General features: G+C 42.1%; 2 protein-coding genes, 1 long non-coding RNA gene, 1 other non-coding gene and 1 pseudogene across 8 annotated transcripts in view; 3 read left to right on the top strand and 2 right to left on the bottom strand.

Moving 5' to 3' along the window:
* ACER2 (alkaline ceramidase 2) overlaps positions 1-11,250 on the top strand; it is a 34,879-nt gene extending 23,629 nt beyond the window's left edge. The window contains exons 5-6 of the mRNA XM_058695242.1: positions 2,617-2,754; positions 6,500-11,250. Of these exons, the coding sequence (XP_058551225.1) occupies positions 2,617-2,754; positions 6,500-6,686 (325 nt within the window). The 3' untranslated portion in view covers positions 6,687-11,250. The remainder of the gene's footprint in view (positions 1-2,616; positions 2,755-6,499) is intronic.
* Positions 11,251-64,970: 53,720 nt separating this feature from the next.
* SLC24A2 (solute carrier family 24 member 2) lies at positions 64,971-309,012 on the bottom strand. Of its 5 annotated transcripts, none has more exons than XM_058695237.1 (11): positions 308,753-309,010; positions 305,839-306,922; positions 158,789-158,827; positions 156,099-156,207; positions 130,362-130,412; positions 111,210-111,308; positions 107,283-107,401; positions 87,775-87,912; positions 77,948-78,037; positions 71,137-71,303; positions 64,971-66,958 (listed from the first exon to the last, which is right to left on the bottom strand). In XM_058695237.1, exons 2-11 carry the CDS (start codon positions 306,766-306,768, stop codon positions 66,709-66,711), a joined length of 1,992 nt encoding a protein of 663 aa, XP_058551220.1. In that variant the 5' UTR covers positions 306,769-306,922; positions 308,753-309,010; the 3' UTR covers positions 64,971-66,708. The 5 variants fall into 5 exon arrangements, with proteins under 5 accessions (XP_058551220.1, XP_058551221.1, XP_058551222.1 ...); XM_058695238.1 differs by lacking the exon at positions 308,753-309,010 and adding an exon at positions 308,519-308,653; XM_058695239.1 differs by lacking the exon at positions 308,753-309,010 and adding an exon at positions 308,140-308,253.
* A 50,997-nt stretch (positions 309,013-360,009) lies between these two features.
* LOC131490876 (uncharacterized) lies at positions 360,010-363,859 on the top strand. The gene is made up of 2 exons (XR_009251243.1): positions 360,010-361,755; positions 363,454-363,859. It is a non-coding gene; the product is annotated as an uncharacterized LOC131490876 (long non-coding RNA).
* A 61,266-nt stretch (positions 363,860-425,125) lies between these two features.
* Positions 425,126-425,946, bottom strand: LOC131490875 (putative monooxygenase p33MONOX; annotated as a pseudogene).
* A 5,729-nt stretch (positions 425,947-431,675) lies between these two features.
* On the top strand, positions 431,676-431,810 carry LOC131492275 (small nucleolar RNA SNORA70). The gene has a single exon (XR_009251978.1). It is a non-coding gene; the product is annotated as a small nucleolar RNA SNORA70 (small nucleolar RNA).
* Positions 431,811-447,469: the final 15,659 nt, after the last annotated feature.

The following is a 447,469-nucleotide window of genomic DNA, read 5'->3' as shown; positions in this document are numbered from 1 at the left end:
GGGCACCTTCTCGGTTAGACCTTCCCTGACAGCCCCTCCCCCATTACACTGTCTGCATCCGGGGCACCCGCCAGTTTCCTTCCTGACACTCGTCACTAGCTGACGTTGTTTTTATTGGTGTAATTATTCGTCAAATGTTCACGTAGGCACTGCCTTTCCAGCATATTGTGATGTGTTCTGGTGTGCTCCTTAAAAAAACAAAAACCTACAAATTTTGGCTTAAGTTTATTTATTTTGAGAGAGAACACACATATGAGGGAGGGGCAGACAGAGAGAGAGAATCCCAAGCAGGCTCCACACCAGCAGCGTGGAGCCCTATGTGGGGTTCGAACTCATGAACCCTTGAGATTATGACCTGAGCCGAAACCAAGAGTCGGACGCTGAACCGACTGACCCGCCCAGCTGCCCCCAAAGTTTCTAGGTTTAATTGAGTGTACATGGGTCCTCTTGTACCAGATTGGCCATATTTGTTGACATTTGTTTTTGTCCATTATCATTTTAAAGTGGCAAGGCAAGGGTCCTGTTCATTTTGCCTTTCGTAGTGCCTGGCATGGCTTCAGAGAATTTGGTACACAGTCAACATGGTTACTTTTTTTTTTTTTTTTAATCCAGAAAAAAAAAAAAAAACGTATTCCTATGATCGCTAGGATCTCATTAACATTTTCCTTTACTACCTTGTTTTATCTATTCATCCAGCAAGCATTTATATCATGCCTATCCTGGGCTGGGCACTGCATACACTCGGGGGCAGGTGGCTCCTCTCTCACTGATCTTGCAGTCTGGTTGGATACTAGACATTTGACGAATAATTACACCAATAAAAACAACGTCAGCTAGTGACGAGTGTCAGGAAGGAAACTGGCGGGTGCCCCCGATGCGGACAGTGTAATGGGGGAGGGGCGGTCAGGGCAAGTCTATCCGAGAAGGTGCCCTTGAAGCCGAGACCTGAGGAGGCAGAGAAAGAGGAGCTGAGACAGAGGAGGAGCAGAGCCTCTGTGAGGGAGCAGCAGGTCTAAGAGTGCGCCGTTCAACAAAGCTAAGTCGGAATTGAGTCGCTCCGATCAGGGGCCTCTGTTGTCCCAAAACATGTTTTGAAAAATTTTCAAGGAATGCATTTAGCTCTACAAAAGGGTATTTCAGTTTGTTTTTTTCTGAGTAGGACTTTCTGAACGTACTGCCCATCCTGTTTTCACCGAGGCTTTTACTGATGCCTCTGCCAGGCAGCTGGGAAAGGTACCAGTAAGTGAGGCTTTGGACACCTTCCTTACTTGTTCAACAAATATGAACAAATAAACATGACCCCTTCTCGGGTACAGATGTCACATTGGACCCTGGGACCGGGAAAGAGAGCTTGATTGACTGAGGAGTGGCCCATGGGGGAGGGAGGGAGGGAGGGAGGGGGAAGGAGACTCTGAGGGAGGGTTTAGAAGGACCCTCAGCCACCAGCTGCCTCTGGACATTCCTCCCTAGGAACAGAAGTCACCCCCTTATGAGTGATTCGGGAACAACAAAAGGAAAATAGCAGTTGAAATTTCTTCGGGCTGTTAGCATTTGTTTCCGAAAAGCATTTTGTCCTAGCGTAGGTCAGAGTTCTTTCCTTCACTCAGCAAAGAGTGGGAGCCCTCTGTGTGCCCAGTGTTGTACCAGGGGAAGACCAGCTGTCAACAAATAGCTACGACATGAAGGATGCTAGAAGGCTTATAATCCCTACAGAGGACATGACAGGAGAGGAGGGGGTAATGGGGAATTGGGAGGAATCACTTAGGGGGTGGAGACAGGTGGTACAATGGTTAAAGACAGTGATCAGGAAAGGGTTTACTGAGTGATATTTGAGCAGAGACTTGGGAGACAGTGAGCCATGTGGTTTTGTGAGGAAGAACATTCCAGGTGGCAGCAGCAGCTGATGCTGAGGTCTGGGGAACACGCCCGGGATATCTGACGAGCACAAGGATCCCCGGATGGTGTGGTGGATAAGCAGAGGCAGTGAGGGGCAGAGTATGTAGGAGAGCAGGTGGAGGGCAGAGGAGAAGCCGGGACGTGTGGGGCCTTGCGGGCTTTCCCTCTGGTTGGAAAGGAAGACATGGGAGGCTTTGAACGGAGCGTGGAGAATGGACCGTGGGAATGAGGGTGGGAGGACACAGTTCCCATAACTCAGGCAGGAGAGGACGGTGGCCTGGACTCAGGCGGGGGTGGTAGGAGAGGCCAGATTTTGGGTATATATTGAAGGCAGAGCTGCTGTGGGGTGTGTGGAAAGAGAACAAGGACTCCAAGATTCTTGGCCTGAGCTTCCGAAAGCATGGAAGATTCTTTGGAGCGGGCAGGGGGAGATCAGGAGTGCATTTTGGACATGTTCAGTTTAGGTCCATAGCACACGTGGGTTGACACGTCAAGGCGGTCAGGTATGTGAGTGAGTCAGGGAGAGGCCTGGGTGAGACACATTGGGGGCCATCTGTGTATGCATGGTGTCTACATCCACAAGCTTGTGGGGTGACAGTATGTTGGGCTGGACCTCCAGTGCCAAGGGCCTAGGGGGATGTGAGGAGCCAGAGGAAAGTGGCCAGCGAGCTGGGTGGCAACTAAGCCTGATGGCGACCTGCTTTCTGGATCCCTGTGCAGGTGCGACAACGTGCGTGTATTTAAGCTGGGCCTCTTCTCCGGCCTCTGGTGGACCCTTGCGCTCTTCTGCTGGATCAGTGACCGAGCCTTCTGTGAGCTGTTGTCCTCCTTCCACTTCCCCTACCTGCACTGCGTGTGGTAAGCCCCAGCGACCCCACGGGGATCTGTGCTTGTTGTCAGGCATCATTCTCCCTGCAGGGTGCGCAGGTGTGTGAGGGGACAGCACAGGCTGAGCGCCTTTCTCCTCACAGAGACCGTCAGGAAAGTGTGCTCAAAGGCGGAAGGGGCTCCAGGGAGCAGGCTTAGCCAGAACTAAAAGACCTAATTGTGTGTGTTTCAAGTCTGCGGTCTCTTACCTTTAGCTCCATTACTAAAGCATAAAGGAGCTTGAAAACCGAATCTGTAACCTGAGCTGTAGCTTGATCTCTAGGGAGGGGGGTGGGGGTGGGGGGGTAAGGCTTGGGACAGATAGGATGTGGGGCCTGGGATGCCCAGGTGACAGCATCACAGGTCATCTAGGGACAGTCTCAGCCACTCCCTTTCCAGACAGAGACGGATGCCCAGAAGGGGAAGGCGAACTAATGCCTCACCTGGGCGTTCAGTCATAGGGAGTTGGAGCATCTATGCATTGGAATGCTCAGGTTACACGGTGAAGTTTGAAAATCAAAAGCAGCAAGCGGTTTACTGAGCAACACTCAACAGTTTCCACTCAGGAGGCTGAGGGAGGAAGTCAGAGCGGTTTCTTCCCAGGAACTGCTTTAGTGACGAACCCAGAGTCCCGTTTCCTTCCACCCGCCATGACTTCTGATTGCAAGAGATAACAAGGACCAAGAGACATCTGCTTTAGGATGGCCCTTGTCAATTGAGAGCACCCAGGGAGAATTCTAGTGGTGAGGAGTTGGAAAACTCAATCAGATCCAAGATTCAGAACAAGCTTGACTTCTGTCAGGAGATGCCTAGGACTCTGGTTTGGGAGAACTCGTATGAATTCCTTTGAACATGAGAATTTGTATGTATCTAGCAGGAGACACAATCTGCTCTCAGTGGAAGGCTTGGGGACTCCCAGGACTGTTCGCAGAAGACAAAGTAAAACAGCACAAACTGGAGATTCTAGTCTGAGGGTCCTTTGCCTGATATTTTTTAGGTTCAACCTCGACTTACAGTGTATAGATTCACAGTATGAATTTGTTGAGTTATAATGGAGATAATAAAATGCCGATTTTTTAAATGTTTATTTTTGAAAGAGATCAAGGAAGGGGGGAGGGGCAGAGAGAGACAGAGACAGAAACAGAGCTCAAGAGGGGTGGGGCCGAGAAAGAGAGACAGAGAGACAGAGTGAGAGCAGGGGAGGGGCAGAAAGAGAGGGAGGCACAGATACTGAAGCATGGTCCAGGCTACAAGCTGTCAGCACAGAGCCTGATGCGGGGCTCGAACTCACAAACTTTGAGATCATGACCTGAGCTGAAGTCGGATGCTTAACTGACTGAGCCACCCAGGCGCCCCTAAAATGTAGATTTTAAGTGTATAATTTGATGAGTTTTGATAAATGTGTACACGTGTGTAAAGACGACCTCATTCAAGATGTAGTACATTTTCATTAATCCAACAGTTTAAGCAAAATTTAAAAATTAGACTGTAATAACTTTGGCTCAAACTTAATTTGTTTCTAAGTGTTGTGTACTTCCTGCCTTGTTTTTCAAAGGTGAAAAACATCTTTTTGTACCAGTTGGGACGTTTTAAGAACAAATTTAAACCGAAGTATAGAGAGAGGCTCTCATAAGTCTGTCTGCCAACGAGTGATAACAATTGTTCTCAACCTGAGGTTTATTCTTCTGGATTTTCAGATTTGTTTATTTAAGTAATTTCTGCACAATGGGACTCTAAACTCACGACCCCGAGAATCAAGGGTCACACGTGCTACGGACTGAGCCAGCCAAATGCCCTTTCTTCCAGATTTTTGTCTGTTTCTCTAATTCTACCTTTACTTATTTAAAAAAAAATGTTTTAAGTTTATTTATTTTGAGGTGGGAGGTGGGAAGGCTCAGGGAGGGCAGATAGAGAGGGAGAGAGAGTCCCAAGCAGGCTCTGCATTGTCAGCACAGAGCCCAACGTAGGGCTAGAACCCGCGAACTGCGAGATCATGACCTGAGCCGTAATAGAGTCAGACACTTGACTGAGCCACTCAGGCTCCCCTCTAATTCTGCTTTTAAAGAACAATTCTATACATGATGCAAATGATCTTTTTTTTTTCCTTTTTTTTTTTTTAAGAGAATACTAGATATATTTACATCGATATATCTAGATATCTATGTATCTAGATATAGGTCCAAATCCAGGGAGATTATCTAGATCCAGGGAGATTATATCAATGAACACTTTTTAAAAGTCTATAAGATAATGCCTTTTACCCATACTGTCCTATGTACTAGATATTATTAACTCTTGAATCTTAACCTGATTAAAGATATTTTTATTTTCATGTCTTTGTAAGAAAAATGGCCTTATTATTGAACATCTTTTCCAACATAAGCTTACTCTTTGTATTTCTTCTCTTGAAAGGAGCCTTTTTGTTGGTCTTCTCTGAAGAGTATTTCTATTTTTAAAAATTTTTATCTAGCACCTAGTGCCTGGCACATAGTAGTAGGCAGTCGTTACTGTCCCATAACTAGGTGTGTGTGTCATGCAAATTTACATCATTTTCAAGAGTATGGAGGGTACTACATTGAGCCCTCTTGGGGGCAACATCCAGCATCAGTAATTATCTGCCTGAGGCCAATTTCGGCCTTGCTGTCTTCATCCACTGCCCACTCCCACACTGATGGTTTTAAAGGGCATCCTGTGAAATGATTACTTTTTGAGAGTTCTTTGGAATATAGGGATTTTAACTCTTTGGTCATGTGAGTAACAAGTCCCCCCTCCACCCCCCTTCCATTTGTCTTTGAGTATATAATGATATTTTGGGGCCATGTTGATTTTAAACATTCATGTTCCAACATCTGTCAGTCTTTTCCTGTAGGGTTTCTGGGCTTTGTGTCATTATCAGAAAGGCCTCAGCCACCGAAGTTTATAAAAACACTTTCTTTGATTATATTTAAGAAATAGATTTAAAAGCTTTCATTCATCTAGAATTAGATTTCAGTCTAAGAGAAGGAAGGATTACATGCTTCTAATTTTTTTTTTTTTTTTTTTTTTTTTTACATTTTTATTTTTGAGAGACAGAGACAGAGCACAAGCGGGGGAGGGACAGAGAGAGGAGACCCAGAATCCGAGGCAGACTCCAGGCTCTGAGCTGTCAGCACTGAGTCTGACACAGGGGTCGAACTCACAAACCGTGAGATCACGACCCGAGCCGAAGTCGGACGCTCAACTGACTGAGCCACCCAGGTGCCCCAGGATCACATGCTTTTAAATGGTCCCTTGCTTGATAAAGATTCATGTTAAAACTTTTTACAGACACAGTAAAAAAGTTTCCCTGCTAAACTGTATGCAAGCAGTTTAATCAGTATAAAATGATTCCTAATAAAGAGCATTAACTATGTGTAAGTGACCTTGGAGTAAGAAGATGGGATCCAGTCAGACGTGCTCAGTTCCCTCCATCTTCCTAGCACTGGTTTTAAATCTTTGGGTGTCAATTGAGTGTCAAAGGCATTTGCATGTTTGCTCCTATTAGAACTTTCTGAAACAGGCCCTGTTTGCTCCAGATTTATCACTCTCCTGCTATTCTGGAGATTATTGGTCACCTTCGCCCCTTCCTAATTGAAAAAGGCACTGGGCTGTCATTACAGCCAGGAATGGTGGGCTGGCCCAGCGGGAGGGGCAGGCTAGCGTGAAGGTGGCCATCTTTGCCTGTGTCAGGTGCTCACTCCCTGTGTCCTTCTCGCAGGCACATCCTCATCTGCCTCGCTGCCTACCTGGGCTGTGTATGCTTTGCCTACTTTGATGCAGCCTCCGAGATCCCTGAGCAGGGCCCCGTCATCAAGTTCTGGCCCAGCGAGAAGTGGGCCTTCATCGGCGTGCCTTACGTGTCCCTCCTGTGTGCCAGCAAGAAATCACCAGTCAAGATCACGTGATGGCATGGCCGTGGTGGCTTGGCTTCTCTGCTTATTTTCCCTGATGCACGGGCTCCCTTTGCCAGCAAAGACAGCCGGGGCCTTGCAGAGTCCGGGGGAGGGCCTGTCTTTTAAAAGTTCTGTTCCCGTGGGCTCAACTAACGTGTCTGTGGCCCGCCAGGACTCTACCACGCAGTAGAGGAAGGTCTTCCCCTTTCCCAAAGATGGAAAGTGGAGGGCTGAGGGGCACCAGGTGGAACTTCTCAGCCTCTTCCAGATGCGGTAGTTTGTTGGGCTGTATCCTTTCTGGCAATGGCAGAGCAGTCCCTCGGGGAGCCCATTTCCCAGTGGGAGATGGGTCCAGACTCGACCATTCCCATGTGCTCTCCGTGTCAACTCTCCTGCTGACCGACAGGCCCTGCGACAGACTCAGACCTCTGTGTGATGGAAGATCCCAGGGATTTTCATTTGAGGAAACTGTCCTAAAACAAGACCAAGCCAATGAAATCCACACAGGGCTAATGGCTAAGGAGGCATCCATGTAGAGCTCTCCATAACCAGGTTTTACATGCACTTGTGAATCTTTTCTCTACTACCTCTGCTGAGAGATGGGGATTTGACTTCAGAGGAGGGTGAAGCAGACGAGAAAAACCCTCTGTGCCAAAAGCTACACTCTGCTTTAAGCCATTCTTGAAGATGAGCGCAATTTTTAGATGTGGACGTTGTTGGTCCCCTCCCCAAACCAACGGTCACACACACACACACACACACACAGGATAGTTGTGGTGTGAGCAGTCTGCACACAGACCCCCCGCTCCTTAGTGCCGAGCTCCATAAGGTCAGGCCTCATGACAATCACGGTGGGAGTCCTGCCTGGTTCAACGTCTGGAGCAGACATGAAGTTCTGGAAACTTGTGCTGATTGGAAGCCTTCTGGATGCTCTTCCATTTGGAAGTTATCCCCCAAAATGTCACCTCTTCTTTCTGCAAGATTTCCTGCGGGAATCATACTCCATATTCTCCCAGTACAAGGTGCTTCCTGTGGTTTCTCCAAGGATTTGATAGCTGCTTTTCTCTAGAACTGTGGCTCTTTGGGTCGTTGGTGCAGCAGGCAATGCTGTTGGCCTTCTCAGTTTTTCCTCACCTGAAGGGACACTAGCCAAAACTAACCTCTTCATTGGGCCGAATGAAGACTCTAAAACGGTCATCAAGGTGTGAGGGGGAATGCATGACCTCAGGGATACTCACTTTAACTCACATCTCCCGCTTTGCAACATTCCATCATGAAAGAGGGCAGGACAGACATGTCCTTGTGTGGATGGGAGTCCTGTCGCTAAGGATCTAATAAGAATTGGGCAGGACCAGCATGTGGCAGGTCTAGGAACTTTGGCTCCAGTTAGAATTTGCACAGGATCGAAGGTGAAAAGTCCAATAAGGAACTGAATTGAGAGTTAAAAAATGAAGGACTTTATTCTGCTTCTGTGGTTTTCAAGTTATTTTTAGCAGAACCCTATCTGCAGTAAGAAATCATCAAGGAACCCAAATGTGTGATAGATGGTGCATTCTAGTAGCTTAAATTTAAGGCTAAACTTCTACATTTCCCTTAATATCATGCAGCGAAAAATGCAAGTTAAATTGGTGGTTTCCATGGTAAAAAATTTGGGATTGAATGAGTGTACCCTGTTTATTATAGCTTAAAAATATACTTTAAAAATGGTATTTAAGTATTTGTGGGGCTTCTAGTGCACTTCTGAGACCTAGGTGGTTCATGAACTACCTAGAATTTTGTTTTGTTTTTTAAATTTTTAATGTTCATTTTTGAGAGAAAGAGACAGAGCACAAATGGGGGAGGGGCAGAGAGAGAGGGAGACACAGAATCCGAAGGAAAATCTGAGCTGTCAGCACAGAGCCCAACGTGGGGCTTGAACCCACAAACTGTGAGATCATGACCTGAACTGGAGTCAGATGCTTAACCAACTGAGCCACCCAGGCGCCCTGGAACCACCTAGAGTTTTAAAACTGCTGTTCAGTCTTTTGGGTTTAAAGTCTAGAATTTTTTCAAAGGGAATTAGACTGTCCTCACTTCAGATGGACTTCCCAGGTTTGGATTCTGGTGTCATTCATTCTGGAGTATAAAAATGCTCCAAAGTAGGGGGAAGCTTTGATTTACTTTAAGTCCAGCTGTCTTATTGTGGAAGCATATATGAGGAGAAGGGGCCGTGGGAAGTGTTTGTGCTCTATGGGAGGTTTAATTTCCATCTCAAGGGCTCCTCAGTGATGAGAGCATTGTTCCAGCAGTTAAGGAGGGTGTGGGTCTCTCCATCAGGTAAAGGGGTAGGTCCCTGGGGAACACCACCTTCTAACTCCCAGCTCTTTGACCTTAACTCTTCTGGAAATTTCTTAGTGTCCATTGGAAATAGAGATAAGCTGGGACTGCTGGAAATGAGGAAATAAGTGCCCTGACAGGGCTGTTTCCATCTACCTTCTACAAGAAAAATGGCTTAGTTAAGATGTCAGAAGGAATGCTTTTGTTGTAAAAAACAAAAAACAAAAACAAAAACCAAAAAACAAACCAGAAGGACCTTCTAGAGATTGTTTGTTTTTTTTTTTTAACGTTTATTTATTTTTGAGACAGAGACAGAGCATGAATGGGGGAGGCTCAGAGAGAGGGAGAGAGGGCTTGAACTCACGGACCGTGAGATCATGACCTGAGCCGAAGTCGGCCGCTCAACCGACTGAGCCACCCAGGCGCCCCCTAGAGATTGGTTTTGATGAGCTAAGGGCTGATAACAGGTATGGAATGGGGTATATTGTAGGAGGACAAAAACATAGCTTCTACTTTTGAACAAAAATCGCTATGGCTTGTTAGTGTGAAGATGGTAAATGAAGAAAGTAGGAGTTTAAAGATTTTATTTGAAGTTAGGTTTATGGCATCATTCATGTTTATATTTACGATGCTTTTATAGCACTCCAGGCTCTTGAAGAGAATTAGAAAGCTGCAGGAACGTTGAAGAGAAAAAAGTAGTCTGCATTTCTATTGTCCAAGGACAATCATTGTTAATACTTTGGCATTTTGGTGTATTTCCTCATCTTTTTTTCTTTCCCAATAGAGTTGTAAATAGAGGTCTTTTAGCATGCACAGTTCATCTGGTAGCTCGAATGGAATATAAATGTCAGTTGTGTATTTTCTGCGAAGAGCAGCTTTTGGAATACACTTGAGTTAGCTCTACACTTGAGAGCTCATCACTGGATTCTTACTTACTGCTGAGTCTTTTTACATTGAGCCGGACATGAATAGGTCCTGAGAAATAATGAACCGAAGTCTACTTTTTGTTAGGCCTCTGCACTTGGGTTGACCAACTACAGAAAATAGCTATTTAACAGATGGCTCTGCAGGTTGTGAGGTTTTCAGATTTTCAAAAAGTGAATAGCTTATTATGTGCAATCAAGAATCTTTGTTTGTTTTTTTCCCCCTGATAACGCAGGGAAGTGGAAAGTTGACATTCGGGAATTAGGTCATGGCTGTTACTTACCGTGGCAGTCAGATCCTTGTTCTGCTTAGATAGAATTTGCCTGATGGAACTGGATCTAGGATATTAAACATTAGTATCCCAGTTATCAAGTAATCACTTAAGTCAGCGATTCTTATTTTATTAGTGTTTGGTTGAATGCAGACTTTTGAGAAAGCTTTTCTCCTTTTGATGATTAGGATTACACTATTAGCATGTCAGTGACTATAGTTAAGGTGTGTGGGAGAAGAGATACCTGAATCTGTTTGGTAACAGGCTACTTTTGGGGGGAAATCTGCCTGTCCCTCTGATTAGTGCCTACTACATTCATTATGGATCAGAGATGTTCTGTTGGGGGACCTAAGCTCAATGGTCATCAAGCACAGACTTTCTAAAAATACCGTAATTTGTCCTGTTTATTGGCTTTCTCAGGTGTGTAAAAACTACTCACCAGTTCCTCACGCTTCCGTGAGCCAGGGCCATGTTGGGGGCTCTGAGAGTGGGGTAGAGTCTTCCTTGGCTCTTTATCCCATGGGGCTGGCATGAGACCATCTCTGAGGGACAGGTGAGGGCTGAAGCTTGCCCAACCGGAGCCCCTCTCATAGCTCCTTTCCCCTAGATGAGCTTGGAACCTTTCATTGCCAGCTCTTGGCCTGGGTGCTCCCATTCCAGCTGGCCAAAGAGAATGCTCAGGCCAGGTTGGGATGCTTAATGGATTTTACATACTCCTACAGGCCAAAAAAAAAAAAAAAAAAAAAAAAAAAAGCCTCTAAAGGACTGATTGTTTGAATTGTTTCTTTCTGTGTATGTTAAACCAGGTTTAAGACTATTTTATAATCACAGTATGTAATCAGAGCATATATAGTATTTTTAGACCTATTCCTTGTTTTATACTTTAGATAGGTTGTGCCATCTTAGGGTGGTGTGCCCAGTGGCTGTGGGAGCAGTTAATGTCCATTGTTTGGGAGCGTTTTTAAGGCCTTTTGAAATGGAGCTTTTGCACTTTATACTATTTTTGGGAACTATGAGTTATATTTCAATATTAAAGCCATAAGTGGCATTTTCTGTGAATGAAAATATGTTTATGTTTGTGTTTGTTTCCAAAATGATTTCTGAAATATCTGAAAGGGAAAAATGCATCTAATGGATTGGAGAGCAAAGCACATTTTCCTGAATTAGTTTGAGTGAATTTGGGTAGCCTTGCTATTCAACATACTTAGGATTAGCATAGTTGTTTCTTCTCAGAGCTGTGAAATTAACACACCAAAGTATTTCCAGTACAAAGTGCCTAAAAATAGATTATTTTTATTAGAAGGTCTAGAATTAAGTCATGGATGTAAAAGCTCAAATATAGAAAACTACTCTATGCTGGATTTTCCCCATTGGAAGGAGGATCATATAACATTTCAAAATAGTAAATGACTTTATTTAGCAGGAAAGTTCCTATGTATTTTGATGTTTATATTTGAGAGAGACAGAGAGCATGAGTGGGGGGAGGGGCAGAGAGTGAGGGAGGCACAGAATTCGAAGGAGGCTCCAGGCTGTGAGCTGTCAGCACGGAGCCTGACACGGAGCTCGAACCCATGGAACTGTGAAATCAAGGCTTGAGCCCGAGTCGGACGCTCAACCGACTGGGCCACCCAAGTGCCCCCGGAAAGTTCTAGGTGTACCTATTTTGCTTAATTTTCTATGATTAAAAAAAAAAATTGTTTTTATTAAAGACTTCATAGGCCATGATATTGGAAAGAATAATGTGACCATCAAAACAAAGACATGATCATTACGGTGGCTTTTTTCAGACTTTTTTTCTGGCCTGGAAGAGATCAGGAGTGGCCACAGAGCCTTTTGACAATCTGATGGGAGTAGGGTCTTCTCCCCAGGAAAAGACCTATAGGTAGAGTTCTCTGGGAACTCAGGTTCCCTTGGAAGCCACCCAACTCCTGCAGGAACAGGGCACCAGGCCAGGATCCAAATCCCATTTCTGGTGCAGAAATTGGGATCTCCACTGCCTTGCTATGCCACTGCCCTCTAAGACCAGTGCTCCACCCCTCCTCTCCTTCTCCGTCAGGACTTTACCCTCTGAGGGGCTGGAGGGGGCAGCCCTGGGGTGCTGGGAATGTACAACTGAAGTGTCCTCAACAAAAGAGGAGCTTACACTTTCCTCCAGCCTCTTTCCTGGCTTATAGTTTCAGACACTCCGTAAGATTTTATCTGGGTCTGTCATATTCTGCCTTCTGTATTGTTGGATTTTTCCATAATAAAAAAATTAAGAGGTAGAGTATTTGGGGGTTATGTCCTTCATTCTCTCTGGGGTGGGGCTCAGCCACCTTCCTGCCCATCTCAGGGGGCCCTGGCCGCCTGTCTTTCCAGCTTAAGCGTTTGTCTTCAGTGGGCACTTCTGTTTCTGACCATCTGCAGGCCTGGGGACACCCCACTTAACCTGGGATGCCTCTCTGGGTGGTAATGCACACAAAGGGAAAGATCAACCTCACATGTTTTTTGGTTGGTTGATTTTATAGCATTAAAACATTTGCTTCAGCTGCTTTTACCACTGAGAAGAGAGACCACAACACTATCTTAAAAATTCCACAAGTAGCAGTAAAATGAGTAGCTTTTGTAGTAAGGCTAGTCACAAGAAAGTGGCTTAAGGTAAGGCCAGGAGCGTGACGAGACACAAAATGGATGGTGGCACTGGTGACATTTGCTAGGGAAGGAAGTCTGTGAACAAAGAAAGCCATAGCTAGAGTGGGAAGGACCAGGAGAGACTCCTGGAGTAATATCGCCATCTTGTGGCCTTTTCAGGTATTCCTTTCAGGGGCACTCGAAGCTCTTCCCCATTGCCAATCACCCCAGAGCTCAGTGTAATTATTTCAAGAACTCCAAATTACACGGCTTCTTTCTGTGTCCACATATGCTTTCCTGTTTTTGTTTTTTGTTTGTTTTTTTAAAACCCCAAGCATCTCTCTGCCTTTCCTCCTCCTTGCTTCCCCCAGCAACTCATTCTTCACCTTCTCAGTGTTTGAACTTAAAAAATCTGCCAAATGCCATAAAGCAAATATTTTCCTGCATGTAAAACTGAGTTAACGTAGTTGTGATCTAGAGGAAGGTTTTTAATCCACTGGAGTTAAGTATAAGTTTTGGGATTAATAGTTCCATTTACACAAGCTAAATGCCGGTACAATCCCCAAAATCTTGAACACAGAATCCGGTTTGAACCAACGCTTTGCAAATGCCTGCTTTGTATTACGTGTCATGCTATCTGCAGAGGGCTAGACGACGAGTAAGGCAGCATGCTGTGCAGAGAAGAGAAACCACTAACTGCCGAAATCCCTGCATACAAGAGGCATCAACAGCACTGGGGAGGCAGGCAGGAGAGAGTGGTAATATTTGACCAGTGAGGAGTTGGAGTTCAAGACTTCTAAGCTTTAACTAATGGGCCATGAGCTGTGTTTAATAAAATGTAACGTCCGTGCAATGAAAGAATGGGTGTATTGCCCTAGGAATATTGTTTTCTTAAAGCATGCCTTATTTGAAAGCCCAGCACAGAAGTTATCTTTCACACAAGATTGTCTTACTTACTCCTATTTTGTGAGGCCAACTCACAAAAGGAATAGGATTCCTGTTTTGGGTGGGATAAAACTGAGGCTCAGAAAGGTATTTTGATCACAGGCATTAAGTGGCAGAGTCAAGATTTGAACCCAAGATTTTCAACTCTTCCGTTTAGTTCCCTAACAACGGATTTAATTTTAACTTTCAAAATGGCAAAAGAGGTAAAGGTTTTCATATAGGTGGGGGCCGAGTTGGGGTTAGCAGATTCAAACTATCCCATTAATACAAATGGTTAGATAAAACAGAGTAGCAGTCGGCATCTAGTAGGCTCTTGGCAAAAGGCAGCTAGTAAGAATCTACCAGCAAACAGTCGCAGGGACAGTGCTATCTTGTGGCCACACTTCCCAGGGGTGACCATGTATGTACACATGGGAATCCTTCTACTTCTGGCTCCACAGTCCAAGCTGTCTTTTCCCACAGGGACAGATCTGCAAACCCAGTTCTTTTCCTGGCCATCCCTGGCTGTCCTACAGGCACTTCACATTTGCCTTCACTTTCGCTCTCAAACCAGCCCCTGTGCACCTGCTCAGAACACCAGGCCACTTTCCGTTCATTTGCCCGGGAAGCCCGCCCCACCGTGCCCCGCCCCCCCCCCCTTGCCCACCTCCCAATGTCGTCCCCATCCAACCTAATAGCGAACCCTCCTGATTCCACTTCCCCAATGTCTTAAAATCCGTCCATTTCTCTCCATCCTAGTGAAGGCACCGCTATTTCTTGCCGATCCATCCTTCCATGCTGCAGCCACAGCCATCTTTCTAAAGCGAAATCGGGCCGGGTCAATTCATGGCTCAGAGCCCACCAATTCTTCTCCATCACTTGTAGAGCAAAGCAGACATGATTTGAAGGACCTTAATGTGATTTAGAATCCCTGGTCCTTGCCTTCTTTTCCAGTCTTGTGAGCTTCTCTCCTCTTGTATGCTTCACTCACTTGAGTGTTGAAGAGCCTTGTATGATTCTACATGGTATTTCACATGGCCTTAGAACCCGTATTAGCCACCCATTGCCGTGTAACAAGTCACCCCAAAACTCAGTGGCTTAAAACAAAGATTTACTCTGTTAGGTGATACGTTGGGGAACAGATTAGCTAGGTGGCTGTCGCTCAGGTCCTGCATGAGTTTGTAGTCAAGCTTTCAGCTGGGGCTGCAGTCATCTGAAGGCTTGACTGGAGCGTAGGATTCACCTCCCAGGTAGCTCGCTCAGAGGGCTGTCGGCTGAAGGCCTCAGCGTTTTGCTGGGTTGATGGCTCCACATGGCTCCTCCATAACAGGATGGCTGACTTTTAGACTCAGTGACCCACCAGAGCAGATGGGAAGCTACAACGTCTTTTATGACCTTGCCTCCAAAACCACATTTGGTCATTTCTGTAATACCGTGTTTGTTATGTACGTCAGCTCTATTCAGCGTGGGGAAGGACAACACGGGTCGCATGAGTTGGGGATCATTGAGGGCCATCTTGGAGGCTGGTAAATGCACAACCTTTGCAGAAATGGTTCTCTCTTCAAGGATGCGCCACATCACAACCTTCCCACCTCCTGAGACTTTACTTCTTTCCAGAAAGCTTTTCCTATTACTCCCCTCCCTCAGCTCTTTTCCCCTTTTAGTGCAGTGTTTTTCACCCTGTATTGTAATAGGGCAAGGATTAGGCCTTTAAAAATATCCATTTCTTTCAAACTCTGGCACAAAGTAAAAACTCGTGGAATTTGATTCCAGGAATCAGGGACAAAAGCGGGGTGACGGTTGTGCGGTGAGGAGGGATTACGGCAGAACTGACGAAGGCAGGACCAGCCACTTTTCTGTTGAGTAGAAGCGGAGGGCGCAGGAGGAGGAGACCAAAATGACCCCAGTGTCCATTTCCTATTCCTGCAACAGCTTAGTGCCTCAGAACAATACACGCATCATCTGGCAGTTCCAGAGGTCAGAAGTCCCAGAGGAGTTCCACTGGGTTGAAATCAAGGTGTCATCAGGGCTGCACTGTGGGGATGCTAGAGGAGCCTGGGTTTCCTTTCCTTTTGCAGCTTTAAGAGGCTGCCTGCAGTTTCTGGTTCATGGCCCTCTTCCATCTGCACCCCCAGCAAACGCTGGGCCAAGTCCTTCTCATGCCGCCATCTTTCTGGTTCTTTTCTGTCCTCCTCTTCCCCTTCTAAGGACTCTGATTACACTGGGCCTATCCAGACAATCCAGGATAGTCTTCCACGTCAAGGTCAGTCTTTAGAAACGGCCATTCCACCTGCAACCTCAATTCCCTTTTTCTATGTAGCCTAACATACTCACCCTGTCCCCAGGTGTCAAGTGTCTGTGGTAGGAGAATAATGGTGCCAGGAGTCAAACCAGAGATGTCAGAAGGAGGAGATTATGAGATGACAGCTCACTTTTAGTGGATGCTTGTGTGTGTCCCCATACTTTACCTACACTGGTTCGTTTAGTCCCACAGCTTCGTCCTTATATACTAGTAATGGACAGGATAGTGCACCTCTGTCATCTGTCCCCACCAGTGGTAGCTCCAGGAGGGCAGGGACTGGTCCATTTTGCTCGTAGTTGTCTACCTAGCACTAGAACAGTACCCAAAGCACTGTAGGAGCTCAGTTGAATGAGGGGGACAATAAATTGTGTCTTAGCTCAGGCTGCCATAACAAAATACCATAGGAGGGCGGCTTAAACAATAGGTATTTATTTCTCCAACTTTGGAGGCTAGAAAGTCCAGGACCAAGGTGCTGGCACATCCGGGTCCTGGTGCGGCTGGAAGCCTGCTTGCAGAGGGTCAACTCTTCCCGTGATGGGGGGTGGAGAGAGCATGCTCTGTTTTGTTTTGTTTTGTTTTGCTTTTTAATGAGAAGGAATAAAGATTAGAGTCCTTATAAGTTTGTTTATTTTAAGAGAATGAACGGGAGAAGGACAGAGAGAGAGGGAGATGGGATCCAGTGCTCTGCACTGACAGCAGTGGGCCCGATGCAGGACTCAAACTCATGAACTGTGAGATCATGACCAGAGCCAAAGTCAAGAGTCAGATACTTAACCTACTGAGCCACCCAGGCGCCCCAGGACCCTACTCTTATCAAGAGGTCCTACCCTTGTGACCTCCTCTAAACCTGATCACCTCCCCAAGGCCCCAACTCCAAATACCATCCGATTAGGGGTTAGGGCTTCAGTGTACAAATTTTGGACAACAGAGTTCCTAGGAAACTGCATGAGAAGCTTTTGTTATCTTCATTTTCCAGATGAGGTCCTGAGGCCCAGGGGAGCCGAATATGGAGTCCAAGTCCACAGGGCTGGAAATCAGCTCAACTCTCCCTCGACTCCAAAACCTGGGCTCTTTCTTGTCTTTGTTCTGGCAGCAGACAAGGAGGGGCTGCGTCCACTGGGCTGGATGGGGAGAGTGAAGGATGAGAGGGGCGTGATTAGTATATACTGGGCACTTTCTATGTGTGCGGAGTTCTTACTGCATTCTAGGTTACTGATCATAAGACACTGGAAACGTATCCTGACATGGAAAGACTGAGGCTCAGAGGTACCTGCCTGAGGACGTAGCTGGTGAATGACAGACAGGATGTCTAATATCACAGCTTCGGCTGTCATGCCTGCGATACATATACACCTCTTTCATTTTTTTTTTCATTTAAAATATGGTCTATTTGTGATTTAACAGTAATTAGCATTACATCTAAGAGAACATTTATACATTTTCCATAGGACACAGAGGTTCATTAGCTCATTTTTAAAAAAGTTTTTCTAATGTTTATTCATTTTTTTGAGAGACAGAGCGTGAGCAGGGGGTGGGGGAGGAGAGAGAGGGAGACACAGAATCTGAAGCAGGCTCCAGGCTCTGAACTGACAGCACAGAGCCCGGTGCAGGGCTTGAATTCACAAAGCAGGAGATCATGACTTGAGCCAAAGTTGGACGCTTAACCCACTGAGCCACCCAGGCGCCCCGATCATTATTTCATTCTTTATGCCAAAGGAAATAGAGGCATTAGCAAAAGGTGTAAATAGTTCACAGTTGTGTGTAAAGAATATTTACCCACATTGCATTCATTTAAGATACATATCTATATTTTAAAAGTTATGGAAAAACATAGGTCACAGGTTACTGTTTCTACATATGTTGTAATACAACATAAATGATGTAGAACATAAAAAAAAAATCCTCAAGTACAGAATTAACTTTCAGTTGCTTAATTCTTTCCATTAAGAGATACAACACTGATTCCAATAGTTAGGGAGATTTAGAATGAAGTTCCCAGGCTCTGTTTCAATTTTGTCTCATTGTACACATACAGTCAAACAGAACCAGCCCCAGACCACACTGTAATGTGTAATGTGAGTTTTTACATGCCAACTCACCCTCCAGAAACACTTTGGATTATTTTCACCCACTGACTATTTCGGATCATTGATTTTCTATCGATTTGTGACATCACTTAGGTGAAGGGGGGGGAGCGATATCAAGTTTCTGTTTAAATGTGTATTTATGTTACAAAGAAAGTTAACTGAAACAAAAAGAAAATTTTGTAAAAATCAAGAAGTGGTAGGTTTGCTCATTGGGAGAATTAGACCCACTGATTTGCGCTACGGCGGCCTTCTAAAGACCTAGGACTTCAAAAGATTTGACCCTTTCAAAACTCAAATATCAGCCAAGCAGTACACTGATTTTGGCAGAAAAGCAGAATTCTAGGAATTTGGGACAGATTTCAAATCATTTTTGCTTCAAATCCTGACTACGCGTCTTTGCAAACTCGAATTCTTTGCAGGACACTGCTTTTACTCTCTTCACTTTTCACGCTCTTCCCTTTCATTTGTTTACCTTATGGTAACTTCTTCACTCATTAGCCATACTAAGAGACAAATACATTACAATTCAAATAGGAATTTAGTTATACCTTGAAATGCTCTAATCCTTTCGATACCAAGTCCCTGGATTCTTCAAGTATACTTAGTACCAAGAAGACTCTGATATGGCCCACCGTTACATGATTGGTTACCATGCTTGTGATGCTTTTCTACTGAATGGTATATAATCAACACGCAAGAATCCTCTTTGCCAGAGGGAAACCAAATAACCCATGTTATGTGCACAAAATCCCTCCTGTTGAAAAATAAGGGGCTTTTCTCAACTAATAGAGGACGTTTTCCAAAATGATAGGTTACCAAAATGAGGTTTTCTTGGCAAAGAAAGTTACTTCAGGTGAAGACATTTTATACTATGAATAAAGTTCCAAATGAATCTTTCCTTAAAAAAATGTTTAAAGAAATGATGTGCCGGTATACAGTAATGCTATAGATTCTTAGAAGCTTTTAAAACATTCTGTTAATGCCCACTGAAACAATGGGACCCAAAAGGTAGAGTCAAAAATCGTGGGAAAAAATTGTGATCCGATTTCCCAGTGAGGCAGGTGCTGAGAAATAAAAATTCTCTCACTTATGCGCTGGTAATTTGTTTCCAGCAGATAGTATGGAGAAAATCCTGAAGTAATTCAGTCAGCTATCGGTTTGTGGTGAATTATAGTAATACTTCATGAGGGCAGAGCTAATGAAAACTAGCGACTGTTTCAAAACTCAAAACCTTTTTGGACATATAAATTGAGACAGGAATTCGAAATTTTTTCTTAATATGTGTTCAGTAAAATCTCTTTCCAGTTCTTGAAGTCCAGTTTGCTACAGCTCCGTCGTCTCTACCACGGCGTATTAATTATCAACTTAAACGTGGTATTTTTGTGCAAGGTCATATTGTAAGAATTATAAAAAGACTTGAGTTAGGCTTCAACTTTGTCTCCCCCCCCCCCCCGGTTCTTTTTCAGAAAAGAAGGAGTATGGGCTTTCTTCTTTTTCTTGGATGGTGATTTTGAAGGTGAGCCTTCAGGTGACAGGACTTCGATTTTTTTCTGGAGACTTAATGGTAATCTCTGTGTTCTCTGTGGTCATGGTTGCAGCTAACCTTCTCACCCCCTTAGCAAACTCATCTTCAACATCATGCGTGTTATCCTTGCCCTTCACCACCATGACAGGCGTTTCCATGCAAATGATGCTCTTGAAAAATAGCTCATGGTTTTCTTCTAGTATCTCAGAGATGTCTTGCGGTGATGGAGTTGGAGGCTGAATTTTGCTCACGTCTTTCAGATTGGATTGGAGTCTCCCGTAGCTGCAGTAGCAAATTACCATAAACTCGATAGCTTAAAACAGTAGGAAGGGACCTCTTGGAGTTCAGGAGGTCACAGTCTGAAATCGAGGAGTTGGGCACTGTTGGTTCCTTCTGGAGGCTCTGAGGGAAAATTGGTTCTATGGCTCTCTCCCGGCTTCTAGTGGTTCCCAGCAATGCTCGTTCCTTGGCTTGTGGATGCATTCCTCTGTCCTCTGCCTCCACTGTCACGTGGCTTCTTCCCTGGGTCTCTGTCTGAATCTCTTTTCTAAAGACACCCGTCATTGGATTCAGGGCCATTGTAATCCAGCAAGACTTCATCCTAACTAATTATATCCCTATTTCCATATAGGATCACTGGGTGGACATGAAGTTTGGGGATGGGGGTGGGGAGGGGACATTATTCAACCTACTGCACTGTCCCACAAGCTGCTTCCTGCATCTGCCGATAGTGTGGGATCCCCTCCCCACACGCTTAGCCAAAGACACCGGAATCTGGGGTCTCCGAGCAGCTGGATTCCAGGGCTTCTTTTTTTCCTCTCCCCTGGTCCCTGTAGGACCTTTCGTGTTTCCCCATCTAAGCTGGGGAACGTGTGCCCCACTCACAACCAGTGGTGGAAAAAAATACCTTGAAAAAGGGAGTGAGTGGAGGCAGCGTTAGGAAGAAAGGCTTGTGGACAGAGGTGGGGAAGAATGGGTCTTAGCAAACTTGCTTACAGCAGGGCGCGTGGGTGGCTCAGTTGGGTAAGCGTGAAACTCTTGATTTTGGCTCAGTCACGATCTGGTGGTTGGTGAGATCAAGCCCCGCGTGGGGTTCCGTGCTGACAACCTGAGATTCTTTCTCCCTCTTTCTCTGCCCCTCTTCTCTTAAAATACATCTTAAAAAAAAGGAAGTTTGTCTGTAGCTTACTTGCAGAAAACCCCTTCCGTCCCAGACATTTATGGTGTCTGGCAGGGGAAAGCCAGCCAGCCTTGCACCACACCCACATGTCTTCATCTCTGCAGTGTGAAGAGGCAAGCCCAGGGCTGACCTGGCCACCCGTGTTTAGGAGATTGGTGAGTTGAGGTTTGGATTCAGTCCATCAAATCATAAAGGAAGAAAAGTTCAGGGTGTGGCGGGAAGGGACAGGGTGGGACAAGGAAGTCTTCCTGGGCAGCGTGCACACAATCTGCAGGCTTGAGGAGGACACCGCTGAGTAAAAGATCTCAGAGGCGTGGGACAGCGCTGAGCACAGAATGGAGCTTTGTCTACAGCACCTGTTCAGTCCGTCAGGAGTAGGAGTTATTGTGTGCCTGTGGGGGTAGGGGGATAGTGGGAGGGTGGAGAGTGTGGTGCAGGGAAAGCCTGGAGACAGATCAGCAGGGGCTACACCTGGGAGTTGAAAATACCAGAAAGAGGGACTGGACCTTGCAAGACCCATTGTGATCGTGCTTCTCTGCCACGTTGGAGAGGTGCCTCGTGCTGGTGGGGACTGGACTAAAGGCAGGGACGCACTTGTGTCCCTGTGCCGAGCTGGCGGGGTTGGGGAGTGGGCGCAGGAGCCGGCTGAGCGCTATCCCCGGCGCCTGGGCGTCCACCAGGGGGCAGTGCAGCCGGGCACGGAGCGCATCAAGACCAGAGTTCGGCGCTGCGCGCAGAGCTCAGGGCCCCGCAGGTACCATGGGGCCGGGGAACTTGCCTCCCTTGCAGGCAGGAGCGGTTCTCCCGTGCCCCCTGCTCCCATCCATTGGGAGGTTTTCAGTGGAGCTGCCCTGGCGGACTCTCCGCGGTAGGCACGCGCCGCAAGGAGCAAGGATTGCGTTCTCTGGAAGCTCGGATTTGAGGATTCCCCGCTGTGGATTCACCCCAAAGTTGATCCCACGCTTCAGGGCTCCTTGCTTGCAGGAGTCCACTCCGAAAGCATACAAAGTTTCAGTCCCCACAGATCCAGGCTCTGCCTCTGGGTGGTCCCTTCCTGGAGGGTCTCAGTCCCAACTCCAAAGACGCACCAGCCGGAGGAAACCGGTGCCAGTGTGCGCTCAGAGCGGAGCCAGAGACTGAGGTCTAGAGGCGAGAGAGACCTCTGAGCAGCGCAGGCTAACTCCTGATCTAGTTACACACTTCTCCCACTCAAGGGAGAAGTCCCCTTTGCTCAGTGACATTTTGGGGGAAAATATTTATGTCGTGAGCCTGCTTTCTTTGCCTTCTCGAATACCTTCACTTGGCGGTGTCCCATCCTCGGCCCTATTGATATTCCCAGTGGGTTAAGTCTTCTTGTGGGGGGATCGACCTGTAAGTTATAGGTATGCAGCAGCATCCCTGACCTCCACCCACCACGATGACCTGGATGGTCATCCCTCCTCCCTCGTTGTGACAACCCAACATGTCTCCAAAAATGGTCAAATGTCCCCCAGAAGGGGCAAAATTGCCCCTAGTTGACAATCACTGATTTGGAGATATTACTCTGGCCAGGAGGCTGAAATAATTTCAGCTTTGCTTTTCCAGTGTGTCTTATGGTTGAGCCTCAAGTCTTGGCCAGAGAGGCTGAATTGTGGTCCCTTTTAGGCCCGCTTCCTGGAAATTTCCTCTGACAGAGGTTGGAGGTTCCATGCCTTCCATTAGTTTAGTTAAAGCCCTGGTCCAAGGCATGGGGCAGTGGGCTCGGTAGACTGGACACAGGAGGTGGAGAGCCTGGTGAGGGCCCAGGGCTTCCCTTCCTCCAAGGGCCACAGGCTGCAGCCCCAAGAGCTGTGGAAAAGCAGCTGCTCGCCTGGTCTGGGGTGCTACCTTGGTTCCCATAGCCTCTGTCCTCCAGCAGTGAGAACAGTGATGCTAGAAGTGAGTAGAGGCCACGTAGCTCAACACCTGCCCCCTCCCCACCCTTTTATCTTGAGAGAGAGAGTGCCCATGTGTGCACAGGTAGAGGAGGGACAGAGAGGGAGGAGAGGGGTGGGGGGGGGGAAGAGGGGGAGAGAAGGAGGGGGAGGAGAGGGAGGGGGGAGAGGGAGAATCTTAAAACAGGTTCCATGTTCAGTTCAGAACCCGACAAGGGGCTTGGTCCCATGACCCTGGGATCATGACCTGAGCTGAAACCAAGAGTCAGACACTCAAATGACTGAGCAACCCACGTGCCCCTGCCCCCTCCCTTTAAAGAAATGCTTATAAGGAGAATTCTGAGGCCCAGGGCCTTTTCCAAGCCTCTTCTTGGGTGGCTTTTATGAAGTAGAAGCAGGACCAGATCTATGTCTTTGGACTTTGAGCCCAGGGCTTTTTCCCTGCTACATGGATGGCCTCTCCAAGAGTCCCCCCCCCCCCACTTTTAGATTTTATTTTTAAGTAATTTCTACACCCAACTTGGGGCTCAAACTTACAACCCCAAGATCAAGAGTTGCATGCTCTCTCTACTGGCTGAACCAGGTGCCCCCAAAGTATCTTCTATGAAATTGCAACCTTCTTGGAAGACACACACGTTAGCTTTATGAGTGATTGCATAACAAATCACCCCAAAACCAAGTGGCTTAAAGCAAGAGTAAACATTTACTATCCCTCCGTGTCTGAGGGTCAGGAATTCAGTGGCTTGGCTGGGCAGTTCTGACTGCTCAGATGTTGGCCGGGGACTTTGAACAGGACATCTTGTCAAGAATTCTAAGCCTTAGTTTCCTCATCTGTAAAATGGGGATAATAGAGGTTACTTCATAAGGTTGTTGTGAGCATTAAGGAAATAATCTTTGAGTGGCAGAGGCTGCTAATTGCTTACCCTGAGAACAGTTCCACTTCTTTCTTTGTAAAAGAAGTTCCAGTTATTAGCTGTGAGATGGCTGTCTGGAATAGAAGTCTACATTCCCCCTGCCCCAGTCACTTCTGCGTAAGTAGAAGTGGGGTATGGTAGCTCTCAGGAAACTTCCTGGGAGGGTTAATTTTGTGTGTCAACTTGACTGTATTAAGAATGACCAGGTAGCTGGTAAAACATTTCTGGGTATGTCTGTGAGGTGTTTCTGGGAGAGATTAGCATTTTTTTTTAATGCTTATTCATTTTTGAGACAGAGAGAGACAGAGCATGAACGGGAGAAGGTCAGAGAGAGAGGGAGACACAGAATCTGAAGCAGGCTCCAGGCTCTGAGCTGTCAGCCCAGAGCCCGACACGGGGCTCGAACTCACGGACCACGAGATCATGACCTGAGCTGAAGTCGGCCGCTCAACCAACAGCCACCCAGGCGCCCTGAAGAGATTAGCATTTGAGTCGGTAGAGTGAGTGAAGATCCTTCACCAGTGTGGGTCGACATCACCCTATCCAGTGAAGGCCAGTATAGAATGAAAAGGTGGATGAAGGAACATTCAGACATTGGTGTTCTCGGTTCTCTGGCTTTCAGACTTGGACTGGGACTTACACATGGTCCCCCCTGGTTCTCAGGCCTTCGGTCGTAGACTAGAATCACAGCGTTGGCGGTCCTTGGCCTCCATCTTGCAGATGGCAGACCACAGGACTCCTTAGTTTCCGTAATTACATGAGCCAGTCCCTCATAATAAGTCTCTATCCATCTACTTTGTTCCATGTCTCTCAAGAACCCTGACGAGTACACCTCCCTTAAAAGCAACTCCTACCTCTGTTCCTTCTGTTGTTCTTCATATATTTTTCCTACAATGTAGATGTGATGGCTGGAGCTCTGGTTGCCTTCTTGAACATGGGGATAAGTATCACACCCTTGGGAGAGGACAGAATAATAGATTGGAAGGAACCTGGGTTCCTAAAAGTTTTATGGAGCTGGCATACCAACCATGGACTGCGTTGTGATACAGAGGTCAACTTTTGTTTGGGCAACTGTTAGGTTTTCTGGCTCATGCAGCCCGATTGAATTACCTCATTACACCTTAGCAAACTCCTTAGCAAAGTCAGGAGGTGCTCAGCGCAGTGGTAAGGGATTGGATTTTTCGAAGTTGGGGCCAGAGCAGCCAACCAAATCCCACTACAAGGATGGTGGAGAAAGAGCACTGGGACCAGGAGACATGGGTCATATTTTCAGGTCTTCTTTCTTAGGCTCTGTGTAATTCTTTTAAAGAGGGGCTGGACCAGCACTAGATTTCTCCATCCCTTCTCAGCAGCAGGTGGAAGCCAACACACAAAACAGAGGTCATAGGAACTTGTAATCCATTCAGTGCTTTTGGTTCCATCCCCAAATTGCCTTGGGGGTTAGGAGGGACTCCCAAGGTTTCTAGGAGCTTTCTTTGACAAACACAGAACTAATGGATTCCCCAGGTTGTGTCCAGGAGCAGCAGTGTGTGTCCCTAAGATCCTGAGCTGGGATACTTGTTCAGGCTCTCTAGGATGAGCCATAATCTGGGGGTAAGGAGAATGTCAAGCTCCTCATTATCCAGGGTTCCCCAAGGACTCTAGCTCTAAGTGTGCTGATGATGGCACCTGCGGCCCCATGTCACAGTGGAGGGACTAACTAGATGACCTCAGGAAGTTTTTCCCATTTGCAGTTCTAGGCTACATATTACATGGCATTAGCCATGTCAAACGTTGGTAGACATCAAAAACTGGGAACATGTGAAATCTCATCTTGCTGGGGCTGCAGGATAGGGAAGGGCAGCCCTTTCCAAACACCTAAGCCACAGGTGAAGGAGCTACACCTAAATCCACAGGTGAGGGGGCCACGCCATAAATCCTGCATTTGAAAACTGTGCCTTCAGACTGTGCTTTCAAGTAACAGTGTTGCTGTTTAACACAAACCTCTACAGCCCGTTGCTGTGGTCACTGGTCACCACTGGAGCGAATCGTCATACACTTGGGTTCTGTGAAGATGGGAGGGGCTCTTCCACAAACATTCAATGAATAGAGGTCAGCGACCGTTTCTTCAATGGTCAGTGTGGGGCCTCCGTGTTTTCCTTATGGAGGAAGCTTTGGGCAAGGAAGGGAGCCCTTTGAATATAGTAGTTAACCACTATTTCTTAACACCCTGTTTGAAAGTTTTAGGTGGTCAAATCGGATCTCTTCCTTAAACATAGCAAATATCCATGGGCATGCACCAGGCATCCAGGCATGGCTGCCTTCTTAAGGACTCTTCTGGCCAGTTTATGGAGTTCTCATCACAATCTGAGGTACTACGTTGTGTCCATTTGATGATTAAGCCAGTGGTTCTGTGCCCACCCCACCTGGCACACCCGGGGGATGCCCTGTGCCCACTGACCACAGAGGCTCGTTTCCTTTAAGGTGGGAGGAGAGGCCTTTGGGCAAGATGGTTGGGGGGGCACAAAAGTTGAGTGATTGCCAAGTCAAGTATGAAAAAGCCTTGCAGGCAATTCTGGTAGGCCCAGCCAGATGTGCCATCCTGAGAATCACAGGTAGGTTCTGAAACCTTGCTAATAATCTGGAAGAACCATGGAGGAGAAATGTTCACCAGAGCAGTTTTTGATTGCAGACTTCCACTCCCTCTAGTTGGTTTTAAAGCCAGGCCCAGTAGAAACTCACTTGCTTTTAGTTTTCCCCCAGGATTATCAACCAGCCAACCGCTGGATTTGGCAGGTTGCCTACGGAATAGAGGCTGGAGGTTTGACCTGAACTTGGTGGTGGTGGTGGTGGTGGTGGTGGTGGTGGTGGTGTGTGTGTGGCGGGGGCATGGGAGGGGGCAGTCCTGGTCCAGCTACTTAACAGCCTTGGGATTTTGGGCAGGTGGAATTGCTTTGTAAACTATAGAGGTCTGTGTACAAAAGCACAGGGTGAATGCTCAGGGCACTCTTTACTGAGTGACATTGCAAGCTGGTGACAAGTGACCTTGCTAATGTGGATGCTGAGAAGTGTTTTTGGCTATCTTCCCATCTGTAACACAGGTTAGTGATTGCCTGATACGAAGTGAGCACTTCTGAGCAGGTCTATGAACTTCATCATTGCTTCTTCCAAATTGCACACCACCCACGCTGAGTACCCTCCCTCTAGGCTCTGCCTTTTTCTTTTTCTTTTTTTTTTGCTTTTAGAGAGCGAGTGAGGGAGAGGGGCAGAGGAAGAGAGAATTGTAAGCAGGCTCCACACTTAGCATGAAGCCTGACCCAGGGCTCGATCCCATGACCCTGGGATCATGACTGAGCCAAAAATCAAGAGTCGGAAGCTCAACTGACTGAGCCACCAAGGCACCTGTAGGCTCTGGCCAGGTTTCTACTCCCTTTGCCCAGTATAGCTTTCTCCCCTTTCCACATTTTCAACACCCCTACTTCTACTTATCCTTCAAGGATTCTGTTTACCTAACATCTCCAGGAAGCTTTCTCTGCTAACTCTCCTGCCACACCCTCCCAAGGTTGACTTATATGCTCTTCCCACGTTTCCACAGCAACCTGGTTTCCCACCATGGGGCACAGCACACCGTATCGAAGAGTCTTTACCACTGAGAAGAAATGAACAAGACAGACTATCCGGCAGCACTACAGGTGTTTCTCAGCATTCTAGAAACACTCCATGTTCGAACTGGAAAGGACCCTGAATGTTCCTTAGTATCAGATCTTCATTTTACTGAGGAATAACGGGGTGGGGAAAGATTTTGTGATTAGTCCAAAGCCTACAGCTAGTTGGGAACAGAAATGGTAACCCAGATCAGGTCTTCTGACAACAGATCCTTTTTTCCCCTCCATATGGATTTAGTGAGACCAGCAGTTGGATGCCCGTGTTTCCCTGTACCAGCGGTGTGGCTTTCAGCAACCAGCTTTACTTCTGAGTGTTGGCACATATGGAAGGCGAGAATAAGGATACTAAAGACATAGCTGTTGTGAGGATTAATTAATCTACAGTGAGCAGAGACCTCAGTGCTTGGTAAGGAATAGGGGCGGGGTTATGAATTTAAAACGAGGCAGTTGTTGCTATTAGCTTACATGGCTGAGCTGGGTCCATTATACTGATGTGGCGCCATTATTTATATTATGGGTCACTTCCCTCCATGTAAGCCCCATCAAGGAGGGTGTATGTTCAAACTCATGGCTGAGATAGCTTAGTCTGGCACATAGTAGGTGCTTAGTAAATGTGGGTGGAATGAGCAAATGAAGGAAGTCCCGAGGGACTCCATGGGATGGTTAGATGCCCATGGCCAGTCCAGTGGTCCCTGGTTCAGGATTTCTTTTTTTGCTTTGGAACCTGGCTAGCTCGTGTCTCAAAAGAACCTTCCCTCATCCCAAACCAGAAGACTCCAAACATTTTCACCAAGTATCCTTTGTCACGCATTTGAGGAAACTTCTTTTTCTTGAAAAGAAGGGGGAGAATGCGAGATCTGAACCTCCAGTGACGAATGGAGCCTGAAACACACACGCCTACATGGTTCCTGTTCTTGAGAGAAAGACACAGTATTGTGCAACCAGTTGAAGCCACATTTCTGTCAATTGCTTCTGTCAGCCTGTGCTTCCCTGAAGTGTAACAAGAGGACAGTTCTACCCAACTTGCAACCCTTCCTTCTTTCCAAAGGAAACTGATGAGAAAACAATTTTAGAAGCCACAATGGAAACAAGTTCCTAGCCCATAGACTGACATTTATCCATTATAACTTCCAGAGATGGAAATGTTCTATGAGCTGCACTGTTTGGTATGTTAGCACTGACCACATGTGGCTATTGGGCATGTGAAATGTGGCCAGTGCAACTGAAGAATGAGTTAGTTCTAATTAACTCAATTTAGCCACATATCATTAGTGACTATGAAGCACAGTGGACTGTCAACAATGCAGATCAATAAAGGAAGGATGAGAAGGGGTCAGACTCCCCAAGTCTTCATCTGTCCCTTTTCCAGGGACCAGAATCAAGAAAAGCCCAGCAGCTTTTCTGTGCTTTTTAACACAGGTGCCCCTTGGCCAGCTTAGATTAACAAATGAAGTCATGTTTCTTTTAATATTCAAACCACAGGACTCTGAGCCCTTACCCCACCTCTTTTCTTTCCTGCAGGGGTTCTCCCCACTGGGAAATCTTAGACTACTTCGGGGCCTCCTCTGTCCAAGGCTCAAGAGGGATGATGCTCATCTCCAGGAGGGAAAGCCAGGACTCCGGGCTCTTCTGCTGCTGCCTCCTCCTTGGCCACTAGATGTCACCAGTGGTCGCTCAGTGGGCCTCCAGAGAGGAGGTCTGGGGACAAATGTGGGGGCTGGAGGTGCAGGAAGTCAGCTTCCTGAATGGTGGAACACAATGATACCAGAGGCACCAGACCATGTATTGATGTACAGGGAATGTGTGCAGGAAGCAGGATGTGGCTGGGAGAGGTCAGCCACCTGACTTTCTTACATTCCTGGTCTGGTTGCCCTAAGGGAATACTTAATGCCTACATCCTGGTGGAAGAAGGGGTCATTGGAATACCCATTCTCCCTCCTCAGTGGACTCCAGCAGGCAATCCCCCCTCATAAAAGAAAATCATTTTATGTGCTCCTCTTGCTGTCAAAGTGTTCAGTCTTCTCCGTGGTTACCAAAGAAGGGAGAGGTGGACAGACAGACCTGGGTCGTGGTTCTAGGATCACCACTCACTTCTGGTGGGTCTCAGGGGAGCAGCTCAACCTCCCCCAACCCTCTACCAGAGAGAAAATAAGACTGGCCACATATTTTTACAGCTTTTTGATTTTGTCTCCAAGATTAGATTTTTAGTTTTCTACCTCCAACCAGCTTCTTGAATGAGTAATCCTTAATATCCTTAATCCTTAATAACACTTAATCCTTCTGAGCCACAGTTTTCTCATGAAAAACGAGGGCAATGTTTACCTTTCAGATGGTGTGAAGGTTAATTTTACATGTCAATTTGGCTGGGCTGTAGTAGGACCAGATGTTTGGTCAAACATCATTCTGGGCATTTCTGTGAGGGTCCTTGGAGAATATTAACACTTACATCAATAGACTAAGTAGATTGGATGAAGCCCAGACTTCTTATGGAGGGCAATCAGCTGGAAACTCAAATAGAACAAAGAGATCAGTCTCCCCAGAGCAAGAATTCTCCAGGAGAATTCTTTGAACTTCATCTACAGCATTGGCTCTTTCAGGTTCTCGGACAGATGGCTTTTGGAGTTGAACTGGAATACTGGCTCTCCTGGGTCCTTAGGCTGCCAGCCACCTGCAGATTTTGACTTGCCAGCCTCCATAATTGGGCGAGTCAATTCCTTACAATAAATCTCCATCCCTCCCCACAGAGGATTGGTTCTGTTTCTCTGAACCATATTAGGGAGAACCCTAATATGGATGGCCATCAGGATTACCTGAAATTACAGTGTAGCAGTATGTAGTATAGTACCCAATGCATTGAGGTGCTCAATCAATGCTGTTTTGTTAGCTAGCCTAATTTTCTGGATCAAGCATCAAATGGGCAAAGGAGAAAAATATTTAAAATCTGGGCCTAGAAATCCACTGGTCAGTTGTTAATGTGGCCCACTGGCAGTGGGCCACCTGCTTCTGTCAGATTATTCCTGTGATTCAGGCACCTCCCTTCTCTACCCAGCTCTAATCTCCCAAGCCTTAGACCAAGAAAGCAGGTAGCTTTCTTTGTTCCCTGTCACTAATTGCTTCTGGGTGGGTAAGAGTGGGAGGAAGAAGATAATTTCTTTCTCCTCCTCCTCAATAGTCTCTATTAAGCCACACGTATAGTTGGAACCTGAAGGGTGAGGGGGTGGGTTCATTATGCTTCTTCAGATGCAGAAGACCTCTTCTCAACCGAGTGCTTCTTACCAATTACAATTATTTTTTTTTTTCAACGTTTTTTTTTTTTTTTTTTTTTTTTTTTTTAATTTTTGGGACAGAGAGAGACAGAGCATGAACGGGGGAGGGGCAGAGAGAGAGGGAGACACAGAATCGGAAACAGGCTCCGGGCTCTGAGCCATCAGCTCAGAGCCTGACGCGGGGCTCGAACTCACGGACCGCGAGATCGTGACCTGGCTGAAGTCGGACGCTTAACCGACTGTGCCACCCAGGCGCCCCTACAATTATTTTTTAGCCTATTTGAAAACTTTTTCCCTATCGCACTTTGGAAATCTAAAGTGATTTGCTACTGTGAACTCCCCCCACGCCCCTATTTACAACTAACATTATAATAAGAAAGAAAACCCCACTTACCCTATTGCACATAGGTCATTTTATTAAAAATACTTCTCACTGCTTAGAGCTTGGCCTATGTATTAGTTTATTGCAGCTTAAAGTACCAGAAGCTTCATAGTTTAGAACATCACTTATTTCTTATAGCTCTGCAGGTCGGAAGTCCAGGCATCACGCAGCTGGCTTCTCTGTCCAGGGTCTCACAGGACTGAAATCGAGGGGTCAAGCCGAGCAGTTTTCTCACCTAGAGCTCTGCCAGGTTTACTCAGGTTGTTGGTAGAATTCAATTTCTTGTGGTTAAGGACTGAGGACCTGGTTTTCTTTCTGGCTGTTGGCACTCCTGGTTCCTAGAGGCCACCCTCAGATTCTTGCCACCAGCCAGGCCTCTCTGCAGGCCCTCACATTCTCACACTTGGAAGCACTTGGAACCACTGCCATTTAAGGGATCACTTGATTAGATCAGGCCCACCCAGGATAATTTCCCTTTTGATTAACTCAAGGCCAACTGATTAGGGACCTTAATCACATTTGTGAAAATCCCTCCTGCCATACAACATAGTGACAGGAGAGACATTGTTCATGCTCACAAGTCCCCCTCATGGATAGGGGGAGGGTGGATTATACCCAGTCTGGATCCTCAGGGGCAGGGATCTTAGGTGCTGTGTTCATTTCCCAGGGTTGTTCTAACAAGTACCACAAACTGGGTGGCTTAATGGAATTTATGAACTCACAATTCTGAAGGGTAGACGCTTGAGATCAAGGGGTCAGTAGGGTTGGTTACTTTGGAGGGCAGTGAGGAAGAAGTGCCTCTCCCTTAGTTTCTGGTGGTTTGTTGGCAATCTTTGCATTTGTCAGCAAGTAGAAGTGTCATTTCAATCTCTGCCTTCCTCTTTACATGTGGTTCTCCCTGTGTGTGTCCAAATTCCTCCCCCTCCCCCCTTTTTATTTTGAGAAAGAGAGAGAAAGAAAGGGAATGAACAGGGCAGAGACAGAGAGAGAGAGAGAGACAGAGAGAGAGAGAGAGAGAGAGAGAGAGAGAGAGAGGAAGAGAGAATCTCAAGCAGGTGCCTCGCTTTCAGCAGAGAGCCTAACACGGGGCTCAATCTCACTGTTCATGAGATCGTGACCTGAGCGGAAACTAAGAGTTGAACATTCAACCAACTAAGCCACACAGGTGCCTCTAAATTTCCCCCATTCTTAGGGACTCCAGTTGTATTGGATTAGGGGCCCACCCTAGTCCAGAATGGCCTCACTGAATTCTAAAGTACTGGGTTTTTACATGTCAAGCTATGAATTTAAGGAAACACAATTCAAGCCATTAACAGGTCCCATCTTAGGATTCTGCCTACCAAAGCCAGCAAAACATCATCATCATTAGCATCAGTGCTCAGTGGTCTCTTGTCCCCGTAGTAATACTCTAGATTTATAATATTTCATACATTGCATTTCCTTTGTCCTTTTCCCACCAGCTGGGGAAAGGATGAAGGGTGCAGGGCTGATTGCCCTGGTTGCAAAAGTTGTTTTGAGCCCCTAATTCTCAACCAGCAGAATGAGAACAAGGGACTTGAGGTCTCCTTCAATCCACCTTAGCCTTGGAAGGATCCAGTGGGACTAACCTTTCTCAGGCCACCACTGGTTTTCCTGCAGGTGCTTTTGGTGCTTTATGTTGTACTTGGTGACCTTAATCCCTGATAGGGTTCCCCTTTCAGAGAGGGTTGGGATAGCTCTTCTCATGGTCCCACACAGGCCCTTCCTCTCGCCTTGCTTGCTTACACTTCCTTTTCTCCCTGAAATGTGAATCAGGGGTTGGCAAACGAGGGCCTGAGGTCCAAATTGGCCCTCTGCCCATTGTTGTAGTGCCCAGGAACAAAGAATGGATTTTTACATTTTTAAGGGAGTTACAAAAAACAAGCGGGGTGTTTCATCACACCTGAAAATTATACCAAATTCACATTTCGCTTCCCGTAAATAGTTATTGGAATACAGCTACTCTCATTTGTTTACACCCAGTATATGCTGGCATTTGTGTCACAGTGCTTAGGTACACAAAGCCTAGAATTTTACTGCGTGGCCATGCATTAGGAAAAGTTTGCCAACCCCTGTTCTAAATGGTGGTGTTTGTTAAGGCATGTCTCTGGACCCTCATTTAAATTTTTCGTCTGCACGCTTGTTCTCAGTGATCCCATTTGGTCCTAGGACTTAATGTTCATCTGTTGAGGACTCTACTGAGCTACAGACTCCTATGTCCCAAGTCCATCTCTTCTTGGGTAATCCTTTCCCTGCTTTGCACCCCTTACTACCCACTAACCCATTAGTAGGCCTCGTTGGTTCTACTGCTAGAATAGCTCAAAACTACGTCTTGCTCTCCATCTGCATTGCCACCACCGTCAATAAGCTGCCATCCCCCTCTTCCCTGGACCACCACCACACCCTCTGGTCTCTTGGCTTTCCCCCTTGTCCAACCTATTCCCTGCCTAGCAGCGAAAGTGTGGTCTTAAAACTTAGTTCATATCATGCCATTCCTCGGCTTTAAACCTGATGTAGCTGCTTATTGCTTCTAGGGAAAAAACCAAACTCTGTACTGTAGCCTTGGGGATCCTATAGAATCTGGTCCCTGCTTACTTCTTCATTCTCATCGAGTGCCACTTGCCTCTCACTGGCCACAGTGGTTTTCTGTCACCTCCTCAAATCTGCCAACTCCTTCTCCAGGGGCTTTTTACCTCCACCTTCTGGAATGTTCTTCCACCTGCTCTAACAGTAATGACTCCCACTAATTTTTTTAGGTCCCAGATTACACTTGGTTTCTTTTATGGTCTTCCTTCACCAACCCAGCTATGGAGACTTCACTTTCGCCATTCAGCTCCACTTTCACACGCTGTTAATTTCCTTGTTGGAGCCCATCAACATTTGGGATTCTTTTGTCAGTCTACTTTTCATCTCTTTCAACTAGGATAGAGGTTTCAATGGGGAAGGGAATAGGGCTGCCTTCTGCAATTAATCTTCGGTGTCGGGCATAGTGCCTTTCACATAGGAAGTTTGCAATAAATATTTATAGGAATAATTAATGAACGGGAGGCAGAGTTGGCAGTGGTGGTGGGGAAGCATCCCGGAGGCCAGAAGCATTGGCAAGTTGCTGAAATGGAGATACTGTATTTAAGAGAAGTTACTTTAAAAACACTTTAGAAATTCTTTAAAAACACCTTGCAGTTGCCTTTTTATGGAAGCCATACATGTGAGACTGGATTATTCCACGGAAAACACCTGTGTAGCCACCACTAAGAAACAGACCTTCACCTCCGTCCTAGAAGCCTAAGTCCCCCTTTCAACCACCATTGCTGTCCTTTCTCTCCTGTTAACTAATCACTATCCCAGTTTTCTATATGTATTTTTTAATCCAAATGTGCATCCACAGACACTAGTTTTGGACATTAAAAAAAAAAAACCTTTGACAGGTCTCTTAAGTCTCTTTCAAATCTTTTGTAACCTAGAGGCTTCCCTGCCATCTCTTTATGTTCCTTTTAAAGTCTCAGGAGAAGAACCTGGTCTATTTGACCTGTGGTTCCCTCAGTCTGGATTTTGATGACTACGTATTCATGAGTCGTTTATGAAGTTCCTGTGAATTGGTAACTGGATCTTGAGACTGGCTTGGACTCCAGTTCAGTTCCTTTGTCAAAACTACAGGAAGCACACAACGTCTGGTTGTCTTTTTTTTTTATGAAGTGATATAAGCAGCCATTGATGTTTAATGCCTATTCCTAGTAATTTACTGGGGTTTACCAAATGGTGATATTCTATTGTTCCTTTTTCATTGAGTAGTTGGAGTACTTTTTTTTTTTTACTTTTTTTTTTTTTTAACGTTTATTTATTTTTGAGACAGAGAGAGACAGAGCATGAATGGGGGAGGGCCAGAGAGAGGGAGACACAGAATCTGAAACAGGCTCCAGGCTCCGAGCTGTCAGTACAGAGCCCGACGCGGGGCTCAAACTCACGGACCGCGAGATCGTGACCTGAGCTGAAGTCGGCCGCTCAACCAACTGAGCCACCCAGGCGCCCCTGGAGTACTTTTATGAAGCAGAAAATTCTCATCCACTATTTGGCTACCCAGTGACAAAAATTGTATAGAAAACATGGGACATCTCTTTGATTATATATGGATTTTCAAGATTAAAAAAATTGTTTCCCTATCATCCACCAAAAATGACCAAGCATATCTAATTATGAACTCATGGACTTAAATGTATCCGATGGATTTCAAGCCATTGCAATTATTTATACCCAAATTCTTCCATATGTAGCCACTGAGGCTCTCTGTTAGTTCTTGAATTTTTCTGACATGACCCTAGTAATTGGTAGTTTCCTTACTGATCAGTAAGACAGGGCAGTCCAGGGTCATCTTGTACATTTCCTGGACTCAACACACAGAGCTTCAAGTAATGGCTATTTTAGTGAGACACTACTTCCAGACCTAATCTAGGGACAACCACAGTTAATGTCCTGATCACAGTTTCTAACGCTTTTCAGTGGACAGAGCTAGCAGATGGATTTGAAAGTCATGAGAGAGGTTAAGAATTACTCTTTATAACTGGTCCAGAATACCCAAAGTCCTTTAGTCCTTGAGGACTTTAGAAGTTTCCCAGCACTGATCTCTACAGGAAAGGGGTCAGCTTTGCCATCTGAGCCAGACTCTGGTCTTAGTGACGGCGTTCCACTGACCTAAATTCTTCCATTGCAGCTTTAGTTAAAAATAGCACTACTTTGGGGCCCCTGGGTGGCTCAGTAGGTTAAGCATCCGGCTTCAGCTCAGATCATGGTCTCACAGTTTGTGAGTTCGAGCCCCGCGTCATGCTCTGTGCTGACAGCTCGGAGCCTGGAGCCTGCCTTGGATTCTGTCCCTCCCTTTCTCTCTGCCCCTTCCCCGCTTGTGCTTGCTCTCTTTCAAAAATAAACATTAAAAGTTTTTAATAAGAAAATAGCACTACCTCACTCCATTTTCAGCTGCCACATGGTTGCCACAACAGGGGCTCATGTGGAGGCTGTGTTCCCTCCCCAGAGGGGAGGTCATCCCTATAGAGATAGCTTGAGCGTCTCCAGAGTCTCTTTAGCACCTGATCCTAGGCTACACCAAGCATGACCTCCCACTGGCCCCCTGTACCCAGTTCATTCTTTCCTGCCATGGTCTTCCTACAGTGCCTTCCCCAATGCTGGTCTGTTCCCACACAGCAGGTCTCCGGGAGCCTTCCTGGGGTACTTAATCCTTCACATACCTCAGCTTTCAAACCTTCAAGATGCAGAGGATTGTACCCACTTAATCAGGTTGTGAAATTTAGCTGAGTTACCAGCTGGAAGAAGGCTTAGCACAGCACGTCTTCAATAAGTTTGAGCTTCTATGCCAATTCTAGCCAGAGAAGTCTCTCTCCCACTGCAGGTTACAAAACATCTGAGAAGGCTTTTAGAAGAAAGGAAGGATGCTTTGAAGCCTTGGAGGTTCTGACTTAATTGGTCAGGGCAACTGAAATGTTTCAAATTCTTGAGGTGATTCTGGAGCAAAGGTTGGCAAACTACACTGGCAAACTGTCATACCCATTGTTACTTGTTGGTCTTCAGAGGTGAGCTACTCCTGTGCCATTATAATACATTTTTACTGGTGCTACAAACTGGATTCTTCTTTATTTTTTTTTACATTTATTTATTTTTGAGAGACAGAGCACAACTTGGTCGGGGGGTGGGTAGCAGACAGGAGGAGACACAGAATCCAAAGAAGGCTCCAGGCTCTGAGCTGTCCACACAGAGCCCAGACACAGGGCTTGAACTCACAAACGAGGAGATCATGACCTGAGCCACAGTCGGACGCTTAAATGACTGAGCCACCCAGGTGCCCCATACTGGATTCTTTTTCTTAAAACCAGAAGAGGCCTGATGAATGCAGGTGTAATTTGTAAGAAGAATTATTGGATCAAGTTAGACCTTAGGTAACACTGGAACTGAAGGAGCTTCCCCACCCTCACCCCACTGTCCTATTACAAGTCGCCATAGCGGGAGCACTGTTTAATGCTGTCCCCATCTGTAGAGAGACCCAACTACCCGATTTCGTAATATACATGCTCTCCTTATCACAAATTTGAGGGAAAAGAAATCGTGAAAATTTTGTTTTTCTACTTTCCCTTCCCCCTCACTGCCTTTGAAGCCAGCCACTGCAGCTGCTAACAGAAGCTTCTCTACGTAGAATGTGTTTTGTCCTTCTGGAGAAGACAAAGAATTATTAAAAGAGCAGCCAGCTGCTTTTGCTGGCAGGAGAATGAGAAGAGCTTGTCAGCATTCACTCTCCTACCCTTCCTCAGCTAAGCGTCACTGTCTTCCCTTTTATCCCTCTTCTGGTCTCACTTTCTGGTCTGGGGATGTAGGGCTGGCACCCTACTCTTGTGCCTCTAATCCTGGGGAGACAGAACAGCCTAGTTCTTCCTCTGTTAAAACTGCATAAACCCCAATTCTAAGACTTTAAGCAAGTCGGACAGTCAATAAACGCCACCTTGACTCACAAACAGCTCTTTTCAAGCTCTTTCACCAACACACAGATTACCTGTGTTCCAATAGGGCTATTTGAACCACAGCGATGACGACAGTCTACTCCTGGAGTAGTTGCAATGATTGAGATACGGAAATGGGGTCTCCAACTTGGCTGAATATTCAAATTGCTGGAAGAGTTTCAAAAATCCCAGCGCCAGGCAGCACTCAGATACGAGGTCAGAATTTCTGCTTGTGGGAGCCATGCATCAAGATTTCAAAAATTCTCCCTAGGTATCTCCGCGTACAGCCAAAATTTGAGAGCCGGTGAGGTAGTTACTGGTTATAAGTACTCCATGAATGGCAGCTGCTTTTATTATAGTTAAACATTAAAGGAGAATTCCCCAAACTCAGTAGACTGCTAACATTGAAGGTTTAGTGGGACCCAGATTCTTCTCTTCTTTAACTCACCCAACAATGACTGAGCATTTACCATCTGCCAGGCTCTGTGCAAGTTCCTCCCCACCCCATTCGAAAGTAAAAAGATGTATCGCCTACAAGATGAAACTCGAGTTCTTTAAGGACAGTCCAGTCCCCCACCCCCACCCCATCCTCATCATGTCCTATTTGCTGGCGGCTCCATCACCCACATGCTGGGAAGCTCCAGCCACTCCAAACTCTTTGTAATACTTCCAGGGCCTCCTGGGTCTCTGTGCCCTTCTCCACACTCTCCCCTTTGCTTAGAATGCCCTTCCCACATCTTCCCTCTGCTTTTCCACCTGGCTCACCTTATAGGATGGAAATCCTGGTACAGAGCCCAGAGAACAGTTGGGTACCCAGCACTTCTTGGCAGTCCTGACCATCCCCGCTGCTGGCCAGGGTCCTGCCAGTTTTGGGATTCCTCGAGTGCCCCGCAGGGGGTGAGTGATTTGTTCTCAAGGTCTGCTCTCTGCAGAGGAGCTGGACAACTCTCTCTGATCTCCCTCAGGCCTCACTCTGGCAGAACACTGAGCAGGCCAGGCAGACTTCCTTTCCTTGACCTTGTTTAACTGTTGTTCAAGACCCCACGGATCTGCTCTCTAGGGCCCCTCTTGGGCAGAGAGCTCTTCCTCCTGAATCACCGAAGGGACTAGGGCAGCTCAGAGCCCACAGTCCAGAACGGTCCCAGGCCTGGAGGCTGTATCATCTGGGGCCAGTGCAGGAAACCCCATGAGCTTAGCAGGCTTGAAGAAGGCCTAGTACTTCATCAACATAGATAATCCCAGAGAACCGTTCTGTTACCTCCAAAAGGAGGGAGATCCTCTGGTGCCCTTGTTCTACAGGTATCGGACATAACGGGTGAGGGGCTGCACGCTGCCGTGGCTGCCAGAGCTGTGGCTAATTCCACTGAAGCAAGGACTCCTGTTAGGATCTTCCAATCCTTCCTTTGTGTGAGCAGACCTCCAGACTGGCTGCTCAGATAGGTCTTAGTACTGTCTTTACATTTCTGGGGCTTTCAGGAGGTGACCCATAGGGTATAGATTTGCATGTTCCTGGGCCCACAGAGCTCTTTATACAGGGGATTACCTTCAGGTATGTACACACACACACACACACACACACACACACACACGTGTGCGTGCTCCCTCAATTCTGCTTCTTTCAGTTCCAGGCCTGTGTCACTGGAAGTTAAACTTTCCAGCCAGGCACAGGGGGACACCTCCCTTCTGTTCCATATTTCAAGATTCATTCCATTACTGGGCATGGGGAAGGGAAAAGGAACTAATATTTCAGTGTATTTTATACATGTTGTCATTTAAACTTTTATAGAAATCTTCAGTTGGTGGGATTATTCCCATCATTCAAGAAAGAGAAAACATTCTTCCCAAGGTCACATGGTTGGAATACCAGTTAGCTTTTGCTGTTACAAGATTTTAGAGGCCTCAAACCACTACCTGTATTCAGCTCACCATTCTAGGGATTGCCTGGCTGTTGGCTGGTGTTGGGAGGAGGCAAACCAGTCACATGACCTCACTCAGCCTTTGGAGGCTAGTTGGAGTTCATTCACATGGTGGCTTGGCAGAATTCCAAGAGGAAGGGTGAATGGATGCCAGGCCTCTCAGACTTGGTACTGCTTTGCTTCTGCTGTGGTCTGTCAGTGAAAGCGGGTCATGAGTTCTGTCCAGAGTCCAGGAGTAGGAAGATGGACCCCAGTTTTTAATGGAAGGAGGTGCAAAGTCCTATCACAAAGGGATGTGCATAAGGGGAAGGGTCAAGAATTGTGTTCCCTTTTGCAATCTATTGCAGTTATTTGAGGTCAGGGTTAGGATTTTATTTTTAATTATGAAAATAGCATATGCACAGGAGAAAAATCAAAATGAGGAAGAGTCTGTTATTGCTGGGATAGGAACACATTCTAATCTAGTCCCACCTCCACATGTAAACAGCATTAGGAGTTTGCTCACCTTGATACAATTTTTTTCCTGCATATACACAGATGGGAATCCAATATACACATTATCCTGCACTTTATTTTCACCTAATAATGCAGCGCTAAGAGCTTCTTCCATAGCAGCACAACCAGAGAGGGGCCATTCCTTTTAATATCTACATAGCAGTCAACCAAATAAAGTACTGCGTTTTATTCAACTATATAACCTACTGGTGGGTACTTAGGTTGATTCCAGTTTTTGTTATAATGTGGTAGTGTACATCCTTTGTATACATGTAGACCAGATTCCTAGAAGTGGAATTTCTAGGTTCAATGTCTGGTTTGAGCCTTGATTTGCTCCCAGAGCACAGATATTTCCAAGATGGGTCTCTGGCTACCAAGTGTTCTTCCAGTCTTTTCTAGGACTAGAAGCTTAACCATGGACCCCGGGGACATAGGCACATATGTGACACACGTTTGTGACCTCTTCATACCCTTTCCTTCCTGGAAAGCCTCAAGAAGTCCTGAGCTATGTGTTAAGCTCTTCCAAAATCATCCAGATAAGTGGCCTCAAAAAAAGAAAATCATGGAGGAAAACAGAAAAGACATGTATTACTTTGTTATAGGTCAATGATACAATAACCCTAGTATCAAATGTGAAAATACTAATGGTGGGTTCCAGCCAAGTGAAGACCTAATGTATAAATGAAGATTTCACAATCAGTACACGTTACAGACACGTGGTCAAGTGACTCAGCTGAATCGTCACAAACTATACACTTGTCACATTGAATTCTATGACATAACTATGTTATATTAAATGTTGTATTACATTAACAGTTCATGAACATTTATTAGCAAATATGCCATGAAGATTTTTTTCCATTTTTTAATATCGTGTTGGGTTTCTTCATAGAATTTCCTCCCATTTTGAGAATTGACATCAGGCATAGGTTTAAGGCATACACCATGATGGTTTGACTTACATATATTGCGAAGTTACCATAGTAGATTCAGCTAATATTTTATAGATACAATAGAAAATATGGAAGGAAATTTTCCTTGTGATGAGAACTCTTAGGATTTACTCTAACTTTCCAATAGATTATACAGCAGTGTTAGCTATAGTCATGTAGTACGTTATATCCCTAGTACTTATAAGTTTGGGCCTTTTGACCACATTCCTCCAAGTCCCCCCTCCCCATGCTCCACCTCTCATAGCCACAATTCCGGTGTCTTTTTCCAGGACGTTTTTGTGATTCCACATATAAGAGATCACACAGTATTTGACTTATTTAACAAAATGCCGTCAAGATCCATGCATGTTGTTGTGAATGGTAGGATTTCCTGGGTTCCTTTATGGCTGAATAATATCCCATTGTACCTTGAGGCCCACATGTCACCTGTCTGCTTGCTAGCTGGAGCCCTGAATTTTCACCAAGTATATATGGGCTTACTTAAGAGTAGCAGGTTGGTGACCGTCAGAATCCGGAGGTGGCATGCAAGCATACTCGAATACCTCACTGTTTCTCACAGCCCCCGATTAGGTCCCCGAGTAGATGTAGCCAAGAACTCTGCAGAAGGGAACAAACAACAGGGGACTCATTTCTGTGATGTGGGGAGTCTGCCTTTCAGGGCTGTTCTGCAAGTAGGTTAAAGAAATGGACTTCCAGTGAATACAGTTTCAGGAAGTAATTACTTAATGGTTTGGGTTCTTTAGAGAATTATAGGCAATGTGCGTCAGACTTCGGAGCAGAAGGTACGAATCTCCCATCTGTTACTTAATGAGAGACGTTGCCGCTGTCAAAATGCAGAATTCTGAAAGGTTCCTATTTTTATAGCTCAAGAAGAATACTGCTTTACTCCACGGTGCACTGAACAGTGAAGAACTAAAGGCTGATCATCGCCTGTGGCCAGCTCGGGGGCTGATCTCAGTGGTTCTCTGCTGGCACGCCTCTAGCCTGGACTTACGCAGTGGCCAGGCGGATTCTAAGACCATGAACAGAGTCTTGCCAGGCCTCTTGAGGATTAGGTTCTGAACTGATTTAATGCCCCTTTAGCCATTCTGTTGGTTAAAGCAGGGCACAATGCCAGGTCAGAGTCCAGAGTGGGGCGAATGCCTCCTGATGGTCATTGCTAAGGGATTAGAATACAAGCAGGGGAATAGTGGTGGCTGTTTTTTGCAAATGGTCTAGCTCACTGCCCTTTAGTCTGGTCAGAGAGGGAATACTGTAACACGTGCTATTTAAAAGCCCTCTGCCCCCCACCTCCTTTGACATCTCGGTCTATCTCTAACATTTTAACATTTCATAGCACGGAAATCTGGGGACTCCAGTTAAAACACTGTAAGAAGTGTCTGGGGCAATGCTAATACTGTACATTTCTACTTTTTTCATCTATGAGGAAGTTGAAGTAATGCATAAATATCAGCCATCAAGCTGTTGGTCACGTGGCATAGTTGGCAATACATTTTAAAAGGGGGAGAAGTTGTCATGTAACGAACATTCAAGTTGTGCCTAGGTTTTATGGAACCACACCGTAGGTCAGTATACGTGTGTATATTTCTTCAACTGGACACAGAAAATCATCGTTAAAACGAATGATGTGAAGCCAATGAAAATAAGCCACAGCCAGAGCCGTGGGCATAAAGGAGGATTTAACTAGGGGCTTCTTTTTGACTGCAGAAAACCAACACCTGTGAAAGTAGGCGTGGGTGGGGCCGACACCAGATGCGACTCATTAGATCCATTGCAAATGCTCCTCTTGTGATGCGTGTCTCCCCAGCCCCCATCAAGGGGGGAGAAAACCTTAGGGGAGTCGTCTTCAAACTTCTGGGTGCATGAGAGTCACCTGGAAGGGTGGGGGACGCTTCTTAATACTCTACCCTCCACCCCTCGTATCTTGCTAATTCTTGCAGGTAGCTTTCACACAGGTGGTTAAGGATCACCCTTTGAAGCTCACTGGCTTGACCTTAGACAGGTTTTAGTTCCAGAAACGACGCTTTTAGAAATGAATTAGGACTGTCAAACTTTCTCTCTTTATCAGGCAGAAAGGATCAACCCTTTACAAACCTAGTTTTCTCATAGACTAAACTTTCGGAGAACCGGAGATCTAGAACGGCAGTAACTCACTAACCGAGGACCAAAATGCCTTTCAAAAAATGCAGTTTGTCACAAAGGGGAGAGACTGCAGCTGTCCTTTGTGGACGGGCACAGTGCTTTGGTTGGAAGGTCCTCTAGGACTGTAGATCTCTAAGATGTAGGAGTACAAAGAGAATTTGAGGCCACCTAGTTACACTCCATTCTGTGGACAAAGAAACTGAAGCAAAGGGACGTCTCTAAAGTAGAAAGAGATGGAACTAAAACCCAGGTCCGTCCGATTCTTTAAAAATGGTTAATGTTCTCAAAACGTCGAGTCTGCAGTGCTCAGTCTACTAAGTTCTGTGGGTGCCTGTTTGCTCATGAGGCAGCCAGCCTAGTGGGGGCGGGGAGGGGGGGGAAGACCCCCTCAAACACAATCTTAGGGCCCCTTTCTGGATTGGAGTCAGGAGACCTGGCCGGATTCCTTAGGCGGAGCCAGGCTGCAGCGCACTGGTGCCTCCATCAGAGGACCCTCTTGCTGGGCACGTGGAGGTGTGCTGTGCACTTACCTTGATGTGCCTGCCAGCCTCCCTCTATTCTGGGTTCTGAAAGGAGGCAAGACGGGCCTCCCTGCGAGATTCTTCGCACCTGCTTCGAGTGTGCCTTGTGCCGACTACGCTTCCACTTTCTTCCTCTTCCCCCCCCCCCCCCCCCCACCGTAGGTGTCACAAAGCCATCAGGACCGTTCTCCCAGCAGAGCCCAAGCCTGGTTTCAGAGTGCTTCTCAAGCTAGCTCTGTAGGCAGACCCTGCGGATCAGCCAGGCAGGAAGAGGAGACCTGTTTGCAATCCTGCTTCTGAGTGATTCTGTGTAAGAGTAATTCTGAAAGGGACATCCCAGAGAGTGGGGGCTTACAAGACACTGGGGAGGGAAAAAGCAGAGTCACGGTTACGGAAGAATGTGGCTGGTTGCCTGGAGCAGCCCAGGTACAAAACGCTGGCCTCCAGGGGGAGGGGCATTTGGGTCCCTTCCTGTTCTAGGTCCTCTGGTCCTGTGTAACACAGACCCAACACGACCAGCTGGACCAGTAGGTTCAGTTTGCAGCCACAGAACAGAGCACCCCCACCGATGGGGATCCAATGGATGTCCTTGACTTTCCTGGTGGGATTTTCCACCAACTGTGCTTGCTAGCTCGTGACCCACAGAGAAAATAAAGGCTGGTTACTCAAAGTGGAGTCCAAGGACCAGCACATTGGCCTCTCTGGGAACTTTTTAGAACTGTAGATCTCAGACCTCATTGCAGACCTACTGAAATACCAACTCTAACAGGATAACAAATCACAGAGAGGATTCACATGCACAGGAGAGGAGGATGCACCAGCTTAGAAAAAAAGTCACCATACAGCACAAGGAAACTTCAGACTGGTTGTTTTAATGGTCCACTGTGTGCCCAGAAAGGTGCACAGATGTCGATCAAGTATAGGACAGGTTTGGTCTTTTAAGGATAGCTCGGTGTGTGCAAAGGCACCAGGAAGAGCATAGACTGGCTTTGTGACCCATGTTGTTCTGGAAAGAAGACCTTATTCTTCTTTTGTTCAGCTTTTTATTTTTCTTCCTCCCTCTGCTATTAATTCTTTGGTCCATTTATATTGCTCTACACCGTATGGGTCCTAATAGTAAAACTTTCAGAGTTTCTTTCAACCCTCTTCGTTGCTTCATTACCTGCTTCCCCACCTTCCCACTGGCTCACAGTTTTGCCTGAGGCCCCGATTTTGCAGATTACAGCGATTTGGCTTTTCTCTACCTCCACAGTTGTCGATTTGCTTATTACATTCAAAAGGGCTCAATCTTAGGCAATTCAAAAGACAAATGAGGTTTGGAGTCGACTTGCATAGTGGGTACTATTTGCTGACAAGAGTAGGCAAAGATCTTGTTCAATTGGTACCTGAATTTGGAGTCCTTCGCCTTTTCTGGAATCTACTGAATAGCCTCCTTGGGCTGGGATTCTCATAGAAGCAGGCAATGAATGGTCAAGGGACAGGTGTTAACTATGTTAACCAGGTGACATGCCCTATGATCTTTTCTTGGCAGAAGGCTTTCTTCTCTAGACTTCCAACTTAAAAGACTGCTTTGCCCAGCACCAAATAATGGCTAGATCACCATGATCTCTACATTCGTGGCTATGAGTCAACCTGCATAGTGTAACCATTTGACCATGTCCTCTTAATATTTAGAAAAAGAAGGATTCTAAGAAACAAGCCAGGGCGGGGATCTCTAAAGTCGGTCAAGTGGCGAACAGATTAGCTGTTGAAAGGGTTCCCTATAGGCCTTCACGGTCCTCATTCAGGCCCTTAGTCGGCACAGGGCATCTCACCGCTGCCATCCCGGACTTCTGCTGACTGCCAACATTTGGAGAAGACAGACCTTCATATGAATAATTGAGTTTGGATTAATATTATTTCCTGAACTCGCTGTTAAGAATCACCATTTTCAGGGGCGCCTGGGTGGGTCAGTCGGTTGAGCGTCCGACTTCGGCTCGGGTCATGATCTCACAGTTTCTGAGTTTGAGCCCCATATCGGTCTCTGTGCTGATAGCTTGGAGCCTGGAACCTGCTTTGGATTCCGTGTTTCCCTCTCCCTCTGCTCCTCCTCCACTCACGCTCTCTCTCTCAAAAATAAATATTAAAAAAAGTTTTTTAAAAAAGAATCACCATTTCCATTAAGATTAATGAGCAATAGGATTAATTGCTAGTTATACCAATGTTCCTGTGTTTGTTTTTTCCTCTGGGTTACTTGGGTGAATACTTCCATTCTGATGGCGTTTTTATACAGGACTGTACGATCCTCCACTGGGCAATAGATTAGCCACAAACCACGTTTGGCCACTTAAATTTCAGTCAAACAAGAGATTGACTGCCTCATTGTACCATCCACATTTCAGGTGCTCAATAGCTTCAAGTGGCTAGAGGCTAGCAGCTACTGATCAAGGACATTTTCATCATCAGGGGACGTTCTTTTAGACAATGCTGACAATGGCCCAGTAAAATTCACAACATGTCTGTGTCTTCTGAAGCTCATTTCTCTTAAGGAGCTGAAGGACCTTGGGCAAGTCATTCGAATTCTCTAAGGGCTGTTTCTAGATCTGTTAGTACTACTTGGCGGGGGCACCCGGGTGACCCAGTTGGCTAAGCGTCCAGCTCTTGATTTCAGCTCAGGTCCTGATCTCACGGCTCAGGAGTTGGAGCCCCGCGTCGGGCTCCACCCTGACAGTGCAGAGCCTGCTGGGAATTCTCTGTCCCTCCCCTGCTCTTGCATGCTCTCTCAAAATAAATAAACTTAAAAGAAAGAGAAACTTAAAAAATACCGCCTGCCTGAAGGGGTAGTTGTGAAGATTAAAAGAGATGGTCCTTCTGAGACCGGCTGACCTAGGTGCTCAGTGTTCTCCTTCTGCCCCAACAACTGCTCTCCCTTTGCCCCTAAATCACCCGCATCACTGGGAGCCTGGTCTGAGCTTTGCGGTCTGGCCAGGAGCTGAGAGCGTTGCCCTTCCCTCGCGGGTAGACTAGGGGGATCTTGCGGGGGTCCTGAGGCTCTCCTGATTGGGATGCGTGCCCAGGCGGTCTGAGGGAGCATCCGGGGAAGGGAGGAGTCCGGTTTCTTCCACCTTCTCTGCCTTAGAGCTTGCTCCTCTCTGCATGGTCATTGCTTGCAACCTAGGTGGAGGGGGTGGGGGCACAATTGGGAACATTTGTTGCCGAAATAAGACACCTAAGTTTCAAATGAATGCTTCTATAGCCTAGTGGTTCCCACGTCTAATGAACATCAGAGTCACCTGGAGGACCTTTTCAGTTTGCTGGCCCCACCTGGGGGTTTTCCGGGAAGGTGCCCTTGAGTCCCCCTGTGCTGCCGATCTGCAGCTGCACTGGGGGGTGGAATCCAAGATGCTTTTATCAGCAGAGATCAAATCGTATCCTTGGGTTACACCGAGAAGGTACGCAGGCACACCCCTGAGCAGTCAAGTGTTCTTTGTAACGTCACAAGCACTGTGATTTTATTCTCAAGATTAGCCAACACCTATTGTAGATCACAGACAACCTTCTCAAAACCAACTACAGCATGCGATGTTAGGGCCTGCTTTGCATTTACAAAGACCTCACCAAACCATCTCTGGAACTGGCAATGTTCAACCTTGGGGGTAGGGTTTCCCTAACGGGGTTCTGTGGAGGCCTAGGATTCCAGGAATCCTCGCGTTTGAGGACCTGGTGGAGCTCCGGCAAAGACGAGGTCTTATCAGTGTTTTTCAGAGAGAGAGAGAGAGAGAGAGAGAGAGAGAGAGAGAGAGACACAGCTTGTGGCATTTTGAAGGGGATGATTTTTTTTTTCCTGCCCAGGACTTTCCCTCACTTTGCAGGACATTTAACATTACAGGGTCTTGCCTATTGAATGCCAGTTGTTGCTCCCAAACCACTTGCACACGTTTTCAAATCCCCTGCGGGGCTGGGGGGTAGAAGGTCAGTCTGATAGCTTTTAAGTGAGAGCCGTGGAGAACCCCCAAACCACCCGGTTTGCCTTAAGACAGCTCCCCCTCAGCCCTTTCTGGTGTCACTACTGGCTGCAGCTGGCATCTGGGGGCTCCTGGGGGAGGAGGCTTTTCTTTTTGGTTACTTCTAGGTCCCTGGTAGGACACGGGGAGCCCGCCTTGAGGACCGTTTCGGAGGGGGTTGCCTTGGTAATCTACCATTTTGGCTCTAGGCCGCAACAGTAGGCTTCCTGATTGCATTTTGTTTTTGCCTTTCTAAAAATTTAACATTTTTGAGAGCGAGAGAGGGGCAGAGAGAGAGAGGGAGACACAGAGTCTGAAGGAGGCTCCAGGCTCTGAGCTAACTGTTAGCAAAGATCCCAACGTGGGGCTCAAACTCATGGACCGTGAGACCATGACCTGAGCCAAAGTCAGATGCTTAACCAGCTGAGCCACCCAGGCTCCCCCTGGTTGCATTTTAAAATGTGCGAGGTGGTCGTCCGCCTAGGCTCTCTCCCTATTCCCTCCACCTCTCACCCACCTTACCCTTCTTTTTGGCAGTCGCCCTGAAGGAGAGATTTTCAGAGAGTCCCTGCTGCCCTAGCGGCCGCTGGCCGGGAAGGATGCCTGGGGAGCAGTGGTGGTGTTGGCTGGAGCCCCAGCTGCTCTTCTGGGGTCATGTGGACGAAGTACCCCTCTCCCCACAGCCTGGGTATCTGGCAACGCTCGCTCAGAGGCTGCAGGAGGCTGTGACTGCTACCCTCCTAGCAGGCTTTTATCCCACATTTTCCCTCTGGCTTTCCAGCCCCCACCCCCCGCCCCAGTGCTGCTTCCCAGAAAGAATCCCTGTCTCTTGTCATTAGGTTAGTTCCTGCTACACTATGTCAGACGTCAAAGCAGCAGACAGGAAGGTTGTAATTCCCTCTGCCCTCTCTCCAGCAAGCGAAAGGAGGAAACGTAGAAAGTGAAAAGGAGAGAAGGTCAGGCAAAGGTCTGAGGAGGTGAGAGGATGCTCTTTCAAGACCCAGTTCCCTGAATATGAAGGCGACACAAGAAGGCACCCCCCAGCTCCCTGTTAGAAATGTTCAGAATCTTCGGAACTAGTGTTGCTTTCAAGAAACACCCTAAAACTTGGCCTGCTTCTCTCTAAAAGCCAGTTTTTCCTAAGAGGATTTTCTCCGACACTTCCTCCCCCGTGTGTGCTCTCTCCTGCTCTGGCTCACGCCCACCGGCTTCCATTTATCTTTTTGCTGTGAAACAGGCAACACCTGTCCTATCATCAGTGGCTCCTGGAGCTCGCAGCGGCTGAACTTCCCTCGGAGCCTCCTGGAGGTCTCTCTGGGGTGCTCCCAGGAGTCCAGGCGGTCTGGGGCCCTGATACTCGAATTCTATGCCTATCTGAGCCCCAAGGTCCTGGAGTGAACTCCAGAACACAAGACCTGACCCATCTAAGATCCAAGATCTCAGACACAACAGCTCACTTCAGAAAAAACTCATCCTGGACTCTAAAATGGGCTCAGGGCAGTCCTGGAGTCACATGGCCCTCCCATGGTGGGGAAAGGTCGGCCAGCAGTGGCCCCAGGAAAAATATTAGCATCAAAACCAGGCACTTGCTGGGCCGCCTGGGCGGCTCATTCAGTTAAGTGTTCCACTTTCAGCTCAGGTCATGATCTCAGGACTCATGAGTTCGAGCCCCACGGTGGGCTCTGTGCTGGCAGCTTGGAGCCTGGAGCCTGCTTCGGATTCTGTGTCTCCCTTTTTCTCTGCCCCTGCCTCGCTCACACTCTGTCTGTCTCTCTCAAAAATAAACATTAAAAAAAAAATTACAGGGTGTTGTAGAAGTAGCCTGGTTTTGAGAGTGCAGATTGCCAAAATCTGTGTCCAGCACAAGTATCCAGGAGGCCCGGGGAAGCATGTGGAAGGGAAGGAGGCGGCCCCAACCTCCTGGTTGATTGCCTTCCCCCTTCTCCACTTTACTTTTATGGTTCCCTCCCACCTCAGGTGCCCCCTGCTGGCTTTTCATCCCCACCAAAACTTTCCACCCTTCACACTGAGGCACAAATGACTGGCAACAGCAGGGAATGATTGTGCCTAAGAGCTTTCTCCCAGCCACCCTCTCAAGATAATTGTTGATAGAGAAAACTTCAATCATATGAAAACAGAATATAATCAACCCTCCATGTACCCATCACCCAGCCTTAACAATAGCCAATGTAGTTTCTTCTATACCCCCAACCCCACCCACGGTCATTTTTTTAATACTTTTTAAAAAAATTTTTTTATTTTTGAGGGAGATCTCTCCAGAGTCATTTTGAAGCAAATCCAAGATATCATTTCTTTTCAGGATGTGCCAGGATTTCTTTTTTTTTTTTTTTTAATTTTTTAAAAAATGTTTTATTTATTTTTGAGACAGAGAGAGACAGAGCATGAACAGGGGAGGGTCAGCGAGAGGGAGACACAGAATCTGAAACAGGCTCCAGGCTCTGAGCTGTCAGCACAGAGCCTGACGCGGGGCTCGAACTCACGGACCACGAGATCATGACCTGAGCTGAAGTCGGCCGCCCAACCGACTGAGCCACCCAGGCGCCCCGTGCCGGGCTTTCTTAGACCTCAGTCTGACCATGTCACATGCTGGTGAAGAAACTTTGGTGGCATGAGAGAGGATCCAGCCTCCTTGGGTTCAGCAAGGCCCTCTGCAATCGGATAGAGTCCATCTTTCCAACATCTATCTCTCTACTACCTGGAAGACCTGACCTCGCCACACCAAACACCATTTCCCCAAAGGCCACATTGTTTTCATCGATCACGTGATACAAGTCGTTAGACTTATCACCTTACACCCCCAGCTGAGGGGCCATCTTTTCTCTGTAGCTTTCCCTGAATTCCTGGATGGAGTCGATCAGGCCCTCCTCTGGGCTCTGATGGCACGCAGACACCTGTTTACAGCATTTATTTCTAATACAGAGGGATGTTGCTTATTCTAAGATAGACACTGTTCTAGGGGTTTTCTGAAAAAAACACTGATTTAACTCACATGGAACAACTCTCATGAGGTTAGAGATGGGAACAGTGAGGCACAGAGAGGTTTAGGTCACCAAGTAAGTGGCAGAGCTGTGGTTTTAAACACAGGCGGTCCGGTTTCTTAACCACCGTCTAAGGCTGCTTATTCTGTATTCGTCACATCCTTATCACCCTCTGCAAGCCACGAAGTCTCTGAGAACAGCGTCTGGGGCTTACTCTCCTTGGGACCACGGTTCTGAAGCCTGTATCTGGCATATTGCAGGCCTGAGCACCTATTGTTGAATGCAAGAATAAGCATAAATGGGACGCCTGGGTGGCTCAGTTGGGTAAGCATCCGACTCTTGATTCTGGCTCAGGTCATGGTCTCGTGGTTTGTGAATTCGAGCCCCGTGTTGGGTTCCACGCTGACAGTGTGGAGCCTGCTTGTGATTCTCTCTCTCTTCTCTCTCTCCACCCCTCCCATGTGTGCATGTTCTCTCCCTTTCTTTCAAATACACTTAAAAAAGAAAAAGTGTAAGGCACTCCTCCTGGTCATTTGGAGAAACTCCAAGGCATAACTCCTCCTAGAGCTATAGTCATAATTTCCATAGGATCAGGGTCTTAGACTAAACAGGATTCCCAATGTTTTTCCCCCCGACACCACTGTGGGTTATGGTGCACTCCCCTCATGGAAGGCTCCGTATGGCTCTCACCGGAGAGAGTAGGCTTTGGTGAGGGTGGAGTGGCAGCTGGACGAGGGCAGGTTTTACGTGTGGAATTTGAAGGCGGCAGGTGTTTCGGATATGCCCTTAGGGCGCAGCATCTTGGCTGAGACTCCCTGAGCTAGAGAGATAAGGCACTATGACAAAATTCTAGGCAACAGTCCGGGATGGAGGGAGCATTTCAGGATCCTGGGAACAGGGTCTTTCTCCCATCTCCCAGGCTCTTCTTGTTTTCTTTTAAGTTTGTTTATTTATTTTTGAGAGAGAGAGAGAGAGTGTGCGAGCAGGGGAGGGGCTGAGAGACAAGGGGACAGAGGATCTGAAGCGGTCTCTGTGCTGACAGCAGAGATCATGACCTGAGCCCAAGTCGGAAGCGTAACTGACTGAGCCACCCAGGCGCCCCTCCCAGGCTCTTCTTAAAGCCATCCCTGAGTCAGGCCAAATGGAGAGTGACTAGCATTACTTTTCATGAGGAAAACATTTTTTTTTCTTTTTCCCTTAAGTCCAGTGGAACTATAACGGGGATTGATTGCACATTTGAGCGAATTCCTGCGGGGAGACAGGAAAGCGTGAATGTTTACAACCTCCTCTGACCTGATTCTATTTCAAGGACACGGGTCATTAGCTGCTGGCAACAGACTCAGCTGTATGCATACCTTCCAACAGTTTTGTTACCAAATTTGGGCCTAACTTTTTTTTTTTTTTTCTTGTCCTTGAGGGGATTGTTATTTACTGGAAATTCTATTATCAAATCCCAGCAGCAAAAACCTTTCTTTCCTTTCTACACAATTCTCACTAATTAGAAGCTGCCATTATTCACTGTCTGGCTATAACCTAACTAATGACCTAACTTAAACCTTTTCAACAAGAAGCGTCTTCTCACAGTCCTCTAGCAAAGACTATACACAGAACAAAAACCAGACCTTAAGATCCGGTTCTACTGGATCCTAGTGTGACCTCTGGAAAGTAGCACTGCCTCCTTAGCTCTCATTTTCCTCATTTATAGGTTGGGCTAGAACGTGGCAATTAGGTTTTTTCGTGCATGCCAATGGAACTGATTGGTAACGGCTGCCTGGAATGCTTGGCTGAAAAATGTCGTGGGAAATGGTGCTGTGATTGGTTGTTGATGTCTGCTGTGGGTGAGGGAGCATGAGTGGCATAATTCACCAAGTGTTTGCCAACTCTGGGTTTGCAATGTCCGAGGTCTGTCCCTGTAGAAATACACAGAATGTGTTTAATGTGTGAGCTGGCCCTATGGGCAAGATGGATCAAGTAGGAGTTTAGTGTTTCAGAGTATTATTTGTAGGTATCGGTCACCAAAACCTCCAAAAGATGTGGGAATCCTGGGGGCCTTGGTGTACCCCAGAATTTTTTATGTCCTGGATGATCCTGACACCTAGAAATAGAGTTCCTCTTGGTATGTTGTTACTAAGCGTTTGGATCCCCAGGCCCTGGGGAAAATTGCTGAGTGAGGGTAGATGGGGGACTGAGATCAGCTATATCCCAGGAAGAGACAAGCTTTTTGATGGGTGTAGTGTGAGAGTATTGAGACAAACAATTAGGATTCCTGTTATCTGTAAGATTAGGCAGTGTCCAGATATCCTGTAAAGGACCCAGTGAAGACATCTTCTTAGTCTTAGGTTGTGTAACATCCCATGGGATGGGGAGGAGGGAGCCAGCATACTAAAAGCCTTCCATGATCCAGGCACTTTATGCAGTAATAACTCATTCTTTTCAACAACCCACGATTGCGGGGATGGGGGAGAGTGGGTAGAAATATGGTAGCATTATTTCATAGACAGGGAACTGGTAATGCAGAGCCACTGGGGAACCTTCAAGAGGTTGATCAGAGTCAGTTTTTCTGACAGTTCTGGACTCTGGTCATTATATCGAAGACGCCTGTATGTTTGCTAATTGTCAATGTGTTTGGACCTTGGTATCTTGGTATTTGTGAAGAGGGAGTGTTTTTTTAAACACATTAATCATATGGGTGTTTGTAGGCCAATTGCTAATGTAAATAGTTGTGAAGGCATTTTTTTGTAATTTATTTTTTTTAAATATAATTCAATAAGGCTTAATAACAATTATGTGAAATATTTTCCTTTAACACATTAGTTAATCAAATGTGTACCACAATAGGTTTGTTGTTGTTGTTGTTTAAGTAGAGAGCTCTCATGATTTCAGTATTCTACAACTGTAAGCTGAGACTACAGTCAGGAACAAATTTAAAAAGTGGTATTACAAAAGCATAGGTTAGTAAAAAAACAAAACCAAACCAAAAACAGCAACAACCAAAAAACCTATTGCTGTGCTGTACAAAATCACACATTTTCACTGCCATAAATCTTACTGAGGCCAAACTTAGAAACTAATCCTCCTAAAAGATAAAGGCATTCTGGAAAAAAAAAAAAATAACAGCAATTCCAGGGCATACTATGGCTTTTTCTTTGGCAACATAACCTCCAAAGAGTACAATCTATTATGGAATTGTAAATTTAAAAAATTGATGGAAAACTGAAATGTTCTTGGTGAAATTTAAATCTATAAAATTGTGCCGATCGAAACTGGGTTCAGTCAAAATAATGGGGAAGATACTGTTAAAAAACAACATTCAATGGAGTAAGTTTGGCTTTATTAAACAATTCATGAATCAGGCAACATCCCATCTAGCAAGTAGAGGGAAGCTCCCGCTGAGCTGAACAAGAGAAAGGTTTTTAAAAGCAGAGGGATGGCATTTAAAAAAAAAAGGAATTTATCAGCAAGGAACACATTGTTTCAGCAAGGTGGCCCTCCTAAGGGTGGTGGAAGGGGTGTATTAGTAAATTCCCTAGTATTGGCCAGGAAATTTCATGGTGACTAGTTAAAGATTACATTCTTGAGGGGTTGAAACTGCAGTTAGGTTAAGGTATTAAGTCTTGGTCTAATGATTTAGGGCCATAACTTAAGTGGTGCTATTTTGGGTTTATGGTTTTCTTTTTAACAATTCCCAATAGCAACTAGAGTGGGTAGTAATTTTCATGTGGATTCAAAACTAAACTTTGCTGGTGAGTTGAGTTCCTATTTTAAAATTGATAACGAAAGCAATGTTTCTATGAAAATTTCAATAAAATACAGACAGAAACTGTTCTCTATAGACAAGTGATCAAGGATTTTAATCAACCTAATGAAAGCTGCCTGAAATCAGCCTTGCAGAAATTAGCATTAATGTCATTCTGATGAAAATATTTATATTCTCAAACGTAGATCAAAAATACCACCAGGGGCAGTAAACATCACTGCGTCGGACGCAGTGTTAAAATGTCTTGTGCCATTTTCCTAAATATAAAGCTGTTCCTAAATCCTCATCTCTGAGAAGTGGGATTCATTCTGGAAGGAAGATGAGAGGAAGAGTGGATTTCATGCTTTCCTTAGAGCTGAATGTTTGCCGTCAGCCCATCAGCCTCACTGACAGAGAAAAAGGCCTTTCACTCCTCCTTGGAGGAGAGACCCAACCATCAGGACAATGCAATGGACGTTTATTACAGAGGTCACCTCAGGGCATGATTTTGGGCATGTGCTATTCCGTGGTTGTGGCTTGCAGAAATTCCTCCAGAGAATGGCCAAGCTTTGCCCAGGGACCCAGAGACTCAAGAGAGGCAGACAACTTAGACCCAGACTGTATTTGGTAAACTGCCCATCCATGTGAAAATGGGCTGAAGGAGGAGTCCCAAAGTTTAGCGTTAGTCATCTCTGTTCACACAGAAACCATTTGAAAAATGATGCCAAATGGATGGTAGGGTGTGTGTGTGTGTGTGTGTGTGTGTGCGCGTGTGAGACAGACAGACAGACACAAAGAGAAAGAGAGGGAGAGAGATAGAGAGATTGAGCGCTGAAAACGCAATCATTGGCTGAAGTGAAGCCACCTTGAGGTAGTGGACGAAATTCTACATGACAGAACTGTAATGGTTCTCAATCAGGGGCGATTTTGCCCCATCCCCTCCCTACCCCCAGGGTACATTTGTCAATGTCTGGAGACATTTTTGTTGTTGTTCCTTGAAACTTGTACCTAATGGGTAAAAGCCAGGGATACTGCTAACACATCCTATCATCCACAGGACAGCACCCACCAACAAATAATTTTCCTTCCCATGGGTCCATGGTGCCGAGGTTGAGAAATCCCATGATGGAGATACCAAAGTCAGTCCGTAAATGCAGCTGGTGTGCATGTACTTTTTATGGAGATATTTAAGTTGAGGAATGCCACAAGAGGCCCAATACTTGATTGACATTGGTGTTTTCACCCTAATGACTTGTGTGGTCCGTAATTGTAAATCCTGGGATTTGGTGTAATGGTGTAGCTAATGTAAAAACATAAGAAGCAATGCTTGAGAGCACAAATTTGGGTAATAGAAGGATTCAGATTCATTTTAATATTCTGACACCCACTGTATGAACTTGGACATGTTATTAACTATTTTGGGCCTCATACTTCTATCTGTAAAATGGGAATAATAGTGGAACCCAACCCAATGAGTTGTTAGGAGGATTAAATGGAATGTTGTATACAAAGCATTTAGCATTAGTGCAGACACATCCATTGTTAACAAAATGTTTGGATTTGATGTCAGAATAGACAAGAAAGTTATGAACAGAATGCAGAATCCAATTAAGCAATAGAATAGTTGAATATAATCCAAGGTATAGAAATCCAATATAATCCAAAGGTATAGAAAAACTGGCTGTAACTCAGGTGGGGCTACAAAGGTCACTTATTAAAACGAGGATACAGAGATGCAGAGCCTGCTTGGGATTCTCTCTCTCTCTCCCTCTCTGTCTGCTGTTCCCTGACTCATGCTCTCTCTCTCTCCCTCCCCGAATAAATAAATAAATAAATAAATATCTTTAAAAAAATAAAAAAAAGTAATGGTAATGATGTTCTTTGGATTGCAAAGTTAAACTCCAGCCGAAAGTCTTGGGCTTGGTGAGGAACGGGCTCTCCATGGACATGAAACAGAATTTGACTCAAAGTCTGAGTGCTACATGATTACCACTGGCTCCAGAAGAACCATCTAGTATGTAGGGATCATGTATCATGTTCCGAGGTCCACTCTCTAAATGATAAATAATGCTATTGTGATCCAGGCTCAGTCACCTTATCTTGCCAGAGATGGTAGTTCTGCTTATTCGCTGGGTGACTTTTTAAAGCCTGGGAAGGTGACATTAAAATACAGAGACAATAAAGTAAATCAAATTGAGAGCAGTAATATTTTGGTGTGGTTTAGGAATGAGTTTTATAAGCATTGGTATTTATATAGATTTTTAAATTTTTTTAATGTTTATTTATTTTGAGAGAGAGAGAGTGAGAGAGTGAGCACATGTGCAAGCCAGGGAGGGGCAAAAAGAGAGGGAGAGAGAGAATCCCAAGCAGGCTCTCCACTGTCAGTGCAGAGCCAACTTGGGGCTCAATGTCATGAACCCCAAGATCGTGACCTGAGCCGAAATCAAGAGCTGGCTGCTTAACCAACTCAGACACCCAGGCGCCCCTAATCATTGGGATATTTTGTATGTATTTGTGTTTTAAGATGTTTTAAATAAACCTGGCATATCAGATAATCGGATTTATATCTAATTTATATTAGACTTATGATATTAAAGGTATAGATTTTTACTGTTTGTGAATAGTATTTAAATGTATAAGAAAACCTGGTTTATAATATTTCATTTGTTTGATATATTAGATTAATAACAGTTGCTGAAGTGCATAGTAAGGCTTTGTTTCTTAGGTTTGTAAGTCTGTCAGGCTTTTGGAGTATTTGAGAAAATTCGGTATGTTAAATGTATAACATTTTAAAAATGCCTGAGGGAATTTAATTCATAGGTGAGGTCAACTCTTTAACATTTACTCTTTTAAACTTATCAGTTAATGGAGTATAATCAAAACAGTGTGAATTCTTATTTTTATATAAAATATTAGATTTATAACATGCTTCCAAATTGAACTTAAAGACTTAGAGAACACTAGGCTTTTAAATTTACAATTTCAATATGTTGGATTAATAAAAATCCAATTGTTAGAATAGTCTTTTCAGTGTACAAGGTTCGGTCAGATATTTGAAAGCTCAAATGACACCTGTAAGCTTTCAGTAAGCGGTAGTTATAATGAACGGTAGGTTCCGCTTGCCTTTTGTTCCTTTGAACCCCTGCAATGAAACTTCTATGGCTATGTATCTGTTTCTTGAGACCCTAGGGTCCTGATTAGCCAAACGTAAGGATTATTCCAAAAACGACACTTTTGCTTGAGTCAATAATTTTATTACTATTATTTTTCCACACCGAGGAGACTTACTTACATAAAGTGATACCCTAGGAGTTGATCACCAGTAGTAGAAGCACGAAGATGTGGGAAGTGTAACATGAACACAGAGAAGAAACACCCTTTATCAAGTGAAGTTCATGTGACAGAAACACATTGCTCCAAACAGCCTATGTACAAATAAATATAGCTTTCCGTCTATGTACAGACATATCCACAGAGAATACACTGACGCAAAATCTCCATATATCTCGTCATCCAGCGAAAATTGCGCATAATAAACAAAACACACAGAAAGTGCCGAAAATAATTTGGAAGTACAACAGTGGGTTTCTTGTTGGGGATAAAAGACAGGGGATAAAACGCTTCTTTAAAACGGAGGCAAACAAAGGAAGCAGGAGATGACATCTATCCCTAAAAAGATCCTTTACAAAAATGGCATTCCGGTACTTTTAATGTAACCTGTCCAAAAAACAGTTTATGTGTTCTAGGGAAGATGTTGGGGTCAGCATCGACCACATTTCCTCTGTTTTACCACTGTGCAAAGAACAAAAGTATACTTGATCTTTCCTTCAGTGCAGGCAGCAACTTCACTAATCCAGAAAGGTAGCTTTTGCTACTCTTAATTTCTTCTCGTTCTTTGAGACTGCAGATTGCTAGGAGACAGAGGCTCTTGCTGCTGGAGTTTTTTCAAACCCGAGAAACCTGGGCTAGACGCAGGGCACAAATATGGACTTTGTGTGCAGGGTTCAACAAGGCTATATGTCAACAGAGCCTCTCTCTTCTGGTTGGAGTATCTGCCCTTTGAAGAAACTCTTCCGACCACAAAACAGTTCCTGACAAGAACATCATTGGCTCCAGGGCTAGATACTTGATCTTAGGGCAGATGGTCATTTAAGCATTAACTTGATGGGGTAGTTCAATTTAGTGGACACATTTACTCTATATTGACAACTTAGGTTACTCAGGGTGAGTTATTTCTTGGCCACTGAGTGCTTTTTAAGTCATTCTTTTAGCTTTCACTCAAATTACATGGAAAGTTGTGATCAAGTGAAATATTAGTTTTTAGTTGTGGGGACTTTTGGGTACATAGGTAAGTGGTCTACCATACTGCTCAAAACTTGTGTATTTTAGAGGAATGGGAATGCGTGGTGAAGTCTGTTATTTTATATGTCCTCCCAAGGAAGGTTGATAACTTAGGCATAATAAATTATTGACAAGTTGTGTATCTATATTAGCCATTTTTATAAGGGAACTTCTTAGGTCCATCCTATATTTATACAAAAACTCAAACAAACTTTAAATTTCCCAGGTATATATTTGCTAATTATCCATTTCACTCTTCATGTGGGTGAACCTTGCTTTACGTAACAAATGGATTCCTGAAAAATAATAAATCTATAATTTAAAAAGAGAAACACTTTCAATATAGTCTCAGAACTTGCTATTTAAAGAAACTGTAACAAGCTACTTCCAAGATGAAGAATGCTGTTGTGAAATGAATAATTTCTTTTGTTTGCAAAGTTTCGTTAAAGTACACACCTAAAATTTATCAGATTAGGATTGTCTAGAGCAATAACTGTATGCAATAAAAAATAGAACAGATAAACTCCAATTTACAACAAACGATACAAAACAGGAATGACTCATGACTGCTTATTGATTGACTATATTCAGAAGCCCTGAATATATGTATTATTGGTATTTTATGGCTTTAATTAAGACAGTTGTCTCTTATGAAGTACTATAAAGTGCAATATTAAAAAATTAAAAACCCAAAAGGCATCCATCGTCCTTCAGTTTTATCCTGATGAGAAGAGTTGGAGATTCGTTTATTTAAATGGCAAGGAATTATCTATCCTTAATTCATGCATGTCATTTTATCCTTAAAATTATTCAATTCAGGGATTCAGGCTTAACTCATTCCTGTGTATGTGCATGTGACATGATTTTAAAAATTAGTATTCCCTTTCGGTTAGTGTGTTGAGTGTTTTAGAGAACTGTCAGTCCCAAGGCCTTAGATACTTACGGATCCATTATAAAGGAAAACGCAACCCAACCCTGTGTGTGAGAATGGAGAAGCAACTGCCCATCTTTTGGTGAACTGTAGCCCTTTTCCTGGGCCGGGATCCAACCAACAACCACACAATTCTGATCCAACCTCGCACACAAGGAAGGAAATGCACTGCAGTACTGGGTGATCAGAGGAGGTCCAACCATTTCTCCTGTTTCCTATTTGAGTGAAAATGTGAATTCCTTTTGGTAAATCGATGCAGGTAGAGATTCTGAATGATCTCCAGTGGTGTCTCCCCCCACTCTGAGTTCTTTGTGAGTGTGGAATTATGACTTTAAAGGTGAGGCTCACGAGTGTGACCTCACCAGGCCTCATGATAATGCCGCACCCAGTGTTCACGCTTTTCTGGACACTGGACAAATGCCTGCTAGTGCCTGTGGTATCAAGGCCTACTGGTGCTCTTAAGGTATTTCTGTGACTCTACTCTCTTATGGCTGTGAATTCTGTTCACATTTTAGTAGCAATCAGGAGGGATTCCCCCCCACCCACCAAGCAGTCATCAATTACACAACACAAACTGTTTGGGGGCAGGGGTCCAGCATTTTTGGATATTCACATTTATGAGGAGATGGAGAAAACGGTCCTTAGAGTTGTGCCAAGCGCAAGCAAACTGGGGAGCTCGGTGGTAAGGGGAGGGAGTGCTGGGTCGAACCTGGACTTGAAAACCGGAAGTTGTGTTAGGAACAAACAGACATAGACTCAACCAGGCCAAGTGGAGAGCGGGTCGCAGTAGGAATGATGGCTATTCAAATGCATTGGGGCAGGCTGAGAAACGCACTGGCTTCATCTAAATGTCTTGGAGAAAAGATACAGAAGTGATAGGGAACATGAGATCAATGTGAATTAGCAATGAAATATGACTTTCTCAAAGTAAGAGTAACAGAGGGTCCACAAAAAGGGAGTGAAGCATTAGGTTTGAGGCTGTAATTCAGCCCTGTTCAGACCTACTTGTGTCATGATTAGTCATAGGTTCTATAATTTAGGAGCAAAATAAAGCATTTACAAAGGCTTCGTAGAGAAGAAGTGTAAGAGGGTTAGGAAATTAGGACTCTGACAGAAAACTCTAAAAATACTTTCGATGAAAACAGATCAAGGGTCACATAGTGGAGACTCCCAACTATGTCAGGGGTACACAGTGAAGAATGCCCAGATGCAGTTCCTTTCTGCCCCAAAGAAAAGACACAGGTTAACCCTAGCCTAACCAGTTGATGACTTAACCTGCTGGTTGTTAATGTTAACAGTTGATGAAACCTGTTTCCACCAGAAACTTTGATGCTAGGACCCCTCTCCTATGAAAGAACTGTCCTTTTAGCTAGGGTGATAGGTTGGACAAACTCTCTTAACAGAATTAAATCTTTGGCAAACTCAATGTGTATTCCACGGAACTCTTTCAGACTTAGGTATTTATGTGTTTTAAAAAAATTCTTTAAGGTTTTCCAGTCTGTCAACCAATCATTTCGTGAAAGTTCTTTGGCTTAATTTGGTGGTTCCGCACAGTCTCCCTTGTACACTAATTTGAACATCGTTGTCTCTAATTATAGGCTCATTTTTGTCTCTAAAAACCTGGCTGACTTGAGGGTTCACTTGTTTCTAGCTCTTTCTTTTCTTTCTTTTTTTTTCTAGAGAAAACCTTCACTCATCAGATGAAAGACCACTGTGGAGTTCAGGTGATTCTGAGCAAGGCTGATCCCCTCTAGGTGAGGAAGGCATGTAAAATGGCAGCACAGTGTTTGGAGGGCGGTGCCTGGGTGGAAAGATGTCTTACTTCCATACCAGGTATGAATGCACCTTTGATTTGTACAGATGCCTAAATTCTGCTTGTGATCACAGCCTATGCAGTTTCAAAGCCCTGTTGCAACAAACACTGTGGTGTTGTAATGATAAGTAATAGAGTTTAGCTGGTGGTGAGGGTGTCTTTATTGCTTTTCTTGTTTGCTACATAGTTCAAAGAATATGGAGCTGTGAAATTAAAAAAGAGACCCAAAGAGATAGAGGCAAGGAACTAAGCTTAAATAGACAGTGGAGCAGGGGCACATTACCAAAGCCTTCTTGAGAAGAGAAAATATTTTTATCTGGGACTCTATGCAGATTCTTGTAATTGGCTGGAAAAAGCCTGAAATTTATGATTTTATTTTTATTTAAAGTTTATTTTTACTTATTTTGAGAGAGAGCAAGTGGGGTAGAGGCAGACACAGAGGGAGAGAGAGAATCCCAGGCAGGCTGTGTGCCATTAGCACAGAGTCCGATATGGGATTCGAACTCACAAATGTGAGATCATGACCTGAGCCAAAGTTGGATGCTTAACTGACTGAGCCACCCAGGAACCCCTGTAATTATTTTAAATTACATTGGGACATATATCAATGTGACACTCTTCTCTTGGGAATCATAGTAAATTAATTTTTCCTTTCTTCCTTTTCCTTATGCTTCATTTTCACACTGATTCTCTTTTAATGGCAAGCTCTTTCTTACTAATTAAAGACAATATTGCTGAGGGAGGTTCAGGAATTGAGGACGTGTCTTTTAACAATATTAAGCCAGGTGGTTACGTTAGATCTGGCTTAGCAAGAATGAGCATTAGCTTCTGTATCCAGCCTTCAGGAGATAGCTGATTTCCCCCAGAAATCACCCTGAGGACAGTTACCCTTTATTTCTTCTGGAATAGAGCTGCCACTTATGGCCACTGAATTACTGGAGTAGCAACCTGCCCCGGTGCATCCTCATAATCTTGTGCGTGCATGTGCGTGCGCATGTGTGTGTGTTGGTAGGTGTAGGGAAGAAAGCATCCCGAAGTTTCCTGAAATGCTTGCATTCAGATGGGTCATCAGACTCGTTGCGTGTTCCAACCCAGGAATTTCAGCTGAGCATTTAACGCAAGTCCCATCTCTCCAACTGCCTCTCTGGCCAGCAGCTCTCTATCTGTTGTCATTTCCTTGGCCAGCTCTCGGTTAAGGTGGTGTGGGAGGGGGGGCTTCCCTTACAGCTCATCTCCCATCTCCCTGCTGCAGAGGAGTGAAAGAGCTGTGAGCTTTGGTGGGGAGTTTGCCAACCCTCTCCCTGCCCAGGAATGGATGTACATTAATGTTATCAAATGTCTCATCAGTGAGGCAGCTGTGTTTTGCTGAAAGGCCTCCAAACCACCTGATTCATGTCTTTCCTAGAAAATAAATTATAATGGCCCCTGTCAGGTGACACCTGTTAGAAGCCTTACAAAGCATTTTCCCTGAATATGAATCAGTCCCTGACTCTTTTTATAATCTTCTGGGCAAAGCTCTAGCATAGGCTGCTGCATCTGCTAAATTGATAAACAGCCCTACCCCTTAGACTGTGCACATGGACTGTGTCTTCCCGATCTGTCACCGCTGGGCTTAGCTTCGGTCCTGGAGCACTGCATAAACACCATCTAATCTCCAGCTTCAATTCTTCAGGAGTTAGTCACGATCAGAGGGCAGCTGGATTTAGCACGGGCATTTCCAGATGCACTTTAGAAGGTTCTATCTGGGCATTCTCAGTTTGAGCCAGGTTGCTCTCCTGTGCAGGTGCTGCCAACAGCGACAGGGGAGGTGACAGCAAACAATACCTGCTTGGTTTGCTGTGGCTAAATGGAACCATTTTGGTACAGCTTGTTTATTTGTTTTTAAATGTTTATTTTTGAGAGAGCGTGCATGCGAGTGCATGTGTGTGAGTGAGGGAGGGTTAGAGAGAGAGGGAGAAAGAGAGAATCCCAAGCAGGCTCTGGGCTGTCAGTGCTGAGCACAACATGGGGCTTGATCCCCAAAACCATGAGATCATGTCCTGAGCAGAAATCAAGAGTCAGATGCTTAACTGACTGAGCCCCCCAGGCCCCCCAGCTTGTATATTTTGGATTGAGAAGTAAGAAGTTGGCTTTGGAATTTTTGATATTACTTTATATACCTTGCTACAAGAAAGTAAAGAAAATCTAGGGTCTAAGTTTTTCTGTTGTGTATTCTTTGCCTCTACATCAGCATGAGGGGTATGTATGGCTGGCCATTTCCATAGGCTGTATGTAACTGTATACTCTTGAGGTGGGAAAATATATGGGAAGGGAGCGTATGTGTAGGTTCGCATGTACACGTGCACAGAACAAGTCTTACAAGATCAGGAAGAAATGTTCCCTTTGGGTGTTGGTGTGCGTGACTTTCCTTTTCCTTCACTATGACAAACTTGATGTGCCCTGCTTTTGAATCCCGAAGGTGACTGGGTCAGAGGCTGATGATGTAAATGACGACGTGACTGTGTATGTATAGACGTGGCATAAAGACGTATTTATATAAGTATATGCATAGACATGCAGGGGAAGTGTTGGAGGTGACCTGCTCAGGAAAGTTCTTTCTCATAATTATGTTAGTGGTTTGATTGTTTTTAAAGATTCACTGTTGCATTCTATACACTGCTCTCTGGATTTGTCCCGGCCCAACACATCACCCCACAGACACATGCTTGGGTCAGGCAGTGGCAGGGGAAGGGTGCCTGCACACCAGCCAGCCAGGGAACACTGCTTGTCGTACATTGTGCTCAGTGTATGTCACAGGGGTGGGAATGGGCTGGGAAGCATGGTCTTTTCAAGTGCAACTTCTCATCAATGACCACAACACCTCCCCTGGAATGGAGCCCCAAACAAGTAAAATGCTCTGTGGCTGCCTGGGAATGAATGGGAGGGAGTGAGGAGGCAGGGGACATTAGTAAGTGCCGGCCCAAGAACAGGGCCGCGGTGGGTCTCCCTTGTCCTTTTTGGTTTCACATAGTTTATGTGCAGTTGAGTTACAGTCCCCTACTCAAACCTTCTTTTGAATAACAGACCACCCAATAAAACGTAACTCACACAAGGACCCAGTTTGCTCCCCTTCAAGTAATGCACAGGGAAACCAACCACAGTTTTGAACAAGAAGTTCACTCACCCATTCTCTTTCACCCTAAGGAAATAGCACAAATTCCTGCCTCAATACAACATCCTGCCCTTGATGAAGGAGACGCAGGTTTTTCTGACACAACTGAACACCTGACTTGGCAAAGTTGGAGAGACTCGAAGTCTCGCCTCCTGCGTGGCAGCCATCTTGACTTCTTGTTTTTCCCACGTGAGCCTCCACTCAGAAGTGCTTTTCGCTGGGGGCGAAGAGCCATGAGGGACACTGCCTGTTACTGCCACGCTCTGTGGAGTGAGCTGGGGTTCTGTGGAAGGAATAGTGAGCCTGATCTGGGGCTGTTAGGTCTCCCTTCCTCTCTATTGGGTTGTGAGTTCTGTATCCTGTCTCCCTGTGTTAGGAGGTATGTGCTCAAGACAGGATCATAGCAGGCATCAGGGACACGTTAAACCCGAGACAACAACACATGTCGCGTGTAGTGTGTCCCAGCTGAGATGGAAGGTGGGTACAGAATAATGGGCCATCCTCTACTTCCTTTTTCAACTGATTATAAGGAAAGCATGATGTGGAGGCATGAAAATCTATATTTTCTCATCGATTTCACTTTGCCTTTTCTTCCCCCTGACGGTTTTATTTTCTATTGACACAGATCTGAGAAATCATACAAGGTATCAAACAGAATTTGGGTGCATGGAGTGAACGAAATGAAAATGTCGCGTGAATGCTGGCAAAATCAGGAGATCAAAACCTTGGAGTGACTGGCTTGAGGCCAGCGTGAAGACGTCTTCGGTGGACTCTCTAAGCCAGCAAGAGTCCCATGTAGGGTCTCGATGGAGGGAGAAACGCAGGTTTTGCCTGGGCTCTACCCACCCCCTCATCCTGGCACCACTAAACATAGGCCTCAGAAACCTTCCTTAGTGCACGGGGTGCACAGATGCCTTTCCAAACATCTCTAAGCTGCCTCGACCCAAGCACTATAGATCAGATTGTTTATTTCTATTGCAGGAATAATAATTTATTTAGACACTGAAGCCCTTTGTGAACCTCACTGGAAGATGCTTTAAAGAACCATGCCCTTATATTCCCATTAGGTGGCAAGTTCCATTGAGCCCCTCTACTGGATGATATTTCTTATCACCTGTCCCAGGCTCTCTTGGCAGGCATTTTGATGATATGTGAGCCCTTAGCATCAAAATACACCTAAATGACAATCACAGTTAAATCTGTCCCCCCCCCTTTTGATGATAATGGGACATGCATTAGAACAGTATAGGTTCAGTTTATATAGTCTTGTTGTCCTAGGAGAGCACTAATTTGGTTTGCAGTTACATTTTCTACTTGCATGCTGGGGCAATATATATAAAAAACTCCAAAAAACCCCAACCCTGGTAACCTCTCCCCTGCCTCCAAAGCAATATCCACCCAGTCTGGGTTTTACCTCTGTCTGTCCCAAGTGGCCCCATGGGTTTTGGTCAGCGTGCCCAGCAGGGGTGGGCAAATAGTTTTCACTGTTTGGCTGGTGGGAATGTTTTGGAGGTCTCAGCTCAGGGTCCCTACAGACCCTCTCCACCAAGCCCTCCCTCCTGCAACATATTCCTCTAAAACATCCACGTTGCCCGGCAGGATCCCAATAAGTCCAAGGTAGGCTGAAGGTCACAGCAATGATTCTATTAGTTTACCTCTTGTACTTAAGAGGTAAAGCTCAGACTGAAGGTTGATGCCCCTCTTCAAATAGGTGCTATAAATATACTAGAGCTATCCCTGAAAAGATGCATTTGTATTTATATATATATGTGATGATTTTATATATATATATATATATATATAATTTATATATATATATATATAAAATTTTTCTTTCTTTGTGTTTGTATACAGGTATGTATGACTCTATAGGTATGAAAGGAGAGGTATAATACAGGAGCAGGCGGGGGTATGTTCATATGCATCTATTTATAATTTGTATATTTTGTATGTGTATATAGAGAGAGCCTCTGTCATTGTTTGCATCATTACAATGAATGTACCTCCGACCAGCGAGGAGTACCTGTCAGTGGTGAATCGGAGAGAAGCCCCAAAATGGACGGTTCTTGTGTGGAGCTGTTTCAGTAGGCAAGGTTGGCAGCAGCTCGTGAAATGAGTGGGCCCAGCGTAAATCCATCCATCCTCAAATCCGCTAGTGAGGGACGCTCTGAAATGCCCACGGCTGTGTGCCAGCTGCCTCTTCTGGAGAGGTCAAGGAGCCTAGAACCCAGGGCAGGGAGGGGCCATCCACGCTGTTGGTTCAGGATATGGCTTTTCCTACTAGATGGAGACAGGGCACACAAGAATTCTGTCTTCTAGGAGGACGCTGACCACCAGGAACACAAAGTAGAGGCCGAACATGATGAAGCCCAGCACTTTGTTCATCCGCCATTTGCAGAGGGCAATGGAGAGGATGACGAAGAGCAGCATGATGAAGAGGAGGACAATGGCACAGAAGAGGCCATTGCTGCTGACAGCCACTGGTTGGAACCTGTGAATGATGGTATATAGGAGCCAGGGCAGTGGAAGCCTGTGAGGAAAGACGGGGGTAGCAGTCAGACACGTTGAAGAAGGCACAGGACACAGCATCAGCTTCCTGGAATCCATAATCTGAAAAGGGTGTCTTTTTGGGTTCACTATGCCTTGTGTGCGGTTGGCCCAGGAAATCACATAAGGAAGTCACGTGAACTTCAGAAACCTGTATCTACTTCCTGACTGAATTAGGGAGAAGAGGGAATTTGTTCTATAGCTGAGTAAGCTCGGAGCTGTGACCACTGCGGGTGATTTCTGGATGTGATCTGAAATAATTGGGTGTTTTTTCCTAGTTAGATTCAAATTGCTCTCAGCCCCGGAAAAGGTGGACTGGAAGATCTGTACAGGGCAGGAGAAGGAAAATACAAGTGGAGAAAAGGCATAGACATCAGTGGTGAAAATGGCAACATTATTTTTAGGAATGGAGACAGAGAATAGCACTGACTCAACTGACCTAACGCAAGTGAAAAATGATACATGATACAATATAGCTGTCTGAGGTTTATTCTGGAAAAGATGGGACAACCGTTTCACTAAGAAGTGGTCTTCCTGAAATATTTGAGGAAGACGGTTTCTTACATTTGTGATGTGATTTTTAAAAAGCTGTTTTCTCCCTTGGCATTTGACTTTTAAAAATCTGGTAACATCTTTTGTTTTCTATCCAGAGTGGCAACTCTGGAAGACATCAGAAAAGCTAATGGCCAGGTGCAACCCTGAGAGTGAGTTAGGACTCTGAGCAAGAGAAAAATGGCCGAAAACATGGGACTCATGTTGCCTGGGTCTCTCCAGGTGGCCGAGTGAGACGCAGTTTTATCCATGGAGCCTAATGATGGAACGTTGGCTGGGGAAACAAGGACCCAGCCACCCAGCTGGGTGAGGCTGCTGCAGAACCTTAGCCTTTAGCTAAGAGAGATTCAGTTTTGGCCTGACCTCAGGGATATGGAAGAAGAGGTGAAACACAACGTTCTCCAAAGGAAAAGAAGATATCTTGAGAGAAATAATGAGAAGAAAGGGGTAGTGAGTTTACACATCTGGTCTCCTCAGTTGGAGAGAGCATGTGAAGGCAGAGCCCACGAGTTGTGTAACTTTGAATACCCAGGGCCTGGCGCACGCAGGCCCCCATCTGGGTACATATGTTAACCTGGGCCAAGGTGAAGTGATCGATACAACCACCCCACAGTAGTCAGTACAGGTGGTTTGCCCACTACAGCCTGGTTTGGAGGTGCTCACTTTACGGAGATGTCAGAAGGGGAGGGGCTCCACAGGCCAGCTCAGGGAACATGGTGCAGTTCCAGCTTTCGGCAGGAGGGGGCAGCCCTGGCATCCTCCCGTCAGTGATGGAAAGTCAGGAAAAGTGGGAGTGGGGGTGTGTGTGTTGGGTGGAGTGCTCAAAAATGAAAACCCCCACTAGGGACTTGTCCTGGGGAGCGCTTCTTCCACCCCTGCATTCTCTTAGGAAGAAAAAGACCAAAGCCATCGTATTCTTATTAAGCGAGACATGCACACATATACACCCAGTTCCCGTGAAGTTGTGCTTGATGGCACTACAAATAGGTAGAAGCCCTTTGTAGTAAAAAATTACATTTTGTTCATGCCTTTTGACCTATAGATTCTATCGCCAGGGATCAAGCATAAGAAATATTTGAAAGGCAGATATAACTTCATGCAGAAGAATGATCATTTCAGTGTTGTTTTGAGGAGTGAAAAATTTAATCTCCAATAACAAAAAACTAGTTAAATAGCGAACTATTAAGCCAAGTTAATGTTATGTAGCCATTAAAAATCATACGCTTATAATGATGTAGGCAAATACTCATGATATGATTCTACGGTTAAAATGAAGGATGCACATAAAAATGGCAATGCATTTTCAGCAATGTAAACTATATATGGACTAAAGCAGGGTGGTGAATGATCATTGATTTTTATTTATGCTCTATATGTATTTACTCAGTCCTTTACCATGAGTGTATATTAATATTATAAGCATGGAGAAAATGCCAATAAGACTATGAAATACCTTTTATATTCAATATATTGCTAACAAGTTCATAAATTGGTATAAAGTCTTGAGAAAGGACTTTTTAAAAAATACACATCAACAGCCATTAAAATGCTCATAATCTTTAATTCATTAGTTTATCCTAATAAAAATAGCTGAAAGATATTTTCTGCATAAAGGTCTTCATGAAAACACCCATCATAGCAGAAAATTGGAAAAAACAAAAAAATAATGGCTAAACTGAAAACCAACAAGATGAAATATTGTGAAGTGATAAAATGTTATTTATGAGGGTTATAAAAGAACCTAGAAAAATAGCTGATTTACTAATTGAATAATAGATGCCTACTTTGTGCCAGGCATAAATGGCTTTGAAATAGAAAAACAAAAGCCCTCCAAAAGGACAAAACTGAATATTGACTTGGAAAACTTTGTGAAATACTTGGAAGAGAACATACAAAAATTAAATGTTGCTTCTGGGTAGTAGGGTTAGGTGGTATCTTGTAACCTTCATCTAACCTGTTACTATATATCCAATTTAAGAACAGTGAACAAAGACATCTTGCAATTCCCTAGACTACTTATTTTTCAAAAACATGACAAAAACGTCCTATAATTTTCCCCTACTTGTAAGATTTTCTCCCTTTGTACTTACTATAGCACATCTTATTTTCCTTCTTAGAAGAGACTGATCAAGAAAACTAGTCTAAATGTGTAAGCAGCGGAACTAAGAAACACTTTCTACTAGAGACGCCCTTCCTTTAAAACATACACCTTTTAAGGCATTCGTCACACATCCATTCATTCAGTCTGCAAACGTCTGTCAAGGCACCACCATGCATTAGGCATCGTATTAGGCTTTGGGGAGCTGTTGCTCTTGACCAGTTCACAGTCTAGTGGGCAGACTGATAAACGTGACCATGATAAGAGTACGATGTTCAGAGAGTACACAGGAGCAGGAGTCCCCTGGTCAGGCCCAAGGGAATGAGGAAAGCTGAGATTTGAGTTGACATTGGTAGGGTAAGTTGGAGTTTTCCAGGCAGACAAGCAGGGACGAATCTCATGTGAGAGGGGCCTGCAAAGGAAGGAAATAATGGCAGCAGAGGGCACCTTTGGAATTCAAAGGTGGTTAAGACAGGGGAAGCTCAGGGCAGGGTTTAATGCAGACAGTGTTGTGGCTGAGAGACACTCTGTCCAAACCCCAGCTGTCTCACTTACTAGCTTTGTGAACTCTGTGCTTTTCAGCTGCCTGGCCTGAAAAATGGGGGATCATCATACATATGTCACAGGATCATTGTCTGGCTTAGGTGGATAAAAATGTACTTACGGTGCACAAAGTAGACACTGAGTGAAAAACACAGGTAATGCAAAGGTACAAGAGAGAACGATATTCAAGACGTTCAATGAAACAGCAGATCCATTTTAGTGAGTTTCTAAATTCAAGTGTCAAGAGCCCAGTTCTGGGAACAGAAGGAAAACACCCCAATGTCTTACCTTCTCAGGGGTTCTCTCTCATTCAGGGTTATGCATCAGACTACTTTTACTTCTGACAAGTTAAATGACATGACAGAGATAAGAGCATCCCACCCCAATCTGATTCGCTTTAGAGATTATTCATATTGAGAACTACCATTTGCTTAACCGTAAGAACAGATCTCATCTTCTGACTTTCAAAAAACTTAGAATATCTTTATCAGCAGCATACATAAATGATAACGCCAAACCTGCCAGCATTTTCCAAAGAAGGAGATGGGATATTTTTGCTTGTTCCAATCTGTTTTATAATCCAAATCTCATCCGAGGCTGGTGGGGACTTTAATTAGAATTAGGATATGGGAAAAAATGTAGTAAAACTATCTCCATCATACCTGAATGCTGAATATTCATAACTTGTAGCCAACGCCGTTATATAAGCAAAATTCTTAAAGTATTTCTTACAACATCCACTTTGTACTTGGCGTGTGTTTCTGCCTATCTAGGGATAACTTATTCTTCATTAAGGTCTCTGAAAATTGAAAATGGAGTTAGCGAACTTGAATGGTACTCCCATTACTTTCTACTGGTATTGGTTAGTTTTGGGCTCAAAGATCCCGGTTTTATCTCCACAGCCTCTCAGAGGACAAAGACAGCAATTGAGCTGGTGTGTGCACCTTCATAAAACTATCTCTACTCACCCTACAGTGATGTCAAAAATGTTGCTTCCAACAGAGCTGGACACAGCCATGTCCCCAAGCCCCTTCCGGGCCACTATGACACTGGTGATAAGATCAGGGATGGAGGTTCCAGCAGCCAAGATGGTCAGGCCCATAATCTCTTCACTAATGCCAATTGTCTCTCCAACCTAAATGTAATGGCAGGGACACATGTGAGTGTCTGAAGTCACCAAACCATCAAACCCACATTTCAGTGCAACTCCCTTCTGATGAATTCCTATCCATGCTGTGCAGAGTGATGAGATGATAAAAAAGAGTAAGCCACAATCACTGCCATAGAGGAGTTCACACTTTAATCATATTTAGACCCAAGAGATCAGGAATTTTCACACCAGGGTTAAACAGATAATCTCAAGAAAGAGCTATAGAGGGCTTGAGTGCAGTCATTATATGGTATCTAATAATTCTGTGCAAGGGAGGCAGAAGAGAGTTATAAAAGCCAACTGGCCATTGGCTCCAGAGGCCAGGGGCTGACAATGGTACCAAATCCTGTAGCGATTTGCCTTTGGATTAACAACTGAAGGTTAAGGACTGACATCCAGGGTTCCCATTTTTCTTTGACATCTCCTAGTGTCTGTAACCCACTCTTGAACACTTTCAGACTATTACTTCCATGGGAAACTTGATTTGGGGTGTTTTGGGGCTTGGTAACACACAACTGTAAATCAGGAAGGCAACTGTGGAGAAACCATCAGTTACAGAATCAGAAGTCCAAGACCTGGCTCTGGCATTTGTTAAGAATTTAACCCATCATTAACTTAACCAATCGTATAATGTCTTCAATCCTTGCTTTCTTATGCTTAAAGCGGGGATGACAGTACCTACCTTACAAAGTGGTTGGGAGGACTAAGTGATCATTTGTGGAAAATCCCTTTGCAAATAGTACATCATTACTGAAAAACGATGGGGGATGGTTATTATGTTTTATTCTGGTCTTTGCCTTTTAACACTGATGAAGTCTATTTTGGACAGTTGGTCTAGTCCCAGATGGAGGCTCCTACATCCTCTTGAGCAAATTTTTTTGTCTTCCTGGGACTTTTAAAAGCTCTATGTATTTTCTGGAGTTGGTGAACTGCAGTTCTGAAAACTTTTAAGATAGTGCCTTCAGTTTGGTTTTCAATGGCCTACTCTATGACATTCATCATTTTTTGAAAAAAATGCAGAAGGCCAGAGTAGCATGAAAGAATAAGGGTTTTTAGGGAATAGAATAAATTCATTTATTTCTTTAAAATTTTTTTTTAATGTTTATTATTTATTTTTGAGACAGAGGAAAAGACAGAGCACGAGCAGGGGAGGGGCAGAGAGAGAGGGAGACACAGAATCTGAAGCAGGCTCCAGGCTGTCAGCACAGAGCGTGACGTGGGGCTGAAACCCATGAACTTTGAGATCATGACCTGAGCGGAAGTTGGATGTTTAACTGACTGAACCACCCAGGTGACCCTTTCTTTCTTTTTTAAAAGTTTTATTCAAATAATCTCTACATCCAACATGGGGCTTGAACTCATGACCCCGAGATCAAGGGTTGCATACTCTTTTGACTGAGCTAGCCAGGCGCCCCTAGGATATACTCATTTCAAAATACCTTTTGTGATTTGTAAGTAATAGCTTAGTTTCCATGAATTTAAAAGCATAGTTGGGAGCTATTTTTGTTTTGGTGGTCACGCCTGCTCTAGAGCCTGGCTAGCTGAACTAGTTTATCCTGACCTCACAGAGCAAAGATTCACTGCTCTCCATCAGAAAGGAGGTTCCATAGAAGCAGAATTCCTACTTTGATCACTACGGTCTCCTTAATCCACAGAACATAGCCTGTATTTAGTAGTCTCTCAATACCTGAGAGACTGAATTTTGCTGAATAAATAAATCCATCTACGTACTTAGGTGATTTCCCTAGCGTGTTTTCTGCTGATTCTCCTAGAAAAAAATTAAGTAAAAGTTCTACACAGGAGTGCCCTATTTGAGCAAAACTCTCCTTGCTGACCTATTTTTTGAGTTAGATCTTGAGTGAAACATTTTCAAAGACTGTGAAGATGCTGAGTCAATGGTTGTCACCCCCAATAAGCAGGGTGATTCTCTGAGGGAGTTCTAAAGCAGTGGCTATTTTAAAGCAACGTTTATATTTGGAGTTTGAATGACTCCACAGGCAGAAAAAATGCAGAAACTGCAGAGGGGTGGTATGGTAGTGTGGTTAAGAGTGATGGCTTGGATGGATAGAAGGACACATGGGTGCAAATCCTAGCCTGCCGCTCCTAGTACGTGGTAGCCAACTTTCCTGAGCCTCGGTTTTTCTCATGTGTAGAATGGGATTATAACATCCAACCCTCAGAGTCGTTGTGATGATTATATGTGATGACGCATACAGAGCAAATGGCATGGGTCAGGTATCAAGTAAATATTCAGTAACTATCAGCTATGATAACTCAGGCACTACTCCTCTCCCTCTCCAACTTATCAGCTTGCAGCCATTGGGCTCTGGCTCTGGGCTCTTCAGACAGAAGCTGGTTTAGTAGGCATCAGTCCATAATGTGAGAAATCATGAGAATAATGAAGACTTTTTATTGTACGTCACACTCTTGATGAATCTGCATGGCTGTAGAAACACTTTTGCTGTCTGACAACGCGTCTTCATAGGCACGTTTTAAGAACATTTCACTGACTTTGGTTTTCCATGAGCAAGAGGCAGGATGATAGGCGCGGTGTGTAGATGGGAAAGCACTGATCAAATTGGCATCATCAGAGGAGTTTAGAGCTAGAAAGGACATCAGCAGTCTCTTGGGAATTCCTTTGTTTTCCAATCGAAATAAACGACGGGGCCACTCAGAATCCATATCCAGTGCTGCTCTGAACATGGCATGATGTAGTTCCTTATCTTGGTTTCAGGAGCCAATATCACATTGGCTAAATGAGACACAGGGTCGTATTGACCCTTAGAATTAACTTCTCCTATTAGATGCAGGATGGATTTTAACCACGTTTTCATCACTCAGGACATTTACTAATTTCATGATACAAAAAGAATAAAAAGTAATGAAAACTAAGGGGAAATATGCATAAAGCATTTAATGTAAGGGGCATTTATTTTTGGCCAAACAGTAGCTAAATAAAGATATTAAATAGCATTTATTGTTGGTAAGGCTGTGGATAACAAAATAGTTGAGCACTAAATGGTGTATTTGTTATCTTTATGGCTTTTATAGCTCAAAAAATTCTGTACAAACAGCAGAATTAGAGCCAAACTTCTTAGAACAGAATGTGCTATTTTGATCGGATGTCTGGATGTCTTAAAAGAGAAAAGCATTTCTATAGGAGAAAAGACAGAGAAACTTCTCATTCATTACTAGAAAGTAAGGTTTCTCTTTATGCACTTTATATTTCTGGGCCCTTTTGGTAATACTATTCTAGGCATTGTGTTTGCATTTTTCTACAAGAATGAAAAGGAAGCAAGAGTATGGAATTAAGATAATCATTAAAAAGTTAGAAAAAGATGAAATATCCAGAAAATAAGAGAGAATAAAATCCACTCTTTTATCAGTACATTAAAGAATGAAAATAGTTACAGAATGAAAAGCCATTACATGTTATAAATGGCAAAGAGTCCCTCTAGCCTGGAAATCTGGAGGCTGAGGCTCATCTTCTACAAAGATTTCTATGCAGTTTTGGTGGCAAATGACTTTCAAAGAATGGGGAAAATCATGACTTTGGGCCACGTAGAACTTCTTTGAGGATCAACAATGTTTTGGAAATATCCTGGAAGAATAATCTGAAGTCAAACATCATAAAATAACCAGGGTAGGAATAATATAAAATATCTTGTAGGAATAATAGTGGGTATATTAGCTGATATTTCCAGCAGATTTTTTTCAATGATGTTGTATGTTCTTTTTTTTTTTTTTTAAATTAAGGTGTAATTTACATATAGTAAAGTCTAATTTTACATTCAGTAAAACTCACCCTTTAAGAATAGTTCTGTGAGTTTTTTTTAAGTTTATTTATTTATTTTGAGAGAGAGAGTGCAGATGCGAATGGGGGAGGGGTAGAGAGAGGGAGAGAATCCCAAGCAAGCTCTGTGCTGATAGCGGGAGTTGGAAGTCCTATTTCTCCACATCCTCATCAACATATGTCTGTGTTTTTAATTGTAGTCATCCTAATGATTGTGAAGTGGTATCTTGTGTTTATTTCTAGGTAACTCTATTGAGATATAATTCACATAACTTAAAACTCATCTACTTAAAGTGTGTATTCAATATCCTAGTATATTTATAGACTTGAATAGCTATCACCATAATTTAAAATTAGAACTTTTTCATCATCCCAGGAAGAAACCCCATGCCCATTAGCGTACCCATTTCCCTCTAACCTCCCCAACCCTAGGCAACCATTAACTACTTTCTGTCTCTATAGATTTGCCTATTTCATATAAATGGAATTATGCAACATATGATATTTTCATACATTTCATATAAATGGAATTATACAACATGTGCTCTTTTGTGACCATCGTTTTTCATTTAGCATAATATTTTAGAGGTTCATTCACATGTGGCACGTATTAATGCCTCATCCCTTTTTATTGTGGAATAGTGTTCTATTGTGTGGATAGGCCACATTTTTTGTATTCATTCATCAGTTGATGGACATTTGGGTCGTTTCCACTTTTTGGCAATTATGAATAATGCTGTTGTAAACGTGTATATAGATTTTTGTGTAGATGTTTTCATTTCTCTTGGGTACAGAGGGAGTGAAACCACTGGATCATATGATGACTCTATGTGTAACATTTTGTGGCCTGCCAAACTGTTTTCTAAAGTGGCTGCATTATTTTACATTCTTACCATCAATATATAAGGGTCCCAATTTCTATACATCATCTCCAATACTTGTTATTATCTGTCTCTTTGATTATGTCTACCCTAGGTGAGAGTGAAGTGGCATCTCCTTGTGGTGTTGATTTGCATTTCCCTAATGAATAATGATGTCGAGCATGTTTTCTTATGCTTACTATCCATTTGCATATCTTCTTTGATGAAATATCTTTCAAATGTTTTGACCATCTTAAACATGACGATGCGTGTAGATGCTTGCCTTTCTTTCTTTTCTTTCTTTTTTTTTAAGTAGGCTCCATGCCCAATGTGGGGCTTGAACTCATGACCCTGAGATCAAGAGTTGTATGCTCTGCCAATGAGCCAGCCAGGTGCCCCCTGCCTTTCTATTATGGAGCTTCAAGAGATTTTTATACATCCTGGATACAAGTGCTTTATCAGATGTATATAATTTGTAAATATCTTCTCTCTGTCTGGGGTTTGTCTTTTAATTACTTAAGTGGTATTTTCTGAAAAGCATAAATTTTACTTTTGATGAAGTCTAACTAAGTAGATTTTTCTTTTATGGATGTTTGGGCATTATATCACAGAACTCTTTGTCTAACCCATGGTCATGTAGATTTTCTGCTTTCTTCTAGACATTTGATAGTTTTGGCACTTGCACGTAGAATGATGATCCACTTTGAGTTAACTTTTGAGTATGGTGTGAGGTAAAGGTCTAAGCTCATTTATTCTGGCATATCAAAAACCAATTATTTTAGCACCATTTTTTTTTTAAATTTTTTAACGTTTATTTATTTTTCAGACAGAGAGAGACACAGCATGAACAGGGGAGGGGCAGAGAGAGAGGGAAACACAGACTCGGAAGCAGGCTCCAGGCTCTGAGCCATCAGCCCAGAGCCCAACGCGGGGCTCGAACCCGCGGACCGCGAGATCGTGACCTGAGCCGAAGTCGGACGCTTAACCGACTGAGCCACCCAGGCGCCCCAGCACCATTTTTGATATATCCATGTATGTTCTCACATTTCCTTATTTCAAATTGCTATATTTTATTTATGCTAACAAGTATAATAATTTTAAGACTATATTAAACAAAGAATACAAGTGGGAAGTTTGAAATTTGTGTAGTTTATAATAGAGATTAAAAGCATGAGTTCTGGAGTGTCAGAGCCCTGGGTTATAATCTCAGTTCTGCTATTTACTACCTATATGATCCCGAGCTGTTTTCTTATTAGCTCTAAGCGTAACTCCTTGATCTACAAATGTGGATAATAATAGCACCTCCTTGATAGGATTTGTGCCTATGTACAGGGTGACTGTCAAGTCACAAGGATGAAGGGATGTGAATTATCCAGCATCTGGTACACGTTCAATCAACGTTTACCACTGTCATCTCTGAGAATGTAAAAGTTTTGCATTTCATTCTTTCATATGTGTGTGACAACAAACAATTCCTGAGCGTTTATTCTTGTGATGGGCACTATAACTGGTACGGGGTTAAAAGTGGTAAAAGCAAAATGCATCCTCATTATAGTAAACAGAGGTTCAAGGAAGAGACCAATCTGTCTCCAGTTCTGTTCCTACAGCCAATCGGAAAGGCTGGTGAGAGCACGAGGTGAGTGGCTGCCCAAGAGGAAGTAAGCATCACGGAGTCAGGCAAAACCTGACATTCCTCCCAGACCTGGGTAGGCCTGGATTCAGGTTGCAGGGGGCAAGAAGAGATAGGCTGCCGTCTTCCACACGGCTCTCCAGGGTTCTGCTGATTTGACTCCATGCTACAGGAAAAGGTCAGGAGGGATGGGAAAGGTGAGTGGAGTAAAATTCTTTTAGTCCTGGAATATATACCTTGTCAGACACAGTACGATTCTGACACTTTCCAAAAGCAAACACACTGATTAACCACTTGGCAACCACGAGAAGAACCAGGCGGATGAGTGTTACGATTAAGGTCTTACCTGGTGTGCCCACCACACCATCAAGTAAGAGAATACAGCAATCCAGGTGATGGAGCCGAAGAACGTGATGGGAAAGAACTTCCTTGATGACTGAAAGAGAACCAGGAAGAGGCGAGAGTGTCAGTGCCATCCAGTGAGGTGGATCTGGCAGACTAAAGCTAAGACCACCAATGCCAGCTACTCCTCCCTCATTCCCTCCCATCTTCACAGGCTTCGTAATCAAAAGGCCCTCCCTCCCAGCGTTTAGGCCGGGACACGAAGATTCTCTCTTAGGAATGCTGTTTGGAGCCAAATCATCAGCAAGCTAGTGCCTGAGATGGACGTCTCTGGAAAAGAATGTCTGTTCCTGCTGCTGGCTGCTCAGATGCCCCCCGCCCCTGCCCTTTCCGTGGCCTGGTTTCTTAGTCTTGCCCTCAATCTCTTGACTACCCCATAGCCTTCCTTTCTTTCCTGCTCCCTCTTCTGTCTTCTGCTCAAGTTCATCAGAATCCATCAGTTGGTATTGCTTCACCCCATGTATCCTAGCAATCCATTTGCCAGAAAACCTACGTGACTAATTGCTGTTAACAAGAAGGATCCACAGATTCTAAAACAGGTTCCTCTTACAGTCCCATGAATTACTGGGAAAAGCCACAGAGAGGAAGCCATCATCATAGTTTCTATACATTCTTTTTTTTTTTTTTTAATTTTTTTTTCAACGTTTTTAATTTATTTTTGGGACAGAGAGAGACAGAGCATGAACGGGGGAGGGGCAGAGAGAGAGGGAGACACAGAATCGGAAACAGGCTCCAGGCTCCGAGCCATCAGCCCAGAGCCTGACGCGGGGCTCGAACTCACGGACCGTGAGATTGTGACCTGGCTGAAGTCGGACACTTAACCGACTGCGCCACCCAGGCGCCCCAGTTTCTATACATTCTTGATGACAGTCACCCTTCAGGATATTTGAACCACTCCTACAGACTGGAGTAACAGAGGCCCAGCACACTGCTGTCCACAGGGCTGGCAGAGCAGATGCTCCCGGGACGTTTACCCTCCTGTTTTCCACCCCTGACTGCACTATGTCCTTTTCTGCTTTGTTCACAGGCCTTTGTGCAATCTCAGGCTTAGAGTGTGAGCACTTTTTATTTTTATATTTTAAATTCGAGAGTAATTAACACACAGTATTATCTTAGTTTCAGGTGTATAATATAATGCAATATAGTGATTCACCAATTCTGTACATTACTCAGTGCTCAGAGTGAGCATTTTTAGTTTCCTTAAAATATTAACCAAAATCAGATACTCAAAATGCAGTTTTTTTTTTTGTTTTTTTTTTGTAACCTAATCCCACTACAGGGAGATCCAGGTTTACACTGGATTGTAGTGGAGTTTTGTTGATGGCTTTTTTCTTGCAAAACTGGGGCCCTTTAAAACATGCTCAGATAGCAGAATGCGCTCAGTCTCTCACCTATTACTGCCAAACGTGTTTTATTTCAAAGCTTTCCACTTTGAGAAACAATCTCATTTTTTTGCTTTGATAATGCCATCCAATTTTGTCCAGAGAAGTGAATCCTGGAGTTGACGTGGAGGAAAGCTATCTCAATTGTCTAAAGGGCTGACCTTGGGCAGTCACATAGAACACTTTCTGCCATGGCTTTTAAGAGCTTTATTAAAAGGAAAAGATAAACTTGTACATAGTAATCTCTTGACGATCTATAATAATAATGGACATAGTCTCTATTGCCCCAAAACAGGCTTATGTTCTCTTTACTAACTGCAAGTTTTCAATGTATGTTTTTATTATCATTCATACTGTTCTGTTAAATTTCATGACAACCATTTCTTTCTCTTAATGACTGCTGCCTTTTTGGGGCTATCTGCTAGTTTCAGTGTCTGGAAGACCAGTGGGCTTGATTAAATTGGGCTGTGGCCCCTCACCCTTTCCCTGTGTTAGAAGGAAAACATTTTGGCTAAGGACTCAGGCCCTTTCTGGGGACCTGAGCACTTTAATGGGTTATGGAAAGAAAAGTCATCAATTTTTCAAAATGGAGGTTGAGACATGCTCTTCTCTTCTGAGAGCAAGTTCCTTTAAAGCTGAGCATTCAGCTGGGTTTTGGAGGCCAGACCGCCGAGCCTTGGAATTGCCAGTGCTAAGAAATCAGTTTTCCCAACCACGGAGTTTAGCTGATTGGAGTTCCTGTTCTTTTCTTCTGGTCACAAGTCACTGTACTAGTATCCTGAGATGGTGGTTTCAGCTCCTAGGGTCAGGCTCTGTCACAGGGAAGGAAAGGGCTTTTCTTGTGGTGTTGGGCCACCCATGTGATTGGAGCAGAAGCCGGTCTGTGAGCTTGATTCTGAACATCCTATAAGGCAATGGAGTACAATCTCCATACTTAAAAAAAATGTTTATTTATTTTTGATAGAGACAGAGAGAGAGAGAGAGAGGGAGAGAGAGAGAGGCAGAGAAAGAGGGAGACAGAGGATCTGAGCAAGGCTCCACACTGAGAGTGAAGAGCCCGATGTGGGGCTTGATCTCACAAACCATGAGATCATGATCTAAGCCAAAGTTGGACACTTAACTGACTGAGCCAACCAGGCACCCCATCATCTCCATACTTTATGGTATATGTACAGGAGATCTTGGGAGAGTCCTCATTTCACAGATTGCTCACTTTTTACGCTATCTCATTTATTAAGTATGTAATTATTATTTTATTTATACCTTTGCATGTCTGTTCATTTGATGTAATGTCACAAGTTAGAATCAAATTATTTGAACATACTTCTCATCTGCGAAATATCATCCCTGAACCATAGAACATTCCTAGTCAAAAGGTAGCAACTAAGGAACCAGACTAAGGAGGTAAAGGAATTAAGTTCAAACCAACATACTAAAGAAAACCTCTCTCATTTAAAATTTGATGCTTATGGTCCTTGATCAAGAGGCCAATTTGTAATTAATGGACATCTATATGTACCTAGTGTTTTATTAGGGGCTCACTGAAAATAAATTAAAAATAGTTTTTTTTTTTTTTTTTTTTTAAATTTTTTTTTTTCAACGTTTTTTATTTATTTTTGGGACAGAGAGAGACAGAGCATGAACGGGGGAGGGGCAGAGAGAGAGGGAGACACAGAATCGGAAACAGGCTCCAGGCTCCGAGCCATCAGCCCAGAGCCTGACGCGGGGCTCGAACTCACGGACTGCGAGATCGTGACCTGGCTGAAGTCGGACGCTTAACCGACTGCGCCACCCAGGCGCCCCTAAAAATAGTTTTTATTTGTAAGTTTCCATGTCTTCATCATAAACTAGGGGTAGGTAAAGGCCAGGTACCTACTCTGTATGCAAATCTTGAAATAGACCTGAAGTTCAAGCCTAGTCTGTCTGACTATAGCATGCCTTCCCAATAAGTAGGTTATACAAACTTGTTCTTGAAGAAAAATAAGGCCAATGATGCTCAAAATATTCCCAGCTATAGACATGATGACGATCATCATAATACTAGCGTGTGCTCTGAATGTCAGAAAATATAAAGAGCTTCAGGGAGACATAGACTAGCATTCCAGCTGTATGGCCATCTGCCTCACCCAACCTCCCATATTGTCTCTGATTTGGAAGCTTCAACCCTTTCATGCACCAGCAGTTTGGTTAAGTGTTTCCCAACTGTCAAGCTACCTTATAATTTCCAATCTCACAGCCCAGGTAATTCCTTCTTCTTTCATTTTTTTCTGATCCACTCCCCTTATTTGGACTCAATGGTCTCGTTCCAGACATCACTGCCCGGTAGCACTTGTGCAATTATTTAGTTACCAGTCTCACTGCAAGAAAGAAAATAGCCCTTGAAGCCAAGGTCTGACATGTCAATTTTTGGTTAGTAATGGTGGGTCATCCTAACATCTGCTGGGATGAACCTCATACTAATTAGCAAAAAGCAAATTGTGTCCATGTGCCGGCCATTTTGTTCCCAATGTAATGGTTTATGTGTCTAATTGACAGCTAATGTTCTCATTAGAAGCTTTTAGTACATCAGTGTGATACTTTCTTGGCTTGAAAAACGTTTCTGGACATTAGCTGATTGCACAAATTGGCCATATCCTTACTGATTTAAATTCAACAAATACTCACTTAGCATCTATTCTGTGCAAGGTTTTGGGACATACATATCTAACAAAAGTCCCCCAGATAATCCTATTAAAGATTAAAAGTGTGTTCTCTAATTAATACGACCAGTATTCAAATTCTTGCTCACCTATTACCAGTGATGTGACCTGAGACAGATTATTTCATCTTCAAAGCCTCAGGGTTTTCATCTGTAAAATGGGAGGAATAAAACATATCTAGTTGTCCTCAGGTCTTCGTGCCCATAAAGTGTCTACAAAAGTGCCTGGCACATAATAAGTGCTCAGATAATCATGGCAGTTGTTATAGGATAATCTTATCCTCATTTTGGTTTTTAAGAGATGAGGAGACTGAAAGTCAGAGAGGTGAAAGTCACAGCCGAGACCTGGCCGGGAGTCTTGACTTTGCTTCTTACTTGCTGGATGTGCTTGGACAAGTTGCTAAACCTCTCTGGGTCTCAAACACTTCATTCTTGCTAGAACTGTGCATGGTGCACAGCAGACACAATAAATACTTGGTGAATGAATCAATGAATGACATAAATTGCAAAGATATAGCTGACTTCTTGGTACTTTCCCAGTTCTAATGAGTCATGTTTTGATACCTTATTTAGATCCATTCCTATTTTGTAAGAATGCCCGTCCTAGGTCATGAGAGAATATAACTTTTGGGGTCTTGATTTCCTTTGTTATTTTCAATTTTTATCAAAGACCTGTTCCTCATCAAGATTTATATTTTAGTTCTTTTACTTTTAAAACAAAGCCATTATTTTAAGAAGACTGTACCAGTGAATTAATCTGAGCTGGGAGTGTGTATAATCCAACAAACACTATCATATAATTTGCATATAAATGAGGTGGAAATAAAAACAAGTAAACAAGTGGGAGGACCGTTTACCCTGAAACTGGATGTATACTAAAAAATCATGTTTTCCTTGTAATTACTGTCAAGGTTTGGAATGTTCATCTCTATGGGTAATTCAAAAACTACTGAGGAGGGGCGCCTGGGTGGCTCAGTTGGTTAAGCGGCCGACTTCGGCTCAGGTCATGATCTCGTGGTTCGTGAGTTCAAGCCCCGTGTCAGGCTCTGTGCTGATGGCTCAGAGCCTGGAGCCTGTTTCGGATTCTGTGTCTCCCTCTCTCTGACCCTCCCCGTTCATGCTCTGTCTCTCTCTGTCTCAAAAGTAAATAAACGTTAAAAAAAATTAAAAAACAAAAACAAAAAAAACTGAGGAGACAGAGCCGACAGGGCCCTCCAGAGTAGCAAGTGTTTATTAACTAATCATTTTCTCCTCTCTTTTTCCTCTCCCTCGATATCTTGTCAAGAGGCCCTTGTGGCAGTGCATGAGGACTGTGGTAGACTGCATAAGTGGCCACGACACTTTACAACTCTTTTCAAGAGGTGAGGTCTCGGGGTGCCTGGGTGGCTCAGTTGGTTAAGCGTCCAACTCTTGATTTCGGCTCAGGTCATTATCTCATGGTTCGTGAGTTCGAGCCCCGCATCGGGTTCTGCACTGAAGGCGTGGAGTCTGCTTGGGATTCTTTCCCTCTCTGTCTCCCTCTCTTCTCTGCTCCTCCCCCACTCTCCCTCTCTCAAAATAAATAAACTAAAAAAAAAAAAAAAAAAAGAGGTGAGGTCTATCTTCCCATCCTCTGAATCTGGGCTGGCCTTGATTGTCTCTGACCAACAAAATGTGATAGAAATGACAGCATGCAGATACCAAACTAGATCTCAAGAGAACTTTGCAGCTTTCATTCTTGCTGCCCTTGGAACTTGGCCATCATGTGAATCAGCTCTGGTTAGCTTACTTAAAGATAAGATACCATGTAGTGCAGAGATGAGCTTTTGTAGCTGAGATACTCCTATACCAACAAGCCCTGAGTCATATAAGTGAGTAGGACTGTCCAGTTGAGCTCAGATCAAATGGTCAGTTCTCAGAATTCTGGACTAAAAAACTGCTTATTTTTTTAAGCCATTAAGTTTTGGGGTGGTGTGTTACACAGCAGATGCTAACTGATACAAGATCAAGATCAAACCTAATGAAACTCTTCTGTGCTAAGCATGATCAAGAAGCTACTTCCTGGCTTTTGTATCAACTGGCATGGTTTCTTTGATTTGGCATTTCGTATATGCAAAGGATGACCATATAATTCATCTTCTAAACCAGCAGGCTTGGGGATTAAAGGAACAATTCTGGGCAAACGGGGATGTATGGTCCCCTTAAATTTGCAATACTGGCGGTGCCTAAGGGGGCTCAATAAGTTAAGTGTCCGACTTTGGCTCAGGTCATGATCTCGCGGTTCACAAGTTCGAGCCCCACATCTCGTTCTGTACTGACAGCTCAGAGCTTGGAATCTGCTTCAGGTTCTGTGTGTCTCTCTCTCTGCTCATTCCCTGCTTGCACTCTGTCTCGCTCTCAAAAATAAACATTAAACAAAATTTATAATACTGTATTGATGGTTATATCTTTACGCTTTCCTTAATCACAGAATGTCATCGTTGGCAGAGATTCTAGAGATCTTCCACCCTTTTATTTCACAGAGGAGGAAAACTGAGGTCCAAAGTTGAGACGTGACTTCCCCAAGCTTGTGTATCTCATGAGGTATGTGGGGAAAAAAACCCCACTGTAGTCAGTATGGTAGAATGAGAACAATATTAAGTCAGGAGACTCCAGTTTGAATCTAGCTCCTGTCGCTGATAGAGCTGTGCATTTGTCCTCTGTAGTTATATGCCTTGTTTCTGCTACTTAGTTTAGAAGTCCTTAAACATAGGAATTGTGAATTCTGTGTCTTTTTATCTCTTAGGGCACAAGCTTGATGCTTGGCATACAATAGTAACTCAATCAATATTTGCTGAGGAAATTAAAAAACACCCAAATGCTTCACCTCAGAGTCACATTTTTGCTTGGGATAGCACACAGCATATGTAGAAAATGAGAAAAAAGTCCGGTCCATCCTGGGAATGGTGCTTGAGGTTGCAAGGAGCAAAAGCCCCATTGGCTATTGGGCCCCAGAGGCTGGCTCTCGAGGCGTGTGCGCGGTGAACGACCGGTCCGTGGTCGTACAAAGGAAAGCATCACGTACAGCTGCATCTTTCTGCTTTGCATCCAACAGGATTATAGCATCAGTCAAAGAAGTTGTCATCCAGGTAACTACTGCCATGGTGGGGTCCTGTGTGTTGTCCAGGAGTCGCTGGTTCAGAGCTCTGATCTTCTCTAACCGCTTCCTTGTCCTTTGAGCTCCGATCACAGAGAGGTTGGGAATTTTGCCAGCCCTTGCTCTAGGAGTCCCACCCAACCCGAGAGCCCAGGCCTTGGTGGCTGGCACCTTCCTCCCATGCCTGCACGCTTCCCTGACTGCTCCAGCGCTTGTGTGCTGACGCTCCCTTAGCAGCCAGCCAGCCCCCTCTGCTTGGGGTCACACCATACTAGACGTACAAAGGAGAGCATTTAGGAAACTGTGTCTGTCTCTCTAATTTTCCTCCCCGGGGCCATGCAAGAGCACTGGCCCAAACAATAGAGCAATGGAGAGAGAGAGAGAGAGAGAGAGAGAGAGAGAGAGAGAGAGAGAGAGAGAGAGAGTGCAAGAGAGCACATGGGAGCACACACATCTTGGAAATGTCAATGTGATGGGAGCCAAGAAGAAACTCCACACATTCCAGCTATTTGGCCATAGGTTTCCAGGATCCGGGCCTCTGCACAGAGCAGATGTTCTACACTCGCGTTGCAAATACAGAAACCTAAATATTGCTTTGTAAGCCACACCTATTACATGCATCCTTTACTGGGAAAGCCTCTAATGTTGGGAGTCCTTCCATGAGGGGGTCCTTTCCTGGTCTGTCCTTGATAAGACACTGGCTCTCTCCTGGGCTGGATTCTTTATAGGCCAGGCCAACGGGACAGGATTTTTGTTCTGTCTTTTTCAAGTGCGGAAAGTGGGATCACCGTGGGGCTCTTAAGACTTACGCTCCGCTGTGCTGTACGTTACCACACCATCCTATTGTAAGTGCTTTCAGAAATGATGTTCTCAGATTTCCACTTTCTGGTATCATGAAATATGAGGGGGACCCCAGGCTGTGTGGTCACACAGACCCGGGTCTGAATCTCAGCTCCATCTGCTAGGAAGTGTTTAGGCATGAGTTAGTTAACTTCTTAGTGCCCAAGATTCTTTCTACTTATGCCAGTAATATGTAATATTATATACAATAAATATAAATAAAATTAACAAATAAGTGTGTGTGTGTGTGTGTGTGTGTATACACACCTTCCTACACTAGCTGTTTCCTGGATTCCACAGTATAGCTTATTGGAAATACCTAGGGCAGTGTCTGATACATAGTAGGCACATACCTTTGTTGAATGAAGTGTGTACGGCCATAATAAAAAGTATAGCTACTTCTTGGGGTGCCCGGGTGGCTCAGTCAGCTGAGCATCTGACTCTTGATTTCAGCTCAGGTCATGATCCCAGGGTTGGGGGATTGAGGCCAGTGTCAGGCTCACACTGGGCATGGAGCCTGCTTAAGATTCTCTCTCTCTCTCTCTCTCTCTCTCTCTCTCTCTCTCTCTCTCTCTCTCTCTTTCCCCCAGCCCCTCTCCTCTGCTCGCTCTCTCTCTAGAAAAAAAAAAGCACAGCTACTTCTTATCATTTAGTTCCTTTACCCTTTGGGGCCCTGGCCCAAGAATCCAATTTAATAGTAGGAGAACTCTTTTTTTTGATTTGATCTACATTTAGATTGTATTTTGCTGATCATATGATGGTATTGTGTTCGATACACCTGGCACATAATAATGGTAGAAAATAATATTACAGTAATGATAACAATACAGGATGGAGAAGATCAGACACGTAGGCATTTATGCAACATGAATGCATTTGTTCAAATTATTTTTGAATTGAATGAATAATCCATGCACACACTCAACAAAAGGTGAGTTCCCCTCCTGCCTCAAACCTTCATTTCCTCCTCTCAGAGACAATCACTATGGTGGTTTTAAAACACGGCTGCAGATTCTCTGACACTCCTCCCACCAAGGGTGTCATACCCTATATGACAATGATATATTCTAAGTAAACATTTTGTCTCCTCCCCTTTAACCAACACAATCAATGACTGCTTTGACCCGTAGAATATAGTAGGAATGACTCTCTGTGACTTCTGAGGCTAGGTCATCAGAGACCACACAGCTTCTGCTTTCTGCTGTTGGGACAATCCTTCTTGGAGCCCTGATCTCTCATCTAACACATCTGACTATCCTGAGGTCACCATGGTGTGAAGAAGCCCAAGTCACGTGGAGAAGCCACATTTAGGTTCTCCCATAGACCACTGCAGCTGAGCCCAGCCCTTGAATCCTCTCTGCCCAGGGACCAGACACATCAGCGAAGAAACTTCCAGATGAGTCCATCCCACAGCCATTCAAGTCTTCCCATCTGAAGCCCCAAACGTGGAGCAGAGACATGCCATCTCCAGTGCACCCTATTTGAACTCCTGGTCTGCAGGATCCACAAGCAGAATAAACCACTAAGTTTTAGGGTGGTTTGTTACATAAATTCGATAACTTGAGCAATCACTCTTATTGTGCCTCTGTCTGGAGAAATTTTAGACATATATAAGCATACACGTGTATATATGTCACCCCTCCTTTCCCTTTTAAGGCAAATAGAAGCAGACTATCACACTGCTTTGTACTGTGCTTTTCACAAGGAATTGGTGAAACAAACGGTGCTTTACTCACAGGTTTGCGGACGTCAGGCAAGGTGATCCAGAGAGGAAACACTATGGGTAAAACAATTAGGAATGTGACTTGCTTGCGGGGGTTGGAAGGCCAGGCCAGGCTGAGAGGCTGGTCCTCCTCTTCACCCGTCTCCGTGGTCTGTTGTAGAAAAACAGAGATAAAAGAAGAAACAAATAAAAAAGACGACGACGTCCACAGGCCACAAGAGCCCAGGGACAAACAATACATTGCACAGCCATGGGAACTTAGGAACTTCCTTTTCTCTCCCTGAACGCTCCTCAGCTTCTCACTTAAGTGAACTGATCATTCAACTGCAGTGGGTGACATCTACGATCCATGAACTTTGTACGAGAAACCGTATCTGTAGAGCAAAAGACCCCCAATGCCCACCTTCTCCTCTTTCCCTTCTCCCTGAAGACAAAGCTATAGGTTTCATTATGGGAATCCTTGGGAAGGACTTTTTTTTAATTAAAAATTAAACAAAAATTACACATATATATCTTTTTTACTAACAAATAAATTTATGTATTTTTATTTTTATTTTTTATTTATTTTTATTTTATTTTTTTAAAAAAAAATTTTTTTTTTCAACATTTTTTATTTATTTTTGGGACAGAGAGAGACAGAGCATGAACGGGGGAGGGGCAGAGAGAGAGGGAAACACAGAATCGGAAACAGGCTCCAGGCTCCGAGCCATCAGCCCAGAGCCTGACGCGGGGCTCGAACTCACGGACCGCGATATCGTGACCTGGCTGAAGTCGGACGCTTAACCGACTGCGCCACCCAGGCGCCCTAAATTTATGTATTTTTAGAGCGGTGATTTTGAGCAGGCAAATGAAAGTAACCGTAGAAACAATTCAGTAACAATACTCAACTCCCTTCTCAGGCCCTGGAACAGTCAAGCTCATGGATTACTGTGTGGTGGTGAATTTTTAATCTGCACAATTATCTTGTTAAATTCTAAACCATTTTACTTCCAGCCAAAGGCTTATTATACAAACATATGTCCCATTCTCAGAGAAACAGACTATGGGAGTAGAGTAACACACTGAACCCGTGAGTGTCAGCTGCACAGGACCTCAGAGTCAGGGCTCAACTTCAGAGTTTCTGACTTGGCAGCAAGTGGCCAAGGTTTTATGTGCCACCTGCTGAAGTCAGCAGCTTCTGATGTCCCAGAGCTAGAAGAGACAGAAGGTGGCTCCGGGCCTGGCAGGCTGACCATCAGCCCGTCAGATGGGCCCTCCGAGCCTTCAAAACAGCACTGCAGACAGTATTAATCACTCCCTTCCCTGCTTGTTTAAAAATAAAAGTGCAGCAGGAGGATCAAGCATCAGATCTAAAAATATCAACAGGAACTTTTCCACGGATGCTTCCTTTTGAGACCATATAAATAACCCGCACAGGCTTCGTGAAGCTCCTGCCCCCCGTGGCTCTTGCTTCCAGCAGTGTGCACTATTTCCAGCAGCAGCACTGACCCCTCAGCACCCCTCTCCCTAGGAGCTGGCAGGCTCGGGCCAGTTGCATCGGGGAAAAGGACTCACCCAGACGCAGGGCTGGGCATGTGGCCCGACACATTGCGATGTTATGTTTATTTCTAATTTAAACCCTAGTACTGCCAAAAGGATTTGTAGTGGTGTGTATACAATCACCCACCTCTCTCTCCAAGAGTTAAAATTAAAAAAAAAATATATATATATTTTTACATAAAATATATATAAAAGGAATCTTAAGCCATACTGAAAAAAAGTTGGTAATAACAGGCTCTTTCTCTTTGGGCATATGTCCTTGGCAGTGGGTAAAAGAATTTATAAACAGCAAATATGAGGGAATAAAGAGGATTAGGTAAGAAGGAAGAATTGGGAAGTTGGCACATTTGTTTTGGTCATCTGGATCCTCATTAAATATACTTCTCACGCTCTCCATCCCTTTGCTATATGTAAGACGTTGGAAAAGAAGAAGGATAAAAACAACAATCTATGCTTCTACATTAGGGAACTAGAAAAAGGAGAGCAAGTTAAACCCAAAGTAAGCAGAAGAAAATAAATAATAAAAATGTTGGAGAAGAAGTCAATGAAATTGACAAGAAGGGAGTCAATAAAGTCAACAAGACCAAAAGCTGATTCCTTTGCTTTGCAATTCATGTGGGTCCATCCACTGCTTTCTTTTCTTCATCTTGATGGAATCTTGGGCATATGGTCTCTAATTCCTCTTCTGAGACAACTCTGTGTCCTCCCAGGAGATACAGCAGATGTAGAGAATATCATTCCCCATTGAGATCCCCAGCCTCCCAAGATGTCAGCTGGATACATGAATAAGCTCTCTGTGATGAGGCCAGTGAGGATTTAGGAGACAAGTGCATTTTAACTGTTCCGTCCCAGATATGATTTTTCTTGTTGAACCCAAATGAATGACTTTCCCCTCCCCACCCAGTAGATGTCTCAGAAATGGGGAGGGATCATGGGACAGTTGAAGCATTGCATCATTCCTAGTAAGTATCTCATCTCATACCAGATGGGTGGTTTTATTCCGGCAGAGGATTCCAGCACTTCCCAGAAGACCCATCGAGCTGATGTGATATGTTCATCAAGGCTCCTCCCCCTTCCAGGACTGACAGTCCCCACCCCCCAGTCCCATCTCACACTGCCATCTGCAATCTAGCAGCTTCTCTCTAAACTCTAAGCTAACCTTTTTCTGAGAAAAAAACAAAAGCAACTCTTTATGACTCATATCATTTTAATGACACCAACAGATGGTGACATTTCATCAATAACCCTTCTGCTTATAACCTACGGATTAGCTCCTTTCTCCATCTGCCAAAGTCACCAGGCAGGCAGTGCCACTAGCAAATAGCAGAAAATAATGGTCTGTTTAGATGCATAAGCTCTAAACACACTACCGTCCAATGCAAACAATTAGCTATATTGTACAGCTTCCAAAAGCTGCATTTGAGGTGGCGTTGCTAGGGCAGAAATGAACAAGGAGAAGAGCTTGGGTCTCAGGCCAAACAAACAGTGCTCTTCATGCAGAATCGATAGCCTCTTGGGGGAATGGGTCCTGCTACAGAGTATAGGAACCCAGGACCTTGGGGTGGACTTGAGAGGTGTCCCGGGAGCGAGGCTGTCAGTATATTTTGGGGGAAAATTCTCACTGTCTTCCTGCCAAGTGCAATCTCACTCTGGTTCAATGGGTGACAGCTTGCAAGCTGGTTAGAAAAGTGGAAAAAAAATACCATTCCAAGTCTGGGGCCAGTTTTGCCTTTGCCCAAGCTGGGGCTGCTGGCATGTTCATTAGTCTCAGTCCTGGGGAGAAGCCACTGAAGTCAGTGCACTAAGTTTTCAATTCCTCCTAGAGCTATGGCATCTTGGCTTTGACCTTGTAGCAACCCACCCTAACCTCATAAAGCTTCTGTGGAGTGTCCACAGAAAACAGAACAATGAAAAGTGATCCAGAAAAAATTCAAATGACTTTTGATATAAGGGCTTAAACTAGTTTGATATGTGCTGGGGTCTTTGCAGAAGCCCTAGAATTGTGTGAAAGCAGGGCCAGCGATCATTGCTTTGGGGCTTTATAATTTCTGATACGGAGAATCTGAGACTAAAACACCCGACTTTAAGCTCCCACGTAATATGGGCTGGTGGTCAGACCACGAAGGGACCAGTGCAGCCTGGGGGGAAGAGTAGGTTGTGGAGCCAGGAATCCTGGTGTCCAGTCTCTGCTCCTGCTGTGATTTCTTGGGCCGTGACTGCCATCCTCTGGAGGTATTCACTGAGTGCCTTTGGGTGTGAGCTAGTGCAGTAGGCTCTAACTCTCTGGGTTTATTTTTGTCTTGTTTAAAACAAATTTGTTTTAAATGTTTATTTTTGAGAGAGAAAGACAGAGCATGAGTGGGGTAGGGGCAGAGAGGGAGACCCAGAATCCGAAGCAGGCTCCAGGCTCTGAGCTGTCAGCACGGAGCCCGATGTGGGGCTTGCACTTATGAACCAGCTGACCCGGGCTTGAACTCATGAACCGCGAGATCATGACCTGAGCCGAAGTCAGACGCTTGACCGACTGAGCGACCCATGCGCTCTGCTAACTCTGTTTTAAGGACGCTTGGATTTTTGAGGAAACAGAACAAATGGCTCCAGAGAACTTAGTCTTTATCCTGCTACAAGGATGCCGGCAGAATACGTGGCAAGAGCCTGTTAATAGACTGAACTGTGCCCTCCCCCAAATTCATGTTTAAACTTACCTAACCCTCAATACCTCAGAATATGGCTGTTTGGAGAAAGGGCCCTTAAGTTAACATGAAGCCATTAGGATGGGTCCTTATAAGGTGTCCTTATAAGAGGAGATTAGGATACACAGAGATACATCAGAGGTTTGTGTGCACAGAGGAAGAGACCGTGTGAGAACACAGTGAAGACAGCCATCTGCAAGTCAAGGAGAGAGGCCTCAGAGGAAAACAACCCTGCCAGCACCTTGATCTTGGCCCTCCAGCATCCAAATTGTGAGGAATAAATTTCTGTTGTTTAAGCCATCCAGTCCATGGTTTGTTAGAGCAGCCCTAGCAAGCTAATATACTGCCCACCTGCATTAGTGATAGAAAGCCCACTTTCACGTAGACCTAGAACAAAGACTCTCTATATAGCCTCTGTTGCAATGAGGTGTGGCCATGTGATTAGGTTCTGGCCAATGGGAGGTGATGGAAAGAATTCTCTGCAACCTTGGGATGTATCTTTAAAGGCTGCAGATGCGTCCTTCATCACTCCTTTCTCCTTCCCACTGGCTGGAATGGGAACACTTTGGGCAGAGCTTTAAGAGTCATCTTGGATGATGAAATGGAGAAAAAATATAAAAGGATCTGAGTTCCTGATGTCCCTTGAGAGCTAGCTGTTCTAGCCCTGGGCTGCCTATATTGACTTGAGACAGACAGAAAATTCTATCTTACTCAAGCCACTGTTGTTTTGGGTTTGTGGTTGCTCACAGTGGAACCTTACCCTGACTAATCCAATGTCCTCTTTATGAGGAATCAAGGAAGAAAAATATCTTCCCCATCTCAGCACTAGAAAAAGTCATGCTTCTTTTGAGAATCTTTGAAGAATCTTAGAAATACTGTGAATCAGGTAAATTGCTATTTTTTCCCCCTTGCTTTTCACTGAGGAATTCAGAGCCAAATTTGTAACCTCCACCTACCAAACACACCTCTGGGGTCTGTCTCGCTTACTCCAATCCTATTCTTTCCTTTTTCCTTTACAGCCTGTGCTGAACTGTCTCAAAATTCATCATTTTATCCTTTTTCCTCAGAAGTATTTTTTGCAAGCAGCCTTGAATCTTTGCAAAACAAGGTAGGGCAGACTCAAAACTACAAGTCCTCGGTGGTTGGATGGAATTATTCGGATAACTTTGTGTGTGTGTGTGTGTGTGTGTGTGTGTGTGTGTGTGTGCGCGCGCGCATGAGGGAGGGAGAGAGAGTGTGTTATCCTAAGTGACAAGTGGACAATCACCTTGTGTGATTTATTTATCAATACTAAAGGTTGGATCTTGGGGGGGTCTGGCCATCAGAATATTTACAGGTAGAAGAGAGTACTTCCAGAGGTCAGTTAGTATCTACTGGGAGGTCTCTGGAGCAATGAGCTTATTTTTATTTTTATTTTTCGAATGGGTGGGAGAATAGCAAAAGCCTCTCCATTTGTGGCCCACTATCATGAGAACCTAGTTAGCTTCTTTGCATGTGTATCTTATGCTATTTCTACTTGTGCCTGGTAGGGATGGTTTGCCCCAGAAAAGGCATCAGGTCTCCAGTGGAGGGGTCTGAGCTGGATTCACCAGCCCAGAGGTTGCTTCCACAGCCAGAAAAATATTTCCTGGGAGCAACCCAATTTCTTATTCTTGCCTGTGAAGGGCACTGTGCAAGATTTCGGTGTGAAGGTGAGTCCGTTTTAATGCAATCTCTTCTATCAGAGAATTAAAATGAAAACCCAGGAGGCATCTGAATATAGGCCATCTTCAAGTTCAGTTTTATTGATTGCTAATAACATCTTATTTCCAGTTCACAAGGAGCAATCTCAGAGGATCGCCCGAATCTGCCTAGATCTCAGCTCATTTGGGGTTTGATTCAGGTTGGAAGTGAAGTTCTCCCTCTCCCCTGAGGACAATGCACTTCAGCACTTGGGAGTGCCATTTCTTTTCACTGGGGAGCCCCTTCAGTGTGGCATGATGCTGGATAGAATAAAAGGCCAGTACTCAAATAGCCATGAGGAATATAACTCATTTACTCTAAAGCATTGGGCCATGGTCAAGTTGGGTGAAAGTAAAGATTTTAAGTGATCTGTATTTCTACTTAAACAGACTGGTCCTTAATATAGTTGTTGTTGTTGCTGTTTCTATAATTTATAACTGTAGAAAAAAGAGTTTATATCTCCATGTTGGTCAGCCATAAGGATGCCCACATGAATGACCAAATGGGGCAAAGCTCACCAAAAGAATGTGATGCATGCTAGGAACTTTTTATAGGACCCAGAGGGGCTGAGAGTGGGAATAGAGATCCATAAAAACACTTGCTAAGCCTAAGAAGTGAGGTTGGGTGGGTGCATTAAGAATATTAAAAATATCACACTCAACAAAGCTTTAAAAAAGGTACTAACATAGGTGTAATGTCTAGACTACGTGGGAGGCATTCATCTATAGACTGTGGATAGGAACTCTCGGGCAACTGCAGGATGGATGCACAGTGTCTGGTAGAGACCTGGGGATTAATGCACATTAATCCTTTTGCCTTTGGCCATTAATCTCATCTCTGTGACTAACTAGCCATGTGACCTTAGGCAAATGAATGGAAATGCTGGAATAGCCAAAGAACATATACTACATGGGACCCATAAGTACATGGGTACCCAGTCCCGGTACACCTCACTGCATTTTAGGACCCAGCAGCCCTTAAAATCCATGTCGTACTGAGGCAGAACTTCTTTGTCTCCTGCAATGCTTTGCTGTGGGATCACTTTCTTGACCAAGAAGTTTTGTCATTCGGTTCATTATATGGACACTGATAGATCATGAAAGACGAACCACAACCACAGACCTCTGCAATCATCTAGAATAGGAGTTCTAGGCCCCAAGAGAAGGGGCCCCCAAGGTTCAGAGCTGAAGGGCCTTGGTACATGGAGACAGCCCCCCCCGCCCCCCCACCGCCTTTAAAGGATGAAGGCCCTAAGATGAAGTCAGGCCCAAGTGACCTTCCACTTCATTCCTAGCCAGAATTTCTTTCCCCATTTCACACTGCTTCCCTTCCTCACTCCTAAAAAATAGGTTTGCTAAATAAAAAATGAATGTGCTTTATGCCCAATGACACCAGCTTTACTTGTAATAAATTTGACCTATTAAGCCAAAAATGCTAGCTATAGCAAACACTAAGCATTTAATTGACATAGTTTTGCTTAATTTTCTTGAGCCTAGAACTAATTTCTGGTGGTTTGGATGGGCTGCGTTTCTTGGAAAAGGTGATCAGAAACACCTGTTCTCAGTTGCATTCTCTTCCTGTTCCCCGAGGCTGCTGTGGACTGAATGTTTGTGCACCTCTGAAATTCATGTTGAAGTCCTACCCTTCTTTGTGATGGTATTAGAGTGTGGGGCCTTAGGGAGGTAATGAGGATTAATGTTCTTAGAAAGGAACCCCTGGAGAGCTAGCTTGCCTCTTCCACCATGTGAGGACACAGTAAATAAAATGGCCATTTATGAACCAGGAAGTGGATTCCATCACCTGTCACTTGATCTTGGACTTCTCAGCCTCCAGAACTGGTCAGAAACACATTTCTGTTGTTTCTAAGCTTTCCATTCTCTGGCATTCTTGTTACAGCATCCAGGGCAACGTGAAGGGGAAATAAAGAGCAGATTTGGAAGTCTGTGGATAGGAGGGGTCACTGTGATGCCTTCCTCCCTCCTCTATCTCTGTGGGTGAGACCTCCAAGGTACCAGGTACAAATTTAAACATGGGGGCGCCTGGATGGCTAAGTTGGTTAAGCGTCAGAGTTCAGCTCAGGTCATGATCTTGCAGTTTGTGAGTTTGAGCCTTGCATCGGGCTCTGTGGTGACAGCTCAGAGCCTGGAGCCTGCTTTGGATTCTGTGTCTCCCTCTCTCTCTTGCCCCTCCCCCACTCTCAGTCTGTGTCTCTCTCTCTCAAAAATAAATAAACATTAAAATTTAAACAAACAAACAAACAAACAAACAAATAAATAAGAAATGTGAGGCTGACATCAATGGATGCCAGGACTTCAAATGCAGGTGCAGAAGAAAGACTTATGCTTCAGCATCTCTGCCTAAGGAGAAAGTACTGAAATTTCACCCAGGCTTCACATGGGAAGAAGTGACAAGCAAGCTCACGGATGGCCAAAATGAGGGCTTGAGATTTTATGTGCATTTCATCGCTCGATGTCACCCCCGATTCCCATAACTGTGGCTAATCTTGCGCTAGATACTTCTAAAATGAATATCTAGGGGACATTGTAGAAGACAGATGAAGCCCTTTACAACAATAAACTTTCCTGAGGCTAACTTTAGCAAGAACTGAAGTAGGAGGTGGGTTATTTCCAGACGCCAGCTTCCAGTGCTCAAAGGCCAGTAGAAGAATCTCAGGGGCAGAGCATGCACAACAAAAGGGCACTGGCTTTAAACGGGAACTGTGCTTTGCCTCCTGCTTCCATCCTCTTTCATTGTTGAAGCATTAAAAATACTCTCTTTGACAAAGATGGCATGTTTTACTTTTCCAATTAGGTTTCCTTGGGAACTGGTGACAAGGTGCGTGTGCCTGTCCAGTGCGTGTGGGGGAGGCTCCTAGGGAGAGAAGAATTTTGAAAGGGCCTTTACCTAATGAAGGAAATTGCTGGAGAAGGGATTAATAGGTAAAGAAGACCCACTTCTGCTCCAGAACATGCTTTTACAACATTATCGCTGTTCTAAAATTAACTGAGATCATTATGAAAGTTACCTAAAACAGTGGTTGGCATACAGTAAACACTCAATAAATGTTGGTTATTATTATTGCTTTTAATAGATGCTTAGGAAAATAATTTCTTCAAAGGCATCTAGGAGAAAGAAGTTTGACTAAGGGAGTTATGATACTTCCAGCAATAAAATTCTATAAATCGATTATTTGATGTGAAAGTCAAATAATTTTGTTCCTCCAGCTATGCATTCATCCAACATTTATTGAGTGTTCCTTGACTGTAGTGATGTCAACAATCGAATCTATTTTCCTGTTAGGTAAGATGAATGAATAGAAGGCCTTTATAAACAGGATGAAAGGGAAAATTCCACAGCTCTACAGAGAAAATGTGATTTTATTTTAGTAGGTAGGCTGTAAGGAGACTTTCTATCAGAAACAAAGCTTCCAAGCAGATGGCAAGACTCATAATATTGTGACACCTTGATTCTGTGTTTTGTGAAGAGCTAAAAACAATAGCAGAGTTGGAACTCTCAAAGGTAAAATTGCCAAAAATGCAGTCACATTTTAATACCGTGAAAGTCTTTGAAATCAACAACTATTGGGCAAGCAGAAGGTGCCTCCCAAGAAATGTTCTATAGAGTGTGCTCCATTTTGTAAGCTCAAATCATACCAGTGCTTTACAAAGGCAATCTATTAAAAAATGATATATTTAAAAAAGATAAATCCTCCCATATAGTTAGTGTATTAGTCTGCTTTGGCTGCCATAACAAAATGCCATAGCCTAGGTAGGCGAAATAGAAATAGAAATGTATTATAAACTCCCACCCATAAATGCCAGCTGGCTCAGGGACAGTAAGGGATTCTCATCTCCATTTTCCCCTAAATTCATTGGTCAATTAGTGTGGTCAGCATACCAGGGGCCTTCATTGTATCTATTACAGAAACAGAACATCATGCTTGAAATAGGCATATTAAAAAGATCGGCCTATAAAAATATTTACTACTGGGTTGTGGATCATTTTGGTTTCACAGACCCAAAAATCTGTACTCAAAATCTCTAGGCGACACAAGAAAAAATAAATTTGGGGGATACCAGAGCCATAGCTCAGGCTTTGCCAAGTAAGGTGTGTTGTGAGTCATCTTGAAAGCAAACTCAGAGTTCTGGGATGGGTCAGCTAAGGGCTCTATGGCTAAAGAAGACCTCACTTGCCATTTGCTAGATTTTCTCTTTGAAAAGGGAATGAAAACAGGAGAGTCTGGAAGAAAAAAACCCCGTTAGATCCCAGTAATGGAAAACCAGAGAGCTACATTTGGAAAAAACTTATTTACTCAACTCGAAGATGAGTCCTTACTGACTGTTAATAATGGACAGAATGTTTGTGTCCCTTCAAAATTCCTATGTTGAAGCCCTAACCCCCAGTGTTGCAGTATTTGGAGATAGGATCTTGAAGGAAATACTTAAGGCTACATGAGGTTGAAAGAGTGGGCCCCTGATCTAACAGAATTAATGTCCTTGTAGGAAGAGACATCAGAGGGTCCCCCGTCCCACCTAATGTGTACAAAGAAAGGCCATATGAGGACGTAGGGAGGAGGCAGCCAGGAAGAGAGCCCTTGCCAGAAAGTGAGCTGGCCAGAACCTTGATCTTAGACTGAGAGCCTCCAGAACTGTGAGAAAATAAATTTCTATGCTTTAAGCCACCCAGTCTATGATAGTTTGTTATGGTAGCCCAGGCAGACTTAAATACACTGACCGTATGAATATTTATCTTTTCAAAATATCTCATTTTTGAATAGGTTTTTTTTTTGGCTTTGAAATAAATCATTGTGCTACCTGCTATAATTTATTTTGAAATTACTTTTTTTCACTCATTCTTTGAGTCTTTAAAATAATTACTTTTGTTCTCTTAGTTTCTCAATGTCTTTGTTATATATATATATATATATATATATATATATATATATATATATATATATAATCTGTTTTTTATCTTCTATGTTTCTATCACTATTTTCTAAGAGATAAGTCAAAATGAGGTAAGTCCAAAGCAGCTCTTTTTGGAAGGATGCACCATCTGAGACATTTGTGTTGCCTTCTGTGTGGACACCCTGAACCAACAGAGCTAACATTTAAGTAGCAAACAAATTTTTAAAAAGTGATAAATCTCTGCCCACCCAGTGGTAGGAAATAATTCATTCCCCTTCTAATACCATCATATGGTTTGTTTTACATATAGATGGAAAAATTTAAAAAAACCAACAATCCAAGCATCAAAAATTTAGCATATTATAAACAAGATAAGGTTTTACCCAGCAATGGCAACCTGAAAAAAACGTAATCTACATGACTTTGACTTGAAATCAAGGATTCAAAGTCTCTTGCTGTGAGTGATGAAGCTGTCCAGACCTAAGTTTTCCGAAAGCAAGAGACCATTTTATTGCAATGTAAAATAGCATCTGAAGAGTCCGGCGAAATGCAATTGCTTTTCTTTGCTTTGCATTTTGCCCAAATAATTCTGAGGTGCAACTTACAGACAAGATGGATTTCTTTCTGTATTGCTGTTGTAAATCGTTTTTTTTTGTGTGTGTGTAGTTTGCATGGGCTTCGTAAATCTTGCCAATACAAATCATAAAAGATTTGTCAACATAAAAGCTACTAGAGAATCATAAAAAATAATTCAAAAATCCTTCTCATCATTTTATTATCAAATGGATTAGAAATACTCCTAGGAACAGTAATATTAATGTCAGTATTTTTTTCCAGGGAGGTAATAGAGTTTTTTCCTTTTTATTAATAGTCAGCCCTTAATGTGTTTTATGTGAATGATTAATAGACATTCTTCAAACTCCTTCAGAAAGCACAATGACAAATGGTTTTATTAACAGTAAGATTCTCAGTGAATATATAATTCTTTGTCAATATTCAAATTTAGTCAGAAACTAGAGTCTGATCTTTATTTCATTTTAAAATGTGTTTGAAAGGCCTTTGAGTGCATCTTAAGCTATCAGTAAATATTGCTCAGGTCATCAGATATACAAACTGGACCTCAACTTTTCCTTAGGAAAATATATGTATAGATGGAAAAAAAAATGTTATCATTTTCAGAAATGGTACGAGCTCCTGTGAGGCCTGTTAGCTAAGACACTATAATTTTTACTTTATTTTTAAATTATTTTATTTTATTGTTATTAAATTCTTTATTATGATTTATTTTATCTTTTAGAGAGAGAGCGAGTGTGAGTGGAGGAGAAGGGGCAGAGGCAGAGAGAGAGAGAATCTTAAGCAGGCACGTAGAGCCTGATGGGGGGCTCGATTCCATGACCCTGAGATCATGACTGGAGCCCAAATCAAGAGTTGGACGCTCAGCCCACTGAGCCCCCTGGGGGCCCCTAACTTTTACTTTTTCAAAAAATAGTTTGCATTAGGTTTTCTCTGATACTAATGAGTTTCTTTTCTAAGTCAATCATAGTTCTAACATGGTTTGGGCCTTGAAAAGTTCAGTTAGGTGGAGAAGCTTTGGATGTTCTTTTTCTCTCACTTTTGGGCCTTGGCATCTCCCCCTGGCACTGTCTCATGCTCTGGTGGCATCAGGCACAGAGACACATACCCACTTTCCACCAAAGCCTCCATTTATTATTTTGTTATTTTATTATTTTTTTAATGTTTATTTTTGAGAGAGAGAGAGAGAGAGAGAACACAAGCAGGGGAGGGGCAGAGAGGGAGGGACACAAAGAATCAGAAGCAGGCTCTAGGCTCTGAGCCCGACGCGGGGCTCGAATTTACAAACCACGAGATCATGACCTGAGTCGAAGTTGGACTCTTAACTGAGCCACGCAGGTGACCCAAAAGCCTCCATTTCTTGAGGGCCAGAATCCTCTTATTATGTTTCACCGTGTCCCAAGAGGTTGAATTATCTCATCAATATAGCGGGAAATTCTAGTCTAAAATTTTCAAAGTGGCGAACCTGCCGTTACACCTTAGTAACCGAGAAAAGATACTTGCTCTCTGAATAACGGGAAGGTTCGAGGTTCACAAACCCTCCGTTAAACCTCACTACTGCTGAGAACATAAACGTTTGCTAACCAAGGGTAATATTTTAGGAAGACATCATGGGGATTCTAGGTACCATCTGCTTGAATAATCTTGGAAATCCCTATCAGAGCTAACATTTTTTGACCAAAATTTATCATGAAGTCTCCCAAAGGAGCTCCAATACCATAGAACAACAAAAACAACATGTAACAAACTGCGCCTTCATAACGATGCCTGTGTTTTTTTGTTTTTTTTGTTTTTTTTTTGTTTTACCACCCTCAAAGATCCAAATTTAGCGGAGAGGAGATATTTTTATGCCATTTTCTCTTATTTTTTTAAGAGAAATCTAAAATCCCTGTCAGTCTCATCATCCTTCCCTCCTCATTCTTTACTTAGTCACATAATACAGAAACATTTTTATCAGCACTGTGAGGCTTTATGAAAGCAGACCTTGAAAACTCTCCTGAGTTTAGGTAAAGGCCAATGCTAGACTGGGGAGAAATAAATCAGGGCTGAGTTCCCGAAAGGAGAAAGGAAGAGCTGAACACAGTAAGGGGATATTTAAGTTTCCAGAAAGCAAATAAGAAGAAAAGCATGCATTTTCCACATTCTCTGTCTTTTTATCTGTCTACATCTTCTTTTTCCAAGAATGTGATTTTCCTCTATAAAACTGTTTGCCCACTGGTGCATCTTCTGCACAACTTTTCACGAAAGCAAGGACAGTTTTGACTTTCTTAAGGACAGAGAGAAATCTTAGAGGCAAAACGAAATGAGAGCTGCAACATGTAAAAAACCATCTCACGATACCTGAGCACGTCGGACCCAATAAAAAAAAGTTAGAGTTTTAGATTTCGGAATCTAAGAAGTTGGCAAGCCATCCCCCCATGTCCCCCTTCCCTGTGGGTGTACATTTAAAGGGTCTGCTGTGTCACACCTTGAGGAGCATGACGCAGCAAGGAGGGCAGTTTCAGGCAGCAAGCCTACCCTATGCCACGTCTAGGTTGGCAAAATTAAAATGTCAGAAAATGCCGGGTTCTGGGCGGGACAGACTGTCTCTTTGAATCGTCTTTCAAGCCTGGATACGTTCCCAACACCGAAAATTTGGAAGCTTGGTCAATTCCCCGTGGCAGCTCAAACCAGTTCTGTGTCAGCAGTCACTGGGAGAAGATAATTAGCGCTAAAAGCCGTTTAAAAGTCAAATGACTTCTGGGTTCCAGAGAACGTACGAACGAAGCAAAACACCTCCCGCAGAGGGGCTTCCTCTGTGAAAGAGACGGTTTTAAAATGTTCTTCATTGCCAGTGTAACGTCTGCACTGAAGACAGCGCTCAGAAGTGAGGTGTCAATGTAAAATTAGTTCACTTGTAAATAGGGATTTTTAAACAGCAGGTTAATTACACAAGACAGGCTAACCTCTCCGGAGAATACCAGCAATGAGCACATGATGCATGGGGCTCATAATTTCCATTAATAAAGTCAGGATGCACACCTCATTCTTCACGTAGCTTGGTAAAAATACAACTGGGAGAGAGGAAACTGACATAATAAAGGCACCGACTCGCTTCTGTGAAGCTGTGCTTTGGGGGGACCTGAGCCGTTTTCCCACGTTAATTCTGCTTCTGGAGTCGTGACCTTAATTTACCCCATTTACCCAGAGTTCCCAGGCTGGCAGTCTCAGGATCATCTACACCTTCCTCTCTTGTTCACTCTCTGTGACCAGTTCTTCTCAATTCCACGACAGACACGGCTCTCAAATCCAGCCCCTGCCATCCACGCCACAGCCAACACCTGGTCTAAGGCCTTGTCACCTGGGCTACGTAATACCAGATTTTGAGTTATACGGAGTACTGCTAACAATGGCAAACACCCAGGCAGTGTTTTCTATGGGCCAAGAACTGTTCTAAGAGCATTCTATTCTCACAACAATGCTATGAAATAGGATTATGATCCTTCTTTCACAGAGAAGGAAAATGGAGAACAGAGAGGTTAAGTAACTTGGCTAATGTCACAGAGCACGTAAGAGGCAGATCAGGGATTTGAATTCATGTGATGTCTCCATGGTCTCTCATCTCAAACCATTAAACTGATTCTGTTTTATTTTTTATTTTATTAAAAAAATTTTTTTTTTAACATTTATTTATTTTTGAGACAGAGAGAGACAGAGCATGAACGGGGGAGGGTCAGAGAGAGGGAGACACAGAATCTGAAACAGGCTCCAGGCTCTGAGCTGTCAGCACAGAGCCCGACGCGGGGCTTGAACTCACGGACCGCGAGATCATGACCTGAGCTGAAGTCGGCCGTTCAACCGACTGAGCCACCCAGGCGCCCCAAACTGATTCTGTTTTAATTTAACCCATTATTATTTTTATTATTGTTGCTTTTTTTTGGAATAGGGAATACAGTTAACTGATTCAAAATTTAAAAACTTCAGAAAGCTGCATACTGAAAAGACTCTGCCACCCTGGCTCCTCATCCGCCCTCCCACCGCCCCCCCCCCACCCCGCCCCGCTCCCAGGCCCTGGTTAAGAGGTAGTCAGCATGACCAGTTTTTTCAACAGTGTCCCGAGAAAAAACTTATGTTACTTCCGTCCTTTTGTTCTCCCCTCATACAAATATACTCTACTGGATACGATTTGGCATTATGCCTTTTTCATTGAAGATATATTGAAGATCATTCCGTATCAATACATGAAGAGCTTCCTCATTCTCTTTCTTTCTTTCTTTCTTTCTTTCTTTCTTTCTTTCTTTCTTTCTTTCTTTCTTTCTTTCTTTCTTTCTTTCTTTCTTTTTGAAAGACTGCAGATGGTCTGGGGGGGGGCGCAAACTTTTCCTAAAAAGGGCCAGATAGTAAATATTTTAGGCTCTGTGGTCCATATGGTCTCTGTCACATATGCTGCTAGTGCTTTTTCAAAAAAACCTTTAAAAATGCAAAAGCATTCTTATGTCATGGGTTGAATTAAAAAAGGCTGCAGGCCGGATTCGGCCACGGACCGTAGTCTGCTGATCCTTGAACCAATAGACGCTTACCTTGCTGCCCTATATTCAATCTCACTCTGGCCACTTCCCGACCACCCTGAGAGCACTGTCCTATCATACAAATCTGACACCGTCAGTGCTTCCTTTAAACCCTCTGTTGCTCCCCACTCCCGACAGGGTAAAGTCTAGAGTGCTTGGCGGTGCCTACGATACCCTTCACAATCCATGTATTTCTCCACACCTTCATGTCTACTGCACTGGTCCGTGCCGCCATCAGCTCTGAGCCTCAACTCCTGCAGCGACCCCTTTACTCCACTATTGACATATGACCCTCTTGCCCCAAATCTACTCTTCTCACAGCAGTGCAGCCCTAGGGATTTCTTAGAAGTGCAGATCGCATCTGGGAACCTCCAATGGTGTGTTGCTGCCCTAGAAGGAAGTCGACTTCCTTACCGTGGTCTACAAGGTGAGCCAGCTCTGCCTGGCTTTCCTGTCCAACCTCATCACCACCATCCTCTTTTGCTCCCTCTGCTTCCCACTCACCAGCCACACCAGCACCTATGGGTGCTGATTCCTTGGCTGCCTCCTTGGAGTTCAGCCTCAGTTCAAATGCCACTTCCTTAGTGAGGTCCTCCCTTGTCTCCCAACCTACAGGGAACCTCTACTAGTCCTCTGTCACGTCACCATGTTTTATTTTTTTCATGGCCCTTATGGTCATCTATAAGTATATCTTGGTTTGTATTTGTAAATTCTCTGGTGTGGGCATCCCCGGAACCCAGCACAGTGCCTGATACATATGAGGTGATACCTGAAAATTATCTGATTGAACAGCTGAAGAGTTTCTGCCCAATTTACCTCTCCTAGTGGACCTCTCCTCACTCCTCACCTTGTACTTCAGTTCCCGGGTCCACTGGCTTTCTCACCAATCACTAAACATGAGCTTCCCTCTTCAGATTTTACACCTTTGCACTTGTTATCATCTCCTTCTCTGAGCAACAAACTTCTATGCACCCATCAATACAGTCAAATGTTACCTCCTCCATGAAGCTTTTACACTTTCCCTTGTTAGTGTCACCTTCTTCCTCCGGCAGGTTCCCAGAGCCCTCAGTACAGAGCTCCGTGATCACCCTGGGCTATAATTACTTACCACAAATGTTCATTTATTTATTATATCCTAAATGCCCCCAAACATTATATATGTGTGTGTGTGTGTGTGTGTGTGTCTGTCTACATACGTTTATGTGTATGTGTGTGTTCATCTATATCCATCTATATCTATTTATATGTATTGCATTTTCATTTTACCTAAATGAGTTCCTTCAGGGAAGGAACACCTTGGATGGGATTTATGTGGTAAGTACGGGCACATAACAACGTAAATAGCAGCATTTAGCTCTGTACTAAGCGCTTTACATACATTATCTTATGTAACTCTCCTAATAACTCAAACGAGGCTGGCACCATTATTATCTGTAACTTGTGGATGAGGTAACACGCTCCTGGTAAATCCGCAACCTGCAGCCAGCTGGTGGGGTGGCCCTTTGGAGGTCTGCTTGCCCTTGAGGTGGTACACAAATCTGTCCTGTTTCCCTGCGTGACACCTGGGGGCACAGCTCTGCTCAGAGAGGGGTCAGGTGGGGCTCTCTCTCTCTCCCCTATAGCAAGGTGCTTCCTCGTGGGGGTCACAGATGTCCCTCTGCCAGCCAGATGGAGAGGCACGATGGCTATGCTGCCCTCGGCACACCTGTGACCGTGCCATCCCCAAGGGCAGCCAGATGTCCTTGGGGCCTGCCTCCCACTGCCACACGCTGCTTATCCATGTGGATGAAAGCTGCTCCGCTAGCTTACCCTTGAGCTAATGCGGAGGGACCACAGGGCTGTGGACAGAAGGGCGAGAGCCTAGAAGGCAGATGAGACAGGGCAGAAGGAGCTCCATTTCTTTATCATTTCTTTAGTTACTTCTTTTCCAGCTTTACTGAAGTGTAACCGACAGAAAAAAATGGTATCTATTTAAGGTGTATGACGTGGTCATTTGATATATGAATATCTTGTGAAAAGCGCAACAAAGGAAGTCATCGACAGAATGAAAGGCAATGTATGGAATGAGAGAAAATATTTGCAAGCCCTATATCTGATAAGGGGCTAATGATATATTTTGGATATTAGAACCCCTACAACTCAATAGCAAAAAAAAAAAAACCTGATTAAAAAATGGGCAAAGGACCTGAATTAGGTATTTTTCCAAAGAACACATACAAATGACCAATAGGTATATGAAACATCTTTACCCTTTCCATTAAGTGAAGAGGCTTTTCTTGCATATTCTTTCAGGGAATAAGGGCAACAGGCAAAATTAGCCCCCCCCCCCCCCCCCCCCCCCCCCGAACAGGCTCCATTACAGAGTGTATCCTGGTATAAAGGAGGAGAGAATGCTGAAATAGATTTGTTGTAGTCTGGCTTCTATTTGTGGGCACTGGGTAACTTTTCAGCTCATTGCGAAAATTCTATCTAGAGAAGTAGGTCACAAACTTTAGAGCAGTGCTATTCAAAGTGTGGCCCTTACACCAGCAGCAGCAGAATCACCAGGGGACTCGTTAGAATTGCAGACTCCGGGACCACTCCAGACCTGACAAATCACAAGCTGCATTTTAATATGATCCCCCAGGAGCTTTGTAAACACATCTGAGTTTGTGAACCGCTGATCTAGGGTGCCTGATTAAAATGGGAGTTGGGGCTCTCTGCCTTAGAAATTCTGATTCACTTGATGAGGATGAGAGCCAGAAATCTGGCAAGCATCATTTACTTCTGGGTGGTTCTGTTTACTTTTGTGAATCACTGGGGTCCAGAAGCAGTGCCGCGGGGAATTTGTGCAGATGCTGTATTTAGACGGTCCTGAGATTGAATCTCAGCTCAACTACCCACCTATTAGCTAGGTAACACTGATTAACCAGTTCATCTTGTCAAGCCTTAGCTTCCTCAAGTGTAAAATGAAGACCGTGAAGGCCTATACCTTCAGCTGTGACGCTGAAAGGCCGTATCATATGTAAAGTGCCTAGTACCAAATCTGTGGTGGAATGGGCCAGAGTATTGGTTAATTTCCATTGCAGAGACAGGGAAGGTCAAAGAGGGTTAACCGAGGCATGATGGCTGTAGTTTCCCTGTTACTGAACCTTGATCTTAAAGACACAGAGAAAGGATTAGACTGCAACAGCCATCAGACCTTATCATTTATTAAGAATCACCTGGGAAGTGAGTTAAAAATGCTGATACCTGGGTGCCGTTTCCCCAATTTCTGTTTCATCTGCATTTTTACCTCCAGGAGATTAAATGTATGAGGCCGCCACTCTCACTCTGAGAAACAGTGGCTTAGATAACATATGTGTTCATTCAATAAACCAAGAGCTTGACACAGGTGGGGCCCTTTGCTGGTACTGAGAAATACACACAAAGAGAAATGATTCTGTCCGATATCCGCCCTGTCAGGAGCTTGGGCCTCCAAGGAGAGCGTGGGGCCTGTGCGTCTACATTAAGGCAGCAGCAGGAGCAGTGGCCCAGAAGACCAATGGAAAAAAGCCATACCTGGGCTTCTGCGGCTTCCATGGTGTGGGAGAGATTTCCATTTTGCACAGGTTCTGAAGCATCACTGGTTGGTGTCATTTCAACCTCTGTGCTGGTGCTGTTTGGGAGCTCGATTTTTTCTGTGATATAATTCAGACACACACAAAGAAAGCAAATGGAGTCAATGGGGGGTAAGAGCCACATGGGAAAGGACATCCTAAAATGTCGGGCCAGAGGGGTGGTGAGGCCTGGGGTTAGGGTTGTGCCAAATGACAGAGGATTTTTCCCATTCTCCCCAACATCTTTTAGCAAATCAGTGTTCTTCCTCTCTTTAATAGCTCTCTGGCTCTCTTACTCTGGCCTGACATCTTGAGTGCCCTTTCAGTTCCCATGGTGTGCATTCTCTAGACGAGGCAAATTCACCAAGTAGCCATTCAAGAACATGAACACAGACATTTTTTTCACCAAAACCATGCTCAGTCTACATACTACTATTTATACCCAAGACCACACCCCTCCTATATATTTTTAACAACAGGCTCTTTTCTTTTGTATTACATTCTAGAAGGGGTATTTATTAGCTAGGGCCCCAGGAGACTTGGGTTCTAGGCTCTGTTCCACCACTATCGGGCTGCCATTTTAGGCAAGTCTCCCCCTTCCACCAGGTTTCAGGAACCTTATCTGTAAAACGAGGGAGTTCAGGGGCGCCTGGGTGGCTCAGCTGGTTAAGCGTCCGACTTCGGCTCAGGTCACGATCTCATGGTTTGTGGGTTCAAGCCCTGCATCGGGGTCTATGCTGACGGCTCAGAGCCTGGAGCCTGCTTCTGATTCTGTGTCTCCCTCTTTGTCTGCCCCTCTCCTGCTCATGCTCTGACTCTCTCTCTCAAAAATAAATAAACATTAAAAAAAATTAAAAAAATTTTTTTAAATAAAAAAAAAACCCGAGGGGGTTCCACCGGTTGACCTTAAGGCCCACTGCTTCTGGCTCTAATTCTCTAGGCTCTGGGAGCGCACAGCTCTGCTGAAGTCTAGGTGGTGGGGGTAGGGTCAAGAGCCTGGCCTTCTCAAAAAGCCAGCAGAATTCGACTCAGCACGTTCCCCACCTGGGCATCCTATCGCAAGCAAGGCAAGAGGAAGCTGAACAAGACACAGAGGCCAAAGTCGGTCATTCCTAAGCGAGAGGTAACGTCTCGCTAGCATGAAGCCACAGGTCACAAAGCACAGATTCCAGTTTTCCTCTGGGAGTTGAGAAGTGACTTCGGGGTCACTGGACTCTGGGACGCTGGACATCACAGGCCGGCCCAGGTTCGTACTCTGGCTCTGCTGCTCATGCTATGGGACCCTTAGCGAGTAATTTAACTTCTCTGTGATTTAGCTTCCTTGTCTGTGAAACCGGAGTGATGTACTAACACCGCGACTACTGACAACAATGCAATGAAAGGATATGCCTATAAAAATTGAATTAAAAAATGCATAAAAAGCACTTAGCACAGTGCTGGAACAGAGGCGGGTAAACCATCTGATCGTTATCACAGTAACTGCCTTGCGCTACAAGATTTATTTTTTCCGGGCTCAGAGGAGCACCTCAGGTGATCTGTCATCAGGCGCTACCAAGGTCTGCCAATGACTTCAGCGGGAGGGAAGTATAAAGGTGTTTAGGCCCCCTGGCTGCGCTGGGTAATTCTCGGATTTCAGGAGACAATGAGGCTGTGTGATTCAATGCCAGGGTCGCCAGGAATATCGTAATGCTCATCAGCATCAGATCCGAGCAGCACCAGACTGCTCACAGAGTGTCAGAATGTTTTTTTTTTCCCTGTAGTAACTTCCGCTGGAAGATATTTTCGTCATCACATAAAAACTATTGACTTTGAAGTGGCCAAATTTCGGAAATCACGGGGAAGTGTTTGTTTATTCACATACTCAGTTGCAGAACACAGAGGCATAAATCGTTTTTAATTAAGTTCATTTATTTACTTGTGGGGAGAGACAGAGAGAGCGAGCAGGGGACGGGGGGAGAGGGACAGGGAAAGAGAGAATTCCAAGCAGGCTCGGCACTGTCAGCATGGAGCCCAATGTGGGGCTTGAACTCACGAACCAGGAGATCGTGACCTGAGCCAGAACCAAGAGTCACACGCTTAACCACCTGAGCCACCCAGATGCCCCCAGAGGCACAAATATATTTAAACATGGAAAGCCACAGACACTCAAATTTATTTCAACTTTCCATGTTTTTAATAGTGACAGTGTTGTGTACGTGATGTTCTGCTGTGTGTGACCCTGCCGGTTAATCCCAATATGCTTGGTCCAGTTATTAAAAATACCAAATACTAAAACCTCAGGAAATACTGAAACTGGGCTTTGAGGTATCTATTGGTTGAAGTGAGACAACTTTAAGACCAGCCTGCAATGGCCAAACCTGACCGCGGCTAACATGGGATTATCAGGTCCCAAAGAGGAAGTAAGATGTCTGAGAACAGACATGAACAGGTAAGGAGAAAACCTCCTGCACATGACATTTAACAACTCAGCTTATTCCCTTCAAGTTTATCTTTTCTTTTTAATGTTTTTAAATTTATTTTTGAGAGAGAGAGAGAGAGAGAGAGAGAGCGAGCATGAACAGGGGAGGGACAGAGAGAGAGGGAGACACAGAATCTGAAGCAGGCTCCAGGGTCTGAGCTGTCAGCACGGAGCCTGATACAGGGTTTAAACCCACGGACCGTGAGATCGTGACCTGAGCCGAAGTCAGACACTTAACTGACTGAGCCACCCAGGCATCCCCAAGTTTATCTTTTCATACCCAACGGAATCTTAACTGTTTCTTGGCCAAAGATTTTCCCGGAGCTAGAAGTCAGGATAACAGGGGAAGCAGAAACTTTTCTAAGGAATGTTATATATTTTGAGTGCAACACTGCTGAATTTTGTCTGCAGATAACTGCAGTTTCTTGGGCAATAGCATCGTTTGTAGCATAGATACAGATTAGGTTAAATTTAGTTTGAATTTGGAATTAGTGAGTTATATTATAGCTGCAGACAGGAGAGGAGGAACATCATGTTCCAAGTTAAAATAAGATGTCTGAGTGTCACGATCTGGTCACACAGGTGCTCAGAAAAAAGTCAGCCAAAAAAGACCTGGGCTAGTATTGCCGAATTCTTAAGAAAGAAGAGGTGGGGCTGTCTCATAGGGACCCTGTCACTCAGTTTAGGGGTGACCAAGTGAACCATCTGGTAACTTAGTGGGTGTGGGGTAGGCAAGATCATAAGTATACAGTGTAAGTATCTGGTTACCAGGCAAGAATTTCAGAAAGGAGAATTTCACCTTTTGTTAAACATTAAATGACAGGTGTGTGTGTATGTGTGTGTGTGTCTGTGTGTATGTGTGTGTGTTTGTGTGTGCGTGTGTATCCTCTTTATGTGGAATTCCTGAAATGAAGTGATTTTCTTTTTTTTTTTTTCTTTTTTTTAAAATGTTTATTTTTGAGACAGAGAGAGACAGAGTGCAAGTGGGGGAGGGGCAGAGAGAGGGAGACACAGAATCTGAAACAGGCTCCAGGCTCTGAGCGGTCAGCACAGAGCCCGACGCGGGGCTCGAACCCACGGACTGTGAGATCATGACCTGAGCCGAAGTCGGATGCTCAACCGACTGAGCCACCCAGGTGCCCCAGTGATTTTCTACTCTTCAAGGGAAATGCCTGGATAGAAGCTGATTTTACTTTGGTTCCTCATAGAATCATTTACTCTTTTTGGAGTCCCCTAGTGCAGGTGACACAGTGCATCCATTCATGTCCTGTACCCCGCATGGGAAATGGGCTCTTCCTGACACCCAGGAATGGGCTGAGCTGCAGGGCTGCACATCTGCACTAAGTCAAGGGTGCCCATGCTGGGTCCTCCATCTCTGTTCCCCTCCATGCACTCCAGAAAAGGCATGGGATGAAGTTTCTCTGCACTCACCCACGTGATTGGCAGCCCCGTTCTGCCTCTCGTTCTCATCCACCTGGCATTTCTTCTTGGCGATCTTGTGGAGAATAGAAGCCTTTTCTCTGAACCTCCCTGAAGCAAGAGAAAGCAGTGGAAAGGAGACACAGTGAGGAGGAAGACAAAGAGAGGGGCTTGTGGAAAATGGCGAAGCATTGGTGTAACACGCATGTGGCTTCCTCAGTTATGCTGCACGATAGCAGCGACCACAACTTTCTGCTCAACCCAAATGCCCTATGCCCTACAGGAAGGGTACTTTCTTACCTTTGTGGATTCTTTAGCCCAAATCTGTGTGAGAATCTCAAGCTCCCAGACCATAGTCGGGAGGTTTGACTCGGACCTCTTTCCCTCCCTTCCAATTGCTTACAAAATAAATGAAGGCACCAATCATCACTAAAACTCCCCCTCCTGCTGAGATCCAAAACAACTCCAAAGACACAGAGATGCTCTGGAGACACAACCATTACTCTGGAATTAAATGTTCATCTCAGAATTGGCTTGTGACAATGGAAATCCAAGCCCAAGGGTCCTTTGAGTTGTTCAACCATCTATCTTAATTAACATTGAAGAGTCTAAATGAGTTGGGAGCATGCATCCCAGCTTTCTGAATGAGCTGAGTCAGCTGCGATTAAAGCATCAAGGAGGCAACAGATTCCATCTGGGGATTCAGGGCAAAGAATGATCAACTGAGCAGAGCAAGTAATGTCTGTCAGTGATGGGATGCTTAGGGAAAGGTGCTGGAAAAAACACTCAAAATTCTCAAAACAGTCATTTAAAACAGACTATACCACAAGAATAACACTTAATTTCTTCTCCATTATTGACATAGTTAATGGTTAAATGCATGCAACAAGCACAGGAAACAAAAAGCATGCAAAAATGTAGAAATTAGTGAAACATAGTACATTCTCTTTTAGTCCTTGATTCCCGCCCCCCCCCCCCCCCCCCCCCACCGAGAACATTCAAAGCACAAAGGAGCCTCATTTTAAACTGACTGGTTATTGCCTAGATTCAGATATGACGAGTCCTTCAATACACCACAACCTCTACAATTTTCTCTGTAGGCATTTGCGTTGGCTGGATTCTCTAGCAGTGTATTGCAGAAGATCTCATTTTACTTCTCTAGTCAGACCAAAAAGTGAACCAAACCCAAGCAAAACCCAAATGTTTCTCTTCGAGAGTCTCTTTTCCTAGGATGAGCCATGGCAGGTTGGCATCCACTTAGCCTCCCTTCCTCAAGGATGGAAATCATGGGGTGTCGCCAAAGTAGTGACTTGCGTCACTGGGGGGGGGGGTGGTGGTGACAGAAGCTGTAAACTAGAGTGGGATCAGCTGATGCCAATGGGGAAGGTGACACAGGATGGAGCCCTTTCTGCTTCCAAGTTCCATCAGTCATAGGCCTAGACACCTTGCTACTGCAAAGGCAGTCTCTAGGATAAGAGTGCCTCAGTGTAGGCAATGAATGTGCACCAGAGCGCACCCTCTCAAAGGAAATAGGAAAGGAACCATTACACAGAACAAAGTAGGTTAGGATGTGGCTTGGGCTTCAGAAAGAATGAGAAAAAAGGAGGAGGTGATAGGCATGACGTCCATCCTTGAGGGATGTTGAAGGTGAGCGTTAGGTTCACCATGCTGAAAGGTGTTTTGAATTTGGCTGTTTCTATTTAGTTTCTGAGAGAAATTCTGAGAAGAAAAGGGGGAAGAAAAGAAAGCCTGGGGACGAGAGGAAGGAGGAGGCAAAAGGGACTAAGAAAGGAATGAAAATGAGAAGAGGAAGGAGGGAGGAGGTAGGCAGGGGGCTGTGATTGCCTGGACGTTGCCGAGGCAGCGTTGATGCAAGCCACTGTCCTGGCTGCCAAACCTCGTCTCATCTGGAGATGAGACAAATAATGAAGCGTGGCTGTCCATACTCTGCAGCCTTAAGCCTGAAGAGTGGTACTTCTCGTGGAAGACAATTCCAAGATGTCCTCACATCATTTGCTAAAAAGTTCAGGAGATGGAAAAGGCAAGTTCTGAAACATTATAGGAGAGAATGCTCTTACTAATCAAACCGTTCAGTGGTTTCAGGGTCATTCTTTGAACTTAGAACCTCCTGGATCTCTGTGAGATGAAAAGGATCAAATACTGCTGTTTAAAAATTACTTAAAAAAATAGTAAGAAAGCAGGAAACATTCAGAAGAAGAGACAAATAAACCTGTGGGGACATAATCTGAAATAACCCGACCCCAGGAATGCCCCAAAGTCATGAATCATGGCAGAGAAACTATTTGATAGAAAACAGCTAATCACATCTTGTTTGTGGTTACAGGAGTATTTTTCAGAGCTTAGATGTATACCAGGGAGAAATGATAGTAAAAGGGACCCAAAAGCATGGAAGGGTTCGGCCACAGTGTTGGCCACAGCCACTCATGGGCTGGGTTTCCCAAATCCTCTAAAGGGAGGCTAGGAGCATAGGGTAGGAAATGACTCTAGACTTGGGATTTCATAGGGTCCTGAACGTTTTTACAGGTCAGAGAGGGCTTTCTAGAGAGTGTGTTTCTACTTTTCCCACTGCAGCAGCACTTGGGACTTTCTAAGCTTCTGAAAGGTGGGAGGGATTAGCTCTATTTGTTCTCTTGGGGCTTAGCCCTAGGGGCAACAGGACAAAGCTGCAGAGGCTGGCTGGGATCTCTCCTTCCCACTCACCTCTGCAACTTTTGAAATTCAACCTTCGTCCCAGTTAGCATGACCTGATTACCATTCTGCATTCCCAGTGCTGACAATGGCTGCTCAGTGGCCTAAAAGGATTTTCCCTCCAAGAGTCCTTTCGAGAAAAGCAGCAGTGAAATGCCACCTTCGGAATTCAACACACAGGTGTGCTCCTGGAGGGTGGTGGGGCAGAGCCTGACAAAGCCAGGCATGCCCATTTTAGCCCAATGGACATGCCAGGGATTGCCACAGGGCACCCCCTGAGAACAGATGTGAGGATGGCTAGCCAGACAAGAGAAAGCATGAGGTCTCTGGGGCAGAAGCCAGCGCAGAAGCAGTGATTCTCAAAGACCCTCTGGGCCTCAGGGTAGGAAGGCATGGCGCGTTCTGGACCTGTTTAGCCTGAAGCCACAAGCTGGGCAGAACACCCAGTAGGGTGTGTGTGTGTGTGTGTGTCTGTGTGTGTGTGGGACAGCACAGTATTGTGGTTCAATTTTGGACATGACTGGGTTCAAAGGTGGATCTGGGTTTAAGCCCTGCCTCTTTCACTGGCTCTGCTGGGTGAGTTAAACAGGGATTCCTACGGCACTGGCTCATGAGTCCGATGCAAAGCTTAAGTGAGAAAATGTGTGCAAGGGGCTTATCACGACGCGTGGCATCAGAAGAAATCTGTAAATAAGAGGAAAAAGAAAAAGTAACGAAAACCACAGGGTCAAGGTGACAGGGCCCTGAGCTGCCTTAGGAGAAGTGCTGGCATCTTCTCTATCAGTCCAGACATGTGAGTCTGGAGAATTAGCTACACCCTCCCTGACATCTAAGCCTACTTGGATTGGTGTTCGGGTTTCAGTGAGGCCTCCCGAGTCAGTTCCAAACCGATTAGGAAAAGGATCACTTTACATCTTCCTGAGATGGAGAAGGTCAAGGTGACAGAGCTGACATTGTGTGTCTTAAACACTGATATCCTTGCAATCTCAAAATGGAAAGATGATGATCAGTCTTCTCCCATCACCTGTGGGGACAGAGTGCAGGCAAGGAATTACGGCTGCACAATGGATCTGTGTGCTCCAAGACCTTTCCGGTGCACAAGGGTATTACCTCCTGTGTCTCAGGCTCAGAATTTTAAAACAGGGATAATAAGAACACCCTTCTCATACAGCTGTTGGAAGGCTCAATGCGTTAATATGCATCAGGTGTTTAGATGGGCTCTGATATACAGTAAAGGAATTGTCACTCCAAAATGGTTATTATTATGGAGAGGAATGATAGGACATCCTTCTGATGAAGTACTGAGAAGAAAAAGAGATATTCACAACAGAGTTCATGTTTAGCAGCCTCTGGTGCAGGAGACCTTGGCAGTAAGGGGCCACTTCCATAAACTATTTGAGGCATGGACTCCACGCTGGCGTTAGGGTTGACACAGAAGGACAGATGTCAGAAACAACTGCAGCCCTGTGCCTGGGGATGAAGAATGAAGACATTTTGGGGTACTTTTCAAAGTGAGGGCAGGAGTGATTTTTTACATGTTTTAAGGCAACCTTAAAAAATACACTCTGTTGTAGTGCAAAGCCTCGAAGTGTTGTATTTTTACACAGCGACAGATATTTGTATACTTAAAATCTCAGAAATAGCAAACTCTGTTCAAATCGTGAGGCACCTACGTCAAAACCTAGTACACAGTTTTAATATAGTTTAGCCTGTCCTGAAGTTTGCAAAAGAATACCAGCTGAATATCCGCAGGGGAGTGTGTGTTGAGGGGGTGGCAGGGAAGAGCAGAAGAAAAGATCAGAGTGTAAGGCCATAATGTGAATAAGAACAAGTTTGGAAAACCAATCAGGAATCAAAATCCTTGACCCTATCACCCAGACGTGAAAGAGAAACCCCAAGCTGCACAGCAATGGATTTCATTTCTGTTCAGCTGTTAATCAAAACAGTCCCAGGAAATTCCTTCACCTCTTTCTCACCAAGCCTGTAATAGGCGGTGTTACAAAAGAACCCTCGGGGTTGGTGATCAATTAGGTCCTGGCTCCTACGGAACATTCTGAGCATCAGCAACGCAGAAGAGATGGGACAAAAGAGATATATAGATGTAAATGGGAGCAGCCACACACACTTCAGTGAACAGACCTTGGTTTGGGAGAAGAAAAGAAAAAAATGAAACAGAAGGCAAAACTTGAACACAGTGTTTTGAAATCTATTTTTGTGTTTTCAGTTCTGCCTTTCCTATCTCTGTCTTTGAAGTTTACGACTTGGCAGGTAGCTTAAAAAGCAAAAGTGCAGCTGAATGTTCCTCCTGTTTATTTGTTGCCTTTTTTTCCCTCTGGAATCACAGACTCAAGTCAGAGAGGCCATCGTCACTCTGAGGAGGGATGCCATGAAACTGATGTGGCAATAAGCAAACACTGACCTTGGGGCTATCCTGAGCTTCTCTCTTTCTCTCGCAGCCCACATGCGATCTATCAGCAAATCTGGTATCTCTACTTCCAAAATATTTCAGAATCTGGCCACTTCTCCTTCCTCCCCTCCTGGTCTCAGCAATGACCTTGCTGGTCTACTAACCAGTCTCCCAGGCCGGTCTCATCCTGGTATCCTTCGTGATCAATCAGATCATGTCACTCCTCTGGACAAAATCCTGCAGTGGCTCTCCAGGTCAAGGTGAAGGTCAAGGTCGTTACAAGGACCTGTAAGGAGGTTTAGCCACCTAGGCTGCCCTGCCTCATCCTTTCCCTCTCTCCAGTCTCACTCTGCTCCAGCCATGCTGGCCTCCTTGGTGTCCCACCTCAGAGCCATGGCATTTGCTGGTCCCTCTACCTGGAATGTTCTTCCCCCAGAGATCCATTGAGTTCACTCTCTCAACTCCTTCAAGTATTTCTTCAAATCTCACCTTCTCAGAGGCTTCTCTGAGCAGCCTATTTAAAATTGCAGCCTCTCTCTCTCCAGCACTTCCTATCCCCAGCTTGTTTTCTCTAAAATATTTATCGCCATCTAATATACTATATCATCATTACTATTGATTATCTGTTGCTTTCCATTAGCAGCCAAGCTCCATGAGGGGAGGGCTTTCCATTGGTTTTGTTCCCTATGGCATCCCCAGAGCCCTGTAGGGCTTGATAAATCATTGTGTTTGGGTTTCCAGGCAAGCAGATGAGGCAACCACTCCTTAATATGTTTCTTGTTGGCTAATGACCCAAAGTAAATCCTTCCAGGTCTATGCAAACCCAAGGCCCCAGTGGGACTGAGTCTACATGTGGAATCCCAGGAACTTTCTGAAGGTAAATAGGAGAAAATGGGGTGGACTAGGTGTCCACAGTCCAGGGGCATGCCAGTCATCCTCTTTCTCCACATCACCAGGGCTGGCAAAGTAGGTGCTGAGAGGGGCCTGTGCGACACAGAGGAGGTACAGAGAGCACAGAAGAAGGCACAGAAGGTTGAAAAGGGGGCTTTGGCTCCTCCTTGTTCATTAAAATGCTTCTCATTTGTTAAGGCCTCACTGAAGGCCCAACCTGAAGGTATCTAATGATATTCACACCCCCCTTCCCAAGTGGAAATCCATCATTCCCATGGCACTTTGATTATACCTCATCGTAGTGCTTATTTCTTTCAGTTGGCTGCTCAACATGTCTGCTTTCCCATCAGATAGCAGGTTGCTCTGGGGAAGGGACCTTCTCTCACCATCTTTTATCCCTCAACAAGCATTTTAGAATGATGCTTGGCATAGTGTATGCACTCACTGAATTCCAGTGAAGTTCTCCCTACATCAGCCCTCTTAGGAATGTGAGCTTTGCTTTCAAGTGAGTACGGATCACAAACAATCATCCACTCTGTAAATATGAACCAGACCCGTGCTATGTACCAGGCAGTGTTTGGTGAATAAGATAAATCTAGCTGGTGCCCTTGTAGAGTCACAGCCTGGAGACAGAGAGACAAAAAACAAGGACTTAAGATTCGTGATGGTGGGGGCCTTCTCAGAAGGGTATGGAAACTCAGAGAATAGGGAAAGTTCCAAGATACAAGATACCACTCAGCAGCTTGAAGGAATAAACTCCTCTTCCATTCTACAAACTGTCCTCATGGAGCAGATTATTCACCTCACAGGATCTGGCCTGATTTTTATTCTTTTCTTTCTTTTCTTTTTTAAAGTAAGCTCTATGCCCAAAATGGGGCTTGAACTCATGATCTTGAGATCAAGAGTCACATGCTCTAATGACTGAGCCAGCCAGGGGCACCCTGATTTTTATTCTTAAAAGGAAAACACTACAAAATTTTTCATCTTAAGCAAAAATGCCAAGAACATAGAGTTTATTTATTCTTAAATTTATTTTTGAAGCACACCTCTAAATCATTTTTTCTAATTTTTGTGAAGCATCATGTAAAACTGGTTGTTATGACTACACTGATAATGGAAATTAAACTAGTATTGTAATAAAGTATTTTGTAAAATGTCTTTAGTAAATATTCTGTGAATGAACCATATAATAAGGTAATCAACATAATTTGGTTGTAGTTATTTTTATAGATCTAATCATAGGACTAGTTTCTGTAATTAATGAGAATATATACATAATTGTATCTCAACGGCTGGCCATCATACAATGAAATGAAGCAGCCAGATTTCCTTATTAAGGCTTTAAAAAATGATTTTCCAGAAGAATGACCTTTGGAATCAACTGTAAAGAATGGATCTGTCCGCATGTGAACTGATCCTATCAACTCCCCTAGCAGGGTCACCTTATCAGTGGAAATATGGAATGCTTTCATAAATATTTTGGAAGATTTCCAATGCTTTTCAAAAGTTGATATCTTCAAGATTGAGATTTTTGTCCTTTATTCCAGTTCCTTGACTCTGTAGTGCCTTTGCCTACTCACTCGCTATGACTCTTCAGTCCTTCCTTTTCCCCTCAGCATATAATCATGGCTAAGTCTCTCCACTGGGAACCTTTCTCTTGACTTGAGGTTTCCTGCTGGCACTGCCCTCACTTGCCTTCCCTTCACAGCCAAGCCTCTGGAGAGGTCAGCCTACGCTGGTACCTCTGGGTCCCTGGGGCTCCTTTGCTCACCTCTTCACCGTGCACCCGGCCTTTGTCAGCATTGCTCCACTGAATCCACCCTTGGCTACTTTTGCCTCCACATGACTGAGTCTCTCAGTGCATCTGATATTCTTCATCCCAGTCCAAACTGATTTTCCAGGACTCCTGAGAGTGACACTTAGGTGTCACACTATTCTTCAGGCTCCCTCCTCGCTCCCTGTCCCCCACCCCCACATTCTGCCAAAAAACCCAATGGACCTCCACCTGAATATCAGTGATTCACAAATTCAGATCTCTAGCTCTGATCCTCTTATCCAATGGACTTCTGAACACTTCACTTGCAAGTCCCCTTCACAGTAAAACTCAACATGCCCGCCACTCCCACCCATTGTCTTCCTCCTAGGAATGTGTCCATCTGCTTGCACTTTCTATTGGTGATTTCCTCACTCACAGTGTTTTCTAGCCATCTTAGAGGTCACCCTTGTACTCCACATTCAATTAGTTACCAACTCCTTCAGAGTCTACTTTTGAACACTTTAGATCCAACATTTCCAGCGTGGATGTTGGTTACAGTCTCTTGACTGATCTCCCAGTTTTTAAGTTACACTTCTTGTGGCTTGGAATGCTCCACACTTGTTATTTGCATGTCTCACTCCTTTTTAACACTCTGCTTCAAAGCATCTCATCTTTCAGGAAACTTTCCCTGAATTCCTTTCCTGGGCTGGCAAGTCACCCTGGTACGTTTCTCTATCACAGCACTGATATCCATCCTATCATACCAGTTATCATAGACCCTCAGAGGTATTCTACTGACCTCTCTCCAACCAGCTGGATAGGGCTACCATTTTTCATCTGCTCCCCAATGCCTATTTCCTAGGTTGGTCCTCAATAAGTATTTATGAATATACCAAAATTAACACAAACAACAAAGGGTGTGTGTGTGTGTGTGTGTGTGTGTGTATGTGTGTGTGTGTGTGTTGGTTAGAGCACTTGCTGTATAAAAATCTATTCATAGCTTATGTTCCTTCTGGGGGTAGAGAAACAAGGAAGGACCGGAAACCTGCAGAAACACTGCTGAAAACTCACCAGGCACTCTTCTTGGTTAATGCTGTGATTAAGCCTCTAAAGTCTAATAGTGTTTACAGTCAATATTTATCTATTTTGAGGCTTTTTAAAAAGCATATAATCTAATTAAACCCAGGCAAAATTGGGATTTCACAAACCAAAAAACTCACAGCGAGGATCAATGCCAGAATACAGTGTCTCAGGAAAAGAGCCAGCTTACTGACCTTAGCTGAGGCTGACACCGCTTGAGAGCTAATGTTCTTTATCATTTTAGGTCACCTGCTTTATTATTTTAGGAACTTAATTTTCCGAAAATTTCTGTCTCATATACACGGATACAAATGGCTCCCACACACGAAATTCTCAAAGGGGTTTCTCTGATCTCAGCTTTGGAGTTCTGAGCCAGGTAGCGGCTGACAGATGATGGAAGGTTTGACTGTCTTTCTCGTGTTCCCGTCCCTTGCCCGCTGTGGGTATCTGAGAGATAAATGAATAAACAATCACTTTATAGGGCAGGCCTCAGGTCTCAAGACTTGCCAACATCCAGCCCCACTACCACCGAATGGGTGCAAAAGATCTCTCCAGAGTCAGTTTTCAAAGCCCATATCTTGGGTGTGTCTCTGCAAGTGGGTTGTGACATTAACGTATTCATTTGGGCCAAGTTGTTATTTGTTCACAGCACCTGACACATTGTGGGTGCTGAATGCATATGTATCGAATGGTTACTCTTTTATATAAAAAACAGAACATAAAACAGTTCTTTCTTCTGATGAGCCTATATGTCACCCAATTATTTGTCTTGATGTGAAATGAAAGATCTTAGATTTGGCTGGCATTTATTCAGGAGCAGCCGCTGTTTCACGTACATACGTCATCTCCTGTCACCAGGATTTCATGTGTCTGTGAATCGTCAGTTGATTTGAGCTCCTATTTCCTAGTTTCTGGAATCCTCAATGTTACATCGTAAACCGGTGCCTGTAGATCTCATCTGAAGCATGGTTTTGCGACAGAAGTGCCGACACATGCTGAGTGTTCTTAACTAAATGCTACTGAGGGCTTAGTGGTCCATGACTAAAATGACATGGTTCAGTTCATTTCAGATGTAATCAAAAGAGAATCTTACCATGCATAATTGAACATGCCAGCCTCCTGGTATTACAGATTCCCACTTTTTCTTTTTTGTAAGAGAAAGCTTCATGGGGGTGGGAAATTATATCATTAACTTGTAATAATAGTATTCAAGTTTGACTAATGAAGGCAACTTAGCATTTTCAGCTCTGGGGATGTCAGAAATAGACAAAAAGCAGCATCCACAATTTGCCTTTTGCTGCAACTTAACACCTTCTACATGTGCAATGTGGCAAAATCTGCCTTTACTTGCCAGGTCCGATCTTTCTGCTTTTACTGCTGACAGTTTAGATCATGAAAATAAGATGCAATGAAGTCTGAAAAACTGGATGTATTCTAATTAGACTTCCTTGGTCCTGGTTTTCAGGAAGACCGTGGATTCACCCACGCAGCTGGTTTGGTCTTTCTGACAGATCTGACAGCAGTTACTAGCTGGTTAGTCTGATTATGCACCTACTAGGCTGCTGTCTTCCTAAGATCCAGCCCCAGGAGATACTTGTAAGAATACATCTCTAAAAAAGTAATGTGGTTAATAAATGGTGAGGCAGTACATGTTGGGGAGGGGTAAGGCTCAGCCTTACCGAGAGCATCTGTGGCTAGAAAAATCCTACGGTGATGGCAAGTTGGACTGAATGAGTTAAACCATGAACCTGGAATGAATGAAACGTAACATGGTATGGGAAATGGTGTCCGTGCACAACGGGGGCTCCCCACTTTTGGTAATTGGAAGGCAGAAAGTTAATTTGCAGTGTACCTTTCAGACATTCTGCAGGGATGACAACAGTCTTGTGTAAGGGGGACACATGATGTGGTGGAAATTGGATATTCGGTGTAGGAAGAATAGCCTTGTCATTTAATTTAGAGGAAAGACTTCCATCATAACTGAACCCTGGCTTTAACTCAACTTTGGTAAAAAAAAAAAAAAAATCTGGCTTCTGAAATCAGTAAATTAGAAGGCAGTTACAATGCAAAGGCTGATCTGCTTTGTACGGACTCTTCAAGGGACTTCATTAAGTTGGTTTGAGGAGCTCTCATTCACTGTTGGTGGGAACATCAGCTAGTGCAATTCCTTTGGAGGGCAATTTGGCAATAGCTTTCAGAATCTGAAACGTGTATATGCTTTGATCTCGCATTTCTATTTCTAGGGATTTATTTTATATGTATATGTCTTCCATTCAGTAGACTTGGCTATATGGGGAAAGATGCTCATGTGGTGTTCTAATAATTGGATAAATCAACAGAAATGGAAATATTGTAAATGGCCATTGACAGGGGACTGATGGGAAGGACCTATCATGGAAGAGGCAAGCAGTAGAATACGATGTAGCTAGTAAAGGATAAGGAAAGTGCTGATATGGAAATGTCTCCACTATATGCTAATAAATAAAAGCCAGGTATAGAGAACGGTGTATAGAAGAAAAGCGTGTATGTTAGAAAATAGATGACAGTGGTTGGTTAACTCTAAGGAATAAGTGGAATCTGGGGTAAAAGGGAGACTCATTTTTATTGCTTTCCCTTATGTCGTGTTTGCTTTTTACTTCTGTATGCATGTAATGCTTTTTTATAATTAAACGGAATAGTTAAAATTAACTTGCAGTTACAATTTTTACTGTGCTAAAAGTTTGTATTTGCAACTAAAAGAGAAGGTAGTTATTCTTTTAAAGGTCTATTTCACAGGAACTATCTTTTGTAATACCTGCTATATATAAAACCACATTAATAAACAATTTGTCTATGAACTGGATCAATAAATACACAAGCCTTCTGTTTCAGAAGCTGTGGCCCAGGAACCTACCTACCCACAGTCCTGGTGGCAGCTTACCCAAAATGTAAGATGAAGTTTTCAAAAGATTTAATCTCAAAAGTAGACTCTAAACCAGTGCCTGCCATCACATTTAATACAAGGAACTAGGAAAGAATCTTGGACATGGGACTCAAAGGGCTATCAAGGTGTCCATTATCTGAACACTCTTCTGACAGAGGCTACCTTGGCTTCTCCAGAGGAGGGGGACTCACTGGCTTTTGAGGCAGGCCATTGCATCTTTGGCCATGTCTGTAGGAAAGGTCTTCCTGTGCTGGGTTGAACCCACTCGCTCTCTGAATTGAGGAAGGCTCCTTCTTCAACCTTCCTCACCCCCAGCTGGACTTAAGGGGTTCCCCAGAGCTCCCCTATCCTGGAAAGAAGGACCCTACTTTATCAGTGCAAACTGCCTGGGGGGCCCCTACCAAGTAAGAACTTCTAACACATTGTTAGGTTGTTCCCATTCCATCCTGTATCCTTTTCCTTTCAGCAGAGCCTCTGGGTCATCCAACACCATCCAGACCTTCATCTCCATGTGGCTCTGAAAATGCCTGACCTGGCTCAATCCCACACCTCTGCCACCAGTAAATCTGTCTCTACGTCCTTAACCTCTGCTTTGAATATTCTCTTTGCCTTTCTGTTTCCTGAGGGCCTTTTTCTCTCGTGGCCCTTGAAAGGGGCAGGTGCTTGTCTCTCCAAATGGCCCACATTCTATCCCCCCTTTCTCACTACTTCCAAACCATTTCTTGTGCCTTTGAAGCATAAGCCACCTCTACCACCTCTATGGCAACTGACTTCCTCATCAACCTTCTGTCATTCCAGAACCCGCTACTCTTTTACATAGCTCCTGTTACCAGCTTCGGTAATAGGTAAGCCCCGCAACACTTGGCTCCTCACCACCCTAACCTGCTCATTTCCAGCTACCCTCTCCCCTAGCTCACCTTATTCACCCACTCCTGTGGTCAGATCTAGACTTCATCATTAGCAATAATGGTACCACTTCCAAACTCCTGACTTGAAGCATCTCACTTTGTGTTCATCACTCTCTTTGTATGACAGCAATTCTTTGATTTTACTGGTCAATTCATTGATGGTATCACCTTTTCATTGCCTTCTTGTGGAACAGTTCATTTGGCTTCTGGGATGCCCTTCTCTCCTGGTTCTCCGTCCACCCTAGTTTTCCTTGCTGGGTCTCCCCTTCTTCCCAGACTCTAACCTTTGGAGTCCACAGGGTCAACCTTGACCTCCTCTTCCCTACTGATTAGGTCAGTATTCTTCTCCAGTTCTGTAGCTTTAAATAACACCTATATTGCATGACTCCTAAATTTGTATCCATAGCCCTGGCCTTTCTCCCAAGATACACACTCCATTTCCACTGCTTCCTCCACATCTCCATTTGGATATCTCACAGGTATCTCAAATTTAACATGAATTCTCAACATCCCTCACACAGCTTGCTCTGTTCTCCATATTCCCTATCAACATATAATTATACAAAAGTGATATTTCTCTTTTGAGGAGAGATTGCATGTTGCCTATCCAGTATCTATTTCCTTTTCATTTCCTAGTGACATAATACGTAAAGCTGGGGGACAGCAAATCACCCAGTTTAATAAACTACATCTCCGAGCTTCCTTGAAATGAGGTGTAAACATGTAACTGGTTTTGGGCAGTTTTACTGGAAGGGTCTAAAGGGAAGCCTCCTCAAAAAGAAGACAAAATAGCTGGGGAAAATCATGTTGGCTCTTCCTCCTTCCTGGAATATAGACATGATGACTGGAGCTCTACCAGCAGCCATCTTGGACCACAAGGTGCCCTTGAGGTTGAAAGTCATATACTAGGATTATGAAGAAGATGGGATTGGTCTTGGATTAGTGAAGAGCTTCCATATCTGCCACATACTGCCTACCTTTGGACCTCTTTTACTTGAGAGAAAAATTAACTTCCATCTGACCAAAGCCACGGTTAATTCGGATTTTCTACTATATACAGCTGAACCTATCCTGCCTAATATATCAGTGTATGTAACACAGTCTTATCCATTCGGGCAAAGATTAAATTATAATGTGAAGGCCACAGGTAATACCAAAGACCTGTTTTGGGACTACGTTTTCAGAGGATACATCTTTGGTAATGGAAAATACTGTTAAATGGTATTCCAAAATTCAATTTCTCCTTGAAAAAGAACTGGACTATTTCACTGCAGTTAAGAACATCAAATGACTGGCTAGACTATGTGACCTTAAAGGCTTTTACTTCTTTAAGATAATGGGGTTTTTCAAAACTCAGCCACATGCTTAATTTAGGACCCCATCATTCAGGTTAAGACATTAGCTTTTCAGTTTGGTAAAGAAAGGGGCTATTGGTTGCCAGGAAGTAGTATCTTTAATCTCATTAAGGAAAAGATAATTGTAATTTTTGCCCTTGACATTACAACAACTTTTTATATCTTTTTTTCCTACACAAATGAACAAAGACTTTTTAAATGATAAAGAAATTATTTTTCCTGGAAATGGCTAGTGTTAAGGGGCAATGAGTTTAGGACAGTACACTGCAGGCAGCTTCCCCATACATTGCTTCTTTGCAAGATATTAGTCAGGATTTCTGTCTATCTACCTATCTATACGTCTCCATGAACGTTTATCTCCAAAGAGTAAAAGTTAGTTCCATCTAATATAATGGATAGCAAGGTCTCTTCTCCTTTTAATTCATGTGTTCAACCACACAAGGATGTTTTCTTTTGAGCTAGCTTTCTACATTTTCACCTAATTTTAGTAAGAAAGCAAAGTTCAACTTTTTGAGAGTTTTCCAGAATGAGAATGGTGTGTAACTTGGATATCTGCAGGTGAGAAATACACTATGGGTTATTAGCTCCAGGTAAAAATTGGAGATCGCTCTTTCAAGAATATGCAGTATTACTGCACAAGGAGATAAAAGGATGGCTGCCCATGTAGAGCGGTCTGAGGTCACCAAAAGGCCACTTCTAGAGTAATTTGTTCGCATCCCTGGAAGCATCTTATTATAGAAGGAAATTCAGTGCTTTGGAAGAGTAAGCCTTACTAACTATCAAGTCTGGCAAAATGTGTCATACAGAGCAGGTGCTCAGTTATTATTAAGTGAACACAGGATCAGGTGGCCAGTAGGTGTTGTCATCTTGGGATGCAGGAATGAGGCAATGCAGACATCACTTCTCTGAGAAGCCTGTCCTCATTTCTCAAGACTGAATATGATGCCTTCCACTGGACTCTCCCTGCACCTTGGGTCTGTCCATCATAGTACTCATCTCTTTGCCTGTGTCTCCCACTAGAGTGTGAATTCTTTAGAAGGACTGTCTTCAATCAGCCCTGGATCTGGTCCAATGCCTGGTACTTACTGAGTGTTGTTGAGTGGATGTATTAGAGAATGAACGAATGAATGAATGAATGAGTGAATGGATGAATGAAATTCTGATTAGCTTGGGGTGAGGAGGAGGCTGGGTGTGGCCTAGGGAGGTCTTCCAGTTTAGTTTCTAAGGCACCTGAAGATGAGGGAGGGAGAGAGAGGGCTCTGAGGGCAAGGTCACTTTTTGTCAAAATGTCATGATTTTGTCCAATGTCTGAGAGTGAGTATATTGTCTTATTAAAATAACCTTTTTATGGTGAAGTGTCCAAGTAGCGGTTCATGTTTTATTCAGGAGTGCATTGTTGTTCACTCTATGATGCCCTCATTCTAAGTCTGTAGTTTAAACCTTTCCCATGATTGGTCTCCATCAAGCATTTCTTTCCACTCCCTATTCTGACGCCAATTTGAATGGTCCATTTCTCCACACCCACCTTGTACATCAAACTGCAGCAGTACCAAGAGGGCAGAGCTTGGGTGTGCCACGGTCCTGACTTTGGGTCCCAATTCACCACTTAGTACCCCTGAGTCCCAGAGCAAAATACTTTACTTCTCTGAGTCTTAGTTTCCTCATCTAATAAAACACTTTGAACTTTGGCTTTCTCATCTTCGAAAAAATCCACCTTGTGTGGTCATTATAAGGATTAAATGACACCCACTGCACTTGGCAGGTGGCCGGTAAAGGTTGGTGTGTCCCTATCCTTTGATTCCATCCTCAGCCTGGTAGGTCAGAACTTACCACCCTTCCTTCCCCAGTTTATCCCATATTTACTGATCCTTGGAACCCAGTTCATTTTCTCCACAAAATCTTCCCCCTGGTTGAAAGCAATCCTTCCTCCTTCTGGAGTCTGCCATTTTCTTCCGAATACCTATGGTACTTACCACTTTCTTCCTGGTGGCTCAGTGGTTACTGTGTTTCATTTTTCTCCCTGTCTATAAATTCTGCGGGGGGCAAATTGCTCACCTTTTAATCTCGTATTTCCCCAAAGCACCTAGCAACATAATTTGCATATAGCAGGGCCTTAAAATAATGAGTTGAATATGTTCAAGACAATTCTCTATATTTAGGAAACCATCAGTCAATTCCCCTTAAGATATGGGGTAGCATATATAACCCATCTTTCCACTGCTCCACTTGAGGGGGGAAAAACGGGCCCTCATTTAAAGTAGCTGACCTCACATAACATCCAGAGGATTTCCTGGAAATAGTTACAAATGAGGACTAGTCATATGGGCAATTACAATAAAGCCCTGCTCAAGAGCTAGTCACATTTCTAAAAGTGTGAAAAGAAATGCTTCAAATGGAGAGGGGTATTTCCTGAAGGTTAGGTAGCCTACAGCGATTGCCCCAAACATCTACATCTTTATGACACTTGCTTCTGTCGTACAAATGGAAGCAGCACAAATCACAGTTACTATTTTCAGGGGGAGGGGGAGGCTCTCGAGTGTTTGAAGGAGTCACATGTAGCTGTTGCCTGGTCTGAGGTTACTGGGCTGGCTTTGAATCTTTCAGACAGAATCCCAGAATTAGCTTTAAGCCAGGCCTCGCTTGTCCTGGAGGTGAAGGGTGTGGCTTGATGTGGCTAGAGGAAGACCTGTTCCAAAGTATTCCAAAGTATTTCTGTGAGTACTTGAGAGGGATGGCTATGTGTCTGGAACACTTTTTAATCTTTCAGAGGCTCCTATTCCCAGTGAAGGATAGCACCTTGATCAGCATTTCTAAAACAGTCCCGCAAGAGGTTCTGTGGAAGAAAGAGGCCTCTCATCAAAGAAGTCTGGGCAAGAAACTGCATCCCTCTTTATGCTTTACTCGATGCTGCAATGCACAGGAGCACACGGAAATCTCTGACAGGTCACGTGGCAAAGAAAACTCAGGAGCTCTTCCACTTTATTAAACTAGGAAATCAATCTTACCTTCTTTTTTTCTGGGGTGTGGCAAAATTCCTACTGACATCATATGAAATGAGTTTATCACAGAACACACTTTAAAAATGCTGCCTGAGCCACTATTAGCTGTTACGGTAGTAGGGGTGAAAGTTCAGCTAAGAACTGGACACAAAGGGATACGCAAGAAGGGATGGGAAAGTGAAGAGAAGTCGTAAGAAATGTTAAAGGTGGCCCATGAGGGCCCCCAAACACAATTTCACAGCCCTGCTAAGGGCCGGCATGATTTTGACTTTATTTTCCTGCCTAGAAAGCCCGCGTGTTACTAGGTGGGTGGATCAGATTGGAAGTACTGTTTTTGGCATCTTGGTGTGGCCTTGAGTTGTCTGGTTTAGGGAGGCTGAGAAAGGACACCAGCTCTTGCTCTAATGGATGTGGAAAGAGGAAGGAAAGGAACAGAGTAGGTGAGAAATGGGGCAACTGAGGCAAGAGCAGGGCAGATGCTGCCCAAGAATGGGAATTGAAGGGTGGATGGCAGAGGACAGGAAAGAGGAAAGAGGAAAGAGGAAAGAGGAAAGAGGAAAGAGGAAAGAGAGAGAGTGGACGGTCGTGACAGGGCAGGGAGAAGCTAACAGACCCCCCCCTCCCCCCCACCAACCTTGCTGCTGGAGCCATGAAACCGAGGCTGGGGGCTGGGGAGATGCACGGAGGCGAGTCTCAAAGCTTTGGCTTCTCAAGCCAATTGCCAATAAAAACCCAAGTGATCTGAAGACATGGAATAAAAATAATAGCTGGCACAGGAGCCTTCCTTTAAGGTCTGGATTGCTCTTTCTATCCTCTTGGTGGTAGGACACTTATTCTCATAGGTAGCTTTCTGTCCCTGGCGGTCTCATTTCCCCAGGTTGTTGGGAGGATCCTGGGTCATAACAGGGCCCGGCACGAGACCCTAATAGGGGCCTTCTGCTTTAGAAAACGCCACAGTGGTTAACTGAAAGTGCAGGAATAGCCTGGGTGTTGTACAGAAGCCAGAGTTGTGTGCGGGGGCGGGGAGGCGGAGAAGGAGCTTCCTCTTACCAGGGGCTGTCAGATGTTCCGCTTCTTTGATGCAAAGCAACTAGGAGATCTTGGGCAAGCTAAGGCAACTTAGAAATACTAGAAGCTGCAAACAAGATATGCAACACATTGGGGAGTTTCGCTCATGTCCAAAGCCAAAATTAGCTGATTCCTCTTCTGGACTACCTTTTGATTGCTTGTCAGTATCAACGTAAAAATCATGTAAAAACCCAAACGTTTCATACCTTATAAATATTATTTATTACCCAAAAGATGGAGGCATATGTGGGGTGAAATGGGGGAAACAGGGTAACTCCCTTTACAAGAGTAAACCTTTCAAAGTGTTCTTCCATGGTGAACTTATTTCAGAGAAGGGATTCTCATTGGGTCAAGGTTGTGCTCCAGGAATGGTGCCTGGAGTTCATTAGTAAATTCATTTAAAAATAAATCTCTGCCAGCCTTCATTTACTCAGGGGAAATGGTTACAAGGCTATGCTCAGTCTCACAAAGCATGAACCCCAGTGAATTCAATTCCACCGGCTGGAACTGTGGCCTCGGCCTTTCCGAGCAACGCTCTTGGATGAGTGAGTGAGCAGGGACTGTGGGGACTGAGGACATGAGCTCACAGCTGTCTGCGCCAGAAACCGGTCTCTAGCTGGTTTTGGGTTGAGGAGTTGAGATCACTCTTTCCTTTGCACAAATCAGAACATCCACTCCCTCTGAAATTCAGGGCATATTAAGAGTGCTGATTGGATGCGTTTCTATGTGTTGTGAGCACGTGGGGGAAATAATGCTGACACAGTGGGTGTGTGCTTGGGCTTACGTCGCTGACACCATTTCTCTGTGTGTGTGGTACACAACTGACATGGTTTGGAGCATCTGAATGGAATAACATGATTGCCCATGGTATTGCACATCTCCAATCCCAAATAAACACGATGGCAAAAACTAGACAAAAATGTGGAAAGAATAATAAATCACACGATGTCACTGAAGTCATGCAAAGAGGGAAAATAAAAGATTAAAAAAAAATGGGCAAGCACCAGACACCATAAATGAAAAAAACAAAAAAAAAGCCAATGCATACAATTCTAAAATCATTCTTACCTTCTTCAGTCATTGTGTCATAATATTTTAGTTTTCCATATGATCCAAGTTCTACAACATCACAGTAAAAGACACAAAGATAAGGAACGAGCTGTAATGCAAGAACTTTGTTTTTACACATTCTTAATTAATCAGATTCAGAGTTATACTGTCAAATTCCGCAATCGTTAACTATATAGAGATGTGCAAACATGGGCCATGTGGCAGACAGCTTTCACGGCCCATTTTCAGAAATCACTTAAAATATATTATTCAACTGGGGGTAGGATGTGCCCTGCATTACAGAATAGGACACAGTTATTTTAACATCCCATGAAACAGAGTAGTTGGCAAGTTCACACCGGGTCTAGCCTAGCCCTATAGTTTGTATAGAGGTGACGCTCTAAGGGAAAGGGCCAAACGAGGACAATGTCCAGGCCCAGTGGGGCTTGAGGACTGGGAGTCCTTGCCATGGGACAGCAGGCCCAGAAATTCATTTCCTAGCTCCTCTCCAACAGAACCACTTCCTAGAGATTAAGGAGGCTACCTGGGAAAACCCAAAATGCAAAACCAGGTTCTGAACTCCGTGTTCACTTTTATCTCATAGATTAGATAGAAAACACTGAATACCATGAGTGCAGCCTGCTGACGAGAGCTGAAAAAGGTGCGGAGTGCTCTGGAAGAGGGAAGCCACCTGGCTCAGGCAGGTGACAGAGCAGCCCCATCTCCCAGCTTGAGGCATCGCCCGTGGCTCCTTAGACCGCAGTGGGGAGGGGCTATCAACAGCCCCTCCTGTGCGCAGATCACCAAAGGACTCACTGTCACCGACACCACTGGCAGAAAGCAATGCTGTGCTGAATCATCTGGGGATGCTGAATCAGCCTGGGTTGGGGAAGAGAGGAGGCCGGGACGTGCCATTTCTGTTTCCTTAGTTCCATTCTAAAATAGAAACTTTAATTCTTGTTCATCTGAAAATTCCAGAGTGTTTTAAGCAACATTGTGAGTAGGTTAAAAATATTTTTCCCGGTCATAACAACACTCTCCCAATAAACCTCAAGAAATTAATTAGACTCAAGAGATATTTCTGTGATTCTGCAGAAAGCCTCCATGGCTCATTAACTTAGGACGCCAATGAAAACCCACACATGAATCAACTAGTAATTGATGGGTTTTGTGTGCAAGATGAAGGATCCAGCTTAAAAGACAATAAGACATATCCTTCCATTTTACGTTTATATTATACATTATAGAATATATATAGTATGCATATATCTATATCTGTATCTTTACCTATATCTATATACATATTCTTTTTCCATGCGCCTAAAATTTTACTAAAGCTATTTTAACACACCGATACAAAATTATGCCTTGGGGAGAAAAATCACCTCATCCTTATGCTTCTGCAAAAACCTGCCTACTCTGGATTTTGTAGCTACATGACAAAAGGTGCAAGCACTTCAATAAGAAATTGAATTTTGTGTAAATAACAAGAAAGTCTTTTTAATGACTTCTGGGGATTGATTCTGCAGAATATAATTTTTTGGGGGGGTATTTTAAGAACAGTAGTCTACTATATATATGACATCGCACAAGCTTGGAATTCCGAAATGATCTAAATACCTTCATAAATATTAAACACACGTTCATGGTAGCTTTACACATAATACACGCACAAGCGCGTGTGTAAAATCTTAGAGTAAGTTGATGAATTATATCAGCCAACTAATTTTTTTGTAGCCTCTCCTCCTCTCCTGAGGTAAAGCAGTAGCATAAGCAGCTGGCATTCTCTGTTCTTTGCTCAGGAAACAGAACGTGGGCGGCTCTGTGTTTGCAAAGTTGGGTGTAGACCATATTCTACACAGGAAAGATACACCATTGCAATTTTATGGATCTGTCTTTTTAGATGCAAACCCTCCATATACGGATACACGTTTTCATGTATCACTTCCAAACTGTCAAACATCTGCTTGTGGCAGATGTGATTATTTTTTACCCCACCTCTTGTGGAATCAGGTATAAACAAATACAAACATAGTCTGTAATTATTTTATTTTTATATCGTGGAAATTGGAACTGTTCATGTCTGACAATGCTCACACGTTGTTGCTGCTGTGGCAATGTCTAGATGGTTTCTTAGCTGCTTCCTTGGATGAATGGGACAGAGGGATAAGAACTGAAAGGAACATACCAAAAATGAGGCTAAGGGTGGTGGAAGATAAGGAACAACAGTAGTGAAAAACCAAAATACAACAGGTGACACAGCAACTCGAAGCACAGTGAGGAAGCAGGGCAAGGTCAGAGTACCTGCCCAAGTGAAGGGAATTATGTTTGTTGCTTACTAAAGCAAAGGCAGAAAAGAAGGAGAAGGAAGCCAGTGTGCTAGAACAGTCTCGAATGCACACAGCAACAGGATGGTGAGATGGTGGGCTCAGTATTCTCATGCTTTCAAGTGGTTAGGACAGCATCCTGGGGTAGGTGGGGGTGCATCTCCAAGAGCTGGTGGCTCTCATTTAGGGGGGCACGAAGAGGGGTGTCACACGCATGTACACGTAAGCCAGAGCACATCGTGCACCGGATTGGTGTCCTACAGACAATGAATGCCTCATGGAGAGTGGTCTTAGCCACTGTGGCCTGAGAGGGCCTGAGAGGCATGAATGAAAATTCACCGGCAAGGGGAAATGGCCTCCAGTCAGCACACTTCCCACAGAAATTAACCAAGGTTCCTTTACACCATTGGATCAGGATTCTAACGGGGCCTCATCCAAGCTGAGTTTCTCTGGGATAGGAGGCAGTGAAGGAGTTCAAGAGAGGGCTGTTTAATCCCATCTAGCAACATCCATTCTGTCAACGGAGCAAGAGGTAGCCAGGATCGGAAGAGGGATGAATCACCAGTGAATATCATCCTGGGTACCACCTGGTGTCTCTTCACTGTAACATATCTCTAAGAAGCCCACACAGCCTAAGAAAAAATTCCAGAACCCAGCGGTTGGTGTTGGAGCTGAGCCTATAAGCCGATTGTGAATGCTGCCTGTCATGGCGACCCCCCTCCCCTCCTTGCTTTCATGCCATTTGGATCGTTGTGGCCACAGGCATCTTGCTCCAAGATCTGTAGGAGGGATGAAGTATTTCCACTTCCTTCCAGGTCCTGCCGGCAACATAACAACCTGCTTTAAGGTACCTCCTGATTCCCGTCCGTACTTCATGATTGGTAAGTCAAGGGAAGGGTCTTTTCTTCAGTCTCAAAGAATCTATGAATAAGAATTCGTGTTTTGGGTTCCTAATCTCCTTTCCTAAGAAGGGCATGGACACATATTTCTCCTTCCAACACTGACTTTCTCAGCTCCACTTTTGAGGGTTTTGGCATTCTCAATCCTTTTTTCAGCAAACCTCCCCAGATAGGTGGAGGAGAAAAATGACTTCTCACCTTTCAGGCCTCAAAATTCTGATCTATAAGACAGAAATTCAATAGAAGCATCTATGCTGAGTTCCTTTTATTGGAATGAAAAACAGAGGTAGAGAAATCAGTGAGAACAAGTATTTATCACTTAAGTGTTAGCTGGCAGGAAAAAAATGATTAATTTGTTTATTGTTTTTTAATCAAAGAGCTTTATTTTTGATACTGGTTTGGACTGCATGTGGAGACCTAAAAATTAAGGCTTTCTCAATACAAATGGGTGGTAGTCTCTCAGTAAAGTTGCCTAATACCTATCAAGAAGGTGTGTGCAGATACTGGATTATATCACAACAATGGAAGGATTATTTTCAGTAGCAAATGGAAGTTAAAGACATGGGCTTTGCAACCAGGGTGTAGGCTCGAATCCATGGTCTGGCACTTATTAGCTGTGTGACTTTGAGCAAACTGCTTGTCCTCCCCAAGCCTTGGTGTCCTCAGCTATATAGGGGCATAATTGTATCTATCCCATAATGCTGGGATAAAGAGTAGTAGATAGGACAACAACTCCCAATAAGCCACCAGGGATGGGCAGCTTTATTGCTGCAAGAACCCCAAGAAGCATGAGGAACCCATGGGACACGGAGCAGAGCATTTAGAGAATCTGGTATTTTACACAGGTTTGTTAAATTCAACACTACTTAAAGAGGTTTTACACAGAGATCTGCTGCTCAACAACAAAATATATTTTGCCACGTCGGGGCCAGCATACAAAAGAAATTTCTTCATCAGTCCTGCTCTTCGACTCTTGGATCTATGCAGAATGCCAACATTTGGACTGTAACCATTGCAATAGCATGTGACCATTCATCTGACCACGAGTGTACCAGCTTGGGACCTTGGCAACTTCCCTTCTGATATTTGCACACAAGCCTGTCTGTCCAACTAGGCTGTCCATATGTCGGAGGCAGAGACCCTCTTCCTCCTTGATCCCTTCCAACGGAACCTAGAACAGTGCTTTTCTCTTATCACATGCTCTCCTCACATTTCTTAAATACAGTATGTAAGTGCCCAGCTCCCAAATGACACTGAGGTTTAGGATGCTTTGTTTTGTTGAACTTCCCTAGAAGCTAAAGTCAGGAAGGCAGGCGCAAATGCCTGAAGCTTCTTGACTGCCGATACCATGATAGCATCATCAAGGTTAAGAGTGCTTCTGAGTGAGATAGACAAGATAGCTAATTCAGAGCAGTGGCTCTACTCCTTACGAGCTGGGTGATCCTCCCTGGGCCTCGATCTCCTCTTCAGTAAAATGGGGACAAGAACAATAAGTGCCTATGCTCAGAGGGGTTTTTGGAGAATCAGATGAGAACAAGCATAGAAAGCACTTTGCATTGGGGTGACACAGGCATCCTTAGCAATTAGTACCCCTTTTCATTGTCTGCCAAAGCTCCCACATGAACATCAACTCAGCCTAGCAGGATGTTGCTGAATCCCCTTCAACCTGATTATCTCCGTGGACGAGCACCAATGTCAATGTCTATACTTGCCATACAACAACCCCCCCCCCCCCCGCCCCCCAGACTTCTTCCCTTAAACTTGAGGGAAACTGTCAGAAGAAAAACTTTCAGTTTAGTGAAAGGCTTCCCTGGCTAACTTCCAGAACCGTATTTTGCAGTTTTAGCCCAAGGTGTTTTTTTTTTAATTTGTGAATTTATTTTCATTATTGAGATTTTGTGAACGGGTGGCTATGACAGTCGAGCCTTTGTAATTTTCCATCCCACTCCCCAACATAAATGTAGCATTTATATTTGTAGAGCTATTTAATTCTTAAGTTTCTTGGGGGCATATCTGGGTTTACCTTTTTCTTGTCTCCTCATGTGAAAAACTTGCATCACAATAAACCTGAGTTCTGAGTTAAAAGGTGTTTTCTCATGCAGCCCGATTTAAAGCTTTGTGTTTGATTTCACCTCAAAAAAAGGCTGCTTGAGCCACGAGAATTAATTGCTTCCCATTACAAGGCTTTCTTTGGTCATTATTCTTTTATATCAAATCCATGCCGATGCAAGTAGTTTTTTTTTTTTTTTTTAACTTAAAAATAACCTTTAAAGACTGAGGTTAAATGAGGAAACAACCATGAATCCTCACTTCTTACTCAAGTCAGAAGGAAAGGAATATTTTAACCTTCAAATTCTCACAAGAAGCTTTCAAAGTACTGACTCATCACAGAAGCTCTGCTCACCATTCCGTGGAGGGGAATGATGCTCATGTGTTAAGCTTCCCTAAGAGGCTCCTAATGTGTACACGCTTGCCCAGGGACAGCTGTACTTCACATGTGGCAACATACATATGTCACACACAAGGTGTCAACAGAGATGATCTTGCTCTATGGAGTTCTTTTCACGTCTGACTTTTCCCGATCTATGCTAGTGAGTACTTCTTTTTCTTCTATGAGACGAAAACCTCTCACTTAGGCTTTTGGACGCCAGGCAACAACGGAGCAAATGAAAATAAAGGGCAAAGTGGTGGGTGATCTTCCATCAGCTGCTGAGTTTCAACAGGATTTAGGAACACTCCTCTCAGAAATTCATCACCTGAGTCTCACGCCCTTGGGATCGAGCCCCTTCGTGAAACACTCTTCCTTTTAAGCTTCCTGCAAACCTAGACATGTTGGTTTGTTACGGCTCTTAGTTTTGTTTCCCACACTCGCCACATGTATTTCTGTTTGTGTCCTTCTGCTGACGTCATTCTGAGGCCCCAGCTCCCAGGAAATACTGATGTTACATCGGGAGTCAGAATGGTCCCCAGCATCTGGCCTGGTGTCTGGAGCACAGAAGACATTCTGACAAAGCATGAATGAACCACAGGGGCCAGGTACATTATGTAGGTGAGCAAAGTGGGCTGGGGACAATGACAGGGAATGGTGTGATGATGGACAACTGGACAGTGCATGTGTAAAAATGGGCAGTGGCCACGCACCTCCAGTTCCATGAAGAAATGCAGGCATAGCGTTGATCTGCTGGTTATTCCAGGGAAGCCAGATACCTGGATTTTAATGTGAAAACTCCTGAGTTTTAAATGTTGGCGACAAATTCCAAATTAAAAAAACACCACCTGGGTCATATTGGGCTCATCGATTTGCAATCTTTGGTTTAAAATTGGGCTGCTCTGTCTTTTAAATATTAGTTGGATGGATGAATGAATGAACAAATGAGACCAACTAGGCTCTTTGAACTGGGAGGGGTCCTTGCTTACATAACCCTTCTCCAGAGGGTCAAGGACTTGGGCTCACTTCCTTGTCTGTCTCAAAGCTTAACATTTGTGATGTAGGTACTATAATCTGCTCATCTGTGCCTTGGGAACAAATTGAACCTCATCACCTCAGGCTCCTCTGGGACCACCAAAGGTGGATCTCATGTCAGGTCCACGAAGCAGCTATGATCTGTGACTGTCCTTCTATATGCATGTTCTTGCCCAGCCGGCTCTGCCACACAAACAGTGGTTTTGTTTTGTTTTGTTTCAAATATTATTTTGGGAAGGAATGGAAGTTGCCCATTAGGTGTAACTGTTCCCAATTATCTTGCAGGGAACTATCTGGGTTAGAAAAATACAGTGGAAGGTTCTGAGAGGTAAGTTAGGACCACAGATGGAGGTGCCGTATAATTACATGGGAATTATCATCCTCGAACAGTGAGCAATAATGTGTGGTCATCACTGTGGGTCATCCAGATGGTTCATAATGAAATGCCCAAGTGAGTCCCCAGATACTCTGACTTCTTATAAATTTGTCACCTAATTTGCAGCCTTGCTCCTCTGTGGTGTTGCTTAGCAATATCAATGGTTACTGATTTCTGTCCTGTGAGAAGCTGACTTGGGCCATATTTCACTGTAATTTACATGCTCTGGATGATCAAACAAGAAAAATGGGACCTGGATGTGCTGATCTGTTGCTTTCCTTTTGAGGTCGGTTGGGGGAAGGGGAGAGCACAGGATAGAGCAAGCAGATTTCTGGAAAGTAATTTTAAAGAAAAGCAGTAAGCGACCTAGGCAGGAGAATCAACCCCAACGGTGTGGTTAAAAAAAGATTTCCCGAGCTTTTATGAGTATCCTTTTAATCACGTAATTAAAAACCTCAATGACAACCTTAACATAATTTTAAACACTGATACTTTGTCAGAATGTTTTTTTTCCCCAAAGGGATGGAGAAAAGCAAGTGATGATATAGCATAACAGCTATATCATTTATAGTTTGGAGCCCTACAGACTTAACAACCAGGTCTGCTATGTACTAGCCCTGACACCTTGGGCATGTTACCTAACCTCTCTGATAACTCAGTTCCTTCACTTACATAAAATGGGACCAATAACAATGGTCTTGTAGGGCTGGGGTGAGGATTACAGGTACTTAGCACATCACTGGCACATAATATTCATTAAACATATGGTAGGTATTATTATGGCTTTAAAATATCAGGGGCGCCTGGGCGGCTCAGTCAGTTAGGCAGCCGACTCTTGATCTCAGTTCAGGACTTGATCTCAGGGTTGTGAGTTCAAGCTCTGCATTGGGCTCCATGTTGGGTGTGGAGCCTACTTAAAAAAAAAAAAAGTATCTGTTGGTTTTTCCTTCAAAGAGATATCATTCTTCTGATCTTTACAAAATCAGAGAGAACCTGATATCAAGACACCTTCTCATCATCACGCAGAACATGGAGGTCTTGTAGCATAGTATAAGTTTTGGAGTCAACAGATGTGGGTTCTAATCCAGACTTTCTTTTTTTTTTTTTTTTTGAGAAAGAGAGAAAGAGTGTGAATGGGGGAGAGGGGCAGAGGTGGGGGGAGAGAGAATGCCAAGCAGGCTCCATGCTCAGCGTGGAGACCAGCATGAGGCTTCATCTCATGACCCTGGGATCATGACCTGAGCTGAAATTAAGAGTCAGGTGCTCAACTGACTGAGTCACCCAGGTGCCCCCAGACTTTAATTCTTATTAGATACATGACTTTGTAGTAAGATAGTCAGTCTTTCAGAGCCTTAGTTTCCCCATCAGAGTACTAATTCTAGAACTCCCTATTGTGTTGTTGTAAGATACTTTACTTGATGTCTGGAACATTGGAAGTGCTCCATAAATGGGAGCCATCATTCTTTAACTGTGCCAAAGCCCAGTGAGTGATGAGTATCCAGGCTAACATAAGTCACAAGAAATGACCACCTACCATTAGAAACTTGTTCTAACATCCTTTCACAAGCTCATATTGGAGAAGAAACAGATAAATGGAGAAGAACGACAAAAATAATGACCCATTATATCATGCCGAAGGAAGTCGATAAATGTTATATTCTTTTTTTTCCTTTTTCCTTTTTTTTTTTTTTTTTTTTTTTTTTAAAGAGAAGGCACACATGTGTGAATTGGGGAGGGGCTGCGGAAGAAGGAGAGAGAGAATCTTAAGTAGGCTCCGCACCCAGCATGGAGCCCAACGAGGGCCTCAATCTTATGACCATGAGATCATGACCTGAGCTGAAACCAAGAGTTGGAAGCTTAACAGACTGAGCCACCCAGGCGCCCCTGTCATATTCTTTTGTATAATCTGACATCAAGTACATGGACACAGTATTATTTAGAGAACGTACAGCTCAGGGAAAGAGATAATATAAAGATCTTTAAGTTTTGATTTTCAAAAGGAAGGCTCAAAAGGGACTTCAGCTGTTTGGGAAAGTGGTATTGTTGAGTGGTTAAGAGAGTGAATTCTGAGGGCCAACAAATCTGAATTTGAATATAGCTCCATCAATTACTTCTCTTGTGTCCTTAGGCAAATTATTTAATTACCCTAACTTTCAGTGTCCTTATCTATAAAATGTTATAATAGAAGTTCCTATCTCACAGGGTTGATGTGAACATTAAATGAGTTAATTTAATAAAATGCTTAGCACAGTGTCTGGAACATAGTAAATGTGCGATAAACGGTGGTTATTATAATCCCCCCTTTGAGCATCTATCCAGAGTTTTAGCTAAATCTTTGATACTTTCTCTGGTGTCTTCTTTTTCAGCTGGAGTTTCCAAAGACAAAATTATATTGTCATAGGTAATGAAAAACTATAGTTGGAATAGCAAAGAACACAGAATATCAGGTACCATCCATATAAAATTTGGAATTTATCTCTTATTTCAGAAAATCTGCCTGAGCCCTACTAATGGCAAGTTTCTAAAACATGTTTTCAATAAATTTTTGTGTGTGTGGGTAAAGGGTTAGGAAGCTAACAGTTTCACTAATGACATATTCTAACACCTTGGGCACATTTACGCATCTCTGGAAACTGAAAGGCTATGTTTACAATACCAAGCAAAATGTACTTTTTGACTGAGTCTTATCAAATTTGGGGTGCAGGACACTGACACATATCTCAGTCTTTAAAGTGGCCAAACACTCCAGTCTGTTTTCCTGCTCCTGCATTCTTTTTTTTTTTTTTTAAAAAAAAGGACTTATAAGGTGGTGTATATAGATAGGCCCACCATTTTCTTTCATAGACATAGGAGCTTGGTTCTATTACATATGACCAAGATCCACAGGGTGGGGCCCTAGATGTTACTGAAGCTTCCACATCATAAGCCACACTCACAACCCAACCGGTCAGGAAGCCCTATCAGTTCCACCCCTAAATATCCTCATTTCTGTCTTTTCTGCTCCATTCCCATTGCCCCCGCCTTAGTCCGAGGCTCTTGCCATACTCTTATTTGAACTTTCTTTTTTTTTTTTTTTTTTTTTTTTTTTTTTTTTTTTTTTTTTTAAATTTTTTTTCAATGTTTTTTATTTATTTTTGGGACAGAGAGAGACAGAGCATGAACGGGGAAGGGGCAGAGAGAGAGGGAGACACACAGAATTGGAAACAGGCTCCAGGCTCCGAGCCATCAGCCCAGAGCCTGACGCGGGGCTCGAACTCACAGACCGCGAGATCGTGACCTGGCTGAAGTCGGACGCTTAACCGACTGCGCCACCCAGGCGCCCCTTATTTGAACTTTCAATTCCTAATCTTTCACACCTCCGACTGTCTACTCTCACCTATGTTTCACACTTTCCAGGGGAATGTTTCAAAACACAAAACCAAAAAACAACAGCTCCAAATCCTACACTTTTTGTGTTGGACTTTTATTAGCTTTCCTAGTTTATTTAATCCTTTAGAACCCAGTTCTGAGGCTCCCTCCTGCAGGCAGCATCCCTGAACGCCCCCTGTCCCTAGTGGGAGTCACGCCCTCCTGTGTGTGTGTTCCAAGTACGTACTTTTGTTGTGTGCTCATCAAATGTACCTTAACCTATTTGCTTTCTGCCCTACAGGGCAAAGAATCATCTTACTCATTTTGTTAATTTTAGCACCCAGCAGAGTTCCTGGCACTCTGTAGGTGTTCAAATGCTGCTGAACTGAATTAGATCTCTATTCAATAGTGCACTGTTAATCTTCTTCAGCCTAGTTACCTTCAGTACTGACACCTATGGTTCCTTCCATTTTAGCATTCTAACCCTGCAGTTTCAACTATTCTGTTTTCAGTAACTCTGCAGGGAGGAAAATGTATGTGGCCTTAACTCTTGGAATCCTTTTCATTGCCTCTATAAAGTAAGAGGATTTACATCACGCACGAGTGCCATCAGTAGAGTCTTTAGCATACAGAAGACAAAATGGCGGGGATACCTTGGAAATGGAGATGGAAAAAAACACTGGTGCAGAGAATGGATACTGCATGCTGGCTAGAGAACAACTTGGATGTTCTCCTGGATCTCATCTTGCAGCCTGGCTGGATTCAGTGGTTTTCGCCAGACAGAGAGAATCGGTGCTAAATTATATCCAGCCATTGGGTCAGCACAGCTGAGTTTCTACCCTGTGATGTACCAAGCATCAAACAATATCAGAAAAGTATATAAGGAAAGCATCCTAGGGGAAGAAAGGAAAAACAATAAAATGAAAAAACAAAATAAAAGAGAAAACTCCAGCCATCTAAGGGGAGAAAAGGGCAAGAGGTAAGGGAGAAGCCTGAGAAGTTAAGAGAATTTGAGAAAAGAATGAAAAAGAGGGAAAAAAGACTGTGAGACAGACAGGAAATTAATGCCACCAATGTGGAAGTAAATTAAAAGTAAAAACTATTCTTTTTTAAAAATTAAAAACATTTTATTTTAGAGAGAGAGAGAGTGAGCATGAGTGGGGAAGAGGGGCAGAAGGAGAGAATCTTAGGTGCCACGTTCAGCGCGGAGCCCAATGCGGGGCTCGAGGTGGGGCTTGATCCCATGACCCTGGGATCATGACCTGAGTTGAAATCAAGAGTTGGTTGCTCAGCCAACTGAGCCACCCAGGTGCCCCCAAAGTAAAAACTATTCTCATAATTAACTATCCTATGCTTTAGTATTGTCCATGATGTCATTTTACTGATTACTTGGATCCTTACCACAATAGAAACAATCACCCCAAATTATGAAGAATTTAAATCATCAAATTTAAAGTGGGAAGAATATTCATGCAATCCTCTAAATTCCATTTAAGTGTAAATCCATTTACCATTACTCTTACTTAAATGCCATATTGTGTAAAGTGGGACTATACAAGTGAGTTTAAAGTCCAGATGTAAATATAGGGCAGAAGATTAAGATACGTTTCACAAATAGTTCATCCTCCTCCTTAGATTAAATAGCAAATGACTGCCAATGAAACACAGATCTGATGATGTCAGAGGAGGCAAGGACCTTCTTATCCCATGTCTATAAACAGTGGCCTAGTAATGTTTCTGTAGGATTAAAAAATTAGTACAGTAATTGCTTTTCCAGATTTGTATCAATACTTTAGAAAGAGGAATTTTATTTTTAGTCTGCTGACTGTCTGAAAGCCATGGACCCCAGGATGGAATCAGGACTTTTTGGAAGGAAATGAGTTAAGTACCATGTCACACGACTTCCTTCTTGTTGTACAAAGGACAGGAGAACTTGGTAAACACAGAGACTATGACTATACAGCTTCAGGATGACTTTGGCTCCACTAAAGGCCAGGCTACCAAAAAGACCAGTTCCCATGTTACGTTCTAGGTAGGTATCATGGGATCTAAACAATTGGCATGTTTAGTGGTAAAAAGGCATCTTTTCAAGGGAAGATATAGAAAAAATAATTCAGTAAGTTACTACTGAATTACTGAAAAATACCTGAAAATATGATGATTGCAAGAAAAAAAAAAGAAGAGCTGAAAGCAATTTGACAAATACCTGCACAGAACTGACGATGTGCCAGGCAATACTCTGCGTGCTCTTTGAATAGCACTGTAGTGAGTATACTTTCTAGCCCTAAGAGATATGATTATCTTCCCTGCTGTACAAAAGAGGAAGCCAAGTTAGAGAGAAGTTAAATAATGTGCCGAAGGTCATGCAGCAAGTTAGTGGCAGAGCTGGGATTTGAGCCAAGGTGGCTGGCTTCGCAATGGGTCTAACAACTACGCTCCTCTTCCCGTGGGTCTGATGGGAAGTAGCCACCATGAACGCCCCCAGCAGGGGAGAGAGCCCATCAAAACTGGCATATTGTATGATACTACCTTCAAGCATCAAGAGTCGCCTCCTCATTATCTCTCACTAGGGTACACTTCTGAGGTCTAGAAAAGAGTAAGTTTTTCTAGCAAGGAAACTCTGCATGGCATATTGTGTCATACATGGAAAGGAAGGTGATTAACTGGATGAAGTGTTTTTCAGAAATGGCAGAGGAGAATTTCCATCACAAATAATTTTATGGAATGAAACAGACTCACTATGACTTTTAACTCCTGGCAACGATGGTTGTTTTGGCCTAAAGGTCATAGCATTGAAGGAAAGCTACACTTGCTATTGGTTACTTGGGATTACGTGCTGCTGCCCTGGGAAGTCAAGGAGAGAAATGACTACCCCGGAAGGAGCCACGTAGGTTACCGCAACTACATTTCTGAGGCTCAGATTCAGCAACCTCATTTAAACTGGTTTTCAGGAAGTTGTCTGGGACAAACACTGGCTAATGTTCCCCTAGAGACTTATCAATAGTGAGGGCTTGTAAAAAAAAAAAAGTGTTTCCCAGTGGAGTAACCACTCACATCAGCTTGCAAGAGGAGTGTGTTTGTAAATGAATGAATGAATGAATGAATGAATATATGAATCCACACACAAAGAAGAAATCAACCTGATGTAGACCCAGAAGCTTTATGTAAACAACAATCTTGCTTGACTCTTGATGTGTGTGAATGTGTGTATGTGAGTGTGTGTGCGTGTGCATCATATAGTCTCATTCAAGCCCCTCGACAACCCAAAGAGGACAGTTTGGTGTGGGTGAGGAAATTCTTTTTAACGAGTGAGGTGAGGAGGACAGATTTGGGGGATCTGATATCATGGGATCAGAGGAAAACAGATCCTGACAGCAGCTTTAGGATTTGTGTTTACAACATGATCAATATCCAGAGGTGAGCGCCCCCACAGCACACAACCCAGACTCAAGAGTCAAAGTGGGAAGGGTCTTGGCTATGATCACAGCAAACTCTCTCCAAACCGAATGCAAATCATCCAGTTTGCTCTCCATTAAGCGAGGCCCTGCTGGTTATTAAACAAGCAGCAGTGTCTTTAGTGTTTCGTTGGCAAGAAAACACGTTTGAATGCTCTCTTATCACAGATGATATTTATATATCGGTACACATTTTGAATGGGCAGTCGGTAAAATCAAAGCACATTTTCAGTGGTTGCTCCCATCCTTTGGTGGCCACATCATCATGCCTGTGACAGCTGCTCACTATCTCTGGAGCTCTGAGTCCTTCCTCTGAAAGGAGTTCTAACTGCATCTTTTGAGCATGTGATAAGTTAAAGAGAACAAAGGTAAAGCTGTAAGATTATGGATGCTTCCATGTCTTTTTCCTTCTTCGTGCTACGTTTAAACTCAAGTGCTATCAAAATCAGATTTTTGGCCACATTCCTTTGTTGCCTTTACTTCAAAGCAAGCCTTCTTGAAAGACAGAGCATTAGAGAGAGAGACAGAAAGGGAGAAAACGCCTGTCCATACTCAAAATCCTTGATTTCAATAAGACCACTCACATGCCCTTCATGCCCCAAATGAAACTCATTTATGATGTGTACAGCCCAAAGAGAGATTCAGTTTCAATCATCTTTGCCATTCAAATCCAAGAGTAATGCTTTACTATTCTGCAAATACAGGAGCTATTTGACTTGTCCCTGTGTTTGCTCTGTGAGAGGCATTAATAGTCTGTCTTCCTCTACCCAGGCATTTAAACCACTACCATCTTAAAAACACGGCTGGGAGATTGGATTTTCTTCTTCTCCAGTGAAGATTTTTCACTCCGGTTGTCTACTCACTTACCAGCTGAGGCTGCATGCAAACATTTTTCTTGGCTAACGTAAAGTGATCTATGACTTGGGATGAAGAGAAAGGTTACGATACTGCCTTTCAGGGATAACTTCCCCACATTTTGAATGAAATAGGCATGAAGATGACTTTCTTCTGGGATCAAATGACAACTTATGAAAACTCATATTGAAGCTCTTTTTAAAAATAGAAGCTAGGGAAATAACAAGTTCTGCTGTTTGGTGAGAAAAAAAGAAAACCCAGCAAGCAAGTGAACGTTTTTAATCTTAGTGTCAGCTTCAAGTTAGCACTAAATGTATATGTTAAAGAATTGGAATGATTTTACAAAATAGATGTATGGCTATGTGTGCAGAAGATGTGTGGCTATAGATGGGAGTCCTGGGTACGTGGAAAACATTCAGGCTCTGACGGCAAACTCCGGAGCTAAGTGACTATGAGCAAGTAATGTCACTCTCTGTACTTCAGTTTCCTCAGAGATAAAACACACAAAAATTCCAAAGCCACTGTTCAGGGAATTACTGAGATTACTATCAGGTGGGGGGCACAGTGTGCCCAACTAATTCTACTCTCTCGTTTTCCCTCTTCACCATCTGGAAGACCCTTCCCGTCCTACACTTGAGTCACACACACGCACAGGTATGGTAGACACAGACACAGACGCACACACACCCCTAGTGCCCCTTGACACTAGGAGAGACTGCCAGAAAGTTAATTCAGGCGTCAAAGAGCCACATACGTGCCTGCTCATCCTAAAGGAGTCCCCATTCTGGTTGGGCCAACAATACTAGTTTTGGATCTCCAAGCGCACCGGTTCCAATGCCTTGAATTCCTGCCTTCTTCCCTGCCTTCCCCGGGCTCCTCGCCTCCTTTGAGAACCACAAGATTTCTTTCGGCACACTCTCCTGCTGCCTCTGCCTTCAGGTTCACGTCCTGAGATAACCTTCAGATCCGGCAAGCAGCGATCACCCACGTTGAGTGTTTACTCCAGCCACCACTGTGCTCAAGGCTCTACGTGCCCCGGCATGGTTGGCCGGTTTGGTTTATTCACCTGCACTTGTCACAGTGTGATGCTGCCTCCATAAATGTGTACTTCCACCGCTTCAGGGCTGAGGACCTTGTTCCTTCAAATAAATGATGCGAGTGCTCTAGGAAGTCCCTCTCCATCCCGCAGAGCGCTCCACCTAAGAGTGATGAAAAGATTCCTGAGGGCAGGGGTGCTCCCCTCTTACTCCCATTGGTAAGGGGCTCCTCTGGGGTGACCCCAGCTGCCTCCTCCTTCTGCCAAATACTTCAACCAGAACATCCAAAAGCTGCAGTCTGATCTCTGATGGGGGCGCATTTTCCCTTTCTGTTCTTTGCGAAAAGTGTCTTTGCTCTTCTTTATTCTACATGAATTTACAAATCGAGTTGATGAAGTCACATAAAATATCTTCTTGGGATTTCAATTAGGACTGAGTTGCATTGAGAGTTTAACTGAGGGAGAACTGATATCTTCATTAAATATCAACACTGAGATCGTCTGTGTTCTTCGGGTTTTTGCTATAAAGTTCTTAAACATTTCCTTTGGGTTAATTCTTGGTACTCGATGGCTTTGTCGCATTTGTAAGTGGTGTCTTTATTGCTTTTATGTTTATTATCACCAATCTAGAGGAAAGCTCTTGAATCGGGCACATTGCTAAAGGATTTGACATGAGTGAACTCTTAATAGTTCTACACTGTTATTTAAACATATTTTTACTCTTCCCTCTGGGAATTCTTTTGAACAAAGGGTTCTGCTCTTAATTTTTTTTTTTTTAAGTTCGAAAACCCATGGGAAAGATGGTGAAAAGACCAGATATTTGCTACTCATTTGTGAGGTTTTACATTGAGATGTCCCAGAATTCAGGTCACTGAAGCAGCTTATTCACCACCCACTGCCTGAGCCACACTGATAAAGCCTAAGACGGACACGGGATGTCACAGTAACTACTGGAGGGGAGTTGAGGGAGCAAAACTGTCCTTCAGGAAGCCAGCAGAAAGGCTCCCAGGACACTCCCCTAACCAGTCTGAATGAAGGTAACATGAATGGAAAGTCACGACAGCAGAGGCAGGCTCTGGTAATGTGAAGTGAATTTGCAAAGGGAAAAATTTCCCTGTCTTTCTAACAGCAAATAAGCTAGGTATGAGCACAGTGTCATTTTCAGACATCTCCTCATGGGATTCTGAAGATTTTGTTACAAAAAACAGCCTGAGGGGAATTGCATACAAGGCACGGGGCAGCTTTTCTAAACTGCCTCAAACCCTATAGTTAAATAATCCTTCAGTTCAATGATAGCTCATTAGGCAAGTATTTTTCTGACTTTGGTGTTTCTAATCAGGTGCACTTATCTGTTAGATTTTGCTGGTAATAATAAAATTGTTTTTACCATGAAAAAAATGTAACTCAAATTTTAAAATTCCACAAGGAAGGAGAAATTACTGGAATTGTAGAAGATAATCCCAGAATCCAGAGAGACTGAATGAGGAACTTCTTTTGTGATTTCCTTCTCAAATACAATTTAACACAAAAGGACGTGGTAGATGCTATTTTACAGGCATTTGGTTTTGTACAATGGATGGAAGGCTAAAACAATAAGCTTTTTAGAATTCTGTAGCGATGGTAATCACAATGGGTAATTAGGCCCATGAAATGCAACAAGTAAAGGAACCAAAGGTATAACAAAGGGAAGAAAAGGAAATGAAACGGAAGAACCAAGAGTTTGGAAAGAAAGGCATAAGTGGACAGGAAAACTCACCAAGAAGGCGAGAGGCAGAGAGCAAACATCTCCCGTCACAGCAATACCTCCAGAACCAGAGGCGGACTTAGTCACTCATCCAGCATATAAGGGCCATGCAAGAGGCTGGGGATACAATGGTGGCGAAAGCAGGAATGACTGCTATTCATTCTTGCAGAGACAGCCATCAACTGACTAGGACTTTGCTGGGCACAGTGAGAAAGAGCCCTTTGGCAGGGCACGGGCCAAGACAATTTACAAGGCCAGAGAGATAGAGCTCTCCAGCAGATCAATTATAAAGGCAAGCACTCATTTAAGGCATTCAACAAGTACTATCGGGGTCCATGTGTGCTGGACCCTGGAGATACAGCTGTCCATGGCCTGTCCTACCAGATGTATTAGCGAGACAGACAGCAAACAACAAGAAAATACATTCATGGTGACGACTGTCACAGAGAAATAATAGACCAGGTCAAGGAAGATCTAACGCTCTGCTTTATTATCATTGTTTTGATTTTGCTACTTTTCAAAGGCTAATCGAGTAAGGCCTCTCTGATCAGGTGGCATCTGAAGGCTGATTTGAAAAGGAAGGGAGGAGAGAAGCCATTTGGACATCTGGGGGAAGAAAGAATATGTACAAAAGCCTTGAGGCGGGAGTGTGCTTGGAGTTTGTGTGAAGAAGCTGGTGGGCAGCCAGAGAAGTGAGGAAGGAGAGGAGGGAAGGAGAGAAGGGGAGGAGGGGAGAGAAGGGCAGAGAAAGGCATAGAGGGAGGGAGGAGGGAAGACAGGCAGGGCTCAGGCGGCCTTTGGGCCACTGGAAGGACTAGGGCTTTTACCGTGGCTCAGACGGTTTTGAGCAGAGGTTGGGCATCTTTCTGTTATGCTTTAGGGGAACCAGGATTCTTAGATGACAAGTTTGGGGTGTGCCTTTTCTGGAGGAGGATCCAGGGGGCCACTGTTTAAAAGTTGGACTTGTGGGCCAACAGAGAGCCCTTTAAAACAGAGAAGGGAAACACATTTGACTTTCACAGGGATCTACATGGAGTCCCATGTTTGGGGAGGCAGGAGTGCCCCGTTCTGGTTCCTTTGTAAGTTGGGAGTGGCCGCCCAGCTCCATTCTGACCTGTGTGGTGTAAGTGGAAGTCTGCTTCTGAGAACACTAAGGTTTTTCTGATGAAAACAAGACAGCTGCACGGTCTTCTTCCCAGAATACTGGGATGATGGGGGTGGGGGACTGGAGGGAAGCAGCTGCCTTCCTATGAGGATAAAGATGGGAGAAACATGCTCTGGATGGAAGAATGAAACAACAGAAGGACACTGTGTTCCTCATGGCAGAGGGGAACTCTGTGGCCAGCCTTGGACTGCTTACTATTGGGCTTCCGGTTAAATAAGAGAAATAAAACCCTAAAAAACTATCAACGCCAATCTGAAAAGGCTAGTTCTACGGCATGATTCCATCCTTACGACATTCTAGAAAAGGCAAAACTATGGAGACAATAAAAAGATCAACGGTTGCCAGGTGTGTGTGTGTGTGTGTGTGTGTGTGTGTGTGTATGCATGTGCAGGCAAAACACAGAGGATTGTTAGGGCAAGAAAATACTCTGATAGTATAATGATGGATATATGTCATTACACATTCGCCTAAACCACAGAATGCACAATGCCAAGAGTGAACCCTAAGGTGAGGAGGCTCTTAATGTGTGCGGGTAAGCGGTATATAGGAACTCTCTGTACCTTCCTCTTAATTATGTTGTAAACCTAAAACTTCTCTAAAAAAATAAAGTCTTGAAGAAACCTCTTAAATGAAGCCACAGCAATTAGATTCTTACATTACACTGAACACAATTTTAACTGGAAAACCATTGCCACCAGCCAATGAGCACTAATTTAATGATTCTGGGGTATTACCGTATTGAATGCTCACCATAAAGCTTTGGTAGTGGAACTATCATTATTCCCTTTTACAGGTGAAGAAACCAAGGCCCTAAAAGGTAGAGTGATACCAATCATAAATGTATTCTGGTGGTGCTATCATTATCCCATTTTAAAAGTGGAGAAACTGAGGCCCAATGAGGTTGAGAAACTTGAGCAAGGTCTCAAAGCCAGAGGTTGAACCAAGATTTGAACTCAGGCAGTCTGATTCTTGAACCACATGCTGACTTTGTTGCTACATAGCCAAACTCTAATGGCATTCCACATGCCTTGTCCCCATGTCAGTGTCTCCAATCTATCACCTAGTCCCTGGGCTCTGCTGGAGTTGCAGAGTTAGCTATGGGATACCTTTTCCTGTGTAGAACAGTAGCCATGTCATCTGGACAGGCAGGTCAACAATAATTCAGCAGCTCAGGGATGAGAGCAAGTTGTGCTGAGGGCTCACAAGAGTGGCTGCAACTCAAGGCACAGGGGATGTGATGGGAGGGACCAAGGCTAAGACAGGCCTTGCTGCAAAGCCATCTGTATAGGAAATTCACATCTTCCAAACTGAATGTATGGTTGGTCCAGGGATAGGTCAGAGCTCCCACTGTTTATGCTGTTGTCTACACCAGGAGAACAGGGAACACTGAGTTGGATGTGAGATTACACAAGGCAGCAGAGAAACACAAGAAGTATAAACACAGACTTGGAGTCAGGCAGATACAGGTTCAAACTGTGGCTCTGCCATTTACTGCCTGTATCGTTTGGTGAGGCAAGACACTGCCTCTTTACACTACGGTGTCATTCTCTGAATGATGGAGTAGGGCTAGTGCAAGGGTTAAATGAGATGGTTTGTGTAGACCACTTAACATAGTGCCTGGCTCATAGTAAGCACTCTGCAAATATTAGTTAGTGGTATTATTATTTAGACAAATTGATAGCAGAAGCTATCCAATACGAAAGTGTGATCTCCAGCATCCTTATTTTATATAATGGCTTATTTAGAGAAAATGTTAAAATCAATATGAGACACTGAATTTATTAGAAAGATCAATTCAGACAGCCATACTGTGATCCCAAAGATGGCTAATACTAGCTCTCTAGGGCTTTCTCATAAAAGAAACTCATTCCTTATTCCAACTATTTACACACGCTATGAACAGATACCCTTCTTTCATAAGCAGTGTCCTGTTCATTTTGTCACCCTGGAAAGGCACTGCTCCGTTTTGTTTTGGACTAAACCTTCATCCAAGGTGGTCTGACTATGGCTTCATCCCTTTCACACAGTGTGGTCTGTCCAAAGCACACCAATGAACACAGGAACCAACTGATGTTATGTGTCTCTGAAACACTGGATTAGATTAAAGGTGGTTTCAAATTTTTGATGTCTTTCCATTGAGAAATAGAGTCTCCTTCTCCCCTAGAGTCTGGGCCGGCCTTTGTGACTGCTTGATTGGTAGAATGCAGGAGTGACATTTGGGGATCTCCCAGGTTAGTTCATCGGAATCCTTGCAGCTTGTGTCTGGGCCTCTTGGAAGATTTGCTCTTGGAACCCTTTGCCACTGTGTCCAACCATGTGGAAAGGCCCTGAGACAACATGGAGAGTCGGCGGGGTGGTGGTGGGGGGGTGTCCAGCTGGACTCAGCTGGACGTAGGCACTTTTAGACCCTCTAACCAGCCCATCTACTATAGAACACCAAGTGACCTCCACTGATACCACATGGAACTGAAGAATCATCCCTGCTGATCCCTGCCCAAATTCCTGATCCATGAAATCATGAGCAATAATAATATGGTGGTAGTATTTATTTATTTATGAGAGAGAGAGAGAGAGAGAGAGAGAGAGAGAGAGAGAGAACATGCATGATCAGAGGAGGGGCAGAGAGAGAGGGAGAGAGAATCTCAAGCAGGCTCCACTCTGTCAGCATGGAGCCTGAGGCAGGGCTCGAACTCACAGACTACAAGATCATGACCTGAGCTCAAATCAAGAGTCAGAGGCTTAATTGACTGAGCCACTCAGGTGCCTGGTGTTTCTTTAGTTTTTGGGGTTTTTTTAAGTTTATTTATTTTGAGAGAGAGAGAGAGAGAGAGAGAGAGAAAGAGAGAGGGAGAGAGGGTTAATTCCAAGCAGTCTCCACACTGTCAGCACAGAGCCTGATGCGGAGCTGTAACTCACAAACCGTAAGATCATGACCTGAGCCCAAATCAAGAGTCAGAGGCTTCATGGCCTGAGCCAACCAGGCACCCCAATATGGTGGTGCTTTGAAGCCACCTCCATCTTGGGTGCTTTGTTACATATCAATAGACAACTGAAACACAAACACTGCTGGATCTTTTGACTCGGGCTCAGAGGCTGAACCATCCACCAGTGAAGGCGTCTGGCAACAACTCCATCGCTGGATTGTGGAAGACGGAAACACTTGAGGGGCATGGACGAGACAGAGAAATGTCTGTCCATAAGCCACTGGTCCTAGATAAGGTTTCCAAAGGAAGTTGAACACTTCCTCTGTGAACACTGGCTGTACGTCTCGTGCTGCCAGCGCCCATGGAGGTGGACGCTGGGAGCAGCAATGAACTGACCTTCATCGTAAGGAAGCCACAGCAGCATTCGTGCCCAAAACCGGTGATGGAACCAGCATGCTCTACATTATTAAAAGGTGATGGTTTGGCAAGAGGACGTGTGAATTCGAGTGATTAGATGCAAACTAAAAGAGAGACGACTATTTCTGAGAGCAGTGGGTTAATTTTTTTGGCTGCTCTTGGAATGGAAAATGATCGTGAATTTTGGGGGAAAAATACCGGAGCAATCTGTTTTCTTGGCCGCGTGCTATGGAACAATTTTAAAGCATTGAAGTGCTTTCCATATTTTCTAATCACTCAAGTCCAGAACTGATTATATGGCTCTCAGCGTTCTCGCAGATTCATACCGCTAGAGCGCTCCCCGTCTTTCAGGGAGAGGTTTCACCTTGAAAGCAGGCGCTGGATTCAGAAGGCACATCTTGTTACAGCAGGAACAAATACTTTAATTGCACATAGCCCCACAAGGGCCAGGTGTTTCGGAAAATCACTGATGGCCCAACTCTGAGACAAACCCAGATTCACTCTGTCTTATCTCACCAAAACAAAGCATTACCTCCCCCACCAAACAGGAAGAACAACAGGCCCCACCAGAATGGAACTCTCCCGAACAAACACCAGAGAAATTTAGATTGTGGAGATCTCTGGGCAAGGACGGATGGACACATACACACACACACACACACACACACACACACACACACACACAGAGTTGTATACGCACAGAATGTCTCTGGAATGAGCCCTGAGAAATTGGTTGCCATGTAGTTTTCTCTGGAAAGAACTGAGGACTGGAGAAAACTGGGAGGTTGATGGAGGAGGAAGACTTCTTTTTTTAATCATAGCCTTTTGAATATTTTAAGTTAAAAAGAATCACGATGAATTATTTTTCAAAATAATGAAATAGAGTAATTCCAAACCTGTTTATGGTTCTCATGACCCGCCTTTACGTGTATTCACTCCTTTAGTCCTTACAACAACCTTATGAAGCAGACATCCTGATTTTACAAATGAGGAAACAGAGGTACAGAGGGGTTAAGTAACTTGTCCAAGGTCACACAGCTGGTAAATGCAGAGCTGGGATCTAGACCCACAGAGTTTGGCTCGGGAGTCTGTCCTCTTAATTACTACACAATACTGCCTTGCAAAAAATAAATACGCTCAGTTGCCTGCTCATAATCAAGTTGGGGCAGATAAAATGGTTTTCTGCTCTCATATGGCCCTTCAGGATGATGGGGTGGAAAAGATGGTGGCTCAAAATAACCAAGATACGATCTGAAACCCATGGGGCTTTAGAAGACTTTGAAATTTTGTGAATATCAGGTCAAAAGCCTGACCTTGGCCACCTTGCTCAATCTTGTGAGTTTTAGTAGCTACTATGTGCCAGTACTCCACTAGAGTTTGGGGGGGAAGCTAGTGAATTAAATAGAGTTCCTGTTCTCCAGAAATTTACTGCATCCTCGGGGAGAGAGGGAGTAAACAAACAGTCACACAAGTTATAATGTGAGCAATAAAGAAAAGTGAAAGGGTGTGTCAAGAGATGAGGAGGCCCTGCTGAAGAATGGGCAGGGAAAGTGGAAGAGAGTGGGAGAAGGAAAAGTATTCTGGGTGGGGGGAACAGCCTATGCGGAGACACCAAGGCAGGAAAGAAGCACCTGATTGGAGAGAGAAAGGCCCCTGTGGCTAAAGCAAAGGGAGTCAAACTGAGTTCGGAGAAAGAGGCATATCACACATACCACGATAAGCATTTCACAATTGTTCCAAGAGCCGTGGGAAGCCACTGCAGGTTATAAGCAGGAGTGACATAATTTGATTTACTTTGTAAGAGGATTATTGGGGGGGCGCTGTGTGAATAATACACAGAGGATGAGGCAATGAGGCAGTGGAAAGCCAGTTAGGAAGTCTCTGCAGGAATCCAGGTAAGTGACGAGGATAGTTTGGAATCAAGAGCTGGCAGAGAGAGTACATAAATTTGAGATCTACTTGGTGGTATGAAAGGTTATAAAATTAGAATAATAACGTTGGCCACGAAGTGTAATTATGAAGTGTAAATTCACTGGGGTGAAAATGCTCTGTCAACTGTAAGGTGCTAGACAGAAACAACTGCTACCATAGATGAAGAAACCAAGTACTAGAGAGACTCTAACTTGCCCAACGTCACACAACTGCTTAGTGGCTGGGAGGAAGTTGGCCGGCCATCCCTTCATTCCCTTGTCCGGGGTAGTGGGAAGGATCCAAGAGAAGGAAGAGAAGGCTAGTGACCACATGTAATTCCCTTGTCTAGTGGGCCTCTGGGTAAAGAGAGTAATGATACTTAGGATGCCCCTCGCTAAAGATTACCTCTAGCCAACAGGACTCAGGATCTATGAAGCAGGGCTCCTTACAGAATATCATATCAGCTATGCAACTCTCTGTGGGAATAAAATGGAGATGTTTCCTAATAAAGATGCTCTGTAGTAAGAGGTGACCCCATGATCCTCTCCTATTATTCTGGGTGAGACGTGTGTATTTAGTGAGGGAAGAAAGAGCCTAGGGATCCATTCTTGAGGTCCCCTGAATTTTTTCCTTCATCTGAATCTCTTATGACCTACACCCCTAAAATTATTCAGCAAAGCTTTATATTAAGAGATCTGATTTATGTGACATGATTTGACAATCTCATCCCATGTGTCCCAGACGCTATTCTTCCAATGATCCCCATGTAACATGTTAGCCCCCATGTAACATCAGGCCCAATTATAAGGTACGGAGGTGAAGGGAGAACAGACTAGCTTACGTTTGAATCCCTTGTTAGCAGCCTAACTCTGATTTATTTGACACTTAAGACAGCTACATACTGGAAAATTAATTTTTTTAGGATAGTTATGCAAGTTAAGAAACACAATGGATCTGCCTTCATTGTGAACGAGTAAAACTTGAAGAAAACAATACCGGATTCTTTGTGATGGTTCATATGATTACCCTAGGAGATGAACCAGGCCTTTTAGGTCCCCAGTGACTGGTCAAAGGGAGTCAAACTGGTGCTAAGCATTTACCTTCGAGAAGGCTCTTTGGATGGTCACCAACCACCCTCCAATTGCCAAAGAATCAGGACAATCCTAACGTTCTACAGTGAACCTCATTCCCCAAACTATTCACGACCCTACTAAGCATGGAGTTCTCTTCTCTCTCTCTCTCTATTTGTTATTTAAAAACAATTTGAAAGTTTATTTTTGAGAGAGAGAGAGAGAGTGAGCATGCAGAGGAGGGGCAGAGAGAGAGGGGGACAGATGTGTGAAGTGGGTTCTGTGCTGACAGCAAAGAGGCCGATGTGGGGCTCGAGTTCACGAACTTGAGCTGAAGTCGGACGCTTCACCAACTGAGCCACCCAGGCGTCCCCTTCTCTCTCTTTTTCAAAATGCACCATTAATCTTCATATACAACTTCATTTTGGAACTTAGGAGGGATGATGAAAGAGCACTGTCACTCTAGCTGGAAGGGAGAGAAGCCTTTTTGTCTTCTCTTCCTCATAACAAACTATTTATGCTGGAGCATCAAAAGAGAATCAGTACACAGACCCCGGATCCTACTCCTGGTACAAAACTCTCCAATTGTGAACGGAGCGTTGCAGATAAAGCATGCCAAGGGGCCAGGGCTTCCTCTGGCAGATGTTCCACAGGAGGACACTGGCAGGCTTATGTGATGGAAGCATAAACATGTTTCTGAAGAGAAGCCTTTTCACATCGCCTTTACCCCCCACCGAGCTCCCAGACTAAACGCCTGACATTTACCTTCAGCGAGTGGGTCAAGGGTGTGAATCATGAGCTGGAAGATGCTGTTCCTCATGAGGCTGTTATGGAGGGAGGCGGAACTTCCACCTCGCTGGAGACGTGGCTTAGCCTGAGCAGAGAAACCAGACAAAGACGCTGTTAGTTCTCAGCAACTACAGGCAAGTGTATTACAGGTCAGATCTCACTTGGTCTGGTGGGCACCCATTGATGTCACATGATCACACACCACTGGATGAGAGATTTTCAGAGTACATTTCAAATCTTGCTTTCTCACATCCTAAGGGAATCAACTGCTACATGTTTTGCGGGGTGGGGGAGGGGAGCTTAGTAAATGCCAGTCGGTGCCCTACGTGCTTCACATCCATCACTTTATCTCAATCTCCAAATGAGCCCCGTGAACTAGCTGCGGTCATTATTCCCTGTAGACAGATGAGGAAACTTCGTCTCAGAGAAGTGAAATGAGGTGCCCAAGTCACACAGACAAAAATCAGAGAATACAGAAATGGATCTCGGGTTTGCTTCTCTCAAAATTTATTTGACCCAGTGGATGATCCTTACAATGTTCGGACCGTGCACCCCATCCATAACATTTTTGAGTATGCTTATATGTATGCATCTCTGTCTCTATATCCACGCACACTAAAATATGAGTCTGTCTAGCATAAGACATTTGCAAAAGTAGAAATTATGAAGAATATAGAAAGTAAATGATAGAGCAGCTAATATTTTCTCCTTGCTCCCCAAAGGAACACTTTGCAGATCTCCTGGGATACCTCATCTCTACCCTGAGGTCCACAGCCTATGGTGTGTATTAAGTGAGATTTGAAGAGAAAGAACCTCTTATTGAGTCCACAGAAAAACTTTCTGACGTCCAAGGGAGGCTCCTTTTGCATAAACCACTAGTGTGAGTCTTTGGCTAATTAAATGAAACTGACAGGTAAGAGAGGAAGAAAGAACTTCTAGAGATGAGGTTACTTACAAACTCTTTTTACGGCATCTTCAAAAGTAAACAGTCTAAAAAAAGAAGCCCTAAACCGTCTGGATTTGATAGATTTTTTTATCCTGACTAGGAACCGCTTTCTCCTCCTTTGGTTGAGTCTGTGCTAGTTCTCATGGGGAAAGAGACTTAAGAAGTAGCTGAACTTTACAGGCAGCTGGATTTAAGAGGGAGGGAGGTAATGTGGTATGAGGGAATTAATTGCTTTTTGAAGTTCTGATGCAAAATCTCAACATAAAATTTTTCTGGGGCCAGGTAAAAATAAAATGCGATTTCCTACAGTCTCCCAACCATCTCTACATTACAGGGTTTTCCAATATATACCATCACACTCAAGACTCACAAGGGGGCTTTCCAAGAAGAGTCCCACAAGGGACTTCACAATCAAATACATTTGGCAAGTGCTGCCTCCTAGACCAAGCCACCATTAGCATTTTAAGATACACACTGGACCGCGAAATGTAACACTAAGGAAATCTGGTTCACTCCGTTGTCTTGGACAGCACCCATAGGTCTCTTATTTTGTAGAATACTTACTAACAATCATGGTCCACACACTGGGAGACAAACATGGAACCCACAGTAACTTGAAGTATGGGTAAAGTGCCAGGGTAAGATACATGGAGAAATCTGAATTTCTTAGTGTGATTTTATTGTCATTGATATTCTACGGAAATCGTATTCTGAACTCTGACTGAAGAAGAATCAGAGGGGATTACTGATGTCTCAATTGTGAACCAGATCACGAGCTCCTCAAAGGAAGAGATTGGGTCTATATCTCTAGCCCAGTACCAGATCTGGTATATCCTATGGGCTCTCAACGAATCTTGTAAGTCTTTGCTCTGAGCCCTACAGGAGAAAGGATGGGGTCATATGTATCTTTATTACTAGTCTTTTCAGTCTTAAAAATCTGTAACGTTTCTTAATGCATTATGTTATTTGATTCAGATGATTAAGGTTCAGAGAATTTGGGGGGCAAGGCTAAGAGGCTCGAACACAGTTGAAATGTAATCACTGACAGCTGGACACAAAACTCTGAAGGTCATTTCCTTGCCATGTTGCACATTACAGAATGTGATGTGTTAATTGGATAGGAACTGGTAAATGTGTTTGTTGCTAATAATTTATCATAACCACCGTTACTACGCTTGCTCTAGGAAACTAGAAGAACTTTGCTGTGGAGATCATTAGCGAAGGATTCTATCTACAGAAGAACGTAAAGCATTCTTTGGGGTATTATGTATATATTAAATACATAGGTCTCATGCAGCATTTCTTTTGATGGAACCAAAAGAAATTTCTAGCCAAAAATTAGGTGCATGCAGATACACAAAGAAAATAGATATCAAGCATTAGATCCCACACTGTCCCCAAATATCAGCTCAACATCCCCTGGGAGGCAATTTGGAAATATTTCACTCTTTCAACTCCTATAAAAGTTTACGCCAAATGAAAGAGAGAACTCTAACGCTTTGAAATCTAGTCCCAGAAATAATTTGAACATCAGTGAATATCAGAATACAGCTGACACGAATTATAGGACTGAGTATACATATAAACCAGCAGATTAAGCCGTTTAAGTATCCCAAGGGGGAGAATGGTTTGTTGAGCACATGAGCCCTCCTCCTCCCTTCCCTGCCCCACACTCTCCACAGGCACACAAACAGGTACAGACACAGCCCCTGCTTCCTACCGGTAGAGCCGGCTCATCCTTGTCCCTGGCTGTGGACGACTGCGTAAGAGAAAAAGGCAAAAACAAAAGACAAATAAATAAATGATGAATCACACAGAGGTTTTACATTTAATGACAAGCATCAGTATAAGGAAAGATTGGTTCTTTCTGCTTCTGGGAAGGAATGAACCAACACAGGGGGCCAACAGGTATAGATTACTAGCCAATATATAATGGTTTATTTAGGCACATGGCACATTCTCCTGAACACTCAAAGTTGAATGGCCAACCCAAGTGCCCAGCAACTGAGGGCAGTTCAATCAATTATGGCCCATCCATGCAGTGGAATTACCACGTGGTCATTAAAATAAATGAGGTAAGTACACTTGTATGGACATGCAAAAATATCTAAGATATACTGTTCAAGTGAAAACAATTAAAATCTTATTTTTCATCTCATGTTATGAAGGAAAATAAATTAACAATACTTTAGCATATGTAACGAAAAACATTTCTGTAAGAATCATACCAAACCTTTGCCAGTCGTTATTGTTGGGGGTTGGGATCACAAGGAAGAATGTTTTTCCAAGTATTTTGGAGGGCATCCACATTCAACTACCCCATATAGGGTAAATAAAATAAAGCCTGAAGAAGTTAGGCCACTGGATTAAAGACTAAGATCGTCACACGCAGAATTCAGATACTACACTTTCTCTGCCTCCCTCACTTCAAGTTTGGCATTCTAAAAATGGAAATATTGTCAAGTCAAGAAAAGTCGACCGAAACACAAGGGCACCTGAGGGCCTAGTCATCTGTTAGGAGAGAATGCAACTCCAACAAAGGGACATTAGAGTTCTAACATGACCCAACTGGATGGCTTTGCTTTGTCAATTTAATATGCACACTCCTTCAGCAGAACCAGGGTACTATCCTGTGATCTTTCTAATGATATACAGGTGCTCTGTGACCTTCTTCATGCTTGGACCCCCTCCTTTGCCCCTATACCTCAACTATGGGTGCACATAGCAGGAACAACCCAGAGCTCTACTCCTGGTCTAGTTTCTGGTCCTCCCCATCAGTGTCTTTGGTAATTTATGTCTTCATGAATAATCAATCACATGCAGAGAAGACTACACAATGCAGAGCTGTTCTGGAAACTTCACAAACCCTAGGCTCTCCTTTTTAGTCCTACCACACATGTCTGTATGTAAGGATGTTCAGATGCTCCCATTTCCCACCTAAAATATACATTTCCTTGTAAAAAACTGGAAAGGATTCTTATAATTTCATATTTCAAATTATTGGCTATGTGTAATTCATTTAATTATGATTGGCACGTTTGAAATCTTGGAACATGAGAAACTGAATCCATAATTTGTTTTCACATGTAATTTTAAGAAGACTAAATTTCGCACTTAATGAAGTTGATATTAAATATGTGCAGACATTCAATTAAACATTTAATATTCTTATAGAAAACTTTTTTTAGATTTTAGAGTCAATACCAACATATATGTTTTTCTTCTGGTTCCAAACATTTTTGTAGGCCCTTGAAGAGCTTGTATGCCTCAGGCCCAGACAGAACTGTTCTCCACTGGTGATAATTTTTGGGCACAGCCCTTGGGCATTCTAAATTTGCCATAACCCCCTGATTTGGGGCTCTCTCTCAGAGTCTTCTCTAAAAATACGAGTAAGAAACTATTGCTGATTCCCTAGTCCCCAGGAACATGCTTGGAGATTGATGTGGACCTGGAATTTGTCTTTGATTTCCCTTTTTGCTCTGAAGGCACTGTATGATCCCACTTCTCTCTGGCAGGTCCTTTCATTTTCTCTTCTTCTACATCAGACAGCTCAACAAATGGCCCCACATTCCACAGAACATTCCCCCAGGGAAGTTATCCAGTGCAGCAAGCTCAGCCTTTGGACATACACTGAGATGAACTGTCAGAGCACGCCTTTTCAGTTAGCAAATTTACACCTTGTGGCTAAATGGCAGACAAATAATTAGGAGCTGGAATGGATACCACAGCGACACTTCAGAACATGAAGGGACAGGATGAAATGCAGCAGAGAACAGGGTGGTCTTTATAAGAGCAAAACCATAACCAGCTAAGGGTGTGCCTTGAAAAATATATATATTTAAAGAAAATATTTGAGGAAGGAAAAAAGATCAAGCCTGTCTTTTGGTCTGAAAGGGAGAAAATATATCTGCCCCACTGACTTCCTTTTTCTCTCACAAGTAAGACGGGTCACAAGACACAATAAATGGAAAGAAAATGCCTAAGTACATAGATTCTACAAAGAAAAAACTGGTTGCAGAGAAAGGTCTGAAATCCTTTACAAAGTCTCCCACTGTTGAATGTCAGCCGAAGTTGACATCATTAGTTTTCTTTGAAGTGTAACTTGAGGACATGAATATACATCAGGTTACTGCATGTATATTTAGGAATATATATAAATGGCAACCGAAGCCATTAAGACACCCCTCCACTTTCCTTTTATGTAGCCCTGTTGCAAAAGAGATGGAAAATGAGTCGTGTGATGATAACTGCTCATTTTTAGGGGCTCACCTACATCAACTGGTAAACCCTCATGTTCACCTGACTTGGCCTCACTTTCACTGCATGGTGAAGCAGTGGTGCTGATTATGTTAGGAGTTCATTTTTAAATGGGTTTTAATTACACCAGAAGTAACTGGTGAAGACAACAAAGGAATGATCCAAACGTGTATAGCCGATGCTTATAGGCCTGCAGTGTTTCTTTTTTTTTTTTAATTTTTTTTTAACATTTATTTATTTTTGAGACAGAGAGAGACAGAGCATGAACGGAGGAGGGGCAGAGAGAGAGGGAGACACAGAATCGGAAGCAGGCTCCAGGCTCTGAGCCATCAGCCCAGAGCCTGACGCGGGGCTCGAACTCACGGACCGCGAGATCGTGACCTGAGCCGAAGTCGGACGCTCAACCGACTGAGCCACCCAGGCGCCCCAGGCCTGCAGTGTTTCTAACCACTGAATTATTTAGCTCACTATCTGGGCTTGAGGTTGACCGCGGTGTTGTGAATTTATTTTCAGGGCCACTGAACCCCAGACCACTTTATTTTAACCCATCATATATGATAGAAGACAGCTTCTTCAAATGAAGACTCATGGGACTTTGGGGATTAATCTTGGCCTTCTTCTTATGCATTTTTGCTTTTGCATGCCCTTGACTTTAAACACACCAACATATCACACATTTGGCCTGTACAATTTGAAAGCCCAATCCCTGGTGGTCAGCTGAAAGGCTGTGCTGGCCACGGGAAAAATTTGTTAAGTCTATTGGGAACATACACGGAAATTCTTGAGGAATATTTAAAAGAATTCATAAACCGCATCTCCCAGGGTCACAGGTTGGAGCTGTGGTGCACCAACACAGACCTGCTTCTTCATTCATGAAAGCAGGACATCCACCAGGCCAGGATATAAGGGATACATCTTTTACTTAAAAGAAAGTATTCATAATTCAACCCTTTATTTAATGTAAGCTGGCCTCCTCCTTAATCACTGCAAGTAATTGAGTAATTGAACAACTGGAATGATACCACTAATATCTGTTATTCTCTCCGGCAGAAACCCCAATTCTATATGGGAATTTTGCTATTTGATAGGTGCTTTGAAAGGGCCCCCCCCCCATTATAAAACCATTAGCCCACTCAGGATGTATTTTTAGCCCTATAACTCATTCATAAATCCTTAAGTTGTCTTTCTTCCTTTGATCCCCCGGAAACCACTGGTTGAGAGATGATTTCCTTGACTACAACGTGTTTGATTTGACTTTATACAGAGCTTCCCCCCAGATACAGGCCCCCACCTCCACCGAAGACACATCAACATCAGGCAAATATGACAGTTTAGCTGCGTCATAGCCACACAGCCTCTGCGTCACTCGCATGATCAAATGGGTCGCTGGGAAGATTTCACATGCCAAAAGACAACTGTGTAAAATAAGGGGTGACTTCTCTGGACAGTGGCATGCCATCAGATATAGAAAGATAAGCAATTATTCACAACAGTCAAGTAACATCCATAAACTTCTGCCACTATAATCTCTCACTAGATCCTGAGAAATGCACCAGAATTTATTGTGCCAAGGACCAAGAAGCACTGTAAAGTCCATAAAAAAAATTTTAAAGTACCATTATTTTGTCATAAACGTCACCTAAAACATAGATGCCTGTGATTAGAAATACTGATCCAATATTTAACTGACATTAGTTTGATGTCTTGGAATTTAGAAAGGTTGGGTGGAGGGGAAAGATGGATTTTCATTAAGAAATTAACAAGGAAGTGTGAAATACTGTCTCCTTCTTCTTTCAACATATTCAGCTGTAACAATAACTTTCTTTTCTTTTTTTTTAAATTAATGCTTATTTATTTTTGAGAGAGACAGAGAGACAGAGTGTGAGCACGGGAGGGCAGAGAGAGAGGGAGATACAGAATCCAGAGTAAGCTCCAGGCTCTGAGCTGTCAGCACAGAGCCTGACGTGGGGCTTGAACCCACGAATCACGAGATCATGACCTGAGCCGAATTTGGACGCTAAACCAAATGAGCCAACCAGGTGCCCCTCAAAACCTCTCTTCTGGAAAGAGATGAACCTCAAAGTCTATGGGAAGACTGGAAGGTACCCTTCAGAAGTCTCGAACCTGAAAATCTAAAAGGAAAGAAATCTTACCACTTAATCAGATGCACAATCATCACTGTCTCCTTCCCTTTTCAGTCTTGGCACACTACCTAAAACATTAAGGAGGGAGGGCTCAAATAAATCCCTAAAAAAAGAAATACTAAGAGATTTAAGTTCAAATAACTTCTACCATTGGTTTCTGGGTAATTATTCTACTATCTCTGCCCATTAGGGAAGTAAGAATCTCAAAGGTTAGTGAAATATTGGAGGTGGCAGCCCAGGACACAGAAATAACCCGCTTCACAACTCTGGTTTACAGAAACACATTGGGATGGAGAGAAAGGGTGGAAATTAAGTAAAAAGTGTGGCAACAGAAGCTCACATCTTGGAGCAAAGCCTTTTGATGGTTTGTTTAATTCCCATGATCATGAAATATTTGGGGTAGTAGGAAAAAATTTCAGAAGAATAGGTATGGCCCAAAATGGAGAGAGTGAAAATGAAATTGTTTAGTGACAGTTAAGGAACAGCATTTTGCCTTTTAAATAGTCGTCATAAGAGAAGAAAAAAATGCAGGATGAGTAGTAGCATCTTATAGTTGTTAAGAATATGGAATTCAGGACCACACTTCCCAGATTCATTTTCCTATTTTTGTCATTTATTAGCAGTGTGCCCTTGGACAAGTTACTTAATCTCTCTATGCTTTAGTTTCCTCCTCTGTAAAGTAGGGATACAAGGAGTAACTATTTCGGAATGTTGTAAGGGTTAAATGGATTAATACATGTAAAGTGATTAGACCAGTGCTTGGTACATAGTAAGCACTATGGATTAGCTCCATCATCATTACAATACATATTAGGAGTCAGAAGGGAGAATAATGGCAAATTAGAAGACAAAAGCATGCCCAAGGTTGTGAGCTGGATTAGAGAACCAAGTGGCTTCTGGGAAGGGTAAAATTCCACTTTTCAGGATGGAGGGAGGTGATTTGTGTAGGACACTGCAGGGTGGTTGGCTGGGCATATTCTGGGTTGGCAGCTGAGTGAGGAGGAGGTGACACGACAGATTATACTTCCTTGAGTTGGCTCCAGACCATGTCCCTGTCCCACGAATTGGCGTAGTCTGAAGGATATAGGATTGGCAAGGCTATGCCGGCATTTCATATCCCATATACCTTAGTGGTATAGTGGGCCTGGTTTTGACCAGGAAGCTCTGGAGGCTGGAAAATTCAGAGAAGGCAGAACCCAAGCCTGAACCAAAAGACCCCTCCACACCCCGGGAACTCGGCAAGTTTCTGTTCAACATTTGAAGTTGCCCGTGAGAAGGAAAAGGAAAATATCTGGATCAGAACCATAAATTCAATTTCTGCTGGAGTCCTTTCTCATTAGGCAACATTCTGGACTACAAGTTCACAAATCCAGGAAGCCAGGCAGTGCAGGAATGATCTGTGAACATGTCCAGTATGAGCACCTCTCACATCTGTTGAAAGTCATGGTTTGGATAAAGAATGAAACAAGGTCCCAGTCAAAGCTTGAAAAAACCTTATCCCATGAGAGGGCAGTTGCTCATAACAGGTGAGATGGGGCATTTGTTGTGATCTACTCTACAATTGTTAGAAAATACAGTTAAGGAATTTCCAGTAAGGCAAGGGGACAGGGGATCTTCATGATGCAGAATTGCATTATAACTGACCAGTTGAAATCTACACAATCGGATATTATCAGCGTTTCCAAACTTTACTGATCATATATACCATTACCAAAAAATTCTGAGCAGGTATCATATATGTAATGTGGATGTCTATCATCTATCTATCCATCCATCGTCTATTTCATTTATATACTACTGTCAAACATTATATAAACATAGACTGGTTTCTTATCTCTCTTTTTAAGAAAATAATCTTACTTATAAAGTTGGTACAAAGAAGACAGTAATCCTCACTTTATAAATGGAGAGAGCTCAGTGGGAAGTTCCTCCGCCTATTTCTGCACTCAGGTTACTAAGCACCTGTGTTAATTCACTTAATTTGGGAATTAACAACCCAGTGCCACTGACATCTCTCATTCCCCCCAACCCCAAATCCAGATGTTGTTGATATACTTTGCTGTATCGCTTGAGCAATTCTCACAACTGCTAACGAGTCATTTTGATATGCCAGTCGAACACAATCTGTTAGTGGTATTCTGCTTTAGTCACACAAATTTCCTTTGACTAGTAAACAACCCCCAATGCACCCCCATATTAAGTCTGGATTGCCTTACTTCTTTGAAGGAAGGAGTGTCTAAGATGATGTGAATTTTAAGGAGAAGTCCAACAAATCACAGACTGGTTTGCCACAAATCGAACAGATTGCAGTCATAATGGATAACATTTATTGAAAGTTCAATATGTGCCAAGTGCTTTATGTATAAATATCTCATTGAACCCCCAAATAAGTATTATAGCCATTCTGCAACCTTTAGTAAGTAAGGACCCTGAGGCTGATGGAAGTTGGATAATTTGTCCAAGGCCACAGACCTAGTAAGTGGCAGAGTTGGGATGTGAATTCAGACAGCTGGGCTCCAGAGCCTAAATGCTGGAGAAACAAGAAAGTGGAATTTTCCCTGCAGTGGCCTGCGGGAAGGAAACTGGAGGCACTAGACTCCAAGTACAATAAAAAGTTTATGTAAATTAAAAGCTATTTATGAGCTCTGACTTCCAACGGAGGCAAGAAAATAGTATTGCCAAGTGATTGATTTGAACACAAAATGACAGATTTTATTTGTGCTTGTTTGGTACAAAAAGTTGATGCCTGGGAATGCAGAAAGAATAGAGGTTATTTTCTTATCTTTGTCTCTCCCAGCATTATTATTTAGACTCACCTATTAATTGTCATGAATTTTCAACATTGGTTTTGTCTCTTGAAGGTCATGGAGGCACTTTTTATGACCTTCACAATAGCACAGGTTTGAGTAACTCTGCAAATTAGTTTATCCATATATCAGGTTGACTTTATAGCTCAGCAGTAGGTGGGAAAACTGGGGCCCTCTTGTGGTCCCATTTATCACTGTGGATGTATGATACTAGTCTATATTTAGTTTATTTGGAAGCACGGTGTCCCCAGTGTTCAATTTATTGCTGTCACTTGAAGGACCAGTGCTGTTTGTTTCAAGAAAAGAGCAATGAAAAAAAATTAATCATGATTCCAGTGCCTGAAGCATCAATGAGAGACTCTGAATAGCAAGTTTTGAATTAAAAAATTCTGTCATTTAACAGTACTTATTTGATAATATTTATTGGACACTTACTATATGCCAGGCATTCTTCCAGGTTCTAGGGACACCGAGGTGACAAAAAAAAATCTCTGTCCTCATGGAGCTAACATCCCAGAATACATTGTTATGAAATTAGACAGAAAGGACAGCAGTTAGATCACTTAAAATTAAGAGGTATATGTAAGGATGTACCTAAGTGGATTAACGGTGGTCTGGCCATAACTTTTACAATCAACTTTACGATTAATTTATTAATCATGCATTTAACCTGCATTCTGGTTTGAAGAGAAGCTAGCAAAAACTATGAAGAATATAAAGAACACGATTCTGTCTATAAAATTATAAACCCAACAGATGGAAAGGGCACTAGATATTTAAAGTGCATCTTGAAAGCAATAAAATTGGAAGTCTGATTAATTTTTGGCAATATTATTGGCAACGAAGTTTCTTAAAAAAAACTTTCACATTTTTAAGATAAAAAAAAAAGAAACTCTGAACTCTAAGGAGAACAGAAGACTATAATTTGAATGTAACTCTGTGATTTGGATATATGTAACTTTTCTCTTTTATGATCTCCTAGGTATTGTGTAACCTCATTAATACAACTTACTGATTCTCGACCGCATTTTAACTTGTGATCCTGGAAATTTCACTGGCACCATGCTAGCACCTGGTTCCTACAGGACTTGATATAATTTCCATATGTGCAGAAAACGAGAGATGCCAGATTTGCTGAACTTGGTTTTGGAATTCCCAGGAAGCAAATGTGTATCATGTAAATACAACTTAAATAGTTACTAATACAAATGAAAATGTAATTAAGCTGTGGGAAAACAACAAAGGGCACAAATACGAAGTATATAATATTCTCTGTCGAAAATGTACCGATATTGAGAATTGGTCCCATTTCTTGACCTGCTCTCCTGTTCCCAAGAGAGCCCAGGATGGACCTCAGATTGTTCATGTCATGGAGGTGGGACAGCAATGGCGGTCCCTTGGAACACTGCTTGGCTATATCCATATTCCATTCACCCTCTGTCTATCTCCCTATCTTCTCCCTAGTTCATCCTTTTATATTATTTGTCTCATTTCTCTCTTTCCTGTTACTGAACACCCTTCAGATGGCAGAGACCACTTTTTATTTCCATTTTATATGATTCTACAGTACCTAGCATAGTGGTGCTAGATTCTCAGTAAGTGCATGTTTAATAATAAATAGGTGAGATTAGATATATTTTTAAATTAGCATATATGCTCAAATATAAGAAAGTTGGAGGCAAATGGCTTCTTTTCAGCCCAACACTGAACTATGTCACTTTTCTCTTACTTGATACGGCTAATGACTCACTGTCTCCTGACTCCTCCTCCCAAGTATCTGAGACGTATGCTCTGACCAGACCTGTATTTCCTCCTTCTTGTGGAAATGTAACAATATAAAACCTCTGCTCTTTGAACTCCTGTTTTAGAAATGGCATTTCACAGTTATTCTGCATTGCCAGTGTTTGCCATTTTGTCTGCTTGGTTGAGATTGTAACCTTCTTGAACACAGGCGTCTTAACAACACTGGACATTGATGTCTTGATTGGCAGTTACAGAGAGGTGGGTCTAGAGCTTTGCAAGGGAGGTGGATGCTCAAAAAGGTGGGAAAGTCACTCCGAGACAGAAAAGAGTTGAGGAGCTTGGATCCAGTGTTGAGGCTTAGGCCATGGTCAGCAGAAACAATTTTGACTAGTACAGAGGGCCATCAATGAACAATTCTTTGGCTTAGTCCCTGGGACCATGTGCCTAGACACTACTGCATGGGTCCTTTAACCTGAGAGAGCCAGTCTTCCTTCTGGTAGCGTAACACAGGTGGACCTGTAATACCAGTGGCAGAGGACAAGGTGGTAGTGATCTCTTTTAGCTGGAAGTGCAAGTATTGATTGGAACAAGGCCATCGTGTAATAAGTGGACAAAATGGCATTAAAGAACAGTTCTATTGGGCATCGACCATGATACACCTGAGCACCCTGGAAAAGGAGAGTGCATGGTACGGACTAGGAGTCCCAACAACGGGTTTGACGTGAAGGTGCTTAAATTCTCAATCATCCCCCTAAGACCGATGCAATCTAGGGAAGTGAGAATCACACTGAGGTTCAAGTTTATCCTCAACATCTTCTCAGCTCACTTATCTTTCCTACCCAGAAGGCAGTCCTGGCAAATCACTATTTTAGCTATTTTATTTGCGTCCCAACCCTGGATATGACCAAGTTATTCCCTCTTGCTCCATTTGCCACATAGCTTCCTTCATCTTCAAAATCACTCTTTCGTTCCCTCTTCGACACATGCTTCATGAGCACCTTATTTATATGTGCTAAACTAGTCTAGGTATGGCGATACAACAGTGAACAGCACAGCCCAAATCCTTGCTCTCATGGAACTTATATTCTAGTTTAAATTTCTCTTCTCAGACCTAGTCTTCCAATCAAGTAGCAACAGCAGAGTTAATATATAAAATCCCTGCTGACTTTTGCTGAGCACTAACCACACTTGAGATACTGTGCTAAATGCTCACCATCATCACAATCCTAAGTGGTAGGAAGTAATAGGAAGCACTTAAAAAAACCTTTTCAATTTGAAATAATCACAGATTAACAGGTAGTTGCAAAAAAAAAAATGTGCAGGGAGGGCCTATGCACCCTTTAGCTGGGCTCCCCCCCGAGATAACATTTCACATTAACTACAGTACAGTCTCACATCCAAGAAGCTGACATTGGTAGAATCTATAGAGTTCATTCAGATTTCACCAGTTATATGTCCACTTACTTGTGACTGTGTACGGTGTGCGTGTCACCCTAGGCAATTTAATCACATGTATAGCTTCATGTGACCACCACCGCATTTAAGATAGTTAACTGTATCATTACCACAAGCTTCCCATATGCTACCCCTTTATATCTATACCCATCCCCTCTCCTCATCCCTAACCCCCATAACCAAGATCTGGTATTCATCTAAGTTATTTTATGACTGTTACATAAGTGGAGTCATGCAGTATGTTATCCTTTTGAGACTGGCTTTTTCCACTGAGTACAACTTCCTTGAGGCTCATCCAAGCTGTTGCATGTATCGATAGTTTAGTCCTTTTTCACTGTTGAGTGGTATTCTGTGGTATGGATGTACCACATCCACCCACTGAAGGACCTTTGGATGGTTTCCGGTGTGGGGCTATTGTGAATAAAGCTGCTAGGAACATTGATGTACAGATTTCTGCATAAAAATAAGTTTAATTTCTCTGGGATATATGCCCAAGAATACAACTGCTGGGTCACAAGACCATTTTTAGTTTTAGAAAGAACTATTTTCCAGAGCGGCTATACCATTTTATAGTCCCACAATATATGTATGAGTGCTTAAGCTCTTTTGCATTCTTGCCACCACTTGGTATTATCATCATTTATTTCAGCCATTCTAATAGGTACATTGGTATCTCATTGTGATTTTAATGGGCATTTCCCTAATGGCTTATGATGTTGAACACTTTTCATGTATTTAACTTGCTGGATTCAAGGCATCACTCGCTTTGCTTTCCCTAAGTAAGGATAAAACATCCTCTGAATTCACCTTCCATGAAGGATAGAAGGGAATTTATTCAGAAAATGGAAGCCATCTAATCTTCATTAAACTATTTAAGAAAATCTAGAGCTCTAATTATTAGCTTTTCTTTGAATAAGAAGTACATGATTTTAAAAGTAAACTGTATTTTTCCAGTGTCATGCATCCTTCTAATCATATAAAAACAAAGTATAAACAGAAAGATGAAACAGGTCTGACATTAAGTGAAGATAGTGCTCTATTTCTGCTGATGAAATTATAATGGACTGATGATGTTGGAAGGTTCAGGCCTTAAAATAAAATTTCTGGTTCCAGATAGTGACTGTGGTCTCCTAGGGCATATCTTATCTGTTATCTGTCAATAGCATCACGGAAATTGTGTACTTTTGGAAACAGATGCAGCCTTGCAGTAACAGAAATGGAAAAGATACGTTCTGGGAATCCGAACTGCATTACAGTCAAATAGGGCCAGGAGCTATAGATATTATGGTTAGCACCATCTTACTGGCCAAATATTCAGCACTATTTTCAGTACTGGAATTAAAAATCTGTTGCAGAATTAGGGGACAGTGACATGGGGAGTATCCTGTTGAAGAAGCTTTCTCTGTAACTCCTGCTGGCTCTGAAGCCTTGGTGTTAACCATTGGGAACTTCTCAAAATTGTTCTGTGTACTTCAGTTTGTATCAGGTCCTACTACCTGAGCGTATTGCCCAGACAGCATCTTAAATGCTAATAATAATAATATAATGTATAATGCATCATATGTCATTGCTGAAAGTTTATCATTTACTAAATTGTAGTACTGTCATTGGACATCTTTGGGCAGGATTCTAAATCACAGTGAAAAATATACTGGACCTAAGGGAAAATGATGCTCAACTGAATGAAGAAAATCCAGTCTGAAAGTAAAAGACTGTGCTTATGGTAACATTTTTCTCAAAATAATGTGTCTATTCTCTAAGTTTTTATACTAAAAACTTCAAACGAGTTTGAAGAATAATACAGTGAATAGCCATAGTCCCAACACTTAGATTCAATAATTTTTAACAGTTTCTGTATTTCCTTTATCTATATCTCTAATTTTCTGAGTCATTTTAAAGTAATGTGAAGACGTCATGCATTCTTCACCCTTACACATCTCACATGCTATCTTCTGACGATATGGGCATTCTTCTACATAATAATACCATGTGCTCGTGCATTTGTATGTATGTCATAGGTGACATTGCTTTAACAGGTTAACACCGTGTAATTGGTTTTTCGAGAACAAGATCAAATAGGTTTGTATTTACACTTTTGTCCCCAAAGTTAGTCATTAAGTATATGTGAAACAAAATATCTACGTTATGTCAATCAGCGAAAGACAAACACCATATGATTTCACTCATATGTGGAATTTAAGAAACAAAACAAGTGAGCAAAGGAAAAAGAGAGAGAGAGAGAGAGAGAGAGAGAGAAACAAACCAAGAAACAGACTCTTAACTATAGAGAACAAACTGATGGCTACCAGAGGAGAGGCGGGTGGAGGCATGGGTGAAATAGGTGACGGGGATTAAGGAGGGCACTCAGTGATGGGCACTGAGTGATGTACGGAAGTGCCGAATCACTACATTGGACACCTGAGACTAATATAGCACTGTATGTTAGCTATACCGGAATTGAAAGAAAAACCTAATTAAAAAACATCCATTTTATTTGCTAAGATTTCCTTCCCTTCCCTACTCAGGTCAACAATCATTTGGTTCATTAAACAAAAAAGTTGCTCCAGACACAGTGCTCCTTTCCTGCCTGCATTAGCTTACTGCTGAACAATACTAGCCATACAGACCTCCATAAATACAAACTAGTTAATGCGGGAATGTGGAGTCCACAGTCTAGATTGAGGAGGGGAGTTTGTGAAATGCCTGAAATGGTAAACTTTTGTGTATTTATCCATTTTCAGGGGTAGGGAGAAGAGCGTCCACTGTGGCCATCAGATTCTCAAAAGTGCAACCCTAAAAAAAGGTTAAGAACCATTGATTTAATGCTTTCAAAATGCTTACCCTTTGGAAGCTGGGAGATATTATTACCAAGGGCATAAATTATCAACTGCTAACTGACAGAAAGGAGGAATTTCAAAAAGACTCATCTATTCTATCCAATCGACAGCCTGGTGCCACTGAACTGGGTTCTGGCACAGAGCTAGAGCAGACGGCAGCACGAAGCATATTACACACACTGACAAGTTCCCAATTAGTTCAAAGTCTTCAGGAAAATGATCTGAATGTCACTGCAGATGGTCTAACTCTATTCGGTGGGCAGAGTCCAGGCAGAGTGCCAGAGGCCCACTCTGGAGATCAGGCCCCTACCTTGCCTGGACTGCGTCTGTTCCCAACGTAGCCCCTCTCCAGGCTTTGGTGGCCTTTAGGGAGGTTTCCGACTGTGACTGAGCTCACCTTGAAGAAACGCAGAAGGGGAAGCAGAAAAACCCAAAATAAACAAGTGAGAAAAAGGAAAAGCATCTCCAGATACATGGACGTTTTAAAAACGGGTGAACTTTCTTGCAAATGCCAAAGGGAACAAAACAAGGGTATGAAGAAGCACCAGGTGCTGTGCTGAGTATTCTTACATGGCTGTCTCACAGCATTAGCAGAAGTAGCAGGACCTCCTTAGCATCTCTGTTTCATAGCCGGAAACAAGTGAAGCTCAGAGAAGTGTAGCAATTGGATGGGGGTAAGGACAGCTAGTTACTCAGCCAGCTGGGGTGAGACCCCTGTCTGTTGAATGCACATTTTGTTGTTTTGTAAATATTCACTCGGGTGAGGGAGGATAGGTATGGAATGCACAATGAAAAAGAACAACAAACAAGTGACATCGGCTCACATGTGGGGTCATTTGCTTACTGCGCTTTATTTTGAGCTAGCTTCTGTTGAAAAATGCATGGTGAGAGACAAATCAATAGCACTTAGCATCTGAACCACTTGATTTAAATACATTATCTCATTTAATATTAGAGGTCCATAAGCATTACCAATCTCATTTTACTGCTGAGAAAGTAGCCTGGAGAGGCCGAGTGAAGAGCCCAAGGCTACAGATACAGTACTTGATAAAGTTGGGGCTCACACCCAAAACTGGCCCAGGAGCCAGTGTTCTCCTTCTCTGTAGGCTTGAGGCTATGGACCAGGTGGGATCAGGACACATGTTAACACCTGGGAGGGCACCAACTTTGAGGCCACCAGAGAACACTTAGTTGAATGAGAAAAGGTTACTTTCTTTGTCAAATGAACCCTTGGTTTATCCAATAAACACATTCTTGAGAAGTTTTATAGAAAACCGAGTTTTAGCAAATTGAATTGATCTTTACTGCCAATGGGTATCCATTAGGCAGATGATTCTAATATGTTCTGTTTACCCACACTGGACATCCACAAATCAGCATTTAAACTTCCTGGGATACGGGGTGGCTGGGTGGCTCAGTTGGTTAAATGTCTGACTTTGGCTCAGGTCATGATCTTGTGGTCTGTGAGTTACAGCCCCATGTCAGGCTCTGTGCTGACAGCTCAGAGCCTGGAGCCTGCTTTGGATGCTGTGTCTCCCTCTCTCTCTGTGCACCAGCTACCACGCCCCCCCCCCCCCCGCCCCCTGCTCACTCTCTCTCTCCCTCTCAAAAACAAATAAATATAAAAAAAATAAACATCCTGAGATACCTCAAGGAATCTCTATTTTTTTTATAATGGGATAATTATTTCCCAGTGAGTTAGATTTTGATATTTGCATTCTGACATTAACTATTAAGCACAAAAATAATTAAAAAAATAAGTAATGGGAAACCTCACTAAAATGGACTCAGGAGATAGGCAGGGGGAGCTCTCATAGTCAATTGCAGACCCAACAGGAACACATGAACTTGATGTTACATGGACTTGACCTTGCACGTGGATACTACTCTACTCTTCCAGCTGGAGGAAGAGACGCATTCCTTACCTCCCCCTGCTACCCTTGCTCCCCGCTCCCTGCCACCCACCAATAGCTCAGCCGATGAAAAGCCACCATACTTTGAACTCCCAGTTTACTCCAGTGGATTTTTAGTCTGTAACAAGCCTTCCCAAATCACCCCTTTTCTCCTCAAAAAAGTGTACCTCTCCTTTGTTCCTCAGATTTGCCTACTATTTTGCTGCAGGTTGTTTGTCCCAGATTGCAATTCTCTCATTCTTGAATAAACCCATCTTTTGTTGGCAAAATAACTGGCAGTTTTTATTTTTAAGGATAACACAGGGTATGGTTCAAGAGGATAAAGCAATGGAAAGACACTATAGAATAATGAAAGTGCTTTAAACAGCCCTGGCTTTGCCAATTACTAGTTGTGTGGCCTCCAGCCGGTTACTAAAGGGCTGTACGCCTCAATTCCTATACCGTAATATGTAGATGACAGCTATCTCAGAGGGTACTGTTTAATTATCAAATTAAGTAAGATGATACATGTAAAATTCCTGGATCCCTACTGGCACTTAAAAAACATACGTGAGAATAGGAAATAATAAGAATCTATAATTGAAACAATTCGATATCTAAACTCAGAAGATGTCAGTCTGGTTGGGATTCCTGCCTCGAACAAATACTGAATCTCTCAGAAACTTTGGGCAAGAGTTTCAACCTCCTATAACCATCGAGAACTGGGTAAGTCAGTCATTATCATCCCAGATAAGTGAGAATGTGATCTACTTCAATTTTTCCATTTTCTCATCAGACAGTCACCATTTTGCATTTGCAGGTGGTTTTAGCAACATAAAAATTCTCTCCCATGCCTCTCCCATGATAACGTTGTTAAAAAAATCACAAGGTGAAGCCGCTATACTATATAGGTAAATGAGTAGGCTTTCCAATTTTATTAATTGTGGTAGTTTGTTTGCAAAATGATTACAACTATCCTCCTCCCTGTATCCAGGTACCTCTGCAACAGTGACTTTGTAGTTTCCTCCCATCAGAAGGTGGAGTTTATTTCCCTTCCCCTTGATCTGAGCTAGTCTTACGACTTGGTTTGGCCAATAGAATGTATTAGAAGTGACAATGTGCCAGTTTCCAGCCTAGACCTTAAGGGATCGTGCATGCATCCAGATGTTCCCTTGGAATTCTGCACAGCCACCATGTGAACAAGTCCAGCCTCGCCTGCTAGCTGTCCCCTGTCATGCCAGCCATCACCCAGTCAGATGACAGAAATTTCAAGTGAGTGTGCGTGGTACACACTCAGGTGTTTTTCTCACCCATGGTCTTGTTTGGACATGTGGGTCACATTGACAATATCTGGATAACTAACTTCCAGTTGTAATGACGACAACATTTCTCATTAGTGGATTCCCAAATCTCAAATAGGGAAACTGAGATAGACACATTTCCTGTAATATTAGAGCTGCACTGAGAGTCAATAGCTTTTAGGCCCTGCTAAATCTACTTATCCACAGTTACTCACTGAGGAAGCAAATCAACCTTTAAAATATAAGGCATAGTAATGAAGGAAGCGGCGGGCGGGGGGGGGAGGCTAAGAGAAAGAAAATAGCTCTTGTTAACTTGGAAAACCTACAAATATTTATTCTATTAACCAAACCTCAAACCATATGCACTCTTAAAAATCTGTTTGGGAATGGATTTCTAAGATCCTTCATGCTTCAATATAATAACTGGATAAAAAACTTAGCTGAATGAAGAACTTTAAGCTGCCTGAAGAAATTAGTTACCGGTTGAGAACGTGGTAAATAAGAAAAATCTCTCTGTTGGAGAAGTCACAAAAAATTATGATCGTAACATATTTAAGCAGTCAAAAAGCATTATGTCTTATGCAACTTTAATCTGCCTGGAACCTTTCCATGAAAGCATCATCAGTTTTATCTAAAAATGGCTCTCCTGCTGTTATTAATCCATGGGACTTGCTGAGCACTCACTGCATAAGTAGGATCAGATCTATTTGGAAAATAAGGAGTTGAATATTCACCTTTTTAGGTGGTGAAGTTGGGTGCCTTTCTGTATTGTTGGGCGACACATCTTCAGATGTCTTGGGTTTATCTTAGGTCGCTTAAACATTTTTAAAAACTTAAACTAATACTTGGGGTTTTGACCACAAAAGCAATACACGTTCATTTGGACAGCGCGGGTCTTGACAGGGGGTTTGCAGAACCAGGACAAGGGTGAGGAAAATGGCTCATTTACCTCATGCACAAAAATTTTAGGAGGCACCAGAAAACTCAGTAATATAAAGGATATAAAGGCAATGTTTCAAAAATCCAAGTTAATGCCCAAATTCCATGACTAACAGAAGATCAAGATTTTAAGTAAAGACAGGCTTTGATCCTGTATCTGCCTGACCCTTTCTCGCTTACTTACCTGGATCCTGGCCTGGTTCCAATAAAACTCCATTTATAAAAACAAGCAGCTGAAATCATATGTATTTGTCTTCTCTGGCTTATTTTGCTTAGCACATAATACACTTTAGCTCCATCCGCTTTGTTGCAAATGGCAAGACTTCATTCTTTTTTATAGCTGAGTAATACTCATATGTGGAATTGAAGAAGCAAAACAAATGAACAAAGGGTAATTAAAAAAGGAGAGAGAGAGAGGGAGGAGAAGCAAACCATAAAACAGACTCAACAATAGAGAACAAACTGATGGTTGATGGAGGAAAGTGGGTGGGGGATGGGCTAGATGGGTGATGGGTATTAAGGAGGGCACTTGGTGAGATGAGCACCGTGTATTGTATATAAGTGATGAATCACAAATTCTACTTCTGAAACTAATAATAATAATGTGTTAACTAACTAGAATTTAAATAAAAACTCGAAACAAACAAACCAACAAACCACCAAGCAGCTGGCCCATGGACTGTGGTTTGCCAACCTGATTTTTAAAATACCACATTAAAATATTACTTATCTTGATTACTGAGATTTTGGGTGCCCCCTTCAATTTTGTGCCCCACTCACCTCACCCTGTTCCAGCCCTGGGAGTTTGGATTTTGTTCCAGGTTCACACGATAAGCCAACGAAGGTTTTCAAGCAAGTGACTGATGGAATTTAAGTTTTAAAACGATGGCTTTGGCTGCTGTAGAGATTGGAGGGAGATCAAATGCAGAGAGATGGGAGGTCAGGAGGCTGATGTACTAGTCTAGTGACGCTACTCTTGCCCAAGTCACCAAAGGCCACTCTGACGTGAAGACAGTGGCCACTTCCTGTCCTCACATGTCACTGGCTATGTCAGCAAGTGTCTAACTGTCATGTTGTCATTGAGACTCTCCTTCTATCTCATTGAGTGCCCTCTTCTGTTCTCAGTCTTTTGGCCTTACACACCATCAATGGACACCCGTAGTCCTGACTTTGTCCCCTCAGAACATGCACATCTCCCTGCCAGTTAGCCGTCTCCATTCATTGTCTAGTGGGCGTAACAGACTTCATTCACACAGTCAATTTCACTTTCATAGATATTAATGCCTTTCTCTCTGTACTGTTGAAATCAGTCCAATCATACACTTAGATGTTATAAAACATCTTCATATTTCTTTGGTTTATTTTAGGTTGCTTAAACATTTTTTTAACACCTAAAATAACATGTATGTGTTTGGACTATAAAAGCAACACATGCTTACTAAAAATTTTTATTTCCATTCCCCAACCTGTTAATCTTCTATCTACCTTTTAGTAGAGGAGGGCACTGCCATCTACCCAATTGCTCAAGCCAAAAAATTAGGAATCTTTCTTAATTTTTCCCTTCCCCTTTTTCCCTACATTCAGCCTGCTAGCAAATACCACAAAGCCTAGGGGCACCTGGGTGGCTCAGTTGGTTAGGCATCCGACTTTGGCTCAGGCCGTGATCTTGTGGTTCACAAGTTCAAGCCCCATATTGGGCTCAGTGCTGACAGTTTAGAGCAGGGAGCCTGCTTCGGATTCTGTGTCTCCCTCTCTCTCTGCCCCTCCCCCACTTGTGCGCGCGCGCTCTCTCTCTCTCTCTCTCTCTCAAAAGTAAATAAGCATTAAAAAAAATACCATGAAGTCTATTGCCAACATTTGCCCCCATTTGTATTTAAAAAAATCATCAACCTTAGTAGGTCTCGTAAGGACATAGTTCCCACATATGTAGGGTACTGTCTGCCCCAGATGGAGAAGGCTGGGGTGGCAAGGGGTAAGAGTGTGTGACTAGTATTGTTGAATTCCCAGGACAGGCGTAGAGAGGTAGACTGGATTGGCTTTTGGAGGGCAGAAGATGCAGTTTGGAGAGAAGTAGTTCTCCATGTGGCTGGGTCTCTTCAGGTAGAAAGGGTCTCAACTTTAGGTCTAGCACACATACTCTCTTACATCCTATGCTGGGTCCACACATCTAGATCTGGGACCAGAGAGTGAAATTCTCCAGCAGATGGTTGGTCTTGGAGGGGGTAGGGTGATTTTAGTGAAAATGTGTCTAGTCATCATCTGGGATGGTGCCCAAGCAGACAGGGCTGGTGACACTGTTCAGCCAGAGCTCAGCTTGAATGGCTCAGGATCTATGGCCTGGCGTGGGGGTGACACCAGGTGTCAATGTACCAAAACCACAGATTCAGCTTTCCAGCTAAGAGTATACTCCTCTGAGAGCCATTTTTGCCAATGTAGAGGCCACTTAACCGGTAGCTATGCCTCCAGGTTCTGCTCACATAGACCAAATGAAGTTTGTTTGCTTCTTTTGCTGTCGTTTGATTTGGCTCTGATGGTTGCTTGTATGGGGCTGTGACTTTCCATGTTTTATGATTGCAAGATCCTGTTCTGAGACATGGTATTAATTTTTCTGAGCAGATCTGAATGAGTTCATCAATCGTCTACCCACTTAAAAAATCAGTGGATTTGATTTAGTGATGACTGATTTTAAATGCTCTTTGCATATCAAATGTAAGCTGCCTGACCCTATTAAGAAGAAGAATTTTTATCTTAAGGTTAAATATTGAAAAATTATAAATACCTGCTCTACTTATACTGGCATCTTACCGAACTCAGTAGACTCTACACTATAAAAATATTAGATTTACTGTCTCTTTCCTGCTGAAATGTCTATTTGCCAAGATCAAAGGACCCATTATTCAGGCCAGATGTTACATTTTCCACCAATCTTATTTCTAGGAAATATTTCCAGCGCAGTTTTTGACATGCCTCTTGTGCTCCACATTCTGCCACTGCCATTAAATTTGAATAACTGGTGCAGATGACCCTATCATGGTAGCAAATTAAGCACAGACCCTTCGGGTCTATTTCTCTGTATGCGGAGCGTCTGCTACCAAAGGGCCATCAAGGACTCCAATGAGGATACGTTCCAGAGAAAGCATGAGAGGTCTTGTTCCCACAGACGCTAAGTACCAGGACAACTGCCCTACACACTCCTGTACCCTTTGGAAGGGGAAGAATGTCATGTCTGAGCCTTCTCTCTGTAACATATATTTACCAAAAATAACTATGAGTACCTGTGTGTGCCTTTCCAGGTTGCAAAGCACTTGAAATATGTGACTATTAATACGCTGTGTAGGACTGCAGTTCTCAACATTCAATTTCTTCTGCAACACTTGAGAATGACACGGACATGTGTGGCACCGACACAGCAATGGACTAGTGATGTGCTTAATCCACAGAGTGCAGGACTGCCCAGGTTTTATGTCTTTGCCTCATTCCTCCTTGTGCAAGCTTGCTGGACTCAACTGAGTGAGGCTGAGGTTACTGAGGTAACCCTGAAACCCCTCTAATTGGTGGAAGTAAATTTATGAACTTGGGTACTTTGGTCATTGGGGATAATAACTGCCTATGACACACCTCACACCTGAGGATACACTCATCCAATTCCATGCTGCACTTGTAAACTTAGAGCTTCACGAGGAATGGCGTCTCTCATCTAAAGATCAAAGATTTATTTAAGGGCGCCTGGGTGGCTCAGTAGGTTGAGTGTCTGACTTCAGCTCAGGTCATGATCTCATGGCTAATGAGTTCGAGCCTTGCATCGGGCTCTGTGCTGACAGCTCGGAGCCTGGAACCTGCTTTGGATTCTATGTCTCCCTCTCTCTGCCCCTCTCAAGCTCGTGCTCTCTTTCTCTCTCTCAAAAATAAATAAACGTTAAAAAAATTAGAAAAGTAAAAAAATCAAAGATTTCTGTAAAGTGAGAATAAGTGCAGTGTTAGACATAGCCATGGTGGAAATGATTCAGTGATTCAAATGGATGTAGGTGGGAGACTGGCTTTTGAAGGATAAGGACATTCACCCTAAATGGACATGGTTATATATTTTGTAGGTGACACTTATTATATGCTTAATATTCCAGGAAGGGTCTATGATTCACTCATTAAATCCTTGTAACAGCCTGTAAGGTAAGTTCTGTTTTCATCCTTAAGTTACAGAATGGGAAAACATAAAACAGAGGAAGGGGAAGATAAATCATTTGCCCCATGCAAACTACAGTGAGTGAAAGAGCTGAGCTGAGTCTATGCCCTTGGCCATTATGCTACTCTCTATCTCCATTTAAGCTCGTTTGATTTTAAATTACAGTCCTGTTTTCCTCACCTGACCTTAGCTTATGCATATCTTCTCTATATTTTCACGTAATCTGCTTGAAACATAAAGACTTGATATTCATGTTTTTAAAAAACTTATCATGACACTTTTCATGTTCTGCTTAGTGGATACTTGTAAATAACTGAAAATAGGATTCTTCATAAGGAATATTCAATATCATCATCAACGTTACTTGTTTGCATTAAAAATTCTGTAGGTGAAAGACTATATTAGTATTCTTACTCTGTGATCTCTAAGTAGAAAAGTACTAAATAGGGTCTTTTTCATGAGTTAACCATTAACTGGAACTTCCAAAACAAACTTTGAATGGGCATAAAACTAAAGGAGTAGAATAAACAATATACAGTACTTGAAGGTGAGATAAAACATCTTATTTTGTTACATTCTATTTTGTATAAGTTTAGAGGCTCCCCATCCCCATGGATGAAAATAATTTTAGCATTCAAGCTATATACTATAAAGATATAGACGGAGGGGACACATTATCAAGAACACAAAAATGTCTGAATATTATAAATACACCCAGCTCCGTAAGATTAAATTAGCTAATGTATTAATATAATTCCTATTCACATTCATTTGTAAAGACAAAGGTAACCAGAATTCCCACCATCTTAGGAATATCTTACACTGAAAAACTGACATTATTATTATCATTTTACTTAAAATTTCTTTGTTCCTTAGAGTGTGCTGCATTGTTACAACTGATCATTCACGACTATGATTTAGCCTAACTTCTTTTGTGAGCTTTCGGCTGTAAAAGAAAATCAGGACATATTTTGTACTTTGGAGTAAATTCCCCATATCTAACAAAATAAACATGACGTGTTTGTTAAACATGGTGGCAAAAATAATGTGTGTTTTCAAAACACAATGGCAAAGAAGGGTGTGGAAGAAATGGGACTCAGGATAGAACATGGAAAGGATGAACATTTTTTAGGTGAGTCCCAATGACAGTGGGTCTGTGGTCAAGATCAGCATGGGGTTGGGTGATGGGGGGGTGGTCCCCAGTAGCCCAAACTCCCAAAGGCTGGCCCACTCCACACCTCAAGTGTGGATTTCCTACATTAGTTCTGTAAGAAAGAAGACTGTATAATTTTTCACTATGAATCACAAATACAAATTTTTCAAGTGTGTAAGGAACTTCAAGGGAATTGTCCTTGTCCATTCCTCCCTTTTTAAAGAGGAAGAAACTGATCCCGCGACAAGAGACTGTGTTTGAAATGCAAAAGGCACTGGACCTGGGTCAGATGCCCACCTGAAGTCACGTTCCCCCATCTTCCCAGCTGTGTGATCTGGGGAATGCTGTCAGCCTTTGTGGTTCCAGCTTCCCTAGCTATAGGATTATGATAAGCCTTCCTAGGAATGCTGATTAGAAACAGTACATGGGATGATGTATACTAAATTACCTTGAAAACGATGCAAAGCAATACACTCATTGCTATCAAATAATCCATGTTAGGCACAATCCTGTAGTATCTGAGTCTTAGCCAAAATGCAAAGAATTCTAGCCATTTTGTACGAGAGCCAAACAAACAGGTATATTTCAGTGCATCATCTTATAGGTTTCCTTTCCTCACAAAGTGTGACATAAACCATTTGAGTTTCTTGCTTGTTCTCAGACTCCCCCGGAAGAAGATTGGAAGAGAAATTGCATTTTCACCAACAGATCATTTCTCTTCTCTGAAAGTGCCCTCGCCGCTGATTATAAAAAACAAACAAACAAAACAAAACCCCAAACCCTGTATCCTCTTTGGCAGCAAGCAGGGGGCTGTCCCTTTAGGGCTGACACACTTTCTTTATTGCAGAAAGAAATGCCTCTGAAGCTTTTGAATGCTGAATTCAAAACATCAGTGATGTCAGGCCAGGTCCACCTTTTAAAGAAAGGTCACTGCTGTGAGAAAGGACCTGTGTGCGGGGCCTCAGACTGGGTGGGATAAGACTGACAAGCAGACGGTTTTGATGGATAACAACAAGCTTTTCTCTTTCAAGGGTGAGCTAATCAGACAGGAACAAGACATAAGCACACCCTTTCCCAATCCACTCCTCTGCTATTATCTCGGGCATGGTTAGAGTGAAAATAAGTTTTGGTGGCTTTTATGGCCCTAAAAATATGGCCACAACCAACCTTCCTTGGCATGTATTTCCCACAATTCTTTCCCTCCTCCTCAAACACAAATGTAGACACACACACACACACACACACACACACACACACACACACACAGTGAGGGAAAGGAGTTCCAAGTTCTTTAGTTGTACCTCTTGCCTGGAATACTATCCTTGGCTATTCCCCTGGAGAAATTTGCTGGATTTTTCTCTATCCTCTAACGCTCACCTCTTCCATGAAGCCTTCCAAGGTTTTCCCAGATGAAATTAATTTCCTTTTCCTTCGTATCATGAGAATTCCTTGATTGTAGTAGTATTTACAGCCTGCCTTTAGTGGTTTATTTTACTTGTTTCCTCTCTATGTGTGGAACTCTTCCTTGACAAGGGGTATGCTAGTTATCTTTGTCTCTCCTGTAGTAACTAAGACTTTAGTAAAGGTATTTATAAGAACATTTACCTGTTAAAACTCTTGAAAGTTGTCCTTTTATCTCAGGGAACTTATAGATGGTCTGTGTTGGGGTTTCCTAAATCTCCTTTATTAGAAATTTTGGCCATATAGGACAAGACCACTAACAGGTCTCTACAATTAGAGAAGGAGCAGTAGGAAGGATGAGAAAGAGGTAATGCTCATGGCTCTGTTTTCATGTGACAGATGTCCCTGAGATGAGATGGGGCAGCATGCACTGCTCAGAATAGCACTACTGGCTGAAGAATATCATTAAGGGGTCAGGGAAATGGGGCACTAAAGGTAAATTAAGGGTAGGACAACATGAACAAATACAAAAGAACATTTCTGGATCAAAACAGAAGTGGGAAATAAACAAGATTTATTATCAGCAGGAAAGAATGTTTATGAAACTAATCAGTGGGTATCACTTGTGTTGCTATTGTTAAAAACCCAATCCTTTAAGTGAATGTAGGTTCTCACCTTTACAAGAATCATTAACTCCTCTCAGTAAATGGGAAAATGCTTGACTTCAAAAACAGCACAAAGGGAAGGCCTATGATGAACAAGGTTATAGGGTATCTTATTTGAGTTAGCCAACACATATTTTACAGTGGACATCTGCATGAGGGTTGTGAGCCCTGAGTTTGACCTTCCTTTCTTCTCCTCTTGGTGGTAGTGGTAGGAGGTATTTGTGGAAGGCAAGAAGGGAGGACAAAAGATAAAGAGATTTTAACTAGCCAAGGCAGCCCTATTAACTAGTTCTCAGAAATAAAAATGGTGCAAACATTAACTGAAGTGCCATAAACTGTTATTAGGCAGTGGGCAGACATTAGTTTAAATAATAGAGACAACATCCCTGTAAAGTACTTACATAATATCATCTTCATTCTTCAGATGGGCAGCAAAGTTAAACAACTTGTTCTAAGGCCATCCAATTAATAAGTGTTATTGCCACATGTCTAATAAAAAAGGAAAATCTGCCAAACAAGGGCAATGCATTTCAAAAATGTTAGGTTTCATGAATTCAGAGAAGTAGCAAGAGATTAGATGGGGACAATGAAGACCAAAAACCCAGAAACAAAGAAACCAAGCACCCAAAGGAATTGGATGGCACTGATGGAAAGAATTTCAATACACAAGAGAAAAAGTGAAAGTAAGATAAAGCATCAAATTGGCTAGAACTAGAACTTGCACCAACATAATAGAATGTTACAAAACAGAGAAACTGAACCAGATCATTTAAGGAGAAGTGAAGGAAATAAAATTCACCTGTAGGAAGAAAGCCCCAAATGGGAAACAGTTTGTATAAATTATTTGGAATAGGGAAAGCGTTTAATTCCACCGGCCAAGGGGGAGCCAGATACACACTGATTCACTAATTAGGGGAGACATCTAATCAAAGAGGACACTTTTAAGATTAAGGGGTTAGGGTTGGTTACTGAGTTTTGTGTTTATAAAACAATCCATAAAAAGGGTCAATTTGTATTCAGTTTCACAGACTCTGTACCACCCACGTCTGTTGGCAGACTGGGAAAGCTAGAACAGGGAAGGAAATGACTCAAAGTTATTTAATAAAACTGGTTTTGCTCAAATTGTCTGGGCCTAAAGTTATTCATTTCAAAATAAGAGGGTTTAGTGAATTTTACCATTATCAATTACAAATTACTCCCTCCCCCCCCCACTCAACAATTCTTTAAAAGATGTAGATGATGGGCAGTGTAGAAACCATCTAGCAAAGTTCAAGATCAGTCAGACCCATTTAAATACTAGAAAGGAATCAGTGCCAAATATTACCCAACTTGCAAACATTGTAAGTGCTTAGAGGTTTGGAGATACAGCTAAATAGCTTTTTTTCAAAATATACAAAACTTTTGTTTCTTGGGATGAGGCAGTAGGCATTTTGTATTTCCATTTATAATAAGCAATGAAAAGTATTAAAATTTTATTTTAAAAAAATGTTTTAAATGTTTATTTATTTATTTATTTTTTTTATAGATTTTTTTTTTTAAATATTTTTATTTTTGGGACAGAGAGAGACAAAGCATGAACGGGGGAGGGGCAGAGAGAGAGGGAGACACAGAATCGGAAACAGGCTCCAGGCTCCGAGTCGTCAGCCCAGAGCCTGACGCGGGGCTCGGACTCACGGACCGCGAGATCGTGACCTGGCTGAAGTCGGACGCTTAACCGACTGCGCCACCCAGGCGCCCCTAATGTTTATTTATTTTTGACAGAGAGAGAGAGAGAGAGAGAGAGAGCGAGCATGAGCAGAGGAGGGGCAGAGAGAGAGGGAGACACAGAATCTGAAACAGGCTCCAGAATCTGAGCTGTCAGCACAGACCCCAACGTGGGGCTCAAACTCACAAACCGTGGGATCATGACCTGAGCCCAAGTTGGACACTCAACCGACTGAGCCACCCAGGAGCCCCAGATTTTATTTTTTTTAAAGATAATATTTATTGACCTGAAGTTTGAATTATCTTGCACAGAAATATGTTGGGTATTTCATAATTGAGAGGAATATATGAAATACTAGTGAATTTGAAAAGAAAGCACTGATGTTATACTATTCTTAAGCCATATCTTCATGATAAGAACCATATCTTGATAAAAGTGGAGGGTTGGGGAGGAAAGTAAGAATACTATATTTGGGCTTTAATGTGGGATTTCTTTTCAGCATTTGAAAAATCACTTCCAAAAATATGGTCTAGTACACACTGACAATTGGAGAGAACCATCCGGATCAAAGGATCCCTCAAATGTAGGTTTCATTTGGTTACAAGCACTAGCATGTTCAAGCATCTCTGTTCAGTAAAGTATTTCTGAGGTCCAGGCAATAGTCCCCCAGTGGCATGTGATTTGACTAGGAAATATTGACAGTGCGCAGAAATAAGATTTAACTGCTGGCACAGAGTTTGTCCAACTGGCTCAGTTTGCCAGGGGGCCATCTTGGATCTAGCTCCAACTATGGTGACAAAATATAAGAGCATCCCTCACCTCCCCCCACCCCACTCCAAATTAGAAAGCAATTCAGAGCACTGTGAATCTGCAGTAATCACCCAGTTGCTAGTTATTCTGTCCAGAGTACACATTTGCAGGGAAGTGTCATAGCATGGTAGCTAAAGAGTGCAGGATATGGAGTAGATGCACGAGTCTGAATCCTAACTCTGTGTATAACTGGAAATGTAACTGTTCCACACCTCAGGCCTCACTGGAAAAAAAAAGGACTATTATGTTCTACCTCATAAGCTATTTTGAGAATTAAAGGGGGTAATTCATGTGGAAGGTCTTGGCATCTGGTAACTAAATGCTCAATAAATTTTAGTCCTTATTAGCAGATTCTTTGAAAATAGACTCAAGAGCTGAAAATTTAAGAAACAAAATATATAATACTTCCAGAAGACAAAAAATAATGGTACTAATTGGGTCCCAGGAGCCAACTCTGGCGGTAAAGAGGATGGATGCTGAAATATCCAGTCTACTGGTTAAAAGAAACAGAGCCTGAAACAGATTTCTGCAGGGACCCAACCCAGGGAAAATTAAGAAGTGGTATTCACATGAAGGCAAACAAGAACAACCTGATGAGTGATCATAGCTAACATTTCTGGAGACCTCTGGCTTATCATATGCTTGATCTGCAGTTGTGGATTGGTCCTGATAATCTTCTCCCTGTTCCCATCCTCACATCCCATGAGACAGCTTAGATGTGATGATTAGGGAGAAGCCTGTGGCTATGAAAGAAAGCAAAGAGAAAAGCTAACTGGCCAAAAGGGAGCTGAAACTATGACCTTGGTCTCATTAGAAAGAGTCAGCAATGTCCTTGAATAGACCAGTTTTTCACAGACAGCTAAGCCATCTGCAGAGAAAACAAAACATGGCATACACATATAAACACATATGCACACACAAATAAAAACACAAAAGCAAACAACAAATAAGATTTACAATCAAATATAAATTAATTCACAGGTATTTTTACAAATCAACTTCTATTTTTCTTTTGGTGTGAGCATCGGTAGATAGCCTTCTATGAAGTCAATTCTGTTGGCAAGGTTGAAATGCTTCTGAAATGGAAAACTATGCTATAAATTACATTTGAAAAGTCATAGCTAAGTTGTCAACTTGCATTGATAGGACACCCACCTACCTCAAAGATAAAAAGTGTGCTGCCTTCCAAAATTTGAAAACTGAAAAATGAGTACTTCAAAAACAAGCTCAGATGTAGACCTAACATTATCAGGCAGCACAGAATCAAAGCCCTGATGACCTCATTTGCTTTTACAGTATGACAAGAAATAAACATTCTAAGCAAAATTACAATACCTCTAGTAGGGGCTGTGTCAGCAATAATAGCACCTAATAGTAATGTAAGCACTTACAGTAGCACTTACTATTTTAAGCACCTGAGCATGTATTGGCTAGTTTAATTCTTGGAACAACCCAATGACAAAGGTGGTATTATTATTTCTATCTTATAGACAAAGAATATAAAGCAGAGAGAAATCAGGGAACCTGTCCAAGGTCATATGGTAAGTAGAGGCAGGATTCAGACCCAGGCAGTCTAACTTAGAAGCCATGATCTTAACATCACTCCCCATGGCAGCCAATGGGTGTTCCTGGGACAGATGAGAGATGACATCAGGCACTAAGGCACACACAGCTTGCCAGTGGGACATCCTCCCCCCTTATCTTCACACTTCTCTCTCCTTTTTTCCTATCCCCTTTCCCCCAGAGTGTTACTTTGAGTGTTAGCAAGCATACTGTCACTAATTTATAAAATTAGATTAAAAATAAACCCCAGAGTTGTCTTATCTAACCAGTGCCTTTACTCTGCAGATGAGGAGACTGAGAGATCAAACTAACGGGCCCTAAAAAATTACTGGGACCATCAAACTAATGCCAGTGTGTACTGTAATAGGACCCACTCCTTCCTAATCTTACAGGTTTCCCTATGAAGTACTGAAAGGGCTTCAGCCACTGTCTTAAAACTCAGTTTTCATCCCTGACCATAGTTACTTCTCTCAGAGAGAACCCAGTTTTTCTCCCCCTGCAGGTCTTGGTTCTTCCCTTCCATTTTGGCAGTCCTCTGTGAGCTGGTACCAGAAAATCCTTACTCAGGTAGACTGCCTGATTGCTGGAGACTCCCATACTAATCTGCTCCCTAAGATGATGCTAACTGTCCTTGTGCTTGGAGAGAAATTTCAAATCTTTTTGAATCTCTACTGCTAGGGACTTCTATTTAATCTGTATGTGATTAAAGGTTATTGACCAGTATCTTCTCACCTTTCTTTTGTTTATGCAGGAGGTAGGGTACTTCCTCTAATTCTTGGCTTTTTGCTCAGTGAAAGAAAGGACTTGGTATCTGATATTACCATGGCCAAATAATGGCCCCCAGGATGTCCACATCCTGTCTTAACCTCAGTGAATATGTTACTTTATATGGTAAAAGGGACTTTGCAGCTGTCCTTGTACAAGAGAGGCAATAGAGTGAGATTTAGAGAGAAAAAGACTAGAGAGCCAGGGGTAGGTATGAGGCACTGGAGATGGAGGAAGGAGCCACACACCAAAGAATGCAGTCTGGCCTCTAGAAGCTTGAAAAGGCAAAGAAATGTGTTCTCCTGTGATGCTTCCAGAATGAACGCAGCCCTGATAACACCTCAATCTTGGAATTCTGACCCCCAGGACTCTAACATTAATAAATACATACATGTCGTCTTAAGTCACAACATTTGTGGTACTTTGCCTTACGAATCTAAAACAATCACCCTGTTCCTATCTTCAGTCCTGCTCAAAACTACTGTCCTTGCTTTCAACCAGGTGGTAGTTTATTCCACCAGATTCAATGATTCATTCATCCCTTCACTGCACTTACCTAATATTTACTGAGCCCCTGCTATGCACCAGGAACTGGATAATGTGAGCAAAATGACATGCCCTGTCTTTTCCTTGCATGTACCCATGCCATTCTTTCCACCTCTATGCTCTGTCCATTATCTGCCAGGGAAAATCCAACTAGTACTACGTACCAACTCACGTGGCTTTGGTTCCCTCTCGCTGTTCCACTTTGGGACCTTGAAACTGACTAATGATAAACTCAGCCCTCCTCAGGCTGCCTACTGCCCACTAGTCAATCCTTGGACACATTCAGCTAAGTGAACCTGCTCCCTTTGAGGATGGAGGCCTTTCACTTTCAGGGCCCAGGTCCAGATAACAAAGGGTCAAGGGCAAACAATATTGGCCATTGGAATATTCCTCAACATGCTGGCAAGGAATGTCTTCTCTATTCTTCTAGTTTATAATTCTCTTGAGAATAAGGACTCAGTCACACGTGTGTCTTTTTCAGTGCCTGACACACGGCAGGTGCTCAAGAAACGGGCTGAGTGAACAAAACTACAAGCTAGCACTCATCGTGGATAAATATTCCTGCCAGTGGGGACTGAGATCCTCACTACTTATCAATATTGATTACTATTCTTCACTCTGAAAGCATTGTTTCTAGCAAAAAAGTTAACATCCTGAAGTCACCCAAATAGCCATGCTGACAAGCTTGATATAATTTGGGACCTTGAATATTCAGGCACTATATAGTCCAAATATCAGTAGAACACTGACCTCCAAGTTGAGTGTAGAGTTTTATTAACTTTGTGATTCCTCTATCAGCACAACCTAGCACAGTGCCTGGCACGTAATAGGTGTGCAATACATGTTTGTGGAATAAATATCCCAATCTAACATTGGTCTGGTCAGGTTACTCCTATGCTAGCATCTCCCTAATGCCTTGTGCCCAGTCCCATCTGCCGGTCCTTGGAGTTACTTCCTCATAGTCAAGGTGTTGTGTGAGTGATTCTATCTCTCTGCCAGACTATACACTCGGTTTTTGAAAAACAGCTTTACTGGGGCATAATGTACATACAGTTCACCCATGTGAAGTGAACAATTTGATGAGTTTTGACAAATGTTAATGTCATGAATCACTTCCACACTCATGATACAGGATGTTCCCATTTTCTTAAAAACTTTCTTCGTGGCCATTAGCAGTTAATCCCCTTCCGAATCCCTGGTCACAAGCAACTACTAATGTGCTTTCAGTAATTATAATTTTGCCTCTTCTAGACTCTCCTATAAATGAAATAATACAGAATACAGTCTTTAATATCTTGTTCTTTCCCATGTTTCTGAGATTCATCCATTCTGCTGCATGCACCCATACGTATGAGTTTATCTTCTATCTTGTCTGGGTGTTTTCCTGGAACTTGGTGTATTCCTGCATTTGGCCTGGCTGTCTTGTCCTCCAGCACTGTGTACTCCCAGGAAGCTGAGGGTTCCTAAACAGTGACCTTTTCTCCACCGTGTGACTGACTCCAATTTCCAACCAGTTGGAGAGCCTGCCCTTCTCCTCGCTTGGTTAATGGCCCCTTTTCTCTGCCCACTCATTGCCCCAGTAAGGAACTTGGAGGTTATGTTCCCTCTTCCCTCTTCCTTAGACATGGTATCTGTGAATTTCATTCCAGGCAAAGAAAGGGGGCATTGTGAAATATGGTATAAGATATTGTTCTAAAAATAGCTGTCTGGCAGGTCTGAGAATTGCACTATCCGTAATTCTCTGTAACTTGAAGGCAGAGGTTCTTTCTCATTCACCTATGAATATCCTTTGTACCTGCCCAAACCATCCTCAACTCAGTTTATAATCCCAGTTCCATGATTCCACCCATGTCCAGTACGGACTCTCTTATTCACCACTGCACTGCATGGATGAGTGGTCACTGTGGAGACAGTGAAAGGGATCTTGGACCAAGTGTGCCACACACATGAGGGATCATTCCCTCATTTTCTCAGGCCCAAGTTCAGAAAAGCCATTACCCTTATGAGAATATTCATGCCTTCTGCTCTGTAACTTAGTTATAGCCTTTGATTCATATTAGTTTGTTTAGACAAAACAAGTAAATGCAGACAAAACAAAATAATTCTCGGGTCATGTCCGAACAGTCCATTAATCCTGAAATTAAAATTTCAGGGCCTCACACCTCTGTAACACAGCCTCAAATTCAGAAATATGTAAAAGAAGTATCCATCACCACAGAGGGGAAAAATTCCTCATAAAGTCCATCCACCCTGCTTTGGTAATGTGTGGAAAATGGGTTAATGATTTAACATTCTTTGTTCCTCGGTGTTTTTGACAGACTCTCAGACTGTCTAAGTAGCCTCAGACAGAAAATTGGAAGGTGATGAGACCACCAGAAGCTGACTCAAACGGCATTCTAAAGACACAGAAGCTGACAGAGAGGCAGATGTCTTCTGACCCATCTCTAGAAGCACACAAAATATTTTAAAATATGTTCAAGGGGTGCCTGGATGGCTCAGTTGTTTGAGCGTTCGATTCTTGATTTCAGCTCAGGTCATGATTTCACAATTCATGAGACTGAGCCCTGTGTCGGGCTCTGTGCTGACAGCATGGAGCCTGCTTGGGATTCTCCTCTCCCTCTCTCTCTGCCCCTTTCCCATTCTCTCTCTGTTTCTCTGTCTCTCTCTCTCAAAATAAATAGACATTAAAAAAATTATATGTTCAAAAAATGAAAGGCTAAATTTAGAGAAGATTAAATGGGGGCACCTAAGTGGCTCAGTTCATTGGGTGTCTGACTTTGGCTCAGGTCATGATCTTGGGGTTTGTGGGTTTGAGCCCCGTGTCAGGCTCTGTGCTGACAGCTCAGAGCCTGGAGCCTGATTTGGATTCTGTGTCTTCCTCACCCTCTCTGCCCCTCCCCTGCTCTCTCTCTCTCAAAAATAAATAAACATTAACAAATTAAAAGAAAAAGAAGAGATTAAATGGCATCTAATAAACTCTGTTTCCCAAGCAAGGAAGAATGCAATGAGTGTCCTTAGGAAGGATTCCATCAGAAATGGCACATGATGTGAACAGGCTTCACTTCTCCGGAAGATGCATTTGTTCATAATTCTTATTCAGTGATGAGGCTGGATAAAAAGGTGTTACTGCATTAATTAGTGAAGGATTTTCTTCATAACAGATTTACAGAGTTCCCCAGTGAAACAAATTCCAGTTACATAAAGTTCTTTTAAGAAAGACTCTCCGAAGGCTGGTGGCAAATGGATCTCAACTCCCTTGCCAGTTACAAATGGTGGGTGGAGGTTGTCTGGAGAGCTGTACAGAGATCAATTTAAAGTTCATACCTGGCTGGGCTCACTGGAAGACGCTACTGGGATGGACTAGTGATGTCTTCCATGGGTACTGGAAGAGGCCATGGTGTCTTGAAACCCCATTCCAATCTGAAGGTGCCACAGTTGAGTGTGAAAAAAGATCACGGGAGACCCCACATTCCAACTACCCCTGCTGAGCCCGAATCACTTTCTCCTGGCTCAATTTATGAAGCCTGGTTTGCCTGCAATTATGACAAGTGAGTCCTTTCAGAATTGTTTGTGCAAGCCCTCAGATTGTCAGCTTCAATGCTGTGAACTAGATTGTGTTTCTCTCAAAAACCAGGGAATGGATCATTTCCATGGAGAGAGCTTCCATTTAAGTCAAATTGCTATGTAAGATACCACAATGAACAGAATGCAAAATCTTTGTGGTTGCTAAGACTACAGCCAATATAAAAAATGAAAATAGAAATACTAAAAACTTATACCTGGACAGTCAGGATTACTTTGTGGGGTTAATTCTGTCACACTTCCACTCATCTGATGTTCTCCCCTATTTGTGGCTAACTTAACCTGCTCTTTTGGTCTGCAGAACTCTAGGATGTTCTTCTCTCAGTTTTGACCAGTCTAAAATCTTCAGGGTCTCACTTTCCATCTCGAGCCTCTCTTTTTTATTCAACTCTTCACATTACTACTTAACTCCAGACACCCTTTCTGAAATCCTGTTTCTGCCATCCCTCCTCATGCACTGATTTGCCTTCTCTTCCCCAGATTCTCACTTTCCCTATTTGGAAGAGTCCCAATTTTCACTCCCACCTTCAGAGCCCACATAGCAGACTTACACTGCCCCCATGTTCCTCATTCTCATTTCTTGGCATCTTCTTTCCAGATCCTTTGCCTCTTTTGAAATGTGATGTGCAGCCAGGGTCTCTCTACACCTTCCACCCTCTTCTTCTCCTACTTTGTCACCACTTTGTGGTAGTTGAAATGCCTTGATTTTTCTTTTTCACTTGCTCCCTCCTCTGATTTCTTTGGGTCTATTCCCTGGGACCTCTTACCCTCCACGTGAAGCTGAATCCCTTCCCTGGTGTCCAGCATCCACCTCCTCAAGGATCTCACCTCCACTCTTACCCCCACAGGGGGCCTGTGTCTCAGACTTCTTCCACCAGGGCACCTCTCCCTCTGGCTCCCCTAAAACTCCTGGGTGCTACCTTCTGTGTGGTGAGTTTGTTGGCTTGTGGCACTGCACTTCGTACCTCTGCAGTGGCCAAACAACTGCCCACCTCTTGTTTCTAGAAGATGCCTACTTCAACACAACTCAATCTCAGAAGAACCTTACAACAGCCATATATATGGAAAGAGGGCCAGCCTGAGGAGGGAAGAGGAACCAGTTTGCTTTCAGAACATGACAGACATATTGCTATAATGCTGACAGTCACAATATCTGTCATGTATTGAGTGCTATGCTTTCAGTGGAAACTTGGCAGGCACTCTAGGTGCTTTACCATTATTATTATTTTTAGTCCCATTCTTCTATAATCCTATTTGTTGTCTTATACCTTACCTTCCACCCTCTCGGATCTATTCACATAGATAGGATCTATTCAGTTCCTGTATGATCTTTGTGCAGTCCTGCTTCCTTAACTTTGCTCGGGCTGTTGCTTTCCCTGACCCCAATCTTCATATGCCCCAATCCTACTTTTTTAAGGTCCAGCCTAAATACTATCCTTTCCACAAATCCTCTCATATTTCTCACTGCGGAACTATCGGTATTCTTATCAGTCTTAAACCCTCATTGATTTCTAGAGCAATCAGCATCCCCTCCAAACAGTGTACTTTGGGTACTGGATTGGTCCTGCCTCTATAACGGAAATTACCCAGTCCTTGCCCAAGTGGCCTTCTGGCCCGCATGGGTCCCAGGTGTTGAAGAACATTCACTTGGGCTTATGACTCAAAAACTCAGAAAACATTGCTGGGGAAAAAGGCCTATGTGCATATTTGTGTGCATTCACAAGCCTGACACTTATGCCTCTCACCTTCACAAGATTTGTACACTCGTAGCATAGAAGCTGAGTCATTTGAAGATGGCCAGAACTCACAATAAAACAATAGCTAAGGGGTGAATGGGTGGTTCAGTCTGTCAAACATCTCTTGATTTCACCTCAGGTCTTGAGCTCAGGGTCACGAATTCAGGCCTCACACTGGGCTCCATGCTGGGCATGAAGCCTACTTAAAAACAAACAAACAAACAAACAAACAAACAAACAAACAAACAAACGCTAACAACCCTATGAGGTAGGTATTATTATCATCCCTAATTTATGTACAGGTAAACTGAGACTTGGAGAAGTTAACAGGCAATACTAATTAGTCTCTATTTGTTCCTCCACGTCCCGTCTTCACCCACTTCATCCTACTCCAGGCTCCAGGAGGCCAACCTTTAGGAACTGTGTCAATGGGCTGCCCTTCTTGAGCTTTGGGTTGGATTCCATCAGTGGGATGTGCCAGCAGGAGATCCAGGAGATCAGAGGTTGGGAGGAGAAAGAGGTCAGGATGTTTATTTCTCCAGCTCCCTCCCTGCCTGGCTGTCCATTGTCAGGGGCTGCAATTCCCTCCCCAAGGCCACAGCTCCCGTTAGGCAACCTTTTCTACAGCCATGGGTATCAGAGGGCTCTAGGAACCCTCTGGCCCTTGCATTTTCGGGCAAGAGATAAACCAGGTGCTTCAGAGACACTTGGGGGATTCCCCGAACCCTACTGTTTTGGGTGGAATTGTACCCCCCAAAAAGAGATGTTGAAATTCGAATCCCCAGGACTTCAGAATGTGACCTTAGTTGGAAATAGCGTTATTGCTGATGTAATTAGTGTAAAAGTAGGAGGATCCTAAGCTAATCTGACTGGCGTCCTTGTAAGATAACAGCCACGTGAAGACAAGGGAGACAGAGAAGGAAGGCAGAGATCAGATTTAGGTAGCTGCAAGCCAAAAAGTACCACAGCCTGCTGGCCACTACCAGAAACTCGGGAGAGAAGAGGGAAGATTCCCCAGGTTTCGGGGGGAGCCTAACTCTGCCGATACCTTAATTTCCAACTTCTAGCCTCCAGAACCGTGGGATAATAGCTTTCTGTCATTTTGTGCCCCCCCCATTCGGTCTGTGATGCTTTGTTACAGGAGCCCTAAGAAACTACTGCAGCAGCCTCCACCTTTGGAAATAGTCCCTTCATTAAATTCTCTTCAATTACTTATTTTCAGTGTGCTATGCTTCTACTGGGTCCCTGACTTTCCCAGGGTGAAGAGCTAGGAACTCGATCCAGGGCTCTGATGGTAAAACTAAAGCACTCATCCTCTATAATTAATACTAATACCATTATAGATAAAACGTACACAGGGCTTGCATTAACCCCCTTAATACCATTTGGCCTGAGCATAGTGTTGCAGGTCGTACTTTCGTTGTCGATGATTTTTTTTGCTGTCGGACCAGCCGTGTCTGCGTTAACTGGCAGAGCTGGGATGAAGAATACGCTCTTGAGAAAGCTGATTTCCTGAAGAGGAGCAAATGCACCTGGAACGGGACAAGTGGAAGCCAGGGTCCCCGGGGGTCAGGATTTTCAAATATGCTCACGAACTCCTCATGAATACCATCTGGAGAAGAGCCAGGCAGGTAGCTCAGGTTCTGACCTCCATTACCATCAAAGCCTAAAACTACAGGGTAGTCCCTTCATTTTTAAGGCGAGCAGGCAGAGAATTGGAATCGTGAGGGGGCCAAGTCACTTTTAAATGCAAACAGGCTGGCTATGTGGCATGCTGCAATTCTTCCAGATGAAAAAGAAATAGAAAGCAAGTGGATAAAAGGTATAGATCTGAAAGTTTCCCTTTGTCGCACAGGATCCCTCTGATTGCTCTATCCCCGGGGACCATCTCGAAGCTTCTGTCTTTACATACCCCAGTTCCTGCCCCAAGGAAGCAGGTGGAGGAAGCCGCTGTCTGAGTAATTACTGCTCTACCATTTCTCCTTAAGGATGTCACTGTTTTTAGAGGTGACTCATTCATATAAGTAAGTGCTTTGGCGGGCGGGAGGCTCTTCACGACGACTTAACCCTTATGTCTTGGTGTATTTATATTTATCCAATTTTATCCCTCCTCTTGACTTGACTGTTTTGATTAAGGGCACCAATGGAAACACATAACCATCCCCCGCCCGAAATAACGTAACGTGTTCTCGACCCAGATACCTGAGAAATGAAAAAGTTCTCAAAAACTTCTGCAAGTAGGAGTGAGGGCACAAAGGGGGAAGTGGCTCCAAGCTTCCCGAGAAGGGGGACAGGTGAGGGACCAGCCAAGTAGAAAGAAAGATTGAAGAAATTCTACTTCAGAATGCCTCATAGTGTGCGACGGAGCAGCAGGGAAAACTCTTGTCAGGAACTGGGAGATTTAGAAGTCTTGGGGCAAAAACACTTCATATGAAAAAGGCAGCTTCCTGATTCTTCTTGTACAGGAAAGCTTATTCTAGGATCCCCAGCACGACCAACACCATTACTAAGCTTACCAACCCTGGGCAGGGCACTTTCACCTTGTCTCACGGATGCCTCACGACATAGAGAGTGTTATGACACAGACAGCGTTACTATTCCATATTACACATAAGGAAGCTGAGGCTCAGAAGGATTTTGTCATTTCCTAAAGGTAACATACTAATAAATGACAAAGCCAGGCTTGGAACTCAGGTCTGCCTAAGCAGAGACATGCAGTAATTCTGGCCCATTGGGGTGTCACACATACATAGGAGTCTTTCAGCTAGGGAGCCTGCTCAAGAGCTAGTCTGAACATCTTGGCAAAACTTCCCATGTGGGATGAATTGCCTTCTCCTGTCATAAGAAACTCCATCTATGTGATTCTGCAGGTTTGGTGGATAAGAGTAATGGTAAAATTCTTGCCATGATGAGCACTTTGGTTTAAATAACCTTTCTTGCAATTCCCCTTCATCCAATACAACAAAGTAATCTACCCATGATTTATATATTTTCCTATCCATATATTTTTGTGTATTTAACCGACACTATCCCTAACGACCAGTCCTTACTACACTACCTGTTGTAGAGTATGAATCCTTACTTACCGCGAACATTTCTGTATAAACCACTAAAGTACCCAACACAGTACCAAGGCAGGATCTTGCTTTATCATCCTTTAGATGATGAAGAAAAAGTCAGCAATTATTATAAAATCATCATGTCCAGGTTATCTTTCTTCTAAATACCTTTTTTTTAAACGTTTATTCACCTTTGAGAGACAGAGAGAAAGAGACAGAGCATGAGCGGGGAAGGGGTAGAGAGAGGAAGACACAGGAAGCCTGGAAGCCGAAGCAGGCTCCAGGCTCTGAGCTGTCAGCACAGAGCCCGACGCGGGGCCTTAACTCATGAACTGTGAGATCGTAAGCTGAGCTGAAGTCAGACGCTCAACCAACTGAGCCACCCAGGTGCCCCCTTCTAAATACTTTAAATACACGAATAAAATACCTTGTTGGATCAATTCAGCTCCCAATTTCTTGTGGCAGAGTGCCCATGTGGGGGCATATCTAGTAGCTGTCTCACAGGACATCATCATGAAAGATTAGAGCCATTTCTTAATTCCCCTTTAAAGATACTCATGCAAGGGTCTGTCACCCGTGCCTTCCTCCACATCTTCCTTGAACACATTTATATTTATAGCTTTAAGAAGTCATAGCATTGAGGAAGTTCAAGTAAAGGGCATGACAAGATTCATCAACACGTTCATTTTTTTCAGAACTTTAATCATGAGATAGCATTTTAATATTCTCTAGGGTAACCCCTGACTACCATCCAAAGTGAATAATTAGGGAGTCTCTTTTTGTAATTTTCCATTGTTACTGCCAGAGATGGACATTTCTTTGTTTCTCATTATCAACCTGTGTGCAAATGTTCAACATGCATCGTTTTATCAAAACACCACTGAGAGCTCTCCACCTATTCTATCTAGACAGTCTACTCACGATTCCCTAAATGGGTCTTGCACATTCTACCTTGGTGCTTACACACTTATTACTCTTCCCTCTTCCTTTATATGTACCTGAGCCTTACTGATTCTCTATAGGAATGTTCAAGCTCTAGGTCCTTCCCTGTCATTCCAGGCCAAGACTTTTCAATTTCAAGATGAGTGCTGTCCAATAGAAATATAATATGAGCCCCATATACACTTGTAAAGTTACTAGTAGCCACATTTAACAGGAACCACTGAAAAAGATCTCAAAGAGCCAAAGCAATCTTGAAAAAGAACAAAACTAGAAGTATACCAATCCCAGACTTCAAGACATACAACAAAGCTATAGTACTAAAAACAGTATGTACTGGCACAATAACAGACACACAGATCAACAGAACAAAATAGGGAACCCAGAAATAACCCCATGATGTATGGTCACTTAATTTCTGACAAAGGAGGCAAGAATATGCAATGGGAAAAGGACAGTCTCTTCAACAATGGTGCTGGGAAAATTGGAGAGCTACAGACAAAAGAATGAAACTGACCACTTTCTTACATCAGACACAAAAATAGACTCAAAATAGATTAAAGACCTGAGTGTGAGATGTGAAACCATAAAAATCCTAGAAAAGAACACAAGTCATTTCTCTGACATAAGCCATAGCAACATTTTTCTAGATGTATCTCCTTAGTCAAGGGAAACAAAGGCAAAATAAACTTGCAAGATACACACACACACACACACACACATACACACACACACACATACATACACACACGTGTAAACACATGTACCTATATATATGTACTCACATACACAGTGGAATATTACTCAGTCATAAAAAGGAATAAAATCTTGCTATTTGCAACAACATGGATGGATCTAGAGAGTATAAGTGAAATAAGTCAACTAGAGAAAGACAAATAGCACACAATTTCACTCATGTGGAATTTAAGAAACAAAACTGATGAAAAAGAAAAAAAGAGACAAAAAATAAACTCTTAACTATAGAGAACAAACTGATAATTACCAGAAGGGAGGAGGGTGGGGGACGGGTGAAACAGATAAAGGGGATTAAGAGGTGCAAACTTCCGCTTATAAAATAAATAAGTCATGGAGATGAAAAATACAGCATAGGGAATATAGTCAATAATGTTATAATAACATATGTGACAGATGGTGACTACACTTAATTGTGATGAGCAGTGAATAACGCACAGAATTGTCACATGACTATGTCATACACCTGAAACTCATGTTATACTTCAATAATACATAAAAAATAAGAAACAGGTAAATTGAGTTTCTATCACATATTTTACTTAACCCAATATATCCATATTAGTACAATCCCAACATATACTCGATATACAAATTAATATTGAGATGTAATATATACCAGAGTATATTTTATAACTTACAATGCATCTCAATCAGATTGACTGCATTTCAAGGGCTCAACAGTGGCATGCGTGGAGCAGTGCAGCATTAGACTGTACGACGAGGGTAGTGCCCGGCACACAGTAGGAACAAAATGCTTGCTGCTTAAAGTTTTAGCCCTTTTAGTTACACTCGTGTCTGTTGTGTTTAGTGTGCGATGATCACCAAGCCCTGTGTCAGTAACCCTCCAAGACGTGCACATGTCCCCTCAACTAATTTTCAAGGTCTTAGGCACGGTCCCAGGCTTCACTTTGATTCTTCCACAGAGCACACTGAGTCACCTGTGGTCCCTGACCCTGGAGTCCCCATCCACGTCTCCCTGGCTTGGTACATGTTTTCACTTCTGCCCAGAATGCTCCTTCCATTTCTCCTTGAAAAGGTAACATCTGCTTTCCAAAAGCTTCTGTCCCCTGTCAATTTTTGTTTCGACTCAGTGCTTATTTTCTGGACATCTTGTATCAGGATTTATGTTATACTCTCACAATTAATTTGCTTACTGGTCTCATTCACTGCCCTATGAGGTATGAGGGGTGTGTGTGTGTGTGTGTGTGTGTGTGTGTGTGTAATTTCCTGTCTTCCTGGTTTTAGATCACTAATATCAAACACCACACCTATAAAATTAATGCAGCAGCACTTAGTATATGTTAATAAGATATTAGTTTATATAATTTTGAAAGAAAATAGCTTTCTGATTTAAGAGGGGCGCCTAGGTGGCTCAGTTGGTTGAGCGTCCAACTTCAGCTCAGGTCATGATCTCACGGTTCGTGAGTTCAGGCCCGACCGGACTCTGTGATGACGGCTCAGAGCCTGGAGCCTGCCTTGGATCTGTGTCCCCCTCTCTCTTGGTCCCTCTCCCACTTGTGCTCTGTCTCTCTCTGCCTCTCAAAAATAAAGAAAACTAATAAAAAAAATTTAAGATACATTCTGTATTTATAACCTGCAGAGCAGATAAATGGCTAAGTGTTCAATACATTAGTCCATTCCCTGGAAACGGAAAGGGAAAGATGGAATCCAACATTCACCAAGCACCTTTTAGTTACCTATGCCATTTTAACTCTCATGACAACCCCCCAAGGGAAATATCATTACCCCTATTTGACAGATGAGGAAACCCAAGCTCAGAGAAGTCAAGAAACTTGTCCAAGGCCACACAGCTAGTGAGTGCCCAAAGAGGAAATGTGAGTCCAGCTCTGTCTCTGAAGTTGATCTTTGTACTGGTGCCCTAGTTACAACAAAGTTCTAGAACAGTTGCCTTCTGATCGCTTCCAACAGACTCTAGCTCAGAGGTCCCTTTTTCACAGCTAAAGGAGAAAAATACAATGCATAGGCAGGCATCTCTTCTATATCCGTTCCCCCACCTGGATCATCTGCCCTCCTCTCCACTGGGGCAAACATAAAGAGTAGTGACAGGAGATGCTTCCTGACTTGGGGCAGAATAGACTCCCCGAGACACAAGGCTGGATCAGATCAGCAGGAAAGGCCCTGGGTCTACATCCCACAGACAGTCAGGCTGCCAGAGGGCAGGGGTCAATTCCAGCTTTTGAGTGTGAGAAACAGCTTTACTGTGTCCATCCTGCTTTCCAAAGAGGCTCTTGTTTTCTCTCTCATGAAGCATTCCTGCCAGCCTCTGTACTGGAGTCTGCCTATAAACATCACCCAATCGCGCCGGTTAAACTAAGCGTACGTATGGCTGGCAATGTGGTTGGTGCCATCACAGACGATCCCAAGGCTGCTGAGACACGAAAGCAGGACACTAAAGCTGCTAGCAACAAACTTAAGAGGCAGGCAGAGCACCAGAGTGTGAACCGGAGTCTGCCAGCAGGGATTGACTTCCATCCCAATCTCCCATCTCTCCCTCTACGAAGCAGCTGGACAGCTGGAAGCAAAAGAGATCGGCAGAGCTGCTCTTAGAAGCGCCTGTCCTCCTGAGCACTGTGGCTCCTCCCCTTGACCTGCAGGGAGAATGGGTGGGTTTCCTCAATCGTTTTCTCTGCAGGCTTAGTCTGAATTCACATCACATGCAGATTAGCACCCTAATTTTTGAATTCAGATTTTGATTTGTTTTATGAGAGTCTACGTATTCTACCACAAGGAGATGCGATACACAGAAACCAGAAAACAAATAAATTTGTAACCATTATTTGCTGTGTCTGATGCAGTGTTTCTTGAAATGCCAAGCTTCCTTGGTACACTTAGAATAGGAGTTAGCTTACAGGGATAATTCTTTCAAGGAAGAAGTCTGGCAAGAAGTCACAGCTGCCACGTACTGGTTGGCCTCTATGAGACGGGCACTACGAGGAACACTTCACATGGATCATCTCAGTTACTGTTGACAGTAACCCTGGAAATTAGATATTGCCACTCCTGTTGTATAAGTGAGGAATTCAAAGTTTGAAGGAGTGCCAAGTCAGGGGGCAAACCCGTTGTGGATCGAATTGTGTCCCTTGAAGAGACATGCTGACGTCCTAATCCCTGGTACCTGCGAATGTGACCTTACTTGGAAAAGGGTCTCTGTAGATGTAATCAGCTTAAGATGAGGTCATACTGGATTAGGGTGGGTCCTAAATCCAATGACTGATATTCTTATAAGTAGACAGAGATTTGAATGCAGAGGACGGACACACACACACACACACACACACACACACACACACACACGGCACATAATGGCAGAGATTGGAATAAAAGAGCTACAAGCTAAGGAACACCAAGGGTTGCCAACAACCACCAGAAGCTAGAAGAGGCAAGGACAGACACTTCCCTAGAGCCTTCTGAGGGAGGATGGTTTTGCCAGCACTTTGAATGGACTAAGACAATTGTGAGGAAACGGAGAGCCAGAAAGGTTACATAACCTTTGCAAAGCCACCCAAGTATCAAGGGGTGTCAAAGGATTCAGAGCCAAACGATGAAATAACAAAGCCACGCATAACAAATATACAACACTACCTCTCAGAAAACAGTTCAGAGAACTCCTGTTAAGAGCATGCCGCTATTGGGGTGCCTGGGTGGCTCAGTCGGTTGAGCGTCTGACTTGGGCTCAGGTCATGATCTCACAGCTCGTGAGTTCGAGCCCCGCGTCGGGCTCTGTGCTGACAGCTCGGAGCCTGGAGCCTGCTTCTGCTTCTACGTCTGCCTCTCTCTCTGCCCCTAACCCACTCGCATTCTGTCTCTGTCTCTCTCAAAAATAAATAAACATTAAAAAATTAAAAAAAAAAAAAAAAAAGAGCATGCCACTATTAACCGGGCTCACCTCTGTCCCAGTTGTGCCTCGAGAGGATTAATAGGACAGCCACCCAGTTTGTGGTACTTTCTTATGGCAGCCCCAGGAAACTAACGCACTTGGGATTCCGACACCAGGTTCTCCGCTTCTAGAGCCATGTCGTCCTCCAGACGGAATGTCAAGGCTGCCTAGGGTGTGCTTGTGGATATCACAGGCCCTCCCTCTTGCCCTATCTGATCTGCCCGCTCTTGACGAAAGCCAGCGAGATGCCGTAGGCAGCGAAGTGGCACAGTGTATCAGAGGTGAGTTTTCTACACACGGCCCTGGGTAAAGGGCATGGAGGTTACACAAGACTGGCGCAGGAGGCTGTCTAGAAGTGCCGCTCTTGTCCAAGGAGAAAGGAAGGTGGCCTGGACTCATGGGGGGGAAGTGGGATGAAACGGAAGGGATGGCTTTGCGAGGTGTTGGGAAAGTGGAACTCTAGGACTGCCGACGCACTGGGTCTGGGGGTGAGCGTGACAGCTTCTGGCTGGGAAGCCACTGCGCCTGGCCTGGGTCACTGGGTGGGCGGTGGTGCAACAGTGAGAAGGGGACAGTTGACTGCGATTGCTCTTGACTGGACCGACTCAAAAGGAACTGGACTGGCTGCGGAGTTCTCTACGGGCATCAGGCGGAAGTAAGCATGAACCCGGGTAATGACAGCACACTAGCTATGGATGAGATTTAACCTCACGGGGTTTTAGTTTCCTCATCTACCCAAAGTGAGGATGAGGGTGTGACGTACTACGTGTCCAGGGCAATGTGAGCATATGATACACGGTTAGCTTCTATAAAACATTCTATAATTAATAGAATGCTTTCTTCCTGAACCCTTCAGTGACCCATCTCTTTAACTGTCATTACTTCCAAATGGGGTCAAGGGGAAGAAGCTTGTTTTCATCTCCTCAATGAAAGGTGAGAACAATGTGAGGGAACTGCGTGGTAGTGAAGGACCAGGGCAAGCAGCCTCTAATGTCTCAAGGAAATCAAAATTATTTTCTGGTTCTGTCTGTCTGCGCCGCTACAAACCATCTATCATTTTTAGTGCAGAGATTTGAAACTTTTGATTAAAAACAAAGAATATAGGGGTGCCTGGGTGGCTCAGTCAGTTAAGCAGCCGACTTCGGCTCAGGTCATGATCTCGCGGTCCGTGGTTCGAGCCCCGCGTTGGGCTCGGTGCTGACAGCTCAGAGCCTGGAGCCTGTTTCGGATTCTGTGTCTCCCTCTCTCTCTGACCCTCCCCTGTTCATGCTCTGTCTCTCTCTGTCTCAAAAATAAATGTTAAAAAAAATAAAAATAAAAAATAAAAAAAGAATGTAAATGAATTAAAGCTCAGCAGCGTAGAGAGTATATATTTATTTCTAACAATTCATGGGAACGGCATGTACCAGCAATAAAGGAGCACTTTCTCCTCCCTAACAGATTTCTCTCCCTTCCAAAGGCCTACTGAAACCGTTAAGTTTTGTTCAACACAGGACACCTTGTCCTTTTCCCTGAGGTTGTATTACTTGGTGCCTTTCGTGATTTCAGACAGTAAACGACTCACTAAAGTGGGGCTCTGTTCTTTGTTCTGGACATTTTATCTATTATAAAGCACAGTGTGTTCACCATGGCAAGTGCTATTTATGCACACATTGTCAGAGGTACCCAAACAATAATTTTCACTCTTTTCTTAAAATATCAAAAATAAAACACTCCGTACATGTTAACAAAGAGCAGGCACTTTTATATTTGTGTAATTGGAGTCTGTTCTTTCAGCTGAGATACCGATAAATCTAGATGCCTCTGTGACTGAGAATAAATTGATTTCCCTATTGAAGAACATAACCTAAATGCGTTATCATATAAAAAGAGACAATAAAATCTTAAGCATCATAATTAAAGGCAGAAGTTGCAAAATAATGACAGAGATCTTGCCATAGCCATTTCTTCTCTAACCCAGTTATTTCCCTGTTTTCCCTTAGGTGTCTCAAAAATATTCAAAAGTGAACCCACTGTAATTTATCCTTCTTACTCCCCCCCACCCCCAAAGACTTGTTTCCTTCCATGTTTCCCATCTTGGTGAATGGTTCCATCATCCAGGGAGCATCACGAACCTTCCTGGTCACTCCTCAAGCCTGACTCATCACCACATCCTGGTGACTCCAGTTCCCAATTGCTGCTTTGCCTCCTTCCTTCTCTCCATCCCTAGGTTTGTCCTTTGACCACGCAAGCACTGAGGCCTAGTGAGTTTACATTATATAATGTCCAAGAGAACATGGCTGATAAGCACAGTCAGACTGTGATCCCACCAGAGCATGCCCAGGCCCATAAAAAGGCACTGGGGAGAAGAAGAGGCAGACGTTGCCCAGACCCTTGCATGTCTCAGAATGAGGACACTTGTTCTGTGCTCTGTAAGTTGCTCTGCACTGTCCAGGTCACCAGGTGATAGAGCAAAGCCTGCTTTATCTGCACTGAATGAACCTACAGCTTTCTAAGGAACATTTCTGATATTCCAGATAAAAACTGAATCCAGCCATCCGTGCTAAGACCTCAAGCTCATTAGCCTAAAGTAGTCAAACTAGAATGGGGTTAAGTCCGCAATCATTAAAAGTTATTTAGTGTTTCTAGGGAGTTCCCCCTGCCCCAGGGAGTTTTGGTAATAAAAAATCCTTTAGATCTTTGTTTCAAGGAGTTTCCTGAAACAATGGTATTTACTAATTATAATGCTTACCAATATTTGTTGAATGAATAAGTGAAAATAGCATTTAAAAATTAGATGCTTTAAAGAAGCCTAGAAGTCTATATAGCATTAGCAGTGATCACCTCTGGGTGGTAAAATTATAGGTAGTTTTTGTTAATATTTTCTATTTTTTTCCACACTGAAGGCACATTTTCCACACGTATATCTTACATAGTGGGAAAAGTTTTTGAAAAGAACTTTTTATTAGAAATTAGGTAAGATAAAGGCTAAGAAAGAAGCAAATAAAACAACATAAATGAACTCTTGCTTATATTTACAATCGGCAATTCTATTCTGATTAAGGTGTCACATAAACCTGATAAAACGTTGTACCTCTCTACCTTTGAGGTACACATTAGGAAGGACAGATTTGGCTTCGGAGAGAAATTATTTTGTTATTTAATAGTTAATATCTCAACCCAAGGGCTTTCTTTACATTTTAACAGTAAAGTTTTTTATTAGAAAAATTTAAATTAAGGTGAATAAAACCTTCAATTCTCATGTATTTTGAAATTTTAAAATCAAGTAAATATTCTGTATATTTAAAAAACTATGGGGCATCTGGGTAGCTCAGTCGGTTAGACGTCTGACTCTTGATTTCAGCCCAGGTCATGATCTCAGTTGTGGGATCGAGCCCCAAGTTGGGCTTTGCACTGGGTGTGGAGCCTGCTTGGGATTCCCTCCCTCTCTCTCTCTCTCTCTCTCAAAAAAAAAAACTATATAAATATATTTATATACCCATATAAATATTGTATTCAATTATATGTGGTTACATTATATATACTAAGCCTTCTATACTACATGGTATCTATTATATGTTACATTATAAATTTATATAGATACAATATAGACATATATAAACATATACATATGTTATATATTTATATAAGCAAATATTTACATATAATATAAAAAATATATAAACAAGTATGTACAAATATAAACATAAAATATAAACACACACACACACAAGCACACAAGGCAAGCACTGAACAGTGATGACAGAGCCATCAGCAGTGTGCCAGGCAGCAGGGTGCCACAGAAAGATCATGGGGTTCTGGGGCACATGGGTGACTCAGTTGGTTAAGCATCTGACGTTGGCTCAGGTCATGATCTCCCGGTTCGTGAGTTCGTGGCCCACATCCGGCTCTCCCTCCCTCCCTCTCTCTCTCTCCCTCTTTCTCTGCCCCACCCCCACTTGTGCTTTCTCTCTCTCTCAAAATAAATAAAAAAAACTTTAAAGAAAAAAAAAAAAGATCATGGGCTTCAACCAGAGAGTCCTGGTCTCAAGTCCTCTCTCTGTCACACTAGCTTTGTAACCTTAGGCCAATGACTCCACCTCTTTGAGTCTCTGTCCTCATGGGAGCACGCGAGCTAGTAATACCAACTCCCAGGGACGACTGACGCAGGCAGCAGGCCGAGCAGAGTCCGTCCTCCCAAGTGACAAACCACTCTGGCTGCTGCTGGCACTTGTCATTCTGACTGTAAATTCTGTGCTTTCTACCGCATCACCTTCAGGCACTAGTTTATATAATTCCCAGTACCCTCTCCCACATCTATTTCCGTTAAGAAGCTTTGCACCCCATGCTCTAGCTGCCTCCCAGAAGCCGTTAATGCCTCCTGTGTGGCCTGGGCAGGTAAACTTACGAAGTGATTAAGGCAACCGAATAAGGCACTTGCCTTTTGGTTTCTAACTTGGCTGTCTAGGGTGACACTTCATCTCTATTTAACAGACACTGAAGGTTCTTTTTCTTGTCCTCATTTCTTAAATTTTACTTTTTGCCCAAAGAAAATCAAAGGCATTACCATAAGGCATTACCATAACATGTCAAGACGACATCTAAAGATCTCCTCACCATGAACAAACACAGATGCTTTGCCTTTTTAACTAATTCCTGCTAAGGAGCTCATGCTTGCCTGCAACTAAAATAAAATTCCTATAAAAATAAAAATGTCTGGAATTGGGAGACTGCCTCCGTGAGAGACTATAATGGATTTCTTTTAAATACCTTTTCACCATGCACAGAACTGACATGAATCAACTAATAAGTGATGCTGCAAATTGATAGTTCTTCCAAGTAACCCAAGCAAGGAATGGCCCATCATCACATGATAAGTGGGATAAGAAAACCAATTGTGTAAATGCGGAGTTGTACACAAGAAGGTTAATGTAATGAAAAATAAAATATTTTACTCGGTCTATACTGTCACAAAACCCACAAAAGTCAAGATAGTGAAAGTTATGCAACTGACTGTATCCTGAGTTGAATGAGTTTCAGATGATCACCAGACATTCACGTCCCAATCCTGCCCAGATACCCTCAAGACAAGAAAGCAGCCTCTGTACCAAGAACAGAGACGAGGCAGGGGGCCATATTATGGCGGGTTTTATTTAAGTTGTAGATTCACAGCATACTTTCCTACATATATCAAAGGGAAATAGTGTCCTTAGGTTCTCTAAATTATCCATTTTGATCATTTCTGCGGATTGCATAAAGGCATAGATCACCGCCTCTTCCTCCTGCCCCTTTGTTGCCTTATCTACAGAAGAAGGATGAAAATTATCTTCCTCATAGGGTTGCTGGGGGCTCAGAGAAATAATGCCTGTAATGTGCCTAGCTCGGTACTGGGCACACTGCAACTTCCTAATAAATGGTGGTCATTCTTAGTACCACAGGAAGGAAGGTTAAATGGTTCCTGCAAGTGTAACTACCTCACATAAAATGATGAGCTGCTATGGGCTCTTTCAAATCAACTTTATTTAAAAGAAAACAATTTTTAATGCCTCCCTTATTAAGTAAACTCTACCCCCAGTGTGGGGCTCGAACTCATGACCCCATGACCAAGAGTCGTGTGCTCCACCAGCTGAGCCAGCCAGGCACCCCTCTTTCAAACCAACTTTAATTCAGCACACACTAGGTACATCCTGAGTGCCAGGCAGTATTATTGTAGCACGGGGGTGCAAAGAACACAACACGGTCCCTGTCCTCAGGAGTTGACAGTCTAGAGGAAAAGACAGGTAGAGAAATCTATTAACGCTAAGAAGTACTACAATGGGGGCTGGGCCGGGTGTTGGGGAAGCCACAGGAAAAACATCTAGCCCTGCTGGAAGGAGTGTCACTTGGGCTGAGTTATTATTATTATTACTATTATTATCATTATTATTTATTTTAAATTTTAATTTACATTCCAGTTAACATATGGTGTAATAATGATTTCAGGAATAGAATTTAGTGATTTGTCACTTATATATGACATCCAGTGCTCATCCCAACAAGTGTCCTCCTTAATGCCCATCATCCATTTAGCCCATCCCCCTACCCGACACCTGTCCAGTAACCCTCAGTTTGTTCTCTGCATTTAAGAGTCTCTTATGGTTTGCCTCCCTCTCTGTTTTTATCTTATTTTTGCTTCCCTTCCCTTATGTTCATCTGTTTTGTATCTTAAATCCCCCATATAAGTGAAGTCCTATGTTTGTTTTTTTCTGACTGATTTCCCTTAGTGTAATACACTTCTAGTTCCACCCACGTAGGTGTGAATGCAAGATTTTATTCTTTTTGATCGCCGAGTAACACCGCATTGTATACATATACACCACATCTTCTTTATCCATTCATTAGTCGACGGTTGGCAGCAGTAGAGGAGAGCTGGGCATTCCAGAAGTCACAGAAATGCCAAGACCTGGATGCACGATGTGTCAGGGCCCGCTGGGAGAAGGGTATGGCTCACCTGGCCCGCAGATGGGCAGACCCTCTGCCCACAGGCTGAGGACAAGAATGAAGACAAAGGGAGCTGACCGCACAACATGTTGCAGCAGTGGTCTATGGTTGACAAGGTTCTGCTGAAAATCCTAGTTCCTTTTGCACAACGTTTGTCCGCTAAAAGGACCAAGTTAGCTAGAATGCTTTAAGTTCACTTTCTGGAATATTATGGGGAATGCAGATGGTTCTCTATCACTTTCATAGCTAAAATTATGAGAGTATAAATTTCACGTTAGGGGGGATGCCTTGCTAAAATCTTTCACACGACCCAAAGATACTTACTTTCAGGCAAAGAGTCATGGCTTCAAAGCATTTTAAAACCCCTTCTCGATTTCACAGTGTTGAGAAGTTCACAAATGTAATTCGTGACAAACTTCGTCCTTTCTCATCAAGAGCTGGCATACGAAATGCTCAGAAAGTTGTGCTGACCTGGAACACTCCAAATATATTGCAGATGTGTGTATGTTTCACCATGTGTCCAGACTGTGACTCCTGGAGGCCCCTACCACTACCACCGGGTCCAGCACTTTCTGCTTGGTAAGTGCAATAGCATCTGAATGATTTCTTGGTCTCCCTGCCCCCCTCCCCACCCTCCTCCTCCTCATAGCCCGTTCTCAGCACAGCAGCCAGAGTGACCCCATATAAAATGTCAGAATGTGTCTCTCTTCTGCTGAAAACCTTCCAAACAAACTCCTATGTTGGAGCAGAAGCCAAAGCCCTTACAGAGACCCTTCAGATCTAGACAGCTCTCCTCCCCCACCTCACCTCTCTGACCTCACCTGTCATTGCTAATGTTTCTCCAGCTACACTTCAGGGTCTTGACCTTGACTTTCCCTTCTGGAATGCTTTTCACCCCACATATCCTATAGACCTTACATATCTCCCTTCCCTCCTTCAAGTCTTTCCTCAATGTCACTCTTTCCAAGGAGGCCTCTCGGACCACCTTGTTTCAATACTTTAAAAAAAAATGTTTATTTATCTATTTTTGAGAGAGAGAGAGAACACAAGTGGGCAGGGGGCAGAGAGAGAGGGAGACACAGAACCTGAAGCAGGCTCCAGGCTCTGTGTCAGAGCCCTATGCAGGGCTTGAACTCACCAACTGTGAGATCATGACCTGAGCCGAAGTCAGACACTTAACCGACTGAGCCACCCAGGTGTCCCTCTGACCACCTTACTTCAAACTGCAGCCTCCCTGCCCTCTTAGCATTCCCTACCCCTCTGCTTCACGTGTCTCCACAGCCCTTTGCACCTGCTAGCATCCTATCTAATTCACTTATTTTATTTTCTGGCTTCTTTCTCTAGAATGTGACCTCCAAGAGGGTAGGAATAATGGTCTCTCTTGTTCACTGCTGTATCTTCCAGCTAGACCCAGGGGGAGTCTGGGATACAGTTCAGAAAGCAAACCATCTATGGTCCAGCAGAGGAACTCACTGGGATCTCAGTGTTTCACTTCCCTTTATCCCTGGTTCACATTATTCAGCTAAAAAAAGAGTTTTGGAGGCAAGACACTTTCTACGTAGGATAGCCATAAAAATGAAAGTTGTGGCAATCAATAGAGCCCACCAGGGTAAAAACAGCAGGTTTCTCTATTTGTTCTCAGTTAACATGAATATTACAAACACATACTGAGGATCTATAGATTAATGAGTGGGGAGATCATTTACTTTTACTCTCTAGAGATTCATCCAGTCAACCTTTGTCTGGGAAATGGTAGATTATATGCGCAGAATAATTGGGAAGAGAGCGACAAACGCTAGTTTGCAAAAACAACTCCTTCACGCAACGGAAATGGGCACTGATTGATGGGTTCCACCAGGGTGATTTATCATCATTTTTTCTGCTCAAATCCACCAGCCTCATTTTACTGTTGACATTTCTTATGCAGTTCTCTCGGACACAGGTTAATTGGAACTGGGACCCAGATAGGGGCCTCTGAAACTCATTATCCTGCATCATGGACGTGCTTTATGTGAACACTTACCAGAAGTGAGATTCTAATTTTAACAACATTGACGTGCTGTGATGAGTACCCAGAAATGTTTGCTGGGCCAGGGGAAAGATGCTCAATGTCTAAGGCAGCATTTGCGAAATTCCATTTAGTGATTCCTTTCGCTACCGGTAGTAAAAGGTCGCGTACAAAATTCTGGTAGCTGAGCGCAAAACCTGGGCAATTCAGTAAGCCCAATTGGGAGACACATGACCTTCAACTGAGTTGCTAATGAATACTAGAAGGAATAAAGACATCAGTCTCTCAGTATAGTAATCCTCTCTTTTATAGCTGCTTTCCCTTCCTATAATTTTTCACTAAAATGTCGAAAGGGGGGAAAACTTCAATAGGAAACCCTAGCAGTGGAACCGTCTCATTCTCTGTGGCCATGGTATGCAGGAAGCCCCAAAGGAAAGGCCTGTTTCCATGGCAAAATCTAACCAGCACATTATCTGGTGTGACACAGCAGCAGACCAGGGAGCAGGAGGAACTCGGCAGAAGTAAACACACGGATGCACCATCAGAGAGAGAGCAAGGCAGCTTTGATTTGGGATCAGATACATTTGTAGTTGATCTTAAAACACAGAATGGTCAAAACTAATCTGTACTTATTCTAAGCAAGGGATGGAAGATGTGGAAGATTTTCAAAGATAGGGCCCAGGGGGAAACCCCAGGAAAAGTAATGGCTTACATCCATTTTCCATTCTTTTTAGTTTATATATGTATTGATTGGCTGTACTGTGTTGGAGTGAGATAGATTGAAAAACAAAACAAAACTGAAAGCAGCTGTTTTCAAAAAAGGCTTATGGTGGAAAAATGCAGATTAACTTATGGTAGAAAACATGCAGCGAAGACATGAATTCACCGTGAATATTCAGCTTCACAAACCTCATGCCTAGGATAATGCTGCTGTGACATTCTAATGCAGAGCATCTGCCTAAGAGAGGAGAGCAAATCACTTTAAAGAACAATGAATCACCTACTGAGTGTTTACTGTGTGCCAGATACAACGATAAGCCTGCGGTGAAGTCACAGAAAGCAAGGCCCCCACGGGCAAGGAATTTACAGTTTAGTGGGGGACTTGGGTGGGCATGAACAATGACAGAACGGGAAACGGGGAATACAGGTCTTCATTTGCGGGCTATGACTGGAGCAAAGGGCAAGGGGTGAGTGCCACAGCAGAGGCAACCAAGAAGGTTTCAGGGAGATGACCCTGGATGCGAGTTGTATTTTGAAGGATGCGGAGGAGTTCATTGTCCTGGGAATGGAAGGGTCCAGGGAAGATGGCGGCCATTTGGTCTGGGCATATGTAGCCATTCAGATCAAGTGACTTGCATTACACACTCAGCAGCTGGCATCCTGCCTCTAAGTTGTGCTTTGAACATTTTTTTTAAGTCTCCAAGAAATGTCTTTTAATTTTTTCATGAAGGAGGCAGCCAACCAAACTTCATTAATTAAACAACATGTACTTCATTTCCCCACTTCTATTAATTGGAGGCTTCTAATAAGAGCTTCTGAAGTAGCAAGGATCACTACACTGGGTGATGGAAATCTAGCCAAGAGCAAACAGAATAGAAATCAAACATAGACAGGACACTTTCCTGTGGTTAAATGGGGCATTAAAAATTTTAGGGGGAGGGGCGCCTGGGTGGCTCAGTCATTAAGTGTCCAACTCTTGATTTTGGCTCAGGTCATGATGCCAGAGTTTGTGAGATTGAGCCCCACGTTTGGGGTCTGCACTGACAGTGTGGAGCCTACTTGGGATTCTCTCTCTGCCCCTTCCTTTCACTCTCTCTCAAAATAAATAAATAACGTGAAAAAATTTTAGGAGAGAAAACATTTAAGAACACTGTTGGTGATCTGGCACCGAGGACACCAGGTGGGAGGCCACCAGTCTTGTGCACAAGGACTTCTTCACACACCTCTTTGCTTGGTCTCACTTCCCAGAAGTTCCTCCCTATGTCTCTGGTCCCTTACTATCTCTTCTTGGAGGTCATCCTTAAGATTCTATGGTTACAAGCAAAAGAAACTTTCTGGTTAACATGGAAAAAGGAATTTATTGGAAAGAAATGGGGAAACTCACTGGATCGAAAGAAAGTCAAGCATCAGGTTTAGAAATAATGGGTATAGGGTCCTCTGGGGTTCTAGGCAGTAGAAACTGATGGGCAGTCTCCCTGCAGGGCCAATCAACTCCAAGCTTCCCCCCCCCTTCTGTTTTTCTGTCATTTCACTCAAGTTTCCAAGGCCCAGCAGAAAGACAGTCTTCCTTCAACTGTGTGGTTTATGATAAAAGAAGCAGAGATCCCTTCCTCTCCCCAACCCATGGAAATCAGGATGCTGCACCTAAGGGAAGAGGAATCCCTCCCCCAAACAGTCTCCCTCTAGAATCAGGGTGACAACCGTAGAGTGAACCTTCACCAGGAAGCCCTGATGATGCCTTTTGATTAAGATGGTCAAGGAGAGATGGTACACGTTTCCTCAAGCAGTCAATACTTGTTGCTGGGGGGCGGGGGGCGTAGCACTTTCTAGAACCACACTATAACTGAGCATGACATACTAAAGAGCTAAGAAAGGTGAAGCCTTAGTCTGTTTGACAGGTGAAGGTAAACATGAACATTTTGAAAGTTCCAGGTGGTGATTCTTTCTAGACTGATTGATGTCTGGAATATGGTTCTTCCCCTTACGGAAGCCAAATGGCTAGGAGAGTAGATAACAAGAAACCTGGAAAAACCCAGCCCCGAAGATAACAAGATGGAAGCACTGCATTGCTGAGGTTCTAACCTGGTTTCACACTGAGTTTATATCATGGCAGCCTGCACAGGTTAACCAATTCATCATGTTTTAAGTAAGAAATGTGTAAAATTCGATGTTATTTGCCCATATGTGCATAGTCCTAAATTACTTATTTTAAAAACCATTATGAAACTGTTAGGGATTCACGTGGTAGACATGAAGGTGGAATCCATGGGGGAGCAAATAGAAAAGAAAATTCCTTTAGCCCACTCTGGTGGTCCCACATAGCAGGCAGTGGGTGTGGTGACAGAACACAGCTCTGAATTCCTCCCCCTGGTTACATTCTTCGTTCTGAAACAAGCTTTCTAGTATGCCCCAGGCCATGTTTCTCAACTTGTCTTTGAGCTACCAAGGTTCATTCCATGGCTCACTTCCTGTCTGGTGCTTTCTCCTTGTCTTCTCTCACAGGATGTTAGTTCTTACTCTCTGGCTTTGACCTTCGCTCCCCTCCTTGAGTCTGACTTAGGTTCCCACCAGTTACTACTTTCGGCTGCTTTAAGATCAACACCCCAAGTTACAGGGTTAGTTTGGGGCCTTGTAATTTAAGCGACACATGTTCCATTTAGGAGCCCTGATCCCTTAAAATTAGGACCTGGACAATGACTAGAGAAGCCTGTGTTACTTAAGTGTCAATCATCGCTGAAGGCCGGTGGGAGTCACCCCTCTGCCCCCATGTGTGTTTTCCAGTGTTTATGCATAAACACTCTGTAGTTCCAATAATTTCTCTATTTTTTCCATTTCATTAAACTACCAGGCAATATTTTCATGTGCTCTTGAAAGGCTCTTCAAAGGCTGCTTTCAGTGATGGGTGAAATGATTTCTATAAATAACTTGCCAATCAATTTATTCAGCTTGTAGAAATCTTGATGAAGAAAGGTGCTATTAAATGTGAAAAATCAAAAAACCCCACTTTTGGTTTAGAGTAGGCTCCTAGTATTCTGCCAGAAGAACCCTGGAGAGACAGCTGCCCAGCCTGGGCTTGACCATCCCACCTTTCTGGCTTGGTGACTGCATGGCTTTCGGCAAGTCATATAACTTCTCTAGAACCTGTTTATTCCGCAGGATGAGGGAATAACATCTCCCTCACTGCCCTGAGGCAGAACCAAACACGTGAAAATGTTGCTGATAAGATGCTGGGTACCTTCTGGTAGACTGGATACATTTTTGTTAAATCTAAATTTGAAAGCAAAATAGTGATTGAGGTTCATGGGTAATTGCTGGAAATTTTGTGGGGGGGGGGGTTAAAAAAAGAGTTGCACTTCAGTTACAGTGACTGGAAAGCAAATTTCTTTAGAATGGGTTTTCTTTTTATCTTCACTTTCAAGATGCAAATCAGAATGTGTTCCTGGTGAATAATGTTCACTAAGGAAATACACTTGATGTTCATTTGCAGAAATCTGTTATCATTTCACTGATTCTGGGTTTCTTATCTTCCTCCAACATTCATGTCTCTCTCGAAACTGCAGAAATGTCTAACTTTGCATGTCTCCTGATACCATGCTCAGAGCTCCCAGAACCTAAATTCTCTTTAGTTTGTTAATTTGAAGGGATACAGCATCTCATAGGGTTAAACTGCGGATTGTCAGTGCTACTGCTGAGCACATAATATCAACTAGCTTAGTTCAAGGCTTAGGTAAATTTGGGGCAAAGCTTTTCATCTCATGGCTCACCTCCCTTGCCCCTTTCTAGTTTTTTGTTTTTTGGGTTTTTTTTTTTTTTTTTTTTTTTTTACTTAGTATTACTTTGTCATATTTTCAATACATAAAATATCTAATAAAACATGTATCATTGTCACTCTACAGATGAGGTAAAGATGGGCCCTTACAGGTAAGGCTCAGTGTGGCTGATTAAGTGGACCAAACCATAAACGGTACGGCTTTCCCAGCTCCCCAGCCAGTGCCCTTTTCTTCCAGAGAAGGACAGCAACTAAGCCAGTCACTTATTTTACAATTGTTTTTCAAGGCTTGAGCTTTTCTCAAAAGGTCACGTTCACAGTTTCCTCAATTTAGTCTAACATTGATCCAGCGCTCATGACTTGAGAGGAGCTAGTGAGAGAGATTTGGATGTTAAGGAGTTACAGAGCAGATCTTTCAACATATCTGACTAATGTTCGGAATATTCATTCTATTACGGAGTACAGTAGTGTGATACATGACATCATGTTGATCCTAGTTTTCAAGGAGTAAATGCCACAGGCCACTTGACACGCAGGGAAAAGGACTTGCCAGTGTGGCACATCTAATGTAACCTTCACCACAAGCAGAGGCTTCTACTTCTGGCCGCTTCTCATGTGTTAGGCTCTCTACGGGATCTGATGTGTTCTCAGGCCAGCATTCTCTCCTCTTCTTTTGGAAACAGCAGCACCTTGTTTGACTTGGAGGACCCCTCTCTCTTCTACTGTGAGTCCATTTGATTTGGGAGGGGATCCCCCTGCCCGCCCCTACTTCATGGGATCAGGTGACTCAGGCCTGTTCTGGCAATGTATCTCACCTTCTGGCCATGGCCGGAAGCTGGTCCAAGGCTGGGACTGTTGGCGGACCCACCAGGAAAGATGAGCTGTCTTTCCTTTGGGGATTGCTAGGTTCTGAATATTTGTGTGCCCCCAAATTCATATGTTAAGCTCTTAATGCCTGATGTGCTGGTATCTGTAGGTGGGGTTTGGGAAGGTGCTTAAGTCATGAGGGTTCTACCCCCGTGAATGGGATTCATGTTCCCATAAAAGAGACCCCACAGAGCTCCCTAATATCTCCCACCGTGTGAGGACACGGGGAGAAGGTGTTGTCAAAGAATCAGGAAGCGGACTCTCACCAGCCACCAAATTCGACAGACAGACACTCTGATCTTTGACGTTCCGGCCTTCAGAACTATGAGAAATACATTTATAAGCTACCTAGCCTCTGGTGTATTTTGGTAGAGCAACCCAAACAGACTAAGATGGGGTGTTAAGCTGACGCAACATAAGCTAAGGGCTACTGGTGGCTTCTCGTTTACTTGTTGTTTATTGGTTTCTCCTGCTTGTAAACAGCCTGCCCGAGGAAAGCAAGGCCGAGTGCAAGAGATACACAGAGGCAAAGCCCAATTGCTATTATCTGATGGCTCCTTAGCCCTCCCCCCCGCCCCCCACCGCCATGCCTGAAGTTACTAGACAATTCGGTCTCAAAAACTACAGTATTTTCTTTTTAAAAATGGTTTAAACAAATAAAAAAATGATTTCGATTAATATACCAGGATTTTACATGCTCTCACTTAATCTTTATGCCAACCCTGTAAGTGTAATTTCCCACATTTTACATGAAATTGAAGCTCTGCAAAGACCAATCATTTGAACAAGGCCACTTTCAAACTCTGGGAAGTAGTGAACTTGGAATTCAGTCTGGTTGCAAATCCTTTTCCTCTGTAATTCACTGGATATCCTCCCGGTGCTAAACAATGGACATTCACAGTGCATAGTCGATCTTGGTAGGATTGAAAAGTGTGAATCGGGGCGCCTGGGTGGCTCAGTCGGTTAAGCGTCCGACTTCAGCTCAGGTCACGATCTCACGGTCCATGAGTTCGAGCCCCGCGTCAGGCTCTGGGCTGATGGCTCAGAGCCTGGAGCCTGCTTCCGATTCTGTGTCTCCCTCTCTCTCTGCCCCTCCCCCGTTCATGCTCTGTCCCTCTCTGTCTCAAAAATAAATAAACGTTAAAAAAAAAAGTTAATTTGAAAAGTGTGAATCGGCTATAGTACAGTCACCACCAAAGGACATCTCTTTCCTTTCTGTGTGTATGAGTGTGTGCATGTGCACTGGCAAAAAATAAAACAGCATCGGGGCGCCTGGGTGGCTCAGTTGGTTAAGCGGCCGACTTCAGCTCAGGTCATGATCTCACAGTCCGTGAGTTCGAGCCCCGTGTCGGGCTCTGTGCTGACAGCTCAGAGCCTGGAGCCTGTTTCAGATTCTGTGTCTCCCTCTCTCTCTGACCTTCCCCCATTCATGCTCTGTCTCTCTCTGTCTCAAAAATGAATAAACATTAAAAAAAAAATAAAAAAAAAATAAATAAAACAGCATCACATTCACACAACAGGGCTACCTGACAATTCCTTAAATCATGAATACCTCTGAAGTCACCCAAGATAATTTCAGATACCAGAAGCCTAGCTCAGTGTTGGTCCACTGGCCACACTGCAACACTCCAATTCTGAAGGTGTAGCCAAGGATGGAGGAGAGGAACCCACATACATAGGATGCACCTGGATGTAAGAGATACTTTGGGGGGGTCTTTTATCCACCAACCAAAAAAGGAAGTTCAAGAGCCAGAGGTCCAAGAATGGAATAATGCTCAGCGTGGCTGCTTGCCAACCCCCCATGACTCACACGAGTGGGGTTCCTACAAGGCAGGCCCAGGCTGTGAGTCTACTACCCCCGGGGAAGAGGACATTTTATGGGCACAAAGATATGTGGGCAGAGGAGGTTACCAGAAAACAAAGGGCCATGGGGGACCAGTCGTTACAGGACTTGTGGTGACCGAAGACCATAATGAAGGTTGTGTTCGCTCAGCCTTAGACCTACATGTCCCTTCGTCCCAGTTTTGCCACGTGGGTGTACTACATACTATTGCTAACCTAGTACTCTTCTAATTTTTTTTTAATGTTTATTTATTTTAGAGACAGAGAGACAGAGCACAAGTGGGGGAGGGGCAGAGATAGAGGGAGACACAGAATCTGAGGCAGGCTCTAGGCTCTGAGCCATCAGCACAGAGCCCGACGTGGGGCTCGAACCCACGAATCATGAGATCATGACCTGAGCCCAAGTCGGACGCTTAACCGACTGAGCCACCCCTAACCTGAGGCACCCGGGCACCCCTAACCTAGTACTTTTCTTTAAGTGGACTCACTTCTCTTTTAAACACTTCCTTGCTGATTCTAGGTAATACACTTAGAGAAATCATGGGTTTAGTACCAGTTAATATACCTTTTCTAGTATGCATTAAAGTAAGCATGTTATCATTTAAAATGTTTGTTATATGGGGCACCTGGGTAGCTCAGTCGGTTGAGTGCCCTACTCTTGGTTTCAGCTCAGGTCCTGATCTCACAGTTCGTGAGTTCGAGCCCTGCATAGGGCTCTGTGCTGGTAGTATGGGGCCTGCTTGGGATTCTCTCTTCCTCTCCCTCTGCCCCTCCACTGCTTACGCTCTCGCTTTCTCTCTCTCTCAAAAATAAGATAAACATTAAAAAAAAATGTTTGTTGTACCATCTAAATCCTTTCCAAGGCCACAGTGGTATTTATGCCACTCACTGCGAAGGACAGGTGTGTGGAACAATGACAACATGCCTGCACTCCGAGTGGGAAACACCATGTGTGAGGGCCACACCTCCTCCCCTGAGATGCTAGGATTCTCAGAGGGCCTGAGTCTCAGTGCTGTTTTCATGGGCCCCTCTTTTGCTCCTCCCCTCTTCTCAGACAGTTTCAAAGCCTTACGTTTATGTTCCAAGGCAAGATGGGTCTACGGGAAAATATTAGAATTAGAAAGCAGAGTAAAACAGTCAAATGTGGGGCCTTTCGCAAGAGGCTTGCCTCCTGTATGTCCACGGAAAGGGGTAAAGAATGACCAAGGAGTTCACTCCATTATCCCATCTCCAAAGGCAGATGACATACTTACATCATAAATGAATGGGAATTATGTACACGTGATTAACTGTATAATTTTATTCCGTCAAGGATTAGTAGGAAACCATATTAAGCAGAAATAAATCATCTATCTTTAAAAGGCATAGAAGAATTGCCACGTGAACTCTGAAGAGACCGATTTCAACAGTGATGGGCTTCAACGGTATTTTTTTTTTTTCCATTTGAGTTTTATAGACACTAACAATGACCTGACTTGATTTTCTTCCAGTCATACTTGAAAGAGTGGGACTGTAATTTAGACATTGTCTGATGATGGACTATAATACTACAATACTACAAGATGAAACTGAAGCCACCTTATTAAGACTTTTTTTTAGTTGATTTATTTGAGAAAAAGAGAGAGTGCACACGCACACAAGGGAGAGGCAGAGAGGGTGAGAGAATCCCAAGCAGGTCTGTGCTTCCAGCTCAGGGCCTGACGTGGGGCTCGCTCTCACAACTGTGAGATCATCACTTGTACCCAAATCAAGAGTCAGGTGCTTAACCAACTGAGCCATCCAGGTGCCCCAAGACTTTTCTTTTTTATTCCTTAAATTAACATGTTTTAGCTTCTCTGTGGATAAAATATGCCAGTAGTAAAGCATGAAACATGGCTTTCCTTCTGAATTAGGAAAAAGAGGCCTCATAGATTTTGTGACTTCAGATGGAGTAACTGCTTTCTTTCTTCTAATGATCATTCTTTATCCACTCAACCTGCTTGATTTTTTTCCTAGCACTTGTCATTATGTGTCCTATCATTTTGCTGTGTTTATTGTCTCTTTCCTTCACTAGACCATAAGCTGTATGAGGACAGGGGCTTTTATTCTTCATGTAGTTTCTTCAGCACCCAGCAAAATACCCAGCACATACAAGGTGCTCAATAAAAATTTGCTGGATGAACGAATGCTGATTCATAACCAAATGTTTAGAATTACCAAATCCTCTTATTTTGCAAGCCTACTCAACAGTTATCAGATCTGAAACACACTTGTCAGCCATTTGACCTTTGGCAGGTCATTTCACCATATAACTTCTCACAGTTTATGTCTCTGTCTACAGAATGTAGACACCATCAGAGCGCCTGGGTGGCTCAGTCGGTTAAGCATCTGACTTCAGCTCAGGTCATGATCTCACGGTCTGCGATTGTGAGCCCCGCGTTGGGCTCTGTGCTGACAACTCAGAGCCTGGAGCCTTGCTTCAGATTCTGTGTCTCCCTCTCTCTCTGACTCTCCCCAGCTCACGCTCTCTCTCTCTCTCAAAAATAAATAAAACTTGCAAAAAAAAATTAAAAAAAAAAAAAGAATGTAGACACCATCAACCCATACGGCATTTATGAGAATAAAAGGAGATAACATCCATGAAGTGTTGGCCTCTCTCTGTAAGCATCTGTATCCATCCACCTGTCCATATATGTATGAATGAAGCCCTCTGGCAGAGGATATGACCCACAGTACATGAACCATAAACGTTTATGTTTAGTGTATTCACTTTTTATTCATCAATTTTACTACAGAATGGAATTATTTCTTTTCTGGTTGTTGGTGGCCCTGTCCAAAACCAAGGACAGGGTAATCAGTAGATGAAAGCATTGCCTTTACATACCTTAACTCTTGCTGTTCATGAATCTCTAATATGAAGAGGTTTAAAAACATAATGTTCTCTCCAGTCAAGTACATTTAGAGGGCAAAAATAGAACAGGGCATTGACAAGACGGATAAGCACAAAAGATGTCTTTTCTGTCTCTCCTGAAAGGTCAGTTTTGTGTTTCAGGTTCTTCTTACATACAGTAAACAGGAGGAATTTGAGTTTTAGAAAGGTGATTTACAAGGCACTTTTTCTTTCGTTTTTAAGTCATACTGCCTGCCTTCCTTTTATCTTCCTCCTTCCCTCTTCCTTTCTTCTAAATGTCCTTGCTTATTAGCTAGAATTAAATTAAGTTTTTGGTTGTTTTCACATTAGATAAATATCTACAAAACCAGAGGCACTTGGGTGGCTCAGTTGGTTAAGCACCCGGCTCCTGGTTTTGGCTCAGGTCATGATCTCACAGTTTCCTGTGTTTAAGCCCTGCATCGGGCTCCATGCTGATAGCTGTGGAGCCTGCTTGGAATTCTGTCTCCCTCTCTCTCTGCTCCTCTCCCACTCTCACTGTCTCTGTCTCTCTCAAAATAAATAAATAAACTACAGGAATTTCTAGGGGCACCCGGGTGGCTCAGTTGGTTAAGCATCCGACTTTGGCTCAGGTCACGATCTTGCAGTCTGTGAGACCCAGCCCCGCATCAAACTCTATACTGACTGACAGCTCAGTGCCTGGAGCCTGCTTCAGATTCTGTGTCTCCCTCTTTCTCTGCCCTTCCCCTACTTGCGCTCTCTCAGTCTCTCTCTCAAAAATAAAACATTAAAAATATTTTTCAAAAAATTCTAAAAAAAAAAAAAAAGTAAAAAACTAAGGCCAGAGGGAGGAAAAATGGTCACAGAATCAGAGGGAGGAAAAAAATGGTCATAGAGTTTTCTTAGAGGATTAATGTACATGAAGTCGTCTTCAAATTATGATTTTGACCGCAAAGGCAAAATGAGCTGGTTGAACTATGACAGAGTTGCTTGTTCAAACATGGTCAACCAGTGTGCTCTAAAAAGTCCCTGAATCATTACAATGTCTTTTCTAAATAAATACATTTTGAAAACATTAGAAAAATAATGGCCTATTTCCACAGGAAAATAATAAATGATGGAGTCTCAACTGACGAGTTAGAAGTATTCCTACAGCATATTATCTGAACAACTGACTCAGTCACTTCCCCATCAGTTTAAATGGCTCAGTAAGAGGTATTTAGAATTTTTTTCTAATGTTTATTTATGTCTGAGTGAGAGAGAGAGAGAGAGAGAGAGAGAGAGAGCACACCAGCTGGGGAGAGGTAGAGAGAGAGGGAGACACAGAATCTGAAACAGGCTCCAGGCTCTGAGCTGTCAGCACAGAGCCCTACACGGGGCTCGAACTCACGGACCGTGAGATCATGACCTGAGCCGAAGTTGGACACTTAGACTGAGCCCCCCCAGGCGCCCCTAGAGGTATTTTATATGAGGGCAGGGCCACAAGTGTTTTAAAGATTACATTTACCTAAGTATTTGTTCTCCTCAGCAACGGAGAATTTTCCTTCCACTTTCTATCTTCTTTAAGAACTGATTTGTTATTTGCAGGGGGAAAACAAAATATTTTTTCTAATACTCGTTCGGTCGAGGATTTACAATTTATTTTACTTATATTCACTGATAAAGAGAAGGCTACAGGAAAAGTAATGGGCTAAAGACTTTCTAAAGAATGCCGACCAAAGGAAAGAACTTTTGTAGACGAATATGCATCGTAGGTATGCATCAAGAGCTGAAAATGTGTAGACCAAGAAATGCATTTTAAATTGCACATAGTTTTTAATACCACTTTTGGTAATTTATCATAAAGAATTCAGATATGCACAAAGATACACCCTGTTAGGACAATGATACCAATGTTGATTATAGATAGGCAAGAAATGGCAAAGCTGTGTTTCCCACCATTTTCAGACAGGTGAGACTACCCTATGGAGATAGGGGGCTAAGTGTCAGAGAAAATTTAACCTAGGAGTCGTCGGAAGGACGCCAACCCCAACCGAGGGCCGGCAGGGGGTGCAGGGAGCCAATGGAGGACAAAAGAGAAGGCTGCCCTCGGTCCTTCACCAGGCTGGTTTCCCTGTTCCTCCTCCACTAGCAATAGGACACTGGAGGGACCCTTCTGGAGAAAGTGGATGACCCCAGAGAAGTTAAATTCGGGGGAAAGAAAAAGTCCAGTCAGACACTTAATTCATCCGGAGACAGTGATTTTCAACCTGAGGGATTGGGGGGTGGTTGCCAGGGGACATTTAGAGATGTTTCTGATGGTCATAACTAGAGAGAGGCTTGTGGCACTACTCACATCTCGTGGGAGAGGCCAGGGAAATGAGATGGCACCCTCCAGCCCACGTAACAGCCCCCCAACAATGACTTATCCAGCCGGAAAGGCCAGTGCCGCTGCTGCTGAGGAATCTTGTTTCAAGAGTGAAGCCCACGGTCACACCGGTTCCGTTCCCATCACTCACAGAGGACTTCAACCAGGTTTTTTGGACTTTATCCTTAAATATGAATGGCCGGCCCTTCACCACACGTTGGAGGAAAAGCCCCGCACTGAAGGTCAGAGATGAAAACAAACATCAACCTAACAAGAAAACAACCTAAAAAGAACAAAGGCTTTGAGGAGACAGAGACTATGCAAAAACGCTTAAAAAGAAAAAACCTGTAATTGGTACAAGCAAGCCTGAAATGCAATTTGACCACATCTGGCAAACTTCAAGGTGAACCAACTGTGACCCAACAGTTCCTGCTGTAGGGATTTTTCTCAGAGGAACTCTTGCAAAGTCACTGGGAGAAGGTGCTCAGATTAGTCATGGCAGCATCATTCATTAAGTAGAAACAATCTCTTTGTTCGTCAAAAAGAGAATGAATAGATTAATTGTAGTCTAGTCATATAACCGAATACCCTAACTCACTTAAAATGAACGACATAGTATGTTTCAATATAGGTAAATCTCACAAATAAAACGTTGCCTTAAAAAAAGCAAGCTGCAGAAGACCATATCCATTAAGATACTATTTACATAAAGTTAGAAATGTGTAAAACTTTACTATGTATCCTTTAGGATTTGTACCTGTCTACTAAATCTGTAAGGCCATACATTTTAGCTATTTACCAGGTTCAGGATGGAGGTCCCTTCAGAAGGTGGATGGAAGGAAAGTGGAACTGGGTGTGACAGGCGGAGAATCGCAACTTTGTAATGTTTTATTTCTTAAACGCTAGCAACTTTGTAATGTTTTATTTCTTAAACGCATTTTGGGCTTAAGAATTGCTTATACTGTTCCTTTATTTTTGGGCATAATTTAAATTACATAAAAACTATTTTTAATATCTTCAGAAAGATAAAAGAAAATATTGCATCCAATAAAAAGAAATGTGTCTCATTCATGAAGTAGGAATTAAATTCTTAAAATAAAGTTGCTGTAATTTTGAAAATTCAGTGTGTGTTCAACTTATCCCATGCTTTAAAAATATGAAATAGGGGCGCCTGGGTGGCGCAGTCGGTTAAGCGTCCGACTTCAGCCAGGTCACGATCTCGCGGTCCGTGAGTTCGAGCCCCGCGTCAGGCTCTGGGCTGATGGCTCGGAGCCTGGAGCCTGTTTCTGATGCTGTGTCTCCCTCTCTCTCTGCCCCTCCCCCGTTCATGCTCTGTCTCTCTCTGTCCCAAAAATAAATAAAAAAAACGTTGAAAAAAAATTTTAAAAAAAATATGAAATAAAAATGTATAGGTTTACTTTAAAAACCTCTGTAGTTTAATTTCAAATACATAAGTTAAATTTAACCTCAGTGGCATCATTCTAGAATTAATTGAGTTTTTCTTTTCTAATAGAGTATATAACTGAGTCATGCACTTGTTTGGAAAATTTTATAGATAAGTCCCAATAGGTCATCCTGCCATGTCTAGCTATTTTCTTCTAAATGCTTTCTATGCAGATATTGGGGAAAATTATTAATTGCTACAGAGGAGAAACTGATTACATTTTAAAGCAGTTAGCAGTCACAGTCCAAGATAGAAATGCTAAGAAATTAAAAAACATGTTTGCCAATGTTTAAAATCTCATCAATGAATTCAGTCCCTGAGATATGTGATTGCATCAAAGGCTTTTAAAATTGTAATAACAACTTCTGCAATTGCATAACAAATGCCTTTTTCTTTGGCACTAATTTGCTCTAACTAGAGAACTCATTTGGGAATTGAGAAAAGCATAAAAGTCTGTCATTTTTAATTGTATAAATAAATGATGAAAGTTGTGAGTGGATTAGTTTTAATTTCCCCTTCCAGCTTAGCTAAAACTCATTTTAATTGTCATTTTAGAAACGTTGTCGATTTTGAAATATTGTATGCCAAGAAATGAAACATTTAGAAATAAAAATATTTAGCAGGTTAAAATAAACATGTTTCATTATTTAGGAAGAAAAAAAAGATCCTCAAAGAAGATATAATTTGTACTTTCCAGTTTCCACTGGCTTCATACGAATTCATTTAAATTAGCTTTGGTGATGTGACTTTACCACTTTTGGATATGACTGCAAAGTTCATCTGAGAAATTAATTTGTAATCTAATCACATGCTTCCTCTAAAAGGGAAAACTCTATGCTTCTTCTTCTTTTTTTTTTTTTTTAAAGGTTATTTATTTTTGAGATAGCACCAGTGGGGAAAGGACAGAGAGAGAGGGACAGAGGACCAGAAGCAGGCTCTATGCATTGTGAAATCATGACCTAGGCCAAAGTTGGACACTCAACTGACTGAGCCACCCAGGCGCCCCTCCCGCTAGTGATTTAAATTTATTCCAGCAATAGGTGAGGATGCTAGCATAGCTGTGTTTATAAAAATAAAACAGTGACCGAGAAGATGGCCTCTAAAATGAGATCTGTAAGATCTCCTCCAGCACCGACATTTCATTCACTCATCCTCTCACCATTGAGGACCCCCTCCTTCCCAGCCTCCTTTCCTGATACTTCCTGTTGCCATGCACTGTGCTCGACCCTGAACAGGAAGAGAAACAAAATGAAGTGGGCACTAGCTGCAGAACACCAGCATGAGAAGTGGGATGAACTATGTGCCTGAGTCTCCGATGCCAGTGGGCTTCTCCACACTGCAGGAGAAGGAAAGGCATCCTGCCCACGCGGCACGGTGCACACAGAGGCTCATTCTTCACCTAAGTTCCTTTTTTTTTTTTTTTTAAGTTCATTTATTTATTTTGAGAGAGAGCGAGAAAGCGTGGGGAAGGCGAGAGAGAGAGGGAAGAGAGAGAATCCCAAGCAGGCTCTGCACTATCAGCTCAGAGCCCGATGTGGGGCTTGATCCTGCACACTGTGAGATCCCAACCTGAGCTGAAACCAAAAGTCAGATGCTTAACTGACTGAGCCACCCAGGCGCCCCCCGCCCCCCCCCCCCCAACCCCGACCTGCAGCGTTACTCCTGCACTTAGTTCACACAGCATGCCACATCAGGTTTCCATTCATTTGTAGCTGGAGACATGGAGGCACAGAGAGGTGACCTAAGTTGTTGAAAGTCACAGAGCAAGTCAGAACATATGTTCTCTTGCAGTGTTTTCAACAAGTGTATTGAGAACCTGGCAAGTGTCTGGCTCAGAGCCAGGAAGTGGCAACAAGAAAGATGAGTAAGACCCAGTCCCTGCCCAGAGGTGTTCATGCTCTCATGCAGGCACTGGTTTGACGTGGGAGTTCTGGAAATATGTTAACATTTGACCGTCTTCGTATCTACTGCTCGGTCTCTGAGGATTGCGGCAGCACAGAAACATCCCTGGAACTGCGTGTGGATCAGAACACCTGATAAAGTACACACGCGGAAGCAAGTTCAGCTTGGCTGTCGTCTGGATAATGCAAATTAGGAGAATCTTTCCCCCCATCGATCTTGCAAAGGTTTTAAAATAGCAACACGCAAGACGGAGAAATAGACTCTCTCATGCACCGCTACTGGAAATGTAAATTTTATGTTTAGATACCGAAACTGCAGGGTCATGTTTAACAGTTTACAACCAGGAATGATTTCTATGTTCAGCAGTAAGCAATGTTTAAATAAATTATGCTTATGTTCTTGCAATGCTATAGTATGTGAGGCGGTTACTTAAGATTAGTTAATGACCTGGGGAACTAGTCATCTAATGTTAATTAGAAAGCCTGGGTGTTAAACTATATATAACATGATCCTACTTAAAAAAATATATAGTATGCATACCTACCTGCATTACAATCACTGAAAGGAAATGTATCAAAATGATACTTTTGATTATTTCTGGGTGGTGATATTACAGGTGACTTTTTTTTTTCTGTATCGTCCAATTTTTCTGTAAGCAGACCCCACTAATTTAATAATTGAGAAAGCAATTAAGTCTCAGTTAATTTTTTTTCTGACCAGATTGATTTTCTGAAATGAACTGCCCGCTGCTAACTGATTTCAGGCCACCAGGACTCAGCCCCTTCTGGTTTGGACACGGGGAAGGACAGGAAAGACTGTGAGTCCCGAGCCCTACAACCCCGACCTGTTTCACTGTTCATTAGTTGGAGGTCTTTGGGGAAAGCAGTTCTGAACCTTTGTAATTTTATCCGTTAAATGTGGCAGTTCATATCTGCTCCACAGATGAAAGTTAAAGAGAGCATACAAAAATGCTTTTGAAAAACATGACAGGGATGCAAGTTGTCTTACATGAGAGAAAGACAAGAGAGTACAGGTGCTAGAATCAGACTGAGACCCAAATCCCCAAATGACCAACTTTTAGTATCATGACGTTAGTCAAATCACGTAACCTCTTTGAACCTTAGCCTCATCATTTGTAAAAGCAGAGGCATCAACGCCTTCTGCAGAGGGTCAGCGTGAACCAAACACCTGAGCAATGCTCAGTGAAGGTTCCGTGCCTTCCTTTCTCAGGCTCTGCCTTTTCACTGCCCCACCCTTACTCTGTAAACAAAAACCAAAGCGAAACAAAACAAAACCTCTCCAGCATCAAGCACTTTCTAATTTTAAAGCATATTTACCTTTGGTATGCTAAAAATGTATGGATTCTTTTTTTCTTTTTTTTTCCCCCTCTCATTTCTCTACCCTTTAATGGTCTGGACCAATAGCTAGCACAAAGTCAGCATAGTTTGGGAAAATCAATGTGAAGACTGTGGACAAGATTTAAGGGAGTCAGGTGAGCCTGAAGTCTGCCACATAAAGGCTCTAAAATTTTCAGCACTTCCCATTAGGACAGGCAGATAAGGAAGGTGAACGTCCTTGCTTTCGTGCATGGAAGTTATTTCGGCCTATTATGTCTCCTCAGATTCGTAATAGATGCGTGACATTCTGTAAATGTGCAGAACTCAGAATTTCTCAGGCTTGGATTCTCTAGTGTCAATTGATAACTGCACATCTCAAATGTTTCCTTTAATTAACCTTCTCCATTTTCAAATCAATGTTCTCACTTCCTCATGGTGTTACTGCTATTCCAAGGAATGCAGACCTAAGCGATCCACATCTCAGGGCTCCAGAGGTTCATGTGCCAAGCGTGGAACTCTGTGCACCAACAGCACATCCAAGCACATCCTCTGTCTCTTCTGCACACCCAGATTTAAAAGTTTAAGGGCTGAAATTAAAGTAGCAGGGGATCCAGCCCTAAGTTTTATTTTTTGATCTCTGGGCTTCTTTTTGTAAGAATATTTCCTTAATAGGAACACTGAAGATTTTTGAGAAAGGGAGCCACCCACTTAAAGCCCTCCCTGTTCTGGGAAGATTCATCTATACGGTGCTGGGGACTGCCCGGAAGGGCTGATCCAAAGTGGGGGGGTCATCCTGGAAGTAGATGAGACAGGAAGAGCCGACGACGGGCACATTATGGCAGAAGTTGGTACCCTGTCCATTTCCCTGGAGTCTTAGCAGGCCGTTGTGCTCTGGCTGACTTTGGACTGCTAGTCCCTACTTTCCTTTACCAGAAAGCTGAGGAATTCACACTCCCATGCCCAGCAGACTCAGCCAAGGAGTCGACAGGGGTCAGCTCCCTTGCCCTCTCGGTAGAAGAATTCCAAGGTGTATTGTATTTGTTTCTTATTGCTGCTATAAAAAAAAGTTACTGCAACTTAGAGCCTTAAAGCAACACAAATTCATTATCTAACAGTTCTGGTGGTCAGAACTCCAAAATAAGTCTTAGTCCAAAGTGGGCTAAAGATCAAGGTGTCGGTAGAGCTGGGTTACTTCTGGAGACCCCAGAGGGGGAACCTATTTCCTTGCTTTCCAGCTTCTAGATGCTCTTGGCACCTTCCTCCACCTTCAAAGCCAGCAGCTTAGCACCTTCAAATCTCCTTCTGACTCTGGACCCTGCTGCTTCCCTCTTATAAGGACCCCTGAGATTACTTTGGGCCTACTTGGATTATCCAGGATAATCTTCCCATCACAAGATCCTTAATTTAGTCAGATCTGCAAAATCTCTTTTATCATATAAGGCAACATATTCACAGGTTCGGGGCACTAGGGCATGGCCATTGGGGTTGGGGGTATTAAATGGGCTACCACAGGTGTGTTTTATACAACCCCCTGAGGTCTCCTCCCGAGGAACAAGCTCTAATCACCTCCAGTGATGGTGGCTTTGTGACTCACCGTATTTGTCAGCTCTCCCTTCCTAGCTTCTGTCCTAGCTTCCCTATCACTCTCCCTGCTCTTGATGTTTTCTGGACCTCCCAAGTAAACTACTTGTACTCAAAGCCTTGCCTTGGGGGTCTGCTTCTGGGGGAACCCAAACTTAAACCAAAATTATGAAGGGAGAAGCCTATGGCAGATAGAAGGAGGAGTCAAGAAAGATGAATTGCACCATTATGGAAGAAAGATAACTACGGGGAGTCAGAAGGGCATCTGAGTTTGAGGAGGAGATACTGAGGTCTGTTTTAGTTGAGATGCCATCAGGAGGACAAAGTGGAAATATTAAAGGGGTAGAATGTGTCCTATGAGGCAAAGGCTTTTTTGGAAAGTTGGAAAATGTGCTTAGAACTTTTTTGATAACATTTTGTTAATGCAACAAATAAGAGACTCAAACAAATAAGAGATTCATTATCTGAAGTAAGGAGAGAATAAGTTCCACTCCAGAGGCAAGACTGCAAACCCCAGAGGCGCCTGAAATGTCTAAAACATTGGCTCACGCTTTCTTTTTTAGAAATATTTTTAACCATCTTCATACTTTCTATACCAGAGACAGACACCGTTCTGAACACGTATGAAAAATAATCACATTATATGGGGCTCCTGGCTGGCTTAGTCAGTGGAATGTACGACTCTTGATCTAAGAGGGTTGTGAGTTCAGGCCCCATGTTGGATGTAGAGGTTACTTAAAAATAAAATCTTAAAAAAAAACCCACCCCGAATCCTTGTTATAAGGATATGAGGTAAGTACTATTATTCTTCCCATTTTATAGCTGAACTAAAAATCAGAGACATTAAGCAACTTGTCCAAGATCCTATGGGTAATAGTAAAGGCAGGATTTGAAACTCAATGGGTTCAGTTCCAGAGCCTGAGATTTTGATCACTGTATTCTGCATTGTTTTAGTTATGAAGAGAAGAGGAATTCAAGTAGGTGCCTTCAGGTCTTATGAAAATAAACTGTCCATGATTTGGTCTACTTGCATCACGAGCTTGGTCAGCATCCTTCACACTGAAGACTCCTTCCCGGCTGCTCTCCTCAAACCAATCACATTGGTTTTTGTCTTAATCCCACTTAATTTAATTTAACCCCACTACTGCACAATCCAAGTCTAGAATGACTGGGTTGAATCATCTACTCCCGCCCCACACCAAAAGGAAGATGTAGCATCCCAGAAGCCTGCCCTGGATGTAAATCAGTGATGAAATTACAAGGTCTACAGAGTCAGAATCTCTTATTTATTAAATTTTTTTTAAGTTTATTTTTGAGAGACAGACAGACAGACAGACAGACAGACAGACAGACAGATAGACAGGAGGAGAGAGAAAGAAACCCAAGCAGACTCCACACTGTCAGTGTGGAGCCTGACATGGGGCTTGATCCCGTGAACCAAGAGAACATGACCTGAGCCGAAACTGAGAATCAGACGCTTAACCAACTGAGCCACCCAGGTGCCCAGAATCTCTTATCTTTCCATTCTGGTTAAAAATAACTTCATGATCTTAGTCTAATCACTTGTAATCTCTCTCTGACTGATTTCATTTCTTCAGGTAGAGGTAGAATTAGTTAAGACCTGCCCTTTCTTTGGGAGAAAATTACTTAGTGTTACCTAGAAAATTCTAAGGGAACTTGTTTTGAGTTCTAAAACAATAGCAGTAATCACGTTAATTCAGAGCATAGTAAATCTTTTGCTTTTTTTTCCGTGAATACAGGTTTTAGTCAAATCTTTCCCAGTAAAGTTTCCTTTGTACAATTGGTATTCCTCAAATATTTATTCTTTTTGATAATGAAAAGAAATGTGTCATTGAGAAGCAACACACCCTTCCAGTTTCTCCTGACTGTAACTGATATTTGTCTGATATGTGTGTGCTGAGCCATCCCAGTTACTTTGATCAGATACTTTAACTACATTTATATCTGACTTTTTTAGATTGGAAACAAACTAGTTTTTCTACGCTCTTTGGATACTTCTGCAAGCTAAAACAATGGCTGGTCATTGTCTAACAGAACATTTGACTTTTTGGTCTATCTCTAATCACACCTGGGTAATTTTTATTGAGAATCTATTATGTCTAGAGCTCTGTTGGAGAATAACCCACAGAACTGATCTTCCAGCGGTTTACAAATTAACATCCACATATTTTTTTCCAGTTGGAAGGTGGCATCTGACAGATGTTTCTCAAACTTCAGTCATTTTTATAACATCAACATGAGCGTTTGCCATATTTTCATAACTTATGGCCTACTATTTACCAACCCTTTTACTTTAAACTTTCTTCCCTTTTGAAAACTTAAATAAGCTCAATTAAAAATTGAACTTCTTACAAACATGCTGATTCAAAAATGCACCCTAATGTTTACAGCAGCACTATCAACAACAGCAAAAGTATGGAAAGAGCCCAAATGTCCATCAACTGATAAAGGGATAAAGAAGATGTCGTATATATACATACATATATATACATATATGTATATATGTATGTATATATATGTATGTATATATATGTATGTGTATATGTACATATATATATGTGTGTGTATACACACACACACACACACACACACACACAGGAATATTACTTGGTGATCAAAAAGAATGAAGTCTTAGCATTTGCAATAATGTGGATGGAACTAGAGTGTATTATGCTAAGTGAAATAAGTCAGTCAGAGAAAGACAAATATCATATGATTTCACTCATATGTGGAATTTAAGATACAAAACAGATGAACATAAGGGAAGGGAAGCAAAAATAATATAAATACAGGGAAGGGGGCAAAACATAAGAAACTCTTAAATACAGAGAACAAACCGAGGGTTGTGGTAGGGTGTTGGGTGGGGAGATGTGCTAAATGGGTGATGGGCATTAAGGAGGGCACTTGTTGGGATGAGCACTGGTGTTATATGTAAGCAATGAATCACTAAATTCTATTCCTGAAATCATTATTACACTCTACGTTAACTAAGTTGGATTTAAATTTTTAAAAAATAAGAAAAGGAAAAAAATTGAACTTGATATCACTACCATAACTAGAAAACCAATATTGCTTGCTATGTATAGGAAGGAACTGCAATCAAAACAAAGCAATGCTGCTTAATTCCTGTTAGATACTGTGTGCTCTTTTTTTGTGAGGAGTGGCGGAATGGGAGAAAGCATTGCATATTTGAGTTCGGAGATAAATAAACTCCAAGTTGAGACTCTTCAGCGAATTACTTAGATTTTGGGGAAATGATATAATGGATTATAATCTTACTTTGCAGAACCACCTTGTTATTTGTTAAGCAGGCAGCACGGATATTATTCCCATTTTACAGATGACAAAACCAGGGCTCAGAGGTTATGTGACTTGTTCCTTGATTACACAGATGGTAAATCCGGAGCTGGGCCTCAAACACGGGCCTCCGCATTTCAAACGGTGTGCTCTTATTACCATACCCAAACCCTTCGTGGAGTAAACCCCTAGGAGAGGTGATGCAGAGGACTTGGATGAAGCACCCAGAAGATCCATTCCTTCAAGCATTTGATAAGCCAGTTACAGAGATGAGATGCCACGTGATATATTCAAATGACCTCGGGAGAAAGTAAATAAGTGTGCTTCCAGATAACTGCCTCGGAGAATGGTGACAATATTTAGCAAATGAGCTCACTGTAAGTGGGACTGAAAGGGAAGACTTTCTGGAGGAAGTGAGATTAAAATGGTGTATTAAAGGGGTGGATAAAATTAGATGAACAGAAGACAAAGGAAAGGCATTTCAATAAAAACAACACGGTGATCACAATTACCAAAACCATAAAGAACGCTCTGTCTTGGGTCACTGAAGCTAGGGGAAAATGCAGACATGACGGGAAGTGCCATGACTACATTTCAGTCTTACATGCTAAGAGGTAGAATTCATTACAGTTTCAAATTCTTTAAAAATATATGATTTCCCTTAAAAAGATGTATGATCCCATACACTACTTACAGGGGTTTTTTTCCTAAAGAAAGAATAATAGGTATGTACTAATATTTATAACGATATGCCTCATCTTACAAGGAAATTGGAAATAACTCTGATGCTTGACAGTGTGAGGCTCAGTTACATAAACTGTGACACACTGACGCTGGGGACACAACTGTTTTCACAGAGAATGTTCACCATTCCTACTGTCATGTGGTCCTTGGACCAACACCATCAGATTCATCTGAAACTTCTTAAAATGCAGTGTTTGATTTAGCAGGTCTGGAGCCGAATCTGAGGTTCTGTATTTCTATCAAGAGCCCAGGGATTCAGACATGCATTGCAGTGTGAGAAGCACTGGGGTAGATGGTTAGTGGCATGGAAAGATATCCACAATTAAATGGCCAATGAAACAGGCCTATTTCATACAAATTATGAATACTACACTGGTACGTTTTTTGTATGTTTATTTATTTTGAGAGAGAGAATGCGAGCACAGGAGGGACAGAGGGAGAGAGAGAAGAGAGAACCACAAGCAGACTCCGCACACTGTCAGTGCAGAGCCCAACACGGGGCTCGATCCCACGAACCATGAGATAAGGACCTAAACTGAAAAGAAGTCAGATGCTTAACAGACTGAGCCACCCAGGCACCCCTAGAAAAATAACCCACAGGGATTTCATCAGTGTAACAAGATGCTGTCAGAAGAAAGACTTATCAGGTAGGAATTTCCCAATACGAGTGAAATAAGGCTGTGTAACCTTTACATTGTAGTCCCTGGAGCTCTTGGGACACATTAAAAACAAACAAACAAACAAACAAACAGGCCATGAAGCTATAGGAGTATAGACATTTTCAAGACTGCCAACTGAGAAAGTATTTTTTTGGTGAAACAGGGGAAATTTTTAAGATCAATCTCCCTGGGGCGCCTAGGTGGCTCAGTCAGTTGAGCGACCGACTTCGGCTCAGGTCATGATCTCACGGCTCATGAGTTCGAGCCCTGCATCGGACTCTGTGCTGACAGCTGGGAGCCTGGAGCCTGCTTCGGTTTCTGTGTCTCCCTCTCTCTCTGCCCCTAACCCACTCACATTCTGTCTCTGTCTCTCTCAAAAATAAATAAGCTTTTGAAAAAAAAGATCAATCTCCCCTAACAAGTATTTTCAGTGGCTTTATTCTGAGTTCTGTTTGGGACTCAGAATAAATTGTGGTGGGAAAAAGGTTCAAATCCCAGCTTCACTATTTCCTGGCTGCTGGGACACTTAGGCAATAGAAGTAAAGGGCTCTGTTTCCTTTACACAAAATTGGGGGGTATAGTATCTATTTCAGTCAAGAGAATTAAAGTAAATAACATACATAAAGCATTTATGGTAGAGCATTAGGATATACTTAAAAAATTGACTGATTGATTCATCATCAACAACTACGTATTATGTGTCCATCATGTGCCTGAAAATGCTCCAGAGGTCAGAGAATGTACAGGACGCCAGACATGCTCTCTTGCCTTAGAATACTTTCAAGCTCAGGGGATATAATCAAGGAAACAATTACTCTGCAGTGTAACAAGTGTTCAACAGGGAGAGGGCCATCTCTCACGGGAAAAAAATGAGAGACATAGCTAACCCAACTATAAGGGTGGGGGTGGTGAGGAAGTCTTCCTGGAAGAAGTGACATTTCACTTAGAGCTGACAGACCAGTAGGTCTTAGCTGAGAAAGGCTGGGAGGTTTCAGACAATGGGAATACCGCATTTAAAGGCTAAAATGTGAGAAAGACCACATGTGTTCAGGCACTCAGCAGACTAAAATGGTTAGAATCTGGGGTAGAAGGTGGAGGCAGTGGAAAGAAGGGAAGTGATACTGGAGGGGTCAGCAGAGCCCAGTTAGCAAGGGGCAGAGGAAGTTTAACTTCACGCAAAGGACAATGAGCACAGTTAGGGTCAGTCCTGGTCCGTCTGGGGTTTTAGGTTTAACTCAGCAGTAGTAGAAAAAATATTTCCAGGCCACATAAAACCTGGGTCTCCTTAAAAAAAAATTGTTTCAAATTTATACAACAGGCTACCAGTTCTCAAAGTGAGGTCTGGGGATCCTTGAGGGTCACTGCATTACCATTTAGGGAGGCTGTGAAGTCAAAACTATTTCATATTAATACTAAGACACTGTTTGCCTTTTTTGCTTTCATTCTTCCAAAGCATACAGTGGAATTTTCCAGAGCCTACTGTTTGTCATGATGCAGTTACTGTCATGGCTAACATTATATGTGCTAAGACTGTCTTGGGCTTTAAATTTTTCTGTTTAAATTTTGAATATAGTAAATACGGAAAAATCAACAAAACTGCTTTGGGTCCTCCATACGTTTTAAGAGTGTAGAGGGGAACCTGAGGTCAAAATTTGACAGCCAGTGCGATTAGCATTTAAAGCACATCTTAAAACTATCCACTCCCCAGAGGTCAGCAAATTGATGAGTGAGGGTAGACTCTACTGACGGAAGAGCCTAATCCTTATCTGAGGGTTAGTGTCCTTTCAAATCAGAGCTATTTCCTGTACAACCTAAGGATAATACCTGGGATTTAAGGATGACATCTAACTAAAGACATCTAAGCACATGACATACGGTGCACTAAGAGAAATATGAAATCTGTATCTGTGATTCTGAAGATACTTTGTCCTCAAAACTTTTTAAAGTTAGAAAACAGAGTCACTGAGTAATACTCCTAGCTGAGAACAAGATCTCTGGTGTGTGGGCAGAAAAGCAAAATAGAAGCTGCAATGTGGGCAAGTGGAAAATAACAGTGAGAAGAAAGGATGCACAACTAGACTCAGAACCAGGAGCTCCACACTCAAGTTTCCATTCCTGAAAAAATTTCAGGATCCCTTATGGACCTTTCCTTTAAAAATTTCATGGAAATGGGCTTATCAAACCCAAACCTGGCAGTCACCTATTCACCACCTGAAGAGGTCTGGAGACAGCAAAGGAAGCTTTATCACGTCTCTGAACAATACTGGGGTGTTGACCTTCTAAGAGGTCACTGGATGTCTCAGCATGAAGAGCTTGGGAAAGCTCAGGATAAGAGCAATGTAGGAAATGGTCAAGGAAAGAGAGGGCAGTTAAAGCTCAAGACATAGGACCAGGGTTCCATATGGCTTTTAGGAAGAAGGAGTGATGCGTAAGTGCTAATATGGAATCATCTCCCAAATAAATAAACTAGAAAAAAAAAACCAGGTAGAGAATAGAATGTATAGTATGGTTTCGTTTGTGAATAAAGAGGTAGGAGTCTATGCATATAAAAATGCTTGTACAATCCTAGACTACTGATAGAAGAATATAAGAAAAGTGAAATGAACAGTGCCCTGGTGGGAAGGGATACTGGAAGACGAGCACTCACTATGCCCATTTTTGTACTGTTTGATTTTTTTCTAACCAGGTAGAAAGGTTTTCAAGTAATAAAAAAAGTTACGATGAAAGTCAAACATCTGAATGTAAAATAGGATTCATTAGTGGGTAAATCTAAGAGGGCTAAGAAGTGCTCATAACTGAAATATACGAAACCCCAAAAAGGGTATCTTCTAGCTTTGATTTATAAAACAAACGGCTGTCCCAGAAGTTCCTGAAAGAGGCTGATTTAACATATCTTTTGCTTAAAAAAATTTAAATAGAGGTCTATTTAGCAAATAAAGCATCTTGTCAACTTATCACCCTTAACAGGTACTGCAGGAAGGATTTATTTATTTTTAATTTTTAATGTTTATTTATTTTTGAGAAAGAGAGCATGAGTGGGGGTGGGGTGGTGGTGGTGGTGGGGAGAGCGGGATTCACAGAATCCGAAGCAGGTTCCAGACTCTGAGCTGTCAGCACAGAGTCTGACTCGGGCTCAAACTCATGAGCCATGAGATCATGAGATCATGGCCTGAGCCAAAGTCGGATTCTCAACCTACTGAGCCACCCAAGCACCCCTGCAGGAAGGATTTAGATAAATTCATGAATTACTTTGGATTTATTTATTCCTCTGTAAATTTTTGGCCTTTTGCCTAAAGACAATAGCATTTGAACCTAATTCTGCTCAGAAGTGAATGGTTTCCAAATGTTTTATATTATAGGAAATAAATGTTAAAAATCTTTTTTTTCCTGACTGTAAAAATAATTCATGTTTGACTGTAGAAAATAAAGAAAACAAAAAACAGTCTTTAAAAGTTAGGATAAAATGTATTCTTTGACCTTGTAGCCTAAAGATTTTGCTATTTAATGAAAAAAATATATTAAAAACTTAATTTGTAATCATTAGCATACACTGATTGCTTTGTGGTTGCTCAATTAGATTATGACTAATTTTTCACATTAATAACCATCACCGCAATTAACATTCATGGACATTCCTTGTGGAGAGTATATCTGAGCATTTGAGGTTAGATAAACTCCTTGAAATGGAAATTCTGAGAAAATTGTAGCAACACTTTGAAGTCTTTTAATGCATTCTGCCAACCTACTTGCAAGAAAGGTTGTTCAGATTTTCATAGAAGAACTTTCAATATAATTTTTAAAGGATTAACAGCACAAGAAAGCAATGACTATAGCCATGTTGAATGAGTCCACTTAATACCTGCCTTGGATACCTGGGCTTATTACCTTTTACAATCTTCTTCCACCCACCCCAGCAGCACTGACCCTATGTTCTTATTTCTGTCCCCACTCCGAGACTCCTCTGTGCTCCAGCTTATCCTGATTGCCCTCAGTGTAGCTCCACTTCCAAAATTAGGCTACCTTTAAAGATCATTACTTTTTTGGCTACCACTTACATCCAAGTGATGAAAGAAACTAAAAATTCTTCCTGTAAAAAATTTTTTTCCTGTATATTTTATAAAATAAATTCCATTCTTTAATTACTTAAAGCTATCTGTAACTTTCCTGCAGAGGGTAATATGAGAGAATGAGTTGAATACTAACTGAGTATACCATTTGCTAGAATCCATGGCTCCTGTTTTTTTTTTTTTAATTTCAAAATGTATGGGAAATCAAAACCATGAGTTCTAATGGAACAGGACTTGGAAGGTGTCAGAGAAAGTGGACAGGAAAACCTTGAGGAATTTAGAGTAACACCACTAGACATACTGGACTTGAGTCTGAGCTCCAACTTTCAACTTATGACCTGGGGGATGGTAGTATATTTTTAAAAATGGCCACAATTCTTCGCCGCTCCTTCTATCAAGAGTCAATTTCTCTACCCTTTGACCGTGGACTTGGGTTGTGATTTGCTCTAGCTGCTATAATGAAGCAGAAGTAATGATGTGAGAGTTGCAAACATGGGCTGTTGCCTTGTTCTTATGATTCCTGCCACCACCACTATGTGAACCAGACCAAAGTTGTCTGCTAGAAATGACAGACATGTAGAGAATAGTAAACATCATGGCTGAGGCTCTCCTAGACCAACCACTCCCAGCTAACTCAATAGCTGACCCAGCAGTCATGAGTGAACCCAGCCAAAATTAGAACTGCCATGCCAAGTCTAGACCAAACTGCTGACCCACAGAACTGTAAACTAAATAAATGATTTCTGTTTTAAGATGCTAGTTTTGGGGTGGTTTTTTTATGGGGCAAAAATTAACTGAGACAGCTACTATAGGCATATCAGTTAAACTTTCTTGGTTTTAGTTTCCTTATCTCTCCCTCACACACACACACACACACACAAAACCCTGCTCAGTTAAAAGGTTCCTTACAAGATTAATATTTGATTATTTGAGAACAGTATTGCCCGATAGAACAATGATGAAATGTTCCATATCTGAGCTGTGCAATATGGTAGTCATAACCACATGAGGTTGTTGAGTGCCTATAATGTGGCTAGCACCTCTAAAGAACTGAATTTCTAATTATATTTCATTTCTATTAGTTTAAGTTCAAATAGCCACACATGACTAGTAACTACCATATTGTAGAGCTCCATTCTGGAACATCAGCAGACTGATCTTCCAGATCTTTGGAGAGCCAACTTGAAGATCCCCTCACTAGGCAACATAGCTGGGGAGAACCCACTCTTTAGGTAAAAAAGTAGGTAAAACGTTTTCGTTCTTGGTTTGTTGTTTTTTTTTTTTTTTTTTTTTTTCTTCACAAAAACCTGGAGTTAGCTTCCTAGGGCATCTGCTAGCAAAGTTGGCTAGTTCTCCTAGGAGAGTTGTAGAATAGGAGTTTAGTAGAGTGGGAAGCAGTGACGGAGAACACAGAAACAGAGGTCTTAACTGTTACTCCACGTGACCTGGCTGTGAGCTCTCTTTCAAATTATTTTCCTGGTAAATATGCTTCGTTATTGGGTTCCAGCCAAACAACCCCCTAGGTCTTCCCCCAGACCAGGTTGTGACAACCAAAAACATCTCCAGATGCCAAACGTCCCTTGAGAGGACAAATCGCCCCCAGTTAGGAATCACTGTCCTAGATATTTGCATGATTCACTCTCTCACTTAATTGAGACCTGTACTCAAATGTTACCTCTGGGGAACCTTTTTTAAAACCCAGGTTGGAACAGAAACCCCATCTCTCTCTGTCCCCTTTCTGTTTTTATCTTTTTTCATAGTGTTTATCACTAGCTAATGTTATATCAGATAGTTTTTTATTGTCTTCCTTCAATGTTTTGTACACTGCTGTAGTTCTAACACCCAGTACCTAGACAGTGGTAGATCTTTTATAAAAATCTGTTGAATGAAGGAAGGAGGCAGGTTCCCTTTAAATAGCTGGAAGAGAAACATAAAGTTCGTATTTTATGGGAATGGAGACCTGCCACCAACAAGAAGGCTTCAACTCTCTTTAGCTATTGAAATTTGTATCGATTGTTACATATAACAATTGCAAGGTTTTAGGAAAGTTTCTAATAATGGGCACACTCTTACCCACCTTCTCTAAAATGATGCTTTAAATGCAGAAATAAAACATTTTAAATGTATTTGTCAGTCACATTTATGAATAATATGAACTTTGCAGACCTAAGATTAGTCATTTCATATCAAGAAACTATGTTCTCACCCATTATAAATATCAATATCTGCTTGCCATTGAGCAAAAAGCATTCTCATAATTACAAAAATATCTGATCGAAGGCCTGCATCTGTCTTTCACCCTTATAAGTGGAAAATGTATTTCTAAGACATTTTTATGAGCATCACTGTAATGTTAGGCCTATCAATTGAGTGGGTATTACCTAGTTTCTAGCCCTAGTAAATTTATTCATGTACTGAAGTCCTTACTTAATTGTAAGATTGTATGTATATTTTTTGAAAGTTGTTGTGTTCTTTTTGAATTCCTTCAGGCATATTATAAGACGGATTTCTACAATGCTTTCTCCTGGAAAAAACTGCAAGTATTCAAGAGAAATTACAAGTGCCAAAATAATTATGCATTTTGGAGAAGGAGGTAAACTTACCTCCTGACAGCTGGTAGAGCTTTATGAATGACCAGAATATTCTCATAGAACTTGATTCTAGCCAGTTATTAAATGAAGTTCTGTACCACTCTATCTCCTGAAAACCTCTAGGGAATAACTTCTGAATACATTAAATAGAACTTTAAAAAATTAAGTAATTCTTTCATATTTTCCAAGTTTTCACTAATTAAAATCTTTCCGAAACACACAATATTTCCCTCTCTTTTAAAACAGAACATCTGTAATTGTGTGTGTGTGTGTGTGTGTGTGTGTGTGTGTGTGTGTGTGTGTGTGTTAATGATCTATGGTCATTCTTTTTATTTTTAAAATATTTTTATGCTTATTGTATTTTTGAGAAATATGAGAGAGACACATCATGAGTGGGGGAGAGGCAGAGAGAAAGGGAGACACAGAATCTAAAAAAGGCTCCAGGCTCTGAGCTGTCAGCACACAGCTTGACGCGGGGCCCGAACTCGTGAACCATGAGATCATGACCTCAGCAGAAGTTGGACGCCCAACCAACTGAGCCACCCAGGCATACAGGCCTATGGTCATTCTTATGAACAGGATTTCTTTCATGAAACTGTGCACAAGCATAAGCAAAAGCAAGGGTAAGTGCAGGTCAGGGTTGCAGGGTTAGAACTCCAAGAGTAACCCCTAGTACCTCTCTCACAGGTAAAGCGCAGCATGGGCAGAACCATGATGGCAATGTCAAAAGCCTGTCTTTTTCAGAATTGCTGAATCCAAGACTGAAAGTAGCCTTTCCTTTCTGGGGTTCCCTTGATTAAAACAAGCAAGCAAGCAAGCAAGCAAACAAACAAACAAACACTTCTTTGCTCTTTTCCTAGAATCCTATTAGCTTCTCATTAACCTTCCAAATCTTCTTCGAGATCTCTTCAATCACCCCTCTTTGCAACTCACATCACTCAGCTATTTCCCTTTGTATGGAGGAGGAGAATTCCTCATTCTTAGCCCAAGAATGTATGTGAAAAGTGGGGAAAACCAACTCATCAAGTGCCTCATTTTCTCTTTCTAACTCCATTAGTATCATCAGAAAATAAACATGTCCAGAGATTTAATACTGGACTATATTTTTCTTGAAGCATTGCCCAATGTTGACTTTGAAAAGAATTCTAGATGCCTACAAAATGCATTTAATGGACAATAGGTTTGGATGTTTTGTGTAGTATTTGTAGAACATATCAGATGCTTCTTGTGTTTTCTTTCTAAATAATACCCCAGTGGATACATGGGCAGGCAGAGAAATGATCTAAGATAGTAATCCTGCCTCTTCAAGGTTAGAGCCATAATTGCCTAGCTGGAGAGCAGCTGAAGTATCCTCAAGTAAGACTCAAACTTGAAATAACCTTTCCCTGAAGGTACTAAAAAATGATGAAACCTCTTGGGAAGTAGTCTTCATCCATCTATGCATTAGCTTGTCTTTTGGAATCAACACCATGACTCCTCTGAAAGCTCTGTACTAAAGATTTTTTTCCTACAAGGTAAAGGTTTTATTTTCTATGAGTCTATAAGACTAGTCCCTGCAGTCTTGGTCAACCTGTCCTCATTGTGTTTAAAACCAGGCACAAGCCAGAGCAAATCTGGAAAATGTGGCCAGGGCACACTATTATATGTTACTCTTGAGGGTGGGGGACTATTTACAAATGAATTACATGAAAGGAGTAAATAACTGACAATTCTTACATAGCTGCATTATACGCTAGTTATTTATGAAAGTTAAAACCAAAGTACCTAGCAGAAAATACCCGATGCCTTAGTCAACTAAGAATCTTCTGTTTTTCTAACTTGTTGTTTAAAATGTGTCTTTTCACATTGTTTTGAATTGTAAGTCATTGTGAGGAGAGAAGAGAAAGGCAGTCCTCTCTTTTCACTGAGAAATATTCAAATCGAAGAGGTACTCCCATTCGGCCAAACATAGTGGCTTGTACAACACATCAACAGAATGTACAACAGAAAATCAGAAGACTTATGAAGAGCATCTCTTTGTAACCAAGTTGCACAACAGTGAAAAATGAATAACATGTCAGGCTTGGTTTCCCAGTCTTGCTCCTTTCAAGTGTCTTTGGGTTCCATTTGCTACTCCTATTTCCCTTTGCCTTTCCTGGTCCACACTGCAGGATTCTATCTACAACATCACTCCCAATCCAAATGCACATTTCCACTATTCTACAGCCAAAGACTCTACCAGATGACAATGATGATGGCTCATTCATTGTTTCGTTCGGCATACATATTGTGGGCCTACCATTTGCCAGGCAGTGTGTGAGTCCCAGTGATAGAACGAGGTCTCTTGCCTCATGGTCATTAGCTAGCATTGAACTACATGCCTGATGGCTTTCAATAAACTTTACATGCAGTAACACCCCTGTGAGATCCCTGGGATGATCCAGTTTATCATCATCTGAAATACGACCCTCTCCACCCTAGACAGCAGTGTTATCCGAGGGCTGATGTCTGATGGCTGCTTTTGGACCAATCATGTCTTGTGGCATTGCTGAGATCTATAGGGATTTTCGGATAAGCCTTCTGCTGGTCTCCTCTACTTGATCCTTTGTCACAGGCTCCGTGTTTACATCTTACATCCACCATCATCCCTCTCATCCAAACAGCCTCTTCCTTGTCCCACCCCTCTGTTGTTTGTCATCTATTCTCTGCTTCCATTATCTTTTTTTTTTTCTTCAGTCATGTCTTTATGCTTGTGTGTTCATGTTTTCAGTCTGGCCAGTCCATGGTACTATATAATCTAGAGGTTTCTAAGTCTTCTTGGTTACCACTGTCACTTTTATCTGCTCAAAGTCTGGACAAAGAATCCTTTAAAACACAAATTTATCTGTCCCCAGCACTTCCCTTCTCTCTCATCCAACCTGGTTTGGTGCTATTCCGGATGCTTGAAGTTGTTTGTAATCTGACATCTGAGTTCTGCATAATGGATGAACTACTGCAGTTCACTTGGCCAGAAACAGTGAGAGCTTTTCTGGAGACACCAGGTACACTCACATCATTTGACAAAACGTAGAGGCAGAATTAGAAAGTAAGACCTAATGAACAGCACCCTGGAAATAGGCCAAAGGGCACTAAGCTTTGCCATATATTTCTCTGCAACCTTGAACATACTGTGCTAACTCACTGGTTCTCATTTTCAGGAAAAAAAAATGCGAATGTTAGATCAGAAAGAGATCTACACTAAAGTTCCGTGGGAGAAAGGTGCTTCATAAATAGCCCAGCACACTCCAGTTTATTTGGAAATGGTGGTATAATGAAATGGTTAGGTCAATTTAATTCTTTGATTAACCAAGAATTGCCATATGAATTGTATTTGGATTTCTAAGTTTCAAAGAATGAGGATGTATGCACTTAATAAAAAGATCCTGCCAAAATATTTGCCTCAGAGGTCATTATGAACATTATAACAGCAACAACAACAACTACAGCAACAACATATGCCTGTTTAATTTGGGGGGGGGGGATTCTGGAAAAAGCTATACAAGTCCATCTAAATTGGAAAGTTAAACGGATAAACAGTAAAGTTACATAATACCCACTTCACCCGATCAGGGCTCAATCTATGGCTTGAGATTCTGAATTTTTTACCTGTTTTTGAGTTATTTTCTTAGTTGTTCTTTACAGCTTCTCCTCTTTTTCTAGGGCTAAAATAATCTGAAGTCTCTTGCAGTGATTTTACTGGATTAGGCTTTCCCATAAAAAGGTGTAAGCATTAGTTTTTCAATGTTTCAACTACCTGAAAATTCAAAACTTTACAGAAAGACAATGCATGCATGTGTAAGACTGGGATATATGAAGACGACGATAGCAACTGGGTGACTTAACACTGTGATAGCATCACTGGGCTACTTAGACTGGCACTTCTGGCCCTTACTGATAGCTAGGCTTATGGTCACCGTATCATGGACATCGAATGCCTCAAACTGGAGACGAATCTTATGCCTGTTCAAATACTTGAATCAACAGTTCCCCCTGTGGGAATGTGTATTATCTCATTAAAAGATGACCCATTTTCACTCCTCTTCAACTTATGGAACCTTAGAGTGTGGTGTCAACCTATTTCCCTCAAGACTCTCTCTGAATTTATACTGGAGTCTTGCCTTTTGAAATTTCAGAGCTGGTCTGAGAAAAGTGGGACACATTTCCCTTGACACATTTCACTTGTATGAGAAAGAAGAACCCATCTGCAATAAGCTGTCAAACAGAATATTGGCAGAAAGCAGCAAGTCCTCTGCAAAGTGAGTCTCACCAACTCCCTTCCACCTCCACTTCATATAATATCCCAAATGCCAGGGTTCCTGATGACTCTTTCTTCTGGGCATGTACTGCTAAGACTTTATTGTTTGACATTTTCTGAGGTATAGTTTCTTATTGTGGTGCTCACAGTCACAAGACATTCTTTTCCTTGGTTACCAGCATCGTGCTCAGGGTCAGGAGAGTCTCACTATTCCGCAAGGGACCTATCACAACACTCGTCACCAAATTAGCGGGAGAGGAAGCATGGCTAACATCTTAAAGCCTGGTAGATGATTTGTTACCCAGTTCTAATCTCTTTAAGCACTACTGTCCTGTTTCATATCTGACCTAGACTATTCTAAATCACTTTTTTCTGTTGTTTTATCTGAGTTCTTAACAATGCTCTCAGATGATGTTCAGTGCTCTCAAGATGCCTTCACCATCTTGATCCCTACACCTTTGGTGTACAGGGTGAGAACTGATGCTGAGAAATGAGAAGAATCAAGCATTTGCATTTAAAATCCCCCACTAATGACAGAAGAAAGAGGGTCCAGAAAGTGAAAAGCAGAGAAGAAAATGACAGGAATCAGCCTGGGTTGAATTTTTTTCTGAGAGAGTACATGTGAGTGCAAGTGGGGGAGGGAGAGAGAAAATCCCAAGCAGGCTCCATGCCCAGTATGGAGTCCGACGTGGGGCTTGATCCCATGGCCACGAGGCCATGACCTGAGCCAAAATCAAGAGTCAGACATTTAATCGACAAAACCACCCAGTTACCCTGAGGTTTCATTTTCAACTAAGGTAAAATCTTAAGTATTTACAAGAAGTAAGCAATTTCACTGACCAAGTAAAATGGATTTCAAACCTAAACAAAGTTCATGTAACTATCTCAATGACTCAGAATGTTTTATCTCATGCTATTATCTACCCTTCTGGACTATTCTCTGAGTTTCCATTAATGTACATCATAGAGTCGATCACGTCTAGAAATAATGTTTAGCAATACGTACATATACACATACAAGTTATGTGACTTTAAGCAAGCCACACAATCCTTAAGGGTCTTAGTCGTTATTTGACACAACTCTGGAGTCCCTTAAAATTCTATTGGAGCTTTATGATATGTTTCACACAATAATATTCCTACAGGGGACAGGAAGCTAACATAAATGAAGGAAACAGGGTGGAGATAGATGGGTAGATGCTATGCTATTAGTATTGTGACCAGCCAATACAAGCAATCCTTGCCGTGCTATTTTGTATCCCTGTGTGTGCCAAACAAAACTGAAGGAGACTATGTTTAACTTCTGGGACATTAATTTGAGAATCTACAATATCTACAATTGTAGATACAATACAAAATCTACAAATTAAGAATCTACAATAATTTACCAGAAACTACAAAAGGACTTACAGAAGATGGTTCACAAACTGTTCAACAATTGAGTGGGAAGGGCCCCTTTGCAAATGGAAGTGCTCACCTGAGACTTGTTACCTTGTTTGAAAATGCAAGGTGAAATTTCACAGTAAACATGTGGATTACAAGCCCTGAATTTGTCCTTCATTGGTTCCTGTGTGTTATTAAACTACAGACCTGCAAGAAGAAAGTTGCAGCTGTCCATGGTGCTTAAGAATTCTCCATAAAGCTGGAGCCTCTCCTCAAAAATCTGTGATATGGGAATACTTTACACTGAACATATTCTATGTTAATACACCAAACAAAATAAACCAAAAAAAAAAACCCACCAAACCACCTCAGTGTGGCCAAGAGGATCTGATGTAGTCTTAACTCAATAGCAAACACTTAAATGGAAATTCAGGTCCTTAATTTCCTTTCTGTAGTTCTGAAAAAAATTATGTATATACAGTAGTTGGTGCATGTGTGCATGCATGTGTGCTTGTGTGATTCCTCTGAAAGCTTTACATATATCCTTGATGTTAACATTATCTCTAAGTTTCCAATGTATAGTGCTTGATACAAGTGACAATTTACACAAGGTCCCAGTAATTCTGCTCTGGAGTATGTAGCTCTGTGGTACAGAAATGTCAATTTCTGACCCTTTTTCTTACAAGTTTAACTCACTGGTAACTATTTCCTTGTATGAATTTAAGAAAAATCACTGTTGTCACAAAATGATGTGAATTGAAAAATTTTCACAACACACACACACACACACACACACACACACGTTGAAAATGGAAGATGGCATCTACTCTAGAAATTTCCACTCTGAAAACCTCACTTTTAAAATACAACTCACTTGGTTCGTTTTTAAATCAAAACATCAATTCTGCATGTTCATAAAGACCCAGAGAAAGATGATCTCTGCTGGATTTCAGCTACAAGTCATCCTTTTCCATTATAAATATTCTTAAATGTTGACCCTATGTTAATACTGGCTAGAAGAGTCCATGTGCAAATCTGGATTATTTCGTTATTTTGGAGCTAGTGATTTGCCTTGATTGGAGTGACAACAATAAAAGAAGAAAAATAAAGGAAGAAAAAGGGACAAAAATATGTATTCCAATAAAATAACTGAACACTGAAGTGTTCTCTGTTCTTTTGTAATGAAGGTTTAAAAACCTTTAATCATGAGATGATGATAAATCTTATGGAATCAGGTAAGTTAATAAAGAAATTAAATAATAAATGGAAAGGAATCTTAAAAACCATTAAAATAGGAGGCTCTTTAAAGTATCATTTAGTCCCCATCATTTCAGACACTTTTGTGTCTCCCTCATTCTTATGACCTCCTAATGAAACAATTCCACAGTCCTTATAAATAAATCATTCTAACACATAACAGCCTTCATTTGGGGAATATTTTCATCCTATCTAACCTTAATCTTTGCCATCCAAAGCTATTTCCTTTAAAAAAAAAAAAACTCTATCTGTCCATGCATGGAGAAAACAGTGATCATTATTTTTTTATGTAAATGAACAGTCACCAAATTAGTGAGTTTTATCGCTGTTTTTCAGGCAAATAGATCTCATTTCTTCAACCTCCTTTTACATAACTTTTACTCTCCGTTTTCTAATATAAAGTTATTTTCCATGTTGCTTTTCCAAATCTCTCATATTCCATTAGTTATACAATCCCTCCTGAGAGGAGAAAGAATTCTAGAAACTACCTATTAATTGCTATTATATTTTTATAGATGCTATTTTCACGGTCTTGCTTAATTTTAAGTGGAAATTATAGAGAACGGTATTTAAGTAGTTTCATACAGAGTAGGAGGTGGGTGCAAATAGATTTATTTAGGTGGAAAAAAACTGGATTAAGGAATCCTGGAGCAGATAAACCAGATACCATCTTCAAGAATGTTGCCTCAGAAAGTTTATGAGATTAGAAATTGTACTGAAGCAATTAAAAAATGTGACTCCTTATAGAAGCTAATTGGACTGAGCTGAGAATATTGTGTTGGATACATACGTTGATATCACTTTAAAATAAAAAAATTACTTTTTATGTAGTAAAATGAATAAAGGTTCTAGTTTCTTTATCACTAGTACATCTTCAATAGGGAAGCTGAGAATAGCTGATTAATACTTGGTTTGTGGTTCTTATGGATAGGAAAAAAAATGCATGATAAATCAAGGCAGTCTTTAAAGGAATAATGGGATATTTCATCAGAAAGAACCAGCTAATAATATCAGATGCCCATTACATATAGGGATCTGAATTAAGCACTCTCGGCAGTTATAAAGGAAGAGGATATTCAATTCCTATATTCAAAGTACTAACTTTCAAACTGAAGGGCTGAGGCATCAAAAATGCAAGGCGCAGAGTCATACAAAAAGTGATAAGGAAGACTTCCAAACAACCTTAACACATATCTATTGCTGACTCGAGGTAGGAAGGACAGAAGGAAGGAGAAATGTCAAAGAAGGAGTTTCTAGAGTATGTGAAGGTGCTAGAATGAGGTGAAGCCAGTAGAGAAAGATAGGTTTTGAGTGACATTGTTAAAGGCTATTTTCTTGTCCTAATAGAATCTGGAAGGTCACCTCTGAAAGTAATGAAATCCTCTCTGCACAGCAATAAGATTGTTCAATTTTTAATTCAAGGAAAATCCCAAAGCAAACGGCACATAAAATACTGGGGCTTGGGGGTGGTAGTGATAAAATTATCATCCAAACTTTAAAAACCTGTCAATCTAAGCAGCATGCATGGATCCATTTTAAAATAAATTACTATATTGTTTTAAAGTGACAGATGCCACTTTCATCATGCACATTCCTGCAATTTAATTCACAATAAATCTCCAAGTAGCTTATGGCAATTATTTTAGGTGCTGCTTCATCTAGCAGTCATATGTCATTTGTTCTCTTTTTCTATTTCTGCTGCATAGATGTGAAGGAGTTTTCATTTATTTCAGATTTTTGCTAACAACAAAGAAAAATAAGATGCAGCAAAAAAGAATGAGCCCACAGAACATCTGGCACTCCTCCCCCATTAAAAATGATATTGAATACAGGTGTTTCCATTTCAACCATTCTAACACTTTCTCCCCTCAAACTCTATCTAAAGCCATAAACGGAATCTTTCATCTCGTTACAGTGACTTTAACATAGACTCTCTGAAGTAAGCAATTTTTGCCATATGACTTTAGGATTGATAATAGCACTAGAAGGGATCCTGAAAAATATCAGGGCTATCACCTTGCCTTCCAGTATAGCTGAATAAGAGACCAATCATTTACCATCCTATTCACAGAATTCTGCTTGCAAGATAATTTCAAGAGAATGTCTGTTAATAATTAATAACAGAAGTCCAGAGCCAGAGTCAAAGTGAGAAAAACCATTGAAGCAAAATTCACAATTGAGAAAGTCTTCGATCCGTCATATTTCAGGAGAACTATTAGCATAAAGAGTTTATTTCAAACGCTTTTTTGAGAACTTAGGTACTGAGTCCTGTACGAGGTATGTCTCGTGTAATATGAGCATTTTGCCATATTGAGTATTTGCGATTCATAAATTTACATTGGTTGAATGCATTAAACTACTCAGAGGTCTCTAATTTATGAAGAAATCTAACTCATGGCATAATATGCTTTGTGGTACATCCACCGTAGCATTTCTAGCCAAACACAACTTCTGCCATAATCCTATAATTTAATTTGTTATGCAGTGATATTGATAGTGACACAGTTATTATACCTAGAAAAGAATGTCAATTTGTCTGAAGTAGAATTTAAGATCACGTCATCCTAGAAGACTTCTTTTCTGGATAATACAGAGCTACAAAGTTTGGTGAACATAGGCTCATGATTAATCTCACACATTTGGCTAAGTGCATGGCTGATTATTGCTCAATCAGACTTAATGAGGGATGTTACCAGGAAAAGAATGGCATCTCAATACAGCAGAAGGCGTTAACATTTGCTTTACAAACATGACATAACTTTAGCAAGTTGTTTCCTTTGATAAAGGCGATGTCTTCAGAGTTAAAGCTACAGTCAACCATGCACATTTTTGATCTGGACAAGACGCACTGGATACAGGGTAAAATGTCTAAATGACTTGACATGCATTTTGCTTTTTCTTGGGAGGGGAGTTCTGAGGAGGTCCTGCCAAAAGGGAACATTATTGATACAAGGTCGGTTATATTATTTCCCTTTCAGTAAAATAAAGCCAAGCGGCATTTTTTTTGGTGGCATTTATAAATGGAGAACAGCAAGTTAATACACAATCCAATCACCCCCAGATGCTCTAATTCCAGAAAAGCCATATTATTAAGTTCAGAAATAATTCAGTGTTAGTTTTAAAGAGGAAATAAAAATTACTTACATTCTCTCAACTTTTAATCCATGCACAAATGATAATTTTGGCATGTTTAGAAATTTAAACAGCTTTGAAACCAATAGGGCATATTTCAAATATAAACACCAGTTGGGAAAGATACCATTAAAAGTAAACCAATAAGCAAGCAACAGTTTAATACAAAATCCTATACAAACTTCAAGAGCCAGCCAAATTGCACCTCTTCCTCTAGCCTCCCCATCTTCCTCACTGGAAACCACCTCCCACCCCTTCACATGTCTTGAAGGCATGGTCTGCACCATTTAAAAAACCTCTGTCTTATACTGTAGCTATTTTTACCCACTATATGTCAGTGGGTGATTTTGCACTCCAGGAGCATTTTTGCAATGTCTGGAGACATATTTGTCCTAACTGGCAGGTGGCTGGGGCGCTATTGGCATTGGTGGGCAGAGGCCAGGGATGCTGTTAAGCCTCCTTCTGTGCCCAGCACAGTACCCTACAGCAAAGAATGTCAAGAGTGCCCAGGCTGAGAAACCCTGGAGTATACCCTGCACGTTGTATACTTGGTAAGTGGTTAATTTCATATTGCATGTTATAATTACATATAACTCAGCCAGTTGTTTCTTTAGTAGCTAAAGAAGTTAATGGCAATCGAGGCATGCCTCCTTCAGCATAATCAAATAGTTTAGGTAAGAGAATTTGGCTCAACACTTTATTTTTACTCTATTTTGGCTTAGGATGAAATGTGTACAAACTCTGTTGAATGTTTTGATAAAAGCTCTCAGATTTGGAAGCAAACAGTCTACAAAATAAGCAATCTTCCCAGGGCTTCATTTATACATATCACAGCATTTTGTTTTATTATTATTATTAAAAAAATTTTTTTTAATGTTTATTTTTGACAGAGAGAGAGACAGAGACAGAGCATGAGCGGGGGAGGGGCAGAGAGAGAGGGAGACCCAGAATCCGAAGCCCGCTCCAGGCTCTGAACTGTCAGCACAGAGCCTGACGCGGGGTTCAAACTCAGGGACTGCGAGATCATGACCTGAGCCGAAGTCGGACGCTCAACCGACTGAGCCACCCAGGCACCCCTGTTTTATTATTTTTATAGCATTTTATATTATGGGCACATTAATTTTATTTATTTTAAAGGAAATATGCACAAGAATACGAGATGGTGTATGAGTAAAGATCAGAGCATCAAAAACATGAAACACTCTTACTGTGGTATTTGAGGGATTCGAGTTCGGGAAAACAGCTTATATGTACTCCTCCTTCATGTTCCAAAAGACGTAGAACTAAACAGATATGGGTCCACAGTTCAGCATTAGATGCAGCATTTCATTAAGAGGTTTTGCCTTATTCCCATGATACCCAACAGCTACTCACATCCCCCTCTGGGACAGAGTTACGTCAGATTTGAAAGAAAAGCCCAATGCTGGCTATGACTTGGCCCCATATATTTAGACTTACATGGTATTGGGGGAAAAAGTTATGCTCCATGCCTATATGGGCTTCTGCTCAGCGAGGATTATTTACGAATACCGTGATCTCTTGATTCTTGAAGCAAAGTCATCTCTAGGGAGGCCACATCCTCATCGAGGAAAGGAGGCACAGTCAAAGCCTATGTGCCCTGATTAAGGTTTCTGCCTCCAGCTTTATAGGACTTCAAAAACCAATCTTCCCGGAGTCACCTTTTGGCAAGACCTCCCATGATGCAGACAAGCACTGCACACTAAACATGGCGTAGGATTACACTTCCTCTCAACTGGCAGCCTCCTTTGCTGCAACAATATTCTAATTGCCTGGAAGAAAATAAAGTTCAAAAGCATCTTCTATCCACCCAAAAGTAAAAGGAGAGGGCAAAATCTAGTTCCGTAAACCATAGTACCATCTGCCTCTCTGATTAATATATTATTCTCACTTCTATTGATTCTGTTTATCCACCTTACTTTGTTTTACTATGGAAGCAAATAAATTGCAGTGTGGTTATTGCTTCCAAACAGCAGTCAGAAGGCAGGGCGCTCCCCCTGAAACGGGAAGGGAGATGGAAGAGAAGGCTGTGGAACTCAGAGACCTTGGCCGCCTTCTTCAAAGTGAACAGAGTGTGAAATGTGATTTTGCTCTCTTCGTAACAATCACCCAATTACTGTTGGCTGATAAAACCACTGGCATTAAGTATCCTGTAGCTGTCACGCAGATGACTCACTTGAAATCACTGGATAGCGTTATTCACATATGGTTAACTTAGTTAAATTCGTCTGTGGTTTACCAACTGTTCTGCAGAATATTTTCTATCCTGTAGGATTGACCTCTTTACCCCAAGGCAAATTTAACCTGATCTATAGAGCCTTTCTTTTCTTTTAAACCAAGGAAAGCTTTTCAGTTAACTTTAAACTTATAATAAATGCTCTGGGTACCCTTGGATTTTTTTCCCCTCACATCAGAAAGACTGTTTTGTATCTACTGCTTGGTTGGACATGTTTTCACCACTAAAGACGCAAAGATTATGTCACCTTATTTGTAAGGAAAGTTAAAAACAGCTGTGCCATACTTGGGCTCTCCTTACCAAGTAAGTCTGCTGAGATTTCATGCTCTCCCCTCCTAACTTGAGTTGACATAAACACTACACATTTTTACGTGGATAGACTCAAAGAAGGGGGGTGGTCTTCACACAGTGACACTTTTGTTATCCTCTCAAGAAACAAAAGAGAATGCTTCAGATACAATCCAGATTATGAAAAGTGGCCTTAAATAACTTGTATCACGTGCTTACCTCATAATCAGCATTTCTTTTCTGCATTAGAGTGTGACATTAGAATTCCCCCACCTTCTTCCCTAATTCTTTCTTTCTCCATAGCACCTTGCGTCCACCCTCACACTACATCATTTCCTTATTCATTTTCTGTTGTCTGTCCCTCCTTCAAGAATGTCAGGTCCAAGAGGGCAGGGATTTGGGCCAACTTTGTTCCCTGCCAGTGCCTAAGCATGTGGAACAATGCCTAGCATGTAGTGGGCACCTGTACCTATTTGTTGGATGAATGGATACTACACCTTTCATTCTTTTCCTATTTTTAAGGTATTCAAGTAATCTCATTGTAATCCCTTTTCTAGAAGAAGCATTTTAAAAAAATCATTTATCCTAAGTATTGAAAAGAGGACTTTATCCCAAAAACTACCCTATAAGAATGTACCTTATATCTCTAAGCAATGATCAGGCCAGTTTTATATTTATTTGAAAACACAGTCATTTACTACGGAGACCAGACATCATAAACTAAGATTATTCTCAATTCTTTCTCAGTGGGTAAAGGGGTTGCTTCCATTATTCACCACACACCCCTGGAAGTTCATAAAAGAGAAAGAAAGGTTAATCCTAAGGGGCTAAATGGCCATGGAAGGTCAAGCTCATTAGCCAAGGTTCCCAAGGGTTCAACTGCTGGCCAGGTAAGGACGTAAGGACTTGGAATGGGGGTTAGGTATGTTGGGTTTGGAAGCTATGCCTTTTCCAAGTGCATCAGCCCCCGTTCACAGGTCCAAAGAATATAGTCCCATTTGCTCTTTGGGTATTTACAGTTTTCTGAAAGGCAGATGGTCTCACTTGAGTTGCTGGGTATGACTGACATTTTTAATGAATTAGTGACAAAAAAAAAAAAAAAAAAAAAAAAAAAAACCACCACCTGACTCTCACTCCCTGCTGGATAATTTTAAAAATACCCACTGAAAAGAATGATATCTCATAAATTCAGGCAAATGGGCATTAAGAAGGCTAAGCTGGCTGTCGTTTTAATATACAGAGTATTAGTATTTTCCAGAGCTTCAGGTTGGTAATGTAGTTTTAGCTCAAAAGACTACACCTTTTAATTCATTCTGCCTTGTTATAATGAAAAAAAGCCTTAAATTGTCACGTGTAATGATTATAGAAAGTTCTCAACTCTGGGGGGTGTGGGAGAGGGGAAAGGTTCAGAAAAGGCAGGCATAAAATTCAAAGGCTACATAATGCTTACGCCAGACAAAACAAAACAGAAACAGCTGTCCAACATTTTATATAAAAATAAGTTCAACTGAACAGTCTTCTGATTTAGGAAACTCTGCATATTGGAAGACTCAATTTTTGTATAGTCAGAGGCCCTAAGAACTTGACTAGTTGATTTTATTCACTGACAAGATAAAGGATGTCTTGGTCCATCTGGGCTGATGTAACAAAATGCTTCAGCCAGGGGGCTTATAAACAACAATTTATTTCTCACAGTTTTGGAGGTTAGAAGTTGAAATCAGGGTGCCAGCACCATCAGGTGAGGGGCCCCTTCTAGGTCATGGATTTCTCCTTGTGTCTTCACCCGGTGGAAGGGGCTAGGGGACTCTGTGGGGTCTCTTTTATAAGAGCACTAATCCCGTTCACGAGTGTTCCACCCTCATGGTTTAGGTACCCAGCAAAAGGCCACACCTCTTAACATCATCACCTTGGGCATTAGGATTTCAACAAATGAATTAGGGGGAAACACAAACATTCAAATCCTAGCAAAGGGCATATTCGATAGCAACAATTTGTTGTTTTTATTTGTTTGAGTTGAGGTTTGAATTAAAAAGCAATGCAGTACACCAAAAGGAGTGAATTTTGCTGCATGTAAAATAAAAGCATAAATCAAAATAACTGCCTCCCCAAGAAAAAGGCTGAAGCACACACGAATCTGGGGAGGGCCATATTTGTCCTATTCACCTCTGAACAACATTAGTAGTGCCCATCGCCTTGCCTTCCACAATAGATGTTTGTGGAATGAACTGGAAGAATGAAAAGGACAAAGGAACTACCATTTCCGTGAATGAATGTCAGTTCACCTCCCCCTAGTCCACAGGTAAATTCAGTGGACTGTTGTTTTCGCTAGCACATTCCACAGCAGCATGGCTATCTCCCTCAGTTCCTTTAAGCCTCGGATCAAATGTCACCAAAGGACAGGTATGCAGTGCAGTGAGAACAGTGGCATTATGTCATCATGCTTAATGTAGAAAGCACCATTGGAAATGTTAAATGTGAAAATTTATCTTGAATTTAATTTGGCAATATCTGTCAACATCCTGATTATGCATGATTTTGATGCAGTAACTGCATTTATCCTAGAGAAATCACATAAATTATCTGCCCATGTGTCTAAAGAGAGAAGTGCAAAAATGCTCAGTGCTGTTTTTGTGATTGTGGGAAACAACCTAAGTGGCCACCAATAAGGAAATGGTGAAATGAATGATGAATGAATGATTACTCTGTATGTAGCAACATGAGAATATATCCAACTTATATATTAAATGAAAAAAGCAAGCACGTAACGTGACAACTAGGAGTCATTTTTGTTTACAAAACGCCATATGTATATGTTTTTATATATTTTCTATTTCTTGAATCACTTAAAGTGTGGCTATATTATTTTTGCAATAAAGTCCTAAACATCTAACATAGTTAATACATACCTTTCCCAAGCATATATGACTGTATTTAAATTCATATTTAATAGTATTTTAAACCAATACTCCTCCTTTCTACACTTCAATCCTACAGCTCTTAGGTTATTTTTTACCTTTGGTAATAAAAGTTTCTGACAATGGGAAAAAAAAAAAAAGATACTCATCTTTCTAGTCCTTGACCATACTTAAAACTGCATACTTTCCGTTCCATTTTGCTTTATAATCTATTTGTTCAAAAGCTAAGTGATACTGATTTGTTTTGAGGTACATCTTTTAACTGAGCCAGCACAAAACAAAATAGCTTAGTGCATAACACAACTGATAAATCAAGTTTGGCTATTCTTGTCATTTATATATTGTCTTGATATTGAGCCACAGAATAAAGTTTAGGAAGCAGTGTAGTGGGTGGAAAAGGTGTGGATTTTATTATTTTTTAATTTTTTATGGTCTATTTACTTATTTGAGAGAGACAAAGAGAAGGAGAAGCAGAGAGAGAGAGAGAGGGAGAGAGAGAGAATCCCAAGCAGGCTCCATGCTGTCAGCAGGGAACCCGACACTGGGCTTGATCTCACAAACCCCAAGATCATGACCTCAGCCTAAATCATGAGTCAGACGCTGAGCCATCCAGGTGCCCCAAAAGTGTGGAGTTTTAGAATTAAGTATTGGTTTGAGCCCTTTCTCTACCATGGTCATGACTTACTTTCTTTGAGCCTCCGTCTCTCCATCTGTAAAATATGTTTCTTGTGAGGTCTACATACATAGAGCTATGGACAAAATGTTTGTGTCCCCTTACCTCCAATTCGTTTGCTAAAGACCTAACCCCCAATGTGTCTGTCTGGTCTTAAGATAGGGCTTATAAGGAAATAATTCAGGTTAAATGAGGTCATAAGGGTGGGACCCTGATCTGATAGAACTGGATTCCTTTACAAAAAGACATACCAGAGAGCTCGCTTTCCCTCTTTTTCTGTCATGTGAGGACACAGCAAGAAGTCTTCACCAGAAAGCGAATTGACTAGAATCTTGCTTTGGGACTTCCAGCCTCCAGAACTTTGAGAAAATAAATCTCTGTTGTTTAAGACACCCAGTCTGTGGTCTTTTGCTACAGCAGCTCAAACTAATACACAGAGCCTAGGTAAAACATCAAATACAGTACCAAGTACACAGCTGATGCTGAATAAATGGCGACCACAGGCAGTTCTCACTTTGTACAGTAACCCGTTAGAGGAACCTCATGCATATTGGAACTGTGTCCTCATTTTGCGTGGCAGCTACCCCCCAACATGTGAAAAGTAAGGACCGCCTGGATACTTGATATTTATCATGATAATCGTTTATTGCAATTACATTTCTGTGTACTTAAGATATGTTAATAAAAAAATCTACACAATTATATTGCTAATAGAATTGGGGCAAATAATAATAATGGTGATGCCAATAAATCATCAAAGAGGCATGTTGATTATTGCCATCAGGCCATTCAAATGAAACCACCTTTGGCTTTGATATGAGTGGATGCCACAATACCTAACCACTGTGTATATTCAAGAGGGCAACGAAAAGATTGAAAATTCATCCCTTAGCTGAAGCAATTATCTTAGTATTCTATGTCTCTTGCCTTGAAGAGAAGGGGAGTATAACAGAGAAGAAAACAGACCGTCACCTCGACATTGCTCGAGTGATGGCTTACAAAGAAGGCACAAGTTCTGACCGTGGTGTAATCCCTTTACAAAGGTTGCAGCCTAAACTAAACCAGAGATATGGATGTCTTGATGGTACAATGGCTCGTGGAGAGAAAGAGGAGCAGTTCAAACATCCCTCTTAATACTTAGGGGGATTAAACTGTCACGTAAATTGTCACCAACACAGGCAGTTTCTAAGATGCACAGTGTTGTCAAATTAAACTCGGTGTGAACCCTAGCTGTGCAGCCTACTCGTTGTGAGTCCACTTCTTTAACCACTTGAGCATTATCTTCCTGCTCTGTGACATGGGTGTAGCGATATCAACCTTGCAGGGTTGTAAGGACTTGAGGAAATGAAGAGAAAGTGCTGAGATAATGTTGGCATGTTTCAGGGGCTCTAAAACAATACCTATTGCCATGGTTTTCTTGAATGTCCAGTATAAAACCTTAAAGAGTTGCTTTCAGGGATATATACATACATACATATACATACATATATATATATATATATATATATATATATATATATATATACACACACACACACACACATATATATACATATATACACATATATACTAATACGTATATACATATATACATATATATACATATACATATCTATGTATGTATATATATGTATATACATACATAGATATGTATACATAGATATGTATACATACATATACATACATAGATATGTATACATATATATATGTATATCTATGTATGTATATCTATGTGTCTATATATATATATATGAATAAAATAATTAAGACTTGGATGAAGACTTGTGGTGAAGTCTTGGTGAAGACTTGGATGTATTGGAAAAAGGGCAGGTGCAGACACCTGTCCAGTTACGTTGAGCCCAGTGCCTGATCCCCGGTGGGCACCTAGTTATGTCTGCTGTACAAACAAACATTCCAGGTGGCTTCACGTCAATGGCTGGCCTTGAAGAGGCAGAGGTTGTGGGTTAATCTCCACATAGTTTAAAGGGCTTCCAGGAAAAAAAAAATCCTGATTAGTGGCTTGGACCAACAGGGCACACAATACCAGCACTGGCATAAATACTAGAAATACTGGCTGTTTAATGGCACGTAGACATCCATCCATGACTCCTTCAGGGCTGGCAGTCTGTAAAGAGGCTTGGGCAATGCTGAGTATGTGCCAGGATGTGATCCTAATGTCCCACCTGAGACCTACCTCTTCTCCATAGCTGGTTCTTCCTCCGCAGGTACTCTGCCGGCAAATGCCAACTGCGTTCCAGATGCAGAACCCAGGGCTGACAGTGAAACAGAGGGACTGGCTGCTAGGGTCACTTTTGATTGTAGGCCCTGCTGCTTTCCCATCTGGAGAAATGGCTCCCAGGCCAGAGAAAAGGCTGGGAGCTGAAATGTGAAAACAATACACTCCCAACTATTTAAAAATTTGCTGATGTTTTTTTCCATTTGCCATTCTGCAAGCATAACCTAGGAATTAACCTGTGACTGTTTTTTTTTAGTTTCAGAAATGGGCAAAAGCCAGAGACAAGTATCCCTTACACCAGGTCAGGCCCAATTGTTACAAGGGAAGAAAATGGTGACTATAAAATCACATAAGGGTAGAACATACTAGAAGTCTTAAGATGTGACCAGTGGATAAACAAAAATTAAAAAAAGGCAAATGTGGCTAAAGCTAACACCGGGCATCTAAGCTGCTGTCTGGATGGTACCCTGGTCCCAGTTTCCAGACCTAATGCTTTTTGGTTCTTGAGTCTCAGCAATGAGGAAAGCAGGGCACTATAAATCCAGGGACTCTGGATTTTGAATTTTCTTGGATCAGTTCTCAGTACCTTTATGTGTGACTCCCCTTTTGCATCCTGTCTCAACACAGCTGACTTAAGGGTGTCAGGATCAAAGTTCTTGATTTCCTTCTGCCCAAGAATGTCTCATCAGCAGAACAATCTCTATTTCTTTGTGTTACAACATTCTCTTTACCCAGGTCTTGTTTCCCAGGATAATCTATGAAGGAATTTTGTAGAGAATACTGCTTACCGCACACAGCATGGAGTCTAGCACGGTACTCAGCACCTAGCTTGGCATCCAGACTTGAACAGGTGTTCAGGAAATGTTGAATGAATGAAAAACATGAATAGGAGAAATCTGCTCACTGTGTTATTTATGGAGTGATCTTAGTATCCCACCCAAATTTTCCTGATATAAAGTTTCTGACTTGTGGTTTGTAGCAGTTCTCCGATGCCATATGGGTCTCTGCTTTCTTCATTGTTGAGACTTAGGGGCTGTGGTCTCCACTGGGCACCTCTGACCTACAGTGGTGAGTCAACATACATTTATTGGACCAAGTCCTGGTGAAGAAGATAGAGAGCCCCTGCCTTTATGAAGTTTACCTTCTAATGAGAAAGACAGAAAACAAACAAATGCTTCATTTATTGTGATACGTCCATGAAGAAAAACAAAAGAAAATAAGTGAATGGAGAAGAAAGCCATGAGATGAGATTATTTTAATTAGAATGATGCAGGCAAGGCTCTCTGAGGAAGTAACATCTGAGCAAAGACTGGACAGGACGGTTTGAGCCATGCAAAGATATCTTTAGAAATAAAAAATACATGACAACAGTAACACAAAGAGTGGGAGGGGATTAAACAGAATTAACAGATTCTAAGATTCTTAATATACGTTGTCCAAAAAGTGGTAAGAGTACTCATTGATATCGGACTTCAGTAAGTAAAGCATGCATGATGCATTTATAGTTACAATAAAATAATAAAAAACAGGGGAAGGTAACAAAATGTAATAATAATACTTACTCCAAAAAGTAGCAAAATAACAAGAGAAAAAGAGAACACAGAATATTGGTAAGACATAAAGAAAATAAGTAAGATGATGGCTTTAAGCCCAAATATATCCATAGTTACATCAAATATGAACTGACTACTCTAATTAGGAGACAAAGATTGTAAAATAGATGACTGCAAATAAAATCGCATTGCATGCGGCTTACAAGAGACACACTTTGAATGTAAGTGTATGGGAAGATAGGAAGTAAAGAACAAAAAATTCCAGGCAAAAGTTAACCAAAAGAAGGGTAATATGGCTATATTAAAATTAGACAAAATAGGCCTTAAAGCCGGAAGAATTACTGGAAATCAAGAGGGCCATTTCACAAGAATGAAAGGGTTATCTCAGCATAATGACATAACAATGCTCAATTTATGTGTTTGATAACCTAGCTTCAAAATATTCAAAGCAAATTTAATAGAGAAGTAGACAAATCTACAAACATAGTGAGAAATTTTAATGTATTTCTCCCCGAAATTGACAGAGCAGACCAAAAAAAAAAAAAATCGGTATTGAACTAACTGAACATTTGAAGAATGTGATAAACAAGGATGCTGGCTATCTTTTCCTCTACACTGCATTGTACCCAAGGTCCTAGCCAGAGTCACTCAAGCTCATTTGCAAGGACAAAGGTAAGAAGACAAATGGAGGCCACATTTGCCATATCCAAATAGGTAAAAATTACAAATCATATGTTCTATCCTATGTTCTATCCATATGTTCTATCCTATGACCTCGACAAGAATATTTTTACAAGGACAAAATTAAAAAGTATTAAGTTAATATTTTTATATGACTTAAAATTGGCAAAGTATCAAAGATGGTTAAATTTAATTATTATATGGTACATATCTGGGTGTTCTGTCGATGGGCCAGCCATGTTTGCATAAGTCATACAAGGAATACATGAATAATCCATCAACTAGTATGTATTTATTCATAAAAATATTTTTTATACCTTCATGTTAGCAAATTCCTCATGTTGTTATAGTGAGTATTTTCATGTAATCGGTAATATTGAAAGTAATGATGTAAAGGATTAAAAAATAAAATGTGATTGCATTCCAAGTGGATACATTTTAATATATTTTTATTAAAAACTAAAGAAAATATAATATAGAAAATATAAAATAAATAAAATATAAATAAATATATAAAGAAAATATAAAATATCAAAAGATTTTTGTTTTCAAAAATGCCACTTTTAAAATACTTGAAACTATATATTAAAACTAAAGGCAGAATACAAATAAATTAGTGAATCTCAAAATTTTAAATAAAATTTAAAGAAACCTGCTGTTTTATATTTAATTTTTGAAGATGTGATAAATTTCATTAAATATTGTTATAAATGTAAAACATTTTCAATTCTAGCATTCAATGTTCTCCTATATGCTAATGAAAAGAGTCAGTAGGAAGCATCACATACATTAGATGTAGAGTTAAATACAGATTGCAGAATAATATAAATTGCTTTCTCCTGGAAAATGTTCCTCAACTGGGATGTGCAACTACTGCAAAAATGTTGATTTATGCATAACCTGTCAGTCCCCAGACCCACGAATAACAGCACAAACAGAAAACAGAAGCCAAAACTAGTGGGAAACAATACCTCACTATTCAAGGAATCTATGCATTCATGCTAGCTGGGAGGACAGATGTTTCAGGCTAATTAATGTGCCTTTTACATAACTGCTTCTGCCAACCCAACCTCTCTTCACTGCAAAGCAGTGTTTGTCCCCACTACCAACACAAGACAAGTCACAAATTGTCATGGAATCTGGACATCAATACCTTTTGTTTCAGAGACACTGCAAGAGATGTGGAGAACCATTTTTCAGGGGGCTGGATGGTGTTAGGGTTCAAGTGGATATTTAGGGTAAGAGATCCCATGTGAAAGAGGAATCCATGCATTTAAAAAATAAATTCTTATGTTCAGTGTGTATTTGTGACATGCTGGTGTACAAGTGGTATTGGTCTTAACCAGTGCAATAAAGCAAAAAAAAAAAAAAAAGATATAAAGATTAGAAAGGAAAAAATAGTGTCTGTTTGCATTATTTGCAGACAACATGATTGTATATAGAAAAAAATTAAATTATTTTCAAATAAACTATTTGGATCATTGAATTCAGCAGACCAATTACATTTCCATATACAAGCAAAACACAAAATAAAAATATAAAATTATCCATTTCAAATAGCGTAAATCTACAAAAATGACACATCTAGGAATGAATCCTAGAATGAAGACCTCTACAAAGAAAACTACATTATTTAGAGAAATTTGAAAACTCCAAATCAATGTAAAGTTACAAAATATTTATGGGTAGAAGATCCTATATTGCAAAGAAGACATTTCTATTCAAGTTACATTATAGACTGAATGCAATTCTAGTCAAAATTCTATCAACTGGTTTAGAAATTGATAAGCTAATTTAAAATTTACATGGAAATAAAAAAAGGCAAGAAGCGCCAAAAAGTTCTGAAGAACTCAAGAGTGTATACCATTAGATGTCTCCATCCTTATTACAATCAAAATTACATATCTGCACAAGGATATACAAATAGAGAAACTATAAATAGACTCATACTTGATTTATGACAGGTAAAACTTTAGTATAGTAAGGAAATAATAATCTTTTCAAGAAATGATGCTAGATCAATTGTACATCCAGATGAGGGGGAAAAAAACCCCTGTTCTATATCTTACATCATAAATTTCAATTGCAGTGGATTATAGACCTCAATATGAAAGGTTAAAAAAAAAGCTTCTAGAATATAACATAAGAGAATATCTCTATCACACTGGGATAGGTAAAAGCTTCCTCAACAAGACACAAGAATCACTAACTATAAAGAAAAAGTCAGATAACTGGACTACAACAAAATTAAGAACTTTTATTATCAAAGACAGCATTAGGAGAATGAAAAGGCAAGCTACAGTGGGAGAAGATGTGTGCAAGGTTTATGTCCAACAAAGGACTCCTATCTAGGATATAGAAAGAACTCCTACAAATCAACAACAAAAAAAAGGCAAACAACCCAACAAAAGGATGCAAAATACTTGAACAGACCCTTTATAAAATATATCCAAATAGTCAAGCATTATAAAATGTGCTCGTCAAGGAAACACAACTTAAAATTATAACGAGATACCATGAAACACCTATCAGAATGTTTAAAATGAAAAATACAGACAATGCCAAGTGCTGACAAGGATATGGAGCAAGAGGAAGTAGTGGGAAGTAAACTAATATAACCACTTTGAAGAACTGTTAGTATTTACTAAAGCTGAGCATGTGCATATTCTAAGACCCAGCAATTGCTTTCTTGATACATATCCAAAGGACACCCATACAAGTGTGTACTGAAAAGCATGCACAAGAATGTTCACAGCAACTTTTTTGTAATAGCCAAGATCTGGAAACAATTACATATCAATGGCAGAATGGATGAACCCATCGTGGTATAGTCCCACAATGAAATGCTACAGCACAATGAACATAAATGAACTATGGCTACATGCAACATGTTTAAATCTCACCAGCAACATTGAACAAAAGAAGCCAAACTCAAAATACACATACTCTACAAAGCCATGTACAGAAAATTTGAAACAGGTGATAGTGGTCACTCACTTGGGAAACAGTGAGGAGAGGACCTGCAAAAGAACTGTAAAAGGGATCTAGGTGGAGTTTACATGAGCATGTTTGATGTGTGGAAATTCACGAAGCTGCAGTTAAACATACAGAATTGTTTAGGAATGAAACTATATAGCTCAATGGGAAGCTGGAGGAATACAGGAGTATGTGGGGATAAATAAAACATGAGTAGCTGAATGCTTATGACTGTTATAATTGGATGATGGGTACATGGGGGTTCATTATATTATTCTTTGTACATCAGGTACATTTGAAATTTTCCATTATATAAAAACAACCTATTTATAGAGACCTACAATAGCCTCATGATGGTTCACTGCCCTTTATGACTGAATCAGTTTTACTGGCTTTATCTGAAGGTTAATAGACACTGTTAAAGCCGACTGTCATTTGAGGACCATCATTAAGATGATGCTACATTTTGTATGCCTCTCCTGGCATCTCAAGGCCTGACTCTTCCTAAGAGCTCACAGGTTTAATTTCTGCTGTTGCCATCAGCTAGACTTCTTGTCTGAGAACTTCTGTGCCAGTGATGAAGTTATTGTCTCTTAGGGGGCGCCTGGGTGGCTCCGTTAAGTGTCTGAATCTTAATATCAGCTCAAGTCATGATCTCACAGTTGGTAAGATCAAGCCCCACTTTGAGCTCTGTGCTGACAACGCAGAGCTTGCTTGGGATTCTCTTTCTTCCTCGCTCTCTGTCCCGCCCCTGTGCACATGTGCTTGTGCGCTGTCTCTCAAAATAAATAAACATAAAAAAAAAAGTTATCGCCTCTTACATCCAAACCCACCCTTCTATATTCTGGCTTTCTGAGACTGGGGATGCCACGCTGCAAATGAGGTTTCTGATTTGCCAGCTGACCCTGTGGTTCTGCAGAAAGGGGCACTCCAAGACCGGAAGTGTGTAGGAGGAGGAAGGAAGAAGGGATTTCCTCCTTCCCTTTTACTTCCTGTGCACTTCCTGTCTGTTTCCTGCTCCTGTGGAGTTTCACCCCAGGGGTGGTAGTCCTTTCCCTTCCCAACAGCTAAACCCAGCATGCTGTTGCTTGGAGGAACAGGTTCATCGCCCTCTGCTCAAGTACAGGGGCATCAGTGAGCAGCCTCCTCCTCTCAAGTTTCTAGGTTTAGAAAGTCCAGCTTCTTCCCAGTTTCTCCAGTCCTTGGAGTGGAAGCTGTTTCCTGCAATTCTACCTCCCTGGTCCCTTACAGTTCTCTTACATGGGTAATTAACTTTATACCTAGGTGACTGTTCTTTACGTTAAGCCCGTGGTGTTCAAGTAACAAGTAACATTCCTGCCTCCTCACCAGATCCTGATTGATAGATACAACCTTCAAGAGTGATACTCTGTGCTTGACCTAAAAGTATTGATTATTTTCTCTTATTGAGCACACGTTTGTGTAACATCTCAAACGCCTCTTCTTCCCACTCTCACTCCAGGTAAACAGAACAACAACAATTTCAGCTATTTGAATATTCAGCTATCTTACCTCTTGTTTTTTAAAAAAAGACTATTGAAAATTAAATAAGTTTGCCTTAACAATACTGTGGTTAGCCCACTGTCTAATGGAACAATTTTTGACAAAGTGGATCCGAGCTATCAGTCACACATTTCTCACATGTTTACATTATTTCTCCTAGAGGCTCCCATTATGAATGAAATTGATATGACAATACTGAGGCAAAAAAAAAAAAGCGCCAAATTCCATCTCAGAAGCACCTGCCATCAAAGCATTCATGTCATAAACATAGGAGAGCTACAAGGTAGGTGCTTATTTAAAAGCGGATGAGAGGGGCGCCTGGGTAGCGCAGTCGGTTAAGCGTCCGACTTCAGCCAGGTCATGATCTCGCGGTCCGTGAGTTCGAGCCCCGCGTCAGGCTCTGGGCTGATGGCTCGGAGCCTGGAGCCTGTTTCCGATTCTGTGTCTCCCTCTCTCTCTGCCCCTCCCCCGTTCATGCTCTGTCTCTCTCTGTCCCAAAAATAAACAAAAAACGTTGAAAAAAAAAAAATAAAAGCGGATGAGAGAAAAGTTGCATGTTATATGAATACGTATTGCCAAAACCAGAGAACAACTCATTGAAAATTTAGTCAAAATGTGCTGTGGGAAGATGGACAGGTATTATCTTAAGGAAAACAATCCAGGCCCACTAATGAATTCACCTGGACTAGACTAAAAATAAAAGACAAAAAAACCTGACAGCTCATCTATTTCCTTCCTATTAGCAGCCTGTTCTTAATTGCCCATCTTTTCAGAAGGTGTGAATGCAGGAAATAAAGCCCTCAATGGTATAGAAATTTTAGCACCTTCTTAAATCAACAGATGGATATTCCCCCTAAGTTAGGAACTTTTCAGTTTTCTATTTTTATTAGACCGAAGCATAGTTGTATGTAATCAGTATTTGTGTGGAAAGCAATCTCCGGTGAACAAATTTCTGAGACGTATCCTGAACACAGCCATCTTTGGTATTCTGTATTCATGCAATATTTGTATATAAACAAGATCCATCCCCAAAGAATTTTCATCGGCATGTCTGCACTGAATTCTTATATTTGTCTTATGGAATAGAGCTGGTATTATTCCTCTCGGTGCCCCTCCCCAATATCCACTCTAAAATTTTTTTTATGTACAGGGAGGTTGGAAACTCACCTAAGTTCAAGTGTATGACAAGTGGCTAAAGAGGGACTAGATCCTGCTCTGTGATTGGTAGCCTGATCCTCCTTTCCTAAAACCACTCTGACCAGCATTAGAACATGTCTCCTTTCAAAAATAAGGCAAACTAAGAACTGAGCTGTGAGAGGGATCAAAAGAGCTGAAACTCTCACCCCTTTGGACACACACACCTGTCCTCAGGAATGTGGCCTCATAGGACAGTAGGTCAGTTGGTCTCTTTGGGCTACAAATGTACTCCTAGTAGTGAGAAAGCATAGCTTCATGGAACCATATTGTAGCATTTGGAGGGAAACTACCGGGACCCTTTATCAACAGATGGAAATCCCAATGGGACTTGGGAATTTCTAAGAAAAACCGGAGAACTCTTTTGGGTTTCAATGAAAGACTTAAAAAAATTTTAATGTCTCTGAGTTTTTTCCTAAGTCTGAAAAAAAAAACCCTGTTATTTCGAAAAGGAGAGAATTTCAATGCTTGACATCTTTTACAAAACAGCAGCATGTGAAGATTAAAAAGACAAAATCAGTATTGGCCTAAGAAAGCTGTTAGAGCTGAGTTGGATAATTATGTCTGAGATTACATCATGGGGTCAGTTTTTCATTTCTGTTCTTGAGAAGCAAGCTGATCACACACTGATTTGTAATTCACCTCATAAATTATACAGAATTTTAACGAGCTGCTTTTTAGGGAAACGGTATTTGAAACACAGGTGACACTGATTTCTACATTTTTGTAAACAATGATCATTTACTGTACTAGAAGTCTAACTTGGGAGAATGAAGTGTTTCCCCTCAGTGACATTTCGTTTCTCAGACTTTGCTGTTGTCCCAGAGCTGAGGACAGGGTGGGTGGGGGTGGGGGGCTGGGCAGAGGCATGTCGCCCAAAGTGGTTGCTGTGAAGCCGAGTTTCTTGGAAATCTGTGTCATATCCAACAAATATAGAGACGTTTTGCATTCCACAATCTGTTCTTGTTTGTGTAATTCGAAAATGTTCTAAATTACTTGCTAGGTAAATTATTTAAGTTCTGCCCCCTTCTAAAATAGCTAGCAGTACAATTATGCTAAGATTCTAAGGCTCCGTTTATCCTGAGGCATGCTACTGCCTTTCCTGATTCAAAAAGCAAGGAGATTTAGGGGCGCCTGGGTGGCTCAGTCCCTTAAGCGTCCGACTTCGGCTCAGGTCACGATCTCATGGTCCGTGGATTCAAGGCCCGTTTCGGGCTCTGGGCTGACAGCTCGGAGCCTGGAGCCTGCTTCTGACTCTGTGTCTCCCTCTCTCTCTGCCCCTCCCTTGCTCATGTTCTGTCTGTCTCTCTCAAGAAAAATAAATAAAAATTTTTTTAAAAACGTGGAGATTTAGATGCAGTCCTTGGTGCTGTAGAAACTTCACAGAGCGCATCAGACACCTGCATGAATGGACTGATATCTTGTTTTGGTGGGGTTGCAGGTGAGGAGGATACTTCTTAACTTTATTAACTCAAGTCTAAACTGTAGAGTTGTGCTTATTTAATAATTAAGTCATTTAAAATGAACAATGGCAAGGCACCTGGGTGGCTCTGTCAGTTAAGCGTCTGATGCTTGCTTTCAGCTCAGGTCATGATCTTATGGTTTCGTGAGTTCGAGCCCTGTGTCTGTGCTGTCAGTGCAGCGCCTGCTTGGGATTCTCTGTCTCCCTCTCTCTCTCTGCCCCTCCCCCACTAGCGCGTGTTCTCTCTCTCTCTCTCTCTCTCTCAAAATAAATAAACTTAAAATAACATAAAATAAAACAGTGACTTTGGATCCCTGTCCTGGGTTACTACCTTCACCACCGTGCTGCACAGTGTTTCTGGAGGGGAAGATCCAGTCTATTTCATTTCAAATGGGCTTGCAGAGCTGCGCTGTGACGTTTTCCTACCTCATGTCAACTCTCTAGTACATTCTGCACCCAGACCTCTCTTTTCCCAAGGATAAACTCCCTTCCCTCAGATTCAGAAGAGGATCCTGTCTATGTTACTGAGAAGGTCAAAACCATCGTCTTCAATTCAAAATACCACTTTCTTGTTGAGAGTAGATCCTAAGAGTTCTCATCACGAGAACCATTTTCTTTTCTTTCTATTGTAGTTATATGAAATGATGGGTGTTACTTTAATCATTTCACAGCACATGTAAATCAAGCCATCATGCTGTATACTTAAACTCATACAGTGGGGCGCCTGGGTGGCGCAGTCGGTTAAGCGGCCGACTTCAGCCAGGTCACGATCTCGCGTCTGTGAGTTCGAGCCCCGCATCGGGCTCTGTGCTGACAGCTCGGAGCCTGGAGCCTGTTTCCAATTCTGTGTCTCCCTCTCTCTCTGCCCCTCCCCCGTTCATGCTCTGTGTCTCTCTGTCCCAAAAATAAATAAAAAACATTGAAAAAAAAAATTTAAAAAAAAAAAAAAAAAAAAAAAAAAAAAAAAAAAAAAAAAACTCATACAGTAATGTATGTCGATTATTTCTCAATAAAACTGGAAAACAAATGCCATTTCTTCACTCCCATCTTATCTCTTTACTTCCCTACCACATCGGGGGATAGATGTTCCTATTCCTTCCCCAAACCAACCCTCCCATTTGTGTCCTTGATTCTGTCTCCTCCTTCCTCTTGCTCGTACTCCTGGTACAGCTGGGTTAGACTAGGGTTTCTTTTGTCGTCCTCCCGGAGACTGGCTCGAGCTTCCAGAAACTTCCCTGAGACTAGTTCTCCTGCCAGGGGACTCTGACCTTGGAAAGGGATGGGCTAGTGCCCTCAATTTCCACTTGAACCACATTGCCTCTTAGCAAGGAAATAAGCATGTTTGGGAACGTTCTGAATTAACTCCCTCAAACCACATGTGCAGTCAAGTTACCCATTGACGCCTGGCTCCACAGGCAAGTTCTGGAGGTCAGATATCTAAAATGGGTTGGCAGAACCACATTCCTTCTGGAGGCTCTCGGGGAGAACTCCTTTCCTTACCTTTTCTGGCTTCTAAAGGCTACCCATGTCTTTGGGCTCCTGGTTTTAGATCACTCCCACCTCTGCTTCCATCTTTGCGGCTCCTTCCAGTGTGTATTTTCTTTGTCTCTTTTTTCTGTCTTTTTTAAATGCATGAGGGCACACACGGGCAAGTGTAATCCTCTTTTCAACTGCACAGTACTGTCAGGAGACAAGCAGCATCCTTGTGTTCAGAGCCGATAGCAAAGTTCTAGCGAGCTCATCGATGAAAAAATTTCAAGTATTTTATTTATTTTTTGTTCATCGAAGTTATAAGTAACTCCGAAAGTAGATGCAGAATCTAAATGAGATGAAATCAGCGGTGCTTTTTCCAGCAGCCATGACAGACAGGGGAAATTGCTCACCCTGATACGAAAATATTCAAGATCTCTATGCCATTAGAGGGGTGCCCGAGGCAACTCCAACCACAGACAGTGTGTGTAGGCTCACGGTGACTAACTGTAATAGAATTCAATAATAAAAAACCTCCATTATCATAACAGTCTAGGGTCAATAAAATTGATACTGCTTCTGCAATCACTCAAAAATTATAAAATATACCCAAGGGCATGCACTGAGAAGCTTTTAATTCTCGACTGACCCAGAGAATTATTTTTGCCCTGATTCTGCTATTACTCTAAAATTAGTACTCCCTGCCTTATTTCTTTAACTCACACATTAAAAAAAATGAAGGCCAGAAAGCCTAAAGAGGATCCACGGGGAGGCCAGGCTAAGAGCTATTTCTGACAAGGAACATTTATTCAGTGCACTAGTCACACTTATTTATAGTGTTGGTCTATGTGACCGCTCCAAGAACATCTGCCAAGGTGTTCCGAGTGCCTTCTGGGGGTTCGCATTAAGAGCCCCCAACTGCCACATCTTCACTACAGAATGTAATTCCAACGGTGAAATCGACAGCGTCATTTCAGAGCAGTACGAATAGAGGGAGAAAGCCAACCCAACAAGAGCCATCCTGTATCCCGCCTGTTGAGTGTCCGTTGTGTGCCAGTGCCATACTGGCACTCTCCGGATCACTATGGTATGATCTCTTTCTAAAATTATGAAATCCTGGGGCACCTGGGTGGCTCAGTCGGTTGCGCATCCAACTTCAGCTCAGGTCATGATCTCGCAGCTCGTGGGTTCGAGCCCCACGTCGGGCCCTCTGTTGTCAGTAGAGCCGGCTTCGGATCCTCTGTCTCCCTCCCTCTCTGCCCCTCCCCTGCTCGCTGTCTCTCTCAAAAATAAACAAACGTTAAAAGAATAAAATTATGAAATACTATAAACATTCAAAAAGGTACAGAGAATATAATAATCACCTGTGAATCCACTGCCTAACTTATTCAGATTTTAACATATTGCCATATTGACACTTACTGGAAAGAAAGAAAGTTTCACAGATAAAGTCGAAGATCCTGTGTATTCTTGTCCTATCCTAGTCCTCCTCTCCCTTTTCTCACCCCCTGACCTGCTACCTCTCATTCCCATGCACTTTTTATACCTTTGCTTTCTCACTCTTATTATACACATATGCACATAAGTATAGATCTCCAAAATACTTCTATAACTGAGTTCATAATATACATATGCAACTTGCTTTTTTTTTTTGCCCCATGTTACGTAACTTGATACACATGTACTTAACCTCTGTAAGTCTCAATTTCCTCATCTGTCAAACAGGGATAATAACCCTACCTACAAGAAGACTAAGTGAGTCCGTAAAGTGCTTATTAGCATGGTGTCCAGCCTATAACAGGTATCTGACAGAAGTTAATTACAAAAAGTTTATACTATCTGACATATCAAGCTGTCTTCCCTGAGATTAGCCAAGGCAAATTCTTCTTGCCTTATCTGGAAATTAACTTTTACTGCAAATGTCTTCCATAAACTCATGTATTTCTACCTGGTTCACATGACCCAAGGGCAGATCAGGTGAAGAGAGCGTTACAGACTGCCTGAACACACTTACGAAGGCACAGACACACACGCATGCATGCACCACACACACACACAATGCACAAGAACCGACTACAGCTGCTCTATAGTAAGCCATTTCACCCACACAACTTTGTGCGTTTTACAGGTGAGGAAACAGAGGCACACGGGGGCTGCGAAATTGTCGGATATCACAGAGCTCAGGAATGCGGCCACAGCAGGATGCTAAATGTAAGTGGTCTTGCTCCTGAACCTGGGTTCAGGGCTGACACTTGGCTGCATCTCGACCTCTCGGCCCACACAGATCTCTCCACTTTCTGGTTTTGCAAAAGGTGCACGTTCACAAAAGAGATCTGCAATAGTGGACGGCATATGAGCTTCCCAGGGCATTTATTGAATTATTTACTAAACACAAATACCCAAAGCCATTAGCATTTGACAGTGGCTCACAGCCAGCGCAGCTGAAACAGATATAAACATGTTGTGCAGGAGAGCAGATCCGAGGTTTCAGTTCCCCGGCTCCCACCAGTACTCATAAACAAGCAGACAGATTTTCCCCTTTACCATGAGACACTGGTTTCTTTATGCTCGACAAAAATAACAAAACATTATTCTCTTCCCTCTAACATGACACCAAGGATGACACAGGAATCTTTAAGACTGGACTTCTACCAGTGTATGGGGAGAAGTGGTAGAAAAGGTTTATTGAGGCACCTTGTTAAACAGGTTTCATTAAACGTGTGGTCGCAGCTGAAGAGTAAAGGATTTGGCAGGATGGATACCAGGTGTGGCTGGTTGGTGTCCAAATTACAATCTTTATAGCCTGCCCTGACCAGTTTTCAGCAATATTGGTCAGCCCCTTTATCTAGGTACCCGATACCCAATTGTTTCTGTTGTTTCTTTTCTGTTGTGGGTTTTTAAACAACACAGCTCAAACATCTTCTTGGCTTCCTGATAGCACTGGCCTTACAGAAGGAGTGAAGCATCTCTAGGTGCAGAAGGAGGGAAGAATCGCAGGATACAGTCCAACCTCAGGGGAGAATGATAAGCAACCCTTCATTTCAAATGCAGAGAGTGTGAGAGGAAGTGGCTTTGTGTTAAATTAGAAACGAGAACCTCCTCCTATCTTGAACAGGTTGCTGCACCAGATTGTGCAATCTCTCCCTCTCTCTCGGGACCTTGTGGCGCAGGATAGAACACATCTGATCGGCACAACCAGCTTCCAGAGTTATTTCCAGATGCCATCAAGAGTCTCACGAATCATCAAGACCAATGTGTGCATTCCAGATGCTGACCCAAGTCACCTCTCTTCTTGCCCTCCGCTCGGGTTACTTAGATGAGAGAAGTAAAAATAAATAACGAAAGGGCACCCAATACATCCCCAGAATCCTCAGCGAAATGCAGGTATTTGCTAATTCTGTTTAAAGGAGAGAGGGGAAATAGCATATATTTCATTTCTTTTGGCTGATCTCCCTGTCTGAATTTTATTAAACCAACCAGGATCTTTTTTGATTGCATTTTTATATTTAATTGGGTACCTATTGGGTGTGTGTTCAAACAATAAAACAAAGACCCCCAGGAGTGCCTGGGTGGATCAGTTGAGCATCCGACTTAGGCTCAGGTAAGGATCTCGAAGTTGACAAGTTCCAGCCCCATGTCGGGCTCTGTGCTGACAGCCTGGAGCCTGATTCAGGTTCTCTCTCTCTGCCCCTCCCCCACTCATGCTCTGTCTCTCGGTCTCAAAAATAAACATTAAAAAAAAATTTTAATGAAAAAAAAAAAAAACAAAGACCCACCCCCCAGGGATTTAAAAAAAAAACCACCAAAAAAAAAAAAAAAACAAAGCTAAATTTACTGCATGTGAGGTGAGAGAGAACTAGAGCCATGTTCACTCAAGAATGGAGTTCAGCTGGTCTCCTTGTGCTAAGGGCAAAAAGGGACCATTTATTTCTTATTAGAAGAGTTCTAGGAAGAGTCTACTAGAAGAGTTCTATAAGAGATGTCAGAGGCAGACTGGGTTTAGGGGTGGGCAGATTTAGCAAATAAAAATCCAAGACGCCCAGTTAAATTTGTAGTGCAGATAAACAATCACTTTTAGTATAAGTTTATCCTGTGCAATATTCGGGACATATTTACACTAAGAAATGCTTCCTTATTTACCTAAAATTCAAACACCATCAGTTGTCCTATATTTTATCTAGCAATCCTAATTAGGAGAGGCTTTGTGGGGTTCAGGATCATGCAGTAAGTAGTTCACATGCCAAAACTTGGGATTAGTAACATTTTAATATAACGGTGTAAAGTCATTGTCGCCCCGCGGTGCATTCTGCTACAGGGACCATGAACCAAATTCTTCCGTCTGGAATAACCCTATGTGAACAAGCCTAGTGAAATCTACCGGACTGGGGAGCAATGCATGCGGCTGCTAGACACTCTGAAACTCAAGCCAAGACAAAAGGAATCGCAGTTACCAGTGCGTCCGGGACAAGGAGAGCGGATTGGATGCTGCCGGTGTAGACTGGCGTTCGTGTTGTGGTTCAAGGATGGCAAGTCTTTAAAGAGGATTCTGACTTCTGGCTTGTGAAGCTGGTTGGAGGATGAGGTTTTCACAGAGATCCACAGTACAGAGAGATTTACTGGGAACACTGGAAGGGCCTAGGGGTGCAACAATCTCTTTCTTCGCAGCTGCCTAATGAACACCTCTACCTAAACGTCCTCCACCTGGATATCCCAGAAAGCTCTCGCGCTCAACGTGCCCAATGCTTAATTCATTCTCTTCTCCTCCAAACCCGCACATCAACACTGCAACAGCCCCGGGCTGGCAGCCTCCCTGTCCTTCCCATGCCACTACCTCCTCACGCCTCAGTCACCTGTCAAGGTGACACCACAAGGTGTCCAGGTGAGGCCACCTCAGAGTCACCTCTCCAGTCCTGCCCTCTGCCTCTCCTTAGTTCAAGCTGTCAGCGTCTCTCACCTCAACGTCAGCAAGAGGGTCTTAATGGAGCCCTCTCCCCATCAGCCGTTTCCTCTTCATTGCTATGAGATAGCTTTCTAATTTTTTTTTAATGTTTATTATTTATTTTTGAGAGTGAGAGAGAGAGAGAGAGGTGAGAGAGAGAATGAGCAGGGGAGTTTCAGAGAGAGACAGAGGGAGACACAGAATCAGAAGCAGGCTCCAGGCTCCAAGCTGTCAGCACAGAGCCTGATGCGGGGCTCGAACCCACGAACCATGAGGTCATGACCCGAGCCGAAGTTGGAAGCTTAACGACTGAGCCACCCAGGTGCCCCAGATAGCTTTCCAAAATGTGATTTCGAGGTGTGCCTGAGTGGCTCAGTCAGTTAGGCATCTGACTCTTGATTTCAGCTCAGGTCATGATCTCATGGCTTGTGAGTTCAAGCCCTGTGTTGGGCTCTGTGCTGATAGTGAGGGGCCTGCGTGGGATTCTCTCTCTGCCCCACCCCCTTGCACACGTTCTCTATCTCTAAATAAACATTTAAAAAATAGTGATTTTGAGGATGTTTCTCCATTTCTTAAAAATCCACGGGGCTTTTCATGCCTGTAGGGTAAAATCAAACTGCCTCCGGACAGGCACACGGGGGCACACGGGTCCTTAAAGGTTTGGCATTGATTGGTCTTTGTCTCCGGCCTCTCAACCATCACTTTCCCCCAACAACAGATGGTGTCGCCCTACAGCCAGTTGTCTGCTATCTGATGCTCTTTCATGGTAAGATAACTTTTCAAGGACTGTTCCTTTACCTGGAGCGTCCTCAACCTACTCTGCTTGTGTCTGGCAAACTTGTCCTTCTAGAACCTGCTGCAGGTGCTAGGCCTGCTTCTGGTAAGCCGCTTCCCTCTCTAGAGAGATTTAGCTTGTTTCCCAGTCTGCAGCCACGAAGCACGTTGCGCCTGCCTTCACTGTGGGGCTTGCCACTTTGTACTGAGTGTGGCAGTGATGTGTTTGTCTTACCCAGAGGATTATGAGTTGGGGGCAAGGACGTACTTTACTCACCTTTGAATTCCTAGGACTTTGCATAAGCACTGAGTATAATAATTATAGTAATTCTTATGGCTAACATTGGCCGCGAGCTTACATGCCAGGCAATTTTCTAGGCTCTTTATTATTTTAACTCTTTAATCCGGACAACAGCCCTATGGGATCAGTACTATTATCTTCATTTGATAGAAGAAGAGGCAAAGATGGGAAGGGCAGGCCCAAGTGCCATGGCTCGTCAATTGGCAGCTTCCATTCAGCTGCAAAGTAGAAGCTCAAGAAGCTTTCCAAAAATACTGCTGCTCAGGCCCACTCAAGGACCACTGAATCAGGATCTCTGATGGCCTAGGACCTGGAGGAGCTTATTAAAACTCCCCAGGTGGGGCACCTGGATGGCTCAGTCGGTTAAGTGTCTGACTTTGGCTCAGGTCATGAACTTACGGTTTGTGAGTTCGAGCCCCGCATTGGGCTCTGTGCTGACAGCTCAGAGCCTAGAGCCTGCTTCACATTCTGTGTCTCCTTCTCTTTACCCACCCCATCCCCACCCTCCCCACTTGCACTGTGTCTGTCTCTCAAAAACAAACATAAAAAAACAAACACCTCCCTAGGTGATTCTAAAGTGCAGCCAGCTTTGAGAATCACTGATCTACTCCCTGCATCCGAAGAAAATGCAAACCAATGTTGGGGAGAGCGGGGAGGAGCCAGAGAATTTCTAAGTGGGGAAAGGGGCCCAGACCCTGGCAGCTGAGAGTTCCAGAGCCCTGCTGTCATGCCCCTAAGTCTCCTGTCGAGCATTAGACTCACAGGTGAGCGAAGTGCCCGGTGTACCTGACACGTTCTGCCTCCTGCCCCAGCATTGCAGATGAAATCACAGTTCTCTCCTTCACTATACACACGGCCTGAGATCGGCAGTGGGAAGGTGGCGGAGACCGTTCCTTGCTGACCCGAGAGTGCACTTTACTAGGCCACGAGGGAAGGTTGTGACTGAATTAGACATTTCTGAGCACATGCACGATGAGGCCACCTAATCTTCTCCAAAGACAGGACTGGTCCCATTCCTCTCTGTGCACCAGCTGCTTCTCTGCAAAGAAATCGTTCCTTTGCCAAAATTAGAACATGCAATGCAGTAACCACTTTCTATGCAGTCGAAAAGCTGTCAAAAGGCAGAATCTGACCTTAAAAATGTTCATTTGATGCGTGCCTGTCAGGTATTTGGTTAGGTGACATCAGTGCTAGCTGCTTGCCAGGGAAGGAATAAGAAAGAACAAAACCCAGAGACGCTCGGTGCACAAAGAAAGAGGACTTGATCCAGGGTGGGGCTACGATGGCAGGCAATTTTTCTTGGCGGGTAGAAAAGACCTAGATGAGATGCATGGCTTTAGAAGTATTAGCAGGGGGGCGCCTGGGTGGCGCAGTCGGTTAAGCGTCCGACTTCAGCCAGGTCACGATCTTGCGGTCCGTGAGTTGGAGCCCCGCGTCGGGCTCTGGGCTGATGGCTCGGAGCCTGGAGCCTGTTTCCGATTCTGTGTCTCTCTCTCTCTCTGCCCCTCCCCCGTTCATGCTCTGTCTCTCTCTGTCCCCAAAATAAATAAAAAACGTTGAAAAAAAAATTAAAAAAAAAAAAAGAAGTATTAGCAGGAATAAAACACAGGACAAAGACGGGGTTCATAAAGTGAAGGACAGATTGGACTGACTCCACAACTGAGGGAGGTTACAGCTGCCTTCTAGTGAGCAAAGACAAGGATTCCCTACGGCTGAAAAAAAGAACATCTTGTCTCTTCAAGAGTTAAACACCATCATCATGGTGAATGAAGATGCCTCTTACCACAGGCTGTGCAGTCATGCGGTCCTGGGCATTTGGACCCCGGCTCAGCCCCTTGTAAGTTGTCACTTTGAGCAAACTCCTTAAACTCACAGAGCCTCAGTTTCTACATATGTTTAATAGTCTTAATAAAGATCTACCCCATATGGTTGTGTGTGTGGGGGGGGGGGAAGAAATGAAGAATCTACATCAACAATGATAGCTAACTTTTATAAAGTGTGTGTGTGTGTGTGTGTGTGTGTGTGTGTGTAATCTATTCACTTAATCCTCACGACAGCCCTAGGAAACAGGTACCATTATCATGCCCATTTCACAGATGAGGAAACTGAGGAACAGAGAAGTGACTTCCTCAAGGTCATACAGATAGTATGTGGCCAAGCCAGATTTTGTCCCAAGGCAATCTGGCACCAGAGTCTAAGCTCCTAACTGCTACACTATGCTCAAAATTCTCTATATGTATTGGCAACCAAAATAAGGACACCTGTCAGACACATGACAAATGGAAATGCCAGGGTCCCCAAGTGACAGCTTCCAAAGAGGGAGTCCTCTGATCCCTCAGGTGCCAGGAATGGGTTTTAGTTCTAGACTCACTTTTTATCACATCCTTTCCTTTCCTTTGCAACTCTGGCCAGAGGGAGAAGAGCCTTGTATGGGGACACAAAAGGCCCCTTTTGATGTCCTCAGCCCATCAGCTCCCCTGACTCAGCAGATAGAGAGGACAGGAACACACAGCTGAATCATTTCTCCTCTAACCACATCTTTCACCTCAACTGGCACACCCCACCGAAGTCCCAGCGTTTTTGAAACCCTGAATTTTATCTGGGTTGACAATCGATAAAGCTTTTAAGAACAGAGATGCCTCTTATTCTGGAGATTTCTAAGTGCTGATGAGCAGAGCTAAGAATGTGGGGAAAAAATTAATGACCCTCAACTGTTAACATCCCCAAATAGTTTGTCCATTTCCTGTGCAATTGGGTGCTTATCAGGCAGGCACAAAACCAATCCTTATTTTTAAACTGCCATCTTCCTATAATGTCGCGTTCACCTCTAACTTTTAAGGAATGAATTAAATTACATTACTATGAACAGTAATCCCTGAACCTCCAAGTTTCAAAGATTCTTCAGGACCTTTCTGTTTTCGTGTGTTCTCATTTTTCCCACCAAAGTACGTGGCTACTCAGTCACATATTTCAACAAAGACATTCCTTTAGAACAACTGTCCTGCCAAAGGTATGCACCAGTAGAAAACCAAGCTGGGGACTGGCCTCTGGCTGTGGAGTAGATGGGGACAGTGAATCAATCTCCCCTGACTTCTGTCACTGCAGGGGCGGGAGATGCTCCCCACGAGCCTCTTCTGATTCTAACAATCACCATCTGCCAGAATCTCCCACCTCCATCAACCACCAAGCTTCTTCGAGAGAACCAAGCTGTCCTTCTAGCAGCAAAGGTATGCAAATTATTAAGTCATGTATTTGAACATGCATGCAAGAGATACACACTTCAAACAAACTAAACACGGCAATAACTATAGCACCCTCCCCCCCAACCGTTCCCACAACATCAACAATTTAAACTACATTGTGGAGGGGAGCAAGCTCACTACTTGGCCTTCGTTGAGGTAAGCCCATCGATTCCTCAGAGATTCTGAGAAAGGGGTCACTACCTCTGTGCCAGAGTAAGACAAAGGATCCACCTATCCCCGCATGCCCTACCCCACTCGCTGCCTTCTCAGGACCACAGTCCACCCCTCGTTCAAGATCCAGTTCTCCATGAGGCTGTCTCTAGAAACACCCCTTTCCTGGCTAGGCAGCATCAGGCAATGGAGAGCACTGGGAACACAGAGGTCGGAGTGTGACCAGTGCTTTGAGAGCCGGGCCCACCTGTCCCTCACTCCATGACCTCAGGTACATCAAACTCTGAGCACGGGACTCCTCCTCGGCGACACAGGTTCTGGCGCTCAGCATTTGTCCCACCTTCCTTCTGGGGCGCCTCCCTGAACTGCAGAGGGCTGGAAAATCTGCCAGTGCCATTTCCCGGCCTCCCTCACAGCCGTGGGATAGGGCGTCACATAGGTTTAGCCAACCAGAGACTCTCAAACTAGATTGAGGAGGGGAAATAAGGTACACGCGCTGCTTCTGCTACTTGTGCTTTTTCTCCTGGCAATCACAGAGAGGATTTTACTGATTAACCTGTGGTGCTTAGTGACGAAGATCATAGTGCTGAGAGGCAGGGCACCGGTGGCTTGTTCCAGGAACAACAGTCCCAGGGGCAGCTTCCTGATTCTTCACCTTCCTGCCTGTGGCAGAAGCGGCAGCAATCTGGGCGGGCCAGGCTTAGAGTGTGGTGCTGGAGTCACTCCTGGAGACCCAGCCCTCCTAGTGATTTTGCAAGCATCCAGTTCCTACGTTAAAACCGTCACTCTTTTCAAAACAACAAAGGGGTTTTCAATTTCTGCAACTGAGCCCAGACTGACATACCTCTCCATCCTTCAGAGTGAGTGTGAGGACTAAGGGACCAAAGGAAGGCAGCAGAGCAGTGGAGAACATGAGCTTTAGGCTCAGATGGCCTGGTCTTTAACCTTGGTCCTCCCTCTTACTCACTTTGTAAATTACAGGCAAGTTTCTTCATCTCCAGTTCCTACACGAAAGGGTTACAATGAATTACAGGAGTCATACATGTAGCATGCTGGCCACAGTAATTGGTCCCTAGAAGGATTCAATAAATGTTAGTTTCTTTTTGTCCCAAGTTCCCATGGGACCCTCCGCACAATTTTATTATAGAACTTATCATATGGTATTGATTAGCCCTCTGTGAACACAAACCCAGAGGGCTGTCTGTAATATGAGAGTAAAGAGCATAGGAATATCCCAATTTCCAATCAAGGAATAACCTTAAAGAAGGAGAACTGAAAGGTAATTGTAATTCATTACCTAGAAACATAACTGTCTATATTATACTGTTATGTACTGTGTTAGGAACAGGTAGTCAGGTGTGAAAGCACAGCAAAGAGCAGGAAGTATCACAATGAGACAGAGTTGGCCAGGCCTGTCCAAGGGCTCTCAAGGGTAGAGGAAATCTTGGCTGAGCAAGTGTAAGGTCATCCCTACTGTGGTGAGAGTCTGTTAAGCATTTTAGCAAAGCAACACTTCTTAAATCCATCATGATGCCATAATCTGGCTTCACATTTTGTTATCTATACAGAGCCAATGTGCTGGTCAGATCAGTCAACTTGACAGTTTAATTCCTCATTGCAAATTAATAGATTGTCATCCTGATTATTATAATTTTGTTTTCCATGTACTTGCCTACTGGGGGATAATAAGGCACTGATTTTTTGATTTGAGCTTTCCATTCGGTTTTAGAGATGTAACTCTCATTGTATTTTAATGGGCTCTAATTGGATTTGTATTAATAGACAGCAGTCATAATGAGCTTGGGCGATACACATCTACCTCTGAGAGACAATCCCTTTGCAATGCACCATCACAATCAAGTTTAGGAGTCCACTGGGCTAAGAGCCAGGCTCCTGACCGTGGCAAATTCACCAAGGTAAATGCCACCTGCTTCCAATGCCCTGTGTAACCAGCTATAATCTTCAAACTTGAGCATCCAAACTATATGCAATGATCTACTTTCTTATCTGAGCTCCTGATGCACAATGACCATGCATTAGTCAGATTTTACTTTCAAATGGCCAACTGAGCACCAGGCACATACATAGTTGATATGTAATAAATATTTGATGCACAAATCCATAAACAAATTAATGTGTCCTTCTGTAGAGGAGGTTTTTTTTTTTTTTCAACTATAGAAACCAAAAGAAAAAGAAAACAATTCCAGAGGGACTCCAAGAAAAGGACAATTGTGGGCTTAAATAGTCTATGGTGGTTCTTTGAAAATACTCAAAGCTTAGCTATTGATATTCCAACATTTTTGGACAGCTTCTTATACAATCTTGCTAGTATGGGTGTACTACATCTCTCTTGCTATCTAACAAGTTACCACAAATTCTGAAGCTTAAAACAGCATGCATTTATTGTCTCACTGTTTCTGTAGGTCAGAAGTCTGGGTACAGCATGACTCTACTTTGGCAATCATGTTATTATGTGACAATTCATTCACCTTTGGGAAGCACTAAAGATTATATTAGTGCTCCAAAAGCATTCCAGATTATTCTGAAACTAGAAAACCAGATTTTATCTGGTTCTATTTCAGACTAGGTTCTTTGAAAGAAGTCTTTATTTTTTTATGTTTATTTATTTTGAGACAGACGGGGGGGGGGGGGAGAGAGAGAGAGAGAGAGAGAGAGAGAGAGAGAACACAAGCAGGCAAGGGGCAGAAAGAAGGACAGACAGAATCCCAAGCAGGCTCCGCACTATCAGCGCAGAGCCTGATGCAGGGCTCGGACCCACGAACTGGGAGGTCATGCTCTGAGCTGAGATCAAGAGTCAGATGCTTAACCAACTGAGCCACCCAGGTGCCCCAAAAGAAACCTTGACTTAAGTCTATTCACTTTACTCAGAAAAATACCATGTTTCTGTAGTCCTTTCAGCAAAGTCCTTCTAGCTTGCGTTTTGAGAAGATTTTGTGGGGAGAAGTCTATGACACTAGAAATGTATAAAACTAGAGGTTGGAATCCATGCCCCAGGCTTCTACTGAAGCCTCTTCACAACAGGAAAACTTACCTCAAAATTCCGGAGTCAAGCTATGCAATTTGCCAACTCACAATTGAAACAAACGACTGGCCAAGTGATGGACAGTATAAATTCCTTGAAGGCAAGTCTCTGTCTTTTGTAGCTCTGTACCCAAAGTGTCGAGCACGGGGTCTGCCCTACATTTAGCACACCTTGCATCTGATAAATCTGAGTGTTTTGGACAAAGCTAAACACAGCACCAAAGTACACTGCTGCATTTTTTTAAATGACCAATCCCTGGAAGACTTCATGGATTCATAAATTTGGTGGCAAGGAAGAATGGAAAAAAATTTTTTTAATTTTTTTAATGTTTATTCATTTTTGAGAGACAGAGAGGGTCAGAGCATGAGTGGGGAAGGGGCAGAGAGAGAAGGAGACACAGAATCTGAAGCAGGCTCCAGGCTCTGAGCTGACAGCCCAGAGCTCAACGCGGGGCTCGAACTCACAAACTGCGAGATCATGACCTGAGCTGAAGTCGGACGCTCAACCGACTGAGCCACCCAGGAGCCCCAGAATGGAAAACTTTCTAGAACAATTTCTTTTGTTTCTTTTCCTTCTCTTCTTCCTTCTTCTTGCTTTTAAGGACTACTCACTTAAAAATCGAAAAGGTTATTTTTTCCTTTGTTAGCAAAGATGTAAAACAGAAATATCCCCTTGGCAGTTCAAAAATGGCATGAGGAGAAGGTGAAGCTCAGAATTCAAATAAAAAAAAAACACCCAAAATATCCCAATAAGCCAATGGGATTTCCCATTGCATGCAACCCAGTAAAGATCTTAACAAACATCTAGGTATACCAACATGGAAACTTTAGAAATTCTACTACTGAGTCCCGTTGGTATAAATTCAACGTCAAACAGGAAGAGCCGGTTTACAGAGCATGAAAGAAAAATAGCCTATGACCCGCCTGCAGACACCAAGTCCAGCCTTCTGCCTGAATTAAGTTGGCGAAGGAGATAGACACAGGAAGGGCCCATGAACTCCAGTTCCCATCATCATTTGCTCTGTCCACATAAATACTAACTGAGCCCTCCTTTGGAAGAGAGGACCAACCTGGAACGCCTGGGTGGCGAAGTTGGTTAAGCATCCAACTCTTGATCTCAGCTCGGGAGTTCGAGACCTGCGTCGGGCTCTGCGTTGATGGTGCAAGAGCCTGCTTGGGATTCTGTCTCTCCTCTCTGCCCCTCACCCATCTGTGCTCTCTCTTTCTCACTCTCTCAAAATAAATAAATGAACTTAAAAAAAAAAAAACCTAAGAATTAGAATATAACATTTGGAAAATACGTTCCACTTGCTAAAAAAGGAACAAGAGAGCATGGTTTCCTTCTGTTGGCCCTGGGAACCAGAAAGTCCCATAGGAGTAATGCACATCTAAAAGGTCATTCCATGGGGTTGGTTTGTGCACGTGAGCAGACCCAAGGGGAGGGGAGACCTTTGTGAGATTTGGTTTGTTTTTTAATAAGGAAGATGATTCCCCTTAAAGCATGATGATCCAATACCTCAAGAAGGTTGTTTTACTCCCTACTAATCACTAGTGTCTGTCAATAATTCCTGCTAACCAGACAAGCTGGAGCTAAAAGATATCCTCCTCTTCTGCTAAGGTAAAACTCATCTGTTCTCCTTGACCCAGTAGCTTACCCCATACTGCACTGCACCTTTCTTCGGAGGTTTCTGGGACAATCTGCACAAAATGCCTGCACAGCTATTTTGTGGCAAGACTGCTCAGCCACCAGCATGCAGCCTATTGATTTCTGTGAAGACACGCATCTTGCCAAGCAAAGGGAAATAAAGAACAATTAGCTTACTTTGAGATCCCACTGTTTACAAAGAAGATCAAACAAAAGACGACAGGCACCTAGGCCTAGAATACAAAGTATAGCGCTTCTATTTAACTTCTGATTCTTCTCATGCCTGCCACATGATAGCAAATTGGCATAAGTTAGATACCAGAGGACCTGGTTCTGAAATTCCACAACCATCGCTGGGTTCCCAGTGTAGGCGTCCAACTCACCAACAGATGGTGTCCAGCATTTTACCCATTAAACTCTATGGTCTTCACCACCATTTCATAATGAGGTTGGACCAGAGAAGATCAGGGAGCAGATTTTCATTCTGCACAGAGATGCTGCCAGCTTTTTGCCTGCAAAGTGACTTTACGGATTAAAAGCCTTTGAAATTATCCCACAAAAACAGAGCTATCAGCAGTATTCTTCAGCCAGTTCTAAAGAATAAAGTGTTTGGAGGAAAAAGGCAGTGATGTAGCCATATGGACACTCTCACTTGAATGATGAAAAATTGAGCACGCAGAAACAGATCACTTAAAATAATTGGTAACCATCTTGTTCAGTAAAAAATACTCTGGTTGCCCTTGGTTTGGCATCAATCATTCACTCAATAATTGTTTACTGAGCACCTGTTATTTGCTGGGCACTCTTCTTTTTAATTTTTTTTTAAATTTTTTAGAGGGGGAGAGAGAGAGAGAGAGCAAGCAGGGAAAGGGACAGAGAGGGAAAGAGAGAATCTTAAGCAGGTTCCACGCTCAGAGTGGATCCTAATGCAGAGCTCGATCCCATGACCATGAGATCATGACCTGAGCCAAAATCAAGAGTTGGACGCTCAACCGAATGAGCCACCCAGGCGCCCCTGCCAAACACTCTTCTAAAGATTCACGTGTGAACAAAAGAAATTCCTGCCCTCATGAAGCTTGTATTTCACTGATTTCTATGTTTCTACCATAAAACATGTACTGGCCTGACTGGGCCTCTCAAGGGAGTGAGAAAGCCACCCTGTAGGCCCATTGAACTGCAAGTAAATGTCCCGCTATATCCTGTTGTCCAAGAAATATATATCGTGGTCTTTTAAAATAAGATGGGTTAATATTTATCACTCTGCAACCTTGGCTTCCCAAGGAGTACAGATTTTTATAATTCAATCTCAGCCACACATCTTTGTTTTATTGAATGTGGCTGTGATCGACAGATTTTATTACTCATCAAAGCGTTTTTCAATCAGATTTTGGAAATCTGTTGCTTCCTATTCTGCTGAGAAAACAGAAACAAAAAGAGACCTCGTACAACACATTCACCCATTACCTGCAGCCTTGCAGTTACTGGGCTGACCCCTTAGTAAGAGATGTCCACCCAAGCAAGCTGTGTGGTTCAGGATCCCCCTCCCCTTCCCCAGTTACTCAAGGATGCACTGCTCCCGCAATTCTCCCCTCTTCACTTCCTTCAATCTTCCCACTTTCTCTGTGTCATTCCCATTACCACACACATGTGCTAGGATTTTCCCCACTTGAAAAAAATCTCTTGATCCTACATTTTCTCCCAGCTTGTTCCCCACCTGCCTGTCCCCCTTAACACTTATCTCCAATTCCCATTCTCCCGTTTCCCAAAGGCATGTTACCAGGGTTTGATCCCCATCCACTCCCCCCACAGTGGCAAAGTCACCAAAGACCTCTTCACTGCTCAATAGGATACCCCATTCTCTGTGCTCATTCTACTTGGTCACCACTTGACGTAGTCACTCTTTTTGAGGTCCTTTCTTCACCAGGCTTCCTCTTTCTCCAGGTATCCTTCTTTCCTCTGTAGCTGCCACTTGTCCCGCTCCTCGGCTGGTTCCTCATTTCCCTCCCATCACCACGCTGTAAACCGCAGGACTCGGGCCTTCGACCTCTTCGCTTCTTCATCTATGTCACTCCCGGGCGATTTTATTCAGTTCCATGGCTTTACATACTACCCAGAGTCTCAGGATTCCTGAACTTGTATTTTCTAGTCTGAACTCCAGATGCACCTCTAGTGGCCTACTCTTGCCATCCCCATTTAGATGTTAAATTTAACCACTGAGATCTCAAACTTAAACTCCAAATTGAACTCCTATCTCCCACCTGAAATCTCCTCCTAAAGTCTTCCCCAGCTCAGTTAATGGCAATTCCACTCTTCTCTTTACTCAGGCCTAAAATCTTGGCATCACCCTACATTTCTCTCTTTCTATCACACCCTGTACCTAACTTATCAACAAATGCTATTGGCTCTACCTTGAAGACAGGTCCAGAATTTGGTCACTTCTCACTGCCTCTGCTATTACCACCCTGGCCAGGCCACCATCATCACCCAACCAGATCAGGGCACCAGTTACACAAACATGTAGCTCACCGAGCTCCCACTCTATAGCCTGTCTCAACCGTTCCACTGCCCCTAGTAGAAAAGTACACTGAACATGATTCAGATTCTCTCAATGGGTCTGTGGCTATTATCAACCTTAACTATTACATGACTTTCATGCCCAGTGCCATAAAAAGGTGAAGTACTCTGTTTAGAATGTACACTTACCCCAGACAGATATATTTTTACGTGGTCTTATAGTTCTTCAGATTCTTGTTGCCATCGGTTGTGATGTGATCTGTGTCTGCACATCTGTATGACCCTGTATGTGTGCACCTCCTTGAGGTGTATGGCTGAGGGGTGAGCAGAGCCTGTGTTCCATGCCAAGACACAAGTCCTGGTGGACACGGTGTTTGCCCACCTCGAGGAGATGGCACCTTTCCCTTCACACAAAGACACCTTCAGCTCATCACGTCCCACACCTATAGAGCTGTCTGTACTTGGGGGAGGGAGTGGGGTTGTGCCTTTTCTAATTGGTCTACTTAGAGCAGTGAGCCTTTTACAATCTGCTTCAAGGCATGAATGGGCCGGTGGCAGGCCTGGCTATCTGTGTGTACGGACAGAGGAGTCTCCCCGACACAGAGCTCAACCTGCTGGAAATTACATTGGTTGCTTCCAATTTCTTTATGGGCTGGGAAGCCAGGCAACTTAACTTACTTGAATTTTATATCTGAGAAAACATATAAACAGAATCCTATAAAGAGTCTTACGGAGTTATTGTAGGATTAAGTGCCTGAAATTTCGAGCATTGATTTTTCTGGCGTCCATTTGGCTCTCAAAAGTCCTCTCAACTTTGGATCTGGGTTCTGCTCTGGCCATCTGGATATAGGACTTCCAGAAAAATGGAAGTTTATGCGATTACAATCATACACAAATATAGGTGGTCAGAGTGGTTTATGAATCTCTCAGGATGACTATACGAATATTTTTTTCCGGACATTCACATTAGAATGATCCTTTCTACAAAGACAATTTATGTGAACCCTATACGAAAATGTGCTTGCAATCATTCTGGTCCTAGGCCCTATTCTCATTTAGTGCTTGTCATGGTCTCTTCACGTTTGTAGTGTCATTCACATGCAGGCTCAGAAAGTGATCCATTCCTATAACCTCATTAACTATCACACTATCCCAAGAGACAAGGGAAAAGCCATCTGCTCCCATTTCTTGATGTAGAAAACTGGGGACACATAAACACATAGGTAACTCATGAAATGTTGGAGCATTTCAAGAGGTAGTAGGAACACAAACATATTTAAAAATAGGTACACAGAAACTAAACCTTAAAGACAACCATTCAGTAAAATTCTTGAACAAGCACTTCCCCCCTTAGATGTGTGAGGTTAACGTTAAGAAGAGCAAAGAGCAGCTCAGAGCACATCACAACATACTTAATATTATTTTTGTAAAGATGGCTTCAAAAAAACCTCTTTAAACCTCTATAACCCAACTCTAGGACTTCAAGAATCTTCCTAAGAGGCCCCATGCTGATAATATTTTTAAAACAAGCTTTTCAACTACTGAAGTTGCTTCCTGGGATCCACATTTGCAAGAAACCGGGCCGAAACGGTGGTATGGTACTCTAAGCACTGTTTTACTACAAATAAATAATAAAAATCAGGTACTGGGGCTGCTGAGAGCATCGCTCAGGAGTGGCACACAGCAGACCACACCGATCCAAGGTGATTATGTGCTGAATGTCACTGACATTACCACTCATTTGGGGCTTGTCTCCCAGAGCCACGGTGAAGTGAGCTAGAGCTGGATTAATTTTTAGCACAGTTTATGATTATCCACCAGTGAAGCATGTGGTGCCATTTCCCAGGGCATTCGAATTCTTCCTCTTAAAGCACAACATTATCTTGTCCTGTTCTATTTATTTTCCTTAAGTGGGTATAACTTGCAGAGCATTAACATGCCAAAACATATGCTTCCCAAGCCTGTTCTCACATCTCACCTTCACTGAGACTTTCAAGGTCAGAGCTATTTGTAGCTCTCCACTTAATTGGACTTAAAATAAAAGACAGCAGAAAACAGCAGATTTGTAACAGTCCTTCAAAATAAGCATCAAAAGCACAGCCTGGCACATCTGAACCTATTTAAATAAATCAGCCTCTTGTTCAGGGCTCCAAAGCTCCATCCACCATGCCACCAGTCACTGTGCAGCTGGAGCAAGCTAGAAGCAAGAAGGAAGATGTTTCCTGAGCCCCTTGGAAACTGCTGGAGCTTTGAAACGATTGTGCATTTTTGTACAAAGCATGATTGCTTGGATAAGTTCTCTTTACTCTCAGAGCGCGCTCATTAATCAGGTTTGTGTAATTACTGTTCATGCTAGGCAATGATGGAGTAGATCGTTACTGTATTGTTATTATTTACTGTATGCTCTCCATACACTTAGAGAGCTTTGTTTAAGATGAAGGCAAATGTTCCTAGAGCCTGGAGTAGGAAGGTTTATACTGGGGGAGGGGGGTTAAACGGGCAGGTCTGGCCCACAACCAAGACGCATAAAGCTAAGCGCCAAAGTCCTGAGGACAAAATGAGCCAAGTTCACATCTGGAAGTGAAGGCTTATGGCCCAACTGCTTTCTGACAAGGCTCATGGATAAAACAAGATATAGGGAAGAGGAACTCACGACAAGAAGCTCTCTTAGATAACACAGAGAAGAGTCAGGGGTAGGTAAAGAGGGGTGATGCAGCTAGCAGACAACAAACAAAAATGTTCAAGTAGGTTCACACGTTCCCACGATGTCCATAATCAGGAAGTCTTGGACCCCAAACAAACCTGAATCCTCCTCCAGTCCTTAGCTTCAAGGGGATCAATTTTTTCTCAAGACCAACTCCAGGGAAGAGGCAGCTTTAGGGTCAGACCCCAGGGTCTCAAATGACTCTAGATATAAGCATGCCTAGAACAGCTTGGAAACCCACGGGACCCCAGTCCAGGAGCTGCCCCATATATGGAGCATATTCCTTAATAACCAACACAATAGGAGTATATATTTGCAAATCATATACATAGTAAGGGACTTGTATCCAGAATGTATAAAGAACTCTTAAACTCAACAATAAGGCAAACAACCCAGTTTTAAGATGGGCAAAATATTTGAATAGACATTTCTCCAGAAAAAAAAAAATGTACCAACGGCCGATAAGCACATGAAAAGATATTCAGCAGCACCATCTTTCAAGGAAATGCAAATCAAAATCAAAAGAAGATACAATTTCACATCCACTAGGATGGGTATAATCAAAAAGACGTATAATAAATGTTAGCAATGACACGTCGGAACATACATTGCTGGTAGGAATGCAAAACGGTGTGGCGGCTTTGGCAAACAGTTTAGCAGTTCCTGAAAATGTTAAACATAGAGTGAACATATGACCCAGCAATCCCACTCCTACGTATATAGCAAAGAGAACTGGAAACATATATCCACACAAAATGTGTAAGCAAATGCTCATAGCAACATTATTCATAATGGTACCCAAAATGGAAATACTATCAATGTCCATAAGTTGACGGATAAGCAAAATGTAGTACAGCTATACAGGGGGAATATTTGGCCATAAAAAGGCTACAGCATGTGTGAACCCCAAAAACATTATGCTGAGTGAAAGAAATCAGACACAAAAGGCCACATATCGTATGATTCCACTTATATGAAATGTCCAGAACAGACAAATCTATGGCAACAGAAAATAGACTGGTGGCTCCCAGGGGCTGCAGGGAGAGATAAAAAGGGAGTCACCGCTAATAGGTGTAGGGTTTCTTTTTGGGGGTGATGAAGCTATTCTAAAATTAGATACCGGTGATGGTTTTACAATTCCGTGAATATACTGAAAACCACCAAATTGGACACTTAGGGCAAATTCTACGGTAAATAAATTGTATCTCAAAAAAGCTTAATAAAGTCATAGCTGGAGTGATCTGAGTTTTAGAACTGGGGGCCCTTACCTGCCCTGCCTTGATACCCACACTTGCAACCTGAAAGGACTGGAGAATTTCTAATGACGCTTATATTTTTAAGTTTGAAATTTGTTGTCTGCCACTGGACTTTCAAACATAAGCCATTACATGTTAGGATTTTTTTCAGACCTGGACTTTTTCTCATGAACACTCACCACCACCATTATCAACATCTCAAAGGGCATCAAGTGCCCTTTGCACTTTTACCTATGAGCCAGACAATGAATACTGCAAATGAGATTGGTTAGTCCCTGAGCCCAGGGCAGTGACTGAATCGAAGACAGAAAACACAGATGCCGACAAAGCAACGTAAGGTAGAGCCATGACGGGACGGAGACATGACAAGCTAAGATTAAATATTGATGATGCACATAAGAAGAGAGTAAATGCATTTATAGGGCAGTGATGGGAGGGCTCAGGAGAATTTTACAGCTGAGTGAGGTTCTGTCTCATAGACAGGGAAACTGCTTCTCTCTTAATCCTCTGCAAGAACAGAGGGAAAGCAGGTTCAAGTCCGAACACTGAGGATTTGACTATTAGTTAGGGATTAGTTGTACCTTCATATGACGGCATGGGAGGTATGGCAAAGAGAGCCTAGGAAGCAAGGCAAGGTCCTGAACTGACAGAAGGAAAATACCAGGAGGTTAGAGACACAGGACTTAGAGACAGCAAGCTAATAGAGCAGGGAAGGGACTCAAGAGGAAAGGAGACCAGGAGCAGACTGCATCTTTGTGCAGGCAGCTGGGACCGTATTCTGCTAAGCACTTTACCTGTGCAATCTCATCAAAATTCACAGCCTTTCTAGGATGAAAATTCTATTATTTTCCTGAATTTACAGATAAGAAATGTTAACTCCAGAGAGGTTAAGTAACTTGCCCAAGATCATACTGCTAGAAGGGACACACTCCATCCCTGGCTTAAATAATAATTCTATTGTGTTAAACCTTAACTATCGTACATCCTCTCAGAAAACAAAATCACAAGTTGCTGGAAAACACCAATACTCAGGGCCTACCACAGGTCTAAAATAACAGAAGTCGTTCAACATGTATTTAACTGTTATCAGGTGACATGCAAAAATAAAACCAACTTGAGCCTACTTGAGAGGTGAGGGCAACAGATGACAGGTTTAAGTGGGAGGAATAGGGCTGCTAAAGGTGAAACCTGTATTTCTACCAGCAACCTGTCTGCCCAGCTCAATGTCCATCAAACAGTAAAAGAGAAAGTTACAGTGCACCAGCAACTTGGCCCTTTCCAGGAAGGTCCTACAGAAGGGTAAAGAAGCCCTCATAACACCTCCAAAGAAACTAATCCCCTTTAATTGGGTTCCTTAATTGGAAAAACTTAAAAAAAAAAAAAAAGGAAAAGCAGTTCGAAGGCAAGTTCAGGGCTTCATTATCTGACCACCTCTTCTATTGGCCAGTCCTTAATTACAGGCACATACTTGTTTCTTTCCCATTAACAGAGAAGCAGTTATAAGAGATGGTGGGGACCTGGGAGATAAGCTAGTCTCTTTACTGTCAAAAAGGTGATGCTTGGGGCAAAGTGCCGGGACCAGGGTTAGACCACCACTGTGTGGGATGAAAAGGACATCATCTCTCCAGGCTTGGTACCTGCCAATGCAGATTCTGGGTGCATCGTTTAAAGCTGGAAGCATGGTATTACTATGGTCTGATGCCCACACCCTTTCCAACCCCACCAGTTTTTACCAGCACGAGAACCATGTCTGCATCATTTGGTTTACAAATCCAGCCTTTGAAAAAAAGGAAACCAACCTAATTGAAATGCAGCTTTGGTCTTCTCGCCAAGGTTCTGTTTTTCCCTGATTTCATCTCCCTGTTTCATCCGCATTTCTTTTCCACTCGATGACAAGCTCATTTGAGAAACAAGGATGAGTTGAGGCTCAGGGAGCCTCATATCATGCTTTGATCTGCACCTTCCTTACCCTGCAATCGGTCTATGTCAGAGACCGAGAGCAAGACATAGCTTGGTATGTGCTCACATCTTAGGACTCCGCAGAAATCTGCATTGCTCAGAGGGTCAGTTACCCAACTGGACACGGACAGTGTGCGTGCTTGGGAGGAAGCTGAGACTACATATGGATCCAGCTCTAAATGGCTGAAACAGTCCCAATCATGAAAATCAGCATGCATTGGGGCGCCCGGGTGGCTCATTCCGTTAAGCATCTGACTCTTGGTTTCAGCTCAGGTCATGATCTCACACTTTGTGAGACCAACCCCTGTGGTGGACTCTGCACTGACAGCGCAAAGCCTGTTTGGGATTTTCTCTCCCTCTCTCTCTGCTCCTCCCCCACTTGCGTATATGTTCTGTCTCTCTGAGAAAGAGAGAGAGAGAGAGAGAGAAAGAAAGAAAGAAAGAAAGAAAGAAAGAAAGAAAGAAAGAAAGAGAAAAAGAGAGAGAGAGGAGGGAGGGAGGGAGGGAGGGAGGGAGGGAGGGAGGAAGGAAGGAAGGAAGGAAGGAAGGAAGGAAGGAAGGAAGGAGAAAGAAGAAAGAAAGAAAAGAAAGAAAGAAAGAAAGAAAGAAAGAAAGAAAGAAAGAAAGAAAGAAAGAGAAAGAAAGAAAAAGAGAGAGAGGAGGGAGGGAGGGAGGGAGGGAGGGAGGAAGGGAGGAAGGAAGGGAGGAAGGAAGGAAGGAAGGAGAAAGAAGAAACAAGAAAAAGAAAGAAAATCAGCATGGATTTACATGCACATAATGGTCCCTGTGGATCCATGACTCTGAAACTCTAAATAGTCAATTATAAAAAGAAGAATTAGAGGACCACCACCAGCCAAAAGGGCACCCTGGTTGAATGGACAAAAGGCACCTCTTCCTCTGGGCAGCCACAGTCCCACACCAAAGCACACAGCTTGTCCAGGAGAGTGACATCTGAATTTCTGTCCCTATTCATCCCCTTGATCAGAAAGATGCCCTCGTGCAGTAAAATAGCACAGCTTTGCAGGGCAGCCCTGCTAAGAGGAAAAGGAGAAAAAAGAAATTTCTTAACATGATTCTATTTTTTAATCTCAGGTCACAACCCATTGGTGGGTTATGAAATTATTTTAGAGGGTTGCTATTTTTGACAGCATAGAAAACTCAAGAATAGGAAGTGCATCACACTTAGATTTTTATAAGTCTATATAAACACGCACAGGGGTGCCTGTGTGGCTCAGTCGGTTAAGCATCTGACTTCAGTTCAGGTCACGATCTCGTGGTTCAGAGTTTGAGCCCCGTGTCGGGCTCTGTGCTGACAGCTCAGAGTCTGCAGCCTGCTTTGGATTCTGCATCTCCGTCTCTCTCTGTCCTCCCCACTTGTGCTCTGCCTCTCTCTGTCTCAAAAATAAATAAACATTAAAAAAATGTTAATAAAAAATAAACATGCACACATGTACGTGTGCATGCATGCATTGCCTAACATAGTGGGTCAGAATGTAAAATATATTTCTTGGTGGGAGTCATGGTAAAAATATTTGGAAGTCACTGACTCAAGAGAGTCTAATACGAAATGTGAATCTGATTTGGAGGTTTGCTTTGTCTTTAATCCCAACTGTCCAGTGAAAAGCACTAGGAGGACGACCTGGCATTTAGGAGTCAGACCCAAGTTCAAATGCAGCTTAATACCACTAAATCGGGACCTCAGGCAATCACTTATGTTTTCTGACCCTCTGGTTCTTGACGTGCAGGTAGAGATGATCTCAATTTCAGAGTGCTGATGTAGTAAGGACCTGGTATTAAGCACATGCCCACTTTTCAGACCTCTCTCTTCTCTCGACTGTGGAGAGACCAGCATTCTAGGCATGCACATGTAGCTGCCAAGGCGGGTTTTCCCTGCCAGAAGCCACAAATGCTGAGCAGGTCAAGAATCCTGCAGTAAACTTCAAACAACTTTCTCCCATGCAAGTTATTCTCCTGTCTGGAAGAGCTACCTCTCACAACATGCTCAAGCGAAAATTACTGCTTGGCTGAGCCAGTAAATCATTTGTGTGAAAATGCTGCAGCTAAGCCCATTTAGAAACACACTTTGGTGATACGGGTACGGTTAGAATCTGGTCTTCTGTTTTAGGTAAATGTACTGGGTTATTACTTTGACACAGTTAGAGTACTCCACATAGTATATACTAGAGCTTTCAAGGACAGAAATGACAAGCTGGAAGCAATCTTTTAGGTCATCTAGGTCAAGTCTCCCATTTTCCAGATGGAAAAATGGAGGTCTTAGGCGGTACAGGATCCCCCAAGGTCACATGGTCAGGGGCACATTCCAATCCTGGGAACCTCATCTCCCAACTCCTGAGCCCCAAGACCACCTTCTTCAAAATAATTCATTTTTTTTTTAAACAAAAAACACAAAAACCTCCTGGCTTTAGTTAGGTGTGGAATTGTAGAGAGGGAGGAAATCTAATGTTAGTGATTCTCAACATATACTTGTAAGACCTTTGAGACATCACAGAAAACTAAAAATGACATGAAGGACACCAGCAAACTGGCAACTTACTAAAAAAAATTAATTCTTGGGGCTCCTGGGTGGCTCCATCTGTTAAGCGTCTGACTCTTGATTTGGGCTCAGGTCGTGATCTCATGGTTTGTGAGATAGAGTCCCTGCACTGGGCTGGCTCTGTGCTAACAGCATGGAGTCGGCCTCGGATTCTCTCTCCCTCTCTCTCTACTTCTCTCCTGCTCACATGTGCATGTGTGTGTGCTCTCTCTCAAAATAAGTATTTAAAAAAAAATTCTAGGGGCACCTGGGTGGCTCAGTCAGTTGAGCGTCTGACTTCAGCTCAGGTCATGATCTCGCAGTTTGTGACTTCAAGCCCTGCGTCACGTTCAGAGCCTGGATCCTGCTTCTGATCCTATGTCTCCCTCTCTCTCTGCTCCTCTCCCACTCATGCTCTCTATTCCTCTCTCAAAAATAAATAAACATTAAAAAATTATTCTTTAAAAAAAATTCTAAAGGTATTTTTAAAAATTAAAAAAAAATTATCAGTCTTTTCAAGACTCAATCTCCCAATTAATCAAAAAAACACAAATTAGAAACAACACAATATTGTTTCACTGTGAAAACACTAAAAATTATAATACCAAAACATTATATAATTATATAATGTAATATATATTTTTATATTACATTATATATATGTATATATATTATACATATATATGTATAATATATATATAATTATATATATAATTATATAATGTAATATATATACATTATATAATGTATATATAAATATATAAAAAAACATTATATAATTATAACACCAAGTATGTTGCAATGTAGACAAAACTTTAAAAAGCTCGTAAACTTTGGGGTCTGACTTCAGCTCAGGTCATAACCTCACGGTCGTGGGTTTGAATCCTGCATTGGGCTCTGTGCTAACAGCTTAGAGCCTAGAACCTGCTTCAAATTCTGTGTCACCTGCTCCTTCTGCCCTCCCTTGTTCATGCTCTGTCTCTCTCAAAAAATAAATAAACATTAAAAAAACAAAAAGCTCATAAACTTTGATCCAGAATTTCTGCTTCTATGAAATCAGAAATTTGTAATACTATTTGTTGTAGCATTTTTTATAGTAGTGATATATTTGCAATAATTTAGATATGAAAACAACTTTCCATTTTACAATAATACGAAACAATCAATTACATTTAACGACATGAGGAAATGCACATAAAAAGTGAAGTTAAAAAAAACCCGTTATATACTCGATGTAAGCTTAAAGTTATGTATATCGAATATCATTCCTTTTTATTTTAGTACTTAAATATATGTGAATATGCATGTGTGTATATGTGTGCATGTGAGAAAAGTCTGGAAGAACACACACAAATGTGCAGAGTTATTTTTGGATGGTGCAATGGAGAGTTTATAGGCTATTTTAAATTTCTTATATTTTGATGTGTTTTTATAATCCTGTACAATAAATATATTACTTTCTGTATTTGGTAAAAAATATTATTAAAAACAGGGAGGGAGACAGACAAAACATAAAAGACTCTTAAATATGGAGAACAAACAGAGGGTTTCTGGAGGGGTTGTGGGAGGGTGGATGGGCTAAACGGGTAAGAGGCATTAAGGAATCTACTCCTGAAATCATTGTTGCACTATATGTTAACTAACTTGGATGTAAATTTAAAAAAATTAAATTAAATTTTAAAAAGAACATAAAAAATATATTATTTAAAAGGCAAATTTACTGTGGCCCCATACAACTTTCTGTTAAAATTGCCTCCTAGACTTGACTCAAAATTTGCCAATGGTAGGATTTTTGTTGACAAAAATTATAGTAGTGATATATTTGCAATAATTTAGATATGAAAACATACTATTATAATGGTTAGGCTGCATGAAACACTCTGAGAGTACTCAATTAAAATTTTGTATCCATATCTCTTGTTACATGCATTATCTTTTGACAAACCCACAGTCTGAAACATATTTTTCTGACAATACACTGGACTTAATATTCAGAGAAACCATTCTCAGTATATCATACCCCAAAAGATTGCATATTATATATTTTAATATATTTTTAAATTACCTACTTTTGCTGGTGAGGAATCAGGGATTTCTTAGAACCAAGAACATCAAGTAAGCACAAATCCAGAGGAGTCTGTATTGCTTTGCTCTTAAAGTACCTGCCATTCCCCAGTGGCTAAAGACTAGATTTTTAGAAGCTACAAACAAAGGCCTAGTAAGGAAGAAGTAATTCAGAGACCTCACCTCCCAATAAACTAGGAATGCTGAAGGGGTTACATTCCTAGTGGCTGAATAAAAGGAAAGGAAGAAAAAAAAAAAACCCTGCCTAGCAAGGGGAAAGAGTAGGATGTGCCTATTTTGGTCTTGGTTTTGAGTGATATTGAAAAAAGAGAAAGACAGAAGAGTCTCCCTTAAGAATTTCTACCACTGGAGTCTGAATTCACACTACCTGGGTAGGAAAAAGTCAAACACTTAGGTTAGAATGGTTCCAAGTTGGTCGTGCTATCAGGCACTTGTTCCTCTCTAGAGGAACAGACTTAAAACCTAGGTCTCAATGACTTCCCAAGGGGAAAGCCCCAAGGAATAGGAGTTCACAGTTTTGTTTTGTTTTGTTTTAACATGTATATTTATTTTTGAGAGACAGAGTACAAGTGGGGGAGGGGCAGAGAGAGAGGGAGAGAGAGAATCCCAAGCAGGCTCTACACTGACAGCAGTGAGCCCGATATGGGGCTCAAACTCACAAACCGGGAGATAATCACCTGCACCAAAGTGAGATGCTCAACCGAGCCACCCAGGCACCCCTCAAAGATTTTTTTTAAAAATCACTAAATATGTAAGAAAGCAACTCCACATGGTCAAGAATCAATAACACAGCAAAATCAAACCTACAAGGATATGGTCACTAGGAATATCAATTATGAAATATAAATGTATTTAACATTTCTAAAGAAGAAAAGAAGTCATTAAATGATTAAGTACTAGAAATAATGAAAGTCAACCTGACAGATATGAAAGAGCCACAGAAAACTTCTAGAAGTAAAAAATATAATAATTGATATTAGAAACTCAATGGACGAGGGGTACTTGGGTGGCTTATTTGGTTAAATGTCTGACTCTTGATTTCTGCTCAGGTCATGATCTCAGTCATTAGATTGAGCCCTGCATCAGGCTCTGTGCTAGTCATGGGACCTGCTTAGGATTCTCTCTCCCACTCTCTCTGCCCCTCATCAGCTTACATGTGTGCATGCACATGCATGCACTCTGCCTCTCTCTCTCTCTCAAAAAAAAAAAAAAAAAAACCCTTAATGGATGAGCTTTACAGCAGATTAGACAAAACTGAAGAGAAAACTAGAAACTAGGAGGCTGATGTAAAGAAATGAGCTGAATGAGGAACAGAGATAGAAAAGAGGAGTAGTTATAAGACATAGAAAACAGGTTGAGATGGTATATCTATTTAATCAGAATTCTAGAAGATTGTAGGAAGAATGAAGGAGGTAAAGTCGAAATTGGTGGAATGCACTAGTTCCCAAATTCAGGAAGTCTAGTGAATAACAAATAGGGGATAAATAAGTGAGAAAACAAGACCTGACATAGAATAAGGAAAAGGCTGAACATCCAAAACAAAGAGAAAACCTTAAACATGGTCAAAAAGAAAAGACAGATTTCTTAGAAAGAAGCAACATTTACACTGACAGCTTTTTGTTTCTTTTTCAACAGCAAAAATGGCAGTCAGATTGGCACCCAGGTGGCTTGGTTGGTTAAGTGTTTGACTCTTGGTATGAGCTCCAGTCATAGTCTCACCGTTCATGAGATTGAGCCCGAGTCAGGCTCTGTGCTGACAACTCAGAGCCTGCTTGGAATTCTCCCTCTTCTCCTGGTCCCTACTCTTTCTCTCTGTCTCTCTCTCTCTCAAAATAAAGAAGTAAACATTTTTTTAAAAAATGGAAGTCAGAGACAGTAGAATATTATTTTCAAAGTAAGATGAGAAAATAATCTCCCACCCACACTATCTTTCAGGATTAAAAGTGAAATAAATCTGTAAGCAAATTTAAAAAAAGAGCATTTACTATTTAAGTAGATTCTTGCTAAAGGAACTTATAAAGAATGTAAGTCAGTAGAGGAAAAAACTCATAGCAAAAAGGTCTGAACTGAGAAGAAGAATGAGGAGGGAAGGGGCACCTGGGTGGCTCAGTCAGTTGAGCGTCCACCTTCAGCTCAGGTCATGATCTCGCAGTTTGTGGGTTTGAGCCCTGCATCGGGTTCTGTGATGACAGCTCGGAGCCTGGAGCCTGCTTTGTTTTCTGTGCACCCCCCCCCCTCTGTTCCTCTCCCACTTGCACTCTGTCTCTCTCTCTCTCTCTCTCTCTCTCTCAAAAATAAATAAAGATTAAAAAAAAAGAATAAGGAGGGAAAAAGCTGGTAAAAACAGGGATAAACCTAAAAACATTGATGGTATAATGACAATGTCTAATTTGTAGGGGTTAAAAAGTGGTTATACCTCAATAAAGCTGTTATAAAACATAAAGATAGATCTTATTAAATCATGGACTGTGAATCATATACACATTAAAATTCATAGGCAACACTAAAAAAATAGAAATGGAATATATAAATTCCAAACAATTAAAGGGAAAAAATTTAGGAAAAAAATTCAATGCCCCTTCTCCAAAAAAGGTGAGAAAAAATTATAAAAAGAAACAGATCAGAATAAATACAAAGTATAAAGTAACATAATAGAGAAGAATCCAAATGGTACAGTAATCACAATCTATGTAAATAAACTAAATTTTCCAGTTACAAGATAATGATTGTCAAACTAATTAAATAAAATATAGCGATATTCAGTTTACTAGAGACTTATTTAAAACAAAAGAAGGTTGGAAATGAAAGAATGGAAAAACAAAAACAGTCAAATCCCCACTAAAGATGTACAGGCCTCCTCAACAACAAAAGAACAGCTTAACATAACAATCCCATTCCTTGTTAATGTTCAAATACAAATTATCTGGTTTTACCAAAAAGAGAGAGATAGGCAGAAAAGGAAAGAAAAGGGGAGGAGAGGTGGTGGGAGGTGGGAGGAGAAAGGGACAAAGGAGGAAGGGAGGAAGGAAAGGAAGTGGTGGTAAATCCTTGCTCTCAACACAAACTTTAGGTCTTCTCTTGCTGAAGAAATCACAGCAGCAAGGATGAAAAGCCAAAGGCAATCTGAATTCTATGCACTAAAATCTGCTGAGCTTTCTGGGTGTGTTGAAATGCCTGTTCACTCTCTGAATCACATGCAGTCACTGAAGGGTTTGTTTTTTATATAAGTAGAAGGAAACAAAACAAGGAAAAGAGCACCATGCTGTATCCCCAGATAAACATACTACATCCACAGACATCTAAGCCAGTTAAGAATTTTAATGCCTAAATTTTCTTTCTTGTGAGAAGAACAGAGAGTCTCCAAGTCTACCGTATTATTTATTATAAGGATGATCTTACCTTTCCTTCCTTAAAGTTTGCACATTAATTTTACTAACTTATTTACGAGGTGTGGAGGGGAAACAAAGGTTGAATATATAACATCTTCTGTGCTGTAAGTAAGCTTGGACCTACACATTTGTATTGATAAAACTATTCATGGTTTAGCACCTTAAAAGAAATACTTCACCTTGTGAGGAAGATTTATAATATGGTTTCAATTCCCTTTTTCTCATGAACATTAATAACAATTGGAACTGTAAAAACTCTATTTACAAACCACTTTTCAGGATCAAAGCACCTAAATTACTAAATAGCCTACTCTTCAACTATCCAGCTTTAAGCATCTTTATTTAGACCATTCCCTTCATTAGAACCGGGCTGAGTTGCTGTCAGATTATAATGCCAAGTCTAAGAAGAAGCTAAGTACCATGGACAGCTGCTTTCTAGGCCAATGACAGCCTAGCACCAGAACAGATCAAGGGACTTCAGCAGCCAGGCCAGGAGCACAGCAAAATGCTCTGGATGCCCTGAGACTCCACTGCTTTATATCTTGCAGGAATCAAAGTCATTCCTGACCAGCTATGGAGTGTTTTTTAGAAAAGAGTCCTAATCATTTATAAATAAGAGTACCTTTAAAACAAAAATCCCTGCTAAGCATAGATAACCCCATAACGGCCTACTTATTTCAAGCAAAATCCCACAACAAAATTTCAGGACAATAAATAAATTTGGAGATTTTCTTGGAGTTTATGATAATACCTGACCTGCATTGTTCACCATATGTAAGCTACGGCTTACAAATATCACACTATGACAAATATTATACGCCCCTAAGGGAGACAATGACCTGCGTGAATGCCAGTCTTCAAAAAATGTCAAATTCTTAAATTTAAAATAATTTATGGGGCTCAGTAGGTTAAGCATCCGACTCTTGATTTCGGCTCAGGTCATGATCTCATGGTTCCTGGGTTCAAGTCCCACATAGGGCTCTGCACTGGGATTCTGCTTGGGATGCTCTTTCTCCCTCTCTCTCTCTGTCCCCCCACCCCAAATAAATAAATAAACATTAAAAAGTACCTTATTTTGATTCACTTTTAAGAACAGAAAGCAAAAGGAAAGGAACTAACATTTAATGAACAACCCACATCTGCCAAGGACTCTGTTAGCTGCTTAGCATTTGTTTCTTCATTTAATAATTTTCCCAATTTCATGAAGCAGGCACTGTTATTTTCATGTCCAATTTAGGAAACTGAGGCTAAGAGAGTTAATGGAACTTCTCTAAGATCACAGGCCTGATTACACACTGGGGTCAAAACCTTTTTTTTTTTCTCTGAGTCAATGCCCCAGGTCTATTTACCCTGTCATAATACTACACAACTTTTTAAAAAAGGATAACATTATCCCTAAAAGAAATAATAGTAATAACAAATTAAAAAAAACACACACACAGGGTGTAAAAATTAAATGAGATGAGAAACTATTACTGTCACTATGAAAAAATATGCCAGTTCACATTTTTCCACGCTTCACAGTTGCCTCCATGGCACACATTATCAATAATGGAACCAAATTAGGATTTGAACAACATTCCAATGGTAGGATATAAATCAAAACTTCAACTTGTCTATGAAACAAGTAGTTTCCAAAACAGTTTAACACAAAGAGCCCAGCAGAGTTGATTTTTTAGTAAGAAGCACTGATGATTTGTACAAGAATATCTAAAATATCTTTCCTCTAGTTCCTCAAACTCCCCTGCTCGATAATTGTACAAATAAGACCATGAACACATGCTCACTATTTTGCTTCCTAAATTCTTTTGCATCACATTCCTTTCTATGAAGACCTCATTGGAATTGCGTTTGGTTTAGCGTCTCTTTTCTGAGTGTTCTGATGTTATCAGAAGCACTGACTTCTGTAGGATAGTTGGGATATGCAGTCAGAAAACAACTCTGCAAAAAGAAAACTAGATAACCACACTCAAGGACTCATCCTCTTTGGGACACGTTATGTTCAATGCTTGGGCAGCAAAGCCTCCATAAGATTCTGAAATCAGGCACAGGACAGACCAACTGGTGAAAAAAAAAAAAAATCCAACAATACTTCCAAAGTGAAATTGGCAAAGTGAAATTTCCAGAAGGAAATCACACATCAATACACACTGTTCCACCTAAACATGTGTTCTAGCATTTTTGAGGAACACCAAACAAGACATAGCTATGTTTAAAGAAAAATCCTACTCCCATGATAATTTATAGCTCAATTTAGTTACTGAATGCCAAAATAAATAATAGTGATTAAAAGGAATAAATTAAAGCTATATAGTGCAAAAAGGGGAAATAATACAATGAACACATTTTGGGGGGAAATCAGAAACAGGAGAAATAGACATGAACATAATCTGCTTTCTTTTAAAAAATGCACAAGATTAAGAATAGCACAAAATTACGGATTTGAGTAACAACTGTTAAGGAATGTCAGCCTAAGTTGCTGAATTTTAAATATCATAAAGATGACAAGACAGTCACCTACTATAGTAGGTAAAGATACTGCCAGAGCTACTTTAATGAGTGGTTTACAATAGGTTAAATACTGCCTGTAAACTGTATTTAAAAAGTTATTCCCAAATGCAGAGAACCAGCTCCTCCTCCAATCAGAATACAAAATCCCCCTGCGATCTTAAATACACTACTGGATTGCTCTGCAAGTGCAAGTTCCTTTTTCATAAATGTTGTCAATATAACCTTCAGCAGAATCTGTGATTAAGTTAATGAAGTTCCACTGTTGTGTAACAAAACACAAATCTACCGAGCCTTCGAAAAGACTTTTTACCCTTGATGTGCCCAGGATATTTATAAGACACCAAATCATTTCCTTGCCTCTAACAAATATGCCTTTCCCTTGGCAATTGTTCAGTACTCTAACTGGAATAAACACATAGATTATTAATGCAAACTGCTCAAATGAGCAGTCCGGCTTGAGAGATCATCCTTTGGCTACAAAATTAGAGCAGGGAGAGGGGTCCAATGATGCCCTCAAGGATATGTACTCAGTTCTCACATCTGAATGCTTACTTGCCATGTCTACTGCTAAATGTTTTTTTTCTTTTACTACAGTTGCTAACAACCGTACACTGAGTGAAATGTCAGAAAAATACAGTAGAAAACATTTTTCTTTTACATGTAATACACAGGAACATGAATAGTGTTTTTTAGTTTTTGTTTTTGTTTTTTACTGCACTTTGCTTAAATGTCTGGCTGCTACAGAACATGATGGATGGTCATCCAACCTGAACATAAAGGAATTATATCAAATGAATATTTTTTTCATTTTGGACAAAATATCTCACCCTCCAGTCAACATCTGTTTTCTGCATACACGAGAATTTCCCCAGATGCTAGTATGAAAAATCTGCATATGTATTTTGGTTTTCTGTTTAAAATCACATTCAGAGACAACATTCCAATGTTAGGATATAAATCAAAACTTCATTACTATACTTAACATAAAAATTGTATTGATGTTGCTTACCCATTATTTTAAAAAATTAGTTCACATTTTTGTAGATCAATTTATTCTCAGCCCTACACCAGTTTGCTCACCACCCACATGGAAGGATGGCCACTCTTATCATTAAAACTCCCTCAAACTCCACTGTAAAATTATTTTGGGTCATGTTTATCATAGCATGTAAAATGGGCCATCAAGCTATGGAGGCAGCAGGGCTTGGCAATGACTCCGTTTCATGGATCCTGACCAGCTTCTGGTCAAGTGATCTGAAGATTATTGTGTGGATCAAGAAAAATAGCTATGACCACGCTAATAACCAGTCCTTCTGGGCCCTGCTGTTGACCTAAAGGCACAGCACTGGTTACACAGACTTTCTTCCTTAAATGTCTTCAAAGAGATGGTTCTTGATCATTTTCATGTGCCTACTTGAAAAAAAAAAAAATACCTGCAATTTTCTAGGCTACATACTCATACTTTCCCATGAAAATTAAATTACTCACAAAAATCATTGTGCCTACTTTGAGAGGTAAATAACTGCTGAGTCCACACTGGGACACTTACATAACCTATATTTATAAATGTTTTGCTCTGAAGCAAGTAGCTTGAGAATTTAGAAGGTATCTACAAAAATATCCCGAAAATACGTTTTCCCCCTGCCATCAGTCTGGCTACCACAGAACTGCAGAAAGCACTCTGCTATCGTCTATAGCCTAAAACATCATCACATTAAAAAAGTGGTAGATCTCCAAAACAATGGTTCAGAATATTAAATAAACAACCACCACCACCAACCTTTGCTTGGGCCTCTGGTGCTGTCACTTTGACGACTTTATTGCGATTTATCATTTGCTTCACCCATCTTTCTACTTGGACGTTGAATTTCATGAAAACCACATAGCCAAAATAAGCTGTTAAGAGAAGCAAGCTTTCCCACCACATGATCACATTATCCAGGAAAAATATGATCAGCATGATCAAGTCAACGATGTAGAAGGACACATCCCGAAAGAGCGGCCACCATGTCAGGTTTAAGATTTCTCTAGAAAACAGAGCACACATGCCAATAACGAAAAGGATATTGAACACTGCTGAGCCCACGATTGTGCCTATGCCAACATTGCTGTGAGCAATAAACACCCCTATGAGAGATGTAAAAAGTTCTGGGGCCGAGCCCCCAGCAGCCATAAAGGTGGCTCCAGCCACATCATCAGAGATGCCCAATTTCTCAGTGATGACAGTTAAAGAAGGAACAAAGAACTCATCACAGACGATGGCTAAAGCTATGAACATGTAGATCATTCCAATGACATGGAGAATGATGGCGCCTTTCCTTCGCTCCTCGAGGGAAAAGATGTCTCTTGGGTAGTCTCCTTGGGCATGATCTGTTGTATTCTCGGATTTGCCTTCCTGAGAAAGAGGTGGCTGTGGAGTATAATCCAGAATCTTGTCATTCAAATCTAAGAGAGTTCTTTGATGGTAACCGTGTGCTACCTTAGGGCCACTTGCGCCAACGGCCTCTTCCGTATTCTTTGTCTCTGTCTCAGAAAAGGCACTGATTGAAAATGAGACAGTGCTAATGGCTACTAGGCCCAGGAAAAGGCCTACGATTCGAATTAACTTCAGTTTTTTCCTGACACTATAATGTCTCCTGTAGCCAGACAGTGGCTTATCCAAACACCATTTCTCAAGGAAAGTGATGGCAGTGCTTTGGTGCAGATCCATCCTGGGTCTTCTGGGGATGTGGTGGTCTTCAAAGTGGAGACTTAACCAGATGGCTCTCTCATACTTTTCTTCACTTTATAGTCAACGGTGCGTGTGGGGCACGTTCACAATCAGAGAATCTTACGCTTCGCAGGAAATATTTTCGACATTTATGCTTAAATAAAAATTAAAACAAGGATAAGTAAATCACAAAATCATAGGTCTCTTCTACAAAAAGAGCTCTGCAAGTACGATGAAGTCCTATCCTGTGTTTGACCTTGGGTAATTTACTTAACTTCTCTGTGCCTCAGTTTCCCTATCTCAGAAATAAGAACAATTATGACACCTCCCACCAAGGATTGCTTTGAGGGGGAGGCACGTAGAATAAGACGTGGCACACAGTGAGCACTTACGATCATGTATTTATAAACTCAAACATTTTAGTAAATCCAGTGTTAACCTATGTGGATGTGCGTTAAATATAAAAAATTTATAGATGGAAATCTATCAGTTTATCCCACCTTTAATCACGTAACAAATAACCTCTCCATGATATAACACTTCTTTTAGAACTAAGTACTCGACAACCAATAATTATTCATTATGTTTTCTTTTAGTCCAATTATATAATTCCAGTTAAAGGCACACTTTTCTGATTTAATCTATCATTTGAAAGCACTGAGTGTCGGAGGAGATAGTCCCTCTTTTCCTGTACACATAAGGATTTCAGCATCTTATTTTTCATGAAAAGCCTCTCCTAGGTCTGATGCAGAAAAATGACCCTTTAAAAATTTAAGTTTACAGAAGAATGTTCTGGTGACACAAACTGTCTTCCCTAAACGTCTTTATTATGTTATTTTCAGCTAAAGCTTATTTTTAAAAACAACCTTTAGTCATGTAAAAGAAACAACATAGTAAAACAAACAACTCCTAATAAGTAGGTTATTTTTAGAGACTGAATGTGTATTTCATAAACAATATGCAAGTTGCAGCAATGCCTCTGTCCACAAAATCTGCCAAAAATAGCCCCAACACTGAGTCTTCTAGTAGGTTAGATATCCAAGCAGTTTTCATTATCCCACAGAGATGGGTAAAATATCTAGACATGACAGAGGATATTCTGAAGGTTCCCATTTAAATTTTTCTTTAACAACACTGTTGTTGCTGCTTTCTATATCAACGATTTCATTTTACAGGCTCGCTGAGATCATCTCAGGTGTAAAATAAGCTAATTAAACACACGCCAGTTAAACACTGAGATTAGCTGGAGCTCAGGTTTGCAGAGCAGAGCAAGAACACAAGTCAAACCAGGCTAAGATGCTGCTACCCATCACAGAGATTCTCGGCTGGCTGCAGATGTCGACGCTTAGCACCAAAGATTAAGCGACTCACAGCGCTCCGGGGATTGTCACAATGCCTGGCCAGGGCCACCAACAGGGCAGGGACAGACTCGACTCTCAGGGTGCAGGATCAGCTCCAGCGACCCGGCTCCACCTGCAAGCCAGCCGCTTCGCCCCAAAGAAGCTGCCTCCGCCGGGGAAGTGCACCCCCAGCCGCGCCCCAACTTTGCCTTTTGTGGTCCCAAACTTTCCCTGGTGGGCTAACAGGAAAATAAAACTAAAGGACAGGCACCCCGCTAGCGAGCGGGGATAGAGCTTGGGAAGGCGCTTGGCCCGCATCTCCCCGAATCGTTAGTGGGTGGGTTGGGGAAGGGGAGCGTCCCTCTGCAAGTCTACCCCGACGGCAGGCCCTACCCCGCCGCGCCACCCACCTCCGAGGCGGAAGCGAGGGCAGTCGGCGTCGGGAAAGCAGGGGCTCGGAAACTGCGCCCCGGAGCGGAGAGAGTTAGCTAACTCCTTGCGGGGCCTGGGGCACCCACGTCCACCGCGGAGCCACCTGTGAGCCTGCGGTGCTGCAGCGGGATGCGCGCAACCGGATCCGGGGACAACGACCACTGCGGCCACCGAACCTGGACACTGGCGGGGACTCGGTCGCCCGCACTTACCGGGAACCGCCAGGAGAACGCGAACGCGGCGGGGGGGGCCCGAGCGCGACCCTCCGCTCCGGTCCGCTGCCTTCTCTGGCCCTCTGCCTCCCTGGTCCGAGGCCCGGTCTCCGGCTCCGGCTCGCGCTCGCCTCCGCTCTCGCCGGCCAGGGCTGGGCTCGGGAGGAGACTGAGCCTCAGCGAGCGCCGCGCGCCGCCTCTGGTGCTGCCCGGCCCCCGCCGGCCCCTCCCTCTCGTCTCTGCGCGGGGAGCGTGGCCGCAGCGCGCTCAGCTCCCGCGCCCTCCGCCCCACGCCTCCCGCGCGCAGAGGCTACGCCGGCAGCGGTCTCTTAGGAGATTTCTCCGCAGTGGGGACGGGGGTCAGGATTTGCAGGCGAGCAAGGACAGAGAGGAGAAATCGTACAGGTCGGTGACGCGCCTGATTCCCAAAGCCTGAAAGTGCTGCCAACTTTGGGGTTATCTATGCCGGGCACCCCCTCTCCCAATTATCTGCAAAAAGTGACAGCAGTCACATATTTCTTTAGGAGGCCATGTAGTGTATAATGGTGGAAAAGACGGGCAGTGAAAAGGCATAAAGGCCTGCAGGGCTGTGTGTTCAGGCCCAGGGTTCCTGAAGTCTAGGGTTTGGAAGGTTGAGACCCTGAAGGGTCTTGGGTCTTACAGACTGACTTTTCATTTAATGGGTGATGAAATCGAGACCCACGACACAGTGTCATTTTGAGTCACGGGGTTGAAATGCTGGCATCTGGACTCCCTGCCCAGTGCTCTTTCCTGCCCTGTTTGGAAAGCAAGATTACCCGGACCACAAGTAATTGAGCCCGCCTTTTTGGGGATTAGAGGCAAGAATCTGGGCTACAGAGTGGAAGAAGGCGAGACGAACAGGTTACTGAGGGAAGCCCCCTTTTAGCCAGCCCTGCGACCACCACCAAAACTGTCCAGAGGTCCCCCAAGGAAAAACCTTTGGGGCTTTCACCTCACCGTTTGCTACTCCTCACCCTCCACGCTCCTCCTGTTTTCTTAGAGAAAGAAGGTTTCATGCCTTCCTGAGACTGGGGGATGGTCCTCATATCTAGAAAGCTCACTACCTCTGATTTTGACTAAAATCCTATCCTCAGGCCTGTACACTTACGCTTGATAAGTCAAGAGAAGCCTCGGGAACTTACAAATTCCTTTTTCTCCCATCAAAACCAGGCATTTAAGACTACTGTCTTGCTAAGGATTTCAGGGTCCTATTTTGGAAGTCATAGGCTGAACTTTTAAAATCTTTACTTTTTATTTTGGAATTTCAGACACGTGCAATTGTAAGAGAATAGTGTAATGAACCAACATGTGGCCATCACCCAGCTTAAACAGTTGGCAAGTCATGGCCAACCGTGTGTCATCTATCCCTCTTTTTCGTGTGCCATCATTTTACTTTATTTTTATTTTATTTTTCTAAGTAGGCTCCAGTGTGGAGCCCAACATGGGGCTTGAACTCACCACCCTGAGATCAAGACCTGAGCTGAGATCAAGAGGCCAACTATTAACTGACCGAGTAACCCAGCCATCCTCCTGTGCCATCATTTTAAAGCAAATCTCAGACGTATTATTTTATCTATAAATATTTACAGAAAGCAAGGAAGCTATCAACCACTACTAGGGTTGTGTCGAAAAGACTGAAGAATCAGTTAAAATAGACTCCCACTGGGCAAGGATGGGTCATTTTGAGCATCAAAACTGGTAATAATTGAATTGTTTTAAACACATCAAATATGATTATAAGTTCCTAACGACTCTCAAGCAACTCGATTGGTCACTGTTGAGAGATAAAAGGGAATGAATTCATTATTTTGAAGCTGTTTTAGAAAAAAGAAAATAATCATGCATTTATTCCACCTTTTTCATTCAAAATAGACTTCAGGGTAACCAATTAGGCTATACTTTTACCCTGCCTTTGTCTTTGTTTTTCTGGTCTAACATGTAACATTCTCTGATGCAGTGGGTGCCTCTGGCTACAATGGGGGAGGAGTGCAGGGGGCAGGGGTATCTTCTATGTAAGTTTCTGCATAAGAGAAAAAGATTGTGATATATTTTTAGAAATATTCCTATAATTGGGGCGACTGGGTGGGTCAGTTGGTTAAGCCTCTGACTTTGGCTCAGCTCACAATCTCGTGGTTCATGAGTTGGAGCCCCACATCCGGCTCTGTGATGACCGCTCAGAGCCTGGAGCCTGCTTCAGATTCTGTATCTCCCTCTCTCTGCCCCTCCCCTGCTTGCTCTTTGTCTCTCTCTCTCTCTCTCATAAATAAAAACATATAAAAAATGTAAAGAAATATTCCTCTGACCATAAAAAGCCAACTCTTTATTTTTACAAACCTGCATAAGTACAAACCTGAGTTGGCATTCTATTTACCCTTTTATTAACTGCGATTTCTTTGAACATAAGAGTTTATAGGAATCCTTGGTAATTACTAGTTAAGAATGTTGAGCTCTTATAATTCTGGAGGGGAGCCTTTCAAAACTCAACAACAAATTTTGAAAGGCGTGGGATCATCCTTACACTAAAATGGGAGTTTTAATATAAAAGTGCCAAAGGGAGAAAGGAACCAGGTTCTGGTTCAAGATGTCGACGACACAAGAGGATGGTGAACTCACCTCCTCCCAGGAAATCGCTGAATCTACAGCTACATGGGGAACAATTTCTTCTGAAAAGCCAAAACCAAAGCAAACCAAACAACCCAGAAACACTGGCCGAGCGACTATGTGTCAGCTAAGAGAGGCTGGGACACAGTCTTGCCACAAACCCCACCCTCAGTGCATGGACCCAGTCAGGAGGGAACACAAAACGCTGGACGTCTCCTTCAGGAGCTAAAGGTTTGAACCCCCTATCGGGCACCCCAACTTTAAACACCTGTACCTGGGAGACGAGCCCCCAAAACACTTAGCTTTGAACACCCATGGGGGGTCGCACTCTTGAGCCCCACAAAGCTATAATGATCTGAGAAACAGCTCTTAAAGGGCTCACTTGTTTCGGACTTAGCCGCCCCAGGGCCCAGAGCAGAAGCCCTGGGTAAGGGGTGCCTGGACTTCATGTGGGGGAGCCCCACGTGCATGTCTGGAACTTCCCCGTGAGGGGCAGGCATCCTGTCTGACACGCATGTCGGGGCTGCCCCCGATGCTCTCCTGGGTCAGAGACTACCCGGTGCCATCTTAGCGCCCTCCCTCTGCCTTGGGTCAGGCCGCGGTGGCGCCATCTTTTTTTGGTTTATGTGTTTGTTTTTATTTTTTTTTTATTTTTTTATTTTTTAAAATTTTTTTTTCAACGTTTTTTATTTAGTTTTTGGGACAGAGAGAGACAGAGCATGAACGGGGGAGGGGCAGAGAGAGAGGGAGACACAGAATCGGAAACAGGCTCCAGGCTCCGAGCCATCAGCCCAGAGCCCGACGCGGGGCTCGAACTCACGGACCGCGAGATCGTGACCTGGCTGAAGTCGGACGCTTAACCGACTGCGCCACCCAGGCGCCCTATGTGTTTGTTTTTAAATGTTTGTTTATTTTTAAGAGAGACAGAGAGAGAGAGAGAGAGTGCGCACAAGCGGGGTAGGGGTGGAGAGAGGGGGCAGAGGATCCAAAGCGGGCTCCGTGCTGACAAGTAGAGAGGCCTATGTGGGTATCGAACTCACTAACCCCGGAGATCCAGGACCTGAGCCGAAGTAGGTGGCTCAACCGACGAAGCCCCCCAGGTGCCCTTGTGTGTTTGTTTTTAGCCCCAGACTCTTTTCTTTCCTGGTGGGGTGTCATGTCTACAGACTCCCTGTGCCTGGCTCTAGCCTGTGGACTCCATCTTTATACTTGCCCCCTGGGGCGTTCCACAGCCCCAGTGTCTCTTGGAGGAGAGCTTTTACACACCTCTGGTGCCCCAGTTTTCACTTGTGGTGCCCTGTGCTTTGCAGCTGCTGCAGGGAATCCCCCCTCCCCGACTTGATCACCTGCTGGGGTGGCTGGCGGGGGGCTTGTATTTCTGGGTCCCACAGGCCTGGGAAAATCAGAGAGTTCTTGGCCGGCACCCCGCCCTTCCCCCCAGGGCACGGGCCGACAGCAGCCTTAAACACACACTCAGTCTTTCTGTGAAAGAGGCCTATATATGCTTGTCTTGGAACTTCCGCCTGAGGGGTGGGCTTGAGGTTTGGCAGACATCCAGGGGTCTAGGTCAGTGCACACCGCCTCTGTGCTCTCCTTCTCCCTTGCTACAGCTCTCAGGTATCTCCCATAGAGGCCCATACACTTGCCTGGAGCCCCGATTTTTGTGACGGCTGCCCAAGGGACACATCTAAGATCACTTAGCACTGGTGGGCTTATGGTTACGGCCCCATAGGACTATTTGTATTTGCATACTTTAAAAGCCGGTGCCCGAGGGTCTTGGCACACCCTCAAGTACTAGAAGCCATTACAAATAAAATAGGCTGCTTGGACAATCACAAAAGTTTGAGAGACAGTGAAGAGCTAGGACAGGGTTGAACGATAAGGTTCATCTCTTAGATGAGGCCACTCCTTCCAGACAGGGAAGACGTGGCTATTTTATCTAATGCAAAGAAATCGATACAGAGAGTCAAGGGAAACGAAGAAACAGAGGAATAGGTTCTAAACAAAAGGACAAGATAAAACCTCAGAGAAAAACCTTAATGAAAACTGCCAAAGGGATACAAGTTAATAATTTACTAAGCCTCAATATCATTTTCACATAGAAACATAGGACGGCATGGTTTATGATAGGATTGGCAAGTTCCCCTTGCTTCCTTCTAAAATGACATCCCAGTTGGCACTGTACCTACAAATTCACCATTAGAAATTTATTTGTTCGGCTTTTTATTTTACATCTTCTTCATAATAAATTGAGAAGTTTTACACAGTAAATGGATCTAAAGTTATAATGATAGTAAGCAATTTTCTATTGTTTTTGACTTGATATTCATTGTAAAGGAAAAACATTCTAGTAAATTTTCATCAGAGGAAAGTGGAAGAGAGAGATAACAGAGCCAGGAAGTTGTGGGCAACCAAGAGACAACATGGAATATTCAGTTTTTACTTTGTCAGTTTAACTACCTCTTTTTTCATTCTCTCCCACCACACTACTTTCTTCCTTTCTTTTATTACAATCTCTACCTTCTCTTTTATCAATATCTGCAGGTAATCAGGACATAGAGGAAGGATTCCATGTGCACAAAAGCAGTAACTCTCATCCTTGACTCTCATTAAATATTAGACTCAACTGGGGCAGGGAGGGGGGGATATTTTTAAAAGACTCCTGACAATGACCCTTCTCTTTCCCCCTTCCTTTGGGCTTCTTGAGGGCAAGAATCAGTATTTCAGACATTTCCCAGCATGTAACACAGGGCTTGGCATTTGTTTAACACATACATGTGGCAGGAATTAATGAGTTGGTGACAAATGAAATTACTTAAAGGAGAATGAATCAGGTTATGCTGCAGTAACAAAGAGCTCAAAACTCACAGTGGCTAAAAACAAAGGTTTTTCTTTCTTACTTATGCTACCTGTTCTTTGTGAATTTTGCAATGTCATGCTCACTCCTGGCTCCAAGCTGGTCACTGTCTGCAACACTGCCAGTTGCCATCGGAGAAAAAAAGATGCATGGCAAATCCTGTACTTGTTTTTAAAGCTTCAGCTTGGAAGGAGCTAACGTATGTTACATAGCTGCTATGAACGACAAGTTTTCATTTATCTCTTCAATCTCCTGACTTTTATCACTATTATTATTCCCATTTTACAGATGAAGAAACCGAGGCTCAGTAAGGTTAAAGCAGCTTGCCCAATATTAAGTGGCTCTCATTTTCCCCATATTGGTTCGAATGCCCAAGTTCTTTCTACTAATCCTCATTTTCTGTGACTGAGATTTTTAGTCCCTGCCTAAGAGTTAGTTGCATTTTTTGTGTTGTGATCATATCCTTAGGTAATTCCTCTGGCTTTTTTCTACTTACTGCCAGCTGGTCTATAATCTAGCATAACTTTCTACTTCCTAAGACCTGTTTTGCTTATTTAAAAATCACAGGTGTAAATACCAAAATAAAATCTGCATGTTCTCTGAAAAATGTTCTTTGGCTCTCCACCTCTGAGTTGACTTTGTTTTCCTTTGTATTTGTCTCATTTTTTTGGACATCGGCTCTCCCCTTCCGGTTCAACCATAAAAGCATAAACCATAAAAGCAGGAAAAAGTATCTGTGGGGTTGAGGGATGTGAGTACAGACTTCTTTGCTTTTGACAGTGGTTTCTGCAATAGCACTTAAAGCAACACACCCAAATTCTTGCTCTTTCTTCTTTTTTTATCTATTTAGGAAATGAGAAATGCTGAATGCCTGTGATTCTTACATTAGGGACAGGAATTTTTCCGGGCTTAAATGCTCAAGAAGCACAAGAATTGAGTTTCTCTTTGCAACACCAGCTCAGCTCCGGCCACCAAGGTAGGCACAGTGCTGGGGCAGGGCTTAAGAGGAGGGAGGGAACATGGACTACGGATTTCAACAAGGGACCTGGAGTGTCCTGACAGAAAGCCCTGACTGTCTTCCCAATTCTAGCAGGGACTTCCTGAGTGACCTCCAGGGTGCCCCTCCCTGTCTTAGAGCCACATCAGCAACGAGATAAGGATAAATAATACTGGCAAAAGGAGAGCTGCTGGGGAAGAGGCACAGTCAGGACCGTCCATTCAGGGGGCAAGCAAGGAGCACGTTTTTCTGACAGCTCAGAAAAATTGTATTCCTGCTGCCTTCCTTCTTAAGCTACATTCTCTCTTTACTTGTCTCTGGCTCAGAATTTCAATATAAAATAGAGTTTAAAATATTGGGAAAGAAGAGATGTGTGCCTTGAGCCTCATCCGTATTTAGGACAAGCCAGCAGGAACGTGCTACTGTAACGCGGAAATAAAATAGTTGTTTTATTCAACACGTGAAAGTAAAGGAGTGCATCACAAATCGTTTCCCCAGTTCAAGGGTCTCAGGCTGTTTCGTTCAGCAACACCCCTCCCCCTCCAAATAATGTATATGTGGTGGTGAGTTTGGGGGTGCTGATACCACGGAACAGGCTTCCCTGGCCCAACAATGGGACTCAGTTAACAAGTCTGTCTGGGGTTCCTGTTCACCATCTGCCCAACTTAGCCTTTATGGGTAATAATAGTGATAGTTTCTCTTCTGCCCGCCACTCCCTTCTGCTTCTTTCTCAATTTGTTCAAAATCAAGATGGAAGACAGGTGACATACTGAGCCCATTCTCTTTCAAAGTAGTAGACTCGTTTTGTTATCACTTGATTTTTCCGATTTGGATGCTAGCTATCAAATTCCTATTATGAAAGGAAAAGATTTCTTCCTCTTACAGTGTCCTCCCCCCTCACGCCCTGAAGCCCTCATCTCAATGTAACTCTCTCTCCATCCCTTCAATATAGTTGTGTCACCATTTTGAATAAATTAAGTCACACCTCTAGTCAATAATTCATCCTTTGCATTATGCAAGTATAATCATCCGTTGAGCTGTATAGTATACAGATTCACCCCAAACTCTCTGGCGGAACTGTACATTTTCCCTCAGGGTTTTCGAACATCTTGGTTGTTCTGCCAGTTTCGTGTTTCCCTCTCAGGAGACATCACTCCTGGATCTCCTGCCCAACCTTCCTTGCCTGATCCTCTAATTAAGAAATGTTTTTTCTTCTCCATTTTCTATCTCTTAAGAGGTTTTCAGCATTATCGTTTAACCCTTCTAGTAGTAAAAACAAAAAGAAAGAAAGAAAGAAAGAAAGAGAAAGAACCCACTTACTGTATTTTTTTAATTTTAATTTTTAAAGATATTCTTTTTAAGTAATCTCTACACCAAACATGGGCTCAAATTCACAACCCCAAGATCAAGGGTTGCATGCTCCACTGACTGGGCCAGCCAGGCGCCCCTGTAGTTTTAATTTTTAAAAGTTCTATCTTGTCCTTTAACTATTTCTTTCATATATAGTTCTCTGCTTTTAGTCCTAGTCTAGCAGCTTCTCTTCCCTTGCTTAATGTAAGCCTCATGAGGCTATGGACTTTCCCTGCTTTGTTCGTTACTTTATGTTCAACACCTAGAACAATGAGTGCCTAGTAGGGGTTCAATAAAATCTTTGAATGAAAGAGAATATTTCTGTTAGCTTATTGCACATTTTCTTCTTCTTGAAGGTTCGTTTTCCTACAAGTTGCTTTTTGCTGTTTATTCTGGCCTAGTTTTCTAAAATGTCTGGTGTCCTTTGGTGTCTGTTAATAATTAAGAGTCGGCTGGGGCGCCTGGGTGGCGCAGTCGGTTGGGCGTCCGACTTCAGCCAGGTCACGATCTCGCGGTCCGTGAGTTCGAGCCCCGCGTCAGGCTCTGGGCTGATGGCTCGGAGCCTGGAGCCTGTTTCCGATTCTGTGTCTCCCTCTCTCTCTGCCCCTCCCCCGTTCATGCTCTGTCTCTCTCTGTCCCAAAAATAAAAAAAAAAAAAAAAAAAAAAAAATGTTGAAAAATAATTAAGAGTCGGTAAAGCATACGACTCTTGATCTCAGGGTTGTCAGTTCGAGCCCCATGTTGGGTGTGGAGATTACTTAAAAATAAAATCTTAAAAAAAATAATTAAGAGTGAGGTACTAGAATGCAATTCAAAGCTCCCATTTGGATGGGACCTGTCAAGAAGAAGGCTTTGCTACAGATGATCAAGTCAGGACTCAACCATTCCATTGTGGGAGACACATGTGTCAATATCTCTACGTAACTTCTCTTTGGCTGATCAATTTTCGCGTGGGGGAGTTCTCCAAGCTCCTGTCAGAGGTATTGATTCCTAGCTGCCAGCATTATGGGCGCTGAGCAAGAAAAGAGGTTGGTGGAGCTTCATCATTCAGTTTATAGACTTGAAGGTAGCTCACGTTTGACCATGGCTTTGCCCTATGTCCCAGATAATTCTGATTGAGCTTCTTCAGAGAGTCAACCTCCAATCTTCTGCCAAGTAGAGAGGGGCCATCTCCTAGCTACACAGGATGGGGAAGGACATTTGGAGATGTAATTGCTTCTTTAAGACTTTCAGTGAGGCTTTCTGTCTTCGGCCCCAGCTTGTATCCTTGCTCAATTAGTTTTCTATTGCTGTTATTAAAAAAAAAAAAAAAAAAAAAAAAAAGAAACAATACAACCTTAGTGTCTTAACACATTTATTATCTTTACAGTTCTCTAGGTCAGAGGTCCAGTATAGTCTCAGCTAAAAATGAAGGTGTCAGCAAGGCAATCTTTCTGGAGGCTCAAGGGGAGAATCTGTTTCCTGCTCATTCAGGTATTGAGAGGATTCTGTTCCATGCAGTTGTGGGACTGAGGTCTTCATTTACTCACTAGCTTTCAGCTGGAGACAGTGTTCAGGCTTCCTTTGTGGTTCATAATGAAGGCTAATAGATCACAGATGTTTTGTGTTTAGCCATTTGGTGTTTATTTCTATTCAATCCACTTTGGTCAGCACTGCAAATCTGCTTGATAGTCCCTCCCTCTCTCCTTTATCACACTCCAGTTTATTTATGTGGCATATTAGTTTCCCCAGGCAGCCAAAACAAATTACCACAAACTTGGTAGCCTAAAAAACAACAGAAACTTACCCTCTTACAGTTCTGGATGCTAGAAGTCTGAAATCAATGCCAAATCAACCTTGACATTCTTTGGTTTAGAGCTGCAATGCTCCATTCTTTGCCTCTTTCTTCATGTGAACTTTGTTCCTGCGTGTCTCTCTATATCCTCTCCCCTCCTTACAAAAACACCAGCCATTGGTTTCAGGACCCACTGTAATCTGTGATGATTTCCTCTCGAAATCTTTAGCTAATATCATTTGCAAAGACCCTATTTCCAAAAACGGTCACATTCTGAAGTTTCAGGTAGATGTGAATTTGCTGATGGGATGGGATGTGTAGGTAGTCCAAGTCCGAGAAAACAATAAGCTTTGCCCACATTCTGACTACTCCAGCCTTGCTGGTCTATGACATGAAACTATGGCACTAATTTATATCATCCCCTCGTTTAGCCTACTTTAATTATTCTTTCAAGCAAGAGATTAGATTTCTCATGCCTTGTCACTTGTTTTGAGGGAGTATCATTGAGCTCTAGAACATTGTCTATTCGTTTTTTGGAATTCTCACTTAATTTGTCCAAATATCACTATTTTACAGAAATTCTTTATCATTGATAGTTTGGGATAGGGCCATATCCTGTGTTCATTGTAGGTGGAATTCCCTTCACTACATAGTTTTGTTTTGTTGATTTGGAGGCGTTCAGTGAGGCAAATGTAGACATACATTCATGCTACTACCTTTACTGAAAGACCACTTTTTTAAAAGGGCTACATAATACCTTATGGGTGGATCACAACCTATTTAACAATTCCCCAATTACCCTGTTGTTGTTTTCCAATTATAGATAGCACTGCAGTGGACATTGTTATATACATAACTCAGTGTGGAAAGACCCTGTTGTTTATCTTGAAGTATCTTTCTTACTATTGGGAACTCTGGGAAGTCACACATGCCTTTCTCTAATGAGTGGAATGACAAGGATGAGTCTTTTCTGCTGATGCTCTTCCCGGGTTATCTCTACTTTTCCGAATAACCAGTGGCGATTCCACCTTGTAGTTAATCCACAGGGAGGACGAATGAATCTCCAGTCTTGTCTTGGCTAAGTCCTTAGCAAAAGTATTAGGGAAGAGTCACTGTCTTCCCTCAAATACTTCCTGTCTTGTCAGTTTTCCATATGAGGCACATACCAGAGTTCAATACAGAATGTCCTTTAGTAAGAGTAGTTTTCTGGGGCACCTGGATGGCTCAGTCGGTTAAGCGTCCAACTTCGGCTCAGGTCATAATTTTGCGTTTCATGATTTCAAGCCCCGCATCGGGCTCTGTGCTGATAGCTCAGAGCCTGGGGCCTGCTTCGGATTCTGTGTCTCCCCCTCTCTCTGCCCCTCCCCTGCTTTTGCTCTCTCTCTGTCTCTCAAAAAATGAATAAATGTTAAAAAAAAATTTTTTTTAAAAAGAGTAATTTTCTTGTCCCTTACACAGAACAATCCATGCAGATTTAGGATCGATGGTTAAAGGCCAGACTGGTTATTAAAATACTGAAATATTTCTATACCACTTGGTAAATTTTATTATAGCAATAGCGATAGGCATTTATTTAAACTATAATATATTTTAGTTACAAACTATTTACTATAAACTATTATACACACTCACTAGTTCTAGTGAAATATTGTAGAATATCTCAACAACCCTTGATAAATGGCCACCCATCGTAACAACATCTGAGAAATAATGATAGCTCTATAACCAGTTGGCCAAAGTCCAGGAAACAGTGCAGATAGATTGTGTGTTCTTTTTAAAACTGTCTGTGATTTGGGGGAATGACCAGTTTATCTTCATCCTGGAATTATAGTTGCTATTGCATCTAAATAGTGTTTTTTATTTGTCTTTTATAGTTACCATGTTGCAATTCTTGTGAAAGTGTATACGTTAATGTTTTGAAATGTAAGGATTTATCACAAAATGTTGAATAGAAATACCTAGAATGAAGGGACAACAAAGTTTGGATTTGTTTCGCAATATTTCTTTTAAATATAATGAATAGGTTATGATTTAAACAAAAGAAATTTGTGGTCCTCATTAAGGAAAAAAAATTTTTTTTTTTTTAATTTTTTTTTTCCAACGTTTTTTATTTATTTTTGGGACAGAGAGAGACAGAGCATGAACGGGGGAGGGGCAGAGAGAGAGGGAGACACAGAATCGGAAACAGGCTCCAGGCTCCGAGCCATCAGCCCCGAGCCTGACGCGGGGCTCGAACTCATGGACTGAGAGATCGTGACCTGGCTGAAGTCAGACGCTTAACGACTGCGCCACCCAGGCGCCCCAAGGAAAAAAAATTTTAAGTATCAAGAGTGGGAGCGCTTGGGTGGCTCAGTCAGTTAAGTGTTTGACTTCGGCTCAAGTCATGATCTCATGGTTTGTGAGTTCAAGCCCCACATTGGGCTCTCTGCTGTCAGCACAGGACTTGCTTTGGATCCTCTGTCCTATCTGTCTGTCCCTTCCCTGTTCACGCTATCTCTTTCTCTCTGAAAAATAAACATTAAAAAAAAATTTTAAGTAAATATCAAGAGTGAGTGCAATAGTGAAAATTCAGAAGTTCGATAAAAATTCAATAAAATTTTCAAAAGTTTGAAAAGTCAAATTCTTGACAAAGTAAATGAAGTCACTTGAAAATCCTAAAAAATAATAGACATTTTTAGGCATGAATATCTAATAGAACTGTGAAAAAAGAATAACATCAATATAGATACGTAATTATAATCTGTGTTTGTAGTCCTGGCTTGCTAAAAACATGTGTACTGACAAGAGGAAACTACTTTTTGGAAAACATAAATCAAGACAGTAAAATTCCAATCATTATTGATGATGTTTCAGTTGCTTTATGTAAATATAGAGTAATTTCCTCTAAATGAAAAATTCAGTACTTTGAAGAAAATTGGAAACATTTTTTCTTTTCAATATTGATGTAATAAGCTGACATAAATATGTCATAAAGAGCTGACATAAATAAGATCTGAAATGCTATGAAAGTTTTTGTTGGTGGTGCCAGAGAGAAATGAAATATGTTGACATAAAAAACTCTACTGAACTTTATACATATGTCCTAGTATAATGTTAGGAAGAAAATATGGAGTTTTAACCATAGTTTAAATTTTTTTCTGAATATTTTAGTTTGGTATTAATAACCATATTCAATAATTTCTGGATGATGCAATTAAAGATATAAAATATATATTCCCAATAACTTTTTATATACTACTATTCATCAAATATACATCAGAGAGAATTACTCAATATTTTAGAAGAGATGGGAAGTAAAATAATGAAAATTAGAAAGATATTTGAACCCCAATTGGCAGCTTTGGAAATTATGCCATTATTAGAAATTATGAAAGAGGGTAGTTAAATATTTGAGAAATGAAAAAATTCATTTTGAAATGAATTGGAAAATTAGGGCTTTTAAAATGTCTTTACTGAGATGTAATGCACATACCATTAAATTTATATTTTTTAAATGTACAATTCAATTGTTTTTAGTGAAGAAGAAATATTATTTAGTGAAGAAGAAATGATATCGGCAATGAATGGTAGTCTAAAACATCTGATGTGTAAAAATAAGGAAGCGTGGGTCCTTCAATAGTGTTCTTTTTCAATATTGTTTTGGCTATTCTGGGTCCTGTGCATTTCCATATGAATTGTAGGACCAACTCATTTATTTCTGCAAGGAAGTCACCTAGGATTTTGATAGGGATTGTGTTGAATCTGTAGATCAATTTGGGAAATATTGCTCTATATTAAGTCCTTCAATTCATGAATATGGGAATTCTTTCCATTTATTTAGGTTTCTTTCTTTCAACATTGTTTTGTAGCTTTTCAGAGTACTGTTTTATATCTCTTTAAAATTTAATCATAAGTATTTCATTTTTTTTCAAAGATATTATGAATGGACTTATATTCTTTTTTTTTTAGTTTATTTATTTATTTTTGAGAGAGAGAGAGAGAGCATTGAGCAGAGGAAAGGCAGAGAGAGAGTGAGAGAGAATCCCAAGCAGGCTCTGAGCTGTCAGCATGGAGCCCACCGCGAGGCTCGAACTCACGAAAACAAGAGATCATGACCTGAGGAGAAGTCAAGAGTTGGACACTTAACTGAGTGAACCACGTAGGTGCCCCTGGAATTGTTTTCTTAATTTTATGTTGGGATTATTCATCACTAGTGTATAGAAATACAATTAATTTTTGTATATTATCTTATATCCAGCAACCTTGATGAACTTGTTTATTGTTTCTAACAGTCTCTTGGCAGATTCCTTAGGGATAGCCTGTATACAATATCATATCACTTGTAAATAGAGAGTCTCACTTCCTCCTTTCCAATAAAGATGACTTTTATTTCATTTTTTCTCAATTGCCTTGATTAGAACCTCCAGTACTATGTTGAATAGAAGTGACAAAAGCTGGATTTTCCTGTTCTCGGGGGAAGTGTTCAATCTTTAAATATATGCTGGCTGGGGATTTCTCATGGATGGCCTTTATCAGGTTGAGAAAGTTCTGTTCTATTTTAGTTTATTGAATGTTTTTATCATGAAGAGGTGCTGGATTTTGTCAAATGCTTTTCCTGCATCAATTAAGATGATCATGTGGTCATTGTACTTTATTGTATTGATATGGTATATTCTATTAATTATTTTTAGATGTTTGGAGACTTAGTTTTAATAAATGATGTCAGTACTTTCTTGAACTTTATAAGAAAGAAAATGGGGCACCTGGGTGGCTCAGTGATTTGAGTGTCCGACTTCAGCTCAGGTCATGCTTTCACAGCTTATGTGTTCGAGCCCCATGTAAGGGCTCTGTGCTGATAGCTCAGAGCCTGGAGCCTGCCTTGGATTCTGTGTCACCTACTCTCTCTCTCTCTCTCTCTCTCTCTCTCTCTCTCTCTGCCCCTCCCCTGCCTGTGCATGTTCTCTCTCTCTCTCTCTCTCTGTCAAAAATAAATAAACATTAAAAGAATTTATAAGAAAGAAATGTTTCAATTATTAAAACTGGCATTAATTTGGCAAGCTATCACAATGATTGAAAACATACATATTATTCTTAACACCTGTCAACACAGTGTAATAAAGGAGCGTAATACTGTCGATAATGGAATAGCATTTCATGAAAGCCCACCTACATTTCATGGAAAATATTGACAAGTCGTGACTTTGTCATTCATCATATTGACTTACCTTCTTTGGCTGTACATTTAATAAAGATGCTTGTGTTTTACATTCAGATTGTTAGTAAAATAATTGAATAAGGCAATACCATTGACTGATATTCCCTGTGCTTTTCTCCTAAAGACTGTTGTCCAAGTTTACATGAATCTATTAATCAATTCTTTAATGTTGGCCATTCCTCTAATAAGAAATCTACCTAATAATGTAATCATGCAGAACACATAACTTCATCTTACTCAAAAATACATTTTAGAAAACTTATTTAACGGGGTGCCTGGGTGGCTCAGTCGGTGGGTTGAGTGTCCGACTTCAGCTCAGGTCATGATCTCACAGTCCGTGAGTTAGAGCCCTGCGTCAGGCTCTGTGCTGACAGCTCAGAGCCTGGAGCCTGCTCAGATTCTGTGTCTCCCTCTCTCTCTGCCCCTCCCCTGCTCATGCTCTGTCTCTCTCTGTCTCAAAAAAAAAAAAAAAAAAAAGGAATATATGGCTAAGTCCATTGCACTGTGCCCTATGAGGACCAGTACTGTGTTACTGTGTTATTCCCAAACCCTTGAACAGCGTCTGACACCCAGAAAACTCTTGATAAACACACATTACATGAGTGAGTGATTTCAATCTCTTGTACTAAGCTGGTAAGGAATCAAAAGAGGAAAAGCAGTTAGGTTACCATGATTAGTTCTTGGTGAACCAATGCCTTCACATGCAACCAAATTATAAACTTGGTAATTTTTTTTCCCACTGTTAGGTCCAGGTATTGTGTAGCCTGAAACTCAAACACTTTTATGGACCTGAGAAAAATATAAACTTAGTCATAGGACCCTAGAAGAAGCTTAGCAATTGTGAGTCCCTGAGACTTAAGGTTTATTAGCTTACCAGTAAATTGTCTTATCTAAAATGTCACTATAGATAGAGGCTTGTATAATGAATGAATGAATGAATGAATGAATGAATGAAAAATTTTTGTCCTCCCATAAATTAAATCAAAAGTTTTTCATTTCTTCATTTCACCCTGGCTTTGATTACTAAACTAGATGAAATTAGAAAGGGCAGGCTACTTATAAAATTTTAGGATAATTTAGGCTAAAGTATATTATTTAACTTTATTTTTAAATTTAATTATCTGGAAAAATCATAGCAAGATATAAAATCCTGAAATTTAAAGTCTTAAGGACTTTGGTAGAGCATGGTGTGAAGACTGGGCATGCCATGGAAAGAACACACAGATCAGGAATGGCTTGACTTGAGCCATTAACTGGATATATTACCCCTGAGTAGGTCCCTCACCCTTTGCAGCTTCAGTTTTCTCACCTGCAAAATAAAGGCTCTGGATGAGATAAACTGAGGTTTCTTCTGTTCTGAATTTTGATGCCTCTTTCTAAATAGAATGGAATGAAAATCCATTTCTGTAAACATAACATCAGATGTCAAAACAGATCCTGAAAGAGAAATACAGGGGAAAATGCTAATTTTACATGATGTTTTCTGTCTCACTTGAGATTTTGCTTTATAAATCAAAACAAACAAACAAAAAACAGAAAATGGACTCGTTTGGATTCTGTCCTCTTTTGGAAACAGTCTTGCTGTTCTGACCCTTGAATTTTATAATCCAAATGGGACCATTTATAATCTCAGGAATTTAAATCTGTTAACTGGTGTATCTTTATGGTGACAAGGAACAAAAGGAAGGTTATAGGTTTGAAATGTGTGTAAGAATTTGGCTCCTTCCATGTATCCGAACACAGCAACATCATTTAGCCTTTTGTTAGTCCAGGAAACTGTTTCCTAGTTTTGTTGTTCAATATGAGATTTTATTTTGCTTTCCTCACATCCTGTAGGGTGAACCAATATGTTAGAAGAAAACAGTGCAACAGTGGATTCTATTAGAAAGAACAAAGGGGAGAGAAGCCTAGTACCTTTAGGAGGGGGGATAAAATGAATGGCTCCCAATATGTTAGAAGAAAACAGTGCAACAGTGGATTCTATTAGAAAGAACAAAGGGGAGAGAAGCCTAGTACCTTTAGGAGGGGCGATAAAATGAATGGCTCAAGTAGACTAGTGGCTGCAACCAAATCTAAATATAAAAGGGTTACTATGACTACAAAGGTGGCATATTTGAATAAAAATGGATATGAGAGTGTTTTAAATGGTAATTGTATTTGGAGGAAATCTGCCATTTCAAACTGCAGACAGTGCCCCCACCTCATCTCATGCTTTATGGCTACTGAATGGCATCTGCTTTATTTATTTATTTATTTATTTTTTGTTTTATTTATTTTTGAGACAGAGAGAGACAGAGCATAAACGGGGGAGGGTCAGAGAGAGGGAGACACAGAATCTGAAACAGGCTCCAGGCTCTGAGCTGTCAGCACAGAGCCCGACGCGGGGCTCGAACTCACGGACCGCGAGATCATGACCTGAGCCGAAGTCGGACGCTTAACCGACTGAGCCACCCAGGCGCCCCAGCATCTGCTTTAAACAAACAAACAAACAAACAAACAAACAAACAAACAGATTGTCTTGTGACATTGCAAAGTCCTTTGAGTTCTCTTGTGTAAGGGCTCCTTTACACCAGTGCAAACCTTGTGACTCTGCTGCTTCATTTGTTTCGAGTCAGGGCCTCAGAACAGCATGATGACCCCTGAAAAATCTTTAGGTGTAGTCATCCCTTCTGAATGGTTATGACTTCCAGTCAATTCAGAGAACATTTATAGAGCAAATTGTAAATAGAAGGAAATATGAGGGAAACACAGGTACATACATTTGGGTTCTGCCCCCTAAGGACTCCCTATAGATGGGGGATTATACTGAGTAATCTTTGTGGGTTCTTTTTAGATCTTGTTTCACACTCCTAGAAGAAATAGTTACTATTTTCTTTATAGTTAAGTATAGATTGTGCTGGAAGGTGCCCGAAATAAAACGACCATGATAGTGTCAGCATTACCAGATTAGACGATGTTTGTGAAACTACTGCAGTATTCTCTCTCATCTTTGGTAAATTTGAAGGACATTCATGCAGTCTGTTTTTAAAAGGCATGTGAGTAATGAAATTAGAACTCCCATGAAAGAAATAGATGACATTTACATAAAGAGCGTTTGACCATAAAACTCACTGTCTTAGAATAATGATTAACAACTCTAAGAACAAGAGTTTTCTGATACAGTGTGGGAAGTGAACATTTCAAGATTATTTAAGAAGGTTTTTCTATTGTTAAAAACCAAAATTCAACTGAGTAAAATTTCTAGATCTTACAGGCTTTATGCAACAATTCATGAATTGGACAGCATCCCATCTAGCAATAGAAAGACTTATAGACAGAAGAGGGCAGGATGAGGAAGTGATAAAAGCAAAAAGCAGATGGTTTCAGGCAAGGTCACCTTCCTTTGCGGGATGGCAAGGATCTATCAGGCAGAGCACCTTACTAGTGCTGATCAGGTAATTCCAGATTGACTGGTAGAAGTTTCCACTCCTGGAAGAGGTTGGAGCTATAATTAAGTTAGGTGTTAAGTCTTGGCTTGGTGATACGGCTTAGCACAAGTGACTCCATTTGGGGCATTTTGTCTTTTTTTTTTTTAACACTATCCAGCCCACAATGAGGGCTTATTGACCTCCAAAGACTGCAGCATCTGAGTTTTACTTCTGGTTCAGCCATGATCACTAGTTATATATTTGCAAATAAATTAGTTAAGGAGTATACTCTTCCCATTTTTTTTTTGTTCTTCTGTCACTTACTTTCTAATTATATACATGTATTACTATTATTATTTTTTAATGTCCACAGGAGTTATATGAGGGATAGAATGATTGGCTCCTGTTTTGTTTCCTTCTTTATATCTCCCTATCTTAAAAAACAAATCTATTGGGGCACCTGGGTGGCTCAGTCGGTTAAGGGTCTGAATCTTGGTTTCGGCTCAGGTCATGGACTCATGGTTTCCTGAGTTCAAGCCCCGCATCAGGCTCTGCACTGGCAGCATGGAGCCTGCCTGGGTTCCTCTCTCTTGCCTTCTCTGCCCCTCCCCCATTCACGCTGTCTCTGTTTCCCTCAAAAATAAACAAATAAAAGCAAAAAAAAAAAAAAACCCTCAACAATAAATTTTAAAATGACACGAAACCCTGTGGGATTTTTCTATTACATAGGAACCAATTAAATGCTCTGAGATGGAACAGAATACAAAGACAAACTTTAAAATTGTAAGGAATTTGAAAGCATTTACCTGGCAAAAAGCTATTTTCTCAGCACGCTAATCAACAGCCTCCAAAACATTCCACACTTTGGGCAACTCCGATTTTATTTATGTCCCTGGGGCATGAAAACAAGACTGCCAACTGGAACTATAGGAAATAGAAGAAATTTAGCCCTGAGTGAGTAAGGAAGGCCTGAATTGCAGATATGAGGTTCCAGGTAGAAGGTAAAGTTGGCTTAGACACCCCAACACAGCGTCGTCCCCCTCCTCCGGCAGCCCTTTGCAGCCGGGCAAAGCACAGTCTCAGGAGAGCAGGTACCACACACAGGGAGCTTGGATATCCAAAGCAGGACCTCAGTGCGTGGTGGGACACAGAAAGTTCATATATGTAGGTATTTTATTTAATCTATTAATAAAGATTAATTTGTTTATAAAGATTGATCTGTTTATAAAGACCAGGTGTTTTTAAAAATCTGTATAAATAGGAAAGAAAAACTAAGAACTATTTTGAGGACTTGAACTGATCAGCTTTAAGGGTCATACGTGGGTGGAAATGGGCTCCAACAGTATCTTAGCATTACACACATGCATACTGAAGTAGAAAGAAGGTGTACTCATGTGTCCCAAGATAATAAAACATCCTAATATTTGAAAGGGGAGTGTTAATTCAGATAGTGAATCCTGTAAAGTAGCTGACTATAAGAAAAACCATGATGAAATTCAGAGCTCTATTTTATAAAACCAGTAACCTGTTAGCAAACAAAATGGACAATGAGATCTTACGAGAATAATAATTTTTTGAGCCGCATAATAACCAATGTTAAGGGTAACCTTAACAAGCAATGTGTGAGGCCCACAGGAAGAAATGGAGAAAACTTGTAGAATACTTGGCTAAATAGGTATTTACAATATTTACCACATTTTTCTTCTTTTAAATTCAGAAATAAAATATGGTTATTGGGAACATTCCTAACAACCAAAATTTGGGGAAATTCTTGACCATGATCTCTCCATCCTTTTTTCCTCATATTTTTTCTTCTCTCCTTCTGGAAATCCAATTACAGTTCCATTTGTTGTTGTTGTTGTTGTTAATTATGTGTGTCTTATACTCTTCTAAATTTTTAATCCTTTTTTTTTTCTTATTTCTTCACTCTAGATATTTCCTAGCAACCTGTCTCCACCTTGCTAATCCTCTTTATTGCTATGTCTAAGTGGCTGGCAAACCTGAGTTTCAAGTATTGGGCTTTTTTGCCCTAGAATTTCCATTTGAGCCTTTTTATAGATTATAATTTTACGATGAAATTCTTCATTTTTTCATCAATTCTGTCTAACATATTAGTCATTGCTATTTTAAAATTTTTGACAATTCCAATATAAGAACCACCTGTAGTTCTGCTTCTGTTATTTAATTTTTGTCTTCATTTCAAGTCATAGTGTGCTGCCTCTTGGCATGTGTAATAATTTTGCTTGAATGCCAAACACCATTTATTACTATATAGCTTCCAGACAATTTTATCTCTTTCCAGAAAGTATTCACCATTTTCTTTCCTATTTAGGCACTGAGCTATGCAGTTTTGGTAAGTCCCTCTCTACCTATATTCTTCTCTGCTCTTAAGCTATATTTAGCCCTCCAGGGCTTCCAACTAAGAGTCCGATGTGTTCTCTGGGCCTTTCTTTCTAGAAGGTCCTGTCCTGAACTCTAATCCCTGCTTTTAACTAAAAATCGGTTCTGTTTTCCAGAGGTTTTCTACTTAGCTTCATAGCCTCTTGCACTGTGTAGTTTCAGAATTTGGAAGCTGGTTAAAGTAAGAAACCAGGCACATGCCAGGCTTGCTTCTCTGTACCCACTCCCCTCCCATGACACACTCTGTCTTGTTTTATGATGTCTCAAAATTTGACTCTCTGGCCTCCAACCACCAAATCTTTTTTTTTTTTTATTAATGTTTTTTATTCTTTTTTTTTTTGAGATAGAGAGGCAGAACGTGAGTGGGGGAGGGGCAGAGAAAGAGAGGGAGGCACAGAATCCAAAGCAGGCTCCAGGTTCTGAGCTGTCAGTACAGAGCCCGACATGGGGCTCGAACCCACAAACTGCAAGATCATGACCTGAGCCGAAGCCGGACACTTAACTGACTGAGGCATCCAGGTTCTCCCAAACCACCAAAATCTTTATTGCTTCCTCTGTTGGCCCTCAGCAGCCCTCTGTGTGTGCAAAGCCTAAGTTCTCAGCCTCTTGTGTAGCTCCAAATGGATAAATACCCTCAGAGAAACAGCAGTTGCAAATGCTCAATTCGCCTGTCCATTGTTGCTCTCTCTCTAAAATCTTGGTCTCCCTAATTCTGGTTGCTTTAGCAATCCTTTAATGGCAATGCACGTGTTTGTTGTTTGTTTCTTTTGTGCTAATTGTTCTCAGTGGGAGTGTTGGTATGCTGTAAGCCTTTCTATCATACCCATCAATATTCTTGTTCAGACTTACATGGTCACATCCCGCGCGGTAAAAGGTAATTTAAAAAGTCCTGAGTGACAATATGCCCAACTGAAAATCAGAATTCCATCCTTAGGGAAGTTAGGAAGAATGGGCGTCAGGATAAGCAACTAATGCCGTGTTCCAAAGTAGATAGTGGAAGTCGGTTATAGTTCTGGGATGGGATGGAGGGAGTGGTCTTCTTACATGGGGGACTATGGTTAGTCAGAACGCACCTGTGCCAGAATCTGACTGTTTTTATGGCCTTCTTACTAAAGTACTGTCAACATTTAGACATTAGGCATCTCTTTCTAATTGTAGCAGCAGTTCCTGTCTGTGGAATAAAAAAAATGAGTCCTCTGTTTGGAAGGATCTTGCAAATGATATCTAAGTTTCCAATAGAAAAGATGAAGCATAACTGTGATGAACACCGGAAACATCACGTCTGAAAACTGTTTTCTCATTATGTCAGATATACAGTTGGAAAATGTGGTCCTGAAATTTGGTGAAAAGAAAACTCAGAGAATTCTAAAAGATCGTCCTTTAGACCAATTGGTCTGCAATTTGAGGGTTAATAAAAAAATGTTCATTCTTTTTCAAGGTAGGATAGAATATAGATTTTGTCTAATGTGAGAGAACTTCCCCATTAAGTTAATCACTGCAAACATTGGGCCCTAACACACAGAAGACATCTAAATTTTGAGGGTAAGAGCTCTCTTGGCACCCATTTCAATTTTATGGGAATATTCAGACGGTTACGAGCAAAAAGCAGTAACTGGAAGGGTCCTGGGATTCTCCTGCAAGTTCTGAAAAAGGCACTTAATATTTCTAACTCTGATTTTTTCCTTTTCCAATCTGTTACAGAAAATAAAATATGGCCTCTGAGGATATATTGGTTATACTAATGAAATAATAACTGGAAGGAGGCTTAGTTCATTGGATGGCCCTGGGCCAATTTCCTTAAACGGTGTTCTTGCCTAATTACTAGCTCACTTAAAATTCAGCACTTTATTAATTTCTTGTTGGCATCATTTGGACTGTTTGATTCTCTGCTCTCTCCTTCCCCCACATTTTAATCTTTCTAGACACTAATCCCTTTAGTTCTTAATCTAGTAGAATCAGATATGTGCTGTGGGACCTATCCTTAGAAAAATGCATCTATGCACAAAACCCACAGACTTTTGCCTGAAGTTTCAGGAGACTAACAGATTCTGTGGAGCCCATGCAAAGACTAATTTTTATCTTCTAAATTAAAGGAAATATAACACATTTAGATTTTTTCTAATATGTGTTTATCAGATTTTGAACATTTTGTAAACAATTAGGTTCTTTTGTATCCCACTTTTGGACATCTTACTTTTCAACATCTCAAGTCCATAAGATCATACTGGATTATAAAACATAAAAACTATACATAACAATTGTAGCCCATGTAATGGGCAATAGAGTACAAGGAGTACCAAAGACTTCCATGTTGGGACACATCGGTGTTATTGTCCAGGTATTTTTTGCTCTGTGTTTTTTTACCTTAATCAGAATTTTTTGTTTTCTAATGGCCCTGACGACTGCCCCCCCCCACCAACACCTTATATGGTATTTGGCAAGCAGTCACTGAAATCAGAAGGAATATTCTGGTCTTTTTTTAGTCCCTCACGTACTTACTTTCCTACTACTACTAGGAGCTTCTTATATATGCTTCTCTCTCTGCCTTTCTTTCCCTCTTTGCATATTTAAATCCTCCTTATTCTCACCTGGTTGATGAGTGGCTTCCCTCCATATGGTTATTCGGGGACCCAGGCTTTTTCCATCTTACCGTTCTCTAGGACCTCAGAATTCTCTGCTTCCACTAAGGAGAAGAGAGGATAGAGAAAGCACCCGCTTAAAATCACCTTGACCTAGAAGTGACATATATCACTTGCAAACATTCTCAGATGATAAGAACTGCTCCCAGGGTCCCACCTAAGGCAAGGGGGTCTGGGGAAGTATAACTTCTTTGTAGGAACACCTCAATGCTAAAAGATGGAGCATTTTTTAAATGTTTATTTATTTTTGAGAGAGAGAGAGAGGGAGGGGGGGAATGTGGGAGGGGAAGAGAGAGAGGGAGACACAGAGTCTGAAGTAGACTTTATTAATTTCTTCTCCAGACTGTCCGCACAGAGCCTGACACAGGGCTTGAACCCACAAACCACGAGATCATGACCTGAGCCGAAGTCAGACACTTAACCAACTGAGCCAACCAGGCGCCCCATGAGGAAGCATGAATTTTTGGTGGCATCTACCTCTCTCTGCCCCACTACAGTGTACCACTGGAATCAAGCATAATGGCAAGCCCATAGTAGGCACTCAATAAATATTTGCAGAACAAATGCAGTTGTTTGAGGTAGCTTGTGATGAGTAGTAATAGAACAATTTCACATCTGGTGTCCAGGGTTTGGAGGAACAGGAGCTCCGTTATGGTGGAGATGCCCAATTTACATAGTCTCAAAATAATAATCCAGGAGAGACTGTGCTTTCTCAGCCTTAATACATCAGAGTGCACTCAGATGGGTAGCATCAGTCTTACATCTGTGTTTCAGTCTGCAGGTATATATCATTCCACAGATGCAGCAATAGAAATAGAAGAAGCAACTAGGGTGAATTATGCCAGAACCAAACTAGAATTGTTTTTATCTTGGCCATTTCAAACTGTATTATGAGTTAATTGCCCAAAAGAGGCAAAAAGAAGTTCACTATGAGAACAGACAAATAACCAATCAAAAGTGGGTTGAATTTAGGCTAACTGATCCTTAGGTAAAGATCTTTTTTTTTTTTTAATTTTTTTTAATGTTTATTTTTGAGAGACAGAGAGAGACAGCACGAGCGGGAGAGGGCAGAGAGAGAGAGGGAGACCCAGAATATGAAGCAGGCTCCAGGCTCTGAGCTGTCAGCACAGAGCCCCATGTGGGGCTTGAACTCACGAGCCATGAGATCATGACCTGAGCTGAAGTCGGACGCTCAACTGACTGAGCCACCCAGGTGCCCCTAGGTAAAGATCTTTGAGCAAACTGTTCCCTTTGGATGATATATATAAATATATATATATATATATATATATATATATATATATATATATATATTATGTATATATATTCATCATATATATTCATCATATATATTCATTTTATATATTTGTATTCATTTTATATATTTTCATGTTGTCAATTTTTATAATGGCCATATGAAGGATTATACATATGGAATCAGGCATATATAGAATACATCAGGAAACTCTAATTACATTGTATCCATGTGTAAAATAACCCTTTTGCTCATTTCACATTGTAATTAAGACTTGATTATCAAATATAAGAGATTGATTATATAGCAAATGAAATTATGTTTTCACCAAATCTCTAAATTTTAACCTTATATCCGTAAACATGCACCTTTAACAGGGAGTTTACAAGATTAACAGAGACATTCAAATGACCATGAAAAAAAGGCAAATACCTATCTGTACTATTTTTTAAAAAATATTAGCTTTATTACCATATTTTCTTGATTCTAAAATGCACATTTTCATTTATCTTGGCATTTCTGAAATGGAAATATGGCTTACATTCAACATGCACGTTTAAGTATTGTCTCTTTGTTTTCCTTCCCCTCTGCTTTCCTCCGCCACCCTCCCCCAAAGCAAACAAACAAGCCGAAAGCTCTTATTAAATTGTTGTCTCATTCTCAAGGGGATAGGATGATATTTTCTAGTTCTTCACTCCTGTCCCCTAGAGATACTCCTTCTGCTTATTATCTATATGAAGAGAAGTCATCTACTTAAAATTTCCTATTGAGGGTTAAGCATCCTTCCTTAGAGGATTCTATGAACTCTGGAATCACCCATCTATAAGACATGTCTAGACTATTTCTGTCAGCCAATGCCCGCCCTTTCCTCTGCCAGCCAAGTCACATCTGAACAATTTCCACATGTGCATGTCCTTTTGCTGTCCAACTGTCGTCACTGTCCTTCTTGATAGTAATAAGGGATTAATTTTTAACGATCCCAGCCTGTTTTTTATGATGGTTGGTATTATTCTTCTTCTATGTACCATTGTCTTGTGATTCGATTACAAACAGAAGTGCAGGCACTTTGTTTGGTAGATGGCTTTATTTAATCTCCACAAAGCAGAATATGAATTAAATATTTAAAAAAAAATAGGAAATGAAGTTGTTTTCCTAGAATTCTTAGTGTAAATTCATGAATTGGAGGGGCTTATATCTAGATTCACATGGAGGCTGGGAAAATCATGTCTTATCCCTGCACTTAATCTCCACCTCCCAAGTTTTAAAAACCAGATAAGATCTGGTTGAAGTGTACAGATTGGACAGATGTAAGGAGTTTTAAAAGTGATCAGGTGTCATAAAAGAACACATTGCCCGAGGGGGTGGGTATGTTGGTAGATAACCCAGTCCAGCTGCTAGGCTGATGGTTGGAGGGGATTTAGGGGAGGCTTAAAAAGGAGGGTGTATTGCTCAGGACCAGAGAAGTCCTGGCTCTACACCAACATTCTATTAGCAGTCGAGGTGGGGTAATTTTAACAAAGTCAACAAGTTTTCTTCCAGATCACGGGTGGACCTTCAGCAGCCCTTTCCTCCACCAGCTAGTCCCCACCTTGCATGCTATCCTCTCCCCATGCTCTTTTCCTTACCCTTTCTTTTCATCTTCAACTCTTTTCTCACTTTTTTGGGTCTCTACACAAGAAGAACTGAAATGTGACTTTCTCAGTTAAGCTCACATTGTAGAGATCATACTGTCTTCATGTACCTGAAACTCACAGGATGGGAGGGTTTGCATAGTTCTTGCTCTGCTGTACCACTTTTCTTTTTTCTTTTCTTTTCTTTTTTTAGTTAACATATAGTGCAATACTGGTTTCAGGAGCAGAATTCAGTGATTTGTCACTTACATAAAACACCCAGTGCTCATCACAGCAAGTGCCCACCTTAATACCCATCTAGCCCACCCCCCACTCACCTTCCTCTATCAACCCTCAGTTTGTTCTCTAATTTTTAAATGTTTTATTTATTTTTGAGAGAGCACAGTGGGGGAGGGGCAGTGAGAGGAGGACAGAGGATCTGAAGCGGGCTCTGTGCGGACAGCAGCAAGCCTGATGTGGAGTTCAAACTCCTGAACCACGAGATCGTGACCAGAAGCTGAAGCTGGATGCTCAACTGACTGAGCCACCCAGATGCCCCTCCTTAATCTCTTATGATTTGTTTCCCTCTCTTGTCTTTCCCCTCCTCTTCCCATATGTTCATCTGTTTTGCTTCTTAAATTCCACCTACGAGTGAAATCATATGGTATTTGTCTTTCTCTAATTGACTCACCTCACTTAGCATAATACATTCTAGCTCCATCCACGTCATTCCAAATGGCAACATCTCATTTTTTTTTGATGGCTGAGTAATATTCCAGTGTGTGTGTGTGTGTGTGTGTGTGTGTGTGTGTGTGTGTGTATTACATCTTCTTTATCCATTCATTAGTCAGTGATATTTGGGCTTTCTCCAATAGTTTGGCTATTGTTAATAATGCACTATAAACATTGGGGGGTGTGTACCTCTTTGAATCTGTATTTTTGTATCCCTTGGGTAAATGCTCTGTGCTGCTTTTTAGCGTTCTCTCTCTCTTTCTCTCTGTCTCTCTCTCCAGCCTCCTCCCCCAGTGGCCCATCGAAGTCATTTCCATGACTCACATGAAGGGATGCAGAGAGCACAGTTTAGAGCACAAATGTGCTTGACACTGGCCTCCACTGCCCAGAGACTATAGTCTCTATAGACCATGCTGAGTGGTTTTGAAGATTCAGTGACTTCTTGTGGAGAGCATCTAGCAGAAGGCCTTGCATGTTGCAAGCACTCAGTATATTTCTTCAATTCCCTTTCTTACCCTCCCTTCCCCATTCTTGATTCTGCTATCTGCACAATTCCTAGAAAGTCTTTTAATTTCTGAGAACAAGATTTTATCATCTGGTTCACAAATTGGGAAGGTATTTCAGTTTTGTCTAAATTAATGGCCCTCTGATTTCTTGCCTTCGCAATTCTTTGTTATCCTCCATCTCTTAAACATTTTCATCCCCTGCAGGACCTTGAACTCCAGCTCTTTTTTTTGACTATTTCCATGTAGACCTGAACCACCTCTCTGCAACACTAGATGTATAGAATTCCCACTTAAGATGCTGTCATTAGCTTTTAATGAGGACTGTGTAGGGGCATAAAAAAGGGCCATATGCACCATATACTCCAAACTTGATATTGAGGGCCCATATATCATGTTGTTTCATATTTCTTATTTTGACATTTACCTGATAAATGGATCTCAGTGCATGAGACCAGGAAAATTCTTGTGTCTTCTATGATTTGGTCAATGTCTTTTTTTGTTTAAAAATTTTTTTAATGTTTTTATTTATTTTTGACAGACAGAGAGAGAGCACGAGTGGTGGAGGGGCAGAGAGAGAGGGAGACAGAATCTGAAGCAGGCTCAAGGCTCTGAGCTGTCAGCACAGAGCCCAATGCGGGGCTAGAACTCATGAACCACAAGATCATGACCTGAGCTAAAGTCCGACGCTTTACCAACTGAGCCACCCAGGTGCCCCTTGGTTAATGTTTTTAAGTGTAGAATGAAACTTAAGAAATTGTCACTTTTCCCACCTTGCCTTGGCTGTTAGAAAGCTCAGGAACTGTCTTTCTTTCTTTCCTTTTTTCTTTTCTTTCTCTTTCTTTCTTTCTTTCTTTCTTTCTTACAAAATCATAACATTTTTCTCTTATAAGTAATTATCCTTTTTCTTTTTACTACTTAAAGTTTGGAATTTTATCATATCCAGATTTTCCAGTGTCAATTTTTCTATGTGGTATGTAAACACAATTTAGGATAATACTGGCCTAATTGGCTCCCATGATGACCCAGGGGTAGGGGCCAGTGGTGATGAGGCAGCAGGTCTATGATGATAGAAGAGTCTTTGTAGGGGCACCTGGGTGGCTCAGTTGGTTAAGCGGCCAACTTCAGATCAGGTCATGAACTTACAGTTTGTGGGTTCGGGCCCCACATCAGACTCCATGCCGACAGCCTGGAGCCTGCTTCAGATTCTGTGTCTCCCTCTCTCTCTGCTCCTTCCTCACTCCTGCTGTGTCACTCTGTCTTAAAATTAAATAAACATTTAAAAAAATTAAAAAAAAAAAAGAGTCTTTCTAGCAGTTTCCCAACAGAATGCTGAGACACCTCCCCAGGACTGCCATGGAGGCCTTGAGACTGCTATGAGCAAAGCCCACAAATATGACCTATCTTAAATATTGGATTTTATGGCTACAAGAAATCTGCTAGGCTCTGTGTTTGCTTCAGGTATGCCAGGACCTCCTTGCCCCAGAAAAAGTAAGTTCTTTTGGGGAACCCCTCAGGATTCCAACATCTTTAAAATTAATTAACATATTTTTACAATAACACTCTCTATATACTCACTTGTCATGAGGCATTGTGCTGGGTTTTGACATGCATTAGTTCATCAGATTCTCACCACAACACTATTAGTAGCTGTATTTTATAAACCAGGATGCCAATTCTTAGAAAAGGTTAAATAACTTGCCCCAAATCACACAGCAAAAGTTGGACCCTGAATCATCTATGTGAAACTTCAACCCCCAGCTACATTAGGATCTGTCAGGATGGAATGAAACAGCCTGATTCTGTTCTGGGAGCCAGTAAAGCCCTGTAAGGTTCATCTGAGCAGCCCTGCAATGTGGTAAATCATCTAGACCCAGTGGACTCTAAACTCCTGCCCTTCCCTAATTGGACATTACAGGGACTCTGAGGACCTTGGCATTGACCCATTAGCCAAAGAACTGAGCAAAGGACATTGAACGGCTAGCATATGCCTGACTGTGTGAATTCACCAGGTATATCAAGTACATTTATGTATTTTAGGGTGGCTTCCTGGAAAGGGGACCAGTCAAGTTCTACTTGTCCTATCTCAAGCAATCTGAGTAAGAATCAAGTCCATTATATTATATGCCTGTTTTAAAATTCACCCACTACTCTCACTGCTCCTTCCAACTGAAATATCTCCTTTCTACTAATCCATAAAGTTGAGCCACCTATGAACTGTGTTGAAACCTGGGGTGGGGGTGGGGTGGGAAGCACACGTTTTTAAAGCATGTCCCCAAATAAATTTGAAACCAAATCACTTTGAACAATTTTACTGCTGCAAATGTCATTGAATTCTCAATTACATTTGATTCATAGACCCTTCATTTCCCCAAATGAATTTTTAAAGTGATTTTTAATTTTCAAGACATAATATTATCTTAAAATTTATCTAGTTGTTTGTAATACAAAAAAAAATTGTTTATAATACAAAAACTTCCAGTAGTGGTAAAAAACAAATCTCAAACCATCAATATGCCAAATATTTATCTTTCTTCTGAAATGAAATCATTGATTTCCAGATAAACCATTTAGGGCCAAGATAGGCCATTCGAATTGTAATTGTTTTTTCTTGCTAAACTTAGAAGAATGTATGCATTGTCCTGGTTTAATGAATAGATTATTATCAAATTGGGGTTGCAGATTGGTTTTGGGACTTTATTCTGAATCCAAATTATGACTAAGTTTTTCATTGAGGTAAAATTTACATAGGATGAAATGCACTCATGTTAAGTTTGTCATTCAATTAGTTTTGGTAACTGTGTTCTCCTGGTAACGACTCCAAGTGAGATATGGAACACGTCTATCATCCCAAAAAGTACTCTTGTATTCCTTTCCCCTCTTCCCAGGCAAATACTATTCTGATTTTTATTATGATAGATTAGTTTTACCAGTTATGGAACTTCATATAAAAGGATTCGTACAGTAGGTACATTTTATAACTGGGTTCTTTTGCTCAATATGTTTTTGAGAATTACCCATGTTGCTCATGTCAGTAGTTAATTCATTTTTGTTGATGAGTATATTCCATTGTAACCATATACATCAGTTCCCTTGTTGATGGACAGATGAATGGTTTACAGTTTGGCGCTATTGTGAATAGAGCAACAGACACTCTTATATGAGTCTTTTCATGGATGTATGTCTTAATTTTTTTGGAACTATATATTTTTTTATTTTAGAGAGAGAGTGTGTGAGTCTGTGCTCAGCACAGAGCCCAACACTGGGCTCGATCCCATAACCCATGGGTAGGATCATGATCGGAGGCGAAATCAAGAGTCAGACACTCAACCGACTGAGCCACGCAGGCTCCCCTGGAACTATATATTCTTTCATTACCTCGGACTTAAAAGTATATAAATATTTAAGCTTTTTAAAGACCATTTATTAAGCAAATATTCATCAAGTGGCCACTCTGAGACAGGCTGTGTTCTAAGTGGTTAGGATACAAGAGTGAGCAAAATAGACAACATCTCCATTCCTGTGGAGGTCATTGTCTAGCAAGGACACTAAATATAAGCAAGATAAATAAAAAATATACATTGTAGCTTATGTCAATAAATGTTATAGAGTGAAATAAGGCAGAGAAGGGGCCTGGCATATAGGGGTATCCAGGTAGCCTGGGAAATCATCCTTGAGAGGAGGACGTTTGAGCAAAGACCTGGACCAGATGAGGGGCAGTTGTGTAGCTATCTGGGAGAAGAGTGTTCTCAGTTAAAGAAGAGCGAGGCAAAGCCCTTGGGGCAGGAATACACCTGGCTTGTTAATGTCACAGGTGAAGCAAGCCTTGTAGGGATCAGTCAGAGGTGATGGGCTGTGGACAGGGCTCATATGTAGGATATGTCAGCTATCAACCCACTGCCTCTCAGCTCTGGATTGACCCTTTTTGCCTCCTTTGTGAAATCAGATCTGGGTCCTAAAAATACATACATTTTTTTTTCTTGCCAGCTCACACTTAAAGCTTTGTCAATAAAGGACACGGAACAGGACTGGAATGTTGGTGACAAGGAAGTCTGGGGACGAGATATGTAGTTGCTGTCACCAGTCTGCAGCAAAGAGGAAGAAATATGAATTGGTAGCCAGGTTTTTTAAACGCTAATGTATTCAAGTGATAGGACTGTCTTTTATGCTGAAGTTATGCCCTTCATACTTTCCTTGTGTCAACATGCTTCATCTTTTTTGAAATTATAGTAATAATAAATGTAGGGTTTTCTGAAATCTTTCTTTGATAAAATCGAAAAATCAGAAGCTCTATATCTGTATCCTCAGACATGAAGAATTATAACCCTCCAAACCCCCCTCCCAAAATAGTGCACATTGCTGTTAGTGTAATGTCTTTTGGAGAATTGCGGTTTGATATGTGTTTATTCATTTGGGACTTCACTAATCACTGAGTCCTTGCCCCTGAGGAGTTCATAGCCTCCTAAATTCTTTCTGTTCAGAAATTTCCACTTGTGTTAAATGTTGAAACAGAAGTGCAGATCTGGCGTGGGTTCTGGTCATATGATTTTGAGATAATTTAGTGGGGAGAGAAATGGCTTTTCTAATTATTTGACATTAAACAATTGTTACATTGGATTATATGGGGGGAGGGGCTAATGCTCCACTGATGCAAGTAAACAGAAATGTTAGGAAACAAGGGAATGATTCAGAAGATAAGGAACAATAGAACTCTGCCTCTTTTACAAAACTGTTATCCATCTGTTCATTTAATACCGTCCATTGCTTCCTTGAGAGAAGTTCCTTGTAGAATTTAACGATAGGAAAAATTGTGTGCGTCTCAAACTGCTTTCTTGTATCAGATAACGTGAACCACCTAATTTATAATGTTTCTCTTTTAGCCTTGGCTGCCAAGAAGTTCAGCGTGCTAAATGTCACTCTCAATTGCATTAACCTATCTTTCTCAGTGGTCACTGATGTAAATCTCTTCCTTCTCTCTCTGGCTCTAATTTTCTTTGCAGATTTTGAAAAACCGTCCTTACATATATATGTTTGTGAGGTCTCAATTACTTGTGGAGAGTGGGAGCGGTAAAAATAGTAAATACATCAACAAATAGAATGATCCGTATTGGTAGAAAAACTCAGAGCTTACTTAGAGAAGGCAAGACCACACATTTTGTTACTCCCATGTCAGCACTCGTACACCTTCCTGATCCCCATTAATTTATTTTGAGTAACTCCTTTTTTTTTTTTACTTCATATCAGTGAACGAGTGGCCAGATTTGCTTAGAACAAATAGATGGTGGATTCATGGTACACTAGTTATTTGGTCATTTTATGTTCCGATAGAAGGTGCCCTGCAAGGCTTTATCCCAGCTTTGAACCTGATTTCAAAAGACCTGTTTTTCAATGGGAAGCGGCAGTTCAAATTTGTCAACTCTCAGCAACTCCTTTGTGACTAGCCGTTCTTGTGTGGGATCAGATTGTGTTATAATCCCCGGCATTGTTATTTAAATTATTCAGAACAGAGGAATTTTTCTGAATTTAGATGGAAGTTAACTTGATTACACTAAACTTTTTGTGTGTATGACGGAGGTTTAAACTGTAGATTTGCTGAAAATATTGTGCTAAAACTCAGGGGAGAAAGTGAGCGGGTTAAAATTTTGGCTGTATGATATTCAATTTAAATGACTTGTGCAAGTTATTTAACTTCTCTGTGCTTCCGTTTCTTCATCTATAAAAGGGGCAAAATGGGAGTAGTTGCATGGAGAAAAATTATATATTGTAATGTAGGTAAAGTATATAAATTATATATACATAGTGTATATAAAGTATTGAGTGTAAATGATGTAGAGTGTTGTATGTAAAATACTTATAATTGTCCCAGGCAGAGTTATATATTATTAATATTTAAGAACTATAGAAATAGGGCTCCTGGGTGGCCCAGTCAGTTAAGCATCTGACTCTAGATTTTGTCTCAGGTCATGATCTCACAGTTGTGAGATTGAGCCCTGTGTTGGGGTCTGTGCTGGGCATGGACCCTGCTTAGGATTCTCTCTCTCCCTCTCCCATATCCCTCCCCCTGCTTGCACTCCCTCTCTCTCTCTCTCTCTCTCAAATCTCAAAAAAAAAAAAAACTACAGAAATATAGTTATATATAATAAGAATTACAATTACAAACATATTTTAAACACTTTCTAAATATGTTACATACAATTTCACTTAAAGGACAGTAGGCGAGATTTAAAAAAATGTAAAAATCTTCTAACCACAAAAGATCCTTCTTTAAATTGTAATATACTTCAAGTTTTTGCAGTCACCAGAATTGGATCCACTCATTCTTATGTTCCCTGCTTGACCGGAGCAGTTATCGAACAGCAGATGTTCAATAAACGTTGACCTGGAATAATCTGCATTCTGACTAGCAGCTGTCCAAAGGCTATATTTATTTGAGTGCCAAGCATGCCCCAGGCACTGGGGATACAAAGATACATAAAACATAGATTCTGCATGCAAAGGAAGCACAACCTAGTTGGGGAGGCAGACATGTAAAGACACAGCTGCATCCCTACTGAGGTTGTATGTATGTGACATGTGCAGGGGCCTAGGGGGCACCAAGTGGGCACTGACACCCCAGGGGAAGGGGTGGATGTCAGAGGTGGTTTTCCTGGTAGTGCGTCCTTGCATCTGCTCTGTGTTTGGGGGTTAGGTACTAAAGCCAGCAAGTAAGGCAAGAAAAAACCTAACAGGTATTAGGGTCAAGGTACCATTAAAAAAAAATCTCATAATTGCCCATCTAAGTAAGTGTATATAAAGTAAATTCTGTACGCATCTGTACACATGTGAATGGTCTCCGGCAATGAGACAAAGTCTGTAATAGTCAATATACAAGCAATATTTTGCAGTATTTTAGTTTTAAAAAATTATTGTTATCTTGCAGAGGTTATAACAGTTAAATGTGCATATGATGAGATTCTGTTCCCATTGCACTGTGATTACATTTATGACACTAGTTTACAAATGTTCCATAAGAGAAATAAAGCAACATTGGAAGAAAAGATTTACATCTGTTCTTAAAATGGAATGCATGATGAAAGAGTTGTGAAGGTAAGTGACAATAAAATGTACTCACCAATGTATAGCCTATAGTATAAAAATGTGTCCTATTTTTAGGCTATAGACTTTCTGTCAAGCAGCCACGCAAACGTCTTTATCCCACTATGTCTGGAACGTTACGATTCTAAGAAGACATAAATATAGCAGGCACCAATCTAAACTGTGAAGACCAAAACACTGAGATGATATTTCATCAACAATCAAGGATATTTAAAGTGAATGTTTCTATAATGGATTTAGACATAAAAAGTTCTTCAAGGGTTGTTGTGGGGGAAAAAAAGAATTCATACGTGTGAACAAATTTAAAAAGCAGTTAGCCAACATTATCAGCAGTTTATTTTCTTAGAGAAGAGGCCGAAAGTCTAAATCTTAATAAAGTCTGCTTCTTTTATAGGATCAATGTTATAATGTAGGACTATGTTTCTGAGTAAGGGCATGGTTCTCAATTCTTTATAAGAATGCTCCACCAAGATTATATAAATGTCTGTATGTTATGAAGACTTTTAAATAATTAAAAATCAATTAGGAAGGCATCGGAGTAGTTAATGATTTAAAATTTTATTTAAATTTATTTTGATACAGTAGCATAAGGTATTATTCAGTGATGTCATCTTCTTTCTCTGTAATTTAGTTTTTATTGCAGCAAATGACTAATTCAAAGAATTTTTATATTGAGAACATTTTTAAACACAGCACCGAGGAAGTAGATTATCTGAATTGTTCTAGATTCATTCATCACCTAGATTCAACAATTTTTTAATGTATGGAGCATTATGTATATAATCAATTACACCTCCTTGGAAGTATTGCATACATTTTAATTACACCTTTACTAAGGTATACATATAATAAAATTCACCTGTGTTAAGAGTGGAAGTCAATGGTTTTTAGCCATTTATAAGTTGTGCAGCTATTACCAGAATCCAGTTTTAAAACATTTTCCATAATTTCCCCCATATTCCTTTGTGCCATTTTCAGTGTATGCTAGGTCCTTTGCATTTCTATGTAGATTTTAGAATCAGCTTGTCAGTTTCCAAAAAAAAAAAATCATGTTGGGATTTTGTTGACTCTGAAAATCAATTTGGGAAGATCGTTAACCTAACAACGGTATTATTTTCTCATTGCTGGTGTAGCAAATGACAAGCTTAGCAGCTTAAAACACTTACTTACTATCTTATAGTTCTGGAGGTAAGAAGTCCAGAATTGGTCTTAACTTGGCTAATGTCAAGGTGGTGGCAGATGTGGTTCCTTGGGCATCAGGCCCAGTTGTAGAATCCGGCGGCTGGGAGCGATGGTCACAAAGGACGTTGGAGAAGCTCACCATGTGGTAACAGGAAGGCGAATCAAAACCCTGGGGCATATAGGAACGGGGAGTGTTTGGAGATACAGGCAGGTACTCAGCTGTGGAGACACCTGGGCTTTTACTCCACACACTGCTGGACAGGGGGAGACCCCTCTGATGAGTAATGCAGAGGCTTAGAACTTATAGTAATAAGCATAATCGTGAAAGACAAAGTTGTTTGAAATCAGAAAGCGTCACGAGGCAGTGTGTTCTTTGTGAGAAGGCTTGGATGGTGGAATCAGATAGCTGTGGTTTTATTTAAGAAGTATATATTGAGAAAATAGCATATACACCAATAGCATTTATACCAAATAAACCACCTCTACCTTATTTTTTATTGTATTCCCACGTGTACCGAGAGCCTCACCTAACACCTGGAGGTTATGCAGAGTGAACTGGCATTTAATACAGAAAAGTCAACCTTTCCTTGAATTTCATTTTCCTTTCTTTGAACTTGACCACAATTTCACATTTCAGTTTTAAAAGCTTCTGAGTGTTAAATTTCAACATAGACAAATTAAATAGACCACAGAAAGCTGGCTCTTTTTCCTAATTCCAGATGAGTCCTTAAACTCTCTGTTTTAGTCTCTATGATGTGAGAGAGACTTACTCTATTTTTTTTTAATGGAAAAATCATAAATTTTTTTCTATTGTAGTCTATGATGTGGAACTTGGGGCTTCAAGTACCCATTTGTCTCAGCAGTCAAGTTAACCCAAATTACATTCAGAAGAGAATCTTTAATGGGAGGAGGGATGGGCTTCTATTAGGTACAAATTCTTGGAAACAACTCCGTTCTTTTATGAGGATTTTAATTCTACCCTAGGAATGCTGAGGGGTAAAGCATATGATGTAGTTCTCAAACTGCAAAACAGTCTGACTGGACTCCATGCACTTGCCCAGTACCCCAAGTCACTACTTCCAATGTCCGTCAAAGCCCTAGTTCACAGACAATATTTATTGCCTGCTCTAAGGATAATTAATGCAACTGTCTCTCTAGATGAGTAATTCTAAAACTTTCTGCAGTCATGAACTGCTTCGAAGATTTGCCAAAAACTGTAAGATTCCAACTCCAGACAAAATTCTCTTAACTTCACATACACTATTTTTCAATTAGTACAATTTATTATACTAGAAATTGATTTCCTTCACCTACAATAGAAAAATGTTGTCCAGAAAGAATGATATCTTCCATTCTCATTTTTCATAGAAATATAATTGAATACTTGTTTTTTTTTTTAAGTCCAAAGATGCAAACAAAATTAAGAGTAAGATTTAATTCTAAAGGTTTATTTCAGGATCAAGGAGGTTGTCCTTGGTCTGTGTGAGAACTTGGAAATGGTGTAATGTTCTTGAATATATATGAGTTTGACCCAGATGCTTTCTAACGTTGTACATTAATAGCTGAAAATTTTTAGAAATCTATATGGGGGCGCCTGGGTGGCTCGGTCAGTTCAGTGTGTGACTCTTGATTTCAGCTCAGGTCATGATCTCACAGTTCGTGGGTTTGAACCCTGTATCGGGCTCTGTACAGACAGTGTGGAGCCTGCTTGGGATTCTCTCTCTCTCTCTCTCTCTCTCTCTGCCCCCCCCCAAAATAGGTAAAAAACTCAAAACAAACAAACAAAAAAAGAAATATGTATGGTATCAGTAGCTCCCTTTGCCACATAAGGATAGGCTTCTATCTGGGTGCTTGAATTCTCTCAAGATTTTTCCAGTTGAATGCACATTACATGACTTTCTTTGTCCTTAGTCACTGAGGTCAGCTTTGTCTTCATCTGTGATGCTGGCAGGCCTATCCGAGGACCCAGAGGTGGGGTGTCCGCTGGACCAGCCAAGAGGGTCCTTGGCTTCACACAGGATGAAAATGAAATGTAAGCCAGCAGGTGGTGAAAGTAGGGTTTAGTGAATATATATATGTGTGTATATATATGGGGAGGGTGGGGGGAGACAGAGACAGAGAGACAGAGAGGGAGAGACAGACTGTCAGGGAGATTTGGAAAGGAAAAGAGCATGAGTCTTGCCTTTGTTTGGGGTCTGGGGGTTCTTATTAAGGACGATGGTCTGGTATATGTGTCTCCTCAGGCATCGAGGAACCAGTTAGAATTAAAGACAAGGGCTCAGGTTTTATTCCTTGAAACCAGGGTGTTGGTGCTGAGATGGCTCGCTCCAGAGGTCTGGAATCCACAGATGATGGCTTCTTCCAGTCATTCTCCCCTGGTCCTTCCTTACATGTTATTTATTCTAGAGAATCATTGATTGTCCCTTACAAGGAAGACATAAGCGATTTGCATTACAAAGCACTTATAAAAGTGGGTTGGGGGCTCATGTCCTAGCAAGAAGAGAAACCAGAAGAGAAGGAAAGGAAAAACAACCCAGCTTTTTCCTCCCACGGGGTTCCTCTGGTTTCCCCGTCTCCTCCACATTATGGATGCTATCTATCTCATCGAGGAAAGAATGCCTTCCAAATCTGCGTTGCAAAATTGGAAGCAAATAATCTGAGCAGAAGTATTTTTCTGCCATGTTTGATTGTGTCTTCAGATTTCTGCCTACACCAAACTCTCTAAGGCTTTCCCCCTCTCTCCTCTGTTTACAGAAGCACTTCCTCTAGCTTTCAAAGTTAGCTTAGTATTCTATGTCCAATCTTCCAGAATAGAAAAAAAAAAAAAAAAAGCTTTGTCAAAACAGTTTTTGTTTTGTTTTTACCAGCATCCATAATGGTGACTAAAGCTTTAAATGGAAAGATTTTACTCTTGCCTATGGCCACAGCTATTGCCAAGAAAATCAAATCATGAATGAATGAATACCTTCCTGTCAGATTATACGGACAAGGCTTTCCTTTTCTCTCTCAGGAAGCTGAAATTTCCCCCTGGTGTTTCAATCTACTCTTTAAAGACTTACCGTTAAGAAAGCCTGTGAACTTCTGTTCAGTAGAAAACATTTCTACTTTGCTCTCCTTTCTTAACAAAGCCATTTGAAAATGAGCTGAATGAAGGCCCTGGCTCTGACGAGATGGAAGACGTACTTTAAGTAGAAGGTGACAGAACTTCTGTCGAGTCCGTTGGCAGAGTCTCCGAGCGAAACGCTTGCGGATGAGGACAGCAGTGAGTCATGATGACATACGGAGCCTCTTTGTTCATCAAAGCCGCAAACCAGATGTGTCACCAAGCCCTGCAAGGGCCCTGTCTGTGCCCAGAATATCAAAATTATCCTCATGGGGAAGTTTTCTCGACAAGGAAACTTGTCACCATTTCGAAGACAGTGAGGGCCTTTGAAGTTTCAAAACAGGGCTCAGGAAAGAGGAGTTCTTCTTTGAAGTACAGGCCTGCACCCAGCAGCTAACAGTCAGTGTGGGATGCGGTGAGAAGAGCCGGGGTTTCATCCAGTTGCACGCTGAAAGAAGAAGGATGAGTAGCTGCCAGTTCTCGTATGATGTGCTTAGAAGTATGAGAACCTGGGGGTAGATTATGTCGCGTGAATAAGACCCTGCTTCAGATTTCTTCCTTTGTTGCAAGTGACTTTTTGCTCAGCTTTACCGTTTCCAAGGCGCTTGCGTTAACCAAGGCTCCTCCGGGTGTGCTGGGGACATGCTACGCAACTTTGTTCAAAGCTTCAAAATAGGGTTTTGTGTTTGAAAACCTTTCAAGCTTTAGTTGAGCCCCCACCTTTTTTCTGAAAACAAAACAAAGCAGAAAAGCCTCGCTATCTGGCTTCCTTCAGCGTTGTTGGCTTCGGCAAATTTATTTGTGAAAGACAAGTCGTATGTGTTCAGTAGGAAGTCATGAGACATCATTGCACACTCCGAGATGCTGAGCCTATCTAGTCGTATACCACGAGATCTCACATGGATTTAGAATGAGCCAATATTTGGGGCACTTGGGTGGCTCGGTCGGTTAAGCGTCCGACTTCGGCTCAGGTCACGATCTCACGGTCTGCGAGTTCGAGCCCCGCGTCTGGCTCTGCGCTGACAGCTCAGAGCCTGGAGCCTGCTTCAGATTCTGTGTCTCATTCTCTCTCTGCCCCTCCCCCATTTGTGCTCTGTCTCTCAAAAACAAATGTTAAAAAAAAAATTTAGAATGAGCAAATATCTGGACTTGTAAATTGCCATTAAAATGTATGGTTTTTTGTGCTCGCTTCGGCAGCACATATACTAATATGTATGGTTTTTTTTTCACAAAAACTGTTGTGAAATAGGGATACGCTGAAGTAAAAGCGTGTGTGTGCGCGCGTGCCTGTGTTAATTCATAGAACTTCTAGAAGCCATCTGTCTTAGAGGCTATGTTCTTCGAGGCAAGAACCTCGGGCTGATTTTTAAAAAATCTACCTCCGGGGGCGCCTGGGTGGCTCAGTCGGTTGAGCGTCCCACTTCAGCGCAGGTCATGATCTCGAGGTCCGTGAGTTCCAGCCCCGCGTCGGGCTCTGTGCTGACAGCTCAGAGCCCGGAGCCGCTTTCGGATTCTGTGTCTCCCTCTCTCTCTGACCCTCCCCTGTTCATGCTCTGTCTCTCTCTGCCTCAAAAATAAACATTAAAAAAAAAATCTACCTCCGGATTAAGTCAGATCAGCAGCAAGCTATGCTTTTAACCCGCTTTAAAATGGCTCTTCATAGAATTGCTTCTACTGAATGATGATGCCTCCAATTTGGAGTGAGGGTCACACAGCCTCCTGAAGCTTGTTGCCATGTTAACTATATGGATATTATGAAAGATGTTTTCATCACATTACACAGTTCTCTCTCTCTCTCTCTCTCTGTGATAGCCACTGGGAAAGTTTATTGTTCTTATAGATACTGTGAAACACAGAGCGAATCATGTTTCCCTCCACAGTGGTTTCAAGATTTAGAACCATGTTTGTGGTCCACCAAAAATATTGAGTCAATATTTTTGAAATCTTGATGGTGCTAAGTCAGTTCAAGCTGCTATTTTAAAGCTGTCAGCTGTTTTCTGGTTCATTTTTGAGAAGGGCTATTTTCTATGCTAAGAAAAATATTTTCATTTCTCTTTGTTAAGCTAAAGCCAAAATCTTACTTCAGAATGGAGAACTTTGGACAATATGGGAACTAGATGTCTCCAAATATTAATGTGAAACTGACCTTCTTGAGGGTATTCATATCTGTGCAGATTTTTGTGCTTGTGTCCAAGAGCTGACACTGAGTGGGGAGGGAAACGTGATTTTCTTCCCTATTATTGGGCCCAAGTTAAAGTTGGGGTCCTTGACATTCAGTAGGGAAGTCAGAGTCAAAAATTCCTTTGTAGGAGGTAAGCTGGGACTTGCCAGGAGACCAGGTCTGGGGTAAGGGACTAGCTGCACTGGGTTTGGCCTATGGATTCTAGAGGTAGTGACTGTTTTAATATCTAATTAATTCACCTTGTCTGTATAGAAATTCCCTTCTGATATTTCCTTTGCTTTTAGTACAGTCTCACATATTCTGGAAATTGACCTCGGGTATGGAATTACCCAGTGTTTGGAGGGAAGGCATATGGGGAAAATAGCAGAGTTCAGGATGAGGCTGGCTCTGAGATGGCCGGAAGTGACCTGCTAAAGTCAGATGGCAGGTTGAGGAGGTCACCACCACATGACCACCAAGACAAATTGTGGCATACGGAGGCTTTCTGCAGGGCTCTAGATACACTCAGTGAATGGAGCCTAGAGAAAGCTTGGACTGTCTTTGGTCACATGGAGTGGGTATTTGGACTCTTGCTTTGGGTATTGTAGGGAACAAGAATAGACGAGGGCTGAAATCACTGGGACTTGTAGCATACAAGAGTGTATCACTTCGTGGTGTGCACTCAGTTTATATCATCAACCCTAGTTCCATGTTACCCTTGTGGGTTTTTTTCGTTACTCATTCCTATAAATGTATGTATGTCCTTAATTCTTCTGTGGTGTGAATCTATGTTGTACTGAGTCTAGCAAATAATACCAGTAGGGGCAGATGGTGTTGGCTAGAACTCATGGGCAGAGAGGGAACAGATGCATTACTTCCCTGTGCAGAGGCACCTTGGGATGGGCAGTTCTAGAATCGCCAGGGAAGAGAGAACAACACTTATTGCTCCCCTTTGTATGAGTGAGCTCGCAAATGCCCTTGTCAGTGGCGGGGACTCCTTGTTGCCAGGCAGAGCTTAGGCACCTGCTTTTGCAACAACACTGGGAATACACCTGCAAATCACCTGGAGACCTTGAGACCAGTGGGAAGTTTGAGGCCTTGCTGCAAGGAGAAGTTGGATTTGTATTTAAGTTTCCCATTGGGAGAGAGAGTAGGGCTAGTTCTAGCCAGTTCACCATCCAGTAATCCAGGATTAGGACCTGAATTTTTAAATACTAATCCTCCTTGTTACTTTACAACACCTTTGGAAATTATCTTAAGTCCTTTTTGGAAGAAAGCAGGATATGAAAATTAATTAAAAATAAAATAACAACATAGTCATACTGACAATCTCCTCCTCACCCCCTACCCACCCCGCCACCAAAAAAAACACCAAAAAACAAAAAACCCTGAATCATGCTACCAAAAGAATATTGTCCTTCAAAGTAGTGCTCTTTAGAGAATGCGGACAACAGTGTCTCCATAATTCAGTACATGTTTGGACTTCTCTTTTGGAAACCACCTTCAAAGCCATTTATCAAACACAGGACAAAATCATTATTTTATGCCAACTGGACATTCTCTCTCAGTCTGCTAATCTTTATTCCTGCTTCCCTTCTTCCTTATCTTTTTCCTGTTGAATGTACTCCCTGCTTCCTCTGTCTCTTCCTTATTTTCTACACAAGCAGCAGTAACATCTTGAGAGGCCATGCTGGGTCTGGCACTGGCTTAGAAGGGGAGGTGCTGAGAAAGGGGGCTGTGAGAAGGGACAAGCTGGGAGTCAAGGAACTGATTTGGAACCCAGAGAGGAGGTTGCTTGGGGAGAAGTAATTTGTATGCGGTCTGCAAAGGGATATTTTACAGTTGGGGCCTATACACGTGAATCATGGTGGGTTGAAATCACTATAAGTCAAATAGCTATGAGTTTAAGAAAATCTATATGGGGTGTCATATAAATGCCTTGTGTAGTCATTATTAGCTCTTTGTTTTAAGGGAAATAGCAAGTTATTTGGGGCCCAATAGAGCTTTATTACAAAGACTTCTTGGGTGTTAAAATGTTCCTAGTTATGTATATCTGAATAGTTATGTAGGGTTTTTTGTTGTTGTTGTTTTAATTTGCCTCATAGTATCAGAAAAACATTCCCCCAAAGCCAAATATGCAGTAATGGAAAGCCATGGAAGAGACCGCCAGCAGAGGGCGCCTGGATTAGAACTATGTGCCTGAGCACATCACATAGTCTCAACTTACGTAGAAATTAGACGGTGTGGGAGTCCGGGTGATGTGCTTTAGGGTGGTAGCTAGGGAAAAGATGAAAAAAGCAGTCAGATTCTTGATTTATTTAGAAGACAGAGCCAACGGTATTTAAATGAATGTGGGAAATGAGAGAAAGAGAAGTCAAGGATGGCTTGAGAAATTGGAATAGTGGGATGCCATTTACTGAACAGAGAGGCTACAGGAGGAAGAGATTTGAAGGGTATAAAAACACTGTTTGGGATATATTAAGTTTGAAGTTTACATTAAACGTCAAACCAAAGATGTCCAATGTACAAGTCTTAGGTTTTAGGGGAGAAGTAACAGAGGTAGAACTCAGGAATCATTGAGGAAGTGGCGTAGCATAATCTAGGATAGTGCGTAAGAGCAGGCAAGTTGCAGCCAGAATGCCTGGGTTCAAGTCGTGGCTCCATCCCCTATTAGCTGGGACTCTGGGCAAATGATTTCATTTCTCTGTGCATCAGTTTTGCTTTTAAGATGGGAGTAATAACATGAACTACCTTATAGTGCCATTGTGAGGGCTGCTCAGTGTATGTAATATATGTAGAATGGGGCACAGAGTAGGAGTGTCAGTTATTAGTCCTGCTATAATCATATGACTACAGTTGATATTTAAAGCCATGGCATTCAATAAGCTCACCTGAGCCTAGCCAGAGAAGATGTTGAAAGACTGAGACATGAGACACTGCAATCTTTAGATTGAAAGAAGAGGAAAAGGGATCAGTGGAACAGCCTAAAGAGTGAATAGGATGAGAAGGAAGAGAGGATGATGTTCCCAGAAGTCAAGTGAACATTTGCTAGAAGGAAGCAGACATAAATGTATCGAGTGCATTGTGAAGTTTAATAAGATGAAGCCGGAGAACAACCTGCCGAGTCTGGCAACATGGAGACCCAAGGGGACGTCGCGGGAGCTATTCCTATGGGAAGTTACCGCACCATAAAGAGCTTACGTGCAAAGGAGAATGTTATAGAATTGTATCTGTATGCTCTAGGACTACACACATTTTTGCAAGATGCCCCCACTATGACAGCTCCTTAGAGGCTAAAATTTTCTGAGGGAACAGCAAGTTCATAATTCCCATCTCACGCTCACTTAAGGGCACACACTTACTGAGTGGAAATGCGGGTGACTTTGGAGGCACTATTTTAGATGTTATTTTCCTCATTTTATTTTTTTCCTAAGGCCACAGAATTAAATGTGCACAAGTTAAATGATGTGGTACCACTATCATCACAAGCCGAGGCCACGTTAGGCATCAGCAACCGCTCAGGCTGGTTTCCTCACGTGGAAGTTACAGAGTGACAGGTACCTTCCGTTCCATGGCTTCTCCTGCAGTACATTTGTCATGTGCCCTGCTTTCTTCATGGTGGTAAATCGTGAGAATGTCTCCATGTTTTAAACATTTTCAGGAGCATCATTTTAATTTTTTTTTTAACGTTTTTATTTTTGAGACAGAGAGAGACAAAGCATGAACGGGGGAGGGTCAGAGAGAGGGAGACATAGAATCTGAAACAGGCTCCAGGCTCTGAGCTGTCAGCACAGAGCCTGACGCGGGGCTCGAACTCACGGACGGCGAGATGATGACCTGAGCCGAAGTCGGCCGCTTAACCGACTGAGCCACCCGGGCGCCCCAGGAACATCATTTTAAATAACTTTAATAATTCAGCCTATGCCCATGCCACAATTCATTTCTTCTTCTTTTGCGCATTGATGGTGTTTCTGTTTTTTTAATCTTTGCAAACACCACCAAAGTAATCTGTCATACATTAATCTTTGCCTTTGCTCCGATATTATCTTGTGGGGGTGGTGGTTCTCAGAAGTGGGACAAAATGTGAATGTTTTAAAGACTCTTGATATGCTGTTAAATAGCTTTCCAGAAGTATTATACTGTTACAAGATATGCCAAGAGATAGAGTGCCCATCTCACCACCCCAGTATTGAACATACTTGAGTAAGTCATTGCTGGGTTTTTTTGATTTTTATTTTTTAACGTTTGTTCATTTTTGAGAGACAGAGACAGAGCATGAGTGCGGGAAAGGCAGAGAGAGAGGGAGACACAGCACCCAAAGCAGGCTCCAGGATCCGAACTGTCGGGACAGAGCCCAATGCGGGGCTCAAACCCACGAACTGCGAGATCATGACCTGAGCCGAAGTCGGGCGCTTAACCGACTGAGCCACCCAGGCGCCCCAACATTGCTGTTTTGATTAGTGAAAAAGGTATCTCACTGCTGTTTTAATTTTCCATCCAAAGGTTCATGCTTAGTAAGCATTGCATTTTTTCTCCTGAGACATTTATGCTTCTGTTCTTTTGCACCCCTCTGGTTTTTGGTGTCCATGATTATACGTTATCTTAGTTTAATTATGGCATCTCTTTGTTGTGACTGGTAGCTTTTAAGACTAGCACTACATCTACCCCCTACACTTGCCTTAGTCTGCTGAAAAAGCAGTGGAGAAGAAAGTTGGCATAAGAAAGCCTACAGAAATACAGTTCTAAGGTTAGTAGAAGGCTCAGTGTTGCCTACCATCAGTTTTAACCCCCTAGAGATTTGGTCTCTGCAGAAACTTTCTGGGGCTATACAGGGATGGAGGATAGGAGGTGGCAAAAAATTGAGAATCAGCCTCCCACCAGTCCTTATTGAGCAAAAGCAAAATATACAAGTGATATATGTTATAGTTTATAAGATATACAAGAAAATATATAGCATAGTATAGAATAGTATGTAGGAAGATAAACACATTCAAAAGATATACAAAAAGCCAAACCATAGATTGGAAAATTGAGCCCAGTAATTCAAATAAAAAGCAAATAGCAAACGACATTAAATAACATCTGAAAAATGACACCCTTGAAATCCTGTTTTGAGCTGTGCTTCACTGAACGAAAAGGATAGTTCACGGAGGCAGCTGATATATGATTCCTGCTGGAGCTCTCCCAGTTCCATTAGATATACAGAAAGATTGATGAAAATAATTGCACTGTAAGAGAAACTGGTTAAACAGTTGTGACTTAGAACATGAAAATGATTAAAATTACCTAATATAAGAATTAGAGCAGTAAGGATTTCATCTCCTGCTTTAAGAACCACTGGAACATTTAATAGGAATATCATGTTTCCATTCGGCAATTGTCTCTACTTCTTCAAGATATTGGGATTTGCCAATCTAAACATTTTATCATTCCTAGTCCTGGCTCATTCAAAAGACTGTGAACTTCAGATGTTATAAATAGTGTGTCCAGATTGGAATTATATATAGATGCAATAAATGCTTTCCTGGGTTGTGTAAAAGTCAGTTTTACAAATTTAATAGAGTTTTTTTTTTTTTAACATGGTCACAGACTAGGAAATTTATATTGTAAGCATCAATTAAAATGAAAATTATACTGCAGTGTTTTGTAAAGCAAAGAACTACTTTATAAGCAAAGAATCCTCACCTCATTTATTGGCAAACAGTGAACTTCCTCAAGTTGCTTCATATTTTGGGGGCTCGGTGCCCTCATCTGTAAAGTAATGTGTCTTTACATCATTTAAGTTTTTTTTTTAAGATTTATTTATTATTGAGAGACAGAGAGAGACAGAGCATGAGCATGGGAGGGGCAGAGAGACAGGGAGACACAGAATCCCAAGCAGGCTCCAGGCTCCGAGCTGTCAGCACAAAGCCCCACACGGGGCTCGAACTCACAAACCGCGAGATCATGACCTGAGCCAAAGTCGGATGCTTAACCAACTGAGCCACCCAGTGCCCCATACATCATTTTGGATGTATTTCTGAGGCTGCTCCCACTCTAGATCTCCATGATAAGTGGCACATAGAAGCAGAAATTGGCCTTGTTAGAGCTCTACTCTGTAAAGTGTGCTACTTATTCTAGAAAAAGTCTGGGATGGTCAATGCACCTAATTTAGCTATTCAACTATAATCGTCTTTTTTACTTAGGACTTTATGTCAACAACATGTATTAGTTTAGAATAGCTGCACTAAAACTGTGAAATTTCTTTTTAAGGGATTTAATGTATATGAACAATATTCTTTAAGAGGTTTTTTTCCTCTATCACGTACTACAAAATGCCTAATATTAATGTACCTGATGATACTGGAGGATGGGTAGTTTCTCATTCTGTGTACAGGTATCTTGTATATATCCTGAGGCTATCTACAGGTTCTGTGTTTTCATTATTCTGAACGCTATTCTATGGTTTGAAAAGGAGACAATGAGAAAGTTCTCCTCTCTCCATATTTTTGAATTTGAAAGTTTGTTGTTGTGGAATCTATATTCGCCAGACTCTTGGTTGGAAGTGACTAAACTACAACTCAAATGCTTACATATATGTGTGTGTGTGCACACACATAAAGTTGACATATGGAAATTATGGAAAAGACAGGGTTGGGGCTGGCCATATAGGATGATGGAAATTCTTTCAGGACTCTGTCTCTCAATTCTCGTTCTTTCTACATGTCAACTGTATCTTTCAGGTGGCAAGGGAGGATATGGTCACTAGTGTCTCTAGGGACATATTCTCATGGCTCTTGGCAAGAAAAGAAAAAAGAACCCAAGAAGAACAGGATTGGACTGACTTAAAGGACACAGCTGTTCCTGACCCATCACCATGGCCAGTTGCATGGGGTGTACTGAATCGCTTAGCCAGGATAGTGAGTGGGCACCCACCACCCCCCCTTAATAAGGAAGAACAATTCTTCAGTGGAAGGGGAGCTATGTTATTACTGGAAGGAGGGCAAGGATCTGGGTAGACAAAAACAATGGTTTTTCACATGACAGACATGTTTTCACATGGCTGATGATGAAGAGATTTTTTTTGTATAGAGAACTTTACAATTTATAAAACACTTTCATATATACCGTGCCTGTTGGTTCTCACAGAAATCCCATGAAATTTGGTTCTTGTCTCCATTTCACAGGCAAGAAAACAAGCTCAGAACCCTGCAGCCAGCACGTGCTGTTGTGACGATTATGCACCTAATTAAGATTTAAGATAATTTAAAAGGATTCTTCGAAACTTCAAGTGGGATTTTCACATTGTCACCCTGTAGACAAATGGGCTCCATTGTGTTTTAATATTTCTGAAAAATGTTTGTATAATAGAACAGTATTTCTTTTAAAGTTCATTCCTAAGTAGGTGCAAATGACTTGAAAGATCTACTCATAACCTTCCTTTCATTTCCTTTGCCAAAATTTCCTATTTTTCCTTCTACATTCCCCCAATGTCTTGATCTTCCCTGCTCACCGACAAAACCTAACGGGACTGAGGAGCATGTGTTAACCAGCCCAAGTTTTTCTTCTATATCACTCAATGCCTCTATGAGTGTATAATGTGACTGTCTCTGTTTAGAGTGATTCAGTCTTGGTGGCACCAGTTCTATGTGTGAGCTCGTTACTTTGGATTTTTGTGATGTTTCCTTAAACATACCGTTTGTTTGCAGGCTTAAGGCATATCTGGAAGAATAGAGATGAGAAAGACTTGTATTTAGATAAATTATGATTCTAACATGGGTTACCACTTGCTAATGTCCAAGATTAGAGGTGCCAGGAAAGCAGACTCACTCCGAGTGATACGGAGCAGGACATTTATTCTGGGTACAGAACCTGCTACTTCCATGCCTGGTGGTCCTGACCTCTGTCTCGCTGTCATCTTTTTTTTTTTTTTTTAATGTGTATTTATTTTTGAGAGAGAGAGGAGAGACAGAGACAGAACATGAGCAGGGGAGGGGCAGAGAGAGACGGAGACACAGAATCCAAAGCAGGCTCCAGGCTCCGAGCTGTCAGCACAGAGCCTGACGCGGGGCCCAAACCCACGAGCCGTGAGATCATGACCTGAACTCAAGTCGGACACTTAACTGACTGAGCCACCCAGGTGCCCCTCTCGCTGTCATCCTTTCCATGTGTCTGTGGAAATCCTGGATGACCTCCATACCTACATCAGTGATTCATTCTACACCTTTAGTTTCTTTCCACGTTTTCCTTCACTCTCTCTGAGCCACTTGCTCTGCAGACGTTATGCTCACCAGCCCGAGTTTTGAAATCTCAGAAGTGTTTTTCTTTCTGCCCATTACCTCTTATTCTTTCTCCTCAGTTACTCAGGTATTCCACCAGGTCCTCATCCCACTGAGATTCTCATGCTTTGTCCTACTCCGTCTTCTCTTTTCCTCACACACTCATATTCTCACTTCTTTTCTCACACAGCTTAGAGTTTAGAGACCACCAACATAACTACTCCCTTATAAGCCTTGTTAAGTCCCACACCCCTCTCTTCCTTTCTCATCGTTGCCTTGAAATATCCCCACTCAGTTTAAACCCAAGTATCTGTTTACCCTGTGCCCTCCCCTAAGCCAGACCCTGGAGAGAGAGATCGCAGGATAGAAGCCACAGTCGTTTTGTAACCTCGTCTCAGAAGTTACATCGTTGTTTGCTGTATTCTATTAAGTGCAAATCAGTAAGTCCAGTCTATTGTCAAGGGGAAGAAACTGCATAAGGGCATGATACCAGGAGGCAAGGCTCGCTGGAGCATTAGAGACTGCCTACCACATCCAAGTTGCCGGTGACCCATATCTTACCAATGCCAATGGGCAATTTTCTGCTCTCGGCCCTCTCATGGGCATTGGTACAGTTGATTACCTCTTCTGTGAAACATTGAGTGTCTAGGTTTCTGAGACAGCATATTGGTTTGATTTCCTCATTTAGGACTTACTCTCTATCGACCTCTAAATATTAGAATGCTGAAGGTTCTGTCCTTGGCCGCCTTATTTTGATATCTACATTCTTAGGTGATCTCATCCTACCCCATAGCTTTTAATAGCATCGAGGTGCTGACAGGTCTCAAATCTGTGGCTCTCCAGTACCTTTCTTATTAGCTCCAGAATCATATATCCAATTGCTTACTCTACATCTATTTCCACTTAGATGTCTGATAAGCATCTCAAACTTCACATATCTAAAGAAGAACTATCGATTTCTCCCTACTCTCCCCTCCTCCCCCATCTCCTACCTCAGTATCTCCCACTGCTCAAGTAAACACCCTTGATTTCTGCTGGTGCTTGACCTTGATGACAGTTGTTACAACTGTCAGGGAATGGGAGTGCTATTCAAGTGTTAGAGATTTGTGGAGCATGAGCTTTGGAAAGACAAAGAACATCACTATAATAATAGCAACTGTTTGTAATAACACTACTGGGTACCTGGCATTATTCTGGGTGAATTAAATTTATTTATTCTTTTGATTCAGTCCTCCCAACAATTATAAAAATAGGTATTGTGGCGGCTGGGTAGCTTAGTTGGTTGAGCGTCCAAATCTTGATTTCAGCTCAAGTCATGGTCCCAGGGTCATGGGATTGAGCTCTGTGTCAAGCTCCTCACTAAGTCTGGAGGCTGCTTAAGATTCTCTCTCTCTCTCTCTCTCTCTCTCTCTCTGTACTCCTCTCCCCCTCTCATGCTCTCTCTCTCTAAAAAAAAATATAGGCATTATTATCCTTGTTTTGTAGGAAAGTGAGTCTCAGAGGGTTTCAGGGTGTATTTGATTAAGGTCTCGTTGTTGGTAGCAGTTAGGATTAAGTTCAACTGCGAGTGACAGGAAGCCAGTAGTGGCTAAAACATGTAAGCTTTGTTTTTCCTCCCACAGGCCACATGGGGCTGGTACTGTGACTTCATATCCATCAGACTGTGGCTCATGTTGTTTTCTATCCACCTCACAAGGTTTCCATCTGATGATGGAACTAAGGTCATTGCTCTAGTTTCAGCCTTCATGTCCACCTACCGACCAACAAAAAGAAAAATAGAGAGGGGGGAGAAATCCCTTCTCTTATGGCCACTTCTTGAAAGTTACACTACTTGTCTTAGACCACCAGGCTGTTATAGCAACTTAACCATAAACTGGGTGGCTTATAAACAACAGAAGTTTATTTCTCAAAGCTTTGAGGGCTGGGAAGAATAAGGCCAAGGTGCCAGCAAATGTGATGTCTGGTGAGAGCCCTCTTCCTGGTTTATAGACAGCTGTGTCCTTACATGGCAGAAGAGGCAAAGGGCGGTCTCTAGGGTCTCTTTTATAAGAGCACCACTCCCATTCAAGAGGGCTTCACCTTTAGGAACGAATCACCTCCCAAAGACCTCCTCCTCCTCATCCACATAGGGGGTTGGGATTTTAACATGTGAATTTTGTGGTTCCGTCTGTATTCGATCTATAGCACTAATTCCATTTGCAACCATTGACTGGAACTTCATTTCAAGGGCTTACCCAGCTGCAAGGAAGACCGAAAACACAGTCGCCACGATAGGGCTGCAAGCCCAAGGCTATGTGGTTCTTGAGATCACAATCTTTCTGTCAACCCCCACTTTGCCTCCTGAGTACCTTAGCAGCTGAGGGTTCCAAAGACAGCTTTACTGTTATATCCTGTGGCAGCCCGTGTGCCTCTTTAACTCAGCCTCTGTCATATATACTACAGGTGATGTCTTAGTTATTTCCTCAGCTTCTTGCTTCCTCAGCATTTTGAATACTTCTCTATTTTTTTTTTAAAGTAAGCTCTACGCCCAATGTGGGGCTTCAACTTACAACCCCAAGATCGAGTCACATGCTCTAGCAACTAAGCCAGCCAGGCACCCCTTGAATACTTTTATAACCTCACCCCAAATGTTATAATGACTTGTTTTTGGTTTTCTTGAATCAAACACTGGCTAATTGGTAATGTTTATTACATGAATAACTCACTTAACAAACAACATAGTTTTATGTGTCTTTAGCACATTGTCTGGCCTTTTACAGATATCCAAAAAAACCCATGTTTATTGAATGGATGGATGGATGGATGGATGGATGGATGGATGGATGGATGGAAAATCAACGCTTTCCTAATTCAACACTTTTTTCTGATTTTAGATAAGCAGTCTACATTCTCAGCTAATCCCTTTGCTTTCAGGGTTGGAAGAAGAGAGAGAAAAGAGAACAACAACAACAACAACAACAAACAGGAAAAGGGAAAAGGATATGAGGTGTATTTATGCAAGTTCTCTGGTCTCCTACTTCCTTCTCTCACTTTAGTATTGATGCCACAATTGTGAATTTTGCTTTTCAAATGGACCTTGGTAATACCTTCTGGGAAAGGCTTGAGTATGCCACGTTCAAGACCAATGACCAATGTATTAATGCTTCAGGATTTAGGAATATTCAGGGAAGTTGCAACTAACTTTGTTCAGTGAGAGCATATACACTTTCTCTTTGTAACATCTTCATTGAAAACCCACATAAATTTTTATATTGCAAAGCCCTAAAGATGAAATAATTTTTTTAAAATTTCCTATGAGGTAGTACTGGTAAATTTACAGTTATTTCAACCCCATGAAGAAGTAGACATCATCACATTCCTCATGAAAAGCTCCAGCAAGAGCCATTGGCATGGTTTGAATATAAACATCTAGCAGCTAAATGACTTTATCAAGCTACAATCCCTGTGCTCAGCGATTTAGAGGAAATCAGCAGCTTACCCAAAGTTTTTTTTTTCTTTTTGCTGAGCAATTGGGGGCCAAAAATAAAACACTGTTACATCAAACTGCAGACAAACAAAAATCTGAATACATTCGCTATCTTCTCAGGGCATTTCTGTACCTAATGAGCACAGCTGAGCCCAAAGGCGTCAAGATGTTTCTTGCCATTAGGCAATGGGGTGGAGGATTATCCAATAATTCCTGGCGGGCATTGTCGGTTCTTCTGGGTAAAGTAGGAAGAAGGTCAAAAGAGGATGCAAATGTTTTTTAATCAATGGAAGAGAGAAGTGATACATTCCTCTGACCTTTTCGATTGCTGGGAAGATATATTATCTGCATTAATTAGCATGTTGAAGAATTCCTTCTGGATTGCCAAGTGCCTTCCTGTGAGTAGTGGGGAATATGTTTGTAACATGATGTACAGCAATCTGTCATAAAGAGCCAATTTTTTGGACTTTGTCTCTGAGTACACATGAAATGTGAAATAGCTTTGCCAGTTATGTTGCGTTAGTCTTTCTAATTGGAGGAAAAGGTTAACATTTGTGTAACAACATTGGTGCACAGGGCTTAGGTTTTGAAATGCCAGTTTGCTTAGGATACTGGGTGTTGTTAAAAGGAAATGCTTTGGGAGGTAATATAAATCATTATCATCTCTAGCATAGTTATCACTTGTTGAACGCTAAACAAATTATTTCATTTAATTCTTGGAGGGAAGTACGGATGGCATCATCACCATTTTTTGTTTTTGTTTTGTTTTGTTTGTTTTAGAGAGAGAGTGTGTGAGCAGAGGAGAGGAGCAGAGTAGGGGGGGAGAGAGAGAGAGAGAGAATTTTTTTTTTTAATTTTTTTTTAACGTTTATTTATTTTTGAGACAGAGAGAGACAGAGCATGAACGGGGGAGGGTCAGAGAGAGGAAGACACAGAATCTGAAACAGGCTCCAGGCTCTGAGCTGTCAGCACAGAGCCTGACGCGGCGCTTGAACTCACGGACCGCGAGATCATGACCTGAGCCGAAGTCGGCCGCTTAACCAACTGAGCCACCCAGGCGCCCCGAGAGAGAGAGAATCTTAAGCAGTCTCCACACTCAGCATGGAGCCACCCTCGATCCCATGATCCTGAGACCATGACCTGAGCTGAAATTAAGAATCAGACACTCAACTGACTGAGCCCCCCAGGTGTCCCAGTATCATCACCATTTAACAGATAATGAAAATGAAGGATTGGAGAGATTGGGTAATGTGCCTCTAAATCACAAAAGATGGTTAAGTCAGGATTTGAACCTAGGTCAGTCTGACTCCCAGAGCCAATATACTATACCACACTTCAGTACTCCCTCAGCTTTTGTCCTTCTAACTGGGTGCTATTGTGAGGGTTACTTAGCTTTTCTCTGCTTCACTTTCCTTGTCTGTAGAAGGGAACAAGAATAACTTTGTGTTATTGGCATTATGAGGATTGAATTATATAGTGGATATAAGGGGTGCCTGGATGGCTCAGTCGATTAAGTGGCTGTCTTCGGCTCAGGTTATGACCTCACAGTTCATGAGTTCGAGCCCCGCCTCGGGCTCTGTGCTGACAGCTCAGAGCCTGGAGCTTGCTTCAGACTCCGTGTCTCCCTCTCTCTCTGCCCCTCCCCCACTCACGCTCTGTCTCTCTCTCTCAAAAATAAACATTAAAGGGGCGCCTGGGTGGCGCAGTCGGTTAAGCGTCCGACTTCAGCCAGGTCACGATCTCGCGGTCCGTGAGTTCGAGCCCCGCGTCAGGCTCTGGGCTGATGGCTCAGAGCCTGGAGCCTGTTACCGATTCTGTGTCTCCCTCTCTCTCTGACCCTCCCCCGTTCATGCTCTGTCTCTCTCTGTCCCAAAAATAAATAAAAAACGTTGAAAAAAATTAAAAAAAAAAAAACATTAAAAAAATAATACATAGTGGATATAAAACTTTCTGCAAAATGCCTTATTACACATACCATGCTATTATTATTCTCTTAAATTGTCATATTCAGGGGTTGGGAAGAATATAATTATCACCCCTCTTCTCATTTGGTGAGGAGGAGGAATAACTGAGTAAATGTTATTTATTGCCAACAGAGCTCACATTCACGGTCCTAGAATGCCAGAACTTGGAAGACTCCACGTTAAGCCTTCTTTGTAATTACTGCTGAGGAGACTGAGACCCAAGGAGCCAAGTCATGTTTGGGGTCCGAGACTGGGAGAACCATGACCTCAGTGAAACCATTTTGCAAAGCCACTGGTGAGCCTCTCCATGTGAGCAGAGTGAATTCTTAGCTACCCTTCTGTTTGTATTTCTTTGTTTGAATTTGCCATCATATGAACAATTAGTTATCAGTCAAAATATGCTATGTCTAACATCTTTCTTTCCATTTCTAAATGTAAAAAATGAAACTTCTCCTTTCTGAAAGCCTAAAAATCCGTAACCGGTGAAAACTTAACACTTTTTTTCTGAAGTACATTAAAAGAAGCATAGTACAGAATACTTTTAAAAACCAATTTGAGAGAGCAAACCCAGAGTAACCACAACATTATTTTGATATATATTATTTAAAGCTATGTGTTTTATAAAGGTATTCACTTTTACCTTGCAAGTCCTATAAATAAGTATTAAAAACAAAAATTCTCCAGGCACCTGGGTGGCTTAGCCAGTTAAGCGTCCGACTTCGGCTCAGGTCATGATCTCGCAGTTCACGAGTCTGAGCCCCACGTTGGGCTCTGTGCTGACAGCTCAGAGCCTGGAACCTGCTTCAGATTCTCTGTATCTCTCTCTCTGCCCCTTCCTTGCTCGCACTCTCTCTCTCTCTCTCTCTCAAAAAAAAAATTTTTTTTGGGGCGCCTGGGTGGCGCAGTCGGTTAAGCGTCCGACTTCAGCCAGGTCACGATCTCGCGGTCCGTGAGTTCGAGCCCCGCGTCAGGCTCTGGGCTGATGGCTCGGAGCCTGGAGCCTGTTTCCGATTCTGTGTCTCCCTCTCTCTCTCTCTGCCCCTCCCCCGTTCATGCTCTGTCTGTCTCTGTCCCAAAAATAAATAAAAAAAAACGTTGAAAAAACAAAAAATTAAAAAAAAAAAAATTTTTTTTAATTCAAATTATATTTGAATTAAAAAAAAGCAAGAATTCGCAGTTAAAATGGGCAACAAACACATGTCCTCATTACATTTGATTTCTAAACATTGGTCACAAGATGGAAAGGGCCTGAGATTTGAGTCAATTATGTTCTCAACACTATAAAACATTCTCATTTTATCACCACCAAGCCCAGGAGGTGAATATAATGCCCATTTTGAAATGAGACAATGAAGTCTCAGAGAGGTTTAGTAATTAATTTACTGAACATTATAGAGCTACAAGGGGCAAAGCTGAAATTAGAACCCGAGTCTTTATGATCCCTGACGCTCAATGTTTTTCAAGTCTAGGTTGCTTTGAACAAAGTTTTATCACACGTGTTATTAGAGTCCGGTCTGGAAAAGAGGAACTACGTATTTTGGAGATCGTGACTTGAGTCAAGGACTTACAGCTTGCGTGACTGTGGGCAGTTGTAACAGGAAGGCCTGGTGGGAGGTGGGGGGCTTGGGGCGTGGGTATCACAGGGTCAGAGAACGATCTCTAGGCACTTTCTCTGAAGCACGGCTATGCGTGCCGAAAGTTAGAGTTGGCGGGAGAATCTAAGTGGTGTGGTGCCTCTGGTTGCCAGAGTGGGATGGCAGAGAAGAAGCTCGTGGAAGGGTCTGTGGAAGCTGCCACCACCAAGTCTGCAGCCGGGCACGTGGTGCTCATCTTACACACAGCCCGGGGCGTGTGTGATAGCACGCTTCTGGGAGAAGGTGCGAACTCAGCAGCTGAAGAACAGGAGCCCTCGTGATCTCTGGCGTTGGATCTTGTCAGCCCCATCCCTCACTGCTGCCTTTCCACCTTCTCCTTCAGCACTTCAGACGGTCTTTGTCCGGTATGTTGTGTGTAAGGATCCAAAGAGATTAAGGATGGGACAGCGTCGCGGGCGGTGCCTGGCCCCAAACAGACGATCAGTTACCACTCTGCTTCTAGGTCGCAAACAACAGAACCTCCTTCAGCCGGTTGAAGCAGAGGATAAGTTTATTCCAGGTTATTAGGTAGCTCAGAGAATATCCGGCAGGGTTAGGGCAGAAGCAACATCAAACCACCCATGGGTCTGTCCCGGAAGCGGCCCTGTTGCAGCCTTTTCTAGGCACAGACACTGTAACAGGCACACTGATGTCGGGCCCTGGATTCCAGAGTTGCCGGCCACGGTTTTCCCAGAAACAGAGGCCTCTGGTATTAGCCAGTATATGTTTCACGCTCCTGTATTCTCACCCTGCTTTCTTCCAAACAAAAGTTTTTAAGTTTATTTGTTTATTTTGGGAAAGACAGAGAGAGCAAGTGGGGGAGAGACGGAGAGAGAGAGAGACACTAGCACTGACAGTGCAGAGCCCAATGTGGGGCTTGAACTCACAAACTGTGAGGTCATGACCTGAACGGAAACTAAGAGTTGGCCGCTTAACCCACTGAGCCACCCAGGCGCCCCTCCCTCAGTTTCTTCTAAATCGAATCTCACATGGGTGTGTCTGACCAGCAGAGCCTAGAACCCACACCTATGCCCTTATTGCAAGGGAGGCTGGGAAAGCAAGGGAGAGAAAGGGAAATTTTGTCTAAGACTGATTCCCTTGGCAGGTTGCCTTCTTGACTGTGAGTGCCTTCCCTGAAAATTTGCTGGGAACTGAATATAGCCCAGTGGCTTAAGGCAGTCAATTCTGGTCAACCTTGAGGCTCAGACCCCAGCATTCTGATCATGCAGTAGAAGGACTGCTACCTCTGCGGTCTTGAATGTGCTTGGTTGTTGGGGTCCAATCAATAGTTGACTACGTCATACAACTTGATCTCCAGCTTCTACTTTGTACTAGAAGAAGGCCTGATGTTCCCCAAAGCCATGAAAAGTCAGGGTAGGGTGAGAGCCAGTTTTCGGCCGTGCCATATTACTATGGTACCCTGACCCCTAATTACCCGATGAGAGGGGCCAATGCCTCTCTTAATCATGTAGCTCGTAAGCCTCGTGGCCCAAGATTAAGGTCACTCTCTGGGATTCTGCTGTCTGGCCTCATTAGATCTCTGTGCGATGCCTTAGAACTGCTAAAAAACAAACTGAGGTATATTAAACATGTTTGAGAGTTCATTTGAGCAAAAATTTACTTGAATTGGGTGGTACCAAGTCAGAAGTGATTAGGAGTGCTCTGCCCACAGGAGCCAGGGGAAAAACTTAATAGAGAAAGTGTGGAAATTATTTGATTGGCTATAACTTAAAGTCTACCTGGCTGTTTGTGATTGGCTGTCTTTAGTGTTTTGATTTCATAACCTCGTGGCATTTGTAAAGGTAAGATTTAGATTCTGCTTGGCTTATATTGGCCACCAAGGTGTTAGAGCCACTTTCCTCTAATGGCTCTCTTGTTTAATGAGTTTAACAGGATGCAGTGGGTAATAGGGACCAGTGTACCAGCTACTGCTTCTATTTTTGTGAGGTCCATTCACTTACTCATTAGGTTAGTCCTTGTGTATGTATGTTGACTGGAATGTTGCACTTTTTGTACAAGTGCAAACATCTGGTTTCCACCTTTGGGAGGGTAGGACTCTTAATATGGAAAATCACCCAAATATAGGAAAGGTGTTCAGAGATGCTGGGTGGCCACAAAGCTTGACAGGTACCTATTACCCTAATAAATGCTAATTCATAATTAATTCCTCTTCCGTCTTCCTTGCTGGTATATTCCTGGTGGACTCCATTACTTTAAGAGAGTAGATTTTGACATCAGGCATGCCCGTGCAGGCTTGGGTCCCAGTTCTGCTACTGCTAAAGCCATGTGGCCTTGGGAAGTTAAGATGATATCTTATGAGTCTCAGTCGCCCATTTGTGAAGTAAAGCCTATTAGGAAGGCTTCTCTCAAAGGGCAATTGTTACAATTAAATGAAAGTATGCAAAAATCTTACCAATATGTCAAGCACACAAGAGACATATGAGAAATGCCAGCAATTCGTCAAGGAAAGGAGTTCTGTTCTGCTCTTGATTTTTTAGGACTCAACCTGATGCCAGTCCATTTTATTATCTTGCTAACATTACTTAGTTTGCTAACAAACAGATAGACAAATTGCTAACAAAAACTTAGTTCCAGTGACAATTCTGGGAAATCTACTCTTCACCAAAAGAAGGGTAGGGAAGAGAGAAAGGACTGGAAAAATATGTAAGGCTCATGGAGGTTCACTCCTATGTATCACAGGTAGACAACAAGCTTGCTCAATTTGAAATTCCAAAAGTGCGAGGCAGCGTGGTGCCGGGGAAAAGTGGGCCTGGGGGTCACAATCCGTTGTTGGATTCCAACATTCCTTTATACTACCTGTGGGACCTTTGGCATGGACACTTGAGATCCACTCACTTGTTCTTTCAGCCAGTCACTCAGTCGACAAATGTTTATTGATCCTGTACTGTATGCCAGACTGTGGACTAGTGTGAACAGTACAGAAACTTTGGTAAGCGAGACAGACATGGTGGCAAATACTCCTGATCCACTGTGAATAGTGTCATAATAGAGGTGCTTACAAGATATAGCAGTGGCACATAATGGAGAACTTGAGTCTTCCTGGGCGCAGGGAAGGACTCAGAGAAGGCTGTCCCGAGTAGGCAGCATTATAGCTGGGTTTTAAAAACTGAGTAGGAGGGGCGCCTGGGTGGCTCAGTTGCTTGGGTGACCAACTTCAGCTCAGGTCATGATCTCGCAGTTTGTGAGTTCGAGCTCATGATCTCGCAGTTTGTGAGTTCGAGCTCATGATCTCGCAGTTTGTGAGTTCGAGCCCCGCGTCGGGCTCTGCACTGACAGCTCGGAGCCTGGAGCCTGCTTCGGATTCTGTGTCTCCTCCTCTCTCTGCCCCTCTCCTGCTCACATTCTGTGTCTCTCTGTCTCTCAATAATAAATAAACATTTAAAAAAAATTTTTAAATAAAATAAAATAAAATAAAATAAAATAAAAACTGAGTAGGAATTTTCAAAGCAGACAGTGGGGAAAGGACATTCCAGACAAGGAGAAAAGACTTTCCCCTTACAACAGAGTAATCTTGACCTTACAGAAATCAGAGGGCCTAGAAAATCAATAATCAGATATTTTTTAATGGGTAAAGCCTTTAACAATGAAAAGCTCCTTATCATCACCAACAATGACTTCCCGGGTACCACCAGAGCTGTGAAGCGTCAGTTCACAGGATCTGGCCCGGGCAGAACAGGTGCACTCTCTATTGAATGAAGGCTCACACTGGAAGAGGATATTGATTGGGTCACTTGCCCTGGTCTCTGGACCTGTCACACTCCTATTGTAGATATCATCATATCAGTCAACATTATAGTGGAGAGCTGGGTCTCTAGAACAGGCTAGATTCCTAAAACAGGACAAGAATATGAGGTAAGGTAATCACTCTATTACAATTAAGTCAGAAGGGAAGGAGGAACAGAAATGGGCTATGTGAATTAGCATTTATGAGATGTATGAATATAGTTTTAACGTATCTGATCTAGTAAGCCAATATAGTTTTATTTCCTCCCTAAATCATGTTCCCTTACAACTTTTGCCTCCATGGCTAAGCCTTAAGGCTCACTGCTTCAGGAAAAGAGAGAACCAATTCTACCTAGGAAAAAGTGCCAGTGAGTCTCAGAGCCTATACCAATATATGATTCCTGTCGCATTTAAGTTTCAGAAGCCTTGATGTAGAAGACATGGTGTGAATCCAAGGGCTCTATCTGTCCTTTACATGAGCTACATACCACGATCATCCTCTATAGCCACGTGCTCTCTTAGGGAAGAGCAAAAGAAGGGTCAAGAATGTGAAAGACTCAGCATTATCCAAAATTAGACTCAGTTATCTGCAGAGACTTTCTTTTTTATTATTATAATTTTTTAATATTTATTTATTTATTTATTTATTTATTTATTTATTTATGAGAGAGAGAGAGACACACACACACACACAGAGTGCAAGCAGGGGAAGAACAGAGAGAGAGAGGGAGACATGGGATACAAAGCAGGCTCCAGGCTCTGAGCTGTCAGCACAGAGCCCAACGTGAGGCTTGAACCCATGAACTGCGAGATCATGACCTGAGCGAGCTGAAGTCAGCCGCTTAACCAACTGAGCCACCCAGGCGCCCCTCTGAGTTCTTGAATTGGATTGAGTTTCCTGGATTGGAAAACTGGCCCCCTAAGATTAAATCAAGATAGAAAATAATGGAAGTACATTTGCTTTGATCAGTGCCCTCTGAGGGACATGGTTGTCGATTTTTGTATTAGTCATGATTCTTTCTCACTCAAGACCAGATGAGCAGTAGACACCTTGTGTGGTTTCCCATTTGCTGTTGCCTCCTGCTCACTTCTTTTCATAGTCTTTTGTGCGTTTAACTTTTTTGACTCACCTCCAAATGAGTGAATCCACGAGTCTATGACATGAAATATTTTTATAAATTTGCATAGCAGGAGACCCAGCTTAAAGCCAGGCTTTTTTTCTCTGCCCTCAGATCGAGTCAGGCCTGGACATGTCTGCACAGCTGATAGAAAAGACTGGCAGACTCTATTCACTTGAGGGACCATAAATCCTCATAATAATGAACTCACCTTAAGGGAGAAGAGTAGAGGTAAAGGAAAGAAGGATCACTGAGTTTCACAGTATATATATATATATATAGCAAGTCTTGAATTAGGCATTTTTTGTATAGTTTCTGAACTTTTTGAACATTTTATTTAATAGATAAAGCACCAGGCCTCAAATTAGATTTTGAGTTAAGACTTCTTTGAGGGGCTCCTGGGTGGCTCAGTTTAAGCATCTGACTTCAGCTCAGGTCATGATCTCACGGTCCATGAATTTGAGCCCCGCGTCAGACTCTGTGCTGACAGCTCAGAGCCTGGAGCCTGCTTCAGATTCTGTGTCTCCCTCTCTCTCTCTGCCCCTCCCCTGCTCATGCTCTGTCTCTCTACTCAACCCCCTCCACACACACACACACACACCCTTGCTTTGCAGCACATTCGGTGACTGCTTTGCTTTTTATTTTATATCATTCTGCATCTTTTATTTTTAGCTATATGCATGTATTATTTTATGTTAAAATAAACTGTCACACATAGACACACACATAGTGCCAGGTTTGTGGCTCTCAATTTTACTCAGAGGGGCACAAGCCAGAATCGGACAGGGAAGGAAGGAAAAGCCTAGTCCTTCTGGCTCAGTTGGTTCAAGGACAGTAATGCAGGATCAGAAAGAAGGAGTTATCATTCAGATCGCCTCTTACTACATCAACGTTATGCAAGCCCATCGGGCATGATCTCCTTCAACTTCAACAGTATTTTCTCTGCAAACACTTGTATTTGTTACCCATCTTCAGCAACTTTTCTCTTGTCTCGGAACATGTGATGTTGTACCTTTGGTCAAATACCTGCACCCTGACCCTATCCCTTCCCACCTGTTTAGGTACTTTGCTATTGTCAGGGAGGAAAAGCTTTTCCTCTACCCCTCTTAGGCTCAGTGTCTGGAGGCCTGCAAAATAAACTGACAAAAGACAAATTAACAGGGGTAAGGCACAATATTTTATTAATAATTACTTGCACAAGAGTTCATGGAGGAGAAGTGAAATTCAAGGAAGCTATTGGACTCAGAGGCTTATATACCACTTTAATGAAGCAAAGGAGGCTTGAGCATCAAGAGACCATTAAACAGGGAGGAATGAAATATGCAGAGGAATTAATGGAAGATAAAGGTTATTTTAGTAGTGTGTTCATGAAAACTCATCTTGGCATTGACTGTCTATCTCTGATGGCAAGAATTGCCCTTCTGTTCCCGGTAGTGGTAGTGGCACCTTCCCAAAGAGAAATTTATGTCCTGCTTTTTAGGCAGATAAGAAGAGGGCAGAGAACTCTTCCTGCAGCCGCTGATTCTCAGTTGCCTTCAGCTCGAAGTAATCCTTAGACTAATGTGGCATATTTGGATCTTCTTCACTGTATCAAGCATACCTTCCCTCCGTTATAACTTCACTTCCTCCCCAAGTTGCTTCATCCTCTCTTCTTGTGAACATGCTCAAATCTTTCTCATCTAAGGATCCATCCTTCCCCTGGTCCTTCCACATTCATTTAAAATAATATTTATTCAGGGCTTATTAGCACAGCAATGATATAGGTGTTGAGGATGTGGTGGGGGAATAATACAGACACAGTCCTTGTCTTCCTGAAACGTACAGTCCATTGCCCACATCCCCCTCTAGCTGCCATCCAATCTCATTTCCTTTTCATCCAAACCTCAGAGTAATCTACTCCGCCTGCTCTTCCTCTCTTCTTAAATAAGTGCCATCCTATCATCCAAACCACAAACCTAGGACCTGACCTCAGTTTCCTCCTGCTCTTCATACCACACATCACCAAATGCAGGTGACATTACCTACTTTTTTTTTTTTTTTTAATGATTCCCTTTTTCCATCCCTACCATCATGTTTCTAGACTGGCCTTGACCATGCCTTGCTCATCAGTGGTCATTATAACTCGTCCTCCTGTCTCTGGATTCAGCTCCATTAAATCCCTCCTCCAGATGTGAACTGTAGAGGTCACTCCTATGCTTTCAGCCCCTCAAAGACTCCCCATTTCCTATAGGATAAAGTCCAGGTTCCCCAGTGGGGGCTCACACCTTTGTCACCACCTTCATCTCCAATCTCATATCCCTGATGAGGAGATGTCCTTGCAGGTTTCCACATATAACAGATTCAGTATTTGTAAGTGTTTGAGCTCACAACGGCCGCGAACGTCCTTTCTTGGGTTCTTCTTGCCCACTGACCCCTGGCTATGTTTACCAGCAAATGTCCCTAGTTTCATTTTTCAAGACTCAGCTTTTTGCTACCTACTCTAAAAAACCGTTCCCCTTCCTGAAGGGAGAGATGGGTGTCTTTCCTTTATGCTTCCATAGTGGCTGTGTATGTCTATTCATCACTATGCTGTTATTTTATAACTGTTCATTCTTTCTCACCAAGCATTGAACTTCTTTAGAAAAATGTTTGGAGCATGGTAGGAACTCAATAAATATTTGTGGAATGAGGCATGATCTGAGCTTTTCTATCACTAGATGAATTTCCTGGGGCTATGGACATGGAACTTAATCCTATCTGGTTTTATTCCATAGCGTCATTGGATAACCAGCATTTCCACCGAGAGATGAGATGTTAATGGCTCTACCTTAGTCTTCCACTCACTGCTTCACTAAGCCTGTTCTGTGGTGGGAAATACTTCACCCATGGCAATAAAAACAAAAACAAAAACAAAAACAAAAAAACATGATATGCACATTCATTATCACTTAAAAAAAATTTTTTTTTTATTTTAGAGAGAGAGCACCTGCGCGAGCAAGAGCGAGGGGGAGAGAGGGGGGTGGGCAGAAAGGGCTCAATTCCACAACCTTGGGATGACAACCTGAGCTGAAATCAACAAGGGTCGGATGCTCAACCGACTGAGCCACCCAAGCACTCCGTTATCTCTTGTTTTTAATTCCTGCCTAGATCTTATCCCAGCACACTGGCTTCTCTTCCCATTGTGAATAAAATCAGACATTTATGGGTGAATTTGGGGGTGAAGCAAACAGATATAGATAAACGTGAGAAAGAAACCACGTGTGCTAACATGCCCTTGAGCCTTTCGGTGTCCGAGACCTAAGGTTGTATTTGTCCACTTACCAAAATAATTTGATATACATGTGTATTTACATTTTAAGCATCCTTTTAAAGCTTCACAGAAGGAGGTTTCTCATAGTTTCACAGAAGGAGGATGCTTCACTATGGAGTGTCACGAAGATATTCAAATCCCCAGTGCAAGGACTGAGGCCAGCAGTCACATGGTGGGTTAACCCTCCGTGGAAACCCACATCCTCCTTACATGTGCGCAGATGCAAATGTTCTAGCTGGAAAAGACCTTAGGGACCATTTTGGTGAACTCTCACTGAGCCCTTTAGAGGTTTCAGACCATGTTCTCAGATATTAGTCCAGAGACAGTACTGAGAAGTGGTACGTCCCAGAAAAAGGATTACCAGGATGAATTTGCTGTTCCCATCTCATCAGCAGGAATGTGACCGAGGTGTGGGTCGGAAATCAATGGTTGCGGTAAGTTGCCAAGTTATCCCCCTCTTTTCCACTGGATTCAGCGGGGACCCTCGCTCTGCCACAGAAGTTTCTTGCCATTCTTTCCACCTTCATTCTTACTCACAAGTTGGATGAAAAAATCACCCTTGTTTACATCCACACAGTTTATAAAAAGTTCACAAAGACAAGACTGCACTGGATCCTCTTAGCCCACATGAGAGTTCCTTGTGTTGGACATCCTCCCAGTAACTAGTATCCCTTTGAGGGTCTATATTGCCTGATTGATAATCTTCCCATCTGAATTTTATCCAGTCTTTCTTCTCTGTCTTGACCCAAATGGTGTCATGAAAGGTGTCAAATGCTGACACCCAGAACACTGTATCTACCTTCTCCCTGCAATTTGCAGTCTTGTGAAGCTATCAGAAAAGCCTTTTTAAAAATTAAGATGAAGGGCACCTGGGTGCCTCGGTTGTTTAAGCATCCGACACTTGATCTTGGCTCAGGTCATGATCTCATGTTTCATGAGTTCAAGCCTCCCATTGGGCTCTGCACTGACAGCGTGGATCCTGCTTAGAATTCTCTTTCTCTCTCCCTTGCTCTCTCTCCCTCTGTGCCTCCCCCCAGAGCGCACACACACACTCCCTCTCATTCTCAAAATAAATAAACATAAAAACATCTGTTCATTTCAGCTTAAAAAAATTAGATGAAACTTTTATTTATTTATTTATATATTTATATATATTTATTTATTTATTTATTTATTTATTTTTAAATTTAAATCCAAGTTAGTTAGCATATAGTGCAATAATGATTTCAGGAGTAGATTCCAATGATTCATCCCCTATATATAACACCCAGTGCTCATCCCAACAAGTGTCTTTCTTAATGCCCTTTGCCCATTTAGCCCATCCCCCCACCCATAACCCCTCCAACAACCTTCAGTTTCTTCTCTGTATTTAAGAGTATCTTAGGTTTGGTCCTCCTCCTTGTTTTTATATTATTTTTGCTTCTCTTCCCTTATGTTCATCTGTTCTGTCTTAAAGTCCTCATATGAGGGAAGTTATATGATATTTGTCTTTCTCTGACTGACTTACTTCACTTAGCATAATACATTCCAGTTCTATCCACTGTTGCAAGTGACAAGATTTCATTCTTTTTGATTGCCGAGTAATACTCCTATATATATATATATATATATATATATATATATATATATACACACCACCTCTTCTTCATCCATGCATCGTAAACTTTTTTATTTTTTACGAAAAAAAATTTTTAACATTTATTCATTTTTGAGAGAGAGACAGAGCATCAGTGGGGGAGGGACAGAGAGAGTGGGAGATACAGAATCCGAAGCTCCAGGCTCTGAACTGTCCGCACAGAGCCCAACACAGGGCTCGAACTCATGGACTGCGAGATCATGACTTGAGCTGAAGTCAGACATGTAACTGACTGAGCCACCCAGGCGCCCTGGAAACTTTTTTATTTCTTAATATTCTGTCTTTCACAGTCTCTACCTGTCTTTCGGGTTTTTTTATATCTCTCTGACAATTACTTCTGTCATTCATTGGCTCTTTCCCTCTGTTTTTTGTAGCCCAGTTTTTATCACTTCTACATACTCTCCCCTGGTTGTCTCCTTTAGACTGATCGACCTCAACTACCATCTATTTGCTAATGACTCCAAAATCTACAGCCACCCTGTCCAAAAGGCAGGTCCCATATCCTCAGCTACACCAGGTGTTTGGCCACAACCTCGTATCAGAGATGCGGTCACTTTCTGTCTGCCGACGCCCCCTTCCCACAGCCCCTGGTGGGAAGCCATGCAGATCACTATGTGACCTCTTCCCTCAGGCCATCACTGATTTTACCCGAGTGGCTACCTGCTCTAAGCCAGCTCAGTGAGACTCCCTTTCCTGGAAACCCTCTGCCAGAGAGGCCTGCACCTGTAATGTGATACAGGGCTTGAGACCCTATCCTGTTGACAAATGAGCAGAAGAAGCCCATACAGAGAGAGAATCCGGAGAATGGGGCAGATGTGCAAAGTGAGGCAGAGCAAAGTGCCGTAGGATCTCAGAGAAAGCGAGATGGAGCAGGTGGTTGGCTAAGATGTTTCTGGTGCCGATGAGACCTTGCTCTGTCGCCCTCATTGTATTTCATGAAATTCAGTTCTTCATTTCTCAAATACTGTTTGACAACCTACTTACATCAGGAACTTTGCTGTGGACAAGACATGTTTTGCTGAATAAGAAAAATGTGGTCTCTGACCTCATAAATCTTACTTGAATCTTTGTTCTCAGTAAATTCCCCGTTACTTGCACATGTTTGAGCGAGTTTGTTTCTTGCAGTCCAGGGATCCATGATCAGTATATAACTTAATTCTAAATATGCCCCAAATAAAACTTGTGATCCTCACTATGCTGGCTCCTTCTCCAGAAAGCCCCATCTTGGTCTGCGGTATGGTGGGACACCCTTGTTTTCAAAATCCTTATATTTGTGTTTATTCCTCCTCTGCTTAATACACATCCAGTTGATTGCCAGATACTTTGGATTCGACTTCAAAATATCCTTTCCTTTAGATACTCCTTTTTATCCTGCCTCAAAGTGGATCCCTGACACTTCTCACCCACAATGTTTAAACCACCTTTCATCAGGTCCACCTGTTGACAATCTGTCCCTACACTAGCTCATCCTCATGATGTCACAACACCCCTAAGTCCCATTTGTCATCTTGACACCCACCCGCAAACATGTCCATTGCTTCCTCTTTGCTCCAAGGACAAAGTACAGACTCCTTATATGAGGCCCTACATGACCTGCTCCCAAATTTGTCTCCCTTGTTCTCTCCCACAACTTGTATTCCAGTGATTTCCAACCACATTAAACATCTAGCATTTTCTGAGCTTGCATTTTTCCAATACACATTTCATTCTGCCTAAAAAGGCTTTTCCCATATATCTGGTAAACTCAACCTTTAGGACAAGCTCAAGCATCTCTTCTGATGTAGGCAGAAGAAATGTTCTCTTAAGGGTTTCTGTCCACCCCTCAGAGACTCTGCAATTTAGAAAGGGGTGAGAAGAGATAATAGCAATAATAATTCCCTTATAACTATGCCTTGTGGATACCAAGATTATCCCAGTTGAACCATATAACACCTCAGGCAGTTGAGGCAGGAATGCATCCGATTTCATAGGTGAGAACATGGGCTTAAAGCAACAAGTGTCCTGCCCAATGTCACATGATCACTCAAAGATAGGACCCAGGTTGTGGAGAGAGGTCTCTGCAAACTCCTGTCACATAAAAGGTCTGACTCCAAGTGCTTCAAGAGTTCTGCACACAGTTGACTTCAATTTTATCTAAAACATACATTTTAACAATTAAATTGATTTAGATAAAATTCTTATCACATGAAACTTAAGATTTTAATAATTATAAAGTGTACAATCCGTTGGCTTTTAATATACGCATAATGTTGTATAGCCATCACCACTACTAATTCCAGAGTATTTCCATCGTTCTCGCCCAAAGCATTATGCCTTCCAATTCTACTCTCCTCCTATTCCCTGGAAATCACAGATCTATTTTTTGTCTCTATAGATTTGCCTATTCTGGATGTTTCGTGTGAATGGAAGCATATAATATGTGGCCTTTGTGTCTGGCTTCTTTCATTTAGCACAATATTTTCAAGGCTCATCTGTGTTATAGCATGCATCAGTACTTTTTTCATTTCATTTCATTTTGGCTATTGTGTATAATGTTTCTGTGAACATTCATATACAAGTTTTTGTGTGAACGTGTATTTTCACCTCTCTCAGGTATATTCCTAGGAGTGAAATTGTTGGGTCATGTGGTAAATATTTAACTCTTGAGGAGCCATCAAGCTTTTTCCGTAGCACAGAATCAATATGAGAATTTTACAATATATGGGAATTCCAGTTTCTCAACATCCTCACCAACACTTGTTATGTTCCTTTTTAATTTTTTTAATGTAGCCATTCTAGTGAGTGGGAAGTAGTTTCTCATTGTGGTTTTTATTTGCCTTTTCCTAATTCCTAATGAACATTTTTTTCCTGTGCTTATTGACCATTTGTATAGCTGCTCTGCAGAATGTGTACTCAGATTTCTTGTCCATTTTTTAATTGGGTTGTTTGCCTTATTGTTGAGTTGTGAGAGTTTTTAAATATATTCTGGATACTTGATCCTTATATGATTATGATTGGCATATATTTTCTCCCATTCTGTGGGTTGTTTTTTCACTTTCTCGATAGTTTTCCTTGAGGCATAAAAGTTTTTAATTTTGATAAGGTCCGGGGTGCCTGGGTGGCTCAGTTGGTTGAGCATGTGACTCTTGATTTTGGCTCAGGTCAAGATCCCAGGGTCATGGGATCGAGCCGGGCATCAGGCTAAACACTGAGCATGGAGACTGCTTAAGATTCTCTCTCTCTCTCTCTCTCTCTCTCTCTCTCTCTCTCTCTCTCTCCCCCTATCCCTTAGTTTTGTGCTCTCTCTCTCTCTCTAAAAAAAAGGTAGTTTAATTTTCGTAAAGTCCTATTTATCTATTTTTTCTTTTGTTGCTTGTGCTTTTGATGTCATATTTAAGAAACTGTTGCCTTTTCTAAGGTCACAAAACTATGTCAAGCTGTTTCCTTCTAAGAGTTTTATGGTTTTAGTTCTAATGTTTATATATGTCTTTAATCTATTTTGAGTTTATCTTCATAGATGGTGTGAGGTAGAGGTACACATTTATGTTTTTTGCATGTGGATAGCACCCAGTGTTGAAACACTATTCTTTCCCCCACTGAGTAGCCTTTGAACCCTTATAGCAAATGTACTGGCCATACACTTATAGCTTTATTTCTGGATTTGCAATCCTGTTCCAGTGATGTGTACGTGTATGCTTATGCCAGCACCATGCTGTTTTTATTACTATAGCTTTGTAGTTAGTTTTGAAATCAGGAAGTGTAAGAACTTTGTTCTTATTTATTTTAACAATTTAAAAGCATGTATATGTGCTTGATATATATATATATATATATATATATATATATATATATATATATATGTAATAAATTAAGATACATAGCTCTATACCTTGTTTTTTTCCCACATAGCATTAGATCATGAGCAATATCACATGCTATTAAATATTCTCGGAAAATGTCATTTTAATAGCTGTATTATTACTTATTCCTCTATAGCTGGACATGTAGGTTATTTCAAGTGTTTTTCTATCATAAATAATGATGAATTACACTTGCTTATAAAAAAGCCTTTTTGGGGTGGCTCAGTTGGTTAAGCGTCTGGCTCTTGAGTTCAGCTCAGGTCATGATTTCACAGTTCGTGACATCAGGCCTGCGGTGGGCTCTGTGCTGACAGCACTGAGCCCATTGGGGATTCTCTCGTCCTCTTTCTCCTCCTCCCCAACTTGCACATGCTTTCTCTCAAAAATAAACATTTCAAAAAAAGTCTTTTTGTACATCCCTAATACATTTCTTAGGATAGGTGCCTAGAAATGGAATTACAGCATCGAACTCTATGTTAAGACTTTGGGTTTTAATGGTTAAATTCTCTTATTACAGAGATTGTAACAATGTGCAATCCCACTGACGTATGAAGATGCCACACCTCACCAGACTGCCAACCCTGAATATTATCACTTTTTTAACATTTGCTAATTTAATAGAATGGTAGCATTTTGTTTCTGTAGCCTTTTTTTCTTTCTCTTTTCTTTTTTTATTTGAGTCTAGTTGACACACAGCATTACACTAATTTCAGGTGTACAACTTAGTGATTTGACAAGTTTGCACATCATGCTATGTTTCCTACAAGTGCAGCTAAAAAACATCTGTCCTGTTATATCTCTATTACAATATCATCGATGGTATTCCTTACGCTCAGCTTTTGATTCCCATGACTTACTCATTCCGTAACTGGAGGCCTGTGTCTCCCTAGTTAGCCTCTTAAAAATGAATAATGGAGTTCCTCCTAACGTTTATATTCTATATCCATTATTCTATGAAGATTTTGGTATGTTTCCTAATGAATCGTGTGAGTTCTGAGTTCATTATGGATGGACGCAGAGACTTTATCTGTCTTCTGTGTAGCAAATTTTCTTCTCTGTGTTCTGGGTCTCCATTGAGTTATAATCATTATATTCTTTGACTTTCTGGAGCTTCACGTTTTTTAAATCCAATCTTCAAGTTTTCCTTTTTGTATTTTCTTTTGGGTTTGGGATGTCTTTATTCACAAAAGGGCCACCAAGATACCTGTATGTCTGTTTTCAGGTTTCGATCTCTTTCACCACCTGGACTTTGCTGCAATATTGTCTTTAGGAAAGATTTAATTTGATTTTTTTTTCTAAAATTTTAGCCATGCTATTTTATTTATTATGGCCTTAAAATTTATAGCTGGTAGAGCTCATGTTCATTGATTATTCTTCCTTTTTATGGCCTTTTTTGCTATTTCATGTGTATTTTTGCCTTTAAGTGAATTTTATCATCACACTGTCAAAAATTTTAAAAATCCCATTGAGATTTGGATCTGAATTGCATTTAAACCTATAAGTTAATTTGACATATTTACAATATTTATTTTCCCACTCAAGAACATCATATTTTTCTCTATTTTTATGTCCCACGGCTAGGTTTTGCGATTCTTTTCATATAGATCATACCCATAAGCTTATCCCTAGAGTTTTGGTTTGTCTTCTTAAATAGCGAAGAGGACCTTTTTGTTGTTTTTCTATTTAAATTTTTTTTTTCAACGTTTTTTATTTATTTTTGGGACAGAGAGAGACAGAGCATGAACGGGGGAGGGGCAGAGAGAGAGGGAGACACAGAATCAGAAACAGGCTCCAGGCTCCGAGCCATCAGCCCAGAGCCTGACGCGGGGCTCGAACTCACGGACCGCGAGATCGTGACCTGGCTGAAGTCGGACGCTTAACCGACTGCGCCACCCAGGCACCCCTGTTGTTTTTCTATTTAAAGTATATTGTCATTGATATGCAATAAATATTTCAGTTTATACTTTTGTCTCAACTCTGTACCTTGTTAGTTTTTCGTAGATGCATTGTGGTTTTAAGGTTACATGATGTGATATTATTTGCATATAGTTACTATGTCGTCTCTTCATTTTTAAAACCTAGAATCTCTTTTCTTTTCCAAATATTAACGCAGCGTTCAGGGATGCCTGGATGGCTGAGTTGGTTGAGTGTCAGACTCTTGATTTTGGCTTAGGTCATGATCTCGGTTCATGAGATTGAGCCCTATGTCGGGTCTTTTTTTTTTTTTTTTTAACTTTATTTTTTATTTTTTAAAATTTACCTCCAAATTAGTTAGTATATAGTGAAGCAATGATTTCAGTAGAGTCCTTAATGCTCCTTACCCATTTAACCCATCCCCCCTCCCACAACCCCTCCAGCAACCCTCAGTCTGTTCTCCATATTTATGAGTCTCTTTTGTTTTGTCCCCCTCCCTGTTTTTATATTATTTTTGTTTCTCTTCCCTTATGTTCATCTGTTTTGTCTCTTAAAGTCCTCATATGAGTAAAATCATATGATTTTTGTCTTTCTCTGACTGACTAATTTCACTTAGCATAATACCCTCCAGTTCCATCCACGTAGTTGCAAATGGCAAGATTTCATTCCTTTTGATTGCCAAGTAATACTCCATTGTATATATATACCACCTCTTCTTTATCCATTCATCCATCGACAGACATTTGGGCTCTTTCCATACTTTGGCTATTGTTGATAGTGCTGCTATAAACATGGGGGTGTATGTGTCCTTTGAAACAGCACACATGTATCCCTTGGATAAATGCCTAGTAGTGCAATTGCTGGGTCGCAGGGTAGTTCTATTTTTAGTTTTTTGAGGAACCTCCTTACTGTTTTCCAGAGTGGCTGCACCAGCTTGCATTCCCACCAACAATGCAAAAGAGATCCTCTTTTTCCGCATCCTTGCCAACATCTGTTGTTGCCTGAATTGTTAATGTTAGCCATTCTGACAGGTGCAAGGTGGTATCTTATTGTGGTTTTGATTTGTATTTCCCTGATGATAAGTGATGTTGAGCATTTTTTCATGTGTCGGTTGGCCATCTGGATGTTTTCTTTGGAGAGGTGTCTATTCATGTCTTTTGCCCATTTCTTCACTGGATTATTTGTTTTTTGAGTGTTGAGTTTGATAAGTTCTTTGTAGATTTTGGATACTAACCCTTTATCTGGTATGTCATTTGCAAATATCTTCTCTCATTCTGTCGGTTGCCTTTTAGTTTTGCTGATTGTTTCCTTCGCTGTGCAGAAGCTTTTTATTTTGATGAGGTCCCAGTAGTTCATTTTTGCTTTTGTTTCCCTTGCCTCCAGAGACATGTTGAGTAAGAAATTGCTGCGGGCAAGATCAAAGAGGTTTTTGCCTGCTTTCTCCTCGAGGCTTCTGATGGCTTCCTGTCTTACATTGAGGTCTTTCATCCATTTTGAGTTTATTTTTGTGTATGGTGTAAGAAAGTGGTCCAGGTTCATTCTTCTGCATGTCGCTGTCCAGTTTACCCAGCACCACTTGCTGAAGAGACTGTCTTTATTCCATTGGATATTCTTTCCTGCTTTGTCAAAGATTAGTTACCCATACGTTTGTGGGTCCATTTCTGGGTTCTCTATTCTATTCCATTGATCTGAGTCTCTGTTCTTGTGCCGGTACCATACTGTCTTGGTGATTACAGCTTGAAGTCTGGGATTGTGATGCCTCCTGCTTTGGTTTTCTTTTTCAAGATTGCTTTGACTATTCGGGGTCTTTTCTGGTTCCATACAAATTTTAGGATTATTTGTTCTAGCTCTGTGAAGAATGCTGGTGTTACTTTGATAGGGATTGCATTGAATATGTAGATTGCTTTGGGTAGTAGTGACATTTTAACAACATTTGTTCTTCCCATCCAGGAGCATGGAATCTTTTTCCATTTCTTTGTGTCTTCTTCAATTTCTTTCATCAGCTTTCTATAGTTTTCAGTGTATAGATTTTTCACCTCTTTGGTTAGATTTATTCCTAGGTATTTTATGGTTTTAGGTGCAACTGTAAATGGGATCGATTCCTTGATTTCTCTTTCTGTCGCTTCATTGTTGGTGCATAGGAATGCAACCGATTTCTGTGCATTGATTTTATATCCTGCAACTTTGCTGAATTCATGAATCAGTTCTAGCAGTTTTTTGGTGGAATCTTTTGGGTTTTCCATACAGAGTATCATGTCATCTGTGAAGAGTGAAAGTTTGACCTCCTTCTGGCCGATTTGGATGCCTTTTATTTCTTTGTGTTGTTTGATTGCAGAGGCTAAGACTTCCAATACTATGTTGAATAACAGTGGTGAGAGTGGACAGCCCTGTCTTGTTCCTGACCTTAGGGGGAAAGCTGTCAGTTTTTCCCCATTGAGGATGATATTAGTGTCAGGTCACTCGTATATGGCTTTTATCATCTCAAGGTATGTTCCTTCTATCCCTACTTTCTTGAGGGTTTTTATCAAGAAAGGACGCTGTATTTTGTCAAATGCTTTCTCTGCATCTATTGAGAGGATCATATGGTTCTTGTCCTTTCTTTTATTGATGTGATGAATCACGTTAATTGTTTTGCGGATATTGAACCAGCCCTGCATCCCAGGTATAAATCCCACTTGGTTGTGGTGAATAATTTTTTTAATGTATTGCTGGATCCGGCTGGTTAATATCTTGTTGAGGATTTTTGCATCCATGTTCATCAGGGAAATTGGTCTATAGTTCTCCTTTTTAGTGGGGTCTCTGTCTGGTTTGGGATTAAGGTAATACAGGCTTCATAGAAAGAGTTTGGAAGTTTTCCTTCCATTTCTATTTTTTGGAACAGATTCAAGAGAATAGGTGTTAACTCTTCCTTAAATGTTTGGTAGAATTTCCCTGGAAAGCCATCTGGCCCTGGACTCTTGTTTTTTGGCAGATGTTTTATTACTAATTTGATTTCCTTACTGGTTATGGGTCTGTTCAAATTTTCCATTTCTTCCTGTTTCAGTTTTGGTAGTGTATATGTTTCTAGGAATTTGTCCATTTCTTCCAGTTTGCCCATTGGCATATAATTGCTCATAATATTCTCTTATTGTTTTTATTTCTGTTGTGTTGGTGGTGATTTCTCCTCTTTCATTCTTGATTTTACTTATTTGGGTCCTTTCCTTTTTCTTCTTGATCAAACTGGCTAGTGGTTTATCAATTTTGTTAATTCTTTCAAAGAACCAGCTTCTGGTTTCATTGATCTGTTCTCCTGTTTTTTGTTTTTTTGTTTTTTTTTGGTTTCAATAGCATTAATTTCTGCTCTAATCTTTATTATTTCCTGTCTTCTGCTGGTTTTGGGTTTTATTTGCTGTTCTTTTTCCAGCTCCTTAAGGCGTAAGATTAGGTTGTGTATCTGAGATCTTTCTTCCTTCTTTAGGAAGGCCTGGATTGCTATGTACTTTCCTCTTATGACCGCCTTTGCTGTGTCCCAGAGGTTTTGGGTTGTGGTGCTATCATTTTTGTTGACTTCCATATACTTTTTAATTTCTTCTTTAACTTCTTGGTTAGCCCATTCATTCTTTAGTAAGATGTTCTTCAGTCTCCAAGTATTTGTTACCTTTCCAAATTTTTTTTTATGGTTGATTTCGAGTTTCATAGCATTGTGGTCTGAAAATATGCACGGTATGATCTTGATCTTTTTGTACTTACTTAGGGCTGATTTGTGTCCCAGTATATGGTCTATTCTGGAGTATGTTCCATGTGCACTGGAGAAGAATGTATATTCCGCTGCTTTAGGATGAAATGTTCTGAATATATCTGTTAAGTCCATCTGGTCCAATGTGTCATTCAAAGCCATTGTTTCCTTGTTGATTTTTTGATTAGATGATCTGTCCATTGCTGTGAGTGGGGTGTTGAAGTCTCCTACTATTATGGTATTACTATCGATGAGTTTCTTTATGTTTGTGATTAATTGATTTATATATTTGGGTGTCCCACATTTGTTGCATAAATATTTACAATTGTTAGGTCTTCTTGGTCTATAGACCCCTTCATTATGATATAATGCCCTTCTGCATCTCTTGATACAGTATTTTAAAGTCTAGATTGTTTGATATAAGTTTGGCTACTCTGGCTTTCTTTTGTTGACCATTAGCATGATAGATGGTTCTCCATCCCCTTATTTTCAATCTGTAGGTGTCTTTAGGTCTAAAGTGGGTCTCTTGTAAACAGCATATAGATGGGTCTTGTTTTCTTATCCATTCTGTTACCCTATGTCTTTTGATTGGAGCATTGAGTCCATTGACGTTTAGAGTTAGTACTGAAAGATATGAATTTATTGGCATTATGATGCTTGTAGAGTTGGAGTTTCTGGTGGTGTTCTCTGATTCTTTCTAATCTTTTGTTGCTTTTGGTATTCATTTATACACACATACACACACACACATATATATATATATGTATGTATGTATATATACATATATATATATATGTATATATACATACATATGTATGTATATATACATATATATATATATGTATATATACATACATATGTATGTATATATATATATTTTTTTCATCTTTTCTCTCCTCAGAGAGTCCCCCTTAAAATTTCTTCCAGGGCTGGTTTAGTGGTCACAAACTCCTTTAATTTTTGTTTTTCTGGGAAACTTTTTATCTCTCCTTCTATTTTGAATGAAAGCCTTGCTGGATAAAGAATTCTTGGCTACAGGGGCGCCTGGGTGGCTCAGTCGGTTAAGTGTGCGACTTCAGCTCAGGTCACGATCTTGCGGTCCGTGAGTTCGAGCCCCGTGTCAGGCTCTGGGCTGATGGCTCAGAGCCTGGAGCCTGCTTCCAATTCTGTGTCTCCCTCTCTCTCTGCCCCTCCTCCGTTCATGCTCTCTGTCTCAAAAATAAATAAACGTTAAAAAAATAAATAAAAAAAAAGAATTCTTGGCTACATATTTTTCTGATTCAGCACACTGAATATATCCTGCCACTCCTTTCTGTCCTGCCAAGTTTCTGTGGATAGGTCTGCTGCAAACCTGATCTGTCTTCCCTTGTAGGTTAGGGACTTTTCTTCCCTTGCTGCTTTCGTGATTCTCTCCTTGCCTGAGTATTTTGTGAATTTGACTATGATATGCCTTGTTGATGGTCAGTTTTTGTTGAATCTAAAGGGAGTCCTCTGTGCTTCCTGGATTTTGATGTCTGTGTCTTTCCCCAGGTTAGAAAGTTTTCTGCTATGATTTGCTCACAGAACCCTTCTACCCCTATTTCTCTCTCTTCCTCTTCTGGGACCCCTATGATTCTGATGTTGTTCCTTTTTAATGAGTCACTGATTTCTCTGATTCTTAAATCGTGCACTTTTGCCTTCATCTCCCTCTTTTTTTCTGCTTTGTTATTCTCTGTAAGTTTGTCCTCTATATCACTGATTCTCTGTTCTGCCTCGTCCGTCCTTGCTGCCGCTGCATCCATCCGTGATTGCAGCTCAGTTATGGCATTTTTAATTTCATTCTGGCCATTTTTTTACTTCTTTTATCTCTGCAGAAAGGGATTCTAATCTATTTTCAACTCCAGCTAGTATTCTTATTATCGTGATTCTAAATTCTGGTTCAGACATCTTGCTTGTGTCTGTGTTGGTTAAATCCCTGGCTGTCGTTTCTTTGGGCTCTTTCTTTTGGGGTGAATTCCTTCGTTTTGTCATTTTGAAGGGAGAAAAGGAATTATTGAGGCAGAAAATTTGAAAGTAAAAAAATTAAAATTAAAAAAGGTATTAAAATTAAAAATTAAAAACATACCCACACAAAAATCGAACAGATGATGCTAGATCCTAGGTGTGTTTTGGTCTGGGTGTAGAAAGTGGTTTGACAGATTAGAGAAACAAACAAAAAGAAAAAAAAGGGGGGGGAGGAGAGAAAAAAAAGGAAATCATTTGAGAATTTGAAAAAATACACTAAAGTAGACTAAAATACACAAAAGTACAGAATATATTAGAAAAATATTATAGAAAAATATTTTTAATAAAAATTAAAAAGAAGCATGAATTTTTTCATTTTCTGTATTTAAGAAAAAAGAAAAGAAACGAAAAAGAGAAAAAAGATTAAAAAAGAAAAAAAAGGCAAGACAAAGTGTTTTAAAATTTGAAAAAGTGAATACACTGTAGTAGACTGAAATAAAATGATGGGAGTAAGATAGAATTTGAAAAGATTTACATAAAAGCAAAAAATATAGTAAGAAAAATTAAATAAAAATATTTTTAAAAGAAATTGAAAGTAAAAATGAAGTTTTTCTCTTTCTGCATTCAAGAAAAAGAAAAGAAATGAAAAAGAGAAAAAAGAAAGAAAAAAAGGGAATTGTTTGAAAATTTGAAAAGGTGAGTACACTGAAGTAGACTAAACTAAAATGATGGAAGTGAAGTAGAATTTGAACAAATTTACACAAAACTAAAAAATATAGTAATAAAAATTAAAGACATATTTTTAATAACAATTGAAAATAAAAATGAGTTTTTTCTTTTTGTATTCAAGAAAAAGATTTGTAAAAGAGAAAAAGGAAAAAGAGGGAGAAAATAAATTGAATAGATGAACCTGCTGACAGATTGAAGTAGGACTGAAATTGCTTCATTTTCCCCTAGAGGTCAGTCCATGTAGCTCTTTATAGTCCATAAATTAGGCCGGGGGTGAGGTTTGTGTTCTTGAAGAGAAGAGGGAAGTTGGCCCAGTTGGGCAGGGTTCAGTGTAACAGCTCCGCTCTCCCCTAGATGGCGCTGCTACCCTACTGGGGTGGATTGTTGCAGGGCTTGTAGGTGCGCATGTGCATGCGTGGGGACAGCGGAAAATGGCGCTGCCCAATCACCCAGTCTCTTCTCCCGGATCAGCAATCGCACACCGGTCCTCCGTCTTCAGCTCTCGTCCACTCCCTGCTTTTCCACTCTCTGTGACTAAGGACCCAGGCAGTACCTCTCTCCTGATTTTTCTCTCAGATGCGGCTGTTTTCCCCGGCCCCTTACTTCCGAAGGACTGTGGCTTTGACCCGCTCCGCCCCTCTGCGGGAGGGTCTCACCGAGCAATGGCTGAATGAGCAATGGCCGAATGTCAGCTGCACCCAGGAACGCCCACTGGACCCTGCTGTTGCTGATGCCCCGAGACTGCGGCCAGGTGCCAGCCCACCCCCCCAAAAAAATCGCGTGACAGTGTAGCCTCGGCATTTCAGGGACCATGGAAAATCGCAATACACATCTGGCACCAGGCTTCCACCCTCAACGACCTTGCCCCAGCACCAGCGAATGTGGCTGCCTTCCGGGGTCAGCTGGGACCAGGCGGCTTCAACAGTCTCTACCAAATGTCCTTCCAGCAGTGGAACCGCTTTTCCCCGTGTGGCCCGAGAACCTCCCGGACCCCACTCTGTTCCTGGGGATTCACCTTTCCCACCAGAGCATGGCCAGGTATGGAGCTGCGGAGTTGCAGCCTTTGCGCTTCCCTTGTTTATAGTCTTAATGGTATTTAAACCCTCTCCTTTCTCCTTTCTCCCTTTTTAGTTTAGTCCCTGCGGCTGTTTCCAATTTTCCACTTTCTCTCCAGCTGCTTTTGGGGAAGGGTGCTTTTCCCGTATACTCCCCCCTCCCCAGTCTCTGTCCTCTCTCTGCCTGCAAAAGCAGCTCCCTACCGTCCGCGGCTTCTTGCTCCCCAAATTCACCTCTCTTCACCGTGTACCTGCTGAATTCTGTGGTTCGTGTTGTGCAGATTGTTGTGTTAATCTTCCAGTCGGTTTTCTAGGTGTGCAGGATGGTGTAGTGTTGGTCTGGCTGTGTTTCATGGACGCGAGACACACAAAAAGCCTCCATGCTGTTCTGTCATCTTGGCTCCTCCCCGTGTCGGGTCTTGACGCTGGCAGTGCTGAGCACGCTTGGGATTCTCCCTCTCTCTCTTTCTCTTTCAAAACAAGTAAATAAAAACTTAAAAAAAAAAAATTAATACAGTGTTCAGAACTTTAAAGACAGTGTAATATAATAGTGGGATGGAGAGACTATCTTATTCCTGTTGAAAATGGGAATGTCTCTATTGTTTGATTTGCTGTTGAGAAAAGGGTTTGCAAAAAGATTTTTTTAAAAAAATAAGGAGTCAGGATTGAATTTTATTGCTATCTTGCCATTATCCTTTGAAATAATCACACATGTATTCCACCAGCAGATTTCACACACACTGATTTCCTAATACTAAGTCATCTTTACATTTGTGGGAAATACTTTATTTGATTGTGGTATATCATTTCTTTAATTAACTGCTGAATTGCATTTGCTAATGTTTAGGATTTGTCATATCTATCTTAATAAGAAAAGTTGACCTGGAGTCTTTATTGTTGTTTGGTGTTGTGTTATTTTGATATTGTGTTCATTCTGGCTTTATAAAACAAAGGGAATCATGCTGTCATTTTCTCTGCTCTGGAATAGTTTGTGGGTTTTAGATTCATTCAAGGAAGTTACCTCTCTCGTGCTTTTCTCTGTCACATCATTCCCTCTTCATTCCCACACCTTTGCTTTTTACTTGCTTCTCACCTGTGTTGCCATTTTGAACCATGGGAGATGCAGACTGAATCTGCCTGCTGCCATGAGACGGCCATGGTGTGTTTCCCCAGAGTCCAGGTGTGAATACCTTAAAAGAGTCTCAGATGAGCCATCTGAAAGGCATCCACCAAGAGCATCATATGAATCGGGGGGCAAAGAGACCGTGCCACAAGTGTTCTAAGAGAAATCCAAAGACTGGGGGCAACCAATATGCCAGCCAGATGAGGCACTGGGGGCAGGGGAAACTGCCCATGACAGATGTCCAATGGGAAGAATTCCAAGGACAGCACCAAATCCCTGTAATGAAGGGGCCAGCCACTGGTCAAGCACCATACAGGAGGCCCTGCTGCAAGAGTATACTGTCCCAGGCAAATAGGACCAGTTAAGTCCCAAGGTTCCCTTCTCCCTTACTCAAAATCTGAATCTTGAGCAGAATGAAAAGTCATCTACACCTCTCTTTGCCTGAAATAGGCCAGTGTTGGAGGAAGGGGAAGATTTAAATTAAATGAAGGTTGAAGTTTTGATATTATACTGAATGGGGTTTTAATTATTTAACCATTGCAGGACAACTTTTATTACCAGAAAGTGCCTAGAAAGCTATGGAACCTCTCCAAACTTGTGTCAAGGGAAATGATTTCACAGAGCAGAGAGAGAGAGGGTAGTTATGTGAGAGATTAGTGCTAGCTTCTGCCTACTCCCACTGAGTTCAGCTTAGTTGGCAAACAGGCCCAAAGAGGGGCACTGAGAGTGATTCCTGGCCTTGTTTTATGCAATTACTTTTAGAATATTCTACTTTATTGTGCTTTGAAAGTTAATGGCAAACCACTGCCTAATCTAAATCTTGGACACTGTAATTTGCTTTTTATTGACAGAGTCTCTAATTGAAAATATAATGGACAGGGAAGAGCTTAACGGGAACAATGAAAAAGGCTCACATGGGATTTTAGCAAAATAAATCTAGATGCCAACATATTTGGGACAAAGTATAAATACAGTATGAGGCGCCTGGGTGGCTCAGTCAGTTAAGTGTCTGACTATTGGTTTCAGCCTAGGTCATGATCTCTGATCTCTAGGTCAGACTCTGCCCTGAGTGTGGAGCCTGCTTGGGATTCTCTGTCTCCCTCTGCCCCTCTCTCTGGCTTGTGTTCACTCTCTCTCTTAAAAAAAAAAAAAAAAAGTCAAACATCACAACTCACAGTTTGTGGAAAAAAACCTTTTTTTCCTGGAGTCCAAAGTATTTCTAAATATACTAGAAGAATCATAATGGAATGTGGCATTTTTTTACTTTGATCTCAGTATTTTCAGTATTCTATTTATTTGCATTCTTACGTTTTAGGTAAGAGCCTAAAAATAATGAGGTCCTTGGTATAGTCATGTAATATTTTATATATTGCCTTTCTTTCAAGTTATATTAAGACCAAGTTTATATTAAGAAACAGCTTACCAGGGTATCTGGGTGGCTCAGTCGGTTAAGTGTCTAACTCTTGGTTTCAACTCAGGTCATGATTTCTCGGTTCATGGGTTCAGGCTCTGGGTCGGGCTCTGTGCTGATAGCATGGAGCCTGCTTGGGATTCTCCCTCCCCCTCTCTCTCTGCCCCTCCCCCCACTCACACTCGTGTGTGCGCGCACTCACACTCTCTCACTCTCTCTGAAAATAAATAAACACTTAAAAAAAGAAAAAAAAAAGAAACAATTTACCAAATTCACTAGATATAGCAGCTTGGAAATAAATTATCTCTTCTAATTACCAAGAATGTTTAAGATCATTTGGTAGGATTTTGACATTTCCAGATATATCTTTTTTCTTCCTTCGGGTAAATTCATCATGATAGAAAAAAATAGAGTTAGTTTTAGGACATTTCTCGCATCTGCCAATGATGAATTTAGCAGTCATGATTTTTCAAAGCCCACGTTCTCTAGATATAGATTCTGAGGTACAAGCAGTTTATTTCGGGGGAGATGCCGGGGAAAGTGACGAAGTGAGGCGAGGAAGGAAAGGAAGCCAGAAAGTACCACTGTGGGCTGTCTTGCGAGGCGCCTCTGAGAGACCGAAGAGAGCACACCTCAAGCTGGTGCTCCCCCACCATCCCTTGTTGGCCATTGGTTGAGAGCTGCTGGGTTCCCGGTGGATGTTAACTGTCCAGCACTCCCCACAGGCCCCTGTGTGCCAGGTGTCTATGACCAGAGACTCCTCAGGCAGTAAGGGACTGTTGGCCTCTAGAAGAGCTGTGAGTTTCTGAGGGGATCTGGACAGGACAGCGACAGAGTCTGCAACATTCTGGAGCTAATTCGAGAGGCAGAAGACTGTAAGATTGCAGTGTCTGGAACCCAGCTGGGTTCAAACCAGGTATGCGCCTGCTCATCTGTGACCTTGAGAAAATTACTTAACCTTTCTGTGCCTCTGTTTCCTCATCTGTAAAAAAGGAGATAATAACAGTACCTCATAACCTCATAGGGTTGTTGTGAGCATTGAGTGGGTCAATATAGGTAACGAGCTAAAAATAATGTTGACGCATTGTGTGTGCTACCTACCCATACTCAGTATTTGGGAGCTCCCAAGTGAATTGTCAACCTGCTCCCGACAGGGCACCTGTGCTGAACAAGTACCACTTACCAGTGTCTTCCTCACTATCACTTAATGACACAAGGCGCCTCCTGATAGTTCTAATGGCTTCAGTAAGAACTCAGAACTTAGCATGCTATGTATGAGTACCCTCACCTCAATTGGGATTTCAAGTTTATTTTCCATTCATACACCTAAACACATATTCATCATTTGGGGGAGCATCTAAACCCCTCACCCAAGCATATTTTGATAAAGCTCAGTTGATTCTCCTTTTTTTCCTGGAGATATCACAGTGCTTGGGAACACATCTCCACAGAGCACCCTATGGTACAAGGCCACTTCCTGCCCCTTGCCTTGTCCCTTATCTTCCATCCATGGTACTTTGCAGCCAAGAGGCCCCGAGTCCCACTGGTAAGTCACATCACAGAAAGCACATCTATTATTTATACTGAATTTGAATTTAATAGGATCGGAGCAAATCACTTTTCAAAGTAGCCAAGAGGGAAGAAAAGGGTTAAGAAGCCTCTGTGGACATAAGACACAAATTAAAGGCAGAAATATAAGAAATGATCCTTTTGGCCCAAGAATGCCACGAGTCAGTTTTTATGCTCTTTAAATACATCTGCTTCTATTCACACACATTTGCGTGTACGTCCACCCCAAGAAGCTAGAGAAAATAGAGGTGAGTGATTCAGGCCCTTTCTGTTGTTTCAAGAGTAACCATCTAGACTCAAAGACTAGGCTAGGCACTCTGCAGTGGAAGATTTAGTGTTTCACTCAAAAATTTTAGAAGCCATCTCCTAAGTATGAACTAGCCTCAGGGAGCTGTATTATTTTTCCTGCTAGTTCGTCCCTAAGCATTTGAGTCCATTATTTTCAAGGAAGCCAAGAGATCTCTTAACAAATTGCACCCACTTCCTCTGATGCTTAAAAAAAAAAAAGAAGAAGAAGAAAGAAAAAGCATCCATTTACTGTTCTTCCCTGATTGGGATGAGTTCAATAAAATCTTTTTATGCACCCTATCTATTTTCCTAGACATTTAAATTTTTCATGCAGGCCTGGCATGCTCAATAATTCAAGTTTAGCTCAAAATGGCCAGGTTTTACTTTCCACGGATTATCCTCGGGGACTAAAGGTTTAAAAGAATGACAGCCATGACAAATCCCAGGCCTGCCTTCAGCCATGCACACTGAATACTATCTCTACCAAAAAGTAACCCCTGTCTGCTTCATAGGAAGCACTGGAAAGTTACTGTAGATCATAGCACTTTGCACAGCTAACTGAGGAGCAGTGGGGCCATCTAGATTCCAAATAGGGAAGTACTGAATGGAAAAATCCCCCTCTGGGATTCATTTCTAGAGGATCCTTGCGATCTGGGTATTGAGAGGATGTACATGTCGTAGCCTCTTTAGTAGGGGATCACGACAACCCAGCTGCCTGATGACTCTCCTAGATAAAAAGCACATTGAGCATTAAATGTTAAATAAGCAGAAGCATTTAAATGAAATATCTTAAGCCTTAAAAATTATATTTTATGAGTGTTTGTATAAAAATGAATATATTGCTATTTTATATTAAAACACTTCATTGAATCTAAAAGTTAACTTTTTCTTTTGATTTTTAAAAGAAATTAAAACACTTTTGTGAGCCCCTCGAAGTATTGTGGGCCCTAGGCATTATGCCTAGGGGATAAGCCAGTTCTGTGTGTACACACGAAGGAAGTCAGGGGCTTATAAGGTCCAGACACCCTCCTTCCCTTGTCCCTTCAGAATGCACTGAAAGGTGTCCAAACATGAGGAAGGACCCACCATATTTCTTTGTATTTTCTGCATTTGTTTCATCTGTTAAAATTTCTTGTAATGCATCAGATGATAAATGACACACTTAACGTGGTAGGGGTTGTCCTTTTGTTCCCTAAGTGCCTTTGTTGAATTGGTGATACTTCTCACATAGGAAACATCTTAGGTTGGAGGAGAGACACTATCCCAGCCACCATAAGGAGATGTGGCCGATCCTTGCAGAACATCTCTGACCAGGCTCTCCACCCACCCTGCCCACCCAGCCACACATCAAGAGGCGAGTCCATTGTCATTTTCCCCCCATCTTGAAAATCATATGGCATCTGCTTGACCAGATTGACCAGTCACAAGCCCACCCACATTCACAGAAGAATGACAAGGTCACATTGTAGAAGAACACGTGGGACAGGAGATACCATGGGCCCCTTTGGGGAATGCAGTCTGCTAAATGTCCCCCCAAAGGAGACAAATGAATAGAGGGTTGGGATCATTTCTAAAGGGGAGTGGGTGGCAAGGGTCAGGAACAAAATGAAGTGCCACTTTGTCCATTTGGTTGTGTCACAGATATTGGATGTGTCTCTTTAACAGGGTCCATTGGTTGTGTCACAGATATTGGGTGTGTTTCTTTAACAGGGAAAGACACACCCAATAGGCTCAGATGGTGGGGGTTATTATCGAGTGAGCTTTTTCCCCGAGGAGTGGGGAAAACAAATGGCAGAGGGTGGCTATTACATCCTTCTTGGCCAGCTGAACCAAGATGTGAAGGGCCATTTAGGGTGGTTGTGTTATTGGGTCATCAGAGTTCTGCCATTAGGCTGCTTTCTGAGGGACTCCACCACCCACTGTTCTTGCCCTTCCTGGATGACCAGCTTCCTGCTCCCCCCTCCCAAGGCTCATCCCTGCTGTGGCTTCTGGATATCCTCTTGGTCAAGTCTCCACCACTGCTCTAGTCAGCTGTGTTCATCAGCGGTGGGAAGCTCAGTGCTGACCGACATCTTTCCAGCACATGCTGCTGAGGCCCTCTCCTCTGGTTAACTGTGATTTTATCAGTGTTCATTGGGTACTTGGCAGGAGGAGGGAGAGGGAGTGACTACCTGTCTATTTCAAAGATCTCACCATAGCAGTTTCTATTAGCACCCAGTAGGGGGTTAAAATTTTAGAAGATGGATTTGCAAAAGCCTGCAGTAAATGTTACCGTCAATCAAATCATCTATCAGAGGCATGCCTGCTTCGGAAAGGAGTTCTTTTCCCAGCTGACTCCTACTCAAGAGCCAACGGGGATCCCTTGTCGTGTGGCTCAAGATAAATACCTTTCATCGCCTGCAGAAGTTAATTTTCTAAGATTGAGACTAGGGTGAATAAATGGGGAGAAAAGCAGATGGAATCTCTAAGAGTAAAACACACCAAAAATGTGAAATAACTTTTTAACCAAAGCAACCGCCAAACTCCTTAGCATCTTCCTCCCCTCCGGTCTCCGTGAGAGTCTATTGTCTGCTCTGTAATTGCTGTCCTTGAGCTCATTTGGCTCTCAAAGCAAAGAATCAGGCCTTTGAATGCAGTACAGACAGAACCAAACCGACGTGTCTGAATGTGCCCCACTCAGTGCTCTTGGAGGTCAGGCTTCAAGTGGAGTCAATTACACAGGCTCTTTGGCCCCAAAGCAAGCCAGTGCATCAAACTAGAAATTTCTGTAGCACCCTAAACCCTCCGTCTCTAGTACCAAAGTAAAGTGCAGCTTGCCTCACATAAAGGAGCATACATTATCACCCCCCAGAATGACCAGCAACCTCACAGACCTGCACAGATGTGCTTTGGAAAAAACATTGGACTGCCTCTAGGCTACATCTTTCTCTTTCAGCCAAAAACATATACATTTATAGTGATCAGGAAAAAACACAGAGGAGCCTAGAGAAAAACAGACTGCTACTTAGATCTACAGTTGTCTTGTATATACAGGCACAGGAAAATGGAATTTTAAGAGGCTGTATTTACTTGATCTTTTTTTGTCAAAATCCCTTAGACTCTAACACACATGAGACTTTCTGGCATGGACAGATATCAAAGTCTGTGACAAGCATAATCATCCAGGGTATACATACGTATTTCTAAAAGCATAACTTTATGTACATATGTATTTTATTCCTAATATCTTAGTTCTTGCTGCTGAAAAACTGTATTATTTCATCTGTGAACGGGGGAAATCTTGCAGAGAAAAAAAAAACAAATGGCCAGAATCTTCATTATGTATTTTTCAAAGGAAAGCTAATTACAAGATGAGGGTAAAACTTGGGTTCCCGAGTGGATCCTGGCCAACGAAGCCATGTAACATCATCTCTGGTCTCTCCTCCTCAAAAGTTAAGAATGTTTGGCTTTTGGCTAGTGTCAGAAAAAGAAGTAATAAATAGTCTTTACTAATAAAGGAACCAGCTCTTCCTGAGGAAGAGTGTAATCACGTGCTACACATGTGAATCCTTTTAAAGAAACTGCTAGGTGGTGGGGAATTTCCAATCCCAACCTCCGTTATTCTGCAGGTTGAGCAAAACACTTATCTGGTTTTTAGTTGCACAATATTTCGAATCAAAACAAACAGACCCTTCCACGGAGAAGGGTCTGCTCTCCCGGTCAAGGTTTTGGCTCAAGTTATTCTTTGTGTTGTTGGGTATACGGCTTCTCTTCCGTCCAGGAGGTGGCCATCTCTGGGCACCTCCCCGCTTCAAGATCACCGGCAGCAGTCTGTGCTGCAGTCACGAAGCACGGCCACTAGATGGCGGGAAGGGACTGAGTTGGAGCCCCGGCGGCGGCTCCTTTCACCCTGCAGGGGGAGGAACACTTTTGTTTCTGTGCTTTTTTTGCCTGCCCCTTTGTTTGACTTCACCATTTTCCGTCTCCTTTTCTCTCCGCTGTAGTTGCGTGGCGTGCTTTTCAGCACCTCTGTTCAAGGAAAGCCAGCCCGGCCCCGGCTGTGGCGGCGCGGGCTTGGGGGGCTTGGGAGCGTCCGGGACTCACGCAGTGACCCTGGTTCTCCCGCGCGCCGGCCGCCCCGCAGTCCACCGCCAGCATTCACTCCCAGGTCCTCCACACAATTCTTGTCAAATGTCACCCAGTCCCTGGCCAGGTGTTCATGTCTCAAAATAGGCATACTGCTCTGCTCTGCATAACTTGGGGGTAATGCTATTTATGCAGGGTATTACCTAAAAAAAAAAAAAAAAAAAAAAGCTTCATGTAAATCAGAATATTATAATCTTATGGGGATTAAAAAAAATTCTATTGAGGGGATGCAGACGGGCCCCAGACCTGCCATGTCTCCATATTGTATTGGAACTGACCTTTACTGTATGGACCCAGAAAAGGGGCATAGAGGGGGATTGAGAAAGCAGACTGCTGTGATGAGATTTTTTTTTAAAAGACACCCTAAAGAGCACATGCGTTTTATTTTATAAATGACCTAATTATCTGAGGCGCCAACCCAAATGCTGACTCACCAGCCTGCAGACCATGAGGGAGGCCATGGCCCCCACAGAGGAGGGCAGTGGGGTGGCAGGCGGGGTGGGGGCTCCCAGGTCTCTTTCACACCAGTCAGAAGTCTGTGTTTCCCTCAAGGCCTAGGGGTAACTCCCATTAATGTTCATGGAATTTATGGGAACAAGAGTTGAGGAGACCTTGGGGCCAAATCCCCTGCGGGGTACTCTCAGGCTGGCGGGACAGAGTTCTTCCTCTTGGGAGACCTACAAGAGCATCAGGGTGGCATCAGGTCAGAAAGACCCACAGCAGGTGGCTTCATTCTGGTGAGGGATCCCATCCCCCATGGCCACCCAGTCCCTGCTTCCACTCTGGTAAGGAGGAGCTCCCCGGGCCTCGGGCCAGAAAATTCCCTGTGCCATCTATCTGAGTAATGAAGGTGTCTTTCCTGTTGTGGTAAGTTTTTAGCCAAGTCTAGTTTCCTCCTGCATCACATGGGGATGATAATGGTACGCGCCTCATGGGGTTTTTTCCAGGATCGAGTGCAATAACGGAAGTCAAGTGCTTAGTGCAGTATCTGGCCCATATATATCTGCATGTTCTGAGTGTTGATGATTAGTATTCATTTGGGCCTGTATCGGCAGCTTATTCTATCAGGCAGAATCGAGTTTTAAGGACACACACCTGAGTGCTGTGATGGCAACATTTCATAATAAAAACCCAAGCAGGTGTGAAATGAAACTCCCTGCCCTTTCCAACATGCCCCACCCCCACCCCCCACTCCTCAATGCACACACTTACTTGGGGTAAATGAGAGAAGATAGGCCAAGTTTCTCATCTCACCTCTTCTTTTCCTCTGTGGCAGCAGCGTGATTTATGGCTCTGAGGGGCAAGCCGACCAAACTCAGTTGTTTCAGCTGACCTTCCCTGTGAGTTTTCAGGTTGAAGTGAAATCCAATGGGGTGTGAACTGAAACTCAAGAATATCTTCTGAAAGCCCAATGCACTGAGCTCCGTAAGGGATCTAACCAAACCAAAACCAAGCCTTCCTCCCTCTTGCTCAGGGCTCCTGGAGCTCACAAAGAACAGGCCACTTCTGAGCCCCGTAAGGAAGGGTCTGCGGCACCTGGCTGGGAGCAATGGGCCATTGTTTTCCCAGCAGCAAATTCCCTGCTCACCCCTGGAGCTGGCCCAGTGCAGTGGCCCTAGAAGCCTGGCAGGCTTTTGTCCTGGGGGCTCGAGGAGCTGGTTACATTGGGAAAGTGAGGCTTTGCAGGAATACTCACTGAGGCACGGTGGAGCTTTCTGCCCACAGCTGGGAAGCTGGTTCTAGCTCTTTCCAAACCATTGATACCTTCTACTGAAAAGCCACAGAACACAGAGAGTTTGGGCCAGGGCATGGAGATGTAGAAGCTTTTCTCTGAAGACGGGATCATGAGTGTCTCCCTGAAAAAGCCAGTGTGGTGTCTCGGAGATTCTGAAATGATGTCCTTAGAACATTAATGTCTAACATCGTTAGACAGAACTAGAGTCTAAAAAGACGGAGGGAGGAGTTAGTGGTCCAGGGTCAGGGATTAAAAGCATGAGTTTTGGAGCTAGACAGATCTGAGCTCCAGTCCCAGCTTATATTCTTCACAGTTGAGTGACCTTGAAGAAGTCACTGAATCCCACTGAGATTCTCTTTGTTCCATTTCTCCGTCCACTCTTCATCTTACCCTGCCTCACCCAACGGGTTTTATACTTTGTGCTCACCCATCAGAAGGCTACCACCAGGATAGGTGTTCATTATGAATCTCGTCATCAAAATTAATTGAGCAGAGTGTTCAACACCTTATGGTACTTTTATTTAATCCTCAGAACACTTCTATAAAGTAGGTATGATTCCCATCTGACCAGTGAGGAAACAGAGATTTAGGGAGGTGGCCATAGACTTAGAATGACTTTTCTAAATGGTAAATCTGGTTATGTTGGTCCTTGAGTTAGAATCCTCCCATGGATTTAGCTTCAGGATAAAATAAAATTCTTTTTTTTTATTTTTTTTTCAACGTTTTTTATTTATTTTTGGGACAGAGAGAGACAGAGCATGAACGGGGAAGGGGCAGAGAGAGAGGGAGACACACAGAATTGGAAACAGGCTCCAGGCTCCGAGCCATCAGCCCAGAGCCTGACGCGGGGCTCGAACTCACAGACCGTGAGATCGTGACCTGGCTGAAGTCGGACGCTTAACCGACTGCGCCACCCAGGCGCCCCAAATTCTTAACGCAACACATACAACCCTTCATGTTGTAATCTTTGTGACTTGCTTCTTGACCGGTGTCATCTTTCTAACCTCCCGACTTGCAGCCCACCCTGTGCCTCCTTCTCACACCTCCCAGGCTCTGCACAGACTCTTTCTTCTCCCTTCCCCTCCTGCTCAGCCCGACAAACCCTATCTTTTAAGGTGGGACTCAGGTACCTACCTGCTCACAAGGCAGTACCAACTTGGTGACGGGTATTGTTATTGCTCACCTTTGTATCCCCAAGTCTTAGCAAAGTCCTTGGCTCCTAGTAGGTGATCCATAAATGTGTTTTGAGGGAATAATTCAAATGGAAAAAGGTATAGAAATGATAGGAAGGCAGATATGTGCTCTAAAGAACTTTCTAACAGACAGAGCTGTCTGTGAGTGGCAACTCCAAGTCTTCATCTCTTTAACAAATATGTTAGCATTTGCATATTTGCAAATAGATGTGTTAAATCATTAGCAACATTTATATCCCTTAAGCACGTGTTATGGGCCAGCCTTGTATAAGCGCTTTATATGAATTATCATATTAATTTCCATAACAATAAGGTGATCAAGTATCAGTAATGCCCCCTTTTTCCAGAAGAGGAAGCTGAATCATAGAGGGATTAAGAAACTTGCACAAAGTCCTACTAGTGGTAGTAGTGCCCTCGCAGTTTAACTTCATAGCTCATGCTCTTCACCGCCAGTAGTGGACTCTCGAATTAACAGCCATTAGTAGGGAGGGTCATGGTCAGGTAATACTAGTAAATTGCCATGTTCAGTAACACCCAGTTATTAAAAGTTCTGAAAATCATGTGAGGAAAACTTGCTCACTCTGTAACTCAGCATTTCCCCAGATTACTGGCTCCGGCAACTTTTTTTTTTGGAAAACATCTGTTAACATATCTCAGGTCACTAGGGTAACAACAAGGAACACAACTGAGGAAATGCCGTCCTGTAACATGGCTCCTTTGGTCCCCAGCCTCTTTCCAGATCATCCTGTCACACTGACTCCGCTTTGGTTTTCCCAAAACAATGCTTTCATCACACCACTTCTCTCCTCAAAAGTTGTCAGCAGGTTCCCCTACCCCCAAGGTTAATTCCAAATTCCTTAGCCTGACACCAAAGAGAACTGTTTATGCTGCCCTTATTCTGGATTCGCTTCAGTGTAGCACTTTGGGCAACAGAGGACCAGGATGCCTTCTGCCTCTGAGCAAACCGTTCACATTCTTTATTTTGGAAATTTTGATAGATTCTGCTAAATTGGTTATAAAGAGGCTAGACAATGGTTTTTGAAAACTTATATATCATACACTTTGTCCCAGAGTCTTCTAGGAGACCATCCGGCTGGGTGGTTCTCGGTCTTTCAGGTAATGAATTCCTTTGTGAATGTAGGGGACGTATAAACTAAATGTAACTTAAGGAGGGTTCACAGATAACCTGTAGTCCAAGAGTGGTCATCAGGTTACGAACCTCTGAAAAAGTCCAACTTTCTTATGCATAGCTTGGGAAATAGAGTCCAAAGATGTCATGTAACTACACATTCAGATCTAGCAAGTGGTCAAGCTAGAATTTGTCCCCAGGTTTTCTTACTCTTAAAGTGTCTATTTTTAAGGTTTCTAATGAGGGAAATTTTATTAACTTTACTGCCTACCACAATAGGTCTGCATGGAAGGCTTATCTCTTGTGTTTCAACACAGGATTGACTTTGGCAAAATCCATTAAATTCATATGACACTAGCACTGACCAATAGTGATTGATACCTTTCAAAAAAGATATTCAATAATATGACCACAGAATGTGAAATAAAAAAGCAGGAGGCAAAAGCTCATTAAACAAAAAAAGAAAACACTATGGTTGAAATAGAATGATAATATTCATAGCTATAGGCTATGAAAGCAATGAGGGACAGAAGAACATACCTCCAGATGAGTAAGAGGACAAAATGGGCAAGGTCAAGATGATATCCAGGTTACAATCCTGATCAGTTGGGCATTCAAACTGAGGCCAATAAATTATCCAAGTGAAAGCTTGCCAGAACAATTATAATTAAGAATTGAGAAGGCTGAAAAACTCATGTAACTTCCATATTCAATAGTGGAATTTAAAAATGGTTTTTTTCAGGGTGCCTAGGTGGCCCTAGGCCACCAACCCAGTTGGTGAAGCATCCACTCTTGATTCCAGCTCAGGTCATGATCTCTCTGTGAGTGATCACGTTCTCGATCTCAAAATAAATAAGCTTATTAAAAAATGGTTTTTTTCAGTAATAACTATAGGCAATAGCTTAATATTAAATAATATAAATATTAGATAATAATATATTTAACACATAAAACACACAAGGGAAAAAAAACAATTCTCTTTCATCATGCGGAAACCTATTTGGAATGTTAAGAATGTTAATTTCAGTTGCACCAGGGTAGCTCAGTTGGTTAAGCCTCTGACTCTTGATTTTGGCTCAGGTCATGATCTCACGGTTCATAAGTTCAAGCCCCTGGTGGGGTCTGTGATGACAATGCAGAGCCTGCTTGGAATTCTCTCTTCCTCCCTCTCTTTCTCTCTCTGCCTCTCTAAATAAATAATTAATTATAAAAAATTAAAAAGAATGTTAATTTTCTCTCAATATCCTTCTTGTTCTAATTAAAGCTTACAAACATCATAGTGACCTAATTGATTCACTTACACATATTCCTTTTCAAACCAAAAAAGAGTAGATGTAGACAGTAAGAAGATCTAAATTGACTCACCAGTCTACCACAGCTTTCAGATTTAAATCATAGACAAAATGGTACATGTTACTTTTCTTTTTAAAATGTTTTTAATGTTTATTTACTTTTGAGAAAGAGAGAGAGCATGGCAGGGGAGGGGCAGAGAGAGAGACACACAGAATCCGAAGCAGGCTCCAGGCTCCGAGCTGTCAGCACAGAGCCCGACACGGGGCTCGAACTCACGAACTGTGAGATCGTGACTTGAGCTGGAGTGGGACGCCATTGGAGTGGGACACCAGGCACCCCATTGCTTTTCAATTAGAGTGACCAACAAATTTGTTTTGCCCAGTCAGGTCTGTCCTAGATTCAGCACGGGAAGGACAGTTGGTCACTTTACGTCAAATAACCGCCACCACTACTGGAATCATTATGTCTCTATGATCTGTCTATAGAATTTCTGTATAACAATGAATTCATTGAATAATGAAATAAAAACATAAGTTGGCTATTTCACATTACAGACCAAGCTGGTTAGTTTTTAGAGATTTAGCTTTTTTCTTTTTCAACGTTTTTTTTTTTTTTTTTTTTTTTTTTTTAATTTATTTTTGGGACAGAGAGAGACAGAGCATGAACGGGGGAGGGGCAGAGAGAGAGGGAGACACAGAATCGGAAACAGGCTCCAGGCTCCGAGCCGTCAGCCCAGAGCCTGACGCGGGGCTCGAACTCACGGACCGCGAGATCGTGACCTGGCTGAAGTCGGACGCTTAACCGACTGCGCCACCCAGGCGCCCCAGAGATTTAGCTTTTTTCTTTATGTAGAATAAGTTTTGTTAATTTAGTACAAAAAAGATCCATTATGTATCAGCCATAATGGCTAACAGCTGAAATTTCTCGTGTGTTTACATATCATAATATTCATGGCCCCATTAAACATAAGAGTATAAGAACAAACAAATACTAGGAATAAATTCATATGGAGAAACTGAAAAATATTAGTGAACCGTAAGAGAAAAGGGAAACCTTTTAAATAGTCACAGCTCTCAGAAAAACATTTCTGTTCTGAACTGGTCAATGTTTCTTTGTCTTAGATGAGGGTGTGGTGTGGAAATGAAAGCTTGGGAAGGAATGTCAGAATTCCTGGTTATATATATTTTAACTGCCACTAATTTACTGCTGAATAACTTTGGACAAATTATGTAATCCAAGTTTATCTTACATAAATCTTTTGTAATATTGTAGTGAAATTTAGCTTGTAGCAATATTATGAGCCCAAATTAATAATTTTGTGGGTCTAATGAAGGGGCTATAACAAAAAAAAAAGGCAGGGAAATATATATTAACGTGACACTTTGCATTCCTTGATGATTTATGGCAAATTTAATATATGCTAGGATAATTTCCATTTCACTGTATGGTGACTAAGATCAAGAGAAACTACCCTGGTTTATCCAGCTTGTATGTGGAGGAAGAAGGGCTAAACCCCAGAACTTCTGACTTCTATTCTGGAGTTTCCTTTCATTTTCAACTCTTTCCATTGTGGTCCAGATTTTTTTTTTTTTTTTTTTTTTTTTTAGGCCTTTGAGAATCTGATGACAATGATATACCCTCTCCTTGAAAAAAACATCCAGGTAGCATGACTCCCCACTGACACTCACAAGAGCATTAGTGGAAATGGAGGCCCATGTGCCACACGTGACAAGGTGTTTCCTCGTCCTCCTGCCCTGTGCACAATATCATTGATGGCTATCATCCTCTTAAGCTCTTCCAAGGAAACTAGCACTGGAAAGCCAGGTTTGAATTTAGAATTCTTGGATTTCTTGGAGTGTCTCACTGGAAGGGGGATAGCTGGGGATGAAGCTGGGCCTCACCCCTCAGCCCAGCCCATGGCCTGCCCTCTCCTGCCCTCTCCCCTTCTCTTTCCATCGTGGGGTGGGGGAGGGGCTCCTGAGCCCCTGTGGTATAAAATCCTACCCTGCAGATTTCACCTGTCTGCACTTCTGTCTACAGCCGTTCTTTGACCAGAGTGGCATGAGTTGCCCTCAGGAGATGAACTTGGGGAAGAGGCTTGGGCTCTATTAGGCTAGAGATTCCAGGATTTTAGGAGCAGAATGTGCCATAAAAGTAGGGGACGGCTTATGGTGAGCACAGTCCCTTAGCCTCTGGGACACCATATGCTGTTGAGAGAGGAGCAGCCTGAGCAGGGCCCTAAGGGAATCCTCTTGCAAAGGCAACACTACATGCCCACATCCTCAACAAGTCTACAGGATATACAATTTCTGACAATTTGCCACCCTCCTGTAGCACTTTCATAGATTCCAGATTAGAAACTTTTGATATCATTATTTAGTAACAGTAAGTCCCATTTGTACTGCTCTTAATAGAGTATAAAATGCTTTCACACTCAAAAACTCAGAACCTCACTCATTTGATGCCTAATTTCTTTCACTGATTCAATTCACTCATCCATTGGTCAAAGAACGTGCCAGGGGCCGGGCTATCAGTGGGGAATTGCAGCAGTGGGTAAAAACAGATTCTTTCAAAGGGTTCAATACAGAGTCACCATATGACCCAAGCAAGTCCACTCCTAGCCATACTCAAAAGAAATGAAAACGTACGTCCATTTTAAAACTTGTACATGAAGCTTCATGTACATTATTCAAAATAGCCAAGAGGTAGAAGAAACAAGGTTCATCACCTGATGAAGAGCTATACAAAATGTGGCCTATCCACACAATGAAATATTATTCCACAATAAAAAGGAATCAAGTACTGACACATGCTATGTGTGAATGAATCTTGAAATATTATGCTGAGTGAAAGAAACCAGATGTGAAAAGCCACAGGTAGTATGATTCCATTTATATGAATTGCCGAGTAGGTAGGTCCATAGGGAGTGAAAGTAGGTCAGTTGTGGGGAGGAGGGATTGGGGTGACTACTCACAGGGAGAGGGGCTTCTTTTGGGGGGAGGAAATGTTCTAAAATTAGAGCAGTGGGATGGTTACCCATGCCTCGGAATACACTAAAACCCACTGAATGGCATACTTTCAAAGGCTAAATTTTATGGCATTTGATTCTGTCTTTAAAAAGGGGGAGAAAAAAAACCATACAGGAATGAAAAGTACAGCATAGGGAATATAGTCGATAATATTGAAATAACGTTGTATGATGACAGATGGTGTGCACACTTACCATGGGGAGCATTGTGTAATGTACAGAGTTGTCAAAGCACCATGTACACCTGAAACTAATAATACATCGTATGTCGACTACAACTTAAAAAAAGGGTGGGAGAACAAAAACAAAACAGATCTTGTTCTTGCTTTCATGGAGCCTATAGTCTGGCTCCGTGGAGCCTGCACCTATGAGGACAGGTTCCAAGATGGGTGGCTGGGCACCAAAGCTGGCCCATCATTTTTTCTGCCCCCCCCCCCCACCCCTGACAGGCCAATAAAGGGCTTGGCAGGAAAGGAGCGGATGGCTTCATTTCCCAGTGTTGGCTTCCCCAGTGACATCCCCAGGCCTGTCTCCCCCGACAGGCTCCCCACCCCCCCACGTGTGGGCCCCTCTCCATTCCCCGCCCCCCCTCCCCCGACAGCCTCATCCCTCACTGCGTGTGTGCTTGGCAGAGGCCAAAAAAGCAGCCAGCACATCCTGCCTAATTTAAGTGGTAATTTCCTTTGGGGGTTTCACTCAAGTGCAGCCCTGGGAAAGTCGTGGCAAAGAGCTTTCCAAGAGGAAATGTTACTCTGGACTTCCCGGAGAGTTTTAAAGACGGGGAACTTTCTCTTTTGCTTGATGAGAGCCTCTTAAGAGTGGCTAATTACAGAGAACAAACGGGAGGTTGCCAGAGGGGGGTGGGGTGGGGAGGGGCGAAATAGGTGAAGGGGATTAAGAGGTACAAATTTACAGTTATAAAATAAATAAGTCACAGGGATGAAAAGTACAGCATGGGAAATATAGTCCATAACATTGTAATAACTTTGTGTTGTGACAGATGGTGACTACACTTTTTGTGGTGAGCATTGTGAAATGTACAGAATTGTCGAATCACTATGTTGTACATCTGAAACTAATATAATATTCTGTGTCAACTGAAATTCAATAAAAAACCAAAATGGTGGATGGAGGGGCTGGGGGTGTGGTGTGGAGGAAGTTTTCTGTCCTGCTAGGAGCTCTGGAGGAAGAGAAGGTAGAAGAGAAGATTTTAAATGTAGAGGTTTGGGTGGAGGAGGGAGGGCTGGCAGGGATCTCAGGGATTTGAGATTTGGTCATCCTGGTGGCCTTGGAATTTTGTTTTCCTAGTGGTAAAGGTTATTGATTCTCCTTTTAGCCGTAGGGGTGGGGTAGGATGGGGTAGGGACAAAGTGGGGTGAAAAACATTTTTCAATGCTGGGTCCAAGATCACCTGCATGGGTGTCATTTGAATTGCTTGTAAAAGTAGATCCCCCAGCCTCCACCCTGGCCTACTGTATTAGAAATCAAGGAGGCCGAGATGAAGGGTGTGCATTTTTAACAACCTTCCTGGATGATTATTAAGCAAACTAAAGTTTAAGAGCCTCCGGTGGGCACCAAGTCCTTGCTGCTGAAGATTTCTCATGAGGGCCCAAAGGAACTAAAAGCCAAAAAAGAAAAAGCAACATTTCAGAGCAGCAGGCTTGAGGAGGACTAGGTAGAAAATACAAACTCAAGGCCCCTTCCATTAAGAGAAATTAGGAAACAAAGCAAAGCTGCAACCAGTCGTCCCAGCCCCACCCCATTCAGTCACCACTCCAAACATTCACTTGCCCCCCGGCACAAGCTTTTTAGCAATGTGGTGGCACTGAAAATGATGCATTTCAAACTTTCTCATTATACTAGAGAATTAAGAGCAAGTACATGTAAGGTATTTGAATCAAAGGATTTATTTAGGTGTTTTTAATTAATTTTGTACACAGCTTTGCTAAAGCAGTACTCCTCAACTGTTGTAACTTCTGATCTTTCAAATCTCTAAGCAAGGTATTCATGTGTTCCTTTTTTTTAATGTTTTCTCATGCATAGTGTTAGAACATTAATCATAGTGTTTCAAACCCACACACATCCCCATCTAAGAATTCTTGCTATCAGGTCATGCTGTTTTTGAGCCCGCCCCTCTACTTCAGGTCTCCAAGTTATGACACCTGGGCAGTTCTTCTAAGGGCCTCCCTGCTGACTCCTCTCCCATCTCATCTTGCCGGTTCCGTGCCTCCTGCCAGCACTGCTCACCATACCTGCTCCTCATTCTTCTGAGTAGCAGCCCTTGTACTTGCAGTCAGGACTTGGCTTATTGTCTGTCCAGGGCATGGCTGACGCTGAATGATACGGGAGGCTAAGACCAGCACGCTGCCCTTGCTGTCTTTGCCAGAGCTGTCCTAACTGCTCTTTTACAAGGTCCCCTTTTGTGTTTGAGGGGTGTCCAGTGGGACACGCATGAGGAGCTCAAGGGAGGCATGTCACCAAGTTAAACCATGGTGAGGTCATGGAGCTAGATCTGTACAGCCCACGGACCGGCTGAAATTAACACAACCCATAACTCTGAACCTTTGAAGATGTAAACATTAATAAATTAATTTAATAATTAATACAAGAAAACCACGCTTAAAATGGAGTCGAGAGACCAGAAGGAGAAACTCTCTTGCCCTACCACTCATTGTCAGTTGCAGACTTTAACAGGAAGAGAAGTACCTTGCAAGTCTCCTACTACTTTAACTACCTTGCTACCCCAGCTGGAGGAGAAAAAGCTTTCTCTCCTCCCCTAGCAACAGCCCAGCCAATGATAGACAGTCACAACTCAGCCAATGAAAAGCCACTACACTTTGAACTTCCAGTTTCCACCAATGGGTTTTTTGTTTATAACAGTCTCAACTTCCCCTTTTCCTTTATAAGAGCGGTTTTTCTCTTTTGTTGGGAGGATTTGGCTGTGTTTTTGTCAGAGCTTGCTTGTTCTGAGTTGTAATCCTCTGTTATTCCCAAACGAACCCGTTTTTGCTGGTAAAATAACTGCCAGTTTTTTAAATTTAGTGTTTATTTATTTAGAGAGAGAACGAGGAAGAGAAAGACGGGGGTGGTTGCTGAGAGAGAATCCCAAGCAGTCTCTGCATTGTCAGCCGGGCTCTATCTCACGTGAGATCGGGACCTGAGGCGAAATGAACACATGACCTACTGAGCCACCCAGGTGCCCCAGAACCTCCGGTTTTATTTTTAAGGTTAACAAAGCAACCTACAGGGGATAGGTGTTAAAAAACAAAAATCCAACTGGGTAAGTTTGAAGATGTTATTGGTTTTTTTAAGCGATTCATGAATTGGGCAGCATCTCATCCAGCAAGTGTAAGAGATGCCCCAAAGGGCTATAGGAAAGAAAGGGTTTTTAAAGGCAAGACAAGGAAGTCTTAAACAGAAAAAAAGGATTATCTTGGATGAAGACACCTTCCTTTGGGGACAAATGGGTCTTGTTAGGTGGATTACTTCATCTTTGGGGAATGGGGAAGCCCATGTGACAGGTTACATTGATGCTGATTAGAAAATTCCTGACTCACATTTCTGGGGGAGGTTAAAGGTAAAGACTACATTTCTGGGGGAGGTTAAAACTGTAATTAGATTAGGTATTAAGGTCAGGTTTGGTGATCTGGCCTAGCATGAGGGACTCCACGTGGGGTCTTTTTAAGAGAATCCACAGGAGACTAAGAGGAGAAATGGCCTTTCTACTGGGAAAACGGTGTATTAAACGTTGAAACCCAAGGCTTCAAGTAACCACAAAAGCTTTTGAAAGGATTTTACCTGCGTATCAGGTAGAGGTCTGCAGCTCATTGCTCAAACTCCAGTTTAAGTTATATAATAAATGTAACTGAGGCTGCCCCCCTGATAAAACGGAGAGCTTACCACGATGTCTGGGGTGGACCTGTGTTACCATCCCTATTTTCTAGGGATCCTTAAGTATTTAGCTTCGGATGCGTCGTAACGACTTTTTGGCCTTATTGTTCTGGCATTTGCGTTGTTGTGCGTTGTCTCCACTTGTTAAAATCAGGCAGCTCACAGTAGTACAAACAATTAAAAAATCTGAGAGTGGGGGCCTCTGCTGAGAAGATTTAAATATTTAAAGTCACAAAGGTAGGAACTGAAAAGAATATAAACATAAAACACTTGGAAGCAGGGGAGGTTTCTAGTAAATGAGCTAAGTCCTCCCTTTTCATATTAAGGTGTCTAGAGATATTATCTCAAGTTGATAAATGGAGAAAAAGAGGTTAAGCCTCTTATCTAGATTTATGGAGGTAACTGCTAAAGGAACTAAAAACAAACAGTTAAAAGAGGTTGAATCTGGGGAGTCGGGTGGGGGTGGAGGCAGGGAGCAGAGGGGCAAGAGGCTGTTGCTTTTCACCTTAAGTTCTTCTGTCCTTGTTGATTTGTTCCCACGCACATATATTTAGTGGACTTTTTTCTTTTCTTTTTTCTTTAAGAAACAAAAAGGAGAGAGCAAGGGAAACATGGTGGGAACATAAAATTGAGTCAAGAATTAGGTTTAAAAACACACCCCACGTTGATTCACACATTTGCTGCAGCTGAGTCCTACATTTGGCTCCCAGCTATACAAGAGCAGTCAGAGAGGGAACCCCTGGTCAGCGGATTCATATCATCCACACATGAAAACAAACGGATTCTTTGGGAGCATTTTCCTGTCCTTTGTTATTAAAACATCAAAAGGAAATTTCTTCCTGGAGTCTTCCTCAAAAAAGACAGAGATGCGCTTAACATCTTCAACAACATCTTTGAAACGTATCATGTTCCCCCCCCCTCCACCCCTTAGCCTAATTCTCAACCCGGAGAGCTGATGTCACACCCAAGTGCAAATCAGATAAATAATATCCCTGCTTGATCTAGGGATAGACTTTGGAATACTTGGAGGATTTGATGTAGTTTGGTAACAGATTCATTAGTTTCAATTTTTAAAAATTAAAATTGAATTTCTCTGAACTTAGCGACTGAAAATTAACAGATGACAATGAGCTTGAAACTGTACTTTCTGATAAGGACCTAGATTACAACTAATCGATGTTGTCTGTTGAAATTTATCCATGTATCCTAATAGCCAATCAAGTTGAGATAGAATTTTGTATAGGACACTTGGTCTATGCAAGCATAAAGTACTATTATAAACACAACCACACAGATGTGTGTATACACACATATACACACACGTTTCTCTGGATATGGAAGCTGTGTTCAAATGGTGTCTTCGGGATACATGTGGTAAGACAGCCTTATAAATGAAATGGTTATATTTCTAGTACTTTAGCAATTAAATAACATTGCACAGAAACTCTAATTTTTATCCTAACAATTGTGATTTGGTTGTTACAAGAGCAATATGTTTATTAAGAATGCAAATATATGAAAAGGAGAACATAAAGCAGCTGTTAATCACATTACCACTATTAGCCATTTGGTGAGTTTTCTCTATGTGTATGTATAGATTACACATAAGATAATATTGTATGATACATTCTTAGAGATTATTTCCCCTTACTACAGTTTCTATCTTTCCATATCATTAGCCATTCTTATAAAAAAATATTTGTTTAACCCATCATTTTGGTACATATTTGGGTTATTCAAGCAATTCTCCACTGTTGGGCAACCATTTTTAAAAACAGACTATAGAAACTCCGATTTTAGGTTGAATTGTTAGGCTTGTAATATGCTATTTTTGGAAGAAAAATATGAGAAAACTGCAAGAGATTCTAAACAGGATAGAAATATTTTAAAGTCCATTTAACTTATATGGACATAGTTTTAAGGCTACTATTAATGTCCCAGTCCTCTGACACTTTCAGTTTTAGGAGAAATTTCATGGTCTTGAATAGAAGTATGGCTTATTAAAATGTCTTAAAGAATTAACTACAGACCCTGAAATAGTTTTATTTTGCTTCATAGTTTTAAATATTATTGGTTAGGCAAGACACTAAAAACTCACCTTGACCAAGTTTCTGGTTTTCTTTCCCTTATTTTGATACTTACATGACCAGGAAATATGACTCCCCTGGTTCGTTAACCCTCTAGTGCAGTGGTTCTTAAATTGTTCAATGGATCCTTGGTGTTCTATAAGCTGAACTGTGCTGTTTTATCACTAAAATTCAATAATTATGTCTTCTCCAAATCTCCAGGGGAAAAAAAAGTTACCAGATACAATTTTTTAATCTTTTTTTTTTTAATGTTTATTTTTGAGAGAGAGAGAGAGAGTGACAGAATGTGAGCGGGGGAGGGCCAGAGAGAGAGAGGGAGACACAGAATCCGAAGCAGGCTCCAGGCTCTGAGCTGTCAGCAGAGCCCGAGGCAGGGCTCGAACCCACGAACCATGAGATCACGACCTGAGCCGAAGTCGGATGCTTGACTGACTGAGCCACCCAGGCGCCCCTACCAGATACAATTTTTTAATTTCAAAGTTTTCCCTCCACAGATTTTACTTCAAACTTTGGCATTTGCTGCAGCTTATCTCTCTGAGACTACCTAACAAAACTTAGAGAGAAGCAGTGATCAAATGGTGATGGGACTTGGGAAAACTCATCAGGAGTCTTCTGTGTCTAGTCCTATTTTTCTCATGGACATGACTGCTTATGGTCGATCATATAAATAGGTAGATGGTATATGCCTTCTGCTAGTCCTCTTGTTTCTGGATTCTAGTTTATGTAGTAGAATGGAGGATAGCAACATATCTGGGTGTTCCACAAGGAGTCTGGCCCCATGTTGGTGCTCTGTCCTTTAGACCTGAGAACTAATGCTGTCAGTAGAACATAAATGGCCAGCTCTTAGTGAGAGCTGTGCTAAAAGTCATGGCTTCTGCCAACATCCTCCTCCACAAAGTCCTGGCACACTCCGATCAAATGCTCCGAGCTCATCCTGAGTGTTCTGCTGTAGCACAAGCCTCCAACACCGTTTTTCTTAACCCGGGGCTATACCCACAGCACTGGAGTCTCCGGGCCTATCTCACATCTCCCAACAGCCCCGGGTGGGGTGGCGTTCCTGTTCCCATTGGACGCACAGAGTGAAGGGTTCGAGGGTAAGAGGCTCCTCCGCAGCTGTGAAGCTCTGAGCGCCACTTTCTGCATTGTCTTCCTTTGGGGTGGTTCTCAGGGCTGCTCCCAGCTCCTGTCTGAAAGGGATAGTGGAGACCTATCTGCTGCCATGTTTTCAGGGCAGCTGAGGATTCTTGAGTATGGGGTTTTGGAAATACTACCTGAAGGGGGAATTCAAGAGGCTTTTGCTGACAGCTTTGTATAGACCTTTGTATATACGGAATTTTGTGTCTGCATCTTGCGGAAAAGTTTTTAATAGTTGGGCGGGACTCTTAAGGACAAGGTCATACGGTGTTGCATACATTAGTTGCAAACTCCATCTCTAGTGCCTCTTTGTGACTATGGAGAAGTTGCACCTTCTCACTGGGCCTCCGTTTCCTCATTTGCGAATTTAGCAGCTTGAATAATGTGATGCTTATGACTCTTCCAGCTCCAATCTTCTATGCCACTGTGACCCAAAGGGCAGGCAGGATCTGTGAGTCCTGCCGCATTTCTCATGAGCATCCATGTGGGCTAACTGTGTCAGGATGTCTGTAGATTCAGTTATGAGGACTTGCTGACTTAGGGCTATTCATTCATTCACGTTCCAGGTGAGAACTTACAAAATGGTGATTTTATTTGGGACAGGCCTTGTGTCCTACAATGCACGCTCCCAAGGGTGCCCTCTCAATGCACTGTTCAAAGTACTGCCTAGCACAAACCCGAATCCCGGTGTGGCTTTTTGAAAAGCCAAATGCCACTGACAAAAAACCGAGAAAGCTTCTCTCATTTTTATTGTGTTCCTGGCCATTCTAAGAGTCATTTCCTTTCCTTTCAGGGAGATAAAGAGACATATATTATGTGGGCAGAAGATGCTATGTTCTGGTCAATAACGCAGGCCACAGAGGTCAATGGCTTTAAGCCAAGCCTGGCTGAAAGCTGCCATAAATTTTCAAAGGTGGGGGAGGAAGATTTAGAGACTGATGTACACTGGCTGAGAAGAGGAGAGACACTGGGCATAAATGGCCCTCTAAAAAAGAAGCGTATCAGTCCCATAAAATCCTACGGCAGTCAATACAGGGTCCCTGGAATGGGGAGAATTTTGCCCACCCAAGTTTTACTATGCAGCAGAGACCAATAAAAAAGGATCTGAGAATAAATCTCTGAGGCCAACCTGTCCTGGGAGACTGAAACTTGAAGCCTTCTTCCCTTTCTGATTCATCAGCAATCTTTAGTGTTGAGGAGCTGACTCCGGGCTTGATGGGACGGCCTCATAAAGCCTCCATTTTGTCTGGTCTCAACTTGTTTCACTGTCTTTCTCAAGGTCTACTTTACGGACCACTGTAATATAGAAGGATCATATGTTCAGGCTACCCGGACTCGTATCCCCCTTGTCCCCCCAGAAAACCACAACACCTGCTTTAGAAAGCCACCAGATTTATTTACCAGATTTTGTAGAGGATTGGGTGTGTGTGTGTGTGTGTGTGTGTGTGTGTGTTTGAAAGAGAGAGTCGTGTTGTGAAAAGGAGGGATGGCTTTACCTATTCTAAACCCATCTGGGCTAAAATGCTCATCATATGGCATTTGCAATTCCATACTTACTGTAAGCACAGGATAAATACTTTTGTTTTAATAAAAATTAAGGATATTGTATATAACAAAATATCAAATGAATATATCTGCCATGAAGGCTTCTGTTCCATAAAACACATGATAAACCTGAGAAAGTACTAACAAGGAACCCTTACTGGGGAGTTTAATCCCACAAGGGATACTTCGTGGCTGTGTGTATGTGTATGCATACATATGCATATATATTTATAATAAATGCATATAAATATATATTTCTATTTATATTTATCAATATATTTATATATTGATAAATATATAAATTTTTATATATTTTATATTTTTATATATTATATGTATATTATATATATTTATATATCTATTTATAGATCTATTTATATATAAATATATATTATATATATAATATATATAAAATTTATAAAATAATATATATATTTATATTTATAATTTCAAAAGATAAAATACAAAAATTTAGGGATTTAAAACAAAAAAAATTGTCAGCTTAAAAAAAAAATCTTACTTTGTTTTATTTTCTATAATTCTTTACCTTAGTTGCCATTTTGCTAGCATTCATATAACCCTGAAGAGTTTTCCAAGTCTTACATGTATTTTATCTCATTCTGTCAACCCTCCGAGAAATGAGAATTCAGGGTAAATATCTTCTTAATTTTTGGCAGCAAAGCTAGAGAAAAAAGAACAGTGAACACGGATATTGCCTTTATATGTGACCAAGTAGATGCTGAGCACGTTACAAATCTGAACTCCTAGCCTCCCAACAACTCTCAAAGATACAGATGCTATTTTCATCCATTTACAGATGAGGCGACTTAGGTGCAGAGAGGTTAAATAACTTGCCCAAGGTCACATGGAGAGTCCGTGGCTGATTCGGGATTCTTAGGCAGGTGATATCCAGGCCCCATTTCCTGTAGGACCAATTGGAAAGGAAACTGCATCTCAAAGCGCAATCCAGGCTGTGGGTGCATTTATATCAATTGCGAAAGAATATGAGAATTTCTTAGGGGAAAGAAAAGGACAGCTTAACATGGTTAAACAGCATATTGTGTTTTTAATTTAGCCTAGCTAACACAATCACCTTGTCAGCTGAGTATTTAGAAGTAAGAAGATATTTATAACCAGATTGCTTAAGTGTCCTGAGGCCACCATTTATCTCCATATGGCACTGTGCCCAGGAAGATGTCACCTGTGTCACAAAATCCCTACTTAATCCTGAGAAGAATTTAGACCTAAGAGAAGGTGAAGCTTACTGTGCTGCCATAATTGGGGCAGTGATGTCCTAGATGTCAACGGTGTTGCCTCCAGGCACTGATGAACCAACAGAATTTGAAGTTGTAAAGAAAATTTACAGTCTCTTCCACTGGTCAACTCTAAAGAAGGGCCCCAAGGATCTAGAAGGATCTAGAAGGATCTAGAAATCAATATCGGCCATTGAATTAGAACTCAAAGGCTTTTTAATTAAGAAGCTTAAGAAATTATTGGTCATCTTCATGAGGGTCTTGGAATATTAAAATATTTTTTAAAAGCTTAAATGGGGTATCAGCAATTGTGTGTTTTAAATGATGACCTCTACCTGATTAATGCTTTTAACACATACCTCTAGGTATAATACACAAAAAATGGGCTACTCACAAAATAATTACAGGATATATAAAAATATTAATTTATAGTGTTCTATCAGAGGTATACTCCATTAATGGGACCCTCATTTAAAGTTGTATAATGAATGTCTTCTTTTACTGCATTGAAAAGAACAATTAAACCTGGGCTTTCATTTACTCACCCTAATTACTTTCTACCCTGGAAGAATTTTATTCCAGAGTCTACTATTCCAGCTATCTTTCATAACCTGCTCCCAAGAGGGAAGTTGGGAGGAACTATTTATTTTCATTATATCTCTTCTGTCCCTTTTCATTAATTCTTTTTTTTGTTTGTTTCTTTACTACACCTCCAGCCATTTCTTTATTAGAGCATATACAGTGCTGCGGAGCCCAGCAATTGCCCCAAACCCACTATTAGCTGCGAGGAAGAATCTTTCTGAGAGAAATCTCGAAAGTGCATTCATGCCTCTTCTCTGAAATTGTTAAGTAGAATATTTTTGCAGATAACTCTCTGCTGAGATATCTATATATAGATAATGTATCTGTATTTATATCTGTATGTTTTTTTGGCTGACCTGAGTCATGGAATGGCATTATTTCCAACGTTGTACGGTTTTGTCATTACCTCAAGTAAGAAAGCTACTGCTCCCTTCTGTTTGAAAAACTTTAGAGAGTTACTTAACCTGTTTTATTCACTGATACTGGATAACTACTACAACTTGACCTTTCATTCATTCATCAAAAATATGTTGAGATTCTATGTGTAAGACACTGAGCTAGAAATTGGGAATACAAAAATGACTTAAAAAAAACCCTCAAGGAGCTTAATTCTCATACCACATTTTCCTATAACTTTAAACATTAGATAATTCAAAGGAATGGTGAAGAAAATGAGAGGGAATGAATGTGAGCTATCAGAAAAGGTACAACTTAGAAATAAAGCTTAGTACCTACTGAAAGAACATTCAGTCTGTAATCTCATTAACTGGAATGTATTTCAAGATAGGAATGCAATTTTCCACCAGTGTTATGCCTTTGAAATATGCCATATGAGACAGTGCCTTTCTATTTTTAATTTTTTTTTAATGTTTATTTATTTTTGAGAGAGCACACGCAGGGGAGGAACAGAGAGAGAGGGGGACACAGAATCCAAAGCAGGTTCGGGGCTCTGAGTTGTCAGCACAGAGCCCGATGTGGGGCTCAAACCCAGGAATGGTGAGATCATGACCTAGCCGAAATTGGACACCCGGAGACTGTGCCTTTCTAAAATTTCAGTGTCCCTTTGTTTCCTTTTGACCATGAGGCATGATGTTCACTCCAGTAGAATGCACAGGTCCCTAGGTGGCAAGAGGCTGGAGGTAAGTGGAAGCTAGAAGTCCTATTTCATTGATATTTGTCCTCATTAATGCGCTCATAGGTATGTGTGAAATATATACAGAGATATTCATATATATTCATATATATAGATACATAAAATATAGATATCCGTATATAAAATATAGATATTCGTATATAAAATATAGATATTCGTATATAAAATATAGATATTCATATATGTGTGCATGTGTGTATATATATATGGAATAGTTACAGGGGGAAAACAACTATTCTGAGTTGCTGGACTCAGTCATTTAAGCAGATCTCCATTTGGAGAAAAAGGTTGTCTAATTTCTGTTTGATCCGCCCTGGCTTGTCCCCTCAGTATTCTGTCCGGGGATGGGTTCTTCCTCCACACATGTCCCTTTTGTACATACAGAGTGGTCCTGATAAGTCAAATCATATACATCTAACTCAGCTGTTTTTCTTTGAATTAAAGAATAAGGACACCAAATCAGAAGATTAGCATGTTCAACACTGCATTGAGTTGTCACGGACAAGCATAGAAGACATTAAATTGCAGACTCGGCTGTGGCAATTTTATTTGCAATTTCTCTGAATTGGGGGCGAGATGCCTTTGCTTTGTAAGAAAACGCTAGCAGCACCAGGCTCTTCCAGTACAAAAACAGGTGGAGAGATGGGGGTGGGAGGGGTGATGGGAAGAGAAAGGAGGGGGAGAGGGGGAGGAAGGGAGAACATCAGAGAGCGCAGGAGAAAGCAAAGCAGGTCTGTGGAAATGGACACCCCTCATGTTAGAACAGTTACTCAGTCCCTGCAGCTGTTCCAGACTAAACTCCCCAAACATTTTAGATCTAGGTTTCTTTTTTTCTTTTCCATGCTCATTGCTTTATGAGATTAAAGTAGGAGTGAGGAGGCATTTTCGCCTTGCTGCGGAGGGTGGACCACAACAGACACCTTTGTTTTGGAGTGCTAAGTAAATGCTGGGCACTAACTCAGCACCTTACCCACCCCCTACCCCCCACCCCCATCGTTACATGGAATCCCTACAACACTCCTTTGTGTTAGGTGTTATTACTACCCTCATTTTGGGGATAAAGAGATGAAGGTTCAAAGATCTCAGAGTAGGAGGCAGCCAATATTTCTCCAGAGCCCACACCCCAAGTTCCCAATGCTCAACTAATTGCTGATAATTGAAATGGAGGTTTCTTCCCATTACTGTATGAACAGACTGGTTTGGTCCATACATCCCTCAAGGACTTGGGCCCTAAGGAAAGTCCATCTCTTCCAAAGGAGACTGCCAAGTTCCCATTCTACACCAGCTGCAGCTTTGGAGGTAGCCAGGCATTTTAGGGGTTGGCCATGGTCTGGAAACCCTCCCAAGATACAGTGGAGAAGATTGCCACTCTGGGGTCTCAATTGGATTCAATAGTAAAATGTAAGAACATTGGATTTTCAAGTTTGTTGTGATCTATGGTGAAAGTTGGTTAAAATGGTCTTCTCCATACCCTCTTTCCCCCCTTAACCCTCATTTAGTGGTTTGCTCGTGGCCAATTATGAACTATCACCGCATCTCTTCTGCTTCCCCCACCCCCAACTTGAGTACTGCTAGTAAGTAAAACTATTCAATAGTTAAGTGGAGCCCTAATTAATGAGTCTGATTCCTGCCTGACACAGGCTCATTTTTAACCTGGTAAACTCATTAAACCTCTGCTCTTCATTTAGCCACGGGTGACTAGAGTATCATAATTTCAACTAAGTGTTCTCAGTGATTTAATGGCCCTTGAATTTTCCACATTCCCATAGTGTCCCATCTGAGAAGCTCAGTCGGTATCCTTAGTTTATTTAGTGCAATGAGAAATCTCTCTGATCTGCCCTGAATTCAAGTGATGGCTTTAAAGACAAATGAAAGCAAACCACTGGCTCCACAATTTCAAACAACCCGTTTTGCTTTAACCGTAAATCAGTTGAGGGGTCTGAAACGCAGACAGTTTCCAGACAGACCAGGCCATCCCCTGAGTTAATGAGAAGACTTGTGCTGAGGAACAGTCCCCACCTCCACCAGCAGATGCCAGCACTTCCTCTTCTTGGCTAAGGACTGGCCCAGGGGTTTGGCCTCCACTCCCCACATCCTGTAATTCTAAAAATAAAGGCAGATTGAAATCCACAAAAACAAACAATACACACACACACTCACACACAAAATCAAAGGTTGTTCTCTATCTGCTTTCACTCGCTGTTACTGCCCAGTTAGGCACATCAAAGGCAATTCTCAAAGAGCTATCTGTTTTGTCATTGTTGTTACTGCTATGTTTGTGTGAGTGTGTAGATAGCTACAAAACTGCTTCCTTCTCCCTCCAGAAGAGAATTTCCAAAGCTCAAACACGCCAAGGTGAGTTGGTTTCTAATTTTCAGGAATTCTCATAAAGCCCCTGTCAGTAGCAAGTGCCCAGTAAGAGTTTTATAACAGTGACAGCTTTGCAAATATTGTAACATATGTAACTTGGACTGGGTCAATACATGGTGGGGAAATCAGATTGTGAGATGGTCGAGCTGTTCATTTTGGCTGTCTTTACAATCAATCAGCCAGACCAACTGAGCCTGCAGTGATACTCACTGATTATTGAGAAAGCTAAAACAAATGGATTGGCCAAGCTGTCTGCCAAGACCCGTTCAAAAGTTACAGCCTCTGTCGATTATCAGCCAGGTGCCATCTTCTGAAAATCAGTTATTAGAAATGACTCCTAGGTCCATCTACAAATGAGGCTACATTTTAACTGCCCCCCTCCAAAAGTGCATTAGTTCAATTTATTTCAATATATTTTATTCAGTGGATTTTGTAGACTGACCTGTTTCAGAGGCCCAGAGTGTAGAGATTTTGGTGCCAGGCCACAACAATAATGATTCCTGATGCACCCCACCTTGCCTCTTTTTCTTCTTGGGGTATCTTTTGCTTTTGTGCTAAATTCAAAAGCTTGTTAAAAAAAAAAAAAAAAAAAAAAAAAAGCAGTTGTCTCAAATGTATTTCCCAACTGTGAAGGTAAAATTCTTCAAAGAAGATCCAGGTTCCAGAGTGATAGGTGAGACTCCTCAGTCCTTTCTCAAAACCTGCACAAGTGACTGGACGTATTAAGCTACCATGGTTCCGCACTGCATTCTTCACTTCCGTGGCTCATCCATGACTACTGGCAGGATAAGTGCATTGTGTGAGTTGCCTGATACAAATGTCTCTAAGTTGCTAGGTTCAGGCTAAGATGTTCCAGTAAAAAGGAAGGCAGTCCCCAGCCTTTGCCTAAACTTGACTCAAATCACATCTACTTAGAATAAATGACCTCCACGGTATTTTCTTCAGGACTCCTCTGGTTATAATAGAGATAGATAAGAAATCAAGAAGCCGTTTCTTAACGTTTCCAGTTAGAGAAAAAGAGGAAAAATTCATCAAAAATAAATCGACTCAAAGACAATATTTCCCTCTTGATTGAGTTTCCTTTAGGTTCAGGTAGAGATTGAGAGTAGATGGGCCACAAAAGAAATATGGCTAAAGAAAGAGGGAATGCATACCTTTAAAACGTTTTGTTTATTCATCCTAAACTACTATCTTTACGGTATGCAAGCATGGAGTCCTCTTTTCCATTTAAGCAGAACTTTGGAGGAATCAAATTAAGGAAGATGACTTAGTAGTGAAATGGATTTTTCTGGACACAAAGGAACTTGTGTTCAGGTCAGCAGAAGGTGGAGGGAAATGGAAGAGAATGTATTAGATCACACTAAGAAAAAGGCAGTAACAAGTTGTGATGAAACATTCAAAGGCAAAGACTGTTGTCTCAATAATCTACATTCATCCATTTAAGAAGTTTTATTTCAGTAATAGAGCTGCCTCCTGAGTTTTAAGCTGAGTGGCTGTCCCCTCGGAAACGACATTTACCTGCCTTTCTTCCAGCTTTGGTGTTGACTCCATGACTAAATCTGGCTAATGAGCAGTACAGAAGTGATGTGTAACTTCTGGTCATGCGTTTAAGGAAGCTAATTGCTCTCCTCTTTCTCTTTCTTCCCCCAAACTGCAATGTGGATATGGCGGTTCATTTTTGACCATGCAGATGAGGGCAACGCCTAGTGGATGATATAAAGAATGAAGGCACCTAGATCCTACACCACCTTGGAACCACTCCACACCTCTAGACTGCCTACTGGTATATGAGGGGGGTGGCTTCCCTGATCTGTAGTCAGATCAGCAACAGCAGTACCTGGGAGTTTATTAGAAATGCAGAGTTCCACCTCAGGCCTGCTGAATTATAATCTGCATTTAAAAAAAGCATCTCCCAACAATTTGCATACGCATTAGAAGTTGAGAAGCATGGGTATAGTGGTAAAAGCATAGACTTTGAAACTAGATCCTGAGTTCAAATGCAAATCTGTTACTTAAAATTAGCTGTGTCCCTTTGGGCAAATCATTAAAACTCTCTGACTCAGGTTTTTCATCTGTAGATTGGGGATATTAATAATACCTCCTCAATAGGATTGTTGGAAGGATTATATCAGTTAGCATATGTGAACAGGTTGATGTAGTGCTATGGTAGGCTTGTTATTATTATTGCCAAAGAGTGAACTTCTCTTTTGTTTAAGCCATTTAGCTTCTGATCACATTCAGTACTCATGAAGCTTATATTTTAGTGGAAAAGAGGGGAATGACCTGGACATGGGGATTATCTATCAAGTTTGTGTTTCATTATCAGGTTGTGGCTCAGACTGTGTTTCTTGATTACTAGTGTGGAAAAAGTAAGCACCATAAAAACAAGAAGTGAAATATAGATCAAAACCTCCTAGGGCCTATGAGGTTATGGTTATTACAAAATCTGTCTAGGGCCAAAAAGGTTTTCGCATAATGGACTTTGTGACTATAGGAAACCTATATTCCAAAGCAAAGTCGGAGGACTACTAAGTGGGAAGCTGAGATGGTTGGTGCCCCATTAGTTTCCCTGATCAGGCTCACTCATTGCTGAAGAGCAGGCAAAGGGCTCCTCTATGAGGTTTGATGAGTATCACCAGGAAGTATCACTTCCTCCTGGAGAATCTTGACCTTAATGGGAACTCATTCATTATAACCTTTGGGGAAGTATCCAAATCTTCTACTCTCTTCCTTAAAACTGTGTTGTTTTTCTTATTAAGTTATCAGTGTTACTTATATATTTTGTGTTTTTCTTTTGAAATCTGTGACTTTTCATTTTTCAGTGTCTTTTGATAGGGAAGCATTTCTAATTATTGTCAAATCCAATTTAGACATTTTTTTCTCTTATGGTTTGAGGGTTTTTTTGTGTCTTATTTAAGAATCTCAGGGTCATCAAGATTTTTTTTTCCTCAATATTTTCTTTAGAATTTTGATACTTCTCATATTTAGGTCTGTGACACAGTTTGAGTTCTTTTTTGTGTAGACAGTTTAAGTTAATTTTTGTGTAATGTGTGGGGTGTAAGGTCAAGGTTCACTTTTTTTTCATGCAGATATCTAATATCCATCATCACTTGTAAGAAAGACCATCCTTTTTTCATTGAATTGCCTGACTTGTCTGTCAACAATTAATGGGTTATAAACAAAGGGTTTATTTCTAGATTATTGATTTCTGTGTTATATAAAGGATACATTATCCTTACACCGGTATCACAGCCACTGTAGCTTTATGATAAACCTGGAAATTAAGTAGTGTAACTCCTCCAATCTTCTTTTACAAAATTGTCTTGGCTTATCTAAGTCCTTTCCATTTGATATAAATTTTAGTAATACCGGGAAAACAGGCCTAAACATGGGCAGTCCTGGGAAAACTGGCATGTCTTTTCCCCCAAGAATGATTGGAAATCATTGATTTTTTTTTTTTTTTTTTACAACTTTATCAGGATTGTGCATGCATTAGGCGGTAAAACAGCATTTTCTACCAGATTTTGTCACTCTTTTATTTGGGGATTCTAGAAAGTCCATATTATATCAGCCTCTGGTTGTAAGAATTTTGAAATTATTCCTTGGGTTTTCCAACTCATTCTTTCATTTGTTTGTTTTTGGATTTTTTTTTTTAATTTAAGTCCAAGTTAGTTGACATATAGTGTAATGGTTTTAGGTGTAGAATTTAGTGATTCATCACTTACATATAACACCCACTGCTCATCCTAACAAGTGTCCCTTGCTGATTTAGCCCATCTCCCTGCCCAACACCCTGCCAGCAACCCTCAGTTTCTTTTCTGTATTTGAGTCTCTTATGGTTTGTCTCCCTCTGTTTTTAGTTTTGCTTTCCTTCCCTTCTGTTCATCTGTTTTGTATCTTAAATCCTGCATGTGAGTAAAATCATACAATATTTGTATTTCTATCTTATTTTGCTTAGCATAATATATTCTAGTTCCATCCATGTTAGTGCAAATGGCAAGATTTCATTCTTTTTGATCACTGAGTAATATTCCATTATGGGTACATATATATATGTACACACATGTGTGTATGTATGTGTATACACACACACACACACACACACACACACACACACACACACCACATCTTCTTTATCCATTCGTCAGTCAGTGGACATTTGGTCTCTTTCCATACTTTGGCTACTGTCAATAGTGCCACTATAAACATTGGGTGTATGTGCCCCTTCAAAACAGCACTCCTGTATTCTTTGGATAAATACCTAGTAGTGCAATTGCTGGGTTGTAGGGTAGTTCTATTTTTAGTTTTTTTGAGGAACCTCCATACTGTTTTCCAGAGTGGCTGCACCAGTTTGCATTCCCACCAGCAGTGCAAAAGAATTCCTCTTTCTCTGCATCCTTGCCAAAATATACTGTTGCCTGAGTTGTTAATTTTAGCCATTCTGACAGGTGTGAGGTGGTATCTCATTGTGGTTTTGATTTGTATTTCCCTGATAATGAATGTCGTTGAGCATTTTTTTTCATGTGTCTGTTAGTCATTGGGATGTCTTCTTTGGAAAAGTGTCTATTCATATCTTTTGCCCATTTCTTCGCTGGATTTGTTTTTTGGATGTTGAGCTTGATAACTTATATATTCTTCATAGATTTTGGATACTAACCCTTTATCTGATATGTCATTTACAGATATCTTCTCCCCTTCTGTTGGTTGCCTTTTAGCTTTGCCGATTGTTTCTTTTGCTGTGCAGCTTTTTATCTTGATGATGTAGTTCATTTTTGCTTTTGTTTCCCTTGCCTCTGGAGACCTGCCATGTAAGAAGTTGCTATGGCTGAGGTCATACAGGTTGTTGCCTGCTTTCTCCAAGGATTTTGATGGCTTCCTGTCTTATGTTTAGGTCCTTCATCCATTTTGAGTTTATTTTTGTGTATGGCGTAAGAAAGCGGTCCAGGTTCATTCTTCTGCAGTTTTCCCAACACCGTTTGCTGAAAAGACTGTCTTTATTCCATTGGATATTCTTTCCTGCTTTGTCAAAGATTATGTGTCTGTTTGTGTGCCAGTACCATACTGTCTTGTTGATTAAAGCTTTGTAATACAGCTTGAAGTCCAGAATTGTGATGCCTCCAGCTTTGGTTTTCTTTTTCAGGATTGCTTTGGCTTGTCTTTTCTGGTTCCATACAAATTTTAGGATTATTTGTTGTAGCTCTGTGAAGACTGCTAGTGTTATTTTGATAAAGATTGCATTGAATTTGTAGATTGCTTTGGGTGATACCAACATTTTAACATCCAACTCATTCTTTGTGGGAAGCAATGCAACCAAATCTTATTTTGTACAGGAGCACAGGATCAAGAAGGTCAAAATTGTCTAAACCAGTCAATGAACATCTGTATGATTTGCCTGTGCTTTTTAGGAGCATTTGCAGCAGTAAAGGGATTAAAAAAATCCTAGGTTTTGGAACAACATAAATATTATTTATGTAATAAACAATGATCAAAGTTCTTGTTTAAGTTGAATGATATGAGGGGTGCCTGTGTGGCTTAGTCGGTTGGGCATCCGACTTCGGCTCAGGTCATGATCTCACAGCTTGTGAGTTTGAGCCCTTCGTTGGGTTCTCTGCTGACAGCTCAGAGCCTGGAGCATGCTTAGGATTCCGTGTCTCCCCCTCTCTCTCTACCCTCCTCTGCTCATGCTCTGTCTCTCTCTGTCTCAAAAATAGACATTAAAAAAAAACTTTTTTAATGTTTATTTTATTTTATTGTTTTACCAGAGGGAGAAAGAGAGACTGAGCACGTGCTGGGGGGAGACGGGGGGCAGAGAGAGAGGGAGACACAGAATCCAAAGCAGGCTTCAGGCTCCGAGCTGTCAGCACAGAGCCCAACGCGGGGCTCGAACCCACACATTATGAGATCATGACCTGAGCCGAAGTCGGACGCTTAACCGACTGAACCACTCAGGCGCCCCTAACAAAAAAATTGTTTTTAAGTCAAATGTTATGAAAGTAGGTAATGAAGTCCCCCCCCCCCGCCCCCAACATCACTGCTAAGATCATTTCATCAGACTTTAAATTAGAGCAGTACAAGGGTGTCTGGCTGGCTCAGTTGGAAGAGCATGTGACTCTTGATCTTGGGGTTGTGAGTTCCAGCCCCATGTTGAGTATAGAGTTTACTTAAAATATATATATATATTTCCAGGGAAATAAGGAAGGAGACTCTCTCTATACAGAGTCCCTAGAATAGAAAGAGCCCTAGAACCTAGTAGGCACAAGCACATTCAAGTTTAAGATTATGGGTCTGTGGCATTTGTTTCTTCCCTTTTATAATTGGGATGTCCATCTTGGGTTGCTTGAATGTTGCTGGATCTTCAGCCATGCAAGTGGCCTGGGTCTGGACCAGTTTCACTGGAAAGGGCATCTGGTCCCGTTTGTGTGCCTGAGTGGCAAAACCCAAATCAAACTTTTGGAGGGGATTTAGTTCAAAGAAACTGTATTTATCTGATGAGTTTCTATATTCCCTACTTCCAGAATCCATGGTGCCAGGATTGGGCCAGGTAAGGCTGTGGAAGAACCAGAAGTGTCCCAGTCTCTGGGTTTCTGCTTAGGGGGAGCTGGGGGATGAAACTGGCTGATGCAGCCTGCCTGTCTACTTTTATCTCTTCACTGTGTATCTTTCATGTATGATGAGCTTCTGCTTGGAGGTACTTGATCTCCTTGGTGGGAAGGCCTTTGTGGAGTATGCATTCAGCATCTCTCTGCCCTGCTTTTTGCTCAAAACACTGAATGCTCCTCTGGGTCTGCTCTGTGATCAGAGAATTCATGATGGCATGGGTAGCTCTAGCATTCGTCACCGGGTCCTTGTTCACACTATCAATGCCAAAGGGTCATGGCAGGGAAGGTCGTACTGTCCTCCTCTTAATCCATCTTGTCAAGGTCCTGATACTTGGGCTTTGGAATCACTGGCTTTCCGGGGATGCTGCCCATGACTGATGGAAGAGGAGCCATGGTGTAGTGTTCTTGAGGGCATCCTCATGCCTGACTGCCTAGCAGTACATCCTGATGGGGAAGATCATCTTGTCTAGAAGCCTACCAGGCTCAAGAGCAGGCCCTTTGGGCCCTCTCAAAGCCATTGAAAGACTGGAATCCAGGTGTTTTAACTAGATAGACTTCTGGACCTGAGTCTCTGTCACCACAGTGAAATGATATGGCCATCATGCTGACAAATCTTAACAAGGAACATTGTCCAGCTGCTGCAAAAGCAAAGCTTCCTTGAAAAATCTACCCAGAGGTTCTGTTTTTTCACCATTATGGGGCTGCCGGAGGCCTGAGCTCTACCACTAAAGGACTTCTAATACCCAGATCTGTAAGAAGTGGTGCAGTTGTACCCGAGTGATACGTGACCCAAGTAGGCAGGGCACGGAATGTGTCCAAGTCTCAGGCACTGATCCACAAAGGCTGGCTGCCCCAAGTCTCTGACTCCAGTATTAACCTCCCTCTTTAGGAGCGACATGAAATTGGGCAAGATACAATCTCTCTGGACTTCAGTTTTCTTGTCTGAACAAGGAGGATAAAATATTTGTTCTGTCTACCTCACAGGGAAGTTTCTTGTAACATCAAATAATCCTTGTTCTTATTGGCTTTAGGAGGCACTGGAGGCATAAGTATGTGAAGTAAAAGAAAATGTGAGTGAAAATATTTTGTGAAGTTTAAAGGGGCACACAAGTGTAAACATTACTGCTTGTGACTTTTTAATAGCTAATAGAAGCTAAAATGTCATCATTTTTATGTTCAGTGAAAGTCAACCAGTAGTTTTGAGGCCTTGCTCTTTTGTATGCAGACCCTTTGGGAAGGAGCGTTAAGTTATACATATGCAGCTTAAGTACACAAAGGCAACTTCTGTGTGGTAAGCTCCCTGCCCCCTAAAGCAAAGATGTGTGACATAGAATTAGAAACCAGTGGCCTTTTACTGTGGCTCTTTTCCCCTAAGACCTACACTTTGATTCTTGCTAATCTACCTCTCACAGAAAATGTGTATGGGGAAAAATGTGGTTCTCCTAGCTCAGGGCTGGAGATAATTGGCAGAACAGGGGAGGAAAATCAGTGGTCAGGGAAGGGTATGGGAGCGAAAAAGAGGGACCTGGGAATTGGAGAGAAGAAAAGACAATGTACAAGGAAAATCAATCCTCCTGATTGTGGCATGTAGAGAGAAGGAACTAAGCAATAAAAATGGAAAGTGGGGACCTCCGATTCAATCAATCAGATGCCATGTGGACATAGCTTTTAAAAATGAGGCTATTATCGCTCAAGTTCATTTGACAGAGCTTACATGTAAGAGTTAAGTGATGATCACTCTTGTCCACAATCATAAAATAAGGTGCCAAAGTGATTTATCACTCTGCTTTTCTAACATACCTTAACTTTAAGAAGTGTCTATAAATTTGGGTCTTACCTTTAAAATCTCATGTTATTGTAAGTAAGCCCAGTCTCTGCACATAGTAGGAATTCAATAAGTATTTGATATATTTGATAAATGAGTTGAAAGAATGGAAACTTATGTTAATTTGTGTTCATGGAGTTGGAGGGTTCAAGGCTGGAGAAGAATACATTTCCCTCCTTACCCCTTTATTTCCCTAAACGTGAGACTCTCAACGGAGACTCCTCCAGTCTGTGTAGATAATGTAATAATAGCTGGTGCTTATTCAAGAATTGTTGTATCAGGAACTATGCTAAGAAGTTCACATGATCTCAGTCAATCCTTGCAACATAAGTGAGCACATAATTACCCAACATTAAGGATGGGAAAAGTAAAACTCAGGGAGGCTACCTTTAGAAAGGTCAAGTAACTCAGCAAAGGTCACAAAGCTGGTAAGTTGAGATCATGTTAACCAATTGCATATGGTTTCCTTTAACAATTTTATTTTAGTGAAAAGGGCACTGGGAAGTGGATCAAGAATTGTAACTGCCCATTTCTAAGTGGTTAGGGCCAGAAGAAAGTGTGTACAATGAAGGTAAGCTATCATTAAAACCTCAATGCTTATCCTTTGACAGTGACCTTAAGAATAGATGGAGTAGGGGCGCCTGGGTGGCGCAGTCGGTTAAGCGTCCGACTTCAGCCAGGTCACGATCTCGCGGTCCGTGAGTTCGAGCCCCGCGTCAGGCTCTGGGCTGATGGCTCGGAGCCTGGAGCCTGTTTCCGATTCTGTGTCTCCCTCTCTCTCTGCCCCTCCCCCGTTCATGCTCTGTCTCTCTCTGTCCCAAAAATAAATAAAAAACGTTGAAAAAAAAAAAAATTAAAAAAAAAAAAAAAGCTCAAAATGGATTAAAGACCTAAATGTGAGACTTGAAGCCATAAAACTCCTAGCAGACAACATAGGCATGTGACATCAGCTATAGTAACATTTTTCTAGTTATGTCTCCTGAGGCAAGGGAAACAAAAGTGAGAATAAACGATTGGGACTACATCAAAATAAAATGCTTCTGCACAGCAAAGGAAACTATCAACAAAACAAAAAGACAACCTACTGAATGGGAGAAGATATTTGCAAAGATCTATCGAATAAGGGGCTAATATTCAAAATACATAAATTATAAAACTCCACATCAGAAAAACCACAAATAATCTGATTAATAATGGACAGAAGACCTGAATAGACAGTTCTGCAAAGAAGACACACAGATGGCCAGCAGACACATGAAAAGACGCTCAACATCACGAGTCATCAGAGAAACATAAATCAAAACCGCAACAAGATATAACCTCATACCTATTGGAATGGCTAGAATCAAAGAAAAGAAATAACAAGTGTCGGTGAGGATGTGGAGATAAAGGATCTCTCCTGCACTGTTGGTGGGAATGTAAATTGGTGCAGACACTGGAAGACAGTATGGAGGTTCCTCAAAACATTAAAAACAGAAATATCCACTTCAGTATTTTTTTTTTTTTTAATTTTTTTTTAAGTTTATTTATTTTTTTGAGACAGAGAGAGACAGAGCATGAACGGGGGAGGGTCAGAGAGAGAGGGAGACACAGAATCGGAAGCAGGCTCCAGGCTCTGAGCCATCAGCCCAGAGCCTGACGCGGGGCTCGAACTCACGGACCACAAGATCGTGACCTTAGCTGAAGTCGGACGCTTAACCGACTGAGCCACCCAGGCGCCCCCACTTCAGTATTTTAAATGCTGGTTGGGACACCTTCATTGACTTCACTGTGCACTCATAGGTTATGATCTGCAAGTTGAAAACCACTGAGCTAGATGGCAATAAAGGTGATAGAAGGAGCACAGACTTTCGAGTCACGCAGTGGTGGGGTGTGATCTGGGCTGCTGGTATGTTAACAGTGTGGGCTAACGCAAGTGACCTCTTCTTTGAACTTTAGTTTCTCATCCACAAAATGAGGAAAATAATACCTACCTCAAAAGGTTATTGAGAATAGCAAGCAGTGAAAATACCTACCCGAGCACCTAGCGTCTCATAGAAGTATGATGACAGCAGGGTAATGAGGCATTGAAGAATGGAGAGTTCTAGGCCTGGTACCAGCTAGCTGTGTGAGCTTAGGTAGGTAATGTCTCTAAACTTCTAAGTCCTATAATCTCTCTAAGCTACCATTTACTCACCTGTAAAAAAATTGGAGGAATAATAATACCTACCTCATATGATTGTTTGAGAATTAAGTGTGATAATACATGTAAAGGCCTTAGCACAATGCCTGGTGCTTAGTAAATGCTCAATAAATTATTGGCTATATTAGCCACCCAACATATGTATCTATTATTGTCCAAGTGCTAAGGTAGTGTGGAGCTTTCTAGACTAGGTTACAATATCTATTTTGATGAGACAAACTCAGGATGGTGTGTGTGTGAAATCAAAACTGCTGTTACTTTGCTCATCAGTATTTTCTAGAGGCTAAATCCAACTTGGCTGCAGCAAAGGCAATCATTTTTGTAGAGCAAGCTTAGATCCAAGTTGGATTCCCTCTCCTCATTCTTTGAAAGTATTTCCACAAAATCCAATCTTTGGCTTGCCATTAAAGGCCTATTTTCAGTGAGTAGACTTTACCAAAAAAAAAAAAAAAAGTGAATAAAGGGGTGGGGGTGGAAAGAACATGACTCTACACACCAAGTAGTGGGGAGTGAGTTTAATATTTTTAGTTCAGCGAAAGAACTCTATGGCATGGTCTCCTGCCTAAAGTCTTACTTTTTCTCCACTTGTTTGAGGCAGCCTTCAAGATCGCCACTGATGATCAAAACCTCGTGGTATTCACCTGTGTAATTCCCTCCTCCTGTTGAGTGTGGGCTGTACTTAGTGACTCACTTCTAACTAAGAGAATAAGGTGGAAATCACAATGTGTGATCATAAAAGGCAGTGTGGCACCACCTCTCTTTTGGATCCCTTGCTCTGGGAGAAGTCAGTTGCCATGTTGTGAGTAGACCCATGGAGAGGCTCATGTGATGAAGAAGTAAAGCCTTTTGTCACTAACCAAATAAGTGAGATTGGAAACTGATCCTACAGCCCCTTCAAATGACTACAGCCACAGCCAATAGTTTGACCGTGACTTCACCAGAGACCCTGAGCCAGAACGACCCAGCTAAGCTGCTCTTGGATTCATGACTCTCAGAAACTGAGATGATAACGGTAGTTTCAAGCTGCTAAGTTTTGGGGATGATTTGGTCTGTAGGAATAGATAGCGAATACACAACCCTTGAATCTTCGCATAGTATCTCAATGTCAGGTTGGTTAGTTCATCATTCCATGAATGTTTATGACCTCCTCACTATGTGTCAAGTAGTATAACTACCTTCAGGTCCTAACTTTGGGGAGCTTACAGTCTAGTGGTGGAACTACTGTGGGCAGACTAACAGTGAAGATGCTAGGTACCTGTTAAATGCCACCATATGGTTTTGATAGTGGGATTTGGGGACTCAGAGGAGAGAATGAGAACTTCCAGCCTTGCCAGAAGAAAGAGGGACATAGGGAGGAGATGGCACTTGACTTGTGCCTTGATACCAAGGTGTGATGGCTTTCTCAGGCATCAACTTGGCTAGACTGAACTACATTCCCCAGAATGCCCACTCTTTTACGTTTCTATTTAGGGTAAAGCACAAGTGAGATTATCCCTAATGGCAGAAGGAAAGCAGCAGCCAATTTGTAATACACACAAGTCACTGCTGATCTGCTAATTTACCTTGCTGGCGTGATGCAGCGGCTGGGTCTGTGATTGCTTCACCCTCACCCTGCATCCTCCTTTAGCATTTCTGACTTCCAGGCCAGCCATGTATGTTTAGCTCTGTGATAAAGGGCTTTTGGCTTCTGAGGAATACTCTCATCACCAAGGTGAGAGGCAGGATTACACAAGGTTTTGACCTTTCCTTCTGCTTGGGGTGCCAGCCTTCCTGACTGCCTGCCACATGCACTTTAAGCTCCAGCCTCAGATGACAGCCTTACAGCAACTGCTTCTCCAACTTCCACAGTTGTGTAAGCCAGTTCCTTGTGACATGCACAAGGTACGAGGTGAACAGATGAAAAGAGAGAGAACATTCAAGGCAGAAAAAATAGTATGAACAAAAACATGGAAGGGAAAAATCTAGGACTAATACAATTCTTAACCACTGGCATGCCATTGGTACATGACGAATCAGAATGAATGCTGGCTGTAGTGCCGAAGCAGGGTCTTCAAGGGTCCTGGCTGTTCCCCTTTAATTACTAAATTACGGAAACTATCTGAGGAGATGTCTGAGTGGGTCTTATGGTGGTTAAGAGCATTTGGGGGCCATCAAAAATGTGGTTATTTCCCAACTGGAACAGAGTGTTTTATATTTTAATAACTTGTGCTTTTTCCCCTTGGGGGCCCAGTGTGCAAGGGCTGCAAACAGTAGGCTCCTTAGTAGTGTATGCAGCCTGGTGACTGGATGGGTTGCCCTGTGGAACCTTGGAGACAGTCCTTTTCAGGGGACATTGATGTCTGACCTCATGCTATCCCCAATCTAGGCTCCAGGCAGGTATGTGGGATGCCGTTAGGAAGCCCCAGGGTGCAGTGGCCAGAGTCCACTTTGGCCAAGTCATCTTGTCTGTCTGTACCCACCTGCAGATCAAGGAGCATGTGATTGAGGCACTATGCAGGACCAAGTTCAAGTTCTCTGGCCACCAGAAGATCCACATTTCCAAGTGGGGCTTTACTAAGTTTAACGTGGATGAAATTGAAGAGATGGTGGCTGACAAGCCTCTTATCCCTGATGGCTGTGGGGTCCGATATCCCTAATCATGGCCCCCTGGACAAATGGCAGGTTCTGCACTCATGAGAACCTCAGCCCTACTCCCTTCTTATTCGCACCCACCAATAAATCCTACTTCCTGTCAAAAAAATTTTTTTAATAATTTACTATCATATTGATGCATTCCAGCTGAATGCCAGATCTGAAGAAAATATGCAAGGAGAATGTGATGAAGAACAAACTGTCTAATGTGACTGGAACATTGGCTGGCTTGGTGTGTAGCTATGGGTTTAACCGACTGAGCCACCCAGGCGCCCCTGTAGCTATGGGTTTAAATCCCAGTTATTCAAGTCAATGAACTTGATTTAACCATGTGTCTTACATGGCCATAGTCAAAATAGTCGAAACTGTTCCACGGAGAAATGAGATTTAATCCAAATAGAGAAGACCAGGACCCTATCCCTTCACTGAATGAGGGACCAGGAAACAGGGATTTTAGCCCCTATTCTGCCACTGACACACTGTGATTTGGCAAGTCACTTACCACAACTTGTCCTGGAACCAGAAAGCCGTGACTTTACCTTGGCTTTCTTCTCTGCAATTTCCTGGAGTTCTGGAATGCTTCTCTGTTCCTTAAAACTATAGCCCCTAGCCCCTTCAACTCTGGAGTCAAGACACGTTTCACTCAAAAAGCTTGCTTTATACTTTACCGCCTTACCACCACAATTTTATTCTGGCCATTACTTGATATGAGTTGATCTATGACTGCCTTTTTTCTCTCTAGATAGCATCACAAGTATAAGTTTATCCCTCCTTTTGATTGCCTCATTCTCTCAGCAAATTATTTACCTGGGATTCTTTTTATATCTTGTAATGTCCCCTGACACTTAGAAATCTGTATACAGCAGGTGTCTATGAAATACTTGAATGTTCATATAGCATTTCAGCAAAATTCCAGTTCCAGGGGAAAGTCAAGCAGGACATTCTAAACTAAAATATTTAAAGGTCTGGGATTGTGTATAGCTCTGTGTTGTCTCTGCCTCCCTTCCACTAGCATGGATAATTAAGAATAGAGTTGGACCCCTGTGTCTGCATGCCCATAATAGCATTTGTGTGCATATAATAACAGTGTATAAATGAACTTCTTTTGCTTCAAATGAAAAGGCAGCCTTGTTCAATGACGAGTAAGTATGAACACAAAGAGCACTTCAGTATCCTCAGAGCCATTAACATCTCTTGGATAAGCTCAAACTATAAGAAATCAGTGTCTGCCATTAAAAAGAAATTCAAATCACAAACAGAAAAAAATAACGCAGTCATCCCTGAGATATTTTAAATATTCTTCTCGTTGGAAAGTTAGGGAAGTTGGGCTTAAAATTTGCCACATTTGAAGACCATCCTCACTAACAAACACGTCACTCTTAACTCTCTGTCGTTCAGGAAAATGACATACAGGTTCAACATTCTATAAGTAAAAATAACCACAGGAAAATATTGGGCTATGGTTAAAAACAAACTTCTGAATTCAAACAAAAAGTAGGTCTGCAGACTAACAAAATGGTGTGTGAATATGATTGCTGAGAACTTGGAATTTTGAATTCAAATTCTTCCCTCTTAAGCAATTGAATTAGTAAAAGAAATTACCAAGAAAAAGCTGAACAGAAAGGACTATACACAAAAACCTTAAAGCTTTTGAAATTGCCATGAGGCAAATTTTCCTTCTTAAGCCTGGAAAATTTCCCCGAAAATGATGAGGTAGGTTTTTGATCATTTCTACTTGCCTTATTTTTGTATTTAGCAAACATATATTTAATTGAATTTGAATATGCTTGCTGCAACCATGAGTGAAAAAAAAATTAACATATACACTTAGCATGACCTTGTGAAGCATACAAAGCAGAACAGAATAAGAATTTTTCCTCCTCATTCTATTTTCCTGGAATAAATCATAGGTTGTTCCACTGTTATTAAACCATTTTTCAATAATAGTTCATCTCCCAGCATTAGCATGAATAAATTGCTCCTCTCAGGACAGAAAGCAGCTCACCATTTTCTTTCTTAACCATATCCAGTCTTTCAACAAGTTCACATGTCCGTTTACACATACAACTAGGTGTATATAGTTCCTAATTCTTAGCAAAGTTCTCCTTCCCCACTATAAAAAAAAGTCTCAATCTACGCCAGTAGATTTACTCAGAATTGGTCTGCTGAGTCCATCTTTTGCCTCCTGTAGATTTCCTTTCATAAAGAGCATCACAGAAGCTTCACTCATTAGCATTCTGAGTCGGTCCTCCAACGTGTGGTTAGCCCTAATGCAATTTATACTTAGTTCATCCCATGCTTCTAGTTCTTTACATCAAGCTTCTCTATTAGTGCTGAGGATAAATGAGCCAGTTGGAAAAGGTTTTGAACCCTTGGCAAATTTCATCATAAAACACACCAAAATGCTATAATCTGTATGCAATCTTCATGAAGAGTTTCTACCACCTGCTTGCTGAAGCAGCAGCACACCCCCCTTATAATCGCTGCCCCCTGCATGGTGTTAGTTAACGTCATTAGACAAATGTTGAGATCTTATTTTCCATGTTCATTAGCACCAGGTGGGAAGAAACGGGCATAGATGCAGGCATAGAACTTTGGGGGATAAGTCAGGCTTACACATTATTCAGCCAACTTTCTAAGCACCCATGAAAAACCAAAAAGGCTAGAATAGAAGTAATTTTCTGTTGTTTTTCCCAGATATGTTAGGGACAGTGTCCATGTCCAACTTCACTGAAGTGAGAGTGATCTTTACGAGCTGTGTGGCATTGAGCAAGTCACTTAACCTCTCTCTGTCTCAGATTCCTCATCTATAAAATAGGGATGATAATTTTATCTACCTTGTAGGATTGGCATATGGATTAAATGAGTTAATACAGATAAAGCACTTTGAGCAGAGCCTGGAGCTGTTATCATCCTCCCCCACCCCGTCCTCCTCATCTTTGTTTTGCTAACTCTGTTTTACGTTGTCCCTTGAAACGCACGGGGGACCCCACAGTATCAAAATGGGATCGCAGGGAGTGATCGGACTCTGAGCACAGCCGCTTCCCTTGTTATTTTCTCGTTTAACCTCTATTCTTGGAGCACTTCCTAAGTGCCGGTCCCTATGCTAAGCTCTTCACAAACATTTTTGCATGTAAACCTCAAAACAAGCCTAACAGGATAGACACCACTATAATGTCCATTTTATTGATGAGCAAATAATCAGATTATTTGGGTGTTTGTTTGTTTGTTTTGATGTTGAGTTGTATAATTTCTTTACATATGTTGGATATTAACCCCTTGTTGAGAATATCTTTGCAAATATAATTTGCTTATGGAATTAAGCTCCACAGTCTTGAAGAAATGGATGGATTTCTTATAGTTAATATTAACTTTGTTTTAAGGGTTTTAGTCACCTCCAGACTGCTTATGATAACTTTTAGAACGGAAAGGACCTTTCCATTTGATGTAATCCACATGAAGGAGTTAAGGCTCAGAGAAGTCAATGACTTCACCCAAGGTCACACAGCCAGTTGTGCTAAGCCTGCAGCTACAGCACACTGCTTTTTATCTTCATGTTACTTTTCATGATTAGTAGATCTCTTCAGGTGTGGAAATACTTAAAGTATGCATTCCTCTCAAGGACATGAGTTTCTTCAAGGAAACAATATCCTTAAATGGAAAATGAGTTGAAGGTAGAAAAGAAATACTTGGGATAGGTTTTTTATTTAACTTATAATTAAACACAATTGCTTTAAGTGAGCAACATCTTAAAAGATGGTATTAAAGTCATACCCCAGAAGCCACAAATATGATAATAAAAGGTTTGTAGCCCTTGTTTTACTAGACATTCTTCAATTCCACTTTTTTCCCTGTGTTTTAAGGACAGTATTATCTTAGCTTCTCTAAGACTTTTTCTGTTTTAAACTTGAATTCCTTACAAGAAAAAAAGGGAATTCCCTGTTCCTGCATCCACACCCCCCCCCCCACATTGCTCCTGAGGTGCACGCGCACACACACACACACACACACACACACACAATTATTCCTCTCAGAATGAACTCTCCTTTTTTTCATCTCTTCTTTCTCACAGCCCTCCACAACCTCCCCCAAATCCCTCCCCCAAAACCTAAACTTCAGCATTTGGCTCAGTGACATTCTCTCAAGATCAAAGTCAAATGATAATTTCCATGAAAATCAAAGTAATTTCAGTCTCACTCCCTCTCTCACTGAAAGCCTAGGTCTCCCACCCATGAAATACTAAAAATTCCACACTTCCCCTTCTCAGGATGAAACTCTCTGCTCCCTCCTCCTTTCTTTAGGTGTCTCCACTTTAAGCACATGACTGCTTTTCTGCAGAGACGCTGATGGAAACTTTCAGCTTCAAATTCAAGATCTTGCTACTTTTCATGTCTTTCTCTTTCTGGCATAAGCAATGCTTGTGAGGCTTGAAGTGAAAGTGGGGAGAAAAGGACAAGAATGGGGTGGGGGAGGAGGCTGGAACAGAAAGGGGAGAGGAGATGTATCGGGGATGGTAGGAAAGTCCTATTAAGTGACTTTCTGTGTGTCAGGTGTCCCTGTACAGGTATGAAACGTATTCTTATGTGAGTGACCACAAGTTCACAGAAATCATGTAAAATTTTCAAGGTCACAGAGTTGGTAAATGGTCTGGTTAAAATATAAACCCAAGGCTGTCTGACTGCAGAGTCCAAGTTTTGTGCAAGGATGTGAGGTCAGTGACCTAAATACGGGGAAGAGCAGAAGGGGCTCTATGCACCGCCATGATCCCATCGTTACACACCTCTGTTGACTTGCTTCATACATCTTTATGATGAATTATCCACCTGACCGTGTTTAGCACAAACGATGAACTCTGCTCCTTGTCATTGCCCTGCCCTCCCTCCACGCACAATCACATATATGCTTATTGCTGGGGCACTGAGGAGGTTCTAATTTTGCTCTTACAGTGGAAGGGCCCATTCTGAAATCATTGCTGCTACCCAGGGACCTTCCCACAAACTCACTAATTGGAGAGTTAACTGATAATAAAAGGACTTCACACTTCCCTTTGACCAAGATGTCATCTGAGAAGTTTCATGCAAGTGAAAATAATTTTGCTCTTCCAGAAATGGAAATAGTAATCCTGCATTTAGTTCGGAAACACCATCAGAAAGGAAATACAGTATTTTTTCATTTGAGAGGAAAATATCAAATCACGAACACAGGAAATCTCCCTAGAGTCTACCTACAGTAGGAAAGCTCGTTTTATATTTTGCAAGTTTTATGAGAAAAGCATTCAACTCTAATAAGTAGCTATTTGAGTATTATTCCTTGTGTGTGAAATTCATTTGTTGAGACTAGCATAATATCATGGGATGAAGACTGGTCCCCATAGAAGCTATAAGTCATCCTAGGGATTATGACATGAAATGTTCAGATATCCATTATTAAAAATGAATGTTTTCTTTTGCTGCTTTTCTGCCTAGTGGGGAAAAGAAAGAAAAGTACCCTACAGATTCCATTAAAACAAACAAACAAACCAAATCCTAGAGTGTACATTCAATAAAATCTTGGCTTGACACGGGGTCCTGAGTTGGTAATATGAATTGGCAAGTGGTTTTCCTGATCTGATCAGGCAGGAATATAAAGAAATGGAAGGCAAAACAAACACTTAATGAGCACAGTACCCTTGCCAATTGCCATCTAACAGCATAGTGCTATTCCACTACTATCCTGGACTTAGCTCCGTGACCTGCTTTGCCCAAGCTGATTAACAAAATGTGTTGCAGGTAGAGACCTGAGAAGTGTTTAAGTTTCCCCTTGTTCTTGTTTTCTGCCACAGCCATGAGACCATGTCTGTGTTAGCCTGCTGGAGGATGAGACCCACAACAGAGCTAAGTCACCCCAGCCACTCCAGCTGAGACCATCCTAGCTGAGTCAGCAACCAGACGATCCTCGCACACGTGAGCAGGTCCAACCAAGACCAGCAAATTCTAAGAGTAGAATTTGCCCTTAGCCGAGCCAAGATCAGCATAGCTTCTGAGCACACCTCTCAGATGCATGAGTAATAGATGTTTACTGTTGTGTGGTTTGCGGTGGTTTGTTAGGCAGTGTCACTGTGGGACTAGATAACTGATACAAAACCCACAGTTAGGAAATGGTTTCTGGATATCAAAACACATTGTGAATTGAATGGCATGTTGTATGAAAGTGACAGTAAAGATTTGTGTTCAGATCGACTGTGGCCCCTGAGGGGCACACCACAGCCAGGGAAGAAGGGGGAGGATTTTCATGTCAAAGGCAAGCTCATTTCTCTACCAATCACTCAAGGAAAAGGAGTATCTCTCCAAGTGGCAATGAAATCTAAGGATCAGGGTCATAGTCAGGTGAGTGACATGGCAGGATCTCTCCTAGGCAGGACCTCTTGTCTAGGAAGGTATTTCTCTAGGGTCCATTCAGAATGACTTCGCTTTGTAGGGACTGACTGACCAGGAGCTGCGAAGTGAAGGGTTCAGGGGTTTCCAGGTGACCATGATGATGACGATGATGGCGTGTGACCCTTTACTGAGCAGATTGCTTCTGATGTCCCAGGTGCTATACTCTGCTCTTGACATATAGTAGCTCATTTAATCTTCATAGCAGCCCTATAAGGCATTACTTTTTCCCCATTTTATACATGAGGAAACTGAAGCCCAGAGCTATTAAATAACTTGCCAAAGACAAATAAAGAATAGAGCTGGGTAGTCACCAGTTTGGCTCAAGGGCCTCTGCCTCAGGGCCTAGGGAACCAAACAGCAGACAGGTTGGGTTGAGACGAGACTTCATATTTTGTGAGCTCAGTTGTTGTTAGCCCTTACACTCTGTTTCTGACTCTAAACAGGAAGGAATTTCATCCCACCATGAGGCCAGTGTCCTGGTGGCAGCAGGAAAGGACTAGGTAGAGCTGGAGTGAGAAAGCAAAAGATAATCCGGATGGGAAGGTCAAGTTGGGGGCAAGGTCAAGTGTCCTTAGGAGCTTAATCTCATGCACTTGTGCCAGGATATTCTCTACCTGGTGCTGTTTCCTTAGAGGTTCTGGGTTTAATTTTATGGCAGAGAGTAGAATTTGCTCATGCTTTGTACTTACTAGGTGCTATTCTAAGCATTTCACATACATTATGCATTGAATTCTGGCAACAACCCTTTAATGATTAAGGACATTTTTATCTTTAATTTTATTTATTTTTTAAATGTTTGTTTATTTTGAGAGAGAGAGAGTTAGAGCATGAGTATGGGAGGGGTAGAGAGAGAGGGAAAGCGAGAATCCCAAGCAGGCTCCACACTGTCAGCACAGAGCCTGATGCGGGGCTCAAACTCAAGAACTGTGTGATCATGACATGAGCCAAAATCAAGGGTCAGACACTTAACCAACTGAGCCATCCATACGACCCTGTCCTTAATTTTAAAGAGCAATGAGATTCAAAATGCAGTTCCTGGACTGATGGCAGGCTATGAACTCTTTCCAGGCCTTAGTGAAATTGGAAATTGAGACGAGAAATTGAGAGTGAGCAATTTTAACAGAAACTTTTAACAGAGCAATGTTTTACCTGTTGAATCTAATAATCTTAAAGAAATGAGCATATACTTTATATGTTTTCTGTTTCGTTTTCCTGGTAATTAATTTTCATGCATTTTACAAAAGTATTTTTCCTCAAATGGATTGGGAATTTAAAAAATAGAGTTTGAGAAATGCTTCTGGATAGTAGAATTGAGGCTCAGAGAAATTAAATAAGTCGCCAACGTTTTAGACATTAAGAGCCAGAACAAGAGTGAAATGCAACACTTAATCCAATGCCCGTCAAACCATTTTATTTTCATTAAAATTAACATCAAGGTGATTAAGATTGTGCCCACCCACATCTTCCTATTTAAACAATGATGCAAAGTTTGATTTGGTGGGGGGCGGGGGGGGGTGCTGGGAGGAGAGTGGTAGGCTTTGGGCCTATCTATAGACAATCAGTCATGTACTTAGCATAGAAATAGGACTTTTGAGCTGAACTTTAAAAATTGAAAGGATGCCACTAGTGTAGACATGTAGTTCACACAGCAATGGCACAATTCTTGTAACATCACTTGGCAATACGAGCACAGCTTTTTCCTTTGCTCCTTCTGCAACTCCCTAAGGGAGAAATGTAGGAAACACATAAAATCCTCATTTGAAAAAAAAATTGTCTAACAGATCCTACACCCGGTGAAGCATTTCATTTTATGGTTTTAAATTCCAAGGTGTTTCTTCCTATCCTCAGTTAAAGAAAAATGGCATCTTGACTATAGAAAGTAGTAGAAGATACACAAGGGCTTTGGAGCAAGACCCACCCAAACTTACGTCCTGCCTTTGCCATTTTCCTGCTCTATCACCTCGGCAGCAAGCTAACCTTTCTCATCTTTTTTTTTTAACTTTTTTCTCATTTGTAAAACGTGAATAATTCATACCTCATAGGATTTTGATATAATTTCATACGGTAACTCGTATAAACTGCTCTCGTCAAGTATGAAGTAAGAGGATAATTACATCAGATGCCCCCAAACCAAATATAACTTACCCAGCTTGTTGAGATCCTTTCAAATGCGGCGGCTGCACCATCTCAAAATAATTAAGTAAAAGATTTTTTTTTTAATGGAGTTATTCAGCGAGTAGGTTTCTTTTTAGCAAGGAGTGAAACAAGGTCATTTGACTCAATTTAAACAATGGAATTAACTGAATAGTTTGCATGTTTTGTTTCCATATACACAGAATCTAATAATTCAGGATGATATTCTGGCCTATTGTATGCTGAAAAATGGTTTCATTAAATTTGTGAGGTACTGGGGCATCTGGGTGGCTCAGTCAGGTAAGTGTCTGACTTTGGCTTAGGTCATGATCTTGTAGTTCGTGAGTTCGAGCCCCGCATCAGGCTCTGCACTGACAGCTCAGAGCCTGGAACCTGCTTCAGATTCTGTGTTTCCCTCTCTGTCTACCCCTCTCCCGTTCATGCTCTGTTTCTCTCAAAACTAAACATTAAAAAAAAATTTTTTTATTTGTGAGGTACTCACTTTTATAGATTACTGATAACCTTACCAGTAATATTAAGTAATGTTGGGAGAGTCAAATTAGATTACATAATATATAGCTTCTAGTACATGATAAACCCTGAACAAATATACTTAATCTACCTTATTTATAATTGCTGTATTCTGCCTTATTTATAACTGTTACTGTTTTTAGGTCAATGTCACTTTATAGAATTTGATTATGAACAATGATTAGCACTTTTGTCAGCTTTTTTACTACAGGACTTAACAGAATGAAATTATTTGTACAGGGCAGGTGAAAATATGGGCCTGCATGATTTATTTATTTATTTATTTTCAATATATGAAGTTTATTGTCAAATTGGTTTCCATACAACACCCAGTGCTCATCCCAAAAGGTGCCCTCCTCAATACCCATCACCCACCCTCCCCTCCCTCCCACCCCCCATCAACCCTCAGTTTGTTCTCAGTTTTTTAAGAGTCTCTTATGCTTTGGCTCTCTCCCACTCTAACCTCTTTTTTTTCCCCCTTCTCCTCCCCCATGGGTTTCTGTTAAGTTTCTCAGGATCCACATAAGAGTGAAAACATATGGTATCTGTCTTTCTCTGTATGGCTTAGCATAACACTCTCCAGTTCCATCCATGTTGCTACAAAGGGCCATATTTCATTCTTTCTCATTGCCACGTAGTACTCCATTGTGTATATAAACCACAATTTCCTTATCCATTCATCAGTTGATGGACATTTAGGCTCTTTCCATAATTTGGCTATTGTTGAGAGTGCTGCTATAAACATTGGGGTATAAGTGCCCCTATGCATCAGTACTCCTGTATCCCTTGGGTAAATTCTTAGCAGTGCTATTGCTGGGTCATAGGGTAGATCTATTTTTAATTTTCTGAGGAACCTCCGCACTGTTTTCCAGAGCGGCTGCACCAATTTGCATTCCCACCAACAGTGCATGAGGGTTCCCATTTCTCCACATCCTCTCCAGCATCTATAGTCTCCTGATTTGTTCATTTTTGGGCCTGCATGATTTAAAGCCACTGTGAGTTTGCCTTGAAACCCTGTGGTGAAATTTCTCCAAATGAATGATAATAAAACCTCCACGATTAATGATTCCCTAGGTCTGCCCTCCAATTACTTTCTGAAATGGAATGAAACCTTTGGCATGTCCTCAAGTAATCGACTGCTAAATTGTGTCAAGAAGTGCTTGTGTACTCTTTATAGTTTTGCCTAACCGTTTTTGCCTTTAATCATTCCGGTATTCTTTCCCGAACAAAACACAAACCTGTGCTTTAGATTTTAACTGATTTTCCTTGCAACATCCTGGGGATCTGAAGTCCAGAGTCTCTTTCGGGAGCTCGTTTCAGGCAACACTGGGAACTATTTCAGAACACCATACAGGACTAGGTCGAAAACCACCTGGAAACATTGGTAACATTATTTCCATCATCGGGCTGTCACTTTGGTTGAATCTATAGATTTAGGACCCTTCCAGAGCACACATAATAACAATCTCACAGGATTATTTAAGCATTAAGTGAGATTAGGTATATAAAAGTACTTTTCAAACTATCAGCCAAATATTATTATTATTATTATTAGGATTTCATAGGATGCTTTTACTTCTCTGTGGTTCCTTTATAGGCACAAGATGGCTGCTGCAGCCAAATGTCACATATTTATATGATCGTGCCCCAAACAGGAAGGGAAGGGTGGAAGGCTTTTTCAGAATTTTCTTTCTTTTTATCAGGCAGGAAAATCTTTCCAGAAGCTCCACTTCAGCAGGCTTCCCTTAAGTTTTCATTGGCCAAAACTAGGTCACATATTCATCCCTAAAGGAGGATCATAGAATTACCCATTCCAGGCAAGGAGAAACAGGATTATCATGATTGGGTTAGGCCAAAGGAACACAAATGGTCTGATTTAAAGATCTTTGATATTTAGCCTCTAGTCTTAAGAGCCTAGCCTAGCTCTTTTGGCCTCTCTTACTTCTTGGCTCCTAGCCTGCTTCCACATGGATGCTTCTCTTATCCTAACACTCCCTGGACATCTTGACTGTACATTCTGATTTTTCCTTTTAAAATACCCTTTTCATTTTGATGAAGGAAGTATAACAATCTCAAAAAAAAAAAAAATCCTTCAAGGGTGCCTTAACTCTGCTACGTGAATTCTTCAATGTATGTCTCCTTCTCTATACCTCTAGTCCATCCAGGGCAATACAGAATTGAAGGGAAACAATGAGCTTTGGAATCAAATGGACCCAAGTTTGAATTATAGCTCTATCACAATTTATTTACATCATGGAACCTGTTTGGACCTCCATTTCCTTATCTGTACAAGGAATACAAAAATGTCTACCTCCTAGGATTTAGTACAAGAATATAAAGTACCTGGTGACTAGAAGAAATCCATTTTTTATTCTTTTTACCAGTTCCTATGATTGCTCTATCTCAAAAGACTGGTCAGGTTCCTCACTCAGCTCATCTGGGTTGGGGTTTGGTTTTCGATGGCTTTCCCTAGCTTTAACACTGTACTTCTTTAAGGCCACATTCATTGCTTCCAGTATTCTGTTCTTTGTTGATTGCAGTGCAATTCTGGATGAAGGGTACTCAGACCCCTTGCCCTAGTCTGAAAGACTTGACAATAAGAAGTGCTTGTGAAAATAAAAAGAAAGATAATGTATTGAACATATAATAAAGTACAATAAGGGTCAGCAATTGCCACCATAACAAAGACTGGACAGGTGGCTAATTATAGTGGGTAATGTAAGCTCTGGCAATGTGAGCGGCAACAAGGACAGTAAAACTTCAAAGGACAACATTATCCAGTATGGTAAAGAGAGCAACAGAAATAGATCAGGAAAAGACAATGGATCAGAAGAGAAACAGACTTGCCATGACCCAAGCCCTTCCAGTAAATGAATATTGAGAAAGACTTGGAAGCCCAGATGATCACATCTCTGTATATTTCCTTTAAAACATAACAGAACACTTAACAATTAATGGTATTTGTTTAATTAACATGCATAGTTGATTTGTGTTATGATCTTTTTCATGGTGTATCATTACACCAAGTGTTTAGATTTTTCATTTTTGGTTATAGAGATCCTCAAGAGAAGCCAAGTAACATCTAATACAGTTCAGTCTGCCTCTTATCTCTGATTATCCCTAGATATGTTCATCTGCACTCTTACCCTTACAAGGCTAAGGTAAGGTAAAATGTCTCACAGATATTTACCTGTCCTCATCTATTCTCAAGACCTTAAGTTTAGCTTAATCTAGGAGCAGAAGCACAAGACAGATTCACCATTGTCAGCAAGTCCTTTTTGTTCATGTTCTAGACGGTCTACTTGGTTTCTACACACTGCCCTACATGAGTTGTCGAATTTAGTGCACACTTGTCCTTGGCTGATCTAGCTTACTGTTTTCTTGACTCTCTGCTTTGCCCTGACCTTATTATCTTGAAGAGTAATTTGTTTTGTTTTGATTGCCAGCCAGGGTCTTCTGTTCACCCACTTTACCATTCCTGAGGAAGATCTGCATCTTATGGTGCTAAGATGCAATGTTTTCTCTGACTTCAATCACCAGTACAGAGCCCTGATTCCTCAGACTCATCCTCGGACTTTCAGCCCAGCCCTCCATGACTTTTCTGGCTTCTTCCCAACCAATCCTGGAAACCAGTCCTCCATGGATCCCTGTCTACCTTCAGGTCTCCTTCTCAGTTTCAAACTCTGAATTTGACCTGCTGCTCACTGAGTTCCCATGCCTCCCCAGATTCTGAGCTGTGTTTTGGTGTAGCTCCCTCCTTGCAGTGGTGAGAAAACAGAGAGGGGAAGAGAAAGAGGCACCTCATCAGCACCGTCCCACTTTCTTGGGTCCCATAGTCCTGAAAGCAAGGCTTTCACTGAGGCTTTCACTCCCCACTGAGATGGGGAGACGGAAGCTTTGCACCAAGTGGTTGTTTAGGAACAGCTCCCTCTTTCTGTCATTAGTATACTCACCTCTCCATAACTTATAAAACAAGTATAACCCCTAGATCAGGACATCAGTTTTATTTCCATGGAATCTCAAGAGAAGTAGCTCTAATTTCATCAAATCTAAATGATGATAATAACTACAAACTTTCATTGAGTGCTTAAGCATGATAACTAATATATTCCTCACTCAAACCCTCTGAGGTATCATTGTTTTCATTCATCCTCACTTTACACACGAGGAGACTGGGAAAGAGAGGCAAAGTAACTTCTCCCAAGATCACACAGCAAATGATTGTCAGACAGTATTTATACTTCTACATTCTGTAGCCTAAGGTCTTAAACATTAAGGTATTAAGACATTAGGTCTTAAACATTGCTTCTAGATTGATATGTACTTGGTATAAACACTTAATTAAATCATAGAGAATATGCAAATTATGAATTTTGGTTGGGATTTTTCTAAGTTTGGAGATTAAAAAAAAAATTACATGTGGGGGCACCTGGGTGGCTCAGTTGGTTGAGCGTCCAACTTTGCTCCGGTCGTTGTTCTCACGGTTTGTGAATTCGAGCCCCACGTCGGGCTCTGTGCTGACAGCAGGGAGCCTGGAGCCTGCTTCAGATTCTGTGTGTCCGTCTCTCCCTGCCCCTCCTCCGCTCATGCTCTGTCTCTCTCTTTTATCAGTTCCTAAAGAAGAGAGCTTTAGAGAGAAATGATAAGTTTCAGTGCACCGTTGTTCAGAAATAACCCCTACTTGTTATCTTTAGCTTGCTTCAATTGCCAATTTCTTTTAAGTTGAAGAAGTTGTCACTTGGTAGAGAAAATGTGACCCTAGGATAATTTCTAAACTCTTAAAAAAGACTTAAGGTATGAAGAAAGAGGATAGTATCAGTGCAACCAACCAAAGTTATGATCCCCAGGACTAACTCAAGGAAAGGAAAAGAGCATATTTTCTTCAAAATATTTAACAACTTAATAAACATCAGTTGTTCTCCAACTACCTCTAGACAAAACAAAACTGAGAGATACCTCCATCTAATTCTTGGAGGGGGCAGTAGAGAAAATGAGTAATTCTCTGAATTGCCAGAATAGAAGCCAGTAAAGAGAAAAGTTATCTTCTTGCTACTAAGTGGTGGGGGAAGAGGTAAAAGGAAAGCTAAAAAAGAGCGGAGAGAAGAAGAAAGAGGCAGGTGGGTGGCTCTACTGAATGAAAAGGGCAAGTTTTCTGCACACCGAGGAAGGCTTTGAGGCCAAACCAGATCATAAAGTATCAACAGAGGTTCAAATATGTTGTGTGCTTGTGGTGGCACATGTGGTAAAGTAGATCTTTGTCTACAGGTGTGTGGAGAGCAGGGGAGTGAGATAATGATCCCAGTGTTCTGCAAGTAACGGAAACATCTCTCTGGCAGCTTTTCAACATTTTTAGCTTAGACCTGACATGACAGCCTGTCCTGGCATACTTGGGATTATTTAGAATAGTGCTTCTCAGACTTTTATGTGCATATGAATCATCTAGGGTTCCGATTAAAAATTCACATTCTAGTTCAGTATGTCTGAGATGATGCCTGAGTTTTTGCATTTCCACCGATTTCCAGGTGATGCCGATGGTGCTGGTCCTCAGATCACACTTTGAAGAAAGAGCAAGGGCCTGGAACACACAGTCACAGATACCCATAGCTGTTTAAAGATGTGTAATACACACATGAACTTGGGACACGTAGGTGCAAAGAAAGACATTCATTCCTTTAGACAATAAATTTGGAGTACATTTTTTTTAGGGCAGGCACTGTACACACAGATATACACATGAAGAACATGCAGATAACACACTTTAGGACTGATCTTTGCAAATGGATCTTTAAAAAAAAATTACAAAATATTTCTTCGGTTTTCCAAGGTGTGCCTAATTCTCCAGCACCAATCTCTTTGAATGGTTTTGTTTTCTTCAGTCTTAGTTACTAGACTTCTCTTACTTTTCGTTACCAGCTTTAGAATAGGCAGCTTCCCACATGCAGAAAATCCCAGTGTGCTAAGATATCTCTCTTTACTGTCTCAAACCCTTAAAATGGCTGGATGGCATCAAGGTGAGAACATAGGTATTGAAATGAAGAGGTCTGGGCTCAAATTTCAACGCTATCACGTAGAACAGAACTTGAAACTCCTTAAGCTCCAATTTCTGCACTTACAATGTAGTGACAAAGTCTCCCTCATGTGGATGGCTATTCACCTAATTCAATAGATATCTATTGTAGGTTCATTGCCTGCAAAGGACAAACAAATGAAATTGATTCAATTCCTTGACTCAAGGAATGCATAGTTTAGTAAAGAAAACAGATGTG

The sequence above is a fragment of the Neofelis nebulosa genome, chromosome 12 (assembly GCF_028018385.1).
Source record: "Neofelis nebulosa isolate mNeoNeb1 chromosome 12, mNeoNeb1.pri, whole genome shotgun sequence".
Lineage (NCBI taxonomy): Eukaryota > Metazoa > Chordata > Mammalia > Carnivora > Felidae > Neofelis > Neofelis nebulosa.
The sequence above is the reverse complement of the archived record's forward strand: the minus strand, read 5'-3'. Positions and strand labels throughout refer to the sequence as shown.

What these genes read in the sequence shown, in the direction of transcription:
- SLC24A2 (XM_058695237.1), bottom strand. Translation starts at nt 306,768, where the DNA reads ATGGATCTGCACCAAAGCACTGCCATCACTTTCCTTGAGAAATGGTGT. An exon ending in TGCCTGACGTCCGCAAACCT is followed by an intron (nt 78,038 to 87,774) that starts GTGAGTAAAGCA and finishes GTTCTCTTTCAG; the next exon opens with TCATCAAGGAAGTTCTTTCC. An exon ending in ATTTTTGACATCACTGTAGG is followed by an intron (nt 66,959 to 71,136) that starts GTGAGTAGAGAT and finishes CTTTCCTCACAG; the next exon opens with GCTTCCACTGCCCTGGCTCC.